The sequence below is a fragment of the Tachypleus tridentatus genome, chromosome 7 (assembly GCF_004210375.1).
Source record: "Tachypleus tridentatus isolate NWPU-2018 chromosome 7, ASM421037v1, whole genome shotgun sequence".
In the NCBI taxonomy this organism is placed as follows: domain Eukaryota; kingdom Metazoa; phylum Arthropoda; class Merostomata; order Xiphosura; family Limulidae; genus Tachypleus; species Tachypleus tridentatus.
This window is the reverse complement of record NC_134831.1, coordinates 53,347,527-53,789,687: the sequence shown is the minus strand read 5'-3', so window position 1 is coordinate 53,789,687 and position 442,161 is coordinate 53,347,527. Positions and strand designations below refer to the sequence as shown.

General features: G+C 33.0%; 6 protein-coding genes across 15 annotated transcripts; 4 read left to right on the top strand and 2 right to left on the bottom strand.

Moving 5' to 3' along the window:
* Window positions 1–21,539: 21,539 nt before the first annotated feature.
* On the bottom strand, window positions 21,540–56,864 carry LOC143255673 (E3 ubiquitin-protein ligase MARCHF5-like). Of its 5 annotated transcripts, none has more exons than XM_076511713.1 (6): window positions 56,743–56,864; window positions 38,963–39,038; window positions 35,461–35,666; window positions 31,719–31,864; window positions 24,109–24,459; window positions 21,540–22,273 (listed from the first exon to the last, which is right to left on the bottom strand). In XM_076511713.1, exons 2-6 carry the CDS (start codon window positions 39,007–39,009, stop codon window positions 22,130–22,132), a joined length of 894 nt encoding a protein of 297 aa, XP_076367828.1. In that variant the 5' UTR covers window positions 39,010–39,038; window positions 56,743–56,864; the 3' UTR covers window positions 21,540–22,129. The 5 variants fall into 5 exon arrangements, with proteins under 5 accessions (XP_076367828.1, XP_076367832.1, XP_076367829.1 ...); XM_076511717.1 differs by having other exon boundaries at window positions 21,540–21,695; XM_076511714.1 differs by having other exon boundaries at window positions 31,719–31,849.
* A 1,694-nt stretch (window positions 56,865–58,558) lies between these two features.
* On the top strand, window positions 58,559–190,216 carry LOC143255670 (cytoplasmic polyadenylation element-binding protein 2-like). Of its 4 annotated transcripts, XM_076511706.1 has the most exons (11): window positions 58,559–59,639; window positions 88,687–88,798; window positions 140,240–140,284; window positions 155,938–155,991; window positions 157,858–157,881; window positions 162,557–162,742; window positions 166,189–166,278; window positions 166,623–166,741; window positions 167,789–167,903; window positions 183,587–183,768; window positions 184,752–190,216. In XM_076511706.1, the coding sequence occupies exons 1-11, from the start codon at window positions 58,692–58,694 to the stop codon at window positions 184,977–184,979; spliced, it is 2,103 nt and encodes a 700-aa protein (XP_076367821.1). In that variant the 5' UTR covers window positions 58,559–58,691; the 3' UTR covers window positions 184,980–190,216. The 4 variants fall into 4 exon arrangements, with proteins under 4 accessions (XP_076367821.1, XP_076367823.1, XP_076367822.1 ...); XM_076511708.1 differs by lacking the exon at window positions 155,938–155,991; XM_076511707.1 differs by lacking the exon at window positions 157,858–157,881.
* A 373-nt stretch (window positions 190,217–190,589) lies between these two features.
* Window positions 190,590–252,246, bottom strand: LOC143255672 (endoplasmic reticulum-Golgi intermediate compartment protein 1-like). 2 transcript variants are annotated; one of them, XM_076511711.1, is made up of 10 exons: window positions 251,928–252,246; window positions 248,017–248,114; window positions 239,379–239,513; window positions 216,491–216,579; window positions 201,001–201,125; window positions 198,795–198,896; window positions 197,991–198,051; window positions 197,444–197,544; window positions 194,674–194,796; window positions 190,590–193,842 (listed from the first exon to the last, which is right to left on the bottom strand). In XM_076511711.1, the coding sequence occupies exons 2-10, from the start codon at window positions 248,034–248,036 to the stop codon at window positions 193,735–193,737; spliced, it is 864 nt and encodes a 287-aa protein (XP_076367826.1). In that variant the 5' UTR covers window positions 248,037–248,114; window positions 251,928–252,246; the 3' UTR covers window positions 190,590–193,734. The 2 variants fall into 2 exon arrangements, with proteins under 2 accessions (XP_076367826.1, XP_076367827.1); XM_076511712.1 differs by lacking the exon at window positions 239,379–239,513 and having other exon boundaries at window positions 251,928–252,142.
* A 207-nt stretch (window positions 252,247–252,453) lies between these two features.
* On the top strand, window positions 252,454–265,338 carry LOC143255671 (dual specificity protein phosphatase 1-like). The gene is made up of 3 exons (XM_076511710.1): window positions 252,454–253,116; window positions 257,601–258,068; window positions 261,148–265,338. Exons 1-3 carry the CDS (start codon window positions 252,648–252,650, stop codon window positions 261,597–261,599), a joined length of 1,389 nt encoding a protein of 462 aa, XP_076367825.1. The 5' UTR covers window positions 252,454–252,647; the 3' UTR covers window positions 261,600–265,338.
* Window positions 265,339–282,900: 17,562 nt separating this feature from the next.
* On the top strand, window positions 282,901–320,776 carry LOC143255669 (uncharacterized). The gene is made up of 10 exons (XM_076511704.1): window positions 282,901–283,092; window positions 297,695–297,914; window positions 299,440–301,612; window positions 305,351–305,437; window positions 307,585–307,710; window positions 311,581–311,725; window positions 312,097–312,223; window positions 313,583–313,707; window positions 316,462–316,581; window positions 317,254–320,776. The coding sequence occupies exons 1-10, from the start codon at window positions 283,050–283,052 to the stop codon at window positions 317,367–317,369; spliced, it is 3,282 nt and encodes a 1,093-aa protein (XP_076367819.1). The 5' UTR covers window positions 282,901–283,049; the 3' UTR covers window positions 317,370–320,776.
* Window positions 320,777–361,119: 40,343 nt separating this feature from the next.
* Window positions 361,120–393,394, top strand: LOC143255668 (D(1)-like dopamine receptor). Of its 2 annotated transcripts, XM_076511702.1 has the most exons (3): window positions 361,120–361,381; window positions 372,306–372,399; window positions 390,065–393,394. In XM_076511702.1, the coding sequence occupies exon 3, from the start codon at window positions 390,133–390,135 to the stop codon at window positions 392,071–392,073; it is 1,941 nt and encodes a 646-aa protein (XP_076367817.1). In that variant the 5' UTR covers window positions 361,120–361,381; window positions 372,306–372,399; window positions 390,065–390,132; the 3' UTR covers window positions 392,074–393,394. The 2 variants fall into 2 exon arrangements, with proteins under 2 accessions (XP_076367817.1, XP_076367818.1); XM_076511703.1 differs by lacking the exon at window positions 372,306–372,399 and having other exon boundaries at window positions 361,134–361,381.
* The last annotated feature ends 48,767 nt before the right edge of the window (window positions 393,395–442,161 follow it).

The window sequence follows — 442,161 nt, the reverse complement described above, 5'->3', positions numbered from 1 at the left end:
ACAAATTCGGATTCTTTCTTTTTCCAAATGCAAAAATAATTTTCATACTTGTATATTAAAGGTGGCCGGTTAGTAGACACTAGACTGTGTGGAAAGATACATCGGGTTTTTAACCAGTTGGTTCTAATGAAGTCCCCAGTGCCAGAAGCACAGCAATTAGTCCACAGGCTTATAATGCTGTAAACTATATTTCGATACCCGTGGTAGGCAGAGCACAAATTGTTCATTGTATAAATTTGTGCTTAACTATAAGCAAAAAAAATGTTTTAATAAAATTATTGAAACTTTTTGCAGCTTAAATTTAATTTTATTTAGTGTTTAAGTAAAAAAAGGGTGTAAGTTTTATTTACTTAAACTTTTAAAAGTTGTCCTTTATATTCATAACCATTAATCAAACCATTTGGGGACCTTGATCATTGGAAAGTTTTAAAAAAATTGATAAAGAATCCTCATCCTTGAAGTAGTAAGTTGTGACTATGTCTAAACTTAAACACGTGATGTTGTCGAAATCTACCTTTTGGCACTATAAAACAAACCTTGAAGTAAGATCAATATATATATAAGCATAATAAAGGAAACAAAAATGTTCTCATCCTGCTCGCCTTTCATTTTCCTTCTCCTTAAAAACGATATTAAACTCCTATGCTTGTGTTCATTTCTTCTTAATCGATGTTTCTAATTTTCTTAGCCGTTTTAATTTCGGTACTCAACATTTTAATACATTTGATCCAGGATCTATTTCTAAATTAATGTAGTTATCAAATTTAAAACTTGATCCTTCCTTGGAATATAAATATATGTAGTGACGGCCTCTTTGAACCTGTTTTTTAATGTTGTAAGTTATTATTTCCATTGTACTGACAATAATAGGTATGCAAAAAACAATTTATAAGAATAAAGAAATGTTTATTAATGGTGGAACATTTTATATGCTCTCCCATAAATAAAACTTTTCCTTATGCTTATAAATCGTTTTTGGCTCACTTATTAACATATTACCATAACGTTACCCGAGTATCGTACTGAGTGCTGAAGTAAGTTAATTAAATCAGTGATGACGAGAAAACCCATTTGTAGAGAAATATATATGTAAAAACGGCTAATTTGGGTTAAAAAAATTTATGTAGCGAAACGAACAACGTTTCGACCTTCTTCGGTCATCGTCAGGTTCACAAAGAAAGAAAGAGGTAACTCTCTCTCTCTCTCTGGTATTTGGGTATATTTATTTGTATACCCAGGAGGGTCAGGTACACTAGATCTCTTCCTCCTTCCATGACTTTGTTGAAGTGGCCAGATTAATATATTTCGAGTAAATACTGAATGGCTGGATTGATATCATAACTTTAGTCAGGTCCTTTTCAGGACAATGTCCATTTATATTGTTCTTTGATTTTTTATTATTATTATTTTTTTAATAAGTCTAGAACGTAGGTGGCCTGTTTTATTTTAGCTCTATTCTATTATTACTATTATTATTATTATTTTAAATGATTTTATCTTAATGATCTAATGTAGAAATTTAACAGGGAGAGGTGTTTAGGTCTCTCTTCATCATATATGCAATATGTGACTAGTTCGCATAACAACTCATTTTTTCGCCAATTTTTATCAAAATATTTTATTGTACTATGTAAAAGTCTATCTGGTATTGTTTGTGTATTTGAGTAATGATGCATGAACTTTGATGAAGTGGTTTTAGGTATTCTATATGCTGATATAATTAGTGTATTCTGTAATGTTTGGAGTTTGGTTTGTATTTGTTTTACACTTACATTGATCCATGCAGGAGCTGCATAGTCTTGCATATTTTAATGATGTTTTCCGGTGTTTTTCCATAGTTTTTACCATTTAGACTTGTAGCATAATTTATTCTTCGCCACATTTTAATTTTTATGTTATTTACATGTTTTATCCATGTAAGTTTCGAATCAAATGTTAATCCTAAAAATTTTGCATATGAAGCAGTCTGGAGGAACTCTCCGTTCATGTAGATTTGGGGTTGAACTTTGTAAAGAGGTAACTGACCACATGTTTAAAGGGGGTTATGTAACTGAGTGTAGGAATGTAGAGGGCGTGCTTAGATGTGTGAATATATATTTTTAATGTAGGTATAAAGGTGTTCCTTTGTATTGATTTATTTTGGGCTTGAGTTGTTGTATAAGTAAGGTTTCTTTAATTTTGCGTTTGTTTATGCTTGTTTCTTTATTTTATATTTGGGTGTTTTCTATGGTTATGTTGTGTTTATTTGATTTTCAATGTTCGAAAATGCCTGAAGGTGACTTTTTGTGTTTTGTGAATCTGGTTTCCATTTTCCTACTTGTTTCTCCAATATAGAATTCGTAGCAGATATCACATTGTATTTTATAAATAATGTAGGTGCGATATAATAACAAAATATGACATTCCAGTTAATACTAAATTTATTCAAAAACCAGGCACAAAACTAAAGTCTATACAATGTAAAAACCACACTGACCATGTGGTCACCTTTCGGTCAGTTACCTCTTTCTTTCTTTGTGAACCTGACGATGACCGAAGAAGGTTGAAACGTTGTTCGCTCCTCTACATAAAAAAAATTTTCTCAACCCAAACCAGCCGTTTTTACATACATAAGTTAATTAAAATATTGCAATTTAAGTTGCATAGTTAGCTTCTCATCTTCCTTATTGCTTTCATGACATCTAGAGATGATCCTCAGAGGTCATCGTAAATCAAGTAGTTGAGTTGTTTTTCCTCACAAATTAGGCTCTTAATCGTTGTTCTTCCTCATAGTAAAATTAAAATATTCTTAAAAATGCATTACCGTGATCAAAAGCATCAACAATTAAGCAAGTTTCGTTTTATTAGCAGGGTCGGAACGAGCTTCATTGGTTGTCTCTCCAATGGGTGATGCGTATTAAAAGAATAAGATTCTTGTTTGTAAGTTAGCACTTTTTATCGTGTTGTTTGTTTCTTATTTAAAATATTTAACTAAACTATTTGTAATTAAATACGTAACCTGTTGTGTCAAATTATCTACCAATCATTAAGACATTGATACACTTCACTATATTGATGAAAAATGTAATTTGTATAAAACCCGCTCAAATATGGATGTAGTTGCCATTGCGATTTCGCTCCCACTGTGATGAATTATTTATGAGAATATTTTATGTTTAATTTTTAAGACTAACATATCATACATGTTTAAAGTTCCGTACTGAAGTCTAGGATTAATCAGTATTTTATCTCATTTTAAGTAAATAATTATGTTAATATAAGCATTATGAGGTTTCAAGGGTATGAAAATACTTCTATAAGATTAGTCCTAAGTTTAGTGTTGCACAATGGAGATCAAAGTGAAAGATGGCTCTAGGAATTACAGCGTGACTTCACGACTTTCCCAATAAAGGCTTCAGTCTAATTTTAGTAACGTTAATTAGGCATAAGTGTCAAGAAGTGGCAGCTTAACTATATATTATTCTAGGAATATAGCTTATAGCTGTCTTCCACGCACTGCTATCCTTTCCAGCTATAAAATAAAATTTCCAAGCAAGTTTCTGAGACCTCGCCTATGATCACATGTGAATGAAAGCGCAAAAACTATTTGATGGTAAAAGTCATGCATGCATTTAAAGTAGATTAATATTTTAAAGTCAATTTTCAGAATACGACTGATACAAATATGTCATTTCTTTCATGATTTGAAATCAATGATATATATTTGTGAGTCAGCGTGATACAGGTATCAACAATACTTGGTCGCATATACGTTCAAGCATGTGTCAGTAGAATAACCAAATCATGATGTTTCGGTCAACGTTTGTTATTTGGCAATATCTTAAACAATAATAATTTACTCAGTCTTTCGTTCTACCTCCCTCTGTCCCCTCAGTCGAAAGGTTTGAATTTGAGTTTAACGTTAGCTTTGTAATGTTTGGTTTCATGTTCTTGGAAGATGCATCTGTTTTGGTACAACCAAGTGCATAATGTTTGGTGCAAGGTTTATTTTGTTTGGTTTTTGAATTTCACGCAAAGCTACACGGGGGCTATCTGTGTAAGATTAGAGGGAAGGCACTAGTCATCACCACCCACTGCCAATTCTTGGGCTACTCTTTTACCAACGAATAGTGTGATTGACCGTAACATTACGGGTCAAAGGGTGAGCATGTTTGTTGTGACGGAGATTCGAACGCGCGACCCTCACATTACAAGTCGAGCGCTTCTAACCACTTGGCCATGCCAAGCTATTTGGTACTAACTGATTCTAGTTATGAATGTACCTTAGCGAGCACGTGTTTACTCTTGGATTCTCTGAGAACATTTTTTTTTTGAAAAAGTGATTAATTTGAAATATTTCTCTGAGATATGTTGAATTTTAAATCATGACTTTATGTCTGTTGCATCATTAAATTTTTCATTTCACGCCAAAGTGAAACTGTATCGTAGTTGAATGATAAGTTTGTTTGTTTGTTTGTTTTTAATTTCGCACAAAGCTACTCGAGGGCTATCTGTGCTAGCCGTCCCTAATTTAGCAGTGTAAGACTAGAGGGAAGGCAGCTAGTTATCACCACCCACTGCCAACTCTTGGGCTACTGTTTTACCAACGAATAGTGGAATTGACCGTAACATTATAACGCCCCTACGGCTGAAAGGGTGAGCATGTTTGGTGCGACGGGGATTCGAACCCGCGCCCTTCAGATTACGAGTCGAACGCCTCAACCCACGTGGTCATGCCGGGCCCTGATTGACAAGTGTTTTCTATTACAGAGAGCCAGAAACACGATCTTGCTTTCAGCTGTTGCTCCTACTCCCATTTATAATAACTCTCCTATGATCTTGTTTCATGTCATTGTTTGCTTCTGTTTTAACTTAAATAAACTGAGCGTACAGATCATTACTGAAACTGTACTTTTGTTTTGAAATTTCTTTCGTTTTGATTTAAGTGTATCAGAATATTTAGTTAAAATATAAGCTCCTGTTGACCATATGAAGTAGTATTTAATGTGTGATGCATAATATTTTAGGTACATGATTACTGCAAAGTTCATTTTTACACTTGTCTTTTGAATGTGTATTTCAGTTATTTCAGTAGCGTAACGCGTTTTTTACGCAACTCTCCTTTTTTATTTTATTTCATAATCTTCTATACTTGTTACGCCAATATATACTCTTCAAAAAAAGAAACACAAAAGGCAAAATATGAGACAAATTTTTAACAAGTTCATTCCGGGTAGTTCTGTATGACGTGTGTGAAACTTTGCACATTCACTGCTGAACATCCAAAGTCTGCAAAGGCGAAGTCCACGCTCACTAGTTGAAGTTTAACGTCACTCAACGTCAATAACGAGTATGCCCGCCGTGAGCATCAATAACTGCTTAGCATCTACTGCCCATGGAAGCGATGAGATGACGAATCACATCCTGTGAAATGGATGTCCACTCAGCCTGCAAAGCTGCTGCAAGCTGAAGTAGAGTCTGCGGTTGAGGTTGTCGCCGTCGCAGACGTCGGTCCAACTCGTCCCAAAGATGTTCGATGGGGTTTAAATCTGGTTATCTGGAGAACCAGGGAAGAACGTTGATGTTGTGGTGTCTCAAGAAGACAGTGGTGAGTCGGGCTGTGTGAGGACGGGCGTTGTCATGCTGAAAAACGTCGTTGACGTTCACCATGATGGGTTGCACATGGGGCCTAAGAATCTCGTCGACGGTTGCGTACGGTCTGATCGGAAATCATACGCAGCCCTGGTATGGTTGAGGCAGTAAACGTCGCAGTGGTGGTCCTATCCCGAAGGTGACGTAACCGGATGTTGCGATCTTGTGCGGGCGTGGTCACACGAGGTCTGCCAGATCGTGGACGGTCACAAGTTGATCCATGTTCTTGGTGACGATTCCATAGCCTTGTGATGATGCTTGGGTAGACATACACAGCTCTGGCACCATCTGATCGAGATTCGCCTGCTTCCAAGCGGCCAATGGCGTTGTTGCGTTGTGCTTCAGTCAGTCTTAGCGTAACTGTATTGCATGTCGGTGGCTTAACACTGAGCTATGGAAACCGAGAACCCGTCACTTTTATAGGGATTTTGCACATGTTGCACTTGCAGAACATGCAGATCTCTCAAACAAATTTAGTGGACACGAATGCGTTTTGGCGAAAAATCCGATGTTTTCCTCCGTTTTCAAAGTTCACAACTTTAATTGTCATTTTGGTCTCACAATCAGTGTCTTAACACGTGTAACATCACGTACTCTGAGCTTGTAACGTTATTGCATATATTTCTCTTTAAAATAACAAAAATATCCCTTTTGCGTTTCTTGTTTTGAAGAGTATATTTTTAAAAGCAACCAGTGTGACGTTATTTGCGCATGTCCTGAACATGCTCTCATTGCCAGGAAGTCAACTTGTAGGGACGTCGCATTATTTAATATGTTGTATATTACTGTTTGTTTGTTTGTTTGTTTTTAATTTCGTGCAAAACTACACAAGGGCTATCTGCGCTAGCCGTCCCTAATTTGGCAGTGTAAGACTAGAGAAAAAGCAGTTAGTTATCACCACCTATCGCCAACTCTTTTACCAACGAATAGTGGGATTGACCGTCACATTATAACGCCCACACGTCTGAAAAGGAAAGTATGTTTGGTGCGACGGGAGTTGCGTTTTACCAAGACTGAACTAAGATTAAATTTGTTTGGCATATCTGAAGGTTTAGAGTACTGAATTTTTAATCAGAGGGCAGCGGATTCACATCTCCACCTCCGAACATGCTCGCCCTCTCAACTGTGAGGGAGGTGTCTGATTCCGAATTTGGTAATGAGCTCTACTTAAGACTTTTCAAGGCATTTCTTGTTCAAATTGGTACACAGTGATTTCTATATGACTTAGGCTAATTATATCAAAATTTTCTGTACATCAATCAGTTTTTAATTTTAGGCTCACAAAATGATGGAAAATAAAATGGCCACCAAATTCATTCTAATTCTTCATAACGTTTGTTCCAGTTAGACCAGAATGATAATATATGGCTTTTTTTCTACGTTATAGGTAAACAGAAACTTAATAGGAGTAATATTAATTTCATAGGATTTATTCTGACATTCCTGGAAATGTTAAATGTTTTTAAAGTGTCCGCCAAATAAAGATACGAATACTTATATTATTCAATCATATTGAAAATGTATAAAGGTTCTGGGACTTTCGTGCATCTAAACTATTCAGAAACTGAATAATGACAAACTATGTGCCAGAAAGTATATTTTTTATCATGCTAAACACGTAAAGCTATATGTCAATATTGATGCTGGATGCTAACAACGCAAAATTTGATGAGAGATCAATTTCTAATGCAATGATATGACACATTATGAATTTTCAAATAGTTCTATTACCAAATTACTGTTTTGTTTTTCCAGACACTTTGCTACAGTGTAGTCTAATAGATAGCCAAATATACTCGGTGTATTAGTAGTGTACAATAATGTAACCATTTATCAGCCTCGAGAGACTCTCTTAGTGCCGATCCATCAATGCTCATCGCATGTCTGTAATAAAACAGGAGCATATTACAGTTGTTAGTCCCACTAACAATAAAAAACAGAGAATAAATTGGACAGAGTATTGGATACAGTTTTATTAATGGGAGTATTAAAGTGGCAAAAGTCATGCTACTCAATATTTACTGATAAAGAATGAACTACAAAACTGGCGCATTCTTCATCCAATTCAGGTAGTAGACCATCTACTTTTAAATCTGGGTCGAATAGCAATGCTTCGATTTCAAAGCTCAGAAGCTGGGCAAGCCCATTAAATTAGAAACTCTATATGTTTTGGCAGACACCAATAAAAGGAAGTTTCTATTCTATCTCTTCTTTCAACATGAAGAAGGAGATAACGAAGATAGCAAGATATGACTAAACACATTAGGTAGTACTGCAGATTGCAGTGATTTTACTTCTGCTGAGAACATATATCACTTGAAATGCTATATGACATTCATGAGAAGCACACCTAAAACACAAGACACTGTTGAAAAGAATGACATTCAAGTGTCATTGGTATGTACTAAACTTGAACAAGCTGCAGAAATAGGTATCATTTTAGAGTGGAGGGAAGATTTCAGTTTAATATCAAGGATTGATGTTAAAGATCATCTGTCAAGAAAAAGGCACAAAATCTTCTTAATGAGTTTCCTGAGTTTCGTGCGCTAGGCAAAGATTCTGATTGTGAAAATACACAGTAATAGTTTCAATATGTTCTGCCTTTATATTAACCAAAGAGGCTGTCACAGCTTTAGAAGACAGTGAACGTACAATGCCCGTCAACGAGCCAAATTATGACATTCACCACGGTTTCCTAAACATCTGCGGATTGAAGACAGGGAACACGAACAAACAGTTGAAGAATCAGGCAATGAAGAAGATGGTCAGCAGCCCATTCACTTCTTTTTCTACTCAGAAGTTCATATATCCACTTTCCTAGTTTGCAGGCAGCCATTCTGATACAGACACAAACTTCATTTTAAGGTGGAATATCTTAAGGTCGACAAAATGTTGCCCATATTCAACCGTGCACAGCGAGAAAGCATGTTTAAGCTGCATCTGTTTGCATTTCATTGTTTACTTCCACTTCTAAAGATATGATCATACAAACTATACACAGTAGAAAGCGATGAATCAGTAAATCACATTTTTCAACAATTCAAGTAAGGACATTTTGATAGGGAAGTTAGGGAAGGCACTTTCAACGAAGTTGTTCCTAACCACAGCCATGAGTAGTTAAATGGAAGAGAAAGAAAAGGAGGGGGAATAGTGGTTATCGTGAAGACGGTGTCCCCATCAAATAGGTGGACACTATGGACAAAACTTCCTGAAGACATAAGGCAAATAGATGGTCTTATACTGGATGATTCCCTAACTCACAAGGAACTAAATAAAAATTGAAAGAAGAAAGATTCTAAAACAAAGAACAAGACTTTGGAGGTCTTTATAGTTAGGCAGGTCCAAAGTGAAACAATGCAAAACATCGTTACAAAACATCAATAGAGATAATTACAGGCTATGTTACCCACAAGAGAGTCATAAACAGCTAAATGACTTTGTGAGAGACAGATTAATTTTTACGGAAGGAGAAGGTCCATCCATGAAGTTTCAGATCTCTTCACAAAGAACGAGTCTCTCACTTTTTCAAACGTCTCTGATATTCCAAAATAATTTGACCAGAAAGTAAAGATTCTGAAAGCGAAAGCGTCAATCCTACAGGCAGAAAAGTAGATTTAGATAATATACGGGAGCATAAACTAGCAATTTTCTTTTATAATTAACAAAAAGAAATAAGACTATATGCTGAGGAAAAAATCCTTGATAGTGGATGAGGGGGCCAAAAATATGTTTCCATTGATTGTAGAAATTATAGATGATGCAACACCCATACGTGATATATACAGAGCTTGGAGAAACACTGTGTACTTCACTGTAGTCATCCCATAAGTAATGTCCGATTTTAGATTCAGAAAAAATAAAGGATTTCAAACGCTTTTAATGTTATTTAATCAATAATGTATGTTCCATTATTAATAGCCCGGCATGGCCAAGCGCGTAAGGCGTGCGACTCGTAATCCGAGGGTCGCGGGTTCGCGCCCGATTCGCGCCAAACATGCTCGTTCTTTCAGCCGTGGGGGCGTTATAAAGTTACGGTCAATCCCCACTATTCGTTGGTAAAAGAGTAGCCCAAGAGTTGGCGGTGGGTGGTGATGATAAGCTGCCTTCCCTCTAGTCTTACACTGCAAAATTAGGGACGGCTAGCACAGATAGCCCTCGACTAGCTTTGTGCGAAATTCAAATCCTTTATTAATAATTACTTCCTGCGAACAAGCTTCTGAATGCCATTTCTATAAAACCTTTGGGGTTTGGAGGAAAAGAATGTAGAGAGGGTAGTTTTGAAATCTTCATGTGTTCCAAGCTCTATTTCATTAAGAAAGCTCTGCAAACTTCTGAATAGATAATAATAAGATGAGACAATGTCTGGAGAATAAGGAAGATGTGGAAGATATTTTCCAGTTTAGCTCTTCAATCTTTGCAGATGTGATCCTTGCTGTATGTGTCCGTGCATTATCCTGCTGTAACACAACACCTTTACGATTCATCAAAGTAGGTCTCTTTCCTTTCAGTGCAACATTCAAACGCTCTAATTGACAATAGAAGTCTGATATAATCGCCATTGAGTGGTAGCAAATCAAAGTAGATCACACCAACAATATCCCACCAAATGCTTAACAAGACTTTCCTAGGGCGGAGGTCCATTTTGAGGTGTGTATTAGCCAGTTTACCTGCACTGAGCCATTGTCTGTAGCGCTTAACATTTTTATAATATCATCATTTTTCATCTCCAGTTACTGAACCGTCTAAGAAGGTGTTACATTCACAAGAGTGCAGAGAAGTGCAAATACCTACTCTTGCTCTAAGGTTGGCTTTGTAAAATCATGGGGGACCCATTTTCCAAATTCTGACACCTTTCCAAGCTGTTGCAGATGACGGTAAACTGTTGCATGGGTTAAATTAAGCTTCTGTGTTAGTTCAACAAATGTTAGAGCACAATCTTCGTCAAGTGCAGCCAGCAGAAAGTCATCATTAAACTCAACAGGATGACCTGAACGTAGTGCATCATTTAAGCTGTAATCACCCGATCTGAACTTCTGAAGCCACCTTCGACATTTTCTTTCATAGAGAGACTCCGCGCCATAAACACCTTGAATGTTTCATGTAGTTTCTACTTCACTATTGTCTTTTTTAAATTCATAAAGCATTAGATGCCTAATTTGCTCCTCAGACCCACCCATCTTCATAAGGGCTTATTTGATTAATGATCTGAAAAAGTGGGGTTGGGTTAATTTTTTTATTTGTCTGAACATTTGTATACACGTCCTACTACATATTGTAGTCATTAAAGCCTTCTGTAAAGACAGAAATGATGATGCACTTTCTGTATTAAATTTTCGGACATTACTTATGGGATGACCTAATAATTCCACTATAGTCTCTGCTGCCTCTCTTTGAACATTACACATTTACAGAATGCACATATTTGTAGTTGAAGGCAAGAACACACAAGAAACACCAGTTCATTTCTGTGACAGAAGTGGTCAGAGCATACAGCTTAGATCCTTTAGCAGCAAAACTTTCATTATCTTTTTATGCTACCACTGGTTTGCAATATTAACGCATTTTTGTCTGTTTATGAAAAAAATCTGCTCAACGGGTATTTTATATACACAAGCATCTTCTCGAGGGCCTTGGATATGAACCTCTCAGTATATCAGCATTTCATGATGCAAGATGCCTTCATATGTGAAATCTACAAATTTCCTGATATAAACCTAACAGATTGGGTAAAAGTCATACTTTTCAAGAAAGGAATCTTTGAACTTCTCCCTCCCTCCCTCCAAAATGAGATTTTCTGAGGTACAACATCAAAAAGCCCACAAATCATAATTTGACCTCAAGCTACTGAAATACAAGAAAGCCTTTTTCCAGCCACACTACTGGAGTAAGAAATAAAGGAAGGCCAACTCAAACCACTGGTGATGCCCCTGCTGTATTTATGTCATGAATAACATAACAACACCTGTAGAATGAACAACACCTGTCACCATATTGCATGATTAAATAATATTGCTATGGCATTTTAGACAGTTATAAAATATGACAAGAATGAATGACAAGTTACAGTTTATATTAGTATTTGTGTGTGATATTATATTATGCATGACACAAAATAATTTGCATCCATAAAATATTGCCAAACATTCTTAGAATATTTTTCATGTAAAGTTGAGCAGGGTATGTATTTATATATTCTCAGATGTGTTTGTAATTAAGCACAAAGTTACACAATGGACTATCTAAGCTCTGCTATCCAGGTGTCGAAACCCGGTTTATAGCGATGTAAGTCCACAGACATACTGCTGTGCCAATGGGGGCCTCTTATGTGGTGGTTAGTTTTAAAATTATGCTCAATATCGCATGGAAAACATAAAACACCTCATTCAGCCTATCTTTTTTTTTTTTGTTTTCATTGAATCTCTGGGTGCCTAAAATGAATGAAACGATCCTTGAATTTCATCCTGTCTCAATAAGGTCATACGTTGTAAATGTGTTATAGAAAATTTGGGAACCATTTTATTTTCGTCATTTTGAGGACTTCAAATTCAAAATTGAGTAGGGTATATACAAGATTTGGAAACTACAGGCCCAAATCACGTATACTTAATTTTAATACGAAACGCCTTAACAAATCTTAATTTCTGAAAATGGATCTTTACTGTTATAATGTGACGGTCAATCCCACTCGTTGTTAAAAGAGTAGCTCAAGAGTTGGCTGTAGGTGAGGGTGGTTATTTAGAATTAAGAACAAAGCTACACAATGGGCTAACTGTACTCTACTCACCACGGGTATCGAGACCCGGTTTTTAGCGGTGTGAGTTCGCAGACATGCCTTTGTGCCGCTGGGGATCCACGTAATGGTTCCACAATAAATTTGTTGGCCCGGCATGGCCAGGTGGTTAAAGCGTTCGACTCGTAATCTGAGGGTTGTGGGTTCGAATCCCAGTCACAATAAACATGCTTGCCCTTTCAGCCATGGGGAAGTTATAATGTAACGGTCAATTCCACTAATCATTGGTAAAAGAGTTGCCTAAGAGTTGGCGGTGAGTGGGGATGACTAGCTGCCTTCCCTCTAATCTTACACTGCTAAATTAGGGGCGGCTAGCGCAGATATCCGTCGTGTAGCTTTGCGCAAAATTCAAAAGGAAACAATAAATTTGTTAAATAAATTGTTTTAAAAAATGTATTTTAAAAAGCAAGTGAGGCCGATCGGTAATGTATGAGTTGAAAATATAAACTTTTTACATTTCTTTTACCAGTCATTAAGTAAAGAATAGATTACGACACCTTATTAAACGGTTACCCAACATAACTGCAAAATATCTTACTGAAGCATTGGTGCATAAAGTCTAATATGAAATATTTTTACATCATTGGATAGAAATGTTACTAACATGTTACATACGTAATGAAGTGTGTTTGTTTCCGTTATTTGTGCAAAGCTACTTAAAGGCTACCTGCACTAGTCGTCTTTAATTTTAAAATGAAAATCTACAAAGAAATGAGCCATTCAAAGCATTCACCGCCACTTTTTATTTTACACCAATCGAGCAATCGGATTTGACCGTCACTTTTGTAACGCATATACGTCTCTCAAAACAGGGAGCGCTTTCTTCGGACAATAAGGCGCTAACAATAAGCATTAAAAGTCAACTATCCACCACGATAACCAGTAGGCTACTCCCAGCATGTGTAAAGAAGTACCAATGCGTGTAAAGGCTAATAAAAACAGCGTTCTTCTTGAAGAAATGTTAATAATATGATGGTTAGGTTTTCTATATTTTGTTATACAATATAAATGTTTGTTGTTCAGATCCACACGCACTATCTACCTTGTGACTTCTCTTGGCCTCGTGATAACCATACACATTTTCGGTTTAGTAAGTCAAAACCATGATCAGTTTTCTTTCTTTCTTTCATATTTTAAGGTTTCGAAAAATCACCTTCACCATGACAAGGATATCTATCACTTTGAATTTGACAATAAATCAAAGGATAACAATAAACCTGGCTGAGTGAAATATTAATGGAAACCTGTACAATGTCAAGTAAATTGACACAAATAACTTGGAAACTCACGTATTGGATTTCCATAGATATAGAGTCTTGAATTCCGAAAGCTCTAAAAAATCAGTTATAATGTCTACTACGTTAAAATTGATCAGACTGAAAATAGAGGTATTAATGCAAGTATTAGTATTATGCACACGAAACCTATAGCAGTAAAGAAATAACTGAAGTTGTTTGTAAAGTTAAATATATTCTAAAATATTTCATTTAAAGAAGTATCTAACATTTAACTAAATATAATAATGAAGTCATTTGATTCTTCAATATCAACAGTTCAAAACGTCAGCTGTTTCAACTATCATTCCTATTGACACGTATAAATGACGTACCGTTTATAAGTGATAAATCGGGGAAAAACTCGTGTTTCACATCCGAAACGTTACTTGTGGTTGCGGTATTTTGTATTTGAATGTAGAGGAAGTGTTCCGTGTATGTAAAATAATTAAAACAGTTATAAGGACTGCCCAGTCACGTGAGAGGTTTAGTACGTAGAGTTCTTTATGAATCTAAAAGCTGAGCGTGGCATCTCAGTGTCTGCAAGGTTAAGTCTAGATGGGTTAAATCTATTTCACAACACGTGATAACCATCAAATATGTTTAGTATAAAAGACACATTGAACCGAATGGTCTGACCAAAAGTGACAAACCGATCGACTTATTGAGTTACAGACACTAGATCTAGCGAAGCTTTCGAAAGGCGGATATCGGGACAAAGTATTAAAACTTAATACGGTCAGGGTAATGGTATCGTTACTCTTAGTATTTTTAAAAAATAAAGAAACTCGCACATAAAAAACTTTTAGTACATACAAAACCGTCTCTAATGAGGTTCTGAGGGATAATAGATCCGTTCCATAAATATCTTTCCCTTAAAAAGGCACAATACTATTTACACCAACTCATCCCTTGCTCATATGGTGACGTACTTTGTACTACTCTGTTCTTAAATTAATTTTTGTGTAGCTTGACGAAGTTTACACAGATCTCCATGCACCCACGTACACAATTTTTAACATTACTTAGACAGTAATATTTCCCTGTGCCTAAGTTCGAATCTCTGTTACACTAAACATGTTCACCCTTTCAGCCGTGGGGGTGCTATAGTGTGCAGTTACTCCTACTATTCACTGGTAAAAGAGTAGCCCAAGAGTTGGCGGTGGGTGGTGATGACTAGCTGCCTTCCCTCTAGTTTTACACTGCTAAATTAGGGACGGCTAGCGCAGATAGGCCTTGAGTAGCTTTGCGCGAAATTCAAAACAAACCAAACTGCACTTCTAAAAACACAAAAGACTGTCAGACTGAGGCCCTCCTCAAACTTTAATTAGTTTGAAGCGTGATCCACAAGAAGAGCTAGATAGCTATTATTTAATTAACCTTCCATTTATGTCCCAAAAATATTACAACAAAGAATGCAAGCTAATATTCCTGTCTGAATATTTGAAACTTTATGCTAAATGACCTGCATACTAAAGCAATTTCGTTCGAGTTACAATGTCTTCCTGTCTGGATGTTTGAGCATAATTTCCTTTGCTTTTAGCAATCCTTGCAGTTGCAGGGATGAATCCATTTATCTTTGTACATCTTATCTCTCTAAACGGATGTTCAAAGCTTGCTAGTAGTTATTGACTTTCACTTATCAGTTTCTTCGTAAATTTAAATAGCTTCTTTTGATGACTGGATTTAATTAATGATCTTGCAACTTCACGGTTAATTGGTTTATATATTATTCGAGTCGTAAACGGAATGAAAAGTCTTCTGTGAAATTTTGTTTCTGATACCTATTCACTATTTACTACCAGAACCGTGAAATGATCATTTTTCTGTCTTATATCTCATAAGTCAACTGCTCCATTTCCCCAGGTCTGTGATGCTAACCTGCAATTAAACTTAACTGTTATCTTATGTCTTCAGTAACGAAAACCCTGAATGATTCTCAGTGGAGTTGTATCAAATGAAAAACTAGGGTTGTAAGTTCCTGCTGTGTAGTAATACTGCTTGTAATAAAGAGAAAAACGCGGCAGTTTAAATAAACTTGTAAATTAAAATGAATAGTAGTAAAATACGCAATTACTGAAATGCAAGACATAAAGTGCAGTCTACAAACAAACAAATCGTATCTCCTGTTTTGTAACAAAAAAAGTTTAATATTTCAATAAATATATTTAATATAAATAAAAATATTCCGTTAGTAAATAAAACAGCAGACGAAACTGATTGTTTGATGATCGTTTAAGCCATTATCCGATCCGAACAACATCATGTACAGGTATCAAAGACAATAATGAACACCTTATTTCTTGTTTATAATCTTTGTAGTTTTATTTTAAAGGAAAATATATAACCTTTGGTTTTTTAACAAATCAGTAAGAAATAATGAGTGTAACAATTTTAAAAAACGTACAATAATTAATTTTACGTATGGGTCTTTCACGCTTTGTAAATGGACATCTTCGAGTTCACGAAAATTAGGTATAGGTCAATAACATTTTCTTTAAAAACAACTATTTATAAAATAATTCAACTTCTACTACCTTGCTCCTTCATTCTCTCTTATTTTAAGATTTTTTTTTCTCAGTGTCTCTCTTTCTATACATTTTCCACACAAGAAAGTTTAAACGTTCCTATTAAGGCCATCTGATCACAACCAATCCCCAGGGATCGTGCTCTACGTCAAAACTTTAGTGAGGAAGGTCTATCTCGAACGTGTTTCTATTGCTGAATCAACGATTTTTTAGAGTATTTTTATCGTTGACGTCTATTACATTTTGACATTTAAAGCAATAACCTTTAAAACGGAACGCACTTATATCAACATCCTACGACTTTACTGTTCTATGTGCCCCTGAATTTTCCAACTTCATCATTTTTAAACGTAATCAGGTAAACGATCGTATCAACATAAAACCCATATAGTTCCAAAGTAAATCGAATACAGCAATAAAAAGGTGGTTTATAGCTAAACATAGTAGTTCGTGAGTGAATTCACTGTTTTCTATTTAAGAAAAAGTTGCTTGGGATAGATACTTACGTTATTGTTTCAACATAATGTTTTATATGTACTTTGTCATCTACATTTTACAATAATAAAGTAATATATAGACTCACATATTTTAACTTAGAAAAGCTTAGTATTTGTTTGTTTGGAATTTCGCGCAAAGCTACACGAGGATTATATGCGCTAGCCGTCCCAAATTTAGCAGTGTAAGACTAGAGGGAAGGCAACTAGTCATCACCACCCGCCGCTAACCCTTGGGTTACTCTTTTACGAACGAATAGTGGGATTGACCGTCACATTATAACGCTCCCACAGCTGAAAGAGCGAGCATATTTGGTGTAGCGGAGACTCGAACCTGCGACTCTCAGGTTACTAGTCGAGTGCTTTAACTACCTGGCCAAAGCTTAATATTAAAAAGAAAAGAAAAAAACGAGAGAAAAAAGTTTTATATTAACATATTGGATGACGCATACGAGGGCTGTTCAAAAAATACGCGGACTGTTTGAATTGCGCGGCTCCAGTTGGTTCCAGAGGAATCCGCTTGGTGTCGCTAGGTTTGCACAGATCAGCTGATTACGACGCCATTTCCCGATTGTAGATATCTTCATTTGTGTATTAGCTACGCGGTTTTAAGTGAAGTGCGATTTTTTCGTTTGGCGGATTTCAGAATGAATGGCCTGAAGGAGCAACGACTTGCTGTGAAATTTTGTGTTAAACTTGGAAAATCTGCGACTGAAACTTTTGCTATGCTTAACACGGCTTACGGTGATGTTGCTATGAAGCGTACGGCATGTTTCAAGTGGCATGAACGTTTTAAGGATGGTCGACAATCCATTGAAGATGATGAGCGTCCTGGACGTCCTTCCACGTCAACTGACGACCCACACGTCGACAAAATCAACACCCTGGTGCGGGCAAATCGACGTCTGACTGTCAGGGAGCTTGCTGAAGAGTGTGGGATATCAGTTGGATCTTGTTACGAGATTTTGACCGAAAAATTGAAGATGCACCACGTTGCTGCGAAATTCAGCCCTCAGAACTCGTGAGTTTTTGGCCAAACACTCGATCACTGTTCTTCCCCACCCCCCTATTCACCCGACCTTGCTCCTTGCGATTTTTTCTTGTTCCCCAAACTCAAAAGATCCTTGAAAGGAAGAAGATTTGAGACGATTCCCGAGATTAAGGCAAATGCGACGAAGGAGCTGGAGGACATTACAAAAGAAGCGTACCAGGACTGTTTCAACAAGTGGAAACACCGTTGGGATAAGTGTGTGCGTTGGGGAGGAGAGTACTTTGAAGGGGTCCCAGACCTGTAACTTCTAAATAAAGTACATTTTGTTTTATGACGTCAGTCCGCGTATTTTTTGAACAGACCTCGTATAATTTTAATTTCACATATGCGTCTCACGGTACATCTTTTAAAGGGTCATCGTCAAGTTAATAAAATTCATGTATGGACTTAGATCATATTTTCTTAAAAACATGAGTATCAAATATCTATCTATGTTGCAAATAGAACAGTATTCAGTGTATGTTAGAAATTAAACTGTTAGTTGAAATATTTGTCATGCACATCAGAACTATAAACTAGTTTTTCTTCATCACTATGTACATACTAGGTTTTGTCGAGCAGTAAATTCTGATGTACGTGACAACAATATTAAACTAGATTCATTAATTATTTCACAGTAAAACTTTTAGCATTAATATTATTCACAACTTCTGTAAACCTGAAGTATTCGAAAATGCACAATTTGTTATTCCATGTTAGTACCACTACTTCCTTCTCTGAAACTTTTAAATCAAGCACATTAGCCGATCGTTATTAATGGGAGGTTTTTTTTGTCTTTCGATCTGCCAGTTACTGTACCAAACAACTTTAGTGTAAACTAAAAACTCTGATAAAAAACGATGTTTTATAGTTTACCCAACATGTTTTCGTTTTTTGCACAAGCTCAGTATTAATTATTTAAGGTACATTAGCTTCATTCAATATGTATAAAAATGGAGACACAGTAAAGAAATCCCTTATTTCCACAGAAACTATTTAAAGTTCAATCAGTAAAGGTATAATATAACAAATAAAAACATGCCAGCTCGATTTTATAACTGATGTTTTTATACTAGTGCGGATAAACATTTTGTATAACAAATTAAAAAAATTACACATGCGTCTCTCTTTCTGTATGGTTATTAAGGTATTGATGTTTATCTATCCAGGAAGGTCAGGTTTCGTTAACCTCTTTCTCCTTCCTTCAAATTTTGGTTTTACAACTGTCAAGTGTATTTATATATGGTACACAAGGGCCAGAGTAACCCGCACTTACTCAGGCCCCTTTCAGGGCAATGTCCATGCACAATCTACACATACAGTTGGTGTAAATAAAACATTTTTCTTATACTTCCATAGATTATTTGCACTTTCATTAGTTACGTATTAACAATAAAACGTTTATATAAAAAACCTTTTCAATGTTTTGTAATTTATCCCTAATCTAATGTGAAGTTAGTTTACAGGTGGCCTTTTATTTATTATTTTTTTATTTAGGAAATATATATTTACTGGAAAAGGTGCTTCGGTCTATCCTCAAGAAAATTTAAATAGAATATTATATTTTTAAGTACATATATATGTTTAAGCCTGTTTGTTATTCAGTAATCAATTAATACATTGTGCTATCTACAAAAGTCCTAAAGATTAACAGCTCTTTACGCACAATTTAAGTAAGGAAGAACAAACACACATTTAGAAAAATATGAAGATGGTTATCCTGACTAGATTCGAAATACAGAGTGCATCATTTTCAAAGGTATTCCGAGAAAATAAAACTCGCAAGATACCGCTGTACAGATGAATATGTAAATGTGCAAATAAGTTTAACTGTGGTATAGCGACTTGTAGAACAGCTTTGAATGTCTTGTTTCATTTTCAAACACAAACTTTTAGTTCATAGCTCCGCCATCTCTTGGCTGATCTAAAATTTAATTATAGCGTTAGGCTCAGAAGGTCAAACACTTTCGATTGATATATTTGATTTCGCCCAAGGTTTCATAGTCAATTTATTCTAATTCTGCATGAAGATTTGGTTTGTTTTGAAGTTCGCGCAGTTACACGAGGGCTATTTGCGCTAAACGTCTCTAATTTAGCAGTGTAAGACTAGAGGGAAGGCAACTAGTCATCACCACCCACCGCCAACTCACCGATGAGTAGTGGGATTGACCGCATATTATATCGTTCCAATTGCTGAAAGGGCGAGGATGTTTGGTGTGACGGGGTTTCGAACCCCCGACCCTCGGATTACTAGTCGAGTGCTTTAACCACTTGGCCATGCCGGGCCTCCTGCGTGAAGAGAAATCCAGTTTCAGGATAGGCTGGCAGTGAACTTGATGAATAATAAAGTAAAAAACGGTATATACCCGCCACACGATTTATATTTCTAGCACACAAAAGTATAGCTAATAAAATGGTGGGTGGTCTCTTAGATTAACTTTCATCCTCTATACAAGAATTTCAAATACATTGACAACTGAGGATTTATTTTCGTTTATTTTAAACTCAAATTTTTTGTAACAGTTTTGAGGAAGCACCAATATGACTTATGGTTTCTTTCTAGCTTTGCAATAAACAGATTTAAAAGTTATGATGACAAGTCACTAACGACAAATATAAAATATTTTTAACTGAAAACTGAGAAGTATCACAATAAATCTTGGAGAACTCATCAAATTTGTATTTTATGAACAACTGAACTGTAATAGGATGTTTTGCAGTAAATTATCTTAAAATACTAAAAAAAAGTTAAAATCAAAATTAGAAAAATGCAAAGTCACTAGAATGACTTAAATTATTTCCTATGGAACAAGCTTCTGCAACAGATTGGGAACTCAGCCCTTAAAATACACATTTGGATAAACTTTCCCCAGATCATTCACTGTATGTGGAGGTTAGCTTCCAAGATCGTGCACTAGATATGCATCTGGGAACTTGATAAGTAGGTGATTCAAGAAGAATAAAATTGTTGTGATTCAATTTTCTTTGGTTATGTTTTGCGTTTTCTTTTTTTAGCAAAGCCACATCCAGCTATCTGCTGAGCCCAATTAGGGGAATCAAACCCCTGATTTTAGCGTTGTAAATTAGTAGCTTACCACTGTACTAGCGGGAGGATTCTTTGGCTATCATTCTCATATGAAACAACTGCTAGCTGTAAGTTGTGAGTAGAAGGTTGAGAACATTTGGCTTGGAATCCTTTATTTAATTTTAAGTCATCCTTTACTGGCTTATTAACAGTACCAGATGATATTCCCAGCTTTATTGTAATGACTTTATGGATTGGATGGTTCTGTAACCTTTTATTTTATGGATGAGGGTCATTGCTGAAAACTGACTTCGTTAATTTTTTTTTATCTTATTGTTGCATGAGTTATTCTCCTTCACAGAGAGCATTTAAGGCTCTTTATATTTTTTTTTTATTTTAAAACCTTTAAATATCTTGCTACACATATATCCTTCCTTGAAAGGGCTGTGATACATCCTCCACTCATGTCTACCAATGGTGAAATTACATTGTCAAATGATTGAAAATTGACCAAGAATGACAAGCACTTGTGGTACCATTGCATGTATCTCTAACAGCACACTACTGTACTGAATATATAAACTGTTTACTTAAAATGTAATTAAATTCTTTGAAGGCAGAGATGAATCAGTATTCTTACATTGCTTATCTTCTGGCAAAAAATTTTAAATGTTTTATGGAGAGCAGTGTCTCTTTTAATAGTGTCATTATATTTTACTCAAGTTTAAGCAGGTGTTGTTCTCAGAATACTTAAATTAACAACACTATTTTTCCAAAACTTGTTTATTTTTAGGAATATGTGCATGTAATCCTATTTCACATTATCAAGAAAGAAATTTCAGACAAATAGCTTCTTCTTTAACTTACTTTCATCATACTGTGTTCTTTATGTATAACGACTATGAAAGAAAATACTTGGAGATCTGAAATGAAGTTAAAAATACAACTTTTTTACATGTATAAGAAACAACTTACAACCTTAGATACATGGGGAAAATTTTATGGCTTCAAACAAAAATATTGTCAACCCAAATTCCATAATACAGAAACACTGAGAGTTTTGTGTTACTGAATATTTTGTGTGTAAGTAACATAATATTATGAAGCAAATAAAGAAAAAAAAACAAAGTTACTGCAATTATCATCAAAAACTTAAATTCAAAGTAGCAGCCCCAAAATATTTAGCCTCAAGTTAATTTTAATGCAAATCGTTAGCTCTACTTCTTTATAGTTCACATCTGGTCATCATTACTATACGAATCCACCTGATTACCCACACAACTATATACATTATATAACTAAGAGAAAACTTCAACTCTTCACAAATATAAAAAATTATGTATCTTTCAGTTACACTTTACAAATCTGGTTGATACTGATTGGAAATGTCTTCTATATCTTGACTGAAATCTAATATCCTTCGTTTACATTTTCTTATATATTGTTGCTGTTTCAGGTAGATCTTGAAAGCTCCTTTGATGGCCACGAACATTATACCTCCCTAAACAAAAAGAATTCCTTCAATCAGGGAATGTTTGTTTCAATGAAATTAACCCTTAAACTGAGGCCATCATCAATTGATGCTGCTACCTGAAACATTCCTGTTGTTTAAGGGTTAAAAAAGGAGAGTCAATTCAATAAATGGCACTAAACCTAAACCTCAGTTACTGTCCTACCATCTTGTGGAGAAAATACAAACTACATTCATACCATTTTTGTTTCTTCAGATTAAAAAGCTATTAAACCAGTAGTAAATGTTACTAGTTAAGAGGCAGGCAGTTTTATTTCTGAAAGTTCCTCAATCATGAAAGGATCAAACACAATTTTTTTCTAATATTAAAGGTACAAAAATGGTGAAAATAATATTTCTTTACAAAATATATTGTTTTCCTCTTAAAGTGTTTGTTAGTAAGTTGAAGAACATCAACTACTTACCAACTCTTTTTTTTTTTTTTTTTCCAAAATACTGCAATCATATACACAATGCCTATGAATAGAATTTTGGCTTAATGAAATGCACTGCTATGATTTAATTATGCAGAATGTGGTCATGCTCCACGATCTTATAAAAAGTAATGGATTGCAAACATATTTATCCAATAAAATATTAAGAGTAATATTCTTAGAAAATCAACTTGTGACTAAGAAAATACAATTTACTTCATCACCATTAAAAGTACAAAAATAATAATAATTGAAAAATCAATATAACATAATGTTGTGTAAGAAAAACAAAATCAGAATAAGTATTTGCCCCTAAGTTTAGGATTCGGCTATGCAATATTTTCTAAACACATACATGCAGTATCTAAGCTATGTATACTGTCACTTTATAATACTTTTTACAATTATTACAACATGTATTTCCAATTACTAGCAAAATTCTTTATTTATATCTCTTTTGACTTTACAGGATCATAAGATACATTCTCAAGAAACCTACATTACCCCATATTCATCACTTGTTTTCTACCTTAAATAATAGTAAACATGTTCCTGTACTCAAACTAATCATTTAAAACCCAACAGCAAACTTTTAATTACTGTTTTAGTGGTACTTTTAAGAGATAAATGGGGTCTAACCCCTAAAATACATTTGAAAGTTTAAGACTAATTTTTGGAAAGAAAAGCTCAACTGACCAATAATTGAGTGAGAATATAAAAATGAAATCATGTTGAGAGTTTTCATTACTAATGATGTCAACAGGCATAACTTAGCTATGCTATAATGCCCTATTTTATAAAAACCCTGTTTAAGTATTGTTGTTAATAACCTGCTAATGGGATTTTTTCCATAGCCTTCTATACGGATACATTTATATTGGTGTCTAATCAGACCCACAGTGATTCACAACAAACATTTTCAGTGCAGTATTATGATAATCTCATTACGTATTGGTGGACATTAACTTGAATATAAGAGCATAATGAAACTTCAGCATTTACTTGATACATTTGTTTGAATGGTTTAATACCACTTATCTGTACACTGAGAAACAACGTAATTTTGTAACTTCTTGATTTGTCAACATACTTCTTCTAAAATACACATTTTTATGCTGTTCACATTGCATGCTAACCCTAATAAAAGTTGTAATGCAACTTGGTTTTTGGAATTAATATAATGGTAATTTTGTGCTGGTGTTAGACCCCAGGTGTACCATAACACAAGTTTTCAAAGATGTGGTAATGAGGTTCAAAGAAACAAACTTAAGAAGTTTCAGATAATATTTTGTAATGTATAAATAGTATTCACGAAATAAAGAAAAAAACTTAAGAAGTTTCAGATAATAGTTTGTATTGTATAAATAGTATTCACAAAATATTGAAATTTACCAGAAGTGCTCTCTGTAGGCTCGAGGGAATATTATTAAAGAAGACTCTCCCAAAAACTGTGGCAATTGTGGGCAGCATCAGAGCTCCACAAAGTACTCTAGTAGCTGATATTGGGTCTGAAAAACTAAAACCATTGGTACGAGGTTGTTCATAGTATGATGATGAAGCAGAAACACTGCCAGAAAATAATTTGATCCATCCACAATGTCTTCTCCAAAATTTAAGAACAAAGTCTTCCCAACGAACCATTTTTCCAAGAATAAGCATGATTGGGATTGTTGGAAGTCCTACTAACAGAAATAGAGGGTCTGCTTCCTCCATCACAGTGAGGCCTTCTTTATGGCCTAAGACCTGAAAATCATTAATATTTAGAACTCAAAATCAACAATATAATATTTTCTGTCTCGTGTTTTAGACCATAAAATAATTTATTGTAACTTACAATAATTTATTACTGGATAAAATTAAACAGTTCACACATTTACCACTAGTCTATTTTATCACACTGCTCATACTAACATTACATATGCAAGTTGAATTTCAATGCAGGATGAAAGATAATTGATCCAAACACAGTTTGAAACTTCATGGAAACAAACTGATTTTGGAAAAAAACTATCATTACAAAAACTTCCTAATGGTGATTTACACTAATATTAAATGATAAAAACCCTATAACCCAAACACTTTCAAAAAGGGTTGACCTTTCTTCTCCATGGTTGATTGATTGATTTAGTGTTTTATGGCACAAAGCAGCTAGGCTATCTGTGCCAAACGTCCGGTTAAAAGGTAAAAATAAATTAAATGTAGTAAAATACAGAAAAGGAAATGAAGGTAAAACAAAACCTCATTGAAAAACAGAAAAAGAACAAAACCAATGCTGACATCTAGTTTACAATGGTAAGAGAAAAAGCAGAGTAAAAGAAGTTGTAAATAACTTTCTCCAGCAAAATAGTGATGATCATAACCCACCAGGAAGACTAACAGGTAAGTACAAGAACCACCGTCAGTCACCTGAAGTTGGTCTTTTCAGTCCTGGTTCCAAGTTATGTGTCATAGCAGCCATTATCAAAATGTAAAATAATAGAAGTTTTAAAAGACATATAGCAAAATCGTAATAATGAGTAGCCAAATGTCCAGTAAAAAGGTAAAAGTAAAGTAAATGTAGTAAAATTTGTAAAAGTAAATTAAGGTAAAAACAGCAATTAAAAACAGAAAATTGCATAAAACCGATGCTGACATCCAATCTATAAAGTTGTAAAGAACTTCTGTAGCAAAATGGTAATGATCATAACCCGCCAGGAAGACTAACAGGCAAGTACCAGAACCACCGTCAGTCACCTGAAGTTGGTCTTTCCAGTCCTGGTTCCGGGTTATGTGTCATTATGGCCAGTACCAAAGGGTAAAGTAATAAAAGTTTAAAAGACATGCACCAAAATTGGAATAACAACTCGCCAGGACGACTAACAGGTAGTTCAAACAGCAGCGTTAGTCACCTGAAGTTGGCCTTTCCAGTCCTGGTGTCGAGTTATTTAATGTTCTGGCCATTTGTCAATGTCAAATTGAACTAGAGAGAATGAAACTGTGTAAAGGGAACCACAATTAAAAAGGTGTAATGAATAAATATCTAACACTTAAATGAGATTAAAAAGGTTAATGGCAATTAAAAAACTAAAAACTTTATCAAGGTGGACAGTGTCACCATCACCAATAACACTGTCCAATGTTACGGACAAACCCTGGGACAGAACATGTTTAAAATAGTGCCGTCGTTGAGAGTCGTAACAATGGCAAGAAAGTAAATTGTAGCTTACATTGACTTGAGTGTTACACAAACTACACACATCAGTTACAGATAAAAGAAAATGATGAATTACAAAACTGTGACCAATGCGTAGTCTAGTTAGAACAACTTCCTCCTTCCAAATCTTACGGAAGCTAGACGGCCACAGCCCAATATAGGGTTTTATTTGTAAAAGCGTTGCTCACTCCAAATGGACTGCCAGCTGGCATGGAGCCGAGCTTTGAATACAGGACCATAGTCCTTGTACGGAATAGGCACAGTGGTGATAGTGCCAGAGCAGATAGATTTAGCTGCCGTGTTTGCAAGCTCATTCCCGCGAATACCAACGTGGCCTGGTATCCAGAAAAACTGGATAGAAGTAGATGTTAATGAGAAATGGGCCAGTTGGTTTTGAATATCAGCAAGAATAGGATGTGAGCCAACGTGTAGCAATTCCAGTGCCAGTACAGAACTAAGCGAGTCAGTATAAATATTGCAGTTGGAGTACTGCTCAGCTTCAATATGGTCCAGGGCAAGAGATATGTCATACAGTTCAGCAGTGAACACAAAGCTGTAGAGGGGATTCTGTGCGCAACCACCGAACCGCAGCAAACCACAGCAGAGCCCACTGAATTACCTGATTTGGAACCATCTGTATCAATGGGAACAAAATGATTGTTTGAAAGATGTTCATTAAATAATTGATGGTACTTCCAATCTGGACTATCTGCCTTTTTCAGATGACTGAAAGAAAGGTCACATTTGGGGACTGTAATAAGCCATGGTGGGATGGGTTGACCTGTGGAATCTGCAATGTTATCCAAAGACAGACCCAAGTCATCCAATTGCGCTTGGATGCAAAGGCCAAACGGAGCAATGGCAGATCGTTTGTTCTGAAAAAATACGGCCAACTGAGGAAGGAAAACAGCGAAGGTACAGAGAAGATTCATGAGATTCAACGTATAAGCTTTGAACTGGAGAGGTGCGGAAAGCCCCAGTGCAGAGTTGAAGTCCTTGGTGATGAATGGGGTCTAGCATTTTTAAGGCCGAGGGTCTGGCAGATCCATAGACCATTGATCCATAGTCGAGTTTTGATAGAATAAGAGCACGATATATCTTTAACATAGAACATCGATCTGCTCCCCAACTGGTAGTAGAGAGGACACGGAGGATGTTCAGTGCTCTTGTGCATTTGACCCATAGCTGCTTTAAGTGTGGTATAAAGGTCAGCTTACGGTCAAAGATAAGCCCCAAGAACTTGGTCTCAGGGACCACTGGCAGCAAAAATTCACCGATATGAAGTTCAGGATCAGGGTAAATACCCCGTTTTAGAGAGAGATAGAAATTAAAGCCATTCGCCACAGTCCATTTCAGTACACGATTGAGGGCAGTTTGTAGTTGCCACTCAATATATCTCATGTTCGACGACTGACATGAGATGTGAAAGTCGTCGACATACAGCCCATTCGCAATAGCGAGAGGGAGTTGTTCAGTGATGGCATTTATCTTTATACTGAAAAGTGTGACACTCAAAACACAGTCAAAAGAACGGGAAAGTGTCGAACTTACACTAACTTGGAATCTCTTGTCCATTAAAAATTTTTTAATAAACATGGGTAAATGGCCACGTAACCCATATGTATGAAGGTCTCGCAAAATGCCATACCTCCATGTTGTGTCAATAGGCCTTCTCAATGTCAAAGAATATTGATACAAGATGTTGGCATTTGAGAAAGGCTTCTCTGATTGATGTTTCAAGTCGAATTAGGTGGTCTGTGGTGGAGTGTTGTCGTCGGAACCCACACTGGGTGGGCGAGAGGAGGTTGTTTGATTCGAGGAACCAAACAAGACGAGCATTAACCATCCTTTCTAAGGTCTTACAGAGACAGCTCGTCAAAGCAACTGGATGGTAGTTTGAAGAAATCTTGGGATCTTTCCCTGGCTTAGAGAAAGGTAAAATAATTGCCTGGTGCCAGACATCATGAAAAACAATCTCCTGCCAGATCCAGTTAAAGAAAATTAGAAGGACATCAAGAGAAGCAGGAGACATATGGTGCAGCATGTCATAGTGTACTTCATCAAGTCCAACAGATGTACTGCCAGACCGATGAAGGACCATTTTCAGTTCCACCAGTGTAAAGGGACAATTATAGTCAAAGAGACAGTCTGTTCGAAAGGAAAGAGGTGAACTCTCTGCCCAAGTCTTGATGGCCAAGAAGGTGGAGGAACAAGCAGAAGTGCTAGATACCCGGCACAAGCTTTCACCTAGAGTACCGGCAATGTTCCAGACATCAGCTACCTTTTGGCCATCAGAGAGTAAGATTGAGAGGGGGACAGAATTGTAGTGCCCACTGACCTTTCGAATCCTGTCCCATATGACCTTGAAACTGGTGGTAGAAGATATGCTAGTTGTGAACTTAATCCAAGATTCCTTCTGGCTTTGACGTCTTACCCACCTAGCATGTGCATGGGCCTATTGGAAAGCGACGCAGTTCGAAAGTGTGGGATATCTACGAAACGTATTCCAGGCCCGTTTTTGAGCCTTCCGTGCTAAGTGGCAAGCAGGATTCCACTATGGACGAGGATATCGTGGAAAACGTGTCGATGTTTTAGGAATACACTGAGCAGCTGCTTGTATAATACAGCCAGTTACTGCTGCCACACAGTCGTCTATTGATGGCTGATTCACGATGGCAGGATCAAATTCTGCAAGAACAGTGAAAGTGGACCAGTCTGCCTGATCCAGCTTCCACCGGGGCATGTGGGTAGAGTGGCATCGACCATGGCCAGTCTCTCTCAAAAGTATAGGAAAATGATCACTGCCTAGTGGATAATTGTCAACCCTCCATGAAAAATGGGAGAATAATGAACGGGAGCAAACTGAGAGATCAATAGCAGTAAAGGACTGACTAGTTGCATGAAAATAAGTGGAAGAACCAGTATTGAAAAGAGAAAGATTGTGATCAGAGAGCATGCACTCTACAGAGCGACCGCTCCCATTAATAACAGCACTTCCCCAGAGGGGATAATGTCCATTAAAGTCCCCCAGGAGTAGAAAGGGAGACGGCAACTGTTCAATGAGAGCATCAAGGTCTGATTGATCATATGTCTCTCCAGGGGACAGGTAGAGAGAACAAACAGTGATGGTATGACCCAAGGAAACATGGATGGCAAGGAATAGAGATGTACAGGTGTAGGAAGAAGCGTTTTGATATCATCCAAATTAGAATGTAAACCTCAACAGTTCCGTTGTATCAAGGTCGATTCATCAACTCCCGATTGGGCAGGTCTTGTTATGGAAGGGATTCCAGTGACTTGTTAACCATGGAGGTCAGAAGGCTGTATTTGAAACTGAAGGATGTGGATTTAGGTTTGTTTTGAAAACGATTCTCTTGGAGGCACAGAGAGATCAGTCTGCACTCCCACTGTAATTGTGGAACAAAGTGCAGCAGCATATGTCCAAGATGGAGTGGCAGGCAGCAATTTCCGAGCCTCAGGATAACTAACATTATGAGTTGTTTTCAAACGCTGCACCTCTTTTTCCTCCAACCATTTTGGGCAAAAACGAAAGTAGGAAGGGTGAGAACCATTGCAGTTGATGCAACGTGGGTCCATGTCACATTCATAGGCATTGTGGTCCTTGCCCCCACAACGAGCACATGTCAGGGAACTACGACATGATGTCTTTGAGTAGCCGAATCTCTGGCATTGGAAACATTGGAGAAAGTTTGGAATGTATGGCTGTACCCTGCAAATGAGATAGCCTGCCTTGATGGTGGCAGGTGCACGTGATGAAGTAAATGTCAAAACAAGAGTATTTGTTGGCAGTGTAACTCCATCTTTGCGAGTGGAGATGCACCTCACTGCAGAAACTCCTTGAGTGGAGAGACCAGCGAGAATCTCTGACTCGGGGACATTGTTCAAATCCCTCTCAACAATAACTCCTCGTGAAGAATTCAAAGTAGCATGAGCTGTAACCTCAATAGGTATATCCCCGATTGCCTTTGAATTCAAGAGGAGTTCACTGTGTTGGGATGTGGATGTTTCAACCAATATGTCTCCAGATCGAAGCTTCTTTACTGATTTTGGAGAGCCAGCAAGTCCCTCTTGTCCCTTCTGAATAAAAAAGGGGGACAATTGCCCTAAAGGTTTTTCCAAAAGAGAATGTAATATAAGAAAATGAGGTACGTGTGTTACAGATGTGGAAGATTGCTGCTCAGAGTCTTCAAGACATGGTCGCTTACCTATTGACTGTTTTTTCACTATTTTATTTAAGTTTTTTGAAGGAGGATCCATAGGAGTCCTTGGAGCCCTACGAGGGGACGCACTACAATGTCATGCAAGAACAATGCAGCAACGCCAGGGTTTCGTGAGCACTATACCCAAACACCAGCATCAAGCACTATGTCCACAACACCTGTTGAGAACTTCCAACACTGGTACTTGATTGACTCTAGCCCAAGTGGACCAGCCGATTGACCCAAGGGGGGCCGCCTGTCTACAGGAATTCAAGGCCAAAGTGGTGTGTTAGGGTTGGACCCCTCAACCACCAGGATCCTCTCCTCCCCTTCACAGGTCGCCACGCATGGCAAACATGTGGGTGGATGTTTAGATCCCAGAGAAGGTAACCAGACAGAACAGAACCTTCCCTGGGAGGTTCCCTTACCATGTACAGGAATCCACACCAAGGGGTCTTCTCCATGGGCAAACTGGGAATGGTGGTGTAATCAAATGAGTGATAATTCAAGGGAGTTGATCAATGTCATAAAGGTTGTTTTATCTTCTAGGAAATATTCTGTGTGTATTTTTCCATGTACTGTTATGTGTTCTATTTCCAGTACAATGTTGCCAGCAACAAGAGCACTATCTAAAAAAAAGTGTTAGGGATATTTTTCTTTATAAGTGGTTAAAAATGAAAGAAAAAAACTATACTTAAGTGGTCTATGTCAAATAAAGATGACACCTGGAGACTCATTGAAAAAGGTATCGAAAATTATTTTAAATAGATTGAAGATCACCAATTCCAGGATCTAGATTGATCATGCAAAGTTGAACAATGTTTAGATTAGCAATTAAAATAATATTAAAATGTCAAAACGTTAATCCTAAATAAATTCTCCTTTAAGAGGGTGTTAAACAAAAATATTATTTTCTTGAAATTAATAAATATTTAAACACAAATATAAGAAACTGACATTAGGGACATTTTAACTAAAGGTAGCAAATAAAACAAATAGCATTTAATGATTAATGCAGGAAAATATTGAATTTTTTTTAAATTGGTATTGGGGGGCAAAAGAAAAGTACTAACAAATAAGTATGCTGAAGGACTAAAATAAAAAACCTTAATAAATTATTTTGTGACAAAACATGTACCAATGGTAATAATTTAATCATAATGTATTAGCTCTGCAACATGTGCTTAATATCTGTGTATTATTAGTAATGTAGGTCAATTATTCATATGGAAGCAATGGTGATTGTCCATCACAGCTACAATTGTTAAAACTGAAAATTACATATCTGTCTCAAGAAAATTATGTTACTTACACACACACACACAAAACATTCATTCTATTTTAAGATTCAGTTAATTACTTATAACAACCTTAAAAAGTAGACATTAATTCACATCTTTCTCCATTTACATTGATCAAGTTTATAATTTTTTTTTCTTTTTTCATTTCACAAATGTAAGTTCATAAATAATGATCTTCCATTGAACCACAATGGATAATCTTAAAACATATTTTAACAACACTCCCATGTATATTAAGTTTGAAAACTGCAAAATAACAGAGGATCTATTCCATAAACAAGAACCTACCTGCATGACAGTGACAGCCCCGTAGGTTACAGCAGTCCAGTAAACAGAACCTACAACAACACCTGCTGCAACAAATGGACAAATTTTATACAGCATTCTGTCAGTTAGGTCCATTATATACACCACGTGGCCTATGAAAATGAAAGCTATGATAATTCATGCAGTTCATAAATTCATGTGTACTTTACCATTACTTAAAACAAATGAATCCACAAGTACAAAACAAAAGTATGAACTCTGAGATAGCCTTTGATAAATTGAAAGTACATTGTTATAAGAAGCAATATATAAAAAAATTGATTTTGCTCGATTACTTAGTAATTTCTATATGGTCTTCAATATGCATCCTTCATTTGCATTTAAAATCATCTTGTTTAGTTCAAGTCATTACTGGTATTTTATAGTCCATTGTATAACCCAGGATGTCATCTCTTCTATTACTTTTATATTAATGCTCCTCAATATATGTGAAGAATATCTTAAAAGTTTTTATCACCACAGCCTCATTCGTATCATGGATACAAGTAATGATAAGTAACTTAGACACATTCAAAACAGTATGAGCATCATCCACATGAACAAAATTATTTCATTCTTAATTGTAATTGAAAAAAATGAGTCATTTTAACTTCAAGATAAACCTGGTTAAACATGACAAGTATATACATTAACTGTATATTTCATGAAATATAATTTCTTATCAAGTCCTTATGATCCACAGTGTAAATCTTATTCATTTCATGTTCAATCAGTCTAGACCTTAATGATTTTATGCAATATAGTCTTGTGGCCAAGAAAAACTTATCAAGAGTACCCTCTCTGCTAATGGATTTATTTTATTGTTAACTCTCTAATATCTAATTAAGCCTAAATCTCACAGGCTAACTTTTACAGATTAAAGAAAAGTAAATGTAATTTTGACATTTGCTTAATCTTTTATTTTTAAAGTTTACATATGCATCACTCTTTACATTTGACATGCTGTTAATCAAGATAAGAAAGGAAGATAGAAATGCATTTGTTTCTACCCTCTAGTTACTAGACAACTTTACCTGTTAAAGTTTGTAGTTGTAGAGAAGTTCTGATTATAATTTAACAATACTTATCTATTACTTCTTCATATTTTCTATTGTTGGTTAAAGCTCTTTCTGCAGAGGAAGAGACAGTTGGATTTGAAAATTTTATGTATTTCATGAAGGTAAAGAAATTCAAACAAATTTGAAAATGCAATATTTCATAAAGTAGGGAAAATATTTTATGTGGCTTGCAAGAGAGTGAAGTGACAAATAAAATAACCATAACCCAAGATTATCCATAAAGAAAAATGTTTCTGTATGTCAGTGCTTTTTGAAATTTTAGTAAAGGAAGAGTACAAATTCTGCAATTTTTTGTTGTTGACAATAAGCTGGTTGTTAAATTAATTACTGATTATTAACCAACACAATCCTTTGAAGGCAGAATCTGAAGTTGTTTTGTGAGCATATGAAAAATCACAAGATATCTCTTCTTATACTATGGGACTAACATACTGTATTAAAAAAAGATGTATATTTGTATGTTACAAGTATTGTAAACCAAAGATATTGCAAAGTTATAAAACAACCAAGGCATCTGATGTGATTTTATTTAGTACTGATCTTGAGAGAGAGATTTTGATAATTATAACGTTGCTCTCATCCTAGTAATGTACCTTATAACAGTGGTTCCCAAATTTAAACATTCCCTGAATCCCTTTCATGAAAATACCAAATCTTGTGAATCCCCTCCAAAATTAAATGTTTTCAAGGTATTTTCTCCTTTACCTGATTATAAATTATAAAAACAGTGATTATGGAAATATAAAATTTGTTGTTTCTCATAACACATTAATTATTATTATTTGAGAACCATCAGTGGGGAAATCTGCTTTATATGAACAAACCAATAATGCAATATGGCATAAATTATTTCTATCATAGGTAATGTTTCATTCAGTTGAAAAAAATGTGCAAGAAGAATAACCAGCAACAGTGGACAAAAAACATTAGAATATTAAGTCTATGTATAATTATTTGTTTCTTCTTATAATTGTTTTTTTTTTCTTTATTTGAAATTGTATATGAACAATATTATTTAATGAACAAACACAAAATATTTTACTTGGTCTATCATTTCAATTTTTCTCTTATGGAAATTTTATAAGGTAAGAGTAGATCAGTATAATGTGATCTGAGTGATCAACTGAATGTTACACAGTATGAATCATACTTGTTTTGATGAGTAAAATCAACTTTGATCAGCAGCTGAATACAACATCGCAATACCAAACAGCTATGTGTTTTCAATATATATCGAAAAGTATTCAGAAGTATAGTGGGCAAGCCCAAGAAAGCAGTTTTTTTTTTGTTTATTTGTAATATGTAATTACCCTCCAAGATTACTTTCTATTAACTTATTTCAGTTGGATTATATACCAATTATTAATGGTAAAAGTAAAGAAGAATTTGAACTTGTGAGACATATGTGAAGCCTTACCATTATGATTAGGTTCAAACTTTAAAAAAACTTATCTAATCCTTTGTCAGAACACAAACAAATTAAAATGTTATGTTTTTACACATTGCCTTTGTATTCAACTGCATTATTTAGTTAAGTTTAATTGTACTAAGTGACTCTTAAATGTTAAGTTTTTGGTCTAGAGGGTAAACTGGGAATACAGGTAAGTTGTTTTTAGCATAAAACTACACAGTGGACTTTAGGTACTCTGTGCAGCATGGGGAATCAAACCCTGAATTTTAGCTTAAAAGCTCATAAAGTTGCTGTTAAATCACCAAGAAAGTATAGTTACGAATTAGGTTAACTTCAAAACTTTCATAACTAACGGTTAGCTGATCAAATTAAAAATATCATGTGCTTTTCATTGTAGGATTGTTCAATATAGAGAATTGAGATCATGTTTTGCATTTTTGTATAAAATGATTTTATTCCTACATGTAGAATAATGACCTTTGATTAATTCTTGGAGAAATGGAATTAAAAGATAAAAAAGAGACCACTTCCTTTCCAGTGGGTTTTATTGCAAATTTCTTGCTCTTTTATCAGAACATAATGATTTATCGTACTGTAGAGCAAGTATTATGATGCTGATTAGCACATAGCTTTTATATAGGTTAGGTGCTTGGGTATACCATACTCCAGCTGATAACTGTGAGTCTCAATGTTAAGATTAATACTCTTAAGTCTAAGAGTACAAAAAAGTAGCATGATTATTCTTGCCACCTTTAGGTATTTTCTAAACTTCTCTATTAGATTGAGAGCATTCCAGCAAACTTCTTTTTGTCTCTCTTCTACTGTAGTAGGAATTGAATTCTCTGAGCATTTGTTGGAAAACTGAATACTAAGCAGTGATATTTGCAGGTGAATAGTGGTTTGGACATTGTGAAGGAGAAGGGTAAAGCAGTGAATGAGGTTATGATGAGACCCATTACAATAAATATATCATAAAGCTTCACAGCTGCTCGAACAAAACTTTGGAGAAAGACCAAAAATGGATGAATGACATTTCATCATAGAAAACTTATATTTCTGATAGTACGCTCCATCTTTATAGTTTTTCAAACACTCAAATAGAACAAGTTTGAAGCAGGAAAAGATTTCCCAAACATATTAATTAGAATTTTTTTCAACAACTTAAAATAAAAAAGGTGTTCTATCAAGCAGTTTGCAACTGAAAAGAACATTATACGTTTTAGCAACAGCCTACCATATGGAGGAAAAACTATGATATACTTAGTGTTACACTGGGGACATGTAACAGAAGTTGTGCTGTTTCCTCGCTGTTTCTCATCAATCCATCGTTGTAGACAGCTCTGGTGCACCCATTTTGTAGTGCCACGACAACGGCAAGGTCTGACCCACTCAGCTTCACTATCTTCATCTTGAGTTGCAAAACATACCCAACAGTACTGCCTGATAGATATGGAAACAATGATTACTTTTAATATATTGAATGGCTTGTTCAGGAAAATCAATATGCAGGAAGTTATAAATCAGTAACTAACTAAAGTGTTAATTTCTTCATACAAATATAAGAAACAACTGCACTCTATAATGTCCTTACAATTATTTTTAAAGATGAACATTTGAATTTAAGGATGATAAATGTTATCTCAAATCATAAATGACAGTTCTATAAAAAATAGCAGCTGATGTGTTAGTAAAAAACAAAGGAATGATAACTGAGAAGAAATTATTTGTGAATTTTTTGCATTGTAACAAGTTAAAAACATCAAACATATAAGAGAGGCATTAAGAACATAAATACACTAAATGGTCAAAAAACAGCTTGATAACATGAGTGTTATCCATAACACAGGAAAGTAAATCTTAGAAAGGAATAAAACTGTCATTTATACGGATGTTAATGATAAAGTGTATTCATTACAGTACAACAGCAACTTGAAAATAATACAAAATTTTTTTAAAAAGAAGTTTCAAAAATGAAGAATAAGTACTAGCTTAGAAATGAAAGTAATCAATTTGTAGATCAAAGCTGTTTGTTTGTGTATGGTAAATAAAGAAAACAACTGAAAACATTTATTTGTAGAAGATATAAATGAAATATATTCAATGAAGCATACTGAGGGAAATAATAGTCTTAAAAATGAATAAAATAAATGCTAAGTACAAGCTAAATGCCAAATTCATATAACAGAGAAAAATATAAAATTTGAAAAAAAAAAAAGGTTAGCATTTCTAAAACTGCTGAACAAAAAACCAATAAACTAAATAAGAACTTAAAATTCTGGTTGTATCTTATAAATGTTGATCAAAATTGTTTTCATGAAATGTTTGGTAAATAGAGGAGATGCTTTATTAAATGAATAGAACATGCCACTTAAGTTAAATAAGTGCTGAATTTGCTAGCAAAAGTAAAAACTGAAAAGTGTAAGTGTGGAATGTAAGTGATAAAAGAATTTTATCATCAGATATTAATAGGGATGGAATTCCCCAAATTGCAAAAGCATTTTAAATTTTATTTAACCTTTTTACAACAGGTCATGAGTCAAAGGCTATGTCATTGCATTTGTTGAACCACTATTTTATGTATGTATGTCAGTATGTTTGGAATCAAATCATAGATTATAATTCAAACTTTAATATTATGAGTTAATTTCTTAATTTAAAAGTAAATATTAAAAGAACACATCTAAACATGGGAGCTCCATTCAACTCTTTCCATTTTTAGAAACAGTCTCTTATATACTCTCCTTACAGTATGTGACATATGAATAACTAGTTAACACCTTAGAATGTCCCCAGTGGTTTTCCCACCATTTTAATCCTTGGAAAGGCTTCCTCATTCTTTTGATCAGAGATTTCAATGAAGTAAGTTATGTTTTTAGTTGACTCAAAGTTTCATATTTTATAAAATCTAAATAAATCTCAGTGAGTGGGCTTAATAAATTATAGTGGTATTTTGTAGTATCAGTGTAGTTATTTATGAATTTTCAGTTATTCAACTGTATACATAAAAAACCTAAAACCAAATTTTGATTGATATCCTCCATGTGCAAAATTTGTAAAGGCTTAGCAACCTATGTCCAACAACAACCGAATACAAAAGTCATAGCAATAAGAGATAATCGATTGCTTTACCTCTTGATTTATTGTTCTATATTTAAGAAAAATAACCTTATTACTATTTATAAATAAATTATTAATCAATATAGATACATATATATAGTATAACAATTGAAATGTGACTGTATATTACAGAATACTAGTCCACTAAAACACAGCCAAGACAAAAGACTAATGGTCAGTTTTATATTACTGGGTAAGTGACCTGAATGTATGTGCACTGTGTCAATGAAAGTTATGTAATGTTAACTAGGTATAACTGGAAGGTCAATATAATTCTAAATAAATATATAGCATTATGAGACTTAAGCTACTTAGACTACACATCTGAATTTTCATGTTAAAATATTTAGTTATTTTAGCATGAATAAAGCATAATTTATATTTATTTCCTATTTTTTTTTATGATGGTAATGCACTTGGTTAAATGACAAACCCTACATAGTTAGGGTATAGAAAATAACATGAAATATAAAATCTTACAAAAAACAAATGTTTGAAATGTATTTATAATGTTCCACAGATTACACAAATAATATTTGAGATTTTGGGGACAAAAAATAGTTTTTAATCACAACATGAAATCATTTTGCACTCAGGCTAGTAATGAAAAAGACTATGTTCACAAACAAAAACAAAACTTTAGTAAAAATATTTCATTGAAAATCTAATTTTTTGTTTACAAAATATGTGTAACCTTTACTGAAAGTCTACCAAATTTTGTGAATACACACATGCTGTATCAAAAGTTACAGTGCAAATACTTAACATGTACAAATGTGTAGACAAACTTGTGTATATCATACTGAGTCTGTAGCAAAATGGTTTAGACAATATGCAAAAGAACCTGAATGGTTTAAAAAAGAAAGGGGTTAGAGTGTTAAAAATAATTTTTAATGCTAGTAATGTGATGTACTATGAGTTGGAAACTTCGGAAACATCTCTTATGTAAAAAAAACAGAGTATGAAGAAAAGTATTTAAGTAAGCTGTTCATATAAACAAAAAATTCTCAGCTGTGTCTAGACTGAAAGAAAGTAGAAATATATCTGTTCTGAGTTTTGAGAGAAAAAAAAAAGGAAATTTAGATTTTCATTAAACTGTACATTATTATTCAGGCATGCTATTCCTGGATACCTGTGGGAAGGAGTAATAGAGGGCATTTGCCCCCTTACATTTCCCAAAAAATTTCACATATTATGATGTAAACCTAACATCATAGTTAATAAACTAAATACCTTTTGTAATTTTTGTTAAAACTGTAAGTTTGTGTTTTTGTTTAAACACACACAACACATTCTTCTGGTTTGTTGACTTATACTATAAAAGCTGATACCATATATACGTTGTCCTTCTTGAAAATATTTCTGTAAGCACTCGCGACACTATTATTTTTCTTTAATAAGAAAACCAAAACTAACACTCACAATTCTACACATCAAGAAATAAATACAAGGATAGTTATTATATATCAGTCATAGGATATGCATGCTCATAAAGCACAGTGAAGTGAATGTTAAAAATCAAAATAGAAACAGTTTCTTGCTAAGGCACTGAAAATTGTCATCATACATGTACAATAATTTATAAAATCGCTTAAAGCATTGAATAAAACATAACTCACCCATCTGTATCTCTTATTTGAACTGTGCCATTATTTTGATCTTCCATTCCATTAGTAGGTAGAATATGGCTTGAAACTAAAAGAAATGTATAATTAAATTAAGTCAAGATATATCAGCATATACTGATTTTATGTATTATTGCTACCTAACTCATTTATAAAATATGCTTACTGAAATTAGTTTCAAATGTCAATGGTTTGACAAAAGTAAAAGTTTCTAATTACTTACAACAATGTGGTTTACTTGCTGATCATTTCCAGATCATCTTTGGTAAATTACTTGAGATACAAATGACTCTGACAGTTAATATGATGCAAGCAAATTAAGTCAAAATAACAGGTCAAGGGTAACCAACACTGTCAATCATCTTCGGTGAATTACTTGAGATACAAATGACTCCATTCACCATAACAGTAAATTCACCACTGAACACAAAAATAACAAGCAATTATCTTTCCTTAACCTCAGCATTATTAGATCCAACACATATAAAAAAAACAAAATTCACTAAAAAGTCACTACATAAGATCTCTCCATTTTATGTAATTCTGCCAATGAATCCAAATGAAAAAAGCAATATATTTAAAAACTTTTACACACACAATTTCCAGACTTTGCTCAGCTGACTAAACAGATGAAGAATTCAACTTTATAAAGCATTTCTTTATTCACACCAAAACATTTTCATCAACTTTTGTTAAAAAATTTCACAAAATTGACACTAATATACGAAATAAAAAATTAATGTTACATTGCAGTTTACCATTTATCCCTTAAATCAGTTCAAAAATAACACTTGGAGAAAACTTACCATTAAACAAAATCCTGTCGACATTAAATTCACTTAAACCCCTAAACTTTACTGTAACCAAACATTAACAAATTTAAAATAAAGAAAAATATCTTCATTGAACAAAACAGCCCTACTCTAAGCTAAAACCCTAAGATTCCAAGATATATTTACTGAGCTGTTAGTCTCTGGTCTTGTAACCTCTTGTAATCTGTACATATTTCTGTGTCTACGTAAACTATTTGTACCTGTTGATGACATAATTTTGATAATAAGTTTCATATTCATAATAAGGGTTTTCTCATTACCAATTTAAACTATCTCCAAATTTTTATCCAGCAAATTAGTTGATAAGACTCCCAAAATAATTGACTTGGAGAGCCTAGCCAGCTGATCCAAAATAATAGTTCTACTCAGAAAGAGAGATCACAATAAAGAATACTTACCAGAACAAGGCTGTTGAAAACAGATTCTTCATTTAATAAGAAACATCAAAGAAAATAACCTTTAAACAGTGTAATACTGAGAAGTGTGATATTTTGATTTACACATGGTGCTAAAGGGGGTACTATACAAGGAGGATGTGTCAAACTTCTATTGCTTGAGGTGCAAAGTATCATAATTTTCCAAATATATATTTTTTTCCACTAAAATATATATTTTAGAAATATATTAGTACAAATTGCTAATTGTACTATAAAAGTTATAGTACATATATGGTAACAAATGTAAATGTTATTTTTTTTCTACAGCTATTCTAGACTATCTTTTTTGACACACCTTGTGAATAATAATGCATACTTACTATAAATACTGCATTTTACTGGTGTCTTATTAATTCTGTTTATAGGGCATAAATGTGAAATGTCTCATGCTTTCATTTATTTTCTGTTTCTATAAACATATGTTTGTTTTTTTTAAATAAAATGATCGAGAAGTTAATTCTTATGATTGTTAAGATTTATTTACATGAACATTTGAAAATACAAGATTATTTGTTGCTACATTACATTTGATATTCAAAAGTACAAATAATTTTCAGTGAAACTTTCAAATTCTCTAATATTTTGACAGTGATTATTTATTGGCCACAAAATGTTCAAGATAACAAGCACTACAACAAACACATAATTAAAGATTATACAGTCACTCTAACATTTTTTAGCCATCAAAGGTTTACCTTAATCACAGTATTGCAAACATCTAGGTACATATTGTATATGGTGATAAAAGAAATTTGACTCATTGTTTATGAAAGTTATGGTGCATATTATGTTTGGGAAATTGAGGTATAATTCTGACTGGATCATAGATTAGCACAGTTTATGTTACTACGTGCAAAGATAAGTGCTCTTACAATGGCTTGGCATGTGCACAGAAACTTCTCATGCATGATGCTGAATACACCTGGACAATTAGTTGAGTTTGATAATTAAATAATCATCAAGCTCATTAATAGATTAAATTCAACTAATCAGTTATTTTCATGAGATTGAAGACAGTTATAATACTTCAAAATAGCAAAATTGAAAATGCTAATTTTGATAAGCTGATCATTATCCTGAGTTGTGACACTAATTTATTAAGCTGAACAGCCCTAAGTTAATTGCTAATAATAGCAAGACATTATAATAATTCTGATTACTTGAATATTTGAAATAAACTAAAATAGTAGTGATGAGAAACAACACTTTAGTTTATTACTGTTATTATTCTGATATTAATTGATGCAATCAATTCTCAGATAATTATTTGCATCAATTAATTGACTTAATCCCTCAGTTCTAGCTGTTTGTTGTGTGATTAATACTGTCTGAGTCACATGCTTGTGATTTAATCACACTATAACTAGCACACAATGTTGTGTGAAGACGTTTTCATTGAGCATCATTTAATGTAACTTGCAAAAACAGAAAAAAGACATAATAGTACATGAAAATTGAACATAGATGCTACAAGTAGTTAAGGAATTCCCTCTTACACCTAACGAGATCTACTGTTTATGTATAAATTTAATGCCTTGCTAATCTTCTAAAGTTTTCTAATTAAGTCACATAGTTTAAAGATACATATCCTGTTCATTTTATTGCCCGTCCTCCCTATACATAAACATACTTTCCAAAAATTTCCAATCAATCACTCAGATTCTTTCTTTTACTAATAATCTTCCAATCTTCTAGCCAATCACCTAGATTTTAAAAAACCATACTGACCTTCCCACCACACTTTTCTTTTACCATGGTGTTAAATGCAGGTTAAGTTTTAAATTCTATATGTTCCATTTTTCTTAATGCTTCATTAGAACACAATTTTCCCAAAGTTGTATTTCATGCTGCATATAAGTAGTTAATTATGTATATTATTAATTTCTGCTTTCTTTAAAAGGAAAGCTATCATGAATTCACTATAGAGAAATTCCATCTTACTAATCTGTTCACTTTTATTGAGATGGTATTCAGATGATGGAATAACTTTTCACAAGGTGCCATGCAAACAATTTGCTAAGGAAATCACCAGTTGGAAGAAAAAAACACCAGTTAAAGCTCTCACTATGGACATGTCAAAGGGCGTCTTTTATGAGATTTTAGAGAGTTATTTTCAAAATTTAAAATTCAAATTTTGATATAATGTGTTGTTTAGTTTTTTAATTTGAAATAATATATTAAAAACAAAATACTAAATACACTTTTTGGTGTGTCACAATGCATGTTCTCTTATTAGTCAGTTTATATTGCATTATACCTACCATAAAATATCTACAGTAGTTAACAAATTACTAACTCAAAGTTTAGACACTGAAAACTAGAATATAAAATACGAATCTCCCACTTTTTTTTATTTCAGATACCAACATACTTCGTAAAACTACTAGAGTTCCCCTCTTATTACTCTATTTTTTTATGCTTTTTTTCAACTCTTAAGGTAGCATATTCTCTTTATATAGTGTTACTCAGGCTTTGACTTTTTTATTAAAAATACATTTTCATACTATGCTTTTTATATGAAACAAATATTGAAATAGATACAAAAACATATTCTGGCACATGTTTTGTAATATTACCATTGTGGCTGATTTGCATATTATAAAGAAATACAAAAGATGTGTCTTATGTTCCTTATATCTTCTATAAACATGGGTGAATACTCTAGAAAATGGGTTCAAACTTTGATGTGATGTGAAGAATTAGGTTATAATAAGGAGAAAATTGAAAATTAAATCAAAATAAATTGATATTTTTTTACATTTAAATGTTATATTTTTTCATAAGAACATGTTTATAACCAATAGAAAGAGTACATTCTAAAATATGTAAATCTGACAGTAATTGCCTCAAAAGCGAAGCAGGAGTTTTACTGGAAATATTGAAGTCTGTTGAGTAAGTCGTTATTCTGTACAGAAATGAGATTTTTAAAGCATCATACAGCTTAGTTAGAAAGCCAAATGACTTATAGAAGTTTTATGTGTATCAGTATAATAATTTCATAATGTGCTGGTTTTCTAAAATGCATCTTTGAAACCTACAAAAATCAATTTGTCTTTCCCCTTCACTTGAGAGAATAAATGAGGCTTACAGAATGGCTAAGCAAGTATAACGAGCAAGTGCAATGTGAGTACTAAACATCACTGTTTTTCAATATATTTACTGTTTTATGTTTGAGAAAAATAACTAAAAATTACACATTTATGACTAAATATTAAGAATATACACATGCTTATAAGTACTTTGTACACCTACACCACTAAATTCTGACCACCCCATTAGGATAACTAACATTCAAATCCTAGAAAAGCTTATTATATCAGACAAGGCATTATATACAGCCATTATCATAAACATTTTCTGCACTTATATTACTTCAGACAAACCTCACTTATCCTTGCAACATCTGTACTCTCCCAATACAATGTCCTCTGAGCAAGGATTACAAAAAACTCTATGAAAATTTCAGCTTATGGCACTACACATCAATTTGCTATCGAGAGTGTTGTATTATGATGTAATATGAACAGTTTACTGCCAATACCAGAGATTCATCACTTTACTTTTGGCAGGTTTCTGCTTTTGCTGCTAACAGGAAATAAAACATATGAAATAGATGTGAAAAAGGTAGAAGTAGAAACTCTGAGGAGAAGTACTTTGGAACTTGATGGTCAACACTAAAAATGAAAGAAGAGCATTAATTATTTTATTTGATTTTTTTTATGATGTTTACAGTTCAGTCAAATTGACTGAATGCACATAGAGTTAAGTTAGAGAAAATTGACTGTTGAAGTGAAGAACCTGTGAAAAGATGAATCTCAAGATGAAGGGGTGGTACAGTAACACAGATATGGTTACGACAGAAAGTGTTTGTACCCCGATTAGGATAATGAAAGTACAGTATATTATAAATATTATACTAACACACATCTACATAAAGATTTATGTACATTGAACGACAAATAAACTGTTTATAACCAAACATAGGAGGAGCAGAACGTGTTCGTGCATCTACTTTAATGGTCAGTTGTGTAGCCTTTCAGGTGAATTACTTGGCGCAATCTCTCCTCATAGCCCTCCATGATCATTTGACAGTACTCCACTGGTATTTTCTTCCATTCTTCTTTACAAAAGGCCTCCAACTCTTGCAAGTTTTTTGAATGACACTGATGAACCCTGGTCTTCAACTCATGCCAAACGTTTTCAATTGGGTTGAGATCGGGTGACTGCGATGGCCACTACAGAATGCTTATATGGTTCCTTTGCAACCAGGATTGCACATATTTTGATTTGTGCTTAGGGTCATTGTTGTGCTGGAAGATCCAACGACGCCCAAGCCGCAAGTTCCGAGCATCATTCTTGATATAAGTGCCTAATATATGAACATACTCTTCTTTTTTTATGATTCCATTGATGTGGTGAAGGCTGCCTACACCAAAATAGCTGAAGGATCCCCATAGCATGATTGAGCCACCTCTGTGTTTAACTGTAGAGACGGTGTTCTTTGGAAAATTTCGTTCTCCCTTCCTACAGAAAATATAGCAAACATCATTGTGGCCAAAAAGCTTGATTTTAGTCTCGTCTGACCAAAGAATACTCTTCCAATAGGTAAAGGGTTTATCTACATGCTTTCTTGCATACCTCAATCATGCTTCTAAATAAACAGGCTTTAAATATGGAGTTCCATGAGGATGGTGTGCTTTGAACCCAAAAGGACGTAACATGTTCTTAACTGGAGAGGTGCTTACTTTAACCCCAATTTCTCTTACTAGTTTCTGTATGTCGTTACGTGTTAAACAAGAGTTCCTACTAACTTCTCTAAGAACCTTCCTCTTGGTTCTCTCTGGAATTTCGGTGGGGCATCCATAACGAAGGAGGTTAGCAGTTGATCCTGTAAGCTTAAACTTGGCAATTATGTTTTGAACAGTGGATTTCAGCACATTAGGTTGTGTAGCAATACCAGAAAGAGACTTGTATTTCACAATCATTTGGTTTTTTTAAATCACTGAACAGTTGTTTCCTGTTCGCCATGATGACCAAGCTGATAATGATGGAGACAGTGCTAAATTGCTGGAAGTACATTTTTTCTGGCTAAATTCCAATAATTAAGAACCCAGTGTCTAGTTCTGGAATGGTATAATGTAGTTTATTCACCAAACTAAACAAAATTTTTATGGAAATATCAGTTTTTTCATACGTTCTGAACTGTACGAAAACTTTCTGCTCCTCCTATTTTTGGTTATTTGTTTATAAATAGTTTGTCATTTAATTTATATAAAACTTGATGTAGATGTGTGTATCTATAGTATTTATAAAATATCATACTTTTATTAGCCTAATCATGACACTTTTTAAGTTATGAGCAAAAAACCACTTGGGACGCAAGAGTTCGAACACTTTCTGTCATAACTGTAGTAGTACTGTTCTAATCAAAGCAGCTCTCAAGATCTAAGATGTTGTTCCTGATTAGGGAGGCTGGATGATCCAGTGGGTTATAGATCATAAACCACTGGTCATGCAGTGACCACTGAAGAGACTGACCATATGTGAGCTTGTCCCAAAGGAATCAGAGATTCATGGAATGTTCATATCCCCAAAAGAAACAAAACCATCTGAGCAGTAGAAGAAGGAGATTTGAGTAAAAGCTCAACTGCCTGTTCCATAGCCTGGAGCCAAATGAGAGTTGGTTGGACCCAGCTTAAAATTGTGTTGAAAAATACACCCAAAGAGACAATATACTGAGTTGGTACAAAACTGGACTTCTCAGTTTTGATTTATTAAACTAGCCTTGGTGGCTTCTGAAAGAAGAATCTGAGTGGGTTGTTCTGCCAATCAACAAGATGATGCCATAAATAACCAGTCATCCATATAATGGTAACTACACAAATCCACAGCATGAAGGTGATAAGAGAAAACTCATGCCACTCTCCAGAAGACATATGATGGAAAGGCTAGTCCACAAGGCAGACACCTGAGCTGCAAAACCTGACCCTTGTTCACAAAATGCAGATATCAGCAGAATGATTGCCATGGGAATGTGGAAATAGGCATCAGCAATATCAAACTTGATCATCCATAAACCTGGTGAAAACTGCCAACGTTGATTGAGAAAGAACACCATCATGAATCTGGGAAGATCTAAAAATTGGTTGAGAAGAGATAAAATGATGATCAGCTGCCAGTCTCTCATCTTTTTGGGCACAACAATTAACCAGGAAATAAATTCAAGAAGAAGGGGAACAACTTTCCACACAGCTCCCTTAAACAATAACTCCCTGATTGCCTTGGAATGAAGATCCACAATCAATGAATCTGTTGGAATTGGAAATACCAGAGGTTAAGAGGACAATAGAGAAGGTGAACTGAATGACCAGACCTGTTACTAGAACCTGAAGGACCCATGGATCTGTGATGAAAGAATGCCAGGTGGCAAGAAAATGAAGTTACTTCACTTTCATGGATCACACCTGCATAGAGTAGTCACTGATGTTATTGAAAGCATTCAGCCCAAGCAGAAGAGCCACAAAGATAAGGATGGGATCTGTTTTGAACACCAACAGCTCAAGAAGCTGAAGATGGTGTTGGAACACATGACAAACAGTTACACCTTGACTATTAGCAGGAGCTGAAGAAAGCTGAGAAGCCAATGATAACAAGAAAGAATGAAAATGGGCAACACCATTTTGAAATTCTAATGCCCCTGGAATACCACAAACATCAGGGAATGAATAAAAGGAGACTTGAATAACTCAGAGAGGGTTAAAACAGGTAGACAATCACCCTCCGACAAGGCATCTCTACCAAATAAATCCCCAACAACATACAAGCCAGGAAACTAGAGAAAAAACAGAAATCAATAAATGGACAAAGGTAAAAGTCATCAATGGACCAAATTCATTCTCAAATTGCTGTGGGAATGTTGTTGAGCTTCCAACAACTTTGGAAGGAAGATAAATATCTCAAAATAGAAGTGAGGGTCAAATGAATCCAAGAAAATTCTAATATCTTCAATGTTCACAAGGTCCAATCTGGAACCCTAAATGTTCAAAAGAGAATCACATTCAAATGAACCAAATATATAATGGGCATGAGATGAGATTTATCTTGCTTTACTAACCAACTAAGACAGGCAGTCTCCCATAGAAAGAGAGTATGATTATAGAAGGCCTGTTGCAATGGAGCTGAAGAAGTCAGAGGTCTATGTATCTCAGAATGGCTCATATGGGTATTAACACTTCTATTGATAATGAGAAAAATGTTTTGACCTTCCTAGATGACCTAAGGTAAGGGCCAGAGAGTGTTCTTTTGAAGCTTTTTATATGGGGTCAAAGATCAGAGATACAAGCTTTTCTCTTTCATTTTTGGGAAGTCAATGGATGGTCCAAAAGTTCCCAGTGGTTTAAGTTGGTTGGCTGGTTGGGTGTTTTGTGGTGCAAAGTAACTAAGCTATCTGTGCCAAACACCTGGTGAAAAGATAAAATTAAAGTAAAATTATTAAAATTCATAAAAGGAAATTATGGTAAAACAAAGCAAAGTTTAATTTTTGTATTGAAAACATAAATAGCATTAAAACCAATTTTTACATGTATTCTGCAGGAGTAAGAGAAAAACTACAGTAATACAAGTTGTAAAGGACTTTCTGTAGCATAATTGTAAATATTATAACTCACCGGAATGACTAATGGGTAAGTTTAAAAATCAGGGTTAGTCACCTGAAGTTGGCCTTTCCAGTCATAGTTTCAAGATATTTGATGTTATGGCTGTTTTCAGAAAGTAAAGGAATACAAGTTTTAAAATACTTTTTGGAGCAAAATTTTAATTATTACAACTTACCAAGATGACTAACGAGTGGTTCAAAGCATTAAACAACTGAAGTTGGCCTTTCTGGTCCTGGTTTCAAGTTATTTGACATTACAGCTATTTTCTAATTTCAAACCAAACTAGATGTACGTTGATTCTTAAAAAAGAATCACATTAAAAAAGGTTTAATGTGTAAATTAAAAAAACTTAAATGGTATTAAAAAGATCAATGGCCTTTAAAAACTAAAAACATTTGTAAGGTAGCCAGTGTCACCATCGCCAACAACACTGTCTAATGTTATGGATAAACCTTGAAAAAACATTTGGGGATAGACCCAATTCATCCAACTGAACCTGGATACGAAGGCCAAAAGGAGCAATGGCAGATCATCTGTTCTGTTAAAGCAAAGCCCACTGAGAAAAAAAACAACACAATCCCAGGTGGGATGCTTTGGTAAGGAACAAAGTTTTGAAGTATACAGTAAAGACAATTGCAGAGGTGCAGAGGAGGTTCATAAGACTATGTGTATAACCTCTGAACTAGAAAAGTCAGCAGTTAAAGATGAGAAAGCCCCAGTGCAGAGATGACACCCTGTTGATAATTTAAAACTGTTTGCTGTGGCCCACTTCAGTAAACAATTGAGAACAGTCTGTAGCTGTCGCTCAATATACCTCATGTTCGATGACTGACACAAGATGTGCAAGTTGTAAACATAAAATCAATTTGCAACAGTAGGAGAGAGTTGTTCAGTTATGGCATTAATCTTTATACTGAAAAGTGTGACACTCAAAACACAGCCCTGAGGAGTTCCTGTATAAATGAAGGAGAAAGTGTCAAGCCTACACAAACTTGGAATTGCCTGTCCATTAAAAATGTTTTGATAAAAATGAGCAAATGGCGATGTAACTCATATAAATGGATGTCTCACAAAATTCCATACCTACATGTTGTAACATAAGCCTTCTCAATGTCAGAATATTGATACAATATGTTGTCATTTCAGAAAGGCTTCTCTGACTGACGTTTCAAATTGAATCAGGTGGTCCATGGTGGAGCAATGTCGTCAGAACCCACACTGGATGGATGGGAGGAGGCTGTTTGATTCAAGGAACCAAACCTGACAAGCATTAACCATCCTCTCTATAGTCTTACAGAAACAGCTCATCAAAGCAACTGGATGGTAGTTTCAAGGAATCGTGGGATCCTTCCCAAGCTTAGAGAAAGATAGGACAATAGCCTGGCACTAAGCATCAGAAAAAAACATTCTCCTGCCAGAACTGGTTAAAAGCAATCAGAAGAATAGTAAGAGAAGTAGGAGACAGATGGCACAACATTTCATAGTGTATATCATCAGGTCCAGCCAATGTACTGCAAGACTATCGAAAAACCAGTTTGAGTTTCACCAATGTACAGGGACAATTATAGTCATAGAGACAATCAGCTTGAAAGTAAAAAGGTGATCACTCCGCCTTAGTCTTGATGGCTAAGAAGGTGGAAGATGAAGCAGAAGTGTTAAATACCTGATAAAAGCTTTCACCTAGAGTATCGGCAGTGCTCCTGATATAAGCTACTTCCTGGCCATCAAAGAGCAAGATCAAGAGAGGGATAATTATATTGCCCACTGACCTTTCAGATATTGTCCCATAGGGCTTTGAAACTGGTGGTAGAAGATATGCTGAATATGAACTTAATCCAAGATTCCTTCTAGCTTTGATGTCTCACCCACTAAGCATGTGCAAAGGCCTACTGAAAAGTGATGCAGTTCAAAAGTGTGGGATACCTACGAAAAGTATCCCAGACCCATTTTTGAGCCTTCCATGCCATGTGGCAGGATTCTACCATGGAAGATGCTATGAAAAATGCACAAAGGTTTTACAAATACATTGAGCAGCTGTATGTATAATACAGTCAGTTTCAGACAATGGTAGGATTAAGTTCTGTGAGAGCAGTGAAAGAGGGCCAGTTTACTTGATCCAGCTTCCATCGGGGCATGTGGGTTGGGTGGCATTGATCATGGCTGGTCTCGTGGATTATTGCCAACCCTCCATGAAAAATGGGAGAATAGTGAAGGGGAAAAAATTGAGATCAATAACAGTAAAGGACTGACTAGGTGCATAAAAATAAGTATAAGAACCAGCAGCGAAAAGAGAAAGGTTGTGATCGGAGAGCATACACTCTACGGAGTGATCCCTCCTATCAATATCAGCACTTCCCCAAAGGGGCTGATGTCCATTAAAGTCCCCAAGGATTAAAAAGTTTGACTGCAACTGTTCAATGAGAGCATCAAGGTCTGACTGATCATAGGTCTCTCCAGGCAACAGGTGGAGAGAACAAACAGTGATGGTATGACGAAAGAAAACATGGATGGCTGCAGCCTCCAAGAGTGTGTCGAGTGGCAAAGACAGGGTAGGATGGGCACATGCCTATCAACCAACAGTGCCACATCTCCATGCACTCATCCATTACACAGCCTGTCATTTCTGTTCAAAGAAATCTGCCAAAAGGTGACTGTATCAGCAGGTTTCAGAAAAGTTTCCTGTAAGGAAAGACATACAAAATGGTAGGAAGCAATCAATGTCATCCAGATTAGAATGTAACCCTAGACAGTAAAATTGTATCAAGGTGACCATTTTTATTTATGTGTAGATGAATTGGGTGGAGAACCCTTCTGTTTACGACCACATCTTTTTTCTTTACTGTCTTTATTCGAGGGAGGTCTATTGACATGGGCAGATTGGGCAAGTCTTTGCTGTTGGAAGAGGATTCTAGCGACTGAGGACACGAATAAATGATCGTTTTGCATCTTGGGATGGGAGAAGAAGAGGTACCCAAAAAAATGTCTGTACCCAGAACCAAAGGAAGTGGATCTTGGGAGTTGCTGGAGTGTACGTTAGGGACAAAGATGGGTGTTGAAGTTGATTCATCATTGATTGATTGATTGATTTAGTGTTTTATGGCACAAAGCAGTGAGGCTATCTGCGCCAGACATTCGGTAAAAATGTAAAAAATAAATAAATAAATGTAGTAATAGACATAAATGGAAATGAAGGTAAAACAAAAAAGTATAAAACCAATGTTGACACCTAGTCTACAATGTCAAGATAGAAGGCAGAGTATAAGAAGTTGTAAGGTATTTACTCTAGCAAAAAGATAATGATCATAACCCGCCAGGAAGACTAACAGGTAAGTTCAAGAACCACCGTCAGTCACCTGAAGTTGGTCTTTCCAGTCCTGGTTCCGGGTTGTGTGTCATAGCAACCAGTATCAAAATGTAAAAGAATAGAAGTTTTAAAAGATACATAGCAAAATTGTAACAATGAGTAGCCAAATGTCCAGTAAAAAGATAAAAGTCAAGTAAATGGAGTAAAATTTGTAAAAGTAATTGAAGATAAAAGCAAAACGGCAATTAAAACAGAAAATGGCGTAAAAACCAATGTTGACATCCAGTCAACAAAGTTGTAAAGGACTACCTGTAGCAGAATGGTAATGATCATAACCTGCCAGGAAGACTAACAGGTAAGTATAAAAACCACTGTCAGTCACCTGAAGTTGGTCTTTCCAGTCCTGGTTCCGGGTTATGAGTCAATATGGCCAGTACTAAAAAGTAAAGTAGTAAAAGTGTGAAATAATATGCAGCAAAAGTATAATAACAACTCGCCAGGACGACTAACGAGTAGTTCAAACAGTAGCGTCAGTCACCTGAAGTTGGCCTTTCCAGTCCTGGTGTCGAGTTATTTAATGTTCTGGCCATTGTCCAATGTCAAATTGAATGAGAGAGATTAAAACTGTAAAAAAGGAACCACAATTAAAAGGTGTAATGAATAAATATGCAACACTTAAATGAGATTAAAAAGATTAATGGCCATTAAAAAATTAAAAACATTATCAAGGTGGACAGAGTCACCATCACCAATAACTCTGTCCAATGTTACAGACTGACCCTGGGAAAAAATATGTTTAAAATATTGCCGTCGTTGAGAATTGTAACGATGGCAAGAAAGTAAAACGTGGCTGATAGTGACTTGAGTGTTACACAAACTACACATTGGTGCATCAGTTCCAGATAAAAGAAAATGATGAGTTAAAAAACTGTGACCAATGCGTAGCCTAGTGAGAACAACTTCCTCCTTCCGAACTTTATAGAAGCTAGATGGCCAAAGTCCAATTTTGGGTTTGATTTGAAAAAGTTTGTTGTCGCATTGCTCACTCCAAGTGGACTGCCAGCTGGCACGGAGCCGAGCCTTGAAGACAACACCATAGTCCATGTCTGGAATAGGCATAGGAGTGATGGTGCTGAAGCAGACATATTTAGCTGCCATGTCTGCAAGCTCGTTCCGAATACCAACATGGCCTGGTATCCAGAAAAACTGGATTGAAGTAGCTGCTAATGAGAAATGGGCCAGTCGGTTTCGAATATCAGTGAGAATAGGATGTGAGCTAACATGTAGCGATTCCAAGGCAAGTATAGAACAAAGCGAATCAGTATAAATAGTGCAGTTGGAGTACTGCTCAGCTGCAATATGATTCAGGGCAAGAGATATGGCATACAGTTCAGCAGTGAACACAGAAGCTGTAGAAGGGATTCTGCACGCAACTACTGACCCATAGCAAACCATAGCAGAGGCCACTGAATTACCTGATTTGGAACCATCTGTATAAATGGGAACTGAATGATTGTTTGAAAGATATTCATTGAATAAAAGACGGTACTTCCAATCTGGAGTATCTGCCTTTTTTAGGTGACTGAAAGAAAGGTCACATTTCGGGGCTGTAATAAGCCATGGTGGGATGGGCCGACCTGTGGAATCTGCAATGTTATCCAAGGACAGACCCAATTCATCCAATTGTGCCCGGATGCGAAGGCCAAACGGAGCAATGACAGATCGTCTGTTCTGAAAAAGTACTGCCCATCGAGGAAGGAAAACACATTTCCAGGTGGGATGCTTTGGTGAGAAATGAAGTTTTGAAGTATATTGTAAAGATAGTTGCAAACGGCGAAGGTGTAGAGAAGGTTCATGAGATTCAATGTATTTACTTTGAACTGGAGAGGTACGGAAAGCCCTAGTGCAGAGATGAAGTCCTTGGTGATGAATGGGGTGCAGCATCTTTAAGGCCGAGGGTCTGGCAGAGCCATGGACCATTGATCCATAATCGAGTTTTGATCTAATAAGAGCATGATATACCTTTAACATTGAACAGCGATCTGCCCCCCAACTGGTAGAAGAGAGAACATGGAGGATGTTCAGTGCTCTTGTGCATTTGACCGAAGCTGCTTTAAGTGTGGTATAAAGGTCAGTTTACGATCAAAGATAAGCCCCAAGAACTTGGTCTCGGGACCACTGGCAGCAAAACTTCACCGATATGAAGTTCAGGATCAGGGTGAATACCCCGTCAACGGCAAAAGTGCATGCATACAGTTTTGGAGAGAGATAAATTAAAGCTGTTCACCAGAGTCCACTTCTGTACACAATTGAGGGCAGTTTGTAGTTGCCACTCAATATATCTCATGTTTGACGACTGACATGAGATGTGATAGTCGTCGACATACAGCCCATTCGCAACAGTGAGAGGAAGTTGTTCAGTGATGGCATTTATCTTTATACTGAAGAGTGTAACACTCAATACACAGCCTTAAGGAACTCCCAAGTTCCTGTACAAAAGAACGGGAAAGTGTCGAACCCACACAAACTTGGAATCTCCTGTCCATTAAAAATTTTTTAATAAACATGGGTAGATGGCCACGTAACCCATATGTATGGGGGTCTCGCAAAACGCCATACCTCCATGTTGTGTCATAAGCCTTCTCTATGTCAAAGAATATTGATACAAGATGTTGGCGGTTGAGAAAGGCTTCTCTGATAGATGTTTCAAGACGAATTAGGTGGTCTGTGGTGGAGTGCTGTCAACAGAACCCACACTGGGTGGTTGATTCATCAATTTTTTTATCCATGGAGGTCAAAAGACTTTTGATTTGGATAGGAGCAAACAAACTTCCTCAGTGCTCTGCAGTTGATTTCTAGCACTTGAGAGGCTCAAGCTACTGCTGTGACACAACTTGCAAAAACTGGGATGTCAGTGATCATTTAGAGGCAGTTTTCTTTGATACAACACCAAACACTGGTCACAGATATGCTGGTTGTTAGAACAAAGATTAAATAAGGATCTTCTGTATTTCTCATGCTAGCACCATATCTTAGAATTTATCCTGGCATTTGTTTTTTTAAAGACTGTATGGTCTTTCCTCTGGTCTAGATAATGCAATTTTCACTTAATTCCAGCAATCTTGAAAATACCTGGATCTGTCCAATTATGAAACTGTTATTGAGCATGATACAATACCAGAACCCACAAAATAAGGTAACAGCAGTGTCACCAAATTTATTAAAATACAACTTCAGATCAGCCAACATAAATACAATAATCAAGAGATTTGTAACTAACCATAACAATTCTTGGTGATGTTACTCTTCATGAAAAGTGATTATAGCACCTGAAGAATTGCACCATGTATGATGAATAGTCAAGGCATTATATGCCCTCCATGACATTTGCATCTTTGTTGTTCAAGTCTATTTTCAAGTATGGTTCATTACTTTTGTTCCTTGTAATGATCTTAACTTCCTACAATGTCTTTTTGAGTATCAGTTGAATTTTGCTCTTGTAAAATCTGTTTTTTGAAACTTTACTAAACATTTGTCATATTTCAATGAGGAACACATTGTTTTCATATTTTTTTTATTCAGATGTATCCACAGAAACAAAACAAGCGATGGTAAAGGCAGAATACAAGAAGTATGGTATGGATGAACCTCCAAAATGTATGTAGTTGAATATTACAAAGTATGGAATGTTTAATTAAATATTTCATCACAACAGACTTCTTCAGATGCTTGAAAATCCTCCTAGGTTTCTGAATTATGACCCTGAGTTATGTGAGCTCAGAATGAGGCATTAAAGACAGTTCCACACTTGAATGTGGTAAATGGCAATATTAAAAGGGAGGTATGCCCTTATTAAGGAATATAATGCTATCATAACAAAGAACATAAACTACTACTCCTTAATGTTCTGCATTTTATAGAAGATGTATTCCTGAGAGCAAAAAAAGGAGAGAACAACAATGCACATGTGACTAACCACATCAAAATCATATAATTATACTACAATAGATGTAAGAAGATAACAACATACTTCAAGTAATCATTTATAATATATTAAAATTTATATTTTTATATTACATAATACATACAGTACCAGGCCACTACGGTCTAGAACATTAACCTCACTAAGCAACCTATAAATATGGCCCATCATTGATGAATTTTGAGATTTAGTTGTTGTTTTTGTGTGCATTGGAACATAATTATAACAGCTAAGAGCTTTAGAATATTTTATCCGAAAATTTTACCTGCAAATAATACCACCCTAATGTTTAATATATCTAGGAACCATCTTTAATGACTGAAAATAATGAATCTTAGCATAATAGTACACAAGTCACTAAAGCCATTAAGGCAGAGCTCTATTAAAATAAGGGTAAAAGATGATTATACTGAAGTTTCCAAGATTTTCAAAAGCATTAATTAATCTTAATGTTAATGGTAATTGGACAATCTCTGTTTCACATCTTTATTTCATTAACAATTACATCTATTTATTACATTATTTATAAAAACTGCTTAAACTTTTAACTTTAAGTTGGTCATTGTGACTAAAGTTGCCTTTACTTTATACAATGTGATTAGATAAAAACTAATAAAAAAAACCTCAATCCTATTTGAGTGTAAATCATTAAATGCTCATAGTATTTATTTCTAGAAAGTTTCTGCCTTACATTGTAAAATTAGTATAAATATGATTAAATATCAATAAATTAATAATATTGTAACCATTCTCACGATTTTAATTTTTAGTTACTTGCTTGATTATCACCAAAGAATTTAACTTTGGAGTATTCTGTTCCGCTGTCATAATGTTTTAATTAATTACTTAACCTTTAAAATAGTTAACCTCTATTAAATGTTAAGTGCATATGAATGATAGTTAATTTAAACTATTGTCACACATTACTATTAGTAGTACTTGTAAGTTTAGTTCTGTCGTGAAATAATGTTAATACTACAGTCTATCACAATATAACAAATGCACCAACACAAGTCTGGCAGTTCAGACAGCAGCCAGACCAGCGTTTTGTCACAGTAGCTGTAGAGAGAGTTTTCTAAACTTTTATCTGCACTTCAAATACTGTTTCAATATAAATAGATATTTGTACTATAGCATTAGTGTATGAATCTGTATACATAACAAATTACACGTGTAATCTGCAGGCGTACATGCTTGTGTTTACTTATAGCTATAGCGTGTGTAACTTGGAAGTGCCAGTGATCACCTAATTTTGTGGAACATAAAAAAGTTTTCATAAATCATAGTAAAGGTAACACAATATTTAATCCCAGAGCACATATTTTTCAATATTTTCATGAGGGGTATGCTTTGCATGCCAGTGTTTTGTACATTATTCCATGTTGTCTGGTCAATCCAAAAATTCTTCTTCACCCCTGTAACTTGTAACAGTACTAAAAATTATTATTGTAATTTATACTATTAATATTACTAACATCTTCACATTAATTAATAAGTAATAAAGTTTAACTTGTACATGTAACCAAGTATAAAAAAGCAATCAAATTCAAATTATGAACTTACTTTAAAATATTCTGTAACTTCTAATTATTGGTAAACCGTAAACTTAAAAAAATTAATGTTGTTTAGCATTCGACTTTAGGCTTAGTTACGTTTAATATAGCCTTACGTATAACTTAAAAATTAGCCCCTAGTGACAACGTTTTAAAACATATTTTTAACTTGGAAATTAAAGTAGTATTTGCATCTAATATTTCATAAAGCGGGAAGATAACAGATGATTTTTGCAGCACAAATTAACGTTCGCCGTTAAAAGTTTCTATGAATCATAGAATTAATCACTTAAAAAGATGTTAAAATGTTTGATAACACCAAAATAATTATTATTAATATAATATATTTCTATTTAATATGTTTTGATTTTACTGCAGAAATCGATGCTACTAAAGAAAATAGTTTCGTAAACTTTACACCAACAGATTTTGAAAAAAAATAATGATAGTTTTCTTACTGGTTGCTTTTTTGTATTAGTTTATTATTGGCATTTTCTCTGGCTTAGTCATGTCATAGGCAATATTAATATATATTTGTGTGGGTCATCATTCCAAAGTTCGTTAAAAAAAACAACAAGCTTTTCATGATTTCTTTCTCAACTTGTCCTTGCTACAGAATTTCTCTTACTTTCTTATCCTTAATATATTTTCATTCATTATTGTTGTTTTATTTGTTTTGTGCTGATTCGCTATCCTAGTCTATCATCCCTCACAATATTTAAGTCATTGATATATTATCATTTAAGCTTTCTTGTCAAATTTTGCTTATAAGCAATACCGTGAAGTTTTGTAAGTTTCGCATCATTTAAAGCTAATAATTTTAACCACGTATAATGACATCTTTCTTTACAAACTACTTTTCCTAAAAGCACCAATTCATTGATCTATAGTTTCTTACATGTTCACATTACAGATTAGCGTCTCGCTATTCACATCCTTTTGTTTGTTTGGCTCTTCAATTTAAATTTTTTGTAACAGAAGTCTCATTTTTTTGTAATTAATTATTTTTCAATAACAAGTTCAATTCATTTTGTTATAAGTCACGGCTTTTACATTAGGGAAGAATATTTTTATAGCAAGTACAAAGTATACTTGGAAATTATCGTAACAGTGATCAGAACGTCGTACTGTTATAAAATATATTCTTCCTTACTATATTAAACGTAAATGGTAATAAAATAACACTCATGCTCAGTAAATATACCCAAAACGAAACTACAATTTCAATTTGTTATAACAATGCATTGCATCGTTTCTACTTCATTTAAACTGTCAGACCAGCGATCACTTATTATGAGGTCAGCTTCTATGTACAATTATACACTGACATTTCTCTACATTAAAACATACTTTTATTTGCAGGCTTTTAGCCCTCTTACCGGAGCAAAAATGTAATGATAGAGCTAGATTCAAAATATCAAAATTTATAGTATTAACACTTCTCAAAACACTATTTTTATATTTGAGTGTCACACTGTCAGAAAAATGTGTCTATATCTCTTGTTTAGACTCATCAAACTTTGAAATTTTGTCAAATATGTGACAAACCAAAAGTAATATATTATCGTAGATATACGCATAATTATCTTGCTATGGCCGCCCGCAGCTCAGCGGTAACTTTGAGAAGTTGTATATTATTGTGTAGCTTTGTTTTAACAACAGACGAGCAAGTTGGTGTTGTGCAATCAAAGGAAAATTAAATAACAACTACCTAATTAAAAAATATTATAGTAATATTATTTTACTTGATAAATATATATGTATAACTAGCAGCGAGTTTTTTACTAGATGACGCTTTAATCGTCTTTTACATGATAAGGGAAAGAGAACTACCGGCTTTCGCAGTCCGTGCTGGTTGCCGACAGCTGGTGTGTTAACGAAGAGAGAAAGTCTGAATCATCATTACTAAACTGAGCCAGCACTACTAGCTATTAGTATATGTAATTTAATTTATACCTAATGGGGGATTATAGCTTCGGCGTCTCATCCAGTGTAAGAACGTTGTCTCCTGTGGAATTTCAAACAAATTCTAACAGCACTTCACTGTTTTTTCCTGCTGAAACGATTACAAATACCATGCAAGATGAACTGCTGCTGGAAAAGTCCACCGCTACCAAGCAGACTAGAACGCAAGCACAGCAGTTGTCGACAAATAACGATGTTACAACAAATGGTGAACAGAGTTTAGATGAACTAAGAAAAACGAAAACTGAAGAATCTGGAACTGTAGTAAATGGACAGAGCGAGAAAAAAACGCCAGAAACATCAACAGCAGGAAATGGAACAGTAAGTTCACCCTTGCAACTAAACTTCTCAGATCCCACTCCAGGCACGGCTATCACAACATCTTCACCTAATTTTTGGTCTTCTGTAACGACAGATGACACATTTATACAAGGTATTCCAGCAGTTAATGGAACTTTGTCGTTTCAGAACTTTACTTCCACTCCAAATGTAAATCCTATGTTCAGTACAGGCCTTGGACCCCAGCTAAATATACCTCAACAACATCCTCCACAGAGAAGGGCTATTATTGGTGCTCATAATTTTGGACAGCCAAGGCATCAACCACAACCACAGTCAAATTTATTTAAAACATATTCTAACTGGAATAATCCCTCACAGACTACTTGGTCAGCACCTCAGACTCAAAATACTTTGTCCCCATGGAATACCATGAAATTGGCTACGCAGAAACGATCTGTGCCAAATCTAAGTCCAATTTCCCCACTGAAGAAAAATCCACCTTCTGTTGGGCCTCACTCGATGGTGATATCACCGTCCAAATTCCGCAGAAGTACATCATTGCCAGTTGGAAAACCATTCCCAAATAATATTGGAGGAAATCAATGTTTTGAAATAACAGGTGAAGATGGAAGAGATGGAAACATGAGATTACCATTTCAGGTAAGATTACATTAAATTCTAAGACGTAAATTATGTGAAATAATTGAAACTCGAAGTTATTTAAGAGTGAAATTTATGTTGTGCATTAAACTGTTTAAAAACATTTTTAAATATTACATAAAAGTATTACCATATTGATTAGAGAGTGATAAACTGTAATTTGTTGTTGTAGTTTTTAAATTGGTTGGATGTTTTGAAAGTGTTCTGAAATTACTGTGAAGACCAAAAATGGTGTCAGAAAGTCATTTGGTAGTAGAGGTTATTCATCATCTACCATATCAGATGCAAATCAGAACTTGAATGTGGGGGTTTTACATCTATATATATATATATGTGTGTGTGTGTGTACAAAAAGTAAAAATGAACTAATCATGAACGTGATATAAAAATTAAAGCTTCACATGGTGTTAAGGTTGTTTATTTGCAGTAACCAAGACAATCTAGTTTAAAAGTTCTTATAAAGACAAATTTTGTCCAAAATTAACTCTGAGTTTTTGAAGACAATACTTATTACTCCTAATACTTCAAATTCTGTATGTATTTTTAAATTTCTCAGTCCATTATTAAAATGATCCAGTAAGACCCTCCAGTTTGATTGTGCTATGGATAAAACAAAGGAAGTCTAAAAATGTCTTTCTTTTTATAAAAAATTTTCTTTCTTACTGAAAGAAAGAAATCTAACTTCTCTTTATGAGGCTTTAACTTTTTATGGTTGCACCCTTATTATTTTTATGCTCAATATATTTTGTCTTGGAAAGCCTTTGATAAGGTGTTTTGCAATAGATAGATTATTTAGGAAGTTGGATAGCTTGTGTAATTGATTTAAAAGTGTAAAACAATGGATATGAAATTAGCTTAATATTGAAGAAGGAGCATTTTTCACTTTGGATAAGATAACTGTGTTTTTAAGAGATGTTTTATCTGTTTTTTTATTGCAATGATTTGGGTATTTCAAGTTTTATAGAAAGATTCAGCTTATTTTTAAAAATAACAAAGCTCTTTGGTCTCTTGATTACTACTACCACCCTAGTCAGTTGTATAGAACTCTTTATTTTCTTTCCCTTATTTCTAAAATACTGAACTCTATTGTTGCAGATTTTGTCAAAACTGAAGGTAAAGTATTTCATAAACTACCCACCCTAATATAAAAGTAACTGTCTTAATTGGAGTCATGTCAGAATTTATAATATATTAAACTTTGGTCTTACTGTCTGCATTTTTGTTCATGAAAAAGTGTCTGAATTTATGGATTGTAAACTTTTAAGTCTTTAGTACCTCAGTCATGTCATGTCTGAACCTGTCTTATCCAACTCATCATTCTATCTGAAATTACTGTGAAGACTAAAAATGGTGACAGTCATTTGGTATATAAATGTTATTCATCATCCACCATATCAGATGCAAATTAGAACTTGAATGTGGCTGCTGGGTGTTTGTGGTTTAATGTAAAATGAGGTTTAGCCAACATTATGTAGAGTGAACTGATGATTCTTTCACTTGTATTCAATATTTCTAGGTATATAACTAACTTCTGTATCTCAAGATGGTTGGTACGGGTATTAACTTTTACTAATAAAGCAGAGAACAGCATTTTGACCTTATTAGGTCATCTTAACAAAGGTTAACCTGAAAATCACCTGAAGGTCAAAATGTTCTCTGCTTTATTAGTAAGTGTTAATACCCATATCAGCTCTCCTGAGATACATTTTTACTTCAAGTGGGTTTCTCATCATCACTAATAACTAACTTTTGTTTGTTGTCATTTTGCTTTGCAAGGTGACAAGAATAATTAGTATTTTGATAATCAATATACTCAGTGGGCAGAGCACATTTTATCTGTTGAGTAACTTTGTGCTTATTAACATACTATCACGATGGCAATGTATCAATTAATTAGATAGTTGTAAGAATTATAAATCTTAATTTTACTAGTTGATTGTTTTTGTAATGTTAATTGATTAATCATAAATTCAACTACTGAATAATTGAAGTGACCAAACAATAATAATCAAATGCTAATTTCATGATATTAGTCAATTTAATCATAATTTTGATTAATTTATTATTTTATGTGACACTAGTCAATGTAATTGCTGCTTATTGGTAATGAATAGTTAATTGCCAAACCTATTAGTAAAAAGGCCTAGTTTGATTGTGTTCCTTTAATTTTGCTTTATCTCACCTCATTACCATACAATCTACAACTGCTCTTGACCCAAACCCTGTTGATGTGATTTTCATAGCTCATTTTTAGTGTGCTGTCAAAGGTCTTATCAAAAGCTGTTGGAAAATCTAAATACTTTAAATTCATACCCTTCCTATCAGAAAAGAAAAAAAACGTAATCTTAACCATCTCATTGCCCTGATGTTATATAACAAAACATACAGACAGTAGACCATTTGGTTTTTCTAGGGTGTCCTGGCATACCCATCTTTTACTTTTCATAACATCAACTATTCTGTAAAATGTTGGCTTCCACTACTGTTTATGCAACTGTTATCTTTTTAGAAAAGAAAAACCTGTCTTAACTGGAGTCTATTCCAGCTTACCAGATCTTAAACTTGCATTATTACCTTTAGAATATTGCAGAAATAAGTGATAAGCCTTTGTTCTGTTGTTTTTTCGATCATCTTATATTCTTCAGTATGGTCATTTCTTCCCCTTCTCAAGAGAAAGTGAGCTCAGATATTTTAAATCAATTAAGCCTTCCATCTCCAATATTATCTTAGTAGCCCTTCTTTGAACCCATTGAATTGTCAGCATTATTTAAGAGGTTCCCCCCCCCATATGAACATTTTGATTGGTTTTTAATCTAACAAAACATCATGAGATATACTGCTTATATTATTTTACTGTGAATTTGTATCATAACTTTTTCCCACCTAACTGTCACTACATGTAGCTAACTACTTTTAGGTCCCAAGCAATAGTCTCCCCCAGAACTGACTTAAATGATATCTTATCAAAAACATTAAGGTAAAAATACACCAGATCAATTTCTAACTTAAATTCAGATTAAATGTAACATTTGTAAAGAAGGTTACCAAATTTATAGGATATACTCTGTCTAAATGATATTGTAGAGCTTCTTTAATTGTAGAGTAATAATGTCCTAACCACTGAAGTAAAACCAATTTGAATATTGAACTGTATTACAAAAAAGTGTCAAAGAAAACAATGGACTATTTGTTTTTTCAAAGCTTTACCTGTTTACCCACACTTAAAATAAAACCCTTTTTTTTATTTTACATGAAATAATTAATTTGTGTCTTATGTGGTTTCCTTTAAAGTAGTGACCTCCAATATTACTGACAGCAGCTAATTCTATCATAAGTTTATCACAATTTAGAAAGATAAAGCTGTTCTTGGACTTTCTTTTTAAATTAAGATGATGGTTATTGTAATTTTTAATAGGGTATAAAAGTAATAGATATCCATACATTTCTCAAGAGCAGTTTTGGTTATCTTGTGTCAGTTTTCTGTAAGTACTGCAGAAATACTGTTTCAAACGACACATGAGTTAGAACTGGTGCTGATTTAGTTGCTGGAAATTCTTTCAAGCTTTAATGGTTTGGTAGAATGAAAATGAGGTTGAATATTAAGGTTAGTGTTTAAACTCCTATAGAATTTCTTCTTACAGTTGTCCTTGTAGGAAGATGTTTTAAATATTGTGTTCATGTGTGCTTAGTTCATACTCTTTTTAAACCTTTGAGATGTTAGATTGCATGAATAAATTTAAAATAGTTTGATTTTAATGCTTTTGTGGTTCTTTCAATGTGTAGAAGATAGCATTGATTGTTTGTAGCTCTTTATTTAGTTACTATTTATTAAACTTTACTACTACCATTATTATTTGCACAATGATGCATTACAGAAAAATAGTAATTTGAGTCTTTCTTATGGTACCTTACAACACCCTACTGAATCATAGATCCTGGTAATCAAGATTCTAACTGGCTCTTTATAGGTGTCTGTTATCTTCCTCAGTTACCAATATAATCTTCCAAATAAAGTGTAAGACAGGGTGTTTTCACTACTATCTTCACTCCTCTTAGTGGCTCAGTTTTTAAGTCTGAAGGTTTACAAGCTAGAAACTTGGTTTCAATATCTGGTGGATACAACAGAGAGAACCTGTTGTTGCTGTGTACTCAACAGTGAACAAGCTACTGTCTTCAAACTACATGTACCTTCTCAAATTAGTTAATCTGGTATGTAATTGGTAAGCTCTAGTCCTTGTTTTATTTTTGTTTGAGTTTTACACTGCTTACATCCAAAGGATTTTTTCATGTTTTTCTGGAATTCTATTTGCTGATATTTATGTCATAGTTACTTGGGCCAGATGAAATTAGTTGGTTTTGTTTGTCATTCTGTAACATTGTGTTACAGTAAATCTAGCATTTCCATCTTTGCTGTTACAATTGATACCTTTCCCTTAAAATTTTCAATTGTAGCACTTTGTAAATTCTTTAGTTTCTAATTAATTTTTAAAAAATCCTTTTTCTGCTTATGTATGATCAATATAAGGTTAGTCATATGTTGCCATACTTTGAATATTTCTGCAATTCTTCCCATGTCAAACTTGGACTTTTTTCTTAGAAGTATGAATTTCAAAATATTTCATCTTTTAGCTTAACTCTTATCAGGTGGAATCTTCTTTGTATATTGTACTTTACCACCCCATTTATGGCTCCTTTTTGATAATTATAAATAGGTATATGAATGTGAATGGCTACTTACATTATGCTTATTGTTTTGGTTAGTATAAAAGTGACTGACTTCAGTGGATGAAATAACACTTTCTCACTTTTCTTGTGATTTTTAGACATTACAATATTAATTCTTTGTACATTTGAATTTACACACAGCTGTGTGTTTTTGATTTTCCAAGCTTTTTTTAAAGAGTTTGTTATTATTCATAGAGAAATAAACTTAATATGAACTGTTTTTAAAGTTACTAAAAATAATTTTTCTAGTTGTTGAAATGGGTCTTAATTTGAGCAGTTATGTAGGTACTTTAATACATACCTTTAACTTTAACTTTCTGCTAAATGCTTTCTTAGAACATAATAAATTTTAAGTAGTGGCATCAGTGTAACTATATGGTAGCAATTGCAATCTAGCATTCATTTCATTACAGTAGAGTACAAATCATTTGGATGAAAGACCTTACTGTTTTACTTACCTATGTGATAGTATTGCATTATTTTAATGCATGATTAATTTTAGTCTGATAACCAACTTGCCGTGTCTTAAGTTTTTATAGAATATGCAAGAATAATGGTGTGTTTCATAGGTAATTTTCTAATAGTGATGCCATTTAAAACTATTGTTCACTTAAACACTGAAGTAGTTAATGTTTCATTTGATGTCTTATACAAGTTTTTATAGCAATTGTTATGGTATTAGAAAAGTTTTATTTCTAAACGAGTTCCAGTATTTATCTAAAAACTGAGACTCAAGTGATGGTCAATATCTATAAAGATCAGAGTGCATGACCCAAGTTCCCAAGGTGATGTCAAATAGTTGCATTTCTTCTCCAAGTTAGCATCACTTTATAATAGTTTGTTACAAGCATACCTTGATTAGTAGCTAAAGTTAAAGATGTTATAGCTTGGACAATTCATATTCTAGATGAAATCCAAGTAATCTTTGTAATTAAAATAAACCCAAACTAATTCTGTTTTGATGTCGAAGGTAACTTAAAGAATGAGGAAAATGTTTATATTAATACAGCCTGTCTTTCAGAGTAATCATTTGTGTATAAAGTAACAAATATTCCTTTTTACTTCTACATGTCTAATTTCTTCTGTGTACTTGTATGCCAGTTGTACATATATCTAGAAGTTATTGTAAACATGTACAAGATGCATAAAATGTTAACTTAAATATTTCATCAAATATTAAAATAGCTCGATTAATTTTTATTATTGTTACATAACTTCTTAACTAGTTAATAGTTTAATATTTTGCTGTAATTTAAATAGTTATATTAAAAATAAATAGTTCTAATCATAATTTCACAGAATGCTATTCTGTTCAAGTGTATTACATTTATAATAAAACCTAACAATGAAAAAGTTAATTGTGCATATAAATCAGTTACTAGTTTATTTCACTTGATTATGTAAACCACAACATTACTGAAATGTTCTAAAAGTATGCTAGATGTTCAATTTTGTTATGTAACAAAATATTAGGAGAGCCATCTGTGTAGAAAACTGTTCTCACTTTATTGGATTATTACTTGTATCTGCTGCCAATAATTTTTTAAAATATTTTTTTACATTTCCTTTTCCATTGTATATTTTAAGTATATACATTGATTTTCTTCACTATGAGAAATTTGCAGGTGGCTCTGGAATAGGCACACACAAGACAGGAGTTTACAGTACTTAGTTTGGTCTTTGATTGATCTAAAAATATGTAATCAGACATGGAAGTTTTTATGTCTAATATTAATAACTGTTATATGCATAAAGTGCACTGATACAATTCAGTTGCAATGGTAATTTTTGGTTGAACAATTTGTTTAACTGTAGGAAGCTGTTTTGTATGTATTTTTACATTTTTTCCATAGTTTACAATAACATTTTTATGCACTGTTTTTTAAATTTATTGTCCACTTGTCTGTTTTTTGTATTTCTCCAACTTAAATGTATATTCTGGAAACAAATGTTATACCTATGAAATTCTGTTTTTAGTGCTGCTCACTTTGCTAAAAATTTGTGCTTAACTTGTATTTTGTCCAAACACTTAACAGTTGAAACATCAGTAAGATTGACATGCTTTACTAATGAAATTTAAAGTTTTTTAAAGCTCATCACTGAATGCTGTAAAGGAATTGGTACATCACTGATATTAAGTTTTATATATGTAGAAAATTGAACTTTGTTTTGATTTGTACTTTTGTAATGCTGTCTGCTCCACCTTTTAGCATTGTGCTGGAGTATTTTTAGACTTCAATATTTTTGTACCATGTGATTCACAAGAATACAAAACATTAATGAAAAACAAAATAACATAATTGTAGTTTTATAAAATACTTTATATAGTAAAGTGGGGATAGAAAAAGGAACCTAAAGTGATTGAAAAAAAGGGTTGAGTTGGACCAGTGCTCAAAAGGGATAGGTATTTGCTTGCTTTCAGTACCTGGCAAAATGTCAACTATTCTACCAAACGGGGTGAAATAAGTTGCAGATATGATACTGAGAACAGATGAAGGATTGTTCGAGTGATAGAAAGTGTAACAAGGAAGTTAGAACACCATAGGCAAAGCAAGCTCTGCATTTGAAAACTTGAACAACATTTGAAAAAAATGAGGATTTCAATTTCAAACAAAAGTGAAGTTGTATTAAGTTGTATAATTAACCATGTTTGTGGATGTAAAACTTAGTTGCTGGATTCAGAAAAGCTGGAAGTAGTGTATAGGAGGATTAAGCAATGATCCCTTAAGTCAGCCATCAAGGAGAAATTGTCAATTTTGGTTTGAATTTTATACTATATGGCAGCTGTAGAAAAGCACAGGAACTTTTATGTTATCAGAAGATAGAAAACACCAGAGGTAAACCACATATGAATTGGAAGATAACTGTCCAGAAAGGCATGTAGTACATCAGGTGCTACTTGATACCTCAATAAGGTAGGAAAGACTTGAACTGAACTTAACCACTTAATTTTTTGTTTTTTCTGGAATAAAACCTGATACACTAGAATGTGTAACATTTTATTAAAATCAATAAAACCGTTCAAATATGGAAAAAAATGACAGAAGTTAGAAAGCTGTACAAACTTTCACTTAACTGAATATTCTCCTTTTCTGAACATGCTTTCTGGGATGCATCGTTTCTCTTTATTTATATAATTGGATTCCTTCCTTTTCTGGACCATCAATACATTTTGGGGGATAACTTCAGTAGATATGTTTCCAGTTTTGGACATTTCTAAAATTTATTCATGAGGAAAGCTGAAACTCATCCAAAGTACAAGTGAAACTGTTTTTTTGTTAAGCATTATTCATTCCAAAACAAGTCTCCCTCACTTTTGAACTTTGACAAGTAATGAAAGTAAATATCAAGACCAATCTATCATTCGATTCACCAACTGTAACGGTTATTGTAGTTTTGGGGATTTTCACCTTTTGTCAGTAACTCTCAACATAGGAAAATCAGTAACTGATGATCAGACTTCTTAGACAAATATTTTTAATGTCTTAAACAACTTGTCTGTTTAATAATTTAGAAGAATAAATTAGTAACATCATTACTACGTATTCTTCTAATGCTGTATAAACATGGGTTTATAGGGATGAGTAAAACAAAAACACCATAAATATAAGCATTTTGAAGTGTAATAATAACAAGAGCCATAAATAATTGTCGCAAAGTGGATATTTGAAATTGTTAGGTCGATCCCTTTGTTTTTTATTACAAGCTTCTTTTTGTACGGACGAAAAAAACTAAGCTACTATAGAGAAGGCTCAAAATTATTGTGAACCTCTATCTTGAATCTAAGAAATGTGATCAATGTAAAAGATTAGGCTTCTAGTCATTTTTGGTAAAATATAGTATGACGCATGCAAGCCAGTGCGTTATCTGCTATCCCACCTACAGGTACGTGAAGTCAACAATAATGGCACTCGTAACACGGCAATCTTTAAGGCGTTCATTGATTGAAGCATTCTTGACGTCACGTATGACGTAAGTATGTCGTGTGAAATTGTTAATACGAATATGGAATTCATATCGCTAACGTTTTATTGTAGTAATATAAAAATAACAAACTTGTATGAACGTTGATTTCTTTGTTTGTTAGTTGCTTAAATGTGTTTCATAATTACCTTAGCGTATATACAATGTTTCGACTCGCTTACCTTTGGTAATATGTTGATAGACCAAGTTATGCGCCAAATAGCACGTATGATCTTGCAGTATAAGATTGACAATATAAAAATTAGATTGTAAATTAAATTTTTCAGAGAGACTTGTGGAAAAAGTACTTAAACTATATCTGTATTTATTTAGGTATTTTCATCTATAAACACATCTATGGACTTTAAATGGATATGTACGTCATTAACAATAAATCTATTTATATTCGAAAAACCCTTCATTTCGCGTTGGTTGTTTTGTGAGTTTTAAATGTTCGTAAACATTCTGGTTAAACACAAATTTTAGAACGTGTGCAAACTGTTAGACGATCTAGTAGTTTGTGTTCTGTATGGAGTCATAAGTCAATGATTGCGCTCGACAGTTTGGGGCTGTGGATACATTTCAAAAGTAACTATCAAATCCCACTATTCGATTAGAATTGCCCAAGAATTGGCTATATTCTCTCTAGTCGACAGTGAGTTCGAAATTATGTAATTCTTGCTACGATTAGATGAATGTTAGTGAAACGTTTATATTAATGCTACTTAGAGATGTTACATGATTGGCTTTCCAACATTGCACAAGCAATATGTAAGAAATACTCATTTACAGGCGATTATATTTTTTCAAAGACTGTTTCAAGAAAACTTTTTAAGAATAGTAATTGTTTTAAATATTTGTGAAACACTTTGGCCTGTAGTATGCATGTGTAATTTTACTTCTTCCGATATTCATTTTTTAAAAGGTATTCTACTGACAAACTGTTACTACTTCAGCGTAAGTTTATTACATTGGTAATATTTTACCAGGGTTATGGAATATGAAGTTATAATAGATGTATTCAAATATTAATGATACTTATACTAACATCTTATTGTTAACTCGTAACTATTGTATTGTAACAAGCCTTAAAAGAAACGTAGTTCATTGTAATTGTCTGCATCAAATTGTTCACTGCTGATGTAAAGTGTTCATTGATGTGAGAATAAATTAGGTTCATTCTGAAATATTAGTGAACGTAGCCTTATCCACAATGGCAGAAAAAACAACAGTTTAAACCAGACAACAAAAAATAATTTTTGTATTTAGTTATTGTCATAAAATAAATGTTTGTGTAAAACATTTACTACAAATTATACAGAAAAAAATGGACTAGTATTTTAAACTATAGTAGTTTATGTTCAAATTAGCAGAGCTGAGCGATATAAAAACAAAACGTATACTTAAAACGAACATGACAATCCTTTAACCCCTCCAAATTTTTGTGTAAGAAAATTAATGTTCGCTGATTAAATATAAAACGTTAAAGCACATTATATTCACCAATATTTATTTTAATTAGAGATTTATACCAAAAAAATCGTGTCCTAAATCTTATAACTAGTATGTTTAGAACGTCTTTAATTGTGTATAGCGTGCATGGATTAACTAAGTATTAACTAAATCGTTGCTTAAACCGATATGTTTGCAGCCTGGTTGCCAAGGGCCGAGTAAACTGATTTTGCTAATATTTATCGTTTCGTTACCTGTAGCAACGGTTGTCAAAAACATGCTCTTAATGAATAAGACTAGTTCAAGTGAAAGTAACTATTCTGTTTAGGTATTGGTATCTAATTTTATTTTACTGCCATTAAAGTTAAAGGTTAGTAGCTTTGAGGTTTGTGTATATCAGTGTGATTTTACTTTTGGTTGCTATCGATTCCGCAGTGTAATTAATCTTGTGGTTAAAAGTTGTTTCGTGGACGGGTGTGAAGAACTATAGGGTAAAATCGTCAGAAGAACAAAACATGCCACTGTCTGAAGACAGTGACATCGAAAACTCAGTCCCAATTTAAAAATACAAGCATTAATTTGAGAACTTAGGCTTCATGATTGGAGATGATCAGTGGCATTTACATCAGGGTGACTTGCAGACAGACCCCTTTAGAGAGTTTGCTTTATGCATTCTCAGTTGAGATATGATTTAGTTGTACGGTTTATAATGCTCCCGTTCGCTGCGACTCCCACTTAAACGAAAATGCCTTTTTAATGGGGGGAAGGGGTGTTGTGTTGCCTTAGGTGGTCATTATGTAATTCGAACCAATCAGATGAGAACTATTGTAGATTGGATTTAATGTTAATTTGAAACATTAGACTGCAGCTAAGCCGTGCAAACAGTCTGAGGTAATTTGACTTTTTTGATTTAAAACAGACAATTCTTAGACAAAAACAAAAGCCTGTTTCCTTCTATTTCTCAAATGAAATAATTCACGGAAACGCCATTGATTATAAATGAACGAACTATTGAAAAGGTTAACTGGTGCAGCGACAATTATTATTAATTTCTTGGAATTACGTGGCTGTATACAACTTCAAATGTATTAACGACAAGTGCGAGCGAATTCTTTCGTTCCAAAAGCCTTAGTGACACACAGATGTAATTATTAAAGGATCAAGACCACGCGCACATGTCATATTTAATATTTTTGGAACTAGAAAGAGTAATTGGCTTGTATAATAGTGAATAGATTATAAAAGATCAAAGCAATATTGAAAGTAAACATTTGTCTATAGGTTTTAATCGCTGGCCATACGAAAAAGTATAGTATTCATCAACTGAAATGTAAATTATTCTTTTTTTAGTAATTTGTACACGTTTCTCCACGCTAAATTATAACTATGCAAGAACTATGATTTAACCATCTTTTATAACTTGTAATTGTTTACAATAACATTACATATTTCATACTATCATTTATTCTGTGTAAGAATAACACTTGCATTCTTGTGTTTGTAACAGAAGTTGTACAAGAATAAAGCTCTTTTTTATATATTTTTTGTTTATATTTTTTTAATATTTCATGTTTTTCATACTGTAGAATAACTGTGTGTAATCGATTTACAGACTTCTTTGCGTTTTTCTGTTGATCAAACACAATTAAAAGAAAAATTAACTTTTCGTTGGTGCAATGTTGAAGTTGCACACCATGATGAAGAGGTATCTCATTTTAGACTGTTCTAGTTATTTCCATCCTTAATACATCAATAAGATGCGGAAATGCAGTGCGCCTTCCGCGGTTGGCAACGTGCCAACAACTATGTTCCAGTTGACAGAAAGATGCATGTACATGTACATACAGTTTACGGGAAGTAACTTGCCACTTGGTTGCTTGCTATTCTTATGGGCCTTACCTTCCAGTGCGCTAGGCACACACACGTAAAAAGCAAGACTTACTCGTTATTAGGCTTTTGAGGGGGAACTCTTGCCTGATCTTTCTATATATGAATACAAGTAATTTGTGAAATAGTTTTTGACCTGGATGTAAAATATAATTGCGTAACTACATTATACTGATAAATATATAGTATGTCAAAGGTAAATACGAATTTAATTTATTAGTAAGTGGTTGGAAAAGTTAGTTACGATCTGGATGTTTTTACAGGTGCAGTCAAAAATACAGTATCCAATGATGGGACAACTTTAGAACGATATATAAATACATTTTGCTATAGAGAATGTGTGCGCATATGAAATTGTTTTGTGCGTATGTAATCACTTTGATAACGTTTGCATGTGCTAATGGCGTACCGTGTTTCTCCGATAATAAGACCTACCCATAAAATAAGACCTAGTGTGATTTTTGGGGATAGTTTTAATATAAGCCCTACCCTTAAAATAAGCCCTAGTTAAGAGTGGCAGGAAGAGGAAAGAAATAAAAAAATAATTAATTTATTAATTAGTTTAATAGTTAGTTAATTAGTTTGTTTAAGTATTAATCAGTTTAATAGTTTAATAATAGTTTATTTTAAATGGTTAGTTTAATAGTTTTACTTTGTAACTTCATTTTTTTAATATATCAAAATAAGACATCCCCCGAAAATAAGCCCTAGTGTCATATTTTGGAGTGAAAATTAATATAAGCCCTGTCTTATTTTCGGAGAAACACGGTAGTAAGGCAGTAGGACACTAACTAAGCTGAGGTTTGAAATATCAAACCGTCAAACCTCTTTTACCACAATCGTAAAATTCTGAAAGAAATGGACGTTATGTTTTTAATTCCTGTTAATAAAAAGGAAAAAAAAATATTGATTTTACTGTAGATGTAAAAGCAGCGTTTTTCATATCTCAACGAACAAACAACCTGCATGAATTATGTTTGGTCAGAGAAGATACTGAAATTCTCGTCCATAATTTCCTAAAATGAGTAACTTCATTGTTCAAAAATGCACAATAACATATTGTATAAAGCTAACGGTGAAATATACAATTCAGTACTAACAAATTTTAAGTCTTGAATTAATGAACAAAAAAGTCAATTAAATTGCAATTCGGCCTTAGGGATAAAATGTGTAAACTCTTCACATAAGATTGAATTTGATGTGATTCAAATAATTAAGCTAAAATGAATTAATCACAAGAATCTCTTAATTATTAGATATAAAATGATTTTGAATAGATATAGCCACATATACAACAAAAGTGTAAATATATTCTACAGATGGCATTGGCTGATAGGCAAATTTTACAAGTGCCCTTGTTATATATAACAAAAAATACGTGATTTTTCTGCTTTCCAGAAAATTGAAACTTCTGCTGAAAAGCTTACAATTTTTAATTGTATATTCTACTGTTTTATACAATAAATTATTGTAGATTTTTAAATGTTGAATATTCTTTTATGAAATTTTGTTTCATCCATCTTTGTTCAGGAAATTGTTTTAACAGATCGAAATCGTTGAAGAAAATCAATTGTATTTCACCACTCATTTATCACATCAAACAAAACGTCTTTGTAGTGACGGGTCATATGTGGCCAAATGATTAAACTGATGAAAATTCAAAGGTTCATGGTTCGCAACCCATTCCCGTAAAAATGTGCTCCGCACTTTGGAGTAATAAGTACTCCCTTGGATCGATGGCAAATCCTACATCTCGATAAGACGAGACTAGCCTAAAATATTTGGTTGTTGGGTAGCTGTCTGTTAGCTCAAAACTAGGGTTGGCTATATTTAAATGCTTTGTGTGAAATTCTGAAACGAACTTTACAGCAAAATTAAATGGTCTTTAACAGAAAATAAAGATTTATTGCAGGAAATATTTGTTACGCAGACTATTATAAGATACGTCTTAATTTCATACACACTACAAAAACGGGTGAAAGATAATATGTAAATGCAACAGAGTCAGAACTATCATCAGATAATCAGTTATTCCCATCACTTAATTTGTATGAAAATTATGAATTTTATGATTCGTTCTTTGATTTGAAATGCAAATTGTCATTCAGTATACACGTCTAATGAACATTTGAGTTATATTTTTACATTTTATGATGTTTAACCTCAATGTCAGCTATAGTCGTAGAACAAAACGTTACCAATAATAGTTGCTTAAACAGGGTTTTGATGTCTTGTCGGGCTCTCGGTTGTTTTTAAAACTGTTTCCATAGCATTTCTAGTGTTTAGAGTTGGTGGACGGGAAGCGACGTCTTTCCTAAGATCATCCTATATGTACTCGGTGAGAATAAAATCCAGATATAGTGCAGGTAATACCATTTAGTCGATCCTTTTTTGTCCTCTTTAAGAAAAGTGTTGACCATCTTGGTACGGTGGGAGCAAGCTGTATCACCCGTCAACACGGGGTCGTACGATGTAGTCCTTATAATGAGTATGGGTATTCAAGATACCATACCATGAGATGCATATCTTCAATGCTGCACAGTAATGCATGTGCACTATCAATATTTTGCGCCCACTTCCAGTAATATTCCTCTGCATTAATGCTCTTTTAGCATATTTTTGTATCTCCTCGATTTTGTAATTATGAAAGTTTTTCTCTTATGTTATTACTAGTAAAATGTGTATTTCAGAATCGCCATTGGCTAAGGCACTAGTTTGTTCACATTTTGGCCAGTGGGTAAACTTTTTATTGCTCCTAAAATCTTTCTTCCTGAGGCAGATACTAGCCTCAGTATAGAGATTTATATCTATTATTAAAAAAATATATATATATATACATGGCAAATATTCACTTTAAGTTTTACATTACTGACAATATATTTGAATGCTGCGTAATAATCAGTTATTCCTATGTATAAAGTATTGAGCTGATATAAGCAGAAATTTCTGACAGTTTTGAGCGAGAATTAAAAATGCAAGTTTTTTTTTTAATTCGCTGAATGTTTTTCTTAACTAAAATTATTTTGTCTTGGTCTTCAGCATTTTTATGAACAACTTGGAAGAATATTTTGGTAAAAATATCGGTTTCATTTGAACGCATTTTGTGACGAAGAGTTCTAAGATGAAATATTGGATACCCTAAAACCATTCGTCTTTCATGGTCATTTTATATTTTTACCTCACGATAGATTTTTCCCAATTTTCTGATGCCCCATGAACTTGGAGTAAGTACCTCTAGTACTTCGTGATGTAGAGGTTGGTTTGCACGCCAATGCTTTCTTCTGTCCAGAGCTATACTTCAACCACTGCCATATGTCTCGCGTTTCGCTATCAAACATTACTGGATCTAATTTTCTTTAAGTTAGTATATACCTATTCTTTGGCAGTAGAATGAAGCGTGGTCCATCTGAAAAAATATTGCTTCACATGATGATCTGCTAGGTGTATTTTTAGCACCACTGCACTCTTTTGTGCATTTAATTTAATGAAATTCACCTCGTCGAGTGTTTGAAATATAAATGTTACTAGGTTTCTTTATTTAAATGATTCCCAGTTGCGACTTCGAACACTTAATTTGACTTCAGAGAAGGTGCCTTCCTATTGAAAGGAGCAAGAATCACGTACATCGATCGTCTGCTTGTGTATTGGATAATGCTTTTCCTTGCTGTTTTGAAACATTCATGTTTTTCAACAACTAGGTATGATTCATGGATAATACAAAGAATTCTGTGATTAACCTTAAATTGAAATGTGGGACAAAACATAGGCTAAATGACCAATCATTTGCATTTCATATCATGTGACTGATCGTGAGGTGCTTTATATTCTTAACTATAAGCTGAATAGATGACATTGTATAAGTGTTAATCTTGTCAAATCTAAGTATTTTAATTTGTATCGGCCTTTTATCATTTTGGAAAGTGTACGTATGATTTAAGATCGATGTATGAGTAAGGATATCGAAATAACTTTTTTTTATTCAAATGATAAACAGCAAAAACTTTAATCTTATTTCATGAGTGGTTCCATCTTGGATATAAGTTACTGTTTTGTATTGATTCAAAGTCCGTAAGTAATTACAATAAGCTCGTAACAGTAATTTACAGTTGTTTTTTTAAATAACTTATGAGTGGTTCTAACAAAGGCTTATTTTTTACATTATTTATCCAATTCGTGACAGTTATTTATCCTGGATAGATCTGACATAAACATGTTCCAGGTTCCAAGTTAAATGTTACAGACAGAGGGGGAAGTGCTTTCACCCAATTTGGTCGATTATCTCCAAAAAATATTCCGAATCAGTGTGCCCTTACGTAAGGTGCACCAGAACGGTGAGCAGCCTGTCTTCCGCCTATTTATGACCCAGTAATTAATTTTCTGGTATAAAGAATTTTATATTTTTCTTATGATTATCGTATTTCAAACCCTAAAATTAGTAACTTATCATAATTCTTAAGGAGTTTTCCGAAATGTTTTTCACGAGCAGTTTATTTTTAAAAGTTACTAGTAAAAAATTTAGAACTACCATTACAGTGTATTGGCGAAAGCATCTGCTGAAATGCCGAGACGTCTTTCACTTCAAATCAAGGTAAAATTTGTACATAGAAAAGCAAACAAAAATTAGTTCTATGATGTTCGTGCAGTGGAATCAAAACCTATCGCCAAACATACCCTTTCGTCCGCGACGTTATTATGTGATGGTTTTTCTCACTTTGTGTTGGTAAGTAACAACCCAAGAGTTGGCAATAACTTATGCTGACGAGCTAGCTGCCTTCCGTATGGGTTATCACTTCAAAATTAGGGAGAGCTAACAAATATGACTCCTAAATAGGTTTGCGCGAAATTCAATAAATTGTACAATTTTAGCCAAAACGTGATACATGTTTATCTTTATTAAATTCTCACAGGTTGAACAGTTGTTTTCATAAGTCAAACTATAAATGCGCTTGCAATATCGCTTTTAACTCCAGAAATGTGGCAAATTTTAGCCCTATTTCTAGAGAAATATAGGCAAGCATATGTGTTATGTAAATAGTTTTTGAAAAACTGACGTCATGTCTTGTGTATGTTTTTATTTAAAGTTTGTAAATTTACCCCTCTATTATAATATTTTATGAGATATCCAAAAATGGTAGCGTTTTAAATGTTGACTATGTAAAAAAAAAAATGCTGATTTGAAATTAATCCTTGGAGTATGTTGTACCAGGCTACGCAGCAACGGTATGTCCTTCGTCGATGTGTTGCTATTTATAGAATCACTCGGTTTCATCTGCACTTCCTCTGCATGCAACCCGCGCGTGCGTGCAAGACATTGACAATGTGTAGCTCGAAGGCGTTACCATACACACTGACTTAACAGTCTCCAATAAACTGCATTATATATCATATATACTGTTTATTTACGAGTTGTGATGATTTTCTCTGCGTGTATAGGTGACATACATAATATTACTTAAAATAATGTAAATCGCATTTATATATGTAGGATACTTTTGTACTATTTCACACGATCGTTTTTCTTTAGGGAAGTCCCTGAATGTCACAAGAGCTTTTTTGATTTGAGCAATATTTAATGTTGATTGTAAGCAAATTACAATCTCACTTAAGTTTATATTTAAATGTGTACCAAAAGTTTCAGTGTCCTTAAACATAAGTATGTGCAACATGGATAAATACGTTCGAAAAACAATAATAATAAAAACTTCCAAGAATGGTACTAAGTGTGTGAGGTAGTCTTTCTCTTAAATAACGAACTGGAAATTATCAGTTATTTGTCACTTTTCAAAGTTTTCGATGTGTAATTACCTAATTATTTTTCTTGCAATGACAAATATAATTAGAACTTAACTCTGGATAAGAGTGTGTACTAAATTAAATAGGAATAAAAGAAGTGTCGAGGTTTTGTACGATGGGTAGATTTGGACTAGGAATCTCCGTTATTTTAGCTGTCGTCCGATCTTCTGTGTTAGTCTTAATGCTACTACAAAAAGATAACTGAGTCGAAGGTGACCTGTCTTTTATAATCTTTGACTGCAGTAAAAGTGAATGGTACAATTTCCTGTAGAGTTATACGTGAAGTGAGTATTTTAATCACTGTAATATTTATAAACTAGACGAACTAAAGGGTTTACATAATAACTAAACTTTGATTCACCTTCTAAAAATTTTTCCGTGAAAACGTAATTAACTATACCGAAATTCAAGATACATTTACCTATTTTTGTAATGTGAGGAAAATGAAGTCTGATAGGGAAGTTATATCAAATAATGTTTGTTAACTAGGTAAAATATGTTATTCCTTTTTAAAAAAGCATAATTTATGGCACCAAAATGTCGTTTAAAGAATTATCACCTAAGCACCGTTTTGCTTAGTTTGTAGGGATGGACTGAGAAAGACTGCCGTATTCAATCTGTCACTCTATGCTACTTACAAATAACAGCTAGAGATGAGTTGTAACCGTACTTGAGCATTAAAATTACCATTATCGAGTGTTTCACAGCTTGAGACTCCCAATATCATTGAAAAATGTTGTTAAAGTAAAGAACTGGGAACCAGGTAAAGAGACAGTGTTCTATTTTTCTTTTCCTACGCTTGTCAAAAAGTGTGGCAATGGCTTTAGCACGACAGAAAGGCATTTTAAGAATAATTGGAAATAGGCTATAGCTCAAGCACGGTATAAACTGAAATAAATCAATTTTAGTGTAAACGATGTTATCATTACCCTTTGAAGTTAGATTTTTTACAGAAACCTGATGACCAGCAAATAACAGATGTACATTCGATGACTAATGTATAGAGTACTCTATTTTGTACACATACACTCGGTGTATTTAGGGAATCAACCCTGGTACTATGTAGGAAGTAAAGGAGTGAACAAAAATCAATACACACAATGACATTTGAATACATACGTTCATAGAATAAACAAATTTTAAATTAGGAAAAAAGAGCGTCATAAAATAGATATTTTGTAAATGTTAGATGATGTAGGGATGACAGTGTTAAAACGTAAGTAAAGATGAATATAGGAATGATACAGCTATACAGTTTTCACAAGTTATTTAGTTACTGTAGGTTTCTGAACGTTAAATTCCAGAGTCAAGATTAAGACCAGTGATTATTAATAATCTATTGTAGCCAGTTTCTGACATGTAAGAATCTGAGTCCATTGTACAAGTGCAAATAAGAAACTGAAAAATGTTATTAACTACATATATTTTATCGTTGTATTATAAAAACAAATGTTCACTTATCAACTTAAATGAAATTGTTTTTAAAAGAGGGGAGAACCAAGTAATAAAAAATATTACAAATTAAGTGAAATGTTCGGATGGCAATGCCAAAAAGTACTGAAACAAAGGTAGAAATTAATACACAAGTCACTACATAAGTAGCCAAATCTTTCCAAAAATAATTTATCTACAACTGAATGTTGAATTCCTGTCAAGTGCATGAATTCAGGTTTTAGTTATAGCATTTAAACTGAAGAGTGCTTTAGTCTTATCACTAATAACCATAAGCTTCTAAGATTGATTTAGTACTTACTAACTGCTTATGTAGGGAGTTTTGAATGGTTTTGTGTATTTATCCCTATCTAGTTTCTGTGCCTTTTCTATCCCTATATCATACTTAATTTTTGCTTTATTACTTTTCAATTTAAATAAGTCGCGCTTATCGAATGGCTAAATTTGAAGCAATCACTAAATCTGTCAATCAGTTGCAAGTGATCAAAACGTAACTAATGTATCCTTTTTCCACGTTTGGGTACCACATGCAAACTGTATCGAAACAGTCGCGCATTTTCTGAGCATAACATTATATGCTTTCGTACATGATTACTTCGATTTAGAGCCCCTGAAACTGTAGAATCAACAGCAGAGTAAGAAAAGTAAATCTTCACTGTTGTAGCTATTAAAACTGAAAATTAATTGGACAGAATACCTTTCTAGAAGTGAGACATGAACAGTTTTTGTGGATACCTTTTCAGGTAACATGATCACCACAGCAGAGTACCAAGGAGTTTAGGTTTACTTTAAAATACAAACCACCTCAAAAGATGGGAAATTACGACAATTTATTACCAAAACACTTGTATGAATTTTTGAAATTCTTACTACATCTGTTACGTTTGCAAGTAAAAAGTATTTTTCATAATTTGATAAGTTATTTTTTCGAAGAGTTTAACAAAGTGAAGTCAAATACGTTTCAGTTGGTTACAAAAATATATTCTACGTACACCTATTTGTTAGAAAAGTGTATATACATATATACACATTTAACTAGTAAATTAGTATACGAAAACATGCGGGTTAATAAATAATTAAAACTCAAGAAAATGTAAAAACAATATTCAATGCATTTATTTGAAGACATCTTATTACAAGCATTTAATCAACATAGTTCATTATTTACGATTGTCTTTGTTCTCAGTGAACTAGATATTTATTCATCGTTGATTTATATTATAATCAACTATACGTGTACACAAAATACTTAAATACACACGTATTTAAAGAAGTAGGAAGGAATGTTGCGTTATTTCTTTTTCACGTTTAGCTATTTCAATGTTTCAAACAGCTTTTCAGGCTTCAGATGGAGGTGTAACTTGACGCTCAAATTAAAATCTAACCAACAATTATGAAATTTAAATCTAAGAATTAAAATAATGATTATAAAAAATATTCAATTAAAAGGCAAAGCACGTTACAGAAAAAAATTAAACTGTAGATTTCAGTTATAAATTACGTTGAAAATTAGTTTTAAATTATTACGTGTTTGAAAAAAAGGGCTAGTCATAAAAAAGATAACTCCGTCAATTTTTAAAAATATTCAAATTAGTTATTTAAAAGTGTTTAATCGCGTATCCTACGCATAATATACGATTTTGAATATAAAATGTTTAATCAGAATAAATGTTTGCAGAAATAGAAAAGCATTTTTTGAATCAAAATAAATTCCATTGTTCATGTTAAAGATAATTGTCACTTATTTTTAACGTTATTCGTATCATTCTTGTAGTTACTATTAATAGCTTATATCATTAAAACTATTAAAGCCTAATTTTGTACCCAAAAGCAAGATACCTAAAAATATTTGTACATAAAATTTTATAGACACTTGTATTATTATACTTTAGAAATACAAATTTCCAGCAAGTTTGTATCCTTTGTTTTTGTTCTTGAATAACGAGTAATAACTGAAAAAAATGACTGTCTTCTTGAATGTGTTCAGAATATTGGCTGAAATATTTTGGTGTGGAAGAAAGCTCTATTCATAACATCTGAATTTGGCTTACAAGATTATGTAAATTAGGATAGGTTAATTTATCTGAAAGTGCTTGACACTATTAAAATTATCTTATCAGCATCTGCGAAAAGAAAGTTTGTAATCACATGATAGTGATTACATAATACTGAAATACAGGTAAGAATGTTAGTTAACTTGTCTTAATTGGTATTCCAGCTAAGAGATAAAACTAAAATGGCGTGAGTGATTCCATAATTTTGAAATTCGTGTAAAAGAGACATTTGAAATGATTCGGGTAATTACATATATTGAAGTCCAGGAGAGAGAGAGAGCTAAGATAGCGTTTGTAATTACATAGGTCTGAAGCCCAGAACAATGATAAAACAACAAAAACACAAAATAAGCCTGGGAAAGATTAAAAACATTTAGTCAGTTAAAAGGAGGAAAATGTATTGAATAAATCGGTTATATTAACAAAGTTCTAGGTGTTGAACTAAATTTAAAAAATTTGAAAACTATAAACTATTTATTGATATATTGTTTCAAAATCAGAATCGGACTTTTAAATGCCATGCGTTTTATGAAAGACTTAAGTTTGTATTTTAAATATAATAGCTTTATTATCGAGTTATATAAAAGTGGTAGAAATTTAGTACGTGCATACAATATGTAAATTTAATATTAATTTAGTAAAAATAATTTAACATTAAAGTTTTTGATAACGTATGTTGCCCATGTAAAGTTATTAAAGTGAACAAACAGTATATAATCCTTGATATGCAAATTACAGTGAATAAACAGTTTTGAAATTTAAAACAACATAATCGAATAATCAGAAGCCTCATTAACAAGTTTAGTTCGCGTTTCTGTTGAAACCAGTGTGTAGTTACAAAACGTCTGTGGAAGGTGAACTGACTAGCTGCCTTCCCTCTAATCATATCAATTCAAGATTAAGAATAGATAGCAGAACAACTAGCCTCCAAGTAGCTTTACATGAAACAACTAACTTAATAGATATTCTGAAAAATTGGGAATTGAAAGCTGACCCCAGTAGTTGTATAGTTTTGAAAAAGAGGAAGTGTAGGGTTTATTACGTTGCTGTTGCATTTTGTTACTTTACGTTTTTCCTCTTCGATACTCGGTTTTATGTAGATGATGCCAATTTTTTTATAGAATTAAAATACAACAAGAAATTAATTTTCATTGTATTTTTAAGTTTCCATAATGCTCCCAACACATTATTAACACCACCACAAACGGGTAAAAAAGCTTAAAAGGTCGAAAAACACCATTAATACTATAATAAAAGGGTATACGTATAGAAGCTTGAGAGGTCGAAACGCACCACTAATACTACGATGAAAGGGTATATGTATAGAAACTTGAGGAGGAAACGCACCAGTAATACAACAACAAACAGATGTAGAAGGTTGAGGTGGAAACGCACCAGTAACACAACAAACAGATACAGAGGGTTGAGAGGTGGAAACAACAGACCATTCCCTACCCTCTTGCCTGATTATCTACGGTCAAGGTGGACTTTATTACCGACAAAAGATTTTGCCTTTCTACACATAGCGTGTGCGGGTCATTATTATCGTTGTCATTAAATATGTAATATTACTATTCAATCCACTGTTTCTTAATTTATCACATCCTTATTAGTTATTAATTTATATTACAAATACATTTATACCTTTAAGCTTACGTGAGAGCGAACTTATTCTTTATCTAAATCAAAATGAAATATATTATATCGTACGCTTTTTTCTAAGTATCTGCATATATTTGAAGATGTACACGCACGCACGTGTGTGTGTGTGTGTGTGTGAGAGAGAGAGAGAGAGAGAGAGAGAATGTATATATACTAGGCTTGGCCTAAATTACATGCATACCGAACTATGGATCCGAAGGTTTATTATTCGTGTTCCATGGAAGGAAGATCGCACTCCTTACTTCGAGTTTGGCGTAGGTTAAAAGTTGGACGGTCAAATCCCACTATTTGATTACAGTATTCCAAGAGTTGGCGGTAGGTGCTGTTATCTAGCTGTCTGTCCTCTAGTCTATTATTTCATAATTAGGGGCGGCTGTGTAAGTTTCAACAATTATCTAAAACAAATAAGGTAGTATGGAATTAATTTTGTGTTATACGCATACTTTATTGTTTTTGTATCATTTTTGTACTGACAAAATATTTTAGCTGAATTGTATTTATTTAGGGAAGTGCTGGTACGGTTCTGTAATTCGCTTATTTTTGAAGTTACATATGTTTTCATGTAATTTGTCATGGTCAAGGTGGCACAATATGTTGATTTTTCGTCCAATGTATTTCAGAATAGTCGGACACGTTTCGTTAATTATTGTATGTATAGGTGTTTATCTTAACATGTTTGTTTGTAGAAATTAGAATGCAGTACAAATCGCTGTAAGTAACACTCGCGTAGGAAAACATTAATATGCACCCAATGTGCGTGTGTTTTATAACTAACTGGTTACTTCTTTTTATTTTACGAAAATAATTGAACTTGTATTCGAGTCTGAAAATGATCTGTGTTAAGTCTTATTTTGCATTTTCACCAAAGTCTTAGTGTTCCAACCCCACCGGATCGTCAGTAAGTTTACGGATTTACAACGCTAAAATCGGGGATTTGATTACTTGTAATCGACATAGTACACAATCCATTGTGTATGTAGCTTTGCGCAAAGACCGAACATACAAATCAAAAATTAAAAAAAAATATATATATATATATATATATATATATATATATATCGACAGCAGACATTGTTCTTAAATCTCCAGTGGCCTTGTTGTCTTAGGCACTTAGGCATTTCAATTATTTTCATAGTGTCAAATGTAATTACTTAACCATCATTCAAGACGAGCAGATAGTGAAATAGGTTTTGCAAGAAACATCGAGAAACTATTTGTAACAACGTCATTTCCTTATTCACATGAGCAGGAAGAGACGACGACGTGACGTTCTAATGTGTTTACTGATACTAGGAGACAATGACTGTTATTATACATATCTGTTGGCCCCGTTGCTACAAATAACTACTTGTGTTACGTATGAGAAATGCATATTTACACTAACCCAAGCGGTAAATAACTAAATGTTTGAAAAGTTATAATTACGTTTGTGCTAATCGGATTTGTCATCTAAGCCAATAACCACTTTAGTAAAGACCAAATATCTATTGACGGTTGTATCCATCCAAGGCTGACAAGATCTGTTAGTTAAATCTATGATTTTTGTCTGCTTAACTTCAAGAGCTGTAGTTAAGTTTATACACCGTTAGTTTCAGTTGTAAATATGGGCGCATAAACTTTGAGCTGTAATATTTAGAATCGCTAGTTACTACAAACGAGACAAACATGCGAATAATATAGATGTTTTGGTCCATATTGCTTGCCTGAGCAAAAACTGAAGAGTAATGCGGTAGACAAAATATCCTGTCGTAACGAATCAGTAAGGTAAATATCACGTGAGAACTAATCTCAATATCAAATGGGCAGTGTACAATTTGGTTGTAATATTGTCACCTTTCATGATGTCCCCCTGAGGGACAGTGATAGGTCTACAGATTTGCAACGAAAATGTCCAGAGTTTGATTTCCCTCGCTGGACACCAGCAAATAGCCCAATGTGGTCTTGTTCTAAAAAAATAGACCTTTAATGATACGGCTGATTTTTTTTTGTTTTGGATTTCGCCCAAAGCTAGACGGGAGCTTTCTGCGCTAGCCTTCCGTAATTTTGCAGTGTAATTCAAGAGGGAAGGCAGCTAGTCATCACCACCCACCGCCCTCTCTTGGGCTACTCTGTTACGAAGGAATAGCCTCTTCGTGTGGATTCCTGTACGTGGTGAGGGGACCTCCCAGGGAAGGTTCTGTTCTTTCAGTTTACCTTCTCTCGGATCTAAACATCCACCCACGTGTTTGCCGTGCGTGGCAATCCGTGAATGGGAGGAGAGGATCTTGGTGGTTGAGGGGTTCAACACTAACACACAACTTCGGCCTTGAATTCCTGTAGATGGGCGGCCTTGGGGTGCCTCCCTAGGGTCAATTGGCTGGTCCACTCGGGCTAGGGTCAACCAAGTACTAGTGTTGGATGTCCTCAACATGTGTTTTGGACATTGTATCTGATGCTGGTGTTTGGTTATAGTGCTCACGAAACCCTGGCGTTGTTGCACTGCTCTTGTTTGGCATTGTAGTGCGTCCCCTCGTAGGGATCCATGGGGGGTGAGGACAGTGGGCATCGAAATTTTGCTTTCTTTATTATGGATACTCCAATCAAAAATCTTTAAAATAGTGAAAAAACAGTCTATAGGTGAACGACCACGTCTTGAAAATCCTGAGCAGCAAACTTCACCATCTGTACCACCTGTTGTACCTCAATTTTCTTATTGCATTAACTTTCAGACAAACCTTTAGGACAAATGTCTCCCTTTTGCATTCAGAAGGGACTAGAGGGAGTTGCTGGCTCTCCAAAGTCAGTAAAGAAGCTTCGATCTGGTGACATATTGGTGGAAACATCCGTATCTCAACACAGTGAACTCCTCTTGAATTCAAAGGCCATTGGGGTTATACCTATTGAGGGTACATCTCATGCTACTTTGAATTCATCACGAGGAGTTATTGTTGAGGGATTTGAAAAACATCTTGGAGTCGGAGATTCTCGCTGGTTTCTCCACTCACGGAGTTTGCAGTGAGGCGTATGTCCACTCGCAAAGATGGAATTATGGTGCCGACCAATATCCTCATTCTCAAATTTACGTCACCACGTCCGCCTGCCACCATCAAGGTAGGTTACTATAATTACAGAATACGTCCATACATTCCAAACCCTCCGATATTTCCAGTGTCAACGGTTCGTACACTCGAAGACATCATGTCGTGGTTCCTTGATGTGTGCTCGTTGCAGCGGCAAGGACCATGATGCCTATGAGTGTGAAACGGACTCTCATTGCATTACTTTCGTTCCTGCCCTGAATGGTTGGAAGAAAAAGAGGTGCAGCGTTTAAAAACGATTCATCATATTACTTATCTTGAGGCTAGAAAATTGCTGTCCAGCACCTCATCTCGGACATATGCAGCTGCACTTCGTTCCACTGCTACAGTAGGAGAACAGACATATCTCTCTGTACCTCCAAAAGAATCGTTCTCCAAACAAATAAAAGTCTTTCGACCTCCATGGTTAAAGTTCATAATTCAACTTCAACACCTATCTGTTCCTTACATATATTCCAACAAACCCCAAGATCCACATCCTTTGGTTCCAGGTACAGGAATTTCCTCAGATACATCTTTTTCTCCCGCCCCAATTTGCAAAACAATCATTCATTCACGTCCTCAGTCACTGTAATCCCCTTCTACCAGCAAAGACCTGACCAATCGACCCAGGGCAGGATCCATGTAGGTCGATAGACCTTCTGGAATAAGGACAGTAAGGAAAAAAAGACGTGGTCGTAAACAGAAGGGTTCTCCACCCAATTTGTTTTCAAGTAAATAAAAATGGCCACCCGGATACAATGGAATTGTTGAGGTTTACGTTCTAATCTGGGTGACATCCAAACACTGATTGCTTCTTACCATCCTGTTTGTCTTTCCTTACAGGAAACATATCTGAAACCTGCCGATACAGTTACCTTTCGGCGGTTTTCTTTGTACAGAAATGACAGGCTGTGTGATGGAAGAGTGCATGGCGGGGTGGCACTGTTGGTTGATAGGCATGTGCCTACCCTGTCTTTGCCACTCGACACACCTTTGGAGGCTGCAGCCATCCATGTTTTCTTTCATCATACTGTCACTGTTTGTTCTCTCTACCTGTTGCCTGGAGAGACCTATGATCCGTCAGACCTTGATGCTCTCATTGAACAGTTGCAGTTTCCCTTTTTAATCCTTGGGGACTTTAATGGACATCATTTCCTTTGGGGTGCCCTCAGTCGTTTATTGAAGTGGGCCACAGCAAACGGTTTTAACTTCTCTCTCTCTAAAACCGTTTGCATGCACTTTTGCCGCCAATGGGGTATTCACCCTGATCCCAAACTCCGTATCAGTGAAGTTGTGCTGCTTGTGGTCCCTGAGACAAAGTTCTTGGGGCTTTGATCGTAAGCTGATCTTTATACCATACCTCATGCAGCTACGGGTTAAATGTACAAGAGCACTGAACATCCTCCGTGTTCTCTCTTCAACCACTTGGGGAACGGATCGACGTTCTATGCTAAAGATATATCGTGCTCTTATTCAATCGACACTCGACTATGGATCACCGTCGGCCTTAAAGATGCTGGACCCTATTCATCATCAAGGACTTCAGCTCTGCACTGAGGCTTTCCGCACTTCTCCAGTTCAGAGGTTATACATAGTCTCGTGAACTTTCTTTGCACCTCTGCCGTTTGCAACTGTCTTTGCTATATGCTTTGAAACTTCACGTCATTACGAAAGCATCCCACCTGGGGTTCCTTCCTCGGTGGGCCATACTTTTTCAGAACAGACGGTCTGCCATTGCTCCTTTTGGCCTTCGTATATCCAGGCGCAGTTGAATGAATCGGGCCTGTCCTTGGATAACATTGCTATATCCGTTGTTCACCCCATCCCACCATGGCTTCTTACAGTCCCCAAATGTGACCTATCTTTCGGTCATCTAAGAAAAGTAGACACTCCTGATTGGAAATAATGTCTGCTATGTGCTGAACATCTTTCGAACCATCCTTCTATTCCTATTTATGCAGATGGTTCTAAATCAGGTGACTGTGTGGGCTTTGCCATGGTTTGTTGTGGTTCGGTGGTTGCGCGCAGAATCCCCTCTACAGCTTTTGTGTTCACTACTGAACACATTATAACGCCCCCACGGCTGAAAGGGCGAGCATGTTTGGCGTGAAGGGGATTAGAACTCGCGACCCTCGGATAACGAGTAGAGTACCTTAACCATCAGGCCATGTCGAGTCGACTGATTTGTACAATCACCAAACTTTACCTATCGTGTGTGTGTGCTTGGTTTCCTTAGTTAAGTTTTTATAGCTTTTGTACACAATGACTGTAATTAAAAAAAAATAGTTATCCTTAGTTTCTTTTAAATGTTCTGATTAATTTCGAATTCTTTTTTGAATGCATTAGTAACTTTGATTAATTTACTTCATTCGAGTAATTATGCACCTCATTGTTTATTTTGGGCTGGGATTTCGTGTTTACTCTGTTGCTATATATAGCGTAGTTTAGCAGTCTTTTTCTTCGCTTTTAAATACTCTTATTTACAGGAAGAAGTTAGTGAAATATTATATATAATAAATTAATTAATCGTTAACTAGCACATATAATGTGTATCTGTGCTTAACTGTATTTTTGCTGACTTTTTGCCTGTAGTCAGTGGTTAGAAACTAAAGACAGTGTCACGCTGACTAGACTGTATACTTACAAGTGTTACAACAGAACTCTAAGGGAAGAAAGCTGAATGAACTATCATGTAACTCTGACCGTAACTCCCACCCAAGAGTTCTGGGGAAAATAAATGGTTATATATTAGTTAGTAATGGGAGAAGAATGATTTCGCTTTACGGTGAATAAGCTGCTTTGTGTATGTTGGTAAAGATGCATTTTTTATTGTTTTACAAATATAAACGTAAAACTTACGAATAATACGGCCCCCGTTAGAGATTAATAAACGTGACCATGTTCCAAACGTGTCTGTCCATCTAACTAAGGATTTTCTGTTTTTCAGAAAACGAAATGTAATATTTTGTTCTTAACCGGATTATATTCGTTTCATTTTAGGACCGGCAGCTGGGTGGAAACCTGAACACTAGTCCTCTGGACACTTTGAGATTTCCTCTAGAACAACAACTTTTAGATATCATGAGGACGGTTGACAACCATGATTACAAAGGTATTTGTTTGCAGAGTATTTTAAGTGACGTAAATTTGTATATTTAAGAATTTTTAAAGGCTAATAAAGCAGTTTAAAATCTGATATTTTTGGATTTTTCTCACGATAAAATGTTACATTAAACCTTCTCTATCAGAACAGAGTTACGTGAGTTTGAATATTTTACCTCTTAATATTGATCTATCTTGCACACGTATTTCGATTCTTTTCGATGGACACAGCAGATAGCCTGTTATGGCTGTATTATAAGAAGAAAACACGCACACGTATCGGCACTGGGATTTAGATCTTTGTAGACCTGGGAGGATCAGGTTAGCTCGTCAGCAGAACTGGCGATAGATTAACTAGTGCTCTAAGCAGAAATTAAGGGTATGCCTCAATTTACCCTTGAGCCCACAAGTACTTGACGTCGTAAAGAGTAACGTGGGTTGGCTAACCTTAACACCGTGTTTGCATATTCTTTTGGAGATGATAATTAACTTCGAATAAAAGGAATCGTAGGTTCTAAACATTCCATAGAAGATTAAATATTTTACCAGAAATTCTTAGAAATCTTTCACGGGACTTTTACCCATCTACTGCTTTTTTTTATCGATCGATCTCTGCAAATTGTCACATCCCCTGTGGATCAGTGGTAAGTCTATGGGTTCATAACACAAAATTGACTTTCGATACCCATGGTTGGGACAATACAGATAAATAGTACTAGCCCTGAAGAAACCGGAAAGGCGAAACGTCGGTTAATATAAGAGTTCTCTTGTAACTCTAGTGTAAATGCCGTTTTTGTTTTTCAAATTTTATTAAAATATATGAAACTCTATAGTATGCATTAAACATTTTAAAAGATAGCACAATCGTATGTTAATAAACTTAGAATAATGTGAAGTAGGAAACTATTAAAATATTTATTTTATAAACTGTTTAATTGAGATTTGTTTGAAGGTGTTCCTTCTAGCTACTTGTTGTTTTATATAAAACATGATCCAGTTACACTGATAAGAGGTGTGACTGAATTTTTAAACAGAAAAGAAAATGAAACTAAGGTGTACAAGTTGAGGTGCTCGTCCTTTGTCCGGGTTATAAACTTAAAATGGCGGGTGGATCCTGTGATAAATAACACAAAAATACTAACTTTCACGCAATTTATTTACGACATAACATTATTACAGTATTCCTTATTACCTCACCAAACGTTTTTGTATAAGCTTTAAGAACTTAATATGTACATACTTAAAACATGATATACTGTGTGCGATGGTCAGGGTGACTGTAGGAAGGAGCTAGCTGCCAAAGTTGTTGCAGTAATTGTGCTTCCTGTTTTCCGCTGCCAACAACCATCTCTTAATGTCCCTCCACAGTGTTTCAGGTTACTGATTAATTGACGGTCATTGGCTGCATAAGTGTATTGCCTACCGAAGTTGAAAGGTTACGGGTCAAAGTAGTGGCTTTGGAAAAGAAACTTCAGCTGAGTTTATGTATTGCACAGCGATTGACACTTTTTAATTCCATTCCTCCATGGTGTTAGAGCACTTTCCGAGATATGACATTTGTAATGCCTTCCTCCATTAACATTCCGTTTATTCCAAATTATCATCCAACAAAGTTTGGTTGAGATTGGCCCAGCAATCGAAGAGTAGTTAGATAACGGACAAACGGACAGGCACACTTTTTTTTATGCTTCAGTATATGTTCGTTGAGGCAACTCACTTCTGTTAACATCATGTCTTTGTTAGGGGCTGTATAAATCCACTTAATTCTTTAAAATGGCATTCACGGTGGTTTAATTTCCTTGAGGTCCAGTTTATTAGCTTGAGTGTATATTAGGTTTCTGATGAGACAATATTTCATCAAATGACCATTGAAACTTCTAAATCTTGACTTGAGATCAAGACTGCTCAAAATTTTTTTTTCCCATACTATATCTTTAAAATAATTACATGAAAACCAAGTTTATATAACTACTTAATAAAAAAAAACCAATCCTTTTACTACTTCAAAGATGCAAACATCATATTTCATAATTGAGAAAGTTTAAATACTTTCAAAATATTTTTAATTTAAAAAATGCTGTAAATTTTATCCTAATAAAGATATTGGAATAATATTTTCTAGGTGTCATTTGGATACTAATAAAATTTGGAACAAAAATGAAGAGTGATACCTAGTTAATTTTTAACCAGAACTTGTTGCTATTCAGGTATTTAACAGTAGTAATTAGTTTTACAGGGAATGCTGTATAAACCCCTAGTAAAGTTTAAATACCTATACTTCCAGTGTTTTGTGTGTGTTTCTGCGAGTGGTTGTAAAAGTCATTTTTAATTTGCAAAGGATTTTCCTTAAAGACAACGAAGATATCAGTTAATTTAATTTTATAAAATTTTCCAGTAATTTAAAATGAACTTTATTTTACTGCTTTTTATTATTTTGCACATAACTTTTATACAGAAATACGGATTCTGCGAATAAATGTGAAGTTTATAAGTTGACATTTAGTTTTATTAAAAGAAAGTGTCTGCCTGTCAGAATAAGATAAAAAGGATTTTGTGTTGTCTTGGACAAATGCCTTCCACAGCTGATGATCGTTTAGCTAAAGTTAAGATGGCTCGTTGAATAACGTTGATGTTGTTTCATAGGTCATTTGTCATCAAAATTAATAAGACATGATGGGAGTAATTTATTACTATGTTTTTGCTATGACAGAATTTTTCTGTTTAGTAATGCATAGAGCAGATACTAGAAGTCGCTGATAAATGTTTGGATATTTGTTTTTTTGTCATACATAGTGATGTTTAACAAAAATTGTTTGTTGTATTTTAAAGACAGTAGAAATAAAACTAATTTGAAATGGAGAAATAATGCTTTCAAAAAGTAACTGTATAGCATGAAAGTGATGTAGGATAATAATGCGTATTTGTTTTAACGAATAGTTTTTGAGAAATATCAAACTTTGTATCACAGTTAGTGTAAACCAGTTTCGTTTGTGGAAACTACACGCCTCTTTTCCATTGAATACACATATAAGCAGATTAATTCTGAGAAGTGTGTTTTTCCCTCTATTTTCTTTTACAACTGTAACGAACACGAGGTGTCGTGTCAGTTTTAATCTTTTTTTTTATACCTAACTGTAATTGTTAGTGAAATTGGTTTTCTATTATACTACAACTACATGGAAAATATAAGGAAATGTTGGAAGTTAATTCAAATAAAATTATAATAAATAATTGGCGTTAAAACACATCATTGTGTTATTAATCCTTACCATAATTCAGATTTGTAAATGACTTAAATAAAATTGATAATGGTAAGTTTATTTACTTAACGCAACTCAAATCAAAATAATTATTGTGCGTGAAAGTAGTGATATAAATAACTCCTCGGCTACTTTTATTTTTGTTAACTCAGCCAGCCGATCTGGCGAATCGTGGTATTGGGGGAACGACATCGTCGGCATTGGATATACAAAATGTAGTGTGGTTAAGATATTGTATATTCTAATTCGTTGTCCTCAAATTCCTATAATTGCTTTTATTGTAACTATTACATTTCTAAAACAATGTTAGAATGGTCTACCAGGATAAAAATGGGTTTTACTCATGACTTTTTCTTCGGTTCTTTCATGGTTAAAAGAACGAAATTGTTGTGCAACACTTTCATAATGTCTTTAGCAAAATCGAACATTAAGGCAAATCCATACTTTCTCAAAATATATGAAGTTCTTACATTTATGTCGGAGGTGTTTTAAAGACGTAGTGTTTTAAGACATTTCTATAGATTTAAGTACGAATATCTAACTTGAATGATGACTCAAAAACCTTAATCCACCTGAATATAACTCTTCTCCAGAAGTGTTCTAGAAATGAATGAGTTGGAATTTCTTCATGCATGTTATGCCCTTAATTTTTTAGTTACACCAACCTTGGTAAAATGGTTTGAATAAAATGTCTATCAGAATAACGTGCAGCTCACACGAAAATATTCGTATTATTACGAGCTAGTTTATACTATAAATTTAAATACTTTTATATGCCAAAATCCGTTTGAGGTGCTGTTCACTAGAAATCTATGTGAATTTCGCTCGCTTCCTAATAACCAATACCTTCAGTTTCACAACGGTATGTCAGTAGACTTATACTAGAAATTGGGTTTCAATACCTGTGGTGGGTAGAACAAAAATAGCCCTAAACTACAAACAAAACCTAATACACAAAGGACTGGGTGTGGACTACTGGACAACACACTGTACTAGGAATCATTGTTTGCATTTTGATACTACAGAAATACACTCTGCGCTTTAGGGCCGTGAATGCATTGAAAAGAGTTTCAATCTGTTCAATATTAGGGAAACCTAGCACATATAACTCTTGTGTGGAGCTGCGCGATTTTTGGGACATGTAATGAATTATTTTGGTTATTCATTTCTTAATGATATGAGGATAAAAACTTATTGAGCGATGATTGTGTATTTACTATTCAGCGTGGGCTCAAATTATGCTGAGACAGATAAACTAAAGTTATGAATAATAACAAATGTTCAGAGTAAAATAAAAATATTCTTTATGTTCATTGGTCTTAAAATTTTGTCCAGCAGTTACGTATTAATTTATCTCGGGCGTTCGTTATGTAATAAGATTTCAAATAGCTAGAAATATTAATTTTAGTTTAAATGTTTATATATACCAAACTTGTTATTTGCCGGCAAGATTGATACACACAAATATATTTAATATACAAACAACCAAACAATTTATAACAATGGTTATCACAAATAGTTAATACAAATAATTATGTGTAAAAAATTTTTACAAGTTTGAAAACAATATTCAGTCGTCTATCTGGTCTGGAACTGAATATTTTATCAATGTTCCAGGTCCACAATTTTGTTATTGATACACATGCACACTTCACTTGACGAGAATGCTAGCTAGCTCTATTCTTGATTAGACTAATGCGGTTTACAAGCTTACTTTTTATCGAGTAAGTATCTAATGTCCTCGAAGAAACACTGACGTTCGAAGTTAACTCTGAAGTTGAACAATTCGTAATGTTTGAAATCTATAAATGTTCCTGGTGAAATTCTGTAGTTTTTCTGCTATTAAAGGTTAATCACAATTATAGCTTTCAAGGCTTATAGTTTACTGACTGTAACGACCAAACAATATAAAACTGTCTCTTGTATACACATTAGGCGAGATTCTCGAATGTTCAATGATGTTCATAGACGCGCTAGTGTTTGTCGAAAAATAGTTATTTGCTCTGAGAATCTTACGAATTTAGCAAACAGTTAACTTGCGCAATAGACATCTAACAATATACGCCGCATGCATCAAACTGAAACAAATGCAGATATAGTAAAATAAATGTATTACAGCAAATCTATTGCATTGTAAAACTGATGAATAATAATCTTTATATGACACAATGTATTAAATCCAAACAATGCTTTTATAAGGATGAGCTAAGTCCACTGTTATTAATAAATGTAACTATACTGATTGTCTGACACTTTAAAAGATTGCTATTCTCAATCTATACTATTTTTGGAACTACTTTCGTCATCTGGTGAACGTAATTTGTGTGGCTAGATACCGAAACTTATATTGAAACATCAGCTGATTTAAAAATGCCTTAAAGCTCGTGAATACTTGGGTTATGAGCCTTTTCTAGTTTCCTACTGGTGATATCAAATGTATTCAACTTTATCACAATTGTTTTCTCGTAGCTATAGCAGCAGCTTTGGCAGATGAAATCATTGTTTCGGATTGACATGGAGTGTGGTTTCCCTGTTTCAAATATTTTTCTGTGTGAATGTTTACTTATACAATTTTTGTTTTAAGGCTTCTTTCATTGAACTGTTTTGTTCTTTGTCTTTGCACTGTTTATACACTGTAAAAATTAACATACTTCCCCCCCCCCAACCATGAGGCCCCACGCTGATACAGCGGTAAGTCTACGGATTTGTAACACTAAAATCATGGGTTCGATTCCCCTCGCTGGACTCAGCAGATAGCCCAGTGTGGCCTTACTGTAAGAAAAACATGCACTCAGCCAGCCATAAGTGTATTCATAGAAGCGACGAAAAGTCAAATGGTCGAGTTGTAGCCATAAGCGTAACATGTAGGTGCTAGTCTTGTTTTTGGCAGACTCGTATCTGCGAGGATTCACTATTGTATTAGCTTGTTTGTTTGTTTGTTTTGGAATTTCGCACAAAGCTACTCAAGGGCTATCTGTGCTAGCCGTCCCTAATTTAGCAGTGTAAGACTAGAAGGAAGGCAGCTAGTCATCACCACCCACCGCCAACTCTTGGGCTACTCTTTTACCAACGAATAGTGGGATTGACCGTCACATTATACACCCCCACGGCTGGGAGGGCGAGCATGTTTAGCGCGACGCGGGCGGTTGTATTAGCATTTTAAACATTGTCTTTACAAAGTGCAACTAGCTCTCGTTATGGTTTTGTAAAAGTGTCACTTTGAAAATATATAATATTGGTTTTTCCTGTTCATTATTTGAGAAACTTAGCAGCTACTTAAATCTTAAGACTGCAATTCGGAAGATGGCTGGGTTATGGTTGTGACAAACGGAATAAAATTTCAACAGTTTGCTTTAAAATTAAATGTTCATAAGCTTTTTATAAAAGCTTAGAAAAATTTTAAATTTGATTCAAATTTTGTACAGATTTTAAATACGTTCATGCCTTTTAATATTCGGCGGTAAACGATGTATTTCAATAAACTGCTGATGTTCAAATGCAATTGTGCAATTCGGTAGGTGCCTTGTAGCAAAACTACGGCATAATGTGGATGAAGTTTGTAGTATGAATCTTAACGACTGTTACCCTATCGACTGTCTCATTTTCAGGCGTTTTATTTCTAATAAAATTAATATAAGCGTGACGAATATAAGGTAATTAATTTGAAATTTTTAACTTGTAGAAAAAGAAAGAGGGAATCCTCAATAGCCACGGTTCTTAATTCTTTTAGGCCCTTAATTATTCAGACTTTTTCATGTTTTTATTAACTACAGATTTTGGCGCCAGCCATACCAAGCGTGGGGCGCGCGTGTACCCGATGCAATTTTATTACTTATCTGGATCTGTACCAACCTACCCTCAGATTGAATTTTTTTTTTTTTTTAATCAGGATTAGAGTAAATTAATTTGAGACCAAGGGTGTGATCAAATACATCAATCGAAAGGATTTGACCTTCTGAGTACAAAACTAATTAGATCTTAAATCATTGAAGAGATGATGGAGCTATGAGCTAAAAGTTTGTACTTGGAAAGAAAAAAAAAAAAAACGAAACTCGGAGCTGTTCTTCGAACCACTCTTCTGCCCTTCGATCTTTCTCTCTCTTTTGAATTAGTGTATGACTTTGAATGAAAAAGAAATGGATCTTGGTTTACACTTGTATCAAGTAATGAATTTCTAAGTATTTGCAAATATCGTGTGATATAAAATATTTTCGTTTTATAAATAGTAAAGTAAACCTTAATAGATATCCAGTATAACAGTAACTCATGTTTTGTTCATTAACCAGTTGCTTTTGTTGAAGCTTGCGAAAAGACATTTTTAAAAACTTGTAAGAACTTGCCCCTAGTGTTCTCACCAGTGGTTTGTACCTTAAAAATAAATAAAATTGTTGACTTCTGTATAGCGATAAAGTGCCTTCTCATGTTTTTCTTAAAAAACAAACATTTGGAGGCTAGTATAATATTTAAACACACACACAGCAAGTAATTAGGGAAGTGGTCATTTATGAAGATATAACCAGGCACCGTATTATAATGGTACTTTTAGTATGGCATTGCAGTACAATGAAATTCATCTATTATAACAAGTGATCTGGTTGTGTTTGTTAATCTTTTACAAGTGATTCTAGAACTGTTTTGCTTCGAAAATGCAACTGTATACTTTGTATGTGCCTACTTGTTTATAAATTAATAAGAGAAACGTCAACCTCCTCAAGTGAGACAAAGAACGTCATGAATTTCAGTTTTATTAGAAGTATACATACAAATTTTATTTAATATATTTTAGACGAAACAGATTTTTTACTGGTAATAAAATAAGCAAATAGTACAGAAAATTATGAATATTATGTTTTAAAAAAGTTGTTTTTTGTGTTATGTACACCGCTAATTCTTTCCTAAGAAAATAGCCCAGAAATGTTTAGGACTGATGCCATGGTAGATATTCTTACCCAGCTATTACTAAACTTTTCACACATACATCGCTCTACCAAAAATATCTGGATACGTAGTCATAGAAAGGGAAAGCTATCACTGCCCTAATGCAGTGTAACATCCTTCTTGGCTTGAATGGCTGATTTTTTTTTGATTTTTTTGCGTGCATCGTTTTAACCGGAGTTTAAAAGGTATTATGGTACAATTTATCACTATTTCAAATTCTCGATTATAAGGCTGTGGTTTTAACTCTTCTTTGTGGTATCAAAGTCTAGATATTAACCTATATATTATCACTAAGTGTACAGTGCAAATACTGTATTTAATGTTGTTACTATAAACAAGGTAAGACCATACAAGTTTTATGAGAGGGGGGGAATGTTATTGCACTGCTACAACACGTTGGTCTTCTGATCAACAAACTCAACCGTGACTTTTAAAACTTGTTCGTGGGTATTCGAACTAATACAAGCACATTTTCGAAACTCCATCACAAGCACTTACAATTTTGTACAGCACAGTTATGGTTGCGTTATTCACTCGCATTCGGACAATCCTTCAAAATTGGACGTAATATTCCCTAAAGCTGTCTAGAGTTCAGTGCTAATGGGATATTTTCCAAATAAAATTATATTGATCATTTTTGGGAAAAATGTACAGTTTGTGTATCCATTATCATATGTATACCTACATTCATTGAGGTCGTGATATATGGACTTGGTAATTGTTTTCAAGCTACGTAAAGTCACTGTGAAGTGAATTTGTTACAAAGATGGTTTGGATCATTTTCTTCCTCTTAACAGTTTACGTTTCGGTAGCACTTTTACTCAACTAAGGTGTTACTATGTCATGCACTAGTGATCACGTGTTACCAAATAACGCTTCTGTTTGTCAGTTTGATTTATCGCATTTTTAGCAGAAAGATATTTCCTTTGTCAATGTCATGTAATAACCGATGTTTCGGAATGCCACACATTATTCCCCTCGACTACTTAATCTATCTTATTTCTCATTCTTTATATTCATTGAGTTTCTTTGACTAGGCCGTGCTCATTGTATGCTCTGAAATATCAATTGTCAAAATAACGTATAATTACATCTGTTTAGTATCTTAAACTGGTTCAAATACGGTCATCATAGTTGCATTTATAATTATCACACTCGTCTTCTGACACGGTCGCCTTAGTGGCGACCGTGTTTAGAATTTACGTAATAGTCATTTTCACAGTATGTTCGGACTGCTATCATGTATTGTTAATTTGGACATCATCAGTAAATACACAATAACTGTCCATAATTGTAAAATACACCACACAAAACCATTTTTCGATGGCACTCAGTAAATAAATGTAAGTTATTAGGATCAATAACATTCATTCGTATATTTCGATTATCATATCCCAGTGGTCTTGAGATATCCAAATTGGTCAGAATGGACACACTGGACAAAAATTATAGCTAACTTTACATCGTGACATGTTCTGAGTTCATGGTCGATTAATTACAAATTATAGAATGGAAGAGGATACCGCAGTATGTTATGTACCAAAACATTCATTTGCATTGTGTTTTAAATGTTGACCATTCCGAGCTTATCCAATCGATCAACCTTCACCATTTGTTCATGCTACAAATGTTTTAGGTTTCAACCTGCGACAGTGTGATTATACCAAAGATCTGGTAAAATAGCTGCTCTTTATCATTTATCATCATCTGCAGGACCTTGTACCATTCCTCTTCATTACATTGAAGTTCTTGTATGTCTTTTGAATCGATGGGAAATTCTAATGTGATGACATATCCGTCGAAGTAATACGTGGAGTCGAGAATATATTGATGTATTTTTGTCTCCAAGTCATGTTTATGATAGACCGAAATAATGTTAAATATTTTATTTCTTGTTTCATAACTTAACGTATATACAAATTCGCAAAATAGATAGATTTTATTTCAACTCTAATGTTTTGTTTTTGCATGTGCGAGTGCCTACATTAACAGGAATTATTTCACCACACACCTTATGGTGCAAAACTTGTTGAAAGATATGATAGATTGATAAATAAAACTGAACCATAAACAAACTAAAAGGTAATCCCGACTTTTTTCAATTTATTCAGTGTACATTAAACATCTCGTGTAACTATAGTTTACCAGGTTTAAACAAATAAAGGTCTTTCGCGTTCCTCGACTGCGTCACACATGAAGAAAGTGGTGGTGGGGCAGTCTTGACGTATCAGAGAAGCGAAATGAAAACTGACAGTGATGTCAGTACTCTTACACTACATACGAACATTTCTTTCTCTTTTGGAGAGCAGTAAAAATTCACTGTGGGTGAGTGGGAAGTTAACTGCATTTTTTATGCCTTTACGGTTGAAACACGAATGTTCCGTTTCATCCCTTCAACATTATATACATTTGTATGCAGGGAAAACGTTCAATGATCTACGCATAAAATAAGGAATAAATTAGACTTATGATCTTTGATTTATGTCGGACTATTTAAAGACACTAAAAGGAAGGAGGGGACGAGCAAAATGTATTGTGTGTGTGTACACTAATATTTATTAAATTGGACTTTTTAGAGGGTTTCAAGGTTCTTCATCGTGTGGGTGGCTAGAAAACAAAACTTTTCACGAGTTATTTGAATGTGTAGTTATCGTGTCTCCATACGTATGACAATCTTATGGCCAAATTTTCATTGCGGAACTATCTGCATATTGATTTTATAAGTGAGAATCTGTTTTGAGGACAAATAAATCCTACTTTTATTAGTGGACGTCTTCTAATATAAATCTATAGAGGCTTATATTTTCCTTTTATTTAAAGGCTGAACTTTTCTGCCTTCTCGTAAATGTTGTATGAGGATTAGTGTATTTCGAGTTATATAAGAAGTTGAACATTTATTTGATTTACGTTACATTTTTGTAAAGGTTAATCTTTCCTCAAGCGACAAACCGTTTTAGATGCATCCTACGTCACTCCCACGCGCACTGCATGCTTTTATCTGTAGCAGGAGCAACTGATGCAGTACAACGTATTCATCTGGGTCAGAAGTAGGCGTGTATATTCTAGTATATAGTTAGTTGATCATGGAGCCTAGGCGACTCTGTGATGAGCTGTTGTTGCGTGGTTGAATAACCGGCTTCAAAACGAACATAATATGCATCATTAGAATTACACGCGACAAATTCTTCTCTGGACACTCGTTATTTTTATAATTGCACATGAATCTGTACTCGTATCAATTTCAATTTATACTTACGGCAGGACTTATTTTGTAGTTTCACCTTTTATATTCTGTCTTGTGTTCAGAGTACGGTGTTTGTGCGAGACTTGATTTTGTACATAATTCCTACAGTACTTTAGCGATTCATCGACACCCTTAATCAATAGTTGTTTTTTATCAGTATGTCTGACTTGAATCCGTTTAGGTTATAGCACCAATATTTTAATACTTATCTTGTAAAGTACAATAAATAATGACGTCTTTGGGAAGTAATTGTGGTTGTTATGCAAATTAAGATGATTAGAAATGGCTACCTTAGTAAAATAGTATCGATGTTTATCGTATATAATTGCACTAACTTTCATCTCGGAAATGAAAGTAATTGATAAATCAGTCTTTAAAAATACTTTTTCTTCATACTAACTACTAAACCTCTGTTTCTTAGCTCTGAAAATTTGACAGTATTATTCTCCATACTCGAGTACCTTAAACAACAACAACAAAAAAAAAAGCTTCTAGTGAAGTTCGGCAATTTTTATTTTTCCATATCATATTTTGCTTATAAGCTCTAATTATAATGTTTTGAAACTGGTTTGTCACATCTATTCAGATAACCCTATGGTTTCTATCTCATTACATACTTCGATTACTGATACCTACTTTCTTAAGTAGGCCCGGCATGACCAGGTGGTTAAGGCACTCAACTCATAATCCGAGGGTCGCGGTCTCGAATTTCCATTACACCAAACATGTTTGGCCGTGGGGGCGTTATAATGAGGTTGGTCAATCCCATTATTCGTTGGTAAAAAGAGTAGCCCAAGAGTTGGCGGTGGGTGGTGATGACTAGCTGCCTTCCCTCTAGTCTTACACTGCTAAATTAGGGACGGCTAGCCCAGATAGTCCTCGAGTAGCTTTGCGCGAAATTCCAAACAAACTAAACTTTCACAAGTCATACAACCAAATCCCGGTTACATCAACATTTCTAAATCGTAATTGTGGTAGGTAGATGGTATTAGAAATAGCATTACTGAATAAGATGGTCGATAAGGAACTTGTTAGATTTCTTGGTAAAATGCTACATTTATGTAACTGAAGTTATTGATGCTAATAAAAAAAATTAAACAGATGTCCTACCTGTTTATTGCCACTTTTGGGGAAGTCTCGCTCGGTATTTTTTACTGTTTTCATTGTCTATTAGTTCTGAGGAAGCTGGAGTGCTGATATATTGAACAAAAAGATCTCGGCACAATTACACCTTTTATGTTTTATGCTAAAACTGTTTGTTATAGAAATAGATATGTCTCCCCCCCACGTACTATTTTTTGTTTGTCCCTTCAGCCCAAGTTTAGAAATCAGACACCAGCTGTGTACCCGTATATTACTGTTTACTATTGCAGGTGCTACCTGCCACGTGATTTTCAACCAGCACATGCTGTAGACTTTGAATTCTCGATACCACTTGCATATTCTCTTCGTTTATTTTGAATCCGTGTTTTTTTCTTTTAATTTGGCGTTACAGATTCTTACCATTGTATAAAAAATAAAGGAACAATGAAATTAATTCGCTCCATTATTATTTTCCTGGCTTAATTAAACTTGTGTAGTTTTCTTAAAGAACTTTAAGGGTGTAGTGACTGTGCAACAACAATATTCAGCACAAGGTTAAGTAGAGTTGCGTGAAAGAAAATTGAGTAAAGGTAAGTAGAGCTATTAGAGGAATCCTAAGGTTTAAAAAAGTACTCAAAATAAACGTGAATGAGGTTAGAGTTATAGGAATAAGTAGGAGACTCAAATAAGGTTGAGAAGAGATGAGGTATTAGAAAGAACGGGGACAAGAATATGAAATTTAGGATTGTTACAAGAACAGCTGCAAGTTAAATTTAGAAGGATCGAAAGGAACGGTTTGAAATGAAGTTAATGTTTTGAAAAAGAACATTTGAGCTACAACAATTTACTAAAAGTGACAACGATAAAACATTAGGATAATGTAAAAAAAAAAATGTACCGAACAAATTTCAGGAGGATTCTGAGAAAAAAGGCTAGACTCGAATCGATATTTTCTATGGAGTCTTTCGATAGTATACTTTAAGTTTAACACATTAAAAGTAAAGTAATATTGCTTGTAAGAATTGGGCATATTATCAAATATGTCAAAAAATTGAAATAATATTAACCTTATTATGATGTGATTCTTGAAACTGACTGAACTGTCCGACAAACAGTCAAGCGACTCTCGCTTTACCAAGATACGGTTTAGTGGGGAAATTCTCCTTATAAAAATATTACTCTAAAAATGGAAAATAACGTTATTTAATACAGCATACGATAGAGGGTTCAGTTTTGTCAATTTGATTTGTGATATCTCTTATTGAATATTTTATACTGGAACTTGTTCTTCCGCATTCATCATCCAAACAAGTGTGTAATTTACAGTTTAGTTTTCATAAATACTAAAGGGGTGTGCAATGCGTTAATACCTAAATTGTATAATTAATTACTGTGTATGAAAAGGATGATAGTGTGTAAATATCTAAAAAAACAACCTTTTACAGTGGAACACATTTTTCCTGTAATAGATTTACTGTTATACATTTAGTTTAATACTTAAATTTGTTTTTATGCGTGTGACTTGTATTGCGCAAGTTCCGCCTGTTCTCTAAAGCTGTTGGTTCCCTAGAGCAAGAGTAAACAATGTGGCTTACAAAAAATTCTAGCATGTTTTGGAACATTTTTGAACGTTCGAGAATCTCACGTATTCATATAAAAGCTGCTAGCAGAGAGACAGAATATTATTGGTCAGCTACTGTCAGAAAACTACGCTTTGGAAACTAATTGCGATTGTGGTTTTCCGATTAATAAGCAATATAGTTTGACGAGGAATGTTTATAGATTTCGAACATTACGGACCGTTCAACTTCAGAGTTAACTTCTGACGTTACTATCTCTACGAGGACATTAGATATCTTTCTCGGTAAAAAGTGAGCTCGTAAACGATGTTAGGCCAAATAAGAATAGAACTAGCTACAAGGCGGGATTAAGCTAGTGCGGGTCCTGTAGCATATGTTACTTTAATTTAGGGTTCCTTTATAAACACTCATATTAAAACACATTTTCAACTTGCATAGTAAAGTAATCGTTTCTTTTTTTTTTTTTTTCTTATACAGCCAATTAATACGACAGATATGTCTGACATTTCAGTAATAGTATTACTTGCATGTGGGTATCAGTTTCAAACGTCAAAAGTAACAAAACTACAATTATAAGTTACATCTTCTAGATTTACTATGAGAAAATTTGTTGATTGTACTGGAAATGCCTTTGTATATGCCTTACCAGTCTTCGCGTGTTGCCAGCAAATTTGGCCGTAAATTCTCTTTGGCTAACATAACTATTTTCAGCCGTGAATCGCCAAGAATACAAATATGCAAATACTGCACTTTTCGGCAGGTAACGGCACGTAAATTTTAAAGCCTTCAAAATCCATTTATAGAGCATTCTATTTATATTGTGTTTAATCAGAAGCGATTTGTCTTTCGCTTAAAGTGAAAAGGAAATAAACAATCCATTTGTATCAACATAGAATATAGGATTGGTCAACCCATGTTGATAGCTTGAAAACATTTAGCGCTGACCCTTGGAAGTGCGGAGTACGTAGCATATGCTACTTTTGCTACTAGAATAATCCGGCACTAACTAGCTAGCATTCCCGTCAAATGAAGAGCACCTGTGTATCGACATAAAAAATTTGGATCATGTGGACCTGGACCATTGATAAAATATTTAGTTCCAGACCAGATTATAGTCTGAATATTGTTTCAGTGTAAATTTTTTGTATATAAATAATTTGTATTAAGTATTTTTGACTGTTGTTATAAGTTGTATTGTTTACTTATTAAAATGTGTTTAAAAATTGTATCAGTCTCTTTGGCAAATATAAATTAAATACTTGTGAAACTTAACTTCTAATATAAAATTTTCGGCTATTTGAAATCGTAATACGTAACGCACGTAACGTGATTAATTGGAGGCTCGTCAGAGATAAATTATAATACGCAATACTTCGCATTCATCACTTAAACAAGTACGCAATTTGTGGTTTAGTTCTCATAAATATGAAAAGTTATTAATGCGTTAATACTTAAATCGTATAATTGAGTAGTATAAAAATGTTACTTTTTAAATAAAAAAAACCAACAAAAAACGTTCCGAATCGATCGAAAATGCAAGTATTTAGGTTATCTTCAGTATAGTTTCTACACTTATGTACCTATCTGTCTTTCAATAAAGGTTTGTTACTGTTTTACATAATGGGACGAAACGAACTCCCACACTCAGCTCACCAATATAACATACGACCTTTATAAGAACTTTTGTGTTGCACATGTGTTTAACGGTACTTAACTCCTGAACCACGTGTAATGTTAGACTGAGTCAGTAATTGTTTGTTTCGTTTTACTTTTAGGGATTTAATGTTTTACTGTGAACTACTCGTTGCAGTTATATCCTAATTTGTGTTCATCGTAACATCTGACGGAATATTTTCTTGCTTGAGCAAATTCAGATTTTCCAATCATAGCGATTACAAACTCGTAAAGTTCGTTCTTTTTCCAGAAAATGCACATTATTAAATAAAGACTTTTAGTGTTGTTTGATTTTCCTGGAGAAATGTCTTAACTAATAGGTTTTAAATACATATCTGTAAAAATACCAACAGAAAATAAGATTTCTACGTTGTCTTTTACTTGTTTTCGGGAATTAGACCCTAATTTGGTCCTGTTGTTACCCTTCCAGATACCGGTTGCGTATTTAGTCTTGTTGGAAAGGTTGTTTTTCACATGTTGGGGGTGTGAGTGTAAACGTTCAGGTCCCATTGTGTAGTTAGATAAGTATATTAAGAATTGGGAGGGTGCGGTTGACTAGCTGTTTTAGCACTAGTCTGTCAGTTCAACACTACGAACAGCTAGTGCAGATAGCCTTTGAGTAGTTATTTTTACGTAATATCGAGGGGTGGTAAAATAATAGAAAAAAAAGGTCACGCGATTAGCCAAAGTTTCACTTATCTTTTTAAATAAAAGATTTTCCGACATAATATGAAAGGAGGACATTTACTGTTATGGAAGTTTCTTAAATTTATATTACTAACCCTTTTATATTAACCAGTGTATAGGTCTTACGAAGACGGCGAAGGTACCTAAAAATAATCTAAAGTGTTGCACACATTTATTCACATTAGTTTTATGTATCTATTTTATACATAAACTTATGTATGACGTGTGTATAATAATAATATATGTGGCATTTGTTGAAAATCAAGTAACGAAGACCCTTAAGTTACGTTTTTACGAGTACGACGTTTAGCGTAAATTGTTAGATTACAAAACCAGAGATATTGTGTATAAAACATTAACTCTAAAGACAAATATTTTGGGCAAACAATCATGCAAGAACCCACTTTCCGTAATTTTTTTTTTACTGTGGCTTATAAAGAAATAATTCCATGTTTCAAGATGGTACATATACGATTTATAAAGAATGTTAGAAAACAAACATGACAGTTGCTTTTTATACTTGGTGCTATTATAGTTTGAGCAGTTATACATTTTAAAACTATTGCACGAAGAAAATACTTACACAATTGTGTTATTGTAGGCCTTACACTATTAGAAAATTTACTTATTTTCACTATCTTAAAATAAATTCCATCAGGCGGCTACAAGTTCAACGATTAGAGCTGAACTTTCCATTTATTTTTAATTGCTTATTCTAAAACACATGTTAAAGTTAAAAGAAAATTTCAGATCTTACTTAACACACGTTTTTGAGAAAAGTTGTGGGAAATTTCGAACTTTTCCAAATTTGATGTCGCATTTCCTTTAGGGGTAGTGTGGGCGGTCTGTAAAGGGTTAAACTATACAAACATCGACTCACTTGATCTATATGTCGATACGTAGGTTTATGGAGGTGTTCCTAAAACATGGCGAATACCTTGGAATAGAGGTTGTTTATACACAGAATATTCTGTGATATATTTTTGTAGCGCGTACATATTTCAAACGTATTTCTCCATTTAATGACTTCTATACACCTAGCCGCATTTCCCATTTCATAAAGTAGAACTTTTCGTGCATTCTATTCGAATGATATATTCATGCAATTATAAATGCGCTTCATACGTGAAGCACACGAGTTTGCCTCCTAGTAGCGTAATTAAATACGTGTATTGGCTTAGCTGTAAACATCTCTGCTTCAAGAGTAAATGAATCTTTCAGGAACTTTAATTTTGAAAACTTGTGTTTATTACACACATGAAAGATAAAACCAGAGTATTTAATGTCCATCTTCCGACTGTCAAATACATTAATGTATATCTACATTTGGAAAGGGAAAAAAGTTTAATGACTGGTAAATACAGAATATTACAATAATTCTCTTGTCTGTATACAAACATGCACAGTGTGTCTGCATATTGTTTCATTTGTAGTTAAGAATGAATTATGTTCATAAATAACCATTTTGCTAATTTACATTTATTTCACGCACTAAAACGTATATTTCTGAGTGTCTCGCTAATGTAATACTTCAACTAATTTTCCATTTTCCAAATGATTCACAAAACTTTGACAATATTCGTACCAAATCGTCTCATCTGGATTTGTTTTCTTAGCTATTGTTTTAGGATGTACCTCTCTCCCTTTCTTATTCTCTCATATTAAAAATTTCCAGTACGTGTAGAAAATATATGCATCGTTACTTACTTGCTGACTGTCTCGGAGACAGGTGGGGGAAGGAAAGGTGAATGACCTTTCAGTGTAGTTTGGATCGGTTAACGAAACGTTTCTCGCATTTAGTTTCGCTAAGCATGAATGGAGTATCGTTAAATGTGACGGGTGTAACGAATATATTTTTTAAACCAATCGATGTGGTTCAAAAACTGTAGGCAGTATGCATCATCTTTTTAATCGAGCACGAGTTGATTGTTAACACTCCTACGAAAAGAGGGGCCTAATAGGCCCCAGAGCAACTTGAAAGGTTATTAATACTAGGCTAATAATTTTGTATTTAAATGAAATTGCCATTTAAATCCATTAATGAATGGATTAACGAGATTCCCACTGTCCCTATCTACTATCTAGCGAAACCACAGCCAGGGGAACGGGCTTGGAGAAATCAGGACTAGAAACGTCTTTTCGTAGGAGTGTTAATGAAATTGTATTCCTATTGAAATATTTTGATCATTTGTTTAGGATATTTATAAAGTGATCAAATAGCAATTTTCATTAAACCCAAGTTTAACTTTCGTTTAACAATTCCCCGAATTCTTTAACCTGCCAATGAAGAATCATATTTGTTTCCAGTATCTGAAAAAGCTCATTTGAACATTAGAAGGAAAGAGGAAGTGAATAGCGTTGGTTAGCGATTGAAATATTTAAGATAGCTAAAAAAAAGGCAGTTAAGCGATGAGATCCATATGATCTGAAGTGAAATAAGTAAATCATAAGATTTAGATTGTTTGAAGTTTAAGCACAAAGCAACACCATCGGCTACCACATGTATCGAAACTCGGATTATAGCAATATAAGTGCGCGGACATGCCGCTGTGCCACTGAAGGGGGCTTATAACATTTAGAAAATATAGAATAATTAATATATGAAAATGGTTTAATATCGCCTAAAATTATTGTAATAACATACGTATACATTTAATTGAAATAAAACCAGACTAATATTTTAACCTTCTTTTGTAGTATGAAATAAGTATTACATGTTAATTTCTGGCACGAACAAGAGGGTTAGAACTAGATAATGTCTACCCTAGTCTCTTTTGAGCGTTATGGGTACTTCTCGTTTCAGGAAGTTTCTGAACGTGCTTAAAATAAGCACATTGCTGCCGTGAATAAACTCCTTATATTCTTCTATATGTTATCAAATTAGGGACTTGCTTCCTCAGCAGAACTTTCAAAATCAAAAGAAAGCTGATAAGTGGATTAGCTATTTTAAGTTGTTTTTTTTTAAAAAAAGAATACTCGCAAGCCTCAGTTTGTATAAACTTTACAGAATACACACTAAGACCTACCTGTAAGTTAGGTCTATACACTGGCATACATTTACGTATATAGTTTTTTATGAATGCAACGTATTCTAAAGAATAGTTATGAACTAATTTAATTTTAAAGAGAGAGTATGAAGTTGATTTGCAAGAAATATGAGCAATATATTCCAAAGGCATTGAAAAATCAGACTGTTTATGTGGACAGACTATAGGAAGCTTACACGTTATTGTACCGATACTTAAACGTCAAGTGTTTACGTAAGACGATTTACAATTTTAGATGAATGATTATTGAACGGTTTAATAATAAGATCATCAGATACATTATAATACATCTTCAGCTCGGCGATCGTTAAAGGAGTAAGCAAAATGTTTATTTTTAATTTTGCGCAAAGTTGCACGAGGGCTATCTTAGTCTATTTTAGCAGTGAAAGACTTCAGGGGACGCAGCTAGTCATCACCACCCATTGCTAATATAATAACACCCCCACGTCTGAAAGGGTGACCCTCAGATTGCTAGTTCAGCGTCCTAAGCATCTGGCCATTCCGGGCCATAATCACAATGTATACTGCTGTATGTGAAAAGTTTGTCAGCGGTATTATGAAGTGCGACCGTATAACCCTTTATTGGGTTAAGAGTAGCTAGGTAGCCGTTTATTTAGACGTCGGATATTACTGAATGTCTGCTTTCACGCTGATTAGCTACTTTAAATTACGTATAACTGTACTTGACCAGTAGTTGGCATCTCCTTTGGTCGTTTGGCCCATTTATCACATAAGGTCACTTTTTGTAGTTGATAGTCTGAAGGACAAACTATACCTGTATATGTTTGTTATATAACGTATAAATATAAATATCTAACTGTTGTTGAAATATTTTTTTCCTCTAATCTGAGTTGAAGAGTGGATTAAAGTGTAGTTTATACGCTTAGACCTTGGTTTCATTTTGATAACTGCTCAAAGTATCAAATAAGTAAATACAATAAATATGTTAAATATTCTAACAACATTCAGCAATGTATGGAATTGTAACATTTAAATAATCAAACGAAAAAGCCTTTTATTTAACACTTCTAAAACATGTCACACTGAAGAAAAAATTGAAATATTCTGGGTTTTGTTGCTTTGTTTATAGCAAAAAGCTACACGAAAGGCTATGCGCTCTCTGTTCATTACGGAAATTTGAACCTCGGACTTTAGCGAAGAACATCAGTTTTCTATTGTATTGATCCATATAAACAGTGAGTTACAAAAAAGCTGTATCAAATAAAGTACATTAAAATGGTATCTAGATAAACTCGCATTTTTACTCGAATACTTTGAAAGTAAAGAAGTTCTCATTTCTGACGTCTGAAACAAGGAAAACTACTTTGCTTTCAGCAGATGTCGAATGTTGGGAAATTAAATTTTGGTTTAACCATTCATTATACATTTATTGACTTGGTAAATAAGCTTACAGCAAAACAATACATACACTAGGATTTAACGTTTTTGCATAACCAGTTTGGAATTCTGGACAACTTTTAAACGATACGTTACAGAATACATCTGTAAGGCTATGGTTGATGAAGCACGTTATACAGTAATTTAAAAGGTTCCATCAATTTTTGGAGGGCCAGCCGGATTATTGGAAAATAATTTGCAATTACTAACTGATCAGCGACAGAAAAGGCCAAAAAAGGAAAAACTTACTGTTGGTATTTAAACTAAAACCATGTAGAAACAGTTGCAGTAAAATTATTAGTTAGTAATCTGACAAAAGTTAAATAGAAGCAAAGAAAGGTAAACTCAAACGATTGACGTTAAAACCTATTATGTTCTTAGTCAAATAGTATTAACATGAGTCGTGTTTGGACAAGTTTTTTTTGTTAAGTAATGAGAAAGAAACGACAACACAAATAGCCATTAAATCGGATGTAACAGTCGAACCATCAAGTTTATTTAAATGAACATTCAGTATTCCACATTTTTATTAGTTTTGTTGTAGTCTTACGAAACTTGAACTATTAATATTTAGACTGGTCTTGGTCTATACGTTTTTATTAATGTGCTTATTGTGTGAAGAGACTTGGTTATTTCTAGAGTAATTTGTTGTAATTTGTAACTCAAGGTTATAAGATTATCTATCAGAAGAAAATTAGAAATTTCATGGGAAAAATTTGTTACATAAAATAAATTTACGTAGAGCCATCTTTATATACAGACTCAAAAAGTAGTAGTGAATTAAAATCAGACCTAAATAACTCGGGCTCATAAAAACTAGAAGAACGAGGTAGTTGATGTATTGGGCTTGTATTTAACGTACGTTGTATCGTGTATCATTATTGTACATAGAATGTTCCATCGGCTTGGTATGTAGAATGGAGTGACCTACCGAACTTTCTGATCGTATACATGAAATGAGGCATTCTACCTGGAACATAATGATAATATCTCTTGATAAGAAATTAGTTTCTGTATATACATAGCATATTCTTAAACCTTTCGAAGAATGTATTTTAATGAGTCTATGCATTGAACATTTTAAGATATCAAGTGACTAGATGACGTTTGTAAACCCTCTGGAAAAGGAAGGTATCGTCACAATTATTACTCGAAAAGCCTTTGAAGTAGAGAATATCTTCTGGGTTTATCATTTGTAAAACTGTTTGGAGTAGAGAATATCTTCTGGGTTTATCATTTGTAAAACTGTTTGGAGTACAGAATATCTTCTCGGTTTATCATTTGTTTAAAACTGTTTGGAGGTGAGAATATCTTCTCGGTTTATCATTTGTTTAAAACTGTTTGGAGGTGAGAATATCTTCTCGGTTTATCATTTGTTTAAAACTGTTTGGAGGTGAGAATATCTTCTCGGTTTATCATTTGTTTAAAACTGTTTGGAGGTGAGAATATCTTCTCGGTTTATCATTTGTTTAAAACTGTTTGGAGGTGAGAATATCTTCTCGGTTTATCATTTGTTTAAAACTGTTTGGAGGTGAGAATATCTTCTCGGTTTATCATTTGTTTAAAACTGTTTGGAGGTGAGAATATCTTCTCGGTTTATCATTTGTTTAAAACTGTTTGGAGTTGAGAATATCTTCTGGGTTTATCATTTGTTTAAAACTGTTTGGAGTTGAGAATATCTTCTGGGTTTATCATTTGTTTAAAACTGTTTGGAGTTGAGAATATCTTCTGGGTTTATCATTTGTTTAAAACTGTTTGGAGTTGAGAATATCTTCTGGGTTTATCATTTGTTTAAAACTGCGAAGAAGAGTTAATGAGCTGAATAAAACTTGAAAAGACGCTACTGTTTCAGACTTCTGAGCAAATCAGGTAATAGACTTTGCTGTTTGAAATCAGTGTAGTGATGATGAATAAGCAAACGATAATAAAACTTACTCGATTAGCTATTAACTTTCGTAGCCATTGACTTTTACTGTTACGAAAATACACGCAGAAACTGATACATTACTTAAGAAAAGCTGGCAAAGTCAAACTTCTACTTTTTATGGATAAACTACGGTTTGAAATTGTAAGTTTTTATATGTGTGTTTAAATTTAATAAGATATTCCATATAACTTGTAAGGAATTTTATTTCGTGAGGATACTTATTCTCTTCGTGTGTAAAACTTTTTCGTTTGGATAAATCGACTACAAACCAACTGGAATAACGCTAATTCCATGAGAAACCATTATAAATAGCTTCTAGCGCATAACGTGGCATTTACTTATTTTCGAACACTGTTTGTTAAAGCTTTGTCATTAAATCCTCTCCTAACACCCATAGAGATAAATAGAGAAGGCGTCTAGTTTTAATGGAAATTGTGATGGAAAATTTTCATGCTTTTATACGTACGTAATCACTAAACACCTCCATTGGATAAACCGCCAGTAATTAACCCAGCGAAGGCGCAAAGCATTAAGAACAATGGTTTAGACGGTTGAAATTAAGATATGGTACGAACTACTCATCAATCTGTACTGTTCGTACATACATCCTTGTGTGTACATCTATCTGTACACACGCATGTCTGCACACGTACACGTTTTACATTATCAATCCACGTTGTTTCTCATTGACTCAAAGGTTAGATACTTATAACCACCAAATCCTGTCCAGTCCATTATTTTTAATGAAAGTATACACATTAAGGATAATACTTGAGTAGTAAGTTATCGAACTTGCTGTCTGCAAAAGTGCATCGGTTTTAATATTAAAGCTATCTTGGTTAACGTTTGGACGTGAATATAGCAAACTGTCATAAACAGCTGTTAAGGTTAAGTTCAAGAAATACTTGGTAAATGAACCTCGTTACGAACATTGTTTAACTGTATTTTGGTATAAATGAATTGGCACTGCTTTTCCTGTTTTCACAGTGACTTTATGTTTCATTAATATTTATGTAGTTCATTTAGTGTTTCAGCTTGGGCCAAGACTATGTTTAGTTTTGTCAGCATACGTGTAAATGTATTTGCATGATATCGTGGTATTTAATTAGTTTTGTGCAACTTTGGGTAAACACCAGAAGAAGAGTTCTTATCAAAATTTGAATTTCAATTGTGTTGATTATGCATTAACATCGTTGAGGGATGCCTGTTTGTTGTGTTACACGTTTTTATTTGCAGAACACACGTACTGTAGTTTAACAAATGAAGGGTGGTGTAATGTAAATTTCAGGTAATGGAATGATATAGCACATTAATAAGGAATGTTGTTGGTAGAATTTAGATGTAAATTAATATTGATATTCAGTCTCGTATTGATACGTTTTGGGGTTTCTCAACAGTGTTTGGTCGATATTAGGCAACATTCACAAAACATTTCGTTTTTTACATGTTACTAAGCAATGATTGATATTTTTGTAATTGTGTAAAATTTTTATTAAGAGATTTGTTAATTTGGGCGAAATGTTAGTTTCTGTTTGCTGTAAATGACGAAACCAGGCGAATTTTTTTTTTCTGTTTGTTTTATCAACTGTAGTGAAACGACTAATTTAGTGATTGCCCCTTACGATACAAAATAAAGAAACGTTGATTTTATATTACTTTGTTCACGGCGATGCCAAGTGAGCTCTGATGAAAGGTTATTTTAATTTCATTAATTTTACCAAATAATTTCAGGACAAAGTTAACGAAACGTTTTCTAATTGTTCTACTCTTTGGTAGTAAAAAAATACTAGAAGCGAAATGTTATATTATAGTACAAATACTGTGGAAATGATTTCTTAATAAAAATGTTTTATTGGAATTCATCCACTTCAGAACTTGCAATTAACATTTCAAGAGAAATAAACAGATGTATTGTGTGATTTTGCAGTATGTATGTGGATATGTTTTTGTTAAACTAATTGTTGAATAGTTATATTTAATGCACTTGCGAAGCGGATAAACAGTACTAAGTATGTGAAATACACCGTTCAACTGTTCCATGTGGTGCACATTTGAAATTACTGAATCAAACTTCAACTTTTTTCTTTGAAGAAAACTATGGTTCCCAGCGTTGAGTTTAGAACGTTGAGTGATTTTTTTTTTTAAATGCGTTTTCGAGTATCGAAAGATTCTTACATTAAGTTGATGACTGCGGTTGCAGTATGTAACAAAACCTGAGTGAAACAGTATCTCACATTGGTCAAGTGTGATGTTTGAAACGTAGGTTTACGTGTAAGCTGGTATAGTAGTAATATATTTGAAGATTATCTTATTGAATTCAACTCTGAAAATTTCAAAGTACATCGCGCTCACACTAGGTAACAATGTTTCCTTGTTTTTAATGCTGATGTATATGTCGTATATAAATCGGAGAGAAGAATCAAAGTAGGTTTAATGTAAAAAACATTCAGTAGGTCACAGCTTCTTCTTTTGTGTTATTGGACTTATTCCAAAAAGATCATCAGTACGTTTACGTTCCACTTAAATTCAGGCAGTTATTCTAAAAGGACAATGTTAAACTACAAATCGATGTTTTTGCAGACTGTGGGTACAAATGGAGTGGTTCATTTTGCCGTGCTAATTTCAAGGAGAGGAAGTTTATTTCGGAATTTAATATTATAATTATAACTATTAGAATACATAAGAACAAGCTATCATAGAACACAATTCGTGATGAAGAAACTTGAAATATCAATCGGTCATGTCGAATGAAAAAACTTTGATCGTTTAATTTATTTTACTTTATTATTTTCGTAGATTTCTTATCTATTCGGCGATTATTGCAGTTTTTGTACACTTTCCTTTATTCGGTCTATTTTAGATATGTTGTCAATCTCTATTTTTATGGAGCCGTTACAGGAGGAGTCATTAAGATACGATTTAGTTCCGATAAAGCACTTTTTCAAAAGAATAATGGTCACATATTATGTCGCCACGAATCAATAAAACTCGCAGCGTATTTGTGCTCAGATTACTTGGCGTTATTGTAAAGACGTGTGTGGGTACTAATTGACATTTGGAAATGAAGATTCATTCTTGAAGCACGAGTTTTTTTATTATAAGCACTTACGCTCATACATCTAGCCTAAACAAACCAAAGATTTGAAAACATTTTAGTGTATTACTTTTTTGTGTTACGGAAGATTTTGGCACAAACTGTTATTTAATTAAAACGCCGTAAAAGTTAGGAACTTTTACATACAGAATACATTGCTTGATGTTCGTTTGACAAATGCGGTTATGTTATCACCTTACGTTTAAGCTATTATTGCTTAAATATTTGAAACGAAAGTAAAATATAAAATATTTTTCTGTCATGAATTTTTTTTTATTTAGACAACGTTAAAAGTTGTGTTACTTAAAGCAACAGTAAAAGAATCGTTTTTAAACGTTGTAAAACAAATAACAAGAATCCTCAAAATATGCTGCTTGTAAAATATTAGTGGTTTCCTAAAGTGTATATCTATCGCTGATACAATTTGAAAGGCTGCTGGATCAAGTTGAATTTAGGTTTCTCACAATTTCAAGAAATAGAATGTCAAAGATAACTATTCCAGTTAAATTCAAAACGCTCGAACTATTATTTTAAAGCACAAAATGAGATTTATTTTTGTCAAAAGAAATTAATATTTTTGGAGCAACAAAGCAGAATATAAAATTTTCTAATTTTTTTTCGACAACGCCCCTATGCGGTTAAAATATATCGTGCTTCTTAAAGTGTTACTTAAAGGCTTGTTAATAAAACTGACGTATTTTCTTTTCAATTAATTAACTATGGAACTTGATCAGTTTTCGAGGGTAAAATAACACTACTGGATACAACACGTTTACATTGAGTAATGTCATCTGTGTTGGTCTGGTGAAATGAAACATGAACTCGAATAACAAAGTTAGTGAGGATTATTTTCTTGTTTATCAAACCCATAACGTTTTTAAAATGTGGACCAGAGAACATCGTAAAAAAGCAAAAACATTATTAGTAACACTAAAAATTGCCACTGTGTATGTGTTATACATTGGGTTATTTGCTGAGTCAACTAGGCAGTATTCTTTCAAATTAATTCAAACTCAAAGAGATGAGTAATTTTATTGCTTATGAATATCAATTCCTGGATTGTGCCTCAAGCTACATACGTGAAACGTGGAGAAAACTCGATACCCGCATAAACAAGTATAGTCATGTAACTTGTTACATCTTTCGACAGAAAGATCACTCATTACATTTCCTCTTATTATTTGCAACTATATGTATGTATAATATTGGAAGCCGTATTGATAAGAAAACCTATAAACAAATATCCTGGTTTCCTGCTATAGTTATTCAACAATTTGTACTGCCTTGACTGGTACACTTACTGACATATACCTAATATGATTACATTTTACTCGCTTGTACCTTCTTGTACATGAAGATGACAGCAAACTTGTCGAAACGTTGTAATTGTATTTACCTTCTCTTTAATATTATTGTATTTTATAACTATTACTAAAAAAATATTTTGCACCCACATGAATGTATACATACATACATACATAGTGTGTGTTTGAGTATATGTGCGTGCACATTGTAATTATTACAAACTCTCAGCTACGAAATGTCGGAAGTATTACATAGATTTTAAAGGTAGATATGAAATATTTGTACCGTGTAATTTATCGTACTAAAAAAACTTTTACCCTGCTGATGAATCATCCGACGATTTAATAAAACAACTTGGCGTCTGCTCATTTCAGTTAAGACAGTTTTCGCAGAAGATACGAGAGAAATGGGTAGCCTGAATTTGACGTCACATCTGCATGCGTCCTAATACCTAATTGTTCGTTAATTGGTTTCCCGTTAATGAAATGACAAACACAGGCTTATGATAGAGAGCCAGCTGGTGGTGATAGCTTATATTCGGGCCTTGATGGTGCAGTGCACGAGGAACCTTTTTATTGATATAGTATTAGTTATTACATACAAAGATCGAAAAATGAAGGAATGTGGTTCTTATTTTAGGTTTGCCTGTCATTTTATGTGCGTGTCCTGAGATTTATGTATATCAAGTCTTGCATTCTCCCTGTTTTCCATAGTGCGCGTCCTGAGATTTCTGTACATCAAGTCTTGCATTCTCCTTGTTTTCCATAGTGCGTGTTCTGAGATTTGTGCACATCAAGTCTTGCATTCCCCATGTTTTCCATATGTTGCTTATTTTTGCTCCAAAACCTGTAATATCCGATACTTCTATCTCTCCTATGTTATTATAAGGCTATTCGGAGTGATGAGTTCTTTCTAAATGGATCAGCAATAATTCTGAAGGCTTAAAACGTTAAAAAACTCGGTTTTTTAACCCCATTGTAGTCACAGCACAGATAATCCATTGTGTATTTTTGTGCTTAACTACAATCTAACAACCATGATGCTCTTTTTGTATATAACTAATAACGAATGTTTGACCAAAGTAGCTTTTTTCTGTGTTTTTGATATTTAATTGTGTATCAAACAAGTTACAAGGACTGGAGAACAGGGTTTAGGAAACCATTATATGATAAAATGTGTTTGGGTATAATTGAACAAAACAGTTATGTAAATTACAAATATTGTAAAACACCAACAACAACAAAAACAACTTTTATTGATAAACTGCAAGTATTTTCCCCCTTGATGGGTATTAAAGCTTCTTACTGTATCTGTTTGTCTATCTATAAATTTTTAGTGTTTATTCAAGATGCCTATGAACTATACAGTATAGTTAAATGTTGCTTCAACCATCTATTTCACTTCGTGCTGTCAGTTTTTCGTTTATCCATTCTGTTCATTTATATCTCCGCCTTTTTAAACTATCACCAGTTTACTTGTTTTACTTATCCAATTACGTTGATATTTATAAAGCTTTATTTCTTCATGGTAGGTAGTGCAATCGACTTGCAATTTGCGGATCACAAGTTTGAATTTTATCACCAGATGTACTTTCAACCGCGAAAGCGTTACAATGTGATTGTTAATCCCGTTATTCGACTAGAATAACCCAACTTTTGGTGGTGGGTGTTGTTGGCTTGCTGCTTTCCTTCCAGCTTTCTTCAGAATCAGGGAGAGGTAACGCAGGTAACTCTCAAGTATCTTTACGTGAAGCTCAACAAACAAACAGTATCTTTACGTGAAGTTCATACTCTACATACCTGTTTTATCCATACCTTCGTCGAAATGTATTTTATCAACTTCCCATCTTTTTCTGTACTTTTATATTTCTTAACGCCTCTACATTTCATGTATGCTACACGGTAGTACTTGTAATGTTGTTTCAAGTGTTTGTCATTATAAAACAATTCTTTTTACGATAAGGAAAATGACTGATTTCGTTATTGAACCAAGCATCAAGCAAAAATGAATATTCCACATTTTTACCAAATTATTGTAATTAGCATTTAACATTGTCCTCGTTCGTTTTCTTATGACCTGTTCTAATTTTCTATTTTAAGAAACTGTTTAATACAGAACAAAGAGTTTTCTGTGAATTTTAAAACTAACGAGGCCTTTATGAGTGATTCAATTTTAATTCACGTATTTTTTCTTCGGGGGCGCTTTGAATCAATTCCTTTTTTTTGCGACTAATTTGCAAATTAAGAATAAATATCTTTTTTTAAGAATTCAATCTTTGTAAAATGGTCTATCTATGTCATAGCACTTTATCAGGTGCTATTACAAATATTTTCATCTCCCAAACAACTACCTTAGTTATATAAACGTGTTTTATTATTACTGTGTATGAAATGATAAATATTTTGGCTGAATCAGATTTCTGTTATATATTTGAAATTCCGATTAAATATTAAACTTTTATAGTGTTCTCTCAAAAACGTATGCTCTTAAAATAATTGAAATTGTAACGTCACAATTGTATTTCACCAACACATTGATAAAATTATCGCAATGGTATAGGAAGTATAACTAGTCGCCTATATTCTCAATACCACTGCTGTATTTTTTTGATAATACTGTTATTGCTGTTCTACAGGATTTTTTAAATATTTTTTACAGAGTATAAAAGCTGTTCAGGGGTCTCGTGTATTATAAGAAGATGAGAGTACTGTATTATGGGTCTGTATATTGAAGGATTATGTAGCAGAACAGAAAATAGCAACTGTATTTCAGATCGTAGAACGTGTTATTCATGGAACAAGTGTACAAGATGAGTGCCCGTGAAATATAATGACCACGACTTTGAAACATAGAAAAGGCATTTTTACAGATGGGGACAAAGTCACTCGGAAAACAAAGCGTGTAAAATTATGTACGAGATATGGTTAATTTAAACGATATTTGAAACGAAATAGTCTCTATTAAGAGCTATTAGCAAGACTATGGGAAAATATTTAAAGAAGTTTGTCACTAAATCCGTGAAACTAAATAACTTAGGTACTCGGGCCAGAACTAATAAAAGTACAAGTATTACACTCTACTTTGAATTATTGTAAACTTTTATAACACCTAACATCATATTGATACAGAGTGAATTTATCAAAGTGAATTTGTAATATATTTGTCTAACTATGAAATTGGCCTTCGACCTATCCTCTTCCCTCGTCTCAATAGTGTGTACATGCGCGTGTGATAATGCATTGTGCAGGAGAAACTGCTAATGCAATTCCTTTCATGTACCTCGAACTTTCTGCAACATTTGCACTAGAAGTAATATCCAACAATTTAAATTGGAAAAACGTGTTTCCTTTAACAATACGAATCATCTCTGCAGTATTTTCATGTTATTTCATTATATTCTAAACCTCGTTGTTATATCTGCAATAATGTACTGTTATTGTTATAATCGAATTCACTATTAAAATCGCTTTCAGGTCTAATTTATTACAATCCTTTGTTTCATTATTATACCGCTGGGCGTGTGGGCGTTTCTTTGTTAATGTTCCGGACTACGGTTTTAAATGTCAAGGGTTCGAACCTCGATTTGCTGCTGAACACTACTCTTTCAGCTTTATGTTATAACTGTGACAGCCAATATCGGTTAAGAACAAATGCTGTTGACTGGATAATTTTCTTCTGGTAAACATTTCTAAACTGAGGATGGCTGTGCCCAAAATTTGAGGTCTTTAACATGTGTTACATACCTACCATTCAGGTTGAATATACCAGACACATTTGCATGTACAATGAATTAGCATCTGCATAATATCGCAATAGTCTTTAAACTTCGAATACCTTTTAATTATAAATTTTGTTCAATTGACATAACATTTGTAATAAATACATTATTACACAAATTTTCATCTTTGAAGAAAAAGATATACTATGAGAATGCTTAAGTTTGAGTAAAGTTTTAGTTTTAAAAAAACCTTTTTCAGGCTAAGACTCATTACATTTATTATATAGCACCAATGGAAATAGACCCATTTGTATTTCCCAAAGGGTGAAGTCTAAACATCATTGAAAACTAATTTTCAATTTATTTCCATTATTAATTTGGTTCAGTAATCTAGTATCTTGGGATTTTTTGTGTTGAATGAATTTTTAACCACAGGTAATAACAGACTCACTCCAAAAACACCTGTCTTCGATTTTATTTTCTTTATATGTAATAATAATACTTATCCATTCGTTACACATTTATTTATATTGTACCATCTCGTTCCACCGTCTACCAGAAAAATAACTGTGACATTTGGCTGTGGGTGGCCCATTAGGTTTGATTTGTACCAGCTCTTCGTGATTAGAGATTGCCTAATCTGTACTTGGTGGTTGCTGTGTGTTCACATCCCTTCCTCTGGTGTTTCGTAACAGAAACATGATATCCAAAAACATGAGAACTTAGCGAGGCTGGACATTTAAGTACTGTAGAACCATTAAAATTATAAAAACTTACAATTAATGTGTAATGAATCATAACAAGTAATAACCATATGATTTCAGGGATCACATCACTAGTTTCTAAGCAATTATAAATACTTAAGAATTAAAATCAAATTTCTATTTATATTTGATTATTCCCTAAATATTGAGATTTATGGCTCTAACTAAGTCCAAAAAAGACCAAAAAGTCTAAATATGCTTAAGGCCATATAAAAAGACTAAAACAAATCGCCACTTTGACATCAGTAACTACTCAAAGAATAAGAACGATTGAGTTTTGTTTAAGATATATTCTGCAAATTATGTTGAAGACCAAGTCAACTATTAAATTTAAATAATATATTTATAGAATTTTACATACTAAAAAATGGTTCCTGTTCCTTTTTAAACTTTTATCTGTAGTGCTTTCATTATATAATGCTGTATTTGGTTCATGAGTGCTTATGTGAGTATGTAATTTATAAGTATGCACTTAATGTGCTCAACAATCAATTACGGTATTTTCAAACTATTAAAATATACAAAATACGTATGTTTTAATGATTACTTATATACAATAATTATAACATACGTATTGTATATTTTAATATTTTGAAAATACCGCAATTGATTGTTGAGCACATTAAGTACATACGTATAAGTTATATAAAACACACTTTTGCGTTTTGGAAATTGTGAATGTGTGTTAATATCTGTAATAGCTTTATAAAAATCCCATTTTTTATGTACATAGGTACAATTAAAACGAGAATAGCGCAAGATTCTAGGATTTGTTGTAGACAATTTTCGTGATAACAAAAACAACGTAAGCTACAAGGTTTAACTTGAATAAAAATGTAGTTTTTTGTTGTTGTTTTTAAAGGAAACGATGAATAGAAGGTATTGTCGCTACCTTGTTCTGCGCGAATAGTATGTAAATTATACTAAGTAGTTTGGTGAGGCGGTGCCTAGTGTAGCTTTTGTAAAGATGCATGAATAAGCAGCAGGTGTTGTCCACGCAGCTGTAAAGCTACATGAATAACGATTCAGATAGGCTGATAAGTTACTTTGGAGTCACGTGATTTGTACACCCCCAAGCTGTTTCTTCCCATCGTATATTGACAGCTCTAGTCACTCTTACGTCAAACGTCGAGATTGGTCATTGTTAATTTGGTGACTGTCAGAATTTTAGTTTTGCACCACCCTCGTCCTTACAAGGATAAGAAGGTAAAAAGAAAAAGGTGAATAAAAGTAATGAGGTGATAAAGAAGGAAGCGAAAGGATAAAAAGAGATAAAGCAGAGATGGAACCAGAAATATGTGCAAGGAACAAGTTACATGAAAGTTGTTGGAAAAATTAGTTATAAAGAAAGTGAGATAAAGGAAATGAAATAAAGGTTAAGAGATGGAAAATAAAATACGTGTAGAAAATACAGAAGGAAAATACGATACGGAAACTTTAGGAGTTGAAGTGTATAGTGTGTGTGTGTGTGTGTGTGTGTGTGTGTGTGTGCAGTCACCCCCAAAACCTAGTGTACATTTTATATCCCACATTATAGCCTGTACCCTGGGGATCCTTTCAATCGGTGCAGCGTTATTTTTATTTTTGTTTTGGCTTGCTTATGGTTATAACAAAATAATAATAAAGCACGAAGTAATTTTGGGTGCAAAGCAAAACAAGCAAACTCGCATGTTTATAATAACAAAGTCAAATCTTCCTGAACTTTATATATATTATTTCAGGTACAGAATTAGAGTCGAACATGCAAGATTAGTGTGAACATGCCTTGTAGTCAATATGATAAAAACCTATACAGTAGATAGTTAAATGAGGAAAAGTACCATTGGCCATTGTTATAGCCTCACACAAGCAACTCGTATTTATTACAGAATAAGACTGAAACGTTTAAAAATATTTTTGTACTGAAATTTGAACTTTATATATTTTTTCTGGACTTGTATTACAGTATTTCTCCAGTAACACGTCTATTGCTGTGAAAATGTACTTTAAAAAATACGTTTCATTGTTTTATGGTGGTTACGCACTCAACGTGAAATGTGAACCCAGGTTACCAATGACCCATGCTAGACAGCTTTTCCGCATCTCTGCCTACACCCTTTTTTTCCTCGATACCATGACCCTCTCTCGTACTCCTCAAATTGCTATGTTATGTTGATTGATTGATTACATCACTGACTGTTTTAAAACTTATTGATTAGTCTATCCTGGTAATGCTGCAGCATTGTCCCTTGAGAATATTGATATTTCACTGCAGGCTATCGAAAAGTTAGTAATGTTGTCACACTGTTCAAGAAATGATGAAAACCACGATCAGTCAATATATGGTTTAGATGTTTTTGACAATGTTGAGTGATAAATTGTGAAAGATAAAATAGGTTACAAATTTCCGAGGATAAGAGAGAAATCTCATCATTGGCATGTACGTTAATTATATTAACGTAAGTCATGGTATTAATATAATTTAAATAATTATATGTATATTTAATATATATTTTTCTGTTCATCCACCAAATTCAAATTTATTAGTTGTTTAGGTCTACTCTAGAGTTTCGTAAGGTTTTATATATAAAAAAAAAAAGAACAGTGGTAAATTGACTGTCTTACAATGCCACAGATCCAGAGCTCGATTTTTCGCGGTGGACAGAATGCAAATAACCCATTCAGTAGCTTTGCACAGAGAAAACAACAGCAAATAGTCCCACTGTTCTTGGTATGTTGATCTGATGATGTTGATTTCCACCTAATGTAACTGGTAATTTTATGTTCCCACTGTTCTTGGTATGTTGATCTGATGTTGATGTTCACCTGATGTAACTGATGGTTTTTATGAAAGTCGATTAAGCAAGAAATTAGTTAAGTGAGAATGGTATTTCCACAGAATATTTTCAGAAAACCACTATATGTAAGATTAAGACATCAGTATTTTTAAACAGCTGGTAAATAATTTGGACTTATCAAGTAAGGGAAATTTATGGTTATGATGTAATAAGTAAATTTGAATATCGTTTCTTCCTAACGTGCATATTATGTAACAACATCTTTAGTGCTATTATATGAGTGTCAGCTACCTAATTTTCTCTGACAAATTGTTAGAAACATGGTAATGTATCCTTACGTTTTCACGTAGATTGTTCTACGTTTAACCCTAAAATATTTCTAAAGCAGAAAAGGTTGATATATGTATTTACAGAGTAACCAATTAATCACTTTCCTTTTGTGCTCTCCATCACGTATTAGGGAAAGATCTCAGGGGCAGTTACTTTAACTATTATTTAAAAAAGTATTTAACTGCTGCACTTTGTGTTTTACAAAGCAGTTCTTTCAAATAAAAGTGGTAGCTACTTATTTTTAGGAGTGTCCTTTGGAAACAGTATAGAATTTAAATTCGAACAGAAAAACAGATAAACTGAGAATGACCAGCCATTGAAAGTGAAGATTTTATGCCAGTCATTGTCATTACGCTGCAGTGTGAGTACATTTAGTTGTGGTTAGCAAACAAGTTACGCTGTTTATGTTCTGTATAAATCATGCAGATATGCTTTTTGAGCCAGAACGCGAACCAGAAGAGGGTATGGTCTTATGTATGTATGTAATGTAATTCGGGCGACATGTGATCATAATATGGCTTGCAGGAATTCAGATCTGTTAGTTAAAAGATTGGGTAAATTTTAAATTGAAATGTGTATTGAAAGGTTTCTCGAAATACAGATTTACATGATAAAAATAATATGTAAGGGGCTCTCCTTACTTAAATGTAGTCTCGGATATAGATAACCGACAAACTGTAAGGATAAGATGTACCCTAAAGTAAGAAGTAGCTTCAAATGTTAGATACCCACTCTCAAAACGCAGGGAATACTTGTAAAGTAATACGTTATTGATTAGAGGAAACGAATTCAATTGCCAATTTATAAAATGGTTCGTCTCATAGAAGATGAAAATATAGACGTTTCCTAGCGGTTGACACTGAAAACAAGATGATACCAGAACTTTATAAAATAGAAACTGTTAATTTAGTGCTGCAAACATTTGTGAAGCTTATAATTTCATATTTATTATTAAGTTTACTGTTTTGTCTGTTTTGGTGTTCCATAGAGCATGTTTTTTTAATTTCTTTATCCAATACTGTTGCTATTAGTATGATTAAAGGTTAGAGACAGTGGTAGTGGTATGATTTCAATACCTATTTATTAACAACATTACTTGAATCTGGTTTTGTCAAATATTATTACGTTAATTTATTGTGTATAAGATTATTTTAGTGTTCAAAGCACTTTCATTTCGAATATCATCAGAATCATTTTATTAGGTATTTCTTGGAAGCAGTCAGTTTTGTTTTTTTTAACAAAAGTGTTTAATTATAACAGGATGGTTACTTTTGTCGAAATAATTTATTTGGACTTCTTCACTCTCACAGTCGCATGTAGCCTAGTGATTACTGTTCCTGGGCTGTGAATCGGAGAATTCAAGATTCACGTCACGTTTCTGCAAAATCCTCTACCCCAAACCTTTAGGCCTCTGGAGAACTAAAGGAGTGACGATCAAATCTTATTGTTCAGTTTGCTACGAACAACCTACGAGTTGGCGGTAGGTGCTGTTAACTAGCTGCCTTCTCTCTAGTCTAGCAGTTCAAAAACAGGAACAGGCGCCGATAGCCGTCTGTGTAGCTTTGCGTAAAAATTCTAAAACAATCAATTCACTGGAATGTTGCTGGTTTAGACCTTTTACTTGTGTAAATATTATTTGCAAACTCTAAATGACATGCTTGATCTCTAACCAGCAATTATTTACTGTGTGATAAAATATTACTTTAAGACTACCAACAATCTTAATCCTTCATTCTTAGGTGGCTTAAAGCGTTTTTTATTTTTTTTTAAGGAACGTAAGTAATAGCAGTACAACTAAATCATATTTGGAGAGGGTGAGGGGGGGGGTTATACTGAGAGAGACATTTTATTCTACACCGTTAGGCTGACTGGATCACAACATCCAATGTATTTGTTGAAAACAAATTCATTACAAAATAAAAACTTCAAACAAACTAGAAACTAAGACGATTGCGATTTAGTGATTATGAAGGGACTCTGATACTGAACAGAGACTGTTATAAGCGGTCCTCATATAAGAACAATGCACTATTTATATACTAAATTGCTTGTGTATCCCTTAATAACACGAGTTACACACACACACACACACATATAAAAATCAAGATTGCATTTAAAATCGTTGACTATATCTGGTGCTTCCTATGCATTTCACATAGAAAAAAAGGTAATTTGGCCTAGCGTTCTTGTTAGTTATTTGCAGTGAATGTTGTAACTGACAAAAATATATAATTTAGTGAAAAGGATGCATTATGTACTAGTGAAAAGTTTGGTTAGCTTCGTTTAGCTTTATTTCACACTAAAAGCTTATTAAACACTTGCTGTTTCAATACACTGATCTTTAGCTCAATGGACCGTGCAGCGCAAAAGCTGAATTTCAACGATATCAGAAGCTCAACGTTGATGAAACTTAAAGATCTGTATGGTTTCACAAAGCCAATACGCAGATGTAACAGTTTCTCTGGATTTTGTAGTTTATTGGTTTATTGAAAATATGTCACATTTTTATGGGTTTCGTATTTTAACATGTCGAAAAATATTTTTAAGCACTCCTACTTTTCCACATTTTTGGTTTTGATGCTGACCAGCGATCGATATTGCACGCGTGATTTAGTCCTACCATTGTTTGATGGGAGGGTAAATCCATGTGTACCTATATAGGAAATGATAACGCCACTATCCTCTTTCTGCTATTATAATTAGCAGTATAAGCATTAAAAGCACATTTTAAATAACAAATCAATAATTTGATTTAAAATTGAATATTGTGAGCCTAATTTAAGGACCATTGCGAATGGTTCTTTTTCTTGAACTTCTGTTGCGGTTGTTACATGAAACCTTTACATGTGTGTACAAAATAATATTTTGCATTTGCTCCTCTTATCCAGCTTCAGATCAAAATTAAAGTATTCTTATTTATTGCCATTTTAAATCACTTTTATTACGTTATTTAAAACAGATGACGTCATTGTGGTTCTGTTTGTTTGACGTGAATCATCGGAGTCTGTTTTACGTTTTCATTACTAACAAAAACCATAAACTTGTAGACGTTCACATTAAAATAGTCTCTATAGAGGTAACTAAGGTCTATCTATGATATATAGTTGTGTATGTATATTTTTATTAATACTGTTTTTTAAGGATTTCTCGTTTTTTATTATTATCAAGGTTATGACGCAATATTCAATATAAAACTTTGAAACCGCATTCATAAGACCTAATTACAATTCTACTAAACGTTTATGATGATTTTGCAAGTTAAAGAGAAAAATATTAGAAAATAATACATGCCTATTATACACTTGTATATTCAAAAAAATATTTAACACTGAAACAACAGAGGAATACAAAATGGATCTGTTTTTTTTAATTTAAGTACGCAAACATTTATAAGACAGTAACTCTAGTTGTTACATGTGCGTATTTTTTAGATTTATTTCTTGCGTAAAATTGTTTCTGAATTTCATAAAACTTCAGGTTTTAAGATAATATGGTGTCAGCCGTCAACTGTTCGTTAATTTATTTTCTATTTTTTATTTAATTAAGCAGTATGCTTCTATATTTTCAGTTGGAGGAACGAAACAAGCTAAAAGTATGTTATTGTTATTTTAACAGCACTCTGGTGCAGTTGGAAATGCGTTTTTACTCTAAAATGCTGTAATTAAATTTGCGATGGTTGGTGTTTAGGTCGGAAAGTCCGTGGTTTGAACTTAGATTTGTTTGTTTGATTTTAATTTCGCGCAAAGCTACACAAGGGCTATCTGCGCTAGCCGCCCCTAATTTAGCACTGTAAGACTAAAAGAAAGACTAGTCATCACCGCCCATAGCCACCTCTTGAATTACTCTTTTACCAACGAATAGTGGGATTGATTGTCACATTATTACGCCACCACGGCTGAAAGGACGAGCATGTTTGGTGTGATGGAGATTCGAACTCGCGACCCTCAGATTACGAGTCGAGTGCCTTGACCACCTAGTCATCCCAGGCCCTTGAACTTACGTTGTGCCACTGCACGTTTCACACATTCAACTTGACTAATAAAAGGGTAAAACAGTTAACAATGAATCTACAGTATGATAATTTTAGTTATTAATGTTATGTAAGTATCTGTTGATGGTTGAAAATTTAGGTTCAGTAATATTTTAACCAAAAGATCTAATCGGAGTAAGAAAAGTGTCACCTTGAAACTAAGTACCCTTTACCCTCACTTTTAACGTTTAAGATTAACTAAAATCTATTAATGTGTAATATTCAGTTTGTAATTTTATATTAATTGATTAGATAATGATTATTTTATATTTCCTGAACCACATCTGTTACTTCTCACTCGGTACGTCACAAAAGTATAAAACGTACTTACACGTCACAAAAGTATAAAACGTACTTACCAAAGCGACATGGTGTTAAATCTAGCGAAAACAATTGATTAAGATATCAGTAAATTTAAGATCGTTAATAGCTCTTGGTGGGTGTATTTACAACAATTCGTATTCTAATCATGAAAACTTGTATGTCGCTTGTGTATGTAACATATGGTTAATTGACGTTTGTAGAAAAGCACTTGGCGATAAACAGAAGTTTAATTCTGATCTTCTTTTTTTTTTTTATGATCTTCAAAGTAAACGGCTACTTTATATGACCCAAAGTCTAGATAGGAACAATGAATTATTGGAAATCGATGTCATCTGTTATTATGGATGATCAATATCTCCTGCATCTCAGGATCGTTAACTTTCCTCTACAAGCTGTATTCTAGCTCACGAAACTTAACGTTCTGCTATCATATAACTTAGTCCTTTTGTGTGTGAAAAGGCTGCTTGACAAACAGTGCCCTCAAGTAGTTCTAAAGTAGAAAAATTTCAATGATAATAATCGTGTGGATAGATTCTTCAAACTAATTAAAATTGTTTCTTTGAACATATTTTAACCACGCTTTGTGTTATTAACTATTTTTGTGTGTTTATCTCGTATTATTTTTCAAATTTATTAATAATATATTCACGTCACGAAATATGTTAGTGGGAGTGATAACCACGTGCATCCTTTTGACTTCAACAACCACATTAGTGAGATTAAAGTTTTAAATTACTTTTACAGCAAGTAATGAAGAGCGGTAGGTTTCTTTAGTGATAATACTAGGGTTAATGCTATAAGCTTACCCTGGTATAACCGTGTTAAACGACGGGCTAAATATTAGATTTGAAACTGTAGTCATATCTTGGCATGTATGCCGACTTATTAATGGTGAACAGATAAATGCGTTTTTACCTATTAATATTTGCTTAATTTTGGCATTTGTTTAACATAGCAAGTTTCGAAATTTTATTGACTTAACGCGTCACATACTAGGTACAAAAAGAAATATTAGCTTTAAATCGAAGCGATTATCAGAGTTACTACAGTATTCTGTTTGGGTCTAAATATAACTGGCGTTTTTATCATGCTTCTCGTTACTGTTCTGTTGTATTATTCTTAATGTATGTATATATTTATGTATGCTTTCTCTATCAGATACATGCTAAGACTGAATATATTATGAAACTACATTTAACAAAAGTTTCCGATTACGATAGATATACAAGAGAAGAGACATTTAATACTTTTGTAGCAAATCAAGAGGGAAGAATGGTTTGTTAAACTTGCAAATTTAGGTATGTGTTCTGTTTAACTGAAGTAAATTAATTACAACATTGTATGATTAGTTTCTATGTAAAACAGTAAGGCATAATGCATTTTGAGTTGGTATGTTTGAACACGCACGTTCTTTATGAAAGTGAAGGCGTGACTTTTGTGCATGTCTTTCAGCTATAGAAATTAATGACTGTTAAGAATACCCAAAAGCATCGCCTGTCTTAAAAAAACTGAGAATGTCTTTTTTTTTCACTTCGCGCGAACTTCGACCGTTTGTGTCAACCCTCTATAATATTGATTTTTAGGCGTTATTTCCTAACGTGATACTAAGAGGTTATACAACATATGTATATATAATTTACTAAACCTGGGTAGTTCTATATATTTGCCACTTTATCACATATTGAAGCTAGACTTTGTTTTTTATCGTTTTTGGTGTTACTTTGGTAGCTCTGAGCACTAGAGAATGAAAGAAAAAGTCAGTATATGCATTCTGTGTTTCAAGCCACATCTGACTTGAGGACTTGGTAAGCATAAAAATGGAGTAACACTAGGAACTAGACTTTACTTGAATAAACTGCTAATGTTTTTATGGTTATTATACTAATGCACTTCGAAAATATTAGAAATAATACTGCTTTCAGTTAAAAAGTCGATTCTGATGATAATTATTAATAGTTTGATTTCGTGTTGAACGCAGCAGTCCAACTGAGATACGAAGACTGTGTGTGTGTGTGTGTGTGTGTATATATATATATATATATAGTATTTGGAGAAAAACTTTGTATTAAATTATTAGTAAATGATACAAGTAGTGAGAGAGGTAGAATATAATTAATAAATAGACATAAGTATTAGTAAACTGTTAGGTTTTAGTTTTGTAGAATCATTTCAGACCAATAGATATTGATAATACTTGGCAAATTAATGAAAATAGCAAATTGATAGAAGTGAGTTATGGAATAATATAAATCAGTTGGCTTAGGGAGGTAATATATATTGGTAAAACAGTAAAACGTGTTAGACTTAAGGAGTTAAAAATATAACAAATTAAGATACATTAATGCTTGGAAAATATGACAAGTTGGAGAACAGGAAAAGAGATGCACGCCGTTTAACAGCCCATCCTGAACAAGAAATAGTAAAAATCCTGTCTTCGTTTTCTTTTATTCTTCGCTAAGTTCCTGCAACTGTTTTAGAATGATTGCAAGTTGTTTTCTAGATACAAAAGTTATTCAGACGGTAATAAAAACATTCTTACTGTCAAGTTACTGTATGTTAGGACTATATTTGTAAATGTCTTTAGTTCACCCTCTGTAACAGACTAGTTTTGTCAAATGCTACTTTATAAAGCGAAACAAATAAAGTAAGCCTCATGAGTGGTGGAATGTAAGGTGGAATCAAAGAAGCCCTACTTTTACAACAGCTAAAACCAAAATTAAACCAATATAAAGGAACACCATTTTACTTATACCAGTTAATAGCCTAACATCCAACTGCAACGCCCCCTACAATCCCGTACCCGTTTATACTCTTGTTCCTGAGACATGTGCCGGACAACAATCAGTCGGAAACTCTCTCTATTAACCTGAAGATGATTTAGGAAGGTCGAAATGTTGTTCTCTGCTTATCAATAAAAGTGTTAATACCCATACCAGCCGTATTGTCATATTTGAGGTAATGAGTATATTCATCAGCAGTTTAGCTGTCTGTCCCAAAAGTTGGTTATGGTAGACTGCCTTTACATATTGACAAAATACGTTCAAAATTTCTGATCTCAAAATCATTACAGTATTGAAAACGATCAGTCCGAGATAACCTTTCAAAGTTTCATCAGTGCTTAGTGCCATTATACTAAAACACACACAAAAACAAAACTTAATTTCCTCAGTGTTGCTATGATAATCGACTTTTGGAATATCAAGTACACTGAAATACAGAAACTGCTTTTCTAATTCGCATGGTGAATATAGTAACCATATAGGTTAAATATTTGTGCTTGGCGTTGAAGAAACGTATTGTTATATTTTCTCGACTGTTAAACACGTTGCTATAGTCGGTAGCCTTATAAGTGTTTAGTAGTATCTGCAACGTAAGAAAAAAATAGAATTTTTAAACTGTTAATTTAAGCAAGCAACAGAAAATGTAGTAGAATTTGAAAATTAAAATTTGTAAAAATTGTCTTCCTTCTAACAAAGAAGGAGAATCCTATTTAATTTTTTTATTATTATTTTGAGTTCACCAAGTAAAAAAAATCACTAATTGACAAATAACTTCTGCATAGTGCGAATTTAATTTGACAAAACCATGAGTTTGACAAGTTGACATATTTAACCCAGGTAGAGGTTGACTCGGAAAACAAAGAATCAAAAATTACAATTTCTGCAAATGTTATAAAGATAACAATTTTCAAAGTTATTCCACACATTCACACAATTCAAACATAGTTTACTGATGGTTAGATTTGGTTATCTTATGTAGCCGAGTCGGTTTTAGAAATAATTTAATTCGGATTTATTTGTGGTTATTCGAATACTGTCTTGATGATTTAACATCCCATAACTGTTTAAGGTATCCGTTAGTATATACAAATGTTTGTTTAGAGAATTTGCGATGAATTTGACTTTTGAAAAGGTTGTATTAAACACAAAGAATCAATAATATTTTCATTGAATCAAACCATCGTGGCAAACATTTCGAATAAATATTCTTGTGAGAAAAGATTCTGACAATATTTGTTGAATTTTGTTCTGCAGCTGAGAAAATACCAATTTCAGTGATATCTTATGTTAGGCTTAAAACGTTTGCGAAGTGAAAGTAAAACTATTTATTTGTGGTAGTTATTAGAAATTTAAATTTGGTGTTTTTGAAATTTGGATAATACTCTGTTCTCAGGTCGCGGTAATATGTAAGATTTTCCATTCATTGACTAACTCTTGTTCCTAGTAATAATGTAATAAGTCGTGAAATGTGGTGTGGTTTTAAAACTTAGTACATGTTCACTCATTTTTTCAATTTTTTTATTTGTAACAAATCCGCAACAAGTTGAAATAAGTTTTCTCTTGAGGGTGTTTTAAATTTGATGTTCTGTATTTTTATATATTTTCTTTTATAATTAATATTTGTAAGTACCTTTGAATTTACGTTTGAAAGATTTTAAACACAATGTTGGTTTCTAATGGTGTTTGTTGAAAAAGATGGAGGCAAATAGCTCATGGGTTAAGTCACGTGTAACTTTCAAAATTGAAAAGTAAATTAAGTAAGGTTTGTTGTGTGTTTTCTTTGCGAGTAACACTTGTGTGTGCTTTAACACTGAAAATTCTAAGTTATAGAAGTAGAAGTAAATTATGCACTCAGCAGCTTGTAAAAAAAGAATCAGAATTACTTGCTGTTAACAGCGTAGTAAAAATTAATTTGTTTAATTAATCATATTAGCAGTTAATTGTAAAAGTACGTGGGCAGTATGGACGAAATATTCGTTGTTACGTATTATTTATAGTATACACTTTTTAGTAAGTTTCTAGGCATTTGAGGGTCGTGGCTTCAAACCTCCGTCGCACCAAACGTGCTCGCTCTTTCAGCCATTTGGGTGTTATAATGTTACAATCAATCCCACAGTTCGTTGGTAAAAGAGTAGCCTAAGAGTTGGCGGTGGGTGGTGATGACTAGCTGTCTTTGGTCTAGTATTACACTGTTAATTTAGGGGACGGCTAGCGCAGATAGCCCTCGTGTAGCTTTGCGCGAAATTCAAAACAAATAGAACAAGTCCAGGTATGCTAATAATACTGTATTTTCACCGATCATGTATGATCTGTGCTCAATCTTTTTCACTTTCCTCGTACCTTTTCACACTATTTTAGAATGAGACTGTTTTTGTTACTTCAAGGAATTATAACAAAAAATATTACTCTTCATGTAAACTCTTTACTTCATGAAATGATTTTTATCGAACACTTCAGGTAACCCTTATCACGTTTTCAGTAATATCACATCATTTTCTTACAATTCCTCACTTTTGTTATTATTTGTTTTTATTTTAACTAGAAAATAAAACATCAGTCTGATATACTGTGATAAAATATTATTTAATGATTACGTAATTTACCATATTCTATGCGTATGCATATTTTTTATGGAAAATACAACTTTTCCAACACCAATTATACAAGGCACATGTACGTGTTTCATAAGCTTACGTTCGACGTTTCTTCCACCACCACACTGCAGAAAGGTTTACCTCTGACATTTAAACGGTTGTGCACTATGTAGAGAACTTTGCTAGTAGCGATGCGGGGGCGCTACCAACCACAGTGCTGCTGTCCGACTGCAAGTGGCACATTGACATACTTGGCCGAGTGTCAACACGCTGGGCTGAACAGGGAAATAGATACCAACATAAAACGTCATCGATCTTTTCAAAAAATGATGACATACGAATCTACTACAAGAAACAATTTTAACGTACCAAAGCTTTTCTCTTCATTTTATTTTGTTATCCTGAGAAGGACTCTGTCTATCTGCAATCATTTCTTTTTCTTTGTATTTCTTTCTGTATATTGTTTTACTAATCTTCGAAAACACCAGTAACCCATTTCAGTCAGCAAAACTACATCACTTATTGATTAGCAAGGTTAGATAATAAATTGGAAATATACTGGGCTTTACCTTTTTATTTTTTGTTGTTGTTTATTTTGGTTTCTCAATTGTTTGTCCTGCAACGCTTATCTCTGTTCTTCGTTTTCTTGCTATTGAACAAATCTAAACGAAGGAAATACATCAGAATGAAAATAAAAGATACCAAGCTTAGAACTGCCATTTAAATACGCATGTAGCTACAAACATACTATAGAAATACAACACAAATGTTCTGTAATAGAGATCATGGACTGAAAAGTGCAAAACCCTAACCCCAAAGCGACACTACTTTAATGATCAGAAAAAATAATAAACGTATCATGTTGTTGAATTTTCTTACTAAGATTCGTGGCTTGACAACAACGCCTGTATAAAGTAGATAAAACACATTATATGAACCCACTTGGAGTCTGCTTATATTTCTCGTCAATATATTTATTTATCTATATTTTTATTTCATATTAATTATTTGCGTAGTTAATGATGTTAGAATTTTTTTGGGTCTGGGAAGTTTAACGTTTCTCCACACCATAGTTTATTATTTGTCACCCCAATTCTCCCGCCATTTATTCCGCTCTGGGAAGTAAAGTTTTTATTGCCCTTCTCATTAGCTGAAACGGAAGAATGAAGATTGGTCGTGATTGCTCCTTTGTGACTATCATTAATGCAGAATCTTAGTTGTAGTATATTGTGTGCTGCGATCTAATGACTCCTTATATATTCAATTTCTTCTAACGTTCGCTGTATATTAGGGATGATGCAAATATTGGTACTTAATAAATACAGTATGTAAGTTTTGGTGTAGAACTTGATTGAACACCTGGAGACAGACTTCAATCGTAGTGGCCAAAAGTTAAGTCTGTTTCAATAACATGAACAAGAGGACCGGATTGAAATGATATGAACAAGAAAATAAACTGATAAATAATACTTTAACTAAATAGTACACACATTTTTATAGTTGTCTGAAGAGCAGGGATAGAAAACTTGGTCTTCAAGTCAGTTGCTTTTTCACAGCTGTATTTCATCTGTTTTTTCAGAAAGAAAATAATGAAATCTGATGATACTTTAAAACTTTCTACAGTTTAAACCATAAATTGTTTAAATGATGTTTTTTTAAAAAAATTCAAATCAGTGTGTTACTCACACTAGTCTGGAAACTCTGCTTTAAATGGATATGTTGTAAAGAGTTAGTAGTGTTAATTTGGTTCTGCCCCGTAGTTTACAGTAATTATAAGGTTCTCGCATTATATATGATTGATCTTTACGAACACTGATCAAAATGTATACCGTATACCCGTGACATTACAAAATGTTTACCGTACACTGTGCGCCCGTGTAAACGTGACATTACAAAATGTACACCGTACACTGTGCGCCCGTGTAAACGTGACATTACAAAATGTACACCGTACACTGTGCGCCCGTGTAAACGTGACATTACAAAATGTACACCGTACACTGTGCGCCCGTGTAAACGTGGCATTACAGAATAAGATGTTTTCATTAACTTCATCACAGGTCATTAGGAACGTGGTTAAACTGTAACAATTCACATATTGTTATTATTGTCTTCAAAATATATATTTTTACGTTCCTCACTAACTTCCGGTGAGAAAGGATCATAAGATGTGGTATGTTGTGGTCTACCCAATTTATACCTTCAGTTCTGAGTTATACCTATGAATAGTGGCGTTCCCCAAAACTAATTTTATCTAGAGTCCTGGGCTGAGTGAAGTAACAGATACAGCCTTTTAACATTCTATCTTTATCAAGAACGGAAGAAAGTACCAGGAAAACAGTGCATTAACAAGATTACCACTAAAACTTTAACCGTCGCTGTACAACACAGTATTTTCTTTTGTATCTAAATGAAAACGACATATTTCTGACACACAGATATCGCTACCAATCCCCAACAGTTTTCAGAAAATATAAATTTCACCAATGATTAAATTTTCAAAAGGAATTAGTTTGATATCCTTACAATTTATTGTCTAAACATATGATGTATGCATTTATCACACGTGTGCGTTTCTTTGGGAGTGCTCATACAGTCGTATTACTCGTGTGATGACAAGTTTTAATTTGAGATGTCTTTTTATGCAGTTTTCCAATTAGGCCTAATGAATTATTTGCAAATATAGTGTACGGCAATATGATTAAGGTTATATAATTAATCCGTTAAACGTAACTCGAAGTAAGGAAACGTAGTGGGTTTCAGTTTGAGTTTGGACCTGTTTTCTTATTAATTTCCTCAGAAACGTTTTTTACGGCAATCCTCTTTTGTTCATTCTGGCATTTAAAACTAATTTTTGTGCGAGGCTAATTTTACTTAAGAATTTGTAATATGTCGCATCGTAGAGTTTTTGTTGGAACTATTTTCTACGTATGCATTAGATTGTTTGACAACTTGTTACATCTAATATATATTACTTTTGCCACCTTTACAGCTGACGTCTTTGTCGTGTCTTATCGGTTGGAACTACCTATGTTCTGACGGATGTAGTTAATATGACCTCTCAACCTGTTATGTGGAATCGTTCTTTTGCTAGCTGATCTTTATTTTCTAACACGTGTAATTTTTTTTTTCGTTTGCATCTTCCTTGCTGAAATGCATTTAGTTTGTCTCAGTTTGTAACATCTAAATATGATAAAGTTACTCCATTATTTTTGTTGTAACCTGTAGCTTTTCCAGTCCTGTTACTTGGATGTAAACTTCACCCATATGGTTGAGGGGAAAAAAGTAATTTCTGGTGTTTTGAACTGCTATTTTGAAAAGTTAGTAAATAACCATACCATTAGTCTATTATGTGTTACATAACACTCTTATGTATATGACCTACTTATCGAAATCATTTTTGATCCTTGATACAGTGGTAAGTTTACGTACTTCCAATGAAAGTAAGGAGGAGATATAAAATTTCACATTAAGTTCCATTCCTTTCGGTGGACACAGCAGATAACATTATGTGGCTTTGCTTTAAGACAAACAAACAAAGCTAACTATTTTATGGTTTGACATGGATTGAACAACATTCAAGTAGATTTTATAATGACTTTATTCAATACACACATGCATTAACTTTTTGTTTTCGTCAACTATTTTGCAAATTAGTACATGCAATGAATTTCAATTATACATTTGATTTGCACTGCGTTTTTGTAGTTGTTACTTTAAAGCTTCGATTTAAAGTGCATGTGTATTTATAGTAATTTGATAATTTGTTTAAGGTTTCATTAAAATAACGTTTTTTTAATAATATTTTCTGATAAAAATATTTTTGTTATTAATACGAGTGGCAGAGGAGAGTGGTTTGTTAAATGCTGTTTGTTGAAAATTATAGGAACAATATAATCATTGTTCTCAAATTTGGATTACTGTTCCAATTCGCTGATCATACTGCGTTGTGTGCATGGCGTTTATTTTTAAGCTGATCACGGTATATGACGTTGATTCCGAGCAGTAATACCATGTAGGAGCTGTCTTTAGCTGCACTGATATTGGAATAAAAGTTTGCTGGTAAAGTAGGGATTTTATTGGTCAGTGAAGATGAAAATCATGAGCTGTTTTTCTGATGCAAGTTTCATGTTTATTGTTAAAAACAATTTACGTAATGGAACACTAAAATTCAAAATTGCAATAGAAATTTAACCGTCCTACGGATAGTATGCCTTAAAACCTGAGAATTACGGTATACAGTGTATTACATAGATATATCTCGCTTTTTGTTTTTGTGGAAGCACAGCGTCCTACAAGGTACTTACTTTTGCACAGTGGGTAAATTATTTCAGTTTTGTAAACTATAGTAAAATACAATATATCAATAAATGTGCATAACAGTTTATTTCATCGGCACACACAGCGATTTGTTAAATGACTTATTCTCTTCAGTACGTAAGTTACTCAAATTTGCTGGAGGGTAACCCGAAAAATCGTAGAACTACAAGGAGGAGGATATAAGATTTCACAGCATAGGCCTGTGAAATGTTAGCTGAAAGGTATAATACTTTTACGGGTTAGATGTGTCTAAAGATTAGAGTACCAACCTTGTTAGTTTGATGGTTCATTGTTTGTCACGTTACCGCCGAAACTCTCGGTTGTACTATAATAAAATGGCCATCAAATTTCGTTTCTCATTTAGACAATAGTAATTTAAGAGTTAATGTTGCTAACTAGTAACTTCCTTCCCTCTTATGGCCCGGCATGGCCAGATAGTTAAGGCACTCGACTCGTAATCTGAGGGGTCGCGGGTTGGAATATCCATAACACCAAACTTGCTTGTCCTTTCAGCCATTGGGGGCGTCATAATGTGAAAGTCAATCCCACTTTGGTTGGTGGTGGGTGGTGATGACTAGCTGCCTTCCTTCTAGTCTTACACTGCTAAATTAGGGACCGCTAGCGCAGATAGCCCTCGTGTAGCTTTGCGCTAAATTCAAACCAAACCTTCCCTCTTGTCTAATCCCCTATGGTTAAGCAGTAAGTCGGAGGGCTTAATACGCTAAAAATCTGGTTCCGTTATTTGCATTGGGCAGAGGACAAATAACTTTAAGCTGAACACCAACAAAACTTCTGGTATGTTAGTTCAATGTTATGATTTGCGATGTTCAGATAGTCTGTGTAGTTTAGCTTGAAAATTCTAACGCTTTACATACACACGCGCGCACACACACACACACACACACACACACACACACACACAATATCTTGTTTTATCGTAATTGAAGACAGTGTTACTTGTTTCGCAGTTCAATAAATAATTAAAATTACTTGCTCTGTTTTTTTCAGGGTTTATAACGTGTTTCAACAAAGTTAAATGAGCATATAGTGTTACGCATTTTATTTATTTTACACTTTTTGAATATGCGATTAAAATTCCTTGCCCTTCATAAAATCGATTCACGATTTGTAACTACACCTTGCATTCTCTGAACGTGATGCTGTGTTTGACGTATAGCGTACTACTACACAACGTACTGTGTTTCACGTACACTGTACCACTACACGACGTGATGACCTACATATTGATTAATTACGTTTGCACTACACTCATGCATTAGATGTTCCCATTTTGGCAAAACTGAAAAAAAATCATTTGGTATTCATCAGTTTCTAGGTTTTGGTTAAAATGAACAATTATCTTTTCAGTCTCTTCCAACTTACTTTCTGTGATGAAAATCGGAGATTTTTCAAATATCGTAGAGAAATGCAAAAAAATTGTATTATTATATAACATTATATTATTCATGATGTTAGAAAAACACGTATGTTTAAGAAGTCTTGACAGAAATGAAATAAAAACTATAACCCAATCGCTTTCGGAAGGTGGACCTTTCTTCTTCAGGGGCAAACAAGGAATGGTGGTATAATCAAATGACTCCCAGTTTGCCCCTGAAGAAGAAAGGTCCACCTTTCGAAAGCGATTGAGTTATAAGGTTTTTTACTTCATTTCTTTCATGATGTTTTATCATTTCCTTTACTTTATTTTCATGTATTTTAAGACAAAGCTAATACGTGGTACTTTCTTGTTAGGCATGGTGTTTGCTTAGACGATTCGTCACATAAAAATGCCGCCTGCTTTTTCGTCAACATTCTGTAATGCTTTGTAGACATTGTATCTGTTGATAATGTTCGGAATTTGCTTATGTTAAAAGGGTTATGATTGTTTGCTTATTAAAAATGTAGTAATACTCTTCAAAATTCAACGATGAGGCCTTGATAATGTGCAAACTTCAACAAGAAGTATCTTAGTGTGTTCGTTCATACACCCTCTTCATGCTAATAATAAAATATTATTGTAACGTCATACCCTTTTGTTGTACTTCAATAATGTAACCATTGTTCACATGGTTTGTTGCAATTCTTCATACTTGGTTTTTAGGGTTTCTTGCACCTTTAAAATACTTCAACTGTACATAGGTCATTCTTAACGCATTGTATAATTATTTAGATAGACTAGAATTGAAAAGGGAGATAAACCATGTTATTGTATTTTGTTGCATAAACCAATTCATATTTAACAATTTATGCTAGTCTTTACACTGGGAAAAAAAAAGGATTCAGTGAACTAGCATTTTACGCTACTTTGTAAATTCAATATCCTTCACGTTTCTGGGGCGTCCAACCAATGTTTGAATGGATGAAACTGTATCATCAAGTAAGTAAATCATTGTACAGATTGACAAAACAATGACCACAGTGATATTTTCCAAATATCCTTCTTTCTTGAACTGGAGGTCTTAAGAAGTATTTGTTTTCAGTTGTACAGTTGTAATTTTAACAAAAATGCTCATAATCTCTTCACTTGGATGTATACGAGGTAACCAGTTCTAATGTATCTTTTTTCACATTTTACAGGTTACTACAACCCGAATACACTGCAATCCTTTTCTCAAGTTCCCGGTAGGTATTTCTAAATCACTAAATATTGGAAAACTTTACGGAAACATTATTTCGTATTGTAAAAGGTTATGATACCTTTTGTGATTGTTCTAAAGTGAAAATAGCAAACTAAAAGAGTTTTTAAAAGATTTAGCATTATACTAAAAGGTGTGCTGTAAATTGTGTAAAAAAAGTTCTACGTAAATTTGCGACTGAACTCGTTTTAACATTTTCATAACCACTAGCATAATATTATTTCCTCCTTTTTCATTACGTAATGTTTTCTGAATATTTCCTTTATTTTGAAAAAAAAAATATGTTGATAGTTTAATGAAAAATCATGCAACTATTTATTTAGTGTGTTTCGGAATGCTTCTAGGAAATGAAACTGTGGTCGACTGTGTCTTCAAATTTACAGTATGCGTCAAAGTATAGATACGTGCCATGTGTTAACTTTATTTTTAGCCGTTGTAATGTGTTTTTCTAAAAAAATAAAACTAAATTGTCATTTCCTTTGCCATGATGTCAAGCTGTTTGACCTTTGGGTAGGGGATATTGTTATGTGAATTTTTCGTTCGTATAACATTTTAAATTATGACAGATTGACTGTCATAGGAGAGTCAAAGGGAGTCTGATGAAATTTAAAATCAGTTTGTAACGTTTTCTATATTGAGTGTTCAGTGTGTATATAGAATTAATTATTACATAGATGCTATGCTATTTTTATATTAACACACTGTGTCTGTATCGTGATTGATTAATTTAACAAAGAAAGAATTTAGCTACAATTTGTGGAATTACATTCTTTCTTGCGGTAATGCCCAGATCAGAAGTCAGATTAAAAATGAACAATATGTCATGAATCTTGTGTTTTTAAATAGAAATTCGTTTAATAATAACTTCCCCTAATGTAATTGTCAACTCTAAAAGAAATTTGAAAGATCAGATTAAAAATCTCAACTCTTCTGTAATTTGAGGTGTTTTTGTTTCACAGCTCAGAAAATTCAAGTTATGCATGCGTGCGTTCGATCACCAGTTTCACGTTTCCTACCATTCGATCATCAGTTTCACGTTTCCTACCATTCGATCACCAGTTTTGCTTTTTTACACCCTCATGCTCGTTTTTGTCCTACATTTTAACTCTAAAGAAGCTTTTACTGCCTTAGTTTCAAACTTTAATTTTTCCTATTTAAAAAAAAATATTGAATTTTTAGGAGTTTACAAATTTCAAAGTATTAAGAGTAATTTTTTATGTTGCACATGGCTGGTTAAGCTTTAAGTATAAGAAGCAATAAAACTACCAATTTCTTCACATTAAATGCACAAAGGCTTCAAGAAAATAGCTGGTATTGATCCTTATATATGCGCAGTGTGTGTGCGTAGATATATCTTGACTGAGAAAAAGACGTGGGTATCTTCAGAACAGAAACGTATTACTTTCTTTGTTTCGATTGACCTACTTTTCTGATATCCATATAGTTTTTTTAGGCTTACAAATGCTCAGAATAAAAGGTGCTGATTCAAATTTGTTTTGAAACTTTAAAATAAAAACATGCAGTAATAATTTAAATATAACGAAGTAGTTGTGTCTCTGTGTATTTATTTTATTGTAGGAACAAACAACAACCCTAAAACAAGTTCACTCGGGATTTACTAATTTTTGTGGCATGGGATAGAAATATATTTCCATTGGGCCACCACATTAAAATACTACAAATGCGAAAGAAGTTGAAGGTTACATGTGGAATAAAATGTTTTGCTGTGAATTAAGATGTTGTTCGTTTATATATTAACAGTGAAAGAATACTAGTTTGGGAGATGCCTTTTATTTTCTTAAATAAATAAAGACTGTCACTTATAGAAAGCTAAGTGGAATAGTCCTTTTAAGAGAATTTACGAACATAACTTTTAATGCGTGTTTCATCGCTCGTAAACGAGTTTTAAACGCTAGCAGAAACAAAATACCTCTAACTTGAGGACTTGTCTGTAGATATGTATGCATATTGAAATATATTGACCCACCGACATATATATCTCTTTTACGTCCATAATTTTAGAGAAGTAACAATTACAATATCATACACAATGTAATTCAAGTTTATACTTTAAATATTGTATTCTATATTCTCTTCGTTGAAAATACATTGCTTACGATTCAGGAATTTTAAACAGTTCTGTTGCTAATTTTGCGCAAACTCAGAGATATGACTTTTTTTTTTTTAAGATAATTATTGTATTCAAGTCCATAGTTAATACTATTCTTTGGTCAGCATGGTCTAGTCCAATGTTTCTCAACCTTTTCCAATATCATTCATTCCTTTAAGTTTTCCATAACAGCTTACTCATCCCAGTTCGAAAAAAAAAGACAAAGTACAAAATTAAAATGCAAAATTATTTATTATAACTTAAATATACCTCAAACTACAACTAGAATGAATACAACTTAAAACTCCTGGATGAATCATTCATCCAGTTGAGAAGTACTGGTCTAATAGTTACCATGCCTGGATTGTAAATCCGCGAATTCCTGGTGCGCTTCCCATTACCGCAAAACCCCTTGGTATTAGACCCGGCATGGCGAGGTGGTTAAGGCACTCGACTCGTAATCTGAAGGTCGAATCCCCGTTACATCAAACATGTTCGCCCCTTTTAACCGTGGAGGCGTTATAATGTGACGGTCAATCCCACTATTCGTTGGTGAAAGAGTGGCCCAAAAGTTGGCGGTGGGTGGTGATGACTAGTTGCCTTCCCTCTAGTCTTACACTGCGAAATTAGGGATGGCAAGCTCAGATAGCCCTCGAATTGTTTTGCACGAAATTCAAAAATCAAAGCCTTGGTAATTTAGTGCCATGGGTGCTTTATAAGAGTGACAGTCAGATTAGACTTTTCTGTCAACTAGCTAGCTACCTTTCCTCTAGTCTATGAGCTCAGAATTAGGGACAGCTGCGTGTGGATGCCAGATAGTTTTTGTGTACTTTGTGCGAAAATCGGAAGGAAAAACAGAATATCATATTATGATATAAATTGTTTGATATTTACCTTGAAAATACATTTCTCTGCAGACTTTTAATGGAGTTACAAATATTATTTTAACCCTTTGACTGAGATTGGCTGTATACATCATATTCGCTTTCAACAGCCTGAGGCAGACCGAACCTTGTACCTCATCAGCGAATCAACAGCAATGGGTTAACCATGTAGTAAATAGTTGTAAGAACGTATTTTGAAGAGCCTAGTCACATCATTGTGATCGTCTTTTTATCTTAATGTACTTAAAATGTTGAATGTAAAACTCTTGTTGAGGTTTCTCTTTTGTTTACAAATGAGTTGTTGTATCAGATCGTGAGCAGTAGTATGTGCGCATTATAAACACTATTTGTTCAATACATCACGGGTTAAGTGGACAAATATATTGTTAACTTTCATGTTCTCGATACGTAGGGGCTGAAGGAGATTGTGGGAAAATGGTATATTATCTCAAAGTAGAACTTGCCGCTTGCTTACAAGAAACTTCAAATGGTATATTCCAGTATTATCTACTGATTTCGATCTTTTCATTTTTATATTCTTAACAACTACATGTTACACAGCTTCCAGAAAAATAACCCTGAAAGTCGACTAGGGTGGTCCATCTTCTACATTTCTTTCGACATCTGGAGAACATGTCACGTAATTAATCGATTGTTCAAGCCTGGTGAAGGTGCTGATTATATACCGTTGGTAGAATGTGGAACGGAGTTAACTGGTACAAAAGTCTTTGCACAAACTTAGCTGCACTGCTGTATTATAGTGATTATAGAGCGCTAGCTTTATCACTGAGCTTGTCAGCGTTGTTTGATCATGGGTAGAGTTTTCTTAACTATGTATGTGCATGTGTCTTTTTTGTTATCTTCCCTTTACTTAACTGTGTATCCATCTTTACATATTCATTTGAAGACTTTTCTAGCGTTACTTCTATCAATTATTTTTATTATTCCATTTTTCTGTCTTCGGTGTCTTTTCTCGCTCTGTGTGTGTGTGTGTGTGGAAACAGTGAATGATGGGCAACTAGAAAGCATCAAGAATATTAAGTGTTTCGAAGATTAATGAATACCAAGTCTGTTATGGAACTTAATCTGCTATTAATTGGACTCTTATTTGTGTTTGGCTTAGTATTTACCACTCGTGTTGTTTACAGTTTCGATGCTTTCTTGTTTGCGCTTCACTGTCTCCTCATCTTGTTTGTTTCCAGACATGTTTTCAGTTCACTCACTGACTTTCTCGTGCTTTGTCTAGTTTCTTCGTCTGTTTTTAGTTTGAATGCATATTCTGTTAATTCCCAGTAGAGTAAGTGAAAAGGTGAGAGAGTAATGCAGTCACTTTCAAGTGACTGTATGCAATAAAAATTGAGTTACCAAACTCTCCATGTACTTTCATCCTTATTCTTGTAACAGCCCCTGTTGTAATTAGATCTCAAAATGGTCGAGAGATGCCGCTGGGTTAAAAGTTTGTACTTGAATAAAAACTCAGATCCATTATATGAGCCTATGAAATTCATTAGCAATTAAAAAATGATAAGAAAACTACAGTTTCATCCTATTTTTTACTAAGAAAAAGATTATTTTCAGGAAATGTCTCTGTTGGAGGTGCCAGTAATAAGTTCGTTGGGAAGCCTTGAACATCAAACTACTATTAAGCCTGCTATTCTCAGTAGATGCTGGCAAAATCATAGTGTTGAGCTCCATGTGGTTTTGATATAAGAAAACGCGTACATTGTGTTCAGTGTTATTTGTTAGAGTTTAATCTCACAATGAGTTTAAAAAAAAAGTCATCACCAAATTTGGCACGTGTGTTCTCGAAAGGAGGATAAATTCAATGGTCAATTGGTTATAAATAAGTACAAATAATTAACTATGGCATTTCAGAAGTGAAAACTAATTATGTCATATATGCTTCTTTCACACAAACTTAATACACGATTGATGTAAAAATATGCATATAAGTAAGTTAAAAACTGATTTAAAATCCCATATCTTTCTAAATACCCTGTTGTTTTTATCTGTCTTTGTTGCTCTTTTTTTTAATCTGTTATTATTCTTTATATTCTTGAAGAAAAACAGCTGGTCATACGAAAAGTCCAGGATTTTAAATCGTATTTTTTCTAATTGTATTTATATATTTTTGAAATCAATTATGATTTAAAATTATATTTACGATGCAATTCTATAATAACGTGATAGAAGAGATTATCATGAAAACTTCGTAGTCTCTCATACCAGAGTCCACTTTCACAGGATTTAGCCAAAGTTATCGTATAATGTCCCTGCTTTTAAATCAAATTATATTACTACGCCTTTCATCGGTGGAATGTGCAGTTGTGAAATTTGTGCAAGTTATCAAAATAAAAATAATATTCAGATAATAACGAGTGTATAGTAAGTTCCAGTTGCTTGAGAAGTCTAAGACCCGGGTAAGCGCATACATATCTCATGAGATTTGTTTGGTTGACCTTGTATTTACCTAACTCGCTTTCATTTACGTTTGAGTAGATTCTATGATACATTCTCATACGACAATTTTCAATAGAATTCTAGAAGACCAGTAAGAAATACCTTTATATAATGCATGCATGCATATTTCAAGGTGACGATGTTTACAATGACTTTTTTTGTAACATTTTTGTGTGATTATCTACCCCCTATATTTTTCACGAAATTCTCTTGATTTTTTTGTATATTGAACACAAAGGAATTCGTTATTTCCATTTTGACCGACCATTTGAAATTTTCATACTTTGACATGCATCAATTTTTGTACGACCGTCTCTTTTTGTCATAATCGAACTGGCTAACTTAAATAAAAGAAATGACATATCTGAAGATTCCCCTGTATATTTTTATTACATTTCATTAATAGGATTTGTTTTTCTTTCAATTACTTTGATAGCCAAGTTATCACATGGAAAGATTTGCCAATATTCCGAAGAGACAGAAATATTATCATTAGTTTTGAATACTTTTTAAACTCATTTCTCTTATAATGTTGTCCATATACTTTTTGTTGTGTTTTGCATTTCAAACATACGATTTTATTTCCCTTTATTTTCACTTAGAAGTTAGAAAGGTTGAATAGGTGAATTATATAACTGATTCACTTGTACAAATTCAATATTGCTGCTCTCAACTTCTTGCGAGAGAAAAAAATATATAAGGACAAAAGATTTACCTTTTAAAGCAAAGTGATTATTTTATATTTCAACTGCGGATTTTTAAAGTGTTTATTTTAGTAGATATTTTTAACACTTTCGATTTACGTGTAGCGTATTAAAACTTTAAGCGATGAAAACTAAGTTGTAAAAATGAGTGTTGGTACACTTACATTTATGTCTTTCTGTTTTCAAAGTTCAATGTTTAGAGAAAGGGAGTGAATAGAGCAGTCTTATAGTTACTGCATTTCAATGAAACTACAATGGTACTGATAGGCAGTACGTTGAAAGTGTTTACCTATGGATATGACCCATTACTTAAGACTACATTATAAGGCAGCGAGTTAAAGGACGCTTTAAAAATCTAGACCACCATAATGTTTTATTCGCTTGGAATAATTCGCAGGCAAGATCAAATGAAGATAGATCTCCAAGAACAGAGAACGTAAAAATAATATCAAAAAATCGCATCATTTATCGCTCCTAGACACTTGAAAAAATATAGGATATCGCTCCTAGACACTTGAAAAAATATAGGATATCGCTCCTAGACACTTGAAAAAATATAGGACTAACTTGTTACGGAAACTAGATAAAGACATTTCTTTCTATATAGCTTATTTGTTTTGTAAAACTGCAGAAATGACATGTTCTATGCTAATATATGTGAATGGGTTTTGGTACTCGTTAGTTTCGTTTTTGTTTTGTTTTTTATTTTGATGAAAACATCAAGCTAGCTATTCGTTATTGAATCATTCAGGTAAGTGTAAAGAGCAAACCATGTGCACTTCACAGAGAATCTTATGCGATGAAGTAGAGATGTGATAGAATATCATTAGACACTGGTCAACCTCATTTAATAAACTCTTTAGGAATCTTAAACATAAAGCTGCAATAAGTCAGTGTATTTATTGACTACGAGGTCTGTTCAAAAAATACGCGGACTGACGTCATAAAACAAAATGTACTTTATTTAGAAGTTACAGGTCTGGTACCCCTTCAAAGTACTCTCCTCCCCAACGCACACACTTATCCCAACGGTGTTTCCACTTGTTGAAACAGTCCTGGTACGCTTCTCTTGTAATGTCCTCCAGCTCCTTCGTCGCATTTGCCTTAATCTCGGGAATCGTCTCAAATCTTCTTCCTTTCAAGGGTCTTTTGAGTTTGGGGAACATGAAAACATCGCAAGGAGCAAGGTCAGGTGAGTAGGGGGGGTGGGGAAGAACAGTGATCGAGTGTTTGGCCAAAAACGCACGAGTTCTGAGGCACAAATTTCGCAGCAACGCGGTGCATCTTCAATTTTTCGGTCAAAATCTCGTAACAAGATCCAACTGATATCCCACACTCTTCATCAAGCTCCCTGACAGTCAGACGTCGATTTGCCCGCACCAGGGTGTTGATTTTGTCGACGTGTGGGTCGTCAGCTGACGTGGAAGGACGTCCAGGACGCTCATCATTTTCAATGGACTGTCGACCATCCTTAAAACGTTCATGCCACTTGAAAGATGCCGTACGCTTCATAGCAACATCACCGTAAGCCGTGTTAAGCATAGCAAAAGTTTCAGTCGCAGATTTTCCAAGTTTAACACAAAATTTTACAGCAAGTCGTTGCTCCTTCAGGTCATTCATTCTGAAATCCGCCAAACGAAAAAATCGCACTTCACTTAAAACCGCGTAGCTAATTCACAAATGAAGATATCTGCAATCGGGAAATGACGTCGTAATCAGCTGATCTGTGCGAACCTAGCGACACCAAGCGGATTCCCCTGGAACCAACTGGAGCCGCGCAATTCAAACAGTCCGCGTATTTTTTAAACAGCCCTCGTATTCACAACACATTTCAATTAAAACATTATAAATTTTATAACTGTGAAAAGGGATTGCAAGGATTCAACCTGAAGCAACTGTTTTGTATCGTGTGTTTAGGATAATAAGGGAAGCAACTGTTTTGTATCGTGTGTTTAGGATAGTGAGGGAAGCAACTGTTTCGTATCGTGTGTTTAGGATAGTGAGGGAAGCAACTGTTTCGTATCGTGTGTTTAGGATAGTGAGGGAAGCAACTGTTTCGTATCGTGTGTTTAGGATAGTGAGGGAAGCAACTGTTTCGTATCGTGTGTTTAGGATAGTGAGGGAAGCAACTGTTTCGTATCGTGTGTTTAGGATAGTGAGGGAAGCAACTGTTTCGTATCGTGTGTTTAGGATAGTGAGGGAAGCAACTGTTTTGTATCGTGTGTTTAGGATAGTGAGGAAGCAACTGTTTTGTATCGTGTGTTTAGGATAGTGAGGGAAGCAACTGTTTTGTATCGTGTGTTTAGGATAGTGAGGGAAGCAACTGTTTTGTATCGTGTGTTTAGGATAGTGAGGGAAGCAACTGTTTTGTATCGTGTGTTTAGGATAGTGAGGGAAGCAACTGTTTTCTGTCGTGTGTTTAGGATAGTGAGGGAAGCAACTGTTTTGCGTCGTGTGTTTAGGATAGTGAGGGAAGCAACTGTTTTGCGTCGTGTGTTTAGGATAGTGAAGGAAGCAACTGTTTTGCGTCGTGTGTTTAGGATAGTGAAGGAAGCAACTGTTTTGCGTCGTGTGTTTAGGATAGTGAAGGAAGCAACTGTTTTGCGTCGTGTGTTTAGGATAGTGAAGGAAGCAACTGTTTTGCGTCGTGTGTTTATGATAGTGAGGGAACAACTGTTTTGCGTCATGTGTTTAGGATAGTCTTGATTAATAAAACATTCTTTTCTTCGGCTTTTCCCTTTAACAGGTGTCGCCGTTTTTCAAACGTGTTGATCTCCTCTGATCATCTTCGTTCATTATCAGATCTTTCTTCTTCATGTCTTTTTTCAACGCCTTACTGACCTCCTTGTTTTTTCTTGCCCTGTTGTTGGCGGTTCTAATGCTCTTATTACTTGTTATTCTCATCACTTGACCAAACCACCTCAGCATCGCTTTTCTTTTCTTTGATTTCACAGACGTTTTTCATTTGCGGAATTTCCTTATTATATATTTTCTCATATAATACGCATAAATATGAAGCGCAACAGTGCTATACTGAATTACGTTAAGTCTTTCAAATCCTGTTTAGTATGCGTTGCATTTCAGCGATCGCTAAAATTTCCTTTTATAGGCTCTTCAATTATAATTATTATATTTCACCGTATAAATATTATTACTTGAGGAATTGTAACTATTACATTTTAAGTTACTCAGTACGAGCTTCCAACCATAATGTGTTGGGTAACCCTTGGTGAATTTTATATCAAAAGTATTGTTAAATATTCGACAACTTTTGATTTGATACTTTTGGTTACTTTCAAATAATTTTGGATCATAAAAGTATTGGCTACTTTTGACAGGGGCATGGCATGGCCAAGTGTGTTAAGGAGTTCGACTCGTAATCCGAGGGTCGCGGGTTCAAATCCCGGTCGCACCAAACATGCTCGCCCTTTTAGCCGTGTGGGCATTGTAATGTGACGGTCAGTCCCATTACTCGTTGGTATAAGAGGATCCCAAGAGTTGGCGGTGGGTGGTGATGACTAGCTGCCTCTAGTCTTACACTGCTAAATTAGGAATGGCTAGCGCAGATAGCCCTCGAGTAGCTTTGCGCGAAATTAAAAAACAACAACTTTTGACAGGTTTTCATATAGCATTGTTGAATACTCAGTGAATTCTGTCATCCTAGTGTTAGCAATAGTGGAATTGTAATAAATTTGCCGTAATGTTTGGACTGTGACTCCTTGTATGGCTGTGCACTACAGATTAACATTCAAGTAGAACAGTACGTGTTAAAAATTCTCACAATCTTTTCATGATTACTAAAATATTCCTCCAGTTTATTTTTTCTTGCACCATTAAAACAAAACCAGTAGCACACGTTTGATTTTCTTTTGTGATGTGAATACTGTGATTGAGCTATAAATTTCGGAGCTAATGAGTCGGTTTAGAGTCTGTACTAAAATATTATCCACACTTTTCGTTCTAGGTCTATTATAGGAAGGGCTCGTTAGAGAAATTTCGGACCCTGGTACTACCCAACCACACACACACCTCCTATGGGCCAAAAGTTTCGGTATAATTCTTCTCTCAAGTTTACTTTTCAAATCTAATCCTACTGCTTTTTTCTTTCTTTTTTTGCCCCGGCTGTAGCTGCGATAAACCCGCAACAACAATTACACAAGATAAAGAACGTTTGTAATAAATGCACAATAAAAATAAATTATTCCAAGCTACAAAGGGATACTTTCCACAAAATCGCCTAAAATCGGCCCCTCAAATTATATTTAAATATAATCTTTCTCCATGTTAGCCACATAACGTTACCTGAAGATGACCTAGGAAGGTCAAAACGTTTTTCTCTGCCTTATTAGTAAAAGTGTTAATATAATACCTATACCAGCCGTTCTGAGACAGTTTTAATATCTCGTTACATGTATATAAGAAATGCGTTTGGAGGCTTAATTTCTGAATGAAACCATAAAGTGTTTTGTTCTGAAGAATGATCATTTGTAAATCTATTGATAACCATTAAATTCAGGAACTTTATTACCTTATAAACTACCATCAGGTTTGCCCTCCGGTTGTGCAGCGATACGTCTGAGGGCTTATAAATGCTAAAAATCTGGTTTAAAGCATACGGGGGGAACTCGGCACAGATGACTAATTGTGCTCCTTTGCTCTTAACAAGAAATAAAAACACCAAGATTAAGAAAAACGAATATTTTGTGCCTTCACACTTTAAGGCTTAAACTGCGTTATATTGGAAATATTTGAACATCAATATGTAGTGCATGGTTTGTGTTTATAATTTCTTCTGCACAAGAGATCGTTAATGTTGTCACGTTCTTTTGCAGAGGATATGGCTAATGCAATTGACAATTATATACTTGCAGTATTGCCACCGTTCATTGTTTCCAAATTCTTTTTTTCCAATCTGTTTGCTGAATGAATGCAAGCTTTTACTTCTGTCGTCATCGAAAAAAATTACCTTCTGGATTTTGTTAGTCTGCATTAGCCATTTTCAATATTAATTTCTATAAGCTGGTACACGGGTTCCCATCGAAGACAAAGTGTAAGCCCTGTTCTACTCTTACGTTAAGAAATCGTTACTCTGTTTTTACTACTTAGATGAAGCTTAGCCCTGTCAGTAAGATAGTTAAACATCGTGGATGTTTAATAAACATGCAAGCCATATAATGCATGTTGGTACAAGTATTATAATATAAATATCATTCATTAATTTGTGATCTGGTCATTTATCAAATGTTAAGTTTCATATGCCAATTTCAGGGCGCGTTTAGTTGTGTCAGTCTTAGTTTTTCTATACGTTTTTGGAAGTGAGCATTATATCACTACTTTATCTAGTGCTATCAATTACCAAAATGGACTTTTTTACTCGTTTTCTTTTTTAATTTTCTTTTATTTAAAAAGATCATTGAAATTATTTTAGGGACATTATTTAAAGAAGTTTTATAAGAACGGAAAATGACGTCATTATACCAGAAGAGCTACTTTAAGAGTTCAGTTCCTACTATTTTTACAATGCTATTATCTATCAATTATTCGAAGCATCTCGTTTTAATGCAGTGACTTCTTTAGTAGTATTAAGTTTTTCTTGTTTTGCCATTAGGCGTCGGTTTCTTTTAGAGTATCACGTTGGTAACTGAAGATCGTATGTTTAAGTATTCAAGTGCTTCGTTTTTGTTGTTTTTTTGTCTCAGACTATTACATAAAACATTTTGTGATTAGATTATCGTCTGTTGGAAATAAATTTCCATGCTTTGTTTGATCAGATCGAAAAAAGTGAAATTTCTTAATTTTAATATTAGGCAACAAAAAGACAAAATGTTGTAAAAAATATTTTGTTTATGAAAGTGTAACGAACCAAGAATAATTTCACACACCTTGATATTGACTTGCATGCGATACAAGTGCTTAAGTGCTTGTTTGACTAACAATCACGTAAACCAACGGATTACTTTCATATTTCAAAGTTGATATATTACATTATATCCAGCAAACATAATTTTAAGAAAAAATATAAGTGAAACGTTTACGATATGATATTAAAAATAAATTTGTAAATTACTCATATGATTTCTTGGGAGAAACCTAAAATTAACTTAAAAACTAGTTACATTGTGTATAAAATGGAATCAAATGAACCTTTTGTGTGTTATGAGGACGAGTTTAATCGCAACAATTAAATATCTTTTGAGAAACTTTAACTAATCTTTGTAACTAAGTGCAGAGTAAAAAAAAAAAATAAAGTACCCTAGTTTTTGATAACCCCGAACAACTAAAGGTAGCACTACTCACTGACTGTTTATATTGAAACTGTATGTGTTGTGTATAACACATTTCATTTGTTAACGTAAATGCCACTGTACTTACTGTCTTAGACAAACGTTTTCCATCTTTCCGTATGTGTGTTTCTGTGTTGAGAATAATACCTATTTTTATTTTTTGACAGAAAACAATTGGTTGTTTGTCATGGTGATGTGTACGGCTATTTCTATATAATATTATTATCTATTAAAGAAAACGAACTAATTTTTAATTTCCTGTGAGGCGTTCATAACTTGCGGGATTATTCTGTTGACAAAAAAAAAAAAGTACAAAGCATTGAAGATATGAGATAATGGCATGCGCTTACCTCGGTGTATTCTTGTCGAATTAAAAAAATACTTTGGTCGTAGCTTATATATTTACTTGCTATATATATATATATATATATATATTTATAAATGCGAATTAAGTTTATGTAAATCTAAACTTACAAGATTTTGCGTAATTGTTACCGTAAACGTGGGTACATTTCCATGAAAACGGATTATTGTAGGCAAGTTGATTCAGAAAAAATTTCGTACTATATTTACAAGTTGCTTGAGAACGAAATGAAACTATTTATAATTTCTTCCAGGATATTGAATATACATTGTCTAACCCATTTTAGATGTAGGCCTAAGGGAGTTATATTCTCGTTTGTATGCATTGTAGTTTTATGGAATACACAAATTACTTTTTCTAATAAAGAACAACATCATTATACATTTAAAACATTTAGACTTAAGTTAAATGTATAACAGTATTTAGTGTGATTAGTGTGGCATTTTGCGTTATAATATTTACAACCTGATATAAACATTACATTTCTTTAATTAAGTTCGCCGATTTCATTGCCATTTTAATTTGTTTTGTAATTATTGCAAGATACTAATTACTTTGAAAAGCAGTGTTATGAAGAGCACTTGTAACACATTGTTACATACACAAATAATTTCAATAAACAACAATTTCAAACCTATAATGATTATTTATGTAACAACTATGAAAATCAGGCTTAAAGAAACGTAGCAGGAAGTACAATACAAACAATAACATTGAATGGGAATTCATGAGATATCTCGAGTTTTGAGGTGTCTGCGGAAGTACGACCTACAAAGGAGCGAAGGATGCACCTGCTATATTTGATCTAACAACAGTTAATCTCAATTCGTATGCTTCAACTGTAACACAAACGCGGATGCTCTTAACGTTTCACATCTCTCACTGTCTGCTGACAGTTCTGGGAAGGGGGAAGTTTGGAAAAGAATGAAATATAAAAAGGTGAAATAAAACGGAAAAAGAAATTTCAAAAAGAGAAAAGACGAATAGGTTACTAAAATAAGCAAAACTTATCCTCTGAAATAGGATTTGAAGCCCCCTAAATGTCCAAAGGGTTAAACAAGTGAACAACCGATGTTAGAGTTGAATATGTTACTATTGTACCAAAACACATACTATTAGCACATACTTCGTTCTGAATGGCCCATTTTAATGCTACATGGGTCATGCGAACTATTTTTTTATAAGTAGGTATGACACACATGCAAACTAACAAAGCATCAAAGTCGAATCAATAAAATGAGCTTGATACGTTAAAATTACGATATAAGTCAATGAAGTTTAATTATAGTCAATTATTTTAAATTTTATTACTTAATAGTTTCTGTTGAAATATGATTAAAAGATATTTATTAAAAATATTTTATTTATAAAGCCCATTAAGAATTAGGTAATGAACTAAAAGTTTTACATTAGATATAAAATAATTATCGTTATTACAAATTCTACAAAACTTTAACTTTAATATAATCTCATTGTTATGGAAAGTTATAATTGATTATTACAATAAGTAAAGGAAATTGCGTAAGTTATAAAACATAATTCTCTTTTTAATCAAAATTGTTACTACTACCTAAAGAACTATTAAAGTGTTGATATCCAAGTCTATCTATATAAATAGATATCTTTTGTTTCTAGATCACTAGGATATATGTAATAAGTATTTTTTCACCACTGAATTACTTAAAGTTTTCACTATATGAATTTAAATAAAGCAACTTTGAATGAATTATCATGGAATATTTTCATAAAAATAAAGATGTATGTTCTTTTTTGCAAAACGGTCACCGCTATACACGTAATGTGAGATATTATGAGATTGAACAGCCGCTTCCATTGTTTTCTTGTTTTTATTTTGTAATAGTTGAGGTATTTGAATTGAGGTCAAGTCAAATATGGCTGGTGCATCCTTAACCATTTCGTAAACATTAGCTCGTATTTCCGTAGATACCTCAAAACCTAAGATATGTTTAAATATTTTATAGTTTCCTATTTGATGTTATTGTTTGTGTTGTTTTTCTGTTGTGTTTCTTCAGACCTTATTTTTATACAGTGTAATTTCGTGGTTATACGAATTTGTATGTACAAACATGCACGCGCACACACGAAAGAGACAATCATAAGTATCACGTGTTTGTTTGTTGATAATGGGTTACAAGAGAAATCGCATGCTACGTTTAAAAACTTAAACGTTTCTGGTAATTTATATTAAGAGTAATAAGTGTATAATTTATTTCAGTTTCATTAGATAATCTGTAATTAAATGAAAGATAAAAAATAAACCTGTATATTACTTCTCAAGATCTCATTTTCTTGTTCCTGCTTTCTTGATTTAAAAAACACCACTTTAAAGCCGTACATCCCATTAGTTTTTAATACGAAAAATACGAATTTTGAAATGCCATTTTATTACAGCTCAAATTATATAAATGATTTTGACTTCTACGATGTGTCATCTACCTGATCAATCTGCCTATGTACGTAAACAGTCCATATGTTGAGGAACTGGGAACTCTTGATGTTTTGATAATTACATATTTATGTTTGTACATGTTACATATATTTAAATATGCGTATTCTTGTATATGACTCATGTTTTTACAGATAGCTTTATTTTTTCTAGCATTTATTTGTAACACTTAGTTTACTACAGTACTGTGTAGGTTTCTTCGTGTCTTCTCTTGTGTCGCGTTTTTCTCCCGATTTTATATAGAATAGACGACACATAAAATACATATAACACCTCTTTGTCTCTCAGTGAATGGGAGACTCGCCCACACACGTGTAAGCAGCATTATAAATAACTGTTCATTAAACACCAGTTCTTTACATGTAGGCCCCTCTCTGGACTATGGCGTACTGAGGTACAATGGCAGGAAATTCCCAAGAGGTAACCGCCGACTTCATAGGACTTCTTTCTCATATATCAAGTGATAATATATGCATGAATTTTCCATTATTTCAGTGTATTCCCCACGTGCATGTGAATACTCAAATCTATTTTCTTCGAAGCAAATATCACACCTTCCACCTGTTTTCCCAAGCAATCACGTGTGACTGTTTCAGCCAATGAGAATGGACCACTGTTTGCTAACTTGTAATGTTTTGCAGTTAGGTAATTGAGTCATATGAAATTAATGAGTTGTTTGAATAATCTTTTATAAAACTTTAAACGTTGCCCGAGCTTTACTTGTCTCACTGTCTCGCCAATGGATTGAGGTATTTGTGTATTTGCTCCGTAAAACAAACAAAATGTATGGAAAATCGGTTCAATTTACAGCAGGAACCATTCAGCTGATTAAATTATAGTAAGTCACGTGAATTTAGAAACATGTATATTTAAAAAAAAAAAAAAAAGAATAAACATTGCTGGCATTTGTTGGGTTTGGCAGTCACAAGGGTTATGTGGACATCTAACATGAAGACCGGCTGCCTCTTAGGAAGTACAAGAGAGTTTATTTACTGGTGTTAGAAATGCCCTTCTTACTGCAGACTGTCCTGTTGAGTCCATGACATTTCTTATTCCTTTGTTTTCAGGGTTTTATAAAATGACGGTGTTTTGAGATTCGCTGTTATTGTTACATCCTGTTACACCCAAGAAAATGTTAATTACTTTTACGTTAGTTTCCTCTATATTAACTCTAGTTTCGTACAATTTTTGTTGATAAAATTGAAGGATTTCTTCATCTACAAGTGTTTCGGTTTGTCTTATGAGGAAATGTCCAGCATAAGGAGCTGTTTATGTTGTTATACCCACAATAATCTTCTGGACATTCTCTGGGTTTAGTCCTCCTCTTCATCGAGCTAAGCTCATAAGCGTCACCAGAAGCCACTGGTTATACAACGTTTACTTAATCATGTTTCATTCTATTTTAGAAAGGCTCTGCACGCCTCAGGTGAAAACACCGGTTCATTTTCTTTAAAGTTGCAGTAATTACCTGAGATATAATTGTGTAAAAGCCCTTCAATGTAGCCCGATACTGAGTAGGTTTATACAAGCAAACTGTAGATTTTAACGTTAAAAAGCTTGCAGCCCCCTCTCTGGGACCAAAGGCTTTGCGTTTCTCAGTGATGATTACATAAACTTGGTTACAGAAATTTCCGTAACTTGTTTTTCAGTATAAAGTCGCTAAGCAACTAAGGAGAGCTCTAGAAATTCTGGTGATGTCGGTTTAGATTTCGTATAGAACAAGGTGAATATGTGTGTGTGTGTATAGGGGTACTTTGCATCACGAAGAAAATTGGAACGTAACTTAAATGCCTCTCCCACTCTTATAAAATGGCTTTATAACATCTATACTCGTACTTCAATGTGCATGGTTTTAACCTCCTCTACTTGCTTGTAATTTTTTCCGTTTTCTGGTTTTCTTTTTTTGTTTTTTAAATCTGTTCACTTTCAATGTTTAAATTATTAATCATTATGCTATACGAAAGGTGAGTGATTTTTATCCGAATATAAATCGATTTCTATGTCTGTTTTTAAACACGTGCTTGTTTTACAATAATAAAAAACACGCTGTTTACACAAGTCGTTTATTTATTTTCCCAATTAACTTTTTATCTCCAGTTTATTCTTACATGTAGCAGCTAATTCTAATTAATATTGTCAATTTTTAAGATTCAGACAAATAAGTTAAATTAATTACCCAGTTCATACATTAGGACTTTCCTTTATATATTTGTTCCATATATTCAATAAATTTTTCCATAGAAGTTGTAGTTGATGGACGTAATTTTTCTTATGTGTTTCATGCAGCTCGAGGCTTTGGACGAAGGAGAGGTATTTAATATTGGGTTATTTATGCTACTGTAAACCTCATATATTTATGTATAATGTTAAGTCTAAAAAGATGCTCTGTCGAGTCCATTGTACTGTTATGCATGGTTATATGTAATAACACTTGTGGCTATTCGTGCGAAGTCAGTATTGTAACTAAATTCATGTATATGTATATGTTATACAAAGTTTCATACACTGTTCTTCCTTTTAACTTTTACAATCATCTAAATTTTTAATGAAATATAAATGTTTTTAATTCTCTTATAAAATTTCAAGATACTTAAAATTTACAACAAGCTAAAAAATGAAAGACTATCATTTATATATCTAGTACAAAATTGAGTAATAAAAGATCCACTCTTTTTCTTTTATAAGTTGACGTTTTGTCGTCCGTTAAAAACTTTATTGAAAATCGGCGGAAAATGTTACTTTATTGAAGCGTCTTCTGTAATTAAATTGAATTTTATATTTTAATGAAATGCATTTCATACCCTAACTCCCTTATTTTGTTATTACAAGGCTAAAAAGATGGACTTTAAAAAAGTTGTCTCAAATTTATAGCTATTGAATAGGTTATTAAGGCAACTGTTAAAATTATATTACTTATTTTTTTCATGTAGTAGTAAACGTTGAAAGAAGGAATAAGACAAACAGTTGTATGTGTGTGTGTGTTATTAAAAAGAGAGCGAAAACTAATTTAAAAAATGTTTAATTTTCGAGAATATAGAAAGTAATGAAGTTAACTGAAAATATTGTGTTCGTAGTTTTATGTATAAATTCTTGAACCATCCAGAGCTATCAGAACCGGATAGTTTATCTGTTCTAACCAGAAATTAATGTGCATTTTAAGATGTGTTATTGTTGTATTATTTAAAGACATGCTCTGCAGGATTATTGTGCTTCTTAATAATTGAAAACGTATATATCATAGGACTGCTGTAATATGTTTTATGTAGATAAATGTGGAGAACCAATTGAGAATTATAAGTATGTTGGTTTATCACAAGTGTTATCTTTTTCCCTAGCACCGAAAACGATCGAATATCTAACTCAAAAACGAGCTGGTGATAATATTGTTTGAGTGTAGCTGGTGATAATTAACATCTCGTTTTTCTAGCAGCTTATTTTACTCTTCACTAATTCTCATGTTTCTGAATTAATATTACTGTCATTTGTATTCATTTATTGCTCGTAATTTGAACTAAAGCAAGTAGTCATGTTTTTTAACTGTTTCGTAAAATATTCTTAGTGTATTTTATGTTGATCGGTTTTTATGACCTGAATTAATTTAAGAGCGGCAAATGGCAGTGCTATTTGTTTTTACTTATCGCTGATAAAAAGCTTAGGAATCAGTAAATAAAAGGTTATGTTGGCTGTAATGAAAAGTAACTGTAAAAACTTAGTATCTAAGTTCAGTTGTTTAACTGTACAGACCTCAGCAGTGACAAAACAAAATGTTAGGCCTAATTATCAAATATATATTGAAGTATTTGCTTTTATCAACTAGAATTATTCTACCAACCCAGGAACATTTCGCGGATATTTAATCACTTACAAATATTCACGTATCTTAACTGTACAGAAAACACAGTATTGAAGACAACCAAATTATTATTTAAAGTAAAAATCTGTACAAGAATAATGAAGACGGGTTGGTAAATATTATTATGCAGTAAATGAGGTATTATATATTTATCTTTACACAAACGTGGAAATGCATTTGGTGCCAATTTACTTTTCAGTTGAATGAAATTCATTTGTATTACAAAATAGTACAACTTCTGTAGAGGACGAAACAAAAACACTGGAAGCCCCTGTAACACACAAACAAGTTATATGTAAATCTAAATGAGGTTTCTGTCAAACAGTTGAGATCATATAACAGTAGGTAACTAATTTGTACGCTCAGGCAAGATGAGAACTTACATAATAATAAGTTAGATAAGGGAACAGATACTAGGTAAATAATTTACTTGCGCGTGCTGTCCTGCTCTCGAGAACATATTCTTTTACAGTTTCAGATTTCGATCATCACATCAATGTGAAGTTATAACACCCAGGTACAATTGTATCTTTAGCTTGGAATTATAGAGCAGTTAGAGATGAGTCGTCCACCAGATTTTAACCTCAGTTTTCATGCTTAATATTGTAAATGCAGCCATAAAAAACATATTTGGGTGTGCAAAACCATATCTTCCCCTTTCTTTCACTGTATATAAACTGTTGGAGAGATATGGCTGCTTGAAAAAGAAGAATTACATATAAATTAAAGAAACCAGTAGGTTATCAAAACAAACCGTGGGATGATAAAAAAAAACGTATTCCCTGAGGTAGGTATTCAATTTCTCATAAAATACCAGTGAAGCAGAAAGTAACTAATGAACCACAGATCTAAGGTTTATATTGCACTAAAGATATCAGATTTATTCCAAACTGTAATACCTAATAGTATTACTTCTATCCATTCTCCTTCCATAACGGACTGCAATATTGTAATGTAAATAAATGGATGAAACAAGAAGACAGCGTGCATGTGTGTTTACTTTAAATTATATATAAATTACGATATTTTTTTTTTATTATTCATAACACTAAACCTTTAAAGTTTTGGTTTCATGAAACGATTTGAAGCACTTTTTTGTGTATTAAAACATTTTCATCGTATCGTATACAAGTTCAGTTAAGATATTTAAGGCTGCTATTTTTCTTCAAATTATACATACATACATACATAATGTTTTCGTACTTTTCGAGAAAATGATATACAAGCACGAGGTTAATAATACGTTAATGTATCCCAAATTGAACTGTTTGTATTTGTTAACTTTAAGATGTACTATAAAGGCCACTAACGTCTTATTCGAAGTGTTTGCGAAAATGTGTAATGTTATGTCGGTTGTTTAATAATGAGATGCATATGATTTTATTTCTGGTTTCATGCACAAATAAGTGATGTGTTTATATACCAAAACACTACTATATATGTCATATGAATTAGTCTATATAATTTAAACTGAGAAAAATCCAATAACCCATGCAGTTGTGTAAATAATTGTTTATTTTTTGTTGAAATTAGTGAAAAAGGAATACACTGTATTTATTATTAAGGCTAGTATTCGTAAGTTATCTAATATTGTTTATCATTTAGTTGGCTTGACATGGCCAGGTGGTTAGGGCTTTTGACTCGTAATTTGAGGGTCGAGGGGTTCGAATCCTCGTCACACCAAACATGCTTGCTCTTTCAGCCGTGGGGGCGTTATAACGTTATGATCAGTCCCACTATTCGTTGATAAAAGAATAGTCCAAGAGTTGGCGGTGGGTGGTGATGACTAACTGCCTTCCCTCTATTCTTACACTGCTAAAATCAGGGATGGCTAGCGCAGATAGCCCTCTTGTAGCTTTGCGCGAAATTAAAGAAACAACAAAGAAGCAAACGATTATCAAATTGTCCCCTTTAAAAACAATAATAAACGAGTCCTGGTAAGGCCTTGAAGTCTAGTGAGTCGTAAAGAAGGGTAATGGGCAAAGCCCCAACATGGTCTAAGCGTAGGGTCACACAGGCTTGTACAGTATTTCAGCTCAGGCCCGTTAATTACTTGTAGTTTGTAATAACAGTGGCCACTAATTAAAACCTAAATAGCTGGAACTCTGTAACAAGAACGACGTTGTGTTTGTAACAGTACGCTGACATGAAACAATATCTGTTTGAGTGTAGAATAAAAGATTATTAGAAATGTAATAACTGTCAGAACATATCAACACGAAACTTGTAAAACGGTCTAAACACCAGTGACAAAAAATAAATCGGTCTGACTGTATCATAGGAATGTGGTAGTTCTCAATGCCTTGAATTCTTGTTGTTGTCCTTGGTTATAATGAACAACATACCGCTAGAGTGGGCTGAATTTTATCGTATTTTGTGCTGGTGTATTTGAACACTCGTTATTTCTAACTATTATCATTTGTACTTTTTAATTCTTTTACGTGGTTGTTTTTTTTTCTTCGCAATTACATAGTTTTGTACACAAGCAGGGAACAAAACTGATACATCACTAAAGTACGAAAAAAATCGTCGTTCAACTGCAGAACACAGTACAATCCCACGCATATCAGTTATTTTGTAGGCGGAACAATAGTTGGTTATTGTATTAATGAAGTTCGCTTCTCACCTTTCAGAACACTAAAAATATCGACACAGTAGAGAACTTGACATTTAACTTAATGTTCACACATTATTTTTACTCTGTTTTCCACTTTGTAAGTTTAATAACGCTTCTTTGTGTTAACATATTTTCACATTTCCTTATATTATTCTAACACTGTTGATTTACCTTTGGCTTTTAATAAAATTGCTTTAATTAGGCAAACTGGTATTTTGTTTAAAATTTTATTGTGACTGATAAATGCGTACTACTGATTACAATACCAACCTTGATTATAGAATGTACATATATTACTCTATTTTAGCCATGTAAACAATGACAGGTTGAAATGCCATATTTCGCTCGGGAAATGTTGTGAGGAGCGTTTTAGCTATGTTTATAGAAAAGCTTAAAGGTATGCCAGTGCAGTGTATGCTGTTAAGAATTAAAGCGGAATGTGATATATACGATTAGCAAAAAAAATTTATTTTTTTTCGTATTCCCGTTAACCTCAGCATCTATCTACATTTTAGGCAAGTCGCCGTTCTTTACTGGACTTGAAGAGAACCATCTTCTGGAAGATGGCCATCTGGATCAAATAGTCCCTTCCCTTAATTCTCCCATGCATTGCTCACCCAAGTCCCAAGGAAATTCTGAACCTGGGGAACGATATTCTCGTAAGGTATTTGTTGGTGGGCTTCCCCCAGATATTGACGAAGGTAAGGATATGTTTTTGTTGTTGTCGTTAGTATAAACTAACAAAATACGTTGTAGTTAATGGGATGTTATTTTCGTTACTTTTGCATCCAAGAAATATTCTGTATTCATAAATATATTATACACTGTTTTGTTTTGAATAATTTAATTTTCACCCATTATTATAGTTTAATTAATTAAAGAAAATAAAGCTGTGACTCTTGAGTAACTGTTTTAAAACTTTTCTTAGATTCGACATTATGGGTCTGTCGTAGTTTTTCAGTATCACAAACCACCAATACTGAGTAGTAGAGAAAAATGGAATAACAGTTAATTATGCACATACATGTATGTTTATAGATATAATTTTCCTAATACAAATTTTTCTTAATTTCTCATATTTAAATACTTATCTCATATAACTTATTTCAATACAAAATATAGTAAAAAAAATGTTTTGTATTTTGCGGCTATTCAACTAGTATACATATTTGGTGTAAATAAAGTCAATTACAGTTTCGCAGCTTTTATTATTCAGATCTTGAGTACAAACCGAAACTTGTATTTATATATACGATCCGAAACAAAATCCTTGTTCTGATATTGAAACTGAAGATGAAAGATTTTGTCTTTGGTGAAACTAAACTATTTGTACAAAACGGGGACAAAACTGGAACAGTGAACAAATTCGATGAAAAACGAAAAAAATTGTCATTCGACACAGTACAATCTCACGCATATGTCAGTTATTTTGTAAGCGGAACAATAATTGGTTATTGTTCTTGTTATTTTCCGTCACTAATAGGTTATTTAAACAGCTATTGGGCAATAAATAGACTGTCGCGAAACATTTTCATTAGAGATCAAATCAACATTTCATTTCAGTCAAAAAATATAACACATTATTAAATGTTCATATCTACCCTAGAAAAAAGAAAATGTTGTTCTGTGTTTTAATGATTAACGTAAAAAGAAAGAAAGAAAAGCTTTAATCGATCATGTAACATATTCACAATTGTGTAAAAATAGTTCTTATTATGCGAATGTTTTATGCCTATATGTATTATTCCTCCCATAAACGTTTACAATCCTAATCATATAACGGTGGTTGATGACAATTAAAGCTTCGTTCTTATTCTGAACGCCACCCGTCTGTGATTGCTTCCAATGCTGATGTGTTCTAACGCAATAAAATTACTGAACAAGCTGCAGTTGTTTCCATATAAGTTTACAATGTGTTAAACACTAGAAATGTGGCGGAGACTTTGAATCCGGGAACTCCAGTGTACACGTACAGACGATGAATCTTCAGACATAAAAGGTTAAAGATAGCACCGCCTTCCCTAGCTGCTTTTTAAACGTATCTTTACAAGATACTGATGGATAAATTGGATCAGACTTTGATTTGACAGAGAAAGTGCTAAACACCATAGATTAACTCCTCTAATAAAAATTCACGTGCGTGTATAAATATTACTTCTACTTTTATTATTGATACTTCTACATACATTGTAATTATTAAGCATTATCTTTTCGTAGTTTGGTTTCCAATTACGAATAGAAGCAGTAATGCTGTAATTTAGTTTTTGCAGTTAAAGAAATGAAGCGAAAAACAACTTATTTGAAATACTTGACAAATTACTGATGTCATGCTGTGGTTAATCTTTCCTGTTTTTCGTATAAAAGAAATAATTATAGGTGTAAATTTTTGCCTTTGATCTTGTATTGTCAAACTAACTTTATGTCGTTCAAATTTTTGAAGATGTCTAGGTGACGTAACTTTTTTTTTTTAACTATGACATCCAAATGTCTTCCTCTAGAGCACTGCTATGTACATATAGAGGATACAATAATATACGTCTGTTTTCTTAGCCTTAAAAATTTTTATATTAACCATGTGTGATTTGGGAATTTTGCAACACCATAGTTAAAGTCTGTTACCTTTCAAGCTTTCCTAAATTTACCAATTTCTAGTGTTAGAAAAGTAACGAATTGTTCAAACGTCTTTGCGCGCGTGTGTGTCTAAAAATAAACCTGGCTGTGGAAGAGAGTTTAAGTATATACCTTGCAGTGTTGAAACTGGGTATTTTATGAGACGAAGTTAGGTTGACGTAAACTTGTTGATATTATTTTAATTATGAACAATTTTCAGAAAGCTCTTTGTGCTTATTTACATTATAATGAGTTTCAGTTCGTAATTATTTTACATTCAAGCTTCAGTGTTTCTACAAATATCAACGCTTTTCGTCTTGAAACCTTTTTTACTACCACGTAGGTGTGTAAGGCTATCACGAATATATGCATCATTTCGTTGCAGTAAAAGCAAAACGATTTTAACCTCAAACATTATATTATTCCAAAAGAGGAATTCCAGGATTTTGTATTTCTTCCGGGAAAAATCGTCCTCTTTAAAACAGAGAGAAGAGAAAAAAAACTAGCTTCTTGTGTTCGAAAAACCTGATTTCATTAAGAGTTCAGAGGTTTTTAACCAGGCTGGGACTAGTGTAATTACATTATCTGTACGGTGTGAGCGGGTTCAGAAAGACGAAGAAAGATGGCTCTTTTTGTTCGATTACCTAGGACTTTGTTTTTTGTTGTTGTCTCTTTCATGTAGTTTCGTTTAGGACAAACTATTTGCTGGTTAGCTACTCCACTGAAGTAAGAGTTATCCAAGATTGTGTTGCAAGAAGTAAAGGCTAATATAAGACGATAAATCGTCTTAACTGAAAAACCTAATTATAATAACGGATTTTTTGGCTGTGAGATTACTTTATAAACCCCATACCCCTCGTGTCTGTTCCTTTTATTTATGACATTTGAAAGATGAACATAGAGATGTATAAGTACGAAACGTCACGGAAACAATTAACTGATGGATCTACGTGTTGCAAGCGACTCAGTTTTGTAGAAGTTGTCTTGAAATATAAATATATATATATATAATTTTTTCTCTTTCCATCTCCTATGCTAGTTTTTTGTGTGTGCATATATACGATATGATATGAATGAATGACTTGAAAAGAAAGATTCAGAAAACTTAGTGTTTCTGACTAACTTTTTTGTCTTATAATGCCTAATATAACATAAGTATTGTAACAATAATATTCTTTTTTCTGGTTCTTATTGGCAAAATTCGAAGTGTTGAACCTGAATCTGTATGTAACTTTAAATATATCATATAATAAAGCAGCGTTGAGAAGAAATATATATATATATATATATATATATATGTAATATAGCTAAAATTCTGTTTGAAAGAAAGATATTTTCTATATAATAAAAAATGCATGTTGATACAGAAACCATTTTATAGAAATATGTTATAAGATTACGCCGCTATAACTTCGAATCCAAAGTAGACTTAGTGTAATTTTGCACGAAGTCTATACTGTTTAGCAAAATTTGAATTTATATTTTGCATTTCATTTGTATGAAAATGTTGATTCAACTTGCATCATTATTACTACAGAGGAAATTACAGCAAGTTTTAGACGATTTGGCCCTCTGGTGGTGGATTGGCCACACAAAGCAGAAAGCAAATCTTACTTTCCACCCAAAGGTAATTGTGAAACTAGGTTATAACGAAATATGTAATGTATCATTCAGTTTAATATAACTTTATATTGTTAGTATTAAAATAAAAGCGATAAAGCTTCTTAAATTTTTAAATATTTTCTGAAAAAGATTCAAGTATTTTTAAATGTGGAATAAATGAGATAATTGCTCGATCACAGTAACAACTTCCACGATCACATGTTATACACGTACCTTTCCTTAGTTCATTTACCACACTACGTTAACTTTGGTAGTTTATTCGTAAACTTTTCAAACACAGTAACACTTAAAAGGTCAACAGCTATCTGTAGAGAAGAGTTCATGTTAAGTGATTTCGGTTTGCAATAGGTTATGCGTTCTTGTTGTTCCAAGATGAGTCCTCTGTTCAGGCCCTGATTGACGCATGCATCCAGGAGGACGAGAAATTGTACCTCTGTGTTTCTAGTCCCACAATCAAAGATAAACCGGTAAGTTTTTAAAGTAAACTACAAAGATGTGTCACATGAGACTAATATAGACAGCGAAATTTGATTTAGTTATATACAAAAAATGTATTTGCTAAGTAGAAGTTATGAAAAGTAATTATTTCAGTTTCTATAATTTGTAATAACGTGAAATTAGAGGAAGAAAAAAAAATGAAGACAAGGCAACGTGGCGGCCGATGATGCCACTGGAGAGTTTCGTTATTGGTCTTGTAGGATGTTGATTTTTTTAACAAGGTTTTTCAAATTACGTACAGAAATTAAATTGTTCGTGTAATCGTTATGAACTCATTCTGTTTTAGATTCCTACAACAACTATATCTTGTTTATTATTTTAATTTTTATATTTATGATTTTACTTCTAATTGTTAATTTACTGTAGCGGATTTAGTTACATCTAATGAACGTATCGTATTTGTGAACAGTTATGACCACTAGTCAAATTCTGAAAAATAAAAATGTGTGATAAGAATAATGTTTCTGACTGAAGTGTTTATTAACCACCAGTTAACTAATGAAGGGAAATATGTAGTTGGATAACATGGAATAAAGTGTCTAAAGTGTCGTAGGCAAGAGCATTGCAAAATTAAGTTTTATTGTACTTATAAGACACGGATAGTTGCACATATTATACATTAACAATGAACGAACTGCTCATATTGTGTAATAATTTATTATACGAACTTGTTATTAAATGTGTCAAGTGACGTTTGCCCTTGTGAAATAACTGATACTTGTAAATATAATGTTTAATTGATTTAACTAATTTTCTCACAATTTCGATTTGTTTATGGCTGCATCGTTGTTTGTTATTAGCTTACTTATTCATGTTTATTATTATGGTAAAGTAATTGTGCCAAGAATGACAAAATTCAAGGCTGAGAAAACGTCACATGCTAACACTGCATTAGTAATATTTTCTGATAACAGAAACTGACATGGGCTAAATTCTTTTGGTTTACATACTCTATTGTGTTTTACTACAAATGATGTTGACAGCTTCTCATGTCGAAATATTTACTCTTTACATAGGTCCAGATCCGACCGTGGCGACTCAGTGATGCTGATTTTGTTTTGGATGCCTCAATGCCGCTTGATCCCAGAAAAACTGTCTTTGTGGGTGGAGTTCCTCGCCCATTAAAAGCTGGTAAGTTGTTTATCATTGATTCACTCTTTTCTTGGAAGAGAGAAGTCACGCAAAGTCACGATATCGTATGCAACTCGTGCATAGTGTTGTTGTTTAAAATAACTTAGTTACCCTTGGTAACCGTACCTCTTCTGCGGAGAAAAAATATTCTGATGTGATTTTCACATAGTAGTGAATTATGGAGTGACATCAGACCACGTTTCTCTATGGGTAGCAATAGTAGATTTAACAAGTTATAGCGAAAGGGTCTACTGTAAAACACGTGCCAAATTTAAAATCTTGGTGAAAAAGTTGAAATAATTTTGATTCGATATTTCTTTTGTTACAGAACATATTGTGTTGTTATTCACTAAGACGAGAAAAAAGAAAATAAAAAAGTTCCCCACATAAGTTGTTGAAGTTTGTAAAAACGGGAGGAAAATAACATAAAAAGAAATTTTGGTAATGGACCCTAAATTTTGGACAGGGTTCATTGTGCACATGACTTGAGATGACACAGAGAGATCAATGTGCATGTGACTTGAAGATCTGTAACGAAGAAGTTCTGTTCTTTGAATTAATATTAACTTCAGAATCGAAGAAAAACAAGATAACTTTACGATTTCACAAATACATCATCTATTATTACCATGATTTCACCAGTAAAGGCATCATCAGGTACAGACTGAACTATTTCACAACAAGGTTTATATATTAGTTTAAACAAAGAACAAGAAGTGTCTCTGACACTCACCCAGACACAAGACCTATAAAACAAATTGCTGTTATCAATGGTTATTCAACAAAGTTAATTAATACATCGTTTAAAAAACTGAAAGCCATGAATTTAAAATCAATAAACCCACATACTGTACCAAACGACAATAACAACCTAATGTTTAAAATGAGCTATATTCGAAAGCCTTCTCATAAAATATATAACACACTGAACAAAGAAATCTACAGACCGGCATCAAGTGTAAAAACCGAGGCCAATTACTGAGCAATAACAAAGGCCAAATTGAAAAGTACAGCAACAGTGGTGTAATGGTTACGATAGTGTGTATGTAATATATAATCATACAGGACTTTCCAGAAATACGAGGATTAAAGAACATTCTAGAAACTAGAAATTAAGGAAAATAGATTCAACCTTTGAATCCCATCTTATTGAAACTAAACACCAATTTGATACAGAAAAAAAATGCAAAATTTTAAATATCTGTGAAAAAGATTATTTGTTGTTGTTGTTTATTTTAAACTAGAGAGTCTGGAAATTTTAGTGTGAAGATTAATCCAGAAAAGAGTCCTAAACGAACCAACTAACTTAAACTTCTCCCCACTTCTCACTCCACTTGTCTTAAGGTAGGTGTCGTAGTTATTTCCAGTTCTTTGTGTAAACATGTATATAAATCCTGTTACAAACCATTTCAGTCTGTACATATTGATGCCCATTACTGGAAGAACCATAGTCGTTAATAAGTGCATTTGTGAAATATACAATTATCTTGTTTGTGTCCTCAATTATGTAATTATGATTTTTCATCAAATACCGACGATTTAATTTATCAATTATATAAAACTAACGTCAGAAATGATGGGGCAAAACAACCCATCTCATAATATACCCTAACCTCACATTTTATAGCTTATTGAAATGAAATAAAGTTGACAAACAAATAGACAGAAGGATGCAGTCGGTGCAACCAAACGTCAATAAATTTCTCAGTGAACCAATCAAAATTAAGATCATCCTTGAAATGAATTCTTAGCGTATTCACAGAATAATTATTGATGAAAATCAGTTAATTAAAAACTTCCAATACATAGAAAAAACAATGTGTTTCGATGATACCATGTTTCAACAATGGCTTTTATATCATGCTGCTTAGGAGCAAAACTTTTTTTCTTTTTTTGAATTTTGTGCATAGCTACACGAGGGTTATCTGCGCTAGCCGTCCCTAATTTAGCAGTGTAAGACTAGAGGGAAGGCAGCTAGTCATCACCACTTACTGTCAACTGTCGAACGCCTTAACCCGCCTGGCCATGCCGAGCCAGGCACAGAAGTATAACGTAATGTTCTTAGTTTATGTACTGAAAGTATAAAACAAAATGTATAGACAAAACTGGAAAAAAATTGCGACTTCGAAACCCCGTTCGACCTATTTAAGTTTATTCTTCAGATACTATAATCATAGTTTTCGAAGTGACCTATTTACGTTTATTTCTCAGATACTAGTTTCATACTTCTTATTGATGTTCCAGTCTGCAAGACTTGCAGATGTTTGTTTACATTAAATGTGAATCACTTCTCTCAAAGTTGAACAAAGCCCATAAGTTTGTCAACGACTTTTGATGTAAAGGACCACAATCCCTATCTTTCTAATCGAATTATTCACTGTTTTTATTCTTTGAGATCCATCATAACGAATACACTCGAGCAGTTCAACAATCTAATAATACATGGCCCAGCATGGCCACGTAGATAAGGCACTCAACTCGTAATCTGAGGGTTCCAAGTCCGAATCCTCGTCGCACCAAACATGCTCGCCTTTTCAGCCGTGGGAACGTTATAATGTGACGGTGAATCCCACTATTCGTTGGTAAAAGAGTAGCCCAAGTGTTGGCGGCGGGTGATGATGACTAGCTGCCTTCCCTCTAGTCTTATATTGCTACATTAGGGACGGCTAGCGCAGATAGTCCTCGTGTAGCTTTGCGCGAAATTCAAAACAAACAAACAAAAATATCAATTTAATCATTAATTTAAAGTTCCGTTGATTACAGAGGTTTCTTTTGTGTGTTTTTTCATTAAAACGTTTGGCCATGTAACATATAATAGTTTAATTCGGAAACGATTTAAATTTACGATTGAATATGTTTATACTTTCACAACAAATTTTATGCATTTGGATTTAGGCTAGGTGATACCACACTGCGTCTTTACTTTAGGGCTAGGCCTATTATACCAACACTCATTACGCTTATAAGGTTTCATAGGACACACACACTCGCACTTTGTAACCCTGTCACTAATATCGTAATGGGCAAATAGTAACCGAACTATCGCATTTGGATAAATGCATTTTGGCTTTTAAGACGAGTCCTATTTCGAAAAGTCAATCGTGACGTGACACACACTAGCTTTTATATAGGTTAGATTAATTTGTTAAAAGACGTGCGCGTTTGTCTTTCTAGTTTATTTTTTAAGATAATCTTTGGTAATGCTGTACAAATATGTGGCGCAATGTGTTTTTTTCTTGTCAACAAGGATATTATAATAGCGATCAATAGCAACCATGATACCAAGGGCCTACTAGCTTCCAGTGCACATGATAGAATAATTTCATAAGGTTTTATTGGATGTTTATACTTAGAATTGCTTTCGTAATTCCTGAACCACGTGCAGTGAAAATAGCAATAACGAAATCAAGCATTAGATCCATTTTTAAAAGATCTAACTATATTGTGAGTTTATACTTAAATAGTGTCGTGCAGTTGCGTCTCATATTCCCATGTAATTTGAATATGGAACATGTAGTTAGACAGTATACATTACCAGCCAACTCTGCGTAATTCATTAATATGTATTATTAACCAACTTAGCCTAATGCACTAGAATATACGTGTGTGTGTATATTACTATAGTTACCAAACCACCGATATTCTTAAATATCGGGTGAATTTTGTGTATCGATAGTAATTTTGTGATCATGTGCGTTTTGTTACATGGGTAGATTGAAAATTCTACTCCAAACCTTAATATCTTCTGAAAGCCATGTTTGTTGCTTATCTGTGTTTGATATATAAATATCTATAACAGTTTGTTTCCGTTAAAAGAAGCTCATTTTAATTCTTATCTGTAAGAATCGGCACAATATTGTGTCTAAACTTTAAAATATTAGTATTGTAGCCATGGCAGTACCGAACGTTTGAAACAGATTAAAATTAAAATTACAGCTCTTATAAAGATATCCACAACTTTATATTGCTTCAAGTTCCATGCTCAAGATATTGTAATGACATAAATATCGTAAGTAAACTTTGAATCAGTTCATCCAGGGTGAATAGTGTTTGTTTTTGTTCGTATAAAACTTCTTATTCTCGCGTTTTCTATTTATTGCATCATTAATTTAAAAAAAAATCACTAAAACGATAAATAGTGTTTCCATGCTATAATGACGTTAGAAATGGAGTAAAATCTTTTGAAATTCAAAGAAAATATTTGTTGTTCCAATTTGTCCTAATTACTACTTTATATATATATATATATATTTGCGCTTTTGGGACTGTCTTTGTCAATTTAAAACCAAATTGGGAATACGTCATTTGTCAATACGTGACATGTCTTTTCTAAATAGTTAGGACTTTTTTGCTTTTCACGTGTTAGTTTATAAATAAAAACTAACATAACCACCAAACTATTGATAAAAGATGGAAATTCAGGTAAATCACAAAACTAGTAAGAAGTTATATGGTTTTAATGACGTAATTTCTAGTACGTTTAACAGCTTTGGTTATACTGTATAAATCCGAATTATTATACGAACATGCTAAAGGCTTGAAGTTGTTCCTTTGCTTACAAATCATAATCTCTAACGAAGCATAAATTACATATAATATAAAACATTTTTAACATTACTTCCTGTGTCGCTTTATTTCGGTCCCTTCAGTATCAGCAATTTTCACTTTAGTTACGGAGAAATAATTTAATTTAAATTTTTACTTTCCTTTATCTCATATAAAGATTAATCTACCGTGTGGTTTTAAGAGGTGTGATCTATGCATTTTAAGTACTTTCACAACAAGCGTTTTTTTTTTTCACAGAATATGAATGTTTTTTATCGTCTGTTGCAATCTATCTACTTTGTCGTTTAGTCATGCTTTACTGCCACCTGTCGTTACGTGATAGCCACCCGCATTTTATTTTTTACTTCAAAGTTCACCGGCGAAACGATTGTAACATGAAATCTCAAACTTGCTTAAGAAAAAAATGTAGCGAAGGGCCAACGAATCGATAAATTCAGTATGGAACTTAAAAGTATAGTTTTACCGCCATGTTCACTCTTGAAGAAACTATAATTTAGATCGTGTAGATTTTTTTTGATTTAATAGTTGAAGTGACATATCGTGGTCCAAACTCAGTTTTATTACAGGCTGTAGTTTGAGGATGCATGCAGTACTGCATCGTAAGTCCAAATATGGGAACGAGTTTTTAACGTGTTCAAAGTAGAGATCTGCCCATGTGTATATATTTTCACATATCTATGTGTGTGTCTACAGATGTTTCGTCTCAGAATAATCCTTTTTCCTGTACATTGTATTGCGTTTGACCCACTACACAACAAAAGACTTAATGTTCGTCAAGAAAGATGCACAGACTTGTGTGTATTAACAAAAAAAAACATTGGATTATTATTATGTAAAAAGTATGGTGTTTAATAATTCGTGAAAGCAGAGAAAGTAAAAAAATGAAATAGATTTTTTTCAAGTCACATAACACTATAATATTTGTAAATACTACATATTTGCAAACTCCTTATTTAACTGGATGTTTTTCTAGCATATAAGTGTAGGTAGTTTGAACATGGAACTTTGCTCAAGAAAGTAGATAAGTTCTTCTCACTCTAGTTACCTACTGTGCTGTTCAACTATAGTATCACATGCACCTTCTTGTGCAAAAGATTTCTGTAATGTTGAAACATTGTGTTAAAGTATACTGCAATTTTTTTTCACTTAAGAGTTAGGTGATACCTTGAGGTAAGGATATGAAATCTCTTTATTTTTTGATGGTAATGATCAACAGTGAAATTGATAGTGCATGCATCTTGGGAAGATATAACATTGTTATTTCATATATGTTTGTACACACCATACACACAGACTGATTGTGTTCTGCTGAAATAAGTTGAAATTGTTTTGCATTGTTATAGTCTTCAGTCTCTTTCAATGTTCACAACTCACTCAGAGGGTATAGTTTAATTCTGCTTAAGCAACCTGATTGCTGTAAAGGAAATTGGTATACCTGAGAATACCTCATCAATATCATGCATAGCCCAACTAACATTTGGAATTTTTATGAATTTTTATCCATGTTTGGGTTTATTAATGCCATTAATAAAGAAATTGCTGTCTCCCCTCTACAGAGAAACAAATGTTTCTCATTGTGGTTCTCTACAAATATTTCATACTTCCTATTCCTATGGTGCCATGCAACTGTATGTGTGTTTTGGATTGGTCTGAGCATAATTTGTATGAAGAGTTTGCATGCATGTTTTGGACTGAACTAGGTAGAGTTAGGATTTGTGTGCATGTGTGTATCTGTATTATTGTATGTGTGTGTTGTACTTTGCTGGGACTGGTTTGGATGAAGAATCTGTATGCGTGTTTTAGATTGAACAGAGCATAGTTTGAATGGATATTTCTTGTAAAGTGAATTTGATGTGTGTGTGTGTGTGTAAAAAAAAAAAAAAAAAAAAACAAAAAAAAACACCTGTTTGATGTCATTAAAATTAAAGACAAGCCCAGAGGAAGTTTTCTTTTTGTAATTTTCAAAATTACAAACTGTTATAACTAATGGGATTGCCATTAATTTATCATAAGCAAATAAATTGTTGAAGGTTTCTGTGTTAATTTCTTAAGGGTAGTATATACATAATTCAATATCATGCTTTGGGATTCTTTTGTGGCTTTATGGAAACTGTTGATTTCTACAACTAAATGTTTGTGTCAGTAGTGATTATGAAAATATTCTAATATGAACTTAATATAAAAAAAACACCATGTACACTGAAACTAAAAATATCCATTTTTCTCCATCATGCACAGAATTTTCACATGTATTCTTACATAAATGGATCATTTTCATTGAATTTAGGTCACATATTGTTATTCTTAAAATTTTGACAACTTGCTGCTTGTAAATTTCTCTGAGATCTGAGGGTCATATCATTTGTTCTAGAACCCAAACATAATAATTATAAAATGTTCATTGTAGTATTCAAAATAATAATTTGATCTAAGCAACAGTAGTTTTCCTACCCAATTTGTAAACAAATTTTTGCATGATAGGAAAGTAAAGTGGATATTATTTTTGAAATCTGTATAGCTGAATTGTGGATAAGTTGTTCTCAAAACCAAAATGACTTTTATGAAGTTTAAAATGCAAGTCTGTGTATCAGTTACATTATCTCACAGAAGACAGCTTCATTAAATAAAATACACACATTGTGGTAATGAAGATTATTATAGAATATTTTGCAAATGTGTTTGAATAAAATACTTGGTAACTGTAAGTAATATTATAGAGAGATCTACTTTGGTTCTTTTGAAGATGTTAGTTTCTTAGCATTTAAGGACCTTAAAAGCACCCTTCCCTCCAAGTCAACAGAACATGTTTTACTCTTATTTAAATAATGTTTGTGAATATACATTATCACTCTGGCATGTGATTATTTTAATTGAGTAGCATAGCATATACTGATGCTGTCACAATAGATACAAGTGTTTTTTATGATAAAATTGTTAATGTCTTCTTTAATGTGAGTACCTTCATTATCTCAAAATGCTGTCTGATAAAGATGATAGATAGATAGATATCACAGGATGACTATTTCTATGAGGATTACTTCTATGCTACCGACTCAATAAAGATAATAACCTAAAATCAGGTGTGATAAAAGTGAAACAAATAGGCAAATGTATATATACAGAAGTGGGTTACCATCAAATGTACACTTCCAGAAAAGGGTTATTACCATCAGATATGCATTTCCAAAAGTAAGTTAACCTGTGCTTTACACTTCTATGTTACTCCAAATACGACATTACTAGTTCTACCTATGATAGATAAACAGAAACAATTTGTTTAAAACTGCAAAAGTGATACAAGTTTAAGCAACAAATTCTTGTGAGCTTAATAAGGTAAGTAGTTTAGGCATATTAAAAGTATTAAACTGCAGTCTTAACAACATAACCTACAGGTATATGAATATGTTTATTAGAAACAATTTTTGTGAATCATGAAGACACTGATATTCTGAAAGTTGAATTTTAAAGGTAAGTATAGATACTAAATATCTAAGTTTTCTGCAGTTATGATCTTTATACAAAGGTAAGTTGAAATATGAGTTCTACAACTTTTGGTTTGTGGGTGTATTAAGGAAATCTTTCTGTTTATGAGTTTATTATTAATAAAGAATTATCTATGAATCATAGAGGAAAGCTATAATCTTATGTTCCTTTACTGTCTGACAACAAGAACTTAGATTCACTATGTTATGGATGGAGGTGTAGGAAATTAGGACTAAAATTAGGTTTATGTTCTGTGTATAAACAGCTTGTTCTAGAAAAGATTACTTTTTCGTAAACAGAACATGGAATTATGAGTTCTGAATACATTTTTATTACAATTTCGTATGGAACAATGTACTTTGAAGTATTAAACTGATAAATCAAAGTATTCCTGATTGAGACATGATATTAACAAAACCCACAAAAAACTACTAATACTGTATGTAAATAGTCAAAATAATACCAGCTTGTACTAATGTAAACTGAATGTTAATGTTCTTTGTATTTCAGAGAAATATAAGGAAAGAAATAGTAGCAGTAAAATTATTATTATTGAATGTAATTATTTTATTTGGTTTAAATAATTCAAAACTATAAACAATTTTTTTGACATAACTCCTTTAAAAATTAAAAGTATCTAGAAATATTTAGACCAATAGGGAGATGAAAATCAAAAGTTAGTGTTTGAATTTAAACTTACAAGCTTATAAAATAACAAAAAAGAACTAGAACTAAAAATGCTTAAGCTAAATTTTTTATTAAAACAATTAGGATTTGAGAAAAAAAAATCGTGTATTTAATTTTCAAATCCTTTCTTCCATATTAATAAAAGACAGACATTGTTTTGTGACATTTATGGTTTATGACAACATATACCAATGGTTAAATCTTGCACAGAGACTTGAAAAATAGTTTTCTACACAACAAGTCCCTTTTTCAGCTCTAGTGTTTGTGTGATCTTAATCTCTGGCTAGTGTATTAGTTTTAATACTTGTAGTAGTTTTAAGTACCTAGTTTTGATATTGTAATCAGCATTCTTCTTTTCTTTATTTTGTAATTCAGTTTATACAGTAAACATAGTAGTTTTGTGTATACTATAAACGTTTAGATAGTAAACAAAAGGTGAAAATGTTTCTCCAACATATCGTAGGTTTCATGTAACACAAGGCAATTCATCATTTCATTTTTAATTTTTATTTTATTTTACAAATTTTAACCTTGTGGTTATATAAATTAAGAAATTTAAGTATGCCAAAACATTATCAGATGATATTGTTTTGGAAGTGAGAATGATGTTTGAATATTTTTGTTCCATATATGCAAGCTAATTATCACAAAAAATGCCAGGCTTAAATAATGTTATGTTTACCCTGTTTCTATAAAATGCAGATAAAACAGACTATAATCACTCCTGTATAAATAAATATAAATGTATACTGTAGAATATTAATAGTTTTTAAAACATTTTATTGTGTAGTTTTGTATTATAAAAAGCAGAGAAGAAATGACATTTAAAACTCCTTGGACTGAACTGTTAAGTTTCCACCATAACTCTCAAATCTTGAAGGCATACTATTCTAAATTTTATTCTTTTGATTTTTACTCAACACTAAAACGTGTCATTAAATACAAGTAAGCACTAACTCATCACTTAAAGTTTAGCAAAAAAGAAGTCGGTTTTCACGAATATGAAGACAAAAGTCATTTCGTCGCTATGTTAAAGAATAATTCATTTTGTTAGAGGTTTTTTTTTGTTATTGTTAACTGCGCATAAGAATATTATTAAGCGAGTGTACGTAATCAGCTTAGGCATCAAATGTCAAATTTTTAAAAAAATCCTTGCGAAGCTTCTGCTTAATCGTAGAAATATGACATTTTGGAAGCGTGAATTAGTTAAAATGTATTATACAAAGAAAAGAGAGTCATGTTAGATATAAATTTAATTAATAAAATTCATGGCATAAATCAAGTGCATTCCCGCAGAATCCGTTTAGAATCTGTAAGTTTTGATAATTATGTTGCAGTAAATATCAGACGACAAATTGTTTCGTAAGAAACGCTGCCATTTTTTATTGTCACTGTTGTTTTGCTTGTCAGAGTTTCTCTTTTATTTTAGTTTTGTTTTTTACTGATAACGAATTTGTTATGGGATAACTATGTACTGAGTGATTCAGGAGTATGTGGGCAACTAAAAAAAGCAAAAGTGGATTAGTGTAGAAAAGTCATTGTTAGAGTTTTGGAATGAGATGATGTAGGTCTACACTGTTGACGATGCCACTGAGTTCATTCAGAAGTCAACGTTATGTCCTTCGAAACTTTTATCATTGTATATCCTGAACCAAATATGTTAATTTCAGAACTCTATACAGTAATAAACGAAGTATTTTAAATTACAAATTACCAAATTCGTTCCAGAACTACATCAGCTATAGGCATTAATGTATATGAAATAATTATCCTAACAAGATTACTAAATGAAGGCACACAATAATTGTGTTCAAAGTGCTGCACAGATGTAACAAATACCAGTATGGCTGCTTCAATACCAGCATGGTTGCTTTATTCTCGACACGGTGGTGGTTCTTCGTCTGCTTGCCTGACGTGTATGCGAAACTGAGCCTGTAATATGAAGCCACTGACACGCACTTCCAGCGGCATGAAAGTTGATATACAAATGACAACACTTAGTGACACTTGCAGTGGAAAAAGAAAAATGGTTAGTTTTAGGATTGTAACTGTCGAATTTCACCATTTAGTACGTTCTCCAGCTATTCTCTGGGTGCCATAAAAACGTCTCAAGTGACAATCGTTTGTGAACATCAGTCAGAATAGTAAAAAAAAACACCACTAACGTTCACATAATTTTAAAAAGTTTAATCCTTTCAAGCGATTTTGAGAATGTCGGTAAATTATTTTGGAAGAATGGCATTTACAAATATTCTTCCAAGTATTTGACGTGGAGCCCACTAGTTAACGTGCTTGTGGATATGCGGATCCCATTGTCTACATCTGACAAGTTGACACTGCGTTATAAGAAGGGTCACATCTCACTGTTTGGTCTTTTTATAGTATACCAACAGTTAGCTATGAGCGCTGTGGACAAATTGTTTTTTTTTCTTCTAGTTTATAAGTTTAAAACGAGGTACAGCTAGCGCGTATAGTCCTTGAATAACTGTGGGTGAATATACGAAAACAAACTATTGCAAGTAAGTGACATTTTTTGGAAACGAAGGACATGCATTTTAACATTCATTGGAATGTTATGTATGGTAGACCATTTCTTATTTTATGTTTGAGAAATAAGGGAAGGCTTTCACATGACTTTGAAGTGCATATAATGCGAGTTGCTTTTTATATATTGAAAACATTACTACTTGATACATAATTATAGAAGAAAAGCAGCATATTGCATTTATTTGACCATGTGCAAACTACTTATAAGCAAACAGTGTATTCATTTTTAGTGTTTTTTTATGTGACGCTTTAGAAATAGTTGGAAAGCGATCAAAAAGTTTTAACAACAATGAAAATTGATCAATGTTTCCAGCAAATACGACAAATTTTAATTATGTTGGTTGCTATTCACATATTATTCTTCAGACATTTTGGTGATACCCAGGGAATAGCTGAGGGCCGTTCGAAATTATGGCATTTGACTTTTAAACACGCTTCCTTCCAAGCACATATACACTGTATCATTGTAAGTGTTATTAATTATTGCTATTTGAAGGGAAATTTGTGTACGACTATCCCTCGAATATCAGATGTTAATATAACTTTAGGTATGAAGGATGACTTTGAACTGTTTGACATGCAATCAGGTAGTAAGTAACCCGGGTATCCTAGCTACACACTCCACAGGGTAGGACTAATTTAAGCTGTTCAACTTAACTCTGTTCTATTATTTAGATGACCTGAGGACAGCTGCAGTACTGTGCTTGTGTGTTACCTTAAGTAGGGAGCTTTTATTTCAATATATATTTTCTAATTTATTGAATCCTTTAAACAAGGAATGGTATTCTTATGTAGAGTTCCATCTTTTGTGGCACAATCCCATACGCGAAGAAGGGACGGGGCACATTTATGTCCACAACTATTTCATTTGTCAATCCTTACAACTTCTCCATTAACATTTTAAGTGAATTATTTATCTTAACATGAAGATACCCTTGAGTAATCTCAAAGGTACAATCAGTTATTTTTCTGCACCTCACCAAGTCTAAATTACTTGTTTGCGGTAACCTCTGGATCATCGTATCCATTGTGTTTTTAATCAAAATACAATGTAATAAAAAAACGCACATACATAAGATGCTAAACCATGGTTAGAAAAACATCAGTCGTAGTTTTAACTTTGTTTAGTTAATTTAGTGAAGATTATAATATTCTCAAAGATTTCGAGGGATGACAGTGTTAAAGAATCTCTTCATTGAGCATGTGCAAAATTAGTAAGAAACATGGTGTCAAGTAACATACTGAGCATAAAAAATCGATACCTCAAGGGAACTCTGAATTTATTACTGACACAAGTATAGACGGCTCAAGTATGACGAACTTGCTTAGCTTGTAGTTCAAAGTATTGTATGCATATTCGAGATGAAAGGAGTATTTCCTACTTTGCTGGGCATTTACTTACCATAAATCTAATGAATGTGCTAACGTTTCTCCTTACTTATCACACGTTCAAATTAATTACGCCAGAGGAAAGGATTGTGCCCATGCGCAGAATGAAAGCTACCAGATAATTACTCTGCCACAAAAGGCTTTTATCAAAGTAATCGCATATATTACACAAAAAAAACTTTGATATAGGAGAGGTAATTGCTTTTAGATTAGATTAGAATTGCTTGTGTTTAATGAAGACAAAGCTAAAAAAGTGTTTTCATTTCAATTGGAAATTTTTAAAATTTAAAGAAACCATCAGTCTCTTGTGTGGTTCGTCATAGAAAACTTAAGCACATAAATTAGTACCATTTATCATGAACTACTTGACGTTAATCTGTCATCTTGCATTAAAAAAATAATTGACATGATATAATAAGTTCATAAAGAGCGTTAGCTGGCGCATTACAATTTAAAATGAGATCTTCCAATAAATCTCAAACTGATTCCGAGTTTTATAAATTGATCGATATAGATCAGGAATCCTGCCAAAACGTGTGTTTAATACGTAACGAAATAAAATCTTAGACGAATGTCATTCGACAGATGATAGCTTAAGTGGCTAAAGCATTCCCTTAATCAGAGGACTTCCATTTTTTCGTTAAAATTCTAACCTTAACGTGTGTGTATGACGTTTAATAAAAAGAAAAAACAACTATTTGCTGTTCTTGTTTTATCTGTAATATATTCTGGTCTTATTCGATTAATCTGAAACTGAAGGATTCCTCTTTTTTTTTGTTATAATTACTTCCTAACGATCTATTTCATTTAACCGCATCCATTCACAAACAGAAGCGTGAATACTCATAAATAAGGGTTTTATACCTTGTTACTGTTAACTGAATATTAGTATGTGATGCTTTAGTGTTGGTGTGTGCTATTAAGTAATATATTAGTTTTATTTTTGGCCTGGCATGGCCTAGCGCGTAAGGTGTGCGACTCGTAATCCGAGGGTCGCGGGTCTAAATTTCCGTCGTACCAAACATATTCGCCCTTTTATCCGTGGGGGCGTTATAATGTGACGGTCAATCCCACTATTTGTTGGTAAAAGAGTAGTTCAAGAGTTGGCGGTGGGTGGTGATGACTAGCTGCCTTCCCTCTAGTCTTACACTGCAAAATTAGGGACGGCTAGCACAGATAGCCCTCGAGTAGCTTTGTGCGAAATTCCAAAACAAACAAACAAGTTTTATTTTGCTCAGTTTTTGTTATGCGTCGCATCGTTACCGAGTATTCTTTGTCATTTTTATTGTTACTGAACTGTGTTAAATAAAATTTCAGTTTTTTTATGAAATATGAAGTTATTTAACAAATGTTTTCAGAATTTGCAGTGCATAATGGAGTATTTTGTGTAGTAGCTCTGAAGAAGCGGCAAATGCTCTTATAATTATCTGAAGTGTAGGGGTCGTTTTTCTCTAACTTTAATTTTACATTAGTATTTGTTTATACTATGTTACACTATATTTGCTATAATTTAGTACTATTTCAGTGCATTTCGTTTTCCTTAAGTAATACATACTAGCTTCGTTAATTTTTAGCTCTTAAAAAAACGTGTTTAAAATAAAAATATACACTAATATATATATGTGTAGGTATGTATACAAGAGTAAGTAAATAGGTCTAACTTTCTTTGGTATTCATTCTTTTATTTACCTTGCTACTTCAAGTCCCTTTCAGCAAACATCATGGTGTCGTCACTAACGTTGATGTATATTCATTACTAATTTAAAGAAACATTCAAAATCAAAGTTACTCTTTATGCATTATTATCACCATTAATCTGTTTTATAAAAGAGTAAGTTATTTTAATAATATGTCAGAATATTGACGTTTTTTAAAGTTTTTTAACGTTTATACAACCATAGTTAGACCTATCTTGTAGGTCAATGAACCAAGCGATAAAACGTTTAGGGTTTTGTTCAATATAGCTTTAAACTGTTAAAGGCCACAAAACATTCATGTTTATATAGCCTAGCGTAACTAAAAAAGGCATATTGTTGATTAAATATGAAATTCTTCTTTACTGCCTTTGGTCTCTTTATAAGGAAAATTTGTTTGAGCCTCTCTGGTTATAAGTTTAAAAGGTCGTAAAGTTACTCACCCAGAACGCACTACAGAATACTTACTGAGCATAAGATTGTAAGGTGACTCGCCCAGAATGTCTCAGAATATTTGATAAACTTTTACTCTAAATAATCTAGCAGACAGCAAGATGTGGTAAAATTTTTTTACAACACTAGGGTGAAAACTTTCTTGTTCTTACTTAAATGTGTGATTAAATAAAACCTTCGGTTTCAAGGAACCTGTAAAAATGTTGACTGGAAAACCACAGGCGTCTTTCGGAGCTTCTGTAGTTCAAGAAAACTGAGGTTGTCAACAACTCTGAACCATGAGTTATCAAAATAACTGTTATATTACCAAGCAGTGTCACAGAATTCCGGTAATTAAGACTTTAATTTTCACACTTGTATTTTGTGTAAGTTTCAAAATCAACTTATTACTTCAAGCAGCTCGGTTTTCTTATGAAACTATGTGAGGTTGTATAGGTGTCGTTACATCTCCAGCTGTAATTGTGATTATGTATTATTTTCAGCACAACACTGATATTTTCTGGTATGTGCGTACGACTATATCTATATAAACAGCCTATTGTTTGGCTATTCAGGACAAGCATAGTGCAATCTTTTTTTCGTCAGGGTAACTTATTTCTGTTACGAATCATTTTCGTGATCCTTTGTTGCCATTCAAATACAGAAGAAATCGCAAAGAGAGGTTGTAATACCGTTTGAATTAGGTAAGTGCAATATGAGAAGAAATTAACGAAAACATAATTTTATATACAATTTAGAATCTTAAAATTTCCAAATTATTTACGAAAAATATCGTAAGTATTTGAGGAATAAAAACTGTATTTTAATATTTTCTTAACGAGTTATCCCACTGATGTGCTGAGTGTAAACGTTGGTTTATTTTAGTGGAATTGGCTATGATCATGGACCGATTATATGGAGGAGTGTGCTATGCGGGCATTGACACAGATCCTGAACTGAAATATCCAAAGGGAGCGGGACGAGTGGCGTTTTCCAACCAGCAGAGCTACATAGCTGCCATCAGTGCTCGTTTCGTGCAACTGCAGCACGGAGACATTGAAAAGAGGGTAGGTAGTCGACTGGTAGATATTTTCTGGACTTCCTTTAATCAAGAACTGTATTCTACAGTGCAGAACTTCACAACCGAGAGTGGGGTTGTTGGAGGGTGTGGGAGGGGAAGACGTATGTGTATTAGGATTTTTATGCGTTTTGTTTCATTAAAAGCTGAACAACTATTTTATTATTGATTGGAGTCGGCCCATATATTTTAGAGCCTACAGAATACGTCCTTTCTCCCTAATTTATGTGCTGTACGATATAAAATGTTTTACAGGGGCTGTAACCTCTGGTGTTAAACTCAGTTGAGTATGGATAAATTGTATTACAGAAAAAAAAAAGTAAAACATATGCTTGATCAAAATTTAATTAGTTTATGTTAAATTGCTCAGAACATAAGATTTACCCAATTTACACTTTTTTTTCTTCTTTAAAACTTATTTAAAACTTTGAGTTTGAACTAGGATTGTGGACAAAGAATTTACTTGCTAAAACTTCAATAAAAAAGAATATCAAGATATTCAGTTTCAATGAAAGTTTACAAATATGACTTAAAACTACATTAAGTTACTTGGTGCTCACATGTACGTATTAGATTTTTAGAAATAAAACACTTTTTTATGAAACAAAAATAAAATGTTTTCACTTTGTACATCTATTTCTGCCAGGTGTATTACTCATTTTGCATTTTATTCATAGCATTGAAAGAGAGTGCATTTAATAATTTTTTTTTACAGTCTAATGCTTTCTGTGTTTTACTATTATTGATATTTTTTTCATTATTTATTACCACACAAAAAGGATAGCATACAAATGCATGAGAGATAGGTACAGTAATGTTAAGATTGTTTTACTAAAACTTGGTATGTAATAAGACTTTTACAGTCATCAAATGCAGATTGATTTATAAGTTATAAGCATGCTTATTATCCACTGAAATAAATATCTTGCATATGATTCTAGTGATTAAAATAATTTGACATTTTTCTAACAGGTGGAAGTTAAACCATATGTTCTGGATGATCAGATGTGTGATGAATGCCAAGGAGCTCGGTGTGGAGGAAAATTTGCCCCCTTTTTCTGTGCTAACGTCACCTGCCTCCAGTATTATTGTGAACACTGCTGGGCCACTATCCACTCTCGTCAAGGACGTGAATTTCACAAGCCACTGGTAAAAGAAGGGGCTGATCGGCCTCGGCCAGTACCATTTCGCTGGTGTTAGAGTGACAAAGGATCTCTGCATATGTTTCTGAATAGCGATTTCCATGCCACTTCCCTAATCTTTCTGAAACACCAGCTTTTTTAGGCATTTCTAGGTGTGGCTTGTGGTGTGGTAGCACAGCCACTTAAGTTTTACTGTTCTTTATGTGTTTGTTCCTTCACCACTCTGGAAGTTGAATATGTGGCTGTAGACATATTTTCAGAAGTTCGTAATATATATATATATATCATAAAATTTACATTTAATATACATATATATATATCTATATTTTTTTCTTTTTTTGATAGTTAAGTGAGGGTGGGAAAAGTCATATTGCTTGCTTCTCTGTACTCATTGCTGCTAATGAGATGAGAAACAGAATATACCAGTTGAAGTTTTTACTTCCTGGAATTTTTAGACAGAAAGTAACAAAAACAATGTTTTTATTTTGTCCCATTATTATATTATTATCTAGGAAATCTGTTTATAGAATATCTAGACCATCAATTTGACTTTCATGTTGTGATAACTTGTTTGTAATTTATCAACCTGAGGGGTTCTCCCAGGATCCTGAATGTTTACTGCTTCAATAACTTACTCAACCTAGTCAGCACGTGCTCCACTGACAAGGGTTAGAATTGGAAGCCCCTAGTCCTGGAGTAGTGCATTTTTAATGTGATTTCAAAATGTTAGTTGTTGCCTTATATATTTTAGCTTGAAACATTGTACTACCTTATGGTAGCTTGGTCATTGGACAACGCTCATTCAGTCAGTCCTCAGTGTCCCTTCCCGTTTTGATTCTCCCTCACGTGAGCAATAAATCCAGGCCTTAACTTTTAGAAGACCTTTTGGCCTCCATCCTACTTTTCTTACTAGGCCTTTTTTAAAAAAAAAAATTAAGTTCAAAGCTGGACTTTCCACACCAGCATTTTTACAGTCATTGTTTGTAGACTATGATTCATTCTCAGATAACACTTTAAATTAATCAGGTAGCAAGAGTTGTACCTGTTATTCAGATTCAATTAAAAGGTGTTGTGGCTTTTACCTGTCTTCTAATAATCCCAGATCATTCTTACAGGCTTTTCTTCTCATCTGGATTTGTGCAAAGAGCATTATGAACATACATGCAAATGTAGTTCATGTTAATGTGTTGCTTATTCAGCATGGGAAGACAGTGTTCCTTTATCTTTCTATGGGTGGACCCATGTCAAGACTTGTTAGTACAATAACCATCACAATTAAGTAGAAGTAAGTACAGTTCTGATGTATCTTCTGCACCTTTTATATTACCTCATATACTTTTATTGTTTTTTTTAGTAAAAAGTTTTCAAAAACTACTAAAAATGTATAGTTCAAATGATAAGCAATTTTCAACATCCAAGTAAAATGTATACTACAGAATATGACTAAAAACAGGTCAACTTTACTTTCCGTAGTTGCTCAGAAACTGGAATTATTCTGTAGAGAAAATATCAATTTTTGAAAATTAACAGTCCAGTACAATCTGTTGTTTTTTCCTCAGGAAGGTAATTTGTTTCTTGTACAGATATTACAGATTTTCTTATCCTCACAAGATACCTCAGTCTCCTAGCAAACAATGAACTTGTACAGAATTGCAGAAAAACTTCCAAAGTGATTGACTGAGAGGAAAGAGAGCAGATTTATTGATAGGAAATGTGCAATTAGCCTAACTGTGATGGAAAGTATGACTGCTCTTCTGTGGGGAATATAAACTACATTCAGGTGTTATGATGTATGGTTAGGAGTGTGTATGTGTGCTTCTGTCTGTATGTATGTGTGTCTAGGTGGTAGCATTCAAGCATTTTTGCAGTGTTTAATCACATAGGTACTTCAAGTAAAACTGTGTAATAAAGTCAGCTCTTTTAAGGTTAGCTTGTCTACATCTTAAAAGCCAAGATTTAGATAAAAACTATGTCTAGTTATTTCTTAAGTCAGTGTACCTCTTATCTAGTCTTTTTAAAATTTTTGAGCATTAATTTTAGAACTGTTGTTGTTTGTAGCTGTTCAGCCATACAAAGTTAATTAATAAACACCAAAAAGTGTCTGATGAATTAGTGTTGGATAAAGTTCAGTATTACTTGTGGAGCACTTGCTTGTTCAGTGTCTGATTATCTTGTTTTTTTTATGTACTTGTCTTGTTGAATGTGACTTTCAGTTCAGAGTAATTATTCATCTGAGTTTCTGTTACTGCTACACCTAAATAAAAGATATTGTCCTACAAAAGGACATTATTTTATAGCCACAGGGGACAATCACATTTACCTAGCAACATGGAGAGAGCTGCACTAGTCAACTAATTTTGGGAGCTTCCACTGGAATGCTTCAAAGTCTGTGTTTCATGTTCTTTTTCCAGTGACTTTTTTTAAACATTTTGTTATGACTTTTTTTTTTCTCATATTCCATGGTACAACATTTGAAATGAAGTCAGGTACTCTGTTGTCATGTTTTGGTTTTCTATATAAAAAATAACTTTCTGAAGTAAGAGTTTTTATCTATTGTGTACCTCCTATTTTTCCAGTTCAGGTGTTATACTTGATCCTACAAAGTCTTTCTAATTGTCTGCGATATGCCAGGGTTTTCAAATGGCTAATCTAATTTTTATTCTAAGTACAATAGCAGGGGTCCCATCTTAAAGTATCCAGATCTTCTCAGGTTAGCAAATGTGAGAAAGATAATATGCAGATTAATGCAAAATGATGGGTGGTAATAGTGATAAATTAAAGATCAGAATAGAAAACCTGGTCTACTGATTTACCAGAGATTTTACAAAGCACCATGGTTTAGATGTAGTTACAGAAAAAAATGTGTAAAAACTGAAATTTAGTACAAAAACAAAACAAAGAAAACAAAACCCCATTAAACCTAGGTAATGGTTGAACATATCACAGTAGGTTATATTGTTCACTCAGGTTGAAGTATGTTTGTTAGGTACTTAAACATGTTCTGTATGTGATCCCAGTATAAGTAAGCTGTTTATAGCATACCATAAGACTCTCAGTGGTTGGTGCCAAACACCCTTAATGGACATTTTCATGGGTGTATCAAGGTACTATCAGTTGTTTTGTTTAATTATAGTATTGATTTTTTTATTTATTAATAATTATTTATTTTTGTTGTATGTAATGAATTTAGTCCTGGTATATTTCACTAGTGAAGCTACAACTTGGTGTCGCTACCTTTTGGGTTCTGCACTGGCAAAGTTGGAGTTGGCACATGAGCAAATAAATGTTGTATAAATAAGTGTTTCCCAAAATATAAAGAAACATTTTATATTGTATTATTGATTTAAATCTTCTTGTGAAATTGTTTCCTATGAATGTGTAAAAGTTCTTTTATTTTAACATTCTAATATATTTTCCCCAAGAGATGATGCTTTTTAAAAACTTTTTTATTATAATAGAACCTACACATAAATATATATATCTTTTAATAACCTTTGTAATTAATGTTACATTTTCTCAAGATTTATAATGTTCACTATTTTGTATTTTTCTGATTGCTGTAGTGTTTCTGATGGAATCTTTTGACAATTTAGTGTTATAGCACCATACAGTATATAGCAGACTTTATTTTTCTTATGGTGCTATGTGTACAATTAATGGCATTTTATTGCACCTGTAGCTTCTTATGAAGCACTAGTCAGGTTACATGTGATTACTCACTATAAAGACATGTACATGTAATCCCATTTGAAACCATAATACACAACATTACTGTGCAATATCAACTTATTCATGTATCTATAGAAAATTTGGTTTTGAGTAAGTGAAATGGTGGTATTAAAAGATGTTTGTAGTGGATAACCACCTTTTACAAGTAATGGATTACTTAATATATTAAGTGAACAAAATTTCAATCAATTTGATATTTTACTCCACTTTTCAAGAACAGGCTACAGGTGTATTTATATTCTGTATTCTCTTGTTACAAGATTTTTTTAAGTCTGTGTCTGTCCTTTTGTATTTACTATTAATCATAAGAAACTGGAACAATTTCAACAATGACATCACTGAGTTCCATACAAATGTTTCACTGAGAGGGGTTGGCGAATAAAAACATCTTACAGATAGCAAGAAAAATCCCCTACTTTCTGACAGTATGGAAGATTTTTAAAATGACAGACTAATTCTCCAAGAGCCAAAAGTGTTTCATGACTACCATGAAAGAGCCTTCTAAGTTTTTTTCAAGTGTAAAAGAAGTTAATCTGGACAAAACTGAGAAATTGAGCAGGAAATGTTGATAAAAAAAAGTTTTTAATCATTGGCATTGAAATTTTCTTAACCTCTCAGTTCTGTTAAAATCATGCTTTTTAAAAAGACTATTATGATTTAGTTTTTATTATTCAGCATAATTTCATATTTCAGTGTATTGTCTGTGTTAAACATCTGAATTTTGTATTGGTATTTTGAGTTATGGAAAGTTTATTTTTGTAAAGTTTTTTAATAGTAATTTTCTACAGCTGTTCATTTTGTAGACTAAAATACTAAAGTATTAATAGCATGATTGGTTGACAAGAAGATGGTTTGATATAACTGATAATTGTTTAATGATTGGCTATGCAAGCTGTGCTTAGTCACTTTTGTGTTGATTTTGTAACTCTTGTGTTTGGGGTTTTTAAGGAATTTTTATAGGGGTTTTAGTGGCTTGAGAAAAAGCTAAAAGGAATGTTTAAAAAAATTAATTTTCTACCAGACAGCTTTTTTTTGTCAAACCTGAAACCAGGCATTTACAGCACGACACTTCAAAGCTTATTTTCATGGTCAACTATTTTTATGGGGTTTTAAAATTATTTTTTGCTGAGAAGTTGGGGTGTTGCATTTACATGATTTCCTGAAGTTGTTAATAGCAAGTGCTCCAACTTGTACCTCACAGTTTGTGTGGGAATGGACAAGATATTAAATCTTTCCTGTTGTAAACAAGTTGAGCTATAGAAATCTAAGAGATGTGACCTGATTTTGGGGTAACCATTGTTATTAGCACAGAGTTTCTACTACGTTTTTAAATAAAATACTATTTCATATTCCTTTTGTTTAATACAATTTTGACATGCATGATGATGTTTTGTATACTATTTGTTCAATTAATTTATTTTGATCTGAATTTTTTGGTAATACAATATTTCTGCATGTTTTGAACAATGGTTTGTACCTGTAGTGTTTAAGACCACTAGATTCCTTGTCCTATGGAATCTTTGTGTATGGTAATTTATTGTAGTTTCATTAAAAGCAAAGCAAAAACTTGTCTGCTCTGTCTTTATTGGAATGATAAGTCACAATAAAACCCCAGTATGTTTCAGTTTGTTTTTTTTACTGTTTTGTAAAGATTACAAGAACAAAGGTGAACTGAATATCTATATTAGTCAGCATATTCTTCCCTCGTTAGAAATTGAGCTCTCACTTTGCATCATACCTAGAAATCCATAAAAATTGGAGAATTTCACACCCACTTCTTATAATGGTTTATTGTATCTTGAATTACGAATTCTGCAGTGAATAAGTAGAATCTACATCAACTGGAACTTGAAAAACATCCTTCCTTTATGTACCTGTATATTATATTTTGCACTCCTCAGTTTGTATTGGTAATACATTTACTAAATTTAAAACAAAATTACTGTTTATTCTTTTATTTTCAGAACTAAAATATTACAACTTTGAAACTTAAGACTACCCTTTTCACAGTATGACTGTGATTCCAAATACAATATTTTGGTAATTTCTAATAACAAATGTAATTAGGTAGTTTCTTCATGAAAGCAATACTCATTTCATCACTATATAAACACAAATAAACCAAATAAATCCTAAAAACCAAATTTCAATACTTTCCCCAACCAAGAAACTGATATTATGTCAACCATGAAAAAGTTGAATTGTGGCTAATAACATTATTGTAATGAGAATTTAATATTTCTGAATATTAAAATGAAATATTAATGAAGAAAAACCTTCTGCTTTGAAAATACTGTCATATATCATTACTCACTGGAAAATAAAACCTTCAAAAGAACTTTCCATAAACCCCACACTGATGAACACCTAGTTAAGAAACTTTGGAAATACAAGAACTATCTGATCTTTAGTGCTTCATTGTAATTTTTTCTTATAAAATCTATACAGCAGGATTTAAACGACTATCGTGATAATATGTTTTGTTCAAATAATATTGTAAAAGTTGCATTTTTTGTTTACAGAAATCCACTATTACCTATAAAAGTTACTTTTTAATTAATGAAAAAGGTTTCCTCCACTTTATAGTAAAAAAAAATATCCTATTTGCAGATATTTCTAATGTTTTTATTTCATTTTTAAGGAGTCCAACAACATTAAGTTTTGCTGTATTTCAGATATTTTAAAACACCATACCTAAGGAAAATTAAACACAACATCAATGTTTTGTATATTTCCTACAATTTATAACAAATCAATAAATTATCTGGTGATACATTACAAGGTATTTATTAAATTAATAATAATTTACTAGAAATATATTGGTCATCAAACCTATTCCAGAAGTTAAAGAAAATAATTCCAATTAAGACCTAATCACTTTAGCTTACATACATCAATTTGGTATACCAGCAATGTTCCATTACCATATACAAAGTGAATGTCAACCACATTTTTTTCTTAGTGGGTATCTGCACTTTATCTAATGTGAGGAATTAACCCCAGATTTTAGCATGATAAGTTCTTAAACTTATTACTGACTCACTAGGGGACCATTACATATAAAATAGATAGTATATTACTATCTATTCATAAATAGATTTCATCCAAGATCCATCTACTACCACAGATAAACCATACCAAAAACTTTGCTTTGCTTTAGTGCTGTCATATGTACTTTCCCATCAGTTAAACAAAACTCAAGATTTATTAATAATTTGTCAAAATAAATATATAAAAATGAACACATTTATATAACAGACATCAGTAACAAAACATTTGTCATGAGTCTCTTGATCTAATATTTGATTGCCTTTATTAACTTCAATAATTATTTTTGAGATCCAAAGACAAAAAAAAAAAACTCTTTCCCTCACATCAGGCATGTTTAAATGCTACTAATCCTAATTTATGAAAAGTTCATCTTCCTGTTAAGAAAAAATCCTTACGAAATAGTTATATAAAAACATAATAGCATATTTTATGAAAATAGTCCCTTTTCAATGTTTTCAAGAATCTTCTAAATCCAAGCACTCAGTGACTACCAAGTTGAGATATTAAAACCAAAGTCTCATTGTAGTCAAAGAACTGTCTTTTGTGTGTGTGTCAACATTTAAAAAAACTGCTGAAAATATTCTGGTTCCTTTAAATGAACAAAAAAATAATTAAAAACTGAGTTTCTTCTTACTTGTTTCACTTAAAATCAATGAAAACTTTCAAAAGATAAAAAAAAGGATGAATATGGAGTAATTGTCTTAACATTTAAATTCTTTGACCTGTGTTTTGTAATGACAAATTTAAGCCTATTTTTACTCTAGCTAAAAGATACAGATCTGGTTACAGAACTTTCTAAGTAATATTTGGCAGTTTCAATATTAATGCACAAACTACTCTTTAAACAAATATATTATTCAATCCAATTTATGAACAGAATAATAATAATAAAATTCAATTAAGAGAAATTCATCAGAGTAAAAGCTTCAATTCACCAGAATAATGAAGAAAAGTTCCAACCTATCTGTACTTAGTGTTGGTCAAGACAGAGTATTTTAAGGATGTTTATTTAAAAAACGTTACACATACAAAACTAAAAAGAAAAACACTAAAGCCTCTTTTATATTTATTTTCACACACAATTTATAATCTCAATTTATTTTGTGGAGTCTGTGATTCACATTTGTTTAAATATAAAAAAATGCAATTATAAAAACTCCAGGGAATTGTTTAAGTCAACAAAGAATTTTATTTTTTTCTGATAGAAAAGCAAACACAAATCCTCTATTAATACTCTTCATATAGATGTCCTTCTAGAAATGTCAATAGTTTAAAATAAGAACAAATGAAATATACTTATATGCCATTCGATTTTAATGGAGACATAGAAGATTTCAATGAAACACTAGAACACAAGCTACACATAATATAGTTTGCATATTAAAACTTAGTTTTCCACCTCATGTACTACTGTTTAACTGTTTTCTAGTTTTGATTATCATTAAATGTAGAAGAAAATACTGAATAATAGCTAAGAATGAATCAGGAAAATACAGAACACCAAAATGAAATACTTGAGTTCCAGTCACACAACAGTGAAATGCATTAGGTAAAAATAAACCAGTAATTTTATGTATATCAATTAGAAATTTCAAGTGTTACATAGTAGTTACTATGGTGAACCTTTCAACACACAAATTTTAGGCTTGAAAATATGTCTAATTGTCAGACATACCATTTATGATCATCTGCAGCATTTCAAGTGTCTTTTTTTGAAATGAAAGGTAAACAACTATGTTCATTATTTTTTTAACTTGGGCTTTACAATCCAAATGTCATACTTTCAGGTCAACATTTAAAGTTTATTTTGTCAATAAATCATTATAAAATGTTTAACATTATACAAATCTCTATTATGATTTGTCACAAAACTGAATGTTAGTGTAACCATTTCAAAATTATCTATTTATCTTTTTTTATCAATTCATATTTTATTAAACTTTAATTCTTGCACATATCAATGATTTTGTTCCATAAAACAGAAATAAATCACTCAGTCCTTGTTGGAAGCTTTACACAAAGATCCTACTGGACTAGCTTAGCTTCCCTAATTCAGCTTTTTTAAAGATTTCTGAGGCTGTAAAGATTACTGAATCAATAATTCCTGCTACTGTAAAGGTACCTCCAACAATAGCACAAACCTGGAAGAAGGAAAAAAAGGTTTTAACATTGCCTTTCAAACCTTCCTTACTTTAAGGTAAAATTGGTAAAAAATGTTTGTCAAGTTTAATAAAAACATAAAAATATATTTATTATCACTATCTATTCCAAACAACCTCCAAGAACAAACAAATAATTTGCAACAAAATAAAACACATTCTCTTTCACTGTACTTTATTTTTCATCTTTTTATATATGTAATCAGTTTTTATTAGAAGATAAAATATGAAAATATACATAATTTATTATTTATTCAAGATATCCTGCATGAAAGATATAATTAGCAGATGGATTATATTAATGAAAAAAACCATAAACAACCTGACTGAAGAAATCAGGTGAAAGTGAATATACCAATGAATTTAAATGATGGATTTTTAATATTCCTCAACAAAAGATATTAATTTGAAAAAATACACACTCCAGACCTATGTTCCCCACATCAGTACCTATTAAAATGTTATGCACCATATGATCACCTTAGCTCAATATACAAAAAAGTTCAAATATACTTAAATCAGACTAGTAAAGTGAATTAAATGTATTGAACTGTATTACTATAATACTGTGCAATGTGGTGTAACATACAAAATTAACACATTGCACATGTAAGAGGACAAACATACATCACTTAGAAAATGAAATGTAGACATAGCACACAAAATAAAAGAACTGTTCATGTAAATAGATAGTGTACATCACTTTAAAACAGAAACATAGATGTACACTATCTATATCAACCATGTACTATACCATAAAGAAAGTTTTTAATAGAAACAACAGAATAAAAGCAAAGAAAAATATGTACTTACAGTTGTTATAAAACTATACAGTGGTTGTCTCTTTTCTGTGTATTTAACAGTAATTGGGTTTAAATCATAGCGAAACCAGATCGCTGGGATAATTCGTCCACTGTGACTAAAAGCCACATAAGTCTGAAAAACAAATAACCAAATTAACTTTAACAATTATCTAACATTAAAACAGAAAATTATTGATACCTGTAACAAGCATGTACATTTTCCACATTATTTTTCAATTATGTTTTTCAAGACAATCAACTGAAATGATGGAAGTTATAAGATGATAAAACTGAGATTTTGAATGGTTAGTAATTTTTCACAAAATAAACAATAAATAAATTTTAAGTATTTATAATGCCATGACTGAAACAGTGTACTTCAAACAAAGAATAGCAACACTTGTATAGTACATCAATTAAATACAGATTGTTTATTGATATGTTGGATATTTTTAAACTAGATGAAAATATAAAAAAAATATCAATGACTAATATCTATTCCAAAAAACATCCAAGAACAAATAAAACAATTTACAATAAATTAAAGTGTTGAGAGCTTAAATATAAAGTCCAATAAATTCCTTCTTGTCTGGTAAATCTAGAATGAATGCATGCTATATTCAACTTTATGCTCCACCTAACTGATTAATGATAGGTGTTAAGAGAAAACATCAATTAAATACAGATTGTTTATTGATATGTTGGATATTTTTAAACTAGATGAAAATATAAAAAAAATATCAATGACTAATATCTATTCCAAAAAACATCCAAGAACAAATAAAACAATTTACAATAAATTAAAGTGTTGAGAGCTTAAATATAAAGTCCAATAAATTCCTTCTTGTCTGGTAAATCTAGAATGAATGCATGCTATATTCAACTTTATGCTCCACCTAACTGATTAATGATAGGTGTTAAGAGAAAACAACTATATTAACCAAATATATAGGACCCTCAAACAAATGGTTAACTTCACTTGCTTTTAAATTATAACAAAATTTTATCATCAAAGATAAAATACACAATTCTAGCAAGTACTTGTGTAAGAAAGCACATCATGATAATATAATAGTAAATCAAACAAACAGTTTCTTGGCACAATGACACTACATGTTTTGGTCTAAAAAAGATATGCCAAGATACTGTTAAAACATAATATGTTTTTACCATAGATATCATTGTTTGTTACCTTACTATTGTAACCAGTAGCATAAACATCTAATGATTTACATTGTAACAAGTGACATCATCATGTAACATTTAAATAGTCTCTCATGCCAGTGGACAACAATGTGTGCTCTAGTAATGTAGCTGTTTTTCCATTAATTCAATGCTTCAGCTTGAAAACCTTCTATGAAGTGATTTTTATTTATTCAGCAAAAGAAATTTTATGAATACCTAGTTAAATTGTTTAAATATGTCAGTTTACAGTGTCAAAGAAATCACTTCTGTCTAATTATTAAAATGAAATACTGATGAAACAATCTCCCCTCTTAGTAATAATCATGGTTTCTTTTCCAGATGCAACAAGAAAACAAATCAAACAATGAGATATTTACTTCACTTCTAAAGATGTTGTGTTAATCTTACACATAATATGTGCTAACCTCAGTATTAATGGTTCAGTTAGAAATATGTACATTATGTCTTATGTCTGAAAGACTATAGAACAGGTAACAGGTATCTCATCTTTGTATCTCAGAACAGTTGCTATGGGTACTAATACTTCTACTAATAAAGCAGAGAACAACGTTTCAACCTTCCTAGGTCATCTTCAGTTTAACAAAAAAGATGACCTAGAAGGGTCAAAACACTGTTCTCTTGTTTATTAGTAAAAGTGTCAATACCCATACCAACCATTCTGAGATACATTTTTATTCTATGTTTGATTCCTATAACAATACACAGTATAAGAAAAGTCACTAAACTATAGATAAAATGTATTAAGACTTTCTATCTGCACTGGAAGAAACAGCAAAATAATGTTACTTTAACAATAAGACAAAAACAGCTTACTTCATTAACATGTATCAAAGCTTTCAATTAAAATACATACCGCCATTACCCCTAAAATATTAACATCAAACATGTAATCTGAATAATGTAACATTTGATAATAATTTCAATTTTTACATTACAGACTTGTCCAGTTTTTGATAATGTAGAAAAATACAGTCTATCTAGTCAATTTTGAGAGTAATAAAGTTTTTCTTGTGACCTATTTTAGAAAATAAGGAAAAATAACTATTGCTTAACAAAAGCAAATTAACTATAATGACTGCTAACTGCTATACACAATATATTTTTTAGCATTATAATGGACAGTTTAACGTGACTAGAAACACACTAGTAATATTTATACTACAAGTCATATGTTTACTATAAACAAATGAATTTTCTGGTATTACAAAAGAAAAACAAAACTCAAAAACTACTGTGGCATAGCACCCCCACATTGCATTTGTACCATAATAATATTCTTTATCACCTACCATTAATAAGTTATACATACTTAAGCTATGGATATTCATAATATTTTTCCATGTAAATATAATTTTAACTACTTAAAGACATATACTATCTTTAGTAACACTGCAGCACTTTCCTTATTGAAACTGTTGTCATACTTCTTTCATTTTTCTTTTTTGAGAAGTGGCTGAAATACTTTTTCTACAAAAACATATCTTTCTTATCATTCAAACCTTGTAAAACTTATCTACCAGTTTTTTTAAAGCTAAAAAGTATGACAGTAAAACAGCTGAATAAGAACCACCTACCTTGTAAGCATAAGTGTATTGGTACGATTCTGTTTTTCGTCCTGATAAATCTTCATAAATTGTTGGAACTATCTTCATTACATAGTCATGAGAACCAATATCTGGAAACAAAAATACACCCATTTTTTACTTTAAAATAAAGTCTGTTTTCTCTTTTTAAATTATTACTTTCATCCAAGTCTCTTCAAAGGTTTTTTCCTAATCTTTCTTTCATAGAAACTGTATTACAAGCATGATTTAATTAACAAATATTTTAAAACAGTCATTAAAATACAAAAACTTGAAAAATGTCTTCAAACTACACATGAACAATTTGGTTATGCATTTTGAAGATGCCTTTTCCTTTCTGATTAGTCAATGCATATGTAGCACATTTGGCTTCTTCACATATACATTTAACATATATGTACCAAATCAGACGTTTTTACATACAAGTTAGAAAATTTCTTTATGAATCATTTAATTAGGACTCTAACCAGAGAAATCAGTGAAAATAAAGAGAAATAGAGAATACTAGAATTGGTAGGAAAAAAGATTCCTAGCTTACCTTGTGAATTTTCTTTGTTTACATCTTTTAAGGGATTAAAACTTCCTCGTGATTGGTCTTTCTGTAATAGTAGTCCCACAGTAACAAAGATAAAAATTAGCATACAAATGTTCATCACAATACACTGTCAAGCATTTAAATGTTATTATTAATAAAAGGAATTTTAAAAAATATTAAAATCACAAGATAACTGACATCCATCATATAAATAAGTCCATGAGCTATTTGAAAGCTCAACATAAACATAATGGTGTTTCCAGTGTTCTTTTCTAATACACATAATACTTTTGATATGGCCTAGTCCACAAATCCTAGTGAAGGATGTTTTTTGTTGTTGTTAAATTAATCTAATCTGAAGAAGTCAACAGGGAATATTAAGAAATATTAGCATTCAGTTCAACTGAAAATTGTTGAGAGCAATAGAAATATATATAAGTACTTGTTAATAAAAACAACAAGATTATTGAAATATACTTACATCAATACCTTAAAACTTCCTTATGTAATAAAACCAAATTAGTTACCATCTGTCCAGATATATAGATACTGATAACTTACACATATAACTAGTTCTTTTCCAAAATTTATTTTATCTAAAAATGTCAGTCTTGCCTATATGACTTCTTGCTCAATCTACCTTCATAAAACCACTAGCTACATCATGAGATAGTCAATATCACCATCAGATCAACATATCAAGATGACTGGAGCCAAAAAAAAGCTGTTTGATGCAGGTTTTTGGACCATTTGTACAGAACTAGTTTTTCTCTTGGACAAAACCTTTTGATATTTTTTCCAACATACCAATTTTTGACCAAAACTGACTTCATGGATGAAATGTCCCATATCAATACTGTCTGGCTGCTTAGAAGCTGCATGCGTAGATACATGGAAGTTACCAGGCACCTACAACAAAACAAAATTGATACAAGCATCATTAAAGAAAGAGCAGTACTAAATATACAACCAATTATTCGCTATTTTTTCTAGCTGGTAATTGTACATTTCTTAATCAAACTGTGACATTTTACAAGTGAAATGTGTGAAAAATTACACAATACTGTAATTCTTTTAACTTTTAGAGATTTTATTTTGTGCAACACATCTTATTTTTAAGAACAGAACACATGAAAGCATTCATCTGGTCCTCTTAGGATTTTGTATAGCTGGTCAGAAATTGACAAAGATTTATAAAGTAACAGAAAAGAATTTCATCAGATGTAATAAGGTGCTGTACAATACATTTTATTTTTAATCTTTAGATCATTTCCACAACTGATATGTAGCCTTAAAAATAATATTGGTGAAAAAATTTTGCATAGCCTTCTAACAGTTCATTAGTTATATTTTTTCAGTAACACTTAGATTAACCATTATCATTTTATTTATTCTTATTACTAGTTCTCATTACAATGTTTTTCAGAGTAGAGTTTTACTTTTAATTTTGGGTTTCACTGGATCAAAGCAGCAATTGCTAGCTTTCAAAAGCAGATTCCAGATGTCTGTGGATACCATACTAATACAGTCTCAATAAGAAATAAAAGAACTTTCTCACAGGTTTAATTGTAATAGTCAACAAAGAGCAGAACTGAACCTGAAATAATGTGCCGTAAAAACTCATTATACTAGAAGAAGTGTAAAAACAATACACAACTTATGAGTATATACAGTAGAAAATAAATTCAAAGTTTCAAAGAGTGACTTTATTCTAATAACTCTAGGAAAGACTAAAAACAAATATTTTTATTTTTTTAAGCTACCACAAACCTAAACCATTTATTTACAACAATTTCTACTTTAATTGATTTCACCATGGGGTGGGGATGTAATTGTTCATTAACTATTTCACTGCAACTAGAATGCATATGTAGCATATATATATATATATATATTTCCCAGTGCAGGTGGAAATATATGTCTCAGCTGCAAAGAATGAGTTAAAGTAGCTAAATGTAATAGAAGATATAAATGACCTCATTTATATACTAAAGCACTAAAGACCTTCCAAAGATATTAATAACTCGCAGCCTGTTTCAACTGGAGATATAACAGAAAATATAAATGGCCTCATTTATATACTAAAGCACTAAAGACCTTCCAAAGATATATTAATAGCTCGCAGTCTGTTTTAACCAGAAATCAAAACTAAAACCACCTGATAATAAATCTTTTTAAAGATGATGATTCATGCTGTTTGATTAAACTCTAAGCTAGCTATCATACTGTTTTCTACCATATATGAGTCACTGTCAAAGCCATTTTGTTTCAAACAAACAAGTCAGTATTTCTAGAAGATTGCTGTTGTTTTAACCCAACCCCACCCCATGTCTAAAAGTAGGAAGAACATACCATGTTCTTCTGCTTATAAGGTGAACCTTGTTTTGACTTGCAACCGTATACATCTAGCAAACATTCTTAAACATTGGCAGTAAAGTTTATCTCAAATAATAGTATAAACAATAGCATATATATAAATACAAACTATTAATGTTTCCTTAAAAAGTTCTTTTCTGAAGTTGGTAAATAAAATCACCTAAATAGATAAATTACCCTTTTAGTAATTTAAGTAAAAACCTAGAGAAAAATATAGTACCATTAAAACAAAATTGAGCAAATTCTGAATGAACAGACACAGATCAAAACAGTATTGTGTTTGTTGTTAAGCATAAAGTTACACAATGAGCTACATGATCTGTGCTCATTTCAAGTATTAAAATCCAATTTTTGGTGTTACATGCCCTCAATTTTACTGCTGATCTGCCTGAATGTACTAAGGCATATTGAAATATATAAAGCCACTTAGAATAACAACAATTTTTAAAATAAAACAATGAGCTTTTCTATTTAAATTTTGATTAGGAAACAGAATTAATTTATTGATAGTTATTAATATTAACCAATAAGTACAATTTATAACTTTCATATGTTTTTACAAAAAAATGGATACTAAACGAAACTATCATCTATTTAAAAGATAAAATGATTGAAAAAAAATAAAAAGTACACTTACTTTGTTGATATAAAAGCTTCCCTCAAAACGACATCCCTTGCCATCGCTAAGTGAAACTTTTTCTGTGTTTTCAACAAATCCCACTTCATGTCTTCCCATTTCGTCTTGAATATCTAATCCCAACACTAGGTGACAGCACAAGCCATACGAAGAGGTTTAGTATCTTACCGAGAATACGAACTAATGTATAAAGCTTTAATTCTTTATCATTTTCCTTTAGAAATATGTAAGAATATGACGAAAATCGATATATAATACATCACAAAGTAGTAAATGCAAAAATACGTTAGTCCTCTAATATTTTGATCGTCATAACAGAGTCAAGAAATATTCTTTATCAAAAACTCTAATCCTTCCAAAGAAAATCAATATCCAACGCAAAATAATCTCTTCACTACCAGTCAGGAATCATAAAATTAAATAAAGACGTACTTATCGTCTTAACTGCCAATGATGATCAAATAAAAATCAAAAATCTTTCTACAACACCTGATTTCTGAATACAATCTGATTTCTGAAGTATGAATCCCGATATTGGAATAGCAACTACTACAAATAATGTTTTTTGTTTGTTGTTGTTTTTACGAAATGAGATCCGAAACTATTGTTACATTCATAATACAATGTGTTTGTGTAAGGGGTATTAGAATTTGAAAAAAAAAAGTGTATATTTGCTAGTGCCACGACAGAAATAGGTCTTATTTTCAAACTGTTTGTTTAGAGCAAAGCCATATTTGACTATCTACTCTGTTCACCACGCAAATCGAACCTTGTAATTTAGCATTGTACGCCTGCAAGTTTGCCGCTGTTCTACTGGGAGGGCAATTTAAATAACAAAACAGCATTAAAATTCTTCACCTACGAAGAAGCTTGGACAAGAATCTTTCTCACAACTTTAGCACACATAATCAACCAATAGGTTGGCGAAATGCCGTTAACTGGTGAGTTAGTATTTTAGCAAGTTTCTAGTGAATAAGAACTCTGTTAAGACATTTCAATTCCTACTTTTATATATCTTCATAAATAACACTAAAATTAGCATACGGCTGAAGGAATTAGATTACCAAATGAATGCAAACCAAAGGCTGGTATGATGAGCCTGCAAACACATAAAATGGATACTTACATAAAGTTTTTATTACCGCCAGTAGGAGGCGTCCTTCTCTAATTCAACATTCAACAATACAACACAGGGTTATTCTTTTCATGTAAACGTTAACAAAATTTTGAAATATTAACATTTATTTTTTGTTAAACATAACGACTATTTCTAAGTGCACTATACTGTGATTACAACTGTTTTTACAATTTGCCTCTAGGTGAAGTCGTTCCAATACAGATGATGTTAGAAATAACGATTTTAGTTGGGGGAGGGGCAACGATAAAGATACGTGAACGATGTTAAACCCCAGTATATGTTGCCCCAGAGAGTGGATTCTTGTTTCCAGCCTACGCTTGTGATGAGGAGAAGGGCTCAGTACGTTACTAAGAGACAACCAAACAACGCTGAACACGAGACTGAAAAATAATTAAAGTAGGCGTAACAACGCTGTTCAAACGAGAACTGCGTGATATTAGACTAATGTCACGATCAGAATGTTTTATCCCTTACAAACAAACGAGAACGTGAGAATACGTATTAAATCAAACTTTCAAAGTGTGAGAATAATATTAATTGAAACTAACACACACACATATGTATATATCATGTGAAGAACTGGCAAGCTTCTTAGCATGTTCTCCAGTTTCTGAAAAGATAACCGTGTGGGTGTGTGGCCTTTAGGTTAAAATATAATTTCTAGCTTAATTAATTTAATAACTTTTCTTAATATATAAAAACAAATACTAATCTAACATATCAATAGCTATGATAATTATAACTGTAGAACTAGTATTTTAACAATGTTTTTTCTTCTAAAGAACTGGATATCGTATCTAAAATTAACGTGAAATATAAAGTGGAATTAATGTACAGTATCACACAAATAAACAGAAAGAGGGCGTTTCACACTTCTGGCTCGCGAGAAGTCGCCAACACAAGAAATTAAATGAAACAAGTTTAATTTCTAGACCTTCTGAGAAGATTATATACTATAAATAGTAGGTGAAAATTACGGCCCAATGAACTATTACATCAACAATGAACAATTGGATATTAGTTTTGTTAATTATCTCCGTCAGTGAAATCTAACAATGTGGTGCATTCAGTTTGTGCATAATTTCTATACTTGTTAAAAAAAATAATTTACCAAATAACAAAAAGTCATAGTGAAGCTTTTGTTTGTTTGTTTTAAATTTCGCACATAGCTACTCGAGGGCTATCTGTGCTAGCCGTCCCTAATTTAGCAGTGTAAGACTAGAGGGAAGGCAGCTAGTCATTACCACCCACCGCCAACTCTTGGGCTACTCTTTTACCAATGAATAGTGCCCCCACGGCTGAAAGGGCGAACATGTTTGGCGCGACGGGGATGCGAACCCGGGACTCTCAGATTATGTGTCGCACACCTTAACACGCTTGGCCATGCAGAGCCCATAGTGAAGCTTAACTTTCCGATACGTTCATTGGAGAATGATTACTGCTTAACAGTGATAAAATGTAATTGTACTGTTGAAACGAAAAATGGCACCTCTATCAAACTTAGGGCAAAGACGTGACGATCGGTACAGAAATAGAATTGTCCTTCCGTTATATTCTACCTTTTCTTTCACGATAAACGCATATAAGTCTGCTGTAAATAACAACCTAAAATTCGGAAAATAGTTCCATGGTATTTTGTTCTAAAAGCTTCCAGGACACGTGTATAATGTCTAGCATTTTGAGGATAATGTTTAGAAACGAAAATATGCATCTTTGAAGGTATATACATGCGTTTTATACAATATCGTGGAAGTGCAAGCACTGTCATTTTACAAAATACACATGGACTTTAATAAACATTTCGAGTCTTCAAATAAAGAGCTGATTTTTTTCATTTTTTTTACTTATAATCCTTAACAAGGTCGTCACAAACACATTTATGTGTGTGTATTATAATTAATGTTATTGAGATACTTATCTCCTGTTACAAGAACAGTACACAAGATGTATGAAAACAATCTCCACTCATACACGATTTTAATTGCTTCCACTAGATCCAAAAGACCTCACTAGTTTGTCGGCTCAGTCATTATACACCACCATATGCAATAAAATGTACTGCACACAAACAGTTTTTCTAACACATTTCTCTAACTACTTGAATCCAGCCCAACTAATAAATTCTGGAACTAAAGGAAAGACTCCTAGGCAGACAAGAGACAGATCTGGTATACCAGTTTTAACACATCTGATTCGAAGACCATAAAGAACTTTCGTTAGGCCTAAAGACTTGTTGTTTCGCCAACTTAAATGTTTTAAAGCCATAATTAAAAACGCACTAAAGTGCCCGAATTCTTTACTTTCTATAAACGAAGCTATACACGTACATATATATACCTGAAAAACCCTGAATTATAGCTTGATAAACGAAGCAACTTGGAAAAACGTGGAAGTAATTTAACGTTAACCACTTTATTCATATACAATACACACATGTATGTATACATATTTAAAAAGACAATCTCTATAAGTTTAGAACGAAGTTTACATCTTCACAAACAAGGAAAACTCTTACGTTCCTAATAAAAGCGTCTCTTTATAATAATCGTACTTGTATCTTTTCAACCAATTCAAGTTTGAATGTTCCTGGCAATCCAAATTCCCATGAAAGTTGTAAAAAACCAGTACAAACTTTAAAGATATTACGACACTAAGTTATACTTCAGAAAACAAGAAGTAGAAAACAAATAAATGTGCATATTCTAGTGACTAGCATATATACTTGAAACCATCCTCTAGGTTGACCGACACTTTCTTTATTTCAAATAAATACGCACAGTATATTTATATATAGTTAATTTGCTGGGCTGTGAATAAGTGCCTTTCTACCATATTGGGGGTTGGAATGCTAATATCAAGTTTTCATCATACTTACCCCCAAATGGTTGTACCCTATTTCCTAATTATTGTTTTTTTTATTTCAAGCAATTCTTTACTTAGGAGAGCAGTCACCTTCCCACAACTATCTGCAGGTAGTGAAGAGTGATATAGATGTGGGACGTTGTGGACTTGAGCACCCGCATTTCGTTCTCCTAATTTCTGTTTCTAATTCTATAGCTATTGCTACTCTTTTATTTCTTATGTGAGACTGGCGAATAGAGGTTCTGAGTGGTAGACGGTGTATACCCACTGCAATATGGATCCTACTTCCGCAGTCACCTCCAAAACTTAGGGTATATTTTATCATCCCATATTGTAACTTGCACCATGAGATCTTTTCAATCAATGCAGCATTTTTTGTTTAATTTGTGTTTGAGTTATAACAAACTAATATACATACATATATATATATATACTGTAAGCAGTATATTAAAAAAAGAAATAAATGGTACTCGTGTGGTTCTTTGCAAATTAAACAATGATGCTTATATAGAACAAGATTCGTCCTGTAGTCTTGAACTTTGTGTATATTTCGAAAGTCATGTTTACACCCTAGTTATTAGTATAAACATGGACTTGTCTCTCAGCAATATGAAGAATAATCCTTATGATTTGATATCAGTACAGACTTCTTAGCTCGACCTGTATATTTTTCATATATTTTGTGATCCTAACACAGATTGTACAAACTAGAAATAATGTATTTTTTACATTAAACAATCAACCTTCCTTTATTTCTGTACAATGTTTTAAGTCCATTTTTTATCTTTTATACTTTGAAAACAGTGGTTACAACCTAGCAAATTCCCATGACTTTAGAGTGTCATTTTGTAAGTTAAATAACCAAATTTTAAAGAAAATACTACATGATTATATCGATGAAATCACAGTGAAAGAATATGATGCACTAAATGGTATGACGTAACATCCTTAACTACCTACAGGAATACAGTAAATTAACTGTTTGTTTGGAGTTTCGCGCAACGATACACAAGGGCTATCTCAGCTAGCCGTCCCTAATTCGGCATTTTAAGGCTAGAATGAAGGCAGTTAGTCATCAACACCCGCCACCAATTCTAGGGCTACTCGTTTACCAAAGAATAGTGGGACTGACCGTCACATTATAACACCCCACGGCTGAAAGAGCGAACATGTTTTGTGTGACAGAGATTCGAACCCGTCCCTCAGATTACTAATCGAGCTTAACCACCTGGCCGTGACGGGCCACAAAGTAAGTCAATCTAAAACTTTTATCCCTACCCCTTTTAATAGCTATATTGTAATTGCACAGCTGTACCAAGCATGGAGTGCGGTTCACCTGATCTCATAAGCATCTTTACGAGTCTACCCTGAAATTAATTTATTTTAGGTAGGATTAAATTTATGAGACCCTGGACATGGTCAAGTAGATCAGTCGAAACCACAACTGTATTTATATCCCAAATCGGTCAAGATATAACGGAGCTATGAGTTAAAGTTGTACTTTAAAAAACCAAAACAACTCGGAACCATTCTATGAGCCGCTTTGCCGCGGCTAAAAATGTTACTTCTCAGAAACTAGTACAGAATCAAGTTCTCTTGAAGTCGAAATAACACTGTTGACCTTCTAACTACTAGTATATACTATACTATAAAGTCTATCCGTATAATTACAAAACTGTGCATAATTCTTGGGAATCAGTACAGTTTAGTTTTAAATAAAATTGTATATTTATTTTTTATATGTATGCATCACAAATTATGCGACTAAACTTTATTGAGGACTGATCGAATAAAAAAAAGCTCCATTATAAAGATTAGTCTATCACGTATACATTTAAGAAGAAAGTGTAGGTTAATCTGTAACGTTTAATCAATAAAAAAATCGTGTTTTACAATTTCTTAAATAAGTCGTGAAAGTGAGTGTACGTTACGTGATAAATACTTGATTTTTACAGTAAACTTTAAGATGGAGTGTTTGCTTTAAGCAATCGCGGAGGCCTATAACTGAATGTAGATTTGAACTTCAAGAAAGACACGCTCACCCCATTTGTCTGACCCACGCCTGTAGAAACCTTACAGAGAGTCGATTTTAGTGCACAATCGATTATCTTGATGACGTCATAAGTCATCAGAGCAGTAAAAGAACATTTAGAATAGCACAAATGCTGATGCTGTAAGTCAGCCTGGATTAGCATTGAATTACGTGATACTCTACGTATCTACAGTTATTACCAATAGTATATGATGTATTGAGTCAAATTTACATTTTCAGTTAGATAAAATTGTTTAATACCATAAAGTTTGTATAAAAGTTGCATACAAATAAAATAGCTGCAGAAAAATATTTATCCTAAATACGTATTTATCTGAACAATATTAAAGTGTATCATGAAATATTACTCTCCTGAAAGCTGTTTGTTTGTTTTATAATTTCGCGCAAAACTATACAAGAACTATCTGCGCTAGCCATCCCTAATGTAGTTAGTAGTGTAAGACAAGAGGGAAGGCAGTTAGTCATCATCACCCATACACAACTCTTGGGCTATTCTTTTACCAACGAATAGTGTGATTGACTGTTACATTATAACGCCCCCACGGCTGAAATAGCGAGCATATTTGGTGTGACGGATATTCGAAACCGCGACCCTCAGATTGTTATTTGAGTGTCATAACCACCTGGCCGGGCCGGACCACAGAGTAAGTCAGTCTGAACTTATATCCCTGCCCCTTTTATTAGCTATATTGTAGTTGCACAACAGTACCAAGCATTAATTGCGGTTCACCTGATCCGATTTTATTACTCATAAGTATCTTTACCAGCCTACCCTCACATTTATTTATTTTAGGCATGATTAAATTAATCTTTGAGACCCTGGACATGGTCAAGTACATCAATCGAAAGAGTTTGACCTCCCGAGACCACAATTGTATTTGTATCCCAAGGGCGAGTAAAAATGAATTTCGAATAAATCTCGTTCATTTATTTATTGTCGTCAAATTACTCGTAAACATTTCGAGATTACCAAAATAGTCTAAAAACGAATATTTCTTTTCACGAATATGCATAACAAACTAAACTTCATAAAATATGTTTGCAAGTATTTGTTAGTTCGTTACGTTTTCGAATCGATATTTGATAATGAATTCAAATAAAAAGATAATTATTTACAAATATTCGATCGTCGAAAAAAAAAAATTAAAGGTTTAAAACCACTTTTGTGAATCAATCAACTTCTGTATAAACTTTCCAGTGCTGCTAAAGTTTTTTTTTAATTTTCTCTTATTATCTGGTATGAATTTAGGAACTTATAAAACTAATGCAATAATAATACGTGAAAAACCCACTCACAAACCTTTCAACAGTAATTACTAAAAGATTTTAACTCAGAGATGCCTGTACCACAATCATGTACATTTTAGATTCAAACTGTTCTGAAATGTTTTTAATATTAATTATAAAAACTTTACAATAGATTGGTATATTTTTTTATAGTTTAAAAATGTTACATCTGTACAGATTATGCGATATTCCTCTAATCAATGCAGCGCCACATCTAGTGGCAGCTATAAGAAATGTATCATTATGACATTTGCTACAAGTTAGCATTGCCGTGTTGACGCATGTAAGCAATTGGGTCTTGCGAGATGTTTGTTGATTCAAATTAACAAAGGAGATTTGTTTGTTTGTGAATTTCGCGCAAAGCTACACGAAGGCTATCTACACTATCCGTCTCTAATTTTGCAGTGTAAGGCTAGAGGGAAAGCAACTGGTCATCACTACCCACCGCCAACTCTTGGACTACTCTTACCAATGAATAGTGGGATTGAACGTCACATTATAATGACCCCACGGCTGAAAGGGCGAGCAAGTGTGGTGTGACGGGAATTCGAGCCCGCGACTCTCGGATTACGAGTCGAGTGCCTTAACCGCCTAGCCATGCCGGTCCTTTCAAATTAGCAAAGGAGATTTTAAACTGTAAGACCAGACTCGTTCACCTGTTAAACTAATTAGAACTGGTTATTCAGATGTTCCATTTAGGATGTTTAATGAAGAATTTTTTATCCATTGCTTTCAAATACATGTCAAACAAATGTATTGCTGTGTTTGTCTTCATATAAAACTTGACGCACTTTGAGTGGTTCTCAAGAGTATTGGAGAAACACAATGATTTTCACGATAGTCCTCTTAATGCTCGAAGTAAATACTATTCTTTAATATTTTTTTAACAGTTGGTATGTAACTAAAGGGTATTGTCTTGAAGTAATAATACGGATTTCAACAGTTATAAATAAGTCGTCACGTGAATTTGAAATCAATGGATCAAGATGATCCGCTCTTAAAATACCCTAAGCTCAATGTTTCAATAATAAAGGGAAAGCACACTGAACAAATTTAGGCTTAGTACGTTAAACACCCAGATGATTCTAAATAATCAAAATTACTTTTCGTAAGTCTTTCTCCTTACATGGAAATATTATAATTTCGAAGCATTTTACATTGTTTGAGAATATGTTTAAAAAGTTTAAAGCAATGTTTTCTGATTATTACATTTAAACAGTTTACAGAAGATATTCTAGTTTTAACAACAAAAACTGATTATATACATATCAAGATTATGTATACATATATACATAAGATTACTGAATCTTAATATGAAAATGTCAAAAAAATGATAAAAATATGTATTTCTTATAATGTTATTTCAATTACTACCGTTTCACTCTTATGTCACATACTGAACAATACCCACAGTTAATTAATATCACATGCATATAAATATATACTTGTTTTAGTGGCACACTGACCACAGAAGGAAGTTTGGTGTTGAACTGTATGGTATTTGAATTAGGATGATGAATTCCAGTATTTTTTAAAAGGGTGCACTGTTTTTATCACACTATTAAAACATTCATGTTCTCATTACTTTTCGTTATTCTGTTGATTTTCTATATTTGGAACAACCGCCTTCCCACAATTAACAAATATCTTTTCATTGCAAATCCAGAAGTTGCGAGATTCGTTCTTCCAATCCCATTTTGCAGTTTGTAACCTTTGTTTCTATTCTATTCACTTATGGTGAACATTGTTCTCTGTTTACCTACAAAATGAAAAAGGCCTAAACAGACACAGGCAGACGCATATAGTGGTCCCTTCTTTTTCACATTTAACCTGGCATACTTTACATTCAACACGCCGTGGTGGCCTTAACAGGTAAAATGTCATGAGAATATGACACATATGTATATATAGAGAAAGAGGAAAAGCAACTGGAGTCAGTTAAATGGATACACGAGTTTTAGCAGGTTTTTTTAATGACACAAAGAACAGAACCATTTACACGCCATTAGTGTCACCTAACTGACTAAAAATAAATAAAAAAACTTCAATTCTACATGTGGCGATAAAACAACTTAAACGTCAACTGTGTAGATAGAAACAGACAAAACTTCATTTTTTTTTTAAATATTTGAAGTTCACTGAAGCACCACTTGATGTCCATGTACTTCCAACTACACATCATTCTTCAAGTGTTTATAGGTGTGTGTGTGTGGGTGAAGCGCTCAGAACCATCGACTTTTAAAATATTTGAGAAGCTCTGGGGCGTCACCTGTGTAGCTGAAGATAACGAGAAACCTTCAAACTTGGCATGACTAATCTGTACACCGTACCGAATCTGAGCAAATTCTTTTGTAAAATATAACATAATTAAACACTAAAAATTAATTAATGAAAATTATACACGTTACATAAACATTCTGATATGATAACATAAAGGTAAAATAAACAAAAAACAAGTGCTGCGAAACAATGAACAATCCTTCGCCATTTTTGAGGTTCAGCACATCTGTAACATATGATAATAGATTAACAACGCTAAATGCATATCACATATTCTAATTTAAGTTAATTACACATATAATCTAGATACTATCTAAATAAGAAAATTATTAAATTAATAATTTTATGTTTACATATAAGCGTGAATGCCTCTATCTCTGTTGGTCTGTTCCTTATGTACGGGAACACCTTTAAAGCTACAAGATCCAAACTCGAGGTACAGATACAACACTGTGAACGAAGTAATATAGGCTATGTGGCCGCGAACTCAAAGACGTTTTGAGGCCAAAGTGTGTTTTTTGAGTTTCGCGCAAAGCCACAAGAGGGCTATCTGCGCTAGCCATCCCTAATTTAGCAATGTAAGACTAGAAAGAAGGCAGCTACTCACCACTACTCACCACCAAATCTTAGGCTACTCTTTTACCAACAAACAGCGGAACTGACTACCAGTTATAACGCCCCCACGGCTGAAATAGCGAGCATGTTTGGTGTGACGGAGAGTTGAACCCGCGACCCTCGGATTACGATTGGAACATCCTAACCACCTGGCTATGTCGGGCCTCAGATCAAAGTGACCAATATGGCAATCCTTGGCAAACATGTCAACCAACTGATCTACAATTGAAAAGGCTGGATTTTTGTTGGTAATGTGCAAGCAAAAGGTGTTTTATTTATGTTTTTTTTTTTTCTGTTTGAAGACTTCCAATCATTCCACCCGTAATCAGTTATGTATGAAAGATATTTATAAAAATCATGGAATCTTCATTTGTGCTTTTTCCTATCTTTCTTCTACCCATACATGTCCACTCTCTAACTCCCCTTAACTAAAAAACGCTGACGCTTTCTCTCGATCTCTCCCTCAATTAAATAGGCTTACTTCAGTTATATCTGTTGCTCTGCTTCCATGTACTCGCAAGAATAATCTAAACAACGATCTTACAAAAACGTTTGGTATTGGCAAATGTTTATTTACATTGTGTTGAAACGAAAAGAGAATAAATCAGTTCTACATTAAATGGAACGATAATAAAGTTAGAATACGCTGCAATCATCATTTGACCACAAAGAAGGTAATTTTGTTTTGAAAACTTCAAATTTCATGCAAAGCAAATGCAAAAAGCAGGGTCAATATACCCGAGTTTTGCTTTAAAATGGTTACAATTTGCTAAAGCTATATTAAATATTCGCACACTGTTATTTTTATTTATTTTAATCAAAATAACGAGTTAGGGTTAAGAAGTCGTTTTTGTTTGTTTTCTTTTTGGAAAAGAAAAATATCACGATTAATATGGTTGGTTTAATTAAAACAACTCAAGATATTTAAAACTATTTTCATTCGAAAAAGAGAAATCGGAGTCAGTATACTATAGTTTTTGTTAAACAAAAAAATAACGCTTGCATGATCCATACAACAGTTTATAAAGCGTATTTGTAATTGCAAAATAACACAAAATTATAAACAAGTATGAACTCTGAAAACGTAAACAAGTTAGAGCCTTAGGGTTTGTTTAATATATTCACGAATTGCGAACGTGCACAATGTGGTGAATGAATGTCACTGTATCAACAAAGTTTGCACGAATCCCCTAGCGACTTGCACACAGTATTATGTTCTCTTGCATTCTCAATGAGCTTGGTTCCTCCTCCTCACTCTTATTCATTTACAACTTTTCTACTAACATCATTTATCTCATACACAGCAAAACAACATCAAGTTGACGTAGCATGCGCGCACCGCGAGCTCCAAATACAGTGACATATGCGATGTGTTTGATCAACAAACTTGTATAAAAAACACAAGCTTCAGATCCGTGGTCGATTGTGACTAATTCTACGTCAAACTGGCTTGCAAATACAACTTTAATACTTCAAAATGTAGTCGCACACGTATCTTTCCGCGTTAGAAAAAAAAGCATTTGTTTTTGCTTGTTTGTTTGTTCTTAAATTTCGCTCAAAGCTATCTGCGATAGTCGTCTCTAATCTAGCAGTGTAAGACTAGAGAGAAAACAGCTAGTCATCACCACCCACAGTCAACTATTGGGCTACGCTTTTACCAACGAATAGTTGGATTGACCGTGACTTATAACGACCCCACGGCTGAAAGGGCAAGCATGTTTGGTGTGACGGGGATTCGAACTCGTGACCCTCAGATTGCCAGTCGCGCACCCTAACCACCTAGCCATAAAAAGAAAAGAAAAAGAAAGTGGATTCAACTGTTTGTACAATACTTCTCTAATGCACTCGTGAAATGAAAAATCAATTGATAATCTATAGTTCTCTGAAAGGATTTGCTAAATCAACTAACAACCACGTGTAAACTATAAACGTTTTGTTAAAATAACTGATATGATACTAGGAGATAACTTCCAATGCATACTTAGTTAGAACAAAGAATATGTTCTGTGGGTTTTAGTTTGGTTTGAATTTATGCAAAGCTACACAAGGGGTATCTGCGCTAGCCGTCCCTAATTTAGCAGTGTAAGACTAGAGGGAAGGCAGCTAGTCATCACCACCCACCGCCAACTCTTGGGCTACTCTTTTACCAACGAATAGCGAGATAGACGGTCACATTATAACGTCTCCACGGCTGAAAGGGCGAGCATGTTAGGTATGACGGGGATTCGAACCCGCGAACCTCAAATTACGAGTCGAGTGCCTTAACCACCTGGCCAGGTTCTGTGAGAAAGTTTAAGTCAAATACATAAAAAAACACGTATATTTAAACTTAAATATAGATGTTTTACAACATTACAATAAATATACAACTTTTCATGATGAGCGACGACCACTGGGGCGATCTAGAAGTATCCAGCTGCTATAAATCTCTGGGTTATCGAAACCACTGAGTTATTTAATAACCCACCACGAAACTATCATAGGGATATTTACTTAGCCGTCTCTTATCTCAGTTAATTTGGATGGTAAACCGTTAATAACAACGAAGAGTGTGAAACATAAGCTTTCTATTAAACAACTCCTAACTGAGTACGCACAGATCTTTGTTGTTTTTTTTCCTATTCGTGAAGATACTATAAATCATATCACTCACAATATACGAAAAGTTTTCACTATCTATCCTTTAACGAACTCTGATCTAATTGGCCTAGCGTTTCTAAGCAAGCAAGCACAAGAACTATTCTGTTTGCAAGCTCTCGTTGTTTGAGATCATGCATATGTTATGGACTGATCAGTTTTTATTATGTTGAGAGACGATGTTTAATATCATGAGTCATCAGTTTCGTCAACCCTTGCAGTGTCGCTTTCATAAATAGAAGCATGAGTAAATAAATTAGGCGCTTTGTTTTAACAATACTACCTCTATTGGTACTTGGGTTAAGAGAAGCCAAATATGAGCAAAGATAATGGGACGTCAGGAAGCTCTACAGAACCATCCTATACTCTTCACATATTGACAAAGATAACACTCTCCATTGAAAAGCGTATTCATCACATATAAAACTATCATATGATATGGCCGATAATATCAATACATTTAAAAATATATATAGATAAAAACAAAATTTCGTGCACACATCTAATGAGCAAACCGATGGTGTCCAGAATTAGATATTTCATGGCGGATATCAGTTCTTGGACAGTGAATTTATTTATTTGTAATTTGTAACCAAAATACATAAAAAATGCATGCAACATATGACTAGCAAGCCACTGAATGCTTAAGATAAAATGTATGTTGCTAGTTCTAAAGCAATTTGTTTCTAAGAGTTAAAACTGTTATTAAACAAGATTTCACTTTACAGTAGACGATACTACCATGAAAACAATACCAGAATATCTTGCATAATTTATAGCACACGAACCAAAGCTTTAAGTACAAAACATCTATATTTATATAACGTAACCATCAACATTCTTTATCTCATCAAATCATACAAGGTTTAGAAGAAAAAAAAATACGTGTTCCATCTCTTACTAGTTAGTTAATGCTATTAAGTCACGTGTGCTGTACTCATTTAAATAGGATCTGTAATGGATTTACTCGTATGTCTGTTTTAATATCAATGTTTGTTTTAGTCAAATATATATTCATAAATGCATGTAACTTATATTCTTAAATGTGTATTGTGCAAGTCCCGCGTGTTCTCTGTATTTGTAGATGATTCTGGAATTTAAGAGCCAAAAATACGTTTCACAAAAGCATTAGTGTATCTTCGAATATTGTTGCCAATTGAACATTTGAGAACTTCACCCTAAAAGTTTATAAACTGTCGCGCCAAGAGACAGTTCTATATTGTTGGTTTGCTACAGTTATTATATTATAAACTTCGGTAGATACAACTCAGATAAATGCTTATTAATCGGAAAACAAAATATATTCGACCAGGAACGTTTACAGATTTCGAACAATACTTAACATTATTTATTATTTAATTACTCATTATATAGAGACTCATGAGCATTTAGGCACCAAAACACTGCAATTAGAACTGTGAAGCTGTTGATTAAAAAATACAAAACTATACAAGGCCAGCTCATAGACTAAAAGGAAGGCAGCTAATCAAGAACATCCACTATCATCTATTGTGGTGCTTTGTCTAACCCAGTGCTTCTCAATTGGGTGAATATTTCACCCAGGATTTAATGAGATCAGAATCAAGATGAATGCGAATGATGGGGTGAATGAGTATTATCAATTATACAACAAATTAAAAAACAAGAAGTCGTTATTTATTATAGTTGTAGTTTGTTATATATTTACAGTTTTAGTACTTTGTGTTTTTTTTAACTAAGGTGAGCGAACTGTTGTGGAAAACTTACAATGGTGAATATATTGAAAAAGGTTGAGAAGCACTGGACTAACGAACAGTTGGACTTAACAGCAACCTCTATAACGCACACGAACACAATGGAAGGAGGTTTGTTTGTTTGTTTGGGAATTTTGCGCAAAGCAACACGAGAGCTATCTGCGCTAATCGTCCCTAATTTAGCAGTGTAAGTCTAGAGGGAAGGCAGCTAGTCATCACTCCTATCGCCAACTCTTGAGCTACTCTTTTACCAACGAATAGTGGGTTTGACCGTCATATTACAACGCCCCCACAGCTGAAAGAGTGAACATGTTTGGTGCGACCCTCAGATTATGAGTCAAATGCCTTAACCCACCTGGCCATGCAGGGCCATGGAAGGAGGGTTAGAGTTCCTCGCGCAAGGCGACAGCTAGCCCTACCATAACGTTGAAGGCCTCTTACGAACGTGGATTATTTACCATTTACTTTTGCATATTTTTTATTTGATCACCATGAAACAAGTGTTTTACTTATGTAAGATACAAAGGAAAATATAAAATTATATTTTAAAAAATAATCTACATAAGTATACTGCATATATAAAGTACTACATATCCAAGTAAGTATTAAACACTTGAGACAGTTTGGATTACTGAGTTCACGAAACTTTAGTAAAATACTTAAAAGAAAAACCAAATAGTTCACATAATCAACAAGACTACATATACCTGTACTTAAAAAGTGGCCACTTATCTGCTGCAATACTTCAGTTATTTTGGAGTTTAAAACGTTTTCTCGCGCTTATATTTGGTTTTCATTACGTTTGGTTCTAAATAAAATATTATGGTAAAACATTACAACTCTCCAAGGTAAAAAACGCAATAAACTGAATTAATATATACATACCATCACAAGGCAGGCGAGGAAGGGAGACGTTTAATCGGACTAATATCTTATCATTGGTTCCAGGATTATCCACGTAAAGTTCACTGACTCTATATTTATAAAAAAAATAAAAAATGTTGATATATACGCAAAAAAAAGGTGCTTAACGTTAAGAAATTCATTTCAGATTTAGATTCATAAAAATTTTAACATACGCTTAAATTCTACCCCAAGAATCAAACGCAGAATGCATTGCTTTTTTGTTTTGTTTTTCATAAAACGACCAGCATTTAGGGGCAAAAAGCTGGTGAAATTCTGATGCACCTAACATGGCTACTTTTGCGATATGCAAGTTTATTATGTTTCATATCTGCTTTTAGTAATATAGAATTTTTTTTTCATTTATTTTGTTTCGATGCGGTTTGGGTATAAATACATTGTACAGAAAAATCACTAATTTATTACGTTCTAGTTACCTTTGTTATTCTCTAACCCAGCAGTTCTCAAACATTTTGGTCTCAGGACCCCTTCACACTCCTAAAAATTATTGAGAGCCCCAAAAAAGCTCTTGTATATGTGGGTTATATCTAACGATATTTACCGTATTAGAAATTAAAAGAGAACTTTTTAAGTATGTATTTATTAATTAATTTTAAAATAACAATAAACCTATTGCATGTTAAACAATTTTTTATGAAAAATAACTATTTTCCAATTTAACAGTGTAAGACTAGAAGGAAAGCAGCTAGTCATCACCACCCACCGCCAACTTTTGGGCTACTCTTTTACCAACGACTAGTGGGATTGACCGTCACAATATAACGTCCCACGGCTGAAAGGGCGAGCATGTTTGGTGCGACCGGAATTCGAGTCCGCAACCCTCACATTACGAGTCAAGTGCCTTAACCACCTGGCCATGCCAAGCCTCCACCGCACTTGCACTTCTGGAACATATCTGTAGACTGAGTAAAACTGAGAAATTAGAGAGGGTTTTCCATTTCTAACAAAATGGAACACAAACTCATCAAATCTCTGAGAGCAGACGGATTAATTCTATTTATTTTACATTCAAATCAACACCTTGACACAGCAACCGACTGGGTGCAAAACTTTATTTGGGTGAACACCTTCTGTCCAGTGTCTTTAAACCATGCACATCTTACTATAGCAACAATAAAAAATAAAAACAACAAAATATGATGAATATCAAAGTATGATTCCTTCAGCAAATGCTGTTGAGCTACGCCATATTGCAATTCCACAATTCTCTCTCTCTCATATTTCTTACAGACAGATTTAAAATTTCTCATTCCTATCTAATCCTGCTTGCCATTAATTCCATATGTAATATCGTGTACCGAAGAAAATTTTCAAAGGTTTTCAAAATATTGCATTTTAACATAACAGCAGGAAGTCAAGAGTTTTGGTTAAAAACATATGAACTGCATATATATATCGCAAGCTCATAATAAAAAAAATAATGCAGTTGTAGTTATTTCACAGAAACATCTAAGAAGTCAAAATAATATTTTATACAAGTTTTCTATAATCAGTTGAAAAGGTATCAATCGCACAACATGATACGTGACTTAATTACAATTTCTACAATATGTTCCAAAACGGATACTAATTATTTATTTACTTTGGCTTGTATTCACATTAAACTGACAATAATTTGTTATTCTGCTCACTTTATCATACGTAAGATACGAAAGAAGTTTTAATGAATATTTTTGGTTTACAAAGAAAATAAATAAATTCAATGAAGTATTGCAAATGTAAGAACCTGTGAGGTGTCGCTGATATCTTGAGAGAAAACTGTTCAACTATATTGTTTACATACACAAGTGCTCAAGAAGTCTACATTGAATAAAGGGGCTTTTTCTTTTTGCATGTGTGGTTTCGACACTTTGCATCTGAAATAAAACATTATGTTTGTTTATATTAGTTTACCGAAAATAATACCAGTGACTTTATAGTCAGTATGCTGTACTTATCACAACAGTACGACTCCCGTGTTCTTTCCACGTGACGTACTTGTTTCTAAACGTTTTGTTTTTTCACGCTCGAAAAAGGGAAGTTTTGTATTAAAATTCAAATCTTCGTAATAAAACCATTTATAACAATACATAAAAGCACTTAGAGATGTGTGTGTGTTTTTTTCTGTATTGAGTCAAGATAAGCCGACTGATAGGGGTACAGCAATTTTATATAATTAATACGCCACACGACATAATTTTGCTCAAAGATGTTTTGAAAAGCATAATTTACAGTCTTAATGATATTTAATAAATGAAAACATATCAATTCACATGTCGTGACTTCGAGCACAGCAGGATAACAACGCTACCGTAGTTTCTTGGATGTCTTATCAGAACATTAAAGTGTTATTAATGGCTTTTTTTATACAGAGAATATAATTTGATATAAGCTACTTTTTATTAAACCGTTATTAAATGACATTTTCAGACTGCCGAGGTAAGATTCATTTCATTTCGGAGTTTTATACAGAGCTTATGTAAACAAACCATGGATACTGTGAAAATGTCACTGTAATATGAAGGTCCATAACGTGGATAATAAAAAATCCACATGTATATTTTTGTGACGTATAGCTTGTCAACTTCTCGCATCTTACTTGACGAAGGACTTACTCAGCTTGCTGTCTTACGGCTTCATCTAGAATCCTGCGCGAAGCTACATAAGGACTATCTGTGCATAGTCGTACCAATTTCACCTTCACACTTATGGTGCACCCAGCGTGGAATGAGTTTCTACGGTAACGGGTCGTGAACTGGAATCATAGGATTCAAAGTCCGGAAACACCAGCACTAAGTCACACCCGGACCTTCTCAAGGTTACACTGGCTGTGTATTAGTTTATGCTTCGAAACTTTTAATACTCCATTCCACATGCAGAACTGCATATTCATTTATAGCATCAATTATTTAATTTTCCAAATCAATCAGGCAATAATGATATAATTAAGATACATGAGATCTGGATTACTCTTTAATCCGAAACAATCCAGTAATTAACATTGGTATGACAAAAACAACATTGTCTATTTGACGTCACAGTGTTTATTAGCGTCATTTTTATCGAAAAACACGCGCGCAGATCAATCTCTAATTACTAATATATGCTGCATACAGCTAAACGTTAACTGGCGAAGCAAACATTATACCTGTTTAGTTCGCTCTCTATCTAAATATACGAACTAGACGAGTATTTCGCTACAAATGTATATTCTTAATTTTCAATCGAACTTAAAAATGGTTGCTTTGCGTGTGTCCCAGCTAACGTACTTGAAAGTAACCCTATAAATTTACTTCATAAAATGTTACTACAAATAGAATCATGAAGAGATTTAAACTATTCATTTTTTAGTGTGCGTGTGACCACTGTCACCTGTTGGCAGGAGGGACAAGCGATGGTAGGCAAGAGGCGTGCCTAGCTTCCGTCACTTTATGAGAATATCAAATGAAAAACCTATTTTTGGTCTTTTAGTGGCTGAAAAAGAAAACATATATATATATATTCTCTCATCACAAACCGTCACAAATATTGTAAACAGATTTAACGTACAAAGAAAGTGCTTCTTGAAAGAGTTTTAAACTAGTAATACAATCATGTTTAGATAGTAAGTTCCATACATATAAAAGCATGAAATCTTCACAACTGAAACTCATGTGTCAGGAATAGTGTTAAGCTACATGACAACAAGGGCCCTCTGCTTTACAGCATATTACCAACAGTCAAAGATTGTTGAATGTAAAAGTGGTGAACGTGAGGAAACCTTATAAAACGGTATACTTCAAATCGGGTGTATCAAGAGCTTTGTTTTAAAATTGTAGAATGCTACTGGAACATGTACATAAGATACAATGGAATCAAAGGCAAAACCTCGAGATTACGTTTCCCATTCATATTTTAACTATATTATTAATAAGGCTTAACAACCAACTCAAACTTACATGGCGGGGGTAGTAGTAGTAGTAGCAGTGTTAATTGTGGGCCTGGACCGCCAATGGGAATAACTAAAAAGATTTCACAAAAGTCCCACCACGCCCAATCTCTAAATTCCTAGATGAAACCTCTCTAGTGTACTATGTACTATATAAATTCCATAATAACCATTATATTCTAACAACTTTTGTTTTAGATATCACTACGTTCAATAAAATATTCAGTTTTAACGAAGCAGTAGTGCAAAGATTTTATAGTTAAATCACTAAGAACAAAAACCAATACATTTCCCAGTATTCTATCAACAGATCAAGCTGAATTTAAAACTGAAAAAAAATAGATAACATTAAATTTATTACTAAGTAAAAGCATTAGCAAAATCCGTTTAACTAAAATACAGTAATATAACATTTCAATTGAAAGAACTACAAACAGCATTTTAGACATTTTAGTGACTATAGGTCCCATTATCTGATGAGCAATGGGATTAAACGAAGTACTTCCTGGGTAACGGCTTGTAAAATACAAAGATCTGAACACTCTTTTTACATCTCCGATTTAAAATTGTTAACAACAACAATACTAAATGTGAGAAATTTAAATAAATAAGTGGTATATCAAGTTTCCACTTGTTTAATTTGGAAACAAAAGAATGACATTAATTAAATCATCACTTATATACACATAAAACGTGAACGACTTCAGTGTTATATGAATGTACAATTCAAACTGCTTGAAAGCCCAGGTTGGTCTTTATGTGGAATTGGCAAACCAGGTTCAAATACGTACAGTGCAATAAAATATTTTTCTTCATACTTTAATATTTGGTTTGTTTTGAATTTCGTGCAAAGCTACACGTAGGCTATCTGCAATAGTCGTCCCTCATTTAGCAATGAAAGACCAGAGGGAACTCTTGGGCTACTTTATCAACAAATAGAAGGATTCATCCTCACTTTATAACGCCTCTATGACAGAAAGGGCAAGCATGTTTAGTAGAATGAGAATTCGAACTTACGACACTCATACTGCGAATCAAATGCCCTAACCACCTGGCCATGCAGCCCCCCCCCCACTCTAACATATAATTTACAAGAATAATAGTTAATCCCTTAAACATGATGATGAGGTATTGCTTTCCTTCTGGCCAATAGTTTAAAATTAATAACAGCATAAGATAACTTTATTAGCTTTGCCATAAATACAAAGATACTCGAAGCACCTCTATAGCCCTCGTTTACCAACGGCTTTAGTATACAAGTTTAATTATGCAATGGTTTTCAGTTTTGGGTGAATTATGAAAAAGTCATAGAACTGACAGTTATAAAATCTTTGGTTAAGCGAACTTTCTGTTTCTAATACACAATAGCTGTTATTTCTTTTTTAACGGGAATAGCGAGTGATGTGTAATACGAAAACGATGTGGGCTGAACTAACACGTCAGTGTAAGGTGGGTGAATTCAACAGACAATTTCATGAGAATATTCAACAACAACTGATGTTTGTATTGTCTCCACCCTTGTACCACAATATTTTATAGTTAAAATAATTGTACTCTGTGGGAAACGTTAATTATTTCGCACACTACTATAAGTGGGCGTGGTAATTAAAATTTCATTTATCTAGCTTTCGAATATATAGGCACAGTTAAAAAATGTCATTTGATAATCTACGCTTAGTAGCACTAACTTGGAAACTTATCGCGAAACTTAAGATACAGACATCTTTTCACAAAGACGTGCATATAGAAACTAATGGTTTACCAAGTACTGATAATCGAAGGGAAGAGCTCTTATTAATCACCTGGACACACACACACACACACACACACACTTAAGCTTTACACTAAAACAATAATAAGACATTGTTTTCTAAACTTGATATAAAATAACACGTTACGGCCAAAAATGGAACAGTCAAAATATGTTTAATTCATGTGTCATATGATAAGTGTGATAAATAAAACTGGTTACAAATAGCCAGTCACCCTTTGGACAAGAAGAGTCGAGAAAACAGCAACCCTTTCAACACAAAACCAAACATTTCATTTTATTTACTGTAACAGTTTACTAATTAAAATAGTTAAATGGATTTTTATGTCTTTCAAAGCTATGAAATCGAACATTTAAAAGTGCCAGTTTCCTGTATATAGTTCAGCTACTTGAGGAAACAACATTTACAGTATTTCACATCCCGGTAATACGAAGAGAGGTAGCAATTCAATGTTGGCTGCTTCCAGGGGCTTCAGGAAGTTCCATTGTCCAGAAGGTCAAAGGTCACTCATGTATATCCAGGATGACTGCTGTCCACACAGGAAGCGACAAAATTTGTCAGTAACCGGTAGCTTCATTCTGAAACCAACATCCCGGATGGCAGGACACGTGCCAGACGGAAACATCAATCGCACTTTGTAGACGAGTATCCGTAAGTAAATACATTTTACACATAATGTGTATGATGACGGAAACCACAAACAGCAATGATGTAAAACGCACACTCCACACATCTATTGTTGTTTCTTCAATATATACCAATTTATACTGGGTACAACTTTTTATTATACTTATTCTATGAGGAAAAATCCATCCAAAAACATACAACACACCTGAAATGTTCCACATGTAAGATACCCGAATATTAGAGTAAAATAAAATTTCATGTTTTTGATATTTTTATTTTACGATTTAAAAACAAAACAATACAAAATAAACCAGATACGTTAAATATAACAAACAAAATTACACATATGGTGAAATCAAGGAAGTTTACCTTTATATATATCAACAGATTATCAAGTAAAACGACGCAATACAAAAGCACTACCAATGTAAATACGTTTACAATAAATTAAAATACACAGTTCATGTGTTTGAACCACAGTGATTTACATGTGCAACTAAACCAGCACTTATTACAGATTAACTGTTAACACACTGTGCTGCTACTTATCACACATTAATTGTAAAAACAGTGTGCGCTACTAATGATGATAGCTATCCGAAGTTAATTGTGAAAACATTGTGTGATACTAACGATAATAGCCATCAAAGGTTAATTGTAAAAACATTGTGTGCTACTAACAATAATAGCTATGAGGGGTTAACTGTAGAAACATCGTGTGCTACAAAGGATAATAGATATCATAGGTTAATTGTTAAAACATTCGACAATCGCTATCAGAAGTTAACTGTGAGAACATTGTGTGGTACTAACGATAATGCCTGTAAGAGGTTAATTGTTAAAACATTGTGTACTGCTGACGATAATAACTATCAGAAGTTAATTGTAAAATCATTGTGTGCTACTAACGATAATAGCCATCGGAGGTTATTTATAAAAACATTGTGTGCTATTAAGAATAACAGATATCAGAGGTTAATTGTTAAAACATTGTGTGCTACGAACGATAATAACTATCAGAAGTTAACTATACATTGTGTGCTGCTAACGATAACAGCTGTCAGAGGTTAATTGTAAACACATTGTGTGCTAGTAAAATATAAATGTAAAAACGGCTGGTTTGTGTTGAGAAAATGTTTATGTTGAGGAGCGAACAACGTTTGGACCTTCTTTGGTCATCGTCAGGTTCACAAAGAAAGAGGTACTAACGTTAGTACTACTAACGATAATAGATAGAGGTTAATTGTTGAAACACGATGTGCTACTAACGATAACAGCTATCAGAGGTTAAATGTAAAAACACTGTTACCAATTAAAATTGTGTGTTCTTCAATCAGGTTTACTGAAGACGATCTATAGTTATATTGAAGATTTGGTTGATTACTGCTACTAATGGTAATAGCTATCAGCTATTTATATAGAAGATTTGTATAATTCTAATTCTTCGGAATATTTGCCTTCAAGTTGAGCACATCTTTTACCTTCTACTTTCTTATGAGAAAAAGAATGTTCTAAGATGGTTAATTTGTCACTTGCGTTCTTCAAGTGGAAGGAAGCAAAGGTAAGCGGATTAATCATTTTAAGATCAATCCTATTACTAGAAACTTGTCTAGTGAAAACAGCACAAAAGCAAATAAATATAGTTACAAAGGGTTATACACTGATATGATGACGAAGTTATGTCAAAGAATAAAACAGATAATTGTTAACGATGCGATTCATTTAACCAGTCATCTAATATAACGGAGTTGAATGGTTCCTGGCGTTCAACCGTTCTTCATTTACACGAAAATCGTAAGTTATGAAAATAATAAACTGAAACTAAGAATATTAACATTTCAATTTGTTAGTTAAATGTCATTTTCTAAAAAATCTGTATATTTGATACATGTGTGTTTGTTTACCCCCTCACTCCTTTGAACCTATTGGGCTTATCTCAACCAAAATTTGTATGTAAAACATTATGAAGTATGGAGAATGATTTGAAGAAGTGAAGATAGAAGTTAACCCTATTTCTATTTTGTACACCCTGTTTGGTAATTACTCCCAGCCTACTGAATCAATCTCAAACAATCTTGGTAGGTTGACACTTTAGAAGACAATGTTGAATATTCTAAAAGTTTCAAGGAGAAAAGTGTGAAAGCTACTCACACTACACACACACACACACACACACACACACACACACACACACATACAGGTGGTAGACAAAAATATCCCCCCCCACCAAAAAAAAAAAATGTTGTTAATTTATTATATATCTTATTAGGTGACAGAAAAGTATGTAAAACTACATGTGTTCTAATTGGAATAAAAAGTTCCAAGAAACTAAAGCATATGGACAACACTTTATGAGAATATGTAACAAAAATCACGAAAAGTTCAGGTATTTACGAAAGCCAGTGTTAAAATTAGAATCTGGGATCATATTTGAGCGTATTCGAGAAACATACAGTATTGCATATTTTTCTGTTATTTAATAAAAAATATAACAAAGTAACGACATTTTCAAGAAAGGACACATTTCTTTGTCCACCCCCTGTGTGTGTGATGGTATTAGCACAATCTTCACTCCGATGTTTTGAGAATTAAAACTGAAAGAACACAGACATGATGGCTAGTTCATAATTCCACTAACAAGAAAATGATTTTAAAATGTCCCTTGAAACCTTAATTAATATGTCATATAAACTTAACACATCAATTACAAAGATGTCCGAGAGTAACAAGTGAAACATATTTAACCAAAAACAACATATGTAATGAATAGTGTTTCAAAAGACATCGATTCAGTGTGTTACGGCTTACAAAAGTACTAAAATTACTCATTTCCCATTAAAATTTTAAATGTAAAAGATATGACTTTTATTTCAGTTTACTATAAACTACAAAAAGTATAGATACATAATCCAACATTTCCATTTCTTTCTATAACATTATGCTTCTCACGCAGTGAGCACTGGAAACGAAACAGACTGATAAAGTTAAGATATATTTCACCTCGAACCTGCATTTGAAAACACTTCACACACTTATTTTCATGCGACCGCTGCGTAAAGTAACTTCCGGTACACAGTTGCACGCGAAAACTTGGTTCTTGAAGTTAAAAGTCGATCTTGGAGCTAAAGTTGCACCCCAAGTCCTTCTCAAGTTCAACCGGAAAAGGATCAAGTTTATGGCTGTCACAATTAACTCCAAAAATATCTACATATCAAAGCAGTAGGTAGGAAAAACATAATTTATGTGTTTCTGTACACACACACACACACACAGATAGATAGATAGATAGATAGATAGAGGAGAGGGAGAGAGAAAGAGACAGCACGAGCTGGAAATCCTTGAAAATTCCAGATTCTACTCTTCAAGAACTCCTGTACATTTCCATACACTACAAGTACTTACTTTGCACTTTCAATCACGCGTACGGTTGATCTCAGTTTTTATAACAAAATAAGTTAGGGCTAAGTGATATTTCCTAAATGTACAAACCATTTTTCTGTTTCTTCTTCATCTTCTTCCACCATTACACACTCATATATATATATATATATATACATGTATGTTACTATGAATCACAGAGAGTGGATATACACATCCTATATTTTCACACTGTATACATAAAAAACATTAGGAAAAACAGCACGAGCTCCGAAAGCGGAAAGAGACATTATAATACCATCATGTCACTAAGGGTCGAGAGAAACCTCACGTTTACAAGAAAGAAACCCATATCAGGCTCTTCCTACTATTGTTGATGGTAGAATACAGCTGATCCCACTTCCTCGATGAATTTTCTTTTGTCAAATATCAAACGAACATTAATATTAAAGTTTGCTTTGGTTTGTATCGAATTTCGCGCAAAGCTACTCGAGGGCTATCAGTGCTAGCCGTCCCTAATTTAGCAGTGTGAGACTAGAGGGAAGGCAGCTAGTCATCACCACCCACCGCCAATTCTTGAGCTACTCTTTTACCAACGAATAGTGGGATTGACCTACCATTACAACGCCTCCACGGCTGAAACGGCGAGCATGTTTGCTGTGACGGGGATTCGAATTCGCAACCCTCAGATTACGAGTCAAGTACTTTTAACAACCTTTAATATTAAAGATGCAGTAGAAAATACCCATAACTTCCAATATGAGCATACAACGAGTGAAAAAGCACATACATATATCACAATATTTTTTATCAGTTTTTATTACAACTCTTACGTAAAACAGCATAGATCTGTTTTGCATACATGACTTGTCGTAACCTAAACATGCTGGGATGCGAATCATAAGGTCCAAAGTTCGAATAGTAGTACGCAGCTGAACATGCTCCGCATTTACAGCTGTGGGGGCGTTTTAACGATTGCAGTCAATTCTGCTATTCGACTACATACGTGACTTGGTAACCAGTGGGTTCTGGTAACTAGTTGCCGTATCCATTGGTCAGCTTTAAATTAGGAATGGCTGAACCTTAAGAAGTTCTTAATTTAGCCTATGTATTATCGCATACATCATTCTATAGAAAATGCCAGATGTTGGACTAACACAAGTTTATACTAATTTAACTTGAATCTATAAAAAAAAACAAAAAACGACTACCTATCAATGAGAAATATTAATTTTGTTTGCTTGAGCGTAGATACAATAAAAAGTAACAACACAATGATTTGTTAATATTCATATAAATCCAAATTAGTTTAAACAAACATACTTCCCTCGTGATGAAGATACAGTGGTAATTCAGTATTCTTAAGTATGAAAACTTCTCTCTCACCCTCAGACAAATATATTAACGGAAAGAGGCTTTTTTATGTATCGCCCTTCTATCTGACAGTTCCTCACCTTTTTTTTCTCTTCAAGACAGCGATGTGACAATAACGAAAAAATGATGAACTGTATAAAAACTAAGTTATAATAGTGTGGAAATGTTTCAAGCGCTAGTACCACTGCTTTCTTCGGTCTCTTGGCACGTGCCCTTATTTTCAACACGAGTTTCAGAAGAGTAAACCAGCAGTTTTAAAAATAGCGTTACATTTCCTGCCTTAGATTTTACTGGGGTATTTTCCTGTAGGCTAAGTTTTGAACTATATTTATCTGATATTAGCAGATTGTTTCAGAATAATATTTTTATTTCTTAAAAGAAGTGCTGGGCGTCTTTAAAGCGGAAAAAAAATATATAAAAGCTGTTAACACATATATAAAGTTACATCAGCATAAGTAAAATAATAGTGTAATATGTCTAAATAACAAAAATATTCATCGGATATTAACGGTTTGATCTTTCAAAAAAAAAAAAACGAAAAAAAAAACTATCACAACGTCACAACGACATTTTCTTATTCACCCAAGGCAGACTAAGACGCCAAAACGGTTATATCAGAAAAACGTTATCAGAGCAGGACTCGCATACGTTTGACAGTCGTAAGCCCTTTAGGTAGAAGATACGGGCTTCAAAATATAGCTCATGTTCCTATACTGGTGAACCAATCAAAACACACGCGCGCGCATACATATTATATCGCATATAAAAAAATACTCGCTCACTGCAGAGATTAAATACAAACAAATATTACGAACACATACACGATTCTTTATTTTGGATAAGCTTTTAAAATAGGCTTTAAACCACTTCCAACTTATCATGGTAATTCAAGGGCAGATATTTTTTCTATTTCATGTTAACATTCCGCAAAAACAATGGCTACAAATATTAAGTTTTTGCTTTGATAACATACGTATGAAATAACACTTTATATACCCAAGTATACTACATAGCTTCCCTAAAAACAGCGAGAAGCCGCGAGTCAATACTTTTTAAATTTAAATGGATACTACTTTAGTGACGTCAATACAATTCCTTTCGAAAGGGCTTCGACTTCGTTTTGTTTGTTTTATTGACTTTTCACTGTCTAAGTAAAATTGTCAAGTTAATACACGTGTCCAAGCCATTTGTTCCATTTAAAGATGTGAACTTCACTGAGGATAAATGGAACTTAAAGGTCGTGGCAGCTCCAGTTAGTCCTTTCAAAGTGCGTGGGTGTAAACACCGATGCACCTCTACATGAGTAGCACAAGCATAATCACACAAGTGACCAGACAGAGCATGCGTAGATAAACTAGCATCGTCAGCTGTTTCTCTCTCGTAGCTGTGGCATGCTACATTTTAAAAGCAAAATATAAAGTATGTTAGGCCTAAAAAACACATACGTATTCAAGCAAGCCAACTTCGTCAATAATTTTCAAAAAAGAAACAAAGTTTCTTGTTGTTCAGATGTGATATACTGAACATTATGTCATAAAATTAGAAACAGCAGTCACGTCTTTTAGCATTGTGTTTAAATGTATCTATCAGTTTTACTATATAGTTACATCAGAATAAATTCAATGTTTAATCTCTTTCAGATGAAGAATTTAGGTGAAGAGACCATCATAACTCTAGCCTGCAGTTACAAACCTCTTTCCTTTGAAGCACTGGTTAATTATGTTCGAAGATTAACAATTTGTGACTCGTAAGAAATAAAACGTAAAAAAGTAAAATTCTAAATTCGTTGTTCTAAACCTCATTTGTATTTTAATATCTGTGTGCAAACGATCTAGTTCATGCCCTATTGCATGCTCTTAAGTCTGAAACAAATTTATGGTTTTATTAACAGAGAAAAACAAACATTAGAAAGGACTTTTTAGTCTTTAGTTTAATGTATAACAATTCGAGTAGTGCTGTCATAAGGCTGCGAGTACTCTAGGTGCTTAAAGGGTGAATAAAAAAGGCACTTTTCTCTAGAATTTGCCAGGAATCTTCAATGCCTCGAAAATTGGATTAAAAACACTATAAATATGAAAACACAAGATGGGTAGATAAAACAAACAAAAGTACGAGGTCTGTTCAAAAAATACGCGGACTGACGTCATAAAACAAAATGTACTTTATTTAGAAGTTACAGGTCTGGGACCCCTTCAAAGTACTCTCCTTCCCAACGCACACACTTATCCCAACGGTGTTTCCACTTGTTGAAACAGTCCTGGTACGCTACTTTTGTAATGTCCTCCAGCTCCTTCATCGCATTTGCCTTAATCTCGGGAATCGTCTCAAATCTTCTTCCTTTCAAGGGTATTTTGAGTTTGGGGAACAAGAAAAAATCGCAAGGAGCAAGGTCAGGTGAGTAGGGGGGTGGGGAAGAACAGTGGTCAAGTGTGTGGCCAAAAACTCACGAGTTCTGAGGGCTGAATTTCGCAGCAACGCGGTGCATCTTCAATTTTTCGGTCAAAATCTCGTAACAAGATCCAACTGATATCCCACACTCTTCAGCAAGCTCCCTGACGGTCAGACGTCGATTTGCCCGCACCAGGGTGTTGATTTTGTCGACGTGTGGGTCGTCAGTTGACGTGGAAGGACGTCCAGGACGCTCATCATCTTCAATGGACTGTCGACCATCCTTGAAAAGTTCATGCCACTTGAAACATGCCGTACGCTTCATAGCAACATCACCGTAAGCCGTGTTAAGCATAGCAAAAGTTTCAGTCGCAGATTTTCCAAGTTTGACACAAAATTTCACAGCACGTCGTTGTTCATTCAGGTCATTCATTCTGAAATCCGCCAAACGAAAAAATCGCACTTCACTTAAAACCGCGTAGCTAATACACAAATTAAGATATCTGCAATCGGGAAATGGCGTCGTAATCAGCTGATCTGTGCAAACCTAGCGACACCAAGCGGATTCCCCTGGAACCAACTAGAGCCGCGCAATTGAAACAGTCCGCGTATTTTTTGAACAGCCCTCGTATGTGATACTATACTAACCATTCAGTTACCACAAACTATGAGTAAATATCAGTGTTGCTATGTGCTCAGTCTGGTCAGAACTAAGATCTACAAGAAGAGGTATGTGGGTGTAAATACGGTCTTTCAGAAAGAGAAAAGATTCCTATATCTAATTTTACTGCAAGAAAAAGACTCAGTAGACAGTAGATTACTAACTTTGTCTAAGATGCAGCATATACTGCAAAACAGGAAAGAATGCACATGAACATATTCTGATAGAGAGAATATTAGATGGATGGATAGAGAAGTTGGAAGTAGTTAATCTACTTTTAAGCAAATTGATAACTATATAATAAGTCACAATTAAAAGTAGGTACATTGATACATAAAATTATACAGACATAGAATAAGAAATAGTTGAGGTACTTTTAATAAACAGTCAGCTAACAAACATGATTAAAAGTAGTTACATAAATATATAGAATAAAATCTGTGTAACTATATAGAATAAAAATTTGATGTTCTATCCTTAGATAAGTTAACAGCCAGGTAAACAAACAGAATTGCATGCTAGTGGTCAGACATTAGACATTAAGAAATAATTTAACTCTAGCCAGATTAACACTAGCTAAAGAAATCCAAGTAGAAGTAGGTTTTAGATCTTAAGAAACAGCTACTTAACTTCAGCCAGATTAACAGACAGCTAAATAAGCAAAATGGATGTTCTTGCTACATAAAAATTTCAGACTCATGTAACTACTCAAAAATAGACATTTTGATGCAGTAAGATCTGCTACACTTCACTTTTGTTCCCAATCGGTTTTCTGGTGTGATGTTTGGCAATTTTTAACTTTTTGTAATTACATTCTTATCCATGGCAAAGATAGTAGTAATATTTCTGACCGTGCTTCACTTTACCATGCTAGGGTTTCAAGTACTGAAATTTGAAAAGTGCAGTGTTAAAATAAATATACATGTAATCATTTATTTCTAAAGAATTATCCCTCGATGCAATGTTTCATTATATAAGTTATAGTTCTACTTATAATGCTGTACAGTACTATCTTTCACTAATATCAAACAGATCTATTTTAATGACACATCAAGCTTTCTTGAGATTTTCTATTATTTTAAGAATTACCAGAAAGTGCTGAGTATTAATAAAGAATTTCTTTTTTTTTTGAGAAAAATGGTGACTTAAGCATTAATAATTTTACTATGTAGAAATGTACAATTTACAAAAACAGGATTTAGCTAACATTAAGAAGATATAGATAATCACATTATCATGATCTTAAAAAAATCTACTTATCTCATTACAAAAAACATATAACTAGTTAAATTTGCTATGGCAGATTCTAGTATTTGCCAATTTAGGAATAAATTAGTACAATAATGAAGAACATGTGGCTGATTGAAAAGAGAGCAATATTGGGTTTCAAACTGTAGATGTTTCATTACCAATGAACCTTTATGGTGTATGCTGATGACATATGATAAAAATAACAGTAAAACAAAGAAAGCATGTAGAACCTACCATAAGTAAAAAATACTCTCACAACATGATTATTTATACAGTCTATATATTAAACTTCAAATATTACACAAGTTGACAAGTTTTGTACTTTAATTTAGACTGATTTCTTTTGATAATCCTATAATGCATAAAAATGGTTCCATAAAAAAAAAAGATGGAAAATAAATTGTTATTTATCTTACAAAGTGGTAAACAATTAAGCCCTTTATGTTAAAATGTTCATTGACAGTTCATTCTGGTTTGATTTGTATTTTTCTATTCTCAACAATATAAAATGTTGATCTAGTTTCTTGAAAAAACAACAGCAAAATGAATTATGTGATACAAACATTTCCATTAGCCTACCAGCTGCAGTTCTCAGAAAGCATTTCATAACCAACATGACAAAAGGTATTACATCATAGCAACATACAACCTACTGTTAGCATGATGCAGAATTATACATCAAAATGTGAAAGTGGTTGAGACAAGTCTCATCCTACAGTGACTTGTCTTCAATCTGTTTGTTATCCAGCACTTTCACCCATTAAGTTTACACTGACTAGACATTTTCTATCAACACCTCCAGGATTTAACAAATAACAAAAATGCTTACAGCATGTTGCTTCTAGTTCTAAATGCATACTACTAACAATAAAGTAAAAAAAAAAATTCAATAAGGCTAGATCCACCCACATTACCACCAAACAACCATCATAAAATCAAATTAAATATGATGCAGATCAACCAAAATGATTAAGCAGTACAAACACATAACCAAATATGTTTGTAAAAATTAAGTGTTAGTACTTATAGATGCAGATTATTTAACCATGAAAGCAGTTCTTTACAGGGTGTTTATTAAGTCAGTATGGTTGTTTGAACCACTTATACGAAACACCTTATATACATGAGTATTGGATCACAAATGTGTATTTCAATGGTTTTTGAAAATCATATTAGAAGGATGATTAACTTAATTAAATGATATATAAATGATTATCTGTTAGCATCAATTACACAAACTAGCACCAAGTAAAATAATTAATCAAGCAAAATTTTGATTAAATAATTTAAAATCATAAAAATTAGTTTCCAATTAGCACTGTTTGTGATTATTCTAGCTTTCTAGTGATCAAAATTATGACTAAACCAATTAAGGTCACAAAAATAACCTAAATAGTGTTTCTGATTACTGCTGTTTTCAATTACTCCAACTATCCAGTAATTTAAATAATGGCATAATTATTTTCAATTAATTTATTATTATTCAGCTCCATCAACTAACCACAACTCATGCTAATTAAAATTGTTGTTACCTATCTTTAATATTTTCAATTATTCTAAGCAATGGAAATATTGCCATTATGTTGAATTGTTGTTAAGTACTAAGTTACACAATGGGTGGGTTATCTGTGTTCTATCCACTGCAGGTATTGTAACCCAATTTGTAATACTGTAAGTTGTTTTTTGTGAGAGGAATATTTTTTAGCCATCTCATGGGAATAACTGATTACTTAAGTTTAATCAATTAACAAACCTGACAATGAAATTCCACTAACTGCCAAGCTCTAGGGGGTGTCACACATGATTATATACAAATTAAGTTGGTATAAAAGCACAAAATGGAATTGACAATCATTATTCTATTACTAATAGTGGAAGGCACAGCAAAATGTTAAGTTTGAAATAATAAACAATGTAATTAGAGCTGTATCATTGAAATGATTGCAATACTAAAGGAATAAACCACCACATAATTAACACAAAACATGGACCATGTAAAGCTGCTGTTTAGCAGTTTAGTTTCAAATTTTTGATAGACTAGAAATATGCCCAGTTATCAAAGATCAGGACATTTACAAAGATTATAGTTTTAGGTACCATTTGTTGTATAAGCATTCCATACACTAATAATCTTGTTGCAAAATCCAATTTTAATAAATGTAATTTCTAGGATGTGGCATGTCAAACCAGCCTTCTCATGACCAGTTTCTTAAGAAAGCTTTGAGCAATAGCCTCAATATGCTTCCTTACATCACCCAATCTATGAGTGAAGGTACGAGACTATGGATTTTGAAAAAAATTTGCACAGTAATTTATTATTCATGTTGTACATTAAGCCCATGTCACTTATGATCATGTGGATACCCACAATTATATCATATATGCCAATTATAATCCATAGGTCACTTAAAAGCCAATAATGAAAAGTATATACAAACAACAACAGAGAACCAGTCACAGATAGTAAAAATAAAAATAATATATATGCAGGCCTGAAATTATACAGTAATACTTGTCTCTACTAACTGACTTACAGATACTGAAAATAAAAACATCCACAATTCAAACTGCAGAGAGTTAATCACTTTTCTAATAACAATTTATTATTAACAGTAAAAATATAAAACACAAACCAGGACTTACACAGCCAGTCACCATTTTTGTATAAAAGAGCAAGACTTTTTCCATACCTTTACCTCCAACATAACAATGTAAAATTATTATATTCCTGGAGGCAAGTATTAATTAATACCTACCAATTATTTCTAAAAACTTTACATGTTTTAATATATTTTCATGAAAAGTGTTATTACACAAATGATAAATTTTATGGAACTTTATTAATAAAGATATATTTTTATGTATCTTCACATCTGAAATGTGCACAAAAAAATTCCAGATTTGTATATACAAAGTTCTAACCAAATCACAGATGCCATACTTAATAGAATTGAAACTACTTTCAACTACAATAAAAAACTAATACTTTAATAATATACCAGTATTTTGGCTCTGTTTATGACTAAAAAAACTAGTAATCTATTTTTGTAGAGCATTTTACCCTGACAAGATAAAAGACAAAAACATTGGTATTAAAGTATTAAATTTTTTATAAAGTTGAAAGTAGTTTTGTTCTATCATACATACATGTACAAATCACTTTGCAATTAATTTTGACAGTAAATTCTCCAAGAGATAAAGCCAACATTACAATATGGAGGTCACATTTCAATAAAAAATAAAACTTTTTTACTGCTGAATATTGATGGAAATGAGAACCAGCAACAAATAAAGCTAATGATTTTAGCTAATACATTTGTTTGTTTGTTTGAAGTGAAGCATAAAAGGTACATGATGGGCTGTCTGTACTCTGTCCACCATAGGTATTGAAACCCAGTTTATAGCACTGTAGGTCACCACACATACTGCTGGGCCACTGAAAGGCTGACTGGTTTGCAATTATATTTTCAGAATAAACTTGTACTCATTTTTTTGGTAAAAACAAGAATTACACTAATAGAACTAGGATCCTAGCTTTCCTTAAAATACTTGAGTATTCATATATACCAATAACCTTCTGATAATGCATTTACACCTTTTTAATTAGGAATAGTGATGAACAAGTAAACTGTAAAAGAAATACCTTTGAGTATAATGATCTTAAGAGATACTGGACATGCCATATTTATTGTTTTTTTAAACACAGATCAAAAAGAGTAATTATGAACTTCACATTTAAGTGCCAACTTCTTGTACAAAACCTGTTATGAAATACTGTTAAGACATTTGTTGTTTTTCTGAAGAAGGCTATACATTTTGTTTGCCCTAGGGAATATAAAAAAAATCAGTTTTACTAGTACCTTTCCTAAAAGAAAATCTATCAAGTGATTCTTGGTATGGATGAAGTGAATGAATGGTGTGATAAATAATTATAAATTTAACAAATTTTATATGATACTTAGAAAAATTCTTAAGCAAATGACATGTCAGTTCTATTCCTTTTTTCTTTCTTGTTTTATTCTACATTTATTGTAAGACCTAGAGAAATCCCAAGAACAAAAATTAAAATATTACACAATTACATTACTTATATATGGAAATAAAAATGTTAGGCTTTCTAGTGCATTAAGGTAAAACTTAATGCTAAAATACAGTCTCATATCAAAAATATGTTTTCATAAGCCACTAATGTTTCCAAAATATAAATTTACATATAATTCAAGTTTGCCTATAAGACACCTATGCAAAAACTAAAATTCTAATACCTTTTAGTAAATATATAAATGATATAGAAAAATAGTGGAAACAAATTCATTCTTTAGTTCCACAAACTTATTTGCCCCAAAATCAATTTTGTATGATACAGGTGATATAAAAATACAGGTTTTCCTTCAAGTTTTTTCTTATAAACAATAAAAAGTTCACCAAAAGAACTGAAAAAGTTGTTGGTACAATATACAATGATCAAATTTATACACACAAACAACAATTTTCTTAACAAGTAGAAACTATTCTAATGGGTACACCAGCATAAGATAATTCACTGAGATACTCTGTAATGTTATTTTTTTCCTGCTTCTGTATGAGTCTTATTTAGTAAAACACGAAAGGGGGATTATAGTAAATGCTAAGTTATCTAAGAAATTGGCTTCATTCCATGATAAAAACTAAAAACTGTTTTCAAGCAAGTTTTTTTGATATCCTATTCCATGAATTAAACACAAAACACCAGTTATTACTATCAAATTCATATGTAATATACTAGAAGAATCAGCATTTTAAAGCAAGCGATGTAACACAGTCAATATAAAGATCATAATATAAAAACCCACAAAATAGTCGTATTTCAGCTAGAATCTGTGAATCCTTGTTGTGAAGGGCATGAAATCATTCATGCAAGTCTTTTCCTATTAAATGTTTGTGAAAGTAGCTAACTGCTTAGCTGTGGTAATTTATTAAAATTTCAGTTGTCACTATGCAACCTGTACAGGATTACTATCTACATGTGATATTTCAATGACCATGGCAAAATAATTTCATATTTTTCAATACCTACACCCTTGTGCAAATTAATTGAAACAAGATGGAAAATTACGATTTTTTCAATTTTTTGCATTTTATTTCTGAGAATCCAAAAATTACTCACAAATTAATACATGATATGACCGCCTTTATTTTTCAGAAGATCATTAATCCGCTTTGGCATCGAGTCCACAAGTTGACTGCAATCTTTACTAATTTTTGGATTGCTGTACCACATCTCAATTATGGCCTCAATTAGCTTATCTTTCATAATACAGTCTTTTCTCCGAAATCTTTCTTTACAAATCGCCCAAAGATTTTCAATAGGATTTAAGTCCGGAGAGTTTCCAGAGCAGTCCAGCACCTTTATTTGCATTGTAGTCATAAAATTCTTCACAAGTTTCGATGTGTGGCACGGAGCCAGATCTTGTTGAAAAATGCCAGATCCATCTGGAAATCTCTTACAATTCTGGAACGACTATTCTCTGCAAAACTTCGATGTACTGTGGTCCACACATCATACCTTCTACGATATGCAAGCCTCCAACGCCATAGTAGCTGAAAAAGCTTCGTAACATCTTCTTCAAGGAATGTTTTACGAACTGATTGATGTGAGATTCTTGAAGTTTCTCATTTGGAGATCTGCAAACATGTAGACTTCTTTAACCCTGTACGAAGAAATGAGTCTTGTCACTGAATAATATCTTCCTCCATTGTTCTTGCATCCAGTTCTTGTATTTCAGACCCAATTGATATTGTTTTTTCTTCATTGAGTTGGTAAGAAGTTGTTTTTTGACTGGTCTCCTTGCCCTTCTAATTTCAAATGACATAATATTCTCAAAATTTCATCATATATCCCAAAAACAGATCAACCATACTGCAAAACACAGCTAATAACGCCATCTGTGTGAAAAAATGACTTAAAGGAAATCAGTAGGTCCAGCAAGCCTACACCGGCTGCCATGCTGAAAATATTGTAAAATGACCATTTGTTTCAATTAATTTGCACAAGGTTATATGGTTAGCAATTGGCGAAGTGCCATATTTCATAGCAAACTGTTCTAACATTTATTATCTAACATATACAAATGTTCTAAGAACAAAAATTAACGATACAACTAAATAACACTGTTTTACACGAGTTGAAGTTAGAATAAAATGTACTGTTTTTTTGGGGGTTTTTTCCAATACCATACTATGACAAGTTTAGATATTTAATAGATAAACTGAATTGCTGTGACATATTTGACTATTACTTAAACTTGAACTATTTGTAAAGACTTTTGTAAATATGCAGATACCATATGTATCATAGATGGTTAATGAAAATGAAAAACTATAACTTGATTAAATCACAAAAAATACACAGATTACCACAGATAATTATTCATTTAAAAATTATGAACCACATATAGGATGGCATGAAAGTTAAGACTCCAAAGCAGTACACTAATTATTTTTAATTTTCATACTAATGTACATGTGAGTAATATATAAGCACCATAAAGATTGAAGAAAGACAAATCAGTTTTGGCACTACAGCTTAAATGTTATCTATGTAGAAAAGAATTATGTATAATGCATCTAATTTTTGAACCACCTCCCCAGTGGCATAGTGGTATGTCTGCAGACTCACACCACCTGAAACTGGGTTTTGATAACAAACAAACTTATGGGCCACACAATAGCAGCAGAAAACTACATAACAATAAAAATAATAACAATTGGATATGTATGTCTATCTTTTAAAAACACGTGCATTTTGGCAATAAAATAATATGCTTCAATGCATTCTATGAATGAAACAGATATATGTAAAGGACCAATAAAGAAATGTTTATTCCAAACTATTATCAATCTTTTGTGATGTACAAAAAAAAGATCATATTTTGGCAGCATATGACATAATGTGCCATAGTGTGATTGGCATATAGCATGTTCTTCTTCACTTTTACTCAAAGGTTCTTAGAATAATCAACAGTTTTCTCCCACTGGTGCTTTGGTTATTCATCCCACTCTTGGATTAAGTAAACTACGCTGCTGGTTCAAGTTCTTTTAAGTGATAAAATTAATTCAAATGAAAAATAAATAATCAGAGTTAGAAATAAAATAATATTGTTTTATCAATAATTACCTCTAGATTCTGATTTATATTATTTACTAATAAAATTGATAATAATTACAATTCACTTACTTAACCTAGTTCACACTATAACATTGTTCATGAAAGTTGATACAAATTACACTTATACCACAACTATATCTTTCATAATACAACTGGCATGATGAGCCCTGGTACTCAGTTAAGACATCATCAATTATGAATTTGACAGACACAAGTGAAAGTACAAAATATGTTATGTCATTCACAGTATAAGTTTTTTAGAGTAATAACAAATACACTCACATACAGATCATTAATTATTACTTAATACTGTCAATACACAGGCAAACAAAAAATGGACTTACACTTCTGTACTAATAAATGACAGAAACTCCGATAGAAATAAGACTAGGATAAAGAAACAGCAGCACACGGACACAACTGCTCCAGTCAGTGTTGGCTGAGTAAGGTCTTTAGGTATCTTCCTATAGATATCAAATCTAAAACAACAAATAATGTCAGATCTTTTAAGAATGATTATTGCTATTCCTTACTGGGATGCATATTGTACTACTACTTAATAGTAAAATGTATTCAATATTTCTCAAATCCTAGTTTAGAAATTATGGATCAGTGTAAATGAAGATAGCTAGGCTTTTAGCTTTTTTAACTGTCAACAGTATAGAGTACACATTTTTGGTTTACATCCTGTTAGTTTAATCTTTCACTGTAGTTAATGCAAGGCATATAACAAATAGTTCTTCATACAGACTACAGTGTATTGGTACATTATTATTTTAGTAACAATAATTTCTATTAATTATAGTGATAGCCATAATTATCTGTCATTACTATGATTTTTCTTGTACCTTAGTGCACTCATAGATACTGATTAGTTCTTAAAAGTTTGATTTTGTTATTTCTGGCCCCACTCATTAGATTAAGCATTAGGATAGAGAGCAGTTAGTCAGATTAGTTGTATTAGACACAGCTCACAGTATGTTTAGTAAATTAATTTTCTATTTATTATCATGCACTAAGTTATTTAAATTGAAGTATTAATAATTCTGCTTTTTATCACACAAATGTTATTAATTTATTTTCCTCCTAAACATTATTTCTTTCTATTTGTACTTATTCTGCTTTTTATACTTAAATAGTAATGTGTGTGTTGTAATAACTTAACTGAGATGTCAAGCTGCTCTCAAGTTACACTGTCAGAACTGCTCAAATAAGTTTTCATTCATCACGATATGTTGTTGTGGGGTGATTACATCACGTTTTGCATACACTGGTATCACTTTTCACAGGAGTTGGGATTGAAGAATGCAGTAAGCACTCAACTATTTTTTTTATTTTGTAAGTTTTCGTTTTCTTGGTGTTGCTTCATTAACAGTATTAATCAAGTGATTAAAATATATATGTATAATTACCTTATTTATTTTGTTAAGTACTACTTTATTTTTTAGTACATACAATTTTATGATTACTTGCATTGTTAGTTTAGTATCTGTACTTAAGAATGATCTAAATCTTTTAAGCTAAATGAACTTTGAGAAATATTATTGGGATTTAGACCAAAAATATCACTACATGTAAGGGCATGCATCTGATGGATAATTATTTTTACATATTTTCATTTCATGACTTTGGAATCTCTTGGCAAGAAAGTAAATTAAATCATAATATCTGTATATAATATAGATATATAGTAGAAGTTATTAATCTAACTTATTTTAACAACAATTATTTTACGATCACACCACAAATTCAAGATTGACTCGCAAAGGAATTTACTGGCATTTGACTGCCTTAACTACACTTTTCTGCCTATGGGTTGGTCAAACTTCTTTTTGCAAAATTTATTTATTTCAATTAGTGGGGTGAAGACAGTAGTAGTAGCCCTGTAATTTTTAAAGGGTTATACATGAATTAATCCAAAATGTGCTAAAAATGTTACTATAACAACGTGTGAAAAAAACAAAACAAGTGTAAATTCTGCAATTAAACTATTATATGATTATAAACAGGGATAACGTCAGAGGGGAAAAAATAACTTTGACTACAGATTTTTCAAAAACTGACCCACAATGATTCACCTACACCACTGACCATTAAACAGTTTAACATGCAGAATCATAAAAATATCTGATTATATTTACTTAATAGTTTATTGTATGCTACCAAAATGTTAAAACACTTAATGGTAAAAAAAACAAACTATAAATACACATGTAGAGAGAGCTTACTTATACTTACCACTATATTCAACTAAAAAATTTAATGAAAATGATTTCTACATTACTGAGTGAATCTACAAACAGAAGACTGAAAAAAAAGGTTTCTTCACAAATATGATCTGGAAAATCCATTTTACACATCCACCAGCAAGAGGAATTCCAATTTTCCAAAAAAAGAAAATTAGGGAAATTAAATATATATCAAGAATAATTCCCTCATCTTCACACTTGGCTATTTAATCTTTCAGCAAAGGCTGATAAATTCTGTATCACTTTGATTAGGAAAGGAAATATATGAAGAAACATACAGTAACTCTGCATATTGGAATGGCTGTTATGGGTATTAACACTTTTACTGATAAGCAGAGAACAATGTTTTGATCTTCCTAGGTCATCTTCAGGTTAACAAAGTGAGAGTTTGCAACTGACCGTTGCCAGGCTTAGGGATGAGAGTATAAACATGTACAGGATTGTAGGGAGAGTTGCAGTTGGATGTCAGGTTGTTAATTAGTATAGGTATGAAGGTGTTCCTTTATATTTGTTAATTTTAATTTGAGTTGTGTATAAGATGGTTTTTATTTTTATTTTGCATTTATTTATATTTGTTTCCATGCATTGCATCTGGGTATTTTCTATGGTTATGTTGTGTTCATTTGATTTGCAATATTCAAAAATATATGAAAGTTTTTTTGTTATTGTTTGTTCTTTGAATCTGGTTTCCATTTCTCTGCTTGTTTCTCCAATATACAAGTTGTGGCAGTTATTGCATTTGTAAATAATGTTGGTTTTGTGTTTGTCAGTGTAGTTATTATATAATATGGACTTTACTTTTGTACCTGGTTTTTGAATAAATTTGGTGTTTACTGGAATTTTATGTAAAGTTTTCTCCAAATGTTGGTTATTTTTTCGCTGACGTTGGGAACATATGGTATACAGCAGTTTAAGGTTTTGTAATTTGCTGTATTTTGGGATTTATTGTTTGTTTGTTGTTGGTCTAGGTGTGTTTATATTGTAACTCTGAGCATTCCTCACAAAACATTGCAAGATTCTGTTAAAGTTTATACATATTTTGTATAATAGATATTTTAATTACATCTTTTTAATAAAAATGCCATTTATCTACAGTAGTCATTTGCACTATAATTGTTAAAATAATTCAAGTGCAAGGTGATCTCCCCCTTTAAGTATAAAAATACTTTTCTTTGTCTTATAGTTTGCACATTACATTTAAACAATCTCTAGAACCTCCCAAAAGGACATCAAAAGTATTTAAAGTAAATCTTTATATTTTATTCTTTTTTAACCATATCACTAACTCTAGCTGTTATCATCAACATAAAAAAAAAAATGAAATAATAATTAAAATTTGGAAACAGAAAAAAAATGTACATTTTAATTTTTGTAGAATACGTTTAAAGATTTTCCTTTTGTTAAATTTGTCATTTCAGATCTTTTCCTTTCAAATATAGTTAACTTTTTTAATGTTTTACTTTCTTTCCTTGTCCTTTACCACTTATTATTCATCTTGACAAAAGTCAACAATGCTATCAATTCATATTACATTTTCTGTGGGAGACATGCAAAATGTTTGTTTGGAGCATAACATCAAAAGCGTTGAGAACAGATGCAGAGTATCATGTATATTAAGAAAAATGGTTAAGTCTTAATTATAAATTTTAAAACATAAATATACAATTAACTGATATAACAGTGAGGCTTAAATACCATTTAAGCTGCATCTCTAACTATATCATATTTAGGTAAGAAATGGCCATAAATGCTATAGTCAATCAAGTACCCAACAATACTACAGTTAGTTCCACATGCCCCATAACAACAACTGAGCATAAATTTCAAAATAACCATTTTTAGATTATAGTTTAAAATGAGCTCTTTCTAGTGACTATATATACAAGTATATAATGTTTACATTTAGGCTATTAAGCTCAAACAAACCAACTGAAAGTGGGCATTACATCCATCAGGTGTTGAACAAATTTATTGCCCGTTTTAACTGTAGTCATTCACAGTACCTTGAAATGGATAAGTAAAATAGTTTTGTTAGCATCTCATTGTCTAGACATGCTTCTACTCAATTACCATCATATTACTGAAGATACAGAGAGCTAAAATGTAGAATTTTCATAGCTCATTGGTCATGTGGTAATAAATATAAAGATTTATTATGAAATAAAGGACTTAAAAGTTGGATAAATTAAAACTTTGAATCATAACACACATCATAACATTAAATTCATTCACATACACTGATAGCAAAGGTGTTTAATTAAATCTGGAACATAACACAGTGACTTGCACATGAAAGTGTTTAATGAGGCCCCCATTGTCAAAGGGTTAATAGAAAAACCTTTGTTTTTTGTATATACCTTTAAGTAAAGGTAAATGATTTACTAAAAGAAATCAATAGTTTATCACAATTTTCTTTTCAAATAGTTCATATTATAGATAGAGGTAAATACTAAGTGAATAAAAAACAATATGTGTAAACACAACACTGCTCTCTTTCATGTACTAAATAAAGTTTTCATGTCCTTTCTTGATTAATTTTTACAAAATCACTAACTTGCATCAGTAATAATTACAATATTTTAAACAACATAAAAAAAATTTAATTTCCCAAGTTTCTTTTGAAGCTTCTAATTATTAAAATAATACCTTATTTTAATTTATTCATTTTCATTAAATTACATGTGGAGAAAAGAGAAAAGAGTGCAAATAATTTAGCAAAATATCATCAAATCAACTTTTTTGTATGTGTTAACACAGCATGGTTAGAAAAATTTAAATGATTCACTGTGTATACTTATAATTTAATATTCTTAACACTAAACTTAGAAACCATTTATTGAAAATATATGTGGTCACAGTATTATTAATAATCATTTGAGATTGTTTCCACTATAAACTAGCAGGCTTTTATTTAGTTTGAACCTAGAGAAATTGGAAACATGTATAGATCTTGAAATTATGTCGTATTTATATAGATAGATACAGAACACACAAAGAAAATAATTCTAACCTCAGTTGTTCCTGCTGTATCAATCAGAAACCTGATGATTAAATATATAAATACAAAATGCTATGTTGCTACTATTATATATATATTCACAAAACTGTTTTTTATTATTATTCTTCCAGTTTCCCTATGAACGTCATTCTTTACATTTACTCCACCTGTGCAAGAGATAGAAAGCTGACTCACCACTAACATCTTGTTTGTATTGTGACTCACCACTATCCTTCAGGTGTGGGAAGAACAGCATATACAGTGCTTCTAAAATCATTTCACATTTGTGTGATAAGTTACTTAAAAAAATAAATATCCATAACAAAACACCAAGGGCAGTTTAACTTGTGCTTTAGTAATCAACTTCTTTGAAACATGATGTTTCAAAAAAACTGTTTGAGACTGTGCCATGTCTCAAATGATAAAATCTTTCTTCTTGGCATCTATTTCTGTGCATATTTTGTCTCTATTCTAAGCTTTCTGTATGAGTTATCTCCTCAAACATTTCACGTGGCAGAAAACATGAGCAAGACATTATAGGCAATTGAAAGATAAACAATTATAAAAGTTATTACACCAGTAAAATATATTTTTGGTTGAGTTTTGGGGGTCACATGTTCAATTAAGAATTTTTTGGGGTAAAATTAATATTTTCTTTTTAGCAAGAAAAAAAACAGAAAATGATTATTACTGACTTTTGTTAAAAAATAAACATTATATATATCAGAATCAAAAAACATAAAGGACCATGTGCTTAAGGAGATACATCACCTACACAATAAAAATAAAACGTATGATAATTTAAAAATAACTCACATGTTTAAAATGAAAATCATGCTTGCTTTTCTTTTTAAACTTGTTACATTGTATTTCATTTAGATAGTCTACAATTTAGGATTGTGACAAAGATTTGACTAATACTCAGCCTATTTCAGCAAAACAATAAAATTTTTCATATTTACCAAGAACAATACAAACTAAAATGTATTAAGTAGAAAATCATAGATACATAATCAACAAACACAGAGATGGCCAATTAATTAATAATTTTATTAATGCTAAACAGTAACAAGTCTACTAAGTTTACATTATTTTTTACTGAAGATTGTAAAAATCATTACAAAACTCATATCAGAAACTCAGATTTGTGTTTGCATTTGCATGAATTCATATAGCTTTGATATTTTCCAAAGCTTATGATAGTGCTTTCTTAATCTTAGCAAAATGAAATAATTTTTGTACCATTAGTGAATGTTAGTTTACTAACGAATCACCTTCATCTTTATTAATCCAACAAAGCTTATTTTAATCAGTCTTTTACTAAATAATTAGCCACCAGCAACTCTTGTTTATTTGTTTGTTGTTGTTTTTTTTTTATAGAGTTTTAAAATTTCTTTCCATAAAGCACTGTGTCTTCTGATTAATATGTTTATCAATCACTTCTCAGAAAAAAAGTCTTTGGTAAGCTTATGTATTTTTTTTAAGATTCTTGCAAGACTAAATTCATAACACTATATCCTATTGAGTTTATAGCAGATTTACAGAAAGCATATTGCAATGTTTCTTTTCTCATCCAGTACATAAAATATAAGAAGTTTGAGGCTCAATACAGCACTGAATATATCCAATCAAGTCTACACTCCTCAAAAACTTTCATCTAGGAAGAAAAATATGAGTGAAAGTGGAGCACACTAGACAGGTCTAAGTACAATGAGTATTCACCTGGAATGATTATGAGTTTTATGTTAAATTATTCCTATCAAATCCCACTTAACCTGTAATTTACCTTTACCCAGAAATTCATATTCACCTGATAAAACTTTAAATACATGACTACTAGTTCAAAATATTCAATATTTGAATAGAACACTATCTGTTACATCTCTAGATACTCTGAACATTGGGTTTAAAATAATGCAACTATAGTGTGCATACGATTGTTATCTCTACATCCTTCTTGAACACTAAGGAATTGAAACCACATGAGATTAGCTATGACATTGATATATCTCTCAGGATTACTCAGTATATATCTTTAAAAATTACTTTATCATTTCCATTAAAATTGTTCAATGTGTGAAATAATATTTATGTATCTCCTTTACTTTTGAGTTAAACTTTTCAAATGAAAAAAAAAAAAAAAAGATATGGAAAAGATTATTACACATTATCTCCAAACCTCAAAAATACCCAAAAGTGGTTATTACATCAAACAAGCTCTAGTGCATAATTTGACTTTTTTGTTTAATTTCAACATTTCAACAAATACTGTAAATTTTCATTCTTCAATTACAAGGTTTCAAATAGGTACATATGGTTTCACTTAGTTTCTTTTTGTCCATCCTGTACATGTAAACACCAAACATATAAAAGTTACAGTATTTGTTATTTAACACATGTTCAAACAGGACATACTGAAATATACATATAAAACTAGCTGTTTATAACACTTATGATGCTGCTTTATACAAGCATGCAAACAATTGCATGTTTAACTATATTTATAGACACACAGATGAAAAAACACAATTTTCTGCATACTTGTATAAAGCAATTTCATAATTCTTATGAGCAGCTATTTTCAAAATATTCTGTTGTAAATACAAGTTAATCAATTAAGAAGCTACTTTGAAAAAAAAATATTGTAAGTGTAAATTAATCAATATATAAGGGTGCACTAATCTATTCCTGACAATGAAAACTATATTAAAAAGTTGTCTTTATCATCATTTTACTGAAACATACATTAATCAAATACTTTGAATACACTGTTCAGAAATTTGTTTCACATACTTAAACTATGGATTCTCGTAAGAGTTGTATGGTTTCTTTCTTTTTAATTAATATTACCCATATCTCCCAACTGATATTGTTGGAAAGTGATTCGTATTATCTTCTAATAAGTTCTATATGTACACAAATGTTTCCCTTACCATTAATAGTTAACTGAATTTTTGATATTTTATAAAAACAAAGTAATAAAAAAAATGAAACAGTGTATGTTATATTAATACTACACTACTAGAAAGCTGCAAAACATTTGTGGTCAAATTAGTATATTTGTTACAATAGTACTTCTTTAACTACAGAATTTCTATAATAATAGAATTAAATTCTAATTGAAGACCCCATAATCTACAACTCCATTGGTCATGGGCTCAACAGTAGTTAAACCTTCATAAGTACAGTTATATCCACCATTTATTTATTATGTGCATTGAAATGATGTGCACATGCATTTTAAGGAAAGACAGAATTGAGCATTATTATAACAAATAATTCATTAAATTTAAAACAACATGCAAGCTATTGTTTAAAAAATGTTAAAATAACACACAGTGTATCTAACCCTTTAAAAACTACTGTCCAGCAAATAACTTAATCCTAAGAGCTTTATATGCAATCAATCATTTATTATGCTTATAAGCAAAAATACATTTTTCTACAAGGAAATATCTAATTTTTATGACAAATTATTTAAAAATTAAAAAACTCAATTTACTTATAAATAAATACTTGAATTTTAAGTTCAACAAAACATAATTTGAATATTATTTCCTAAAATAAAGCCACCTAGGACAGATTTGTTTACAATCAGAATATTTATTAAATTGTTTAGCATGCAAACCAAATCCATAAATTTTATTCATTACATTTCATTTTCTTTCACTTTTATACCAGAAATAAAAATCAAGCAATGCCTTTACAAAATTTACCATCTTACAAACTGTTTACCTTCTCACATCAAATGCCATTATTGTCGTGTTGCTTCTGTAGCAAAGTGGTATCTTTTGGATATCCTCTAACAATTATTTTTACCTTACAGATGGGTCCTAAACATAAATGAAAAATAATATTACTAATAATTTGTTGTAACACTATTTTTTGCAAAATATCACACAAAAAAGTTAAAAAGAAAAGGTTAAAAGAAACAAGTCAGCATTATCATACTTTTATAACTCAAAAACAGACATAGCCACATATGCTATTCTATTTGGATTTTTCTTTAAGGCATTTTCATTTCCACAAAATTGAATATTGTTGAGCTGTAATAAAAATTATAATGATGATTATAATAACTAGTAATAACTTACAAACAAATTACAGTATCATAAATTATAAGTAATATAAGTTATCATATTGGAAACTTACCAGTATTCATGATCAGGAAATTATATATTAAATTATAAAAATATAAAAACATTTAAATATAAATTATAAATGTGCACCATTTCAAATAGCTTGTATCAAACACAATGTTAACCCTAAGCACTTTTTGTTATTCATACTTTCTTTCCACAGAAACGAAAAATTTTACCACTAAGTGACCATTATTACTCCCTAAAAATAAGTTGATAATGTATATTATACTCATGTTCAGCCATTTTATGCAAATAAGTCTATTACTAATCATAGTAGTATTTTTTTTTTGACATTACTTACAACTTAATGTCAACAAGGGGGATATTAGTCAATCTTGACCATTCCATACATTAAACTTTAAAATAAAAAACAAGAGAGAATGCTTAATAGCCATAGCACTTAAAATTTTCTTAGGCAGGAATAGAGTAAATTAATCAATAAGACCCTCTCTCCCCATCTTTTTAGCAACATTTTTGTGTTCAAGCAATTCTACAGGGTGGCCCATAAGTCCCTACCCATCCATATGTTATTGTCATATTCAATGATGCATGCATTATAAATTTGTTTCTATTTTTTCAGAGAAATATCACTGATATAAGCCCATTTACACTTGAAAATATCTCACAGAACATGGAGTCGCATAATATTATGCAGTGAGAATGAGGAACAGCACATAGATACACTGGATACATAAGATATATGGATGGGTAGGGACTTACGGGCCACCCTGTATGTATGGAGCATACCTATATCCAATTATATTTTACTACTCATCAGGACCTCTACCAGCCTACCCTCAAACTGTAGTTATTTTATGCAGGATTAGTGTAAATTAATCTACTATACTATGGGTATGGTCAAATACATCAATAGAAAGAGCTTAACCTCTTAAGTCCAAAACTGTTATCAGATATCAAATCAGTCAAAAGGTGAAAGATCAATGAGCTATGTTGTAATTAGTATAGCAATCAAAGTTAGCTTTTGTGATTCAAATATTTATCAAACCTTCCCTCAAACTCTTATAAACAAGTGCATCCACCAAATTCAAAAATCAGCCATTTCTAAAAATTAGTTACCCTGTTAGAAAATATACCCATCTTAGCTGAAGATCACTTCTACCCTGAAAAACTTTATATCTGTGTCCCTTAGTTCTTCTATTCTCACCACTAAACAAAGATATAAATACTATCAAATGCCTCATTAGAAAAACAGGAGTAATTATAACAAGAGAAACAACAATGTAAGAATGTTATTATATTATTTAACATGAACAAAAAAATAATCGTAGCATATTAGCAAAACTTATGATTATATCTATAAACAGGATTATAACTGTGTGCTGTAAGAGTGTAATTTTCTCTCAATAAACACCCCCATGAGAGTTTGCATATAGTAGTCCCTTGAAGTTAACCTGAATTCTCAACGAGTCCTCAGAAGGAAGCTAGTACCTGGTTGATACTACAGTTTTCATAGATGTAACAATATCTTGACATGAAGCAAATCAATGCACACGTGTGTCTGGAAAAACAAAAGCTAGGAAGTGGCTATAATGAATGGGGTCTTGATGTAACATTTTTAAAAAAGGGATCTCATAAAAACTTCATTATTTTTACAATGAATAGCCATTTTGTATTTCAAAATGGCTGGTATAGGTATTAACACTTTTATTGATAAGGAGAAAACAATGTTTCAACCTTCCCAGGTCACATTCTGAAGATGACCTAAGAAGGTTGAAACTTTGCTCTCGCCTTATCAATAAAAGTGTTAATACCCATTTCAGCCATTCTGAGATACACTTTCATTTCAAGTGGGTTTCTCATCATCAAGAATAGCCATTAGCTTACAACTACAGAATGTCATTTCATGTGAAAACTGAAAAAGTCCAAATCGACATTTCAACTTTACTTTTTTTAATAATTTCTGTGATAGATAAAACCAGAAACAGTTTTCAAACACTCCAAACCAAACATACTTCCAAACAATTAAGTCTCACATCTTATAAACTTTAAGTCCTTTCTCAAAAAAGTACTACTCACCTGTACAGTATATGAATATATTTTTAAACACTCTGTAATATTTGTTGTTTCTTCAAATATTTCCAAGCTAATAAAAGTTAAACCTTTAACTAACAGTACTTCCTTCTCTTAACCTTTTGAACAGATTTTACTGCTCATATAAATTTTGGCTAGAGGAATTTTAATAATATACACACACACACACACACATACACAGTATTATCTAAACACCTTTTGTTTATTCATACTTTCATCCCATAGAAACAAAAAATTATTTTGTATCTCAAAATGGTTGGTATGGGTATTAACATTTATTGATAAGCAGAAAACAACGTTTCAACCTTCCTAGGTCATTTTCAGGTTAATACCCATTCCAACCGTTCTGAGATACAAAAGATTTTTTTTATTTCATGTGGGTTTCTCGTCATCAAGAAAAAAATCTTTATCAATAAGTTACCATTATTTCTCCCTCAAGATAAGTTGGTCACGTGCAGTAACTTCACTGTGATATTTTTATAGACTCAAACAATGCCAAAAGATGCTATAAAATTTGCAAGTTTCACAACAATATATATATATATATATATATACACTGAAATAAATATCTTGAATGGGATTAACCATTTTAATTTTTGAAATTTGTTATAAAAAACTAACCAAAAGACATACCTACTATACAAGTTAAATATATGTATTTCATAGTAAATGTACTCAGCTATAATTTACAAACAAAACAGACACATACGAGATATTATTTGTTTGCCTAACAGTTTTAAACAAGGCTTTTTTCTCAAGTTTTTTAATTATGTATAACCATATTAAAATGTTTCATAAAATCAGGTTTTACATGCACAAGTAGGCCACATTAACTTGTTTGAACACTTGAAAGTACGCTATTGTGCTAAATTACAATTTCATGCTAGGATGAAAAGTGAAAAAGAGTTCCCTCAATAGCAATGTGTATGTCTGCAGACTTGCACTGCTAGAAATCAATTTTTAACACTTGTGGTGGGCAGGGCTCTTTATGCTTAGCTACGAACTAAAAATATTTTACTGTTATGTAGCTAGGTGCCTATATTACCATAACAACACTTTTGTCTTATAAATTACATATTACAAAGAATAATATAACGTAATAATAAGGCTAGTGTCACAAATCCAAAACTGTAACTTACAATGTTAGTCAAAAGATTACAAGTATTAATTTAAACTAAACACTTGGAAAGTGGTAAAGAATATTGGTATTATTATGGCAAATAATGTTACATTAATGTCCACATCCTTAGAATGATTTTTACTATTTTGAGTTGGTTATACATAGTCTCAATCATACTGAAAGTGAAACTAGCACTAGACATTGTCAATTCAGTGTTACAATCTATATCTAGCATATTACTATTTTTAAAGTTGTGGAATATTTTGCAAGAAAAACGAACAAAATTTGTGAACTGAGTACATGATAAAAGACGAACACATCTGAAACCATACCTTATAAATGTTTTTCTGAGTGAACTAGTGTAAATTTACAAGTAAACTATATAAGCGTGATAATTTTCAAACTTCAGCCCTAACACGTCTCCATAACATGCATAGCTTACACGTTTAGGCCCACGTGCTCTCTTGTAATTGGTTAATAAAACAAACGTTAAGCAAAGTTAACTTTCGAGAAAGTAATATTAAAAAAACGTTTCTGTGTTCAAATATTCAAAATAAATAATAAGTTTTAAAATATCTATGATATTATCTAAACTTCTATAAATTGCCATTTCTGTTTTACGCAAAATGTCGTAACCAATTATCTGTCATAGTGGTGGAACTATATAGTGTTCTTCCGTTCTAACGATAATTACAGAAACAAAAAATCGCTACAACCAAATTTCTTCCTATATTAAAATGTCTTAAAAATAAGCTACATGATTACTAAAACCGACTAAAAATTTATTCTTAAGTAGAAAGTAATGTAAATATGTGAACTTTTTTTTACGCGGATGAATACTCCATCTTCCAAAGTGTAGATAGTTTCATTCATAAACCCTTAAAAACACGTCAATGAAACGTAGATATACTATATCTGCTGAGGTCGTAGGAAAGTTAGTGTCTAAGGAAATTATGAAGTGAAGTAATACGGGGTGTTGAAGTACTATTGTATTCAAAAGATTTTATCATTATTGTAACTTGCTTTATTTTTAACAAAGAAATATATCATTCATGCCTGTCTTCCTTGTCGACGGAACAAGACGTTCAAGACAGAAACGTCTCGGCTGTGACGTTGAGAATATGTCGTTGAAGTTGAACCTCTTGACTATGGAGCAACTACAACAATATCTTGAAGAAGAAAATTTTAAAAATAACGGAGAAAATTCGTTGCCGTTTTTGCTTTTAGACTGTCGCCCATTTTTATCCTACACGGAATGTCACATTATCAAAGCAGTAAATGTTCATTGTCCAGCATTACTTCGAAGACGCTCCGGTGGACGATTGCCTATACGAACAATAATTCCTAATTCAGAAATAAGGGAAAAAGTTCTTCGTGGTGAATATTCTCGCGTAATTTTGTACAGTGAACACGGACAAGAGACGTACTTGTGGGGAAACTCTCCTGAGGAAGCTATAGTAAATTCTGTAGCTAGATGTCTCAGCTATGAAGGCGGGGTTAAACGTTTATACTATTTATCTGGTGAGTACATGTACTGTAATTTAATGTGAACTTATTAACACCAAATACTGTGTGAATTGTGTACGAATATGATAGTTAAAGTTCCAGCATTCAAAACTTCTATTGGCTTGCCTGTAAACTGAAAGTGTATTCACATTATGTTCAAGCCGAAATAAAATGGGGGGTAAAAGAAATTAAAAAAAAAGAAAAGAAATTGACAACGCACAGGTGTCTTATCATAAAGTACTAATATAACCTCAAAATAAATACATATATACTCTTTACAAAATATATAAGAAACGATTAACTGTTAAACTACTCAACTAAAATCTCTATTTTTGTCTAACGACAAATTAAATAATTCTTGAACGTAAGTTCGTTTTAGAGAAAAAGTTCAAACATAGTTGAAAAACAAAACTCTGATAATAGGAATTTTAATTTAAAGTACATGGCTTTTCCGTACTGGTTAAATAATCACGTTAATTCTACAATAAAAAATTGGACACTTTCAAGCAGTGTTACATTATACGTGTGACTAAAGGAAATCTCCAAACGTTTTGTATTACTTCCATAATACTTCGTTTGATTTAGAGTATTCTAACGCATATACAAAGGATTTCGGAGCATGAAATTTTTCTTAATTATCAACATGTAAATATATATTCTAAATTCGAGTTTTATGCTTTTTGTTTTTAAAGGTATTAATTATCCGAGGATGTAAACAGCTGTTTTAAAAAAGTACTTCAGTTTCGAATGTAGATGATACTGAAGGCACATTTCGAGTTTAATATTTTACGTCTAAGTACCTTAAATCAGTTTACACTTAAGTAAACACTCATTAAAAGTACAAACTTTTGGTACCAGCTTTGCTTTATTAACGTAGTGGTACTGTAACGTACCCACGTGAACGTTGTATCTCGCACAACTGCTGTATAAGATTGCTTGTGTAAGGCATATACACGTACACTGCCGTATTTCATTCATTCCCAGCGTGGTCTCTGACGTGAAAACTCGCCGTAATTTTTTCCAACAGGAAAATCTAGGGTAGAGTCGTGTCTCAGCATCGTTAGCTTTGGGAAGCAGTGAAGCATGACAAAAACAATGTCCTTAATCTATATCAAACCTCATTCCACAAAATATACGATAATTTTATAAGTTAATAAAGTTCCAAGGTATATCCAGGTTTTTGTTTTAATTCGCCAACGATTTCGGAAAAATGTTTATGCTGTTTATGAGACGGCCATATTCCTCCTGTATTGATCATTCTACGTAGAAGTAAGGCGATGCATGTGCGTATACTATATTCACTTGACGTACGATGTTCCACTCTCTTACTTTACTATCGATTGGCTCGATTCGCCATTGGTGGCATAACTCGCCTTTTCCGAATGACAACATCCCGCGTATTCTGAATGAGAACGTCCTTCATCTCATTGGTTAAGCTGATTATAGCCTCACAAAAGATATTTGTAATTATTCGTGTATGGTACAAAAAATCTAAAATCAATAAGCTTGCTATGAGAATAACACTTATCCTTACTGTAAAGTTTACGTGGTGTAATATGACCTTTTCTAATAGTTTTTATATTTAAAATAAATATCAGAAACGTAATTCACAAAACGTAGTACACGCAACTCGTATGATGTTAAACAACCCATACATGTAAACATTTGAAGTGAAAGTACAGGACAATGCGGGTGTAGAATGGTTATTTCTCGAAATTCATTGACTAATTTTTTGATAAAGAATGGAGTTGAGCTTAGGTCAGCAAATTTGTGGCTGCTAGACTACATGTGTGTAGGCGTAGTATGTAACTTTCATCTACTAAAGCAGAAACCCTATTAGCCTTAAGTTTCGACAAAGTAAGTTGTCTTGCATAACTAATTTTCACCTCAAGTTTACTTGGTTTTATGAGCAAGTCACATTGGTTTCTTAAGTATTTAACCTAACATCATCTTAGAAGGATCTGTGTTGCTCTCATAAGTCTTCTTGGATTTTTGCATGTCCCAAATAATGCTTTTTTCATAACGAAAACCGCATTCGTATGAGATTCTTTAAGATATTCATACGTCACAAGGACGACGGGGTGACGTCTTTTGCCCATAAATCATCGAGAAATGTGTAAGTGACTTCAAAGGAAACCGAATATAGACATCAAACCTCGTGACGATTACACTTTTTTGTATGTGTTCACCTTATAGCGTTTTCCGGTCATAGGCTAGAAGTGACGTCACAAACAAAATGCACACCCTCCGTTACCAGTTACCTCAAACTAATGGTGAAAGTATGAATCCATGCGTTATTCTTCCTGCACACTGACGCGAACCCTTTCCGGTGAGTTTGTCTTTTGATGACATCATTTATATAGTTACTGTGAATGTGAAGTAATCTGCGTTTTAAGAAAATGAAGCTCCAAATATTAACCCATAGGCTTGATTACAGTGACAAGGTTACGAATATTTAAATTGATCAGGCATATAGGTTTAACTGGCACAAATATAAACACACTGAACCACGACGATCAAGTGAGGGTAGTTTGCATAACAAAAATCATTCCATTGTTTAACTTTTGTGTCCTCGGTTACTGTATTTAGTTCTACTATAAAGTGGTATCTACAAAGAAGGTAAAAAGGCTCGTGCGGATTGACCTAGAACCACTGGAAGAGTTCAATTATAAAAGTCCACATGTAGTTTTACACTACTTTGTAGACGAATTTACAATGTCGAACTTAGCAACCTAGATGTTAAAAAACATCCAATATTACTAAAGGGGTATTACATGTGCCAGTTTTTCACTTGTTACTTTTCTTCGCTCCTCTATATAGAATTTTCTTTACCCTTACCAGTAGTTTTTACATATAATTTTGGATGTAATTTGTTTGAATTTTACAAACGTGGTCGTGAGGGGGTGATAGGCCGAAAATATATCATGATGACTAGACTTCCACTTGAAGTACCCATACCAGTCATCTTTAGAATACGTATTTAATTGTTTCATTTTTCTGGCATTAATTTGCAACTATTTCTGGCGTGCCTATTAAAACAAAAACAAATCTCGTTCAGGCAACATATCGCAAGGTATTGGAAAATAAATTAACGCCACATTGTATTAGCATGGGTTACTTTTTATTGTTATGAAATATTTATTGAACAATCAACCATGAGATTTTAAGCTACGTGTAAAATAATTGTTACTTCCTCTCAGAAATAAATGGTGGCTTCCTTGATTGGAAGTGCTTCATCGCAAGAATAAGAGATTCTAGTGAAGTAATCAGTTTTGACATTAAGGCGTTAGAAATATTGGTTTCCCTTTGAATACCAATTTAGATGACTTAAACTTGTCTTAATGTGATATACGTCAGTGTAAAATGCTTTTTATAGGTAACATTTAATATCTTTATTCTACTTATTAACTGGAAGATAATATCATTCACATTTTCTTACAGAAGTTGCTTGATAAACTGTAGTAAGGAAAACATTTTCTTTCACTTCGATAGACCTAAATAGTTGTACGTTAAAATTTTCAGTGAGCAAAGAAGTGAAGCGATAAGCCATAGCTAAAGCTGCTGTGGAACAGATTGTATCAGAACTACATCTTGACGTTGTTCGGAGTTATGTAAATAATGACACCGAAAACTGATCGCTTTTGAGAAGGGTACGTAACAGCCCTTTTCGCCACAATGTTCCATTACCAAAGTCCTAAACATTTTCTATCGTGGATTTGGAATATTCAAAATGGGGTTTCCCTTTCATTTAATGACATTCGAAAAAAAAAAAAGAATTTGAATCAGGGCAACCCAGAAAGGCTTAACAAATCATACCCGCGCCGTGGTAACAATGCAGCGTTTTGTAACAGGTGAGTATCTACGAGAAAGAATGTCTGTATGAAAGCAAGGTCAACAACGTATTGTTTCACTGAGATGAAGTTTCATCTCTCGTCCAAATGTTACATATCTCTTGACTAGAAAATGAAACTCGTATTCATGCTATTTTTACGAGGTATATAAACGCTGAGCAACTGTCCTTGGAAATTAAGTTGTTTATGCAAATCAAGCAGAGAGGGGGTTTGCTTTTACATGAAATTATTGCGAAAGATACTTTTGCGATGGAAAATGCACTACAGGGTTTTGTCAAGAGTGCATTTGTCAAACAGTAGTACCGGACGTGGCAAAATGAACTGTAAAGAAGCTTCATTCAAATGTGTTTTTTTAATATAACGAACTCGGTGTCTGTGTACTGGAGAAGCAACTAACCTCCATCAGTATTGCATTTTTGAATGATATAATGGCAAGGCTGTAAAGTTAAGAGCTGATTTGAAACAACTTACTTGCTATTCTTTTAATTACTGTACCTGGAACACAAACTTTAAGAAGTTTTGGTACACAAGTTCATTAGAATAAAATATTAAATTTCGGAATGTGCTCTCAAACGTATTTACCGAATAACAGTTAAATATTTTATTTGTAGTTGTTAGAATTGCTAATTCTATATAAATTTTAAACAGGAGGAATGCGAGACTTCCGCCACCGCTACCCTCATCTTTGTACTCGAAGCAGCTCTCTTGTCGTTGGAGATGACACGTCCAAAAGCACGAATAACTGGACATCTGAAATTTCTCAAAGTGACCATGTACATAGTAGCACTCCTGAAGTGATGACAGTATGGACACTGAACTCCGTCGTCAAACCAAAGCCCAATTCTTCAGTAACGGACACCCAGACCTCTCATGTACTGTTTCCAGCGCATGAGCAGGAAGAGCCTGTACAAATTTTATCATACCTGTTCCTTGGGAGTGCTTACCACGCTTCCAGTAAGGCTACTCTTAAGCACCTGGGAATTACTGCTTTACTAAACGTCTCCCAGACTTGTCCCAACCACTTTGAAAACGATTTCACCTATAAAATAATACCGGTCAAAGACTCTGGAAGCGAGAATATAGCTTCGTGCTTTAACGAGGCTATAGAATTTATTGGTGAGTATATTTCTAAGTACTGGTAGGAGTATAGGAAGGATTACAATTAAAAGTAATTATAGCAAAGTACTCAAAATAATAAAGTAAGATACGTATCGTGAATGTTTCTTAACACGTAATGTTAACCTGCTTTTGTTTAAAGTTTCCTGTTTAGCTTGTGATCAGCATGTTTTAAGGGGCAAGTCGAGTTATTATACAAACAATTTAATGTATAAATTGCCGTTATTAAGTACGGTTATACATTAGTGGAGACTAAGAGGGTTTCCGAATACTTCACGTGCCAAAAAAATCACCCTGTTGGATTCGTGGGCAGAAACTGACCAGTCAGTATTGGTTACGATATATTATGCGCATATATACTAACAGTACACTATAAAAGTCGCTACCATTTCCGGTATAATAATTCAAATGTTTAAAACCGCAAGAATTTAGTCTATTACCAATTATCTGATCACGTCAGTGAGGCTGGGACTACCACTACAAGATTTATCCAGCTTACTTCATGGGTCTGTGGTTATCTGCTTTTGATATTCCGGTAAATATGTATAGTTTTTTGATATAAATGTATCATGTACTTAAATATCTTTGCAATCCGATAGATAGCACTACATGTCGATGGATAGACATAACAGTTTCAAAGGGAAAACTACACTTTGTATGGGTCAAACAGACTAAGCAATCAACATGGATCCTGTTATATATAAAAAGAAAGTGGTAAAAAATGAATCACAACGCAAGTTTGTAAAATGTAATACTAACTTTGGCAGCTTATTAAACTTGTATGTAAGCCAAAGTCAATATTACATTTCCAGAATTTGTGATTCTGGTTTTAATTCTTAACCATGGACATGTTAAACCGAACAAACAAATAAGAAAAACAGCGATTGAAAATCGTTTTGAAATATCCATCTAGTATCACTTCACTGTACTTATTGGGTGGTTTTTGTACCAATTCTACAAACCGCTAACAATCCCTACTTTCCGTTAATATTATTCTTATTGTCAATATAAGCCTCAACTTATCCAAGTCATTAAAGTGAAGTTTAGCGGATATACCAGCTACCCTGAACTAATTGTCGTAGAATAGATGTTTGTTCTGGTTTTCCCGGAAACCGTTAGTACTTCATATAAACATAACTGTTACTTTTTGATTAAAGTAATTGGTTGACCTTCACATCTCGGGAACACGTTGACTTCATCGACTAAATCGTGGGAATGAGTTATGATCATGGAACGAACGGATGTCGTTAAAACGTATCATCCGTGGTATCATTTGATAAAGGTACTCCATTGACCGTTATTAGTTCCCGCCGTAACAAATCCTGTTTATATTCGCACCTTACCATCTCCATAGCTTCTATATAATAGGTAATAGAAGCAGAAAACCAGTTATACTCTTTATTTTTTTTAGTATCTTCCGCTTACATTAAACAAATAGAAAGAGAATAGTGTGGATTGTGAAAGACTTGTAATCAATCATTCACTACTCCTGGAGCATTTAGACAGTTTTTTTCGAGTAAAAATAGAGGTAACTCTTTAAACGATAAGAATTTTTTCATTTAAACTAAATACTAGCTGTTAGATGTGTTTCTTTGTGAACCTGACGATGACCGAAGGTCGAAACGTTGTTCGCTCTTCTACGTAAAATATTTTCTCAACCCAAACGAGCCGTTTTTGCATACATAAAACTTTGTATGTTACCGCAAGATATGGTGTAACCTCAAACTTTTCACATTAGTGTTCTCACCGCCTATGTTTAATCTTTATATGATTATGTTAGATATTAAAGAAACTTAAGTACAATTAATCCGTTACAATCCTAACGGATATGGAGTGCAATGGAACGTCTAATTTTGACCACTATATCCTGAAGTCGTACACACAAACACTAGTTTCATAAATGTTTGGCTGTATCGTTATTACGTAGCTAAGCCTTAAACGATAATGGGACACATTACTGGTTAAGCAATTAAGTGATTTAGAATTACACTTTAAAACGCAGGTTAAGCACAGGTTCCAACCTGAAAATTGTGTACTTTTTCTATGACCAGGGAATTTAACATTATATAAAGTTACTGACAACAATGTTCTGATTTACAATGGCTCCTAAAATAGTTTATAATTGATATACAAAGTTTACAATAAATGTCAGTTAATATTACGTGTAGCTACAGTATGTTAAAGTGGTAAAAGTTTAAATGTCTGGGACTAATCTTAATCGTGACTTGTATCAGTATATGCTTCATTTGTAGACGGACATGGCATGCAACGAAATCGTCAAATTTAGAGCACTTCCTGTGATGTTGGGTTAACCGTCACACTTCCTGTTAGGCCAGTTCTCTACAGCTACAGTACCATAATCTGTTTTCATTTGCAGCACGTGCATGCTGTCATGTTTCACGAGCTATTCTCTGGATGGCGTTAGCTAACTCAAGCATGTATTTTAGACTTTTTTTTTTTCTCCCTCTGAGTGTGTACTATTCTATTTTCTACAACTTCCGGAATCTCCAGGAACTTGACTCGTGCCATTAACTGTTATGCGCGTTTCTATAAGATACATAAACCAGTGCACCGTACTCTTACAAGACAAACAACCATGTGTGTAATTAAGAACTGCGAGAGCCGGTGAGGGTATGTTCACCGGAAATGTGATGTTAGCGCCCCACGTGTCTGTTACCTTTATCTCCTTGAAGCCAAGGCATTAAGGGCTCGTTTTCCAATAAGTAATTACAAAGTGGGGGAAAAAAAACCCGACACAAACAACAATTTTGAATGATGCATCTGGTATGATATACTCATCAGATTAATAATCACGTAAAGACCTGTATTGATGTTTGTTGATAGTATTAAGACATTCAATCAGTAAATCTAGTTAAGTTTGTTATGAAATGACTGAGTGTGATTATTTGTTTTTATTGTTGAGGGAGGAGAAATTTCACACTTGTTAAATCTTGCTTCATACCAAGAAGTGTATATTGGCAGTGTACATTTAATTATCCTCCAAATAACTCAGCATGGTTAACACTGATTTATGAAGTTTAACGCTCTTGGAATAAACGTTATTTTTTCTTGTTTTTAGATAATGCAAGATCTGTTAACGGAAAAGTACTTGTTCACTGCCAAGCGGGAATCAGTCGCTCGGCGACAATCTGCATCGCTTATCTTATGGCCACAAAAAGGTTACGAATGGAGGAAGCTTACGAATACGTCCGTTCTCGACGACAAATAGTCTCGCCCAATTTCAGTTTCATGGAGCAGCTTTTATCTTTCGAATCTCAAGTTTTCTCTCCTTCTGCTCGTCTATGCTGCAAACCCACCCTTTCACCTCCTTCCCCTCTCATTGCAGCAGTTCCACGAAATCCCGATCCGGATTCACTAACGCCCTCTGGAGGCGCTCACCAGAACGTTTTTGACTTTCCCGGAACCTTAAACCCACTTTCATGTGTTAGTTCTGGACTTAACACTGCCACAGAGACTTGCCACATGTTGTCTAGTCCCACTCTTTGTGTGACGTCAAGCTCATTGTCTTGAAATAACCTGTTTAACTCAACACTGGAAAAACCAGAGTTGCTTTAACTTTAATATACAAATTACGAAAATAATTTTAAATTGATATTGTCTAGTCTTAACTTAAAGTAGATATTAACAAACCAGAGTAATATCGTTTGTAGTTAAATAAATCTTTTAACAACTATTTTTATGAAATTATTATGACACGTGTAAAACAAATAAGCGTAATACGATAATCAGCAGAGATAAACCTTTATAAACACGTGTATAGTGTTATTTCCTAGTCGAAGTCAACTTTCGATAATTTTTAGTGACAGTTTATCGTAAAGATGTATTATCATAAAACTTTTATCAGAAACGGGACCAGTCTTTATTCATGTGAAGTGTCAGTCAATGTAAAAACAACTTTGTAAATATAGATATCAAAGTTAACTCGTAGAATTGAAATATTTTAAAATATCATTAAACCACTATTGTTTATACTTGTAAGATTTTACTATCCACTTGTACAACATTAAAACCATATCACCATTTTAGAAATCGCATGAGCATTGCAGTAAGAAATGGAGTTTGTTATAAGACTGCAAGGAAATCATGGACGGAGGTCCATCCTATCTATATTTTCTAATCTGTTTCTCACGGAGGTCCATCCTATCTGTTTTCTAATTTGTTTCTCTTGCGTACTGTCGGTTCTTACTTGCATGAGGTGTTGTATACTTTAGTTTTAGTTGTATATCCACGTAATGCACACGTAAAGACCACAGTGAAATCACTTAACTCCATAACAATTAATCTGTTTTCCTTTAGCTGATGTTTATTAGTATTGTTTTATCTGTAACTTGAGTTAAATCTATCTTCATCCATTTCTTTGCTGAATTTTAACAGTTCATAATGTTAAAAAAGAAATGTATGTAAACGAATTTATATATTAGTCCAATAACGTAGTTAGTGTTAAAGTTGACTGTAGATATGCATTTGTTTGTGTGTGTGGACATTTCCGAGTTGACGTAAGTTAAAATATACAAACGATTGTAATGTTGAACTCGGTTTTAATGAAGACAAGTGTTGATTATTGTTTACGAACAGTAGGAAAACTACCTTTCTACCTTTTTTTTTTTTTATCTGGATATTGATCTGTCTTTCAACAGGGTCTTAATTTATTTTCGTCAACTAATCATTATATAATTTAATTACGTTAAACTAAGAAGGCGTTTAAGTGAACAATTAACAAATAGTAAAATTACGTTAATTGAAACAATGTTCGAAAAATCAAACATTCTTGAATTATAAGCAAATGTTTGTGAGGGGGCGGTATGTCTCAACTTGAAATAAAAATTAACCACTTGCGTCAAATGGAAGTCCTTATATTTTATTGGGAAATAGTTTTCATTAACAATTATTTGTATATGAGAACAGGATTACAAAAATGTTTTCCGCGGAAGATAACTTCAGATTTTTGTACTTGCATACTTGTGTACTTTTCAAAATATTGTACAATAATGACCTTCTAGTCAGACTTTGTTTTCTATTTATTGCACCATAGTTCTGTTTTAGATTTAAGCACGGAACGAATTTCATAATAAAATAAGGAAAAAAACTTGGTGTAATTGTTCTTTTATTTTCTACACTTTTTAATTGAGAGGGTTTATTTAATTTTGTTTTTTCAGTTCTATCTAGATCTCGAATTTCTTCACTTTTTGATTTTGTAATATGCAAGATAAAATATATAGTAGTTCGTGTCAGTCAACATCCATGCCATAGTCAACTGCAAGGTCGTGCTAAAGACACGAGTACCTGGGGAGTGTTCTAGGAAATTAAGTGCCACTAAAGTATCAGTTTATCCCTTAAGGAATGTCTGATTTTAGGTTCAGAAAGGATTTAAATTGCTTTTAATATTTAGTCAATAATGTACGTTCCATTTTCATTAATTCGTTCCTGCCAACGACTCACAAGCTTCTGAATGTCACTTCTAAAAAATTCTTGGGGTTTGGAGGAAAAGAATATAGAGGGTAGTTTTGACATGTATTCAAAACTCTTTTCTATCATGATAGTTTTCCATACTTTGGAATAGATGATAATTAAATAGGGGCAAGGTCTGGAGAATAAGGAGGATGTAGAAATTTTTCCCAATCTAGCTCTTCAATTTTCGCAGATATGATCCTTGCCGTATGGGGCTGTGCCTTATCCTGGTGTAACACAACACCTTTACGATTTATCAAAGCAGGTCTTTTCTTTTAGTGCAACATTCAAGCGCTCTAACTGTTTGCAATAGATGTCTGATGTAATAGTTATATTGAATGGCAGCAACTTAAAGTGAATCACACCAACAATATCCCGCCAAACACTTAACAAGACTTTCCGAGGGTAGAGGTCAATATCGGGCTGTGATTTAGCGGCGCTTAACATGTTTCTAAAATATCCATTTTTCATTTCTAGTTACTAAACTGTTCAAAAAAGATGTTACATTCACGAGAGTGCAGAGAAGTGCAAATGTCCACTCTTCCTCTAAGGTTGGCTTCTGTGAAATCATGGGGGACCAATTTTCCAAGTTTTGACACCTTTCCAAGGTGTTGCAGATGACAGTGAACTGTTGAATGGGTTGAATTAAGCCTCTGTGCTAGTTCTTCAACTGTTACAGTATAACCTTCATCAACTGCAGGCAGTAGTAAGTCAAACTCAACAGAATGTGGCGCATCACTTAAATTGTAGTCATCTGATCTGAACTTCTAAAACCACCTTTGACAGTTTCCTTCATTGAGACCACTATAAACACCTTGAATGTTTCGTGTAGTTTCTCCTGCACTATTGCCTTTTTTAAACCCATAAAGCATTGTATGCCTAATGTGCTCTTCGGACACATCCATCTTCATAAAGGTTTGTTTGATTAATGATCTGAAAAAGTGGAGTTTGGTTAGTTTCGTTTATTTGTCTGAACATTTTTATACACGTCCTACTACATAGTTTCGTCATTAAAATCTTCTACAAAGAAATGATGCACTTTCTGTATTAAATTTTCGGACATTACTTATGGGATGACTTAATGTATGATTAAACTTAAATTTAGTTAATCGTTGTTTTTAGGAGCTAGTTGATTATCTAATAGAAATTACTCTAGAAATGTTAACCCTTAACATAATGACTTCTTTTCCCCCGCTGGAATAACGGTAAATCTTCGGATTTACACTGCTAAAATTAATGGTTAGATTCCACTCGGTAGACATAACCTATAGTCCGATATGGTTTTGTTATAGACGGGGAAAAAAAAGGAACAATATTGACCTTTAAGCCGTTTATTGCTACTCGGGTCAGCCTATATTACATCGTTTTGAGTAACTTTGTTTTCGTCTCGTAACTGTATCAAACAAATTAGGTGAAGTAAATATTCAAAGATCGACTGAGATTGATTCCAATGTTTATGAAGTATTTATTATGTTATGGAGGACCCTATGGTCATGAAAGTCATGGACCTACAAGCATCTTTATGCGTCAAACGTAGAATAAATCTTTTTTTTATTACCAATGTATGGCTGCTCAAAAGGTCTCAACAATGTAATTGTTTTATTTCAAGGAATGCTTTAATATGATTTTTAAAATTCAAAGTTTTTATCATTTTGCTAAAATTGTGACGCCCTTTTCCATAACTAAGTTAAAAGAATACTGAATATCTGATTTTTAGGAGCATGACGTAGATGTTAACCTTAAGTTGCTGAGAAATTTCATTTGTTATATATTGTTTGAATAAAGTGCTTAGAAAAAATGAACATTTCGAATCATGTTTCTTTATCATCAGGGATGTAGGAACACAAATTATGGTAGAAGAAAAACAATAACAACTTTATAATTACAGGGAAGAGCTTTTATCGTCCTAAGTATCACTTTACGTAATTCTAATACGTATAACAAATAATACAAGGATTAGATCCCAGATTTCACTTAACTGGAAGAGTGGAAAGGAGAATTATCCAAGCTATCTCGACTATTATATTTATGGTTACTGCATTCCTAATGCTACCAATGATAAAAAACAAAAAAAAAAACGCCTACCGTATTTAAGAAAAAACAAAAAAACTTATGATTGGATAAGTATCTCGATTCCTTACAAAACCAGTAAATGAGTTGACGGTTTTTTGTCTATTGAACTATATATATATATATATATATATATAGTTGGATAATATATAACCTGTAAACTGTTACCTCATTTAATTACTTGGTTATTGAGAAGTTGATTTTCTCTCTCTCTCTGAATATTAGTTATAGCGTTATATCTTTTAGCAAATCTGGTAATAGCAGTAATATGAGAGAGCTGCATACTACACGTTAATAGATTCTATCTCGAGTGTTTACGATCTTTTATTTCTTTGTAGTAATTCGTATGACCAATGTGTTGGACAAGAACGCGAGATAACTGTATATTAAAATATGAATGATGCATACGTAGTGTCACCTTGTGGCAGCTGCTGGGATTAGTTAATCTCAAAACTATTAGATACGTCGATTCTCTTTATTCTGAAATATAACGCATCCGGAAAAAAGATATCGCACAGGAAAACTTTCTTATTCTAACCAGTTGCTTTCAATGTAAAAGACCACAATACTTGTTTTTAAGTATAATATTTTGAGACGTTTAGTAATAAAACTTTAATCTCCATATACTGAGGACTATTAATCAAACATGATATATGCAAAATGCAGAGCAATCCCAAGTATGTAAAGAGCAAGTAAAAATAAAACCAAAGTAATAACTTTTGTTTTTTTTATATTATTTGAAATTTTTAAAGCGAATGATCATTTTGTTTTCAAAAGAAACATATGTATACCCCATTCAATATGCATATATGAAGGCGGTGAGTAATCAAAACTTTATATGCGAATTGTAAAACAAAGATATAACTGGTTTTAACCTCTTACATGTCATTAGTATAAATAATACCCATTAAAGAGTCTCGATGAAACCACGTGTCTCCATGACTATATGAACATTTTTTTTTTCTACTCCAAGTGTTGTTAAAATAAAATAGTCAAATTTGAACATTGTCCGTAAACCCGAAGATATTAAATAATTTCTTCGGCTGGGTCGATAGAAAAAAAGTCATTGTACGTTAGTAAAAACAAAATTGTAAGGTTAGTAATCCTGCTGTGTGGTATGTTTTTATTATTTTTTATTTCATAAAACAACTAAATTTGTATCATTTGGGGTGGCATAAAAATGAAATATCATTAGAACAGGTTAAATGGAAAAAGTAAAAGGAGTTGTAGTAATTAAAGATAAAGAAAATCAGTAAGATTTAAAAAAACAAACTTCTTTAATAAAACTTTTTGTTCAACTCCTAAAATAATGCAAGGTTTCTTTTCTAATTGGAAGTCATATTGCTTGAACGGACTATGTTTTAAATGTTATTGTGTTATATAAACTGTTTAACAATGTGCCTGTGCACATACATACACTCCAGATGTATTTCTCAAGATCCCCAAAAGTATTTTGTTTCAATTGTAAATAAAACTACAATTAAGGGTAAGAAATATTTTACCTTGTCTACGAAGGTCATATGCCATACTGTGTTGTAATCTAAAGAATGTATAATGATTCTTCTCGTGATTCATGGCATGCTCACGTTCAGCGTCCTTTATGTGATATCATTTTACCGTCTACTGACTGACTAACAGATAACACACTACTGTATAATGGTGCAATGTGTTAAAAAAAGTTATCTCTCAGGCGACTTTTGGTCCCTTTTGAAGAAATAATATCGTAACTATAATTTCAATATTATATTTTACTTGTTTGCTAGAGGGAGATCATCATTTTGACGTCAGTATTTTAATTTTGGACAGTATATAGAGGCAAGATATGCTGGTTATAAGTGCGAGTAACCAGTTTCTACAGCCAAGTTCAGTTGTAAATTATGGAAACAACTGTAGATGGAAACGTTCCAACATTAGTTCCACATCTAAATGTACGTTTAACCTGAACCTAAAGTTTCAGTCTAAATTGCGAGACATGAGTCTGACTTAATTCATAATCGGTTTTCTTAGATAAACAAAGAGTGAATCAGAACGTTCTGGAAGTCTGTCAACATACAGCAGCTCAAGGAATAGGTAGGCCAAGTACACAAATGTCTCTATGATTTCCTCATAGGATTGTCAGGTTAATTTTTTCCTGCCTTTTGAAGGAGTGTATTTTCTCAAAACTGGAAAAAATAAAATAAAAAATAGAACAATGACGAGCTTTGGTATCTTGACTCTCTGAGGCTGGCACAAATTGTATTGATGCAATCTAAAAGCACTTTAATTCATATTGTGTCTTCACTTGTTTAAATGCTAGATGCCATTCGTGTTAATAATATCTTGCAACGTAAAGGAATAAAAATGATATGTAAACTAAAAAATGAGGTGAATGGTATGATGAACACAAAGAATACAGGGTACCAGGCTCAACAATAATATAAAACGGAGTAATATTCTAAGTTTTGGCATTCATGGGAAACTATTGTAGACTCTATTAAAACAGCAGTAATAACAATTAGATAGGTTTGTTTTAGCGCAATGAACAGCGGGGAATCGAACCCCAGCTTCTAGCCTCTAAGTCTGTAAACTTGCCGCTGACCCAATGGGGACTGAAATTTAAATAAATGCACAGCATGACAAAACATTAACAACATGCTAAAAGTTTCTATTGATATATTTAACGATTAGAAAACAAACACTATTTTTAATAAAGTGTTTTAACCCTGTATGGGATCGGAAATCGAACCACGCATTTTAGTGTGTAACTGTGCAAACTTACCGCTCACCCACTGAGGAACGTTTTAACAAAGTAAACAGCCTTTTGGGGGCAGATATAACTTTAACTGCGGATTATTTTTAATTTCCCAAATTCTCTTCTTTGTCCATTTTGGATTCAAAATCAGAGACTTGTAAAACCAACATTTAAACCCAATTTAAGGAACGTTAAAGCAATTTGTTTCAGAAACTTTAAACCTATTCGTTTTAATATTTCTTAAACCATAACTATTAAGTAAACTTTTCTGTATTGTTTAAATATTTAGTCTTCCTGTGGTTCAGCGGTAAGCTTGATTGCACATAACACTTAAATTGAGGGCTCAATCCCTACGGCATGGCAGAACAGAAAAACCTCTCAGTGCATTTGCGATAAAACAAATAAACATAAGTTTTAGTCAGCCATAGTTAAGAGTCTATATCATTCTGTAGTTATCCTTGCATTACACATGACGTGAAACACATTCAAAATTTCAATTTTTTACAAAATTCGAACTCCAATCGAGAAATTGCTGTTGTCATCAGTGTCATACGTCATGAAACGTTTTCACCAATATGAAAAGAAAGAGCTCGGTATGTCCAAGTGGTTAAGACGCTCGATTCGTAAAATGAAGGTCGTGGGTTCGAGTCCCCGTCACGCTAAACATGCGCGCCCTTTCAGCCGTGGAGATGTTATAACGTGGCGGTCAGTCCCACTATTCGTTGGTAAAAGAGTAGCTCTAGAGTTGGCGGTGGGTGGTGATGATTAGCTGCCTTCCCTCTAGTCTTACACTGCTAAATTAGGGACAGCTAGCGCAGATAGCTTTTGTGTGGCTCTGCGCGAAATAAAAAAAAAACAGTGAAAAGAAAGTTAGGTAAGTTTTTAACAGCTTTGTAATTTGCCTGGAAATAGATATAATTTACTATTTTATCCGTTAATAATGTTTTACTTACCATAGAAAGTATGAAACTGTGGTGAAGAATTCCTGCAACTTCTTTACAGTAGGCATAAGATCAATTCCTTTTAACCAAGCTTCAATGATGCACTTACATTATGTTTATCCACTGACGATGTATAAATTACATCGTACTTTACCTTTGTGATCAGGCAAATTAGTTTTTAATTTGTAAAGTTTTGTTTTGGTGAGAAAAGTCTTACATCGATTTCATGTTATGTTTCGACAATATTATTCTATAAAAACAAACAAGCACACAGGCATATCTGAAAAAATGAAAAGAAAGATTTCACCAGCACTAACTTTTTCCGACGGAATAGATAGTTTACATGGACATTTATCTCATGAATAAATTTAGTACCAAGCACACTTGGTAAGATAAAAGCTGCAATAGTAAAGAAAGGTCTTTCAATTGAAGTATGTCATTATTTATAATGCACTCTAAAAATTGTTTGTTATTTAAAATAAACGATGGAATATTTCGGGGTTTATTAGACGCACTGTGAGTTCACGACTAACGAGCAGTGTTTCGTACCGAATGAAACGAAAATAACGTGTCCGAATAAATATCTATTGTATACATTCGAAGTAGACAAAGCGAGTCATTCATTAACAGAGAAAGTCCATTTCAAAACAACGTTCGATATAAGAAGCTTAGGTGATAAATTTGTAGTCATTAGCTTTTCAACGTAATGAAGATAAAGTTATAGTCTCTTTGGAGAGCAAGTTTTGTTCATTGTATGTTAAATCTAGATGTAAGGTTTTGTTTAAGATGGAAAGCCACACTGAGCTATCTGATGGGTCCATAACATAGAAATGAGCCCCAGATTTTAGCACTGTAAATCCCATTGCAGGACAGACGTAGAAGTAGATAAAATACTGGTTGAAATGTGTGTTTGTTTTTGAATTTTGCGCAAAGCTACTCGAAGGCTATCTGCGTTAACCGTCCCTAATTTAGCAGTGTAAGAATAGAGGGAATGGAGCTAATCATCACCACCCACCGCCAACTCTAGAGCTACTCTTTTACCAATGAATAGTGGGACTGACCGCCACGTTATAACATCCCCACGGCTGAAAAGGCGAGCATGTTTGGCGCGATAGAGATGCGAACCCGCGACCCTCAGATTACGAGGCGCACGCCTTAACCCACCTGGCCCTGCCGGGCCGGATGTATTACGATTTCAAATAATCTTAAAGTGAGTTAAATTGTAAGTTGGATTTAGAGTTAATTAAATATTGATATGTATCAAATTTATGATATTTACCAACAAGATTAATACACACAATTTTCTTTTTTAACACGAAAATATTTTAATATAGAAATAAGAATGCAGTTTATAATAACAGTTATTACAAATAATGATTTATATACAAAAGTTTTACAAACAAACAATACTGTGTCTTCTGTCTGGTTTGGAACTAAATATTTTATCGACGGTTCACGATGATCGAATTAATTTCAACTTGAAATTGGTAAAGTACACTTAACGGATAGCTAGCGAGCATATTAGTGATCATAAATGAGTTTTTCACAGCTGAAATTATATAATGCCTTCGTAAAAAAATACTAACATTCTACCTTAATCCACTGAAGTTAAATGATTTGCAATGTTCGAATTCTATAAATGTTCCTGGTCAAATATTTGTAGTGTTAATTGTATTTATAGCTCTCTACGTTTATGGTATATCAACTGCAGCAAACAAACAATATACACTGTCTGTTCGCGTTGCGTAGGCTACCTTTTATAAGGTTGAGAAAAGAGTTTCCAGAAATTTCAGCTAAGGCAACATATATTCTTGTTTCTCAGATTCGAGAATCTTCTATAAATTTAATGAATAAATAGAAATTTTGCAATACTCTTTTAACAGTATAAATTACTTGCATTACTAAATATATTTAACTGAAACAATCATCGAAAATAAAAAAAATATATACAACAGTAAATCTGTTACAAATTCAAATATTTCATCACACTTACACTTATTTACCTCGAATGTTTATTCAGATTCGTGACCTAATAAGTTTTGTGCAGATTGTCACTGATATTTTCTCCATTTTGTATGAATATTGTTCTATAGCGGTATGCAAGTATGGTTCTCAAGATGAATATTGTTCTATAGCATTATTCCGGCAAGATTTTTAAGATGATATTGTTTTATAGCATTATATCAGCAAATATGAATTTTGTTCTGTACCATTGTGTTAGCAAGGTTCTTAAGATAAATATTGTTCTATAACATTATTCTAACAAGGTTATAAAAATCAATATTATTCTATAGCATTATGCTAACAAGATTCTAAAGATAAATATTGCTTTATAGTATTATGTCAGCAAAGTTTTCAATATGAATATTGTTCTATACCACTACTTTATTAATGTTTTTAAAATGTATATTGTCCGATACAATCATGCTATCAAGGTTTTTAAAAGATTTTTTTTCTGCAAGTCTTCTTTCATCAGGTTTCTCAGATTAATTTAGACTTGCTTGTCACGCTTGTAATTTTTGCCAGTGTGTTTTTGGAAAATCAAACAAAAGTGGAAGCTAAATGATTATCTTTTCATGAGAATAAGCCAGTTATGTAAATATTTACAATTAATAAATTTAATTATATTAAAACTGCATGCTTTATATATTAAATAGTAATTTAACACGAAATAAATAAATGTACCATAGATTGTACGGAAAGAGACAGTTAAAAAAGTATAATTTACACTAATGATAACTAATTCCCTTTTTACTTGCTAAGCACGTTACTCAATAATCCCATGAATTATTTAAAAATGATAATTTAATGTAATTACATTCACTAGATGGCATTAACGCTGACGGTAACCTAAAGGAAAGCCATTTCAGAGGGTTGATCAAGGAAAGTAAAAAAGGTGCACAATGCGTTATTCTACACACAACATGTAGTTCACTCAACACTATCTTGGAAAAAAAAAATACCAATAATCCTCAAAATCACAGTGTTTTGACGGTGAAGTATGAATAACTATGTAAATTGTTCTGATTTTATTAACATGTAACATTGGGGCGTTAAACTTATACGGCCTCCAGTGAAACAATAGTTAGTTCACGAGCTGAAAACGCTAAAATACGGCACTCGTTTTCCTCTGGTAACGCAACATATAACCACGTGGAGCTTTATTTTAAAATAACCAAACTGATATATTTCATTACACATATGTGTGTGTCGTAAGTTAAAGTTTTCCAGACACAATTATACGATTTTATGTCATTCACTCATTGTACGCACATTTGTTCAGTTTCAAATGAAAAGATTTTGAAAATAAATGACATACACCACCTAAGAAACATTTTTCTGAAGGTGAGGTTAACTTACAGCACAATTTATGGTTGACTTAAATCTCTCCTCCGGTAGGTTAGCTACAAGTTTAAATATTTACATTACTAAAGTCTGGAGTTCGATTCTTCGTAGTATACAGAACGCAGATAGCTTATTGAAAAGGTTTTCGCTAACATAGATTAAATTAATTTGCCTCTAGCTGTCCAGAGCTAAAAAGTGGATTTCAATAGCACTGGTAAGAAGCGTACAGGTCTAGCCCAGCATGGCCAGGTGGGTTAAGGCGTTCGACTCGTAATCTGAGAGGCGCGGGTTCAAATCCCCATCATACCAAATATGCTCGCCCTTTCAGCTGTGAGGGCATTATAATGTTACGGTCAATCCCACTATTTGTTGGTAAAAGAGTAGCCCAAGAGTTGGCGGTGGTTGGTGATGATTAGCTGCCTTCCCTTTAGTCTCACACTGCTAAATTAGGGACGGCTAGCGTAGATAGCCCTTGTGTAGCATTGCGCGAAATTAAAAAAAAAAAACAAGAAGAAAAAGAGTACAGGTAACCTGTTGTGCAGCTTTGTGCTTAACGACAAACAAACAACTTTAAACCTCATTATATAAAGAGCTGAAAAGCTGAAATAATTCTACTTCAGATAACACACTAGTACAAATGTGATTTTGTCCCTGTTAAAGTAATATTAAGTTGTGGTGTTTACAATTTCTTCAGTGTTTCTTATTCTTGACTGCTGTTAATTTTTTGTTTTAAGTTATATTTTTGGTAGCTATTGTTAACACAGACATCTAACTCTGGTTGCTTACATGAAAATAAAAGCATCAGTAATCGAAAGTTGATAACTTGAATCGTGATCTCTGAATGGAGGTGGAGTACTTACTTTGAATTTGACTTCCACTGCAGAGATGATCCAATATGGTACGAATTTTAATTTGCACGTTAGCATGAGGAATTTTAAGTTTAATTCAAAGGTCAAGTAGTCAGTATCGTAATTACGAACGTTTGGCATGTTTCACCTTGACCAACTTCTTAATTTATTAACTGTTGGAATTACTTCTTGATGATGAGAAACCAAATAAAAATGTATCTCAGAACGGCTGATATGGATACTGGCACTTTTATTGATAAAGAGAGAACAACGTTTTGACCTTCCTAGGTAACTTTCCCAAGATGACCTAGGAAGGTCGAAACGTTGTTCTCTCCTTATCAGTAAAAGTGTTAATACCCATACCAGGTTTGTGAGACACATGTTGGAATTACTGCTTTGCTTTTGTGTTACTTTCAAATTGAAATTTTTTAAACATATTTTCTTCATCACCTATCATTTTATATCTTATTTAAAACCTATATATGCGTATTAAATCAGGTAAAGATAGTATGCAAATTTTTAGCTGGAAGTGTTATTTCTTTTGTTTGTGTGGTCAAGGGCCTTAGTTGTTGTTTCATCGAAGTTCACTGTGCCCTTCTTGACCTTATGTTTGAGAGATACCTTGCGGCTGTAAACGTAGAGTAGACATGTTTTCACATTCTAGTGCCCCTTTTTGATTGGTCAACTATAGGAAAGGTATGTTGCACCAATGTAGTTTTGGCGTTTGACATTGCTTGTACAAGATATTATTTTTATCTCTGAAGAAAGCAGACTTCGCCAAATTTATAAAAATGAAATAGTTAAATGCTCTTTGTAGAAAAGAATAAATTATACAATAGTTACATCGTTTAAAATAATCAATTGAAACAATAAGTAATAACGTGTTCGGTTTACAAATAGACAAAGATTCAGATGTTTTTGCAATCATTTGAAAACGTAGATGATGGAATGCTTAATGAATAACTAAGCAAATGTTCTCAAAACACCAACTGAACGTACATAAACTTCTTCTTCCTCAAGAAAGTAAACACTTTTTAAAATTAACTAAACCGTTTCAGTTGTCTTTCTATTAATATTTAGAATAATACATCACTATTATCTGAGGAAAACAAATACAATAGCTTGTAAAGAACTACAGCCAATTACCATCTCAAATACTAAAAAAATAGTTCAAAGCATGAAAAATAAAGCTCTCTATAAGATAAAGAATAAATCATTCGAATTAAAAATGCTACTCATTTATTACATGAACATTTTAAAGGTATATCTAACTTATCCCTTAATGCTGACAATATACTTAAATCTTGGGAAAAAATCAATACTACCACGTTACACTAAAAAAAGACATTCAGGGTTTAAAACAGGAAATTACGGAACAATAAATCTTATAAGTTGTGTAGGCAAAATTTTATTAAAATTTATATTTATAAAGATATTCCTAAGCTATTTCGAAATTAAGTGATAAACTATTTAAGATTGTTTATAATTTGATTTTTTAAAGACAAGCACAAAGCTTCACAAGAGGCTATCTGTACTCTTCCCACCAACTAATTTACTACATAATATGTTTTAGGTCTCTGAAAAGCTGTCGACAGGGTTTGTTGTAAGGTTACAAATGGTCTTCGGACTTTCTTGATGACAAAAAATTACAGTTAATGTGTAAGCTTTGTTTTGTTTTGCCGGCTGTAAGTTTGAGCTGCCGACCAGACGAAAAGTATACGGCCGGTAACACCAACTGCCAACTATTGAAATACTTTTTACCAACGAATAGTGGGATTGATAATTATGACACTTTGAAAGGGTAAAAATGTTCTGCGTCGGGTTTCGACCTCACAACTCAGAAATTGTAAGATGAGCACTCTAATAATAAGTTTATTTCAAGCAACCAACAGATAACCACCCTCCCTGCGGTTCAGCAGTAAGTCTAAAGGCTTATGACGCTAAAATCCAGTTTTAATATCCATGATGGACATAACATAGACAGCTCATTGTGCTTAATAACAAACAAACCCTCAACGTACAAGACACCTATTAAGAATAGTCTGACAGCCAAAATCATGGTAGGGGTTCCTGTTACACGCCCCGTGTAAATAAGGATATAAACATTTAGAAACCTAACATAGTAATTAAGTTTTCTCAATGGTTAGTAGTGACAAAATAGCATATTTTAAAGTTTTCAAAATACTTATATTTTCTCCATAGAGCGTGTATTGATTCGTACTGAACAAGTTTTAGCTCTTCTGCAAACAAACGCTGTCTTACCTCGTATACTTGATAATTAAAAAACTAAAACTATAGTTAATACAAAATTTACTTCACAGTTTGGATACAAAGTATTCAAAGAGACTCCAAAATTAAAGACACGCGTACTGTAGATGTGATAAGTTTGAAATATTACATTGTTACATATGTTTTCATCACGAAACAGGAACATAGATTTAGTAAAAAGGTTAAGAAATATATAAGTGTGTTTCCATCCATTTGGATTATCCTTCCAGGCTAAGAATCTCATTTATTATTAAGCTGTTGGGAACATCAACACAGAAGATAATCCGAACAATTCCAAAGAAATGCTCTACAGAAATAGACGTATGATTTACTTGAAGAAGTCTGGGAAAAATTAGAAACCTTTTACTCCGAATAAACAGGGGAAGGCTATATTATATAGTTGTTTAAAGTAACAAGATGACGAAGTGTACTGAAAACACAAGAACTGATAACAGAGCTTCTTGATGCAGTACAGTGTTATCAAAAATACATACAAAACGAGATGGTTTAAAAGAGCCAAACACTAGTGTTAGTTGTTTTATCATCGCTTCCTATGCATCCCGATTTTGTTCCTTTTATAAACCTAAGTGCACATTTTATATTTGCTGTAAGAAATAAGGCGATTCAAGTTTGTATAATGTTACTACATTTATGTAGCAATGTAAAGTCTAGAACTCAGGAGAAACTTTGCAGGGTCTCCTGATTTGTTTCTACAATTCAACATCAAGATCTGATTGCAGTAAAGGCCAAGTACCGTAATAACCACCTCAGTAAATATATTTTAAGAATTGATGGAACTATTTGTAAGAAAAAGCCCAGTGAAATAATTGACATATTTGTAGGGGCTTTTCAAAAACTGATTAAAGATATCAAATATATCATTCTACAAGAAGCAGTGTTTGATATGGCTTTTCTACTAAGCTGATATAAAATATGTTTAGGTGATTGTGGGTAACCAGATCCAGACATGTATCATACACAGAGGCTAAAATCTTGAGTTGAAAAATATCTTGAAGAAAACATTGTTTTTACAAGATTTTCGCTGTAAACCGGCCTGATCTTCCTACAGTAGCAATGCTGACTTACAGACAACAATCAACAGACTGCCAGCTGTAAAACAAAAAGTAAAAGAAGCTATAGAAGCAGATCTTACAATTCCAGATGAACATTCAGATAAACGTATCCTATTCAGTGATAATATAAAACTAAGGTCAGCTGCTAGAAAGAGAGCGAATTTCAACAAGGTGTTGAATCGATACTGAAGATATGTCTCAATTATAAAGGCAGAACAAATAGTTTCGGAAGATTTATATACATTTTGTTGCCTTTTAGTAGGCAAAATATGAAAGTGCAGTTTATAAAGAAACTATGGTAGTGCAGTTACGTATTAAATTGTCCGATGGACACGGATGGAAATAGGCAGAAGCTGGTTTGTTTATTTGTTTTGAATTTTCGCGCAAAGCTACACAAAGACCATCTGCGCTATCTTTTCTAATTTAGAAGAATAAATCATGAGGGAAGGCAGCTAGTCATCATCACCCACCGCCAACTCTTGTACTATTATTTTACCAACGAATAATGCTCCCACGGCTTAAAGGGCGAACATATTTAGTGTGACAAGGATTCAAACCTGTAACCCTCAAATTACCGATCGAGCACCTAACCACCTGGCCATACCCGTCCAAGAAGTTAGCTGAAACTGGAGCGCATAACACAAAATGTCAACACCAAAAGAAGTATATGAACTTACAACACTTCAGTGCCGAGGGTCCAGGTGTACTTATAAGCAGAGCAAATACGTGATGGTGGGGTTGCAATGCATTCTTTCGTGTTTATGACTAGATTTTTCAGATACGTGTGAAAGTGTCCATGAATCGAGTTTGGTTTAGTTTGTTTTGAATTTGTCTTGAAAGTATAAATAGATTCAATTGTAAATTTAAATCGTTTCTGAAATAAACTATTTTCGGTTACATGGCCAACCTTTTTAATAAAAAAACACACACACAAAAGAAACCTCTGTAATCAACGGAGACTTTAAATTAATGAATCCATTAATATTTTGGTTTGTTTGTTTTGAATTTCGCGCTAAACTACACGAGGACTATCTGCGCTACCCGACCCTAATTTAGCAGTGTAAGACTAGAAAGAAGGCAACTAGTCATCACCACCCACCGCTAACTCTTGGGCTACTCTTTCACCAACGAATAGTAAGACTGACCGTCACGTTATAACGCCCCCACGGCTGAAAGTGCAAGCATGTTTTGTGGGACGGTTTTACAACTTTTACAAATTTACAAACAATAATGAGTTTTCGATGTGGCAGCAGATAGCCCGATGTCGCTTTGCTATGAAAAAAAAAACACTCACACACACACGCTTCCAGCTGGTCCAAAACTTCCTTGATATCTTATCAAGGGTTTACGATGAGCGAATTAATTTCGAATTTATATAGATATAAGTCACTTAATAGGAAGCTAGTTGGCTCTGTATTCTTCTTTCTTCCCCAGCCACACGTTAAGTAATTCCATAGTTGAAGCTATGTAATGGTCCTGTAAAAATACTAATGTCCAATGTGAATCCACAGAAGTTAAACGTTCCTGGTCAAATATCTAAAGTTCCTAATTAATATATGTTAATCACAGTTATAGCTTTCGAGGTTTATAGTACATCAACTTTGATTATATTTATAGGCGAGGGAAAAATTTTCTAGAAGTTTCAGTTTGCACAAAAATATAGACGATATACCATTGTTTACGTACACGCATAAATTACACTATTTAACACAAATTTTGTTCCTGGATAGTATGTATTATTTCTTAATTGCTTATGTTGTAAAAGTACAGAAAATGGCCATTATTTCCTTCAAACTTTGCTTTTGTGACGTGGATAATGAAATTTAGAAATTAACCTATTTTATATGTAAAAATGGACAAATTTGCACATTTTCATTTACATAAGGTCTGAATAAAACAACATATGAATTAAGATTTACATGTATTTATACTAAAATTATACAGAAATGACCAAAAATGTTTAGAAGTGAGTCGTTTTTCGAAATTTGCGACTGATGTAAATCACTTTTACGTTTCAGCCCCCAAATATAGTCTCCCATCATGTTTTTGTTATACGCTCCCAGGTCATGAAAGCAAAGTTTGAAGAGAAAAATAGGTCTTTTCCATTTGGGCTACTCTTTTACCAACGAATAGTGGGATTGACCGTCACATTATACACCCCCACGGCTGAGAGGGCGAGCAATTTTAAGTAATAATTATTACTTTAACACCTTTTAGATTTCTTAGTTTAGCTTTTATTTTAACTTTCAAGAATTACTTTTTAACTTACATGGGGGCGCACATGAGACTAGCAAAATGTCGTCAATAAAGGTTTCTTTTTTTTTAACTTCTCATTCTATCTTGTTAGTCCAATACAGCCGCTACAAACATTTGCCATGTTTTGTTTCATTGTATTGAGTTTTGATTGTGGTTTTTAAATTTTTATTACTTGGCTCCAGGACTTGCTTGAAACTGGAAGTTCCATAGCCAAACATAATCTAAGGCCCTTCAGGATTCTGTCTTCTAACTGTAATAAATACTCATAATGTCTTCCATAATTACCATTATTAGTTATAAAACGAATTGCGTCTAGGTGGGCCTACTGTTGCTATGGAAACAAACAATAATGTAGTAATAAATAACTGAAAATGATTTATAATGTTCTTAATAAAACATACTTTACTATCAATTATGTAAATTTGTCTTTTTGGACTATTTGTTGCAAAACTTCTCAAAACAATCGTCAGAAGTTTAGTTTCGATGTGAGGTCACTTTCAGTGAAAGGTAAAGCCAACGCATTTAGTTTATCTTGACAGAGAGTTGTTCATAGAAAATTTTTATCCTCTGTAAAGCAGAAAATGAACATTCATTCGAACAGTTTCCACAAGGCCTAATTAAATATAACTACAGATATGTATCAATGTTTGGAAATGTGTGGGTGCAAGTTTCAGTTATCTTAGGTTTTTAATTCGAAGATAATATTCATAATGATCTTGTCTTTGTACAGATCCATAATCTTAACTGGGCGAATTTGTCAGCAAATTGTTCTTCTAATCTCTCTATATACACAGACCATAAAGAGTTTACTACTGATAGGATATCATGTCTTAGTTTTTCAGTTTCGTAGATGAACTTAAAAGTAAGGAGGCTTCATTTTCTCTTTATTTTTAAATTCTGTCATTAATGCATCACAAATGACATATTAAAACTGTAAAACACGTGTATCTATACTAATCAAACCAACTTCAGAGTCATCCAAAAGATGGCTTTTAGAGTTTTCCTTTTCTTTGGAAGATACGTAATTACTATTCGCCTTTTGAATCAGGCACGTTTCTTGTTCAAAAACATCAACATTGTCTCTAACAAAATGCAATTGATTAAAAATGAAATAATGGCACAATTATGGACAAATTTCCAGTATTTGGCTCAAATTGTGTTTTGCTCTGTTTATTAAATGTATAATGGTATTCCCTAACACTGTCATTGTAGAAGTTTCTTGTTTCTTTAGTTTAGCTAGAAAAGTTTTTATTCCATCCTTATAGTAAGTTTTTCATATCAAATAAAGCATGTGAATAACAACTCGTTAGCTTTTCTACAGTGCTCTAGTTATATCCGCTTCTGCTGACCATAAGATTTGTAATAAGGATTTGAAACTTAGTCCTTCCCTAGAATCACAAAGTATTGATTTAATACGTTTCCGTCTTTGTGAAGATGATGAAAAATGGGCTCCAAAATTTCAAAGTAGTTTACATCATGCTGACTGCATTCTATGGCATTTACCCTCACAAGGTTTAGAAAATGAAAATGAACGTATTCAGCCAGAATACTTAGTCATTTTATTCTGGTCTGTAAATATGACTATTTTCCAGCCATATTACGACAAGTAATATGGCTGTCCAACACGGTTTTTACACTCAAGTTCAAGGTCTTCAAGAAGAGCAATGATAATTGTGGTCAAATGTGTTGCTTTGGGCATGTAAATGTTGAAATTTGTCAAAACTCTCTAATCAATTTAGGGGTTCCCAACCGGTGGGTCGCGACCCCCTTGGGGGTCGCAAAGCCTTGGCAGGGGAGTCGCGTAGCCTTGTCAGAAGTAGCTTGGGATAACATTAATTTTATTTCATCAATTACATTTTCATGTCGCGAGTGCCAAAAGGTTGGGAACCCCCTAATGGTTCTCATGGCTCATTCACGTACTTGAATATCAGAATCAGTGGATCTTAGCGTGTAATGTCTCATATCAAATCAACAACAATTTCAAAATGTTTTACCTTCTCCACTTTTGTTGCTGTGTACCCCAGAATTTTGTTAGCCATGAGCTGTATGATTTCACAAAAAGCAAAGGAAAATAATTTGTGTGACCACTGCGAATATTTCCATTCTTAGAAAGATGGTCATCTACGAATTACTTCCATGATACCTAAGAAAGCTGTCTTTTTGTAGTGAATTTACTATTTTATTGTCACCAGAAACTTAGCTTCGTTGCCAAAGAGTTTTAACAGTATCTCATTTTAGAGCTGCAACCACATAAATTGTTTTAACTTTTTCTATATGTTTTTAAAAATATAAAACCTTTGTCTCTCGATATGAAATTTAGATAATAACATTTTTGAAGAAGATATTCAAAAGATAATATGTGATGTCAATTTTTTACAATTTAAGGTTGAAAATGGGATTTCATGCACCAGTCATGGCCTGGTCAGTTCCTTTTATATAATACAAACGCTGTTAGAGTTCTGAAAGTAACAGACACATACTATACTGTAAATTATTTGTTGAACCTCTTGTTATCGCCGCTTAACTGATTGCTTTGCTGAAAACCCGGGCGCGAGAGTATATCATAAGGTTAGAACGTTAGGCACAAATACATATTTGTAAGTATTTCATTTGAGGGTTGGTTTAATTTTCACGCAAAGCTACACGAAGGCTATTTGCGCTAACCATTCCTAATTTAGAAGTGTGATACTAGAGGGAAGACAGCTAGTCTTTACCACCCACCGTCAACTCTTGGGCTACTCTTTTAGCAACGAAGACTGAGATTGACTGTCACATTATAACGCCCCCACGGCTGAAAGGGCGAGCATATTTGGTGTGATGGGAATTCGAACCAGCGACCTTCGAATTACGAGTCGAGTGCCTTAACCCCCTAGCTATGTCGGGCTGCCTCATTTGAGGTTCTATTTATATTTTATTTATGCGTAACAGTATTTAAGCGATATTTTCAAACACAGGATCACGCGTGTATGAAGTTATTGTGTATTATTTACGCACATTCGCAACGTGAGGTAAATATTATGAGTGATTCGAATGATATAGAGTGTTTTAAAACTTTGCCATGAAATAATGTTACAATAATGAACTAAAATTTTATATCTTTCTACCTGTTGGTATTAAAAACTACAACACTTACAATTTTTCATGATGTGTAGTTAGGAAAATAATTTTCCTTCATGTACTGTTTTCAAAACGTCTATCTATAAAAAGCTGTCTGAACGATACAATATCTAATTGGAACTGCACTATTATAGACTAAGCAACCCATTCTGTAAAAACTATAACTAGCTGGAACTAAACCTACAGAAATACGTGGGTACTACTTTGTTACTTTGAATACCGAGTTCTTTAGTACGAAGCACGACCATCTCAGTCTTTCCACTTAGAACGTAAAGCCAAACCTGTTCACTCTACATTGCAGGTACTGCTACTCCCCTCAAGGTATGACTTCTAGCCAATCCGAGCAATGCTTACAAGGAAGTAGGAGTACATACACTATCCATATTTTTAGGGTTAACTGTCCTTTATTTTATTATAGCATACAGAAGATGGTTTTGTTTTTTTATTTGCTATTCAAGGCATCTGAATCAAGTGATCTGATAGTCGTCAAAGTTAAACCTAAACTGTTAAAACTTAAATAGGTACATTTAATAGAAGTTGTTGGTAGTTACGAATTGTTCAGCGACCAGTAAATGTGTGGCACTGGTTTGCTGAGTCAGGTGGTCGTTGTTCTTGTAACCTGAAAGTACAGAGTTCTTTGTGTCGAAACATTTTAAAAGAGATGTTTGGCATTTGGAAACACGAGTAGAAATATTCTTAAACCCAACAGATCAACAACAAATTGAAACTAGTGACATGTTTAAACGCTACAGAAGTACTACCAAACGGAAATTACAGAAAAAAAATAGAAGCTTTATTTCTAGTCGTATTTTTACTGGACGTTATTCCACTCGTTAGTGGCTGTGCATTGCAGTTTGCACAAAATGATTCGTTTTCTATTTCTAGTCCTTATGGGATTTTTATGTGGTAAGTCTATTAGAGTACTTTTACTTAGTTTTATATTTAGTTAGTATATTTGGCTCATTTGATATTTGTGCAAGTAATACTACAATTTTTTATTCTTAAGTATTAATACTTGTAAAATAATTATGAAGGTATTTTTGAGTATTAAATTTGTAGGTTGTAAAACACTTTTGTTATTTGACAATGTTATTAGAATTTAGAGTACGACGTGTTTTTGATTGTATATACATCACAAATGTTACCTGGTTTTTAACATTTGTATTAAACTATTACTGTATGTAGTTCTAATAAATAAACTAACACAAATAGCTGACTAACTGTAGAAATAATAATGCAATACTAATAAGTCATTATAATTAATTTATATGTGGTTTTTACCAAAACTATGAAAATATTTTAGTTTTAGTAGGTGTAATAGAACTAATACTTTAGTATCAAACTTATCGTGTGTTTCAGGGAAAAAAAAAACATGCTTAAATAAGAATAAGAGAAATGTATTTTATAATTGTGTTTATAAATATAAAAGTGAGCTTGAAAATTGCTTTTAACATTTAGTAGTATATTTTACGGATTACAAGCTTTATAATTTAGTCGTGTAAATATAATGAACGTCGTAATCGGTTAATGTACAACTGTGTATATTTGGTTTTATTACCTATATAGGGGATAGAATTGTAAAAACGGATAAAAATCTTTAAAAAAATGTTTGCGCAAAATTATATATGGGCTTTCTGCGTCCTGTCCACTGTGATGATCGAATCTCGAATTCTACAGCATTAGAAGCTATGAGTTTATAGTAGAAACTATTTTCTCCTAGTTTGCGTTATTGTAATGTGGATCGTATGTTTTTTGCTTCAAAAGTTTTTAAGTGTACTTAAATTCTTGCTACGTGTCTTTAAACCGTTTTAGATCTTAATTGAAGTTCTCAAAATATGCAGTTTTAAATTATAATCGCACAGTAAGCCAAATAACGTTAAAAAGCGACCTGGTTGTTTTTAAGTCACGTTCGTTCTTTCAATCAACTCTATTGAACTGACTATTTGTTTGTTCGATACAAATTATATTCATATTAATAAGGTGTCCAGACTTGCCCTCTATGTTCAAGGTAGCCTCATACTGCAGGCTAAACATCTTAGAGAAGGTTTAGCGAGAACGAGTTTCCATGATTAGGAAAAAAAAATGTAACTTTATCTTCCTCTCCTAGCTGTATCGCAGTTGAATAAACCTCTAATTAAATTCTTCTATAATAAGAACCTGAAAAATACATATTTCTTTACGTATATCAAGTTTTTGTTGTATTTATTATAAATATGCATACAGGGGTTTGCAGATTAGTTGTGTTACGTATAATTTATTTCGGATGAGTTTCCTATTTATTATGTTAACGTATTACTATTTCAAATAACCGAAAATTTGAATTTATAAATTAATAAAATGTTAATATGTATCAAATTTACGGTATTTGCCGACAAGAATGATACGCACAATATTTCGTTTTTAATACAAATATATTTTAATATACAAAAAAACAAGCACAAAAGTAATACAATTTATAATAACAGTTATTACAAATGATGGTATGTATACAATAGTTTTATAAACTTACAAACGATACTGACTCTTATATCCGGTCTAGAACTGGATATTTTATCAATGATTCAGGTCCACGATAAACAAATTAATCCTGAGTTCATATTGTCACGCCACGCTTAAGCTAGCTAGCTTGATTGGCCTCACACCCTGTCAAGTTGACTTTTTCGGCGAAGATATTTAATGTCCTCGTAGACATACTAACGCCCGAAGTTAATTCACTGACATTGAACAGCTCGTAATGTTCGAAATCTATAAATGTTCCTGGTCCAGTTCTGTAGTTTTGCAATTAATAGATGTTTATCACAATTATAACTTTCTCGGCCTATAGCACACTAAATGTAGCTGACCAATATTATTATTATTCTGTCTCTCGCTAACTGTTTTTTATATGAATCATGCGAGACTCTAGAACGTTCACCAAAGTTAGCTTGGCCACAGCACTGTCCATCACTAGTATAACGTACACATTAGTACATTGTTGATTCTTACGCTCAAGAATCTATAAATTTCAAGAACAGGAGGAACTTGCGCAATATGCAGTAGAGAATATACGTCACATGCAAGAAATAAAACAAGCGTAGGCACTAAAATAAATGTTGCAACACTAAATCTGTTACAGTTGACGTTCTTGCAACTAGGGTGTAGTAAAGGCTTAGAAAAGGTTAGATAACGTAACGACTGTTTTGTAAAGTTTGTAGCCACTTAACCCTGTTACTGTATTATGTCCTCCTGGAGTGTTTTTGCACTCATTACAGCTGATGGTGAGGGTACCAAGCCTTATAGAAACTAATGTGATCTACGAAATACAGTTGTAATGCTTTTTCCGTGGTTAATTTAGGACTATAAGATATCACATAAATATTTTGTACGAAAAAAAATAAATGTGGAAATGAAACAACATAAAAATGAATTTTGACATAGACACAATCCTGGGGCTATCTACACCTTTGGAAGTTAGTTCTACTAAAATGTACAATTAGATGACTTGCTGCTATAGCAAAACTTGAATTATAAAAATGAAGTTCAGAAATAGTATTGTGATGGATTTACAAATATACATTTATTTTAATATTGATGTTTTTTTTTTTTAAAGCGAAATTTATATTTAGAAATGCATGCAATTTATAAGTGTATTGCAAAATTCTCGCCTATTCACTAAATTTGTAGAAGATTCTTGAGTGTATGAATCAATAATGTATATATGTAAATACCAGCATTGTTGAATTAGCTGAAATTTCTAAAAACTCTCCTCTCAAGCTTATAAACCAACGCGACACGCCAAGAGACAGTTTATGTTGTTGGTTTCTTACAGTTGGAGTGCTTTAAACCTCGAAAGTTATAACTGCGATTAACATTTATTAATCGGGAAACTACAGAAAATTAATAGATTTCAAATATCGCAAATCGTGTAACTTCAGCGGATTAAAGACATTAAATAACTTCGGCAGTGAGAAACTCACTTGTGAAGAGATGAATTGTACCTATATGAACTCGAAATTAATTCACTCATCGTGAATTCTCGATAGGATATCAATAATAATATTGAATTAAAGAAGCTGGTCAGTTCTACCCGTTCTAATCGTGGGTTACTTTAATCGACTATTACTGATATAACGCACCCACGACCTCAATGATACCAGAGCAAGAACCAAGAAATTTCGTATCTACAGTTCAGCATTCTAACCATTCGGCTACATTCGTCCTTAAGAAATTTAGAGAACCTTGGCGAAACGGAAGATGTGTTTGATATTGTTACTTTACACAAAATTGCATAAGCCTTCATAATAAAACAAAACCCCTCGATCCATTTCAGTTCTAATCTGAGGTCACTTGAAATTGTGACCCATATTCTGCTTTGTTGAAGTCTACCTTTGAAATGTACTCATACATTTATTAAAATTTAGAATATACTTGCAACGAATCTATACAACCTACTCAGAGAAATTTTATTGCTCATCAAATTTTGTAGCTTGTTGGTTTTCATAAAGCTATATTTAAAGGTGTGATTGATGAAAGACGTTAATATATCATAACATAATCTATAACGTAAAGATACATTATGAGAATAAACTACCTAAATAACAACATATCCATTGTGAATGTAAATTTACAAGCAGATTTTATAGTGGCCTTAAAGAGTGAAATAGTTTTTTTAGCAAGGCCTCAAATAAGCAAAATCATTAAAATCAATGTCAAAGAAAAAGAAAATTAATTCTGATAAAGATATTTATTGAAATGATTTCCGGTGAGACAGCGGTCACTTTACGGACTTACAATACTAAAATCCGGGGCTCAGTTTGTTCCGTATTATTTCGGACGAAACTTCGATGTATTATATTAGGTATGTTAAAAATATTACTATTTCAAGTAACCAGAAATGTGAATTTGAATTTATTAGTTAATGAATTGTTAATATGTATCAAATTTATGTTATGTGTCAAGAAGATTTATACTATGCACACAATTTCTTTTTCTAAGACACATATATTTTAATACGCCTACCGCTAGTACAGAATTAAGTCTACGGATTTACAACGCTAAAATCAGAGGTTCGATTTCCCTTGGTGGGCTCAGCAGGTATCTCGATGTGGCTTTGTTATAAGAAAGGCACACACACAATATTTAAATATACAAAAAATAACAACAAAATCACACAAAAGCAATACATTTATAATAACGGTTATTACTAATAGCTATTACAAATGACGGTTTATATACAAGAGTTTTGCAACCTAAAAAACTAAACTGAGTCTTATATCCGGTCTAGAACCGAATATTTTATTGGTGGTCTAGGTTCACGACGAGCAAATTAATTTTGAGTTGATATTATTACCTTCTTATAAGCTAACGCTGTTTTTATCTTGTCTGTCTTCACACCAGGTACAGGCTGACTCTTTTCAGCAAAGATATTTAATGTCCTCGTAGAAATAATAACGTTTGATGTAATTCACTTAAGTTGAACGGTTTGTAATGTTCGAAATCTAAAAGCTTCCTGTTCAAATTCTGTAGTTTTCCGATTAATATGCGTTAATCATAATTATAGTTTTCTAGGCCTATTTAACACTGACTGTAACTGTTCAATAATATTACTACTTCTGTCTTTTGGCTGGCCACGTTTTGTAGGAATCATGCGATTTTGTAAAAATTCTCATGTGCTTTTGTCAAACAAGTATTTTGGATTTTGACTCACACGAACGTTCTACAATTTTCGAGTAAAGGCAGGACTTGCGCAATACATAGTTAAGAATATAGCCACAGGCAAAAAAGAAAACTATATAGAAACAAACGTAGCAATAAAACAATTATACAACAGTAAATCTGTTACACATTCCAGTTGTGTAGTCTTGCACAAGGAAAATAACAACCAAAACGATATTTATTGAATACTCTTATATTAGCAAAAGAAAACATGCACCTCAACTTTCTTTAAATTAAACAGCAAGAACAACAACTGTGTATCAAATAAAAATCACTAACATAAAAATAATTAAGTTTTAGAATCCTATATCATATTAATTTACTATTTTTCTAACTGCTCTATAATAATAACTTTAATATTTATAATACTTGCTGTTCTGCAAATGTGAATGTCTAAAAGTGCTTAGATGTTAGGCTATGAAAAATAATTTCAGAAGTAAACTAAATAACTTTTATTTTATTTTTTACACACATATTTTTAGCTTTTAAAGTATCGGTACTTCGCCCAAATTTCAAGTTCTGGTGTAGTCCATTAGCATTACGCCTTAGAATTTCTCACTAGGTGCTACGTGCTTTTGTTTTGTAAACATTAATATAATACCTTTGGCCATTTAGTGTCAAATATATTGCCTGAACTGGAGAAACTAGTGTTTTTTGGAAAAAAAAGCTTAAAAATATTGTGTTCAAGAAGCTGGAAGCAAAAGTGGAATATTAACTGACCAGGAACTGTTGCTACGACGGTCTTTATCTAATGTTAATAAACTATTTAATAAGACCTGAATAAAAACATGCACGAGCTTTAGCTGTAATGGTGGACTGAAAATGTTCTCTCACGCGAAGTGAGATCGGTTGTCCTTCACTGAAGGAGACAGAACAGGTTTAATATGTACGTCATTAGTTTTCTGGGCCATACACCTAACAATGAAACTTTGAGTGTATAACTGCTTTGATAAACGTAGATCTAATTTATTTCCTGTACATAAATTTAGTCCAGTACTACGTCGTGTTACAACAGTTTTTTGAGTCAGTAATGTGAATTGAGTTGAAGCTGTTTTGTGTTACTCTTTACAAAGATTGACAATAAAAAAGTATCAAGTGACAGAAATAAGGAAAAATTAAGTGCTATTTATTACATCTGTATTGGATAATGAAAAAGTGTTCAATGTAGGTAAAACACACGTCTGTGACAAAAAATTATACTTACTTAAAACGTTTCTGACACAAGCTCTTCGTCAGGTAGTTTAAACCATGTTACTTAGAAAAAGACTTACACGTGAATTATGTTTTTTTTTTTTATGGGAAATATGTTGCAAATAATTAAAAAAGAAAACAACAGCATTAAGTCATCGTATAGCATACTCGTTGCATTAAAACGTTTGACTAAATAGAAAAACTTAAGGTCATCCTGAATGAAAAAGCCAATATACAATCCGAATTCCTCGAACAAAGGCATTTCTAACGATGTGAACGTTGTAGCGTTTGATCAAGAAATTTGTGAGAAATACACACAAACGCAAACATATTATTTATCTGGATTGAGTTAAAAGTGGACACAGTTGCTAATATTACGTGTATATGTGTGTATACGGATGTAAGTCCTTAGACTTCTCTGATCTTGATTGTTTAGTTTGTTCATACTTAGGCCTATAGAGTGCTGACTGCAGCTATTCAATAATAATATTCATGTTTCGGCTAGCCGCTTTTTTTTTATAGGAATTACGCAATTTTGTAGAACTTTAGGTAATATCGACGCGCGCTTTCGTCAAACAAGTATTGTTTTTTACAGTTTCAAGAATTCCCTACAAATTTCGAGAAGAGGCGGAACTTGCGTAATATACAATCAAGAATATACGTTACATACAAAAAGAAAAGGGCATTGAAAGAAGCGTAGGCACTAAAATAAATGTACAACAGTAAATCTGTTACATACTTGTTTGCACACATTTCGTGTAATTCGACAAAATCGGGCACAGATAGTACCGCATTACTGTGGTTAGCATATTGTGCATTTTTGAAACGGCTTTCATGACGGCAGCATCTTGTTAATATCAGTCCTGTCAGCCAGAAGTTTAGTAAATGAGAAATATACCTAAAAGTGCATCTCAAACAAATCTATATTTTACGGATAGCTTAAAAGTAATGAGTAGCTAAAAATTTCACTTCAACACTTGTATATCTCAGAGACGTAAGTTCTGTATCATCATAAACATACATGTATATATATTATAACCATATATGTTTAAGCCATAAACATAACACATTAATGTGAAACAGAATACGCTGCATATTTTTAAAGAAAGGATCCTAGGGTACAAGCTGCAACGTGGGATTGTAAAGTGTATCTTATACATTGGAACAAGTTTTAAGAGCACAACAACATTTGGTCAACAACTGTTTAATAGCATCGTAGTCATCGTGGACACAGATGAACTCTCTTAGACGAGTTGTGATACAAAGTGAGGAGAGGTTTATGTTAACCTCTTTACACGCATTCTTGTTCAGATATTCTGTAGTATGGGTCACACGAAAAGTAAAATGCGAACTACGTTTCTGATTATCACCAGATGATTTTTACTTTAACTCATCAGTTTTGATTCCTTTCTAACTTTATAAGTTTCACAAAAAAATATAATTGTTTCCTTTTCTAATGTTAACCACGTGAATCTGAAGGTTTGCGATAGTGAAACTCTGCTTATGATACCAGCAGTGGCAGAGCACTGGTAGCCAATTGTGTAGCTTTGCGCTTAGTAACAAACAAAACCCTTTATGAAGATTATACTTAATATTGTGTTGCTAGGTGTACATCTAAAGGACTCTGAGTTCCAAGCTTTAACTGTTGATCAAAATTTACTTTTTTCTTCAGAATACAATAATTGTATCAATATAAAATCAATGACTATATAAACATTTAAAACGAAGACTTTGGCTAGATGAATTAAGATATTGTCTGAGTATTTCAAGCGCAAACCTAGTCTAGTTGTTAGCATGCTGCGCTAAGAATAAAAGTATCCAGAGTTCGAGACGTGAGAGATCTGATCACGCTTCGCATTTTACGCTGTGGGCGTAGCGTAAAATAATTCGGTTCAAAGAGTGGTCAGACAAGACTTTTGTGATGGCGGATGTTTCTGGCTAACTGCTTTTACTCGGGTCAATAAGTCAAAATTAGGGGTAGATGCATTTGATTTATTGTGTCTTTGACCTAGTAATTTAATCCACGTGTGCATATGGTGCCATTCAGGATATAGTTTTCCAAACTGTGAGTGCTAACTATTTCGATACGACAGCTGCAAGTTAATGGACTCCGCGGTTCGGTCCCCTTGGTGAACACAGCAAATAGTCTAGTGTGACTTTGCTATAAAACAACCAATTAAAGAAGTGGAAAGATGAAGGTAAAAATAGAAAGAAAAACAATAATTTTTTGCACACTGAAATTTAAATTTTATTAGTTACTTAAGCCAGTTAGTTTCTGTAAAAGTTGCCATCATTAAAGCTGTGAGAATAGTGCTTACTTGATGTAAGAAATGAGGAGGAGAAAAGCCAGTATTGTTCTGAAATACGTCTTAAGACAAACATTTTTTTTTTTTTTCAGTAGGAAATGTTAATTTGTCCATTATCTTTAATGGCAGATTGTTTGTTTGGTGGGCCTGTTATTATGAGAAAGATGTTTTGAATTGGGTAAATAATTTCTCCTATGTTTGTTATAAGTTTATTTTTGTTCTTCTAAATATTTTTACATTTTTTTCTAATCACAACAATAGCAGTAATATTAAGGTACAGCTGAGGATAAAGTACCAACTAGTGTATTTTTTGTCGTTCTATCAGTTGTATTTTTATATTCCTTCTGGCCCAACATGCCCAGGTGGTTAAGACACTCGACTCTTAATCTGAGGGTTGCGGTTTCGGATCCCCGTCACACCAAACATGCTCGCCCTTACAACCGTAGGGGATTATAATGTGACGGTCAATCCCACTATTCGTTGGTAAAACAGTAGTCCAAGAGTTGACCGTGGGTGGTGATGACTAGCTGCCTTTCCCCTGTCTTACACTGCTAAATTAGGGACGGCTAGCGCAGATAGCCCTCGTGTAACTTTGCGTGAAATACTGGCTTATCTTATGCATATTTTACCACGACTACAACTGATTTGATATATCCCACTCTTCTATTTGTGATCGTTGAGACATTAGTTAGCTATAAATAAGTACCAATTGTATTTTGATGAATAAAAGATTTTTTTTTGCAATTTTCTCAGAAATCATAGGGAAAAATAATTATCTAATAAACTTTATTTGAGATGGCTTAAATGAATTTAGTTGGAGTATATCATTAGTATGAGTTTTTCAGTTCCTTTTCTGGAAATCTGTGGAAATAACTCTAGGATCATAACGATTATTCAGCGATACTATTTTTAAGCCCAAACAGCGGTATATCTTCGGATTCAAACCGCTAGAAACTAGCTTTCGATAGCCGTCCCTATTTTAGCAGTGTAAAACTAGAGGGAAAGCAATTAGTCATCACTGCCCAACGCCATATCTTAAGATACTCTTTTACCAACGAATAATGGGATTGATTGAACATTATAAATACTCCACGGCTAAAAGAACGAGAACGCATGATGGGAAGTCAAGCGTCCTAACAACCTGACCATGCCGGCTTTCTAACTGAGGGACAGGTCCTGAGTTAATAAAATGACAAACGATATTATTTAGACAAGTAATCTGAGCGTATTGAAACAAACCCCTATAAAGAATATTCAAGTCTTGAAGCTTTGTTTTGTTTCAGTCAAAAGTTTTATTTAAGCTACTGAAATCGCCTTGTAGACCATGACGGAAAATCTTATGAAAAAAAAAGGGAAGCTGTTGTTTACGTATTAATTTGGACTCATTTTATATATTTGTATACAATATTTCTTTTCATTAAACTTTCTTAGATCGAACCTGGTAAATGAGACTTCATTTAAGTTAGTTCGTCCCTTTGAACATTTATTAAAGTTAGGCGCATAGTTTGTTATTTATCAAAAGATTGAACTTTGAACTACACAAGTTGAATTGATTGGTTCTAACGATTGCACACATTAACATCACGTACGTAAGAACGTGACTAGTTGTACAAAGTAAATGCAAGTAAATGTATTTGTTAAGAAAAACAAAACTTGTTTAATCAAGAAACTTGTAGAAGGGGCCTTGACTTAAATCTCTGAGTATATATAATGATAAATAACTAAACAGATGCACTATAAGAAGAAATCACAGGTGTAATACCGTATTATGCTTATACACCCAGGGAAAAGTTTTGTGTTTGAGTTAAGTTATGGTAGTTGTAACTAGTACATCATACATTAACTAAAAAGGTGAAAACATGATTATTAGATTTTTTGTCATTTTTTACGTACTTCAACAAAAATGAAAAAAACTGACCTAACAAAAATTTGTAAATTGCAACTTCATCACAGAGCACAACATTCTTTGCTCCATACGTTAGAATTAAATTTTACAACGCTACTGGTTTTATTTCAGAACAGTTACAGCGGTAAAACTACGGTCTTACAGTGCTAAAATCTACGGTTCAATTCACTGCGGTGGAAACAGCAGATAGCACAGTGTGTATTTGCTCTGAAAACAACAAACTGAACTATGAAAAAGAACATAAACATATGCATTTGAAAATCGTAGTTGCAAATTATACTTGACATTTATAATCATTATTCCAGACACGGTTTGTTTATTTTTTTATAGGATACTGGTATTCCAGTTTAGTTAAGGGTGAACGAAAACAACAATAAAACTTTTCATTTTTGCACTCTTATGAGTAAAAATTTTCAAAATATGTTAATTTAGCGTCAGAATTTCAATACATTTACAAAACTTCTCTGCTGTTCTTAAGGATGAAATATTTGTGGGTCTTAATGTGCTCAAAGATTGAAAAGCTACATGGAAGGGAAGGCTGTAAAAGGGTTTTTGTGGACTTTCTTTGAAATTCCAGTCATTAACATAGAAGAAAAGACAGTTTATATTCATAAACAATGGTACTGTATTTTAATGTTAACTTAACTGCTTGAGGATGGGGTACAAGAGACGGTGAAAACAGAACCTTGAAAATAACTATAAGTTATATTATTATCGCTGATGTTTTTCTTTCGTTTTATACGTTGGTAGCTGATAATAGTCATTAAGGAAGCAAAACTGAATGAAGGACAATATTCCTTTCCCTTCTTCGTTTTCTTATTCAATCCTTACTGGTTTGTTTTAAATTTCACGCAAAACTACACGTGGGTTATCTGTGCTGGCTGTTCCTAATTTAGCAGTGTAAGATTAGAGGAAAGGCAGCTACTCAGCACCACCTACCGTCAACTCTTTTACCAACTAATAGTGGGATTGACTGTCACGTTATGTAACGTCCCCACGGATTCGAACATTCGACTCTCAGATTGCGAGTCGAGTGCCATGTCGGGCCCAATCCCTTCTGACCTCGCTAGATGCTAATTGTTGCACTCTGTTTTGATGCGAGAGATTATTTTAAAAAGGAAAAATTCAATGTTTCGCATGCTAAACATAACATGCTTGTTCAGAAAAACTGTCTAAATTTTCCGTATTTTACACGTTTAAAGCATGTGTTGAATGCAATGGGTGAACGCATTTCTAGATTTTTCCATTGAAGTTATCAGTGGAGAATTCCTTAGCACTTGAACAAACAGGGTATTTAGTTACATCAGCCGTATAAAGGGTATATAAATACCTAAAGACCCTGTCTTCTCTATGTTTGCTAATGGGATGGCTTGGTGACACTGGAGACTTGACTCTGTTTAAATTAGCATGTGGTGTTTAATGTTGACAGTCTTATTCATAATTTTCTTAATGCATGTTTCTCTGAATTTAAACAAGTGTGATCGTTTCTCCTCTCTCTGCGTTAGTTAAATTGAGTTCGTTTTATGAATTGAATAAATTGTTATTTTTACCCTGAAACTTGTTTTGTTCTTTTTATTTGTTTATTCAGGTCAAAATTCACATTTTCCGCTGAACTTCTGATTAGAATGGGTGCTACTCTTACCTTTAAAAATAGTGCACTTACGAATATCATACTTGCAATATCTATGATGAAACAAGGGACTAAGAGGTTTTGTATATAGACTATCTACTTTAACTTAAAATATATATTTATATTTTAAAGTTTGCATAGGTAAAAAACAGTTGAAAATATTTATTAAATAAAACAGTGTACAGGCCCGTCATGGCCAGGCGGTTAGTGCGCTCGGCTCGTAATCTGAGGATCACATGTTCGAATCCCACTCTCACCAAACATGTTTCGCTTTTTCAGCTGTGGGAGTATTATAATGTGTGATCAATCGCACTGTTCATTTGTAAAAAAAATTGACCCAAGAGATAACAGTGGGTGGTGATTACTAGCTGCCTTCCCTCTAGTCTTATACTGCTAAATTAAGTACGGCTAGCGCAGATAGTTTACGCGTAGCTTTGCGCAAAGTTTAAAAAAACAACAACAACAATGTATAACGGTTTTGACAAATTAAGAATACTGTAATTTATTTTACGTGCAAGAACACAAATCTTCATAAGAAAATACGTTTTATTTACTCTTTAAATAAAAACATTCTTACTTAAGTTTAAATCGTTACAGTTGTTTTTGACAAGTTATATGTTTACTGTTACATTAATTAATTTATTTTGCCACTAGTTGTAATAATATATTTCAGTTTTTTCTTCCTCATTCTTTTCATTTTAAGTTATTTATATAATATAGAGAGTATTTGTGCCGATTTTCTTGTTATCGCATTAATTTCAGGATAAAGCGAAGTACTTGCCATTTTTTACTCTGGAGAAACGTAATAAGCGTGCATGTCATACACATAATTAATAAACTTTGTAAACAGAAAAGATTGCAGTAGTCCTGTTGTATTTTAATTACAAAACTACCGCTTTTTTTGAAAGAATACGCTACCATTCAGTAAGTTAGAAACAGATATTTGCCGATAAGATTAAAATAAACAGGTATAATGAAACTACAGGTTATAATAACAATACCAACTAAGTTGTTGCCCTATTGGGCACGTACAGTTGTAACCATGATATAATTATTTTCAATTAATCGTTGAATTATACAGAATACCTATATTTGGCTTCAATAACTTTGCATATTCATGAAATTCTATATCAGTCAGTTTACCAAAATATTCATATGCAAGGGCACTTCTGGCTTTATGAGTGTAATGCAATAGTTGTGTCACATTATGTGCAGTCTAGGTTTTCACATATTTGTAGATTACCTCTCTTAAGAACCCCCACAGTTGCACAGCGGAATGTCTGTGGACTTTTAACACTAGAAATCGGGTTTCGGTACCCGTAGTGGATAGAGTACAGATAGCCAATTGTGTAGCTTTATGTTTAACTTCAAAGAAACAAACATATCTAACGAGTTCCAAACGTCGTTTTTCCTTACCTTCCATGTAAGGTCCGCTGTGCTCAGGTGGTTAGGATGGTTGACTCGTAATCTCGAATCCCCGTTACACCAAGCATGTTTGCCCTTTCAGCCGTGGGGGCGTTATAATGTTACGGTCAATCCCACTATTCCTTGGTAAAAGAGTAGCCCAAGAGTTAGCGTTGGATGATGATGACTAACTGTCTTTCCTCTAGTCTTAACATTGCTAAATTAGGGTCGGTAGCGCAGATAGCCTTCGTGTAGCTTCGGGCGAAATTTGTAAAGCAAACAAACAAAATCTATGTAGTTATGATATGGCTTAGGTGTATGATTATGGTCATTATCCTGTTGAACATCAATTATAACTCCAAGGGCGCTGCGCGTTTTTATACGATAGTGTAATAATTATATCCGTCATTCTCTTAACTGTCGAGGCCCGGCATGGCCAGGTGGGTTAAGGTGTGCGTCTCGCAATCTGAGGGTCGCGGGTCTACATTTCCGTCGTACCAAACATATTTGCCCTTTTATCCGTGGGGGCGTTATAATGTGACGGTCAATCCCACTATTCGTTGGAAAAAGAGTAGCCCAAGAGTTGGCGGTAGGTGGTGATGACTAGCTGCCTTCCCTCTAGTCTTACATTGCTAAATTAGGGACGGCTAGCACAGATAGACCTCGAGTAGGTTTGCGCGAAATTCAAAAACAAACAAACAATCTTAACTGTCGTGATCTGTTTGTTACCAAAAACAGCTTCAAACCATGACATTTTCACTTCTGTGCTTAATTAACTTTAGGAAGTATGCAGGATATTCCGTTCGCAATTTGTGAGATTGGTTATTAAGTTACATTTTAGTTACTAATAACTAATGTTTAGCGAGTTGGTTAGTCAAATAATCTGTCATCAATCCTGCTGATGTGATGTAATTCGGTATGACAGCATTTCGTTTTGATGAAAGTTAAATGTTAGAATCGTTGTTGCAAACACAGACAAAATATAAACAACGTTATCGAGAACGTATCCACAAAATCATACTAGCCTTGGTACTCGGTTATCAAACGTATATCAGTTAATTGTTTTTATGTTTAAAACAAAAAGAGTAACTCTTTCTCATATCAGTGTTAGTAACGTGGTTTCCCTGAATGTAATTACTAATGCTGAAGTAATCAAACAATTGATTTTAGCCTTAACGGTGTACTTTTCATTCAGGTAGGTTTAACTCACTGGAGACTTCCTTAGCAACTTTATAGCAGATTGTGATTGTCCATTAAGTATATGTATTAAAAAATTAACACTCGAATAGCAAGCAACTTAAACATTTTGTGTCGTTAGTATGCAGTGACTCAAAAATATGAATTGTTAACATAAATAATCGGAAACTTTCTTTCCAGACACTTTTAGCACTCACACCACGTTATATGCTCCCTTTAACTGGGGAGGGTTACAGGGAAATGTTACGTTTTTTCAAGAAACTTCAGAGAGTGAGGTTGTTATTTCTGTTCACCTGATACCTAAGACCATCGAACCTAAAGAATATCGGTGGGGAGTATATACCTTTCCTGTTGGTTTTGACGAAAATGAAGCATGTTCGACTAAAAGTCTTGGTAGAACGTAAGTAAAATTCAGTTTAAGTGGATGAATAAATTCTCTCATTAATGTACATAATACTTTAAGTTCAATAAGTTTTGTTCCTTTTCTAATTGTGGAAGAAGAGAATGTAAGTTCGTTCATTCATATTACAAGTTTGAAAAAGCGTAATGAATACAAATATTTTTAAATGTATTTTACAAGTACAGAAGTTTTAATTAAGGATTACCCTAATGGAAAATTATTTGTGCTAAGGGAATACAGAGAACATTTGTGAGCTTCAGAGATCTCGCTTCTGATGTAATTATTTGAAAACCTTCAAATGATTAGGTAATTGATGCAAGTCATTTGCTTTTTTCAATTTCGCGCAAAGCTACATGAGAGCTATTTACGCTAGCCATCCCTAACTTAGCAGTGTAAGACTAGAAGGAAGACAGCTAGTCATCATCACCCATCGCCAACTCTTGGGATACTTTTTTACCAACGAATAGTGGGATTGACTGACACATTACAACGTCCCCACGGCTGCTAGGGCAAGCATGTTTGATGTACTGGAAATTCGAAACTGCGACCCTGAGATTACGAGTCGAACGACCTAACCACTTGGCTATGCCAAAAGATTGTAACTTTGATTATTTAAAACCATTTAAGTGATAAAATATATAGAAGAACAATTAGAATGTTGACTTAGAAATGTTTTTGCAGCATAAAACCTATTGCATTTTATTCTGTCTTCAAATGGTACAGCAATGTGTCTGAGGACTTACAACGCTAAAAATCGTGTTTCAGTACCCATGGTGAACAAAACATTAATAGCCTATTTTTTAGTTTCAAACAAACATTCAAAGTTTTGAGGTGCCCTATTTCATATGACGGCAAAGTATGACAAACTCGGGCTGTAGACTTAGAAATGGAATTAAAAAGTAATTTGTGACATCGCTATAGAGGGCTAAAATTAATAGTGAACACAATATAAAACAACGTATTTTAGACGGATGTGAATAAAGACAGCTAGTAGGAGTGCTATTAATTAGTGTTAGAATTTCTGTTCAAAGTTCCTTACCCAAAAGTAGATAATATAGCAGATGAACGTACTGTAACTGAACTCTGAAAGACTTGTCCCCCGGTGTATCAGCGGTAAGTCTACGGATTTACAACGCTAAAATTAGCTGTTCAGCTCCCATTTGTGGACACAGCAGATGCTGAATGTGGCTTTGCTATAAAACAAACATAAAAACCACATTGAAAGAATCGGGTTATGTCTGTTTAAATCCCTAATCAACAAAGCCCGACTTGCAGATGTTGCCTAGGGACAAATTTAAATAATTTTTACTTTTTTAGACTAAAATTATTAGGAAAATTATTGCTATTGTGGCTTTTAATAACGACTACTGAAAAGTTAAATTTAGTGAAAAATTTGCTATTACCAAGTTTCAATAATTATCCAATGAGAACCTTACAAATGTTTTTACAATATTTTGCATAATTTTTATTAAGATTAATAATATTATGGTCCTAAGTAATATATATGTATTTTCTTTTCATACAGGCGTCACGATTTGTCGCGTACACATGGAAATATCGTGGTTCCTCCTGAAAATGGTACAGTTCAAGTTTTTTCGGACAAAGAACTCAAACTCCTTGGAGTTGGTGGAATTTGGGGACAATCATTATTGATTCGAAGTGCTGATCATAAAGATGACATTCGTTCTTGTTCCAATATCGTGGACCTAGGAGACGTCAAGACTGCTGAGGCAGTGTTTACTTCGCCAGTGGCTGGAAGGGTAGTCTTTAGGCAGAGTGAATTAGGAGACACAACAATTTCTGCTTCTTTATTTCACACAGGAGATGGCTACAACCCCACGTCTCAACATGATTGGAAGATACTGGTCACAGATATATTGGATAAAACGGTTGTTCGTCGCCTACAGGATAGGTGCGACTACTTGACCATTTTGTATGATCCAAATAACATCGATGATACGAATTGCACCAAAACGAACCATGCGAGCTGTAAAGCTGGCGACTTGGTGAAGAAGCATGGGGTGATTAAAGTTGGATCTTCCAATTCCAGGTACTCCAAAGCTTTTTTTATCGATACAAACTTGCAGTTTGCCTCACTAGATGGCTACAGGAGCCTCTATTTGGCACTCTACGAAACGAAAAATGAATACCGTATCATGGCTTGTGCACAGATTATCGAAGTCAAACCCCGTGAAGTGAAAGCAGTTTTTAATAATGATGGTGTCACAGGTTTTATTCGATTTAGTCAGAGGCACAAGATGGATCCGACAATTGTCACGGTCAGTCTAAAAAACCTTCGAGGTAGGGGGTCAGGCTATCATATCCATGAATTTCCTGTGCCCCCAAGAATATCTAAGGATGATGACATTTGCTCCAGCCAATCTGTAGGTGGACACTTCAATCCTTTTCAAGTGAATAGAACCTTGAGTCCAGCACCAGGTTCTGGAACAAATGACATGTATGAAGTGGGTGATCTTAGTGGGAAATATGGCCTCTTGGACGCTGGGCTTCTGCCAACCTTTCATTTCGGAGTTTATGCTGACTTCAATCTTCCGCTCTTCGAGGCTTATAGCATTATTGGGCGATCAGTGGTAATCTATCGACCAGATGGTAGTCGATGGATCTGTGCTAGTATTAGTTATCCCACAAAATCTCGCACGGCAGTAGCTAGATTCGTGTTTCCTGTGGTGGGGGAAGTAACATTTCGGCAGGAACATGGAAACCCCTGGTCTGAGACCACAGTATTTGGCGAGTTCAGTTACTCAGATGGAACCCTGAATAACACAGTAAATCATCGTTGGGAGATTCATGTGGATCCTCCAGGCAGGGACTTTTATAATTGGTCTAAGCGCTGTGAGAGTGTGAGGGAACAGTACAATCCATATAGAGTAGGGTTAGAGAAGAGATACAGTCGAGAATGTCATCCAGCGAATCCTCTTCGATGTTCTCTAGGTGATCTTACAGGGAAATCAAGAAAAATCACTGTGGCTGCTCACAAAGGAAGTATCCAAAGTAAGGTTTTCTACACAGATGTTTCATTACCACTGGACGGCCCAACCGGAATCGTAGGTCGTGCTCTTGTTCTACACGATGACCTGGCTCCTCATCATCGTGGGGACAGACTGGCCTGCGCTTTGATTGTTCCATTTCGAGGGATAAAAGCTAGCGTCAAGACATGGTTGGTGGCCACTGCTATAGAATCAAACATTACAGGGTTCATTCAGTTTTCCCAAGAAACAATGTACGAACAAACTTACGGTAAGGTGGACATCCGAGGAATGGCAGAACTGGCCAGTGGCTATCATATTCATGAGGTTTCCGTTCCTCAAGATCTAGAATTTCCGTGTACCAATGATGCAGTTTATGGTCATTTCAACCCCTTTCAGTTGAATGTTTCAGTTGGTCCTGCTCCAGGTGTGGGAACAGTTGACCAGTACAAGGTCGGTGATCTCAGTGGAAAGTATGGCTTGTTGGACAATAAAAATGTTACTAGGATGGACTTTGAAGACAGTAATTTACCATTGTTTGGACAGAATAGCATTATAGGTCGATCTGTTGTCATTCACAAGAAAGAACGAAATTTCCGGTGGGTGTGTGGAACTATAGAGCCCAGTTATAAGAAAGAGGAGGTTTATGAATACAAAGCGATAGCTTCCTTTGATCAGTTGGAGTCATTTGTACAAGGCTACGTTCGTTTAGTAAGTAGAAATTATAGTCAAGTGTCACTTTTAAAACTAAAAAAACAAACAATATTTCACCAGAAATATTTTGTTCTTTGTGCTTTGGCTGTAACAGTTATGGGTAAGCTAAGAACGAGTTTACCCAAGAATTAGATGTTATAATCAAGTAATTTTTAAATTCAGTAATGTATGGAAGGTAAGCACAAAGACTAAACAGCTCACTTTAATTTAAGTGAGCTCTTAAGACTAATTTTCACATAGTTCTTTTATATTTTTTACGGTGCAGTTTTGTTACAAAATCGTTTCTCTTTGACGGGATTTTGATTATTGGGCTTAAGAAACTTTCAATATCACAATATTTTTCTTAATCTCTTAACGAGAGACATAATTTCATTTTTAGAAATATTTTCTGTACAATGATAAATATATTTGGAACAGTATTAAAGAAATACAGGATTTGAGCCCTTGTATCATATTTCTATATTAAAAGTAAGTGTATTTGTCTTTGTGGCATTTTGTAATATTATTTTCATAATTTGTTTAACTTTTAAAAAAGGTTTTCAAATAAAAAGAAATGGAAGCAGATATTTCTGACAAACTATAAGCATTTTATCTAGTTCATGATCTTGTATCCTTGAAATAATTTTACTCCATATCGTAACGCTAATTTAAAATTGAATGATCTTGGATTTTTGAAATAACACTATGTAACACAAATTTTGTTCCTGGATAGTATGTGTTATTTCTTAATTGCTTATATTGTAAAAGTATAGAAAATGGCCATTATTCCCTTCAAACTTTGCTTTTGTGACCTGGATAGTGAAATTTAGAAATTAACCTATTTTCTATGTAAAACCGGGCAAATTTGCACATTTTCATTTACATAAGGTCTGAATAAAACAACATATGAATCAAGATTTACATGTATTTATACTAAAATTATTGGCCCGGCATGCCCAAGTGGATTAAGGCGCTCAACTCGTAAGCTGAGGGCCGTGGGGGCGTTATAATGTGACTGTCAATCCCACTATTTGTTGGTAAAAGAGTAGCCCAAGAGTTTGCGGTGGGTAGTGATGACGAAATGTCTTCCCTCTAGTCGTACACTGCTAAATCAAGATGAGCATCAAGGATATAGTCTTTCAGGTACATCCTGCAGCCCATTTTTGCCGTAGTTCTTCATCAGAGCCTCAACCAGTTCCACATACTTTTCGGCCTTGTAATTGTCCAAGAAGCTCCGAACCATTGCGACAATGCTGCACCAAGCCTTCATACTGAGCTTCTTGGGGGAATTCTGTACACTCCAGGATCTTCTTTATTTGTGGCCCAACGAAGATAGCAACTTTAACCTTTGCCTCAGACAGCTTAGGGAAGAAGTCTCGAAGGTACTTAAAGGCTGCAGATTCCTTATCAAGAGCTGTGACAATTTATTTCATAAGACCCAATTTTGTGTGTAATGGTGGGAACCACATCTTCTGGAGGTCCACTAGTGGCTCAAACTTGCCATTGTGCCTCCCAACAAAGAATTCGGTCCGTTCTGGCCAGTGCTTCCTGTTGTAGTGCGCTGCGGTGTCTCTGCTATCCAAAAGGCAAAGATAACAGGGAAACTTGGTAAAGCCTCCTTGGAGATCCATCAGGAATGCCATCATTTTGAAGTCCCCGATAACCTCCCAGCCATACTAATCATATTTCAAGGCTTCTAGCAAGGTCTTGACGCTGTTTTATTACCCGTTGAAGTTCACCGAATGATTCAGGGGAAGAGATGGATAATTATTCCCGTTATAGGGCAGCACAGCTTTGAGACTTCTGGATGAGCTATCAATGAAGAGGCGCCACTTGTTCGGGTTACAGGCTATTACAATTGCCTCGCATAGAACGGATACACTATGGCAGAAGTAGAACCCATCTTGTCGACTGAAGAAGCTTGAAAAATGTCGGTGATGCTTCCTCTGACCTTCGACTTGCACACTTTCATCTAACAATTCCCACTCCTTGAGGATAGATGTCAAAAGTTCGGCATTCGACTTTGTTAGACCAAGATCTCTGACCAAGTCATTGAGGTCTCTTTGGTTGGGGTAGTATGGGTTTCTCTTACCAGCTGCACCTCTGAAATTGTAATGTAGATCTTCAACGTCTACCTTCTCTTCTGATCTGCTGCTCTCTTCTAAGGATGGCTGCTTTCTCTCTGGCTGAGTTGGTACAGGGAGCTCATGGCAGTGTGGCACTGGAGCGATGGATGATGGAAGGTCCGGGTAAATGATAGCAGATGCATTCTTGCTAGCCCGAAGTTTGGAAGAGTCCACCAAGTAGAAGTAGCAATTGCTTGAATGGTCAGTGGGTCCACGCCAAATTCTTGGAATAGCAAACTTCATGGCTCTCTTTTCTCCTCTGTACCATCCTGCAAAAGAGCAAAATAAAATTGTCATTATGAAGAATACATTTATTTCATCCACAACTAATTGTAAGAGGTTCATGCAAAATATTTTATATGTGATATTTTTTCTATACTATTGTAAATTTAAAAAACATAAATTGAAAGATATTTAAATTTTAAAAGGTCTAAAATTTCTATAATATCAAATCTTACTATTCAAGCAAGCAAAAATCGTCCGAATTACTTTCTAGAGTTTTTTGCAGTGCTCACAGGTAAAATGAGGTGCCCAGGGTTTGTCTTGATCCCTGACAGGCATGATAAAATATGCCTGGTAGACTTCACGCATTTTAGCAGATGCTGTCACAGAGTACTTTTTCGCTTTTGTCTTGATAAATTAGCTATATACATAGCAGAATGCGTCTGGAGAATACTTGCAGCTTTTTGATGCCATCTCTGATAAAATCAGATAGGTCTGTGTGTTCACTTAGGCAGCTAGAACTAAACTGAAGTGGTGAGTGGTGAGTCCCTGTATATATATATTACTATGAAAAGTTCTAGAAAATTCTAAAAGGTTCTTGAAAATTCTCGTAAGTTCTACAACATTCTAGAAAGTTCTTGAAAGTTTGAGAAGATTCTCTATCAGCTACTCAGCACTGAATCTTCCTGGAATGTTCTGGAAAATGGGTAAACTTGAAAATTTCATTACCCAGGTCCCAAAAGAAGTTTGAAGAGAAAAACAGCTCTTTCAATTTACTTTAGGCATGAGCAATTGGGAAATAACATTTTCTGCCTAGGAACAAGAAAAAATAAACATTTTTTTACAGAGTGTAATTTTACTTCACATGGTAACGCTAATTTAAAATCGAATGATCTTGCATTCTTGAAACTGATGTCCATATTTTACTGTAAACCCATGGACTTGCTGTATTGAAAAAAAAATTAAAATATTTTAACACAAATTTGGAATACTATTTTTTTAATTCCGTTGTTTTATGCTATGAAATATTTTGCCTCGTACCTAGTCAGTTTTGAACGTCAATCATTTTCAAGTTGTAGAATAATCTAAGTTGTTCAAACTTTAGTTCAATTTTTATCACTTTTTATGCATTTGAATTTGAAAATATGCGCTGCCTTTGACTTTCTGATTTAATACAGTATAATAAAATAGTGTGCCTTTAACCTCTTGCTTATATGTCTATTAAATAATCTATTGATTTGTTTCTTCAATGTAATTGTATTATAAACTGTTTCGCTGGTACATTGATAATTTGGTAAAAAATGTGGCTGCAATACGTTTGACTCGTATTTACTGTCTTGCAAAAAAATATTCCTGTACTTAGAAAAATTACACGAAGGTTTTATGTTATTTTATGACTTCTAAACAGCGACAGTTACAATACAAAGATGGAAGTCTCAGTGACACGTGGATTGAGGTGTACTTGAGATATCCCGGAAGACGAAACAGAAACATAGTAAGTATAGAGAATTACACTCGAAAGAAAACAAGTATTACATGAAGAAGTCCACTTTGTGATTAAATGTTTATTAAATGTAAGAATAAAATATGTGGTGAAGTACGTTGAATGCAATCCTACGCGTAGGCTACTGTTGGCAGTTTATGAACCTCGAGCAACTAAAGTATCATGTTTTTCAACTTAAATTTTGTTCAAAGAACCTTGCCATATTTTATATGTAAATATCTGGTTCATATATTATTGGTAACAAAAAGAAAAGCTTCAGTTATCTTGCTCTTTTCTATTTAAATTTCAAGCAAACCAGTCAAGAAAAAGAATATTGAAATTCGTTTGTACACAGTAGGATAGATTGAGAACCTTTTAATTTAAACAGCAACGATCTGATAGAATAAAGCAAAAATAGACAAACTAGATTTAATGAATGAGAGTACAAACAACTGTGCTAGAACACACATATTTCAGAAAAATAAACCAACTTTACATTATTGTTGTACACTTTAAACGTTTGTGTGGTTTTTACAAGTATTATCTTAAATATAAATTTACCTTGAGTGTTTTATGTGCAGTTAAGAAAGCAACTTTTGTATTGAGATATAACTATAAATCAAGTTTTGCCTGTGGCCTTAATTTTACATTGTAGTCTAATTGTACCTTAGTTTTGTATAAAAACACAACTTTACTGTTAAGTTTTTAAGAGGCTCATTTTGTGTCTGATTTACATCCAAAGATAAAATTATCATGAGAGCTATATGAATAGACACAATTCTATCCCAAATGTTGAGATTACACATGGTATGAACTAATTAATAGCTTATAGGTATCAGTCTCTGTTGTATTTTTAGACAACTGCACAACTGCATATTAATTTATATATGCATATATAAACATATTATTGTAGCTTTAGTTTTGCATGTAGACTTTTGGCATGCAAAGGTATAGTTTTTATGCATTACATTATAGAGAAATTAAATAGAGAAAAATTTTTAAAGGCGGGGAAATGTGTATGTATACTGACAGAATGTGAGTCTCGTACGTTATTATTACGACGATATTAAAGCTAAATCTCTGTTAAACTGTAATCGCACCACAACATGAACATCTGAAGTGGATTTTCACATTAATCTTAGGTCCTTCTGAGATGTATCAGCGGTAATGTTGTACTTAGGATGCGCCAAGCTGTGGCGCATGTGTTCATTGGCCACACTTCTCAAGATGCTGAAATCTTCAGCAGTAATTCTAATATCACAGTCTTGTAAACTATATGAAAGCTTAGTAGATGAACAAGGTGCGTCCTTAGTTGAATATATATGAAACAGCGTCATCTTAGCTCAGCGGTAAGTCTGACGGCTTGTAACGCTAAAATTTAGGTTTCAATACATTATGATGTCACAGCACAAATAGTCCATTGTGTGGCCCTATGCTGAAGAATACATAAACAAATTCGACTTCCTGCCGTAGCGAAGATAGTCCATTTTGTAGTGGTACGCTGAAACAAACACATTAATAGTAGAAACAAATCGTGGTTTCGTGTTCTGCGAATAGAAGTATTGAAAGCTTAATCAAAATTAGTTTTTGTTTGAAACTCTTCAGTTGGAATTTAGGGATAAGTGTTATATCTGATAGCAATTACGAAATATTAGTGAAAGCTAAGATAAAAAAATAGCTCACTGGGTCTTGCTAAGTGAGGACAATGGATGATTAAAATGTCCCAAAATGCATGATATCAGGGAAATAGTTGACATACAGAAGTTTTCTTAAGATACTTTGTGTACAGTTCATCAAAAAAGTATTGTTGATTAATCCTAGGTGTGTAACGATTAGGGTTGAATTTACTATAGACATCTTTAGCTTCTTTGAATATGATTATTTCTAAGCTATGCGGAAAACCGTAACATCTAAGATGGAAGTTTTTTTTTCTTGTTTTATTTAATAGTATAATAATTACAAAAGGTTACAGAATTTGGTGCTTAGACAGATATCTATTAAACATACGAAGTGCTTTTTTTTTCTTTTTTCTAAGAGATAACTGCAGAACTAAACTTCGCCTCACGATTTAGTTATCAAAGTTTCTCATGAAGATGAGATTTCAAAGAAATATCACATATCGAGACATAATTTCATCATTTTTCTCCTTTTCACAACAGACCACGGGACACAATTGGGACGTGTTCGTCAACCAGGTCGGCCATGATGCAGTACAACCAGTAGAAAACGTACGTTGTATAGCAGCAGGATACAGATGGAACCCTTATCTTTCGAAGTCTGATGATGTAAGTTAATAATTTGGCTACAGACTTTTACCCGAGAAGTATCTATGAATGTTTATACCTAATCAACTTTTTAAGCGCATTTCAGTAATTTTGTGCCGCATTCCTCATGTCTTCTTACCTTGTTAGTCTCAGCACCTCTAACAAGATACGAGTCACGTAAAGTAATGTAAAAGCAATAAAAACAAGAGCAATCGAATAATTTTCATACTCTCGCACCCAGACCCTTTTCGAGATTGAATGTGTTTGTGTTTGATAATTTCATATTTTACCTTCGAAAACACAGAAAATCCTTCTTGAATCCAGAATTTAGTGTGATGAGGAGTCTCAGCACTTAATTTGGTACTAATCGACCACAATTTAAAGTTATTAACCCCCAAACCGCGAAGATGCTCTATCTCCCCATTATAAAGAATGTTAAAAAGTGTTCCAGAATCAGGATTTGTATCCGTGATAAATTTGGAGAATACTTTCCCATACTGACTATCCATCTTGTGTACAGTTTTCGTGTACATTGTTTTATTAATTTTCGGGATACGCGCGTGGAAACTCAGGCAGACAGACATACAAACATATAGATTTGAGTGTAATACCATCGCCTCCCACACACACTCCGAGGGTAATAACATTGCTCTTAACCATAGTAATAAAAACTAGTGTCCGCTATGTATTTTTAAATAGAAAATGACTGATTTAATCCATCATTTATTGAGCAGTTTCTTACTCTGAATGTTGTTCATAGTGATAATGAAAGCTAATAAAAACAAGATATTCTTGGGTAGTTATTTGAAGATTAAAGCGGGGTATAATTATAAATGTATATCGGATAAAGAAAATAAAATTGTGAACCACCATTAGATAATGAAACATCGTGTCTCTAAATAACACACATTTTTCTTTTAATTTAAACTTATTTTAATATAAATATTTAGTTTACGCTACGTACTTTTTATATTATTCTGTTATTTTTCTTTTTGCATGCAGATCGTAGAGTTAGTATTTATAACTGACTGTCGGGTTTTTCGTGTAATTACCATAATATTTGTTTTGTACCTCGAATTTATGTTTTTTAATTAAGGAACTGTACGCTCAATGTAACCATTTTTTCTACTCTTTCTTCCCGAAACTCGTTCGCTACATGTATGTGCAGTATCTCTTCCTATTGTAAGAAGAAGCTTAGACTACGTGACAAGCAGTAAAGTAAATCATATTAAGCTGAAAATCGAATAATCAGTTTGTTTCAAGCATTTTAGGGCAAAGTTACAAGTTATCTGTGTCCGTAGTTTTGAACTCAGAAAAAAACAAAACAGTCTGGTCAATAGCATTCTTTGGTTTGAGTGAATTGTGAGACTTGGGCATTTTACCGGTTTTCCTGTGGGGCACCCACTGGTTTAAAGTTTGGAGCGCATTTTTGCAGTACGAGACGAGAATCATGGCGTTCGGTCTCATCTATGTCGATAAAAATGTGAAGATTTTTCTAGGCTAGGCACAGATGTAAGAGGCAAGAACATCAGTCGATAATTTAGTTTGTTTGTTCCAATGTGACATACGTAGCTGAGATAACAAAGAGTTGCTTTCCTCAGAACGGAAAGGTATGCTGTTGTATTCCTCTTGGATTTACACAGTTGATGACTATTCTACAAGAGCAACTTACAACTTAATACTGAACAACCTGTAAGTCAGGGGCGTCATTTCAGAAAAAAATACAGGGGCGGATGTAACGTTTTGTCAGCATATAAAACGTTTTTTGTCCAAATAGCAATGAATGAGAACTGGAAAGTTATTGTATTTCTAATATTGCTGGACAATATTGTTAGTTACATTAAAAAGGGAATCGCTTCCGTTTAATTTCTTCTGCTCCCTCCCTTCTCTGCTGTCGCAAAAATAGGGTCGGCGGAAACTATCCGAAATGTACCATTGGCTTACTTCCTAAATACTACACTGAGTGTGCCCACAAGATGTAGAGTACATTTTCTCAGTTTTTTTTAAATCTAGGGTACATAAGCTTTTCACTTTGTAAAGACTATCACCGCCCCTGCGCCAAGCTGTTTGAATCTGACTCGTGACTTCTGAGTGTCACGTAAATTGAGCAACTGTGTAATGTTTATGTAATCATTGACGATGAAGGCGGGATAATCACGTACAACTATGGACTTTCAATCAAATAGTTGGACGTGTCGTACTGACAACCTTGCAACAGAATATATTTACGAATAAGATCGGAAAATAAAGATGCTTGAAAAATTGTTATTCTTGTTTTAGGTTGCGAAGAAAATTGCCCCCCGCTAGTACAGCGGTATGTCTGCGGATTTACAACGCAAAATAAGGGGTTCGATTCCCCTCGGTGGGCTCAGCAGATAGCTCGATGTGGCTTTGCTATAAGAAAACACACACACACACGCGAAGAAAACTTCGACAATAGTGTATACAATCATATCTAATATAAAATCTGAGAATAGCTTGTGCTGTTCCACAGCCCGAGATGTTAAAAGGTTCAAAAATATTAATATTTATGCTCAGGTTAGACTGAAACTAGCCTAGAAACTGAAGTGCATTGATTTAAATTAGGATTAGCGAGTTTCCCAGAGCTACCAAAGTTCTTAAAATTCAATTCAGTTTAATTACGGCTGAAGGCTCAGCATGGCCAGGTGGGTTAAGGCGTTTGACTCGTAATCTGAGGGTCGCGGGTTTGAATCCCCGTCGCACCAAACCTGCTCGCCCTTTCAGCTGTGGGGACGTTATGATGTTTCGGTCAATCCCACTATTCGTTGGTAAAAGAGTAGCCCAAGAACTGGCGATGGGTGGTGATGACTAGTGCCTTCCCTGTAGTTTTACACTGCTAAATTAGGGACGGCTAGCGTAGATAGCCCTTGAGTAGCTTTGCGCGAAATTCAAAAACAAACAAACCATTTCGGCTGATGTTTCCACGAGTATATGCGCTATACGGTTTGAGTCATGCATCGAGTGTTTAGGATGTGTTATCAGATACATACAAGAAGTAACTCTGTAAGTGTAAACTGTTCGGAAGAAAATGCAATATATCTATTTTTTTGAAGGCCTGAAAATGGCTGTAGTAATTGTTAAACCGTCATGCATGATAGTTTGGTAGCACTGTAATCTGTTTTAAAGCTCTTGTATCAGTAGTTTCATAAAATTAAATAATACAAGGAGATTCACGTTTTTAGACGCTGGAATACTTTCAGTGAATGAACCACACCATTATTATTACCATTGTTTCACAATTACACCCATTAGGATTTTACCATCCCCTTTTTATAATCCGGAACGAAGAAAATCCAGAGAAAATTAACTCAGAAACAACCCTCTTTGATTTTGTCTTTCAAAATTTGAAGTGCATATTTTGATAAAATGTTTGGAAAACAAATTTTACACTCCAGATATATATAATTTTTAAACCAACGTTTCTCTTTAATATACACAACTGTTTAATATTATAATATTCGTTAAATTATAAAATTGCTTGACTATGATATTCCTCCTCCTCCCTAAGTTCATTTGTTAATTCTTAAAGTCTCTCACGATGCAATGTATATGCAGTTGTCAGTTTTTGGACTACTTTACCCTAGTGAAATAGCCCACCCTATAGTAACAATGCAAGAATTAGATTAACGAGTAAAACAAGTTATGTGACATAATTTTCTATGAATTAGCTATTTTGCTAACCCACTAATACACGCTGATTTTGAAAACAAATACAGCATGCAGTGAAAGAGTATTTAGGTGTCCGTTGTTATGTAAACACAAATAATCTCGTTAATCCAAATAAACATGAACATAGTTACGAACTTTAAGATGTTTTAAAACTGAACAGCAGTTGAAATAATTCGTCCTGCCTTATTGATTTGACCGAAGGAATTTTACAAACGCGACTGTGGGCCAGCCAACCCTCTACGCTGTGAAATGGGTGACATGACCAATCGTCACGGAACACTGGAGGTTGGAGGAGAAAGAAAAGTTTTTACAGACGTCAACCTCCCTCTGGTGGGCAACTACTCAGGTAGGTCCAAAAATAAAACTACTAACTTTTTCAAATTGTATTTATTACATACTATAATACCAATCCTATTTATTAGGAGTTTTGTACAGTTTAGAGCCATTTCAGTGTTGTCAGTGTTATTTCTTCTCCAATTGTTTTTAGTAAGTTTATAATAAAAAGGTAATGAAAAATATGTGTATTAATAGAGTGTATAAAGGACAATAATGTACCACATTTCAAAAGCTTTTAACTTGGTAAATTAACATACATACTTTGAGTTAAAATTTAATGGAAAAGTAAATGTAGTAGTATATTGTGAAATGATAACACTTAAAAATATAGATAATAATTACAAAAATATTAACTTAATAAATTAATATACATACTTTCAGTTATGGGACGGTCTGTCGTTATCTTTTCCAAAGGTGGAAGTAGTAATAAGTTAGGTTGTGCCAATATCAAATATGACCTTCATCTTGTGAAACACGTGACGGTCAGAAAACATCCGGGATTTACCAGGTAAAGTTGCTATTCTCATGTTAATTATGGAGTTAATAGTGAGTATTTCAGGATGTTGAAAAAATTTTCGATAAACATGTTATTGCATAAACTTATGAATTTTGAAATATGTGTTGAATGCATGGTCCAAGTGCTTTTTTGATACCCTTACCTTGTCTTTCAACATACACACTTTTTGTTGTCTAGATAACAAAGTTAACAGAGACTTGTAAGATAGCGAAACTTAATGGAGGTAATTTTTGTTACCTTTACCCTTTCTAATCACTTGCGCACACCTTCCGACATGCTTTCATAATATTGTTTGTGAGAGGGACGGTTTCTCAGCGCCCGTTTCAACACTTCCATTCATAAGTATCCAGAGGCAACTTCACATGTATGTCTTCGTATCAAACAGCATGAATATCCGTTTCATTCTCCAGTTTTGAAGCATGCAACTGTTTAACGTATATATTTATAACTTGTACCAATTTTCGAGATGAAGATTTTGAGAGATTATGTTTCGTAGTCGGCATTTATCACTGATTTTTACATTTATAGGTTATCACCTCTTACAAGGCCGGGCACCGCATGGCCAGGTGGATTAAGGCATTCGACTCGTAATCTGAGGGTCGCGATCTCGAATCCCCGTCGCACCAAGCATGCTCACCCTATCAGCCGTGGGGGCGTTATAATGTTACGGTAAATTCCACTATTCGTTGGTAAAAGAGTAGATAAATTAGGGACGGCTAGTGCGGGTAGCCCTCATGTAGCTTTGCACGAAATTTAAAAACAAAACAAACTTACAAGCCTGTGTTGCGACTTGTTGGAGGTCTCTTTATGGATGGTCATTGTCACGAAAACTCATCCATTTTCTTTTGTATACTAATGCCATTAAGAATAAGATATATTCTTGTCTTTTAAGTTATAAATGCACGATCTGAACTCATCTTTATATTATGAGTATATGAATATTTTGCATTGGAAAGGGTTATTAAATACCTTTCTCAAAAGTAATTAGTTTTCATTAGCATCATCTTATACATGTCGTTCCACCGCGACTTTCTACCATTAGTGGTTGTCACGTGACTTGCTGAATTGCATGTGCAGATTTGTTTTAATGCAACGTACTCAACTCTTTCTATACCTGATCAAGTTAATCAGGTATCTTCTTTTCGATAAAAGTTATTTATAGTTTATATTTTTTTTGGTGGCCTAATTTAATTGTACTTATTTAATATATTTCCACTATTTAAAACTTATGTAAGGCGTTTAATATAGCAACATGATACCTTTCATGGGATTGGTTATTGTTTTATTTTTTAGTATTTTTCAGTTTTTGTGCTTTTAATTTGTTACTGTAAAATTTTCTGTTAACACTAGCGCCAGGTTTATGGAACATATGCGAGAGCTACTGAATATGTCGGACTGGCTGGTACAACATGATGCGCAGTCTACTCATGATATACTGGATGGGCAGTGTGCGCAGTTGACAGTTCATTTTTATGGTAAGCTTATCCATTTTTAAAATAACTTTACAACTGCTTTATTACTCATAAAAAGATACGGTTGGTAATTTTCACTTTAAGAAACCTTATTTTTTAACCGGAAGTAACTTACTACATAAATTGTTAGTATCTTCGCAGGAATCAAATCATAAAATTTGAAACTGTCATATTGGAAATACATTTTGTAAACCATTTATGAGTGATGAGAAAACCGAAATTTTGATTTTCATTAAAGCTATTCATACCAGTAACCTGAAAATGAGAGTGAACATTTTATTTTTATTTCATAAATGCAGTTTTCATAATTTTAATTCTCGTGTATTATAAAAAAAATATTGTCTACACTAAATAACTACGTGATTTTCAACTTGAATAGTATAGAATCTTATGTGGACAGGATTTAAACAGTTTGTTCATAATCCCTTATAATTGAGGTATAGTTACTTAAAATTTTGAACTTCTGACCTGAAAGAAGACAAGTAATCACGAGAGTCTTTCCGTTTTTGAACTGAATAACGTCATTAACTGTCACTTCTATAACACCACTACAACAAAAAAGGCGGAACATGCTCAGCGAAATCAGTCTTAAAACCTCTACCCTTAGATTCTTTGACCTGTAGTTTATCACGCCTTCCTTTGACAGAGATAGTAATATATCTCTGGTTTTATATAAACCCAATATAAATAAATATTACCACGGAGTGTTTTTTGGAAGTACTTTCACCATTGTATGAGCATTTTAGTCATGAATTTAATAGAATAGCAATAGAAAAAAGTGATGAGGTCGTATAACATATCAATGATTAGACAGTATTTTGGGACAAAATATTTCATTGCAAAGTGATAAAAGTTCAAATAAATATCGTGTCTCAGTACTTCAGTAGGCATTATTAGCTATATAGAAAGTTGTATTAGTTAGAGTACACCGTAGTAAACAGATTTAACTCTAATTTATGTCTAACTGAAACATGACGTCATCAAAATTGCCGCGAATCACGCCACGACTGATTACATCTCTGGGATTATACGTCTTAAAAGGCAATCCCAACGTATGATCGTAACACCTCACCAAATTTAGATCATTTTCTCACGTGCTATTATTTTCGTTCCTTATCTATGAGGAAGTTGCAAAATACACAACACCATTATGTTGAAACCCACATTTTCTCTCCGGCAGTGTGTTTACTCATGCATACATTTACAGACAGGTGAAAGTGAAAAAGAAAGCCAACCACACTATATCTGTTGTAAACAATCAAAATTTGCGGTGTATACTAGAATAATTTACGCGTTTTAGAAAGAAAAAAAAAATATATATATATAGATAAACGACCTTTCACAGTTAATATATATATATATATATGCATATTTTAACCAACGTTTCAACTTCGTGTCTTCGTCAATGTTAATATACAACTGATAATTGTGAAAAATGGAGAAATCATAGATGCTTTCGAAAAAGTCAAGAATATTTATAAAATGAATTATGTGATTCAATAAGTTAATCATTCTACTGATCAGCCCATTTAATTAAAATGTGGTTGATTAAGTAAAGTTAAAAGAAAAAACAGGAAAAGACATGAGAATGTGGTAGACATGAGAGATGATACAAGACTATAAAGTGTCATGAATAATGGACAAAATGTCTAGGAAATTATTCTTAAACAAAGATAGGAACCCTCAATTCGAAGGTTCACCTTAGGTGGGTTTCTACAAGTAAAGTCTTCAATACCCCTTTTTTTGCCTGCAGGAGTAGGAACATGGAATGTGTTCTGGTCTGCATTCACAAGTACGTCGTAAATACTTTTCGCAAGAACAAAGTACCTGAGAAACCTGGTGGTGAATTTCACTTTAAATCAAACTTTAAATGGATCTATCGCATTTGGACTGTCATTATCACAGTGGACTTGAAGATGGATATGGTAATAGGCACATAGATTTTACCCATCTGCCCTCCTGGTGATAGATGAAAAATATTTCAAAGAAATCCTCAAGTAAAGCAAATATGTATATATCTATAGCTGTGTGTTTTGTTCTAACTTTTCTCCTGTAGTTGGCGCTCGATAGAGAATAATTATAATTAGCAGGTACTTGTTTTTGTCGATTCTTAATAGATATGAAACGAAATTAATACTACAACGAAAGAAAGACGAACACTGTTTAGTGTGTAAAAGCGTGGAAAATATTCGCTTAAGACGTGAATAAGTGACAGAGATATAAGTGATCATTGGGCCATTCGCGATAATTTTGAGACGTCATGCTTTCGCTAACTAGATAAGAGTTTTATCAGGGAATCACCTGAGGGAAGTGCATATTGTGGTGTCCTCTAGCGAATTCAACGAGAACTTTCTCATGGAATTGCAATCAGACAATATTTCTAATTTTTTACATTGTATGTTTAGCAGATCCATTTCAGTCAAACTTGCTTTATTTCCTTTCAACTAATTTTTGTGGTGTTACGTATAATTTTGTTATAATTAAAATTTGCTGCCATAAAAGTTCAAAGCTTGTGAACCATACTTCAATAAAAAGTTTTCCATACCTTTCCTTTATACTCTCAAGTTATGAAAATTTTCTGGAACGTAAGTGAACCTTTTATTTGCGGGTTTAAGGCGGTTAACTTCAAAGCATAAGTGTGAACGACCTTCTTTTCTTGCAGTAAAAACAGATATTAACTACTATGTGCGTATTATATATCTTTTACTTCTCTAATATTGACTTCTAACCAGTAAAACCTAACTTTGGTTCTTCTAGGTCCTGACGCCCATAAACTTCAGATTGAATTTAGTAATTTAATAAACTTGGGAAGTGTGCGTAAACGTACAAAGCTTGGAATTAGGAAGATTAGCACTTTTTATAAGCCGTGTAGAACTCGTAAGTATGAATCTTTTTTGTTATAGTCATAATAAAAAAACAACAGAAACTGTTGTTATTTTTAGAACTTGATAATAAATACCTTAGTTGAAATTCAAGTTTTTTTTTTTATTTTATTTTTACGAGTTTTTTTATGTTTCACCAATACCGAAAAAGATCTGTCCAGCAGAATTTGGAATTAGCCTATTTTACAACATTAAGTTATGATTCGTTGTATTTCTATAATAATGCTTTCAAAACCTTAACTGAGGTCTTAAATATTAAAAAAATCTTAAAACCAATCTGAGTTTTGCAAAACACTTTTTACTAGAGGTTTAAAGTAGTGTAATTACCGAATACAAAATCATCTTTTTAAACTGAAGACACACTTAGCCCGCTTACCATGATTTGCGCGACACTCCTGCTGCCATATGCATTTTGTCTTATGTTTTTGATTATTCTTTGTCTGAAGAATGGGTATTTCATGCAATAAATATATAAATTCGCCAAAAATGTCGTCGACTTAGGACTAACGTAAATATTTCAAGCTGGTCGAACTTCATGATATGTTGTTGTAATTATAACTGAAATATTATTAACAATGAGGATATTTACCTAATGATTTAACACATTTTAACTATTTACTTTTTATGTTCGTTTCTCATCAATTATTACAATGATTTTATTTTTCAGTAAACGAAGTTCTTGGAGAGGACTATGTCGCAGGATACAATGTTTCTTCTTCGTTATTGTCTTCCTTTTTTACTGTCGTGATGGGCTTCTTGGGAGTTATGTTACTTTTATTATGAAAAGTCCTGAAGATTTCGAGTACATATCGATATTATTCCTGTGGAAAATTTCTGATTAAAAATAACTTATTTGTATATGGTAATTATCATATAATCTTTTCACTCGTGCCAGACGTGCAAATATTAAACTGTCGTGCTATCAGACGCAGGATTTTATAGAGAGAAAATTTTGAAACTCTGCATTAAAACTACTTATCGTTTCACCAGATGCCGCCTTTGTGATCAATGATAACTATTGAATATCTTGCAACGTATTGTTTAAATTGCTTAAGGTGAATTTTAATTCAATTAATTCCCTGTATATTTCAGGAAAGGCGCCTACCCCAGGCAGGACAAGGTTGTTTAGTAGTTAGTTAAGTCCTGTTGTTTTCTTATATAGAGATGATATTGTGTTATTTTTATTTTAGTTTTATGATTTATTTAATAGAAATTTTGTAGCCTCCTAGTGGCACAGTGGTATGTCTACGGACTTATGCTCCTAAAAACCGGGTTTCAATACTCGTGTTGGGCAGAGCAAATGAAACTCTTTGTGTAGCTTTATGCATAGAAAAAAACAAACAAACAAGAAAGAATTTCTGTAAGGTAGATAAAATCATTCAGTAATTAGGATGTTAAACTTATATAAAGACGCATCTGAAAGTTAGATTTCAGAATTAAATAAATAATGACAAGCGAAGACCAAGAGTTGTGTCAGTTGTAATAACCTTCGATAATATATACTATTTGCTATGCTGATTTCTTTGGCTTAATTTTAATTACATCTCCGTTTAGTTTTACAGTATATACATGTACAGGCTTCTCAGCAAATCTTTAAACACCATAAAGCCTGTTTTAAGAAGCTTAGCCGTGAAACCTGTAGAAATGCTAAAAGAGCTTACAGTAGCACATCGAATCATTTTTAATGCTTCAGTTTATAAGAAATGTATATTTACAAAAATATAAGTTGCTGCTGTTTGTTTAAATATAAAATTCGGTTCTTAGCTGTAACTGTCGTTCATGTGCCCTGAAGCAGACACTATATGTGGCCAATGACACATGAATATTATTGGTTACGAGGTAATAAAGGTTATCCACAACTGTTTGTAACAAGTGAGAAGCAACGTTTCAAGTATATTTGACATAATCGATTATAATATAGTACTTCCGCAAAAAAAAATTTCGTAAAACGTAGTTCCTATTTCAATCAATTTCAGCCTTAATTTGTCAAGTTAAGCCTTTACTTTAGAGGCTGGTAGCAGCAATAGACTACTGTAAAACCTGTATATATATATACAGTGGTACCTCGGTTCTCGAACTTAATCCGTTCCAGAAGGCTGTTTGAAAACCGAAAACCCATAAGAAATACTGTAAATTAAATTAATCCGTTACAGACCTCTAAAAATTATGCATTATGAAGCATTTTAAGTAAAAGGATTGCTTATTTATACCTGTATGATAATACTTACATGCATAGTCAATCACAAAAACTATAAACACAATAAAAAAACAATAAATGAAAATTTAACTGCACTTTACCAGTGCTAAGGAGAGCTGATTGTGTAAGTGAAAGGTGGTGAGGAACGTGGAGAGTGGGAGGGTTATTATTGTTTGGAAGGGGAGTCACCTTCCATGAAAACGTCAGGTAACTCTTCTTCTGGGGTTCTTTCTCTTTTCTGTCTCTTTGCACAGCTACAACCTGCTTGAGACTCACTGAACCTATTTCTCACTAAAATCTTGTCTAATAAGGTTTGTTTCTGCTTGCATTTTAAAATGTTTCTGAAGTAAGACATGGCATTGTCATTGAAAAGGTTTGTGCTGCAGTTTGCTACAGCTTTGTCAGGGTGAAAATTTTCAACAAAACTTTGTAACTCTCCCCATTTTCCACACATTTCCTTGATTAGTGAACGAGGAACATCCTCCCTTCCCTCCTCCTCATCTGAAGAGACTTCCTCAGTTGCCTTCTGTTGCTGCTCCTTCTGAAGGTCTTGGAGTTCTTCCACATCATCACCACTTACATTCAAGCCCATACACTTGCCTAGTGAGACAATATTCTCGACAACAGGCTCAGCCTCAAAGTCTTCAAAGTCTCTATCTGCTACTGAGTCTGGCCACAATTTCTTCCAGGCTGAGTTCATGGTCCTCATAGACACTTCCCTCCAGGCTTTGTCTATGATCCTCAAACAATGGAGGATATTAAAGTGATTTTTCCAGAACTCTCTGAGCGTTAACTCTGTGGTAGAGGTCACTTCAAAGCACCTTTGAAACAGTGCTTTGGTACAGAGTTTCTTAAAGTTCGATATGACCTGCTGGACCGTGGGTTGAATGAGAGGAGTCGTGTTAGGGGGCAAGAGGTTCACCCTAATGAAACTGTACTCCTCTACCAACCCGTCTTCCAAGCCTGGTGGGTGAGCAGGTGCATTGTCCATCACAAGAAGGGCCTTCAGTGGTAACTGTTTTTCCGTGAGGTAATTCTTTACACGTGGGGCAAACACTTCATGGACCAACTCCATAAAAAATTGCCTGGTTACCCATGCTTTACTATTAGTCCTCCACATGACAGTTAGTTTACTTTTCAGGACATTATTTTTCTTAAAAACCCTCTGATTCTTAGAATGGTACACAAGCAAAGGCTGTGTAAGTAAGTCCTTACTTACATTACTACATAACAATAGAGTTAGCCTGTCCTTTATTGGCTTGTGCCCTAGCAGTGATTTCTCCTCCTTGGTGATGTAGGTCCTTTTTGGCATTTTCTTCCAAAAGAAGCGTAGGCCGAAAATGGTCGAAGAGTCATTCGGGTTATTTCGGGGTTCGGGTCACGACAGCTTGGTTCGGGAATCCAGTTTATGTTCTACAACTGAGACATTTTTTTCTCAAACAATATGTTTGAGTAACTGAATTGTTCAAGAAGGGAGTTGTTCGAGAACAGAGGTACCACTGTGTATATATACACACACATACACTAAACCTTATGCTAATGGCACTTGTACTCCGAGAGTAGAAGTAACATTAATGCTAAATATAAAGTATTTTTATTAATTGAATGTATTTAATAATCGCTGAAGCTGTTTAGACATGTATAATATTATATTTGCTTTTTAAGATTATTATTAAGATTATTTGGGTCTTTTAAATACTACTTACGTTTTCAACAGCGTATTTAATGTAATTTCTTGTAGTTAGGTTTAAAGTTTATTATTATTATTTCCATCAATAAAAAAAAACTGAAAACGTAGCAAACAGTTTAATTTCGCTTACTTATTTTTATTTCTAGTACGACTTAACAGTTGAATTAATAATTTTCTTCCAACTTGTACAGCTATAATACAACTTACTGTATACAAAAAGTACTACGAGAATGTAATATTTAAAGTGTAAACCAATATCTGTGTTTCAGTTCCCACTATAATAAAAAATACTAACAGACATAAGCTTGATGAATTTATTATTATATATTTATATTTGTTATGACCACAATTAGTTCCATATTATACTATTAGATAACAGCAGTATGCTCCACAATTAATTCAAATCTATCAAAATTTAATTTAAATATAATAAAGCTCACTTTCCATGTTGTTTTGAAGTTTACATTTTTTTCTCGAGATCAGAATTAAAACGGCAATTATATCCATATTTCAATTAACAAACATTGAACTATTGTAAAGCATATGAAAAAAAAATTAAAGAAATTATTTATGCTTATTCAGTAACGCTAAATGCACTTCAGTTTTGGCAATTTCAAGTAATTCACTTTTATTATATTTTTCTAGTTGTTCAAGGAGGGGTGATTCAAAGAAACCTTGATAATCAGACGCGATCAAATCTTGTTGGCACTGATAAATATAAATTGTATTATGATTTGTATTTTAATTTAGAACAAATTTTGTTTCTGATTGAGATCTCAGCCACGGGCTCCCAAATTTATTGTATTATGTATGATAACTTATTTTGGACAACTCTCCAATTTATTCTGTTACGTACGTTATGTATTAATATTTTATTCAAATAACTGGAAATTTTAATTTTAATTTAGAAGTTAATTAAATGCCAATATGTATTAAATTTATAATATTTACCAACAAAATTGATACATACAATTTTCTTTTTTAACACAAATATATTTTAATATATAAACCAACAAAACAATACAATTTACAACAACGATTATTAGTAACACTTATTACAAATAATGATTTATATACAACAGTTTTACAAACTTACAAACAATAATGATTGTTATATCTGGTATAGAACTGAATATTTTATCGACAATCCAGGGCCATGACAAGCAAATTAATTCTGAATTGGTACACACATCACACTTAAGTTAGCTGGTACGGTTGGTCTAACGCTTCTTATAAGCTGACTTTTACTGATGAAGATATTTAATGTAGTCGTAAAAATGATAACGTCCGAAGTAATTCATTGAAGTTGAACGGTTTGTAATGTGTACGAAATCTATAAACGTTCCTGGCCCAAGTTTGTAATTTTCCGATTAGTAGGCGTTAATTACAATTATAACTCTCTAGGCTTATAGGATACTCACTTTAGCTATCCAGTTCTATATTAATCTCTTGTCTCTCGACAATCACGCGAGACTCTAGAAAATTCACCAAAGCTCACTTGTAACAATACTGTTAATAACTAGCATTAAATACACACCAAGTACATTGTTGATTCTTATGTACAAGAACGTTTTACAAATTTCGAGAACAGGCGGGACTTGCATAATACACAGTCAAAAATATACGCTACGTGCAAAAAGAAAACTATACAGAAACGAATGTAGGCACTAAAGTAATTCTGCAGCATCGTTTGTTACAAACGATATTCTAGGAGTGAATTATATTGTAATATTTAAAATAATATTTACCGTAAATTCACAAGTCAATATTTATACTACTCACTACTTGATAAGTATCTTTTAGTTCGTAAAGTTTCGGCTTTTCAGTTTTAGTCATTTATCAGGTAAATTTTATTTCAACACAAAGCTTCACAGTAGATTATCTGTTCTGTGTCGTGTCAATTACAGGAGTATCAGTACATTGAAAGTGGCAAGTAAACATCAATTATGTGAAACAGTGAGAAATTATTAAAATACGTCATTTATATGCAAAAACGGCTCGTTTGGGTTGAGAAAATATTTTACATAGAAGAGCGAACAACGTTTCGACCTTCTTCGGTCATCGTCAGGTTCACAAAGAAAGAGGTAACTGACCGGAAGCTGACCACATGTTTGAAAGGGGTTGTGTAACTGTGTGTCGAAATGTAGAGGGCGGTATTAGATGTTTCAAACATATAAATTTTGCATATAAATTTCTCAACAAGTGGGTTTCTCGACATCACTGAAAATACGTCATTATTAGTACGTGACAATGCAATGTTGTGTTACCTTAAGTCAGTTAACATGATTAAAAACCAACAGTTTCATTTCAGCATTCATTTGATTTAAGCTTAAGTACAAAAATTATTTGGAAAAAAATCCTTTTATAAGGCTAGGAAAAACACATTTCTTTGTATATTTACTTTACATATAGTATTAAAATATATTTCTGCGACATTACAGAAAGGCATTACTAGTGCCAATAATTTGTGCATTTATTTCATAATTAGTATTTCATATAATCTTGCAAAAAATATTGTTCAAGATCAGCAAAGACAAATGACGTGTAATATATATGTAAAATCGGCTCGTTTGGGTTGAGAAAATATTTTACGTAGAAGAGCGAACAACGTTTCGACCTTCTTCGGTCATCGTCAGGTTCACAAAGAAAGAGGTATCTGACCGGAAGCTGACCACATGTTTGGAAGGGGTTGTGTAACTGAGTGACGGAATGTAGAGGGCGGTATTAGATGTTTGAATATATAATTTTATTTATTTTATTATATTAATATAGGTATAAAGGCGTTCCTTTATATTGGTTTATTTTGGGTTTAAGTTGTTGTATAAGTAAGGCTTCTTTAATTTTGCGTTTGTTTATGTTTGTTTCTTTATTTAGTATTTGAGTGTTTTCTATGGTTATGTTGTGTTTATTTGACTTGCAGCGTTCGAAAACGTGTGAAGGTGACTTTTTGTGTTCTTTGAATCTGGTTTCCATTTTTCTACTTGTTTCTCCAATGTAGAAGTCGTGGCAGTTGTCACATTGTATTTTGTAAATAATGTTGGTGTGGTGTTTGTCAGTGTAGTTTTTACATAGCATAGACCTCAGTTTTGTGCCTGGTTTTTGAATAAATTTGGTATTAATTGGAATGTCATATTTTGTCACTAGTTTTTGCCAAATGTTTTATTTGTCTGCTGATGTCTGGAATATATGGTATGCAGCAGTATATGGTTTCGTGATTTTTTGATTCGTGAGATATATTTACTTTTGTTGGTTGATTTTGCTTTCTGTCCAGATGTGTGCGTATAATGTTTTCTACGGTTTGTGGAGGAAACTTATTGATATTGATGAAGTATTGTTTTATTTTGTCTAATTCATCGTTAATTTTATCTGGTGAGCATGACGTGTAAAAGTAAAGCACGTGACACGTGTTCCTCCACCTTGAAAGAATGGAGGAATTGGATAAACTGATAAAGCAATGAAAGATGAGGCTTAACGACTGTACTTGGAATTCAGTTTTAATGAAGTCAAGTAACGTTCTCGCTAATGTGGTCAACTAAATCTTTTGTTGATGCAGTCTTTCTTGGGCAAATAAACCATGCCCTCCACCTGCTCTCATTTACATCAAAGTTGTATGTAATAAAATTAACTTTTGTAATAAACATATTATAAAGAAGTTAATACTCTTGAAGAGCAAGGCTGGTTTCGGAAGATTAATTAAGAAGTTATCTAATGAATGCTTAACAAAATTTACTTTAAGGCGATGGAAAGTCGTAGCTTCAGTATATTTTAAAATACCAAACACTATTATATATCATTACAATCCGTTTTAAAACTATAAAGAGTTATTAGTTAAAATATTACCGCCAACTCTTGGGCTACTATTTTACAAACGAATAGTGGGATTGATACGCCCCCACAGCGAGCATGTTTGGTGTGACGGAGATTCAAACTACCGGGCCATGCTAGGCCAACGAGGGAAATAGAACTATGCAAATTAGCCAATTTTTATTGACATCTCAACAGACATTTCTGTGTGCACTATTAGTGACCTTTAACACGTCTTACCAATATTTGATTTCAATTTACGTTTACTGCAACATGTTTACCTTTGCAGAGGCAATGACACTCGTTCTTTTGATCTTCAGCTCCATGATATTTGCTATAAATGTACCATACACGATGCCATTAATATAACTCCAAGGAAACAAAGTATAGAAAGCCTGATGAATGCGAGGCCACGTAATTGGCTCTTCTCGACAAATCCATCACCTCGGAAATGTCTGATCTAAGAAGCGTCTAACTAAAGTCCCGTGAGGTGGAGCACCACCCTATTAAAAGATTATCCTTGCTTGCACTTCCTTCAATTGGTTGACCACAAATTGTTCCAGCATGTCAAGGTCAGTGTAGACAAAAGAACTAATAATTCTGTCACAAATGAGACTACGCCACACGTTAATCGTAATTTTAAACGTGTTATGAGGGTTTTTCCTAGTCCCAAACGCGGACATTATGACGATTCACTTTACCTTGGGTATAACATGTAGCCTCGTCTCTAAACAGTACACGAGCTAGAAAGGTGCTGTTTTCATCTATGCGGCCATTGAAGTTCACCGCAAATGTATTCAGTGCCTTTACCATCTGAAATTTGTGGACATACAGATGAAGCTATTTAGAATGACACGGCGACGAGTTGTTTTCGGGATGTTAAGCTTTAGTGCAGCGTCACAAGTGATTTTTGTGGGCTACGCTGAAACTATTCGCTTACTTCTTGATGACGAGAAACCCACTTGAAATAAAAATGTATCTCAGAACGGCTGGTAAGGGTATTAACACTTTTACTGATAAACAGAGAACAACGTTTCGACCTTTTTAGTCTAGGTCATCTTCAGATTAACAGGCTTTTTTTATCTTATATACTGGAATATAATTACACTTCACCACAGTCATCGACTTGGTCTTCGCAAGTCAAATGATGCATTGAGCCTTTTCTTACACGGTTAGTTTTACATGGTAACTCAGTGGAATGAAAAAACAAACATGACAATAAAAGCTGCTTTAGTTCGCTATAAAATATTAATAAAATGCATGGTTGTATTTTCTCAGTTATTTATTTATTAAATTTTAAACTAGTTAAGATCATTTCAGGCCACCCTGTACTTCTCTGTAGTAGTTTTCATAATACCATACTTGTGAGTACTTTCGCAAAAAGACGTAATGTAATTCAAAATCTGGATTATTTTAAAGAATAATGTTATTCGGTGTTGATATTATTTCTTCACAAAATCATTAAATTAAGTCTAGCGCTTCATAATATTCGCACAAAAAATCGAGCTTACTCGAAAGATCATTGAGCTATGTAGGTACGTATAGAGATTTTATATGATGATAATAAATTCTATTCTTCTCCATATATTGAGCGGATTTTTCTGTTCTTAAAATCACCATGATTAGTTTTAGTTATTTTTAGTTAAATTTACATTTATACAACATTAAATTGTACATAATTTGCTGTCGTTATCGATTAAACAATAATCGAATTGCTACTTGTTAAACTTAAAACATGAAACTACTGATATATATTAGATTACATGTGTCCTGCTATAATGTTCTACATTACAATGCACATTTTCAGTAATTTCAATATAAAACTATGTTGAAAGTGGCATACACTTCTAGAAGAATCAGGAGCAGTCATCGCTCCTTCATGCCCTCAGGTATATGCCACTGTTGAAAGTACTGTTGCTTCACCCTTTTAAAACTAGAAGAAATAAGAATATACTACTAGTTTTATCATTCTATTTCTAGGGGAATGTATTTTTATTTAGGTTTATTACTGTGCTTTTTAAGTTTTTAATATGTTCAATATGTTGTTGATGACATTCTTATAAACTACATGTGAAAAGGGTCGTAAAGTTGTTCTAATCATTTTGCTTTGATAAACATGATATTCTAGCCCTACTGTTCTGTGAGACTTATGTTTGCTGAGTCATGACTGTGTGCCATGCTCTAATGAAATGAGGCCACGTTAATCTCAAGAGCTCATGCAGAGATTCATACAAGTAAATATAAATTCAGAGTTTATCTCTGTTGAATATATATAATAAGGATGATTGTTAACATGGGTAGTCTGGAGATACTGCATAGGAACTTTGGTTTGACTTGTGGTATAGTCATTTATAAGCAATTCTAAACCGAGGTACAGGGGCAAATACTTTCTTCGGAAGAACATTAAAAAGAAAAGGTGAGCAAAACTTATTATACTGATTTTGTTACTTTAAACATTTCATTGTAATGATACTCGTATTTTGTTTATTTGTTTGTTTTGAATTTCGCGCAAAGCTACTCGAGGGCTATCTGCGCTAGCCGTCCGTAATTTAGCAGTGTTAAAACTAGAGGGAAGGCAGCTAGTCATCACCACCCACCACCAACTTTTGGGCTACTCCTTTACCAACGAATAGGGGGATTGACCGTCACATTATAACGCCCCCATGGCTGAAAGGGCAAGGATGTTCGGTGCGACCGAGATTCGAACCCGCGACCCTCGGATTACGAGTAGAACGCCTTAACACGCTAGGCCATGCCGAGCCCTTTGTATGCTCAGAATATGAATTTTTTTAAAAAATGGAAGTTTTTATTTAAAGGTTATTTAAGTGTCCCTGAACCATGAACCATATTTTCAATTAATCATTATGATATCAGTCATGCTTCTGCTGCTTTTGATGCTGATAAAATATTATAAATTAAAGTTTTAAAAACGTTTCGCATTTAATGTAATTAAAATTAAGAAATTAAGTCTATTCATTATTCGGTGAATAGTGGGATTAACCGTGACATTATAATGCCCCCACGATTGAAAGGGCTAGCTAATCACCTGGCCATGCTGGGCCCTACTGTTTTGTAAAACAAATGCTTTTAGAAAATTTAATGCAGGATTCCGAATTTATTTTTAGCTTTTAAACGAAAGTATAGATAGGGCAAACATTCTTTTATACTAGTGAAGCAGTTTAACCAAATATATATTTCTCAATATCTATGTTCATTGAAACTTAACATATGAATAATACTTTTGAAATGTTTGGAATATTTTTTTGCATTAATTTACGGGCCCGGCATGGCCAGGTGGTTACGGAGCTCGACTCGTAATCTGATGGTCGCGGGTTCAAATTGCGGTCATTCAAACATACTCGTACTGGTGGCATTATAATGTGACGGTCAATTTCACTATTCGTTGGTAAAAAAGTAGCTCAAGAGTTGGCGGTGGGTGATGATGACTAGCTGCCTTCCATCTAGTCTTACACTGCAAAAGTAGGGATGGCTAGCGCAGATAGCCCTCGTGTAGCTTTGCGCGAAATTCAAAACAAACTAAACAAACAAAGCATTAATTTATGAAAGGCCGACAGTCAACAAATTTTTATTATAAATATATCAGTAATGCCCTCTGTAAGAAGGTTGTGGAAAACCCAAATTGTTGTACTGGTAAACAATCCGATTTCAACGCGTGTTTTAATAACCCTCCTTCTCCCATTTCACATTGAAAAATCGAATAAATTTCTATGACGAAAACCTTTCTCTGGGTGAACAAGCAACGTTTTTTGGATTATAGTTTTTATGTCAAAAAATTAAATATGAGTTGCAAATGAAGTAAGACACACATTTGAAAACAAAAAGATTACAGTTATTACGCTAACAACAACAACACAATCAAAAATAGGGTGTAAAAGAAAGAAAGAAAGAGATAAGGAAAAGCTTCTAGGATTTTAAAATATAAAGTTATGTTCCACCTTTCTTTCCATATACGGAAATTATATAAAAAACAAAACTATGTAAATCGATATTTTATGAATATAACAAAATAATTAAGCAGATATACATAATTTTTGGACCAAGTATGATTATTATAATCTTTATCCATATGAAACTAGAAAATTTGTAAACATGTACTTATTAATTTCAGTGTCATTTCAAAATTAAGCAAAGATCAAAAGCTAATTTAAAGTTTTTAACATCCAGTGTTCTTATGTGTAGGTAAATGTAATAAAGCTATATTTTATTTTTCTATAACTTCCCCGAAAGGGGACCGAAACCTGCTTGGACAGGTTACTTGTTTCAACCGTTCGCACTACAGTAGCGTTGTCTAACAGTCATCCAGAAGACGCTAAAATGACGTCACATAGTGGATGCTGAACGTTAGAATTTGTTCTATTGTGAATCAGTAAATGGCCAAGCGTGTTAAGGCGTTCGACGCGTAATCCGAGGGTAGCGGGTTCGAATCCCGGTCGCACCAAACATGCCCACCCTTTCAGCCGTGGGAGCGTTATAACGTTACGGTCAATCCCACTGTTCGTTGGTAACAGAAAAGCCCAAGAGTTGACGGTGGGTGGTGATGACTAGCTGCTTTCCCTCTAGTCTTACACTGCTAAATTAGGGACGGCTAGCGCAGATAGCTCTCGAGTAGCGCGAAATTAAAAAAAAAAAATCAGTAAAACGTGAGCATGCTATAAATCACGAGAATAGTTATGTATTTTGTAGGCTACAAAACAACATGTTATATAAACTTCAAAAACAAGAAATAAAAAATTTTTACTCTTAATTTGGTTGGTTTTGTTTGCTCTTGAAGCAGAACACTTAAGAGCACTCTGCTGAAGAACATCTAAGTTATGAGAAGTATGTTAAAAGAAAGAAATACTAGATGGCAGCAGTTAGGCAAGTTGTGTGAATTATTTTACCACAAAACAGTTTTGACAGCTACTTTATTTTAATATAGATTAATTATCTTTTTAAAAATAAAACCGTTTATGTTTTAAATAACTCGCATATTTAAGATATTTATTGTATTGCAAAGTTTTAGTCAGTTTTTCATACACCTTTCAACAGTAATATTTATTTTTTTAACCGTGGTAGGGAAATGGCTGAAAGTTTGTAAACGTAATTAGAGTTGACCAAAGTTATAGGACCCATATGCATCATAAATGTTTTTTTTTTTTCACTCAGTACAGGAATAGTAGCAGCGGCAATTACCATGGTTCAATAAATCTCTTTCAACTGGCATACGACATTCTTATTTATATTTGAATTTACAGAGCGTTATCTTGATACGAAGTGCTTTCAGAAAATACGTTTTCTCTACGCGTGTTCTCAAATTCTGTTACTTACGGATCACCTTTATTGGTAAATCTAGTCAAAGTCCTTTTCTACGAAAGCATATTTCTAACAAATAGAAAATAAATATTTTTAAAAAATTCTTTAAAATATTAGGAACTAACACAAATAGTTATTCATACTCGATTATAATACTGTTTTTTAATGCCATTATAATTACAGTTTTATCCCATGTTAATAATAATGTGAGAGACTAATTGGTGAAATAGAACTTTTGAGAGGAGAAACTATTTAGACAGTTTATATTAAAAGGTGTTATACATTTTAGGGAATTATATACACAACTATCATTTATTTATAACCATTTTCTTTTCAAAATTACATGACTGAAATAAAAGTTTCTTTAAATAACTAAAAGGGTGAACATATTTGGTGCGACGCGGATTCAAACCCGGGGCCTTCGGATTAGGAGGTTAACGCCTTAACACAGCTGGCCATGCCGAGCCGGAAGCAAATGAGAGAAATGAATGTTTATGCTTATGCCAATGATTTATTTTTCTAATTGTTACGTATTATTATTTATTTCGGATGAGTTTCCGATTTATTATGCTACGTAAGCTGACGGATTACAAAAAGTAATAAGCGGAATTTTGAATTTAGAAGTTAATAAAATTTTAATATGATTAATAAGATCAATACACACGATTTCATTTTTTACCACGAAAATATTTTAATACATAAATATAAAAAATAATGCAATTTATAATAACGGTTATCACTAACAATTGTTAAAAATGATGGTTTATATACAAAAGTTTTACAAACATACAAACAATACTGAGTCTTATATGTGGTATAGAACTGAATATTTTATCGACGAACCAGGTCCGTGACGAGCAATTTAATTCTGAGTTGATACTGTCACACACCTCGTTTAATTTAACGATGTTTTCTTGACTTGCCTTACATCATTTAGAAGCTCACTTCTTACCAAATAATATATTTAATGTCCTCGTGAAAATAATAACATCCGAAGTAATTCACTGAAGTTGAACGTTTTCTAATGTTCAAAATGTATAAACGTTTTTAGTCAAATTTTGTAGTTTTCCGATTAATAGACGTTAATGACAAGTATAACATTCTAAGCCTATAACACACTGACTGCAGCTGAACATTAAAGTACTATTTGTCTCTCGGCGCGTCGGTTTTTAAATACGAATCGCGCGAGTTTATAAAATTTTTAATAATAATCTAGTGCGTGTTCGTAAAACAAGTATTGTTGATTCACACTTTCAAGAATTTTCCACAAATTTCGAGAACAGGCGGGACTTGAGCAATACATACTCAAGAATGAACGTGGCATGCAAAAAAAAAGAAAGCTATACAGAAACGAGCGCACAACAAATGTACAACAGTAAATCCGTTACATAATATGGTCATCGGATCGGCATGGCCAGGTGGATTAAGGCATTCGAATCGTAATCTGAGGGTCGAGGGTTCGAATCCAGGTTGCACCAAAGATGCTCGTCCTTTCAGTCGTGGGGGTGTTATAATGTGAGAGTCAATCCAACTATTTGTTGGTAAAAGAGTAGCCCAAGAGTTGGCGGTGGGTGGTGATATCCAGTGTCTTCCCTCTAGTCTTACACTGCTAAATTAGGGACGGCTAGCGCAGATAGTTCTTGAGTAGCTTTGCGTGAAATTCAAAACAAAGAATCAATATGGCCATCTAGTATAAGTTTAATGCCGTTCTAAGTATTAGTTTAACAATTTCATTTTTCTAACCAGCACAATGTGATTCTTAATCTAACTTTCATTATTTTCTTTTTATTTTACCTTAGGTTGATAAATTAATTTCGATTAATTACCTAAAACTTATTAACTTTTAGATTGTTTCCTAATTTAATCTAAAACATGTTTCTAGATCAAAAATCTAGATCTGAAACTAGAAATAAAACCTATTTTTGGGTTCCATTTAAGCATAAGTGCACTGTGAAAAGTATCCATTTTTTCAATTAATTCTGAACAACATATATATGCCTTTATCGCCTATTTGTGTACAGGATTCTTAAAAATTGTCGAATTTATTGTAAAATGTTCTATTGAGGCAAATACCACTTCAGAAAAATAACTTGTAAGTTGGAAAACACTACAGAGAACTCAAACAACTCAAGGTTTTACCAGAAGAATCATAGAAGAATTTTCGTTGCTAAGTGTCGAATTGGCAAAGCGGGTGCTAATGATATTTTAAATTTTTTTAGTACTCAGCAATTCTTAAAATCCACTTTAATAAGAAATACGTTTACATTTTTAAAGTTGAAATAGACAAATTTTGAGATGAGGATGTGGAACTTTGGCTTTTCTGCATATACGTACATGTCTGTTAAGTTGGTAATGCCTCACTTAAGATTATTTCAATTTATTCAAGAAAATTTATTTTTTTTTACACTTTTTTATACTTTCTTCTGATTCTACTCTTCCCTACTAATGAATACTTAAGGATGAAAAATATAGCGAGTAAAGACCTTTAATTATCTGCTCAGTATTGAGTGGGTTATGTTTGATTTTTTTATCCATTTCTATTACAATAATTCAATATTTCTTTTCCTTCTAATACCATTCTGTGATGAAAAACATAAAACATCTACTTATCTCTTTTTATTTTAACTTTAAAAGGGACCCCAGGTGAAGTGTAAAATCACCAGAGTATTAGAAAAAAAAATTGAAAATTCCACCCTGTGAAACTATTACTCTAAGCTTTGTTGTTGTTGTTTTGTTTTTCTACGAAAATTCTCTGTAGGTGTTTCAATTTTACTGGGTTTCTCTCTTTTGAAATTTAATAAGTTAAAAGGTTACAGAACTTATCAGTATTATTGAACAAAAGGTCCGTTATTAAATATATTATTATCAGTTCTATACCTTGCAACATATTCCTTACTGATGTAGTAACTCAGACGTGGGAGAACCCTAGGGTCTGTGCCTACACAAGATGTCGTGGATTAAAGAGGATTTTTAGAGCATGCTTGCGTGTAGAGACTACATTGGCTCTAGGCTGGTGCGTTTTGATAGGGCCTTGTTGAAAGGAAACGTAACGTAAATCAGAAAATCTCAACATTTACCCTTTTTATTTGATTGATAAATTAATTCCTTTTGAAAACTGAACTAACATTTTTTACTTTATTCTAATGGTTTGGACAAGGACTCTGATATTAATAATTTCTTTGCGATCTAAAAAAAACAACAAATTCTAATTTTTTTCAACTTCTATCTATCTGTCTTCATGTTTCTACACGTAGTTATGCGTTTATTTAGTTGCCTGTTTATATTGTCTTAATGTTATTATTTGCTTATTAAGTGTGTTTGTGTTTTTCTTATAGCAAAGCCACATTGGGCTATCTGCTGAGCCCACCGAGGGGAATCGAATCCTTGATTTTAGCGTTGTAAATCCGTAGACATACCGCTGCACTAGCGGGGGACTACTTATTAAGATTTACAACTTTTTGGTTTGAAATCAGCGTGTACTTTTACTTATTTTTTTTAAATTCATTAGCTATATTCACGCACAATTTAACACTTAAATACTTTGTTATTTATGTTATCTTAACCAGTATTATAGAGGCGTCTTTGATTAAAGGCATCAGTGAGCAAAAAATCGGTCATTAAACATCATTAATAAGTTGTTTCTTAGTAAACATTAATCATTAGAATTTAATGAAAAAGTAGTTCAATACAAAGCTAATCAAAACTAGGTTGTTTTATTTGAAAGCAAAATTTCCTTCAACAGCTCTAGTTTGAGAATATATTATAAAACTCGTAAGTTGAGAAATCTCACTAGGGACCAACATATATAAATCCTATTTTAATAATATTCTCTAATGTCGTTCATATATAACAGAATATTTTCAATGTGTAAGGAAATTACTGCATTTGAAAAGTTATTCCAAATACTTACGTTTTGAAAATTAGAATGTTAATATAATTGGTTTTGACTAACATCAATAATTCATTTCGTTTAATATGTTTCAAATTTCTTTTAAAGCGCTAAATATAAATCTCCTATGATAACTTTAAACAGATGTTTAATATAACTCATCATGATTTTGATGATTCTCTATTCCCTCCATGGCACAATGGCATGTCCGCGAATTTTCAACTCTAGAAACCGAGTTTCGATACCCGTGGTAAGCAGAGCACAGGTTTCCGATTGTATAACTTTGTGCTTAATTAAAAACGATCATGGTTCCCCTATTTAAAGATTTTTTCCTCTTCAGCAATCTATTCTCAAAAACGCATTGCGACTCCCAGTGGCGTAGCTGTATGTCTACGAACTTCGAATGCTAGAAACTGGCTTTTGATACTCGTGGTCAGCAGAACACAGATAATAATGTGATTAAACTACAAACATATAATACACATTGAAACAAGAAAAGAATCAAAATTCAACATAAAACTATTTAAATTTTAAAACTAAAACGTGGATTAACCATACAGTGAAAAAGTAAGCACTGGCATATATTTATTTTTGTTTGATCAGAATCATTGAACAAAACTCCGTGCTAGATGGCTAATAGTTTTATTTTTCACTTTTTCATAATATATTTTCATTCCTAGCGATCTTCCTATACTATTAATGCGCGTGACTGAATTTACCAATTACAGACGTTTAAAAGTTTGCTGTTTTAATAGAGTAATTTCTAAATTTAGTCACCGGATGAAAGTTCAGCACTGTTGTAAATTTTTCAGTAGTATTTATATTTTTCTAATTGTCAGAATATTCTTCTTTGTTGTTGAATTAACTCTTATTATTTTGTAGTTATTTCAAATGATATTTTAAAATTTCTAGAGAACGTATTAAATCTAAAAAAATTCTCACAGTTTAATTCAAAAATCGTTCTGAGATCAACAACCCAGATGTACTTGTAACGACAAACGAAACACGTTTTAGCTTTAATTTAAGTATAAGTCTAGGAGCAGAAAGTGTCCACTTTTTCGATTACCTACGAGCAACAAATGTATAAATTTAGCACAATTTCTCCTGCGGAGTTTCTTAATATCTGGTATATACTGCTTAATTCAACAAATCTAGAAGACTTTGTCAGAGTACGAACCATTGAATGTAAAGAATCAGCCATTTCTTTACCTTGCATTAGAGAATCATCGATTTCGTTTTGCAAAAGCTAAAAAATACCAGTTAGTTTTTGTTTTTCAAAGAGTTTCAATTTGTGTTATTACTCACAGTTACTTTAGACCAAGAATTTTGTTCAATGTCAAGAAAAGGATAAAAAAATACAGTGTTCTTTATTCACCCATAGTTACGGGTATTAGGCACGCTACGTTACTGTATGAAGCTTCAAGTACAAAGAAACATCAATGAACATTGTAAAATCTTTTGTATTCAACACATTTTGCATATACATTGTGTAATGGTCCATCTTTATGTACTAACTTTAGAATTACATCTTCAATTTGGACTGCACATGAGTTAACGATATATAAAACTAAGTTAATCTAGGATGTAAAACCTTATCTCGACAAAATGGAAACTCTAAATGAACTTCTTAAGCTATAGGTATTTAGCTTTAAAAATTTGGACAAAGTGATAAAGATAAAACTGTTTTATTATATCTTTTCAAGTCCAAGGTTATTCTCGTTTTTTATAAAACTTACATGTTTACAAAACTTTTTATATAAGTATCATAATAAGTTTTGCTAGAAATAACTATTATATGTAACTTACACGTTTGTAAAACTTTTTTATATAATTATATTAACATATTTTTGATTAAAATAACTACTGTATGTATAAACTTTGTATTTGAGTGATTTGTATTTGGGAAAACGATGACGATAAACTGCAATTCAAGAGTTCCCAAATTTTCTCAACTCATGACCCACATGAGTAGTCTGGCAGATATGATAGAAAAGTAGTCTGGCAGACCTGAATCAAAAGACGCATCGATACAGAGAGATAAAATTATGTTTCACTCCGACTCTGTCTTTGTTGCAATTATGTCTTCGGCACCCAGCATGACCTGGTGGTTAAGGCGTTCGACTCGTAATCTGAGGGTCGCGGATTCGAATCCCCATCACACCAAACATGCTCGCCCTTTCAGTCATGGGGGAGTTATAATGTTACGGTCAATCCCATTATTTGTTAGTAAAAGATTAGTCCAAAAGTCAGCAGTGAGTAGCGATGACTAGCTGCCTTCCCTCTAGTCTTACACTGTTAAATTAGGGACGGCTAGCGCAGTTACCCCTTGTGTAGCTTTGTGCGAAAATTCTAAACAAACACACCGTTTCCGGCTTTGTTGTAATTATATTTCACTCCTTCTCCAGTTTTGTTGCAAATATGCTTCAGTCCGTCTCCAGTTTTTGTTGTAATTATATTTCACTCCTTCTCCACTTTTGTTGCTATTATGCTTCACTACGTCTCCAGTTTTTGTTGTAATTATATTTCACTCCGTCTCCAGTGTTGTTGTAATTTCTGATGCTTGCACTGTTACCCGGCTATTACAATGCCAAGCTGTCTGAGGCTGTGGTGTAGATTAAACACCACGTATATAGCTTTTAAAGAGGTCGAAGGCGCGTTTTCTGGGACTTACGTCTGAATTTCTTAGTTACCTCTGTATTTTGTTGCTCATAGTAATCCATTACAATTTTAAGAGTAAATAACAGGGAATGCATTTAATTTTCAAGGTCTTACGACTGTATCCTAAATGCCTTTGATATGCTATCGAGCAGTGTATCCGCTTTTCGGAAACATAAAAATAATCATACCTGTGCTAATATTAATGCCTCTGTATGCGCTGATTAAGACGTTGAAACACTCTTGTTTAATAATGTTAAATTGAGAATATCTTTTATAAGTCAGATTCGTGTCTGAAGAGCTTGAGATGCTGCATTGTTAACTATCATCGTTTCGTATTTTCTAGACCAGAATTCGGCAATTATTGGTAGAAAGAAGAAGCCCAGAATAAACTATGACAAATACGGAAATCTCTTGCTGTCAATTTAATACGTTCGATAAAAGTTCAAGTCAGGTGGGCTAGCTTTTAGCCGTACTGAAGAAGCTCAATCTCTAGTGCGTGATACATTGATAATTACAGCAGATGTTGACTGAAAGCACATATTTAGTACAAGAGCAGGAACCAGTGATTACTAACTCCCATAACTGTGCAGGAAACTAATTCCTTGGCTTTGATCAACCTGTCAAGATTTATCCAAAGTGCAGACTGTTTGATAGCATGCCAGTGATCTTCTTAATACGAACCTTAATAAATAAAAGTCATTTATCTCTGTAGAATAATTATCGTTCCGTAGCAGGTAACATATGCGAATACTCTGAAAAGGCTGTTCATTTTCGTATCAGAACATATTGAATGCGTATATATCTAATGGAATATTGATTATTGGAACTTCTCTCATCTTTAAGTTTTACAGATTGTATTAAATGTTTACCTTCTATATTTGTTGTAATGCATATGCATAGATTCAAATTCACAATATTTTTTTTTCATAAAGTTAGTTATCAAGTAAACTTATAAATAATTGACACATAAGAATAAAGTATAATAAGTTTAGTTCTAGATATCGAAATAAATCGGCTTAGAGCGAAATCTCTTATTGAATTAGGGGCCCGGCATGGCCAAGCGTGTTTAGGCGTGCGACTCGTAATCTGAGGGTGGCGGGTTCGCATCCAAGTCGCGCTAAACATTCTCGCCCTTTCAGCCGTGGGGACGTTATAATGTGACGGTCAATCCCACTATTCGTTGGTAAAAGAGTAGCCCAAGAGTTGGCGGTGGGTGGTGATGACTAGCTGTCTTCCCTCTAGTCTTACACGACTAAATTATGGTCGGCTAGTACAGATAGCCCTCGAGTAGCTTTGTGCGAAATTCAAAAGCAAACAAACAAACAAACTTATTGAATTATACAATACCGACAAAACTCTCTATCTTCCCCAAATAAACACAAACTGAAATCATATTCATGAGTTGTAAATGGTAACTTGTTAGTTATTAACCCTAAAATCAGATATAAGTAGACCTCATCGACTTTTTCAATATATTCTTATAGACTATCAATTCACTAAATTGGCATTACCTTCATAACTTCGTTAGTCATAACACATGGATAAAACATACACATTTAAACAAAACTACTATAAATATCTCTCTTAATCCACTTAATTTGTGCTTAAGACTCCTGTAAACTTTACATTGAAAATGAATAATTTAACTTTGTATTTCTGTCACTTTCTTTACGTTGGATGTAGTGTAAATGTAAATTTGCTCAATATGACAGAATGCGTGAACCCTACAAGTAGTAAGCGGTAGAAATATTCGACGATTTGAGGATTATCGTCTGCTGTATTTTCGGCTTAGACCCTGCTTAGTTCGGGTTTATCAACTTTGTTCTAATTTTTTTTATTTTAAACATTTTTCTATGTTTTATTTTAATTTTAGATTCATTATATTAATTGTTTGTTTTCAGCTAAGCATAGAGATACACAATAGGCTAACTGTGCTCTGCCTACCATGGACATTGAAACCTTGTTTCTAGTGTTGTAAATCCGCAGACATTCCTCTGTGATATACTTTGTTTCTAATCTACTTATTTCATTGCAGTTTTTGCAAGTTTATATTCTAACATTTTTGTTTTGACAAAAGTGTTTGAAATAAACATAAACAACAAAAAGCGTTATCTTTACTCTTCTAGAAGTTACAAGTTATTTAAATAGATAAGACGATACAACTGATCGTATTTTCTAGGAAATTATCCAAGTTTCGTGAATACTAATTATTATTATTATTATTTTTAGGGGAAAGCTGTTGCTTCACAGTAGCTTAGCGGTAAGTCTGCGGACGTATAACTTTAAACACCAGGTTTCAATCCATGTGGTGGACACCAAACAGGTATCCCGCCATACATGACTGTGATAAACTACGAGCATTAAACGACTGAGAACTAATGTTCTAAATTAACACTTTATAATCTCTCAAAACGCTTTTTACAATGTTTTCTTTCTATTCCTTTTTAAAATAACGTTAAAGAAATAGTCTTGTTTATATTTAAACAATTCTAATGAAATAGTCTTATTTGGAAATAAATACTGATTGGGCAAATACAAGACTGATTTTAGCACACGTAAGATAAGCTGTCAAAGAACAAGTCAGGAAATTCCGTTTCTTGGAAACCAATAACTGTTTTGTTCGGAAAACTTGTGTTAAATGACATTTTAGGTTGGTTTGTTGGTTACAGCTATTTGTCTAGTTACTTTTGAATGATTGACATTTATATGTCGCTTGTAGAAGTTTTCTTTAACTTTAATAATCGCAAAAGCGCTGTTGTGTGTTGTTTACTATAGTCCTAACAATCATGGGTTCCTTCATTTTAGCCTTTTTCTTTGCTACTGTAATTGATTGCATATTAAATACGTGAATGTTTGCGTTGCCATGGCAATAAAGTGACTTACCTTTCCTGTTATCCAACTCATAGAGAGATATGAACACGTTTGATCTTGAGTTAATTTTTATTATAATTTATCATTCCTTTTAATATTCAGTAGGTTGTTTTTTGCGGTATTTACAATTTCAAATACTTGTATCATTAACTTACAACATTTCGTACACTTATCTGAAGTTAGAGGTTCAATACTTTATACAAAACGATTTTAGAGCCTTTCTAAGTTGTTACAGTACTGCTCCCAATGTCCGGTCATACACTGTCTGGCGGTCTTCTATTAGAGATAATAGCTGTATGAAACACTTCCCACTGCAGAAGGCTCCGTTGTAAGGTTGTCATGTCAAAAGCGCAATGACTCTACTGTCTATACGGGCTTTTATACAAGTCTACCTATTTTACAGGGGTGAGAGTTTCCAAACATTCATTTCGCAGAAAACACGTAGAAATATACTGGTAAAGTGACCAACATTCCTTTGTATGGAATAACGTGAATACCCCTAGTATTCTCTAGCTGTTTGAAACATATAATGTTTGAATGAAGATTTTGTTGAGGAAAATTGTGTATGCACAACTTTTATACTCATTTACAAACGGAGATCCTTCCTGATTATATTGCGTACTATTGCCTCAAATACGAGGACAGTTTTTTCCATTAATCTCTGTGTTTATAGATATTCACCTGTTACAAGGCACTGCACTGAGATTACTACAACTGGGGTACATTTTATTGCAGGTCTCTTTATGGATGGTCCTTGTGCAACAAATTGATACATATTTGTTTTGCTTTCCAATGTCATTAATTACACAGGGTTATCTAGTATTGGAAATTCTAAATTTCTGAGCTGAACGTATTTAAGATATAAGTGCATAAATATTTTGCGTAGAAAAGGGCTGTTACATATCCTTCACAAAAGTAGTCAATTTTGGTAACATCATACTAACTACAAAAAAGCAAAATGTGTTTCTGATACATGCCATTTCAATACGATGTTACTTCGGCCGTAGCAACCACGTACCTTGTCGAGTTACATATTTAAAAGTTTGTATCTGTTTGTTTCAAATATGCGCTTTTTACTTCAGAGTCGTTTTAAGACTAATTTTCAAATCCCACCACCTCGTGAATCAGTACTAAGCAAAAAGTTGGCAGTTGGTGTTGTTGTTTAACTACCTTCATTTTAATCTATCATTTCGAAAATAGAGACGGTTGTGCGTAAATAGCCTTTATGTAGCTTTGTGAGAAAATTCTAGAACAGCCAATAAATGTACAGTTTAGGTGACAAACGTGTATATATATATATACACATATATATGCATATGGCACGAAATGTCTTGCTCATTGCATGTTGTTTAAACATCGTTTTAATTACTAAATATAAAATTCTATTAGCTCGTATTATTTACATAATTTCTAAAAAAATATCTGTCTTTCCTTCGCACAAGTAATAAGTCTTGAGTCATTAGAGCTGACTCATATAAATCAGTACGTAATCTCAGCTGCACTAATTAGGCTTAGACAGTTTTAAGGGAATATACGCTATTTACCCACGTGATTCTTAATGTAAAATATTAGTTTTTTATGTAAGTTCTCCTATTCTTTATCAGTGTTAATGTTTACATTATTTTAAAACATTTACGTTTTAGTTCAAATAAAACTAGAATACTCTTTTCTTTCAGAACTCTGAGTATTATATTGTTATTTATAGTTTTTAATACATTTTGAGGAGTAAATTTTGTAGTAAGTTTCACATACATCGAGCTTATATATTGTTGGTGTTGCAGATGACCGTTATGTTAAAATAAGTAACGACAGTCAGGTTTTGTTTGGGTGTAGAAAAATTAAATTACATGGATGACTATCAAAGAAATCGTCATACTGTTAACGATGTGGAACTTTGGTTTTTGGTGTATGCAACCTAAATGGTATCTCGTACGACACATGAATTAAATGTATCAGAGTTCTCGAGACATAAGAATGCATAATCTAAAACAGTTGGCCAGACTGAGTACAACAATTAACAACGCCATCTATATAATTAAACTGCTCAGCTTTCATAGTTAGTACGTATTCATAGCTATAGTACTAAGTGTATTTAACGACGCTTACTCTGGTTTAAAAGTCAAAGTAAGTTGTAGGAATTTCGTGCACGAAACTACTTGTATGTCTAAGTAACATATACATGTAATAAAATCAAGAATGTGTTACTAAGTAGCCACTAATATTCCCTGAATAGTTAGTACTGTTTTTTAATGAAATCTAACGGTGACATTAGATTTTGTTTCTAATGTCTCGCGTTTCCAATTTCAATCTAAAGTGATCAGCTATAGTTCTCGTTTAAGTTACCTTGTATTAATTTTTGCTTAATGATCTTTTGAGAGTCACTGATTAAGTTACCTTGCATTAATATGTTTAATGATCTAATTAACATATTTTAGAGTCATTGATTGATTAATGACTTTTTATTAATTCTTATAATAGTCCTATTAATAACTTCTGTGAGTCAGTGATTAAGTTACTTCTGCATTAATTCGTCTAATGATGTAATTAACATTTCGAATTTTACCCTTGGCCATTTTTTGTTACTTCTTAGTATTTTTACGTAGTTTTACACAAGATTTAAAGCAATTCAGTAACAGTCTAATGTTAAAAGCAATTTCACATGGAACTAATAATAATGCATTCGAAACACTGAACTGAAATATGTAAGCTTGATGCTTGCAACAATCATTATATTGGATGTGATTCTGTATGACTTGTGTAACAGATTTATTAACCAGCACCTCCTGTTTCCAAGATATAGTTTACAACAAGAATTTCAGCAAAACGAACTCTGTGTAGATTTTCGTATTGAATCTTTCATTTATTACATTTCAAAGGTATTTTCTAATCAATTATCATGTATTGTTTTTTCTAAATTTTACTTTACAATGCAACTACACCTATTAAAATGGCTCTAAGTGTAACATCTTCTATGCTTTCTTTATAACCAGCCATTCTGAAAATTTATTATCGTTCGTTTGAATGATACATGAAACTGAAATTTGTCACACATTTTCCTAAAAGGAAAGCCATGTAAAAACGCATGTTCCAGAAAATTGCCGGTAAGCTGTTAGATTTCACTTACATGTTGGTAATAAGATAAAATATTTACATATTCAGTCTTGAAACTTTTAGCAATAAAAATTCGAGTTTGTTCTCTGTTTAGCTTAGGATACTTTAGTTGTCATGTCTGTCAAAATTCAGTTAAGCTGTAAAGTTATTGAATGAAACGATAACTAATAAAAAGCTTTTTGTTCGCTTCATATTAATACAAAATGGGTGTTCGTGGGTGTGGTGTATGCAGTGCTATGACATTTATTAATGGTAAAACGGTTTATTTTGTAAAACGATTAACTTGTCTAATATTTTCTTGTATCTGAAATTTTTGTTTAGTTCATTTATCTATTTACAATTTTTCAGAAAATAAACTTAAATTTTTATTGTTATTGTATATACTTCTTTTTAATACTTGTGTTTTTTATTACCTGTAAATAACAATTAAAATGGAAGTTTTAAAAATTAAAAAACATTCGAAAACTTGTAGTATTTTTCTATAAAATCCAGTTAAAGTGTGTGTTTTGTTAGTGCAAAGCCACATCGAGCTATCTGCTGAGCCCACCGAGGGGAATCGAACCCCTGATTTTAGTATTGTAAATCCGAAGACATACCGCTGTAGTAACAGGGGGCGAATGTGATTTAACTCGGAAAACAATTAAAATGACGCTCTTTTGCACTTTTTTTTTTTTTCTTTCTTTATTACAAGATGTGTTCAAAATAAAAGCATGAAAAAATATAGTATTTAGGAAAGTTGAAGGAAATTTTCAACATGGTAAGAAGAGGATACAAGGAAGATAGTTTTATTCAAGTATAAAATAAGCTTACTGATTACAGAACCCGGATATAAAAACATATCATGAATCTCTTGATTTTAGAACCTGGATAAATAAATACAAAATAAGTCTACTGATTCCAGGACCTGGGCATAAAAATATATCAAACCTCTTGATTTCAGGACCTGGATATAAAAATATATCAAACTTCTTGATTTCAGAAACTGAATAAATAAATACACAATAAGTCTGCTCATTTTAGAACCTGGATAAATAAATACACAATAACCTGGTCACATGAATAAACTACGAGCTTGCTGAATTTAGAATCTGGAAATATAAATAAATCATAAACCTGCTGAATTTCAGAACGTGGATAAATAAATACATTATAGGCCTTCGGTTTTCGGAACGTGGACATATAAAAACAGTATAAGCCTTCTGAATTTATCCACATGCATTAATACATAAAATCATAAAGGGATTTATTAAACTTTGGACCTGGCTTGGCCAGGCGATTTAAGGTGTTCGACTCGTGATCCGAGGATCGTGGTTTCGAATCCCCGTAGCACCAAACATGCTCGCTCTTTTAGCCGTGAGGGCGTTATAATGTTACGGTCAATCTCACTATTCGTTGGTAAAAGAGTAGCCCAAAAGTTGTCGGTGGGTAGTGAAGACTAGTTGCCTTCCCTCTAGTCTTACACTGCTAAATTAGCGAAGGGTAGCGTGAATTTCAAAAACAAACAAACAATTAAACTTTGTTCCTGTAACAACTCAAAACAAGACACCCTATTATCAGCACGAACTATCTGGATACAGGGCGTGGCAGGAATGGAGTGGAGAATAGTGAAACTTTTAAAGTTAGGGTTACAAAACAACACATTTAGCTGTTAAGAGTAACAGTTCTGTATTTCAGAACAAAAGAATTTGAAGGTTTTCAGTTTTCATATTTTGTATTCATGCTGATGTAAAATAAAATAAATTTACTTTTATTTTGATGTTAAATTGTTAATTATTTGTTTAGTATAACTACATTAGGATAAAAATAATATTGAGAAGAAGTGTAGTCGAAACCACGTTTCACAACTCAATCCCAGTTAGGTCATCGGTATATTATAAATATTAAAAATAATAAAGAAATATATAATACGATTGAAAATGCTTTATTAATATGAACACTTATTTGGATAATATTCATTCGTTAACTAATAAACTGCAGTAATTAATTCATGAAATATGACCAACAGTCAAAAATGACTATGATTTAAAATATTAACGTTTTAATTCGTCTACTCAAGGAACTACGGTTTTATAAAGTTCCACTTACTTCATTGTCTAAAGTTTTTGTATTACACTAGAACGGAACAATCAGATTAGGAATATGGTTGTAATATATACATTCCTCAGTGAAATTAGTTTCACATTATTTTTCTTACACGTATATCTTTAGATTAGAGAAATAAGAGAACGGAACACTTGGACTTCGTGTATGATTTTCGTGTAATGATTTTTTCAACCATCTAATCGCTGTTGAAAGCTATGTTATCATCTCAACACCGAACTACCTAAAATATTTCAGTAAATATTAACTTTTATTTTATACTTTTATCTGATCTCGCTTCTGTTTCCAGGGGACTGTCATTCTTCATAAAATAACATTTCACATCTAAATGTTTATTTTGATATGTTTTTCTCTTTTTTTCATTCTTCATCACTTCTAAGATCTGTTTGGGAATATTTTGTTCTCAACAGAGCCTTTGAAGTCCAAGTTGAAGTGTACTTTTGCTTCTACTTTTAATTTATCTCCTCTTTAGTGAACCATTCCGTTCTTGTCCATAACAGCTGACAATTTGTGACTAGTCCATTTACTACTACCACTAAATAAATACCTAACAATGTTCGATCATTTTAGATTACAGTAAAATTCTAAGATGTAGTCATTGTATCTCTTCCCACTTTTTGCGTTTGGCTGGTGGTTCAATATATATGTATATATATATATTAGTAATGTTAAGTACTATAATTTTATACTGGATTCCAATTTTTGGGGTTACGCATTACTAATAGTCTGAAATTGATTTAATTTTAATTTAGAAAACAAATAAATGTCAAGGTGTATCAAATTTATGATATTTGCCAACAAGAATGTGTTACATATTTCAATTTCAAATAGCCTGAAACTGCGTTAAATTGTAATTTGGATGTAAAGGTAATTAAACGTATTAAAGTTACGAATTTGCCAACAAGATTGATACACAGTTTTTCTTAATATAAATATACTTTTATATACAAATAATAAAAAAATTTATAATAACGGTTATAAAAAAGTTATTACAAATAATGGCTTACGTAGAAATAGTTTACAAACTCACAAACAATGTTACGCCTTCTTTTCGGTTTGAAACTTCCTTCATATCTTACCGAGGGTCCAAGATAAGCGATTTAGCTTCGAGTTAACTTACGGTCCGGCATGACCTGGTGTTATGGCGCTCGACTCGTAAACTGAGGGCCACAGGCTTAAATCCCCGTCACACCATACATGCTTGCCCTTTCAGCCGTGGGGGCGTTATGATGTGACGGTAACTTTCACTATTCGTTAGTAAAAGAGTAACCTAAGAGTTGGAGGTGGGTGGTGATGACTAGTTGCCTTCTCTCTTGTCTTAAACTGCTAAAGTAGGGACGGCTAGCGCAGATAGCCCTCGTATATTTTTACGCGAAATGCAAAACAAAAAGTTTACTTAACAGGAATCTAGCTAGTTCTGTATTATTCGATGGTCTAACAGTGTTTAAAAGCGGTGAAAAGTTATGCAATGTTTTCGTAAAAATACTGATGCCAAATGTGAATTCACTGAAATTGAAGGTTTCTCAACGCTCAAAATCTATAAAGGTTTCTGATCAAATAATTAATCATAATTATACGTTCCAAGGTTTATAGTATACCAGTTCTAGCAATTCAACAATATAAAACTGTCTCCCAGTGCACTGCGATGACTACCATTTATATTCATTAGATAAGATTCTTGAAATTTTAATGGACAACAATATTGTCATTCACTAGTACCTACATACATGTAACACTGTTGATTCTTGCTCTCAAGAATCTTCTACAAATTTAGTAAATAGGCGGGAATTTAGCAATGCAAATTAAATAATATAAGTTACATGCATTTCGAAATATACATTTAACTAAAACAAACGTCAATATTAAAACAAATATATAATTGTAAATCACTTACACCTTCCTCCTTAGAGAATTAAATATTGGCGTTAGACAGTTTTAAACTAAGATATTATATTAACAAAGCTACCCTCAATACCCTGAGCAATAATATACTCACCAGAAATGTTAACATCTGAACTTAATTTATTGAAGTTAAATAGTTTTTAATGTTAAAAATCTATAAAAGTTTCTTGTAAAACATCTGTAGTTTCCTGATTAATAAATGTTAATTACAAATATAGCTTTCGAGGTTTATAGCATACCAACTGTTGCATTCGCTTATAAGCATTAGGCGCGATTCTAGAAATTTCAGCTAAAACAATGCTACTGGCAATCACTAGTATTTTACATACATGCGTCATATACTGTTGATTCTTACCCTCGAGAATCTTCGACAACTTTATTGAATAGGAAGGAATTTCGCAATACACATTTAACAATATAAGTTACATGCTATGTAATGACTAAGTTACTAGTTCTGGAAATGTCTGTATATGTCATAGTAAAGAGTCTGAATTTCTTTTTTTTTTCTCTGTTTCTTTTTATTACGTGATTACTCAAAACATAGAACAGTAGTGTCAATCAGTTTAACGTAGGTAAAATAAAGAAGACTAGCTTGACTGTTCGCCTGTTCCAAATAATGAATAGGTTAATTTAATAACATGATATTTAGTAATATACGATTTTAAAATAAATAAATAATGCAGTGTAACATATTCCTTACATATTTAGAATATGTTGAAATATTAAAATAATATTTTTTGCTAATTTAATCCAGCTCACACTGTAACAGCTGTTGTCAAGTAATTTGTTATTATAATAGCGTCTCAACTATTATTTTGTGTGTTGTTTCACAACTGGTCTGAACACTACTCGCATTGAACGAGTAACCTCGTTAGCATTTGATATAACGGATATAGAATGGTTGACATATTATTATCATACACTCTTCTTTACTTCTATTTTATTTAAACGTCAGCTGTGTGAAACGTTTTCTTGAAAATACACGTCCAATTATAATGTGTTGTAAAGTAGACGTAAATTATGTTTTTGTAAAATGATAATCATGTTATACTCGTATGGAACATAAGCGTTGTTTCTAGTGCCACCACTTGACAGTTTTGTGGATCATCTGTCATGCAATAGCTTGATAGAGAAAAACTGCCATGTATTAAGTTTTTACACCACGTATTATAGGGAGTTACATGATAAATTATTTTATGAATTTTTATGAGTGATTTTTAAGGGTGATATAAATTCGGAGCGAACTCTACTTTCAGAGAACAACTTTCATGTAACATGTTGATAGTTTATCATTAGAGTTAATTTCATAAAATTGGCTCTACGGTTACAGAAATAATTTTAAACGTGTTTAAATCTTCTTTAGCATAAATAAGTTAAAATATGGTATGAATAAACTGCGGTTTGTTATTTAGATAAAGAAACGAATTCACCAGAGCGTAAGGAAAGAAAACTAGCTGGCTTAACAGTCATAATTCTGTAAATATAATGAATAGTCGAGGCTATGAATTTAAGTAACAAAAACCCTATATGAATAAAACATTTTGTAAGTACTTTTTAACATTTAGAATAACTGAATAGAAAACATCTTTATTTTTATAAGAAAAGTCTGTACTATGTTAGATACAACCATAATAACACTATTTTTAAAATAACTGTAGAAAGTTTTCCTCAAGGACTAAAGATAAAAAGTTATGGTATCGTTTAGTACACTTGTTAAATTTTAAATGTATATTATTAAATCTTTTATAAATGTAACATTAAAATACGTACAGAAAGAATGAGTAACTGGATCTTAACAATTCTTTCAATTAAATTTAAATAGAACAATTATATATGAGGTGGGTTTATAAATTTGCATTTTGTTTTGGTTATTGAATTTTAAGTTACCTATTATCACGACGAACCTTTATTTATGTTTGTTTTAGAATACCATTTGAAACAAAGTAAAATTGAAATATATCAACTTTCCAACAAACTAATATGCAGTTTGAATTACTCTGGTATTTATGACGAAAAATTTAGTGAAAACTTTAACGACAAATGTTGTGTAATAGCTATACGCACCATTATACAGAACAGAAACACGTTAAACTGAAAAATATAAAAAGTGAAAAGCAGAATTCGAAGCACGTTAAAGTAATTCGAATTTAAAAGTTGAAAGCGCGCACGCTCACTTTTACATAAAACACTAAGAGAAAGAAAGCTTCTTTTCAGGAATAATCTATTAGTAATGAATGACTGAATTAAGAAAATGAGGGATCCGGGACAAATTCTCTAGATCCCCCCTCAAAACCGAGATTCACAAATAATATTTTGTTGTTGTCGTTTTTAGATTTAATCACAAAGCTACAAAATGGGTTCTCAGAGCTCTGCCCACCACAGGAGCGCAATATATGTTAGATACGGTTTGAGCAATACGCAAACAAAAACGTTACGTAGATTTTCCCAACCCTAGTGGTTTGGTTTGGTTTGTTTCGAATTTTACGCAAATCTACTCGAGGGCTACCTGCGCTAGCCGTTCCTAATTTAACAGTGTAAGTCTAGAGGGAAGGTAGCTAGTCATCACCACCCACCGCCAACTCTTAGGCTACTCTTTTACCCACGAATAGTGGGATTGATCGTCACATAATAAAGCCACCACGGCTAAAAGGGCGAGCATGTTTGGTGCAACGGAGATTCGAACCCGCGACCTTCGGATTACGAGAAGAGTGCCTTAACCACCTGCCCATGCCGGGCCCCACAGTGGCAAAAGGGTATGTCTGCGGCCTCACAGACATAAACGATTCTATAAACATGATGGTTAACGAAGCACAGGTTGTGTGGCTTTGCGATTGACTCGCTCATCGTGAATCATCAATAAAATATTCAATTCTGGATTAGATAAAAAAAATGGTAAGTTTGTAAAACTTTTATATATAAACCATTATTTGTAATGACCGTTGTATAAGTTGTATTATTGTTTTTATATTAAAATAAATATTTGTGTTAAGAAAGAAAACTGTGTGTAACAATCTTGTTAGCAAATGTCATAAATTTGATACATATCGACATTTAAATAGTTTCTAAGTCCAAATTATAAATTAGCTTATTTAAATCGTAATATGTAACATAAATTGGAGACTCGTCCGATATAAATTAGAATACGTAACAATATATATATATATATATATAATTAGAGGCATGTGGAAAATATACATAAATGTGGTATGATTACCCTCGTCAAGTGTGTGGGTATGTTTTCTCACAGCAAAGCCAAATTAGGCTATCTGCTGAGTCTACCGAGGGGAATCAAACCCCTGATTTTAGCGTTGTAAATCCGTATACTTACTGCTGTACCAGTATATATATTAGTTGATTAGTCAGAAAAAAAAAATTGTTTGAATGTAGGTTTGTTACTGCATACCAACTACTTGCTGAAAAATGGATAATATTAAAAACAAAACAAAACAAATAAAAGCGAAAATTAGGTTGAGGATCAGAATAAATTAATTTATCCAAACTTTGTTGTGTTTTAATTTCATTGGGAACCAATAAACTTATATATATGCATGTATTGAAGTCATTTCCAACAATGTTTATTTAAGGATGCTGGATATTTAGATTACATGCGAATAGAAAGAGATTAAAATATTTCTCTTTTATTAGACGCGAGTCTTAGTTTCCAAAAACCAATCCTGCTTAGTTTGGGTAGTAAAACATAAAACAAAAAAAGGTCCTCAAAAAAGTAGTTAATTCTCATCAGTTCTAGAAGTGATCGGTGCTACTGTGCAATCAACAGGTTATCTAGTTTTCTTACAGGAATAATGATAACATTTAATCAACGATCTGAGATATTCATATTGGTGAATTAGATGATAACCGCAGATAGCCACACCCTTGATCTCAGTATCTGCTACAAGTTATGTGAGATCACGTGCGTGAATCATGTTTTTTGTTTGTTTGTCTATGTGTTTATTGGATTATTTAACGTGAAAGCTCCTGCATTAAATATCTGTGCAATAGGTTAGCACAATTTATTTAGTTTCAGTTAACGAGAACTCGTAAAATTGTCATACAGGTTTACTTTTCTTTCATTGAGAGCGTGAGGTTCATGAGGATATCTCAGGGACTTGTGTTCACAGTGAACGAACATGTGTAGCATTTGCTTATTTTAAGAGTGAGGAAGTTTATGTAACGTAGCTTTACCCATAAAGTATAGTGTGTTACAACATTTGTTGTTTAGTAAAATTTCACACTTTTGCTTACTGCGTTGAACTCAGCATAGGGTTATTTTAATTTAGTGCTTTTAGTTCAAATTTAATTTTCATGGGAGAACACGTACTAACAAGAGCAAGTTTCATTAAATTTTGCATAGTAGTTTTTGTTAGTAACACCTTTCTTCATTAAGGTACGCACGTTAACTTGCCTGTTGTATTGTTTATCGTATTTTATTGTATGTACTGTTTTGTTTGGTAAATTATGGTATTATCATTAAACAGTTGTTATGTGTACTTGTATTACTGTGACTTGCCTTTGCGTTCCAGTTTAAATGACCTTACAATTACTACTGAGAGAAAATTAATTTCAAAATTCGATATTCGAGAACTACATGTTGTTAGCGAGCCTAACATTCACCCTGTGGACAAGTCATGGGATATTATAAACTGTAGCTAATTCATATGATATAATAACTTGTAGCTAATTCATATGATATAATAACTTGTAGCTAATTCATGTGAAATCATAACCTGTAGCTAATTCATGTGATATCACAAAATTACGTAAATATTGTTCTTCAAGATAAATTAAGTTGGGTTCTTCTTGCACGAAACTAACTTATTGTTTTCTAACATATTATATATATGTATCATGCACGAATGGTACATAGCTCAGAATAAATAGTAGAACGCAATGACAATCGATAAAATGTATGCGTACCTCATTAACTGTAACATGTGTCGTTTCATTTTTTTCTGGCCAATGAAAAAAAAAATTTCCAAGAGTGGTACATGCTTTGAAACCTTTTGGAAGAGATTTGTGATCAGTGCTGGACAGTGCTCCAAGAGCATGTTAGGGATCAGGATATAAACATTAAACTTATTTCCGTTCACTATTAAACCAGTGTTCTGTTCCCTATATCACACAGAAATATATGTTTGTATGCAAAATAGGCCAACGCAGTATAAGTTCACTAAGATAAGGTTTCCAGTCATACCTTCTACTTAACTGTTATATATTTCGTGTTATTTCATGCGAAAACATACCGGTCGAGTATCCTGTCTCAGTTCACGAATATCTCTGTGGGAAACCGTCGTTGTCACACATCAAATGGATTACGTAAATTATTGAAGAAGAGGTGATGTGTTTTGTCACATTACCACCTTACGATGAAGATTTTTGCAACGGAAATTATGCTTCAGGGATATTCTAAAGATCGATCTGACGATATCATCTGTAATGATGTGGAGAAGCTATAAAAATTGTTTTAATATAATGTACTCAATCTCTGTGTTCTACATTATTTTGTAATTCAGAATAAAAATTTTGTAAACCGTTTATTGTGTAAACCATTTCTAAACCAAAGTATGTGTATGTCTCCACTCATAACTAGCTAATCGATTGTCATGAAACCTAGCATGTACACCAGGGTGTGGCATAAGGGGTCAGTTTCAAGATATTGCTCACTGTGTCGCTAGGGAGTTCCCACGTTTTCTTAACACTCCTACGAAAAGTGGGGCCTAATAGGCCCCAAACTTGAAAGGTTATTAATATTAGGCTAATAATTTTGTATTTAAATGAAATTGCCATTTAAATCCATTAATGAATGGATTAACGAGATTCCCACTGTCCCTATTACTATCTAGCGAAACCACAGCTAGGAGAACGGGCTTGGAGAAATCAGGACTAGAAACGTCTTTTCGTAGGAATGTTAATACGCTGTACCCGCTTGTAACTGGTGAACAACTGAGCCGGCTATCATCAAACCTGGAAGATATCCTTAGATACCCGTAGGGAGTTACACAGACGCTGGTGATCGGATATGATTCACTGTCATCTTCAGAGGCTTTTATGTTATTCCCTTATATTGAAAAAGTATGTCAAAATTAGCTTTTCTTTTCAAGAATCAACTGAAAGATTAACTGATGGATTGATTCAACATAACCAATATTTCAAGAATATGAAACTTTTCTTCTGTAGTTGAGTGTACTTTATAAAAATATATTTTAGGCTTTAGTTTTCTGTTGAAGCTACGTTTATTTGTTTGTTGTTAAGCTCAAAGTTACATAAATCGACTACTGATTTTTAGCGTTATGAGCCCTCAGACTTGCCGCTGAGCAACCACCAGAGGGCTAAAGCTTCCTAGATGGTTTAATATAAAAGGGGAAAAAGAAATCTCAAGCAGTAAAAGCAATACTTATACAGAAAAATCGTTGTATTTGTTCACAGTAAACAGCAATTCAATATCCTACATACGTTATTTGATAAAAGTAGGAACATATAGTAACTTTTTAACTGCACAAACTGCACAACTAAAACAGATCTTTCTGAGACGGCACCTGAGATTAATAATACCTCAATGCTAGAACTGACAAGAAAATGAAAAGTTTAAGAAAATAGCTTCTGAAGAGGTACCTATTTTGCATCTTGAAACTGAAATTGACAATGAAGCAAACACATGTTTGCACTCGAAGAGAGAATTTTTAAAGTAAGTTTCACAAGCTGAAACTTTCTTGCCACCAGATGTCCTTGAATTACGCTGCCAATCGCTGGCTTAGAATCAAATCAAATACTCAGTACGATCTGCAGGGTGTATACCAGTTAATGACGAACGCAAGCTCTTGGAGATCAGTTCGTTTCGGTAAAAATAATGAACCTATTGATTTACTAATACACTAGCGAATGATCGAACATATGCAACTCGAAACTGAAACTGATAACGAAGCAAAAACCTGTTTGCACACGTAGAGAGAATTTTTATAGTAAGTTTTCCTAGCTTCAATTTTCTTGCCACCACTCTCAAGAACTAGAAAATTCTCACTTTACATTCACAGAAATGAAGAGAACGAGAAAAGATAGAACAAGGATGGAAGGGAGAAAAATTTAAAAAATCACAATTATATCGAATGTATAGTTCCTTTTGAACTTTGAAATACCCATTTAATATGCTAGGTATACACTATTCATTGGTAAAAGAGTAGCCCAAGAGTTGGCGGTGGGTGGTGATGACTAGCTGCCTTCCTTCTAGTCTTACACTGCTACATTAGGGACGGCTAGCACAGATAGCCCTCGAGTAGCTTTGTGCGAAATTCAAAACAAACAAAGAAAGTGTATGCACGTGAGTGTATTTATATTTCTTTATTTTTTCATGTTTAAAATTTTATCATACAATGGGATCAAAGCAGCTGAAGATCTTATCTATGAAAGAAAGAATAATTAGGAATATTTTAAAAAACAGATATTTGAGTGCTTAAAGAGTAAAGTTAGCAGAATAAAGGAGAGAGAAATAGAAATATTTAAAATAAATATGTATATATATAATTTTCAACCTGAACGGCTCCCTATGCGTCACACTAGTCAGAAAGACTAGGTCACGCTAGCCACTTGGACGCTCCTGGCAATGGTCGCATTGTTAAAGTTTTTTCTACCAAGTTTCATATGGTTTCAATTAAATGATAAAAATTCCCAACTGCAAGAAGGTTAATTTGATGTTTTATTTTTTAAACGTATTGTTTCTATGATGGGATAAGAGAATAAATTATGAGAGCCGATAATGCATAATAATTCATATAACCCGTAGTTTTAATCTTGAAGTGTTAGATTAGAGGGATAATAAATCACATTTCCCTTCTCATAGCTCTAATCTTGAAACTTTAGGCTAGAGAGATGGAACTAGTCGCATCCACAGCCAACTCTTTCATTATCAAACAGTGGGATCTGACCGCTTATTTCGTAAGGCACTGCTCCAAAACGCACAGCGAATCTTAATGAGAACGGGACTCGACCTGTGCATTTCTTAAATTCACATTTCGAAGTCGCTAACTACTTAGCTACGCCCAATCATATAGGGAAAAATATTTAATACTAAAACTGTTAAAATAAATAAATGTTTTCAATGTCGAGAGGGTATCCGAAAGACTAACAGCTTGCTAACTAACAGATTTTTTAACTCGACAACTAGGAATCTGCGATGAAAAATTCTCAGGTCTAAGTACGATAGCACCCGTACGCCCTTTTCCCTCCATACGTGACGATATACGTGTAATTTTAAATTGAGGCTGCCGATGTAACTGCAAACAACAACGAAAGAAAACAACATTGATTGCATTAGTAATGTCGTTGCCAAACCATGTGATACTTTCAATACAAAATTATTTTGCCTTAAAAACATGCTCTCAATTTACACATATTTTATAAGTATGAATTTTCTCCTAAACAGTGTTGCTGTTGCTATTTTGAATAACTCTGTTAGTTTCTACTTGTAGAAAGAGAAGTCTGTTTTTTGTTTGTTTTGTTTTTGAATTTTGCACAAAGCTACTCGAGGACTATCTGTGCTAGCCGTCCCTAATTTTGCAGTGTAAGACTAGAGGGAAGGCAGCTAGTCATCACCACCCACCGCCAACTCTTGGGCTACTCTTTTACCAACGAATAGTGGGATTGACCGTCACATTATAACGCCCCCACGGCTGAAAGGGCGAGCATGTTTAGCGCGACGGGGATGCGAACCCGCGACCCTCGGATTACGAGTCGCACGCCTTAACGCGCTTGGCTATGCGGGGCCAGAAAGAGAAGTCAACCGTGGAAAACTGCTTGAATTGAAAGAAACAAAAAAGTTTTGTGAGAAGAAAAAGACTCATAAAAGATATAATGCTCGAACTGTAGGCACGTGAAACTTGTTTGAAAAAGATAAAACGGCGTATTTGGTATTTGAAGTTTTTCTTACTGAAAGGCAAGTTATGCGACACATGCCGTATCTAATTTAGAGCTATGGGTATTTTGAACCATATGGTATTTATTTATTGGTTTGTTTTGTACAACAAAGCTACACTGCGCTATATGCTGAGTCTGTCGCATGGAATTGAGCCCCAAATTGTACTGTTGTTAGTTCACAAATTTACTGCTGTTACCCCCGGGATCTTACGTTCTGACATCCGACACATTAACCATGAGGTTAAGTGCCCGGCTAGAGGCTGTATTACAAATATATAAAAACTGTATGAAAAATACAATGAAGAAAATTAAAAATATAATTACATGTGAAAGGTATACGACATACTTAGAGTCTATGTGATGATGTAAAAAATACTTAGTTAAGTTCAATAAGAAAAGGTGGACAATAATTACGTTTTAAACACATGTGGAAGGTGCAGTAAAGTGATAAATTAGACAGATTTATCTGTTTCGAGCAGAGCTACATGCGGGCTACTTATTCAAACCCTCTAATTTTGTGCTGATAGACTAGCCAACGACAGCTACCGCCAAGATTTGTTTAATGGTTGTCAAACTACGAGAAGTTTATTTGGTGGGACTACGATTGCCAGCACTTGTTTAATGGCTGTTAAGCTAAATAAATGCGATGTCCAAGCAAAGTGTTATATTTTAATATGTTTGTAAGGTAAATTGTTTTGACACATATTTTCGTCGTCCCGTGATGTTGGTGATGTCTTAGAAAACTTATTTCTAAATGTAAAATTATCTTACGTTTCTGCACCCATCTGTTGTGATAAGAATGTGATTTACTCGTCGAATATAATTCAGTCTTGTTCGTTTAATGTGCGGTTATGCAAAAGCCTCACACCATCATGCTTTCTGTAAGCCTTATCCTTACAGCTGTTTGAAATCTGCAATGTTCGTAAAACTGTTAATAGGCTATTGTGATTCTCCGATTTAAATCTTTTAGATTACTTAGACGTGTCATAAACACCAGGAGAACATTCAGGCCACCTCATTGGCTTACTATGCTCTAACCATCTGTTGAAAAAAAAAGCAACACCTGAAAAACAGTGCCTTGTGGGGTATTGAAAGGCACACGTAGTAATATCATGACAGTGCTCTCTTCTTGAATACTATCGTGTTTGTACTGTACATGTTAATCACAGTTGATATCGATTCCGGGATAAGCGATAATCAGTATAAAAATATCATTAAATTAATGAAAAGCATAGAAAGGTATTTTTAATTTATATAAAAACTTTTTTATTGTTCAGTAAAATGTAATGAATGTTTTATACATGTACTTCTTGAAATAGTTTTGGTACAAGAATAGTTATAATCCTTGCATATCAATTATTATAATTCAAACTTAGATACAACTACAGAGTAAGCCACTAGATTAGACAATAAATATATACATATAAATTGCACTGGAGTTAAGTGAGCTGGCCTAGAATAATAAAAATTAATTTTTATCTAGTTAGAACCTCGGTTGTTGTACTAAATTCCGAATCAAGGCAAGAAATATCTAAAACCAAGTGGGCCTCGAACCATATTGTGTCACTTTCAGAGACAACTCTTTTACGAGTTACAAACGTTCTGTAATTAAATTATACATTGTTGACTAAAACACATGGGGTACCAGATCATAACTTACTACTACAACGTACTTGTACGTTATTAACTCCTGATTATGACGTACTAAAACTATATTTATTGACTTTAGTAATGTTTTTACGACAGGTTCAGTAGACTTAATTGAATTTTCACCTCGATATAGGGCACCCAATCGTAGCATCTCAACGTGACATCTTTTGTGGCCAAAGGTTGTCACTTTAAGCATATAATCCTGACCTAGCACGTCGTTTTTTTCAACCTTTTTTGGACATTTCCAAGAAATTTCGAGTGTGTGTCTCCTTCGAAGAACCATTTATTTTATAGTAACTTAAACAACTGGATTCGTTTACAAACAACCAATCAAATTCTGTGCACTTCATTTTCCAGTTGCGCACAATAATGGTGAAGAGTCTCATCACATTGATAGCATTAATGACCCTGGCAGTCGATAGGCCTAATGTCCAAATAATCAAGTGGTAGCATTAGAAAGTAGCTTAATGATGCAATAGGATTGATGGCCTAAAAATACTCCGACCCCTAAGAAAAAAAAACACGGTAGCGTACATGCACATGTTGCCTTGATACTTGTGCACATGAAGAAATTCATTACCTATTTGGATTTAAAAAATTATAGGAAACGTTTGTCTTGACTATCTAACAAATAATTATGTCAGACAAATGAAATGGAATGTCTCTTTAATTAGTTGCAAACATTTAAATATATCGAAATGAAATTATACCAAACAAGTACAGACGTCGTGTAATTTCCTTCATTTATCTGGGTATCTCATATACTTGTCACAATTATCTAAGGATCTTGGACTTTCATACTGGCCTTCAACATTTCACCGTCGAAACGAAAAAGACTTAGTGTCAGTGTGCTTTCTAATTTAAACTTCACAGTCTTTCCTTTCGTCATTTGTCTCACAAAGACAACATAGGAGGTATTCCATTTCCATAGAAACAGGAACAACAGAGATTACCGTAGAAGCCCAGAATAATTTAACTATCCGTTTAGACCATGAATGTGCCTTAGCAGTAATTGTTGTAGTTCTATAATAAAGAAAGTAATTTTAAATCGCCTTAATACTTGACTTACAGCGACAAAGAACATTTAAGGCCATTTAGTTTTCATAAACGCCCACGGAGCCTACAGTTAGTTTTGGTAAAGTTCATTTTGTTATATGTTCGTATATCCATGCAACCCTGTAGATGTGTGTCTAAATTTATATTTGTGTGTGTCATTCTATGTTGTGTTACAGAAAGTCAAGAAACTATGGAACGTTGTTTCAGTTGGGTTATGTAAGTGAGCTATACTCATGAGGAAAAATATTATACTAATTCTAGAATAGAATAGAAAGGTTGTTCAGATTAGTTATAACTTTATGATTCGGGCATAATTAATTTAATAATACTATTCTTTATACACATTTATATGAAAATTAATTGTAGTCAATAATTCTCGTTTAGTTAACAGGAAAATCGAATATTTCCTGTAATTCCCACTTAGGAATTAGAACATAACTGTTATATGTATTTCTCAGTTAATCTTGAAACTTAATTACTTATAGTCCTCAGTTAAGCTTTGAAGTTTGGTTCTTGTCAATATTTGTCAATTTAGCTTAGAGCTTGTTTGTCCTCTGCTGTCCTTACCTAAGCTTTTTAAAAGTAGTTGTTGTCTGTTAAACATGCATTTGTTTCTGATTCTCAGGTAGTCTTAGAAGTAATTGTTGTGTGTGGTTCTCAGCTTAGCTTTGAACTTAGTTCTTGTTTGTAGTCATCAATTTAATTTAGAACCTGGTTGTTGTCGTTGTTTATCAGTTAATGTTAGAACTAGTTGTTGTCCGTGATTTTCTGTTAAACTTAGAATATGTTTATTATCTGTAATTCTGATCTGACTTAGAACATACCTGTCACCTGTAGTTCCCAGTTAAGTTTAGAACTTGGTAGATGTCTGTGGTTCTTAATTAAACTTATGACCTAGATGTTGTCTATGGTTCTCACACAAGCTAAGAACCTATTCGTTGTTTGTGGTTTTGTTTTAAGTTTAGAACCTGGTTATTTTCTGTAGTTCTCAGTTAAGCTTAGAGCCTGGATGTTGTATTTGATTCTTAGTTAAACTTATAACACGGTTATCATCCGTCATTCTAAGTTAGTTAACATCAAACCAAATAGCTTTCTGCAATATTCAGTGATCTCAAGATAGAGATATGTTCTCTGGCGTTAACTAAATTAATTCATTTAAATTCACGCTTTGCGCGCTATATCTTAAAAACTGTTTATTCATTGCAAATTTTTAGAATTAGAATATTTACGAAAGATTAATCCACGCATTTTATAAGAACGGTATTTTGGACCACATGTTTCATTTTAGGCTTTCATTTTCTCAATCATTCAATTTTTATTGTAAGAAGCTTTTGAGAAGGAAAGCAAAAACAAGGCTTGGCCAGATATTTTGAGAAACTTTCCACAGGCACTCCATAGCACGTTGACTTTGGTTCTCCAGCTAAATACACAGATGTCTATGAACGAGTAGTCTGGTGACTTCACTGCTATGTCGGAGAATGAGCTGACAGTGTGAACTCTAGTTTCGTATTTCATGTTACGTATGAGCGTTGCTCTAAAGACAGACTTGAGACTTGACGCAATATTCTGATATACTCATAAGTTTTATTGGGTGTGGGCTTTGCAGTTCCTAACTTTATTTCGCATAACTGACGTCAATATATATTACTTGGAACTCACGTTTGCTTTACTGTGTATTTTGTGAAGTTGAAATTTCTCGTTTAAGGCGAAATCCGTGGCAGCTATAAAATAGCTCCCATATTCTGTTTTAAATTGTTTTTTGTACTATGTCGGAAAGCCCTTATCGTGACCGATAGTAACTTTCCGGTTTCTTGTCGCAACCGTTCAAATAGACCAAGTCGTTTTCTAGCATTATAATAAACTTCCATTTTAACGTTTTAGGTACTTTTCATATACATTTATCTGATATTTGCTTTTCTCTGACTAACGTATCTAGAGAGTAGTGGCTTGAGCAAAAAAAATATATATTTTTTTCATTTATATTCTGCAGAACTGGTTGAAATGTTTAAATTGTTAGCAGTTTCTCTGGTGGTTATCCTAGGCGACTAATCTGCGATTTGTACATAGTAGTAGTAGTACAAGTCTTGCGACAGTAGGATGGTGTTTAGGTGTTATATATTCTCGTAGGAGATGAGCTAACCTTTCATGTTATATGCTATTCATTATGTTATGAATAGTTATCTTCAAAATTTGTATTCCTGTACGTTGGGTCATTTTGCTGTTTAGCTATAAGAACATTCTTTTTCAAACAGGGATCTGTCATATTCTTCCAGCCATAAGTCATCATAGATGACAATGCGTTGTCGAATGGCTGGAAGTTCGGAGTTAACCAACTACACGGGTGCTAGATATCTAGTTGATAGTGTCATGGTTCACAGTGGGGCGAAATGTTGTTGATTTAGCAACTTACAAGATTAATACTTTTACATTTTTATTCCTTACAATTTACCACATTACTGCGAAGCACTTATACACATTAAAGCAAGAATTAAATAGTTACATTCAGTCATCAGTTTTTTACAACTAACTAACAACGTTAGACTTTCTCGGAAGCATTCTTTTATCGGTATTAGAGCTTTATATTTTTAATATGAAAGGTCTCCATTGACTAATCTGTCAGGTGGAGACTCCAAGACTCCATCCCTAATTTAGAGCAGCTGAGAAAAAAGAGGGCAACCAATCTGCAGCCACCACCTAAATAACTACTCTTAACCGAATTGCGTAATTGAACACCACCTTTATGACGCCCATCAGGCTTAAAGTGCTAAGTTTGTTCAATGAAACAACACAGGCTTGAACCTTATTTTTCGCAATTTGACATATTATCGTTTAGGCCACGCCTGTCCATCTTCTTTTATCAACATGAAGGCAAATAAATGTAATATACAGAATCTGAAGTGTTCATAATCATGAAATGTGTTTTAGCGGTAAATAATTTTAATAAACTTTAATTTTACCTTACCTAACATTGACGTTATGCTGGCTAAGTTTAAATTTTCATGCTGTTTATAATTTTTATTCAAATTAAGTGTACTTCTAAATGAGCTGAATCAAACATTTAGGACATCAAGCTGTTCTAGACATATAGGATTTAATTTTTTAAAAGAACAAAGTTAATAAAAGTCATTAACATTTAGGTTTTCTGTGAGTTGTATTTTCTATAGAATTATATTACGCAAGTTTTCAGATCTCTGAAGTAGATGAGTTTCAAGTTTTAATAAACACCTCATCGACGCATTTTTTATATATTTCTCAGGGTTTTTCAATAGGGTATCTGTCTGCATTTGACAGGCCCGAGCACGAATCATTTCTTTCTTCGTGGGTCTCGTGATTTACAGGGCGTATAGAAAATGCGTCATGTTTACGGACACGCGCTCCGTGAAGCAGTGGGTAAACGATAGGACGTGAGACTGGACGTATTGTAGGAAGCTTCCGATCACTCGCTGCTATCTTTACTGACTAAGCTCCTAAAATGTTACTACACTAAATAGTACGGCAACATTTGTTAATTTTACTCTAACTTTGCACTGGATAACGTGTTATATAGAAGGTGAATACCTGCGAGAATTCTTGCTACAGGAAACTTCCTTTAGCGCTCACTAAACGTTAAGAAAAGTTATCTGTCATAGGTACTAAGTACCATTCAAGTAAGTTTGGAACATTACGATTGTTTAACGATTGAAGGGCATCGAATTAAAAAATATTTTGTTAGTAAACTGTTAAATAATAAACTGAACAATATTACACTGCTTTATTGGGGAACACATTTTATAACACTCAGACCGATAAAATGTTGTACAGTAAGTATCGTCGATCTGATTAATTATTATGTATAAGATTTAGCAGATTCAGACAAATAGGTTGTTGTATAATGAAGTAAGTGGTGTCAAGTTGATTAATTATTACGTGTCAGATTCAGACCGGTAAGCTATTGTATAATGAATTTCAGTATCATCAATCGGATCAATTATTATGTATCAGACTTTTAAGATTGAGACCAGTAAGTTGTTTTATAGTAGTTTTAGACCGATAAGCTGTTATTCGCTATATTTATAATATCAAACTGATTAACTGTTATGTGTCAGGTTTAGCAGGTTCAAACTAATAAATTGTTATATAAGGGTATGGCTTGGTTTGAATTTCACACAAAGCTACACGAGGACTAACTGTGCTAGCCGTTTCTAATCTAGCGGTGAAAGTCTAGAGGAAAGGCTAACTTTTGGGTTACTCTTTTTCCTGACCGTCACATTTGAACGAACCCACGGCTGAAAGGGCGAGCATGTTTGGTGGAACGGGAATTTGAACCCGTGACTCTCAGATTTGAGTCAAGCGATCTGACCACCTGGCCATACCAAGACGTCGTGTAATGGATTTATCAGTATCAAGGTTTTTATGTATCACATTTAGCGGATTTAGCTGTGGTATAACAGATTTAGTGACATCAAGCTGATTAAACATTGTGTATAATACAAAACGGGTGGATATGTTATGTATCAATTTTATCAGATGCGGACCAGTAAGCTGTTATAATATATTTAGTGGCGTCCAGTGAATTAATTATTGTCTATTACAAAAAAAAAGAAAGAAAATATATTATGTATCAATTTTAGCGGACTCGGACTAATAAATTATTTTAATATATCTAGTACTATATGGCTGGTTAGATGGTGTATAATACATTTAACAGACTCAGACTGATATATCGATGTACAGTAAAATCAGCAGCATCAAGATGATAAGCTGGATAGTATTAGTTTTGGTTTGTTTTGAATTTCGCGCAAAACTACACGAGGGCTGTTTGTGCTAGCAGTCCCTTATTTTTAGCAGCTTAAGATAAAAGAGAAGGCAGCTGGTTATCACTACCCACCGCCAACTCTTGGACTACTCTTTTACCAACGAATAGTGGGATTGGTTGTCACATTATAACGCCCCCACAGTTAAAATGGCGAACAAGATTGGTGTTACGGGGATTCGAACCCGCGACCCTGGCCATTCCAGGTCGGATGGTATTAGCTTAGATATTATTGTAAATAAATAAAATAAGTCAATCACATATAATTTGTTGTATAGCAGTTTGTAGGCCTATTGGTTTTCCAATATTTTCTCTAGTTTTGGCGTTTAAACCTGTAACTTATGAAATTACACAGTCTCAGATTGGTGGGATGTTGGATGTTAAATCTGGCAGCATCTGGTTTGCTATTTGGTGTATATTAGACTTAGTGATCTCTGATTGGCGCAATAAAATTATTTTCACAAATTACTTGCCTACATAACACATGTATAAAGTGTAAATATACCAGACTGTTTAGCTGATGTACTGGATACGTTTATAAGGCAGCCGGTATCACTACCTATACAGGGATGTCTCGAATTGTTTATCGAAATAGTATTTAAAATATTTCCTGAACAGATCGTTAAAACTTTATAACACTACACAGTTTTATACTAATATGTATGTAATGAGTCACATGTTCAGAGAATGTCTTTATATATCATAGAAAAAATTCTTGTTCTTTCATATGTTTTTTTATAACGTGATTACTCAAAAACTAAAACAGTTGTGTGACCTAGTTTCAAACAGAGCATCCTTCTTACAAGTCTTAATGGTGACTAGGAGTAATGTTAAACATTTATAATTCTGGTGTAAACGGTAGTATCATTACTCTCGAAATGGTTTGTTTGTTTTTTATTGCGCGTGAAACTACACAAGAGCTATCTGCGCTAGCTGTCCCTAATTTAGCAGTGTAAGACGAGAGGGAAGACAGTTAGTCATCACCACTCATCGCCAACTCTTGGGCTACTCTTTTACTAATGAATAGTAAGATTGATCGTCACATTATAACGCACCCACGATTGAAGGGGCGAGCATGTTTGGTGTGACGGGGATTCGAACCCGCGACCCTCAGATTACGACTCGAGTGCCTTCACCACCTGGCCATGCCGGCCATCTTGAAGTGAACTTTCTTACAGAAATATGGTGTTTCTTTTGGAAAGTTAAGTATAGGGTGAAACATGAATTACCAGCTAATAACAGAAAAAAAATAGATATTACAGTTAGAACTTATTGTATTTAGATCTTTGTTATAAATACAGCTTCCCCGTGTTTATTGAAACACTGCATTTAAAGAAACTTTTCAAAAATGGAAGCGAATGCGTGGATGACATAATAGCACTGGCACGAATTAACATATAGAAATATATGTATATATATATATATATATATACAATCACAACTGAGTTTCATTTATTCTATTTTAGACTGCTAGCATTCTACTACACTCTCTGTCTGTGGTGTTATGTAGAGATGGTGAAAATATCTTCTCTGGTGTCTTGTTTGAATCAAGGATTGGCATCAGCCATCCATAGATTTACTTAATTGTATTGTTTTTATATTTTAAAGTATTCAAACCTATTGTAACAGATTAATAAAAAGAGACTTCTAATGATTTAAAGATTTTGAAACTTTTAATGTAAGTATACAAATAACGTATGTTTAAGTTAAACCCGGAAACTCGGGATACATGTTTGACGTGCTGGCTCCTGGTATTATTGGTACTTTCATTTCAAAACAATAAAAAATATCCATACCTTTACAGTGATATAGACAAATAGTTATACGTTTTAACGTCTTGATTATTTTCGTCCCTTATATTCTTATCCTAAGATATTGAATATTGTACAGAGTTCATTATAACTGAGATCGTATTTTCGTTTCATCAGTGTCGAAATTTCTAATAGCTTTTCATATTACCACAACATATACATTTGAAATTTAAAGTTCTTGTTAATTGATACAATATGTTATCACTCTCAGAGAAACTACCAGAAGGCTATATGTACATTTAAGTTGGAGAGTATGTACTTAAGTTCTGTATTTTGTTTTTACATGGAATTATCTTATTATACTTGTGCCTTGTTAATCTAATATCTGTGGTTGATATTGGATGGATTTTATACCGTGAGGCTTATAGTAATAGTTTAATGTTGTTGATTAACCTATTAAAAATTTACAAATAGATAAAAGAAGTCGTCTGGTAGAACTTTATTATCTCGAAGTGACCAGCAACGAGTTAAATTGGACTTAAAAGTCATAATTCAAACTACTTCAGTGTTTTTCGAACAGTCAGATTGTCAACTATACTTCATAGCTATTGTAAATATATTCATAAATAGAGAATATTTACAGTTTCAGATCAATTTTTTCACTCGTAGTTCACATGGAAACGATATTAATTAGTAAAGGAGTTTTTAAAAAAATGACAAAATAATACATTTATGTTGTTTGGTTTTTGTGAGATCTAAGCTTAGGTCGGGAAGAAGATAAAAGAGAAAAAATATGAATGATTTACATGAATCAAGTGTGATTATTGTTATTTCTTTCGATACTTAAAGCTGTCGTTTGTTGAGTGACGGCCCGGCATCGGCAGGCAGTTAAGGCACTCGACTCGTAATCTGAATGTCGCAGGTTTGAATCACCATAACTTTAAACATGCTCGCTCTTTCAGCCGTGGGGGCGTTATAATGTGACGGTCAATCCCGCTATCCGTTGGTAAAAGAGTAGTCCAAGTTGGCGTTGGGTGGTGATGACTAGTTGCCTTCCCTCTAGTCTTACACTGCAAAATTATGAACGGCTGGCACAGATAACCCTCGTATAATTTTGCGCGAAATTCAAAACAAACCTAAAGCTGTCGTGTGTTGAGTGACAGCAACCACTGATTGGCAATTAAACTTCTCTAACGGACCATCTGTTGGAAAAAGAAAGAGAAAAGAAGATATGTTCATTGATTGATTAATAAAGCATAAACAATTTAAAATGTTAGTGCATTTTTGTTTCCAAAATAATAGTAGATTATTATTCGAATATTTCTAACTTACTTTTCTATAACTGGGTCTGCTCGGATCCGGAAGAGTCACTAAGGAAAATTTTGATAGAAGATGAACTAAAATAGAGTTATATAACATCGATAGTATAGTTTATTACTCTCTTTATCCTGGCAAAAAGGAAAAGATAAGCTGGTACATCATCCTCTACCAAAGTTGATGTCGGAAAAATGGATAAATTTAATTTATCCATTATACACTATCTACACTGACAGCGATAAAGCAGAATAAATCGGTACGTCACTCTCTACCTGCAAAAGCGCAGGTATACTTAAATAACGTTGGTACGTTTTCTCCTACCTCCAATAGAAAAAGAAATACAAAAATAACTTATCGAATTATTTCTACCTACCGTAACATGATGCTTTATTTATATATAAATTTATTGATAACACTAAAAATTACTTAAAAAAGATACATTTTTCGGTGATGTTGTTTGATATGTGTTGTGAAGAAGAGTTTGAACTTTAATAAGTGTATACAGTTTTGGAAAAATCCTTCATGATAAAATGAGTTGCTTTACTTAACCAGTTCCAATATCTTCCTGTAATTTTGACAGCATCTCATATTTAGATTAATTAATATTATACAATTTGCTAATTTCATTTTTTGCATAATTGTGTTGGCGTGCTTTGTAATGTATATAAACATAAAATATTTGTAATTTCATTCTTATATGGTTTATTACGAGTTTCTTGGGAGAAAGGGAATAGCTCGCAAGATAATGTGTGTGTGTGTGTGTTTTCATTTAGCAAAGCCATATCGGGCTATCTGCTAAGTCTACCGAGGGAATCGAACCCCTGATTTTAGCGTTGTAAATCCGTAGACTTAACGCTGTACCAGCGGGGGACAGATAATGTGTAGAGATTTAACTTTAGATTTCGTGTTAAATATCAAAACACTACTCTCCTTTTGTCTAAATAACTGTAACAGTAATTTTAATGTTTTAAGCCTTTTGTACCCCGGTGGCACAGCGGCATCCATCATGTCTGCGGACTTACAACGCATGAAGCTTGGTTTCGATACCCGTGATGGGCAGAGCACAGGTAGTCCAATGTGTAGCTTTGAGCCTAGTTACAAACAGACATCTTACAAAATATAACCCCTATTGAACCAGCGTAAGTTTACGGACTAAAAATATTAAAATCAGAGGTTCGATTCCGCGAGGCGAACAGACCGTTTATTGTGTACCTTTGTGATATAAAAGTTAAGTAAACCAAAAAAAAACCATGTTTCACTGTGAATATTATTTCGGATATCTAAGTTGATATTATGAATGTGTTAATGTGCTATTAAAACATATTTTGGATTTTTGTTGTATAATTCCTTTAATTTTTGCATGTGAAATTTTCGGAAAGTCTCGAAAATATACTAATAAAATGATCCTACGTACAGTTAACAAATGTTTCTGTTATATACATCGATTGGGCGTGGCCCAAATTATTACTGTACTCGGACGGTGAATTCAAGTGTTTGTAATTCGTGTCTGTTGTCCCAGAAACGTGCTCCGCACTTTGGAGCTGTGAGTGAGAGTCAAGTCCTACTACTCATTCTGATAAGAGCACTACAGTAGTGGATGCTACTGACTAGTCGCTTAATCTACAGTATAGCCATTTAAAAACATTAGTGTAACTTTACGCGCAAATTATGAAACAAACAACAAAACAAACAGTACAAAAATAATTACTTCCTTATCAACAACAAACAGATCTAAACCCTCCTAAAAACAGACTTACAAAAATATCGTTGTTGTTTTACACTTTCAAAAATGAAACAAATTGCATGGGAATACCTGTATATTTATTTTATTTATGTAAGTTTATTATTTTCTACCTGCCCATGTTATTACAACATCATTATAAAGGTCGTTGTTTGTAACACAAGAGGAGAGCCTTGCATATTTAATTTCGCTATTTGTGTATACACACGGGCCTTTTAATTAAACCCTAATTGTTATGCAAGGTTTACTATTTAAGGAAAGGTGTGATCACTTTTCATTCAGTTGAAACTCAGTTTGTAATTCTGAGCTATTTGTTTGTATTATCTTTCCTTAACATTCTCCACTCGGTGGCTCAGCAACACCCATGGTGAACACAACAGAGAGAGCTCAGTGTGTACCTTTGTGTTACATCGGAGAAACATTTATGAGTTATACGTTTTCATAATCTCTACATATTTTATCCAAGTTCAAAAGCAGCCAATAAATGCGCACTAATCACGCATGATTATATTTAAGAAACTCTGAATGTTAATCTATTATTAAAATATTACTCACAGTTTTGGTAAGTTATCACAGTGATTATTTTAAAGAGGTGAATAAAAAGGTTTCAAACAAATGGCGGAAACTCACAACCAGTGTTAATGTAATTCGGCGAGAATTCCGAAATTCCATATTTATTTTTCTTAGCTGTTGGGCCTGGCATGGCCAGGTGGTTTTGGCACTTGGCTCTTAATCTGAGGATCGCTGGTTCAAATCCCCGTCACACGAAACATACTCATCCTTTCAGCAGTGGGGGAGTTATAATGTTATCAATTCCACTATTCGTTGGCAAGAGAGTTGGCGGTGGGTAATGGTGATTAGCTGCCTCCCCTCTAATCTTACACTACTAAATTAATAAAGTCTAGCGCAGCTAGTCCTCGTGTAACTTTGCGTGAAATTCGAAACAAACAAGCAAACAGCTGTTTTTACTTGTTTCTTTTTTACGGTATTATTTTTTTGTTTTTATATTTTTTCTTTCTGTTTACTCGTCGCTTTTATCTGTTTGTTTATTAAAACGTTTTTCTACGAGAGTGTTTTCTATTGTATCAAAGAAATTTGTAAAGAAAAGTTACTGAGAATGAATTTACTACAGGAATAACATTGGAAGCTTTGGTTGGAAGCTGTAATGAAATCGGGAGAGAGGATACGTAATGAAGTGTATCCCCTATATACTCGAGGATCGAAAAATATCACAAAGTTTTCTAATGTAATTCTTCAGAAACTATTAGTTTTACGCTTGAAGCAGATTTTTTAATGTTAACTGTTTTTAAGATTTTGCAGTATCATTAAAGTTTTATGATGATAGAAAATTGGATACGAAAAAAAGAAAAAGTCGGGAGTGTTAACAAAAAAATATTAAGTTATTTATTTTCTATAACAATAATATAAAGAAAAGTTCGCGTTTAGCAAACGGCTTTTATTGGGTTAGCAAAAATAAAATCCGTAAAGTTTCAAACAGTTTTAATGTAAAAATTTCCAGAAAATTAATGTTATATGACGAGAAAAGCTTTTGCGAAACTTGATGAAATTAATAGTAATTCAGGATGACTATTATTAGTACCTGGAATCTACTCCGTTGCTGAGTTTGTTAGGGAAACCATGAATCGAATCATCTTAGTTCTTTGGATGTCAGACTTCTTATTAGAACCGTGCTGTTGAGTGTGTTCGGTTTTGTTTGTCACTAAGAGCATAACACGAGTACAATCCCATGTATCAACTCTTCAGTGTATAAGCAAATTGACCGATTGCAGAGTGGGCGTGAGTTTCATATTAACTCACAACAGAAGATTGATTGTAATGTTAAGTATCCTAAAACAAGTTGAATTCTGACGAAAGATGGTTGCATAGAAATATGAGCAGGGGGGTACTTCAAGATATTATATTCTTGTTATTTGACTATATATATCACGATTCGTTTCAAGAGTTTATGTACAGGGCCGGTTGTTATTTGCTTTCACCTGTTCGTTGTGTGAAAAAGTATTATAAACAAGCTTGGTTTATCTTTCAAGATTGTTACAATTTCCAATAACTAGTTGAGAGAGCATATCCAACTGATGTGATAAACTTTTTTTCACCTCCTGGGATTGAATTCGGCGTACTTTAAACGACAAACCAAGTAACATTTTCCCGATTGAATTACGGAGGTAAATCGGGGGAACTCTTATACTAAGACGCTTTTTTCATTAATCAAAGCACCAAATTGTGACTAGTATAGTAAAACGAGTTTTAAAATAATTTCTTTGAAATGTAGTTTATTTTTGTCTTTTGAATGTGTTGTAATATAGTAGGTCATTTAGCTATAAATAACAACCATTAAAAACTATGTTATAGTTCAGTATTAGTAGAATGAATTCTACGAAAATTGTTTACAGCCGCTAGTTTTACTCAAAACAACGATGTGGATAAACAATAGGGAAATATACTGTTACTGTTTATTTCCACACCAAGACTTCTTGCTTTTCCCAGTAAACAATTATTGTAATGATATTGGACCTTCCTAAAGTATCCTGATCAGTTTCCACTTAGTGATGAATAAAACTTGTCAAATTACTTTTTCTTTTGAAATGCGGATTACACTTAACTCTGACGCAATATTAGAACAAATCTTATTGGGTAGATGTGGCCTAATAGTTAGCATGCTCGGACTGTGAATATGACGATTCGTGGCTCGTTACCTCAAAAAAAGCTTTCCTCGATTTAGAGCCATTGGTGCCCTATAAATGTGATGACCCACCCCCTCTACTTGGTCAGAAAATCTCTTCACTAGCTACGTGGCAACAATTGAAATGACTAAATGGAAACTTTGACGGAGGATATAGTCCGAATCGTATTGTAAATAAACAAAATTTTGATTCTGGCGCGTGCCGTCAGCATTGACCTATAACAAGTTTATTATATTACGGGTAAAAGTAGTCTCATTTTATAGGTGCTTGGTTTCTCCACAAATGTTTGTAGTTTGTATACGGGACGTGTTATGTTCAAGGTTAGTAAAATAACTTTTTTATCTTATAAGAATTAATTAAATAGATTTTCAGTTAAAATTAAATCAAAACTTTGATCTCGTTTAGTATTGGTTTCATGTAATCCTATTTTAGCCGTAAGATATATATCATTCAAACTCCTTTCTGTTAGTGTTTGGCCCTGCATGGCCAAGCACGTATGACGCACGACTCGTAATCCGGGGTTTGCGCCCGCGTCGCGCCATACATGCTCGCCCTCCCAGCCGTGGGGGCGTTATAATGTGACGGTCAATCTCACTATTCGTTGGTAAAAGAGTAGCCCAAGAGTTGGCGGTGGGTGGTGATGACTAGCTGCCTTCCCTCTAGTCTTACACTGCTAAATTAGGGACGGCTAGCACAGATAGCCCTTGAGTAGCTTTGTGCGAAATTCCAAAAACAAACAAACTGTTAGTGTTTAATGTACACAAAATAATGAAAAACACACGAAATAAACATTTATTATCTTCTTTATTTACACAATATTTTGTTCAACTTAACTATATCAAACTTGTCGCCGTATTTTTGAAAGCTAGAAAAACACGTTTTTTTTTGGTAAATTTTGTAAAACAATTAATATCTTTATTTGGACAAGATTGAAGCAGCACTTTATAATATTCTTAAGTTTGTTGTGCAAAATTATAAGAATCATTGTGAGATACAATATAAATGTTGGATAAGTTTTGGTACAAAGTAAATAAATAGTTCTTTCGATGTGGAACATTTTGTTCCACAAAAAAAATTCATTCAAAATAGAGTCAATGAACAAGAATTTTTACCGAATAGAAAAAAATTACTTCAAAAGTAAGAAAGGTAGTTAAGGCACTCGACTCGTAATGTGAGGGTCGCAGGTTCGAATCCCCATCCCACTAAACAGGCTCGCCCTTTCAGCCGTGGGGGGTTTATAATGTGCGGTCAATCCTACTATTCGTTGGTAAAAGAGTAGCCCAAGAGTTGGCGGTGGGTGATGATGACTAGCTACCTTTCCTCTAGTCTTATACAGCTAAATTAGGGATGACAAGCGCAGATAGCTCCAGCGTAGCTTTGCGCGAAATTAAAACAAACAAGAGAGATGACTCATACAGCTTTGTAGAAAGGTACTAAGTGACTACACCTATCACAGATTCATTCAGAGTTTTTAAAACGTTTATGTAAACAATGTGCTTATCTTCTGAGAAAATGTTAGTGGTTTGCGTCAGTAATTTAATTGCAGTCTCTTTATGTTTTATCACGAGCATGTTCATTATCATTATGTATTATTGCTTCTATTTTTGTTTAGAAATAATTGAAAACGTGTGTTAGTTTTTGAAATTCGCGTAAGTCTATTTGAGGTAGACGTCCCAAATTTTGAAGTATGGACTAGAACAAAAGCAGCTTGTCAACACCACCTACCACCCAATATTTCGTTGGTTTTTTATTATTTTGTGTACATTGAACATTTACAGAAAGGAGTTTGAATGATACACATTTTATGGCTAAAGAAGGATCACATGAAAACCAAAACTAAACGAGATCACAGTTTTGATTTAGTTTTCAGTTTCTGATTATTCAAGTCACTCCAACTATTTAAGAAGTACTAATAGATATTGAACTTTCTTAAACTTCTCGGAACGACCTTTAGTGGTGCTCAGTGTTGCATGATGTAGAGTTTGTTTAACATTGGTTCTCAGTGTTGCATGATGTAGAGTTTGTGTAACATCGGTGCTCAGTGTTGCATGATGTAGAGTTTGTTTAACATCGGTGCTCAGTGTTGCATGATGTAGAGTTTGTTTAACATCGGTGCTCAGTGTTGCATGATGTAGAGTTTGTTTAACATTCATATCCACTGTTGTTAAAAATCATGTTTTTATTTAAGAGCATTGTAACAAAGTGAGTTATATGCACTGTGCCCATCCTCGTGATCAAACCTAAATATTTAGTATTATAATATTTCAGGCTAATAGCTGAGTAACGGGTAGGAGGGAAGGTAAAGCGTATGGATACTCTATTCACACGAACATTTTTTTCCTTTGTCAGAAACAGCTGTTGGGTGAGTTTTATACAATTACAATTCACGATTTAATATGTAATCTAATTATCTGAGAATTTTAGTTTTATTTTGTCCTATCAAGAATTGAAATTATATTAACACATAAGGTAAGTCAAAACCTAGACTGCTATAAAACCAAGAGTGTGAGATCTGTATTGATGTTAAATCATAGTTTATAGTAACTGAATGTGTAACACTCAGAAAAAACAACATATAAATAAGTCACTATTAAACCTTTATTGAAATATTTCAAATACCTCAATTTTATATAAGTAGTTCACTTACTAACAGTTTAAACTTCTTAACGAACTGTGAGACTTAGTGTTGATTATCTTCTTAAGGTTTTTGTTTAGACATAATTAAAAAGGTGTGTTTCTTTGTTTTTAAGTTTCGTTTAAGTCTATTTGAGTATTTTGAGTCTATTTTGAATTATGGAATAGAATGAAAGCAGCGAGTCAACACCATTTACCACCTGATATTGCACTACTCTTTATCAAGAAACAGTAGGATTGACTGCCACATTATAAAGATCTTATAGCTAAAAAGTCAACATGTTCGAGTACGGGATTTGAACACGCTTGCGAATCGTGTGTCTTAATTACAGGGCTCTAGTTTTAAAGGAAAGTTACTAGATGAAAAAAATCTTTTTTTTTCTGATATCGTCTCTGAGAACAAAAATGTTGGCAGTTTTAAGAAATACAGTGTTCTAACTTACTAAATCTTAACAATATATCATTGAAAGAAAAAGGAAGCTTAAATTTAAACTACTTTTTTTATACCATTCATGACACGATTTGTTTAGAATTTCGTAAAAAGCTACATGAGGGCTATCTGCGCTGGTCGTCCCTAATTAAGCGGTGAATGACTAGAAGGAGTTCAGCTAGTGATCACCATAAATCGCCAACTCTTGGGCCACTCTGTTACCAATGAATAGTAATATTCACCGTCACATTATAATGTCTCCACGGCTGAAAGGGTGAGCATATTATTGTAATGAGGGATTAGAACCCGCGACCCTCATATGGGAAATCTATTTCTCTAATCTCCTGGCTAAAAGTCAGGTGCCTGTATGTATATCGTTTAGTTAACTTATGTATCAAGACATAATAATAATATAGCTATTTCTTTTTCAGTATATCAAATTATGGTCCCTCCCACTGACTAAACGGTAAGCCTTTGGACTTGTAACGCAAAACCAAACTTGATAATAGCCTGAGGCTTTCAATATATAGATATATTATCTAACAATGATTTTTGAAATGTTAGGTTTCAATTATCGTTTTCCTTATAGAAATGATTGTTTAGTAAAAGAACTGTTTAACTATTTTGGATACTTGTCTAAAGTCACACAAGGTTGTTTACAATGGCCGACCATTTCTTCTAACTATGTATCTAATCAGTAACTCCCATTGTCAAATCATGAGCTAATGTAACTGAATTTGTTTGTCACACTTATAACACCCTCGCAGCTACAATACGAAGAGCAAGACTTTTAGCAAACTAGATGCGAACCTCGGACTTTCATATTCACAATCTGGTATATTAACCACAAGGTTATACCACTTTTTAAGAGGGATGAAGTAAGAGATCGGTAATTATTTTGGAAGTTGCATCTTTTGTACATTTCGGAAAGGACATACATTTTAAGAAAAAAGAGCTCCCCGTTACACAGCGGCATGTCTGCGGACTTACAACGTTAGAATTCGGGATTTGATACCCATGGTGGGCAGAACACAGATAACACATTGTGTTGCTTTGTGTTTAAATTCAAATAGATAATCAGCCAATCAAGAAAAAAGAATAGAAAATGCGTTTGTCGTATGTATTTTGCTTTTTTCGTCTTAACCAGTATGAATGACCAGTATTCAAGTATTATGTCTTTCACAATCGATTGTATTGCAATAGATGTTTGTTGGCTTGTTTCAGAATTTTTTGGCAATGTTATAATGTTTTAAATAACGTAATGACGAGAAGACGGCTAGTTCTTACGTGTTATTACTTATCACGGACGAGTCTCCGATTTATTATGTTACGTATGCTACGTATTACGATTTCAAACAACTGGAAATTTTAATTTTAATTTAGAAGTTAAAAATGAATGTCAATGTGTATCAAATTTATGATATTTGTCAACAAGATTGATACACACAATTTTTTTTTTTTATAATACATATATATATTTAATATACAAACAACAGTACAATTTATAATAATGGTTATTACAAATAATAGTTTACAAACATACTGAGTCTTACATCTGGTCTAGAACTGAATATTCTATCGACGGTTCACAAAGAGCGAATTAATTCTATGTTGATACACAGGTACACTTGTCTTGACAGCTTGAAGCACCCGTAGATTTTGCACAAACAACAGTATCAAATGTCCTCGTAGAAATAGTAACGTCCGAAATCAGTTCAAGGATGTTAAACAGTTTGCAATGTTTGAGATCTATAAAATTTCCTGGTTATATATCTGTAGTTTTTTAATTAATAAATGATTATCACAATTATAGCTTCCGAGGCTTATAGTATACTGACTGTACCAAACCAAAAATATTCCATTGTCTCCCCGCATCTTGTGATTACTAGCTTTCGTACTCAAAGACAAAATTCTCAAAAATTCCCTTAACAACAATATTCGAATATATGCTAATTCTTTCGTAAAACATGTTTATTGATTCTTACACTCTAGAATCTTCTACAAATTTAGAGAATAGGTGAGAGTTGCGCTACATATTTAACAATATATGTTACATAAATTAAAGTGAAAAAACATAGATATTAAAACAAATGTATAACAGTAAATCCCTTAGATTGTCAAGAGCACTTACCACCAGTTCTTTTCTTACTGAACAGTGGGATCTGACCGTTATTCTTATGGCTTCCACGGTTGCGAAGGTTTTTTTGCAGCAACAGGTTTTGAGTCATGAATCCTCTGATTCATAATGTGAGCACACTGAGACACTCTTGTCTCTAAATGGATCTTACTTAATATTGTGCATGATTTTAGTGGATCAGATGTGTCCTATAGTAGAGATAAGATCGTGCATAGTCATTACTTCACTAAAACGTGCGGAATATTATTGGCAACCCATAAAACAGCAACTTCTCAACGATACCATGAAGACGAACACCCATAAAATACCAAAACAAAGCACAAAATCTTAGTGAGTTTGAGGGTGCTCACACAGGGGTTTTTGATCCTATTCGTTATTGTTTGATTCTTTTGGAGATCAATGTGAACAACAAAGTTAGTTTAAGAAACAAACTGAACCGTACCGAACCAAATCCATCAAAAGATCTCAGGAAGTGTTAATAAATAATGGAACCACTCCACTTCGTTTCCAACTAAATTCGGCCCGTTTACACGTAAAACAAGTGTGAGCATCTGACTTGTTCAGCAAAGCAAACAAATTGATATGAGGCCTTTCCAGACGAACTCAATGTGAATTATTGCCGATGGCGGGAGCAAAGTCCATTTGAAATTAATTTTAACAGCATTACTTTACACAAGGTTATAAGATATATGTATTATAGTTCTCTTAAATATAATTGTAATAATATTTATGATTATTTTAATGATAATAATCCTTTACTGGCAACAGTCAAGTGACTCTGATTCAGAATTAGCTAGAGAAAGAAAGAGAGGTTGAAAAAACGACTAACCAGAGAGAAAGACAGAGGTAAGTCATAGGCAGTTTTACTAAGAAAAAAGTTTCGTAGAGTGAGAAACTACATTACAGACTGATTAGATAGACAGGAATTGATTTCATTCCAAATCCTCTTTTATTTTATCGTTCTGCATTACTTTCTGCTCAGTGAACTACAAAATGGTTTTACTGTTCACCTGATGCCAGTCAAACTATGGAGGGATATCTAATAGATTTTATTGACGAGTTAGGCTTGATTGTCTGATTATCCGCTGGCTACCTCTACCAGTCTATTGTTCTGTATGGTTAGAGTAATTCTGCTAGTTGCTCTCGATAATACATGAATTCCAAAAACTACCCTATCAATGCTAAATAAGTACATAAAAATTTGAAACCAAAAAAATAATAAATTTACTTAAAAACTACTGTCGCAGTAAAAGCACCTTATTTATAGTAAATTTCTTTTCACAGAAAGGGAAAGTTGTAATTAAAAGAAAATGACTTATAGAAAATACAAATTCGTAAGGATTTTTGTTAGTGAAACTCATTCTATTGTTAAGTATTTTTATTTTTTCTTTAGTTTGTCTGTTGCTAGGCGCAAAGTTGCAGAAGGCGCTATCTGTACTGGCCACAACACATTGTTCAAGCCACAAATTCTAGCGTTATATAAGCCTTCAAGCTGCTCACTGAGCCATCGGTTGCTAATTTTTTTAGGCATATGAATCAAAATTAATTAGGTTCAGTACTTAACTCATAAGGCATTTAAAATGTTTCAGTTGATTTGTAATATATCTAATTTTTTTTTATCTATTAGATTGTTTGTATTTGTTTTTGTTGTTGACTGTTATACTTCAAAGGTAATGCAACATTTTCAAAATAAAATTTGTATATTATGTGAAACCTAATAAGCAAACAAACGTATGAGGTATTTAAAATTTCCCCGTTTTGTATTCATAGTCTCCTGGAAGGACAGTGTTAAGCATACGAACTTACAATGCTAAAGTATGTGATTCGATTCCCGCAACAGATAAAGCGGGTAACCTATCGTGACTTTGATATACGACAAATATTTCTATGTCATGCTAATAAGAATTAGGATAACGATTTGTCTACATATCTGCCTGCATATTTTAATTTGTACTAAATATTTTTCCATTTAGAATTATATTAATTGTTTCATAAATCATTTATTTATTTTTTGACATTTTTACTTTATTCATTCAGAAATCCTTCCCTTTATCGTTATCAATATTTCCAATGATCGTACTCACCACATTTCGTAATTAATAGTTCCTTTATCACTGACCTATTTATTTTACACGATCTTTATCGACTCTTACTGATTCTTATTCATGTATATTAAACGATTTTTACTTGTGCTGTCCACTTCATTATTACCAGTCTTTCACTGATTATTCTAATAATTCCTATCTCACCTAATTCATCTCTGTTGATTCTTTCTTACTTGTACGAATGGAAACTAAACTGCAAATACTCTGATATAATCAAATATACTAAGTACTTAAGTTGGACATCATTTTACTTTAAGTCTATCTATGTTTATTTTTTATTTAATTTCCTTTAAAACGTTTTTCGTCAATATTTCTAATAAATTTACGTTTTGATTTACATTTTAATACATGTAAACTAGTGGTGGCTGACACTAATGGTTGTTTATCCGAATTTAACATAAAAGTTATTTTATTTATTTATTTATCTATTTATGAAGTTCATAAATATATTTCAAACACTTTATTAACGACAAGATGATGCTAAATGAGATTTTCGACCATGTTTTATTACTTGACTAAAATTTCTAATCTTCAGATTTGAATAAACTGAAAGCGTTTTCTGTGTGTATTGATATGTAAGAAATTGGATACTGGCTTTTTGTTTCTCAATATAAACAGATTGATATATATGTATATTTAGATTTTGTAATTGAACTGACTTTTAAAGGATTCTTCAAATAGCTCACATATTTCCTACCCTTAATATACATATTTAAAATAGCATTAGCATTTCATATTATTTTTTACAATACACTTGTTAGCGCTTCTGGATGTTCATCAGTAAGTATAAGAAGGGCTTAATACTCTTAAAATCAATCGGAATTCGATACTCACGGGTGAGCAAAATACAGACAGTCCACTGTGTAGATTTGCTCTTAACAACAAAATAAATAAACACAATTTGTATAAGACATTCAAATAGAATATTGGTTGTCATATGTAGAATTAGTCTTGATGATGGGTTCTGATAGAGAACATAAGAGCTTCTGGATAGAACCGTATGACAAGTAAAATATTCACACATCTATAATCTTACATTTAATTTGATAAAAAAACATATACACTCGTGTGAAATACCACGCTTCTATTAAATCTATAAGGTTCTTCGCTTTGTTATCCTAGATGATACACATCGTAAGAAGTATAAAATATATTTACATGTATGTAAGAGTGTAAAATTTTAACTATGATTTCCAGTATATTATAGGTCATAAGAAGACATTATATGGTAAGTCATGAAGTCATTTACATTATTTATTTTAGTTTCAATTATATATGCAAAAACGGCTCGTTTGGGTTGAGAAAATATTTTACATAGAAGAGCGAACAACGTTTCGACCTTCTTCGGTCATCGTCAGGTTCACAAAGAAAGAGGTAACTGACCGGAAGCTGACCACATGTTTGAAAGGGGTTGTGTAACTGAGTGACGGAATGTAGAGGGCGGTGTTAGATGTTTGAATATATAATTTTATTTTATTATATTAATATAGGTAAAAAGGCGTCCCTTTATATTGGTTTATTTTGGGTTTAAGTTGTTGTATAAGTAAGGCTTCTTTAATTTTGCGTTTGTTTATGTTTGTTTCTTTATTTAGTATTTGAGTGTTTCTATGGTTATGTTGTGTTTATTTGACGATGACCGAAGAAGGTCGAAACGTTGTTCGCTCTTCTATGTAAAATATTTTCTCAACCCAAACGAGCCGTTTTTTACATATATATTTCTCTACAAGTGGGTTTTCTCGACACCACTGATTATTTAGTTTCAATTATTTAACAGTGGTGTTTCACGTGGTGTTTTAATATATTCATGTACGTAACCTTATGAAATATAATCCTTTTGATTACACTTCAAAATTCTGCTATTGCTTCAATTATATTCATTGAAGAAAGTTCGTTTCGGAGCTTTTCGTGTGCTTCAGTACTGTTCATCTTTAACCCACGTCTTTTTCTTTACATTTACTAAAACTTGTGAGTTCTTGATTTAAAAGATTTGTGGATGTAAAATAAATAACGGACATCGCAAGTTTCTGCATTTAGTTGTTTACATTGTGCACAAACGACTATAATCAGGCTGTTTTTTGTTTTTTGTTACAATTTCGCGCAAAGCTACAAGAGGGCAATCCGCGCTAGCCGTTCCTAATTTAGCAGTGTAAGGCTAGAGGGAAGGCAGCTAGTCATCACCACCCATCGCCAACACTTAGGTTACTCTTTTACCAACAAATAGTAAAATTGATCGTCACATTATAACGCCCCCACGGCTGAAAGGGCGAGTATGTTTGGCGTGACGGGGATTCGAATCCTCGACCTTCAGATTACGAGTCGAACGCCTTAATCCACCTGACCATGCCGGGCCATTCAGACTAAGAATGGGAAAACAAATAGCAAAAAATAAATTTTAAACTGCTCAAAATTTATATGTTATAGATGTTTTGTTTTTTTTTGCTGTTTTTAATATGACAAAATTTTGAACTTTTATTCTAAGATGTATATCTAAGTTTCCCTTGTAAATATTCTGTTCAGTTAACATGTCATGTGTTTAAAATGTTACAGGATATTGTAATTATTACAGGAGAAAATACTTCAGTACAAATGGTTTTGCTTTCAACATTTAATATTAAATCCCAGCGCAGAAAAATATATTGACGTTTAAATAGATTATATTTATCTCAGACCTCATGAGAACTTCATCACCTTTTTCTTGATGGAATATAGGGTTTCGTAAAGGTTTTTATATACGATAGATTATTTTACAAAGTGATTATATTGCTTTGACTTCATTTACTTATAAACTAGAAGACGTTTATATTTGGATTTTTTAAGATCCTGCTATCGTAGTAAAATGAATACTTGGTACGTATATTAATTTAAAAAAAATTATAAAAAACATGTTTATAATGGTTGATAAACATGTTTTGTATTTTAAATGAATACAAAACGTTATTTAGATTTGGATAGCTTTTAGTGCTTCACAAGGAAGTTTCAGGTCTTATAACTGATGTTTAGCTATTGCTCTGATAAGGGAGCTAAAACCAACCTAACAAAAATTATTTAAAATCGCTTTGTGCAACACCAGATATTAACGATAAATACGCCATGTTTTTGTTTTTTTTTCGAATTTCGCGCAAAGCTACACGTCTCTAATTTAGCAGCGTAAGATTAGAGGGAAGGCAGCTAGTCATCACCACCCACCGCCAACTCTTGGGCTACTCTTTTACCAACGAATAGTGGGATTGACCGTAACATTATGACGCCCCCACGGCTGAAAGGACGAGCATGTTTAGTGCGACGGGGATTCGAACTCGCAACCCTCGGATAACGAGTCAAACGCCTTAATCCACCTGGCCATGTCGGCCCTTATATGTCATGCTAAAATTATATTTACTCAATTTTTAAACATAATATTTCCTCAGATGTTTGTTAAGCCTATAAGCGGACTGTATTAAATTAGTTCTTAACATTTTGTCAGTCTTTTATCTTTGTATTCATAATTTTGGCATTTTAGTGCTTTAATCTGCGAAGAATATTCTTTATTCTGCCATTAACTTCTATGTAAAATGTTAGAATTCATTTTAACCTAAATAAATGTTAATTGTTTATTTCATTTTCTAAAAGTTCTTCAGAAATGCTATAAGTTTTACTGCCTTAAAAGGTTGGTGTGTATATAATTGATTCACAGTGGATAAATACTTACTGTCAGCAATCGCACAGTTTTTATATTCCTCTAGAGGGCAGAACGAGGACCAATATGAATAGCAGATTGGTATAACTCATGTTTTTGAAACACATAATTACGGATTAGGAAGAAACTGAAGATAAAACATGCTTTCCTCTGTCACTAAAGATCACTGATATTTAGAAAAATTCATGATTAATTAATTGAATTTTAACGTGTCTGCTTGAAAATAGCTTAATGTTAAATGTTACTAAACATGTGCCTTTTACAAAACTTTAATCTTAGATTATTTTCAGCAAGAAAAAAAGAGAGATGCCTGAGAGTTGTCTCTAATTTTTAGAAGTGCATAATATTAAAAGAACAGCAATCTTGGATTAATAAACGGTGACACGTAAAATTAAATGAAAAAATTAATGATATAAATCGATTATTTATATTTGTTTAATACGACGAAGCTCTTAACTTTATGCACGTATGCTTATCTCGTGAAATACAAGATTATTTTCAGAAAGATAAAATATCACTGGATTCTTTTATAAAATATGTAGTTAATACTTTGTGCAGAACACGCACTTTATCGGTAGTAAAGATCTTATCTACATAGTCACTGGGAGGACTCATAGTATCAGAATTATTGTATTAACATCCTTATAATGCTTAAAATATATTTTATTTCTGGTCGCATATATATTATTTTTTACAATAAAACGCACACATAACGGTACGGTACCATTTAAATAAAAGATATATTCCGTGTATGTTTTACTCGATTATCAAACCATTAGATATTGTTTATTACATATAATAACTCATATTTATTTTTATAAAACTTGTATTCTTGTTAAACCTCACATAAATAAAAATGGTCCAACAGTCAAAATGCTCTCAGTTTTAAGATATGAGTATCAGGTCGATTATTCAGCCGTTCAAGAAAAAATTAAAACCAGATTCTCATAACGATAACGTTTTATTTATCGAATGTCGAATGAATATAACAAATAAAATATGTCTAAACAGAAATTTCGTCTACTTGCTAATTGCGTATCTTTATTTCTTCATGAAAAGTATAAACTCGATATTCAAAGCACATTAACTCAATAGCTCGCTTGAACATAATCAGTAACAAACATTAGTTCAATTCGTTTTATATATATTTACAACTCAAGTTGCTTCCAAAACCTTGGAAAATGCTCCATACATACGGCAACACTCTTTACGTTAGGAGAACATTTTGTTCTGTAAACGATGATATCATTTATAGAAACGTCAGGATTGAAAATGGAGGTTGTAATAATGTTTTCTTTAAAATACAGCAAAGCCATAATTGTATATAGTAGTAAATGATATTGATTACCATGAAAGCATCTATTGATTTTTAGGACTTTATAAAAACAGGCTGTTAATGACAAGTCTAATAGCTGTAAGCTGAAATTACTGTTTTCGTATGTGTAACTAGGATACTACTCAGTGTTTATTATTCAATAAATCAATCAAAGTCTCCGTTTCGATTAAATAACTGGCACCCATGACCTTGTAGATCACTCGATACTCGAGCCAGGCATGGCCAGGTGTTTAGGGTGCTCGGCTCGTAATCTGAGAGTCGCGGGTTTGAATCCCCACAACACCAGACATGCACGCCATTTTAATCGTGGTGGCGTTACGGTTAATCCCACTATTCGTTGGTAAAAGAGTATCCCAAGAGTTGACGAGGGTGGTGATGACTAGCTGCCTTCCCTCTTTTCTTACACTACTAAATTAGGGACAGCTAGCGCAGATAGCCCTCGCGTAGCTTTGCACGAAATTCTGAAACAAACAAACACGTGATGCTCTTTCCATGTGAAAGTATTTGTTAATACAATATCTGGTATCAACAAAGATTCTCCTGCAATAATATATACAATAGAATAGTGCTGTTGAAAGACTATTACACTCTCGAAGCTTGCATTAAACCTATTAAGAATATAAGATGAGAAAAATTATTATTAGTGTCATTATGATATTTTATAGCATCTGTTATCCTGTACAGGGTAATTCTTCGCCAACTTAAACTCTATACACTATAGAAACAAATTAGGCTTTTGACAGATCTATCCAACAAATTTTACACATTTGGCTTTATTATTCACCATAAACTCCAAAATATGCGCCATATTTTTTGTTTATTTTGTTACTAAATGATTTTGCACTTAAAATATACTTCATTATAGTTTAAGGAGTCATAACAAACGCTTTAGTGAAGAAAAAACAACACCTGCATGACACACTGTACGTTGTTAACAGGAATGATAGTTTAACGTGTATCCCACCTCCTGTAACTCGGATTATGGTAACATAAACTATAACATGTTTCCATGGATGTGTTTTACTGTACTCTTACTCTACATAATAAAATTCGAGGTAATTAATTAAGAAACACCTGAGATATAATATCTTCAATTTTGTTTGGGTCTCTTCCTCTTTTTTTTTATTTGTACAAGAAGTAAGAAAATTTATTTAATAGAAAAACATAATTACGTGTATGGATTCTTTTTTTTCAGATTTGATACAATGGTATATCTTTACAACTTAAATTAAACTATCTCATATGGTATAAACGTAGGTCACATGTACGAAGTTATTCAATAACAACTGTTCAAATTTAACGAAAATTCTTGCATACGCAAAAGATCACGTGAGCTATCAGTCTGAATATTTTACTACAACTTCACCTACGAGCAAAAAATAGACCATTTATACTTTGTTATCATTTGGATTTAGGCCCGGCGTTCGACTTGTAATCCGAGGATCGCGGGTTCGAATCCCGGTCGCACCAAACATGCCCGCCCTTTCAGCCGTGGGGTCGTTACAATGTGACGGTAAATCCCACTATTTGTTGGTAAAAAAGTAGCCCAAGAGTTGGCGGTGGGTGGTGATGACTAGCTGCCTTCCCTCTAGCCTTACACTGCTAAATTGGGAACGGCTAGCGCAGATAGACCTCGAGTAGCTTTGCTCGAAATTCAAAAATCAAACATCATTCGGATTAAAGACGGCTAATTTAGCGCAGTAAAACAAAAAGGTGAAAGGACGTGGATGTGCATAAGTATTTGTTAAGCCAAGCAAGCTAAATTAGTAGTTTCCAAATTAAGTTTTCAAAAGCATCGTACGGGTGGACGGTTATTATTCATTTTTTATTGGCAGCTTCTTAGTGCAAATTTATAAATTTTATGAAATATCTTAATTTGCGTCACGTAATATTTGCTTAAGCAATTAAGCTAAATAATAGTATTTCATATGACTGCACCGATTACATGAGAATGATGACAAGAAAATGTTAATTTAAATTCTATGGCGTTACTATAAAGGAGGCCGTTAATACTGTTTTAGAGAGAAAAATGCAACCATATATTTTATAGAATCTAGGTGGTTTTATAAAGTAAAGATGTGTTGATAGGTTTGTTTTACCTATCATCCGCCCCATACTGAGCAAAATAAGTAACCTGCCGAAAATTCTTATCAATGCTATAAGTGTAGCTATCATTCTAGTCGCTAGGTTTGATTTCATTTGTTTCAGTAGCAAGCTGATTCACTTTTTTATGGTCGCATCTTTAATTCACATTTAAGGTGTGTTTGATTATATATATGTGTGTGTGTATATATATATATACATACCTTGAATAGAAAAATTTTAACAGGGACTTTAAATAGTCAATAATTTTAAAGTTTCTTCACATTTTTGTGATTATTGTGCCCAGGTTGGGCATCTGAGGGTCTAATGATCTAATTACCTTAAAAATGCGTCCCTCACTTTGGAATTCTGGGTGTGCTATAAGAGTGGTTTTTATTTGGTCAAACAAGAGTAACTCAGACATAGCGTTAGGTGGTATTAACGAATTGTCTTCACTCAGGTTCGTTAGCTTAGAAATATGGCCGATTATGTGCAGATAGCTGTTGTGTGTAGTTTATCGCAAAATTACAAATACCAAGAACTAACAAATAATCCGTGATGACGAGAAAACCCACTTATAGAGAAAATTATATATTTAAAAACGGCTGGTATGGGTAGAAAATACACTATGTAGAGGACAAAATAAAACAATACTTCATCGACATTAACAAGTTTCCTCCACAAACCGTAGAAAACATTATACGCACACACCTAGACAAAAAGCAAAATCTACTAACAAAAGTAAATATACCCTACGATTTAAAAAAATCACGAAACCATATACTGCTGCATACCATATGTTCCCGACATCAGCAGGAAAATAACCAACATTTGGCAAAAAACTAGTAACAAAATATGACATTCCAATTAGTACTAAATTTATTCAAAAACCAGACACAAAACTGAGGTCTATACTGTGTAAAAACTACACTGACAAACACCACACCAACATTATTTATAAAATACAATGTGATAACTGCCACGACTTCTATACTGGAGAAACATATAGAAAAATGGAAACCAGGTTCACAGAACACAAAAAGTCACCTTCAGACGTTTTCGAACACTGCAAGTCAAATAAACACAACATAACCATAGAAAACACTCAAATACTAAATAAAGAAACAAATACAAACAATCGCAAAATTAAAGAAGCCTTACTTATACAACAGCTCAAGTCTAAAATAAACCAATACAAAGGAACACCTTTATACCTATACTAAAAAATTATAATCCAACATCTAAGCATGCCCTCTACATTCCTACACTCAATTGCACAACCGCGGTCAGCTATCGGTCAGTTACTTCTATCTTTCTTTGTGAACCTGACGATGATGAAAGAAGGTCGAAACGTTGTTCGCTCTTCTACGTAGTGCTTTCTCTATCCATAGCAGCTGTTTTTTTACATATATAACAACAAACAAACGTAATTTTATCAATTCTTTCGATAGGTTGTCACTTAGTTATAAGTTTGATGTTGTTTTTTAAAATAAAAATTATAGAGAGCAGAGTTATTTAAAAATACGCATTCAAATCTGAACACACTTTAGAAAGGCTTGCTTATGATTTCATAAAAAATAATTTTCATATAAAATATATCAAAAACAGTTTAAAACTTTCTTTAATTTTATTTTTTTGAATATACGTATGAATAGCTTGGTAAACAAAAGCATTCGTGTGCTATTAATAAGTCTGCTTTTATTACATCGAAAAATCTGACTTCTAAACACATGTATCATATTCAACCACCTGGTTGTTCAGAAGCAAACCAGATGGCTTAAATGGGCAAAGTACAAATATCTTAATAGGTAACTTTGTGTATCACAACAAACAAACTTAAAAGCATCATATTAAACGTTTTTATTTTCGAGGGGAATTTGGAGTCAAAAATATATATGATTTCAATTTGCCTTCTGTCTGTCTCAAAAATTACACATTCTGTCTTAGAACTTGCCTATGAGTGATATTAAGTGATAATATGGAGATGTATAATGAAAACAGAATAAAATGTGTTTTATAACCATGATTGGCTCTCCTGGCAGCTTCGAAGTTTCCTCAGTAATAATACTCTTCAGGTTTTTCGTTCTCAAAATGTAGTTTTCTAGAGAATGCAGTGACATCCGTCATTTAAATTGAGTATTTTTTTTATATAATTATGCGAAAGATCCACCATAATATCTTTATGAGATGCAAATAGCAATATGTGATAGATGAACGTTTTTTGAAATGGCTGTCAAAGAAATATCTGGGAGTCCAATCATTTTAAATTATCTCCACGTTTTGAAGAACTAATCAGGAACGCTTCTGAAACTTAGATAAAACGATTGTTTTCTTTTAATGTACGTAAGTGTCTATCTTAATTTCTTCTGATAAACTGTTATAGTCATTTTGATCAAATTTTATAAAATATGGAGCGATATTTGGAAAGATATATCAAATTATTAATTTTGCTGAATGTAGTTGAAAGTTTAACATCATGATGTTTGTGACTAAATGGAAGTATCTGAAAATATGCTGATGAATTAAAAAAGAAAAAACCCAAAAACTAATGATGACTGTTTGGGGTCCAATCGAAGATAAAATTATTGTGCTTTACAGCAATACTAACTTTTCACCTATGGAATGGAACTACCTATTATTCACTTATCTTTTTTATTTCTTTGCTAACTACACAAACACACATAAAAAGAATAAAAAAGTAGAAATGAAAATTTTCTACAATTATAAATTGTATATACATGAAAGGAAATAATTCGTAAAAAGAAAGAGGAAACATCATGTGGACTGAGGTTATTTGCTTGATGTATATACTCATAATCATAGCTTTATTTCTTTATATTGATCGAGAATAATCTTAAGTTGAAACAAACTAGGGCTAACTCAATAATACAGTTCCCCTAACATGCCAATTTATAAGAGCAAGATAATTTTCGGTAAGATGGAAGGTTAACATAAGAGCTCGGAGAAGGGAGTTAATCATGAATGGAATTTCTCTTCTACACTGGTGTTTTTACACTTCTGCCAATCAGACTAACCCATGCATGAAAGACAAAGCACAATAGCGTACAACACAAACGCTAGAAAAAGTATAGATTGAAATACATTTAACTTTTACAGAATTTATAATGTAGAATCAAGGGAACAATAGATTCCTACAAATTGACTGGGTATAGTATAGTAGTTAGCGTTTCCAGAGTATGAATTCGAGTGTACAAAGTTAGAGATCTGTTGCTTAGGCTCCCCAGTGGCACAGTGATATGTCTGCGGATTTACTAGAAACAGGGCTTCGATACCCTTAGTGTGTAGAACGCACATAACTCTTCATGTAGCTTTGGACTTAACTTCAAATAAACAAACTGTTGCTTAGAAAACCTGCTTCATCCTTTGTGGTAAGTGCTTGACGAAAATGATGGTGAAACACAACTGTTCGATCACACAAGAGTAACGTAAGAGTGGAAAGTGAATTAGTGTTGTTTACTAGCTGTCTTCCCTCTAAATTATCAGTTAAAAAACAAGGACGACTATACGTAGCTCAGTGACTTTTGTCTAGCTTTACGCTAAACTCTGGTACAAATAAGATGGGAGGCTATTTATGTTCGTTTATTATATGTTTTACTGAGTGAATTTATACTTCTTACCTTGAATATATATATGTAGGGGACACTGAGTAATGAGATTACTTACACAACATTATATCAACATCATAACCATGAATGACAAAAATCAAACACCTCGTTGTTTGTTACGTTCATGATATGAAGTGAAAACCAGCCGCAGCGTTTTGTTAGCAGAGAGAAAAAAATGTGAACGAGATTACGTTACAATGTATCTTCTAAGACGCAGATCGGGCGGCCTTTCGTTATTCTGTTCGTTGCTTCACAAAATTAAATTATACACACATTTAATCATGCGTCTTAAAAGACATTTAATTAGAGCAACAGCATCTCAGAGGCAACAAGCAATACAGCATCTTCGGATATTATAATTTTAAACTGTTCATTAAAAAGTCACTGTAAGTTGCCAACAAGTTTATTTTACTTTTATAAATACGAAAAATAAAATTTTCCTAGCTTAATCAATCTAACTTTAGATAAATTAATGTATACAAAGACTTATTTTATTATTTTATATAATTTTTCAAGATGAAAATTGTATTAAAAGCGTGTATGAATAATAATTCTACGAACCATTTTGGAAATTCGGGCCGTCAACTCAGACGTTCGTGTAATAGCCGTTGATGCATGACTGGCGTAAGGAAACATTCTATCTTATTCTAAAGCCGTTGCAAAGTCATTCCGAAAAATTTGCTTGAAAAGTGCGTTGACAGGCTAGATTGAAATAAATACTTGTCCATATCTATCCAGTAACTTTTATTTCTTTCCCTCCTGTAGATCAGACATAAGTCCGTGTGCTTTAAACACTTAAAATCGGATTTTAATACCTGTGATGGGCACTGCACAAATAACCTTTGTGTAGCTTTGCACTTAACAAAACAAATAGTTACCTCCTTAGTACGAAAATGTTTCCCAGTGCTTCAGTGTATTATAACTTCAAAGTCTGGAGTTCGATTTCCGCCATGGAGTTAACAGATAGTTCATTGTGTTGCTTTGCACTGAAAAAAATAAAAACAAAAGAAAAAAAGAGTATAAAAATATAATACAATGTTACGGATGAATTCACAAGCCAGTAGATTGACAAATACCACAAAAGTAACAATTATGATGTACGCTAAAATCTTCTGAGCTTTAATTAAAAACACAACATTTAGAAATTTTTACATTATAAAATTTCTGATTTTAGCGATTAAAACATTTCAACCTCTGATAGTACGAGCTATTATCAGGCAAAAGTTACATTCAGAAGACAATTGACTGATGCCTTGAATAAAGTTTTTTTATAGTTTGGGCGTCAACTATGAATGGACTCCGTACGAGGAAGATGAGTTTTTGTGTTGCTGATATTTTAAGTGGTTTGTTTGTTTTTTTAATTTCGCGCAAAGCTACTCGAGGGCTATCTGCGCTAGTTATCCCTAATTCAGCAGTGTAAGACTAGAGGGAAGGCAGCTAGTCATCACTACCCACCGCCAACTCTTGGGCTACTCTTTTACCAATGAAAAGTGGGATTGACCGTCACATTATACGCCCACACGGCTGAAAGGACGAGCATGTTTGGTGCGACGGGATTTGAACCGGCGACCCTCAGATTACGAGTCGAACGCCTTAACCCATCAAGTCCTGCCGGACCGTTTTGATTGCGAGTTGAGCGTTTTAACCATCTGGCTATACCAGGCCTGAAGAGTTATCGAGTGACTTATGTATCAATGTGTAATAGTTCTGGTCTAATACACAATTTTTTATTTGGTTAAAGCAGCATCAGTTTTGTTATTTTGAATTAGTAAGCATTTTAGGTTTTATAGTGAACCATGCCAGACGCAAACCCTGGCTTCTTATTAAGGACCACTGGTCAAATTGTTGAAACAGAAAATGAAGACTGTTAAACTTGCCAAGAAAGATCGCAGTGTACTAAATAGAATCTCTTTTTAGTTAAGACATAAAAACTATAGAGTTTTCGTGAATGAATTGTATTATTGATATTCATATGTACGATTTATTTTCTTTTTTCTACAGGACTCAACAAAAGACTTAGTTTTGGTAACGAAGACAAAACTCGTGGAGTACTGAAAAGGCTTGATAGGATGCTAGCTAGTTACTCAAATTCGTTTTTCCAGTTCTCTCCGAAATATGAAGTGCGAGACTTGTCTATGTTCAGCAACTTTACTGACAATCGTAACTCTACAGGACTCGGGAACATTGATACACTTCCGGGATTTCCCGAGGAAGAAACAGTCACTATGGGAGAGTGGACCTATCGAATACTAGGGACATGTGTGTGTGTGTTGTTGATTGCTATGACACTGGTGGGTAACGTACTTGTCATAACAGTTGTTATCCGCTACAGGCGGCTGAGGTCAGTAACCAACCTCCTTTTAGCTAGTTTGGCTTCCGCTGATATAACAGTGGCAGTGTTTGTCATGCCATTGTTGGTAATATATGACCTAGAACGACAATGGCGTTTCGGAGCCATAGCTTGTCATTTGTGGATCTCGTGTGATGTTATGTGTTGCACGGCGTCTATTTTACATCTATGTGTGATAGCTCTGGATCGATTTTTGGCGATCACTAGGCCTTTACGATATCAGATTTTTGTCTCAAAGAAACGTATCTTTGGAGCTGTGGTTGGGATTTGGATTTGTAGTGGAGCGATTTCATTTATTCCCATTTTCCTCGGTTGGTATACTGATGGTGATGGCAAAACATCCATTTTCCAGGATAGTAGTGAGTGTTCATTAGAAGTTAACCGAATTTATGCCATCGTTTCCTCAATGACATCATTCTACCTCCCACTTCCAGTGATGTTTTATGTGTACTTTCGGATTCTGCTTATAGCCGAGCGACAAGCTAGAGAGATTAAACATCTAGAAGTATCGCTACAAACTGCTGATCAACAAGTGAAGAGAAGCCTTAGGCGCCGCTCCAGGCAGTTGATCACTGACACCAAGGCTATTCGAACTTTGGGAATCGTGATGGGCGTATTTTGTGTCTGCTGGCTTCCTTTTTTCCTTATGTATGTTATTCTAGCATACTGCGAACAATGCTACTTGAGCTACGAGTGGCGAAGTGCCATCACGTGGTTAGGTTATCTCAACTCGTCCTTCAATCCTTGCATCTATGTTTTCTTGAACAAGGAGTTTAAGGAAGCCTTCAGTCGAGTGCTGGGATGTAACTACCGCAAGGATTCTGATGTAACTGTGCCAGATGACATCAGTTCTGCTAGTCGCCACGCTCAGAGAATGGAGAGAATTCAGGCTACGCATGCACAAAGCGAACTCAACGGCCGACTATTTAGTGATCGCCACAAGAATCCAGAAACGGGGAGCCCTACCAGTTCCCGAAAAACCAGCATTTCTACATTTGTTACTGACAAATCGCCACCTGTTTGTGGCGGACGTGTAGACACAAATAGTTTAACTAAAACTCGTAATGTCATTACTGAACAGTCGACTTTATCAACAGCTACAGAGCCTGAGAAACGCCTAGTAAATACAATGAAGCCTAATGTACAGGAATGTAAAACAGTTACAGGTGCGACAGAACTTTCTAGATGTAACACAATCACAAGAAATGCGAGATATCTGAAATACAACGTCTTGATGCCAGTTACAGAAATAAATGGACATAATGTCGTATCAGAATATGATACCCAAACAGAAGACACAGAGTTGTTGGAGTACAATGCTTTCAAAACAAGTTCAGGGTTAAAAGGAAGTAACCATGCTACAAAGCTCACAAAACATCTTTCACGTAATACCTACGTAGTAGCAGCAGAAATTCCCGGGAGAATCAACACTACGACATCCACAAAACTACAAGGAGATAACACCGTAGTTAACACCGCAGTTACGCCAGAACTTCAGCAAAACTGTCAGCGTACTGTCCAATCAAATGATTCAAAGAACAGTCAACCAGAACAAAGTAGCCGTTCTTCTTTCTCTCAGAACAAGTCGTTTTCTTCAACATTTCGACTATGTCCGATATTTGAAGAAGCTACGTTACAAACAACAGAACAACAAGTGTGACAAAAGTGAATGAATATTTAATAATACAAACAACTTCCTAAGATAAGTTTAAATTATTTTGGATCACAGGTTATTCTAATTTATTTTTATGTACATTGACGCTGTTTGGCACTTTGGAGTAAGTTGGAAGCTCATGTTTTACATGAGGTTAGATTCTAACAAATTATGTTACTTGTGTTTTAAATTGAAGGTCATTATAATTTTTATATCTCGTTCGTGTTTAAGCAATGACTACTCTAAAGTCAGAAATTAGGTTAGAAACAAGTTTTTAAAAATAAAAATAAAAAGCAATGGTCAAAGTCACAAGATAAAGTGTGAAGGCTCAGGTCAAAGTCACAAAAATATAGAAATGTAATGTGAATAACAAAGAAAAAAGGCATCACGAAAAGGCACCGTACTTGTGTAAGGTAAAGTGAGAGTCTATTGTGAAGGTCACAAAGGAACTTGGAAAGCTAAATTATAAATTGATGTCAGGGCATAAAAATTAAATAAAAAGCAGAGGTCAATTTCATATGATTTCAGTAATGCAAAGCAAAGAGTCAGTGTCAAGGTCACAAAGTGATAAAAAGGTACGAAGCATAACTAATACTTACTCTGGGAATTGGATGATTTTTGGTTTTATGTGATTTAACGTGACACTGTGAAATTACTTTATTTTATATACGTGGCTCAAAAATAGATTTTTTTAAATTCTGAAATACAAACCGTCAATACAGCTATATAACAATTTCATCATTCTTTCCAACGTTTGGTGTACCAATATTAATTTCTATCAGGAATAAAACTCAGGTTTAAAGTCGAGATACTTTAAAATTTTTAACTAGTGTTTAATGTTCTCTTTTATCATGCCCGTCAGTGGGTCACCATTAAGTTCGGGGTTTCATGGCTTTAAAAACTGTTTCAATACTAAGGTTTAAAGAGCACAGATAGTTCATTTTTGTTACTATATGCTTAAAGATAAACAAAAAAAAAAACGTTTCCATTTTTTTTGTCGAGTGTATGTTAAATGTTGAATAACACGTAATTCCTTGAAACTTAGGTAATGTGGTTGTTACTTGAAAAAACAACTCTTAGTCATAAATGTTTAAAAAAAACCTAAAAACTAAGTATAGTTTAAAGTGAGTTAAGTCTTGAAGTTGTTTTCACTCATGGTGTAAGTGAATTTATTCTTTCTGTTATAGTTTACCGTATCTCCTGTGTCAATTTCTTGGTGTCCGAGTTTCTCAAAAAGAACTCACTATTAAAACTTCTGTTTAGTTATAACCGACTTCTTGCATGTAATGTCATTTTCAACTTTACCAAATAAAACCGATAAATGTGTGCAGAAGTAATGTCGTTGATAACTTTTATACAACACACTTACATTCTCTGGGGGTTTTAACGTTTGCAAGATCGATTGGAGAGTAGAACACGTTATGACGATAAATGTAATATGACCATAAACTCTCCCAGTATTTCTACACGATAGTTTTCCTACTATTATACCAACGATATTTGTTATAAAGTGAGTCTCTATTTAGAGGCAGTTATGGGAAAATATTGGGCTTGTAAATAAAATATTTGGTGTTTATAGTCGTATGATATTTTTTATAAAGGAAGATTTTTTCAGACGTGATATGTAACATGCTTCTTTAAGTTTTTTAATGAACAATAACAATTTGCAAAACTTAAGTGAATAATTCTCGTATGTTTTGATTTCAAAAAAATTTTAATGTTCGTGTCAATATTTTCGAACTAATACTTCTCAGAGTCATTATTTAAACAAGTAAAAAATCCGAGCCTGGAACGAAACTTTGTAAATCAATTTGTAATGAGCAATTTTTCAAATATATTCACATTAAGATTGAGTCGGGGACCTCGATAAACTTAAGGATATATTTTTCGAATGAAAAATTAATTTAAAATGTTAAATATGAAATACAATCAAACGTATTCCATTTCCTGCATCTAAGTAGTGCATATCTCCTTATGGTTACGATTTTTCAGGAGACATATTAACAACAGAGCGTATCAAGGCTATACTGCATACTGTGGGTTGAGCTTAGTAAGAATCTTCGTTGTCTAGTCCTATCTTTAGTTTATGACTGACAACTCTTCAGCAAACTTTGTGTTAAACCTTCCACACATATACAATGTGGTCTAGTGGCTAGAATACCTGGCTTTCACCCAGAGTGCCTGGGGTCGATTCACTCCATGGGAAGTTCTCATTGGCCCGGCATAGTCAGGTGGGTTAAGGTGTTCGACTCGTAATCTGAGGGTCGCGGGTTCGAATCCCGGTCGCATTAAACATGCTCGCCCTTTCAGCCGCGGGGGCGTTATAATGTGACAGTCAATCCTACTATTCGTTGGTAAAAGAGTAGCCTAAGAGCTGGCTGTAGGTGGTGATGACTAGCTGCCTTACCTCTAGTCTTACACTGCTAAATTAGGGACGGCTAGCGCAGATAGCCCTCGAGTAGCTTTGCGCAAAATTTAAGAAACAAACAAACAAATCTTACACACAATCAGCTTTTGTTCTTCTCCTTTGGTGTGTAAAGAGAATTCTCTGTATTTTTGGTGACCAGTCTAATAATGTACAGCGAAAACTGCTAAATTAAGTTTAAAATGTATACTAAAGGTACTAAAATTTGATACGTAAGTGAAATTTTAACACAGTGTCAAAATTTTTAAACTTTTAGATTCTGCGAAATATAAAATAATTGTTCTTTTACAATGTGTAGGAGTTTTCTGATCTTTGCTTTTGTACATTACTTAAAATATTATAATATGACATTAAATCGGTGAAAACTAATTAAATAACTAACATTAAGTGAGCCTATTCGTAGATGTAGTTTGAGGATAGTCTAAAAGTTGAACATATTCCTATTATGCATTGATAATACTGATAATATATAATAGCAATTCAAACTACTATGACAGTATTTCTAAATATCTGTATACTGTAACTAGCTGTAACTAGCTAGTATTAGACCTCATGTTGTAAAGTTTCTGTCGCACATTCACTTTGAGAAAAATACTTGTACAAGATAGTTTAAAGCTCATGTTACAAAACCAAGGTCAAACCAATTATTTTGGTGCTCAAGTATATAATAAAAAATAAAGCTATATTTTGGTTATATGGTAATGGTATAATAGCATTAATTTACGTCAAAGGAGTGCGTTTGATCTATTTTATTTTTGTAAGTCTATTTAGAGATGGGAATCTTACAATGGTGATATGAAATTAAAAAAAAATCCCATTTAGTTGCCCGAATAGTTAACATTGATTATATTAAAAGTTAGTCGTAAGATTTAATGTAACAGTATGGTTACATTATAAGTATTGTCATCTTGGAAGCTATATCAAATTACTAAAATAGATGAAACACGTGTATTTATATGACTTTATCAAAGTATGCAGGTGACATTGAAACAAAAGCAGCTTTGTACATTGATACAGAGATATGTTATAGCAGAAATGAAATAAGTTTATTTCCCTCATATTGGCGCTTTGTTATGCGTCATCAAACAAATTTATAGAATACTTAAACAAATAACATAATAAATAAATAAATTGTTGTGAACTATAAAATTAAATTTAAAATTAAAATTATTGTTTATTTTACTATTTTGTGAACTTTCCCCTCCTCTCTTCTCTTCCAACTTCCTTTTTCTGTTTCTTTCTAATTATTTTTCTATGTAATATCTATTTATTCTCCTCTTTCCTTTTCACTTCTGATTCAGTCTCTGCTTTTTTCATCTCTGCTGTCTAACAATCACTTTAATTCCGTTTTTTTATTTTAATTTCCTTTTCCGTTATTATTTCAGTCTCTATATTGTCGCTTGATCATCTCTTCACTTCCTTCTCTCTTTTTCATTTTCCTCCCTCTTCATCAGGTTTCCCGTCTCTACTATTATTCACGTGTTTGAGTAAGGATGCACGTTATGCTAGTATAAAATGTGTAAGCAAAAACATTTTGTGAGCGTAAGAAATTGATGATGGAACATACTACATGTTTCGACAAAATATTGGTCTGTCTTCTTCAGATATAATTAGTACTGGTAATATAGGTAATTCGTGATAACGAGAAACCTGCTTAAAGTAAAAATGTATTCTCAAAACGGCTTCAGATTAAGCGTGTTCAGAACTTAATCAAAAACGGTTTATGTTGCTAGGGCCATTATCACTGTTTATTGAAAGATAGCTAGCTTTGATGATTTCTATAGTTTCTAAATAATCTATTTACTTTTTAACTGTGGGTTGGATGGTCTATTTGATAACTTGCGTACTGATGTAAAAACTGTATTCAAACTTTTATGTAAGATTATCATCTCACTACCTAACACGAAAGAAATCCTAATAAAATAACAAAAACAAGAAATATATAGCATCCCATGTGAATGTGGAAAGGAATCCATAGGACAAACATCATGTTACTTAGAAACAAGACGCAAAAAAACCCCACCAAGGTCGCATACGTGGAAGTGAATTTCAGATATCTGCCTCAACATGCCATCAATTTGAAACATGTCATAAAATACTTTAGGATGAAATCCCTTTCCTACACCAACCAAAGCTAAACAAAGAAAGTGTTTAAGAAACTATAGAAATCATTAAAACAAACGATCTATCATTAAACCGTAATAATAGCCCGAGCAAGGTTGGCTAAATTTGACAAAGTTTATTCATCGTTCATACATTTGATTTGCTTGTTTTGAATTTGGTGCAAAGCTACATGAGGGCTATCTTCACTAGCAGCGTAAGACTGAAAGAGAGGCAGCTTGTCATCACCACTCATAGCCAACTATTGAGCTACTCTTTTACCAACGAATAGTGGGATTGACCATTAAATTATAACAACCTCACAGCTGAAAGGGCGAGCACGTTTGGTGTGATGGGGATTCGAATCTACGACCCTCAGATTACAAGTCGAATGCCTTAACCACCTGACTCTACCAGTCCTAACATACACTTTAACAGATATGACCTTTACCTATATTCTGTTGACATCATTTCCGTTACATCTAATCCTTGTGTCTATGCAACTATATATAAACCACTAGTACACGTCCTTTCATCTTTTAGTTTTACTTCTCTAAATCAGCCGTCTTAATTCCGAATGATATAAAAAAACTAACTAAAAACGGTTCATTTTTACTCTTAAGTGAAGCTGTAGTATAATTTTAGACTGATAATTCACACGACGTTTTTGGAAAGGGGTACAATTTACCCTTTTTTCAATAATTTTCTATCAGGGTATACTTATCGTGGATCACTCCTCTCTGCTTTATAATACTGCCTGTCTTTCTGTAAGTTTTCTCTTCCATCCTATTGCTTAACCTTTCTTCTAATATATTTGCAGTAGCTAGGGGACATTTTCTTCTATGATTTTGTACTTTATTATAGTTTTCCACTTTATTACCTGGATACATAACTGCTTCTCTCGATTCTTCTGGAATAAAGAAACCCTTCATCTCATCATTTCCGTTAATCCTTCACAAGATTTGAAATTTCATACTTTAGGTTCTGTTTCATCAGTTACTGGTGATTTGCGTTTTTCAGTCTTCCAATATATTCGTGCTTCTTCCATTCATCTTTCTCCTCTTTTACAACTTGTTCTTATCCCTGTTATTAGTCCCGTAAATATTTCTGTCAATCTGCCATTCCTATTTTTTCTAATCCCCTATTTTACTTTCTATCATAATTCGTTACTTTCCACAGAATGTGTTCTTACCTGTTTTCCAATGTTCTCCTTTTACCACATTCAATTTTTCTCTTAACAATCTTCTCTTCTCATATTTCATTTCCACATCTCTATGATCGTTTATTTTTTTCTGTTTCTCCTTACGTTGCTCTTTTCTTGTTATTTAATATTCATTCAAGTGTTTTATTTCTCTAAATTTTGTCCCACTATTTCTCCTTCTAACCCTTTTCTCCTTTTTACCTATTCTTTGTTATACTTATGTCTCCTCTATCATTTTATCCAATGCTTGTGCAATTTCTCAGTCATCCTTGTTCACATTTTTTAATTTCTTTCTTCACTGCTGATATTCTCCTACTTTTATCAGAAAATTTCCAAATCTCATCACTCCTGCCTATCTCCATATATACAGCTTTTTATTTCTTGTTTTTCCCCATCCTCACCGTTTCTATCCTAGCCATTTCCCAAGCTATTTCTGTTGTCACACTTATTAGCTAATGATAGGATTTAACTCTCCTACTTCAGATTTTACTAGTTGGTTGTTTGCTTGAACAATAACAGTAACATAATCTATCATTGTGTTTGATATTTTATAGGTGAATGTATATGTTTTATTTTATTTGCTCTCCCAATTCCACTGAAGTTTTCAGTCGTATTTTAATATAACCACTTTCCCAACATAATTTATTTTGGTGTACATGTTTTTCTCCTTTAAATTCTCGTATTTTCTTTATTTAATACTTTCCGAGGCCTTCCTTTTACATGCTAATATTAATTCTTTGCCCACTCTGACATTAAATTTATCTGTTATTTTTACACTATGTAACACAAATTTTGTTCCAGGATAGTATGTGTTATTTCTTAATCGTTTATGTTGTAAAAGTACAGAAAACGGCCATTATTCCCTTCAAACTTAGTTTTTGTGACCTGGATAATGAAATTTAGAAATTAATCTATTTTCCATGTAAAAATGGGCAAATTTACACATTTTCATTTATATAAGGTCTGAATAAAACAACATATGAATCAAGATATACATGTATTTATACTAAAGTTATACAAAAATGAACAAAAATGTTTAGAAGTGAGTAGTTTTTCGAGATTTGCGACTGTAGTGTAAATTACTTTCATGTATCAGCCCCCAAATATAGTCTCCCATCATGTTTTCGTTATACGCTCCCAGGTCACAAAAGGAAAGTTTGAAGAGAAAAATAGGTCTTTTTCATTTACTTTAGGCATAAGCAATTGGGAAATAACACTTTCTGCCCAGGAACAAGAAAAAGTAAAAATTTTGTTACATAGTGTTATCTATTCCATCTACACCGTTTCTTGATATTCTGAAAGCTTTTCTAATTGAATTGCTTGTTATAAATTTATGTCAAGTTCAAACGTTTACTGTAAATTAATTCGTGGTTTCTGACTTGGTAAGCCTTTAAATCTTTCTTCTCGTCTGCCTTTTAACTTCCTCCCGTATCTCCTTCTTATTTTAATAAAGTTCATCATTGTAAACAATATTTGCTCCACCTTTTCTCACCCTCGCTCCTGGATTCAGGTCTCCAACTTTCCTATCACCTTGAAATATTTTACGTATTTCTAAAAATATCTCCATTCTTGTCCATTCTTTTTGCAACAATCTAAATAATAATACTGGTTTATTTGTTCTTCTATTCACATATTTCTATTCCCTTCCTTTAAACCTTTCTTTCCTTCTTTGATGCCTACTTTATTTCTTTGTTGTCATTTTTGTTTCCATTCTTTACGCATCATTTTGATTTTCCATATATTTTGTTTCCAATTTCTTTCTATTACATTTCCATTTTTGATTGAGTTCGTTTAGACTTAAAAGTAACTTTTTGTTTCTCTTAATTCTGTTTAAGCAGCTTATCAAATCTCACTGTTTCACTGCTTTCTTTTCCCTTCTCAAATTTTCCTCTCACAGATGAATGCTTTCCTTTCTGGCAGAAAATAGCAGAAAAGTATTATTTCAAACATATATTCCAATTCCTTTCAGTTTCTTTATCTTTCCCCAAGCTCTCATATTTCCCTTTTCAATATTTACTACTATTATTCTTCACAATATTCCACCTTTCATGCAGACTCCATACGTTCCTGCTATTCCTCTCGGCATAAATTCCATCTTCTCTTCAATCATTCTCTAAACTTTATTTTCGGACATTTATCCAAGTTTCATTTTCTTCTTCTCTGGTGCTCTTTGAAATCAGTTTCGACCTTCTACTTCTATTTTGCATTTCGTTTATTTTCTCTACACAAAACGTCATCACTTTCGTAGAATTTTTATCTTTTCTCACATTTATTTCTTCTTCTATTTCTGTCTCATTCCTTTTAACATTTTCTATCCCCTGTTGAAAGTTTATCTGTCTATATCATACGGTACTCCAGGAATGCATTATTTCTTTCAATATTTCTTCCCTTATTTTTTAAAATTATCCATTTTTCGTCTTTTACTGGATCTGTTTTCATAATTATTTTATTTCAGACGTTTTTTTTTCTCCTTCGATCAGGATGTAAACTTCAAATTTCTCGAAATACTCTTACATTCTTCTATCTTATCTTAATTCAATCTTAAAACCATTCTAACCCTTTTATGTTTTTTAACTGATAAACTTCACATATTCTTGCCCAAATATTTCAATCACATTAACTATTTTAGTTACTCTCCAAGAAAATTGCATAATTTTCTAGTAATATCAATATGTAGGATACATGTTTGAGTCTTTGGAAACCAGGTCCGAGCGAGTTTAAATTTAATCCTATTTTTTAAAAGTTAAAGTCTGTTCGTAAGAAATACCAATGTTTATGAATATTACCCTACTTAATTTTCACATTGATTGGGATCTTTATGTTTTTCATTTTTAATTCTCCAGAGATCCAATTACTTTGTGAGAAATTTTTTCAAAACGGGGAGGGTTGTTTCTGAAATAAGTAATTCATGTAAACCTACGTAAAATCTGAGTCAGTAGGAGTCCAATACATAGTTCATAATAAGGCTTGTCAGGTTGAAGCAACATATTGGCAAATTAAATGATTTATAAATATAAAATCTTAATCTCACATTTCACAGTTTATCAGCATAGATTTAATTTTTAATGATAATCAAAATACAATTGAGTTTAAAAAGATCATCTTAGTGACGGCTGTGCAATTTTACACAAACCGTTAATTTAGTAATTGTACATTAAGGAAGACAATGATATATATACAAAATATATATTTTCATAATTGTACAGTGTCCTTTAATGAACACGAAAGGCAGCTTAAGTTTTGATATATTAGCAATATTATATTGCTCTTGATATCGTAGTTGTGATATATTATCTTGGTATTCCTGATGAATAGCGGCACGGCATAGCCAAGTGGTCAGGTCGTTCAACTCGTAATATGAAGGTTACGGGTTCGAATTTCCTTTACATCAAACATGCTTGCCCTTTCAGCCGTGGGGGCGTTACAATATGACGGTAAATCCCACTATTCTTTGGTAAAAGAGTAGCCCAAGAGTTGGCGGTGGGTGGTGATGACTAGCTGTCTTCCCTCTAGTCTTACACTGCTAAATTAGGAACGGCTAGTGCAGAAAGCCCTCGTGTAGCGTTGTGAGAGAGAGATTCAAAACAAATCTAATGAATAGCAATTGCGCTAGTAAGTTTTAAAATTTTTCTTACCCCACCTTGCATTATTTTATTCTATGTTTTACAAATAGAATAATACTTCACTTAAACATGGATAACAAAATATGAAATCGAAATCATAAGTCTGAAGGAAAGCTCATTGAAAGAACAACAATGAAAAAGAAACTGTAAAACAAAGGAAAATTACTAGCTTTGTAAATATGTCTCATTCAAATCCATACAAAACAGTCGGTGGGACGTTATTTCAATACACATTGAGACGTTTTGTTCGTGTTTTTCAACGAATAATTTATAATCTAATACTGGGAAAGTTGTTGGTTTGGTAGCTATTATTATTTTCTTTCTTTGATAATAACTTATATTAAAACAAAAGTTTATTTAGGTAAAAAATCAACTTCTATCTCTTATAAACTGTTTCATTTCTTTCGGGTAAAGAAAGAATTCTAACTCAAAGATTGAGATGAACTGAAAAGAACAATATAGAATATCATAGATTTGGTGAAAAAAATACATGAATTTTAGACAAGTCCGGAAATGTTGGTTTGTACAATAACTCTGAATGTCATTTTATTATCGAACTAAAAACTTAATTTCACCTTTAGAGATAAAGATCCTCTGTATTAACCTTGTTGGTTCTCTTTGTTAATATTAGTTGTTTTTTTAATTTTAGGTGTTTTGTAGAGGTATTTTCAAATGCTTTATTATTAATAATAGATATTCCATGTTTAAACAATTAAATTAACAATGCAAATGACGTAATTAACATTTAGAAGCTTTATAAGATAAAAGTAGCAGCAAACATGGCAAGCACGCTCTTTGGTGCACGTCTTTATCAGAACTTGTATATTTGTACAATATTTTTTTTTTACCTAAGTTCTATGCTGAGTGAAACCAGTATAAATTCACGTAGCAATATGTTTAAAAATATATAAAAAAGTCTATAAGTTTTTTCTAATAAGATATAATCTTATATAACACTATATAAAGAACATAGTATTGATATTATGAGTGGCCTAATAGCGTATTGTATTTTCTGAGACATTTCGGTTTCTATGGTAACATTCACGATATACTTCTACAAAAGTCAGATTTCATTATGTGCACTCTATAGCTTTAATACTAACCTTGATTAATCGATAAGCCATAATGCATTGCAGATTTTTTATTTTTCTGTTAAGAGGTATGTTGGATTAACTTGCATAGCTTTCATCGTTCCTCCAAGTTCACTTTATAATATCTTACGAAACACGCGAAAATATTACAAACACAATTCTGGAGAGATCCAATTTCTAAACAGAAAACTCTGTATAGTCAAGCTTTTTAAGAAGCGTAGATGCTGTTTCTACCCAGGGAAACACCGTTTAGAGCTTTTCGTCATTCCATATCAGACTTTCTATTAATGCTCAAAATCGGGGTTTGATTTCTGTGCAGTGTTACGTTCAGAAAGTAGAATAGCTCTTTATAAAAGTATAAAGCAAAGAAGTATTAACATTCTTACCAGAAAAAATATTTGAATCTTGTTGTGTTTGTTTGCTTACGTATTGATGGCCTAATATAAATTGAAGGCGTTGTAAGTCTTTTACTGTAAGGCCATTTGGATATTACGAAAAGAAGAGTAACTGTGCTAAAACCGTTCATTAAGACATTACGGTATATATTACGTATTGGAAGATCTTAGATAAAGTTAAACGCACATATTATATGAAGTATATAAACAGTATATGAAGTGGCTAATTGCCATTTCAATAAGGAAAATACAAACAATGAAAACAATCACGTAATATTCTAATTTGTTATGACTAGCCCGCGCTCCTTTGTAGAGTTCAAGGGCCCAGTCATTACTTACAGAGACCCGTAGGCATTGGTAAAATCTCTCCATTATCACCAATTACTTTTATAGCTACCTTGAGGGAGACTACTCAAAAAACAAACCCGTTGGGACGCGCGTCCGTGTCACCTGAGAGCGCGTGTAAAGTTAGGCCTCGTTAGCTTGTGAGTGGGAATACGATATGAACTCAATTTCACTAATTCAGCTCCCTGAATTCCGTGGAGGATCAGTAACACAAATGTCGATGCGAGATTCGAGTTCATTGTCCCCCAATCCTACTCCTAGACTTAATTTCACCTGCACGACTGACCTTTTGGGTTCGTCTTATCCAGCTGTGATACTTCTTTGAACGAGTGTTACATCATATAGATAAGGACACACCCCTTCCATGCCACCCTGGATCTACCTGCTAAATTTGTCCCAGAGTGAAGAGTTCGCTAAAAAACAACAAATTATTTACAGACCCACAACATGAATTAACATAAAATGCAACAACGACTATTTTCAAAACTGAAACGTGCCTAATAAGACTGTAAAACCTGTTACTAAAACAATTTTATTTTTGAACTAATAATAATCGCCACAATAAAAGAAGTCACTATTCATAATAAACGTGTAATACGTTTTTCGAGTTATCACAAATCTCATGAACACAAGTAGTCTCAAGCTAACATTAAATTAAAAGTTTGCCAAAAAAGTTTTATTTGTCGAAATTCAGTATGAAGCCTAATGAATGACTTGATTCCTCATACACAAACTCAACAGTTTTGTATTAATACACGTACTTTTTTTTTCCTAAAAGCTGGACGAAAGAGATGAAGTCTTCTTCAGAAAGTAGATTGAGGGAAACGCTGAAAAAATAACGAGATTTCAAAGTGTGTTGAATAGATTTTCGAAGTTTGTCACGTGCTTAAAACGGAAGAGTGGAAAATGTGTTTCAGAGAAAATATAACGAGATAAAATTTTAAAAAGCTCTGAGAAAGAAAACGATGTACATTAAATGACACATCGTGATTTCGCTTTAGAACATCAAATTATTGCATGACGTTTCGGATAACTCTTTCCTTCAGTGCACGAGTGTTTCTAAAGATAGTTAATTATTAAAATAATAAAATAGAACATTTCATTTCTGAAATAACAATGTTTCTAAAGGCATTATTATATAAACAAGTCAATTTTTTACCTACGTTATTTCAAATAAGGTTATTTTTACTCAAGAACATTCACAGTTTATACACGGTATTAAATGTTTATAGATTGAAATTAACAGATCAATTTATTAATTTATTATGAAGGGTTTTAACTGGTACACATTTGTAATAAAAACAGTTTAAAGCAAAGTTAAACATGTCCTTTTCTGCCGTGTTGACAGATTCAAATATTTATCGTTTATTATGTTTGTATGTGTGTGTTTGTTTAAAACTGGTGAACCGAAGCACCGATTGTCACCAAACCTAGCATCTATCGAGGCTACTTGTATTTAGTCATTACCTTAAGTACAACTAAACGTCCTATAAACCTGTTGGTTTTGTTCTTTAAATAGAAATTACTGATTAGTATTCTGCATTAGAAACCGCATTTCGATACCCGTGATGGGTAGAGCACAGATAGCCAATTCTGTAGCTTTGTGCTTAACTTTATACAAACAAACAACTATTCTGTATTACCCATGTATGGTTGAGAGTTTGTATTACTATTACATTATATTTTTTGTGTTTTTGTAAGTTTTTAGTGGGTTGTTTCTTATTGATTCATAAAGTTACAGCCATGATGGACAAGTAACTATAGAAAAAAAAAAACAACTCTACACAGTAATTATCCATATGTTAAACCAAACATAGAATAATTAAAATATATATAATTGGATATTTTTATTTTAATAAGTCGGTACAGGGTGTTAACCAATCATCTAGTAGAATTTGATTTAAAATAAATGGAGCCAAATACAAAAATACTTGAAGTTCAAAATGCAATTACTTCGTGGATATACTAAAAATCCTCCCCCAGTGGCTCAGCGGTATGTCTGCGGGCTTACAACGCTAAAAACCAGGTGTTGATACCCGTGGTGGGCAGAGCACAGAGAGCCCGTTGTGTAGCTCTGTGCTTAATTAAAAACAACAAACAATAACAATATACTTACATTTGTTTTTACAGTTAGGAATATAAATTTTCACATCTGGACTGAATATTGTAATACCCTTTTCAATAAAAAGGAATTGGTAAACACAAGCTTGATAAATTGTTGAAAGTCTATGCTATTTAAACTTACTGGTCACAGATGCTATATATGGAAGATCAAATATTAGTGTTAAGACTCTCTTTTGTGATAACCAGATTGGTCTTAATGCATAGACATCTGAAGCCAAAACACTTACGCAATAAGGCATTTGACTACAAAAGATGGTGTTAAAGCTATGATAAAGTGCTAGAAGTAAAAATACTTTCATACACAATGTCATAATATATACTATTATAGCACGTTTTTTGGAAGTTATTTATATTTCTTTATTCTATTTAAGGTTGTTCTGAATAATAGTTCGAACACTTTTAAATGAATCAAACCTGGATAAAGCAATGCTTTCACTTCCAGATCAGCATTAACCTGTTCCCTTGAAATATTCATATATTGGGACTTATGAATATTTAAAGCTAGGCAATTTTCAATAAGCCATGTGACAATAGAAAGCAATTCATCATTCACTGTTGTCTAACACTTAGCAAGAGAATCTGCTTCTATAATAAGAGTCATATTATTAGCATAATGATAGCAACTATCTTTTGAGCATACAGATATTAAATCGTTTACATAAATAATATATAACAGAGGGCAAATGAATGACCTTTGAAAAAGTCCACAATAAATATTACGAAAAGTAAACTTCATACCATTAATTGAAGTAAATCATTGTTTTACAACAACATTTCGAGATGTCATACATTTTATCTTGTAGACAATAGTGGTCACATTTAAAAACTAAAACTATATGATTAACGCTATCAAATGCCTTAGAAATGTACAGAGCAAAAACGAACACAGATTTCTTGGCTTCGTAAAATTAGTTAATCTTTGTTTTAAGTACCAACACTTTTCAATTTTTTAATACTTACTGAAACCAAATTTTGAATTACTTAAAACGTTATTATTTTGTAAAAACAAACAAACAATAATTCTGTTATAACGTATTCGTTCAACAACACATGCAAATGCAGATAAAATAAATATCGGCCAATACTTTTCTACATTATCTGGATCACCATTTTTTAATCGGATTCTACGGTAGAGATCAAGCGCTAACATGGAAACAATAATGCATTCTTCTGAAAGTAAGTTTCCGTACATGCCCGCTTTTTCAGTTGTGCGAGTGTTATGATGTAACGATCAATCCCACTATTCTGTTTAAAAATTAGGGGTGGGTGACGTTAGCTAGCTACCTTCCCTTTAGTCTACCACTTTTAAACTGGGAACAGCTATAGCATACAGCTCGTTAATAGGTTTGTGCGAAATTCAACAAACAAACAACGTAAACGTTAATCATAGGTGTTCTTTTTTTTTAAACACAGTTCTATAAAATATTCAAGTAAAACTTTCTTCACATGGTCTATACTTTCAAGCTTCAAAGTGGTATGCCGTCAGCATTATCTCCCGATTTCTTATGTTACGTTCGTTACGTATTAATATTTGAAATAGCCGGAAATTTTAATTTTAATTTAGAAGTCAATTAAATGTCAATATGTATCAAATTTATGATATTTGCCAACGAGATTGATACACACTATTTTCTTTCTTAACATAAATATGTTTTGTATTCTAAAGACGGCTGGTATGAGTATTAAAACTTTAATTAAAATAAATTACAAAACAACGTTTCGACTTCTGAGATCACCTTCGGGTTAACAAAGATGACCTAAAGAGGTCAAAAGTGGGGTTCTTATCATCGCGAATAAATATATTTTAATATACTTTGTTTGTTTGTTTTGGAATTTCGCACAAAGCTACTCGAGGGCTATCTGTGCTAGCCGTCCCTAATTTAGCAGTGTAAGACTAGAGGGAAGGCAACTAGTCATCACCACCCAACGCCAACTTGGACTACTCTTTTACCAACGGATAGCTGGATTGACCGTCACATTATACGCCCCACGGCTGGGAGGGCGAGCATGTTTAGCGTGACGCGGGCGCAAACCCGCGACCCTCGGATTGCGAGTCGCACGCCTTACGCGTTTGGCCATGCCAGGCATTTTAATATACAAACAAGAATACAATTTACAATAACTGTTATTACAAATAATGATTTATGTACAAAAGGTTTACAAATTTACAAACAATACTGAGTATTCTATCTGGTCTGAAAATGAATATTTTATCGACGGTTTACTGTAAGCGAATTAATTATAATTTATATGCAAAAGTTTCACAAACTTAAAAACAGTATTAAGTGTTCTATCTGATCTAGAACCGAATACTTTATAGACAGTTCACCAGGCGCTAGTTACTTTTATGTTGATACACTTCACTTGACGAGAATGCTAGCTAACTTTATTCTTCACACAGTTTTTTCCCGACGTAAATATCTAATGTCCTCGTAGAAATACTAACGTGTGAAGTTAATTCACTGAAGTTTGTAATGTTCGAAATCTATAAACGTAACTGGTCAAATATCTAGTTTTCCGATTAATAAGCGTTTATCGCAACTATAACTTCCGAGGTTTATAGTAAAAAGAATGTAGCAAACTAATAATATACTCCAACTGTTTCTTTGTACATCGATTTATAATCTTTAAGAGAAGGTCTAGGAAGTTCAGTTGGCCTCAACAATATTCGAAGATACGCTAGTTGTTTCAAAAGACATCGTTGATTCTTACTCTCAAGAATCTTCTACAGATTTAGAGAACAGGCGGGACCTGCGTAACACTCATTTAACAACATAAGTTACACACATTTCTAAATATATATTGAACTGAAACAAATATAGATATTAAAATAATAATAAAAACATTACAATATACAAGTAATTAATGATAAAGGGGGTCATTTGAGATACCATTCATAAGATGCTCAACATCTATGTATTCATTTCACAGCAAATTATCACTATTCGACAGTGAAACAAATATACTTATGGTTTTATCAATGTACCATAGTCTTATTTGAGAAAATATAATCGCATAGTGGAGCAACATAAAAGAAGAGACAAACGATGCAATGTTTTAAAAAAAGGATATTCAAAGTCTTCAAAGGAAGGTGAAATATTTGTAAATCAGAGCACTTAGATCAGCAGATCCTGTTTATAAACGGGGAGTTTAAGTTCATCAAAGATCATGCACCATATAACCACAGCTTTTCAACGAAATATCAAATTCAACAACAATTTTCATGAGATAGATGACTGAACCAAATGAAGTTACAACAGTCTCATCGGACCGCGGTCACCACATACATATCAAGTTTGCAAATTCACACATCTGCATATATAATAGGAGTTAAAACTTTTATTTGTTCTAAATTTACACTTTTAAAGGTGTGAATTTTTACGTTGTCAACAACAAGAAGTATGCTTGTTGGAATCAGCCCAAATTACATATATTTTTCTTAGAATGTAGGTAGCAAAGTTTGAAAAAATAATCAACTCATCATGGTAATGACAGTTATAACTGTACTTTATAACAAAGCTACTAAAGCTATCTGTCGTCGTTCCTGTCTTTAAACTTTTAACTATTCTGCAGCATCTTACCACCAATCATGCACTCAAAAAACTGATTGACGCTCTCAGAATGCATCCACAATTTAAATTGCGGATGATATTGTGTGGTTTTGCATTGATTCGAAATTTGTGTTCTAGCAGAGGATCGATCCATGCCGTATTATGATAAGAATTTATTTTATTTGAAAAAAAAAGAACCTACTAGTATATATATATATATATACACACATAATGTTATTACTGAGATTGTTTTCTCTTCGTAATGTACAACATCCTTGATTACATAATTTGTTACTTACTTACTGCCACTAGTTATTTTTTTGAGAATATATTAATTAATAAAAAAATTGAGGAAAGGAGAAAATTGATCTATATCTATCTCTCTCTATATATATATGTGGTTTGACAAAAAAAAATGTTAGCCAGTTGTTTTACATTTTCTTAATGGTTTGTGGCTACTCATTAACGAAACCTTATCACTAATGTTTGTTTCAGAGCAAAAACTAACATTCGCCACATTCAGTACAAAGAAATGAGGAGGACAATTTCGCGTATTTCAAACAGAAGGTATTTTTGTTGTGAAGAAAATATAATATAACTTGCCATAGATCTAACGAAAAACTTTACTATTGCAATTTCATTCACACACATATACCTAAAAAAAGCAAAAAATACACAAGTTTGTATAAGTCTGCTACTCAAAATGTATTATAAAAATCATTACCAAACTCATCAAAAATATTATTTTCTGTAGCAACAGAGTCAATAACTCCAAATGTTGAAGAGTTTGTTTGTTTGCTTGTTTTAAATTTTGCGCAAAGCTACACGAGGGTTATCTGCGCTAGCCGTCCCTAATTTAGCAGTGCAAGACTAGAGGTAAGGCAGCTAGTCATCATTACCCACCACTAACTCTTAGGCTACTTTTTACCAACGAATAGTGGGATTGACCGTCACAATAGAACGCCCCACGGCTGAAAGAGCGAGCACGTTTGGTGTGACGGCGATCCGAAGTGTTGAAGAGTACTTGCTATATAGCCCAAACCAAATTTCGTGCTCTTACAATACAATTTTAAGATGTTTCATGGGTACTTTAGAGTATACCTATCTAGCTAACTAGCTGAAATACTTTTTGCTTATTTGGTTGGACCTCATTACACACATATATATTTAGTTAGTTACATTCTTTTATGATTTTCATTTCATTCAAATAGTAAAAAAATTCTATAATTTTGTTTGTTTGCAGTTGAGTACAAAGTTACACAAACGATTATCTGTGCTCTGTCCACTACAGGTATTGAAACCCGGTTTCTAGCGCCGTAAATCCGTAGAGAATAGTCTATAGCAATAGCTCTACTATTATTATGTTTTCACATATTTAAATTCATTGTGTTGAATGTCTAAATTTTGAGAAACAATAACAACAAATATTAAAATCAATTTTGCTATATGCAAGCCGTTATCAGACATACGAGAAAAAACATGAAAAGGAATATTGGTTCATTCCTGAGGATTATTTTCTTTTGGCATTTTTTCTTTCTTATATTAGTATTAACTTGAGATTTCTTTTTTTGCTGTGACCCCAAATCGATGCTAATGGGGATAATATTACTTTTCTCTTTGATCATTACTGCAACATAAGGGAATACTGCTTCTACTTTCGGCAATGACATACAGTTGTTTACCACTGTCCAGATACAACATTCGCTCTTAAGATGAAACGTGGATGTACATTACATTTGACTAAATTTTGTGTTGTTAAGCACATACAACACAGGTGTTACGTCTCATCACAAGTCTTGAAACATATGTAACATCTAGACGTTCTTTTATAATTTAGTTTCATGTGTTAAAGTATAAAATTTAGTGGAACATTTTTCCATATTTATTAAGACTTTAAATAAACCAATTCTTGGTGCTTTTCTCTAACATATAAAAAAGATTAAAATATAACGTCTTTTTTAACTAAGATATTTTTATCTATAAAATCAGAGATCCTGGTGTTGAAAAGTTTAAGGACAGGAATTAAATTCAAGTATAAAAATATTACAATAAAAATTGTTTTTGGTTTTTATTAAGCACAAACAGCAATAACAACATTCATTGTTATTAAGCACAAAGCTACACTCAGTCGACAACGGGTATCGAAAAACAATAAAAAAGAGCTAATCACATTTTCACATTCTCTTATCAAACCTACTCTAACAATTAAGTTTGCAAATTATTGAAGATTACTGATGTGAACACAAAACGAAAAATAAATTATTAAGTAAGTTATTTTCTAAGTTTCGATTGTTACGGTCATAATTACAAACTTCGCCATTGAACAGTCAACAATATGGCGGATTTAGTTCCCATCTATTTCTTTTTTTATTTAAGAGAATGATACTTATCTTGAACTGACAAAACTACAAGTTGTTGCTGAACAACAACAAGAGTTGGATCTAATATTCGTGATAAAAAATACGTTAGACTTATGTTTTTCACAACACATATGAAATCGGAAGTGTGTAAGAACAGTATCCAACAGTGACAAAATCAGAGATGCAATTTTACTACTCTGAAATATGTACTGAGCAATGTAAGATAACGTGTAAATAATCTGGTTTACAACACAACTCCATTTTGTAGATTCATAATTGCAAGTTTGATGGTATCATTTACAACTGAACGATGGTAAAAGTTGAGTTTAGCTTAACAACATTCATTATTAGTAAAGAAAGAAAGAGTCATGGAGAGCCAATCATATTTTACAATCGTGTAAGATTGAGGTAATAATAAAAAAATATTTTTTTAACCGATGTCATCTACCGCAAGAATTATTTAGTTTTAGTTTCATGCCAGTAAACATATATGAGCACCAAACTTTTTATAATTACAAAAAAAAAACTCTGAATAACGTTAAAAAACAATAGTAAAACTTCCGTTAAGTTACAAAGCAGACCATTTTGACTAAAAACGATATTTTTTGATTTTACAATATTTTTATAGACGACTATGTTAAGATAAAGAAACTAATGTTTTTTCAAGGATACAATTAACATAAGGGAAAAAAAGATAAAAAATATACACGAAAAAGAATACTTTAATTTAAACAAGTTCTTTCACGTTTTCCTCAATTTGGAACCAGTAAAAGCATTGTGAGATTCGCAGGTAAGTTCCTCTAATTAGTCAGGTAAAAGTAGACAAAAAGCTAGCAACGTGCACTGTTTTATATCAGTTCCAAAATAGGGGCAGAGAGTTCATGGTTAGCTCTGAGCGAATATCCGAAAAACAATAATTGAAGTTTATTTATTTAACTTAAGGTAACATTTCTTTAAGCTTTATTTTTGTATATACATAAAAAGAGCTAATGAAAATCTTAGATGTTGAAGTACAAAGCCAAACTGATTTTTGTTTGGTTAAAGGAAAATGATAAAGAGAGAAATATTTAACATCACAGTTTTCTGTATAGAAGCATAAGTGATTGAAAGTATGTTAATAACCTTATTTTAGCACATCCAGGTATATCTTGATAAATTAATTAATTTCTATGACAAAAGTAAAATTACATTTGATTGATGTGAAGTTGATGATTAGGCATAGTTTATGTCTTAAGTGGATAAAATTAGGGTTAGCATTTTATTCGTGTTAGTTTGTGTGCTTTAAGGATGCAGTTGAATGGTAATCTTAGACAAATGTAATTAGTTAACTTCATTCGAAAATAGCTTGGTATGTAATATGAATTGAGAAATATTTGTAATGTTAGACAAATTTCTTTTTCTAACTTCATACTTAGACAACTCCGTCTTAGAGAAGAAATAATGGTAGCTTCCTACCCAGATAGCACTGTATGTTTTATGTTTTAGGGAAGAAAAATAACGGTAGATTTCTACCAAGACAACCTATATGTTTTATATCTTAGATAAGCAAAAATAGTTGTATATTTCTATTGCGGCAACCATGTATGTATTGTGTCTCACGAAAACAAAAATAATTGTACGTTCCAACTCAAACAGTCCTGTATGTTTTATGTAAGAAAAATAAGTAACATAAGTAATAGCCCACAATGGCTCGAGGGCAAATAAAGTCAAGTTGATATTGTATAAATAAGGAAACTCAACTTAGAAGATTATAATTAAAATCACAAGTAATAATAATTTTCAACTGATCATTGTAGGTAAACGTTGTATAGGCACTATAGGAGGTCATATTGGCCTTACAATTTTCAGGTATCAGATAGTGCGTGAAACAAACTGATTTGTATCTTCCAGTAAAGCTATAATTTCTACTTATTGTCTTTATTAATGTAACACTTTAAGGCATATGACGGATCTATACATTTTCTTCAACTACTTATGACAAATTTGGAAAGCCCTGTATCTATTAATTCTTTAGAAAACAAAAACAATGATAGCTATCTACCTAGACAAACCTATATGTTTTGTCTTAGTGAAACAAAAATAACAGTAGCTTCCAACTCATACAACTCTGTATGTTTCATGTCTTAGGGAAACAAACATAATGGTAGCCTCCAACTCACACAGCCCTGTATGTTTTATGTCTTAGGAAGACAAACATAATGTTAGCTTTCTACTCAGACAATCCTGTATGTTTTATGTCTTAGGGAAATAAACATAACAGTAATTTCTAATTTAAATAACCCTATATGATTGCTTTTTACGTAGACAATCATTTATGTTTTATAATTCAGGGAACTAAAAATAATGGTAGAATCCTACTGAAATAATTTTGTATGATTTTTATCTTACGAAAACAAAAATAATGACAGCTTCCTATCCAGAATAAACTGTTTTTGGTTTACGTTTTAGGAACTCAGGAATGAGAGTAGCTTCCTACTCAGGAAACCCTGTTTATTTTATCTTTCATTTAAATTAGATTAACGATAGCTTTCTTTCTACCCAGAAAAACATATGTTTTGAGAAAAAAAAACAACAACGGCGGCTTCCTACATATATAAACTTTCAGACCCGGCATGGCCAGGTGGGTTAAGGCATTCGACTCGTAATCTGAGGGTCGATGGTTCGAATCCCGGTCGCACCAAACATGCTCACCCTTTCAGCCGTGGGAGCATTATAACGTTCGGTCAATCCCACTATTCGTTGGTAAAAGAGTAGCCCAAGACTTGGTGATAGGTGGTGATGACTAGCTGCCTTCCCTCTAGTCTTACACTGTTAAATTAGAGATGGCTAGCACAGATAGTCATCGAGTAGCTTTGTGCAAAATTCAAAAACAAACCAAACACTATAACCTCTAATGTTTCACTTCTTAGAGAAGCAAAAAATTAGGGATAACTTGTTTCTCAGACAAACATGTATGTTTTATGTCTTAGCAAAAGAAAAGAAAATAGTAGTAGCTTCCTACTCAGACAACTCTGAATGATTTATAAGTTAGGAAAACAAAATAATTGGAAATACTACCTGGACAACCTTATACGTTTTAAGTCTTAGGGAAACGTAAATAATAATGCAGTCCTGCTCAGACTACCCTGTACTTTTTATTTCGTAGGAAAAGTGTGTTTGTGTTTGTCTTATAGCAAGGCCACAAAGGGCTATCTGCTCAGCCCACCGAGGGCAATCGACCCCCTGATTTTAGCGTTGTAAATCCAGAGACATACTGTTGTACTAGCGGGGTCTCGAAGGAAAAGAAAATGTATTATAGCTCTATAGTGAGAGAAACCTATATGTTTTATCTTAGGGGAAAATATAATGGTAGCTTTATATTCATATAACCCTATACGTTTTTGTAAAAGTAAGAAGTATGATAGCTTTCTATTCTGAGAAATCTATGTGTTTAATGCATTAGAGATTCAAAAATAATGGTAGATCAGTACCCATAACATTCTGATTTATGTTTCAGGAACTCAAGAATAATCGTCTATTCCAACTTAGAGAAGCCCCGCATAGTCAGGTGGTTTAAGGCGTTCGACGTGTAATCCGAGGGTCGCGGTTTCGAATTCCCATCGCCGTGGGTGGTAATGAGTAGCTGTCTTCCCTCTAGTCTTACACCCTAAATTAGGGATGGGTAGCCCTGTTAGCCCTCCTGTTGTTTTGTGCGAAATTCAAACAAACTCAGAGATACCTGTATATTTTCTTTTCTTAAATAAACATAAGTAATGGTATCTTCCTTCTCTGACAAACGCTGTATGTTTTAGTTCTTTGGGAAAAAATGAATGGTACGTTTCGTTTTAAACAAACCTATGTGTTTCATGTCTGGGTATAAAAAATAATGGCAACTTCCTGCTCAGACAAACTTGTATGATTTATGTTTTAAGAACAGTGGAAAATGGTAACTTTTTTCAGCTAGTTATGAATTTTTTTATTCTGTAGGAAAATAAAATTTATTATAATTACCTGCTCAAACAAACCTGTATGTTGTTTTGTCTTAGACTTAGAGATACAAAAATAATGGTAGCGTCCTCATCAGAACACCCTGGATGATTTACATGTACGTTCAAGGAATACAAAAATAATAGTAGCCTCCTACCGAGAAAACCTGTATGTATTATTTCTTAAGAAAACCAAATTTATGATAGCTTCATACTCAGACAACCCTATATTTTTATCTCTTAAAGATACAAAAATAATGTGAGCTTCTTACCCAGAACACTCTGTATATGGTATTTTTTAGTGAAACAAAAATAATGTCTGTATATTTTGTATCATAAAAAAACAAAAATAATGATAACTTCTATTCAGAAATTCCTATAAATTTTATGTCTTAGAGAAGCAGAAATAATGTCAATCTCTTATCCATAGGACTGTGGATATTTCTGTACAGAAATTGAGTTATTATATTAAAGCAATTTGGGATCTTTACCACATCGTAACATTCCATTTGAAATTTTACTTTAAGTGAATTTTTCATTACATCAGTTTTGTTTAACGATACAAAATTCATGTGGCGAGGCAAGCGATATTTTAGAAAATCCTTCGTAACAATGAAATGATTCAACAATAATTTATTTTCCATCAAGTATAACCATGTTCTCGAATTTTAAGCTTTGAAGAAAGAACTTGGGTTTGCGTCTCTTGGTGTTTGGAAGTCTTGCATGTTTAACCTGTTGAACTTCCCATAATAAAAGTAAAACTGAAAGATTCCCCTATCCAGTTGAGTATTCGAACAGCTCCCTAGAATAGAGCTGTTATTCAATACGAAATGTATCTAATTAAATTATATTTGTTGACAAAGAAGTATAATTCGATTCGTTCACGGTTTAAAGTTATATCAATATGTATATAACTTCAAAGAAATGTATTAGCGTTTTTTTATTTAAAAAAAACTAATGCATAGGCTAATACTGTTCACAAGCGTATCAATTCTAGAAGGAATAATGTTCATACATTAAGAAAGTACGAAAAAATTAAAAAGGAATAGAGTTTCATAAGATAACAATAGACTGTATTCACAGTAATTTGAAGAGGGCGAAGTTTATTTCTGTATACAAAACACATCCTTCGCTTAGAAATATGTTTTCACTGCTGAACATTTAACAGATGTCACAAACATATGGTAACATTTCTTTTCAAACAAATAGTCTTTTGTTGATAAAAAAATTGTGATAAATTTGTGTCCCCCTCAGTGACTCATAGGCAAGATTAATAATCTTAAAAACCGACTTTAGATACCCGTGGTAGGCACAGCACGTATGTACATAGTGTAGCTTTGTGCTTAAGAATAAACAAACATAAGTGTGTGTATATTATTCCATTTCCTATTATTACTTGAAATCTTTTTCTAGGTATATTTTTATTCTATGGACTGATGTGAATATTAAATTATGTTTTTTTATTAAACCATGTTTTTTACACCCCTATTTTTGTTTTTCACACACACTGGTTAGGTTGCCGAACTAATTCGTGACTCTAGCAAAATAGAATATAATAATAAGTAAAATTAAAATGAATGAATATAAAATAAATCACTTTGTACCCAGTTCTTGATAATTAATAAGAGTGACAATTATATCCAACTATTTCATTACATCAGTTCACAATTGGCGAAGGATAAGTTAACTAGTTACTTTTCCACTTGTCTACCACTTCAAAATAAATCACGAACACTGCAAATAAACCTGAAGTAACTTTGCGTGAAAAACAATAAACAATAACCTTATGTATATTTGCTTTGTGTATGTTATCTCGAACTAAAAAAAGGCAGTTAAGACAAAGAGTACCTCTTAGAGCTAATTTTTGTCCTTAAACTCATGTAAATTTGTACTTTACTTTTCAGAGCTATTAAAATACGCTATAGTTTTCGAGTACAAAATGCATTAACTTGTTAGATGTTGCTAAAATATTTGGAAGATTTTAAATCCTATTACCTTAAGTGACGCATGACAATAAAATAAACCCGCCACATATTTATCTTTCTAGCTGTTTGTGGAAGGTTTTATTACAGTTTTGTACATATCTGTAATTAGGCTACATTACATTTTACAGATGACAATCTTGCAACTCAGAAGTTTCTAAGACATGTAACTAAAGTTCGAAAAAAATTAAAGTTTGACTGTGTGGGTATTTGGGTATTGATGTTGTTAAATACCCAGGAGGGTCAGGTACATTTGACCTCTTCCTCCCTCCCGAACGATTATAGGAAAAAAATTAAAGAATTTTCGAAATACTGGAAGTCGTACTATGTCATAAGAGAGCGAGTTTTAAAGTGACGTCATTACAACTGGTCACACTAGTCTCTCTTTCAGAGTAACAAGCTCTAGGAATGTATTCTAAGATGCTTTGGTTTTCCTCTACTTACTAGAGAAAATCGCTATTTATATAGTATTTAAATAATACAAAGCGCTAAATTTGATAATATATTAGCATATGTTATTAAGCAGATAAGTTGTTTGAGACAATGATATAATAATCTCATCAATAAAATTTTTGACGATAGGCTTAGTTCCACGTCTCTTTCCTGCCGAAATGGATAATTCTAGTTATGAGAAAAAAAATATAGTCTAGAAATGTAATTGTAATATCAAACAATATCCAGTAAAATTGTTTTTAATATTTTATATTAAAGCTATATATATATAGCACTGATCCAGCGAAGCGTGTCTCATTCTAAGTATTAGCAAGATAAGTAATCATTTATTAAACCAATATGACGTTAGGTCCCACTTTCTACCACATAAAGGTATGATGCTTTGTCAGCCTCTGTGATTTACATTGCTTAATCTTATGTTTCATACGTGACAGATATTTCATTTCATACATTGAAGCAGTCATAAGTCATCTGTATCTGTGAGGTAGGTGTCAGGCTGCTGCATTTGAAATGTCTGATCTTCATGTGCAAAATTTAAAACTCCTCTTTTAGTGGCTGTAAAAAAAGCATTGTTGTAAATTTGTCAGAAAAATATAGTATGTTGTCTGATTCATTTCAAGCTCACTTTGTTTCTCTTATTTCAGAAACTAAATAATATTTATATCGATTTTTGTCACCATGGATAAAATTTATATTCGTGTAATTTTATTGTACGAGTTCAAACTGGATCACAATAAAGTGACAACAGTTTGTAATATCAATCATGCATTTAATGATAGCACAGCAAATGAGCGCACAGCACAGTGTTAGTTTAGGAGATTTCGTTCTGATGACACAAGCCTTAAAAATAAGCCTCAAAGCCACCCTCAGACAGCCATTAATGAGGAAGAACGGAAGACCTTAGTTGAATCAGATACTCACCAGGCCTTGACAAAACTTACTAGTGTTCATTATTCACCAGTTTTCTGACATTTTGAAGCAATTGGTAAAAATGTTCGATAAAGTGGGTTTCTCATGAATTGACTAAAAACCATCAAACAAGACGACTTGAAATTTCTTCCTCGCTTTCAAGAAAATCGACCCGTTTCTCCATAGAATTATCACTTGTTATGAAAAATGTATTCTTTACAACAATCGACGACGATCAGTACAATGACTTGACTCTGAAGAATCACCAAAACATATGTCAAAACCAGCTGCTTACTCTAAGAAGCTTATAGTCAGTGTTTGGGTCATCAGCAGGTGTAATTTATTATTCATTCTTAAATCCAGGAAAAACAAAAACATTTGTGCACTTCAAATTATGCATCAAAAGTTGTTACGAAAATATTCAGCAACGGGCAATCAAAGTCCACCTGGCCCAGCGTGAGCAGGTGGTTAAAGCACTCGCCTCTTAATATGAGGGTCACGGGTTTGAATCCCCGTCACACCAAACATATTTGCCCTTTCAGCCGTGGGAGCGTTATGATTTGCAGTCAATCAAGAGTTGGCGTTGGGTGGTGATGACTATCCGCCTTCCCTCTAGTCTTACACTTAAAAATTAGGGATGGCTAGAGCAGATAGCCTTCGTGTAGCTTTGCGCGAAATTCAAAATAAATCAAACACAGTCCACCCCTACTGCTTCATATTTCACGCGTTACTGTCCAAAAACTAAACAAACTTCAGTATGAAACTTTACCTCATCCACCATATTCACCAGATCATTTCACTACAGATTATCATTTTTTTAAACATTTGGGCATTTTTATAAGAAATAAAAACGTTTGCAAACCAAAGGTCAATTGAAAGTGCTTTAGAAGTCTTCTTTGCATCGAAGGACGTCTAATTTTTTAAAGATGGCATTTATAAACTAAAAACTCGTTGGCAAAAGTGTATTGAGTCTAAACAAGCTTATTTTGATTAAATAAATTAAACAAGAAAAAGTGTACTTGTTTCACATTTTCCTTTAAAAATCTTGACATTTCATATGCAACAGTCTGACATATATATTGTGTTTTATACATGACGGATAATTCATCTGATACGTTGAAGCAGTTATAAGTCACCTGCATCTATAAGAAACGGTAACATATATAGCGAGTGTCATCGTTAGTCTCGATGTAAAGCTAACAATGTTTAGTTGAAAGCTTCTAACTAGAAGTCCGTTTCAAATTTTTACCGTTTCACGATAGTCATAAATATAAAGAAGATAGACTGGAAGAAGACTAATAGTACAGTGTCCTAAAGAGTTTAGAGGAAACGGGTTCTAATAAAACAATATTATATAATTCAACCTGAATAATTAAGTACATTATCATAACAATCAGTATCAAGAGGACCGATTCTATGAATTCAACTGTATTTTCAATTAAGATCAATTCAATTCTGTGTACGTACCAGATAAAATGATTTATTCTAAATAAGTAATATTTCCTTATTACAATTATTCAATCATGCGGACAAAAATGCAAAATGAGACTTCATATATATATATATATATATAACGTATCCCTTCAAGCAGGAAATTCATATTAATAATCAAAAACAAATAAAATAAACATGTACATAAATACATAAAAGTTTGAATACATGAGATATTTGATGGCACTAATTGAGAATTGTATCTTAATATTTTTATATTTTAATTAACTAAGTAAATAATAACTTTAATAGTTATTTAAGCTTTAAATTTTTAAAGTATTAATTTCTCTTTATGTTTTGGTATTACATTTCAGTTTTTATGTCTACATAAGTTACTAAACACTGACCTATTGATTAAAAGAAACAATTGGTGTGTGTAGATCAGCATTAATGATTGTATCGTGACAGTGAATGCCCTCGTTATTTAAAAAATAAAGTTGAAAGGCTGGGTATATTAATTAATTAAATTTCATCGCAAGCCTAAAATCACCACTAAACAGTTACTTATTTCATAAATACTCAGTACTAACTAATTATTTTTATTTTGTGTATTAAACCCATATATCTTTGAATTTGAATTAACACAGTTGTAAGTATAGTAAAGACTGAGTCAAACAAAACAGTTTTACAGCGTCAGTCCTGAATCATTGGATAGATTGTCACAATCATAAGTATAAAGTAAACAAGTTCCAACCTCAATGGCTGAATAGCTTACCGCAGTTACAAGTAAAGAGAGTACAGGCTCTTATATAAAAATATCACAGGTGAGTATATTGTCACAGTAATAATTATAGAAAAGACAAGCTCCAAGAAGAAAATATTACAGAGTCCAATTTGAATAACTGATTAGAGGATTACAATCATAAGTTTGAGGCGGTTAGTTTAAAAAAAAATGAATAGAAGATTAGTTTAAGATAATCATACTAATAGAGTGGACTAACTTCACTAGTACAATAGTACAACGTCCAACCTAAATAAGTGAATAAGTTACCATAATCATAAGTGTAAAGAGAACGAATTCCAATAAACGAATAGCACAGCGTTCTGAATAGCAGAACAGGTTACCATGATCATAAGTTTACGGAGGACGGGTTTCTACAAGACAATAATACAGGGTTGAGCCTTTATAAGTGGTTAGATTTTCGTACTCACGAGTGTAAATAAATGTAATTCACTAAAATAACGGAGCAGTTTGCTAAACGACAGAGTAGACAATTATTATGGGTTCAAACAAGAAAGTAATATTGCTTCGTGAATAAATGAGTTTGTCTCATCATACATCTTCTCTGTTATTATTTGGGCATTTACTCAATAAAAACTCCATGTATATAGACAATAACATCAATATAGAACAGTATGCAAATATTTTGGCCAAGACTGTACTTAAACCAAATTTCTGCATTGCTGAGAATACCTTAGCCATATTTCTGTATTGTTGAGAATACCTTAGCCATATTTCTGTATTGTTGAGAATACCTAATACACGTCTTTGTTTGTTGAAAGTCCTTAAGCTCTATTTTCAGGATTGTTGAGAATATATAAACCATATTCCAGTAACATTTTTATTACAAGTTACTGCTTGTATAAGAATTTTTTTTTAAAAAACAAGTACGACTTTTCTTTCACTGGTCCGATCATCCCCAATGCATAAATTTTAACTATAAACATTTAGTTCAGGACGTATCTTGTGAATCCACGAAGAAATGCTACGCAAGGAAGAAAGTTTGTGGATTCACAAGATATGTTCTGAATTGGACGTTAATCAAACAGCTTCATCTTTGTTATTGGAACTTTGAATTAATCATGAGGATGGTTTATAGCAAAACAGAAAGCTGACATATGCACTATCATGAACGATGTTGAGAAAATGTTAAAGGTACAGCCCTGTGGCTTTTATACTTATTAATTTGGTACGTGGCGTTTTGATCTCACAGAAAATTTAGTATTATGAACAGTATGGGAAAAATAGCTGAAATCGGATGAAAGGAACAGTTTTATAGACTTTACTTGAATTATTGTTGGGGTAACTACGACGTAAGTTTCGTTTCTAGGCAACACTTCAACATCTTGGGAAGTACGTGTAGCAAAGATATACCATCCACTAAAGAAAGTTTTAACTACAAAGAAATATTTGGTATTTAAATTAACATTCAATTGTCTAAAAAAGTATTCAAATTTTAGAGCTGATAGAGGTCGCTTATGCATGTGTATATAAATATGCGTGAATTGTCAGTTTATTTATTCATGGTTGAACAGAAAGAAGAAACAAAAATGAACAAATATGAAAATTTGCGAAATATGTGCATAAAATGAATAATGTTTGGGAAAATAACGATCAAAGATATTTAGTAAAGGGTATTTGTTAATTGTGTTATTGTTTAACTTTATTAATAAGTCTTTCCCGATATTTCTTCTGTTAACATCGGGCTTATATTTTTTTATAATCAGAAAAACTGTGGTTGTTCTTGTTCATACGTTTATGGCCCGACATGACCAGGTGATTAAATCGCTCGACTCGTAATCTGAGAGTCGCGGGTTCGAATCCCTGTTACACTAAACATGCTTGCTCTTCCAGCTATTATAGGGAGCGTTATAATTGATGGTCAATCCCACTATTCGTTGGTAAAATAGTAGCCCAAGAGTAGGCGGTGAGTGGTGATGACTAGCTGCCTTCCCTCTCGTCTTACAGTGCTAAATTAGGGACGGCTAGCGCAGATAGCACTCGTGTAGCTTTGCACGAAATTCAAAAACAAACAAACATACATTCATGAAGTGGGGTAAAATGGTGTTGGTGTTCTTTCAATTTAATGATCAAGTTACTGCTTGTTCAACCTATAAAAAAGACAGGAGAATTGTTGCATTTTATATTGTAATTGTTTCCTTGAGGGGTAGAATCGTTGTATAAATTCCTTAGTATTTGTTTAATTTTCATTCCAGAGATGAAAACGAATCTAGTCATTGTGATAAGGCTATATTTATGTGCTAGTCTCTTCCGAATTTCTAATAGAAATATGCTAATATTTTCTCTGTACGGAATAGTGCAAGTGATTAGGTTTCCTTTCTTTTGTGGATTGGTTTATGGGTTTGTTTGCTTGAATGTCTTTTATTTGTGGTTTTTGAATTCGTTAATAGCTTCTACATGTACTGTGGCAGGGAATATTTGTTTAGGTTAATAAAGCATTGAGTTGTGAGTGGAATTTCTTCATCGATGTTGTCTATTGTGCATACAATGTATGTTAAATTTACAAGACTTTTAATTTGTCTAGCTTCTGTTAGATTACATAAAAATCAATTTATGGAACTACCGTTTCTTACGTGTTATAATTAATTTCGGATGTGTCTCCGATTTATTAAGTTGGATTTTTTTTTCATTTCGCACAAAGCTACTCAAGGGCTATCTGTGCTAGCCGTCCCTAAGTTAGCAATGTAAGACTAGAGGGAAGGCAGCTAGTCATCACTACCCACCGCCAACTCTTGGGCTACCTTTTTACCAACGAATAGTTGGATTGACCGTCACATTATAACACCCCCACGATAAACGATGGTTTATCCACAAGAGTTTTACAAACTTACAAACTATATTCTTCTATCTGGTCTGGAACTGACTCCTTTATTGACGTTCAAGGAGGGCAAATTAATTCTTTGTTGATACACCTGTACACTTCTTTTGACGGCTAGCTAACTTGAAGCGTTCGTAAAATTTCTCTTGCGACAATATTTTATATCTTCGTAGAACAAGTAATTCATTGATGTTGAACGATTTGTAATGTTTGAAATCTATAAACGTTCCTGGACCAATTCTATAGTTTTTCGATTGATAAGCATTAATCACAATTATAGCTTTCAAGCTCTATTGCACACTGACTGTAGGTAACTAATAATTTTCTTTTTCTAGTGGCGTGTCGGCTTTATATACCAATCATTCGAGTTTCTAGAAGATTCAATAATGTTCGAAAACGCGCTAGCGATTTCTTGAAATAAATGTTGATTTTAACTCTCAAGAATCTGCAAATTTACAAAACAGGCGGGTTTGCGTAATACACATCCAACAATATACATCACATGAAAAAATAAAACCTTACTGAAACTAAGCCTGTTAGATGCTTTTATGCTTTTCCTATATATTTAAGTCGTGAAATCTTGGTTGGGGGTGCGATGTTAACGTTTAAAAAGCATTATGTAGTTATTTTAAATTTTAACTCTAAATTATAAGACTTTGTCGCGTAGAGTGTTTAAGCGTTTAAATAATTTTGATTGTTCGTTTTGAAAATAAAACCGCAAGAAATGTTATTTAACTAAATGTTGTTAAACTAAAATGCATACTTATATAAGGAATTGACCTGCGTGATATAGGAAAAGAGGATAAATGTGAGCATGTTAAGCTTGAGGTTATTGGGGTTTTGGTAAATGTAGATTTTTATTAATCTTGACTGGTTTGTATATAAAAAAATGTTAAATTCAGAAGTAGCACTTTTTCCTTTTAATATTATTTTGAGTAGTTTACTAAATGTTTCTTTGTATGTTCGATTGAGATCAGTATTTGACTGATTAAACATAGATGTATCAGTTCAGTATACTTATAATTAAGGAATCATATTGGTTAGTTAGTAATGTCACAACACAATTTTCTTCATTTCTTAAAAGTTCTAGACTTTTTCTTTCTCCTGATGTCAGATTTTGTTTTATAGGCTTTTTATTATTTGGTATTCTCGAAGTTTTTGTATTAAATTTTGCCCCCCAGTGGCTCAGCGGTATGTCTGCGGACTTAGAACGCTACAAACCGGGTTTAGATACCCGTGGTGGGCAGAGCACAGATAGCCCATTGTGTAGCTTTGTGCTTAATTCAAAACAACAACGTATTAAATTTTTAATTGACCTGTTTATGGATTGGTATGGAAATAGTTAATTAAGCTGTTCCTTGCTCATCATTTCTCTAGACATTCCTTATCTTATCCAAATATTTTAACTAACATTTCCATATTTTTATAATTACTTCATTTTCACACATTACGAGGAACAGCATGCTGTAGTCACTTCCTTATATTATTCTGTATTTTGGCTTAGATATGTAAATAATTTTTCTTGAGATTTTATTGTCAAGACGAATAAACAAATTCCTCAAACACATTAGCAACGTGCACAAAAAATATGCAGTTAACAGTTGAAAATGTAAATAACTATTTAATATTTGTTTTAAAGGTTATCATCTCACGAAAACTCCGAGGTTTCACCACTGAAATTTATAGAAGAAACACATAGAGCTACAATTTCATAAAATGGGTTTTTAATCACGTAATTCAGCAGGAGCTAGACTAACTACAATGTCTCCTACATTTAACAAACACTCAACTCAATGTTTTACTAAAACAAGTAAATTCCCTATCACAGTTATTACAGAAACTATTAAAAAATTTACAAAACATAGATAAGACATGTTTGACAAACAAACAAACCCAAAAACACTCGAAATGAAGGAAACCTAATCACTGACACTATGTCATATATAGAAAACATTAGTACTTAAATATAGCATTAAAATAATGATTAGATTAATATATATGCAAAAACGGCTCGTTTGGGTTGAGAAAATATTTTACATAGAAGAGCGAACAACGTTTCGACCTTCTTCGGTCATCGTCAGGTTCATTAGGCGAGATTGTAGAAAATTTAGCTGGCAATAATACTGACAGTAATTAGTATTTTACACACACATATTTTACATTATTGATTTTTTACACTCGAGAATCTTCTATAAATTTATGGAACTGGCTGGACTTTTTCAATACACATTTAACAATATAAGTTACACGAATTTCGAAATGTATATTAAACTGAAACAAGCGCATATATTAAGATAAACATATAATATTAAATCCGTTACAATATTTACAGATAACTAACACAAAAGAATAATTTTTCTGAGCAGTGCACATACAACAGTTTCCCTAAAGATATGCCACTAGTCCTTTGTTTCTTTATCATTAGACTTCATCGCACACAAACAAATTTGAAATTTATAGACAATTCTCGTTTTTCATTTTCATTGTTAAAACTTAGGAATATTAAATACCAATAAAACCTCAGTCTTTTAAATCACTTGGGCCCTCCATTATTGGTAATAATATTTTATATTGAACATTTGCTAAACGTGTCTTTTTTATGCACTTTTCTATTAAAGCTTTAGGTATAATGAACTAGATGTGAAATAATAGATAACAGTGTAGATTGCATTATAAAAGCTATTAAGTTTGACGAATGATAAGAAATAATTTAAAAGTACTTTTTTAGAACCACTAATCAATTTTATCCATCAAAATACTAACTTTTTAAATCACGTTTGTGCTTCTTTAAGATCGTTTGTCTGAATTTTAAAGAGGTAGATTATTTAATTGTGTTACTTTTACGTAATATTTATTCTCACACAGGGAAATCATAGTCTACACATGATGAAAGAAATATGTGTTGATATTTTCATATATTGATGAATAATTTATAAGATCAATGAAATGATATAGCTAACAAATAAATAGATCTGTAGTACCACAGGTACAACAGAAAATTAATAAAAATGAATGGATATTTGTTCTACACTTTATAAATGTTTGTTCGAGATGTTGAGATTCTTTGTAGTTAACCATACAATGGGTTAACTGTGCTTCGACCATCACAGGTATCCCAGCCCTACTTTTAACAATATACTTCCACAGACTTATCGCTGTGTATCTGGGTGTGTATTTATCTGGATCTTTTCTAGAAAAGTGTCTAGGCGATAATTTTATTAATTTTACACTAAGTTTGAAGAAACAAAGTTTTTAATATTTTAATTTTCTTATAACTTTTCATTTGTATCAATGAAATATTTGATATTATAGTTAGAATAATATGATGTTTAAAAGTTACAAAATTGAGTCTATTGTTAAGTGTTGAGAGTCACAAAAATCTAAATTGTTTGATGAAGGTCTTCAAAATCATAAAGAAACAAAACCACGATGAATAACGAGGCAAATAATAATTAATTACATATTTTAAAAACACCAGCAACATTACAGACGCAGTGAAGGCTGTTCGTTCATAAAATAAGTATTCTCATAAAAGAGAAAATAGAACAACTCATTATCGATCGTCAAAGCTTTAACGTACTGGTTCTCTATAATTCTCCAGCTCTCGTCGTTTTGAAATTCATATAGTGCTGCGAGTTTTGGAGAAACTTGTTACTCATTATTTAGCCCACCTGACGAGTTTTGGCATTAAACGAAACACTTTCTCTTAAAAAATGAAGAATAGATCCGAAATGCTATTTCATGTACCTTTGATTTAAAGTTTAAATTAGATTATCTAAGAAAGATATGGGAAAAAACGCCTGCAGTTTATGTTATTTTTATCGTAACATAATACCCCCAGTGGCTCAGCGGTATGTATGCGGAATTACTACGCTAGAAACCGGGTTTCGATATCCGTGGTGGGCAGAGCACGCATAGCCCAATGTGTAGCTTAATTCAAAATAACAACATTGTAACATAATAATCTCACAAAATAATTAGTAAAAAATGGAATATGGTAAATACTATTAATATAGCAAACAACTATTCTCATAGAAATATTCTAAATAAATGAAGATAAACAAAAATAATTATGGTAAAGGGTTGTGGTTGAAAAAAATATAATTTTTATAGAAATAGATAGTGTGATAGGTGAAACATTAAAATCATATAGGTACAAGATAAATATTTTTAATATAAATAAAAAGTTGCTCTTATTTACAAAGTTACATGCCGGGTGAGCGCAGATAGCCCTCGAGTAGCTTTGCGCGAAATACAAAACAAAACAAATCAAACAGGTCGGTTGAAACTTAACGGTTAGCGCGCTGAGCAGCAGCAAATCGAATGGTTAAAAAAGAAAGGCTACTAAATAATTCTGAAAATGTTTCGTACTTTGGTAAGAGAAATAAGAAAAGAAGAAACAAGCCTATTGTTGGTTTAAGAGTAGCTATGTAGCGATGCTGATGACTGGTTGCCTTTGCTCTGTTCTTAAGCACAAAATCAAATATGATTATCATGTTTGAACCTTGGGATATTTGGTCTGAATGTTAAATATATCAAACATTTCTTTGTATCTAAGATCCTAAGCTGGTATTGGCTCGAATAGTAAGACATGACAAAAGTTACATAATATCGTATTTTCTCATGCGATTCAGTAATGTTTTATTTCCAGACAAAAATATAGTAACCTCAAAGAAATTTTAAGAGGGGACTTTTTAAGTTGGAGACATGTAGTATATACTATGGCTTGAAACTAAATATATCTTCAGAGTAGTGGTAGATTACAATACGACTTTCTTTATTTCACAAACTGAAACCCAATAAGGAAGAAAAAAAATCATTAAATGTAGCATATCAGGCTTATATAGCGAATGAAATGATTCTAGTTGCGTCAGAGAGAAAACTAAGTTAAACAATTATCAATATAATAAAAGGAGATAAAATAGCAGTTGTCTATCTTACAATAATTTTAATAAAATAACGAGATCTATTTTAAAAGCAAGAGCGTTTTGACTTTGACAGGTTCTTTGTTAACCTGAAGATGACCTAAGGAGGTTGATACGTTGTTTTCTACTTTATTTTAATAGAAGTTTTAATCCCCATATCAGCCGTCTTGGGAATACAGAACAAAAGTCTCGATACACAATCGAATATGAGATAATTAATGATATTTCGGTCCTACCTCAAAATTAAAACAAAATAATATATTACTGGATAAGAGATAACTAATGATATTTCGGTCCTAACACAATATAAAAACAAAATGATATATTACTGGATAAGAGATAACTAATGATATTTCGGTCCTAACACAATATAAAAACAAAATGATATATTACTGGATAAGAGATAACTAATGATATTTCGGTCCTAACACAATATAAAAACAAAATGATATATTACTGGATAAGAGATAATTAATGATACTTTGGTCCTAACACGATATAAAAACAAAATGATATATTACTGGATAAGAGATAACTAACGATATTTCGGTCCTAACACGATATAAAAACAAAATGATATATTACTGGATAAAAGATAATTAATGATATTTTGGTCCTAACACAATATAAAAACAAAATGATATATTACTGGATAAGAGATAACTAATGATATTTCGGTTCTAACACAATATAAAAACAAAATGATGTATTACTGGACAAGAGATAACTAACGATATTTCGGTCCTAACACAATATAAAAACAAAATGATATATTACTGGATAAGAGATAACTAACGATATTTCGGTCCTAACACAATATAAAAACAAAATGATATATTACTGGATAAGAGATAACTAACGATATTTCGGTCCTAACACAATGTAAAAACAAAATGATATATTACTAGATAAGAGATAACTAATGATATTTCGGTCCTAACACAATATAAAAAAAAAGGAAATATCCACAGTCAAAGCATTGTTGTAGCAGGACATGTTTATTTCTCGAGCAAGTGGTCAGAGGCATACTGACCATTCTCTACTTTTCGTTTTAAATGGTTGAAAGCTGAAAGTACCTGAATTTTGTCAAAATCAAAGTGTCAATGACTTATTTAGTCAAAACAGACTATGATTACCAAAGCTGAAGAGCACATATTAAAGATGTGTATGCATACATATATATAAATACTCTCTTAGGAAACCTTTCTTCTTAACCTGATAGAAAGTCTGAATAATTAAACTAAACATCTAATAATAATCTGAGTGATTTGTTCATTTCTACATGGACTTTATTAGTAAAGAAACCAGATTTGACTGCTAATCCATTAATTTTAACGATGCTTTTTTTTCTGTTAGTTTAAACTAAAAGTTTTATCAGCAGACTATTCACCGTAATATCTTAAAAATGAGTCTTTTATTTTCCTAATGATTATTACTGTTCTGAATGTGAAGTCAGAACTTCGCTTTATTTTATACTCTGTGATATGATACTAATGAGGAGCTACTTCAGTTTAACTACATTATATTGGACTATATACGTAAAAAAAAGAAGTTTTAGGAATATCTGGAACTATCAAAGTGACTATGTATTATCTGTGTGTTGTATATTAAAACGGTTAAATTTTAATGTATATAACAAAATGCATGACTACCGACTGTTTTCCTCACTAAAGATACGAGAGTCATTGGCACATGTACCGTCTCACAGTTGTTTACGAGTCTTATATTTACTCTAGACAAATGACAGTACACCTAATGCAGGTCCATGGCTGAAACTAAACAAGGTTTGTATATGTTGGTTTTGGACTATTAAAAACAGAATGAACTTGCGAGTTTATCCGTAACGAAGTTAGAGTAGTTTTTATATTCTTTAATTAAAATCAGGCCAAAACATAAACACTCAGATATATTTTTTCAAACAGGCGTGTTTTGTTTTTATGAAAAGTGCCTGAGCTTCTCACAAAACGAGTTATTTAATCAAAACTCCTAAATGTTTGCAAATTAGTTCACCATTATATATACAGAAAATTTTAAGTCGCCAATTTAGTTGTTTTTTTTTCAGATATTTAGATGTAATTTGAAACGTTGTAGTATTTTTATGGTTGAAAACTTAAAGTTCCAATAAAATACTTAATTTGTTTTTCAGTCTTAATTTAATTATAATTTTCATAATTTCTTGTATGAGATCTATATTTCAGTAAAGTTTCTACTCTTTCTGATCTTTTAATTTGCTGTAAACGAGGTTATCTTCAATATATACCACTCAGAACCAACGAATTAAACATAGAACAATAAAGAATTATTAATTTGTTATTAAGCACAAAACTATATAAGGAGGTATCAAAACCTAATTTTTAACGTTAATATACCGTTAAACTTATTACTGAGCTACAAGGGGTATCATGAGAAATAATGTTGCCCGAAAAAATGTTCAAAATCAGTTTCCTGAAGTCTAATCTCAATTATTCACTGTGTGCCAATGAACAAGAAAATAAAAACGGCTTACACGCATTTATATTAATTATCTAGTATTATGTCAAATATACATGAATTATAAATTACGAAATTTATTGTTCAATGCATATCTTTATACGATAACGAAACTCGTCAAATGAATGATATGTAATCTATCCTTCACTATTTATGTATGTATTTTGTATTTTGGCAGTCAAGGTTATTTGTGTTATCCTAATTTGAAACTACTTACCACTAGAGGGAAGCCAGTCAGCGGCTCTCTAATGCTTACAATAAGGGCTTGATTGTCATTTATATAGTGCATCCATAATTAAATTTAGGACAATATTTTGTGGTATTGTATAAAATCAAATTGAGCTCTCCAGTTCTAAAATTCATATGGCCATCATTATGTGTCTCGGCATGGCCAGGTGGTTAGAACGTTCGACTCGTAACCTGAAGGTCTCTGGTTCGAGTCCCCGTCTAACCAAACATTATCGCCCTTTCAGCCGTGAAGGCGTTTTCTATGATGGTCAATCTCACTATTGGTTGGTAAAAGAGTAATCTAAGAGTTGGCGATGGCTGGTGATGACTAGCTGCCTTCCCTCTGGGTTTACGCTACTAAATTAGGGACGGCTATCGTAGATAGGTCTCGTGTAGCCATGAGCGAAATTAAAAAACAAACAAATAAACTGGAATCTATAGCTCTACTACGGTACTAACCCGCGACATACTCTTCAGTATATGTTATCCTGTATTTTCCTTTCAGCGAAAACAACTCTATAATGAAATTACAGAATTGCATAGTTCCGTCACTAATATCACAATATTTTCAATATAATTATGCTTTAATAAAACGTATTATTTTATTTTTAAAATTTAATAATGTAAACAGTAGAATAAACTTTCAGTATAGCTGAACAAATTTCCATCATTACAGCTCTTGCAACACCAACGGTAATATACTCTTCAAAACAAGAAACGCAAAAGGGATATTTTTGTTATTTTAAAGAGAAATATATGTAATAACGTTACAAGCTCAGAGTATGTGATGTTACACGTGTTAAGGCACTGATTGTCAGACCGAAATGACAATAAAAGTTGTGCACTTTGAAAACGGAGGAAAACATCGGATTTTTCGCCAAAACGCACTCGTGTCCAATAAATTTGTTTGAGAGATCTGCATGTTCTGCAGGTGCAACATGTGCAAAATCCCTATAAAAGTGACGGCTTCTCGGTTTCCATATCTCAGTGTTAAGCCACCGACACGCAATACAGTTACGCTAAGACTGACTGAAGCACAACGCAACAACGCCATTGGTCACTTGGAAGTAGGCGAATCTCGATCAGATGTTGCCAGAGCTGTGAATGTCCACCCAAGCACCATCACAAGGCTATGGAATTGTCACCAACAACATGGATCAACTCGTGACCGTTCACGATCTGGCAGACCTCGTGTGACCACGCCCGCACAAGATCGCAACATCCGGTTACGTCACCTTCGGGATAGGACCACCACTGCGACGTCTACTGCCTCAACCATACCAGGGCTGCGTAGGATTTTCGATCAGACCGCACGCAACCGTCGACGAGATTCTTAGGCCCCATGTGCAACCCATCATGGTGAACGTCAACGACGTTTTTCAACATGACAACGCCCGTCCTCACACAGCCCGACTCTCCACTGTCTTCTTGAGACACCACAACATCAACGTTCTTCCCTGGCCCTCCAGATCACCAGATTTAAACCCCATCGAACATCTTTGGGACGAGTTGGACCGACGTCTGCGACGGCGACAACCTCAACCGCAGACTCTACCTCAGCTTGCAGCAGCTTTGCAGGCTGAGTGGACAGCCATTCCACAGGATGTGATTTGTCATCTCATCGCAGGAGATGCCAAGCAGTTATTGATGCTCACGGGGTGTATACTCGTTATTAACGTTGAGTGACGTTAAACTTCACCTAGTGAGCGTCGACTTCGCCTTTGCAGACTTTGGATGTTCAGCAGTGAATGTACAAAGTTTCACACATGTCATACAGAACTACCTGGAATGAACTTGTTAACAATGTGTCTTATATTTTGCCTTTTGCGTTTCTTTTTTTGAAGAGTATGTTATATTACCTTGATAGGGCTGTAAGAATTGCAAACATTTCACTGTTTACAAAGGGAAGTTGTTGTAAAGCCTGGCCGCAGAACTGACCTTATAAAAATTGTTGTTGTACTGTTTTATTACGAAATTGTCAGTTTGTTTGTGTGTATTTTGTGTCAATTCTTCGATATGTTTACAAAAATATAATTTTAAAAGTAGACATATTTTTACGTACTTAGTGTATCAACAACAAGAAGAAAGTTTATTCAGTCAAACTTTTGACTTTGCATTATAAATTATTTTTATTTCTCCTAATAAATAAACATTTTCAGTTTTCAAATAATAACGTTTAGTTAGAAAAGTATGATATTTTTTTCCTTGTTTTAAGCACTTGAAACTGACAATATATCTTAATTATCTTACATTAGTTAAGAGAAGAGAACAAATCTACTACGTATAAAATTATTAGGTTCTGTTCACAATCAGATTAAGCGTTTGCTTAATGAAAAGTGTTTTCTTAATGCCCTGTTTTACTTAGTAGACACTCTATTTTCTATTGTATACACCATTCGTTTTATTGCGTTTACTCATTTTATATATTTTTGTACCTTTTCACTTTTTTCCTAATATGCTGGTTTATATTTTTGTTAACCTTATACATCATTCTATCCTCGAACATATTTTTAAGACATACTATTTTTCTCATGTGTTCGAAGTAATACTTCAATGAGCAAAAAGTAACAGAAACGTTGAAGTATTAGTATTAATTAAAAACATACAGAATGATTATTGTACCTTCCATTATTTCAACCTGCTAAAATAAGATCTCAGATCTTTAAAAAATCGTTTCTGTACATTTATTTGCATATTACTTTCAGTTGCAGAAAACAAACATGGATGTTAAGTAATTACAGTAAACTCATATTAAAGGAATAGCCTAGATTCTTAGACATGAAGAATAACCTCTATCAGTTCCTTTTGTAATACTTTATTTAATCACACTTATGAGCCTTAACTCAAACTATTGAGTTGTTGTTTTTAGTATATTTATTTTTTGTAATTTTTCAAACTTTGTTTAACGTCTTCCCTTGATTTTACAGCATTTATCACCTGTTTAGATAGTGAATTCAGTGCTGATAAGATCCTATCATAACTTTGATAAAGTCTATGGAAGGTAAGAAAGGAATTGCTCCACTTTATGTAATAATATTTCTAGGCTTATTTAAAAATCCATCACCTTTGGCAATGGATGTTGTTCATGTTTTCAGAATTCTACAGAAGTATGGGGTGTCTTGATTTTCACACACGCAAAAGTAAAATTGATCATACGTAATCTAGGTGTCCAAATAACGTCACCAAGACGACTAAATATAGCTCACTAGTGAGCATAGCCTCTGTTTATACGACCGTTTTAGCTTCTCTCGAACTGTTTTTCTGGAGTGTCCAGCTGCTTCAACAGTTTCGTTTTTATTAAGACCACCTATCAGAATAACAGAAACATCGGGTAAGAAAGCTCGTATTAAGACCAACAGGGAGCTGCAGATTTGAACGCTATTTTTTCTTATCAATCCAACACACACTACAACGTAAATTGTTTGGTGCTATGTCTGTCTATCAGAGAAGAGCTAATCTGGGATAACAGCTGAGAGGAACTGATTTTGGTGAAATTTCAGTTCTCAGAACAGGAACTATTATTGTCTAACGTGAACTAAACTGTTTTAATTTGTAGTGATAAACGGATTATTTAATATTTATAGCATCATTTAAACGTGTCAGTTTTCTTGTCGTTGATGAAAGCGACCAAAAATAAAACATTTTTGTGAAATCAGTTAACCCCATCCAGTGGTTTTGGTCGCTTAGCGGTAAGTATTATGACTTATAACGCTAGAAATCATTGAGTAATTTTGTGTTTAACAACAAATTAACAAGCCACTCAGTTATAAATATAAATAGAAAGTATATTCTCTGTTAAAGTTATCAAGTTACTGATGTCACTAAATAGAACAATTGTTGTTAACACCATCCAGTTACCGACATAATTAGACAGAAACTTCTTCAATCACACCGCTCAGTTAAAGATTTTGTAAGGTCAATTTTTTTTGTAGTAAAACATTATAATATAAAACATTTCCTGTTAGCATGGTTTTGGCCGTAATTGTTTACAGGCTTGCTGTTCAGATGTTTTTGGAAAGGGAATGTAACAGCTCTTTCCAATGCATAGAGATATGTAAATATTAGGGATTTAGAATTTTCAAGTCAAGGATGTACCTTGCACTTAACGACACTAAAGAACGATACTTCTACCTATGGTTAGCAAGAAACGACGTTTGATAACAGATGAGAATATACAAACTCACAGTCCACAAGCCGTCCAGGAAACAGTACACAATGTAACGAACATGGATCTTTGTTTAAAAATACGAGTTAAAGGCATGTTTACATAAGTTGTTTTCATAGAGTATCTGTCCAACCTTGCAACGTCAAGCATTTAGATAAATAAAACTGTATTCCTGATTTTCAATACAAAACCTACCAATCTATGTATTTCTGCGTGATCAAGTTGTTAAACTGGCGTTGTGAAACCGTTGTTCTAGTACACTGAATCCTTACAAAAAACATGCATGAAGAAGTATGGTATTTAGGATATGGTAACTATATGATGGACCCTTTTGTGATGTAAACTACCCTGGAGAGTTTTTGTCAAGGTGTGCGATCTTCAGAAAGTGCACGACCGAGCTTGGCAATATTTGGCTGTAATGACATAATGGAGGTCCAAAATATGACAAACTAAACCTCTGTAGATTATGTAAGGAGCGATAAAAGTATTATGAAACTGTTTTCTAAATATATATATCTAGCAACTAGATTTACTAGTGATAGTAAGTCAGATCTTTACCCTGATGGTGAAACATTTCTGGTCATGTGTGAAAAGGATACTGTGGAGCAGTTTAATTGATATTTCATAAGAATAACACATGATTTAATTGTGGAAATTGGTTAAGTTTCTTAGTCCTATGATAAATATAAAATATATATTCCTGGATTTAGAGCAGACAAGCATATTTATTGGCATTCAGCAACAGATATAGAACTTAGGGCTACCGTATATAAGCTATCAGGAAAAGATGAAGTGATAGCCTAATGTTGCAAGTTATGGATCCTCATGTAATAGAAGTACTTATATTTTGAATCTAGTTTTGATACAAGTGTTTTACAACTAAACTGGAGGACAAGATATAATCGTACCAGAACACGAATAAGATATTTCTATGTAGATTGGAAACTATAGATTAATTTATTTACTTTCAGGGTTTATTAAGTTATGGCCAAGTAGTTATGGCGCTCGACTCGTCATAAAAGGGTCACGGGTTCGAATCCCCGTCGCACCAAACATACTCGCTCTTTCAGCCGTAGAGGAGTTATAATGTTAGGATCAATTCCACTATTCGTTGGTAAAAGAGTAGCCCAAGAGTTGGTGGTGAGTGTTGATTACTAGCTGTTTTGTTTCTAGGCTTGCACTGCTAAAGTATGGACGATTACTGCAAATAGTTTTCGTGAAGCTTTGCTCGAAATTCAAGACAAACAAACTATCTTAAGTTATTTGAAGAATATCTTAAAGTCAGTGTTAGTTATAATAACTTGAGTTTTTGGAGTGATGAAATACTGAAGAAGGTTTTCGTTTGTTTGATTGTTTGAATTAAGCACACAGCTAAACCATGGGCTATCTGTGCTTTGCCCACCACGGGTATTGAAACTCGGTGTCCTTAGACATACTTCTGTACCACTGGAAGGCACAAAGTAAGGCTAACAGACTATGATATTTTGTATCTATATTCTCAGATTATTGATACTTTGGTAAACATGATTTTGCAACCATTTGTTTATAGACATTACCAAAGCTTTTTATTTTTTTCGATGGGCATAAACTCTGTGATCTCGAATAAGGTTGAATTAGAGAGTTACTTTAATACATAATATAACGCAATCAGTTAGGATTGGTAAACGTGACAACGTAGTAAGTACTACAAAACAGATATGTTGTGCCTCGGAGACGATAATTGACTTGATATTATTCTTAATTTGTGTACAAATATGTTTCTCTTCCCAAATTAATGCTTTTATTGACAATACTGTAGTGTTTTATTTAACGTCTACTATTGGTAAAATGTACTATTAAAAGAAAACTGAATTGATATTACTCCAAAAATATGAATCCTTATAATCTAAGCGCTTAAGAAAGGCAGACCTTTCTTCATCAGTGGCAAACTGAAACGGACTAAGTTAACTAAATTGTTAAGAAATCGTGAAGTGTTTTTATTAGCTTTCAAATGAATATTTTATGTATGATTAATTTTGATTGTGCAATACGATAAGAATAAATTAGGAAATAAGAATCTTAGATATTTAACTTAAAAGGAAAAAATATATAATGGATATTGATAAAGTAAGATAAAGATATAATTAAATAATTGATCAGAAACCAGATGTTAAGGACAAAGAAATGAAAAAAGATAAAAGTAATATGGGAAGTTATCATTAATAAATAATGGCAAAACTAAAGAGTTTACATCACACACGAGAAATAAATTATTTATTTATTTGTGAAACAGGTAATTAAGAGCCTAATAGACGTCAGTTCTTAAGAATAAACATATACACGACTAAAAAATGACGTATTACATGTAAGATATATTTTAACACACACACAAAAACAAATAAAAATACGCTCTAATTTTAAATCAGAGAATTTATATTTCAAGATCTATTAATATAAAAAAAACACCTGCACTTTTATACTTAGGATATATTACAAGAGTGACTGTCAAATTATAATGGTTAATCAGCCAAAAGTAACTCAACAACTGACAGTAATTATTGTCAAGTAACTGCATTTCCTCCAGATCATCAGTTCAAAACTAGGAATGGTTTTGTGTAGATTAGTTCCTTGTGTAGCTTTGCTTGAAAACGGCGAGACAAGCACAAATATAAGCAATATATTATATGAAACTAAATGAATATCAACTAAAGAAATATATATTAATAACTTAATGAAATTCTTAAGTTAATCCAGTAGTTTCAGTAATATTTCATTTTGTGCCAATTTAGGTAAAACACTTGAATAATAATTAATTTAATACACAGTTACAAAGACTGCTATTTTGTATGTTGGCCTCATTTCTTCATTTCTACGATGGTTACCCTTGTTTGTTTTAGTGCAAAGTTACATAATAGGATATCTGCGCCTTTATTCACAACAGGAAACTGATCCCCAACTTTTAGCGTTGTAAGTCCGTAAACTTACCGCTCATCTACTATGGTAACACATTAATCAATTTTGAAAGCTGATAAAAACGAACAGTTGCCAGGAAGTTTCATTCTGTACGACATAGAACTAGATTTGAAATTTTACGTAGATTAATTTTTATCAAATTATTTTCAAACATAACATTTTTCTCCAACACTATGTTACACTGGGTCAAAAAACAACAACTCAGGAACTGCTGAAAACGCAGCTGACTGCCACAGTACATAAGATATAAAGCTGTACATTTTCTTTGAAGTATTGGAAATTACAACAAAACGTTCAAGAGATGTTTTCAATAACAAAATACTTTATACCTCAGGACGGCTGGCATGGGTATTAATACTTTTAATAATAAAGCAGAGAACAACGTTTCGACCTTCTTAGGTCATCTTCAGGTAAACCTCTTCTGTATTAGTAAAAATGTTAACACCCATACCAACTGTCCTGAGATACATTTTTACTTCAAGTAGGTTTCTCGTCATTACGAACAAAACCCTGGATTTATTACCCTGATAACTCTTTTATCGTGTTTTTTCACATTTGATTCCTGCTTTTTACTTGTCTTTATAAATAACTATAGGCATTGAAAAACTACTGTTTTCTTCGAAGCTTGAATTTCCTTTAATGGTTATTTTTACAAAATATGTAAATGCCTTCAAACACACCAGAAAATTCATTTCAATAGTAAATAGGAGCATAAAATATCTTGTCAATTATCAAACCATATCTGACAGCTTCTGAAATTGAGAATTTGTTTGTATTATTTATATATTGTATAGTGTATGATATACCAATGTTCGGAGTAATACTTATAAATGTTCGGTCATTTTCGAGATTCTTATACTTTCCCATTCACCACTGGTACGTTTTGCTATTGCAAAGCTTATTTACTCTGATTTCGTTCCGTATTTTTACTCTTTGTACAGACACAGAGATTTCAATACAAGCCTTGACCAACCTCGTGTACTATGGCAAGCATGTGACACAATTTAGCGATTGTTTGTTTTTATACAAAGCTTCGTAAAGTTTTATCTGAATTTTGAGCTCGTAGACAAGAGGGAAGACAGTTAGTCATCACAAACCACTGTCCAATCTTGTGCTACTCTTGTCTAATCAAATAGTGAGATTTGACCGTTACTTCTACAATGCCTTTATGATCCTAAAGCGTGGAAAGCTTCTTGTTTTTCCGCAATGGGTCACAAACCATGGGTTCTAGGATTCACAGATTGGCAAGCTAACCACTAAGCAGCCAGCTTTCGGCCCATCACAACTGAAAAGTACAGAAATAATTATTACTGTTCTATTTAGAAGATATATAAGAGAATATCTATTTGTCTAGTTTTTATTGTTTTGTTACGAAGAATAAAAAGCGCACAAAGAGTTATCTGTGCTATGCGTACCACGGGTATCAAAACCATGTTTATAACAATATAAGTTCAGGGACATAACGTTATGCCACTTGGAAAGGGGCGCCTAGTTTTTGATCAATTTCTTATTAAACATCATTAAGCATGATAGTACTTAATAGTACGTATCGTAATGAAACAAAGTGGAGGTCATAAAATTGCCATTTTAAAACAACATTTAAAATATCTAAATCTTAACAACGATTATTCCACAATACTGGCTGAAATAATAAGTAAAGCTTATTGTACTTATAAAGCACCCTAAATATCTATATACATGTTTATGGAGTGAATAAAATGTTCTCTATTTCAACGAATTTTAATCAAGTAAGTAAGTGACTTTTCCAAACAAGCGTACAGGGAATATGACGAAACTTATCACTCTAATTTTTTCACAAAATTCTTCCTTCTGGAGAACCAGTGATTTTTTTCTTGTACCAAAAATGATATTAGTATATATAAATGTATATAAAACGGACGATGCGCTACTTTGGACATGTAATAAGATATCAGGGTAGGTTGGTAGAGATTCTGAAGAGGAATAAACTGGAATCAGGCATACGCACACTACACACTTTATATTCTTGCCTTTCAAAAATATAAACAAGTAAGTATAATAAAAAAAATAATTTTATGAAGATGTAAAGGAATCAATATATATACCCATAACATAGCTATTTAATACAAAAGTTTTAATGCTCCAAACAATATTGAAACAAGAAAGTCTAAACTACAAACTAGGTTGGCCCGGCATGGCAAAGAGTGTTAAGGAGCTGGACTCGTAATCCGAGGGTCGCGGATTCGAATCCCTGTCGCACCAAACATACTTGCCCTTTCAGCCGTAGGGGCATTATAATTGTACGATCAATCCCACTATTCGTTGGTAAAAGAGTAGCCGAAGAGTTGGCGAGGGGTGGTGATGACTAGTTGCCTTTCCTCTAGTTTTACACTGCTAAATTAGGGACGGCCAGCGCAGTTAGCCCTCGAGTAGCTTTGCGCGAAATTCAAAAACAAACAAGTAAACAAACTGAGTTGCTTAAAATTCAAAAACCTTTATCCCTACTTTGGCTCAGACTAACATTATTACAGTGATTTGCCAAAGTTCCCAATTTATGGAAATTCGATAACGTGTGTAATATATATATTTATAACTAGTATTACAAAAAGGTTTTACTTTTATCAATTTTTATATATCTCTAGAACTTGGAATTTAAAACACCATTAACTTCTAATGATTTGGTTTCTAAAAAGACAATAATATTATAACTTCAGAAAATAATTAAAAAAATATTTGCACTAATAGCTTATTTCCAAAATAACTGACAAATTTGCACCATTTCAAACTTTGTTCTAAATATTCTTATCATCACAAAAAGTATTATATCTTTTAATTTCTATGTTAATTACAAATTTTTGTATATAAATCTTCTATTAAGTAAAAAAATTAGAATTTTTAATAAAGAACGGTGATTATTATATTTATCCTATATCTTCATAGAAAAGTTTTGATATTTTTTCAGATATTTTATATTCCATTGGGATTAGGATTTTAAAACATTTTTGTGCATCTGTCTACATTTTTATTATCTATTAAAATAATCCATATTGCTTTTAGCATAAAACATAAGCCTAACTCCACCCTTAAACGCACTTATTGAAACATTGCTATGTCTGTGCTATAAACTAGGTTTCGTTAGTCTTGATAGGCAAACACAGCCCAATGTGTACTTTTGTGCTTAACTTCAATTAGTCATATTAAATCCTTTAAAATAATGATTACTTATACAATTATTATTTCTGTTTTAACAATAATCATTTGTAAGAGGGCCCAGCTTACATGTATCTATATAGCCTCCCGCTAGTGTACAGGTGTGTTTACGGATTTACAACGCTAAAATCAGCGGGTCGATTCCCCTCGGTGGGATCAGCAGATAGCCTGATGTGGTTTTGCTATAAGAAAACAACCAATCATCTATAATCACAAAAAAAAATTCTTTCTTACAAGTGAGATAATTTATAACATACTTCCATTTTTGAAACGATGTAGTGTTTTTATTTTTGTTGTAAATAGTATTGGTTTTGTAATAAACTAAATTAATTGTTCATTTTGAACACTGCTTACACAACTGACCCACGCTAACAAAAGAACTTTTCAAAAACAATTATGTATAAGTTTCTATATTCCTTATTTTCTTAAAACCAACTTATATTAGCTATTTTAAGTCCAAGTATTTATTTGCAGTTAATACTGAATAAACTTGAGTATTTGTTATTTACGTAATAAATGATTCAAGGTCCATTATATAGCTCATTTTTCATAAAATTTGAGCAGTAAAGT

What these genes read in the sequence shown, in the direction of transcription:
- LOC143255673 (XM_076511713.1), bottom strand. Translation starts at nt 39,009, where the DNA reads ATGGAAGATCAAAATAATGGCACAGTTCAAATAAGAGATACAGATGG. An exon ending in GGGCTGTCACTGTCATGCAG is followed by an intron (nt 24,460 to 31,718) that starts GTAGGTTCTTGT and finishes AATGATTTTCAG; the next exon opens with GTCTTAGGCCATAAAGAAGG. An exon ending in GCCTACAGAGAGCACTTCTG is followed by an intron (nt 22,274 to 24,108) that starts GTAAATTTCAAT and finishes CTTTTTGTTTAG; the next exon opens with GGAGGTATAATGTTCGTGGC.
- LOC143255670 (XM_076511706.1), top strand. Translation starts at nt 58,692, where the DNA reads ATGGGGGATTATAGCTTCGGCGTCTCATCCAGTGTAAGAACGTTGTCT. An exon ending in AGGCTTTGGACGAAGGAGAG is followed by an intron (nt 157,882 to 162,556) that starts GTATTTAATATT and finishes TCTACATTTTAG; the next exon opens with GCAAGTCGCCGTTCTTTACT. An exon ending in TCCTCGCCCATTAAAAGCTG is followed by an intron (nt 167,904 to 183,586) that starts GTAAGTTGTTTA and finishes GGTTTATTTTAG; the next exon opens with TGGAATTGGCTATGATCATG.
- LOC143255672 (XM_076511711.1), bottom strand. Translation starts at nt 248,036, where the DNA reads ATGGCATTTGATGTGAGAAG. An exon ending in ATGGCATTTGATGTGAGAAG is followed by an intron (nt 239,514 to 248,016) that starts GTAAACAGTTTG and finishes TTGTTGTTTTAG; the next exon opens with ATTTGATATCTATAGGAAGA. An exon ending in AATACACTTATGCTTACAAG is followed by an intron (nt 194,797 to 197,443) that starts GTAGGTGGTTCT and finishes TTTGTTTTTCAG; the next exon opens with ACTTATGTGGCTTTTAGTCA.
- LOC143255671 (XM_076511710.1), top strand. Translation starts at nt 252,648, where the DNA reads ATGCCTGTCTTCCTTGTCGACGGAACAAGACGTTCAAGACAGAAACGT. An exon ending in ACGTTTATACTATTTATCTG is followed by an intron (nt 253,117 to 257,600) that starts GTGAGTACATGT and finishes AATTTTAAACAG; the next exon opens with GAGGAATGCGAGACTTCCGC. An exon ending in CGAGGCTATAGAATTTATTG is followed by an intron (nt 258,069 to 261,147) that starts GTGAGTATATTT and finishes TCTTGTTTTTAG; the next exon opens with ATAATGCAAGATCTGTTAAC.
- LOC143255669 (XM_076511704.1), top strand. Translation starts at nt 283,050, where the DNA reads ATGATTCGTTTTCTATTTCTAGTCCTTATGGGATTTTTATGTG. An exon ending in CCTTATGGGATTTTTATGTG is followed by an intron (nt 283,093 to 297,694) that starts GTAAGTCTATTA and finishes CTTTCTTTCCAG; the next exon opens with ACACTTTTAGCACTCACACC. An exon ending in AAACATCCGGGATTTACCAG is followed by an intron (nt 312,224 to 313,582) that starts GTAAAGTTGCTA and finishes TGTTAACACTAG; the next exon opens with CGCCAGGTTTATGGAACATA.
- LOC143255668 (XM_076511702.1), top strand. Translation starts at nt 390,133, where the DNA reads ATGCTAGCTAGTTACTCAAATTCGTTTTTCCAGTTCTCTCCGAAATAT.